General features: G+C 39.0%; 4 protein-coding genes across 6 annotated transcripts in view; 2 read left to right on the top strand and 2 right to left on the bottom strand.

The window, feature by feature from the left end:
* Window positions 1-8,108, top strand: part of LOC120516843 (3-oxo-5-alpha-steroid 4-dehydrogenase 2-like) — a 99,401-nt gene extending 91,293 nt beyond the window's left edge. For both annotated transcript variants that reach the window (XM_039738801.1, XM_039738800.1), the window contains exons 3-5: window positions 1,724-1,825; window positions 5,104-5,254; window positions 7,753-8,108. In XM_039738801.1, the coding sequence (XP_039594735.1) occupies window positions 1,724-1,825; window positions 5,104-5,254; window positions 7,753-7,819 (320 nt within the window). In that variant the 3' untranslated portion in view covers window positions 7,820-8,108. The remainder of the gene's footprint in view (window positions 1-1,723; window positions 1,826-5,103; window positions 5,255-7,752) is intronic.
* Window positions 8,109-58,440: 50,332 nt separating this feature from the next.
* Window positions 58,441-75,503, bottom strand: mkks (McKusick-Kaufman syndrome). The gene is made up of 5 exons (XM_039738216.1): window positions 75,262-75,503; window positions 65,579-66,904; window positions 62,824-63,005; window positions 59,738-59,848; window positions 58,441-58,924 (listed from the first exon to the last, which is right to left on the bottom strand). The coding sequence occupies exons 2-5, from the start codon at window positions 66,561-66,563 to the stop codon at window positions 58,484-58,486; spliced, it is 1,719 nt and encodes a 572-aa protein (XP_039594150.1). The 5' UTR covers window positions 66,564-66,904; window positions 75,262-75,503; the 3' UTR covers window positions 58,441-58,483.
* Window positions 75,504-75,538: 35 nt separating this feature from the next.
* LOC120516506 (SLX4 interacting protein) lies at window positions 75,539-259,309 on the top strand. Of its 2 annotated transcripts, XM_039738217.1 has the most exons (8): window positions 75,539-75,690; window positions 89,021-89,054; window positions 155,509-155,598; window positions 162,424-162,550; window positions 206,712-206,789; window positions 218,547-218,635; window positions 253,251-253,357; window positions 258,126-259,309. In XM_039738217.1, the coding sequence occupies exons 2-8, from the start codon at window positions 89,028-89,030 to the stop codon at window positions 258,835-258,837; spliced, it is 1,230 nt and encodes a 409-aa protein (XP_039594151.1). In that variant the 5' UTR covers window positions 75,539-75,690; window positions 89,021-89,027; the 3' UTR covers window positions 258,838-259,309. The 2 variants fall into 2 exon arrangements, with proteins under 2 accessions (XP_039594151.1, XP_039594152.1); XM_039738218.1 differs by lacking the exons at window positions 75,539-75,690; window positions 89,021-89,054 and adding an exon at window positions 95,349-95,364.
* Window positions 259,310-265,453: 6,144 nt separating this feature from the next.
* On the bottom strand, window positions 265,454-298,576 carry jag1b (jagged canonical Notch ligand 1b). Its single transcript, XM_039738215.1, has 26 exons — window positions 298,195-298,576; window positions 297,391-297,696; window positions 289,884-289,947; window positions 287,452-287,709; window positions 286,935-286,995; window positions 282,525-282,655; window positions 282,268-282,387; window positions 281,497-281,610; window positions 281,278-281,391; window positions 280,420-280,533; window positions 279,919-279,965; window positions 279,209-279,382; window positions 278,648-278,798; window positions 275,373-275,537; window positions 274,178-274,291; window positions 273,836-273,949; window positions 273,637-273,750; window positions 273,405-273,521; window positions 273,235-273,262; window positions 272,583-272,668; window positions 271,813-271,926; window positions 271,342-271,451; window positions 269,431-269,670; window positions 268,918-269,049; window positions 268,637-268,787; window positions 265,454-267,602 (listed from the first exon to the last, which is right to left on the bottom strand). The coding sequence occupies exons 1-26, from the start codon at window positions 298,264-298,266 to the stop codon at window positions 267,166-267,168; spliced, it is 3,648 nt and encodes a 1,215-aa protein (XP_039594149.1). The 5' UTR covers window positions 298,267-298,576; the 3' UTR covers window positions 265,454-267,165.
* Between the last annotated feature and the right edge of the window lie 244,920 nt (window positions 298,577-543,496).

Genomic DNA, 543,496 nt, shown 5'->3' with positions numbered 1-543,496 from the left:
CATCAACCCTTATTTTTCAGTTCCCCTGCATAAAAACATTTTAAGTTGGACCTATAGCAACACAGCCAAAATTTCATAAAAATGAGATCTAGCTGCTTTCGTGTGATTGGTGAATAAACAGACAAACAGATTATGATTTTATTTATATGGATTGTATGAAAAAATAGAAGTACAAACAGAAACAATATTAAAGTAACAAAAAAATATGCAGTATATTATATTTGGTTTATAACAAATGCTATTGCGATCTACCTTCTTATCTCTCGGTTCCTTCTTCCCTCACTTGTGAACAAGACCCCAAGGTTCGTAGGTGCCTTCATTTGAAGAGGCACCTCCTTCCCATTGTCACGCCAACCTGGACACAGACAGGCAGGAGACAGGTTTTGCCACAGTACACTCGTTTATTTACATAATACAATGCCCAAATTACCAGTCCTGCAGCACATCACACCATAATTCCTCCTTGCTGCCAGTCCTTCTGCCTCCACTCCTCCTCAGGCTTTTCTCTTCCTCCTGACTCTGGCCAACTTATGGAGTGAGGAAACATGACCAAATAAGGCCCTGGAAAGGTCCATTAACCCCCTGGCGGTAGCCACAGGTTCCAACAGGATTGAGGTCCCATGCTCATAACCCGTGGCCCCACTGGAAACCAAGGAGGCTGACCTCTATCGCCCCGGTAGAGAAACTGTCCCGATAATGCTCTCTCCCCTGGTCCGGCCATCTGTCGCAACATCCTGAAGAGAGCTCTCCAACATTTTCTGGTAAAGAACCATAACCTCATACTTGGAGGTGTTGATCTTCATCCCAACCAGTTAACTTTTGGATCCAAATTGCTCCAATACACATCTGAGGTCAACATCTAAAAAATTCAACAGGACCACATCATCTGCAAAAACCAAAGAACTGGATCCCATCCACCCTTTAGCTACACATAAAAATTCTGTCCATAAAAATTCTGAACAGAATTGGTGACAAAGGGAGACCCTTGCAGAGTCCACACCCACAACAAAGCTGACTTTCTGCTACCAATGCCACCCAAGGTTCTCATTCAGCATGTACAGAGACTGAGCAGCCAACGACAATTGGCCTGGTACCCCAAACTCTGAAATCACACCCAACAAGACAACCCAAGGTGCATGGTTGTATGTCTCTTCCAAGTCCACAAAAAACATGTAGAGTGGGTGGACCTTCTACAATTCTCATGAGCTGGTCCAGTATTCAACCAGGATGAAATCTGCATTGTTCCTTTTAATCCGAGGTTCGACCACCAGACAGATTCTCCTTTCTAGTGCCTTGGCATCGACCTTCCGAGGTAGGATTCCCTTGAAAGGTCAAGATACCACCACCCCAGTTTTTTATTCCAAAGGCACTGTCCTACACTTCCACACAAAAAAAAAAATATATATATATATTTTTTAAATAATTTTATTTTGCTTAAATAATTGAAGTCAGATGTGATGTGCTACCTCATTGTGTATTCTTATTAAGTTTGGTGGGAGTCTTCAGTGAAAAGCAGTATAAAAAATAAAGTTTGATTGATTCAGTCTTATATGAGAAGATGACAGGGAAGTAAAAGTTATATAAAATAAAATATTTTATAAAATATATATATTATTTTTATAAAATCAAATAAAAATGCATTACTATGCTTTGATTTTCTCTAATAAAATAACAGTGAAGCTCAAGCTGATGATTTTAACCCACAGACTTCTGTTGTTTCTAGGTTCGATTATTTTCTTGCTGGGGATGGCAGTTAATATTCACAGCGACCACATCCTGCGTAACTTGCGGACACCAGGAGAGATTTCTTACAAAATACCAAGAGGTAGGCCAGTTCTTCATTTCCTCATCAGAATCAACTGGCAGGCTTGTCAAGAGGTGCCACTCTTGTTAAGGGCAAATTAATAGTAACCTATAAAAGTGGCTGATTGAGCTACTCAGTAATAACACCACCTCCTCTGGGATTGTCCAAAAACCAAAGAAAGTCACAGTAAAATTTGGGTATCTGGAAATTAAATCAAAAACCTGTTTTGGGGTTTAGTAAAAAAAAGTCTGCGTCCCTTGAAAATCAAATTCCTCTTACACATGCCATACAGTATTTCACAGTAGCTGTTTCATGAACAACCTGTGAATTGAGAAAGATTTTGTGACTGAGTTCACAGTGATAGTTATTCGGGAATCCCATGGCAGGGTAGCCAACTTACTCTCTGATAAGTCTGAGCCTGGGCTGCACCTTGAAGGGTGTCAGACGGAAAGCATTTGTTGTGTGGAGTTTCTGGGGAAGTTCTGTGGAATTCCTAAAGCCTAAGCAGTAATTCAAAGGAATACTATGATTGTTGGTGCTTGTTTTCAGAATGAGGGTAAGCCACTATTATTCTAGAGAACGTGCTTAGTGGGGCGGCACAGTGGCGCAGTGGAGAGGCCACAGTTTGCATTGCGTGTCCTCCCCACATGGAGTTTGCATGTTCTACCTGTGTCTGAGCGGGTTTCTTCCAGGTGCTCTGATTTCCCCCCATAGTCCAAAGGCACACAGGTTAGGTGGATTGGCGGTACTAAATCAGCCCTAGTGTATCTGAGGGGTGTGTATGTGTGTGTGTGTCTTTGTGATCACCCTGTGATGGACTGGTACCCTGTCTTGGGTTTGTTCCTGCCTTGCACCCTATGCTGGCTGGGATAGGCTCCCACTGAGACCCTGTTTGGGACTAAGCGGGTTAGAAAATGACTGATCACGTGCTAAGTGTATCACATGCTTATAAGAAAGCAGAGTTTATCCTGGCAGCAAGGGGCATAAAAGAAGAACCAACCCTGGATGTCACACCTGTCAATTACAAGACACAGTCACACACACCAGTCCACTTTAGAGTCAGCAGGGAGAAGACGCAAAAATACCTCCAAGGGTATGAGGAAAAGGTGCAAACTCTTTAAATTCAATTGATTTAATAATTAAAACATTTAATTCATTGCATTGGCCACCTAAATGTGCAGCCTGTAAACTTTGTTGCTTTTTGTAATAAGTTAACATAAAATACAATTCAGAGCTTAAACATTATTGTTTGTGTATGGCTATGAAAAGAAAAAAATTGAAGCTTGAATACTGCAATAAAATCTAATGCTTCAGTGAGCAATGTAAAGGAATGAAAATCATTAAAATATAATAATAATAATAATACTAACAGTAGCCCATCAATCCATTTTCAAAACCTGCTTTATCCTAAACAGGGTTGCAGGGAAGCTGGAACTAATCTCAGCAAAAACAGGGTGCAAGACATAAATACTCAAACATTTCTTTATTCAGCTTAAATCCTGATTGAATTCAAATGAATGCAGTTTACTTTAAAATTGTGTTACACATTGATCATCAGCAAAAGCCAAAATCAGTCACTAGGAAAAGCAGGAATTGAGCAACGGAAGAAATATTTCACTCCTGGCAAATTGTATGTGGCCTGTTTAAGAATAACGAGCTCCAGTGAACTAATACTCCGATATTCACCCTGTCAAGTAAGAGGCTTCGCCTCAGGCGCTGACATCTGAAACTGAGAGGACGTGGCAGACAAGCGTTACCAGGCAGGTAACCTTCCAAATAAGCAGATCGCGATCAGACTTATGAAAGCAATACTGTATATATATATATATATGTGTGTGTGTGTTATATATATATATATAAACACACACACATACACATATATCTGTCATATATATCATCATATATGTAGTAATAAAAATGATAAAGTCAGCATAAAGATTTGGGGCACCCATAAGCAAACCCTGTATAATTTATGAAAAAAAATAACAAAATGGTTAAAGTCTGTTAGCAGAATTGTCTAGAGTCTAGAAATACTGTAGATTGCCTACAGATCACGGTGGATCTGGTTAAGAGTTCAGTGGAGAGGAAGAGGTGCGTTCAGGCAAAGTCAGAAGTGAGGTCATGACTCATCTTGCTGTCTGTAGATGAAGAAAAAGAGACAAAAAAGACATTATGTGACAGTGCCAGCCCTTGGTCACGGCTGGAATTACAGTCAAACGAGGCCTTAGATTGCTTCCAAATTGCATGTGTGTGACAATGCAAATGCGCACAGTTGATTCAGAAAATATTCACAAAGTATCGAGGAACACCTTCCCCTTCACTTTTGTATTGTACAATTCATTATCTGAAAATGTAATTTTAAATGAATGCATTGCCATTTTCACTCATCAATCTGCAAATATCAATAATTGCAATTGTTTTAATTGCTGCTAAAGGGTCTTCTATAAAGTACTGAATGAAGGGTCTGAATACTTCTATGAATGAGAGACTGCAATTTTTAATTACAATTTTGAATTTTTAATAAACTTGAAACCTTTTTTGAAAGCCTGTTTTCACCTTGTCTTTGTGGGTTATTGAGTGTAGCTGGATGAGCCAAAATGGAAAATATATCCATTTAAAATAAAATTTAAGTGAAGAGATGTGAATGCTTTCTGAATCCACTGTATGTATGAATATATACAGTATGTTTCCTTATTTTATTATTATTATGATTGCAAATAACTGCAGTTATTGTTGCTGTTATTATACTATTGTGTAATTGTTAAAGCATAGATGTATATTTAATTTATGTCTTTTTATTTGTGTGTGGTTTTAAAAAGCAACACATAGGAAGTTACACAGTGGTTTTCGTTGTGCTATCTATTATATAGTGCCTTTCGTATCTATCTATCTATCTATCTATCTATCTATCTATCTATCTATCTATCTATCTATCTATCATATAGTGCCTTTCGTATCTATCTATCTATCTATCTATCTATCTATCTATCTATCTATCTATCTATCTATCTATCTATCATATAGTGCCTTTCTATCTATCTATCTATCTATCTATCTATCTATCTATCTATCTATCATATAGTGCCTTTCGTATCTATCTATCTATCTATCTATCTATCTATCTATCTATCTATCTATCTATCTATCTATCTACTTATCTATCTACTTTTTTCTATTTGCTGTCTGATCCCACCAAAAATACAGCAATATCATAGCAGCAGGATGTTTGGTAAGTACAACAAGAGATTTCCACTCTTAATAAGCCCTGCTTGACTGCTTCTTGTTTTGTTGTCCTGTAGGTGGCCTGTTTGAATTTGTCTCTGGAGCCAATTTCCTAGGCGAAATCGTGGAGTGGTTCGGCTATGCCTTAGCCTCCTGGTCACTGCCCGCATTTTCCTTTGCCTTCTTCACTTTGTGCTCGATTGGACCCCGCGCCTATCATCATCACAAGTAAGTCAAAACTAACTCAGTCCTCAAGAAATGTGGACAGTACAATCAGGAATCAAAAGTTATCTTGGTATTGGCTGACGTCTGGCTTGTCAATATTTGGGGGCACTAGTAGGGTATGGTGATATTCTCATGTAAGATTTGCTGTTCTCCTATTTGAGGTCATTTATATGCAACTGTATCACTACCCTGGAAGACTAACTAAGGCCAGCGCAGCTGCACAATCAGAACACTGCTATAATAGTAGCAGCCATACTTAATAACTTATCAGAAGGCTTTTCGGGGTTCAGTGGCCAACATTCGATCTTATTTAACCCACTCACCACATATCCCAGACAAGCACTCAGTAAAAAGCAGTAAAGAAATGGAAAAGAATTATCAAAATATTTACAGACAAATAATTTAGCTATAAACCCCCAAACAACAAGCAGATTACTGGTACAAAGTCAAAAATGAACAAATTAGGATGCAATATGCAATCGCTACTGATAACCCATTTCCCACAAAAATACCACACAGAGGCGGCCTTTGGGGATGTCGAATAGGGCAATCACCCCAGGCCCCGTGCCTGAGGGGGGCCCCGCGATAGGAGATTCTTTTGTCACCATCAGCTCATCATACAAATACGCAGGGCCTCTGCAAGACATTCAAATCCATTATAGACTGAAATACGGTACGTGGTGGATTTCTTCGGAAACCACTCATAAACGAGGACTTGTTACTTTAGAAGCCTTTCCCGGCATCTATACCAATAACCAAGAAAGCTCTTAACACGTCATTTTTGGTTTCAAAAAAAAAAAACTCGGGTGGAGCGCATGCGCGGCAAACCCTTTCTAGTTCATTAATCTTGCGTGTGCAAAATGTTTCTGAATCATTAATTAAGTTGGTTAAAGGCCACTAAACCAATATAAGAACAATTACAATACGTAATGTAATCAAACGGCAAATGGTACCAACATAAGGCACCATGTATTTTAACAATAATAAGGCGTACAGCATTAGAGGTGGACAAGCCCGTGAGCGTGGTGGTACAGTATATAGCCTGCACTTATGGCTCTCAGCCCTGCATATGAAACTCGCCCAAGGCCCCGTGTACTCCTAAGGGCGCCTCTGTACCACAGTCTGGTTTTATGGTCCTTAAAGTTGTAAGAGGCTGATGAAATGCAAAATGGAATACATATCCAGCCGATGCCAATATTAATAATGTTCTGTCCTACCAGTCAACAAGTTGGTTGCTTCAGAACAAATACAAAAAACTTTGTCTTCTGAGATTCGTTTTACTTGTCTATCAATTATAAAATGAAATCCTGAGATGAGACTTTCAACTCCTGTGAGAGATAATTTCAGGTGCCACAAGATGAGACTTTTTGCCAAGAGATTTCGACAAGTCCCGCCCTCCTTTCAAATATTTACCACGCCCACCATCCACTCACTTCTCATTCGTGTGAATGCTATTGACAGAGACAGTTGCTGCGCTTTCAGCTCCAAGCGGGGTCAGAAATAAAAGACAAAGAGTACAAAGAGGACAAAGTAGAATGTTGTAAAGAGGTTAAAAAGTTTTGGTGCGATATACATGCAGAGCAGGTTAGAGATTATGAAAGAACTAAAATTTAAGTGTCTCAAAAAACTGATAGTAAAGATCGCATTAGCGCTAACAAATGGAAATTATTACTCGGTGAAATAACGGAACAGTGAAAAGAGATCGAATATATGGACATTGGTGATATGACAGAAGTATATAGATATTGTTCGGCTTTAAACTTTAAGTCAGAGACTTGTAGATCGTCTAATTCGTGTTGCCATCAGGGAAAAGTAGTGTTTGTTCCCAATGAAGAGGTGTATCCATGAGAAATAAAAAAGTGAAATTCACATACGCAAGCGGCAGAGACGTGAAGTTGCTGGTGCATAGCACCTGCCTGGGGGTTGGTGAGTGAAGAAAGCGGGGGCAGAGGCCCCTAGTAATCCTGAAGAAAAAAATCAATCTTCCAGAAGGTGGCGCCCATTGCAGATTTGTTGTGCTGTTGTTCCTTGCTTCACCCCTCGATGTCTCCCTATCTCGTTTTCTCTCTTTCCCGGTTGAGTCCCCCTTAGGTCTACAGTCCTGTCCCCACTGTGGGTCCTCCTTAAAGGTGCAGATCCCCATTATGTGGCAAACCCACAGCAACTCCGGTATACATTAAAGAGAGGCAAATTAACAAAAGGCCAATAGTACGTGTGGCACCCGCTACACAACATACAGCAGAATTACACATAAACCAGCAGGTGGGTACAGCGCAGGGAAGTTAAGATCACGTTACTGAGAGCTCAAAGGCCAAGAGCCGCTTCAAGAGTTGCACTCCAGCCAGAATGCACAGGTATCTCACTTCGCTCCCAGAATTGTTACCTTTGAAAACACATTAGCAATGGGACTGAGTCTGACTACCTCAGCTTCAAAACCTCAGTATATACTTGTCTCAGTGGAACAGCCATCTAATCTGTTCTTTGCTTTTTCTCCATTTTAGGTATTACCTGGAGAAGTTTGAAGACTACCCAAGATCACGTAAAGCACTGATACCTTTTGTATTTTAGGCATCAGTTTAAAAATTAGTTGTACCTTCACCGGAATTAAACCATTTTAGTCCACGGTGATGTGGCAGTTGCATAGTGTGGAAGAAATTAGTCAATCCTTTCATTTAGAGAATAAAAACAATATCCCTCTTTGGCAGATGACATGAATGTGAGTGGCACAAAGGCTTGAAAATCCTTGGAACTTCCAAATCAGATGTATTTCTTTTATTCTGTGACAGAAATGTAAATAGTATGTGCTATGTTAAATAGGCAAACTAGTAAAAAAATATATTAAAGTATTAAGGTTTAACACCACCTGCCTGTTTTTTGTGTCTGTATGCGCAGCACAGGACTTAAGGGCTCCATTGGTATTTCTGAGTCATCCTAAGTAGCAAAAGCAGAGGGTGTGTGTATGTGTGTGTGAGAGAGAGATGATCACGAAATTATAAAGCAGCGGCTACAAGACCTGCTCCTCTGGTTAAATCCATTGGCCTGGCTATGTGGCTGCCACAGAGTCTGGAAGGTATCCTGGCTTGGATTGACTGATAGAGTTGGTAAGACTGAGTGCAGAGGGTGTTGCCTCTGACCCCAAGGGTCAGGATCAGGCTTTGGTCATGTCATGTCTTTTACTAACCCACTTAATCCATACCATGGTTGTAGCTGGGGCTGAAGTCTATCTCATCTAACTTAGAGCACAAGGCAGGAACAAGCCCTCTGAAGTTAAGAGTGCCAGTCCTTTGAAGGGCAAACACTCAGACACACACAAACACCAAACACACAGTAAGGCAAATTTAGCTTCGCCAATCCACCTAACCTAACTGTCTTTGTGCAGTAGGAAGAAACCCACACAGACACAGGAAGAACATGCAAACATCACGCTGGGAGCACCCAGGATACAAACCCAATTGGGCTATTGTTTTTTTTAATCATTTGTAACAGTTCCCCTTGACCTCAAAAAATTAGTAAGACCATGTTTTAGAGGTAAAGGAATCTCAGGGTCACATCTTATTTTGTGCTTGATACATTTTTAATTGTGCTGAAAATAAGTAATGCTCTCCTGCAACACCACTTTGGGATTTCTTATGGGCACAATCATTTTGAGGAGTTTTGTTGACGGCTGGTATGCCTCTCCTAGGCAAGGTCAACCAGAAGTGTGCAGTACAGTGCCTTCAGAAAATGTTCAGATTCCTTCCTGTTTTACACATTTTGCCTTGTTCCAGCCTTACCCTGAAATTATAACACTCAGATTTGTGGTCCTCAATGAAAGGTGGTTCGTGTGCCCCTTCTTCCTCCTTATTATCACTAAATTCTTCAGAAAGGTGCTCCTTAAATTCATGCCATGAAGACTGTCTGGCAAGAAGATGGACCCAAGTGTTAGCAAGCTGCTCAGTTGCTCCATATTCAGACTGACCTCTCCCTCTGGTATGTGCAGCAGAGTCCTGCCATCTCATTGTTTCTCTTTCGTCATTGGTGAAGTGGATCCAGCTTTTGGCTTGACGCGGAGCTCATCGTTTCATGGCTGAACAGTATAGATAACTTTTTTTTGTGATCAGAGAGTATGACTTTCTGATGCAGTGTAAATGACCAGTCTCCTGTAAAAACCCGAGCAGATGTCAGCTTGTGCAGGCACCTGCCTGTGTTTGTTGTGCCGGCATTGTGCAATTTGCTTCACTCTTAGCCATAGCACATACCCACTCCGCCATTTGAGAAGGACCCTAAGAGGGTAGCCTGGACCTCCAAATTGTTGCTATAGGATCATGCATCTCAACATAAGTGCTCAATCCGCCTCAGGGTCCTGTGGTTCTCGAGTTTATGCAGGACAAATGGACAATGGTTAGCATTTTATAAATATATTAACTGTGTGTGGTCTACAGGACAAAAAACAATCTGAAGACGCCCAAGCAGTTTTACTATATTCATGAACTGGGAGAGGTGTCAGCTAACTCTTAACAATTACTCAGGGCAGAAGATGCGGATCCACCTGTGCTTGCTGCCTCACTGGCTTTCGTAAGAAGACAACTGGCAATTCCATATCTTGAAACAAATCACTGGCATTGGAGTCCTATCAATCTATTACCTCCAGACGGCCAATGTTTTAGTGAAAATGTCAAGTCTTGCCCTCCTTTGCTGAGGTGTTTCACTTGTACATTGTTGAGCCGCGACATTGTGTTTTTTCATCTGTGTCATTATCACAACATCATTGTTGCACGGTGGCGTTTGCTGCACTCAGGTCTTTCGTAGCAAGAGCCAAAAAAATGTAAAAGTGCATGTATGCGCCATCTAGTGTCAGTGGTTGAGTGTGAGCAGAGAGGACTGCTCCATACTCACACACATAGGTCTTTCATTTATATGTGTCTAATAGATATCCATTTCCTCAGTATTTAGTTGAAACTACCTTTGTGATTAGCAGTGATGGATTCTTCTATGGTTTGACACGACAAACTTTGCAGACCAGGACTTGGGTGTTTTTGTTCATTTTCTCTGCAGATCCTCTCAAATTCTGTCAGGTTAGATGAAGACTGTCATGGACAAACGTTTTCTGGTCTCTCCAGAGATTAGTTTCAAGTCTGGGCTTTGGCTGAGCCACTCAGAAGCATACCCAGAGTAGTCCTTAAGCTCCTGTGTTGTCTTTGCTTTGTCCTGTTGGAAGGGGAACCTTTGGCCCAGTATGAAATCCAGAGTGCTCTGGAGTAGGTTTTCGTTAAGGACATCTTTGTACTTTCCTCCATTCAGCTTTCCTTTAATCCTGTCCAGTACTGGCCACTAACAAACATCTCCAGAGCATGATGGCGCCACCACCATGCTTTACTGTTGGAATGGCATTTGTGCAGGTGATGAATGGTGCCTGCTTTCATCCCATCTCTTCACAGGTTCTCTGGAGCTCAGCCAGAGTATCCATCCGTTTCTTAGTCACCTCTCTTACTTGGCCCTTCTCTCCTGATTGCTCAGCTTGACCATGCGACCAGCTCTAAGAAGAGTTGTGGTTATTTGTTCATTTTTAGAATAAAAAAGGCCACTGTGTTTGTAGGTTCCTTCAATGCTTCTGGATTTTTTGTAGCCTTCACTAAACCCGTGCTTGTCAAAGCAGGCAATTCTTCTGATTTCATGGCTTGGTTTTTGCTTTGATACACATTGTCAACTATGTGCATTTCCTAATGTCCAGTCAGTTGAGTTGACCACAAGTGGATTCCAAACAAGGTGTAGAAACATCTCAACGATGATCAATAAAATGAGAGGCACCTGAGCCAAACTTCAAGTGTCACTGCAAAAGCTCTGAATACTTGTGTCAATGTGAGATATCAATTCCTAAAATCCTGTTGTTGCCTTCTCATTCTGGGGGTGCTAAATGTAGCTTGATGATGGAAAAAAATGAATATAAACAAGTTTAGCATAAAGCTGCAGCATATCAAAATTTGATAAAAGTGAGTACTTTCTGATAGTACTGAATCCATGCCAAAGCTATAAAGGTTCATGTTGTCCACTTCCTTGTTGTCCTTGATTGGACTGAGCTCAAACTTAACTTTCATTACCAGGTTTGTTTTGAAAAGTTTCTAGTTAACAAATCCTAGCTTTGCTTTTTGACTAGAATTTAACATTAACATTTTGGCTCTATTTACGTGTTGTAAGAAGTGACTGGGCAGACAAACTACTCTGAGAAGCCAAGAAAGTTTGGAGTGCCAACCTGGTAGCCCTGTTTAACAACAACTGAAAAGAGAGCCGCAAAACAGTCACAAAAACAAACAAAAAAAAACATTCATTGGTTAATCTTTCTGGCAGAAGTTGTCGTCTAGAACAGGGGTTGCCAACTCCAGTCCTGGAGGACCACCGTGGCTGCAGGTTTTCATTCTAACCCTTTTCTTAATGACTGAGCTGTTTTTGCTGCAAATTAACTTCTTTTGAATTAATTGTAATTGACTTGTTCTTAAAGACTCAGACCCCTTAATTGTTTGTTTTTTCCTTAATTAGCAGCCAAACAATAATGCGATACAAAATGAGCCAAAACAACTGATTCCCATCACACAATATTTGAAAATAAAGAAAGATGAAGGTCTCAGGAATGTCGATCTGCTCATGTCATTAAAACATTTTAACACTGCTGCTCTTAGAAAAAGAAAATCAAAAATTTGAGAAATGTCTGCTATTGCACAATGAGAGCAGCAACAAGCCATAGAACTGAAGAACGGGTTTAATTAACAAGACTCAGCCCCTAATTAAGCAGTTGGTTGGAGTGACATTGGTTGGAGTTTGAGGCCCTGACTTAGTTGGTCTCCTGTTGGCTCACTTGCCTCACATTTCATTTCTGTTTGGGTGCCATTTAAGGAAAGAAATGAAGCAATTCAGAGGAACGATGAAGAAATTCAGGGGAACAAATCTTATAAAACCAGTCAATTAAAATGAAAGGAAAAGGAGTTAATTAGCAGCACAAACAGGGCACTTATTAAAAAAAGGGTTAGAACAGCGTTTCTCTCTCAACCTTTAAGTATTTGCGACCCGAGTTTTCATAATAGTTTTAATCGCGCCTTCCTAAGGTTTTTTTGAAAGGAGCCCACTAATACCAATTTCTTGTTGTCTTTTTTTCACATCTTCGCGCCCCCCCCTTTTTGTTACTTCACGCCCCCCTAGGGGGTCCCGCCCCACAGTTTGAAAACGACTAGGTTAGAATGAAAACCTGCAGCCACGGTGGTCATCCAGGACTAGAATTGGCGACACCTGCTCTGGAACAATCAGTTTGCCATCTGACACCACCTTCTGTGGATGAGCCAGCTTTATATTCTGGGGACTGGAAAGGGAGGAGTTTCTCAGGCAGTGGGCGGAGTCAGCTGTCCCTCTTGGGTGCTTTTGAAGAAGAAGGAGAACAAAAGTCAGAGTGCTGGCTTTGAGGCTAAGGATATGCACTGGTACCTTGAAAGTTGCTGGTGCAAATCCTGTTACTGACAGAAGGGATTCTACTCCATTGGGCCCTTGACCAAGGCCCTTAAGCTGAAAATTGTTCCAGGGTGCTGTACAATGTGATTAAAAAAGTATATCAAATTAAAAAAAAAATCAAAATAAGGTTAGCATCAGCGCCCCCTCTCATTGCGGGATGAGCCAGGAAGATGGGTCCCAAATGCACATGTGTGATGATGTGTGTTTATTGTTTTATAAATTTTTGCCCCTTCTACTTTACTGTGATTTTTGTCACCAAGTACTGAACTTTGATCAATTGTTTTGCTACAACTCTCTGCTTATACTATGATTACGATTCATTTCCCAATTCCATCCATCCATCCATTATCCAACCTGCTATATTCTAACTACAGGGCCATGGGGATCTGCTGGAGCCAATGCCAACCAATACAGGGCACAAAGCAGGAAACAAACCCCGGGCAGGGCACCAGCCCACCACAGGGCGCATTTCCCAATTCCTTTTTGAAATAAATTCTGCTGCTCTCTTGTGCGATGTGACTGTGCAGGCAGTTGATTCAGCAAATAAAAAAAAAAAGATCAGTGGAGTGGCATGGTTGGAGCCATGGAAGGTGAAAGCAGCAGAGGCAGAGTTGGTGGAAGCTCTGGAAGGAGATGACCTCCAGAACACCAGTAAAACTCACTTCAGGAAGCAAGAGAGACAAGTAGCGGCGATGAAAAAATGTCAGTTCAACAAGAGAGATAGACAGAGAGGTTAGGAGCACACGCTGATGCAGCGCATTGCCGCACCCACCACATGACAAACAAAGTTAGGATCCCAGATTAGGACCTGAATGCAGCCATGCAACGGGTGACACCTCAACATTTCAGATGGAGTAAAACAGTGTGAGGTTTTTATGGTGGCTGGAGTGCCAATTCTGCCACCAGCCCCCAGGTTTTTCCCTGCAGGTTGAAGGGCCTACAGGATTCGAACCGGCAACCTTCCGATTGTCAGTGCAGAGCCCAAGCATCAGAGCTACCACTCCACTCCAATTCAATGAGAGCATTAAAAAGTCATACAAAGTGAAGATCTAACAGCATATGATTTTGTCATGCAGTACAATCGTTAAAGAGAATTAATAAAAGTTATCTGCACGCCAACATCAAATACTCAACACCAAAACTATAAATCGGCATTAATATTCATAAAGATTTGTTCAATAGGCTTAGCGCTTAATAATGTTAATCTATAAGTAATCAATGTGAATCATGATAAAAAGAAGGCTCCTTCAAAGAACAAGTTTGGCAATTTAGTGTAAATTATTTCTTCATAATCATATTATGTATTAATGTGCCACGTGAAGCTGCATTGTAAAGTGAAACATTTTGTAAAAATTCAAAAATAAATAAATAGCCTGCGTTTGCATTTTCAGATTGAAGAGATGGGGCCAGGGTCAGAAACATGAGAACAAAAGCCTTAAAACTTACAGAATTCCCTCCCTTTAAAGAAACTTCTGCATATCTGAGGCATGCTTGTGATAACAAATGTAAAATGGAAGTAATAAATCTTATCTCAGATTCCTGGTATTATTTTCACAGTTAAAAAGAACTATTGATACCCTTAAACCAGCTACCAGCCCTCTCGATATTGTACCACCATGTCTCTTAGTGGAAGCCTTTGATGTTTTGGGTCCATCTTTACTAGCCATTATCAATGATTCTATTAGTGAGGGATCTGTGCCTTTATTTTTTAAAAATGCTGCGGGGCGTCCCTGTCTAAAAAAAGACAGAATTTGATTCTGGAGGTTTAGCCAATTTTCTCCCAATTTCCCAACTGCCATTTCAGGCTAAAATTCTAGAAAGAATTATTTATAATCAATTGGTTGATCACCTTAACTCCAATAATTCATTTGAGATCTACCAATCTGGCTTTAGGTGTTATCATGGTGTTGAGACGGCCCTCCTTAAAGTATTCAATGACATCTCTATTATTGCTGACTCAGGTGGCGCTGTAGTCCTTGTCCTCCTTGACTTGTCCGCTGCCTTTGACACCATTGACCATGAGATGTTGCTGTTGCGGCTTGAACATCTTGTTGGGCTTAAAGGGCTGCTCTTAACTGGTTCAGGTCATATTTAACAGGTAGACACTTTTCAGTGACTTTAAATTCCTCTTTTTCGTCTACTGCTCCTCTTAAATATGGTGTTCCTCAGGGATCCATTTTGGGTCCTAATCTTTTTCTCTGTATACCTTCATCCTATTGGAAATATTTTTAAGAAATTAAACATTTCTTTTCACTGCTATGCTGATGATACCCAGGTTTATATTCCCATCTGCAACTCTGCAATAAATCAACTTCACAACTGTCTTTCTGAACTAAGATCCTGGATGACTAATAATTTTCTTGATCTGAATCAAAATAAAACGGAGGTGCTTATAGTGGGTCCATCAGCTAAAGCCCAAATTGGTTTTGGACTCCTTGGCTCTTTCTCTGTCTTTTGCAAACCTCAAGTCTGCAATCTTGGTGTTACCTTTGACAGTAACCTCTCTTTTGAGAAACAAGTTAATTCTGTAGTCAAGAGTTGCTTTTTCCAGCTTCGTCTTTTAGGTAAGATCAAGCCTTTTTTATCTTCTAGGGATCTTGAGAAAGCTACTCATGCTTTTATCTTTTCTCGCCTTGATTACTGTAACTCGCTGTATTCTGGGATTAGCAAATCATTGATACGCAGGTTACAGTTGGTCCAGAATGCTGCCGCTTGCTTTCTGGTTGGGGTAAGAAAGTCTGATTCTGTTTCTCCAATATTAGCTTCTTTACACTGGCTGCCCATCAGTTTTCAAATTGATTTTAAAATCTTGTTGCTAGTTTTTAAATCTTTACATGGGCTTGCTCCTGCCTATTTATCTGAATTATATTACTCAAAGTTATTGTCTGCTTTTTTTTTTTCATTTTTTCATTTTTATTACTATTTAATTTAATATTGTTTCTTTGTATCAGTATACTGCTGCTGGATTATGTGAATTTCCCCTTGGGATTAATAAAGTATCTCTATCTATCTATCTATCTATCTATCTATCTATCTATCTATCTATCTATCTATCTATCTATCTATCTATCTATCTATCTATCTATCTATCTATCTATGTGCTTTACACCAGCCATCCAGAGTGCTTAGATCTTCTGGTCAGTTGTCTCTTGTTGTCCCTCGTACCAAATGTAAAACTAAGGGGGTCAGACAGAGTGTTTGCAGCTGCTGCCCCTCGCCTGTGGATCTCTTTACCTCATCATATAAAGGAGTCGTCTACAACTGAACTGTTCAAAACGAGATTAAAGACTCATTTCTATTCACTTGCATTCTGTGACCTTCAGTAATACTGATGGTTTCCTCATTGTGATTATATGACATTACTTCTATTTATTATTTATTTTATTTATGTTCATATATTTTATTTCTATTTATGTTATTTGTTTGTTTTCTTTTATTCTATTACTGTAAAACACTTTGGCCACAGCATTCCTATGTTGTTTTAAATGTGCTATATAAATAAATTGACATTGACATTTTCTTGAGGCAAAGAAACGTTTCCTGTATGCTTCTCCGCCCACAGCAGCTGATGTGGATGGTATAAAAGAGGACATGACAAAGATAAAGGGCTTGAACGACACTATGACCCCATATAATATAAAGCAAACTTTTCAGGCAAAAGAAATATCACCAAGGGTGTGAGTCTCTGGTCAGGCTATCCAGGATGGCGACACTTCAGTTAAATGCTAGGGGATGGACACTGGAAGTGACGTCAGAGGTGGTGAGGTTGTCAATCATCCGGTCTGTAGAGGAAGGAAGAAAAGACATGTTACGATACAGTACCACCCTGTGGATTGACAAGGAATTACCATCTTCAGAGCCTTTAAGCTGTCCCTAAGGCACATGTGTGTGGCAGTGGAGTGTTGACATTTACCCCCCATATTATCATTTGTCTCTGCAGTTCTGTTTGTTCTATTGTTACGTTCTGCCATGACTTGTAACAATTCATGTTCTGCACAAAACACAGTGAGCATCTGATGTAGCAGTGGGGTGGTCTGTATGCCATCAAATCATCTGTTTTGAGTATCAGATCTGTTTTGTTTAAAAAGGAGTGCTGATGGCACAGGTGTACTCAAATCACATTACTTAATTATGTCATGCATACTCAAATAATTTTTTTTATAGCCAATGCTGGCACAAATACTGAATAACATGCAGACATAGTGGTTTATCAACAGATGTCCACTCAAATCATTTGATGATTTTTTTCCTAAACAGTGCCTGCTGTAATAGCCTATGGAGTGAGATTCGAGCAGAGTGGCATGCTGAAGTCCGAAGTTTCCATACGCTTAGGGTGAATTCTTTAAAACTCACTTTTTAACCCCTCCACAGATTTTATACTAAAACTATAAATTTCCAAGCTGTTTAAAGGCACAGTTAGCAAAGTCGATGTAAACTTGTGACCCCCTGAAATTGTAACATCTCCCTGTTATAAAAAAAAATCTTGGAAGGTTGGAAGAAGATGAGATATGATTTTCTCAGAGAGACACTTTCACGTCCCGCGAGACATGTCTTTGTGCCAAGAGATTTAACTACGACCGAAATACGAAATTACGAAATAAAACAAAGAGTAAATAACAAAGTAGAATGTTGTAAAGAATTCAAAAACGGCGCGATGCACATGCAGAGCAAGTTAGAGATAATGGAAGTACGAAAATTCGAGAGTCTCAAAAAAATGATAGTAAAGATCACATTAGCGCTAACAAACAGAAATTATTACTCACTGAAATAACAGAACAGCAAAAAGTGATTGAATGTATTGTTCGGATTTAAACTTTAAGTCGGAGACTTGTAGATCGTCTAATTCATGTTGCCATCAGGAAAACAAAAGTTGTGTTTCTTCCCAATTAAAAGATTTGTTGTTTGGTGAAAGTGAAATCCCGCGAGAGAAATCATTTCTCATTTGTGTGAATGCTATTGTCAGACACATTCCTTGTAAAGAGGTAGAAACGATATTCACTCACGAGCAGTTATACGCTGCATTGTCACAATGTAATTCCAAACACGAAATCAAAATTCAATGCGATATTGATGAAAAGGTAAAAGTGAAAAGATATCGAATATATGTACATAGGTAATAGGACAGAAGTGCACCACTTGAGATGCAGATCACGCGGAACGGCAGCAGCAATCCAGCAGCTGATCGAGCAAAGAGGAGGTAAAAAAAAAACTGTATTTCTTTCCCATTGTATCATTGTTTAAGATGGGGTTTCGGAAGGAGCAACCGGGTCTCCTTGGGGTGTGTTCAGCCCCCCTCTTCACAACGCAAGCGGCAAAGATGTGAATTAGCTGGTGCATAGTGTAGGCTTGGGGGAGGGGGGGATTGGCGAGCACAGCGAGCAGGGGGTAAAGACCCCTAGTAGTTAATAAAAACTGAAATACTCTGTCTGTGAACATTGGAGGAAAAAATGACTTCAGCCCTGCACAAAGTTGATGTCTCAAACAATAGGCCAAAATTATAGTTTATTAGTATAAAATCTGAGGAGGGGTTATGAAGTGAGTTTTAAAGTACATGTAAATGTCTGACTTCTACTGTGCTAATAAATCTAAACTGAGCGGAGTACAATACATTGCATTCTTTATAAAAACCTTACACGTTTGAAAGAGCCATGGCCACCGCCACATTAACACTAAACACATAGTACCAATCAACACTCAGCATTATGCACTTTCTGTGGCATGTTGTGCACATGCATGATAAAATATAGCTTTTTATCTGAGAAGATAAAAAAAGGGTTAGATGATGCAATACAGCCAAACCACAATGAAAGAGGTAGAAGAGCCACTAACCAGTTATCGACTTTTATAGCATGTGTTGGGTGATCGTAATGGTGACTTTTCTTTTAGCGATCATTGTCTAGTTGTCAAGAGAACAGAGACAGAAGTTCAGATCTGGGCATCAACATTCAATAACATCAATAGCAGCGCTTGCAGATGACTTTTTGAAGAAATAGGTTGAAACAGAGGAAAACGAGCAGTGAAGTGAAGGACACAGCCCGTCTCATTTTCAAGTGGCTGAATCTTCCAAAAATTTTCTTTCTTTTTGCTTCTTTACCTTACTGAAATTACATAGGATACACTGTTTTACAGCATGTGTGGAATCTCAAGACATGGAGAGTAACACTGTTGGCTTGAAAAAGGGTGTTCCCAGCCCATTATCTCCTTCTTAAAATGCAAGAACAGGCTAAATTTTCTTAATTAATAATTAATAATAGGTTCTTTGCCAGGCAGACGACCATAAAATCCTGCCAACTACGCCAGATGTGACACAACTACACAAGACATTGCTGGGTTCAAACAGAATATTATTTTTTATTTTACAATACCTCCAAATCCTTACCTCAACAGTATATACAATACAAAAATCTTTTTGCCTCTTTCCACACCTCCCACGTACTCTCATCCACTCTCCTCCTGACTCTGACTACCAGTGCAGGAAATCTGGCTTCTTTTAAGCCAGAATCAGGAGTACTGCCAGTGCTTGCACACTGGAAGCACTTCCAGGTCAGGTGGAAGCCTTTCAAAGAGGGTATGACGATCCCCTGTAGCTCCCCCTGGTAGTAACCAAGATCCCCGACAGACCTATTCCATAGGACAAAAATTCCCAACTTTCCCTGTGGGTATTCATATGGGAGTACCATCAGTGGGATGCTGCCATAGTGTGAACGGGGAAAAAATAAATCCCAGCAGCAGCCACCTTCTGTCCTTCCATTGTGGCATCCTGGTTGGGATGCCAGTCCAACCAACTTAGCACTCACATATGATTGTGAAAAAATAACTTCAACTTGAAAAATGTAAAACTTATCCTTTATACAAGACCCCATCTGGCAGAAAGTACTAGCGTTCATAGAGTGGACAGTAAAACACTGAGTGATTAATGTGGCGTCTTCATGTCATTTCTTAGAATGGTTCTTGTTTACTTCAATTCTGAGCTGCATAAAGGGCACCCTTCACTGTCCCGGAGCGCTCAGATTATCATACATCTCACAAGACTTTGGCTAAATTTATTGGCAGTATGTGGCATTGGTTTTCTTAAACTGGTCTCAGTGACTTTTGCAACAAGACCTGCCTTTGCCCTTAGACATGTTCCATCAGTACATTTCAACATCCTACTTATCAATGCTTTGACAAGAATTAATAGACCACTAATGGTGGTAATGGAGGGTGGGAGTTAAAAGAGTTTGCAAAAATAGATTAAAAGCACAAATGCATCTCTGCCAGAAATAAGTGAAGTGAAGGCTGGGAATGCAAAGGAGATGGAGCTGCGGCTCGGCCACTTCGTATCAAAGCACTTTCTTATGTTTTACAGGACTGGCTGGAAATTCCTTTCTAATAAAAAAGTGAATAGGCAGGTGCCCCCAGTCTAATGGATACCACACTGCACTTTCATTCCTAAAAATCTGTGAGAACAGGGCTGAGGAGAGTAGGTCTTTATTTTATGTAGTGCCTTTCATTGCAAACTTCATCATTACATACTGTATCTTATACTGCTAGTATGATGTACCATGTTAGCCATTATGAATGTAGAGAATATTGTAATCTTTTTAGTTAGCCAATAAAAGGTGTCATGTTGCTTGGCTCTTCTCTACATATCTTATACTGCAAATCTACATAAAATATAAGTTAAAGACAAAAAGGCCATCTATGCAAATGATAGGCGATATTTGACTTCAACTTGAATTTTGTTACAAGGTTGGTAAGAATTTTTCTTGGTGTTACAGCCACAGATACAAAAAAGCAAAATGCCAAAGCTGGTACAATATGCAATATATGAGAACATCACATTATTAGATATGCAACCACAGCAAACAGTACTGCTGTGTACCAAAACACACTACAAATACTCAACACAGTATGACAATTGAACTATCCACTATCTAAAAAAACACTAAAGTCCATGTGTCCACTCCCTCTAAGCCAGTAGTTCTCAAACTTCTTTAGAATTTCTTGTGTGGTGGACCCTTTAAAAATTGTTCGATGACTCGCAGACCCTTTTATTAAAAATTAAAAAAATCAATATTATTTCAAGAAAATTGGGTGCGCCAAATACTTTGCACAAGGGTGCCACATACCCACTGTGTGGCACTGCATAGGTACAGGCTGCTGTGAATAAAGCATTTTTTGACAAACAGTTATTTATTTAGAAAATATTACGTACATCTTAGTTATTAAATTTAAGTTAAAATTTTAATGGGATGGATGCATCTGCTTTGCCTTAACCAGTTCTTCTATGTTTGGCTTTATTTTGGCCAGTGCAACTCTCATATTATTTGTCGCATCTAATCTGTTTCGAGATTTTGTTTTGATAGTAAGTAGTGCGGAAAAAGCCGTCTCACACTCATAGGTGGTTGCGAATTGAATCAGCACTCTTAGAGCCAGCTTTGCAACATTGGGATAGGACTGTGCCATTTCAATCCAAAAATCACTACAATACATTTCAAGGAAAACATGTTTTGCACCTCCATCATTTATCAAATCAATAAACTGTTCTTGAATTAAATTGTCCTCCGAAGGCAGGTCACTAATGGAGAGTACAAACGGGTTATTGATAAACCACTTAAAAACACAAAAAATGTAAAATATGTTGTTTGTTGATTGTCTGTATGCACCTTTAGCGCTCTTATTTGATTCTAAAATATAAGAAAACTGTTTGTGAGTGTTTTGATTCTACGAAAGAATCGATAATTTTTGATTATGATAAAAATAATAAGAGCTGGTTTGTGCCGAGCGATAACAGTGGGAAAACAATGCATTGGCAGCAAATAATGGAACAACGGATTAGTGGTCAGGTCTAGGTGGTGGGGGTAACGACGGAGCTCAGTCACTTACTTCCCCTCGGATGGTAAAGTTTAATAATTATAAAAATATAAATAGTATAAATATGCAATCATTTCTCACGGTCCCACCGAAACCACTCCCCTAAGAGACTGCGGACCCCAGTTTGAGAACCGCTGCTCTAAGCAATCTGATTGGTCAGTTTGACTTTGAAAAAAAAGAAGCGTACAGGATGCAAGAAAGCCATCCCAAAAATAGTCTGAAAGTCAGAGGGAGTGCCGGTGAAGAAATGTCACACACAGCAAATGCTGGTAGGCAATAAATAGCAAATATTTTTAAATTATTCTATTACCTGTCTTTGATAAGTAGCATGGTATGACCACAAGGGGGCGCCAGTGAGTCCGAAACAATAGACACAACAATGCCCCACATGTTGATTTAATAAATAAAGCATTTTTATCCCCTTCCCAAGACCCTCCCCAACTCTCCTTCCAGTAACAAGCCACAAATACAATTACAAATACAATAAACCAATAAATGTCCTCCTGTCCTCCAGCTGAGTGTTGCCCACTTCTTCCTTACTCTGACTCCCCGAGCTATGGAAGCAAGCACCTTTTAAGGTGAATATGGGAGTACGTCCGGTGATGTTACGTTATGTGGCCAGTTGGAGGCACTTCAGGGCTACAAGAAAGCCAGGGAGATCCTCCCCTAGCAGTGCCCTCTACCATTCTCCCGGGAACTCTAGAGGGCTGCACTTACAGACTTCAACTCCCATGGAGCCCTGTGGGTATCCAGACTGGGACCCTAAATTAGGGACACTGCCACCTAGAATGGTGGGGGACAAATTGCTCCCCTGCTGGTTCCTGACATCTTTGGGCATCCCCAATCAGGACAGGATTCATAAGGTGTCCCGGCCGGGTATTGCCCACACTTATTTCATCCTTCTGTTATGGCATCCTGGCCAGGGAAGTAATTTACCTCCATCCTGGGCGGGACGCCCAATCATTCTCTGGGGCACCTACAGTGGCTATTATACATATAAAATCATAAGGTCTTTCTATTTTACACAATTAATCCTGATCTAGTGAGGGTAGAAACTTGACCTTCACCTGATATATTCTTGAAATTAAAAAATTTCAGGTAGCATCAACTTTAGCAAATTGACCTGTCTATTCTGTTGAAGTGATTGGCAGATGAAGTGACATGGCAGAAAGAAAAATAAACGCAGCACAGTCTGTAAAGTGTTAAGATTGGGAAACAAAATGGCAAAAATGACAAAGATGGAGAGTTTACTGTTGTTTTTATTTACTTTTTTGTTGGGTCACATACTGTAGGTGTACTTACCTTGGCAGCGATATTCATGTCTCTGGCGACACTTCCTTGTGAGACATGGACGCTATCCAGTGACCTGAGGTGAAGAGTGGACTGGACTGAACAAGCAGTTGCTGATGGAGTCCCAAATGAGGCACATTGTGAGGGAGTGTCAGTTGCGACACTACGGCCATGTAGCACAATTCCCCGAGGGTGATCTGGCTTGCTGGATCCTCATTGTTGAGGACTCGAGTGGCTGGACCAAGCCAAGGAGACGCCGATGTACCACTTGGCTGTGGCAGAGAGATGGTCATTTCTGGAAGGTGGCACTGAACCGTGTGGCAGCGTAGGGGGTTGCCAACTGGGATCCTGAGCTATTTTGTCATGTGGTGGATGCAGTAATATGTTGTACCATGCATACTCCCCAACCTAACCTGACTCTACTGGTCCTATAAGAAGACAAGATGCAGAACCACAATGACAAGCAAGAGGTAATCCTGAATATTGAGCAGCAGACAGCAGACATGCTGGCTGATAGGCATACAAGACAAATTCCAGATTACAGAATTCTAGAACACTCCTGCATGGTGCCAGTCTGAAGATCATCAGTTAGTCATAATATCTGAATATATGAAAGCATTGCTTTTACATCCTTGTTTCGAGGTTTCTTTGAAGACCACTGCTTAGCAACGCTACACTAACAATGCGATCCATGTCAAGTTGTATTCTTTAAAAACTGAAAGCACAAGAATCGGTTGGCAAAGCAGAAAAGATCTGCTTGATCTAGAAACTCAAATTGGCTTCGGCCACTGCTGGGATTGTCATATCATACAGGGGCCACATGAATGTTCAAGTACAGCAAGAGATAGTAATATTCTTGAAATCTATTTTTATTTCCATTACTAATACATTTTTCAAAATGCAAACTGTGCTCTAAATACATTACTTTTAAATGTGCAGTTCTTTTATCCATCCATCCATCCATCCATTATCTAACCCACTAGATCCTAACTAAGGGGTCACAGGAGTCTGCTGGAGCCAATCCCAGCCAACACAGAGTGCAAGGCAGGAAACAAATCCCGGGACGAGCACCAGCCCACCGCAGACTTTTATCATTAAATTAATTTAAATAAATTAAAAAAACTTTGCATTACTATATATTATTATATATTTTTATATTATGCAATACTTGATTACATTTGAACTTATATTCTATGTCTGCCCAGAAACCTGGCAGCGTTTCTGCTCACACAGCCTCGCCACATTTGCTCTAATGGAGTTTACAGTGGAACTCTGAGTACAGCTTCAAGATTAGCATCAGTAAACCTACACCTGTACTTGCATTTATTAAGGTTCATAGTTGAGAAAAGTTTCTGACACAGATATGTGCTCCAAAAAAATGCAGATTATGTGACTGAACACTTTGGACAGCTCTGGAAAGAATGGAGGTCATTCCCTGAGAAACTGCTCAGTCAAGTCTGCTTTTTCCCTGTGCCTCTCTGAACTTAGAGTTTAGCTCACTACACTGCAAGTCAATAAGTTCCACTTGGAAAAACTTGAAACCCTCTCCACGTCAGCTAACAGCTGGTCTGCAAACAGCTGGAAGGTGTTGCGGTGTGACGTAAAGTCAGGAAAAGTTATAAAAACATGGACATGGACACAAATAAATGAACATACACAGGTTTGGTCCACAATAGAAATAAAATCCTGCAGTACTTCTTTATATTCCTTGCTTTGCGCCCCAATAAATACTAGTTATCGCCAAAATACTAACAACCCTATTCTGCTTCACTCACTCAATGTGGAAATACTTCAAGATAGAGAAGCTTTGATCTGTGGCACCGCTGCATGAGAAGCACCTTTTTCCACCATCTCAAACGTACGCAGTTTTTAATGTCTGGAAAACATTTGGGATTAAATCACTTAGAGATCTGTACATAGACAATGACTTCACATGCTTTGAACAATTACACTCCAAATTTAACTTTCCAGCAACACATTTCTTTCACTACCTTCAAATTAGAAACTTTGTTAAACAGAACTTGCCCAATTTTCTGACCTAACTCTATGCCGGAAAAAATATTGACCAGTCGTGAGGACTCAGACAGCATTTCCGTAACATATAAAAACATTTACAGTCCCTCCCTTTCAAAGATCCAAGAGGCCAATGGGAAAAGGATCTCTCACTCGACATCTCAGAAAAGGAGTGGAAAGTAGCAATGCACAGAATTCACTTGAGCTCCATATCTGCAAAGCATACAATTATTCAACTCAAAATCATCTATCGAGCACATCTCTCTCGTTTATAATTGTCCAAAATGTTTCCAGAGCAAGATCCAACCTGCGAACGCTACAATCAAGTTCCAGCCTCACTGGGCCACATGTTTTGGGCCTGCACCAAGTTAACATCATTCGGACTAAAATCTTTAAGTGCCTTTCAGACAGCCTTGGAGTCACAATCCCTCCTAATCCACTAACAGCTGTGTTTGGTGTTCTTCCAGATGGGCTTAAAGTGGAGAAGGACAAACAAACAGTAATTGCCATAACTACACTACTGGCACGTAGACATAAGTGGTCAACTGGAAGAATCCTAAGTCTCCTATTCTAAGGAAACTGATGTTATATACTATTTGAAATTGGAAACAAATCAAATTCACACTTAGAGGATCTGCGCAAAACTTTTTCAAGACCTGGCAGGATCTAATCAACAACATTTTAGTATAAGCATTTAAATTGAGGAAGCAGGTTCTCTCCCATCTTTTACACCATTTTTCTTTATTTATTTATTAATTTATCTATTTACTTATTTTTGTTAGCTTAAAGTTTTACTCTTCTGGCCTAGCTCTCTTTCTCAGGGGTGGAGGTTGATTTGTTTCAAACCTTTTTTATGCAAAACTTGAGTTATTTGTACGGAATGCTAATAAAATCAATAATAAAAAAAGTCAGCAAAATGGTGATCACATTCCTGCAGTAGGTATTCAGTAGCAGATGTATTGGTATCACTCCTGAATGCTGTGCCATCCTCCACAAGAGATCTACATGTTGGGAATCGAGTGAGATTTTTGGCAGAAAGCTGTGTTTTCTGTAATTTCAATTTTGTGGTGAAGGCTTTCATACTTTCATAAGCTGCTGTGATGAGCTGATCAGGGCCCTGGAGCTTTAAGGTTAAGTATGTGGCCTGCGCCACCTCCACCTACTCAAAGCTTCATGATGCTCAAACAATGATGGACGGATTAAAAGGCAGAAGTCTACGTGACCATCATCATCATCAAGCCCTTCCGTGAGAATCCTAAATCCAAAGAGGACTGTTTCATTTATGTTAGGTAGAATGCCCAGAGGGGACTGGGCGGTCTCATGGTCTGGAATCCCTACAGATTTTATTTTTTCTCCAGCCGTCTGGAGTTTTTTTGTTTTTCTGTCCCCCCTGGCCATTGAACCTTACTCTTATTCGATGTTAATTAATGTTGATTTATTTTGTTTTATAATTGTGTCTTTCATTTTTCTATTCTTTAATATGTAAAACACTTTGAGCTACTGTTTGTATGAAAATGTGCTATATAAATAAATGTTATTGTTGTTGTTGTTATCACACAGAAGCTGATATATATCATTGCCTGTGGTATGGCCATGCATCGGACATAAATTTAGCAATTCTTCAGTCACATCAAAGTGGGATTTAACACCCTAAATCAGTGTCGGTTTTGTTGGTGCTTTTGTCAAGCGCCATGGAGTATGCAGTAAAAACGTTAGCTTATTCACGTAACTGATCATAAATGTCATTTGATAACTCACCTAGTCGCTCTGCCACATAAGGAGATATTTTTGAACAAGCCCATCTTTTCTGGACACAATATTTCAGCGACTTTTAACATACAGTCCTTAAGAAACTGCACTTCGGTGAATGGCTTTCCTGCCTTAGCGATTAACTCACTGACCACATAACTTGCTTCCGCCGCACCATCAGCATCTTTCTTTGCTTGTGAAAAAGACTTTGCTGTAATTTCAGGCCCTTGTGTAGCTGCATAGCTTGTTTTTCCGTCTCTTCTCCCTGATACTTATCATACTGTTCTCCATGTTTAGTCGAGTAATGACATTTGAGATTATATTCCTTCAAAACAGCAACTTTTTCTTTGCATATATGACAGGTGGCATTTCCACTGAATTCCAATAAAAATGCTGTACTGTCCATCTTTCTTGAAAATGCTTGTGTTCAGCATCCATTTTGGTTTGGAAAGAGACACCTTTTTTATTGACAATCAAGCAAATGAATTCCAAAAAAAAAAAATTACTTGCATTCTTTTAATCAAAATTTGAAGCAAATGACAGAACTGAAAGATTTACGTTAATTTGAAAAAAAAGTTTAATATAAAATAATTATTTTTAAACTGCGGTGGGCTGGCACCCTGCCCAGGGTTTGTTTCCTGCCTTGCGCCCTGTGTTGGCTGGGATTGGCTCCAGCAAACCCCACGTAACCCTGTAGTTAGGATATAGCGGGTTGGATAATGGATGGATGGATTATTTTTAAACTAGGTTGGACTTAAACGAGTAAACTAAGGGAATAGGCGAAAATAGTTAAATAAATTTACCATTCACAGGCCAGATTGTGTTATTTTGTTGAATTCATATACGGGCTGGTGGGGCCGGGAATGGTCCGCGGGCCAGGAGTTTGAGTCCCCTGATCTAGATGATCCACCATAAGTAATAATATAAATTAGGTCTTCTAGAGGAACTGAAAGATGTAACTATTAATTATTATCAACAGCTCCTTATCTTTAACTTGGCTTTTATTTTCATTAGAGTATAACAAAGTCCACTTTCAGACCTAAATTTCTTCCTACTGTCCGAACAGCTCACTGCAGTTTGTGTTTTGAAGGAGCAGATGTATTGCTGGACCTCACAAAACAGTTCATCATTGAGGACATCATTGGGTTATCCATCTGCATTATCTGAGATTACCCCAAAGATGGCTGGATTCTATTGAAGACTCTGGACAAATAAAATAAAAAAAAACATAAGCTATAAGCTGCTGCCAGTCTTGATCAGATGGGAATAGATCTTGTGAAGTAGATAGATAAATGCATCTTCAGTGCCATTCATTGGTCAATAAACAAAGTGCAGTGCATACAGGTGGTCTTTCACATATACACTCTTAAAAATAAGTCTTCTTTAATGGCACTATATGGTTCTTTACTGGGTTGTGTGGTGCCTCGTAGGACATTTGCTTGACAAAGCACCGTTTCATTCTGGGATGGGTTCCTTGTCTTGTGCCTTGAAAAATGAATGGTTAAATTACAGGACACTAACAGATTAAGAAAATCTGGGTTTAGCATGTGCTATTAGACGTATGCAGTGAGAATCCTTTTAAAATGGTATTTCACTGTTCTGTTCACATCTAGTCATGATTATTTGCTGAATGGAGCCTGTCATGGATCTAAATACATAAAAGATCTTTCTGGAAACTTCGTGTGGATGTGCCTTTTGGAAATCAGAAATGGTTCCCCTATGGCATCGCTCTGAAGAACCACTCTGGCATCCTTATTTTTAAGAGTATAGTCCAGGGGCCTTTCAAAGGTCTTTATGACGCATATTATATTAGAATTTATGTTATCTCCATTTTGCATGAGAACATCACATTCAAAATTCTTGATCATTACTATAAAGTACATGGGGTAATTAACATGTGAAAGAAATATTATTTTTGGGTGGGGTATTTCTTTAACACCTCTGTAAATATGAGTACTAACTCATCAGTACAGGTGTCTCCGCGTTGAGATTGAGACATCACCTGTGTCAGCTGCTTTATGAGTTCTCTCTTCACACAATGATATGGATGGGATGGGGAATGTGAACCACCAGGGGGCACACCAGCCACCTAAACACTTGACATGACAGACACAGACACAAGTGACGCAAAATTAAAGGCTTTTATTCAGTGGGAAATGTTTTCCACCCGTTTCCCACTTGCACCAATTATAGTACAGCCCAACAACACAGCACACAGCACTTCTTCTACTTCTTCTCTCTATCTTACTTTCCTTCCTTCCTTCCTTCCACCTTGACTCCTCCATTGACAAGCTTCATCCCTCTTTTTCCCGACTCTGGCTTGTCTCTGTGAGGCAGCTGGATCCATTTTAAGTCGCATCTGGAAGCATTCCACATGGCTCATTTTGGAGGTCTGGAATTACTCCCTCCCGCAGCTTCCCCTGGCAGCATCCATAGAACCCAACAGGGCTGTGCTGATGAATAGTCATTCCCATACAGCCCTGTGGGAATCTGAGGGGGGCTGCCAAGTAGCAGTTCAGGGGAGACAGCGCCCTTCAAAAGCCATCTCCCTCTGTCCTTCCTTTAAGAAGACATTGTGGCCGGGTAAAGACACCAGTCATCCCTCAAAGGAGGAAGAATTAGAGCAGAAGAGACCTGATACAGGTGGAGCAGGTGTATATTATGGAGGGGAGCAACTCAAACCTGTAAATTTTGCAGTTAAATCTGCAGCTGACTGGGTGAAGAGGACTTGGCCACAGGTGAAGGGATTTGCATTTGTCGTATGTGATCATCTGTAGTTCTTTACAAAAAGAGGAACAATCATTGGAGAAAAGACTGTTCTTCTTGTATTTGCATTTGGCAGCCTTAACTGACTTGACTAGCTGATACTTTACTTTTTATGTGCTGCTTTGTCACTACTTATGCAAGTTTCCTCTTCAGCTGTACATAATTTTTTAGTTGTTTGGAAAGAACATAGCTTGTTATTACTGTATTAATAATTGTTTTTGTTGGAATGAAAGTTTTGGCAGAAACCGAATGTATGCGTCTGGAAAAACTCATTTAAACTATTGAGGCTTGCCGGAAAACACATGCCAGTGTTAAGTTCAAGCCATCCTGTAGTCTCTCTGTGGTCTCACTAATTAACTTACACACTCTTTGTATTTCTGGTTGAGGTGCATTTAAATTGTGTAAGAAAAAACAAGAAACTTGCTGGTGTGGTCCAAGTTGGCCAAGGCAAGGGTTGTGCTGTATTAGTGGTCAAGAGTTTTTCCATTTCTAGTAGAATATTACATTTAGGAAGGTAAGACAACACGATTAATGTTACCCAAGACAATGACTACAGAATCTGGGAACTTATTTTTAGCAGCTAAGAGCATAAAATGGTGAAAAGAGGGCACAGGCTATAAAATACACAAAAAACCCACAACAGGACCTCACAAGTCTTCCCCAAAATAAGCCTCACCCCAGGCAACCAAACCCCAGACTCAAGAGGCCCAAACTAGGGTGTTGTGTTTAAAAGTGCACAAATACATTTAGATGTCCAAAAATACACAAAGGTGGCCTTCAAGGAAGAGTAAAATGTAAAAACCTCTGGCTTAACAGAACAAAATTTAAAAAAAATATTAAAGAAATAACAGCAATGACAAACATTATGCTTTAATAGGAGTTTGTCCATATTCCAGTTAATGAAATCTAAAAACACAAGCAAACGTCCAGAAAGTAGAATAAATCTTAAACAAAACTCAAAATGTTATAGTGGATTCAGAACGTGTGCAGACCCCTTCACTTTCTGAACGCTTTGTTGTGTTGTAGATTTCAATTTAAAGGGACACATTTGTAATTTTTGTGCATCAATCTACACTCAATAACCCATAATGACGAGGTTTAGAAATGCATTTAAAATCAAAAACTGAAATCTCTAATTTCCATAAGTATTCAGACCCTTGTGCTTTTGGAGCTCAAACTGGGCCTGTTTGCTTTAATTCTTCTTGAGATGCATCTAGAACTTAATTGGAGTCCACCTCTGGGAAAACGAATTGACTGGATATTGTTTAGAAAGGAACACAATTCACACTGAATGTCAGGACAAAAATCAAGCCATGATATCCAAAGAACTCTCAGCAGACCTTTGCAATCAAACTGTGGTGAGGGAAAGATCAGCGCAAGGGGATAAAACCATTAGTAAAGTTTGAAGTGTTCCTAGGAACACAGTGGTCTCAAGAACTGGGAAATGAAAGAAAGGCCAGGACTCTTCTTAGAGTTGGGTGTCTGGCCAAACTGAGGTACTGAGCAAAAGAGCCTTGGTTGTGGAGGTGACCAAGAACCCAAAGTCAGAGGTCCTCTGCTCAGATGGGAAAACCTGTCAGAATTATGACCATCTCAGCAGCCCTCCATCATTTGATGAATTTGTGGTAGCTGGTGAAGGGGTTAACTCTTTCTTGGAGCTTGCCATATTGCATTTAAAGTACTTGTGGAGCATGAGGAAACAAAATTCTCTGGTCTGGTGGCACAAAACTCTTTAGGCAGCAGTCAGAAGTGATACCACAAGCACTACAGAACAGGTCAACCACCTAAAGCTAAGCATGTTTGGGACAGGCCAGTACTTGGATGGGAGACCATCTTGGAAAAGCTTGGGTTGCTGCTGGAAGAGGTGTTGGTGAGTCCAGCAGGGGGCACATACCCCGTGGTCTGTGTATAGATCCCAGTGCAGCAATGGGGATACTGGTCTGTAAATAGAGTGCTGTCCCTCAGATAACATGTAAAACTGAGGTCCTGACTCTCTGGTCATTAAAAATCCATGGACATCTTTTGAAAATAATGTATTCCAGTTTATTCTGATGTCCTAGCTAAACTGCTCACCATGGCCTTGTCCATTCTGGCTGCCTAATCTTGTCCCTTACTGGGTTCTTATTTCACCCCATCATCATTTTACAGCTAATGTGTGGTGAGCATACTGGCACAATAATGGCTGTTGTTGCATCATCGAGGTGGGGGTTACACATTGATGGTGGTTGAAGTGATCCCTCTCTGTCTATGTAAAGCACTTTGAGTAGCAAGAATACTGCAATGTGAATGTAATTAATTAATAATTATTCACTATGTTGGGGTGAAGACCAGGCACTCCTTAGCACATACCAAATACCACCCCTACAGTGAAGCATGGTGGTGGCAGCATCATGCTACGGGGCCTTTCTCAGCAGCAAGGACAGGGAGACTGGTCAGAATTGAGTGAAGGATGAATGCAGCCAAATACAGAGAAGTCCTTGAGTGCTCCAGGGTGCTGGGGTGACAGTTCACTTCAGCATGACAGTGATCCAAAGTGTCCAGCCAAGACAACACTGGAGTGGCTTCAGGACAAATCTCTCATTGTCTTTGAATGGCCCTGCCAAAGCCCAGTCTTAAATCCTACAGAACATATGTGGAGTATATAAGAGAATAATTTAGAGGTAACAATCGTTAAGTATTTTAGTTTGCAATATACATTGAAATATAGAAGCATTTCTTTTTGAAATGTCATGAAGAAAACTACAGAAATGGTTAAGTGAATAAAAGTCAAGAATGCACCAGAGGGACGTTAATGTAAGCTACTGAATTTAAGCTACTGAAGGGGTGCATGCTCCAGACAGCGAGGGGGACACCCCCCCAACCCTGGGTCTTCGAAATCTAATACAGTCTGTCTGCAATGGACAACAAGGGGCGATGTCCATCCAGGGCTCCAAATGGGCTTCAACTGGCACTGGCTGGTATTATCAGGCACAATGATTGATTGCTATTAATACACTCAAAATGTGCCAAGAAAATATTCCTCACACAAATAAAGCACCACCACAAGCCTTGTTGGGTACCTGGATTCATGTTGTTGGTGCCAAACTCTGACTCTACCTACAGTGTGCCTCATCGGAAATTGAGATTGATCACACCAGGCTACATTTCTCCAGTTTTCAACTGTGCAGAGCGAGTGCCCACTGCAGACCCAGTTTTCTGTTCTTGGCTAACAGAAGTGGATCCTGACACTGTCTTCTACTGTTTTAGCCCATCTGCCTCAATTTTTCATGCATTGTGCATACTGAGATGTTTTTCTCCTCACCACAGTTGGCTTATCTGAGTTACCGTAGCCTTTCTGTCAACTGAAAACAGTCTGGCCATATCAGTCAGTCATCTCTCATCAACAACATCGTTCCTACTGTAAAACTGCTGCCCACTGGGAGTTTTTTGTTTTTCGCTCCATTCTCAGTGAACTCTTGAGACTGTTGTGTGTGTGAAAATCCAAAGAGATTAGCAGTGTTGTAAATACTCAAAGCTGCCCGTCTGGCACCAACAATCAAGTCATATTTAAAATCACTGAGGTCACATTTTGTTCCCAATCTGCTGTTTAAGTACATTAACCGAAGCTCCTAACTCGTATCTGCAGGATCCTTTGCATTGTGCTGCTGCCAACATGACTGGCCGATTGGATAATTGCATGGACAGACAGACTTACAGGTGGTCTTAACAATACAACAGTGGGTGTATGTAGCTTGTTACATCAGTGACTGGTCCAATAACCAAACAGGTCAACAAAATGTTATTTTCTGTCTTTTGTTTCAGTGAACAACAAAGTTCAAAAGAAAAAGGTGGAGATTTGGTTAAAAAAAAAAAAAAGAAAGAAAATAATCATAACACATACACCCTGTAAATACTTAAAAAAAAACAAACATTTAAAGTTTTCGAAACTGTGAACACCAGGGGCCTCATGCATAAACGGTGCAAACACACAGAAATGTATTTTGAACGTGAACGTGATGTATAAAACCTACACTTTGCGTAAAGTCTCGCACTTTTCCACGGTACCTCATACCATGTCGTACGCAAGTTCTCCACTCGGTTTTGCAGACTGGCGGCACAGGCGACAAATCAGTGCTACTGTTCCTGTGTGGTTTATCTTTATTTCTTAGAGCCACATTCCTGCCACGGCTTTATAAATACACTGAAACTAACCGCATATTGTTTATAAGTGTAATGCATCTGATTGTAATTAACCTGTAACAATATAATGGTCCAGGCAACAGCCATAGTATTCCAAATACCATAACTGCTTTAGCGTTGTTACTCTCACTGCACCTTTTTTTTTTTTCTTTCAGCCGCTTCCGTTAAGGGTTGCCACACTGGATCATCTTTTTCCATATTACTCTCACTGCCCCACTCGGAGTATTTATATCACTGTATCTGAGTGTGAATCACAGCAGCAGCTGATCGGAAAGAGAATTATCAGTATACAGCTTCAAGCACACGCTGTCTTAGCCACGGCAAAACATTTCAAAGCCTTTCCTGTACAGACCTCGTGGTTCAGAAACAATCAATCAGTCCATCAACTGCTCCTTGTAGAACTGTTTGTACTTATAAGTACAATCACCTCACTGTAAACTTGCACTACAGTTATAATATTGCACAACCTGCGCCACTTTATAAAGCGGGTATTTACATATGATGACGATATCATTTTTAAGATGAAATGCAGCAAAATATGTTGATTATATTATATGGATAAAACTTTAACTTCATTTAAATAATCTGTATTGTTAATAATTAAACATGTGAGGACACGGTTCAGCAGCACTAGCTAGTTCACAGATTGATCCTACCTTGTGTTGTATTCTTTCTGGGGCTGACGTGACACTGGAAGGATGGATGGATAGAATAAATAAACTTGCACTACAAAGATATTTCAAAGTTCCTTAAAAGTTTTCAAGAATCATCGTTGTAAGCTTACAGATGACTTAACGTCTATTACAGAGCTGATTGTGTGGCGATTGGGTATTTGGAGAAAGAAAAGTAAGGACACGAATTGGAGATTAGTACGTTTGAAAGAGACAGTGCTGCTACAATAATTTCATTGAAGGTCGCGCACAATCACGCACTGTATTCCCCTGTTTAATAACATGCTTTAACTCCTATCATCATGAAAAAGATATCACGTATACATCTCAATATTTTAATTATTCAGAGAGCTGTAATATCATGAATGTAATTGATTCTGTGTCCTGTCAGAGAAAGAAAGCGGAAGCATGTAGTGATTCACACACATAGAGCAAAAGATCAAATACAAAACAAAGCATTTAACGTGCTACTTTAATTACAACGTGATTTGAGAAATTGGTTGATTAAACGATTTTAAGATGAAGTTTATGATGTTCTACTTTAATGACAAAATGAACTACGTAATTAAAGTGGAAATGTTGAGATTGAAGTTGACATTTCGTGCTTTTTACCTACTGTGTGCCTTTTTTTTCTCTGTACCCAAATAAGGTTTCATATGACACTCAGACGGTGGGCTACAACTCGCCTTTTCACGGCGACTTTGATATGTGACAACTTCTTTTTTATTTTGGGCACTGTGTGACTATGTCAGGCGATCAGCTTCCTTTTGTTGTTTATACCACTGTTTAAACCAACAAATAGTAAGTTTTTCCTTGCTTCCACTTGGTATTCGCTGAAATTCTTCCATTTTCCCTCTTGCTTTTTCCATTGTCTTTTCACAGAAGGCTGAGCTTGAGGGCGATTTATATTGATTTGCATATTCATAGAGGCGTAATTCTGGGAGGAGTTGACAGTCTGGGCGGGACAGAAGGCGCGTGCACGAGCATTACTTTTCACGCTGACCAGGATTAATCGAGTGGAAGAACGTGGAAGTTGGAGTATGCACAGATTCCTGCATCTAGATCAGGGGTGTCAAACTCATTTTGGTTCAGGGGCCACATACAGCCTAATTAGATGTCAAGTGGGCCGGAGCAGTACAATCACAACATAATTACCTATAAATAATAATAAGTCCAGGGCGGCATGGTGGTGCAGTGGTAGCGCTGCTGCCTCACAGTTAGGAGATCTGGGTTTGCTTCCCGGGTCCTCCCTGCATGGAATTTGTATGTTCTCCCCGTGTCTGCGTGGGTTTCCTCCCACAGTCCAAAGACATGCAGGTTAGGCGGATTGGCGATTCTAAATTGGCCCTAGTGTGTGTGTTTGGTGTGTGGGTGTGTTTGTGTGTGTCCTGTGGTGGGTTGGCACCCTGCCCAGGATTGGTTCCTGCCTTATGCCCTGTGTTGGCTGGGATTGGCTCCAGCAGACCCCCGTGACCCTGTAGTTAGGATATAGCGGGTTGGAAAATGGATGAATAATAATAAGTTCATGTTTTTTCCCTTTGTTTTCGTGCAAAGAAGTACAAGTACATTAGAAAATCTTCACATTTAATGAAATATCCTTTTACAAAACATATCAACATATCAAAACACATGAACAACCTCAGATTTCATAAGAAGAGTGTTTGCACAAATACAAACAAAACAAAAAGTCAAAGGTATTTGGAACTGAAAAATATAGTATTGCGCTTTACAATTTATGGCATTGCCATTGGATTCCACCAAACCAAACTCTTTTGTAGTGAAGCTGTTGACTTACATTAAATTGAACATTTTTTAACTATTTCTACAGCAAGAATTCATTTTCACAGAACCGTATTCTTTAAGTGCAATCGGTGTCTGAAGTAACATTTTAAAGGAGTTAGTCACGTCTAGACTACTTTGTTGTTGCTCCTGAAATTTGGCATTTTTTGGTCTGCACAAGTGCATCAATATCAGGTGTCATGTCCTGACTAGCAGCCAATCTCAGAATGTCACCTAAGTGCTTGTGTGTGAGCCTTGAGTGCAATTTTGTTTTATTGATGTTCATTACTGAGAAAACTTGTTCACAAAGGTAGGTTGTCCCAGACATGCACAAAATTTTTGCAGCCAGGGCTGTTAATTTGGGATACCCTGGCAAGAGATATTGATAAAATGTGTCCAAGCCAACTGAGGCAAACTTGTCCTTCAAATCTGTATCACATTGCAAATCAATTATCTCTAGTTGGATGTCGACAGGCACATCAGAAGCTTTGACTGTGAAGGGTGAGTGAAAAACTACAAATTCTGTCTCAAGTTCACCAAAGATCTGAAACCGTTTCTCATACTCACATAGCAATCCTGCAATCTTGTCTTTATACTGTTTCATGTCAGCGTTAATGCCTGTTGCACATACCTCTCTTAGGCAAGGGAAATGTGCAGGGTCACCACTTGACAGCTGTGTCTCCCACAAAGTCAGCTTCAACTTGAATACACGTATGCTGTCATAAAACTGTGTGGCAAATTTTTTGCGACCTTGCAACATTTTGTTCAGAATATTCAAGTGCTCTGTAATATCCACCAGAAATGCAAGGTCCTGCAGCCATTCCTAACATTGTAATTCCATCACTGGATTTCCTTTTTTCTCCATGAATTGTCCGATTTCCTCGTGTAGATCAAAGAAACGCCTCAGCACAGCACCTCTGCTTAACCATCTTACTTCAGTGTGGTATGGCAGGGTATTAGTAACGTGATTGTCAAACTGACGATGATTCAGGCCCCTGGCTCGGATGAAATTAACAGTTCAGACAACCACCTTCATGACGTGATCCATTTTTAACGACTTGCAACACAATGCTTCCTGGTGCAAAATACTTTTAAATTGCAAACCAAAAATCAAAGTCTTGAAAACCAGAAAAAAATATTTACTTGTAACCAGGAATAGAGACAGCAAAGTAAAGCAACGCACACCACACAGGAATCCTAAGATCCCAAGTGTCAGAGGGGGACATTTTTTGTACACTGGGAGGTTTCTTTTTTCTCTTAGGCAAAGAAACATGTAAATATTATTTTTAAAGGACAATAAATAAAGAGGCAATAGGCACCCATTGTTGGGACTGGGGTGATAAGTTGAAAGGCAAATCCTGTTATTGATTATTGTGACGCTCATCTACAGGACATACAGTAGATAATTGCTGTCTTACAAAAGAGTCACCCGCTTTGAAGGATGAACTGCTTAAACATACAAACAATACAAAATTGTGATAACAGAACTTGGAAAATGTTTGTATTTACCCTATTTGGAAATTAATATGTCTGGGGATATTGATTTCTAATCAGCACATGTGTAGTCATTGATAAGTGGCAATAACACTTTTTGTTAACCTGTTATTAAACCTAGGAAATGTGGTATGTGCCATTGCTTAATCCATCGTCACGTTGATCTAGACAGGGACTGAAGGAGATTTAAACTTCTGGGCAGGGGGTTTTTATTTCAGAGGGGGACAGTCCACTGAGAACGCTGCCAAGACACTCGCACAGAGCACAGGGGCTCACAGGGGCTCACAGGCACACGAGGTTATGTGGCTGGTATGACGTGAGGCACAGGGACGGCAACACCTTCCTCCAGGGTGGAAGAGACTGTTCCACCAGAGAGACACTGGCTGTGGATCCAGCAAGAGGAGGAAGCCACTTGGAAGGACCGAGCGAAGGTGGCGGACAAGAAGCAAGGCGTGCCTAGGTTGCAGCAACACAAGGAGCCCAGAGTGACAGGGATTCAACAATTTGACAAAACCTCTGTTGGGAAACGAGCATCCGGTGAACAGAGTGCATCCATGGACAGTTGGACGATTACTTGTTGGGGTAACAAAGTGCGCAAACTGGACCCTGCACCACTAAAGGTTGTATCCTCCACTTCATGTTGTTAACTGACTTTTAGAGTGTGGACTGTGTGCTTTCCTTTTTAATAAAGAGTTTTCGTCCCTGATATTATTAGATTTTTATGTTTGTTTATCCTTTTAATGTACTTTATATTGTCTTGTGTAATAGAAGTTACTGTTGCTTTTCCTGAAATTACCGTTGTGTCTTTCATTGTGCGTTTACTCGCGTGACCCTAATTTAAAGAAACATGTGTGCTATTATCAGTAAATCTCAAGAGTTCCCAGTCTCTTAATAAAACTGGGTGGTGTAGTCGGATATTTTAACGGTGTCTAAGTTAAATTACCGGACACTTCCCACTTTGGTCAATTTCGGGTTTTGGCCGTAACATATATATACCATGGACTTGCCCCTTGATGTATAGGGCATGCTCACCTTTACTTTCATAAACGGAGCCCAGCACCCATTTAGTATCATCAGAATTTGATGACCATGGTGCAGGGTTCATCCCCCTTGGTATCCAGAGTGTGCACCCTTTCAGCAGCGCAAACAGTGCCCCTTTGTGTAAATACCACAGACTTAAAGGAGTATGCACTTTTACTTTCATAAACAGCAGCTAGCAGAGAGCAACACACACTGAGTATCTTCAGAATTTGATATCTAAGGTTGGTAGGGGTTCCCCCTCAGTATCCAGAATGCATGCATCTTCAGTAGCACAAAAGGTGCCCCTTTATGTATATACTGCTATACCACATGCACCTCAGAAGTGGTCATCCACCTGAAGCCATACATGTTTAGGCCCGGCCAGTACTTGGATGGGAGACCATCTAGGAAAGCTTTGAGGTGCGGCTAACGCCAGCAGGGGGAGCTTCCCCTGTGGTCTGTGTGTGGATCCCACTGCATTGATGGGGACACTGTGCTGTAAAAAAATAGCACAGTCCTTCGGATGAGATGCAAAAATTGAGGTCCTGACTCACTGTGGTCATAAAAGATCCCTGGGCATCCTTTGTAAAGATTAAGGTGTATTCCAATATCCTGGTTAAACTGTCCTCTATGGTCTTGTCATTCTCACCCCTGTAATCAGCCACTGTCTCTAATTGGCTACCCCTCTCTCACCCCTTCACCTCTACCCCACAGCAAGTGCGTGGTGGGCATACTGGTGTAAAAATGGCTGCTGTCACATCATCAAGGTGGATGCTACACATTAGTGGTGGTTGAAGTGGCTCCCCACTCACTTAAAGCAGTCTGAGTAGTGAGAAAAGCACTATATACCATATATACTTGCATTTAAGTTCTGCAGCGGATAAGTCGGGACTTCATTTTACCGTATAATATCCGGTATTTTATAATGTTGGTCGAATGTGGAAAACACACTATTGGTCCAAGAGATTATGATATGGTAACATCCACCTGAGAGAGTAACCACGGAGCACACTGCCTTTTTTTTGTATGTATTGTGCCTATGTGACCACATGGTAATACCTGAACTATTCTGAAGCGACGTTTGCACTGTTTTGTGTGTTTTTTGTATCTCACACCCTCAGACAGCTTTATCTTAAGAGCATCCCTTATCTACGATGAAGCGTTCGATCAGAAGAAAATATTGAGCTGGATTTAAATTTAAAATTATATGATTGATTTTTCAGGTTTCAAGACCCGACTTATACGTGAATATATATGGTAAATGTAAATAATTATTATTATTATTATTACTGTGGACTTTGAGGAGTGTGCACCCCTTTGTTTATGGAGTCTGTACTCCTTTGCTTTCATAAACAGTTCCCAGTGGATGACGGTGCCCATTCAGTATCATCAGAGTTCAAGTACACTTATGTCCCCCTCGATGTCCGGAGAGTGTGCCCCTTAACCTTCACAAATGAAGCCCCTCATATGATAGCACCCTAGGCAGCTGCCTATGTCACCTAATGAATTGTCCAGCTCTGTTGTCAATTATATCCTTGCATATCACTCCTTAACATCTCAGCTTTTGATTTCCTTCTATGGTGACCAGGCAGTGATCTCAACCCTGTCTAAACCCTGAAATCAGACTTGATCCATTTTCTGAGAAAGTCCAAGTACAATTGATGGCATCTCTCTGATGCAGTACACAATCCAAGGGCATAAAGTATGTCTGAATATTCTGAAAACCTCTAGTCAAATTTGATTTTACAGGCATGTCTGTGTATACATTCCAGCCTTTGAATCTCGTCATCTGTCAAAGAGCTGAGCCAAATGGGAAACACACGTTCCAATATAAGCTTTTATTATAAATTTAGAGTTGCCGACATTTCTTTAAACAATACAACAACAAAAGCTTCTTATAAGCTTAAAAGTAATTCAAATGGCTATCCCGTCAGAAATGGTCTGGACATGATGACCCCTAAAACTCATACTGTATTGCAAACTTTCAGAGTATTTTGATTAATAAAGTGAGTCTGCAAAGCAAGTAAATGGATATCTCATATGGATGACATCTCTGTGCTGTGACAGAAATGGGGCATCAGTGAGCCCCAAACCCCAAGCATAACTACACAAGACAGTCCTGGATTTAAAATAAAGGTGTGTTTATTATACACAATACCTCCAAAAAGCAGCAAGCACAAGTGATCTCTCCACAATTCACTTCTCTCTACACCACATTGCCCTCCTCCAGTTGAGTGTTGCTCTCTGTCCTCCCAGCTCTGACTCGCCAGGATAAGGGAGAGTGGTCCCTTATATTGAGGACCTGGGGGTACTTCTAGTGCCAGGGCTGCTGCCTATAGGAAGTACTGACGGGTCATGCAGAAGTCCAATATACAGTAGTAGGGAGCAGCTTTCCCTGCAGCGCCCTCTTGAGGAACCCACTGACACCAGCAGGGCTGTGCTGCAGGACTACAACTCCCGGCATTCCCTGTCGGTTCCCAAATGGGTGCCGATATGGAAGGCTGCTGCCCTCGGAGACAGTTCATCCCTGTCTTTCTCTTCTCTAGTCCAGGGAAGGTACTGGAACCATGTCTAGTCAGGACACCTGTGAGTTTGCCCGAGTCCTTCCGCCCAGGTAAGAAATCCCCTTCTATGTCTGGGCTGTCCATCTATCCCCTTGGGAAGTCCCATTTGGGTATGGCCCCTTTCCCTTCTTTGGTCAGGATGCCTGACTGACCTCTTGAAGCTGAGCAAGGGACCATTCTCCTTCCTGGTCAGGATGCCCGTCCAACCCGTGTGACACTTATAAAGCTAAACTTAATGATATGCTTTTCAAACAAACCAGCATTACCATTAAAACTCTGTTGCAAAATACAAAGTATATGAGGTATATCCATATGGGCCAAGGTCATGTCATCCACACATCTCCAGGGTTGTATTCTCTTGGAAATGCACTATTTTTCAGTGTCTGGAAGACAACAGACATCAGTATAGTGTACTCCTCGGTGCAGTTTCACAAAAACACTCTTTAATGGCCCACCCATGGAAGTGGATCCGATCTCACACATAATGTAGGTTGAAAAGACACTCCACTCCTGACATATGATCCACAGTGTCCAAGGCTTTGACAAATATAGTTGTAGTTGACGTGTTATACACAAAGTCCATCAAACCGAATGGCGAGAGGAAGCAAAGGGTTATGGGGAAATTTTTTTAAGAATGACACTGTTAAAAATGTCTGTGATTTTACCGGTGAAAGGATTGAGAAGAATTGTCAGTCAGTCAGTCACTCATCATCCAACCCGCTATATCCTTACACAGGGTCACGGGGGTCAGCTGAAGCCAATACCAGCCAACACAGGGCGCAAGGCAGGAACAAACCCAGGACAGGGTGCCAGCTCGCAGCTTTTTCTCCCTCTTTTCTGCCGCCTCCACTCCTCTCTTGCAAGCGTTGTGCTCCACCTCACGACTCTGGCTCCTCAAACAGAGTGAGGCGGCCTCCTTTATACTGTGCCCGGAAGTACTCCAGGCGCACCCGGATCCTCTTCTGTTAGCACTTCCACCACACTCGGACTCCGGAACAGTCCAGGCACCCCCTGGCAGTGGCCATGGGCCCCAGCAGGATTGAGCTTCCAAGCTCCAAGCATGTAGCCCTGATGCAGTCCAGGGTGGTTGCCCTCTCGTGTTCCGGAGGAGGTATTTAACCCGATATCGTCCTCTCCCCGAGTCCTTCCATCAAAGGTGCATCCCGGCTGGGCAAGAGACCCACAGTATTTTTCTTGTATCGTTTGAAACCAATCATATCATTAAAATAAACAAGATCCTGCCGTTATTTTACAGAAATAAACCAGATATTTTACATATGTACCGTTATTCGAGGATTAATTTTTGTCTGCAATTTATTTAATCCATTAATCGATTTTTACCATCATAACAAAAATGCATCCTGTTAAACTCTGAATTTAATCCCTGTCCAGTAACTAAATCAGATAGCATGGCAAGTAATCAGAATTGTGCTTCGGATGAAATCATACAGGTAATGTTAAGCAATTAAATTAATAAAAATAACATATATACATATTTCCATTACTTTTTTAATATTATGTTTTGAAGTTTTGAATGGTTGACCTTTGAACATAGGAACTGACTAGATGGCACGCTCTGTTCAGTTGGAGATGGCCATTTTATTTTCCTGTTATTTTCATTGTTTTTCAAATGCAAAGCATGTAAGTCACATTTTTATCGGCGACATTACAGGACTATAAGCTCTGTCATTCCTCTGGAAGAAAGCGATACCACTTTGTCATGCAATGTTTCACTGTGTGGTCATACAGATCAGGATAAGTAGGGACTCATTGCTCATTTAACGGAGAGAGATAAAGGTCGCATGACAGGGTTGTGAGTGTTTTCCAAATTAAATTTTCATTTACCTCCCATATGTCTAGAAGACACAGAAACTGTACATCATCCAACAACTTCTTCATGAGAAAATACAATTTCCCCCTCGGGGATTAATACAGTATGACAACAAATGAGTGATTCACATAGGCGATTGTCATCACAGCTAATTTTTACGCTATGTGAGCAGTGTCATGCAGATCCAGGCCAATCCAAACTATGTGGAGTGGACTTGGAAAATTTTGGTGATTTGTATCTGAGAAAAGTTTTCTTGTTTTATATCAAGTTACAAGGTCAGTTGCTTCTTCCAGCCACTACAATACAAAATGTGGTAGATGTAAAATATTCATAATTTGGGGCAGGCATATACTTTGAATAAATTAAGTTTCTATTTGAAGAATGATTTGTCAATAGCAGATGAGGACATTGTCACAATATGTGAAACAGTCAAAGCGTCAGATTTATTTTCTATGCGTCAGAAAGGACCTATGCGAATGGTGTGCTCAAGGGCTCAGGCCTTTAAAAAACACTTGAAATATGTACTGTATAGCCAAAAAGAGTACTTGTGGTTAGAGGTGAAAAATTGTGCCAATTACGTTGCCTGTGAAATGTTCTTTGGATTTAGATGTCTGGCAGGATATACTTTTGAGATTAGAAAAGAGCTCTACTGATGAAATATCTGACTGCACTGATGGTCAAATATTTAAATGGAGAGGTCTTTCCAGTGAAAACCCAGAATGCCTCAAACTAGTGCATTATCAAGATGTCTTTGAGGTTGTTAATCCTTTAGGGTCTGCAAAAAAGAAACACAGCCTTTTGGCTTTTTTAGTCTGTCTCTTGCGAAGTTACCTGCTTATCTTAGATCCCTGTAACTTTTTGTAAGTGCGTGTCGGCCTTTCATCCACATGCAAACTGTGTTTTAGGTCCCTGAAAACAGAGGTTTTGAAAAGCTCCTTCCAGAGCTAAGATGTTTAAAAACTCAGTTTTCCAGATTTATGTGTAGATAGAGAAAATGGAGTTTTTGTCTTGTAATGTCAGACTGTACGCTGATATCTTCTTGGATTTATGTCAGTGTGCAGGTCATTATCAATTTTGTGCAATTGCGTTTGTAGTTAAAGTGGTGTTAATCTTGTTAACGGAAATTTTTACATGTTTGCATTTAAACGTACAATTGCTTTATCACTATATTGAGCAAGAGAGGCATCAGAATGTGCCATGGAGGTCACTTCTACATCAAACACTCCAACGACACAGACCTCTAGTTGGTGGGACAACTTCAAGAACAAAGTGGTTGTTGTTGAAGAGAATTTTCGTTTGTCAAGGACATCGCTGTCGTCTTTGAGAAGGCTGCTTTGCCCCGCACATCAAAGGAAAGATGACTGTAATGAGATTGCCTGTCAAAGGGAGATTACACAAGATGGTAAATGCCTTTGGGTTGTTACGTCAGGTGGTTTTTGAAATAGTAAGGCGAGTGTGGGAAGCAGTTACAGTCCACTTAGGCCCTGTGTATATATAATTTCCTGTCCCTCAGTTCAAAGTAGAGGAGCTTGTAGCAGGGTTTCACCAGCACTTGTGTAGAAACAAAGGTCCATTCACAAATTCATGGATTATTTTAGCTGGTACTGCAACTCGTGCATATGTCACATTAATTTCTGTCAATGTGCTCTGCAGATGTGCCAAAAGAACACTGGGAAAGCGTGGCAGCCATGATGGGTAAGTGTTTGGAGCGTCAAGTACAAACCGGCCCTTAGAATCCAGAAAATTAGCCTTTCTAGAAAGCAATCTGAAACCTAAACATCATCACTAGCAACACTATCCTACACTAATACTGAAAGTTGGTCCACTTCTCAGGTTGTAGACGGTAAGGTTTGAAAGTAAACATAGTTACTTTAAGAGGTGTACAAGGCACTTGATGAATTTTCAGAACTTGTAATACTTACACCCTTTCTGAAAGGTTTCAACTGGGTCAGCATGTCCTATGGTCTTGAAAATACAAGAGAGCTCTAAGGCCTAAGAGTAGGTTTATGGATGTGGTGAGTGAGAACATGTAGGTGATGGGTGTGCAGAGGACAGAAAGATATAGAAGAAGATGATCTGCTGTGTCAACCCCTAATGGAAGCAGCCAAAAGAAGAAGAAGATTGATGTGACATTGTGTTATCTTTTTTAATTTGTAAAAAAAAAAACCAAAGCATTATTCCTTCATGGAGATAGCCTTTGAGGACTTGATATTTTTAAAGGGGCAATACACCTTAGGGGTGTAATGATGCCTAATAGCTAATTGCAAGGCCGTCTTAACATATGGGCACAATGGGCACTGGCCGGTGGTTAGGGGTTAGTTTTGTTAAGGTTAGGGTTTGGTGTGGTTCGTGTGTCAATCAGTTTGATTTGTGATGATTTATAAACATTTATTACGAAACTGCTTGTCTAGACATGCAGTGATGTCACTTCCATCCTGGAACTGCTGGCGTACACCTACAGTGTGTGCTGTGGCTCTGCAGGTCGATACATCTCGAATCGAGTGAAGGATAACCAAGGTTTTACTTTATTTCAGACAGTTTGACAATCTCTGATAAAGAGAACAACTGCCAGGGCCATCTTAACGTATGGGCACAATGGGCACTGGCCCAAGGAGCATAGGGCCCCACGATGTTTCTGGTACCCTAAACGGGGCCCCAGTGCATTGGTTTACCCGAGGGCCCATGATGCTGTTAAGATGGCCCTGATTGATTGGTCTACGTCAACATGATTCATTACTCTAACTATCTGGTAACATCTATCACCCTAAAGTTGCAAATGTTAATGTCTGATCTCATGTTAATTTCTGAATTTATAACTACCATATATACTCGCGGATAAGTTCTCCCGCAGATAAGTCGGGACTTGATTTTACCGTATAATTTCTGGTATTTTATAGTGTCGGTCGTATAAATCGAATGCAGAAAACTCATACTATTAGTCCAAGAGATTATGATATGCTAACGCCCACCTGCGAGAGTAACCATGGAGCACACTGCCTTTTCTTTTCTATGTATTGTGCCTACATGACCACACAGTAATACCCAAACTATTCCGAAGCAACATTTGCACGGTTTTGTGTTTTTTGTATCTCACACCCTGATACACCTTTATTGTAAGAGCATCCCTTATCTACGATGGAGCGTTCGATCAGAAGAAAATATGAAGCTGGTTTTAAATTAAGTGTTATTGAAGCAGCAAAAGAAGTTGGCAACTGCATTGCTGCAACAAAATTTGATACGTCTGAGAAACTGATACAAGATTGGAGGAAGTAAGAAGATGAAATAAAAAAAATGTAAGTGTTGCATTTTTGAATGGGCGTATAAGTCGGGATCTGATTTTATGAATGATTTTTCAGGTTTCAAGACCCGACTTATACGTGAGTATATATGGCAACAACAGCAGCAATGAAATGATATGATTCACACAACTGCTAAAGCTAATGCAACAACATATTAAAGCTCAATTTATATAGCTTCTAACAATAAAATAATTTATTTTCATTTTATGGATACGATGGAACACATTATATGACAAGTTCATTTCTTTTTTTCCAATAAAAATTTACTTTCAGTAAAGTTTTAAGATACATTAGAATTGATTAAATACAAAAAAGTTGGTGCAAACTAAGTTCAGAAATAGTTTTGCTGCAAGTGTCAAAAAGCTTGTTGAAGTGGTTTCATATATATATGATTTATCTATAGGTCCTTCAATGTACACTTCAAAAATGTTCATGTTGAGCATCGACCGAAAGATTACAACCGAACACATTCCAACCTTTATCTTAGAAACTGTGCACCATGTTTGGCGGCTTTTACTGTTTCAGTATTCACTATCCAGCATAACTGGTATCTCCTGTTGAGTTCTTGCCAAGGTGAGGATGACATACATTTTTAAACATAACGCTATTGACAATTTATTTTGCACAGCATATATTCTGAAAAACAGCAAGTAAGAGCAAATGAATGTGTTTTTCAAATGCTTCTCCAACATAAATCCAGACAAGGGCACCAAGGCTAAGTGAAAGAAAAACAAGAAACAGCTCTCAGTCAATCCCAAAGTGCTAATTCTAATAGCTGACCTTACTAACCACGACTGGAGAGCCAATTCTGAGAAGTGTACTGCATTGCAAAGAGAAGACAAGGAACAAATAGGAAATTTGAGTCCTTGTTTTGGATTTCTTAGTATTTTTGTTTGTTTGTTTGTTTCGAAAAACATTGAACGAATAAGAAGTGTGAATCCTCAGTTTAGCCTAATTACTATTTATTTTTATTTATTTATACATGGGATGAAGCAAATAGGAAGCCCAATCCATCTTTATTGCGGTTTACTCACAAGTAATTATTTTTTGGAGGACAGGGAGTCTCAAGTTTTACCATTATTTACCTTTATAAAACTAAGGAAACTGGAAGACTGTTTTTCCCTTTTTCATTTTTTCAGTTATGAACCAGGAATATGTTATACTGTAAAGTACTGTATAAAGTTGTATTTTAAATTTTGAAATTGTATTTTATGTATGAAATTAATACAAAAGAAGACACAAGTTGATGAACATTTCATGGTGCCTATGTAGTGCTGGCAATTAAAAAAAAATTTGATTTATGATTTAGTTATTGTTTTTTCCATAAAGATTCACCTTGACTCTTCAATAGCAGTCAGGGGCATCTTAACAGCATCATAGCAACCCTGGGCAAAGTAGTGTGTTGGGCCCCTGTTTTGATAGCAACACAGAAACATACATGGGCATCAGAAACATCGTGGGCCACTATGCTCCTCGGCCCAGTGCCCATTGTGCCCATACGTTAAGGCGGCCCTAGCAGTTGTTCTCTTTATCAGAGACAGTCAACCTGTCTGAAGTACAGTAAAACCTTGATTATCCATCACTCGATTCGAGATGTATTGACCTGCAGAGCCACAGCACATACGTCACTGCAGGTGTACACCAGCAGTTCCAGGGCGGAAGGGACATCACCGCATGTCTAGACCAGCAGTTTGGTAATAAATGTTTACATGTCATCACAAATCAAATTGATTCACACACAAACCATGCCGATCACTAACCTTAATAAAACTAACCCCTAACATTAACTTCCATCCAATAACTACTGACATAGACCTGTGGTTACGTATGGTGCTCTGACTCCGCAGTTGGATATTATCGCTTGATTCACTGTCAGTCTCTGTTAACCGTTAGGGCAAAAGAGAAAAAAAAATTGTGCATGCCAGCGCATGCCTAATACTGTGCTACCACAGCCATGTTGTATGCTGCAAGTTAGCATGTACTGTAGTGTTCTTCCCCGGCCCCACGTGTCAGGCCGCGTTTTGAAATGACTGTGTCCGTTACTTACCTTCAGCTTTAATAGCATTTTGTAGCTTTTCTCTTGTTATAGTTAATATACTATACATTGTTTTGCCGTTGGAATTGTCACAAAAATTTTTAATTATCAAACACTTATGAAATGGTGAAAGTGCTTCAAGTATTGCTTCAATTTACCGAGTAGGAAGTACAACAGTGAACGATATCAAGTATGATGCCGACAAAATTAAAAAAATGTGTCAAGAATGGAAACTGCTAACGGTGATATTCTTTCGTTTTAATGTTGATGTCAAGGTTCTTCTGTACTGTAATTTTCTTTTTAAAAAGAAAAAAAATACAAATTCTGTTGTATTATGTTTTGTTAATATATTGTGATGTGCAGGCAGCTTTTGATTTGCTGTGGGGAAACAGAAAGGGTGGAATGAATGCTGTAAGTGATGGGACTGGATGAGGGGCTTCTGATCTGTGAGGGGCGGACACACCTCTTAGGAGACGAGTGACAGGAGAAGGGAGGAGAAAATGGAAGGTGCGGTGGAACAAAGTTTTAGTTTAAGCAAACGTAGATTGAGAGGGGACATGCTTGAAGTGTTTAAAATTCTAAAAAGAATTAGAAAAGTAGATCCTAGTTGTTACTTCAAAATAAATACTGCAACAAGAACACGGGGCACAATTTGAAATTTGTTTGGAGCAGATTTTGCAGAAATGTTTAAATGTTTTTCTTCACACAAAAAACTTGTAGACACAAAATTATAAAGTAGTGTGTTGGAGAGAAGGGATTTAAGGTCTTTTATATCTTGACTTGATGTTATTTTGGACAGTCAGGATGAATAAGTTTGTTCTAAGGTTACTAATATCTCTAACTAACTAGGTAGCGAGATTTCATGACCCTGAACGATATTAAGAGGCTGGGAAATTGATGGATGGGTGGTTCATTTGTCAGGATGTATTTTGCTTTGAAATATGTTGGTATGAAACACAGCACACCTTCATGTATCCCACCCCACAATGCATCTCTAGGTGGGTTGTATGGAGTCTGGATCTGTTGTGGCTTAGGGGTTTTAGGGTTTGCTAGTGTTCAACTCTGACTGCTGCTTCTTTACTTGAAAATGGAAGGGTTTGCTGATGAAATGACATTTATTTCTCTGGTCAGCAAGGCAGCCAAATTTTTGACACCTACACAGTACTGTGCAAAATTCTTGGGAACCCTAGATTTTATGGTATAAAATATTTATCATATGATTTTTTTTTTGCCCTCTGCATGTGTGTGCCAGTAGTTAGATAAAAAAATAATAATGATTTACCAAAGAATGAAGAGTTACAGCGATAGTATTGTATTTACTTAAAGAAAGTACCATATTAGGTAATTGACCACTTTCACAGCCCAGTGCATAATTAAACAAAAATACCAAAGAGGTGCTAATGGTTAATGACACGACGAGCGGACTGAATCAAATTGATTAACTGGAATGGAAATGGCTGTAAAAGGACAAGAAAACTAAGCAGTGAGAAAGTGACAGATGTGGCAATTAACCTTTGGATCATCAGTCTTCACAGCAGAGCAACAAGACACAAGGACGTCATCCTGCATCAGCAAGGCCTCCCCGAAGCAGACAGGAGTTTCGAAAAGAGTACAAGGAAACAGACCGAGGACCAGAGTCTCAGATGTCAACTAACTAAAACTGAACAGGGAAGACTGAGATTCACCAGACTAACATACCTTCAAAACCAGAAGATGTTCAGAACTACTCCTTTAAGTCTAAAGAAGCCTTGTCACAAGTGGTCTTCATTGAAGAGTTGCTGCCTAAAAGCTGTTCTGCCAAAGAGGAAATAAGATCGGCACAGAAACACAAGGATGGGAAGTGCTAAACAATCTGAGGAAGCTTTTTGAGCTGTTCAATCAAAATTGAAAAATGTAATTTTTTCCCCTATATGATTTAGAGAGGATTATGTGGATGAGGAGGGCATCTAATTGGACCCAACTTCATTCAGCAGCAAGACGATAACTTCCAACATATAACCAAGGTCATAAAAAACAAAAGGCAAAGGAAGGATTCTGCAACAGATTGTATGACCTCCACAGAACCCTAATCACAAGACCATCAAGACTGTTGGAGAAACAAAAGCAAATGAGACAGGCAAAGACTGCAGAAGGACTGGGGCAAGTTCTCCAAGATGCTTACAACAAACTACCAGCCGCATTTCTTGTAAAACTGCCTGACCATGTATCTAAGAGAACGGATGCAGTCAAAGGATGAGCACGCCCATCATCAGTGTTGATTTACATGTACACTTCACAATACTTGCCTATTTGACATTCACTCATCTGTCATTCTCATCATGGACACTGCCACAGACAAACTCAAACACAAAGTAAGAAAACCTACACAATACCTAAGGTGGATGCCTCAGCTTCAATAATTTAGCAGGAACCAGGGCTCCACTCACAAGTTGCAACCCCGTCAGGACACCTTCAGTCAGGTCCATAAGTATTTGGACAGTGACACCATTTTCATAATTTTGTCTCTGTATACCATCACAATGATTTTGAAATTACAAAAATAATTACATGATTGAAGTGTAGGCTTTCAGCATTAATTCAAAGGGTTTAACGGAAACATTGTATGAGCCGTTTAGGAATGACAGCCAATTTTATACATGGTCCCCCTATTTTCAGGGGCTCAAAAGTATTTGCACATTTGACTGATGTGCTGTTCCATAGCCAGGTATGAGCAGGTCCCTCATTATTTCATTAACTATTAAGCAGGTAGAAGGTCAGGAGTTGATTCAAGGTGTGGAATTTGTATTTGGCAGCTATCACTGTGAACTCTCAATATGAGGTCCAAAGAGCTGCCCATGCAAATAAAAACAGGCCATCATTAGGCTGAGAAAACAAAACTAACTCTTTAGAGAGAGACAGCTGAAACACCAGGAGTGGTCAGGTCAGCCATTTGGTACATTCTTAAAGAGAAGGAACACACTGGTGAGCTCAGCAACACCAGAAGGTTAGGGCAATCATGGAAGACAACTGTGCTGGATGACTGCAGAATTCTGTCCTTGGTGAAGAAAAACCCCATGACAAGATTTACCCAACCCAAGAACACTCTCCAGGCAATAGACCTATCATTGCCTGAAATCTACAATCAAGAGAACACTTCACAAAAGTAAAGACAGAGGGTTTATCACAAGGTGAATACTACTGGTAAGCCTCAAGCATAGGAAGGGCAGATTAGACCCTATATTTTCTAAAAGCCTGTCCAGTTCTTGAACAGTTTTTTTTTTTTTGACAAATGAAACTAAGGTCAATATGTAGCAGAATGCTGGAAAGAGAAGAGTATGGAGAAGAGAAGGAATGGCTCATGATCTGAAGTATACCACATAATCTGTGAAACATGGTGGAGGCTGTGCTTTAACGTGATCATGCATGGCTGTGAATGGAAGTGAGTCACTGGTGTTTATTGATGATATGACTGCTGACAGAAGTAGCACGATGAATTCTGAAGTCTACAGGGCGACACTGTCCGCTCAGATTCAGAAAAATGCTGCAAAACTTACAGGACGACGCTTCACAGTACAGATGGACAATGAGGCATGACGTACTGTGACCACAAACCAAGTGCTTTACAAGGCAAAGAAGTGGAAGATTCTTCAATGGCCAGTCAACTAACCTCAACCTAACTGGACATGCAGTTCACTATCTGAAGACAAAACTGATGGCAGAAAGTCCAGGGAATAAGCAGCAACTGAAGACAGCTGCAGTAAAGGCCTAGGAAGCATCCAGCATTTGGAGGCGGCCGAGAGTACAGACTTCAGGCAGTCATTGTTTGAAGATCTTTTACAGTAAAATATTGGAAGTAATCATTATATTTATGATTGTGTTAGTTTGTCCAAATACTTTGAATCCCCTGAAATTAGAGGGACCATGTATAAAAATGGCCATCATTCCTAAACGCTTCATACGATATTTTTGGTAAACCCCTTATATTAAAGCTGAAAGTCTACACTTCAATCATGTAATTATTTCTTCATTTCAAATCCATTGTGGCAGCTTACAGAGCCAAAATTAGATAGATAGATAGATAGATAGATAGATAGATAGATAGATAGATAGATAGATAGATAGATACTTTATTAATCCTAAGGGGAAATTCACATAATCTAGCAGCAGTATACTGATACAAAAAAAAAATTAATTAAAGAGTAGTAAAAATGCATGTAAAAGCAGACAATAACTTTGAGTAATGTTAGCATTTACTCCCCTGGGTAGAACTGAAGAGTCGCATACTGTGGGGGAGGAACCATCTCCTCAGTCTATCAGTGGAGCAGGACAATGACAAAAGTCTGTCACTGAGGCTACTCCTCTGCCTGGAGATGACACAATTATGATAGTTATGTCACTGTCCAAATATTTTTGGACCTGACTGTAAATCCTTTAGCACTCAGATCTTTACCCATAAAAGGGTTACACTTAGCAAAAGCCGCATAATTTACAAACAGTTCTGATTCTATGAATTAATTTCCAGGAAAACAAATTGAGACGAATAGGAGAAGTCAGACAGCATCCTCTAGTGGTGAATTTGTGAATAGCACACTAAGACCTTTCACTATTAGCCTAAACCAGTGGCTCTGTGGGTTTTTGTCCCAGCCATCTTCTGTTTTTATTTGGACTCCTAGCCTAATTCAGTCAGCTGTTATTTTCCAGTTTCTTTATTTTAAAGTCAGTGTAGAAATTGCAAAACTAAGTCTGGTAGATTTTTATGAAAATGTACTAAGCAGTTATATGGGGATAATGAATTTCTGTTTTGTTTTTTAAGGTTGTTAACAATATTTTCATTTTGCCCTTTCAGGAGTTATTTAATCCATTTAAATCACACTAATTAGTGGGTCTAAAGCTGATGTAGTTGCAGCCTTCCATCATTCAGTGTTATTTGCCCAGGTGTCTGTTCTTTGAAGGTCTCATTTATGTACTCGTAGACATAAAGTTCAGTATTTATCAATGTTTTAATAAGGCCCAAGTGTACGTAAAAACAAACCGATCTTACACATGGTCAGGACCAAGCGTAGTGTGTGTGTAAATAATAAAAAGCATGATATTTGAATGGCATGTGCACAACACACATTTAAATGAATAAAATACAGTATAAATATGCAAATTATAAATGACAGGAAATATCCTTCAATAGAATCTCTGCCAAATTAAATGCTAGTCTGATGATTATTCAACAACTCAGTTGTCTTGTTTTGTTTCTCAGTAAACACATTACAAAGGTCTGTGCCTAACTGAGTGTATTTTCCTATAACGGGATTTATTTGAACCCAGTTTGACTGAACATAACAATGGCTGATCTCGCACTACTGCATGATTTGGCCCGGGCAGAGGCGGTTCTCCGATTTTTTACTGCCCTAGGCGAAGATCTAAATGGCGCCCCACCACCCCCTTTACTTTGAGAGGAGTCAACACTGCCAGACCTGAAGATAGGACTGGAGAAAGCAAAGTATTTAGGACCTCAAACTCACAATTTGAGAATGTCGAGTTATAGCAATGTCTGCTTATAAGACTGTCTCAGAAAAATATGTTCTTAAGGGGTGCCATTTTAGAAAATAAATAGGAATTGGACAGTATTAGAAATTTTTATTTACTGCTTTTAACATTTCTCTAAAGAAAATTGATTCACAATCATCCAATGTTAAAACAGGACTTTCAATACAGTTACCATGATTGAGATCACAACGGTATATCACAACCGTATATTATGTAAATAGTCCAATAGTAAGGTACAGTACAATCTTGAATATTCTGTGAATTTCCTGTTGTCATGCTAAAAAAATTGCTATATTGCTAAAACTATTGTTTAGCTTCTATAGTTATCTATTTAAACCACCAGCTAAACATGTATCTTTTGATGATAGTGACAATCTACATATATTATTATTATTATGTATTTATTTTTAACTAAGACATGACCGTGACAAATACATGTCATTTACATTAGTAAAATAAATTGAAATCTTAGCATAATGACAACATTCAATGAAACTGAGAATATAATGATTATCTTTAAATAAGGATCTTTACCCACAATTCCTATTTACCGTATTCTTGTCTGTTCAAATAATGCAATCTTCCTATCCAAGAGAATGCATAACTGCTTTAGCGTGCCCAGAGCGAATCTCACAAATGGTGGTGAGCAACAGAGGATGATATTTGCGAAGTTTTAACACAAGTTTTAATGTATGTAAGTCCATTTGGGAGATAATCATAGCTTTTAGCAATCCACTCAAGAGCTACAGTCCTGTTGTCATTTTGATCTTTTAATTTTATTTTGACGTGTCTGTGTCATCTATGCTACAATTTGAGGATTATTATTATTGGCATCATTATCGTTGTTGTTGTTACTCGTGTTATTGTTGGATTGTGTAGGTCGTCAGATAAGACCAAACACTGGTAGTACGCAAAAATAATATAAAACAATATAATTTGACATTCGCTTTGACTCCAATTGCTTGTAGGTCTGTATTGTTTAAAAAAATGTTGCGCTGCCCAGGGCCGTTTCTGGGCCAAAGATTGTGCTGTGCATAGTGCAGACAGTGCAGGCGCACAGACATTTCTTTGTGTTCCAGTTCAGTCTGGACACATTTTTCTAAACAAAGTAAAGACAGGAATCTCTACATGGGGCTGCGGTAATGCGCCCTGGCCACTAGAGGGCATCCTATGCACTTGCCTAGACCACCTATGCCCAGAAATGGCCCTGGGCCCAAGTTGTACTGAGAAGAGAGCGCAGATTAATGGCTCACACTGATGTGTTAGTAGAAAGTGATGAATGGTTGATTAGTCATTTTAGACTACCCAGACCCATTCTGGTGCATTCATGCACTATTATGGATCCTATTCTGAAAAGACCAACAAGAAGAAGCTGTAACATGCCTGTACATCTGCCAAGTCCTGTTGACACTTGGCAGTTTGGCAATGAGACATTTTAGTGGGAGACTGCAGAAAAGGTCTGGGATTTCTCAGCCATCTATGAGCCGTGTGCTACATGGAATACTAAACGGAATAGTAACACTAATGTGGAGTTATAGACAATTGTCATATGGTGGGGAAAGGCAAGTGGAGGTTAGTCAAGGGTTTTACGAGCTGGCCAACCTACCCCGGGTCATTGGTGCAATAGACTACACACATGTACGCATCAAAGCACCATCCAATGACCCCTTTTGCATTTTACAAACGTGCAACTCATAAGTGATACAAAGTGTGTTAGCTCAATGTGGTTGCCTGACGGTACACACAAAAGTTTAAATTCTGTGTCACAGTCCCACTGGCACATATCTGGGACAAGGAGCTATGCATGATGGCTGGATTTTCGGTAAGAGAAAAAGTTTCTCCTATAGATTAAATTGTATTTACTTGAGAGGTATAAATAGGCTAACTGTTTATATCCATAGGGGTCAGGGGTTATAGATGACTTGGCTTATGACTTGCCACAGGAATGAGCTTATAACAACACACACACAATGGCGTGGACTGTCATCCAGTGCACTTTTGTTAACTTCTGTTAAAAGTATCTCAATTTCTGCTTCTTTTTCCACTTTTGACATTTTGGCAGATCCTGGGCACATGTGCCAACACACCCTTATATGGTTAAGGTTTGGGGTGTTGATGGGTGGGAATTATGATAATGAAGTGACCTGTACGCGCCTGACCATTTACGATTGATTGTTACTTATGAACCTACGCAGGGTATGAAGAAAAAAATTGAAGTGTTACTTGTGGTTTGGGAATGTGACATAAGATTTTAGTGAAATAGCCTTTTACGCAAGATATGTTCATTAAATTATGACAGCCTTTGTTTCAAATTATCATGATTAGGAAGGGTGCAAACTACACAGAAAAAGCAAAATAACAGGAAAACAACAAAAGAGAGATTGGTATTTAAAGCTATAGTAAAAATAGAAATACTTCTTAATGTCTTATAAATGGGACTTAGCAAGGCAAAACAACCTGACTGCTGTGAAGATCTGTTACTAGTGCTACAAAAATATAACTAATTCACTACATTACTTTGATAATAAATAACTTACAGTAGCATGAAGGATTCTTTCCTGTGACTTTAGTAGAATAAATTGGATGGTGAAATGAATAAAGTGTGTTGGACAAATAGAGAAGACACCAGTAAATGCGTGGTCGTTCTTTGTAAACATGTATGAAACTAATTCTTTCTAATGTAGATTTAGTCTGTGTCACAAGGGCAGTTGTCGACTTTGTGAAAACAAAGCATGACACAATTGACCCGTGGGTTTATTTTTAAATACGCAATACCTCACCATTTGTGTTCATTGCACAAAAATGGAGGACATTCAGCTATAATAAATCAGGTTTGCACAAGGTCAGCTTGGGACTCTAGACGTTACTGGGAATTTCAAGGTTCTGCAAGCCTTCTAAACATAATTGCTCTGTACGATAAGTGGATTGATCTGTGCATCATGAAACACCTGATATATACAATAAGGAACTTGACAAATGAAAATTATACTTCACTGTAATGTAAATTCCCATGATAAAATGCGTAGTTTCAAAATGAGTGAGACAACTAAATCATTAAAAATACAGAAAACAAAAGCTGACGTCCATCTTAGTCAATCTGTTAAGCCCATTCCACAAACAACTGCCACTGCAGGTACAATCTTGTAATGCAAATATGTAAACCTCAAAGTCATCACTCACTTTTTTTTTCTGTGAAACTGTCGATCGCCAATCTGTTTCAGGGGTCGAAAGGATTTCCTTTTTGGTTGACATTAACATAAACGCCTCCAGATGTTTCCGTGACAATGTATGCCTCAGTCCATCAAGCTCTTTCAGTCAATTAACAGCTAAAAAACACTGTCCCAAAGTATCAACTATGTAATAAAAAGTTATCAAGGTTTCCGCTTTAACCACTCTACTCTGGGGTGTAGAACCAGAATCTCACAACTCTGTGTGAAGAAATACCTTTATGCTTCATTCTTAAACAAACTTCACCTGAATTTCCATTGGTGTCCTCAAGAATGTGTTTGAATCAAAAGAATTTTGCCAAATCAACTTTATGGATTCGTTTGAGAATTTAAAGCTTAGGTTAAGGTCCCAACAAAGCCTTTGTTGCTCAAAACTCATGAGGTTACATTTTTCTAGGCCTCTCTGACTAGGACAGTCTCTTTAATCCCAACCCAAACACCTTCAGCTTAGGATTGTTCTTTCATGTTTATAAGTTTCTGACAACTAAGGGCAATCATCAACGACTGAAAGGCTTTACAATTAAGAGCATTACAACAATGTGGATGAGAACAGGCCATTCAGATCAGGAATTTATTTTTAAAGTAACAGCTGGAGTGCACTGTATTAACTCTCTGCTTAATTTTAAACACATGGATAATGTCACATCTTAATTACTTACTATGAGCTTAATTTAAAAAGGTTCACTTACTTCCAACATTCTTCACAGCTCCATACCTGGCAGCCCTGGAAATCACGTAGTTACTCTGCTGTGAACATTCTCTTGTGATGATACTACTTTTTGTAAAGTGGAGAACAAGACTACAACCATGACTATATACATACCAGGTATATATACACTCACACACACCATTACAGACACTTTACCTTTTTAAGAATTAACCACCGCTTTATTATACAGTGCCAGAGAAGACAAGGGTTGGTTGGCTGGCATCCCGGCCGAGGCACCTTGGTAATGGAAAGGTGGAAGGAGAACACCACCCAGTTTCATGTGACTCCCCAGTCTGACGGGTGGCAGCAGCTCTTAGGTGGGTCTCCCATACACACAACCTCAGGGCTTAACTCTGCTGGGTCTCATGGGAGACATCAGAGGGAGCTGAGGGGAGCAGGTTCTGCCAGACCCAGAAGTGCTCCCTGGATGCAACGTGGTAGCATTGGAAGTACACTCCCGAGTCTGGTATACAGGAAGATATTCCTCCTCATTCAGGGATATTGAGACAGAGGGAAAGGGACAAAGCTCACTGAGGAGGAAGAGACGGAGGAAAGGAAGGAAAAGAACAGAGAAAAAGAGAAAGGTTCATTGTGTTTGGTGTGCTGGAACGTCTCATATTGGCAACAATAGCTTAAGGGGAAAATTGGTTTTATGTGATAAAATAATGATTTCTGACAAATTCTATGCACAGACAGATTATAAGACTATAAAAATAAAACAAACAGGTTTTTCTTTAGTCTTTTAATTCAAAATTATTTAATTAACATCTTTTACAACGTAGTTAAAATCCAGGACCAAGCTTGCCGTTTCGACTGCAACCTGCAAAGCATTCATTTTGGCAGCAAAGGAGTCCAGAACAATACATTCTGGGATGTTTTTCATCTGAATGTTTTCGATCAGCTTTGGTGAAAAGGTGTCATAGTTACCATCCAGCACCACCCAATTCATGCTGTTTGATTTTTCAATACTGCCACAGGCACATTGCGTCACCAGATCACTCCATTTGCAGCTGATGGGCTCATTTGCCGAAACTATCCATTTGTGGCCATGGGATAGATCTATAAGACACTCTCTCCCTTCATGATCTAAAGCCCGTGCTACATGTTCCAATGAGGAGCAGAAGCATCGTGCGACCACCATGTATTCTGTGGCGGTGCAGTCAAGATCAGCAAGTTCACAATTCATCTCACTGGTGACCTATACATTTACAAAAACAAAAACAATGTCATTTTTATGAGTGTATCTGCCGCCAGCTCTTCACTTAGTTCAATTAGAAAGGTCAGGAAAATCTCTTTCCTTAACTATAAACATGGAAGGGCTACTAATACTTGTTTGTTTTTTTAGAAGATACGGTACAATCTGCCATGTATCTTCACATTCTATGTTGAACCACCGTTTCTTCCTCTACAACAACAACATTTATTTATATAGCACATTTTCATACAAACAGTAGCTCAAATGCTTTACATAATAAAGAATAGAAAATTAAAAGACACAATAAGAAACAAAATAAATCAACATTAATTAACATCGAATAAGAGTAAGGTTCAATGGCCAGGGGGGACAGAAAAAACAAAAACTCCAGACGGCTGGAGAAAAAATAAAATCTGTAGGGATTCCAGACCATGAGACCGCCCAGTCCCCGCTACACTTTTCCTTAAGAGACAGCAATGCACTACAGAATGTAAGCTTGGGTATACCATGCCGTTAATTTGTATGCAGCGTGGCAGAGTGTGCCCCAATATTTTTAACTAATGGTCCTCTCGCCTTATGCATAAGGCACCCCCACAGCACAGAATGACGTGCTATATTCTGTCTCAACAGCTGAAAGCCTATACAGTTGAGATGCTATTACAAATTTTGTGGAAATCAGAGGGCCATGAAATTGAAATATTTACTCTAACCAAAGCCTATTTATTCAACATTAATATTGCAGACAGCAGCAATACACAAAAAAAGTTTGCTTGAGGAAACAATGACTCATGCATCTTTCATGAACTGGATACTGACCTTATTTCTGATATAGGCTGACAAATGAGCTTCTGTACATCCTCCACCAAGAAGAGCAAACTGATCCTTCAGTGTAAGTTTTAAAACATGTTCTGCAGCCTGACACGCAATCTAAAGGAACGGGAGAGATTCACAATCATCCAATGTTAGAACAGGATTTTCAATACAGTTACCACGATTGAGATCACAACGGTATATTATGTAAATAGTCCGATAGTAAGGTACAGTAAAATTGAGTATTCTGTGATTTTCCTGTTGCCATGCTACAAAACATTTTTTTGATTAGTTTTGTAACAATGACTTCTACTTGGAGGATAAAAATCACAATAGAATGCAATTAGTGAACTACATAGTTATTTCATAAAATGTATTCTGTTTTCAAGATATACAAGTAATAGTCATGTTTTATAAAATAATGTATAACTTTATTGAATCAATTCAGCTACTTTTAAAAAGATCATTCAGAAACAAAACATTGTAATACAATGCAATTCAAATGAAAATTAAAATAACATAGCATGTACGACTCTATGTTCCAAAGACAATCAGTGAAACGTTGTATTCAACCTTAGCACCATGTCAAATTGTTCCTTATAAAGCAAAAAATGCAAATAAGCTATGAATGATATGCACGGGTCTGGCATGTTTATTTTGCATTATGAAAATGCGTTTTTGCCAGCTTATGAACAAATCCTCACATAGAGAAATTGATCTTTTTTAATCATAGTTGACAGAGAACCTCATTTTGCCACAAACTTATGAAGGGTGGATTGGGATTGTTCAAACTGAGCAGAGCAAGTCTTTGTGCAAGTTGTGTATATAGGATATTACAACTGTTTTTTATAACCCATGTTTATCTCATACAGTATTACTCCAAATATTGCTGTGTATTAAAGTTGTGGATTAAAAAAAAAAAGAATAATCACGTCAATCAAAGAGATATACATTTATTTTTAGTCAAAATAGTTAAAAGTGTATGGCATCATTAAAACATGTGAGCTAGCGATGCAGGTGTTTGGCGACACTGACTAAAATATACCCAGAGCAAAACATAACACAAGGAAATTTCAGATGCGATACATGTAATCGATGCAAAATTTATGGTAAAAATTGGATGTGGTAGGCATATACTGATCCTGAATGCATTTTATGAATAACTCAAATCCATTTATTATTTCCTGATATTTTAATTGAAAAATCACTTCCCAAAGTTCCTCAAGATCAAATTGGGATAAATTCCTTGAAAATTGCTGACATACGCTAAAGAGTAGCTGTCTGAACGTCCATCTAAGCTAGGGAGTATCAGTTCAGGAACAGATATAGAGGAAAGCTGGATATCTGCTTTCAATGACGTTTCTAATTTAGACATCCAAGAAGAAGTACGTCACTGTAACATTAAATTTAGAGCTTAATGATTCAAAACATACAACTACAGATCTCTGCATTGATAATGTAAATGCCACAATCTTTAGTGTTTTACACATTGAAAACTATGTAGGTTAAGGAAAACCAATATTGGCAATTATGTACTGGGACAACAGAGAACTGTTTTTCTGCCTTAAAATGTGTATAACACTGGTTCCATAACATTAGTGAGCCACTGGGTTGCTGATAAATTGATTATAATTATTGTTGACTGGAGCAGAGAGGAAAACATACAAAGAAGAATCAGAGACACATTTGCTGTGACAGGATAAGGGAATTAAACCTCTATAGTCCTGAACAAAGAAGAACTTCATCCAGATCTTCAAAATTCTTAAAGGCCTTAATTATGACCTAGTAGATAAATTTGATTAAATACAGTAGTAAATCATGTACTGTATATATGGACACTGATGAACATTAATGGAAGGGTTTATAAAACCAAAGCCAGGATGTACTTCTTTACATAAAAAGGAATGGAATCTAAATCAAGCTAACGGGTCACACAGCTGAAAAGCAGAAACAAAGACAATTTTTTTTTTTTTTTAAAAAAGTATCTTAATAACATTTTGGGACAATTTAGCTACTAGCTAACAAAATACATTAGATGGATTAAATGGTCTCATCTCATTTGCCAAACGCTGTCAAATATGTCTTTTACTGCCTTTAATCAGTTAAACCAATGACTGAAGATAAAAAGGCTCCAGATAGAAAAATGTTTCATACAGACATTTCTTCCTTCAATGCATTGGTTTATATTATGTTGGTGTTTCCCCAGGATTAATTATTTTGGATGATAATTTAGATACAGATGATTACTGTCCTGACTGATAAATGAAATATCCCCACCATCCAATCCAGGAGTCACACTCTTACAGCACTTTTAGCCACGGGCTCGTTCCACCATGGTCTGCTAATTAGTGCCTCTGGGGGTCTTTGCTGCCCACTGCTATCAGGCAATTCAGTGCTTCCACTCAGCATACTTTAAGTTCATTTTAAAATTTCTGTACAATATACAGTACATTTATTTTATCATCAAATTATTGGCTGTATTTGTCCTGTGAGTCTGTATCACCATTTTTTTTTTGGGGTTTTTGCTGCTGTATGGTTCTGAATTGCCCCTAGGGAATAATGTTTATCTAATTTAATAAAAAAAAAAATACATAAACTATTTTATTGTCTTTTCTCTCTCATAGTATAAATGATTATAAATCCTCCACATTGAGACTTGATGTCATAAGCAAGACTTAATATGTGGCCAATGTGTATGCACTCTGTGGTCATAACGGCTACCTAACATTCTTACATTCCATCTCTAGGCAAAAACAAGCCATTTATCAAATAGCCAACACTAAAATTTGTTTTATGAAGTATGTTGTTTTCAACAAAAAAAAAAAAAAAAAACTTATTGTGCCTTCTTTCTCAATTTTTGAAATTCATTAAGTAACATGCCTTTCCTTTACTTCAAAACCTTTTTCTTTAAATGAATCCTTTGTCATGGGAGGCAAGTCTACCTTATTTAGAAAGCACTGCAGTGCCAAAACAGTACCCTTACAAGGATGTAGAGAAACATTATACACTGCAAATTTCTTAACCTGTGTGCTAAACATTAAGCTACCTGCTGTGCCATCCAGGGTAATGTTATAAAGCGGATGAAAGCATACCTTAAGTTCATTCAGTGTGGTTTCATTTCTGTTACAGAGCACCAATGTATACACACAAGAGTCCTCAAAAGGAATTAAATGTAGTAATCGCTTTGAAGCCACAGAAACCAAGTCAAGACCCTTTAGCTGCCCATAACATTTGCGTGGAACTGCAGTTTGAAATGAAGCAATAGCTGTTGCACCTGTTTAAAAAGGAATACAACCAGGGACAAATTTTAGAAACTGCTCAGAACTGAACTACTCAACAGTGTAAAGACAACTTGATCAAATGCTCCATTAACCCCACTAGAAGGTAGCTTGACTTTTCTGTAGGAAGAGGGTTGGACCTGCACTCATATATCAAAGACAGGAGGTGAAAAAAAGCACTACTGTATTGCGTGTGTGTATTATTTATATATATATATATATATACACATACACACACACACATACATACATATATATTTATATACACACACATCCATATTTATATATAAATATATACTGTATATACACATACAGTACATACATACATCATACATATAAATAAATAGACATCTTGATGTTATCCTTATTGTATCAGGAAAATGTCTCGGGTGGTACACTTTTAATTTTTTTTGCTTGATTTTTTTTAAGCAGTAAATGTGCTGCAGTAAATTTGTTAAACCACCTGGGTTGCTCAAGGGGACAATGTGGCTGTAGATCAAGTTATCATGTACTGACAATTAATTTAATGTGTTAATGTTTCATCTAGATCCTAAATAGAGTATGAACATTCAAGTGTTAGAATTGAAGAACAGGCTCTTGACCAATGAATGAGGGGAGAGGCAGGTCTTCAGTTCAAAGGCAGGCTTAAATTCTGTTCATTTGATGAGCTCTCCTCCTCCACTAGATCACCATAAGGTTGTTGTCTGCCTCCACTTTTATTTTTCACACAAACAGCAGCAGGAGTTTACATAAGGATGGGAATATTGTAAAATCAGCAAATGTGAGATTATCATTATTCGTTTATTACAAGGGGCAGTCATAAACTTACTGGAGACTATTTTTCTAAGTGATGTGCAAGTTCCATAAAACAAAGAATACTGGCCGAGGCCTATAAATCCATATGAACGGTTATTAAGGGTTGATTTTTTTTATTTATGCTGTATCTGCGGAATAATTGTTCTCCCTCGAGTCAAAATAAATTTTTTTCTGCTGAATGATCTTATACATAAGGAAGATCAGATTCTCACTACATTGCGGAGCAGGGGTGGGCAATGTCGGTCCTGGAGAGCCGCAGTGGCTGCAGGTTTTTGTTCCAATCCAGTTTCTTAATGAGAAAACGATTATTGCTGATGAAACACTTACTGCTTAAGTGACATTTTGATGCTTTATTGTAGTGGTCTTACTTGTTAAGGTTCTCCACTCTTGATTGCTTATTTCAGTCTTAAACAGCAGCATTCAATGTTTTTAATGGCTCCTTATTAGCAATAAAATGTAAATGACAAAGCAGCCAGCAGTTCTCCATCCAGTTTGTTTTCATTTACATCTGTGTGTGTTCATCATTCACTATTTAATTTAGTAAAACGTGTAATAGAAAATGTGACAGACTGTTTTAGGCTTCAAATCATTTGGATGTTATCCTTGGAAAGGAAAAAAATCTATGATATAAGAACCTTACATTGCAGACTAACAAGCCATTAAATAAGGTGTGAGACTGGCAAGGATTAGTCTCTAATTAAGCAGTTGGGTTGGAATGAAAACCTGTAGCCACTGCGGCTCTCCAGGACCGACACTGCCCACCCCTGTTCTGGAGGAATGTATTAGCTTAAGTTTCTTTTCGACCACTTTCTGAATTACTAATTAATTTCCTGCCAATTATTAGAAGATACTTTTCTCCTTAATTTAAATGGATTTGCTTTTTAATATTCAGAAGCCTTGTTTCTTCTTTTTTCCTTTACCAGCAATCAAAGAAAAATAAGATGACAAACAAGCCAACAGACCATGAGGTAGCTTGATCCAATTTGTACCTATGTATCCATCATACAAAATCTGCTTCAATTAAAAATATTTGGAAAACACAACAGTGCTCTTGTCCACAAAACATATGGATGGATACCTCAGAAAAAAGAAAATCAGCAGTCCTGGCAATGTCTGGTGAGGTGGAATTAGGGCACTAAAATTTCACAATTTAATTAATGTGTATCATTAACAGCAAGAAATTGCTTCAAATTAAAAAAAGAACACCTAATTGGAGCAAAAATGGTAGATCATTAGGAACCGAGTTTTAGACCCCAGATTTAGCTGGTCATCTGATGTGTATTATCATTATTCTTTAGCTGCTAGTTAAGGAAAACAGAAAGAAGAGGTTTCAATCTTTAACAAAGAAAATCAATTAAAAGTCAAAAGTAGGCCATTCCATTAGCAGCAGTAATTGCTTAATAATGAAGAAGGTAGTTAGAATGAATAGCCAGCCACTGGAGCCCTCAACGAACAAAGTCAGACACCCCTGGATTAGGGGTGAAAACATAAAAGATGTGTCATGTAAATAAACCTTAGAGATATACAATAAAATGAACTGTGATAAATTTCTTCTCAATTTCCATGGAAAATTAAAGTCTCCAGAAAAAGCATGCACTTCTACATCCCATTCTACATTATTACAGAGCTACTTGAAAACTATTAAAAGGACATCCAAAGTTTGACCTAAATCAGATGTTAACTGTAATTTAAAAAAAATAAATAAATAAAATAAAATTTAAATTTTAAATGAATCCAAAAAAAAAAAACTTACCTGTGATTTGGGTCAGTGGTTCCATCAAGGCATGACCGAGGCGGTCAACAACAATCACGTTATGCTTTTTCAGCTGCTGCTTAAGGGCAGGATGCACCACCTTTTGACACACCAGAAGATCAACATCATCAGCGATTAACTGGCTGCCTAAGGTAAGCAGCGATTCCAAAAGGACTGCTTCAGGAGACACACCAGTGCATGCTTCCACACCTCCATTGACTGCCTCAGGGAGGTCTCCAGACAAGGATGCACTAAACACCATCACTTTAATACTTCTAGAAGGTAACTTTGTGTGCACAAAGTTAGGACATGTGTCCAACAAATCCAATAGCAAGCCAGGGAACAGTGACGACTTATCGGCTCTGTGGCCCTCTATGGAATGCACAATAGTTTTACCAAGCAAAGTATTGCCTCCTATATGGCAAGGAATGGTGTGCAAAAATGCCTTTAGCAACAGGCAGCTTATGTGCTGCACCTCTTTAGAGTTAAGTAAGCAAGCAGGTTTACTAACTATGATGCTACGTGCCAGAGAAAGCAAGACCTGGGTGCTACTAAAATCAATTTTAAGCTTGCAGGCACAACTGTCACTGTTTAAATAGTGAATACAATCCCCTAGGAGATGCTTGAATATTCTGACTATTGTATTAGAATGAAAGTTTAGCTGTAGAGCGCTTTGAATTAGATGGCAGCCGAGGATGCTGGTAAATAAGCCACAGTCACTGAATCGCGAGATGTGGTTCAGCACTGATGCACACAGTAACTTGAGAAGGGGGTCAGAAACTGGGACTCCACGGAGAAGAACTAAAGCTGTGGAAGTGGTCTGGACGTGACCGCCCCGATTGTTGTGTATTTGCTTGAGTTGGCCGCAGGGGCCATAACAAGATGCAAAGATTTGCTCAAGCTCAGACAGCTGCTGTTGAGTGTTGCCATCACTCAGAGGATCTGACAGGCAAAGGGCAGATCTTTGAACCTCTAGGCGGGACATCTTTCAAAATAAAAGTATCATTTTAATTTTAAAAAGCCATACTGTTTATTGTGGTACTTTTCAGAAAACTAAAAAAAAGAGCCCACATACTTTATTGAGAACAGTTTGTCTATTGGGACAGTAGACATCATTTTGATAATTAATCTTTGACGCGCTTCTGTTTTGACTCCACATCTGATTGAGCTGAGCTTTTTGCGGTCTTCTGTATTACGTAAGTACCAAAGTGAATCCCAAGAAAAGCAAGTCCCGCTGCAAGAAGAAAATTTTTCCGTAGCCAACTGGTAGCTTTCATTTTGTTTTTCCTTGTTGCTTCAAAGAAATAAGATGGAAATCTTTATAATCTGAAAAGGAAGAAGAGGGGGAAGAATTCAGTTGTGTGTGCTGATATCAAAGTGGAGTTCATGACGGGGTTACATAATACTAGGCATTTAAACACACATTTTACTAAATCCTATAAAAATCTCCATATGCTTTGGCAATTAACATATGATTACACATTATAGTACAGAAAAAAAGACAGTAACCCTGATCTAAATAAGCAGGTCAGAACACTGTTGGATGGATTGATGGACAGAAGTACTTAGCATTTGTATCACTTATCTGTTCTCTTAAAGAAGAATTTATGCACTTTTCTTATGAGAATTAATGGCAATACTAATGAAAACACTTTGCTGATTTGTGCTATCTTAACTACAAGAAAATGTGTTTTCTGCAAGCAGAAGGACAGAGGCCTATGTCAAAGTTGAGTTGGTTTTCCTGGTAGTAGTTTCGTGACTCAATATTGATGATATATACATCTGCAGTTGAAGCCAGAAGTTTACATACACGTATGAAGTGAATTTTAAACAATTCACCCAAACCCCTCCACAGATTTTATACTAAAAACGCATACATTTTGCATATTGTTTAAGACATGTAATTTGTGCAGGGTAAAAGTAATTTTTTCAAACAATGTTCAAAGACAGATTATTTCACATTTTGACTATGTCACAATTCTACATACACTTTGTTAACTGTGCCTTTAGATGACTTGGAAAATTCCAGAAAACGATGGAAAGCCTTTAAGCAATCAGACAATTAGCCTCATTGGAGCCAACATGTGGATGTATGTTAAGGCCTACCATCACACCAAACTCACATCCTCTTTGCTGGACATGAACATTCAAAAGAAATCAACCAAAAATTCGGGTAGGGATTATATATCTATTGTGGACAACTATGTACTGGACTTTATTCTTACATCAGAGAAGTACTTAATTATGACTATTGTTTGTGAAATCGGACATTTGAATTGCTGTATTTTTTTCTTCATTACAATTTAAATTTATTAGGAGGAACCCAAAATTGTCTCCAACTTCTCGACTCATACTCCACAGCCCTGGTGCGGACGTTCACGGCTTATATCCTTTTTGACAGGCATAAAATCATATGGCTAAAGCCCAGCCATTTCTAAACCTCTCCTCAAGGAACCCCACAACGTATGCATACTGTGCAGAACACCAGTTTGTGTGATAAATAACATCACTGCACACATGCAGTTCAGCTAATCGCTATCAATAGCTAAATAATTTGAATCAGGTGTAGTGTCATGGAATTTAATGATTATGTGGAATGACTGGAGTGCCTCAAGCAGAGGTTTGTTTTATTGTAACACTTCTTCCTCAAGGAAATTTTCATTAGTGGGTGGTAACAGTATTTGTTGATAGGCATGAGGGGTTTGAAAGATGGCACCACTAATTAATTGTAGCAAAAAAATGAGGAGTATCAAAACATCTTTTTTATAATAAAATATCCATACAAGTTTTCAAATAAATTATAATAAAAGGATATCTGCAAAACGCACATATATAAATCTATTTAATAAAACACTAAGGTCTATGCGTGTCTCCAGTCCCTCAGTTTGGCTTTGGTGATGCAATCTAAAGATTAAGTGCGAGTGTGAGATGCAGGATGTAGCACAAGTCAAGAAAGAATCAGACTCACAAGGGTATAGAGGAAGGTGCACTTATGGTAATACATATAAAATATATATTCTTTAAATGTATTCTTTTGCCTGCCTTTACCAGGTAACTTGGCTCGTTTTGAATTAAAAACACATTCACAAAAGGCATTCAAATATTTTATTTAAATCACATTTTGTAACTTGAAGGTCAGAATACTATTTGTTTTGCATTATAAGTACAAAGAATTTGAGAGATGAGGGAATGCATTTCCTTTGGAAGTGAGAGGAGAAGTCTCATAATAAGTTAAAGGCTGTGTTAGATTTACATCAAAAAGCAAATCACTGCCACTGCAAGTAAACAACAGTGCACGACTTACTATGCGATTGTTTCTATGTTTTAACACTAATTGAAAGACTACAAATATAATACAGGGTGAGGGGGATTTTGGCAATCATTCAATGTAAAGAACACCCGAACATGAACAGAAAAACTGTGGGGAAAGTAAAACACGTATCATAGACAACTCTGTTGCAGTATGCCCCCTTGATAAATTAATTCAGTTTGCTTCAGGATTGGATGCCACTATGCCTATTGATTACAGAGTGGGTGATCGAGATTACTGATCCACTTACCCACTAATCTCAAAGGTAGGGGAAAAACCATGGTCTAAATATATAGCATTTTGACAAGCAAATAATAATTCATTACACTTATATAGCTCTTTTCTCACTACTCAAAGCGCTACTACACAGGGAGGACCAAGGATGAAAATCCATGATCTACCGCTGTGCCTCCTCTGTGGTATAATACATGTTACTGTCTGGGTAACAAGATTTAAAAAGGATTTTTCTTGTGTAGTTCAAATGTTTTGCACAGTACTGTATTCTGCCTTTTGAACTTTTGTTATAGCTGTATTTCTTTTCAGTATATTTCATGTTTTCCCTAAACAAAATACATCAGCTTCAATCATTTACTAAACATCATTTATTAATTGGCACATTCTCTTCTAGTATACATGCTGAAATTGTTGTGAAAAGACTTGACAATTCCCACCCCTAGTGTACAGTACATCCATGTTACCAATATACTGAAAAGTGCAGATTCTTCCAGCACATAGATATTTATGAAGACAATGAAACTTTGGGTGGATTATTACTTATACCTCTGTGACTCTGACTTTGAGTATTAATAGATTTCTTCATTACATTTTTAAATGCCAAGATATGGCGATTTATCATTGCTTTAATTGAAAAGGCAAATCATAACAGTCCCAAAGTTATGCCAATGGCAAATAAGAACTCCAGTTGCACACAGATGCAGGTTTTCAAGAACAAAATTCTTTGGTATGTTTTTTCTAGGCAAAGTTCTCAACTGCACATGCCTTATTGGGGAAAAGCTTGGTTTTTCGCAGGGTCAGCCATTGTACAGCGCCCCTGGAGCAATTACAGGTTAAGGGTCTTGCTCAAGGGCCCAGCAGAGTAAGATCTCTTTTGGCAGCGACAAGGATTCGAACCGGCAACCTTCTGGATACTAGCACAGATCCTTAGCCTCAGAGCCACCACTCCACCCTATTTGGAATGATATGGAATTTATTGTATCCCTATGGACATAAAGTCACCCCCAGTCAAATATGACTGAATTTCACTGACCCATGTTCTGATACATGAACAACAAACTGCTACTCACATAAGGATACTAATATACTATATATCAGATGTATTTTAAATCTCTCCAAACAGGGGAAAAAAATTACGAAGATACAGTATATTAAGCACGCTAAAATTGTTGAGAACTAAGCCCAACATTTAAAACATGCAGTGGAGCAGAGAAAGAAATAAAACACACAGCTTGCAACACAACTTATTTTCTTGAATCTATGCTAACATAGCTAAAAAGAGATGGCACTACCAATAACCTAGCCTGGAGTGCAACGATTACTTCAGAACTTATGTGCAACTGAAGTAATCTGTGTTATTCAACTGATCATGAAATATGTACAATTAGTCTCATAATTTCTAGTCAAATTTTTGATGTGGTCCCCATTTTCAGGGCAATATAAAATTTGTTTCAGGTGCATACCACTCTACTGATCATCACCGAGAGGATTTTTACACCTTGTTTGTTGTCTACCTGTTATCAATTCAATTGTTTGGATATGATGTCTATATAAGGTTCCACAGTTGACAGTGTGTATTGGGTTGGAGAATATCAAGCCCTGAGGTTCAAGGAAATGTTGTGATGCCCAGCATACTTTTTCTTCAACCGGGAACAGAGACAATCACAAACCAAGGATGAACTGGAAAATCAGGACACATAATACAGCAGGAGTATGTGTAAATGTGCAAAGTGATTTTTATTAACAATCAGAATACCCAAAATACACACCTATGGAGAGGCTGGGGATATCCACCAGTTGTCTTCATCCATTCTCACAGAGCACAATGTCAGAAAAAACCCAGAGCTAAATGTCATGCCTTAACCAAGAAGACTCCAGGCTGCAATCACTGTCAAATGTGTTTTGACGAAGTACTGAGTAAAGAGTTCTAATACTTGTGTCAATGTGAAATTTCAGTTTTTAATTATTAATGAATTTGCAAAGAATTTCCAAAATTCTATTTTCACATTTTCAGTCTGAAGTACTGACTTTTGTTTCATGTGGGGGAAAAAATGAATTTATATGATTTTTACGCAAGGCTGCAGCAGAACAAAATATGAAAAAGTAGAAAGGTCTGAAGTTTTTTTCCTATGTAACAGCCAACATGTTTGCTTATTAGTCATCTGCACAAGAAGAGGAGACAGTGAGCTTTTGCCTCAGAGACGCAACATTGGGGGTTTAAATTCTTGTGATTACCCACTTCTAGAGGAGTTTTCGTCTTATATCGGCACAGACGTGTTCAGTTACTTATTGATTTCAATCTGGATTGGTTTATGTGGGTCTTGTGATAACCTGGAATCCTGTTCAGGATTAGTTCTTGCTCAGTGCTGCTTTTTTAAGGCAGGTATCTGTAAAACCCAGAATATGGCTGTATATCAATAAAGGGGAGACAGTGATGATGGGGAAAATCATTGATAACATGGTATTTTTGAGTTGCGTGTGGATCAAATCAGTACGAAATGGCAGAAAAGGTTGTTCTCACTAAACTGAACTGTCTTAAAGTGGACAAAAATTATACTGTCACTTTAAGTAAGTTATTTATTTATTGAATTTGTTATTAAATGTACTTTTATATGCTGAATTAGGAATCAAAAACAGACAAAAACATTGTCGAAAGTAATAGTAAATTTGATTGGTCCATTATTCTCTTTAGGAGTGTATCACAAAAAAGGCCAAGCTGAATCTGTCTGGCAGCACCCATTAACTTTGTCCAAAGTTACAATATAGGTTGCAGATTTAGATTACCGAGACACAAAAGCTGTAGATTTAAGAACTCTTACTTCAAGTCCTGTAAGCATTCTGAATTCTAGTGGTTGGAGGAGCTCTGATGCACAGTGAGTTTTTTCAATTAACTTTTAGAATACAACATTCTTGCAAGCAAAAAAATCTTGGTGTGTGACTGGATTGTAAAAACATGTATCGTATTATAATTGTGGAACTTTTTGATTTGGTAAATTCTTGCTTTAAAAAAAAAAAAATCCTTGTGGATAACAGTGTCCACCTAACCAAACTAAATTTCGGACCCCAATATGCTGACTAGTAAGCAACAACCCAAAATTCTTCTCCTGAATCAACATTAAGAAGGTGAAACAAAATTCACACTACCTGTCACTTCTCACTTTGCGGAGGATCCTGTGATGTAACATATGTTACTATACCAGGTTCAGGAATATAAGCATCATCACTATTCTTGTGGAAGATCGGGTTTGACTTTATTTTGAACCAGCCCCAGTGCACAAGGGCAAGACCAGTTCCCATAACAATCAAGACTCTGTAGTTTTTCCACACTCTGTGTAGACCCATAGTCTGTGTAGTACCTTAAGGAAATAAAGGGAAATACAATTATGGTTAAGTTAAAACCCACTGGCGAAAGATCATTCTCCAGCTACCTTGGCTGAAAATGCAACAAGGAGGGCACTGACAGTTTACAAATCATAAATTATTCTTCAATAAATATATTAATAAAACTTGAGCTGTTAATCAAACCTCAAAATGGATTAATGAAAAGACATACTGTGAATACTATTCTGAAGAAATGTTTGCACTGATTTGTGTTTTTTGTATCGCACACCCTCATAAACCTTTATCGTAAAGAACATCCCTTATCTACAATGGAGTGTTCGATCAGAAGAAAATATGAAGCTGGTTTTACATTAAACATCATTGAAGTAACGACAGAAATTGGAAACTGCGCTGTTGCAAAAAAATTTGATGTGTCTGAGAAACTGATGTGAGATTGGAGGAGGCAAGAAAATGTTAATTTAAAAAGAAAAAAAAATTAAGTATTGCATTTTTGAATGGGGCGTATAAGTTGGGGTTTGATTTTAAGATCGATTTTTCTGATTTCAAGACCCTAATTATACGCAAGTATATACAGTATAATAAATATTTATAATAGTGCTCACATATTCACTTTATAAAATAACCCCAGGATAACCAGAAAAGCTTAAGAGTAACTGAGGCAGCATACGTGAGCATCATGCTGTGGCAACACTTTATAAGAATGTAAGACACATTTTTGTTCGACAAAGCCCACTCCATTCAGCCCAACATACTGTAGCTCATCATCTTTTAATTCTCTTACTTTAAAAGCTGATGATACTTTCAGGATCCCAATATACTACAATATAGTAAAGTATTAGGTAATCTAACAAACAGTAAATGGATAGAAACATAAATAAACCTAGCATACTCCTTCAACTGGTGTATAGTGCGCAACATTAAAAAAGGAAGCATGTTTTGCAAACAAGTATCCATATAAGCACATACATAGTGCTATACAAGTCTTAAGTATTTTTCATAAAATGTGGAGCAAAGTGGAAAGGCATTCAAAAATAATGCCAGAAACAGATTTTATTAATCAAACTTCCTACAAAGTGCAGGAAACAAAAACATTGAAATCAAAATTTGGTTTGACCACCCCAAAATTTTTCTTATGTACACATTCAGGCAGGTTCTGAAGGTCCCTCACTAAGCAGAGTTCAGCACTTTAACAACTTGATGGAAGTAGTGGTTTCAGAGCCTGCTGGTCAGGGGACATGATGCTGTTGTATTGTCTGCCTGAAGGTAATAATGCCAATGATGACTGGTTTACCGATTATTTTCCAAGACACAGACTAATATATGAGTTGTGTAGATCAGAGACCTCACCATCAATAATTTGTAGGGCAGAACACACTACCTACCATCTACTAGGCTTTGCGGCTGATATGGGAACTGCACTGTCCTCAGACAATGATGCAAGGATGCTATCATAAGATGGACAGATTGAAAAGAACAGTCAAACACGGCAGGTATAAAATGATGCGAGGGCGTGCGTGTTTCATGCCAATCTTCATTCTACACCACTTATCCGGTATGATCAGTCCATGTAAGAGTCTCAATGATATGCACACTAAGGAACTTAAAACTGCCCACCTGCTCCACAGTGTCTATTATACAGGAGTGTATGCCTTCATGCCTACTGATGGTCACTATAATCTCTTTGGTCTTGGCTAATTTGAAGGAGAATTTACCTAATACAACTTGGTCAGGGTGCCGATTTCCTCTTTGTATTTAGCCTCGTCTCGGGGGGTTGGGGGGGATTGGACCCATCACCGTTGAGTCATCGGCAAACTTCACATTGATGTTAGAACTGTCTTTTGCTTTTCATGCATGTGTGTTTGTAGCGGAAATACAGGAGAGGACATAGTAGTTATCTCTCGAACACTCCCGCGTCGACAGCGAGTCATGCCACCCATTCTACCCACCTGGCACTGATCCAACAGGAAACATCACCCAGCTGCACACAGTGTTGTTCTGATCCAATGCGCTAAGCAAGCAATTATAGTACAGTATTAAATACTGAAGTGCAATGTACAAACAGTATTCTTACATATGATCCTAGCCTGATAAATTAAAATAAGAGCAGATAGTTCAGTCCAACAAAACCACAAAATGGCTCTTCCTGTTTACGGCATCAGCAGGAATATTAAATCAACCAAAGCTGGGCTCTGGGCACAACCAACACACACAGTTTTTGAAAGATCAGAAAAAAATACAGAGGATGATTTACGCAGAGAATGATAAGACACGGATCATTAACGGAGGCTGTTATTAAATCAGACTAAACAGAAACATTACTCCAACTGCGGCGAGGAAGATAAACCACTGCCACAATCCACAAGTTAGCAGGTCATTCAATAATGAAACCTAAACAACGGCTATGAAGACAGCGTAGCAGGATTTTCAAATCCCAGACATGAAAATTGTACGCCTTACGCCGAAGAGTGACGACTTCAAAAAACACAGAAATTCAATAAAAACCCTTGAAAGGTGCGGCTTTAGGTACATACAAGCACTCTTGACACGCAACATATAACGGGAGTCGAAGGAGATCTAGTCAGCATGAACACCTTTACACCAAACGGCTTCATTACGCTAAAGCAGGTAATATCTCAAAAAACATTGCCGGAGAAAGTAAGTCATTTATGACGCATGTTAAACAAACGTGGATAATTACCATCTAGGAAGGACGACGAACCTAGTTAACACACTTTCCAGATTTGAATAAAGATTAGAAACAGATAGACTAAACCAGAAACTTAAAATTATATTTAACCTTCAAATTACCACACCACTCCAGACCGCAGCCATGTCGAATTCTTAGCTGTCTTCACTATTGCCAGTTTAAATAACTGATGTACTGAGTCGCGAAGCTCTGCGGTGGAATGTCTCATGTAGTTCCTGGGCCTAGCTGTACCTTTCATACCGATTCGGCACTCAGTCAGCTTCAATACATGTGAAAAGTAGTTTACAGCGTCCCACCACAGGCAGCCGCATTGCCATGACTACAGCTTTGGCTGACGCCTGGGTCCTTACCTCTTGACCACGTGACAGTTTCAAATCAGCCTGGCGGAAATTCGTAATACGCTACTGACGTTTTGTCTGAAAATAACTGCTTTGAATTTACGTATATACATTTTTTAGTTTTTGTTTGTTGATTTTAACTTCAGACTTGATCGACTTACAGCAGTTCTCACATTTGACGGTAAGGGTAATTTGCACGTTATTTAAGAGTCTTTTTTTCGTCGCTTTTCGCAGTAATTGAATGGCATTGCAAATTATGAAAGCTTTAAAAAGATAAGTTTTGAAAAATGTGCAAAACATAAATGTTTCTTTTTAAGATATTTGGAAATTTAAATTAGTTTCAAACTTAAGTTTTTGATTGGTAGGACAATTTTACATGAAGGTTAGAGAGAAATATATTTGTCCCTTGGAATAAATTTGGCTTTTTACAGACGCTCGATAAATAACTATGTATTATTATATTATGACAAACAACAATAAGTAAAACCCTATCATATGTATTTAGAAATGAAAATACGCATATAGGTGCATTGCGAATTTCGGATGAGCATACATTTGCAGGGACGTGGCTCTTCATTGGGGCTACGGGCACGCAGGAAAAAAAAATACCATAAAAATGATGTTCGGTAATAAACTCTCTGGTAAAATAAATAATTCATAATGGATTCTGTGTTGGTGCATTGCAAAGGGCTTGATTCGTTAAAGTAACCCAAAACCATAACATTTCCACCAACCATGCCTTGCAGTTGATATCGAGTTTTTCATGTCAAATGCTGTCTTTGGTTTTCAGCAAACATGCTTTCTGATATTGTGGCCAAATCAACTGTCTTTGCCTCCTCTGTCCAGAAGTCCTAGGGCCTCATGTAGTAACGGTCCATACGTCTGTTCCTGTACTCATTTCAAGATGTATAAAAACTGAACTTGGCGTTAAGGCATGCAGCTTTTCACGCCGCCAGCTTTACCCTGTGCGTACGCAAGTTTCCACTTGGAATGGCCAAGCTGTTCCAAATACCATAGATGCTTTAGCGTTGTTACGCTTAGTGCACCACCACAGAGTAGTTTAACCCACTGCATCTGAGTGTGGAATCACAGCTGTACAGCAGCTGATTGAAAAGCTGTATGGCAGGCTGTGTCCAGAGCACTGAGGATTATCGGGATACAGCATCTACCCTGGCGAACATTTATAGCACATGCTGCCTCAGCCATGCACAGTCTATTTGAACTTTGCCCATTTGGCAAACACTTCAGATCCTTTCCTGCATGAACCTCCAGGTTCAGAAACAGTTTCATCTCTAAAGCTGTAAACACACTCAATCTGTCCATCAAGTGCTCCCGGTAGAACTGTTTATACTTAGAATTACAATAACCTCACTGTAAACATGCACAACCTGCGCCACTTTATAAACTATTTGCACTATCTGCACTATATGTTCATATGTATTGTACTTGTGCTTTCATATTGTATATTATTCATTGTTTTTATTGTATTATTATTATTACTGCTTATCATTTTATAGGAAAACCCCATGCTCGCTTTGCTCACCAACCCCCCTTTTTTGTGCTACGCACCAGCCGCTTTGTGTCTCTGCTGCTTGTGTTGTGAAGAGAGGGACTGAACGCAACCCAAGGAGACATGGTCACTTCTCCGAAACCCCCTGTTAAACGGTGATACAACGGGAAACACATACAGTTTTTTTTTTTTTAAAAATCACCTCTTTGCTTGGTCATCTGCTGGCTTGCTGCTGCCATGCCACGTGGTCTGCATCTCGTGCGGCGCTGCAAACATTTAAAAGCCTGTACAACAGATGTCTTTGTCATCTACTCTTTGTCTTTTATTTCTGGCCTCCGGTGTGGTTCAATGTCTTGGCACAAAGTCTCTTCTCGCGGGACGCAAGTTCTTGATATTTTTATAGATTATAATTTAAAAATGGAATAAGAGTCTGAATATCTAACAACATCACATTAAAGTTTCGGTAAATTCTGAAAAGAATATTACCAAACATTTATATATAGGTTTTAAAATAAGCCCGATTTAAAGCATGACAAAAAGGTGACATAAAAAGTCACATAAAATCATTGCACTTTTAGGATATGGTTTTTATATATACTGTATATAATATATACAGTATATATATATATATATATATATGAGAGAGAGAGAGAGAATTTTATGGAGGATTTGCAAATTGAATCTCATTGTACAATACAATAAAGGAATTCAGTTCAATAGAAGAGATTGCGTATGTACAGATGAGGACCATTAGCTTCTAAGTTGATTTAGATTTCCAAGAGTTATCTAAGATGAACTGCATTAAAGTATGTATATTACATTATGCAGATTTTTTAGCTTAATTTAAATAATGTGTACTCTTAATAATTAAACGTGTGGGCATGCTGGCACAGCAGTAGCGATGAGCTGCCGCCCCGTCCAGGGATTGTTCCTGCCTCATTCTGTATGCTTGCTGGGGATGCATGGAATAATTTAAACATGTACTACGAAGATATTTTAATGTTTCCTAAAAGTTCTGAAAAATCGGAGTTTTAAGCTTAAAGATGGCTTGACATTTACTAAAGAGCTTATTGTGTGACGATTGGTTACGCAAAGGAAGGAAAGGAATTAGGGGTTGGTATGTTTGAAAGAGACAGTACTGCTGCATTAAATTATTTCATCTAGGGTGTCGAACATGGCGCAGCACGCGTCTTGTGTGAGGCAGGAACAATCTCTGGAAGGGAAGTCAGCTCATCGCTACCACTGCGCCACTGTGCCCTCACGTTTAATACATGGTTTAATCCACTTCATCATGAAAATGATATCAAGCATACATTTTAGTATTTTAGTTGTACAGAACGCTGTAATATGAATGTAATGTATTGTGTGTCCTGGTGGTATAAGAGAAAGCCCATTTAAGAAGCACTTAGTGAATCACACAAATAGAGCACATGCAATACACAGCATTTAACGTGCTACTTTAGTTACGAAGGGATGTAACAAACTCTAGTAAACTTAACACTGAATTTAAGATTAAGTTTACAACATTCTTCTTTAGTTAAAAAATAAACTATGAGATTAAAGTGGACATTTCAACCTTTTTTTTTCCACTGCGTCCTTATTTTTTTTTATTTTCTCTGTACCCTAATACACTTCCGTATGACAGTCAGATGGTGGACTACGGTTCGCCTTTTCATGTTGACATTGATATCGATATCTGACCACTTCTTTTTTTTATTTTGGGCACTGTGTGACTTTCTGAACTTGAGCTTCCGAGTTTCTCCGTCACTCTGTATTGCTAGATCAACTTCCTTTTGTTGTTTATACTACTGCTTAAGCCAACAAATAGTACATTTTCCCTTGCCTCCACTTTGCATTTGCTGAAATTCTGTTTTTTTCAGGTGCTTGTGCCATTGTCTTTAACCAAAAACTAAACGGGGAATGTGTTATGTATATTGATTTGCATAATAAAATATGCAAAATTCTAGGAGGAATCAGGGTGGAACAGCAGGCACGTGCAAAGTGTGTGGAAACATGGTTTTGTGCATCTGATTTTTTTTTTTTTGTGCATATGCACATTTCCACTTTTGTCCATATGCTATGTTTTACTGTGAGTTCTACACACTGCACTTGAAACTTTAGTCATGTCCTGATGTTCTTTTTGCTTTCTGCTGGCCAACCTCCCTTGGAGATCTAATTTGTGCAGGCTTTTTCTGATGGTAGAGAGCTACACTTTGATATCAACAGTAGCAAGAGTTACCTGTAGGTTCCATGATTAAATGGTTTTTAGAAATTTCTTTTAGCATCTTGTGTTCTGCTGTCAGGCTGAACTTGCTGTAATGGCCTGGCCTCGACTAGTTGGCAGTTGTTTGATATCTTCTTCACTTGTAGAAGATCTTCAGGACAGTGGAATGGTTGATTTCCAGTGGTTTGGAGATCTTTTTAAATCCCTTCTCAGACTCATATGTATCTAAAACCTTCTTTAGGAAGGTCTCAGGAAGCATTTTCAGTCTCGGCATGGTGATAATGCACACTTTAACAAAGAACAAACCATACTAAATGTCTTTCGTTTAAATAAGACTGGTTCAGACAAGATCCCCTCTGATAGTGTTCTAATCATTTGCTTCTGATTTGGTGGATCTGATTCTAATTTTAGGTATAAATAAATAGACATTGACATTGGGATAAACCTTTTTTTTTACATGCCTGAACATTTTTGACATTAAGTTATGCAAGAGCACCATCTACTGGTAGCATTTGGAAAATGCTTGTTTGACTTTTTTACTACATTGACTGTCAATGGGATATTTTCCATCTGCCCTCCAAGAGTGACTAAACAAATAATTTAAAGTAAGTCAAATGACAGAGGACCTTTAGTATATGGTTATACAATATGGTCTCCTTTTTACAGCCTTCAAGCAACTTTAAATCTATTTAATTTTTATGAAGTGGTTTAACATCATGTGCTAATGCATTGCAATTTACAACACACTTGTGATTCCAAAGCAGTTTGAAACTGACAAATGCATGAAAATAATAACATTCATATTGTACAAAAAGCAGAAGCAAGATAGGCAGCTTTTCCAAGATCCCTCATCAACAGCAGGGAAAACTGTACAGCTAAACAAAGTAATACACAGAGAACAGTTACAGAAAGTAAGGTAAAAAAGTGTTGCTTCAGTTTAAATGTTCCCAAATCCTTATAATAACTGGATTTTGCAAAATACTGAACTGTAAGGCTTTCTTTCGAAAGGTTCAAATTAGTTTGGCAGTTCTAATATTTTAGGGGAAGAAGCTGCAGTAGTGTTAAGTCTAGTCTGAGGAGGAGTGTGCAGCAGATTTCCAGCCCTTCAGCAGCCTCATCCTCCAATGACCCACTAGTGGATGCCGGCTGTAGTGAACTGCCTGGAGCCATTAAGTCACTATCGGGATCTGATTTAGACTTTGCTTGGTAAGACAACTTGCATTTGGAATTCATTGTAGAAAATGATTTTATGTAGTTAGAATAGTCAGGCTGACTGCTGTCCAGAACTTGGAGTGTTGTGATTCTAGTAGATTGTCTGAATGTTACAGAGGGGTGGATGCAGAAGTAAGTCACTGATGTTGTGCTCTGAGTAGAGGTGAGTAATTCTAGTGATGGAGAGGTCACTATTTGGACACAGCCTTGTCTACAATGTAGACTATCCATCCATCCATTCAACCATTTTCCAACTATATCCAAGGGGGTGTTGCGGAGCTAATCCCAGCCAGCACTGGGTGCAAGGCAGGAACAAATCTTGGGCAGGGTGCCAGCCCACCACAGGACACACACACACACCAAGCACACACTGGGGACAATTTAGGATCGCCAGTGCACCTAACCTGCATGTCTTTGGACTGTGGGTGGAAAACGGAGCACCTGGAGGAAACCCACGCAGACACGGGGAGAACATGCAGACTCCAGGCAAGGAGGATTATTTTGAACTGAAGCAAGTAATTAGGGAATTTTGGGTATAAGTATAATTTCACCCATTAGCACATACTGTGAAAATGGTAGCTTCAAGTAGATTTGAATTAAACACTTTTATCTGTGATCTTGTACCATTACAAGATTTAGAGGCTTTAGATCAAAAGCAGTATGCAAATTGAAAGAGGCCTAGTGTATAGAAACAACAGTTTTCCTCATTGAAGCGTGGAACTAAGATTTTTTAACCAATAAAACCTGAAATAAGCCCCAAGTAAACTGTCAAAATTGAAAATGATTGAAAGTCTAATAAAAAGAACAGCACACCGCAAATCTAACCTTGCAATATGCACTATGCATGATTCAAACAATTGTAGCAAGCTAACTGAACTAAAACTGAGCTTCAGATGTGGGTTTTTAGCTTATCCACTAAAGCAGGGGTGCCCACAGTTTTTCGATTTGCGAGCTACTTTTAAAACGACCAGGTCGAAATGATCTACCTACATTAAAAATGATATATATACTGAGTATACTTTATACATAAAATATATGTTGTCGTACCTTGCATAACTGAATAACCTTTATGGCACAATAACAATTCAATACATTTATGGACACTACAGTATTTGGATTTAATAATCTTCATGTGGGAAAAGGCTGACTCACATAAATAAGTAGAGCCGAATAATGCAGTCAAGGAGCTTTTGAATTCAGCCGAGTGAAAAATGACGGCTGTCCGATTAACTGCGATTTTAGTTCCTTCTCCTTTCTCTTTCTCAGATCGCTTTTCGGAAGGAAGTCAGTTTTGTAGTTTTTATGAACAGTTCGAAAGTGCCTATTCACATTTTCCTTCTTTGGAATAGTAATGATAGATTGAAAGATCAGACAAACACACTTCGATTGTGACATTGTGAGAAAAAAAATCCTGTTTCAATTCTACATCCACCCCATACACTCCCCAAACAATTTTTTTTAAATCCCTTCTTTAGTAGATTTAAATTGGAAGGCTAAGTAGATCACAGCCTGGATTTTTGCAGTAGCTTGCGTGTTTGATCGTGCATGCGGGATGACAAGTGTGTTAGAAGAAAAGAGATCTCAGACTGGCCGGCCTTTATGTCAATTAAGTGGCAAATGCCATAGGGAGGATATATGATAGACTAACATTAAAAAAAAAAAAATTTTTTTTGAATGCAGCGTGATCTACCTGCACTACCTTTGCGATCTACCGGTTGACCGCGATCGATGCATTGGGCACCCCTGCACTAAAGAATTTGAGGTTATTTCTAGTGTTCTGTTCACTGGCTATGGTTGGGGCATTTGAGAATGGATGCACTACTATAGTGTTATTATTAATTTGTTTTTTAAATTGTATTAGTATGGCTTTGCCCCAAAAGTCATTGCCAGACCAAAAAGTTCAAACACTGAATCGTGTTTTACATTGACTTATTGCAGCACTGTCATTTACAGGCTGTAAATTTGTGTGGCCCACGGAATGAATTGATAGTTTTAGGAATTGTACAGTAATGAAGAGGTGATTAGAAATATCATGAACTTTGTATGGTGTCCAAGACCTCACTCTTCTGGACATGGAAGACCTGTGAACTAAGCTGCACTAGCATTTGAAGTGACCAGGTCAAATAAATCACTCCCAACTTGCCAGTTCCTTCTGTCTTTCTTCCTTTTTGTTCCTGGCAAAGCGTTCATAGCCACAGCCGTCCGCACTCAAGGTTTCTAACCACATCTTCCTAGAGATTCACAGAATTTTACTCCTTTCATGTCATAGCTCACTGTCCACGCCACACATCATCCCAATTCTTTTTCCTGTCTAGGACAACTCCCCATATTCACTCACCTGTCTACCCTATTGGTTAGTGCTACTCTTTGTGTACCCCACCCATCAGTCATTTGCATAAATTACAAAACCCCAAACAGCCAGCTGGCGCTGTTTCATTTATAAATGACAAATTTAACAGAACTTGTACAAGGTATACTGTAAATCACAGTATACAGTATTGTCTTTTTTTAAACTGTCACAGTTCTGCCTTCCAGTGAAATCCCCTTCTTTTTAAAAGCTATATTTTTACAAATTATAGATTAGTATTCAAGAGGTGAACTAGATAACATATCTATTTCTATGTACCAAAAGACAACACAATAATAATACATAGTGAATTTATAATTTTACAAAGAGTAAGGCAATTATGAAAACTTTTCACTCAAAAAAGTTTGAATTTTAATATATCTAAATCCAATTATGATACAAGATAAACTTTATTTGTCACACTTTAAGTTGTTTTAAAGCCTGCTTTGTTCCTACTCAGAACTATTGTGAAGTAAAGACAGGTTTGTTAATTTTCAGAGTTTTGAAAAGTCATTAATTAATTTTAAGAAAATCAAGTACCTATTGTACAACTAAGTTATAAACACAGCAGTAAAGATCATAATGTAAACTTAGAAGCATAATGGTATATCCCCAGTTCTTAAACAACTGCATTGATACATTAGTATGTTTAGAGCCATTTAAAAAAAGCCACCAGCCTTGCATAACACATTAATGCCTATTTTAATAAAAGGTGTATATGTTTGATGTTATGGTGCAGGCCTACTTAAAATTCCCAAGACAGATAAAACTACTGAAGGAGGCAGACTTTAGCCATAGGGTCTATCAATCTTTGCATTTAAGTCAAGGCAAACGTCTCATTACTTCAGCATATCTTATTCTTGCTATAGCTGTTACTGAGGTTGCTTATGTTGCTTTTTAATAATTGTAGTAATATTTTGTTTGTTGGTTACTAAAAGCTTTGTTTTTCTTTTTTTTCTGTGTCCTGTGGTGCCACTTGTGTGTACTTCAGAGTAAAAGTGTCATTGTCAATCATGGTAGCTTTGTCAAACTTTTGCGGTAGTCTCGTGACTGTTGGAATTTTCCTGTGATGTTAGCTACTGCAGTGTGGCTGACCTATTAAAGTTGAAAGTATAAATGAAAAAACTATTAATAAATAAATTAATATCTAAACGATCTTTAGGTGTTTTTAAGAAATGTTCTTAGAATATAAAAACTTGTATGTTTTGAGTGGATTTTGTTTTTAAGTTTGCATGCCTTTTTGTGTTTGCATTTTAATTAAATTTTGTTATTGGTGTTTAGCACAATGGGCTTAAAAGACAAAATGAACGTTATAAGATTACTCTGAAATGTCTTGTTCATTTCTTAGCCGGTACTGTATAGAACTTTCTTTAAAATTATATTTTAAAAATGCAAATGGTGGTATTAACCAGTTTGTACCATTCCTAGCATCATAACCTTTGAGTATTGTACTCCCTACTAGGGATGTCACAATACCAGAATTTTTGTATTTGATTCCAATACCAGTGAAATGTTATAATACTCAATACCGGGTTAACATGGAAATCACATTAAATCACTTTTTATTGCTTCCATTGTTGAAGTGAACAATATTATAACATTTTCTGTAATCCTCTTTATTAAAACCCCTGTGTGTGTCCAGGTGTCCGTATGTGTGTGTATCTTCTGGTGAAGTGCGCATGCGCCGGTCGACTGCGATCGCACGTCCGCCCATGCGCACGGCACCGTGGACGCACTCACACTGGAAGCTGGGCACACAGTGAATGGCCTAGCTGCGGCCGCGCATGATAAGCAAATAAAGGACATCATTGCTGGGGAGAGTGCTGATTGGGTAGTTGCGACCACACACATAAAATCCGTTGCTTGGGAGACGCCACCGGCACGATTATCGGCTGCACGCCACACATTGCATCAGTTGCTGGGGACACTCTGCTGATTTCCCACTGTTGTGACAGAAAATTAAAGTCATGTTACGGACATCAAAGCCAGTATTACTGCCAGAGAAAATTACAGGCGTTTTACGGAAATAAAAACCAGTATTACTGCAAGAGAAAATTAAAGGCACACAATACAGTGACGCATATTACAGCCACATACAAGCCAGTATTACTGTAAGAGAAAATATTACAGACGTATCTACTAACAACATGCCAACCAAAAAAAGGACACGTCAAGTAGGACAAAAGACACAGACAATCAAATCCTATATGAGCAACATCTCCTGGAAGAACGGTCAGCTCAACAAGTAAACATCAACAAAAGAAAGGCTGAAAGACAAAGAAAAATACGAGCAAATAGATCGATTGAAGAAAAAGAAAATGACCGTCAGAAAAACGCTAAAAGAGAAAGACTCAGAAAAGCAAACCTTAGAAAAAGTTGGCGTTTACTTGCCAGAACCAGTATTCAGCCACGGTCAGTTATATGTTGCATTATCAAGAGTAAAAAGTTTTCCAGATGTTGTTGCCAAGGTTGTAGATGGTCCTGAACCAGGCAAACTGTTGCCAAACTCAGACAGAATATTTACAAGAAATGTTGTCTATAATGAAATTTTATAGAAACATTTAATGAGGTAAAAAAATAGAACATTTTTCCTAAATATCTTCTTCAGATGTTGTGTAGTACAGATTGTAACAAAGTAACTTACTGTATTGTCATATAAGTTTCTATTTTATTTTTATTATTATTATTTTACTTTAGGCTTCTTGCAAAAATATTTTTGACAAAAAAAAATTAAGACAACAAACAGAATGAGGTCAAGGTCCCTTGCCATTTAATATAGACTGTTCCTACTAATGTTTATGCACTACTGTTCTAGCGCCCGTTATTGTAACGGGCTTAATGTCTAGTACAATATAAAATGTATACATACTAACAGTAACAACAGCTTTAAAATGCTTGTATATCCATCCAGATATGGACAAATTTGTTGGTATCCCTCTGAAAAAAGAACTCACAATTGTCTCTGAAATAAATTGAAACTAACAAAGTAATTGTTTATTCTATATTTAATAATATCAGATCAGACTATGCCTTAGAGTTTTAATTCAACAGAATATTTCAAACAATAACCCAAATGAAAATGGCATAGACAAAAATGATGGGACCCTTAACCTCATATTTTGTTGCAGAATATATATATTTTTTTTTTTTTTTTGAGGTCATCAGAAAATCATTCCCCATAACTATACTGTCTTCTCAGCTCATCATGTATGGATCAAAACAAAACAAAAATAAAATCTGTGTGTGTGTGTGTACGATCATACATAATGAGCTGAGAAGACAGTATAGTTATGTATGATCGTACACACACACACACACACAGATTTTATTTTTGTTTTGTTTTGATCCATACATGATGAGCTGAGAAGACAGTAAAGTTGTGGGGAATGATTTTTTGATGACCTCAGAAAATTAATGGCAAACAGACTATTCACTTGAGAATAAGGAAAAGTTAACCTTGCCATTGTATGCCACTGAACAGTGGAGAGAACTGTTTAGCGAGCCTAGTTAATATGGCCTCTTCATTTGTTGGGGTGTGGCCATATCAATGGCTAAGGTTACTGAGATGTAGCATGATTTAAGGAGTGAATAACTTCAGCTTGGTATTCTGAAGGCATTTAATATTGTTACATTATTTTGGCTGGCATGCCCCTTTGGGGGTACCTCCCGACTGACATAATGGGGTGGTGGTCCTCATTTTCTAAAACTTAGCCTAGAAAATGTTCATAAACTATTTGAGAGAAAACATGTACGTACCGGAGTACAGAAAAAAGGAAACTCTGATTAATTATCAAATGATGGAAGTTGAAAAGGTTGAGTTTAGGGAGGAGGTGAGACAGGCACTGGGTGGTAGTGAAGAGGTACCAGACAGCTGGGAAACTACAGGAGATGTAGTAAGGGTGACAGCAATAAGGGTGCTTGGCATGACATCTGAAAAGAGGAAGAAGGAAAAGGAAGCCTGGTGGTGGAATGAGGAAATACAGGAGAGTATACAGAGGAAGAGGATGGCAAAAAAGAAGTGGGATAGTCAGAGAGTTGCAGTAAGTAGACAAGAGTACAAGGAGATAAGGCACAAGGCAAAGAGAGAGGTGGCGAAGACTAAAGAAAAAGCTTATGATGAGTTGTATAAGAGTTTGGACAATACGGAAGGCGAAAAGGACCTGTACTGATTGGCTAGATAGAGGGACCAAGCTGGGAAAGATGTGCAGCAGGTTAGGGTGATAAAGGTATCAGCAAGAGTGAAAGGGAAAGTCTACAGGACAGTAGTGAGACCAGCTATGTTCTGTGAGTTGGAGACGGTTTCACTGAACATAAAGCAGGAGACAGAGCTGGAGGTGGCATTGGGTGTGACGAGGATGGACAGAATTAGAAATGAGTACATTAGAGAAGTCAGAGAGGCGAGATTGTGTTGGTTTGGATATGTACAGAGAAGAGATGCTGGGTATATTGGGAGAAGAATGCTAATGATAGAACTGCCAGGGAAGAGGAAAAGAGGAAGGCCTAAGTGAAGGTTTATGGATGTGGTGAGAGAGGACATGCAGGTGATGAGTGTAGCAGAACAAGATGCAGAGGACAGAAAGATATGGAAGTAGATGATCTGCTGTGGCAACCCCAAACGGAAGCAGCCGAAAGAAGAAGAAGAAGATACTCAGTAGAAGCATTATGGATCAATGGATCGGCTCTTTGTCCTTCTCTTTTATAGCCCTGGAGACCTGACTTTTGAAGGTTCAGAAAGCGAAAACAGTTGAGAGGTGGCAGTTGCCTGCTATTCTGTATTTAAAGAGCAAAATACTTTTATATCTTCAACCTTGATATTAAGTCGGATATTTTTAAGGTGGGGACAGACTGTTAACCATATGTGATTCACTTATCAAATCTGTGGTCATTGAACTGCCTCAAGAGGAAGTACTACAGACTCAAGGTCACAAATGATTAGTGCAGCAGTGACAGGGCTTCAGGAGCAGTATATGATAGTTATGGAGGACAATAGTGACTGTAAAGTGAGAGCTGTGTTACTAATGAGGAGCTCTGTACTGATCAGTCATACCTTATTTAGTTTCTTGTGTTTTGTATTGAGCTATAGGTAGCAACAGGAAAAATTCAGTTGTGAATGCAAGCAAGTAGCATGAAATTCCTAGGAGTGTGAAGCTAACTCCCCATGACAAGGTGAAGCGATTTAAAATTCCATGACATCAAAGATGATTTGCTGCTGCAGTGTACTGGGTGGAGTCAGTTTATCCGTTGACACTACCCACTGAAGTTGTATCTTGTGTGTTTAGGATATACAAATATGCACATTCCATGTTCATGATAATTAGAGATGACATCTGCAGATTTTAAAGTCAATTTTATTTGTTTCCTACTTTTTTTTTAGTTTATCTATATAAAGATTAAAAAAAAAATTACGTAAAACAATGATTTAAGTATTTTCTACTTAAATTAGGTAAACACTTTGTTTTGCTTAACATTTTTGACCTTTGACAATTACAGTAGCTTAGTGTCATGAACAAATCAAAGTAATTAATGTATGCTGTCAGTGTTTTATGCAGTTTCTAGGCTGTTTTAAATTTAAACTTAATGTACTTTAGCCATAAATGTCAGAACAATGAATTTTGTCTTTAGTGTAGTTTGACTGAGTATCTTAACTTTCTTAAATAACAGTGCAGCTGACCAAAGAGCAGGCTGTGGTGAAAACAATGCATTTTTCCCACTTTAGCTTTGTCATTTTGCAATTGTAATTTGTTTTATCGTCCTATGGCTGTCACATAAGATATTTGCAGAACATTTGATGCAAGCTGGTATTTTGTTATTAGTATTTATGATGAAAAATGACTGCATGGTGTTTACTTTGCATTCTTGCTCCTGTGGCTTATAATTAATGTGTCCTCATGTTGGTCTAAGATATTGGAAAAATCTTAATGTCAGACATGACAGTAATTAGGTTTGTTTAACATCAGTGTCTACCAGTACTGATATGATGTTGCATTTATTTGCCTTCATTAACGTACAGGTTTATGACATGAGACCCGGGACATGTTGGACAGATTATGACCAGAAAGGGATGGAGACTGTGGCTAAGAAAAAAAAAAGTTTGGTTAGGTCTGCTCAGTGTGTTATCACCATGCCTGTCTGCTGGACAAGTAAACTGGTTGGGTTCAATGAGCTAAGAATTATTTCTGATTTATATCCTTTTTATAATTTTTTTTTTTTTTTTTAAGGAACAAAATGAAGATAGTCAAGTTTGTTGTAAAGGTAAGTGGCACAATGATTAGTTTACAAAATGGAATATGGAAGCATTTCGGTAATTTACAAAAGTTATTTAGAACTGAACCCATGTCACAGATACTTAGGATGAAAAGTTATATATTATATTATGATATTTTACAGTAAATCGTAAAGACAAATGTTTTAAAGATTAAGAAAATTTCCTTCTGTTTTTTTTTTTTTGTTTTGCTACAGTTGGCATTGCTGACCCATACCCATCCCCCAAAGGATCCAGCATCCTAGATTTGATATAGCACCAACTTGTTCTCTATAAGGAGTTTGCACATTCTCCCTGTGTCTGCATTGACTTTTCTCCATGTATTCCAGTTTTACTCCCACATTTTCAAAGATGTGCCTTTTAACCTTAATTAGTGATTCTGCATTTGTCTAATTTGAGTGTAGACATGTGTGTGGGTATCCCCTAGTGGTAGACTGGCACCCTGTCTAAAGCTGTTTCTTTTCTTTTGCATCTGTGCTGTCAGGATCGGCTCTGACATGGCATCACCCTGAGCCGGATTAAGTGGGTTGGATGATTTTATGGATTATTTGCTCTTTTTCTCATATATAGTATGTAAAGTTCTAACCTGACATTTCAAATCACATTAAGCTGTTTTTGTTGTCTGAAGCTTTGTCCTGACTTATGCTATCATTGTGGTGCCCCATATTCACTCTGCACTAAAATATATAACATGACTCAGTTGTGACTGGGATTGGGACTTTTAAAATGAGGCTGACCTAGGACAGGTTAAAAAATATATAGTGACGTCACTTCCGGGTACAGCCCACCTAGACCTGTCCCAGAAGACCTCAAAACAGGAACTGTCGACATCTTGGAAAATGTGGTTAAAAATTTAAGGCAACTCTACAACTTGCCCTTTACATACTTTTTTTTTTATGTTTTATTTCCTATAATATACGGGATTGGCCTACAAGGTGCTCCCAAACACTTTCTTTGTGCTTTTTCACGTATATATATACTGTATATATATATATATATATATATATATATATATATATATATATATATATATATATATATATATATATATATATATATACACACACAGTGGTGTGAAAAACTATTTACCTTCCTGATTTCTTATTCTTTTGCATGTTTGTCACACAAAATGTTTCTGATCATCAAACACATTTAACCATTAGTCAAATATAACACAAGTAAACGCAAAATGCAGTTTTAAATGATGGTTTTATTGTTTAGGGAGAAAAAAATCCAAACCTACATGGCCCTGTGTGAAAAAGTAATTGCCTCCTGAACCTAATAACTGGTTGGGCCACCCTTAGCAGCAATGTTTTCCATGTTTTTGCCATTTGTGGATAATGGCTCTCACTGTGGTTCGCTGGAGTCCCAAAGCTTTAGAAATGGCTTTATAACCTTTACCAGACTGATAGATCTCAATTACTTCTGTTCTCATTTGTTCCTGAATTTCTTTGGATCTTGGCATGATGTCTAGCTTTTGAGGTGCTTTTGGTCTACTTCTCTGTGTCAGGCAGCTCCTATTTAAGTGATTTCTTGATTGAAACAGGTGTAGCAGTAATCAGGCCTGGGGGTGGCTACGGAAATTGAACTCAGGTGTGATACACCACAGTTAGGTTATTTTTTAACAAGGGGGCAATGACTTTTTCACACAGGGCCATGTAGGTTTGGATTTTTTTTCTCCCTAAATAATAAAAGCCATCATTTAAAAACTGCATTTTGTGTTTACTTGTGTTATATTTGACTAATGGTTAAATGTGTTTGATGATCAGAAACGTTTTGTGTGACAAACATGCAAAAGAATAAGAAATCAGGAAGGGGGCAAATAGTTTTTCACACCACTGTATATATATAAAAATTAAAAACCTAGCGCCCGTCTGTCTGTCCACTTCCTATGAGAGAGCTACTTAACGGATTTAGATCGGGTTTTTTTTCTATAATTTGCATGAACATTACGGTTGATTTTGCAGCTTCTCTTATCGCGCATAGTTTGCTTGCAGGAGAGATATATTGGTGGTAAACCGAGACAGATGCTGCGGGCTGAGGGAATGGGGAAGCGTGACATCAGGAGTAGGCAGCTGGGCAGGGCCCTCCTCACTGTCCTGTTTCACTACTACGCAGGCAGAGCCGCGGGGGTCGGCTAGTTACAATATAATGTAATGTTTGTGAGTGTATATATATTTACCTTCCATACATATACCTTAGATGTGTAGAGGTAGAATATTGTGACACGGAGTTTCAATAGTTGTCCACCTTTCTGGGATCCCTGAACACGATTTGACCACTTTCAAAGATGTTTCTGTCTGTCAGGTCTGCAGATGCAATACTTCAAATTGAATCAGGTAGTCTGAATGAGATCTGTTGATTTTAGGAAAATCACTTCCCCAAGATTTTGCTCAACAGAAATAATCATTTTGTCTTATTGCACACATTTCTCATCAAAGAGTAGCAATATTTGTGAAGGAGAATATACATTTTTTTCAAGAAGATATGATGCTTTTTTTTTTTTTTTTCCACATAACTAAAGATTGGCATGTTATTGTGGTATAGCGGGTCCACAACTCGCATCAAGAGGCCAGTTTTAAAATAAATAATCGCCGCACTCGTGGCTTATCGAGGTGCATGGTTGTGTGGCTGAAGCAGTTCCTGGGGAGCTAGTGATGTGTGTGTTTCTCACCTAAGTGCACAGGTGGGAAATCCTCCGCATCCGTAATTGTTCCCGGGAACTGCTGATTGCCACAGCTGCCACATCCTCTTCATAAATAGAAGCGTGAGGCAGCTAGAGGAGGAGAAGAAAAAGAGAAAAAGAAATGGAGGTTGCAGGAGTGAGGAAGAAGGCAGGAAGCTGAAAGAGAAAGCTTGTGCGAGCGAGAGAAAGCGAGCAAGCGAGTGCTCACAGTAGGGCTGGGCGATATGGCAAAAAAAAAAAAAGTTTTTTCATAACGTTTGACCGATTCACGATTTCGATTTTTTTTTATTGTGTAACTAGTCAACTTAAAACATTACAACAACATGACTTAAGTAACATTCTCTTTATAAGTAACTTAAAAAACCATCTGGTTAAGGAACATTGTATTTTTAATGGCCATGCCATACATAAATTGGTCAACAAGGTGTAAATAAATGTAAAACAAATTCACGAGTTAAATATCTTTGCAGAAGATTTGAATGAAATATGAAAGTAAATATTGTGCATTTTGAATTAAACATTAAATACTTCTGAATATATAGTAAGAAAATAACCATTTTAACCAATGTAAACATTACATCAGTCAACTCAAAAAGTTATGCAAATTTTCAACAGTAAACAAAAAACAAACAAAAAAAAAACAACACTTTGTAGACCATCGTGCAAACATAAAGCATGTTGTTGATAAGTCACATGTAGATGTTCTTTACAGGTTTCTTGAGAGGAAGACCAGTCTGTCTACTGTTTTTCAGGCTTTAGAGATGCTCTGTGACAGGTTATAATGTTCCCACCTGCACTGAACACCCTCTCAGAAGGGGCACTGGTTGCGGGAATACAGAGGTATTTTTTTGCAAGTTTGCTGAGCCTGGGAAAGATTGTCTCATTAGCCTTCCACCAGTGAAGTGGGTCTGTGTCTGAATCTACATCAGGAGAGATCAAATAGGCTGTCAGCTCGGCTTTGACTTTGTCTTCTTCTGATTGAATGACAGGTTGTGATGCTGGTGCCGTTTTCTTAAAAAAGCTTGCCACGGTTTTCTTCCTCTTAGCCCCAGCCTCTGTTCTCTGTTCTTCCTGCTCCACGTCCTGAGTCATCTGAACTGTTGTCTCAAGATTTTGTCTGGCAACAAAGATATCAGCTCTTTAACAACTTTTGCTTGATTCCCTCCAACTTGTCATGTTCGATGTAAGTTGTAAGGAACCTGGGATCCATCAGAGAAGCTATGTTGAGGAGTTCATCTGTGACAGGGTCGCTGTATTTGCAGTTGAGGTACTGCAGTATGGTGCTTTTGATGCGTTTTGTTAAATCTATGTCATCGTCTTGTGCTCGTAGAATGCTACTGTTAAAGAGATGGAGCACTGGTTTGAGGTACGAGACACTCTAATATGCTTCACCTGACAATGCATGAGTGAACTCTTGCAGAGGGCTTACAGCTTTATTTATGGATTCCATGACATCGATGTCTTGCCACGTTGGAACAAGCTGCCGAGTTTTTTTATCAGAGCCAAGAACCCGAGCTATGGCTTTCTCCTGTTCTAAAACCCTCTCGATCATCTTTTGTCTTGAACCCCACCTGGTGGGGGTCTCCGTAATGAGTTGATGAGAAGGTAGGCTGAGCTCAGCCTGTGCAGATGCAAGATCTCTTCTCTTTTTCCAGCTGAAGGAAAACACACTTACAACCTTCTTGCACACTGCAATTGCACGGTCAACTCTGTGGTCTTTCACACCATGTTCTGTTAAAACAAAGCAAAAAAAAAAAACAAAGATTTGAAATAGTAGTTCATTGTACTTTGACAGAAATATTGTAAAGAGCTTTCTCCTTCATAACTGCAGAATATGAATCTATAACCAACAAACTCATGTTAAGTGATTGGCACTGTTATTACAAAAGCAAAACAATAATAATCATCATCATCATTTCAGCTATTAATGAAATAACATCTGAATAACTGCAATTTTAATGCTTGAATTATTAATCATACTTACCAATGGCATTGTGAAGACGATGTCCAAAGCACTGAAGATGGGTCCAGTCGTTCATCTTCATTGCTTTGATCATGTTCGTTCCACTGTCAGTGGTCATGCACACCTGTCGATCCTCCACAAGCTTCCAAGACGCCAGCGCATCTTTAAGCCCATGACCAATTATTTCCCCAGTATGATCGTCAGGAAAATAACATGTCTGAAGGCAAAAACTTCGCAGTTTCCATTCTGCGTCAACATTATGGGCTGTAAGGCTCATGTAAGGCTGAAGAGTACGACTACTCCACAGGTCAGTCGTCGTAGAAAAAAGATGCCCTTTCAAGCTGCTCCGCTACTTTTTCACGTGTTTCAGTGTACATTCGGGGAATAGCTACATCTTTGAAATATTGGCGGCTCGGCAACTTGTATCTTGGATCAGCAGTGTGTAGCATTTTTATGAACCCTGGCTTTTCAATGGTGTATATGTGAACCATGACCTTAGCGATATGAAACGCCACAGCATCTGTCATTTCTTTCCATTGGGGCGCCTTTTTGTCGTATGGAACGGAATTGGAAAATGATACCGCTAATGACATCTGGCGTTTTGCAATTTTAGGTGGACCTTTTGCACTTGGACTTGGCTTGTTTTCATCTCTTAACTTTGAGCATTCTTCCCATTCAGCTTGGTGCCTTTGTCGCAAATGTTGGAATAAATTAGTGGTGCTGCTACTGCCGGTTGAAACTGACTTTCTGCATATTTTGCACTGTACTCACAGGTGAGAGGTTAATTAGGCGCGCCATCATGTGCGGAGTCGGACAAGCCTCTTAATTATTCTGCCATAGGTGCAATTACAATGTATCTAATTTTTTATTAAAAAATCACGATACCTCGATTTAATAAAAAAATAAATCGTCTTAAAACGTAATTTGAATTAATTGAAAAAATCGCCCAGCCCTAGCTCACAGGCAGCTGGATTGAAGAGCCCCTCACAAGCAGTGTATGGCCGACACTAGAGGAGGGGCAGTTGGAAGTGGTCGCTCCAGCTGAATGATTTCTAGGAGCTGGAGTGACCGATAGTATGGATGAATCCCCGCAGAAGGCAATGGGAGTCGTGGAGTCTTGGGAAGGTGAGCCTCAGCATGAGCAACCTGGCCGTTGAGGAACCCAAGTCTCGGTCCGGTAAGGTAGCCGTACGGAGCCAGGAAACTGAAGGCTACTGGACAGTAGTAAGATCAGCTGCAGGAAGGGCAACTCCCCTTTTGAGAAGTCCGTATGGGAGAAGCAGGGGAGCCGTCTGATAAAGGAAGACACCGGGCTTTGGATTTTAAAGGGACTGCTTCCAGCGTTATTTTAACCTCCTTGTTTTTTTAAAAGATTTTTTTCTATTGGATTTTAACCTCCACTTCACTTCTGTTTTAGTGGATTATTTATTTAAAGATTTGATGCACTGCACTTTGTTTGAACACTTGTTTTTGTTGTTTTTAAATAAAAGCACTTTGCACTTTTGCAGCATCCCCTTGCTCTGTTTTTTGTGCCTCACTGCCGAGCTCATCGGTAACATTACCGACGGTGACAGGTTCAAGGGCTTCCGGAAGCAAGATGGGAACATGGAGAAAAACCCACTTCGTCACAGTCATGTGCTAAACACATAAGGTATTTTGCATTTGTGGATCGCTTAAGACCACCCCTATCATCCCCAATATACAAGTATATTACTAAAAGCACACTATTCAGTTTCTCAGTAGAGTGATATTTCTCATCTTCTATCTTTTACAGGTGTGATATTGCACTCTGTAATATTTTGCAGTTCTTAAATATGTGCCTGCCTATTTCAAAGGCTTTTACTCCTTTTAGAATGATTAACTTTTATACTGTTGATTTTAAGCCATCTTGTTATAGTGCTCCTTTTCATAGGAGCTATAAAAATTGAAGTTTGATTAAGTTATGGTCTGATTTCAGATCAGATGACTTCCAACCATGTGATCACAAGCAGTCATAAGGTTGGTAGTGTTCCTGTTTAGTGTTTTTATTCAAAGTGCACTTAAAATAGAAGTGTTTCAGATTATTGAATTTCAGATTAGAGTTACACAACCTGTATATAGCACTGTTGGTGATTGCCTTGCTCCCTGTCAGGTGTTTATTCATGTTTTGTGCTCAGAGATGCAGGGATAGGCTGCAGTCCCTGGAATTCTGAATTGAATAAGTGAGTTTGAGAATGTTTTTTTGCATGTACGTATATATTATCATGTAAGAAAAAAGTCATGTGCTGTTTTAGTTATTTAGTAATAACACTCGTTTCTTCACTCACTAAAAACTGAATGAATGCTGTATGCACATTTTATATGGTGGCAAATTGCTTTTCTGTTAGATACATGGTAAAAAAAATAAAAGAAGGCCTTTCCAATTAAGTAGAATTTTACAGAACCCAATAGTAGTATCTTAAAAGTTCTAGTCTAACAGTTTGCTTGCAGGCAGTTAAAAAACTGTTAGTAAATAAAACATTTGGATGTAGTGCTAATGTTGCAGCATTAATCCATCCATCCTCTTCCGCTTATCTAAGATCGGGTCGCGGGGGCAGCAGCTTGAGCAGAGATGCCCAGACTTCCCTCTCCCCGGCCACTTCTACTACCTCTTCCAGGGTAATCCCGAGGCGTTCCCAGGCCAGCTGAGAGACATAGTCTCTCCAGTGTGTCCTGGGTCTTCCCCGGGCCTTCTCCCATTAGACGTGCCCGGAACACCTCACCAGGGAGGCGTCCAGGAGGCATCCTGATCAGATGCCCGAGCTACGTCATCTGACTCCTCTCAATGCGGAGGAGCAGTGGCTCTACTCTGAGCTAATCCTTGATGACTGAGCTTCTCACCTATCTTTAAGGGAAAGCCCAGACACCCTGTGGAGGAAACTCATTTCATCCGCTTGTATTCGTGATCTCGTTCTTTCGGTCACTACCCACAGCTCATGAACATAGGTGAGGGTAGGAACATAGATCGACCGATAAATTGAGAGCTTTGCCTTACGACTCAGCTCCTTTTTCACCATGACAGACTGATGCACCGATCCGCCTGTCGATCCCCCTCTCTATTCTTCCTCACTCGTGAATAAGACCCCAAGATACTTGAACTCCTCCACTTGGGGCAGGATCACGCTCCCAACCCTGAGAGGGCATTCCACCATTTTTTGGCTGAGGACCATGGTCTCGGATTTGGAGGTGCTGATTCCCATCCCAGCCGCTTCTCACTCGGCTGCAGACCCATCCAGAGAGAGCTGAAGATCACGGCCTGATGAAGCAAACAGGACACCATCATCTGCAAAAAGCAGTGACCCAATCCTGAGCCCACCAATCCGGACCACCTCAACGCCCTGGCTGAGCCTAGAAATTCTGTCTATAAAGGTTATGAACAGAATCGGTGACAAAGGGCAGCCCTGGCGTGGTCCAACTCTTACCTGAAACTGGTTCGACTTACTGTCGGCAATGCGGAACAAGCTCTGACATCAGTTGTACAGGGATGGAACAGCCCTTATCAGGGGGTTCGGTACCCCATATTCTTGGAGCACCCACCACAGGTTTTCCCGATGGACACGGTTGAACGCCTTTTCCAAGTCCACAAAACACATGTTGACTGGTTGGGCAAACTCCCATGCACCCTCCAGGACCCTGCCAAGGGTGTAGAGCTGGTCCACTGTTCTGCGACTAGGATGAAAACCACACTGTTCCTGCTGAATCCGAGGTTCGACTATCTGATGGACCCTTCCCTCCAGGACCCTTCGAATAGACTTTTCCAGGGAGGCTGAGGAGTGTGATCCCTCTGTACTTGGAACACACCCTCTGGTCCCCTTTCATAAAGAGTGGGACCACCATCCCGGTCTGCCAGTCCAGAGGCACTATTCCTGATGTCCATGCAATGTTGCGTTGGTGTGTCAATCAAGACAGTCCTACAACATCCAGAGCCTTGAGGAACTCCGGGTGTATCTCATCCACTCCCGGGGCTCTGCCATGTAGCATTAATCTGTAGTTGTAAACAACTGACAGACTCTGGCAGTTAGCAGAATTTCTTCATGAATACTAGAGAGTTTCAGAAGGCAACGCTTGTTTTTTTTTTTTAAAATAAATGGTGTGGGTGAGTTTTATATTTGCAGTGCCTACATGAGGCCAGTGGAGGGAGAGTTTGGACTGAGATTTTGCTTTGTATTATCTGTGTGGTTAGTTTGTTTTGATGGTATCATGCTTTTATTTACATATTTAAAAGAAAACATTTATAAACAAAAAGTTCCCCTCTCACCTTCTTAATTTGCTTAAATCTGTATTGAGTGCTGGCATGTATTTTTGCTGATTTGGAAATGTTGTGTAAATAGGCAAGCTATATTCTAGTAATTATCAAGAGATTTAAATCAAAGCAAGCACTGAGTAAAAGAGCAAACTAAACTACAGTGAGTCTTTGTAGAGCCCTCAAATACCTTCCCAAAATTCATCATAGCCTTAGTATACCAAAAAGGTTAGAAAAGTATATAGACCAAGTTTAAGGAATTGCCAGAAAATGTAACTCCTAAAGCCTTATGTAGTTGGTTATTTGGAGTGAACTGGCACCAACTACTTTTCCAGCTTAGCATACTTGGGCGTTAAGGAAAAGCTTTATATCCTTATGCACTCCTTGCCCTTCATGCCAGCATCACTTTAAACAGCTTGAAGTCATCTGCTGAAAAGTTGCACCTGTCAGTGCAATCCCCGGCCTTGTGGGTGAGCACAGTATATTCTAAAAGAAAGTGCTAATACCATATATGGCCTGCAACTGAGTCAGTGGCTTTTATTGGGAAGAAACAAAGGCCTCCTGTGTAATGTATATATTTTCTTTAGACATCAGTGGGTAAAAAAGGATTTCGTTTCAGTGTTGTTGTTATTATTAATGCATGTTAATCATTCAGAAAATAAGATGGGTACACATACTGTATAGGTTTTCAGGTAATGAAAGTCGGGGCATACCAAATGCCAGGGACATCTACAAAATAACCTTTTTACCTTATCAATACAGTGGAAGAAGCTACAGAGTATGTGGTTACATCAGTAGCAGAAAATGTACTAATTAAGCTTTGTAAACATTTTGTTTCCTTCCTCTTGTCTGATAATTTGTTATCAATAAAGAAATAGGCAATATAATGACCCAATCAAAAGAAAACATGCTTTGTGTAAATCAGTGGTATTTCAAAATGCTTAAAACCAAAGATGAATTTATTAGTCGAAAGATAGAGACTCTTGTTACATGTTAGTGTAATTGCTAAATTTATTTTACGAAAGGCACTTTTGTGATAAATGCTAAAATTCAAATTAATTGTTGCTGGATATGCATTTCATTGCCCTGGATTTCAGCTCTTATTCAAATTACCCCCAACACATAAAGATCTATCTTACTAAACGAAGGTTGTATATATGCACAGATACCAGAGGGCAGAAGCAAGCCGTCACCATTAGGGTACTAGGTGGTGCCAAAAGCGCACGTGCACAGCGCCTCGGCGCCCCAGTGTCAAACCCACTGGCTTCCCAGTGTCAAACCCACTGGCTTCCCAGTGTCAAACCCACTGGCTTCCCAGAGTCAAACCCAGCGGCTTCCCAGAGTCAGTAGGTGGCGCCCATACAACACAACACAACCTATATTATGTCCAAAGAATAATGACCTTGACCGGATAAATAATCAAGTGATTGGACTGCTTCCTGGAGAAACCCAAGTCTTTCTAAGTACTGACAGTGTTGATTCTGAAGACGAAAGTGAGCGTCTTAATTTCTCATTAGAATATTTAAACACTATTAACCAGGCCGGATTACCACAACACAATCTTAACCTTAAAGTAGGGACAATAGTCACGGTATTAAGAAACTTTAATACAAAACAAGGTTTATGTAACGGTACATGGTTGGTCGTGAACAGGATGAGAGAAAATCTTACTGAGGCACAAGTGCTTACAGGATCCCATACTGATAATACTGTTTTGATTCCCAGAATTAACCTTACAAGTTCTAACCTGGAATTACCTTTTAAACTTAAACAATTTCCCATTATGGCTGCATTTGCCATGACGATCAACAAATCCCAAGGACAAACCATGGACAAAGTATGGATTTACCTGTCTGAGCCTGTATTTGGACACGGACAACTTTATGTTGCCTTTTTGGCGTTCATGTGATGTTAAAGTGAAGGTTTTAACTACTCCATATCAGGGAGAACTGATTCAAGGGCAGGAAACCATCTTTACCAAAAATGTTGTTTATAAGGAAATTTTTGATTAACTATTTTGAATTTACCATTTTATTAATTTTTTATTTCCAATTTACTTCATTTAAACCTTTGTACTCTAATAATTTTTTTTACTTATGAGTGCAACAACTCAAAGACATTTTAGACTTAAATGATATAACAATTAAATTTCAATTTTAGTTTTAAGTACAAATATATTTATTTAATTAAATGAAAACTTTCCCAGGACGCTTCCACCCTCCATGATTTTTCATCCCACCAAAGATCGGAGGGAACAGAAAGTGATTGCCATTGTTGAATTTGCAATTCTTTAGAGAATGGGGGGTTTACTGGTATTATAATAGCAGGCAGACTGACAGCAGTAAGGCACGGCATGCCACTAGCACCATAGAATTTAAGGATTGTAATGGCCACATATAGGCTTTCCAGGCCGATGTCGAAGTGGCATTAAAAGTGATACCTGTGTCTTGAGCACTACAGCTCAGAATTTAGGAGTGGCAGTGTGGAATAATTTGATGTCAACAGGGCTCAACACAAAATTTTAAATGTGGTTGCCTGGCCATGCCAACCATGACATAAAGGAATGTTTAAAACCTTTCTTACCCAAACTAAATATTTTTTAGTTTGTTTTACTTGCTGCTTTACATCATTTTAATCTGAAGTGTTCTCACTGAACATGTAAGTGGGAAAGAGAAGAAACATGTCAGAATGTTAGCCCTCAGTTCTTGGTATACAAAATACCACCAGTATAGTAGTTATTTTCATGTTGTTTATAGATTCTTCAAAACTGAATCCAGCAAAGTGCTGCTTGCTTACTCATCCATTCATTTGACTTTTGGCAAGCTACCACGGAATATATCCTTCATTTAATTAATGTGTACTGAATATGATTCCATTCAGCAATTCATTTTTAAATTTTGCTTTCTTATAATACTGTGCTTCAGCAAATGAAAATAAAGTGATATAGTTAGCTTTAGTAAGCCGTCCCCAAACCCAACAAAATAAAATAGGTTTCATACTTCTGAAAGCATTTTGCCATTTCACAACGATATATCTCCATATCCCAACTGCCTAAACGACAGTATAGTTCCTTGCAGATTGCAAAAAATTTTAAGTAATTTAACAATGCACTTTATTAAAATATTTATGTATTTTAATAGATTATTATACTTTATACACATTCTGTACAGCAAATGTTATATACAGTAAATGAAAACATGTAACAATCCCCAACATATTTTAATGTAAAATAAATCTAACAACAAAATGAAACTAAATAATGTCAGTTGAAATTGCATTATTTTCTCATTGAGTAAATGAAGAGCTACATCAACAAATCTTTTTGCTTTTTACACTCTTGCATGGACCAGAAATTATACCCTTGCTGCTTCTGTAAGAGCAAAGACATGTCCCTTATTGGTCTATCAGTAGACAGGGGTTGTTAACCTCCAAGGAATGGTGATTCTAATAGGCAGGAATATAAGAGAGATTGATTTCTATCCAGGTCATCCTGTGCCTTTGACTTCCTTCGTTTCTTTTCAGCTGTCCTAAGCTTTTCCCATAGATTGTGTTGAACTTCAGAAAACCATGAGCAAAAGGACCTTTCAAGTGCAGACTTAGTGGAGAAAGTGCAGACAGTTTCAAGGCAAGAAGAGAGAAATGAGCACAGAGTGTCACTGGCAGCTTTAGTATCCAAGGAGAAGTGGTCATAAGGATGATAACCGAGAAGACTTGGGAAGAGAAATGGGTAGATGGAGCTGATGTGACAGCAGAAAGACACAGTGTGAAGAATGACAGGGAGAAGATGGAAAAAGTAGAGAGAACTGTTCTGTATATAGTGAAATCCAGAAGTTTACCCACTTTGTGAGTGGGAAGGGTGTGGAACTGTGTCGGGTTGAAAGCGGAAAGAAGAAAAAGAAAGTCTGTAGAAGAAGGTCTGTTCAGGTCCCCAAGGATTATAAGTGGACTGCCATCATGTGGAACAGAGGAGAGTAGTATGTCCAGCTCTTCAAGTAAGTTATTTTAATGGACCTGGAGGGTGGTCAAAATAAGTGTTGTTGCATACATTACCCAGGACTGTGAACCTTCAGTTTTTGAAGTCTAGTATACCTGTTCCTCCACCCCTGCCAGTGGACTGAGGAGTCAATTCCAGAAGAAAAGAGTTGTCAATGTTGCCATTTTTCCTGAGTTGATCTATATCTCGGTGCCACAATCTGGAGTCTACTTTGGATGCAAATTCTGGAATGAAGTCTGCTTTGTTCACAGCAGATTGATAATTGCAAATACTGAAGGAGAAGAAAGTCCCTGCAGGTGTGCCTTGTCGAAGCAGTCAAAGATTTTCTGCATTATGTTTTTTTCCTATCAGTGGGATGAGAAAGATGTTTAATGTTAATGACGGGTATATATTGAAATTACGTTTTGAGGAACAAGAAAATTAAGAAAAAGTGTGAGAAGAGTGTCCACAGCCTTGATTTGTGTCATTGCTCAGCAGACTTGTATAGGTACATAAGTTGGTCTACAAGCAAGGGCTGATGTTTTGCTGTCTGTCTGTGACAGCCCTGAAGAACTCTCAATTTTTAAAAATTATAATATTGGTTAAGTCATTGTATGACAAATTCCACTTGATAATTAGTAGTTTTTGGGGGTCAAAACTTTCAGCCTTCTGTTTTCAAACCAATCTATTACAGCATAAACAGAAACATTTAAAGCAATGCTAACAATCAAAAATAATAACTTAATAAATAATAAATAAGAAAATGTGTCTGTTTCTCACTTTGAATGACAATGTCTCTATCCAGGAATAACTGGAATCAACACTTGTACAGTGCCATGTTTTGTGTAACATCTGTATTTTGTTCTATACCGAATGCCACTTTTATTTCTTTTTATAGATGGGATAGTTTAACTAAACCCATAACAAACCATGCTTTGTCTCCAAAGTAACCAGCGGTGATGTCATACAGGCAACCTGGTTTCACTTGTAATCCTTCATTTGTATCTTAGGGTTGACTTGGTTTAAAATGAAAAGAATGTGTTGCTTGAAACCTTAACTGATTTTCAGCCATTGTTGGTCAAAATCTCCATTTTTATATAGTCCAGCTATTAAGAAAGTCAGTGTGCCTTGTCCCTATTTCAGAGTATGTAAAATGATGTTGAGTCAAGACACATTGCAATGAAAAATTTAATAAAAGAAAAAAACTGCTCTAATGAGTTGGAAAGTGAACATATGTAGGTATAAAAATGTGCAATTAATGTGGTGGAATTGGCAGATGGTATCAGGTTGAAGTAAAATAAAGTTGTTGGCTACAAAGTAATGCTGCTGTTATCCATACATTTATGCTTAAAGCCAAAAAATATAATTAAGTCCCAGACGTATCAGAGTATCTCCCTGGAGCTGTTCCAAGTATATCCCACTGAATGGAGACCCTACAGCAGACCCAGGACATGCTGGAGGGATTATATCCCACCAGGAAGAGCTGGAATTTGTAGCTGGGGACAGGGAAGTCTAGATTGACCTGCTTGGATTGTTGCTGCCATGACCCATACAAGTAAAAGTGGTTTTAAGATTAAATGAGTTCTTAGATTAATTCCTTGAGTGTAGCTGTAAATTGTTATTTACAAGGTTGCAGTAAAAATGTAAAGTGGTAAAAGTACAATACTGTGGTTTAGTAATCAATATTTTTATAGCAAATATCAGTACTGAATATAAAGCTAAGCTTTATAGCTGAAAAATAGATAGTAAATAATTTTCATTCCATATACTATATACCTGCAAAAGCTATAGTCCCGCCAATTGTTTCATTCCAAGTAACAAATCATACAAACTCAAAATGTGTAAAACGTGCGTTAAAAGATTGCTCTGGAAAAAGAGTTAGTAATTAACACAAAATGTTTAAATTTTAGGAGCAGGTGTAAAATGAATGAATGCTGAGTAATTTTTTTTGGTTCTTAGTCCATATTGTACATTTACTAAAGCCCCACCCACAACAAAGCAACCCTTGCCTCATTTAGGTGTAGAAAACAATGCCATATATTATTTTAAAAAATACATAAATATGATAATATACTAACATATTACTAACTTAATTTGTACAACTTTTTTGGAAGGCTGGCCTATGAATGTGTTGTGTAAAATTGTTCAGATTCTGTTCTCACCCTCACTTAATTGATCTTAAAGTGGACTGTTCCATTTAACAGTACCTATTAAGTTACTAACCATGCACCTTCACTGCTCCACTACAAAATTCAACATTGGACTTTTCTAAGTCTCCTTTTTAAGTTGTAAAATTCTCCTAGATTTACAGTATATTGCTTATTTATTGTGTGTTTATAAATGTGTTGAACGTGAAGTTGCTTGGAAGCTGATGTGACAATAAATGAAAATGAGTGAACGGTTTGACACAGGTTTTACATGAAAATGATTTTTCATTTAAATCCTATATTTTTAACTACCGCAAGTTATTGTATATTGTCTACTTACATGCACAACAAATGGGGGGATGGACCAAAGTGGAATTCTTAAACCTTAAGGCATATCTAGGTAAAAATATTCAAAATGAAAGATGTAATTTTGTGGTTTTGCCATGTCACCTTTTTATCTAAAATATTAATTTATAGACAAATTTTGAATTAAGTTTTCTAAAAAAAAAAAAATGTTCCTGCTATTCTGTTGTATACTTGCTTGTGTTTTTGGATTAGTGCCAATACTGTATGATTTAAAATGCCCATTTGTATGATATGACTTGGCAACCAAAGTTAAGCTTAATTGATATAAATTAAAAGAATCCACTTGTTGCACCCTTTTGCCCCAACACCAAAAATAGTATTTAACAAAATCCTGCCTGCTTCTTTTAGCACATATTGTGTGGCAGCATGTAAGCTGACTGACTGACATTTTATGTGTTTATACTTCAGAAGTGAATGTGGTCGTGACTGTGGTTCAGGCCTATTTGCACAAGACCAAAAGGACACAGATTAACACATACAGTCACCACAGGGTTTGTTTTGGTGGGGCAGTGCAATCAGCCACTCTGCAAGTCTGGTTAGTAATTGACTGCAGCCAGCACTTTTAGGACATATGTTAAGGTGGTTAGTAATTGACTACAGCCAGTGCTTTTGGGACATATGTCAAGCTTTCATAGAGTATGCTTTGCTTCATGAAAGAAGTCTATAGCCCTCAATTCAGTTCTGTTTTTTGTAGGGATTATTATGTTTTGTGAATTTTTAATTACTTGGTTTGAAAGGCTAAATGTGCTTGAAGGAGATATATTTTATGTACTTTATGGTTAAAAAAAAAAAAGCTAACGGATTCAAGTTTTCCACAGACTAGTTTTATTATTCATCATATTTATAACAAACAAACAAAATTATTTAGATTATTTAGTTTTTATGTTATCTGAACTGAACAGCAGGCTATTGTTGCAGTTGATCTTTAGCACTGTCTTTCATGATATTCGGATATTCTTGCAAAAATTTTGTTTCTCGTCCTTTGTCAGCATGTTGTTAAGCTTTTCTATGAGACTTATTTAGGTGCATCATTCACTATTGTAAGAAATGCTGACAGTTCACAAAATATTTTGAAGTCTGGATCATCTGTCCACTATTCTGGTGTTTTTTTGAGAAGTGACTGAGACCGTTCTTTGTCTTTTTTCCATAAGGACCACAATAAAGATTATATTCTTTCTGCTACAAGATCCTCCAGGTTCATCTTCACCTTAAGTCATTGAGGAATGTCTGATAGCCATTGCCATTGCAGGCTTTGTACCATCTTTTCTTTTTGCCAAGACTGAGTTTTTAAAAAAAGGCTAAAACAGAAACTCCTTTTTACTACCAGAATGTTGATAATAATAGAAAGTCCTGGAAACTTCAGCTTACTATTAGAATGCCCTGGGAAGTCCACCATAGTATTAGAAAATGTTCTCTATTTCTTTTTTTATTATTTACCAATCACTTAGCCAGTTAAGGACCCAGCTCAAGTGTATGTATATGTGTATATATTTATTGTGTATGTTTTTGAGTTATCTTTTTACAGTTTTTGATTTTGTGAAGCAACATACTATACATGTTTTTTATCATTACTCTAAGTTGGCGTTAGAATTTGAAAGCAGCATAGCCTACTCACATATGGGAAAACTGGTACTGTCCAGATATATTTGTGATTGTATTAAAAATTAATGCATCTATTTGTGAATCTAGTATTAAACCACTTAAACAACTTAATATATTTCAGTGCCATGAGGGACCAAACATTTTTCAGCAGCAATAATTAGATCTCAAAAGACAACAAAAAATAACACCAGTAATCACAGCGTTGGCTTCATCAATATAAAGCATTTAACCACCTGTTAGAAACCAGTGATGAACTGTGCATCAGCACTTAATGTAATTTTGAGCTTGAAGCAGGGGTTTCCAAGTCTGGTCCTGGAAGGCCGCAGTGGCTGCAGGTTTTCATTCCAACCTAATTGCTTAATTAGAATCCAATACTTGCCAGCCTCAGACTTTTTAATTTTATGGCTTGTTAATTTTTTTAGCTTTGAAGTGTCAGGTTCTTGAATAATAGTTTTTTTTTCCTTTCCAAAGATATCATCCAAATAATCTGAAGTCTTAAGTGGATGAGTGATTTTCAGTCTGTCATGGTTTCCTCTTAAGTGTTACATAAAGGTGTAAACGGGAACAACTTAGAGGCAGATCTGCTGGCTACTTTGTCATTTATATCATATTGCTAATAAGGAGCCATTAAAACAGTGAATGCAGCTGTTTGAGCCTGAAATAAGCAATTAAGGGTGGGTAACCTTAACAAGTGCGATATCTAAAATAAAGCAGAAAAATGTCACTTCAGCAATAAGTGCTTTATTAGCAATAAATGACTCCTCATTAAGGAACTGGGTTGGAATAAACCCTGTAGCCACTGCGGCCCTCCAGGACCCTGGCTTAAAGTATGGGAGGGATGATAGCACATGTGCAGGGTAACCAGGGGCCTCATGTATAAACGGTGCGTATGCACAGAAATGTTGCATAGGAACATTTCCACTTTCAATTCGCGATGTATAAAACCTAAACTTGGTGTAAAGCCACGCACATTTCCTCGGTACCTCATTCCCTGTCGTACGCAAGTTCTCTGCTCGGTTTTGCAGACTGGTGGCACCCAGCGTCAAAGCAATGCTACTGTTCCTGTGTGGTTTATGTTTCTTTTTCAGATCCACATCCCTGACACGGCTTTATAAATACACTGAAATTAACCGCATATTGTTTATTAGTTTAATGCATCTGATTGTAATTAACCTGTAACAATATAATGGTCCACAGAATGGTCAAACTATTAAAAATACCATAATTGCTTTACCGTTGTTACTCTCACTGCACCTTCTTCTTCTTTCAACTTGGGGTTGCCAAGCGGGTCATCTTTTTCCATATTACTCTCACTGCACCACTCAGAGCAGCTGATCGGAAGGAGAATTATCGGTATACAGCATCAAGCACATGCTGCCTCAGCCATGCTTCCTATTTGAACTGCTTATCACACAGCAAATACTTCAAAACCTTTACTGTAAGGACCTCGCGGTTCAGAAACCATTTCATCCCAAGAGCTGTAAACGCAATCAATAACTCCATCAACTGCTCCTTGTAGAACTGTTTGTACTTATAAGTACAATTACCTCACTGTAAACTTGTGATACAGTTATAATATTGTACAACCTGAGCCACTTTATAAAGTGCGTATTTACATATGATGACAATGTCATTTTTAAGATGAAATGCAGCAAAATATGTTTATTATATTATACAGATAAAACTTTAACTTTATTTAAATAATCTATATTGTTAATAATTAAAAGACACGGTGTTGCTACGCTAGCAAGGATGTGCCGCTCCGTTCACGGATTGTTCCTGCCTCGCACTATATGCTTCACTGGGATTGGCTTGAAGGATAGAATAATTAAACATGTACTATGAAGATATTTCAATGTTCCTTAAAAGTTTTGAAGAATCGGCGTTATAAGCTTACAGATGGCTTAATGTCTGTTACAGAGCTAAATGTGTGACGATTGGGTATTTGGAGAAAGAAAAGGAAGGACAGGAATTGGCGGTTAGTACGTTTGAAAGAGACAGTACTGCTGCAATAAATAATTTTATCGAAGGTCACACACAATCACTGCGCTACCGTGTTCCCATGTTTAATAACATGCTTTAACTCCTATCATCATGAAAATGATATCACTTATACATGTAATTAAATGAATATAATGGATTCTGTGCCCTGTCGGAGGTAGAGAAAGCCGGTTTACGAAGCACATAGTGATTCACACACACAGAGCACATAGAAGAACAAATACAAAACAAAGCATTTAACGTACTACTTTAGTTACAATGGGATTTGAGAAACTAGGAAATTTAACGATTTTAAGATTAAGTTTATGATGTTCTACTTTGATGACAAAATAAACTATGTGATTAAAGTGGAAATTCCGAGATTAAAGTTGACATTTCTTGCTTTTTCCCCACTGTGTGCCCCACTTTTTTTTTTCACTGTACCCTAATAAGCTTTCATATGACACTCAGACGGTGGAATACAACTTGCCTTTCCACAGAGACTTTGATATGCGACTTCTTTTTTATTTCGTGCACTGTGCGACTTTGTGAACTTGAGCTTTCGAGTTTTTCCAACACGCTATGTCACTTGATCAGCTTCATTTTCTTGGTTATACCACTGTTTAAACCAACTAATAGTATGTTTGTCCTGCCTGCACTTGGTATTCGCTGAAATTGTTCTATTTTTCCTTGTGGTTTTACCATTGTCTTTTCACAGAACGCTGAGCTTAAGGGCTATTAATATTGATTTACATATTCAAAGAGGCGTAATTCTGGGAGGAGTTGGGGCGGGACAGCAGGCGCGTACACCTGTGTCTCTTTTCATGCTGATCGGGATTTAGGTAGTTGAAGAACGCAGAAGTTTGCATATGCACAGATTCTTGCATCTGGATCTTTCTGTGTGTACGCTTTTGTGCTTATGCCATGTTATAGTGTGAGTTCTACGCATGGTGTTATACTTGAGGCCCCAGAACTCTTTCCTGTTAGAGTTCAGCTTCAATTTTTAAATATTTTTTTCCAGAAAGTTCATGACGGTACACTCAGTTTTTTTAGTAGGTCTTTCTTGTGGAACATTTTGATTTAATATGAAAAAAAACCAATATTGAGCACAATTTTTTTTTTTTTACTTGAACATTTCCTTGAACATGATCTTGTGATGGAATGGTGCTTTTTAGTGAATTCTCTCCCTGACAGGTCCCTATTAACAATCAAAACATAATCGTGTCTCAAACTTTTTCTATTACTGTAGCACGCCTTTCCAACACTGGCCACCAGAGAGTTTTTTTCCCCCATTTGGTCTTCTGCTGGTACATCTCATGGTTTCACATCACACCCTTGGTTACCCTTCTCACTGTAATATAAATAATGCTGTTAAAATTATTTGCCCCTTCCTGATTTTTTTTTTTTTCCTTCCCTGTTTCAAATTTTTGACTATTAGTTGTGTTCTGGTCAGAAACAAAATGTAAGATCTGATAAAAGGCACATGAGTGAGCAAATAACTTTTATTTTTAATTATTTTTATTATTAATGGTCAAAGTTATCCTACGCCAACTAGCACTATGTGGAAAATTAGTTACACCCTAGTTAAGTTGACCTAGATTTAAAAGATAATTTTAGTCATTTGATTCAGAAAGCAAGGCTAGATATAAAAATCCCAGCTCTGTTTAATATTAATATAATTTATTTTGACCCTTACTTTAACAATCAAGTTGTCAGCATAAAAATCGACAAACATACAATACTACAATCAAAGAAAATTCCTGAAGAGAACAGGAAATACGCTGATATTGTAGCATTTGGGGGGAAATGCTACAAAGCCATTTCTAAGGCTGTGGGATGCCATCAGACCATAGTCATTACCATAATCTTCTAATGGAAAACATTTGGGACTGTAGTGAAATCTTCCCAGGGTTCATAGCCTGCCAAAAGTACGGCAGTGGAACAGCATAAAATCATCCAGGAAGTCAGAAAGGGCCTTAAAATTATCCAAAGATCTACAGGCTTCTCTTACCTTATCAAAGGTCAGTGTTCATGATTTCACAATCGGAAAGAAACGGAGCAAAAATGGGCTGCATTAGTAGTATAGAGTACCAATGATCAGTGCTGGCCAAGAACATACTTACTTTTCTCTCATTTACGAGGGAGCACATGGATGACCACCAGCTTTTTGGAAAAACAAATGAACAGAACAGAGTCAAACTTTGTGGACCACAAAATGGCTATTCTCCTGTCAGGTTTTTTTTTTTTTTTAGGAAACAAAAAAACAAAAACCAATGTGACCAGTTGTATACCACCTTGGATAAAAGAGTCAGACAAATGTCAACATGAAATTCAGTAGACTTATTTTTCATTATCTGAAAAAATACTAAAATAAATGCAATTTCCTTAAAATAAATACTTTTCTAACGGATAAAATGTGTACAGAAAATTCTGATAATACGTAAAAGAGAAGAAAATATTTCTTATAACTTTAATTTTGTCATACTATTTAATTTATTCTATAACTAGCAAAATACCCACACTTCGCAGCGGAGAAGTAGTGTGTTAAAGAAGTTATGAAAAAGAAAAGGAAACATTTTAAAAATAATGTAACATGATTGTCAATGTAATTGTTTTGTGACTGTTATGAGTGTTGCTGTCATCAAGGATTTGTTTATCATTATTTTTTTCAATCAGGTTCATATTTGGAGGATGTGTTGTGTTCAAGTTACATTCCGTGTTTGTCTAGTCTATCCCTGACCATCTCATCTTCATTGTCAACTGTTGTAAAGATAACAGGTTCCATTCATCGAAGTGATCACTACCCAAATTGGTACTCGTGAATCTAAGATGTAGGCAATACCGTTATTAAGTTGTGGATTTGCCTGCGAATATTTAGCGGCAGCATGTCTACGAATGCAATTTAAACTTAAGCTTTACACCTTGCTTTCCTATTGATATGTCTACAAAGGCTTGTTCAGCGTCAGAGGGTTGTTCCTTTCCTACTGCATCAATAAGCAGCTCGTCTTCCTCTTTATCTGAGACATCACACACTGCATGCATGGGTTTACCTTTTCCAGTCCTGCAAAGTCAGTTCACGTGAGCCGCTTGGAGTACATGCATCGAAGGTTCTCAGCTGTGCTTGTGCTATCTCGTGCGATCTTGTGATGTCCATAGCTTTATTTAATTTTAGCTTAGACCAGGTACTTAAAAGTTTCTCTCGCACTTTTGCTGAGCTTGTGCCAAACACTATTCTATCCCTGACCATCTCATCTTTGTTTGCATAAGCACAGTCCTTCACCCGCAAATATTTAGCGGCCTATGTTGGATTGCTGCTGACGGATGGCCTTATGTGGGCAGGCACTCAATTACGTGGGAGGCGTGACGATGAAGGATGCAACTCCGCCTTACACGGCGACCGAGCTGCAGGCTATGGCCATATATATGTACGTAAGTAGGTTCCAGTTATGATCGTTACACGTAGAATTTTAGTGATGAGTCAGTTAGTGAGTCAGTGAGGGCTTTGCCTTTTATTAGTAGAGATGAACTTAACTGAAACAAGGCTTAATTTAAAAAAAATCTTCCTACCATTTGTCTAACAAAATATATACAGTATACACTGATTTTTATTAATTGATGTTGGCAGTTAAACACTGCCTAAATGTAAATATACATGCACTTATAGGTTTTAATCATTAATTGAACTACAGCTTTTTTTTGCTCTTTTTCTGTTAAAATATACATTTATTATATTTATACCTGTGTTTTCTTTTTTTTTTCCCCCACTACACTGTCTAGGCCAGGGGTGCCCACACGTTTTCGGCTTGCAAGCTACTTTTAAAATGACCAGGTCGAAATGATCTACCTACATTAAAACTGATATATTCACAGCACATCACTTTTTCCGCATTTTGTTATGTTACAGCCTTATTCCAAAATGGATTAAATTCATTTTTTTCCTCAGAATTCTACAAACAACACCCCATAATGACAATGTGAAAAAAGTTTACTTGAGGTTTTTGAAAATTTATTAAAAATAAAAAAACTGAGAATTCACATATACATAAGTATTCACAGCCTTTGCTCAATACTTTGTCGATGCACCTTTGGCAGCAATTACAGCTTCAAGTCTTTTTGAATATGATGCCACAAGCTTGGCACACCTATCCTTGGCCAGTTTCACCCTTTCCTCTTTGCAGCACCTCCCAAGCTCCATCAGGTTGGATGGGAAGCGTCGGTGCATAGCCATTTTAAGATCTCTCCAGAGATGTTCAATCAGATTCAAGTCTGGGCTCTAGCTGGGCCACTCAAGGACATTCACAGAGTTGTCCTGAAGCCACTCCTTTGATATCTTGGCTGTGTGCTTAGGGTCATTGGCCTGCTGAAAGATGAACCGTCGCCTCAGTCTGAGGTCAAGAGCACTCTGGAGCAGGTTTTCATCCAGTATGTCTCTGTACATTGCTGCAGTCATCTTTCCCTTTATCCTGACTAGTCTCCCAGTTCCTACCGCTGAAAAATATCCCCACAGCATGATGCTGCCACCACCATGCTTCACTGTAGAGATGGTATTGGCCTGGTTTCCTCCAAACGTGACGCCTGGCATTCACACCAAAGAGTTCAATCTTTGTCTCATCAGACCAGAGAATTTTGTTTCTCATGGTCTGAGAGTCCTTCAGGTGCCTTTTGGCAAACTCCAGGCAGGCTGCCATGTGCCATTTACTAAGGAGTGGCTTCCGTCTAGCCACTCTACTGTACAGGCCTGATTGATGGATTGCTGCAGAGATGGTTGTCCTTCTGGAAGGTTCTCCTCTCTCCACAGAGGACCTCTGGAGCTCTGACAGAGTGACCATCGGGTTCTTGGTCGCTTCCCTGACTAAGGCCCTTCTCCCCCGATCACTCAGTTCAGATGGCTGGCCAGCTCTAGGAAGAGTCTTGGTGGTTTCGAACTTTTTCCACTTACAGATGATGGAGGCCACTGTGCTCATTGGGACCTTCAAAACAGCAGAAATCTTTCTGTAACCTTCCCCAGATTTGTGACTTGAGACAATCCTGTCTCGGAGGTCTACAGACAATTCCTTTGACTTCATGCTTGGTTTGTGCTCTGACATGAACTGTGAACTGTGGGACCTTATATAGACAAGTGTGTGCCTTTCCAAATCATGTCCAATCAACTGAATTTACCACAGGTGGACTCCAATGAAGCTGCAGAAACATCTCAAGGATGATCAGGGGAAACGGAATGCACCTGAGCTCAATTTGGAGCTTCATGGCAAAGGCTGTGAATACTTATGTACATGTGCTGTCTCAATTATTTTATTATTAATAAATTTACAAAAACCTCAAGTAAACTTTTTTCACGTTGTCTTTATGGGGTGTTGTGTGTAGAATTCTGAGGGAAAAAAATAAATGTAATTAATTTTGGAATAAGGCCGTAACATAACAAAATGCGGAAAAAGTGATGCGCTGTGAATACTTTCCGGATGCACTGTGTGTATGTATATGTATATATATATATATATATATATATATATATATATATATATATATATATATATATATATATATATATATATATATATATACACTAACAAAATACCAGCTTACTGCTAAGTACTACCTTAAAATTTTTATTAAGAAGAAAATTAAACCCTTTTAAACTGAGGGAAAATATACCAATAATTATTTGTTAAGGATCTCTTTGTATGCCACATTGTCAGTTCGGCCCTCCGGTTGTAATATGACCAAGCTGTGCGCTGAGCTTACTCTTAAGCATGCAACGTACAATTGGCCATGTGAACAGTAATCGTGTCTCAAATCTCACAGCTTGGATTGCTGCTGTTATAATCGGTTTGAGTTTCATGGTTTGTTTCAGTTATGACAGTATTTGCAGGACTTGTGTTGAAGAGACATTCAGCATGTGTCAAGTGTTGTAAGTATTCAACTAGTTTCATCGATAACTTCACATCCAGCTTTTGAGAGTTTAAACATTCATAAACATCAAAGTGTCCACTACTGAAATTGTCAACTGTGAATCTAAGATGTTTAAGAGGCATTGGCGGTTGTCCAAAGGTGTAAAATATTTGGCCATTTTGGTACACTTGAAAGTGACAACCGAACAATTCAGCGGCAGCTATCAACTCACATGCAGATGCATAGGTGAAGGGCTTAAGCATTTTACTCTTCTAGTGCTCCTGTGTAGCATAATTATCTCCTGTACCATCATCAATCCACACCTTGAACCTGTCCCAGTCATTCAATACATAAGACACAATGTTCCTCCGGATATCAAGAGTGAGCCTGATATGGCCGTGCAATATGTAACAAAGAGAATGGAAAAGGCAGGTGCCATCTCCGGGCATGGAAACCACTCGGTAAGTGACTGTTCTTTGATCGATGGTGATTGCCTTGATAGACATGTTAATGGGGGTACGGTTGGAATGATAAAGGAAATGGGTACCTGAGCAATGTAAAGTAAGTCTAAAATACCTACACAATAACTATAATCATAATAAATGAACAATAAAACAGCGGAGAAGCCAGGGATTAAATAAAAAAGACTGTAGTTATCAGCAGGGAGACGTGAATCCCTTGGCGAAGCAAGGAAGGGAATGTAGAGACTGGAGTGACAGATGGCCTTATATAGGCAGGCAGCCAACAACGTGGGAGGCGTTGGGATTGGGGACCCAACGCTGCCTCACACGGTGACCGAGCTGCAGGCTATGGACGAATATATGTGCGTAAGTAGGATTCAGTTAGCGTTGGGAACCCGCGTACCAAACTTCTTGAAGATAGGCCCATAAGTAGCAAAGACCGTTGAAAAGTTCAATATGGTGGCCGACAGTGGCATCATACCACCGAAATAAGTACCAAATTTCAGCCTTCTACCTACACGGGAAGTTGGAGAATTAGTGACGTTGGAAAGTTCAATATGGCAGCTGACAGTTGCATCATACCACTGAAATAAGTATGTACATTTGTTTCGATTAGCATAGGATAGCCGCCTACCAAATTTCGTGAAGATGGGGCCATGAATAAGAAAGTTCAATATGGCGGACGTTGTTGACCGTTATGACCGTTACGCGTAGAATTTCGAAATGAAACCTGCTTACCTTTTGTAAGTAAGCTGTAAGGAATGAGCCTGCCAAATTTCAGCCTTCTACCTACACGGGAAGTTGGAGAATTAGTGACGTTTGGAAAATTCAATATGCTGCGAAGTGGCGTCATACCACGAAATAAATGCGTACATCGGTTTTGGTTAGCGCAGGGAAGCCACCTACCAAATTTCGTGAAGATGGGGTCAGCCTTCTACCTACACAGGAAGTTGGAAAATTAGTGATGTTGGAAAGTTCAATATGGCGGCCGACAGTTGCGTCATACCATCGAAATAAGTACGTACATCGGTTTCGGTTAGCGCAGGGAAGCCGCCTACCAAATTTCATGAAGATGGGACCATAAACAAGAAAGTTTAACATGGCGGACGTTGTCGACCGTTATCTACCGTTATGACCGTTACGTGTAGAATTTAGAAATGAAACCTGCTTAACTTTTGTAAGTAAGCTGTAAGGAATAAGCCTGCCAAATTTCAGCCCTCTACCTACACGGGAAGTTGGAGAATGAGTGAGTGAGTGAGTGCTTTGCCTTTTATTAGTATAGATATATACTGAGCATACTTTATTCATAAAATACAGTAATCCCTCCTCGATCGCGGGGGTTGCATTCCAGAGCCCTCCCCCATAGATGAAAATCCGCGAAGTAGAAACCATATGTTTGTATGGTTATTTTTATATATTTTAAGCCCTTTTAAACTCTCCCACACTGTTAACATTATTAGAGCCCTCTAGACATGAAATAACACCCTTTAGTCAAAAGTTTAAACTGTTCTCCATGACAAGACAGTAATAACAGTTCTTTCACACAATTAAAAGAATGCAAATATATCTTCTCTTCAAAGGAATGCGTGTCAGGAGCAGAGAATGTCAGAGAGAGAGAGAGGGAGAGCGAGAGAAAAGCAAACAATCAAAAAATCAATTTTGCTTTTGGGCTTTTAAGTATGCCGAAGCATACTTTTTTAGAGGAGCGTTCCTATCCTCTAGGGAAACAGCCTCTGTGCTCACACCCCCTCTGTCAGGCGCAGAGAATGTCAGAGAGAGTGAGAGAGACAGAGAAAAGCAAACAATCAAGTACCGCGGGGGAAGCATATCGTATATCATTGAGGAGTTTTAGTTAATACGTAATGCATGCTCTGATTGGGTAGCTTCTAAGCCATCCGCCAATAGCATCCCTTGTATGAAATCAACTGGGCAAACAAACCGAGGAAGCATGTACCTTAAATTAAAAGACCCATTGTCCGCAGAAATCCTGTGATGTATATTTAGATATGCTTACATTTAAAATCCGCGATGGAGTGAAGCCGCGAAAGTCGAAGCGCGATATAGCGAGGGATCACTGTATATGTTGTCATACCTTGCATAACTGAATAACCTTTATGGCACAATAACAATTCAATACATTTATGGTCACTACTGTATTTGGATTTAATAATCTTCATGTGCGAAAAGGCTGACTCGCATAAATAAGTAGAGCCGAATAATGCGGTCAAGAAAGTAACACATTTCCTCACGTTTGGGTACTTTTCCTCTGTGAGTAAATTCCTAAAGTAAAGGACTTCAGCTGAATGTCATACTTTAGTGTCAAAATCTCATCCTCCACTGTAGAGAAGTTTTACGTGAAACAACGTTGTAATATTTGATGCGGGTGAATCACTCTCAACATCTTCCCTAAATGGATAGCACTTAAATGTAGCGATTCACTCAAGTAAAGCTGAGTCTTGAAACTGTCTGTCAAAGTCTTGACAGGCAATTTACATTCTGCTCTGTGTAGCGAATGCTGTTAAGTTGCGCACACGCCTTCCATTGCTTCTCCAGCTCTGATGCAAGGTTTTGGATGTTCCCCAAATCAAGGCGCTGCAGCTTTGAGGACAGATGTTGCATTTTTTATTTGAAAACATTAACTGAGCTAATCATATTGACCATGGAGTTCTCTTTTCCTTGCAGCTGCAAATTAAGCTCATACAACATGTTGGTCAGATCGAAAAAAAAATGCCAAGTCTAGCAGTCATTGATCGTTATTAAGTTGCTTGTATTCTGCATTTTTAATGACAAAGAGAAACTCCTTTTTCTCCGGCCAGGAGTCTTGAAATCCCAGCAGGAATTACTCCCTAGCCATCTGTTTCAACAAAGGCATATTTTATCATCTGTCCATCTTGGAAGGACTTCTTATGCTTAATGATCGAGTGACTCACCCGGAACGATGCCTCAGTGTGTCTGCCTTTGCTTTTGATTTCAGCCGAGTGAAAAATGAAGACTGTCCAATTAACTGCAATTTTACTTCCCTCTCCTTTCTCTTTCTCAGATTGCTTTTCGGAAGGAAGCCAATTTCGTAGTTTTTATGAACATTTCCAAAGTGCCTTGCCACATTTTCGTTCTTTGGAATAGTAATGATAGATTGACAGATCAGACAAACGCACTTCGATTGTGAGATTGTTAGAAAAAAAATCCTTTTCCAATTCCACATCCAGCCCATACCCTTCCCAAACAAATTTTTTTAAGTCCCTTCTTTAGTCGATATAAATTGGAAGGCTAACTAGATCACAGCCAGAGTTTTGCAGTAGCTCGCGCATTTGATTGTGCGTGCGGGATGACCAGTGTGTTAGAAGAAAAGCGATCTCAGACTGGCCGCCTTGTTTATCAATCAAGTGGCAAATGCCACAGGGAGGATATATAGACTAACGTTTAGAATTTTTTTTTTTTTTTAATGCAACGCTATCTACTGGCACTACCTTTGCAATCTGCCGGTCGATCGCAGATTAGTAATCCATCCATTTCCTAACCCGCTGAATCCGAATACAGGGTCATGGGGGTCTGCTGGAGCCAATCCCAGCCAACACAGGGCACAAAGGCAGGAACCAATCCTGGGCAGGGTGCCAACCCACCGCAGGACACACACAAACACACCCACACACCAAGCACACACAAGGGACAATTTAGAATCGCCAATCCACCTAACCTGCATGTCTTTGGAATGTGGGAGGAAACCGGAGCGCCCGGAGGAAACCCACGCAGACACGGGGAGAACATGCAAACTCCACGCAGGGAGGGCCCGGGAAGCAAACCCGGGTCTCCTAACTGCTAGGCAGCAGCGCTACCACTGCGCCACCGTGCCGCCCTCGCATTAGTAATTGTTATTAGAAATATGGATTACCATTTTAATTACGCAGTACTTGCTTCTTACCAAAAACTTATATTTTATGACATACATAAATTAATAAACACAGCACAAATCTTTTAAAAAGCAGCAAATCTTTTACATGCTCATAAGGTGTTTATCAAGAAAATAAAAGACTAACATGCTTAACAGGTTTACCAGTTAGATAGAGAAATGTTGCTGTTCAGCTAACAAGCCTATTGTTTACTAGGCTGCAATTTCAAATTCGTCTTTATCTATTTGCTTGTAATTAAAAATGTAAACTGCTGTATTTAACAGAAGCTCACTCCCTGTCCAATGTCGGACATGCATTGTCCATTTCTACTTAACGACATAATACATTTCATTAAAGTAGCTTTTCTTGCCGTTTGCCTTCTTGTTCCAATTCCCTTTTCTCAGTTTATTACTCCACATTTTATAATGTAAAGACTAATATTGCAATCTTCTTTCTCGCTGGTAAAGCCTGCCCTGCTATTCTCTGTTTATAGGAAGTTCGCACCAAAAAAATAGACACCTACGTTAGCTGAACTACTGTAGAACCTTGTAGGAAGGAGAATGACAACTAAGTTAACAGAAAGTTTAAGAAAGCAGATGATTAAGCAAATCATTTCTGTGATTGGCCAATTTAATAATTACCAACTGGGCCTTTTGTAGTGAAAATCAGCCAATTTAAATTGGCAACCAAACGATCAGAGTTTCACTACCACAAAAGTCACAAGTATACTTGGCGTAAAAGAAACTCCTTATTTCACTGTAAGAACATCATACCAACATTAAACAAGTTAGTTGTAGTGTGGTGGTTTAATGATACTTGGCTTCCTTGGGACTTACCATAACAGAAGAAACAAAGAATTATCCTCCGTAGAATGTTTTTAAGGAATAGTTCCAAAGGGATGGTGGAATGCAACAGATTTTGAAGACTATTGTGCTGTTGGCTGTTTTCTGTGCTTTTTCTTGAAAACTATTATAGAAAAATGTATATTTTTTCTTTTTTTGAGGTTGTAGTTTCTCTTGATGATATAGGTTACAATTAACTGTCTAGAATGCATACTGGATGGAAGTCTTTTAAATTGTACCTGAGTGAGTTGATGAAGACTACCAGGTTAGATGGTATCACTCTGTTTTCTTGAATTGTTACAGTCCACAGAAATAGTTTGAAGAATGTTTTTCCTTTTAGAATGCTCCCTGCTGAGTTGTATATGTCCACAGTATGTACTGTAACAGTTATAGTGCTTCAATTTTTTTTTTCCTGACAGGTAACAGTTAGGTAGTATTGTAATTTAAGTCTGAGCCAATAATGCAGGGAAAACATTGTAGCCTGAAGAATTTTTCAGTCATTCCTTTCTTGTTGGGATGACTAAAAGGTGACATTATGGAGTCTCTAAGATAGTGCCTTAGTCTTTAGTGTCCAAGATGTGGTATGGAAAAGATCAGTTCTATTTGCTTCAAGACAAGTGAAATGCTAATCTTTGTAATCAGAATCAACTGTAAAGTGCTTTTCTGATTCATAAGTTGCTTTAGATAACAGTATGTACTAAATAAAAATAATGTAAAAAAACTGATAAGCTTTCAGAAGTTAGTCTACATTTTGAATTTTGGGGGTTAAGTCACTTTTCTAAATCCTACATTTTTCAAGAGGTATAACAGTTTAAAATGCTGGCATTGCCTTTTAGACAACTCCATATACAACACAGTGAGCTTTGCAACCACAATGCTTCCTTACATGAGCTTCAGGCTGCGCACACATCTCATAACTCTGAGTAGTTTACATAAAGTAGATATGCCTGACCAGGCAAACGTATATCTTCACATTTTCATGCTGCCAAAAGTTCTGATTTCTTGTTACTAAGCAGGTCTGAGAGTGATATTCTTTTATGCATCTGATAAACTAAACTTGAGGTTAGACTGGAGAGAAGAATTTTAAATGCATGCTATAAGCATTAGAGTGAGTGGCCTGCCTCTCAGTGCACAAGTGGAGGAGACCACACACTGGGAATGGGTCTGCCTGTTTAATCTTATACACAGCCGATGTTTCTTTGAGGTTTTTTTTTTTCTTTAAAGTTTAAGCCACTCATTCTGTGCACGTTGCGGTTATGTATGTTTAGTTTGTACATTTTAAATCAGTAAGTAAAAATTTGTTTTTGCCTGTTTGGTTCTATACCATTTACCATAAAATGTATAGAGATGTTAAATATGTAGCTAACCAAAGAGAATCTCTTACTGAAATATTTCCTGTACGTTTTTCTTTACTGTTGGCCTTTAAACCTCTAGAATTGCTGTATATAGAAATAAACATAATCATTAGCCTTCACATACCTGTACAGTAACAGAAGAAACTTACAAAGAAACAATCCAGTTTAATACATAAGCAGTTTACCTTTGATGCAGGATGCTAGAAATGTTTATGCCATGCCATGCTTTAAACAAAATTAAATGTTATTCTTTTTGTCACGCGTGATGTGGATACAAGCAAAGGTGGAGGTAAAGGGCAAAATATAGACAGTGCCAGCTTAGCCAAGATTCCTGAAGACTGCTGATGAAAACCAGTTATAGGATCCAGCTGTGGAAAAGTCGTGCTGTTAATTAAGTGGCCTGCAAGTCGTGACATTGGGTAGTATATTGTGCACCCTGCTGTTTAAAATTACTTTGAGCAGTGTGTAATTGCCTTTAGAAGACACTCTATTTGCCTTTAATAAAAGAACTCTTTGGTTGTTGGAACCATTTGCTGAACATATGCATAACCCAAGTAAATGCAAGGCCCACATGCCTTAATTTCTTCAAAACTAACTTTTAGACTTGGCACTTTGGTAACATCAACATGCTAAAAGTCCTAAGCTGCTTTCTTTTATCTTGTGTGCCCAGTTGGGAGTAATGAAAAGCTTGATGCTTGTTAAACACTGGTGTGCAATGCCACAAACTAATTTTGTTTCTTTAATAAATACTATAACTCTTTTCAGAAGAGGCTATGTAGTAATTCTTGAACATTCCAGAAGTAGTCCAATATGTTTTGCTGTCCCACACCTCCACTGGAGAAATCTAGATAAAAAAAAAAAAGTAGTGACCCCATATAAAAAGAATAATAGCTATGGAAGAAGTAATGTGGGAAAAGACAACCTAAGCCCCTTTAAGGTGATCACCATCCTATATGTACAGTCAGTTTTACACTAAGCAAGGTGAACATCAGTTGATCATTTGTTTCTGGCTCCATACAAGTACATCTGACATAGTCTTACTGGAGTTCATGAAGTAACAAGGTGCACTAAAAAAGAAGGGTCTGAACATAAGAATACCATGTATAAGCCAGTGTAAATAATCTGAGGCTACTGGGGGTAAGCTAGGGTACAAAGGAGTTACCCATGGTGTATTGGGCCAGAATATGAAGTCTTTGATTTCTTGTCCAGGAGTGGAATACTTCATACATAAAGCATCATAATATTATCTGTCAGTCTATGTAGAGAAAGAATCAGGCTGCACTTTCTATATTGGGGGTCCCAATATACTGTAGTTCTAGATGCCACACACTTTTAGTTAAAAAAAAAAGGCTCAGGTAGGCTCCAAAAGCGTAAGACATTTTACAAATGAGTAGTGAGCATTAAGTCCATTAAGCTTTTAATGAAGCAGAACCAGAAACATTATTAGTAGTCACTGTGGCTTTGTGGTTCTAAATTGTACAGTTTTTGAATTTATAGTGACTATGTGGATGTTGGCAAACTTTACCCCTGTAATATAAGGTGATGTTTTTTGCTAAAATGTTCTGGGTTGAAATGAATGGTAATAAATAGGGGTGTGGAAATCCAATTTTTTTTCTACTTTTCCATGGACAAGTAAACTTAGAAAATCCACTTGTCCACCAGTTAAATTCACTTGCCCATAAACAACAAAAGTGAAAAATAGTTAATTTTTTCTGATCTCTTTTATTGATACCAAAACTGCCTTTCATTTTAAAACTGAAAACAGTTCTTTCAGGGAGTAGTATTTTGCCATCTTGCTCTAGAACATTATACTGTATAAAAGATTCCCTTATCATTTTAACTCACTAATAAACAATGCCTTCATTATAGGTACACTAGTTCTGTTTCACATATTACAGTTACATAACCGAGCACTGTCCTGATTCATTTTCTGTCATGTTCTTCAGCTTTTGTCTTGCAACATCTTCTCCCCCAAGAATCTTTACCATCTCAGACAGCATGGGCCAAATGCTGTTCTTTTCTTCTTGAGCGGAAATGCATGGTTCCTGGACTGATGGTCCTGCAGAAGTGGATGCTGATGACTTTTCAGGTTTTTTATGAGTGATGTGCCTGTTGCCAGATGACAACCAGAATTCCACAGCTGGTAGTGGGTCAAACTCTTCTAAAGGTTTGCCATCAACAACAATACGCATCTGGTTTTGAAGGTTTTCCTGAGTCGGGCGGGTTCTTAGAGAAGTCTTTTCTAAATTCATATTGGAGAATAATCTCTCACACGAAGCTGTGGAAGGAGAAACTGTAAGAAACAGTGAGATCAGCACACTGACATTCTTCAGAGACTCTTCCTTCCTCTGCAGAACTAAGGTACAGGCAGCAAGTGGATGGTACTGCTGTTGCATTGATATCTGCACTTTAAGTGCTTGCCATTCAGATGGTGCATGTTCAACTTGCTCATCAGTCAACAAATCACTATACTGCTGACACAAGTTTTTATAGAAGATTTTTTATAGATATTTCATAAGATTTGGAAACCATTAGAATGGTTTTTTCTTTATTTTTAATAGACTGATAACGCGAAACCAAACTTGTTCTATATGAAAAATTCTCTAATCAAAAACGATCTATAGACAGCTCATCAGAATTGATGATGTCACGCAATAAATTTCTTAACTCCTCAATATATCACAACCTATGCGAAATCGCAAATTTCAGGAAAGATTAACTGCCTAACAAGCTTTGCAATGTGGTGAAAACATTTGCATTGTAAGTAAAATGACCGCATTTTTATGTAGAAACAATGAATTTTATCAATAATATTTAAAAGTTACTGATTTATGAAAAATCATCAGATTACATCGTAATGTCAGTATGAAAAAAAATGACCACATCTCGAAGCGTGTAAATAGTAGGGTAAAATACTTATGTAAGACTGCTTCCCCTTTGAAAAGTTAGCCTTCATTTTTGAGACAATTTGAGACATGAAGAACATGCCTAAGTAGACTGTTTCCTCACGAAGTATGTACCCAAATGTTTAAAATTTGAAAGTAGTGGTAAAAATGTGCCCACACAGCACATATAATTCTTTTTTTCTCCAGAAAATTGCACTTGTCCGCGGACAACTGAAACCAGAAAAACACACTTGTCCGATGGTCAATTTACCCGTGTCGGATAAGTTGGGCATTGGATTTCCGCACCCCTGATAAAACTTATCGGCCAAAGGATAAATAAATTCTGTATATTCAGATCTCGTAGGACAACACTTTGTCAATTTTTGTCCCTTGATTATGAGTCTTTAGATTTTAATAGTTAAATATTTTGTAGTGAACTGTTTTTATTCCACTCTTGAGAGACCTGAAGGAGCCGCATGATCTCGGATAGTATAGTAAGTTAGTTGGTGTAACCTATGCTTGTCTGAGCTTTCAGTTCACATGGAAATTTTCAGATATTTGTGCACAGTTGTTTCACTTTTTGTCATTCTGAGCGATAAACAGCATGCTATGCCCAAAATTGTTCCTTATGAATCCAGTTCTGGTAGTCTTCAAATTAAAGATTTGTGGTTTGCCTAGAGTGATAAGAAAACTAGCAGAGTTTCATCTTTCACATGGTTATAAAAATATTTGTTTTCTGCCATCAGGCAATGTAGTGAGGAAAATGAATAGGAATATTCTTTTTTGAGTAACCCTGTATTTGCAGCCATTCTTTTTAAACAAGACTGAAAAATAATACCCTAGACACACCTTGAAATCATGCTAGCTCATTTCTGCTGATGTCATCTTTATAATATTCAGAACAGGAGAGTCCACATTGCTTGCTTTGCTGAATTTTGGGTCAGTGTGTTTTATTTGCCCAAACATAGAGCTTGGCAAAAGGCAGAGATTATGGAAAATGTAATTTTCCCAGTACCTTTTACAGGATGAATAAATCAAACTTACAAACTATGTCAGTATATTCATGACATTTGTTGTATTGTATGTGTTCAAATTTAGGGTTAACTGAGGTCACTGCAGTGCTGTGCATGGCCGCACGCACTGTTGTGCATTAACTGGCGGCTTCCCTTGGGTTGTTTGTGCAGTGAATGCACAGCATGTAGTACAGTTTATGGGAACACACCACACATCAGTGGACGCTATACCCATATCACAGTGAGCTGTCTTTGGAGTGAAAAGCAGAAATAAAGTGTATGCATGTAAACGGGCAAGTTTGCCATAGTGGGTTAATCATGCACCATGGTTTGCTTCAGGGACTTTTCTGTGTTTGTTCACAGCCTCACAAATGTCCATGTGAAGCTGTTCTGTCATTTATTACCATTTTCTTCTTGTACCCACACGGATCTGAAGGCATACAAGCGGAGCATGTCATGTTTTCTGTAAGTTAGTGATTTAACCAAAAGGAGGCATGTATAAAACAAGCCTTAACCCGTATTTTAAAAGTCAGGCCACAACTCTGGAATCAAGTAGAGCATCAGTGGGAGGTGTGATGATTTTGCTTTATGAAGTGAGTTTGGGACTGTTACTTTCTTTTCCACTGTATACATCTGTGGCTGGTTAACATTACTGCCACATGTACAGAAATTAAAGTGGTTTCTTTATGACCTCAACTCCAAAGAGAAAAAAAAATGAGCTGCTGATAATGGTGGCAAAGGGCACTGAGGTGTTGAGCAATTCTTGTCCTCAAACATGTGCATTTAGCTGGAAAAGCACAGTGTGTAGCTGGCAGATAAAGTAAGGTGGAAGGCCACTTGGGACCTAAGCTTGATGGAGAACAGAGCTCCCTGTCTTCAAGAAATGAGGAAGCCCCTCATTTCAGAGTTGCAGGAATATTTATTTGTTTTCTGATTAGTATGTTTGATAAGCACTTGAGTTAAAATTAGAAAACGATCTTCTTTTCATAACACAAAATGCATGTTGCTGTCCTGGGTTTAAATCCTGTGCCTAGACAAAGTTTGTAAAATATTGTGTATGCATGTGTTTTCCTTCTACATTTCCAAAGATCTGCAAGTTAGGTTAATTGTATATTCTAAATTGGCCTGTTGTGAATGTTTGTGAATGGGTATTGTGATGGCCAGTCACCCCGTACTGGGCTTTTTCCTGTCTTGCAACAGACGCTGCTGGGATAAGCTTTAGCCACCTCACAACACTAAATTGAATTAAGCAGATAAGGTAATGTTATTTTTATGTTATACAAAAACAAGCCACTCCTTAACAAGAAGCCCTTCTAAAATACTGTATAGTCAATCCTTAAGACTGCTTGTATATATAATATGCATCTTCCATATTTAAGTAGGAGTATCCATATAAAACTAACATCCTTTTGAAAGTAGGTAATACAAATGGTATTTTACCATTACTGGAATAGCGACCCTGTCTCAGTATCAAATTCCAAATTCCAAAACCAAGTCGTCGTCTTCCAACTCAGGCAAGGCAAATATAGAAAAAAGAGAAGTAAACAAGTTAGTAAAGCAATACAGTAATAACATACAGTAACTCCTTCGAAATTCACTGTTAGACGACCATGTGGCTAAAAGCTGTAAACGTTGACATCAAAACCAACATCTATCATGGCCAATGTCTTCCTAGCAAGTGCATATTATCTGTGTGGTTTTAGTTCAAAGACACGTTGTTGGATTGATTGGTGAGTCCATGTTAACCTTGAGATAGTGTGTATAATTGTACCCAGTAGGGTGCCCCGTGGGACACTGGAAACGTGGCACGTGACATAATGGTCTGGAATGTAAATCCATGGAAATTTTACTACAATGTCCTGGTATATCTCCCAAATTTTCTTCAGTTTAGGTACTGGTTGGGCATTCTCTTCAAAGTCTTTATTGTAGGTAAAGTGCAGATATTTCATAATTAGTGAAAGGCTGCACTCAGACATTATTTCTCCTAAGAATGGTAGCACTGACAGCGATTTGTAGATCTCACGCTTACACAAGACGCATCTGTACAGTTGCCTGATGACTCACGGGACCAACGCTTTTAGCACGGTTTTCGCAGCCAGAGTGACACTCTAGTTTAACACTAAGGAGGCTATGTTTCATTTTGTATATCTTTGCTTGGCTGCCACAAAGAATGGCTCTATTCACAGAATAACAGAACATTTAAAACTTCTAGATTTTAATTGCCTCATGGTTTGATAAAGACAATAATATTTGTGTTGTGATATGTATATTCATTGGCCTTATTTAAAAAAAACAACATAGAAAGTGGCAATTTTTATTTAGCCATGTGAATGGGTTCTTATTTGTGTTTGTTTCTTTGCCTATTAATTGCTGTTCACTTGTAAAGTAGTGCTCTTTTACAATTCATTTTAGAAGTTGTTCATTGACCAAGGTATAAACAATGCATTATTGAAAAGCATGCATCTTAAAAATGTTTGCAAATAAATTATATTTGTACTGATTGTCTGAAAGTAAATGCAAATGATGGGTGTAACAGAACAAGATACAGAGGACAGAAAGATATGAAAGAAGATGATCTGCTGTGGCGACCCCTAACAGGAGCAGTCTAAAGAAGAAGATGTTTGAAAGTAAATGCATTTGATGATTTTGGACATATTTTTTTTAATATGCCACCTTTGTGGCACATCTCCTTAGTGGTCCTACTGTGATATATTGTATGTTTACATATCATTATTCAATGAAACATGGATCACCAGTGATTGTATAGAGGTGGTATTGTGGCTGAAAAATCAGAAGTAACTCAATCTTCTGTAGCAGGAAAATTCATACTTCAAAAAAGAAGTTAAAAAAACAAATCATTAAAAAGTGTTGGTGTTATATTTTAGTGTATAATAGGATTTTAAAAATAAGTAATGTAACATCATTGCCTGCTCAGCCCCCACCACAACGGTTTTTCTCATTTTCTTTAAGCATTTATGGCCCTTTTGGAGGCCGGGATCATCATGAACACTTATGACTTCTCATGGAGGGCCAAAGGCACTGCGTGACTTGTAGACACAGAAGGGTACCACAACTGCTCCTGATTCATTAAGATTATGTAAATAAAATCTATGACTGAGAATTGCTGGAAAAGCTGTATAATGTGACAGGGCCTTCAGCTGTAAACGTACACAATAAGATTATCTTCAAAATAGCAACAAAGAATATACATAGCTAAAAAAAATAAATATCTACAAAAATAAACCTGGAACAACATTTAAAATGGAGCAAAACAGTAAACACTACAGAAAAACAGTAAAGCACAATGGTCAAAAAGACTAGTCATATGCACTAGTAGAAGGAGTAAAATCAAATACCACTTAATTGCATTAATTTGTTTTTTAATGTCTCTTTTTAGATGTAAACTTTCATTAAGGTGATTCTATTTTAGTATGGGGACATGCCTACAAGACACACATTTAATATAAGGCACCAAAGCATTAACTAAAGCAGGATGGTAAAGCTCTCCTAGTGGGGTTAAAGCCTTGAGATTAGTAGCAATACTGTATATAAAACTTGACTTAAAGAACGTGCAACCTTTTGCTTAACCAGTAAAGCATGTAAACGTATCCCACTTTCTGAGATAACTCTTCAGTCTTAAGTTCCACTGCTCAATGAATGACCATGTGGCTCTTTTATATGTAGTATATGCAACATTAACTCCCATTCAACACAGAAATTATGGTTGATTACTATTTTATATAGCATTAATAACAGCATGCATCACATCCTTGAAAGACGTGTTACGTTGATTGGTGATATTTAAATTGACCCATTGTGCTGTGTGGATAAGTGGGTGCTGTCGTGGACTGGCAACCTGTCCAGGGTTGTCAGTATATGCTTTAACACTCCACCTGCACCCCCTCCCCATATCCCTGAATTAGATTAAGTAGGTTTAATAGTGTCATTCCATCACACTGTGCTTTAGGCACTAATCAGACATGTAATACAATATTAAATTGACTGATTCATTAGTACAGTTATTGTTATTTAATTTAGTGATTCTTCCAAGCTATTCTTTGCTTGTCTTGGTTAAAGATGAATCTGATTTGCAAATGTGGTGACCAGACCCATTGTTTTGTAATTTATAGTTGAAGCTTTAATCATCTGCAGCTAGGTATGGGGAGATACCTGTCACAAATGATGTATGTCTGTTTACATAAGTTTACTTGCTCACTTAACTGTTAAGGGTAATTCTGTAGTACATGCTTACCAAAGGATGTGATATTGATAATTGTACTTTAGAATAGTAGCTTGTCATAGGTTCATAAAATATAATAATACAGCATCTGCTCCTCATTTCATGTTATGCATTTAAGGTGGCAATTGTTTATTCATTTTGCTTTGGAATGTAAGATTAATTGGGGTTATATTTTAATGAAAGGTGATTTCATGTCACCCTTTTTGGAACCATTTGACCGAAAGCTTACATTCTTGTTCATCAGAAGTGGCAGACTTTTGAAACTGTCATGTTGCTTGCATGTATAATGATAAAATAATGATATGATGAGTTCTGCTAGCAACCAATGTACTTAAATGTACTTCGCTTTTTCACCATAAGTGACAGGTGCTTTTCCAGGCTACACTCTGTGTCCACTTTTCAAATTCCATAAGTAGTATGGTGTAATGGTTACTTTGCATTTTCATTCCTCAACGGTCCTCCAACTTTTAGGTCAATCCATGGGGGTTGGTAGCAGGATTGGCACTCCAGCCACCATAAAAAACAAACAAAAAAAAAAAAACTTCACACAGCTGTGAGATGACAGAAAGGATTCTTTTTTTTTTTTCTCTCCGGGTATAGCTCTGCTTTAGCCAGCCATAGGAAGGCTGCTCACAAAAAACTTCACACAGCTGTGAGATGACAGAAAGGACTCTTTTTTTTTTTCTCTCCGGGTATAGCTCTGCTTTAGCCAGCCATAGGAAGGCTGCTCACATCATGAAGGGGATGGGGGAAAGCCATTGGAAGCCCCATCCCTGGATGAGTCGAAACCATCGGAGAGCCAATGGGGTCAGGCCTTATGGGAATCAGCACTGGTGTGGTGCGGAGGTGTCGCCTGCTGCACAGCAGCACTCTGATCCCAATTTTAGGTGGCCCATCTGGGTAGGCACTTGGAACTTCTTGTCTCTCTGGCATAATGGTCATCTTCCTCTGCTGTCGGAGGAGCTGCATAAACTCTGCATTTCAGTGGCGGCACTCTCTGAGATGTGCAGACCTGGGACTGGCCAGATCTTTGTAGGTTGATACACCTTTTATTGGTCTGGTCACTCTGATGGCTGTCGTACTCAGGGAGTAGCTGTTGCTGTAGTGGATCGGCTTCTTCCAATGGTGTCTGATGTCGCTCCTTTCAACAAGCGTATTAGGAGACTCTGGATTAGGAGATTATGGGACTCCCTGGGTTCCTTGTCTGTTGTCTCAGTGTATGCGCCGACTACGGTGAGTGATGTCTCAGTGAGGGAGACATTTTATTCACAACTTCACTGTGTGGTTGATGGGGACCCCCTCTGGTCATGGGTGAATTCAATGCAACTACTGGCACTGACAGGGCTGGTTATTAGGATTGTCTCGTGGTGAAAAGGGTTCTATGTTCCTTGACTTTGTAAAAGGTCAGGGGCTGCGAATTGGTGGATCCTTGTTCCATCGCCCTGAGCTGCCTCATTGGACTTGGTAGTCCAATACTGGTGGCGTGGTGAAGGAGGTTGATGTCATCCTTGTGGGCAGACACTGGAGGCTCTTGCAAAACTGCAGGGTGTGCAGAAGTTCCCAGTTTGTGAATTCTGACCACAGACTACTTGTTGCTACTCTGAAGTTCCAGCTTAGGGCAAGTAGGCTACCACCTAATAGGAAAATGATGCCAGACTCCAAGATCAGGCTGTTTCTAATGAGTTTGCACGCAGTTTGTGTAAGGAACTTGTGGATTTGGGCGCAACTTCTGATCCCAATGTGATGTGAGAGACATTCTGTGACAAGACCCTGAAGGTTGCTGAGGGTTGTGCTGATGTTACTGGTGTTCCCAGAAGGAGGTGTTTCATCTCGCAGGGCACCCTGGATATCATCGAGAGGAGTCGTAGCACACGCCTTGATGGCAACTCTGGTCTGTACCAGGAACTGAGAAGGACTGCTGCGAGGGCTCTAAGGCCAGATAAGGAGGCGTTTAGTGGAGGAATGTGAGCAAGTGACGCGCCATTTGTGTTCTAGTGACCCACGTCCTGCTTACAGAGGAATCAAAGCATTACACACATCAGAATCTGTTCCTTGGAGAGTCGTAGTGAGGGCGGTTGATGGAACGGTCCTTACGGATGATACTGCAGTTGTGAGCTGTTGGGGTGGCTGCTTTGAGCTGCTATTCAAAGCTGATCCTATGGCTAGGATATTGGATATCTCTGGGTCCATGGTTATTGAGACTGATCCTCCAATTAGCTGTGAACCACCCAATCTCACTGAGATTGTACAAGTGGTGAACCAGCTGAGGGGAGGAAAGGCTGCAGGGGTCTGTGGTATCCAGGGTGAACTTCTTCATGCTGGTGGTAAGGCTGTCTTCTTGGTATTGCAAGCAATCTTTGCTTTCCTTTGAGAGATTGACATCATCCCAACTGGCTGGAAAGTTGGACTTGTTGTCCCTATCTGGAAAGGAAAGGGTGATTGCCTGGATTGTAGCAACTACAGGGGTATAAAACTGCTCTCAGTTCTGGTGAAGGTCCTTGCTGGGGTCGTCCTCAATAGGATCCATGATCACTTGCTTACCGGAGCAGTCTGGTTTTACACCTAAGAAGTCTACCATTGACCGCATCCTGGCACTGGGGGTTCTTATTTAGTACAAATGTGAATATCCGCAAAGTTTCTTTGCAGCCTTTGTCGATTTTCTTAAAGCATTCAGCTCAGTTGATTGCGCTGCCCTGAGGGACATCCTGGGGGTTCGCGGGATCCCCTCAAGGTTCCTGGATATCATGGCCGGCCTGTACACTGGTACAGTGAGTGCTGTGCAGAGTGGAGGCAGAACCTCTGTGTTTTTTCCCTGTTGATTCTGGGATTCATCAAGGATGTGTGTGTGTTCTTATTCGGTTCAATGCTTGCATGGACTGGGTGTTGGGCAAGGTTGTGAGGTCCAGCAGCTGTGGGGCATCTATTGGTGAAGAAAGATTCACTGATCTTGACTTTGTGACAATGCTGTGATCTTTGCGGAGTCAATGGAGGCTCTGATTGGGGCTCTCTCTCGAGAGTGAGCGAGGAGTCTAAGCGTCTGGCCTTGCGATTGTCCTGGATAAAAACAAAGATCCAGGCCTTTAATGACCTCTTGAGCACAGCCATCAGCGGTGTATCTGTTTGCAGAGAGAATGTTGACCATGTCGAGAGGTTTACTTACCTCTGCAGTGACATTCATGTCTCTAATGACTCTTCCTATGAAGTCAGTAGACAGATCTGGAGAGCATGGTGGGTCATGAGGTCGCTGGAAAGGGTTGTGTGGTGCTCCCGATATCTATGCAAAAGGACGTAGGTCAAAGTCTTTAGAGTCCTGGTGCTTTCTGTCTTGTTACATAGTTACAAGACATGGACCCGATCCAGTGACCTGAGATTAAGACTGGACTCCTTCAGTGCTTTGTCTCTTCTGAAAATCCTTGGGTACCGCTGGTTTGACTTTGTGTCGAATGAGCAGTTGCTCATGGAGTCCCGAATGAAGCACATTACCTACATTGTGAGGGAACGTCAGTTACGGTACTACAGCCATGTAGTGTGATTCCCCGAGGATGATCCTGCTCGCAGGATCCTGATTGTTAAGGACCTGAGTGGCTGGACCAGGCCAAGTGGTTGCCTTTGTAAAACCTGATAGCAGCAGATAGAGGGTCATTTCTGGAGGGTGGGACTGGACCGTGTGTCTGCCTGGGGGGGTTGCAAACCAGAATCAAGAGCTGTTTCACCATGTGGTGGATGTGGCAACACACTGTACCAGTGCATGCTCCCCGATCTGACCTGACCCCTCAACTTTTCATTGAGATGTGTAAATTGCAAACCTGTTTTAATGTTTCTTCAGCACTGTTAGTTTTATAAACTGCTTTGCATAATTTTAGGATTTTATGAAATAAAACAATGAGAGCTGGACTCAGGTGCATGCATCTGCTTGCAAAATTATGTCTACCAGGGATTGGCCATTTCCCAACCATGATTAGCTTTTTACTTCAGTTGGGATTTTGTTTATGTCTTGATGCAGATATCTTATTGTGTAAAATGGAAACCATCCTAGGAATCACTTGTGCTGTATACCACTGTTTCAAGTCCAATCTCAGAGTAGAGATGATGAGTTTATTAGTCCTGGCAACTGCACAGTGCCAATTATTAAATAGGTTCCTTAAGGTTCTGTCTTTGCCTTCTCATTTTCAATATCTGTTTACCTGTCGTTGTCTTTATACATATTATGAACTTGGTTAGCATTTTTTGTAAATGATAACCAATCTTTATTGGTAGTTAAATGTAACAGTGAATCAGAAATTTCTGTGTATTTATATTTGGGAAAGTTAAGAAATGGGTGATTTACTACTAAACTATAGTTAAACCTTGTATTTCTAAAATAAGTTTGGTTATTTTCAAGTCAAAGCTGTTGTTCACAATCATGTTATATATTAATTTGTCACTTGAAACTATGCTCTAAATGAAGCACTTTTTGTAAGTTTTTAAAAATGTCATCCCTCTTCTTGTGGTTTAAAATGATTTTCAAGGGGTATGAATCTGTCATAAAAACAAGTTTTACCAAACGTGTCAATTTTTCAAGCCAAGGGTGTTATCAAATATAGATCGAAATCTAAAGATTGTGCATTTATCATAAAACACTATCTATATAATTTTGGGAGAAAAAAAGCAAAACATTTCTGACATATTCACCAATTTTAAAAGGGGACTTCACCTCGCTGTTTGTTTCTCTCTACTGCAGTCTTTCAGCTCCATTGTCTTGGTTTCTTCAAGCATGTACTTTTTCACCTTGGAAAAAATCTGCACTTGCTGTAATTGACATTATTGAATGGTGATACCCAGATGTGAATTTGTTTTGTAGACAACTAGACAATAATTACTAAAAAAAACATTTGCACTTACTGTCACTCACATAACTACCTCATCATAGTATGGGCTTGAGTAAATGTCTACTGATAAGAAACAGTGAAAGTTACTATTTACTTTAACTCTCTCATAAACCTTGTCCTGGCTTCATATATTACCATATCCTCAGCCTGCGCTTTAGTTGGCTTGTGGCTTATTAATTTGTTGTTTTTGTGCTTTAGCTGTACCTCATTATTTTCCTTTTTCATTTTCCCAGTATATTTTTTACCGTGTCCCACCACAAAAAGTGCATAATGCTGAGTGTTGATTGGCAATATAGTATCAACATGCCGTTGGCCTTGGCTCTTTCAGAAATCTTAAGGCTTTGATGACAAATGCAATGAAGAACAATCTGCCCAGTTCAGATTTATTGCCATGTGTGCAAAGTACAGTGGAACTTTTATTTGCATGCTTCACTATCAAACATGCTGCTCTGCATTATTCTTATTCCATAGCCTATGTTAAATATAACAACACAGAATATAATAGGCAAAAAGTAGCCCCTGCCACAGTAACTCCACCCTATAGGTTTTACAGGTAGTAATTTCTGTTAGGTGAAAGAATACTGTATATAAATATACCAGGAATGGTATTACAATGTTTTTCACACATATGTAGTAATTAATATCCATTTTCCATGGGTATAAAAGAGAAGATTGCACAGATACACCACAGCACAATTCTAGAATGTGGTGCTCCCACAGAAACGGCACACCCAACAATGTTTGAAAATGTAAGAATAAATAGTTTTTGTTTACAAAACACCTCTGAAATTGCACTGTTGCTTTAGCTGAATGAATTATTACAAAGTGGAAATGGACTATATATGAGGCTTTGTATAGGAGAAAGGATCAGATTTGAGTATGCATTTGCCATGAAACTGCTATGTCTGTATTTGACTCAGTATGTGAATCAGCATTGCACATAAAAATATTTATGATTTGAGTGTAAATGGCATGAGAAATAATATTTAAGCTGCTAGCTTATACTTGGAATCGCGTACAGTCACAATGGTTCGACAGCAGATGTGTACTTAGATCAGATTATTTCATAGTATACAGATGACGTTGGCACAATATTAGACACATCACATTTTTGTTCATGACAAAATGTTGATGAAACAGAATTGGATGGACAAAAGAACAAAAACATGCAGCTCCAAGCTACAGTGAGGCCTATGACAACTGTCAATTATTGGTGCATCCGTGGTGCAACAGATGTCCAGGGACCTTGCCCCATCGGAATGTTGGAACTATGGAAGTACTGGAAAAAGGGCGGTGTTTTCCCTGGGCCACTAGAGGGCAGCGCCTCTGGGTTGTACGGGGGCCACTAAGATTGGGGATTCAACCTTATGCTACACCGTGGCCACCGCTAGGTGGCGCCTGGATAGGCCCTGGACTTGAATATGTAGCACTTCTGCCACACTTGGGAGTGCTGCCAGAAGGATGGCTGAATACCCTTGCAGCACTTCAGACACACCCGGAAGTGCTGCCGGATGTTAATCAGGGGCCACCTCACTCCAATCAGGGAGTCGGAGTCGGGTGGGAGAAGGACGGAGCTTGCCAGGGAGGAGTTGGAGGCAGCCGAAGAAGCAGAAGAGGAGTTAAGTGAGACTGAGCTTTGGGTGATTTGTACATTGTGTGTTGTTTTGGGTTATGGGTTGTCAATAAACGTGTGTGTTTGAAGACATCTTGTGTCAGTCTGTTGGTGTCCGGGTCCAACATGTCCACAGTGGACAATGTCAATACTCTATCCCAAAACAGCTGCTGTGAGTAGGAAAGTCATCAGGAAAAGTATAGTTGCCTCAAGAAAATAACATCAAGAATCTCTGATAAAATGTATTACTTACAATTTACTTTTGTTGCCACAAGCATTTCTCAGAAATTCTGATGCCTCATTTTCTTAAATTGAAACCTTTGCTTCTTCAAGGCCAGTGTATTTGGAAAGTTTTAAATCTTTTGCTTTTACACTTAGGCTGGTGCCTTTTAAACACTATTTTGAATGGAGAGAATAGGCTTCTTTAAAGTTTTTTAAAAGCTTCTTCAATTTAGAACAGAGACAAATTAACATATACCATGATTGTGAAGAAATTATATCAACTTGAAAATGCCAAAGTTTTCCTTATAAAAGAATACATTTTTTATTGTTGTAGATGACTGAATTGTGACTCAATTATGCTTTTGTCATTAGTTAACTTTGGTTGCATTTTTTGATTTTTTTTCCCTTTCTGGTACAACTCACAAATATCTTATACTTCTATGGAATCTTCTTTGTTGACTCATTTCTATCGTTTTTTTACTAGTAAGAATTGTATCTGTGCATTTACAACACCCCAGACTACCTTTTGTACATCATGTTCTAAGCCGATGTCCCTTCAAATTACATAAAGAATCAGTCATTTTACTGCACTGGAGAAGTAAAAGCAAAACAATTGTATGTGCATTCCCAGTTATTATCTACCAAAGGTGATGGGGTTGACCAAGACTACATTTCATCTCTTAAATGCTTCCAGAATAAAGCTCAAAATGAAATAACAGTAAACCTTGCTGAAGGAAGGCAAAAGTAAAGTTGTCTTAGATGTGGCATATTGACACCTGCTAATTTGTTGACCATTCTGTGTTCCTTTTTTCATTTTCCTGCCCGCAGATTTTGAAGAAAGAATTGTTTTACCATTCCTGTTGTAGAAGTAGTGCTTTTGTGTGTTACTGTTTGAAGGCTAAATTTAATATCATGTAAGCTGGCATGCATTTCCCGTCATTGTATTATCCTGGGTTCAGATGTGACTTCTTTCTTTTGCTTTTGCCAACTGTGATTATGCTTATGAAATGTGCCCCTGGCAATTGCATTGTTTTATAAATTGCTTTTTGTTAAACTATTTTATCTCAATGAAAGGTAATGCATTGTTTACAGCAGAATCCGGTCATGCAGAAATTAAATTCAATTTATTCTTATAAAGCACATTTAATTACAGCATGCTATTTATTCTAACAAAAATAATAAGTAAAGAAAATATCTGCAGTTCCAGAAAAACAAATTCCCTAATTTTTTTCTATTCTCATGCATTTTGTTTTGAACAACAAAAAGTTCTTAGTGGTCCTAGGTCATCTTACGGGCAGTGTGCACCCTGGCACTTGATGGTGTTTCTAACAGAATGCTAAATTCCGGCAATAGCTTCCATTCTTGGTGATGACACATCTACTGCAAAAATCACATTTCAAGTTCAGGAGAAGTAACATCATAAAAAAATGAAATGACATTAACTCTTCGTTACTCGGGTTTTGTGAACTCTCATAAGTGCTCGGCTGTGGTGTATTGCACCTCACTGTTATTTAAAGGAGAAATGATATTAAGAAATATTTTAAATGCAATTTACTTAATCTTTACTAGGACATGTAGCATTCTCTGGCTTTTCATGTTTACAAAATCAATGTCTAAAATTTCCTTTTCAATAATTACAGGTGGTGGTGGGTTTGCAGCAGAACTTTCTCCGGTTGTTCTTTTGAGCTTCAGTTACATCTCTTTGCTGAAATGAAAAGTTCTGCCCTGTCTTTGGCAAAGTTGTTCTTGAACAAGGTCCAAGGCAAGCTTTTTCAGGAAAAGTCTGTGCCGCAATGCATGACCTGTGTTTTCGTGGTACACCACATGAGCATTTATTCCTGCGACATTCACCAGTGAAAAGAATATAGTAAGATTCCATCTTCTGCTATTTTGGGAAACATCATAGGTGCGACACAGTTGGTCGACTGTATCAACTCCACCCTTTGTTTTATTATAGAAAGTAGTGCTGGGTGATATACCGGTTCATACCAAAAAACGTTTTTTATTTTTGTTATGATATGGATTTTTCTTATACCGAAACACCAGTTTAAATAGCCTAAACAACATTCAGAACGTGGCGCAGCAAGAATCTGTTTAAGGGGGACCTTTTTCACTGCTGCACCGCTTAACGGGAACAGAGTACATGCGTTAGTGGAGGTATTGAGCAGTGAAACTTGACAGAGAACATTCCTAAACGAAAGCTGTAGCAGACAATAAAGTTGAACATGATGACGCAGAAGAACTTTTGATGAAAAAAGCTGCCATGTTTGTTGTCTAAGGATACTTTGGTTTTAAAAGTTTGGATGCGGACTATTATGTTCAAATGTGTGAATACTGTTTCTATACTACTGGATAATACTGCAAGCCAAGTTGTACTTGTTTTTTTTTTCTTTTTCTTTTTCAATACTGTGTAATGTACCTGGTTACTGTGTAATAGTGTGACGATGCCGGTCCCCTACAGACTCCCTCTTCCCACATGGGAGTCTGTTGAACCAACACCGTCGATAGTTATGACCGAGATGAGCTGAGAAATCTCATTGAAGTCAGGTGATGGTGGAAAGTGCTCAAGTGCTTTTGTTAAAAACAGTCAAAAGTAAAACCAAAAGTGTCCATTGTGCAGTGTTCAGAAAAATACAGCCCCCAAATAAATAGCAAATCATAAAACCAGTGAAATGTGGGGATAAAATCCATAATAAATAAATCCGTTAAAATAGAGGTTAAAATGCAGTCTCTCTCCTTGCCTGATCGTAACACACCACCTTCTGTCTCCAAGTGCTCACCCTTTACGGGCGTTGCTGGCAGAGCCTTTGCAGCATGAACTGCTTTCTGCCAACTCCTGTCTTGGCTACCGCCACACTGCGCAACCAGACCATCCGAGATCGATACACCTCTCGTCTTCCTTCGCTCTCACTCGGACACTCCTCAGATGTCCTCTACACGCTTAGTCAGTGGGATGAACCAGCCTCTAGATCGCCCCAGCTCATGCTGCCTTCACCTTCCTGGTGTCTGGATCATCTCCCATGACTGCTTTTTCCCTTCTTTAACCTCCTTGTGTTCTATCATTTCTTTTTTGCTTCCCCCTATCCTGCCGGCCTATAAATATACATCTCTGTCAGCGCAGCGCCTTATTCACATGCCGCTGTAAGCCGATGAAGCAATAGAGAACAATCAGGTGCGACTTGCCCTAATCACCTCATCGGTGGTGCAATCGCACCCAGAGAGACGGACATGGCGAACTGGGTTTAAAAACAGACGCTTTTTTTAAAACCGCGGACCCACTATACCACAAATAGCATTATAAATGCAAGTTGCAGTTTTATTATTTATGTATATAGCTTAGATTGAAGCAAGGTCCATATTAATGCAATTTGCCTTAATGATGATTCAGCTGGTAAAGATGTAATCACCAAGTTGCACTTGTTTTATTTTATTTTATTTTGGTGAATACTGTGTAAGGTACCTGGGCTTGAAGTTTTGAAGTAATAGTATTATTACTGGAAGTTGCACTATTATTTATTTTATTGTTATTATTTATTATATTTTAGTTTAAATATTATGCAGTTTAATGATGGTAAAGTTGTTTAAAAAGTCACTTTAACGTGTCAGTGGACAGAGATTGTTAACATTAACAGAAAGTGTAGTTGGTTTACAAAAAATGTTTACTATTTATTCCTTTTCTAAGACATGTTCAGTGCAATACAACTTTTGACAAACACCTCTGCATATTTTACTAAGTCTAAATGCCTTTGGATGGTTGAAAATATGTTGTCCAAATTATAGTTTGTTTTTGCAAAATTTGTTCAATAAAAAGGTTCTATATTTTGACTGCATCTGTCATACAATGTGATTCCTTCTCTTCATTAGTGCCAACCCCTTGAAAACTTATCACTTTATGGGGCCATGTAAACCTGTATTAATACTTGTGTGCACATTAAAAAAATTTTTTGTACAATGTACAGTTCTCATGACAGTGGAATAGGCTATTCTTAGCCAGTCTACTGCAGTAATTGCAGTGGAAAATGTGGTTAACATCCACTCATGCATGGGGAAAAAAATACTGTCGAATACCGTGAAACCGGGATAATTTAGAAAAATATCGTAATATAGAATTTTGGTCATACCGCCCACCCTTAATACAAAGTAATTATTTCAGGTGTTTGCTTCTCTTTGGTGGAACTGTCAATTTTGGCATCATGTTGCATTGTTGAAAGTAAATTCACAACCTTCCCTTTATTGGGGATGTAGGAAGCTAGCGTCAAGTTCTTCTGGAATCTGAATGTGCTGGAGTAAATTGGCTGATTTTTTTTGGCTGTGAAAATTGTGGAGGAATTTCTGTCTTGTTCTTGCGTATTGTTCCCACCAGTGTTAGCTTGTGGTCATTTAGGAGCTTAGAGACTAGAGGAATGCTGATGAACCAACTATCAACAGTTATGTTACATCCTGTACTTGAAATTGGAGACACCGTTCTTTCCACAAGATCAGCCGGTGAGTTGCTAAGTTTATATGGGCCATCTAGCTGCATTCTGACGTACACTTCTAAGTTTGTGGCGTAAAAAACTTTTGCGTTCATCATAGCAAAAATTTTGAGGTCATATTTCACTGGTTTTGATGGTATGTACTGGACGAAAGAACACTGACCACGGAAGGCTTCCAGCTTTTCGTCAATGGTGACACATGCACCTAGAGAATAATGAGCCTTGCAATTCTCCACGAAGATATCAAATATATCTCTAATTGCTGCCAATTTGTCCAGCTTATGGCGATCTTCATGAGTATCCCGATCATCAAATCGTAGACACTGTAGCAGAAACCAGAACCGAAAAAGTGACATTGTAATGGGAAATATTTCCACACCGGTGCCATCACTGAGCCAAAAATCTGCTAAATTTTGCCTTCCATATCAGAGAACTCCCAGAAGATATAAAAGCCCAAAAAGAGCCTTTAGCTCCACTTCATCAGTTTTTCCGTCCCTAGATTTGTTTTTATATCCTGCTGTACCCTTGTTGATGCATTTGTTAGTGCAGTCAAGAAGCATCCCCATTATGTCTGGCGATATGAACAATTCAAAACACTGAGAGAAAGACTTTGCATTTTTTGCATTCCCTTTGACTCCGGGCGATTCCTTTATAATGTTATGAGCTCTGGTGCGAACTTGCGTTCGAGGTAGTGTTTTATACCATTTGGAGGATTTGTCTTTTCCTACATAGTAACTTTCCTGCTGTGTTTCATCATTGTAATCTTCATCAGCATCTTCAGATGAGTCTGTATCATGTTCACTGTGGCTGATGTGTTCTGGTTTTAAGTCTGAATTTCACTGGTTTTAATTCGGAATCACTCTGTTCACTCAGTTCAAATTCACTTTCAACCTTCTCCAAAAGTCTGATAAGCCTATCCTGGGCTTCCTCGTAACTCATCTGTAAATGGTGGAATTTTGTCATAAGCAAATAAGCTATAAATGGCATCCAGCAACAAAACCTTACTGTAAAAATGTCATTCGCCAGTGCACAGATGGGGTGTGAAATACCAATGATACTCTGCGGGATTACTCTGGTGGGGTGCTAAACACCCAGAATGACGTAATATGGCGTTATCAGCTCAAGGGTCAACTTGCAGCTACTCAAGGCATCAAAGCTCCACGTCACCCCATCTATGAGAAATACGCATAACTTTGGCAACTGGGGTGTGCAACACCCCACCCGAGTAATGAAGGATTAAGTACCAGCACAAGATCCTGAGAAGAGAAAGACATCCATCATAGTAATTTAATAAAATGGCTTAATATAGTCATTTATAAAAATGTAAACAACCTTTCTTGAAGCTGTAGCAAGTGTTCAGTGCTATCCACTGTGTGATTCCTCAGTGATTACACACCTGTTACCTGCTGCGAGTCATAGATGGCTTCCTTAATAAGGGTGCTGTCACGTTACTGGTCTCGATATGATGAGAGCATGTCAGATTTAATAACTGAAGCGGCTGAATATCATTGCCTTTGAGGGTGTCAAACTTTTTTATATACAGTATAAATTATATTATGTAAGTAATAATTGCTGGGGGTGACTCATTACATTAATTCTTCACACATCTTCATTATGGTTTCTAATCTAATATTGTGCCACAGAAGTACCTTGAGGTGGTATAATTTTGGCAGGTGCTCAAATGAAACACACCAGTATAAGAAGAGAAACACTCCATGAAAGGGAACAAACAACAATGAGAACAAGCAAGTAGTAGCTGTCTATGCTGCAGCTTGATTATCTAAAAAAAACTGGAGTAGAGCACATACAGTATGTCCTACATATGAATTGAATCTATTGCCTTCAATAAAGGTTTCTGTAACCTGCAACTCACCATAAGTGTTCTTTATCTGCTGCTTATTAATATGAGAATTGATGTTTTCCATCATGTAAAAACTACAGCTCAACAATATGATCTATGCTGTTAAACAATGACTTTACAAAGGGACTTGCTGAAGTACCCGGTATTGCCTGGGTATATTTATATAATGGGTTAAGGAAAGAAAGCAAATATTTGTGGTTTTTTTTTTTGTTTTTTTGTTAACTTTTAGTAATGTTAATACATAATTCCATGAAATTAGATATCTGTTTTTGAGTGGTGTGTGATTTTTGTTTCAGTCTCTCATCACACCATGCTCTCCCCCTGCTGTTGTTACCATTGAATCACTGACGTGGAATGTAGCCTTTTCTGTTAAGTAGGGCCAAAACTAATCGATATGCAAAATTCGTTACCATCAGCTTAACCACTTTGGCTTGATAACTTTAATTACTCTTTGGATTCCTTTTCTGCTGAAAAGGAAAATGCAAAGTTGAACCCCACAGGGTTGTCTTATTATTCATCTTTTATTCATTGTTCACAAATGCTATTAAGAAGCGGATACTGTCAGTATGGTCAATGACCTCACTCTTTTTTAATATAAAAATCTTATCAAGCCCAAACTCCACTCATGCTATTCCACTTTTTTGGTAACTTGTTAATGACATACATTTGTCATTGACAGATTTTATGAGTAGTTATGTGGAAGCTTACTATTCCTCAATTTATCATTTTCATTTTTAGAGGGACAATTAACTAAACTAGTCTTAACTAAAAAAAACTAATCTATATGTCTAATTTTATTTTTTCGTTCAACATGGCCTCTCCAATACTGTTAGCACAGATTATTTCAGGGAATGGGGTATGGGTGGGACCCCTAAAATTCTTAAAATCCAAATTATTGGGGATATCAAAAAAAAAAAAACTTGTTACAATTAACTTAGTTTGTATTACTGGGTTTGCAAGAGTATTGTAGCAGAGTATATGAACAGTATAGGCAATACCTGTAGTATGTTTTTGAATGAAAGAAGCCAAGTCATTTACAGTATGTAATTTTGTGGAAGATCTGTAAAATTCCCTCTGTTAAATGAAGGCTACAGTAATATGGTAGTACTACGTAGTTCCATTTATGATCCTTTGTGATTTTAATAAAATGCAGAGTAGTAATGAATCTATTTGAAATGCCTAGAATTAGTGGGCAACTGCAAGCAGTTCTAACAGATTTAAATTAATTAACTTGCTGTTTGTAGACATCATTAGTATTTCAAATTTTGAGGAGGATTAAAACAACATACTTAACAAAAAAAAGTGGAGTTTGTGTCAATTTTATAGAGGCTCAGCTAAAATTTTAAAGAAATTTCATACAATATAATAACTTTTGTTTTCCTAAATCATTTAACTTATTTACTGTTAAACTCACTGTACTGTTCTTAATGACAAAACTGCAGAATTATAATTTGATTTAACTGATCAAGAAACTGTATTTGACTCGGTATGTGAACCAGAATTGCACATAAAAAATATTTATGATTTGAGTGCAAATAGCATGAGGAATATTTAAGCGTGTATGTGCTGCTGGCTTAATACAGCCTACAGATTAGAAGACTTGTGTTCTGAATTATTATGTAAATAACAAACCGGGCATTTTTGTCATATTTTGCAATAAAATAATTACTAAAAAAATTAGAAATGATCATGGGCTATTTAGTATAGTCCAGGTCTTTAACCAGAGGTGGAAAGGACATATCTTTTGATACTGTTTTGGTGTAGCCAACTGGCAGTAATGAACACAAGGTGGGGGCTGACTGACACCTCAGCTGACATCACCAGAAAGTGTACTGCTTGCAGAAGCTTGGAGGCTGTTACTGGGTGCAATAGTAGAGAAGATTATTTTCTTGCGTTAAGGAACATCTGAGTTTGCCTTTGTAACCGAAACATCTGAGGCTCACAGCTGGTGACCTGCAATTCCAAAGAGCAAACGTCTGGACCTGGAACACTTGGTAAAGTGCAAGATGGGGACCAGCACATGACATTTTTATATATACATACACACACATACGTACTATGTTTGTGAGAAAGTTTCAGTAAATTGCAAAATACATAATTTTTGTAGATCACCATGCAATGAGATGAGTCCAGAGGGACTACTGTTAGAATGTACTTCTATTGCCTGATACCATTCAATTTTGGCATTTACCTTTACCTTGTGTGTATATTTAAGTCATTTTAATAACCAACTGTAAATTAACAAAGTAGTTTAGTTTTGTCATATTAAACAATCTGTAATGACTAAATTGAACATACCACAAGATACACAAAACACACATGAAGCTGGGAAAGCTTGACAGCATGAAGAAAATTAAAATTGCCAGGAGCCATTTCACTTTACCTGCTTGTCTAATACTTGATAAACTTTTGCGTAGTTCATTAAAAATAACTGAGCAACATTCACATGAGTCCAAAAATAGTGGACAATATTTACATATGCCCATCATTTTTATAATACTTGCATTTTTCTGTTCATAGTTGCCAAACCTCAACCAGCACAAAAGGTGCACAAGTAGAATCAATATATGACAGGTTGCATTTACACCTAATATAGGAAGTATAAACCTGATAGCATGTCCTAAGGCATTGAGAGGATGCCCACATGACCTGGCAGGTCATCCCACCCAATGATAAAGACACCTTATCACAGAACCGATTCCTTGAGACATTAAAGCTATCATTAAAGCTCCACAGTGACCGTCTGAGATTTTTAAACTTCAGATTTGAATATAAGGCTGAAATGAAACAATTCTCTATGGAAATTTCATTGAAAGTATCAAAATAATTTCGGAAAGATTCATTGCATGCACTTGTTACTTTTTGTCTGACCCTGATAGTATAGTGGTTTGACGTAAACTGAAAGAAAAGAAGACAGGATACATCTGTTGGCAAATTCTCCCCACTTCTCTGGTTCATATTATCATTTAATCGTCTTCTCCTTTTTAGGGCTTGAAAGAAAGGGGAAACATTATTCTTTGGAGGCCCTGGTCTCTAATTGTTGGTACAGTGCTAACAATAACTATCCACAGATGGAGGCCTTTTATTTTTCAGAATATTTTGCCGGCCGAAGATTTATTTCACTGTCTGATTACTTATCTAAGTTTATGTTGGCAGAGAAATGTCAGAGGTGACCACAGTTGAAAACTGCAGACAAATTTAGACAATATTCATTTAGCATTCCTGACTTTAACATCTATCCAGAGTCCACTATTAAACCTGGTAATATTTTTGTGTTTTGTCTAAAGCATAATCATTATGCGAATTGTATAAATAATAGCATCTGTAAACGGTGCCTAAAGAAATGTAAAATACCTAAGATTTAATTGAAGTTCTGGCTTTTAATGTCTAATGAATTTAGTATACCGTGGTTGTTGTCACACTTCCAAAATCCAGTTATATGTGTCCTGGTATGTAAATACATCTATCCTATATAGATTTTTTTGCTATTTCATATTTGCATTCCAGTAGAGCAGTTAAGTTTTAGACCATTTGCAGGATATGTGTTTGTTTAGAGGATACAGGTATTTATATCCAAAGTATGTTATAAAACGTGGTTATCATAAGGCATCATTCTTACACCTATTTAATGTAATTCAGTGTTATGGCAGGTTGCAAAAAAATCTTAATGACTTACAAATAGTGATAAACAAAAAAAAAAAAAAAAGAAGCTGAACAATTTGAAAGAACCTCAGAGCAGAATCACTACACCTCCAGATCTAGAGGAATCAGTTTGATCATATTGTAAAGATGTCTCTCGTTCGGCTCTCACTGAAGCTGCTCCAGGCTTGTTCCATTGTGTATAGACCCCATGGTAAACTCAGGACAAACTAGAAAGATTAGATCTATCTGGTAAATGCCCAATAAGAGCTGGTATCTGTTGTTGGAGAAGAAGCAATGAGATCTTTTAATAAATACTAAATGACGTGCAGACACATACAGAATTAATGCATGACAACACTTCCAATCAGGAAATAAACACCTTCCTTCTTGTGTCAATGTCACAACTTTTGCAGGAAGCGAAACACCATTTCTTTCACAACTTTGGTTTTGGAGTAAAACACTGTTTTGCAGTGAATTCAGTTTGGCAGTATCACTACTTATGAATGCACAAGACTCCTTTGGTAATGGCGCACATGACAATATCTACACCCTTAAAGTAGTCCTCTAAACAGTAAGGCACACCAGTTTTTGTTTTAAATTGTGAGTTTCTCTTGTAATGTAGGTAAATTACTGCCGCTGGAGTTGTCAGACAGGTGGTGAATAAAACTGTTGCTACTTAATTTAAACAATTCTAAAAGGAGCCCAGAGCAGTGCCAGATTTACTTACCCAGTCAGCAGGCAGACACGGTAAGCTGAAAACCACATATTTTTACTAGCACAATTCCTCTGTCAAAAATATTTATGTAAATTAATATAGAAAAATAATACTGTATGTAATAAATATTTAATTCTGTTTTATTTTTTAACTTTGACCACTAACCAAAATAATTGTGTTAGCTGTCATTTGAGTGATTATTGTTGAGACACATCGTGTTAGTGGAGATGAGGTGAATGAGGTGCGAGTATAAAGACTTTGTTCAGCCTGAACTGAAGCAGTGTAAGGTAGAGGTGGGTGTTTTTTCAAATAAATTGTTTAATTCGAAGTAATATTTTAAGGTGATATTCGAACACAAAAGTTAACATTCTCATTGCCAGTTATGTTGTATAACACACAGGACACCTTTTTAAAGACAAAATAGACAGGCTACAAACTAGGGCAGTTACCATTAAGCATGTACATTAGGGGTTATTACCAATTCTAAAGACCACCGTATTAAGAGAACATGTCAGTTACCTGTGATATGATTGGTTCAAGAACATCAGAATGTTACTGATGTTTCATTGAAATGTACAATGAAATAAGCAGCTCTGTTCACTTTACTGTCCAAAAATTACAACCCCAATAAAGTTTGAGTAGGACATAAAAATGGTCAAAACTTGCTGTAACTTTAAGCCAGTTTCACAAGTTTTGTTTTATAAATCCCTTTTTTTGTGTAAAAAATGGTTTAATACATTCCCAAACATAAGCAAGTTTTATACATGAGGCCCCTGGTATTTCTGTGGTGTCTCGAGCTGCTCAAATTGCTTTAGATGTCACTACTTTCATGGCTATAGAATACCAAAAGAAACCTCTAAATGTGCCCCTAAGGATGCTTTTAAAACACGCTAGTCACCTGATGCCTCATTGTCAAAGGGATGTAGTAGATGTTGCCCTGTTCATGCTACAAAGCCCTAGGTTACCTTGCATTGTTAAATAGTTGTAATAGTTAAGCAATTCCTCTAACAAGGAAGAATAATCTATTAAAGTGATCAAAGGACTCTAGTTACATAAGTGAAGATATTTCATTTGTAATTTTCCTTAGACTACATATTTGTGTTCAGTAGGGACATTTAACTCCACAAATATATTAGGTTCAGAGTTGGTAAATCTGCTAAACCAAAGGTATCTCTGCTTAAAAGTACAACTGCAAAGCCACAATTGTGAGAAGTGACCACAAAAGCAATAAGAACCAATCATGACCGGAGCAATCATTTTATACATGCTTAGATTAAATAAACATATAATACATGTCGGGGTCTGCCAGGAAAACCCCATTACAATAAAATTGGACCTTCTTACATCCTCCGTCAGGTGTTTCATCAAATCTACAGGTATTGTATTTACTGTAGTGGCATAGCTGTCTTTTTAAATGTCATAATATTCCAGACATATCGTAATAGAGCCGAGCAGTTTTCAAAAACCTTGGACCAAGAGATCAATAACTGTTGTTTCAGCTTGGAACCCTTTAAGTATGACAACCTGAAGTTAACTTAGTTTCTTCAGTTTTGATGCATGTGTAATCAAAATTGTTAACGCGGACTCCTAAAGTGTAATGTTCCTTAGGGAAGTGGATAGAAGGTTCTTACAGAAGAAAGTTAACATAATCTGCATAGTTCTGCAGGACTCATCAGATGAGAGCGGAAGCAGATGCAGCTAGAGGGAACCATCCACTATCACTTTTGTCAGATTTTTATTTTTTTTTCAATCGTGTATTTGCCTCCATTACTTTCACTTTTTTGCAGACCACATTTCCTTGCTGATATTGGCTTGTCATGTTAGTTGTCTTTCCATGTATTCTGAATACAGATGGACTACACAGAGCAAGACATTTTTTGACCACATAATTGCTTTACAGTAAAATTAGGCACTGATGTAAAATTATAATGAAGAACTTTTAAGTATAAATTCATCTAGTTCCATGTAGAGAATCAGTTTAAAGTATGATCGTTTATGTAGTGGTTAAAGCTTTTCAAAGTGTTAAGATCTAATCAATGGACAAGAAATAAGTCTGAATGATAGTTTGGTTCTTTCTTATGTCAAGTTACTGTGCAGTTTCTTGTTACTTTTGTTTTTGTTCACAGATTATCTTTCATCCATTTTATGAACCTGCCTTCACTTTGCCCCCTGACAGCATTTGGGAAGCTTGATACCTACAGTACTCACAGCTTGCATTTAGGAAAGAGGACAAACCCACAAAAAGAATAGCAATAGCCATACTATTAATTTGTTTTTGTAGCTGAGTGGTCAGTCACATTATAAAAGCAAAATTTAAAAGTTAAATTCCCTTTTTTTTGCTAGTTGATCTTCATTTTCCTAACGAGATGCAATTTTCTGCCTAATTGAAATACATGGTGCTTTCTCCTTATAGCCCCAGTAAACAGAGTTTAAACCCAAGTTTGGCCACAGCCTATGTAATGTTTGCACTTAATCCCGTTTTGGTATGTTTTTTTTCCTCCGGGTACTGCCATTTTCTTCCACTGTCTTAAAGATGGGTTGAGTGGTGTCTCTAAATTTAACCCCAGTGTCAGTGTGTGTGCTCTGCAATTACCTGATTTTTCATTCAGGGTTGGTTCCTGCTATTATTTCTGCTGTTAAACGAGGGAACATGGAAGGCTTCTGAGACAGCCCTGCTTGGGAATAAGTGGATGTGGAATATTAAGGGATTAAAAAACAAAGAAAATGCTGCATTAAATGTGTTTTCGTTTGTCTAGATTTACATTTAATGGCATCACATATTTTACTTTTCTTTTAAAGATTTGTCACAACTGTTAACACCCTGAAATCTAACTCCTGGTCCTTGTCTTTTTTCAGCTTATCTAATTCACTTTTAGAAACCTTTTAAATGTTTCTGTATTGTTCATGTGGATGGGAAATCCATAAGCTAGTAGCTGTTTTTTGAAGAAGATAAACTTATTTCCTTAATTTGAAATCATCATTTTCAAAAGATCTTCAGCAAAGAATATGTGGCATTTTTAGAGATCCAGGAGAGCAAACAAATTTCCTTCCCAAGCTTTTTCCAAAAAATTGGACATTAGTTAACTACTTTATGAAAGGATGAAAATAAAGTTTAATTAAAGAAGAAGTTAATTAAAAGCAGAAGTTGCTCATTTGCCATTTGAATTCCTCTTGGAAAAGGATTGGAAAACACTGTATTAGTGTTTCCACTAGAGGGAGCCTAAAGCGCTTCTTGGTAATGCCTTTTCTTTCTTGGCTTGTGGTTTGACCACCAAAAGTATGTCTCATCTAAATAGACGAATCCCTCTCAGTTTGTTTTGTGAGAACCTTTAAAGTAATGGTTTTCCCCTTTTGATTCCAAGTCAACTATAAAAAGAAAAATCCTAAGGAGAATGAAAGATTTGTTTTCAGTGCAGTTACTGTACAAATGATAATATTATTTGTAGCTTTTTAAGGTACTGAAAAATCTGCAAGGGAAAATTATTTTGTTTTGTGCTTTTCCCAGTCTAGCAGTGCCTTACTGTTAACCTCGGATTCTTAGGTACTCGTGATCTGTACTCTTTGGAATTCTTTTAACCAACAGCGGTTCTTGTTTAGATCTTTTATAGGATAATTTGCAGTTTGTGAGCTTGGCTGTGTTTCCTACTGTTTGCAAGATAATAAATTGTTTTGGGGTTTTTCACTTTGTCAAGAAGCTTTTCACCTCTAGCAATGGACTTTGCTCAAGTGCCAGTATTGAATATAACTGCTGCAGAGTGTGCACAAAAAATTAGGAACAAAAGAAAAGTGTGACGCATCCACATGGTCTAATGTTAACAAATTATAGAAGTAAACATTACTTGTATATACATGTATAGCTTTCAGTTTATAGGGCAGTGTATTATACTGGGTGTTCCTAAATGTGGATCTGTGGGGTTCTTCTGTAACAGAGTATGTATCTGTCTAGGCAAATATAGCAGAGGACAGTAGAATATACAGCTAAAGAGAGGAGCAGACAAGATGGTAAAGTGGTCAAGATTCTCCCGGGTCCCTTAAATATTGGGACCTAAAGACTTCATAGGACATCACTGACCCTCAGAAATAATAAAAGATTGGGTGTTGAATTCAGGTTTGACTCGATTGTATGCAATGTTATTTTCTTTGTTGTAAAAGTAAGTCTTGATTGTATGGGATGATATCTTCAAATAAAATTTATAAAATAATAAAAGAATTAATAAAATATGTTGTTTGGAACAGCAGTGATCCTCTTGGGTTTAATGGTCAATCTCTCCTTGAAACTAAATCTGACTAAAGTTTGAGGAAGATTTGGATAAAGAAGGTAAGGCTAAGCAAAGAATAAACAAAGAGATAAACTGCATTCTAGGCAAACATATATTCAAAAATCACAGGACAAAATGCAATACAAAAACCAGGTAGAAAGTCATCTGCTAAATGGGCAAGTACTAGAAGAATCACTAAAGGTGCTGGTTAACTCAAGAGTGGCTTAGCAGGGGAACATGGTACAAAATGCTTGAGGGAAAACTTTATCTGAGCTTTCCCTTTTTCATTTCCCTCCCCTACCATCATGTGACAGCTACCTAATTTATGTTGAATACTAAAAGAAGTAAATAGGAGACCCTGGTGGAAATAACAGGTCAAAGGAGGGGGTGGACTCTAGTCAATCCTCAAATATGTTCCATACCTCCAAAAAAGACCAAGTTTTTACTCAATACAAACTTGAATAGGACTGTAAAATACAACATGTTCATATGATGTAACCAATAAATTATTGAAAAATCCAACAACGGTGAAAATTTTCATTATATTTCTAACTTCTAATTATTAACAATAAAGAAGAAAAAAGGGTTTGAGATTAGGAAGACAGAAGTTTCAAGGTAAAAATTACTACATGCAAGTACAAGCTCCAAATGTGTTCTAAAGTGAAACACAGATGGGGGACAGTGGCTGAATAATGGAAAAAAAAAACTGCTTAGAAAATGGTATGGGGATTTATTCTGTTTACCCCTCCCCTCCTCATAACAGCTTTTCTATGTGTTTGCCTACATTTTAATTTTATATAGTAGTTTCTTTTGTTAGTAATTTAAATCTGAGTGTGCCATTTCTTTTGGAATAGAGAGTAATCCATTAGTCTATTATGCGCTAGTTAAGATGACTTAAGTGATAAGTTAAAATACATTTGATGTTTCACCAACACTGTTAGTGAGATCAAGCAGGTTGTTTTTTCACAGTTTAGTCTAGTAGATCTGCTATATGGCTTGAAACGTAGCCAGGACATCGGCAATGAGGACTAAGGCGGAACAAAAAACTGACACATTCAAATAAATTTGGGAGATGGTTATAAAAACGTAAAATGCTTGGAATCCTTTGGGACTGTATGTTGGCAGAGGCTACCAGGAGTTAGTTACCAAAACTATAATAAGTAATTCTGGCAACTAAAACCAAAAAAATATCCAAAAATCCAAGTCCTAATAATAACTTAGTGCAGTGAGGACCCTCTCCCAAAACAAATCCTCCCATTGAATGTTGTTTAATCATACCATCCCCACAAGAAAAACAAACCGCTCTTAGAATGAATCCTCTCCCTAAATATTCTTACTTTATCACACCACTTGACATACAACATGCCTCATTTGTCACAAGATCAAATGGGGTGTGGGGGCATTTAAAAAACGGCTGTGATTATATTAAAAAAAAAATCAACATTGGGAATGTATCAGAGGTTAAAGCGAGTACTTGGTAATTAGAATTGTGATTGGAATTGATGGCATTGGGTTTGGTTTGGATGGGGCATGAAGACGTCTGATGTGCTTGCAACCCAGTAACCACCACTTGTGACTCAAAAGTGGCTGAGAAACTCTGGATTAAGTGTATATGCTGTGTGTGTATCTAACTGTGAAGGGTGTTGCCAGCAAAAGCATTGCCCCTGTTACTCATCACTGGAAGAAGCAAGAATGAAAATGTATGTATGTATGTATGTATGTATGTTTCAGACATGACACACAAGAAAAGAGCAACAACAGAAATAAAATAAACTAAACCTTTGTGGGAAAAGGAGAATATGCGTGAATTGGAACACGAAAGTCTGTTCTACAAAATGTAACGTTTCTGTGTGTCTAGTGGCAAACAGAAATTGTTTCAATGACTGTCATGAAAATTAATTTAAATTTTTGCTAAACTATTTCTTCAGAGTAATATATAGTGTGTGTTTATGTTTATGTACTGTGTATGTATGTGTGTGTGTGTGTGTATATATATATATATATATATATATATATATATATATATATATATATATATATATATATATATATATATATATATATATATATAATATATGGGGTGCCAAACAGGCAAATACATTGATTTTCTGAATATATAAAGTAAAAACTTGAATATATAAAGTCAGCGTCGGAATATATAAAGTCAGCGCTGGAATGTATAAAGTCAAAGCTTGAATATATAAAGTCAGCGTCGGTATATAAAAAGTCAAACTTGTTTCTGAATATATAAAGTCAAAACTTGAATATATAAAGTCAAAGCTTCAATATATAAAGTCAGCGTCGGTATATATAAAGTCAAAACTTGTTTCTGAATATATAAAGTCAAAACTTGAATATATAAAGTCATCGTCGGAATATATAAAGTCAGCGCTGGAATATAAAAAGTCAAAACTTGAATATATAAAGTCAGCGTCGGTATATATAAAGTCATCGCTGGAATATATAAAGTCTAAACATGAATATATAAAGTTAGCGTCAGAATATATAAAGTCAGCGCTGGAATATATAAAGTCGAGTCCGAGTCGTTTCAATCAATATTATTTTGACTTTGACTTTATATATTCAGGAATGAGTTTATATACTCCGATGTTGACTTTATATAATCAGGAATGACTTTAGAAATTCCGACACTGACTTTATATATTCAGGTTTTGACTTTATAAATTTTCAGCGCTGACTTTATATATTCCGACGCTGACTTTATATATTCAAGTTTTGATTTTATATATTCCAGCGCTGACTTTATATATTCAAGTTTTGACTTTAAATATTCCAACGCTGACTTTATATATTCAAGTTTTGACTTTATATATTCGGAAATTACTTTATATATTCAGAAAATCAATGTATTTGCCTGTTTGGCACCCCATAATATTTGAATAAAGGATAGTTATTTAGCGAAAGCACCCTTACAATAATCACCGATCAAAAAATCAATCAGCAATACACAATTCAGTGTAATTCTCCCTCCTTCCTTCCTCTAAAATTGTCACCCATTACCTACTGACTCTGACTCCCTGTTGTGAGGCGGTGGTCTTCTTTTCAAGTAAACCCATAACTGCTTCCTGTGTCACTGCATTGCTGGTCGGTAATACATGTAGCATGAGGCACACTGCCGCCTTCCATTTGGGGGTATGAACTCTTCCCGGAATCCATGTTGAGCCAGTCCATTCATTACAGACCAAACCCAGTTGGGACTAACATTATAGGGCGTTCCAGCCAAGTTATGTCTCCATTCCAGCGGTTCTTGCATTGAGGCATCCTGTCCAGGCAAGAGATTATCTTCCATCCCTGCCGAAATGCCTGTTCTTTCTCTCTGGCACTTACAATATATTTTTATAAGAAATATTTGTTTTTGGAGATTATTTATGTGACAGAGACAATGTTTCTGAAAAGGAGACACCTTGTGCCAAAGAGTATAACTTTGCAGTGCTATGGGCCATAACATGTAATCTTGGTACAGGGATAGCTGACAGATTAGAGTACTAATGAAAAATTAATTCCAGGATTGTACATCATGAAATCCGTAAAGCACCAATTTTTTTGTTTTATTTACTTCATATTGGTGTAGAAAAAAATAAAGATTTCTAATGAAATAAATTGTTTATTTTAAAAATATGGAGTGTTGTACACACTACTTTTGACTTTACCCATTTATAGCTCCTTTATTATGTAAGCAGAATAATAGCTGTTTATTGTTGGGTACATTATTTAGTGCAATGATGCCAAAATCCCCTTAGGGCATAAGGGTTTAATATTATTTGGGGTGGAAAGCAGGGAATATTACTATGGTTAATGGTGGGAAAGGGAATGAACCACTGTCTGCTTCCTTGGCAATCCTCCAGTCTTGCTTCTACTACTATCTTCTTGATCTTTCATGGCTCTTTCCATGCGGCTCCATGCTGTCTTATTAATTTGCCTTGTACACTTCCTGGCTGCCTGTACATTCATGCTGCTAATCCCACCTTGCACCGTTTAGCGTAATACCATCTGCGCTTGATTTCTACAACTCCGGAAGGATCCTGGTTTGAATAAACTTACTGTTAGAGGCCACACACCCAGGACAATTGATTTCAGCAAAAGAAAAACTCCTGAAATGCTTGTAGATAAGTGCTCTCTATCTGCATCCTCCTTTCTATGCCCTGCACTGAAGTACGTTTCCTTATTCTTTTAAGTATGAAGTAAATAGTTGCAAATGTTTATGAAAACATATATGGTAATGGTGAGAATGTAGCTGGTTGTGAAACATTTATTTTGTATACTTTTTTGCAAAGTGAAACTGAGTTTTACTGTACATTCTGTTTTATGCAAATTGTTTTTGTTCATCACTATCCTTGAATTTCACTGTTTCACCTGAACCATTTATGGAAAACCATTTACCCTTACTTTAGCATTGGCTGAGGTGCATTCTATTCTGTGCTGACAACTGCATATACATCCATCCATCCATGTAACCACTTTACATGCCTGTCTTTTCCAGTACAGGATTATAGGAAACCCGGAACCTAACTTGGTAAGGTTGGTAGTAAGGAATAAATTAAGTGTAACCCTGATACTTGCTGTCACATCCATGTGCACATCCACAGCAACACTGTTTTCAATCAGCTTATTTGCACTTGGGGGAAGCACTGAATACTTGGAAAAAAACCCATCTGAATTTTATACATGAAACACTGCAGCTAAGAATCAAACTTGAGTCAGGAAGTGGTGAGGTGCAATTGCTAATATGAAAAGATAAAAAAGTAAAGATTGATGAACAGTTGTTAACAAAATTCCTTTCAGTCCACTAATAACCTGTATGAAAATGCCTTTGAATCTGTGATATGTAAAACCTCTGTTTTTCATCCAGTTTTATGTTTCTAGTGTTCTCATCTGAAAATGTATGATTTTACTTGCAAACTTAAAGCATGAGTGGTTTTGAAGTCCACAATCTAAGCTCTTTATCATACTAGCCACCAAGGGCTAAATAGAAATGTGAGAGGCTTGTAGAATTGCTTAAGTGCATTGAGTCCTTCCCAAAATTATTATCTCTCCATGATCTATATTTCCAGTTGTCCATGCCTCTGTCACTACAGCCTGAAGGTAAGGAAGGGAGGTTCAGCAAGTGACATTTAATGTGTTCCAATGAAGGCTTTGCAGGACTCTCTCATGGCTATTTTCTTTATTGTCTTTGAGTCGCACGCCTCACGCCAACCTGCCGCTTCTCTTTTGTTTTGCAGTGTGGGAATTTCTTGGTGTTGGTGGATCTTCATATTCTGCCTCAGGGTTCCAGTGAAGACACCAGCTGGTTTGCTGAGCAACACAAGGAGGTACAATAAAAAAGAGGTTTCCACTTCAAAAGCACGTAGCTGCAGGGAAGAAGTGAGATAACAATGATGCATTTAGCTCCTTGTTTCATTGTTAAGAAAGACAAATCATGAGCTGAACATTACACTGGCAGACAATACTAATGAGACTCTCATAGCCCTGTGGTTTGTTTCATTCTCTTTAGGTCATTTAATAGCTGCTCATTGTACAACATTTGCTTTATCTCTGTATCTGCAGGAACTGTTCTACTCCTCCAATTAGATGCATCGCTTTCAGGCTTGTCCGTTTAAGGTTGGATTATCATAACAGTGCATATAATTTTTTAGTGAAGAGAAATTAAAACTAGTTTAATTTGCATATAAATTACTTTATCAAGCTTACCTTGGACAGTGGGCAGGGAGAGTGACAGAGGACTTATAACCATAAATATAGTATCTGTCTTGTTTTTTTTTATTTATTTACCTTCACAGTTTATTCGTACCACTTATTGTACATGTCATGGGGTACTCCAGCCGTTCGTATTTGCCAGTGTTGGTGGAGACGGTGGAAATTAACCCAATAATTGCATACATTTAGGTATGTGTGTATGTAAGGAGATTTAGAAAAAGTTATACTTGGGTTCACAAAAAATATGATTTAAACAATTAAAGAGTAGTTCATTAGCTTTGATGCCTTGCAGCTGCATAGGTCCCAGGATTCACCTTTGCCTGCTTTGCTTTCTGTATGTGTTCTCCTTATGGTTGTATGACTTTTATAGAACTCCATCACAAAATCAAAAGAAATGTCATGCACTTAACTAGACCATCCCGAGAATGAGTCAGCATATGTGCACACTGTTTTACTGCCATACTAAGTTCTATTGGCCTGAGATTGAAGTGAGACATACAGAAAAAGAAAGCTCCATTAAAGAAACTTGCAAAGTAGTATAAGAAAAGAGCTATTTGAATCCACTGCTTGTTCTTCCTTTCATATACTTCTTGTAGCAGATATCCTTGAATGAAGCCGAAGCTCTAATTTTTTTCTCTAGAGCATTTAGAATCTGACACTGAATCACTGAATCAAAGCTGTGAGTTGCTTTGTTTCTCTGTTTTAAAAGGTCTTGCCTCAAGGAGGCACTGGCTTGCCAGTCTTCTCACACAGTATACTCAATTGTTCAATATAATCACAACATATTATTTTTTTATTTAGCCTGACGTGTTTATCCCAAGTAGCCTACAAATCAGTAGCATATAGTACAGTTGATTTTATCTTTGTTGGGTGACTCTTGCAAGGTCACTGTAATTCAATGGTGCACATGAAGTTGACAACCTTGTGCGTTTATATGGTGCTTTTCATAAAGCACACCATCCCTAGGTGCTGTATATGTGTACTACTAATTTTCTCTATTCAGATCTGTCATGTGATTTTAACTGAACCTGTGACATTTCTTTTATCCACTTAGTAATATCTTTCTGTTACATTAATTTAGTTTCATAATTTCATGCAAATTGGAGTTTAGGTTAGACCTGTAATAGTTAACACATTAATTTTTATGATTGATGTGACTTGTTTTAACGCGTTAAAAAATAGTGTCGCAACCAGGGCCGGTAACAAGGCTAATGCCTCAGGCAGTGCTTTGGTCAGGGCGGTATCGCCATGTAAATCTTTTTTTTTTTTTTTTAATAAACATTATAAAACAGTAATACGCTAAAGTTAAGTGTGTACCTAAATAATTCTGTACACATCCAGTACCATATTTACATACTACCTTTAAAAATTTTATAAGATAAAATTTTCATTTAAAGGATTTGAATTCCATATTAAGCTGTTCAAAACGATGTGCCATATACTGACATAGATTCAGGGGAGAGGGAGCAAAGAGGGTTAGGGGGGGTTTATGGCAGGCCAGGTGTAATGCTAGAGAAAAGTTGCAAAGGTAAAAATGAGGCTTTTTTTTCTTCATGTTTCTGTAAGAAAGTCAATTCAATGTCCTATCACATAAGTGCTAAATAAGTAATCTTTGAGTGGCACTAAAACCAAAATAAGTCTGTAGTACTGCTGTATTTTAACTTTCCAGTCTGCCATGTAGCTTACAGTGCTGACTGCCTTAATTTAATGACAAAATTCTACAAAATAGAAGTGTAGTGATTATCCCTTACCATTTTTCCAGTTTGCAGCATATGCGCTATTTTATGCAAAGAATACAATATTACCATCCAAGTATTGCATGGTATCAGTGTTTCCCAACTGTTTTTCTGTGGTGGCACACTTTTGTATGTTAAAAAAACCTAAGGCACACCACAATTCTACCAACCACAAAAACATTAAATCTCTTAGACATACTAAACTGTCTGAAGAACTGGGACGGGGGCGGCAAAAAGCAACATGGAGAATGCCATTCACAGACACAGCACTTGTATTGAGTGTAAATTTTCAATCATTGATGGTGATGAGCGAAGGGAGATAGTATTTTCACAGTTTTAACACAAGTTTTAATGTATGGCCAAATAATTCTTTCATTTATGTCAGCAGTTCATTTAAAGTCAACAGATGTTTCGATCGTTTTTTACTTTGACACGTCTGTGTTTCATATGCTATGCCAATTTGAGAATTAATACATTGGCCTTGTTTTCTTATTACCGCCTTTTCAACTTGCCTTTTAGAAAAGCATTCAAATTCAGGTTGTACTTGCATAATTAGTACTTTATTAAAAGTTAAGCTTTAAGGTCATTAGTTAAGTTTATGCTGTGCCATTAAGTTTTTGTTTTTTTTTAATTCCTTTGTGTTGATTCTACATTAAATTTGTGATTCAGTGTGTATTAACTTCATGATTTACATATTAATTTTATAATTACATCTTTTAATGTCAGGTGCAACTAATAGTGGCTAATTACATGCATTTCTATGATTAATTAGTTGATTCCCAGTCCTGGTTTAGATTATAAAAGCCTGCATAATATAGTTGCTTTCAATATTTTTTATGAACAATAGCATGTTACATAGCTCACTGTGGTGTCACACACTGCTTGATAGTTTGGCAGTGGTGAGTCACATTGCCTTGTGTCATTGGTTTTTCCTGCGTGTTCTATAGATCAAACAAGGTTTTTGTTGTTTTTTTTTTTACTTTTCAATATCAATTGTATTGTCAGTAACACCGAATGTCCCTGCTGTCAATTTGGTACTAGTTATTTCGTGGTTCACTGTCCAATATACTAAACACTGTTCTATGTAAATTACAGTATATTTTAAAATGGTTTATGCTAGTGTGTTCTGTATTTATTCTTAAAATGTAGTGAATTAGTCTCTAATATTCTGTACATAGCATTTACTTTATCTCTGAAGAACATGGAAAGCATTTTGGGATGGAGTTTCTACATGTCAGCTACATACAGTGTAATGACTTCTGCTTGTTTGTGAATGTGTGTGCTAAAATTAAAGAAATGTCACTGTACAGCATAATGCTCCAAATTACAAGCCGAAATTGAGCAAAATGTTCTTGCAACTGTGACAAAAGAAAAGCACTATGTTGGCTGGATAGTCATTTTAATCTATGGAAAAACAGAACCAGTAGAGCTAAGCATTCTGTGCAGCTTGGAAAAACAGCAGCATGCAAATCACTTACGTTGTTACTGACTGATAAGTTGCCAAGAAGCACGCAGAATTAACTTTTGAAAACGTATAAGGTTTCTGCAAAACAAGCAGCTGTCTTCCTTGATCAGCAAAATGATTGTTCTTTTCAAGTTAGTGCTCAAATATTGCATTCATTAATTGCATGTTTGTTTTTTAGTCAGGCTTATAGTGTTTAACTAGATTGACAAGAATTACTAGTTTTCTTCAAAAAGAGCATATCATTGATTTTAAAGGGTACATTTGAAATAAATTAGTTCACTTAATTGTGAACTATACAGCGGCCTTTGCAGTAGCTTGGTTTAGAATGCTTGTGCGGATTGTCAGACACAAACAAGAACAGGTCAGTATGATCACCATTAACCCAGAAATGTTAAAACATACAACTAATCTGCAATAACAAATGTCACGTTTAATATGCTAAAGGTGTGAGAGCAGCATAGATGAGGAAAACTGTAGTGCAATATAAACAAGGCAAAAATAAACCTTTTATGAATGGATCTGAGCAAATTTAACATGTCAGTGAAATTATTTTTTTCTTCATAACATATTTCTTTTTTAAGTTTGTTTTTCATGAGATTGCACTGCAACATGCTGAGTAGTGGCATTTTGAAGTGCTGGCAACATGGCCAGCAGCCACATTTCATGTTTTGTTTTCGATCATGAAAATAAGTGTATCAATAGTAAAAGACTTCTAAAGAGAGAGAGAAGAAAAGAGAGAAAATGACTTTCAGTTCTCTCAGGAAGAATTTGAACAAGGCTAGAAGTTCTTTACCTTCAAACAAATTACTTTAGTTTACACTGTCTTTTATGGTGAGCCCTGACTAATTGTTACAAACTGGAAGGCAATAGTGGGAATCAAACCCATGACCTTTAGGTTTATGCTTCTAATCTGTGCCTGTGCCTTCATTCCCTTTCATGTAAATAAGCTTCAATGGAGGCCATCTGATGTCATTAATGTAGTGCCCTAAACCAAAAACCTCTTACTATAGCTGACTACAGTGGTTTCCTATTGACATTCTACTAGAGACTATCCAAATTCACCTTAAATTGTTTAAGGTGTGGTCATCTTGTTGTTCATTCATTCAGGCATTCATTTTCACAACCTGCATGTTCCAATATAGGATCATAGGGATTCAGAGCCTATTTAGATAGAAGGGTGCAAGACACAATGTAACACTAAAAGGGGTACAAGTACATCAGAGTCCACAGTCAGGTACACTCATCTTTACTACTAGTGGACCTGCTTATAGTTTGTGATTTGCCCAAACTATCTGTGCTTCAGAAATTAGAGAAAACTAATGTCAATACAGAGAGTGCATGCAAACGCCACACAGACAGTTACCAGGTCAAGTTTCAGATTCTTTTTAATTAAGAAGTGAGGCAGCAATGCTTGTATTGCATTATCTTACCACCTAGTACTTGTTGTGGAGAAGTCTAAATAGGCCTTATCTTACACCTTCACATTCCAAGTTGAACAGATTATTTTCTTATTAGCACTTTTTGAAAAGTCATTGATTATTAATTTAAGTACAGTACATGTATTTTTTTCCTGGAGGGCACATTTGCAGCATTGTGGTCTCACAAAAAGGAGATCAGGGTTTGCATACTGGGTGCCCCCTGCTTGGAGTTTCCATGTTCACCCCATGTTCACATGAGTTTCCACCAGGCCCTGTCGTTTTCTCACACAGTACAAAGACATGCAGGTTAGGTTGTTTGATGATTCTGAATTGGCTGGAGTGTGTGGGTATATGTGCGTGTTCAACCTGTTATGGATTGGTTCTCCGTCTTGAGATTGTTATGCCTTTTCCTTAAAACTTGATGGGTAACAGGGTTTGGAAGATCAATGTACTGGATGAAAAGATGACCTTTTTCTAATTTCTGAGTTGTGTCATATTCTGATATTGACCAAAAAGTTGTAAAATGTCTGATAGTAGTGGCTTCCACTTACGAGTCACCAACAGTTAATGAAGCAATTCACATCCAGGCATTTTTAGTACACGTATGCTTTAAAATTGCTTGCCAAGTCTAGTTACTTATAATTCTGGCTACTATGGCCCTAAGACCAGGCCTCAGCAACATTAAAATCTGCCACATTTTACCAGTACTACAGTGACATTGAAGACAGTTCAGTATGCATATTTTTCTAAATGAACAGTAAGAAATGTGTTGGGGTCACAACTTTACAAGCAAAAGACACCATGGAATGAAGTACATGAACCTGAGACATCTTGATTTCTTTATATTACCAGATGTAAGACTAAACACGCAAGCAATACGTGATAAAAATAATTGCAGATTTCAAGCATTAGCATGACCAGTTTCAATGAAAACACTTATTTGAAAACTTCACAAAACAGGGCACCAGAGTGGAGTTGTTGTGTGTTCACCGCTCATTACACCAGGTACACACACATATCTGCAGTAAATATAATGGTGCAGCAGTGAATTAAGGAACATTGCAGACATTTGGAGTTTTTTTTGTTTTTTCTGTCCACCCTGGCCATCGGACCTTACTCTTATTCTATGTTAATTAATGTTGACTTATGTTTATCTTTTATTGTGTCTTCTATTACTCTATTCATTTTGTAAAGCACTTTGAGCTACATTTTTTTTGTATGAATATGTGCTATATAAATAAATGTTGATTGATTGATTGATGTAACATGGTCAGATTAATTAGTTTCATCTTGTTTTCCACATGTGTGGTCCTGTGTACCATTAGAATCCTGCCGGCCTAAGTGCCTGGCATCAGCAGTGAAGGAAGTCGTTGGGGTTGTAATGGTGTGGTTGTGCTAACTGTCTTAGAAGACAAGGTCAGACACATCCCTATGTAAGATATTAATTGATTTATTGCTTATTGCCAAAAGAAATTCCAGGTTTGCTGTTGATGTTTAAATGCCTCAGGAACTGAAAAAGAAACCCTGTAGTCTGATAAGGTAGTTTGCAACAGTATCCCATAAGCATTTTCTTACAAGGAGTCAAAGAAAAACTTATGGTTGGTCATTAAAACTCAGATCAGCTTCATTTAAAAAAATGCAGTGTTTTAGCCTGTAGGACATGTTTTCAGTATGCTTCTATTCTTTCACTCTTCTCATTACATTTAATTATATAGAAGTGAACATTATGTAGCCTATCATACTGTTCTTAACTGCAATACTAAATTTCATGTTCATAAGGGCAAAGTAATTTTTTTTTTTTTTTCCCCTATCTGTGTTCAGGAAATTGGTAGAATGCTTAAGGATTCAATAAATCTAAGAGTTCAGGAACATCTTGAAAACCGTCATAAGTCAAACCACGCAAAGCCAAGTAAAGAATTAACTCAGCTGAATCCATTGTTCATAAAAGGTAAGGCAACCAATGTAAAGTATATATGTACTCGCTCACAGGCGGAGAGAGTCTACTCCATTTTTGCTAGTGTATTTTTATGCATATTTACAAATATGTCCATAGTACAAAACAAATTAAGTTTTACCTTATTTTCCATTTGATTCTCTTTGGGTTGTCTGGTTTCATCCAACATTATGAGAATCCAATTAGTTCAGTTAGAAATATTAAGTTAGCCCAGTATGGATGGCTGAAAGGGTGTGAACTAGTGACTTTCCCTCCGTAGTTGGATTAAGACATTATTTCCGAGCCGCTCAATGTGAAAAGCCTGTTTCAGTAGGCGATGAGGATGGGAGGTGTCTTGAAACTCAGAATACAGTTCTGTCTGGTAAATTATACAGTGGTTTAAAAGTAAAGAAAAATGCATAAACAAATATGTTGATTAAAGTATATATTCAAGAGATGTAGGTGCTATTCAATCAAATATTTTATTATCCAAGACTTTCATTGAGATATGATTGTTGCTGCCAGACATGGTGGGTTCTAGCAGCTCAGAAGCCACTGAAAACCTCCACTAAGTGACGGTTTAATGAGCTTCAAATCTTTGTATCTTATAGATATCTGAAGATAATGGCTAGAGTCATTCAAACTAAAAGAAAGGCCACAAATCTATATGTAATGTTGACTGACACACTCGCTCATTCATCCATCAAGGAAAACACTATTACCATTTAAGTTTAAGCATTTAGTTAAAATGCTAAATTTGGCAGGACAATACATCTAGGCCAGTAGGTATCCGATAAGAAAGGATATTTCGATATCTCAGTTTTTAGGGGTAAACCCACCCCAGACCACAATAGAAAAACTAAATACCGCAAAATTTCAAAAATGGTTTGAAGGGTTTAATTGAACTTTGGTGATATGATAGAAAAAACAACACTAACCAACAAATTTTTTGGTGATGTGATAGAAAAAACAACACTTTTTATTGCACTGAGAAAATGCTTCATGCAAATGAAAGAAGTGACTGACAGTCTACACAAATAGCACCACTACATAACAGGGTGGGCAGATGACTGAAGACGGGCTGGTGTATGATCATATTGTGAAATGGAAAAATAAAATTTGGTGAAAACCAATGAAGATACAAAGCTCTATGGTTAGTAAGTGCAGTTTTTTGCTTTTGACTATCGCCACTCTTAGTGGATTACGTTCTCTCATCTGTTCCACTCTGTTGAAGTCCAGCCCCTGGTTGCATCGCTGAAAACCACCCCACACCCCACCTCTTTGATTGCAGTTTGTCAAAATCCAAGAGAGAAACCTCAGTCTTAAGTAGTGGCTCGTGAATTTCTAGTAGAAAAATTCTTCTCACTTTTCACGTTAATACATTGGTGTAACACATAGGATATTGGCACTTGTATATATCCACTTCAAACAATCCTTTGCATGTACATTCACGTTTGCAGTTATTAAATAGGAACTAAATACAACTGATGAAAACATGGAAAGAAATACTTTATTTGAGTGAATGGTATTAGCAAGTGAAAATTGTAAAGATCTAATAATAATATATACTCAAATTTCACATTATCCCTACTGATTACCCATTTCAATTCAAATGAATATACCTTTCTGTAATGTTATGTTTTGAAATGGATAGCAACAAATCTTATTCACTAGGAAGAGCAGAACAAAAGCAGGAATTGATTTAATGCAGGAATGTTTTACTCATGAACGATCATGTATAGCATGTTTAAGAGTAAGCAGCTCCAGCCACTAATAATGTTATTAAAATTACTTATTATTTGATTGATGCCCTTATCCAAGGTGGCTTACAACTTTTGAGATACAATTGGTTATATTTTTCCAATTGGAGCACAGGCAGTTGAAGTGACTTGGTCATGTCACTCAGTGTCAGTAGCAGGATTTGAACCCACAACCTTTGGGTTTGAAGTCCTAGGTCCCTTGCCTTATTTTCTACAAAACACTGCCTACCAATAATATTAGCCCTTGGGAAATGAAAATAAAAATAACCTATAAATACTATGTACAGAAAAGCACTTGGTTAAGCAGTATTTCTGATGTACCTGACTAACTGACAACAATATAATTGATGGGCATTGTCTCATGAAATTTCTCGCACAAAATCGTCTAACACAGCTAGTACTTAAATAACAGTGGTGTGCAGAAGGGCATCTTTGAATCCTCAGCACACAGAACCTGTAGTAATGCACTACAGTAAGAAATAACCGTACCATCTTCTCCTATACTAGGCTCATCCGCCTTTTAAGGCGACCGACTTTTAAGTTGACCACTTCTTAAGGCAATTCAATATGTAGATCAATTTGATATTTTATACAAACTCATTCATTTGGTTATATTGCATTTGAGCGATATTACTTTAATACTCGTAGTTTCTGTTATTTTTGTGATGAAATTTAAACTTTTCTTCTATATTGAGGTCGCCCTTTTGAACCTCCCTGATGATTTACTACGCGGTGAGCATTTGTACTCCATCAACATTAATTATATCGAGAGACATAATTTTGTCTATTTTTCCAGCGCATCGCGCACAAAAGCAAGGGAACGATGGGAGCACCAGAACTCTGCTCACATCATGTAGCTTCGTACCACAAGCTGCAAGTAGTAAGTCTGTGATAAGCGGAATACCGCTACGCTTTCCACTCACGGAATGGAAGGACAATCCCGACCGCTTTTATACAGTAAGAAAGAAGAAGAAGATATCGCACAGTCTGGAGTAGAAAATCATCTTTTACCTGGAAAAACGAAACTACAAATCCCATCGTGCATTGCAAAATGGACTGGGTGTGTGTGAAACTCCGCGCCTGTGTAGCACTCACGGGACAGAAGGACAATCCCGACCTCTTTTATATAGAAGGATTGTCTGATGAGAACAGGAAAATGAGGCTACAGTTGGAATGTGGTTTTCTTTAAGCGTCCTCTGATGTATATTTTCCATAGATGTTTTAAAGACAGTGCAGTACTTTAATTTTTTACATTAATTTCTGTGTTTTTAATTTTTAATAGAGAGCATTTCTTTTTCAGTAGTTTAATTAATGTACGCTAACATGTTATTAACGTAATTATAAAGGGAAGATGCGGTATTTTTTTATTGCCAATATCATGTGTTGCTGAAATTTCGAGGGAAACTGAACAAGTTGCTTCATGTGTAGAGGGAGCCTTCCTGGCTACTATTTTATGCATGTTTTTCTCATAATTATTCACCAGACACTGTTTACATTTGTCAAGTATTGTTATGTAAACAGGAAAATCATCATAGGCATAAATGATCATTTTTACCACCACATCTTAAATTAACTGATTTCTCTAAACTGAACTGTTGTAACAGAGTATGAAAGTTTCATACCATTCACATTCCATCCATGTCTGAATCCTGCTTTAATCCAGATATTGATAGGATAGACCCTTGTCTCCTGTACCAATGTCACAAAGGATACAATTTTGGGGGATTAGCGGATATATAGATGGATGTTATATATACACACACACAGGTAAAATTCCGCTATAACGAATATCTTTACAACAAAGTATTCTTACAAATATTCATTACAACGAAGTATTTTTATGGTCCTGACAGTTTCCCCATATGACATAAGTCTATAGAAATCTCATTACCTATCAAGTACATTCAGACCTTGAAATGCCTGAATGAATCATCCTCAGAGCAGTTAGTTCTGTGGGCGCAGCTCAGTTGTGCACAATGATCCCCAAACAGAAACATTGTAATTTTTTTTTCCTTCTTCAAACTTTCCTCGTACTGTGGTTTTTTTTTTTTTTTTGCTCGTTTTGTTTCCTGTGGTTTTCAGTGATACCTTTTGCTTATTGCTTGTCAACATTTGAAAAACATCCTTTGGAATTTAACTCATTGTCACTCTCCTATAGAAACGGCAGACACGAAAAAACGATAACAGTTCATATTAGGAAAAAAAAGTGACGTTTTTGTAGCTCTCTATTGCGGCAAAAAAAAAGAAAAAAGATGTTGCCTGTGAATTCAAAATTTCACCATCGACACTGTCAACTTTCTTGAAAGACTGAGCATAAAAAGAAAAAAACTCTCGGGTTGCAAACGTATGTGACCTGCTGCATTTGAAGACTACGAAAAAGCAGTTTTTATGTGGTTCAGTGACACTCGTTCAAGAAAAATTCCTATTAATGCGGCACTCATTCAAGAAAATGTGAGGTTTGTAAACTCCCTTGTGACCAAATACCCCCAAAAAACTGGACTATATGCCGAAGAGCGGCGCGAACTCCAATCTCCGCGTCTATGGAAGACTGTTTATCTGTTGCCGGGGCAACAGCTGGATCAAAGATATTCTGCGTCTCTTAGCTATGCTGCGTCTCTCCGCCAAAGCAAACAGAAAAGATATTGATAGGTGATACAGCCTGACTGCTGTGTCTGTGTATAGCAGAGTGGCAGATCACGCTACAATAAATAAGTGTGCCGTTCCTGTTTCAAGCTGAATAAAGTTGGTTTTCCTAAAGTACTGAGACTCAGCCTTGTGTTTTGTGGTGCAAGACAGGGACTTATATCGCGACCCCGATCTTTTATGATTTGCTTCTGTGTCACTTCACTGCAGCGCTATGAACCTGTGTTTGCCCTGCTCCGGCAACGGACAATCTTCCACAGACGCTGCAATTGCACTTTGGGAAAGTGTATTATCGCAGGGAAGTGATGAGAAAAATTCTCGTCAGCATAACTTGTAGGCAGGAGGAGATTAAAATTAACACAAAAGAAGCTATTGAAATGATTGCAAACGCCTGGGTGCAAGTTAAAGAAAGCACATATATATGCCAAAGAATTATTGGAACTCTTGATAAAATTAAAGAAAAAGAGCTACTTAAAATGATTAAATGAGACTTTTTCATGCCTCACTGCATGAAATGAGAATAATTCAATTTTGTTAAAGCACATATTTAAAATGAATGCTATTTATAAAACATTCACATTACAATTATTTACTTTTTTACACTTTTAAAAATGATTAAATTATGTCTGCAAAGGAATTATAGTTATGTTTGTACAAGTCACTCTCAATCAACTATTACCAGACAATAAAACAAAAATAATAATAAATATAACTATTAGTCAGGACCAAAGCAATAACAAATAAAATGAGGCAAGTGGTTAGTTTTCAGAAAGCAGGTAACATAAAGAAAAAACATATTAAAAGATAAATATCAGAATAGAATCCAAGCAATTAAAAACCAATAAAGCAGAAATTAGCAGGATTCAGGTACATGTCATCCTAACACACAGTGAGGAAGATGGTGGGAGAAAATCTAATTCTCATAGTTGAACAAATGCAGTGCTTGCAAGGAATTGCTAAGTCTGCAAATCAATAATTAGACAATCTATTCATGCCAGCAGTCTCAAAAAAAAAAGAATTACAAAATTAAAACCTATATTAAACAACAACTTTGGAAATCCTATGAAGTGACAGGAGTTTTCCAGTCATCACTAAAACATTGATTGGAACTGGATGCTGTAGTTAGTTGTGGCATACACATGATTGGTACCAGCATAGTAAAACATATGATGCAAAAAAAGACAAAGAAAAAAGTCATATAAATAAACAGTGTTTTCTATCAATTTATCTGTTATCCAAGATGTAAGGGTAGCTGTAGCCTGTCCTAGTCATCATCAGGTGCAAGTCAGGAGCCATCGTCCTATGTTAATGGCTAATTTTAAATGTAATTGGAGTAGTCTTTGTATTTTTCAGTGGTACACAGGTCATACTCTCCCATTCTGCACATTTAACTAGAATAGTGCCACTTATTTTGACTGCACCACGATAACTGGTAATCAACAACAACAACAACATTTATTTATATAGCACATTTACATACAAATAATGTAGCTCAAAGTACTTTACATGATGAAAAAAGAGGAAAAAAGACAAAGTAAGAATTAAAATAAGAGAACACTAATTAGCATAGAATAAAAGTAAGGTCCGATGGCCAGGGAGGACAGAAAAAAAAAAAACTCCAAATGACTGGAGAAAAAATAAAATCTGCAGAGGTTCCAGGCCATGAGACTGCCCAGCCCCCTCTAGGCATTCTACCTAACATAAATGATCAGTCCCCATTGTATTCAGGGTTCTCATGGAAGGACTTGATGATGACTGTCATGTGGACTTCTGGCCTTTAATCCATCAATGTAGGGACATCATGGTGCTTTGATTAGGTGGTGGTGGCGCAGATCGCTTGTAACTTAATTTTACTTTATAGAAATGTTTCTAGTTTCCTTTTTATTTGTATGTAAAATGCACGCTTTACAATATTTAATGTATGTTTGTAATAAAAAAAAAAGTTTCTTTAAGTTTATGCTTTTTATTGTGTGTCATCAGATACCATAAGAAAAGGCAGCTTGTTAATTCACAGGTGTTACATTAGGGAGTGACTGTGCAGACATGTACATATGCAGTAATGTCTTGTTCTTGTATTAATGCAATCATATTGAGTGACTTAGCTGTCGGTCATCGTGTCTGAGTCCTGTACTTACATGTAGTGCACTCACACCTGCGTTCCGTGGCTTATTGTTTACATGCATGTGGAAAGGAAGGTCCTAAGAAGCTGCATTGTTAACCAGAATGGCGCCCACTTTAAATTAAGTAAAGAGTTCTGGTTTCTTGTTACCAGTTTTCCTCCCGGCCGCCTGCTTGTTTGGAAGTCAGATTATGTTACCAATCAGCTGCTCTGCGAATACAGTTGGAGGAGTCTGAGAGTTTTTTGACATCTGCACTGCTTACCTGCAATTAAATGTTACAAACACAGTGACAAGTTAAGAATGTTATTAAGTGTATTGAGTTACAATTGAAGCAGCATTTCCCACCCGTAAATTGTATATACTGTAACATATTACGGAACTCTTTGATGTTGCCAAAGGCTACAGCAGTTGTCATGCATTTCATATCAAGGTGTATCACTGTCAGTCATTTCCCTTATCGTTCACAAATCAGCACTCGAGTAATGCTCATATTACTTAGACATTTATGAGTAGCCTTAAGATATATCTCAGTATTGGGTTTCTTGTAGTGTCAAAGGAATTTCATATGACAGGTTGAATTTGTGGCCCAAAAAATAAGTTATTTACTCTGTGTGTTCCACTTTATAGAAATTTTTAAATCCTTGTGTTTCTTCTGGTTAAGTGGGTACTAGAGCCTTTATAATTTAGACCAAGTCAAAGGTACAAATTTAAAATAGCATTGATTTTTCCCCTTTTTCTAGATAGATAGATAGATAGAACTTTATTTGTCCCCAGGAGGAAATTGTGGCTTTTTTTTATTTATTAAATAAATAAATACACAAATAGGTTGATTGATAAATAAATAAATATACACACACTTTAATCTGACCACACACCAGAATCACTATTAAAGCAAGAAAATTAAAAAAAAAAAAAGGAAATCTTCAGACTTGTCGCTCACAGTCCCAGTGAGGCATTATGCAGACGTATAATAAGTATAACAGTAGTTGGTATAAAGGAGCCCCAGTGGCATTTCTTCACACCTTTCTGCTGAATGAAAGTCTTCAATGTTAGTGTGTCAAAGAAAGGATGTGCTGCATTTTTCATAAAAGCATTCAGTTTTGTTTAATTTTCTCCTTCAATATGATCTCCAGGGGTCCAAAATGTGTCCTATAATCAGACTTCCCCTTTTAATTAGCTTGTTGATTTGGTGGGCCTTTCTTGAAGTAATGTTACCAGCCCAGCACACCACAACATAGAAAATTGTACAGTCCATCACAGAGTTATATAAGATATGAGAAATGTCACTTCTCACATTAAAGGACCACAGTCTCCAATAGAAAAAGAGCCTGCTCTGCCCAGTCTTATATAGTTCCTATGTGTTCTGAGACCAGTACAACCTGTCATTAATATTGACCCCAAAGTACTTGTAGGAATGGACCACCTCTGCATCCACTCCTTGAATGGTGAATATCCTACCAAAATAGGCTATGGCTTCTCTTGCTACTATATTCAAGAAACAGTGCTCAGAAAATGAACACATTTTATTTGTTATTAACACTCTATACAGGCTGGGAACAGTTATGTAATTGCATGGACAGTTTCGTAATGTGCAGTATAACATTTGCAAGTGAAATGTACTCAAACCAAAAAAAAGCACTCCTTGCAATTGGCGTGTAGCTATTTCAGATAAATAGATGAAAATTAAATGGGTCTTTTTTCTGGTCTTTGCAGGCATTGGGGTGAGTTTGAATTGCATGGCTCTTTGTCCATACAGATCTCTGCTTCGATGTCAAGAACTGGATTTTGAATCTGGTCTGTTGTAGAATGTGTTGGTTGAGCCAAGCTATCATTGATATGCTGTAAAATGAATCCTTCCAAAAAATGTTCTAAATGTTTCATAGCTACAAGGAGCTGGAGCTTGACCCATCCAAGAATGGTGGCCTTTTGAGAGTTCAAAGTCATTACAGGGCTTACACCAGTGTGATTTAAATTATCAACATTCAACTAACAGTATGCCTGGACTGTTATGGGAAACCCACACAAACTGGGGGAACATGCCTTCTCTGAAAAGGGAGCATTCCAATATAGAATTAAAGTCTTGGGAGTCTAGCTGCAGTGAGAATGATTTATTTTGCATAGTTCAATCAATCTTTCATTGATGTTAAGGATCATCTGTCAAAGTGTCACTGTACTTTTTACCTACTTCGAATGTGCAAAAAGAGCAATTTTTTAAATTTCAAGGATGATGAGATGGCGTGACTACATTTGACAAGTCAGACATTTAAAAGTAAAGATGTTCAGAACAAATGACAGTTTTGGGTGAAGAGTAAACCAAAATGCATTAAAGTTTTCCAGTGTTTACAATGAAAAATGCAGCATTTATTAAGGGACAGACCCATGAAAAATTGTAGACCGAAATGTAGTCTGTGGTGAGAAATTCTTTTCTGAAAACAATTGATCCCTAAAGGGACTGTCACTCATGGACACCTTCAGCATGTTCGCGTCACTTTCTCACACTTCTACTGCACCTGCTGGCAGGCTGCTCTTAATGTACAAGTATTTGAAATGATGTGAAATTCAGGATGGGAAAACTGCGTAAACATTGAGACTTGCTGTTTTGACTTGGTAGTTTTAAGGCTTTATTTTTGTGCTTCTCATGAGACTAAATGTCATTTTTTTCGTTTTTTGATGAAAATAGTAATTTAACTATAGTTTTTAAGCAACTGACAAAAACTGAAAGAGACTGAAATATTGTAAAATGGAAATGATTTTGCTTGTTTTCGTCCCATTCCTGATTCATGCCTATTAGTTGATAAATTTCTTCCAAGGCTGTAACTGTGCTACTGGGGTCCCTCTGCATCCAAAAAAAGGTTTATAGATTTCAGATGCACATGTTGGCTATAGTGCCAGGTTTTCAGCTTCCACCTTTTCCAAGCTGGTGTCCAGAGGGCCTGACAGTGAAAGTAGGCAAGTAGTCCATGACTGTGCGTTCACAAAATTTTTATTGGTTACTGTCCTTAGAAATGTTGAACCACCTGCGGCTTTACTTAACTGAAATCAAGCCACCTTAATTTCCAGAAAATAAATGTACTGACCATAGAGTAGTCTGCAAACTTCAAGTAGTGTACAGTAAGGCTATTACATTTGAGACATTTACGTCCTTGCTAATACTGGCTTGAGAGACACTGCAAATAAACAGCAATTGAACATCGCAAGTCTGAGTATTAGGCAGCACAAAATGTAAAACATGTGGTAAAATTGCCTACTTGGCTTGTTTTCCACTTTTGCTTCTTCTTATTATCATGAGGACCTGATATCAGTGAGCAAAATTCAAAGTGTAAAAGATAGAAACGACAAAATGTGGACAGAAACTGTATCTGGGATGTTGTGATGTAAGTGCAGTTTTATTTGTTACTGGAATTAATGTTCTTCACCTTCACTGATACTCCATAGTGGTGTTTGAAATTACTGTGCAGCTCAAAAACACAATATTTCACTATTTGACCAGCGAGAATCAATCACATCATCTTTATGCCAAAAACAATAAACAAGGAAGTCATAGGCCACCACTAGAGGCAGCTGTAGCACATTTTGAGTATGTTTATTTTGGAGACAGATTTAGCAGTTGAAAAAGTATTTCCTGCTCATTGGCGCAATTATTGTTTGTAATTGTAAGTATGTTAAATTTTTAATACTTTATAAAAAAACGCTGTCTCATTTTTAGACTGCTGTTTTTCATTTTAAATGGTACACTTATGTTTGTAATCATCATTTACTCTTTAAAGATGATTCTGTTTGCAATTTCACTGTTCCAATCATAGTCACTCCAGCTACATTACCACCATGTTGATTTTACCAATATGCCTTTATATATTCAGTGTTTACAAAATACTTCTCTTGCATGTTTAGAACAGGGAAAAATTGTTCTAGGAGAAATGTAAGTAAGTACGACAGCAACTTGTGCCGGGCATGTACTCTTTTGACTTCCTCTAAACCAGCATCCTCATTTAATTCCCATCCACTTTGTTGGCTGAGGGTAGTCTGAGTGGTCAGGCAGGACTTCATTATAATCATTGACAGTCTGTACTTCCTCTCATGGAATTCTCAGGTGAGATTAGGCTATTTGATAAAGTAAATTCTTTTAACTTTCCTGGGTCTGCCCTGGTCTGCCTCCCAGTGTGGCGGTGTCTTCTGCAACTCCCACTGGAGACACCTGAAAGCCAAGCTCTTGATCTAGATCAGTGGTGGCGAACCTATGGCACGCGTGCCAAAGGGGGCACTCAGAGCCCTCTCAGTGGGCACGCACACCGTCGCCCGAGCACAGAGTTCGTTACTGTAAAGCCAGAGGAATGCGGGGCCGGGCTGCTCCCCTCACTGCTCCCCCTCTTCACGCGCGGAGGACTTTTCTCACATCACCTGCCCCTCTGCCCAGCAGCCCAATGGGAGCGCTTCCTTCCTCTCCTGTCTGGGGTAAGGCAGGCGGCACACATGCTGCTTGAGGGTGCGTCATGGACTGCAGCCTTTTGAGTCTGTGTTTTCCGTGGTGGGGTTGGAGGGGATGTGGTATAGCGGGTCCACAGCTCAAAATTGAAAAGGCCAGTTTTAACAGATAATTGCCGCACTCTCGGTTTAAAGGGGGTTATGGTAGAGTGGCCGGAGCGGTTTCCGGGAGCTTTGTGATGCGGGCAGTCCTCGCTTAAGCACGCAGGTGAGGAGTCATCCGCATCTGTAATTATTGCCGGGAGTTGTTAATCGCCACACCTGATCAACGACCCCGTAATATATAATGGAAGCTTTGGGGGCGGAGCTTAATAGGGAAGACCTGCGTGAAACACTTGAGAGGATCGAAGGGATGACAAAGGACAGCACAGTTAGTTATGAAAATGAAATCCTTAAAGTGTGGAATTCTCTGCCAAATAATCTTAAGTCAACGAAGGCACTTGAGATTGCTTTCCTTACTTTGTCTGGAACATCTTATGCTTGTGCGCAGCTGTTTTCAGCTTTGAATTAAATCAAATCTGACACCAGAAACAGACTAACAGATGACCTGAGTGCTGCATGTGTTGCTCTCAAACTTACAAAGTATGAGCCCAGGTTAGACAAATTATCAGCATGCATACAACAGCAAAAAGCACATTAATTGTTCAAAAGCATACCGAATGCAAACTTTAACCTTTCAACAAAAAGTTGTTTGTATCATTGAAAGCTCTGTTATTATGTTTTTCTTTTAAGACAAAAGATGTTAATGTATGAGTTGCTTTTCTAAACTAAAAGCTCAGTAGATGGACAGACAGAGCATCAGTATTGGCAGTCCAGTCCAATTTACCATCCAGCTGCACTCCCAGGTATTTATAGGTCTGTACCCTCTGCACACACTCACCTCTGATGATCACGGGGTCCATGAGGGGCCTGGGCCTCCTAAAATCCACCACCAGCTCCTTGGTTATGCTGGTGTTCAGTTTTAGGTGGTATTCAGGTTAAATTGCCATGTTGGCACTTTGCGATAAATAAGTGGGTTTTGGATTGCAGTTTGGGCACTTGGTTTCTAAATGGTTCGCCATCACTGATCTAGATGATCAGTAGTTTTGCTCCATTGCCTGTCTGGATTGTTTAATTATTAACTCAGCAACCTGTACGGAAACCACTTTTTGGTCAATTGTAAGCATGATCTTGTTCGTTTAGTACAGAGGTGGCGAACTCCAGGCCTGGAGTGCCGCAGTGGCTACAGGTTTTCATTCTAACCCTTTTCCTAATCAGTAACCAGTTTCACTGCTAATTAACTTTTCCCCATCACTTTAATAGCCCTGTTAGAAGAGTTCAGCCCTCTGAATTGACTCCTTTCTTCATTAAATGACAGCCAAGCAGAAATGAGATATGAAACGAGTTAACAGATGACCAGCTAAACTGGGGCTTCAAACTCCAATCACTTTCTTAATGAGAAGCCAATTCTTGCTGTTAATTAAACCCGTTATTTAATTCCATGGCTTGTTGCTGCTCTCGTTCTGCCACAGCACACATTTCGAAAACTGTTATTTTTTTGTTCTTTCTAAGAGCACCGTCAAAATGTTTTGGTGACCTGAGAGATCAACCTTACCAAGACCATCATCTCTCTTTAATTTCAGATATTGTGTAATGAGCACAGGGGAGCTGGTCATGTGGTGGCTTGTTTTGTGTCTCATTATTGTTTGGCTGTTAATTAAAGTAAAAGAAACAACTATGGGGCCTGAGTCGTTAATTTAAAAGAAGTAATCAGCAGCAAAAACTGGTCACTAATTAAGAAGATGGTAAGAATGAAAACCTGCAGCTTTGATGTGTATGCAAAATCAAAACAGATAATAAAATCATAAATGATAGTACAGAAAGATTAAGACGTTTATTTAAACACTGTCTGATAGTTCTGTTGCACATATATGTAAACACGTTAAATGTAATGTGCATTTCAGTTTTTTATTTTCAAAAAATTCAAAAGTCTTGTTTTTGCCTTGTTATTCTGGGGTATTGAGTATTGCTTAAGGAGGGAAAAAAATAATGTAAGCAATTTTAGCATAAGGCAGCAACACAGCAAATTATGATAACAGTAAAGGTGCCTGAATACTTTCTGAATGTACTGTATATATACTGTAATAATACATTCAGTAGTAGTTATAAAATATTGTATAATACATGTGATACCTTCCACAACATACTTTTCAAAAATATAAATGATAATGGATAGATGTGTGCTATAGTATGAGTACCGCTTGTTTGACTTTGTGTCAATTGAATGGTTGCTCATGAAGTCCTGAATGAGGTACATTACCTGCTTTGTGAGTAAGCGTCAGTTATGGCACTACGGCCATGTGGCGCAATTCCCTGAGGGCTCGCTGGATCCTCATTGTTTATGACCCAAAAGGCTGGACCAGGCCAAGGGAGATGCCCATGTAACACATGGCTGAGGCAGATAGATGGTCATTTCCAGGGGTTGGGACTGGTCTGCCTTTTGGGGTACGGGGGGGTTTTGCCAACCAGGATTCTGAGCTGTTTCATCTTGTGGTGGGTGCAGCAACGTGCTGTACCAGTGCATGCTTCCCAACCAGTATGCTATCGCACATTCCTTTAGTACTGTCTTTGATGTTACTGTCAAGCAATGTTCAGGTGTGGTGCACAGGTTCTCGTGAAACATCTTGGTTATTAAACCTTGCCTAACTAAGGAGTTCAAAGCAGAGAGCTCTTCTTGGCAAATTAACTTTGTATATGTGCAACTCATTTATAACATCATTAACAGGAAAGAGTTCTACATCTAACAATTACAATAGAGCAGGAAAAGTAAAAAGGAATAAAATACACATATAGTATGGACAGGAAGGTAAATCAGTGCTTTGACAAACGAGCAGAAAAATTTTTTGGCATCTAAGTCATTTCAACATTCAGATTTCATGTTAGGAAAGAGTATCATGTTTTATACTAAACAGATAAAATATCAACAAAATATTCTTCCACCCTTTCTCCACTTTGACGTTTTGTCTGCTGGAAGGATTGCAGTTTGCAAGGATAACTCAAAATGTGTTAATTAGCCCTTTTCACAAAGTTCAGAAGTGATGCATTGAAAGGGAAATTACTTCCTGTTAGTTTGCTAGGGTATATTCAACTTCTCTATTTCCACTTGTGATAATTGATTTTTGCAATGTAAAACATATCATTGAAAAGCACTACATAACAAAAGCACCAAAAACTAGACAATGATGGTTAAAATTTCATAGGAGGAATTCTTTAGTTATTACTAAGGCAACTCTTCAGTTTTTTATACCATTATGATAACAGTTTCAAGTAACCTGTTTTTTATATTAAATGTTAGCTTGCACCATTTCAGTATATTTTAATAAAGAATAAACAAGGTAACTTAGATCAAATATAGTTATGTTACAAGATTATAGCTATGTGTTCCTAGTAACCATATGTCATCAGATTGTTTTCAAAAGTGCTTTTTATGTTTGCTGTATGCAAGTTAATCAGTTCCTGACAAGAAACACCTTGACATACACCATTTAAACCTAACAGTTAGTCAGAAAAAAATACTTTTAACAACATTGTAGTTGCATTAAGTTGTATATACTTGCCATTAGAAAGTGCTTCTGCATCATTACGTTCCATCAAGGAGGCACTTGCTGTGTTGTTTTGTAACCAATGTTTCTTCTCACATTTTAACTCTGCACTGAGCAATTGCCCTTTCAAAAGCCGATTCCTGCGTCAGTACAACACTGTAGTTGTTTCAGTTAAAAAGGCACGGCATATAACCTTTGTACTTGTCATATTTAATATGCTGACTATAATTGTACAAATGTATGTATTCTGTTCATCTCTTTTGATTATTTGGATCTCTTCTCTAGTTTTAATCAGTGGCAAAGCTTATTAAACTTGGGTAAGGATGTTTATGTTTAGAATATGAACACAAAGAGATGCTACAGAAGCTCTTTTGTTCGTGATTCTGCCATTGTTTACATTAACTGGAAGAGAGTTTACCCAATGATGACTTCTCCCGAAAAGAAAAAATGCAGAAGTGTGAAAAGCACTGATTGATTTTTAAATAATTTTGATTGGCCTAACTGATGAATTCATGCTTAAAATAATCTCTTCATATTCTTGTGGCACATTTGGGCTTGCCTGTTTAGTGGGACCAATATGTCTACTCCAGTTACAAAATTCTCTAAAGAGTAGTAGCATTCAGGTACACAGTTTTTGTGGGCAGAAGTTTTAAGAGGTGTAGAAACTAACTGAAACCTGTCAGCACGGAGTTGTGTTGTACTGTGAAGCAAACACTAACACACTGATGTACATAAAGTGGAAAAAAAATCACTTTTGCTGATTAAGAACAATCCTGGTGCCCAGTAATAAAGAACACTGGACAAATCTACACGCTGATTCTTGTCTACTGGAGAATCAGTGTTGACAAAGCGGCACATCAATTGCATATTAGTCATGGCTGTGTCTGTAATATCATCTACCAGGTGAAGCATGTGTAGATTTCCACCTGGCAGAAACTGTTTTTTAAAGAATGTTTAGGGTGGAAATGATGCTTTTGTTAAAATCTGTTACTGCTTTTTTATTTTAACAAATACAATGCAGACATTTTTTGACTGACACATCTGATAATCTGTATATAGTACCTTTCTTACATACTGTATGCCATTTCTTATTTCTCTGTTTTTATAGCACCTTTTTCATCTATCTGTCTGTCTGTCTGTCAGTCAATCAATCAAATGGGATGTGCTATGTGGAATTTCCCAGAACTGTTCGCTCCATACTACCAGTCAGTCATTTCTAAAGATGTTGAGATCATCATTGGGTAAGGTTTGTATATAATGGCTTCTCTGTATGGATCAAACATATTCCCAAAAAGCTGACCACACTGCCATATTTTTCATTTTGTTTCATTTACACCAAGTCATTATAAATACATTCCCAGCTCTGTACTGCACAAATTAAACCTGGCTCACTTTATTGTCTTTCCTTTGACTTTCTATAGATCTTATTACTAACCTGCTGGACATACAGCTACACAGGTATTACCTAGAACCAAAGAAAAACATTTTGATATTCTTCAGAATATGGTAGTTTTGAAATATCAGTTTCATGAATTATAATATTATATTTAAACTTTCTTTAAATAACATATATAAATTTTAAGCTGCTGCATTATTATACCGAGAAATAGTTTTGTTATTAACAGTAAGGCTTGCTGTATTCAGTCAGTCTATTTTGATTTTGCATAGATTAAAATTTAAAACAGCAAAATGAAGGTTTTGCTTCCCTTACTGGATTTTGATGTATGTAGGATTCCTCATATGACCTTTATATGAATTTTTAAGTGCCATTTTTAAACATACCACATGTTGTTCTACTTGCACCACCTTCTGCTTGTGCTCCATCACATGCTTTCCTTTTACCATCGGGCAGTAAGGTAGACGTGTACTGTGGTGGCATTTCTATAGTCGAAGTGTGCAGGTGCCAGAGTCTGCTGGGAAGAGAACACCTGCCAGGCTTCTCCAGATAACTCTGCTGCTCAAAGGCATTTTCCCAGGCTCACAAATGAATGGTCACTAATAGCCGTGGGAGAGGGCTTTGCAGTGCTGCACACTGTACCACAGACTCCTCTTGGCAGACTTGAGGAGGCTTAAGTCCGTTTGGCCATGTCTGCAACGGAAAACAAGTGTTGCTGGATAGCTTTACACTGTGTTACTTACAGGATTTATTTCAGGGAAGAATAGCCTGGGTGCACGCTTTGGAAAATGAGAACTGTGTCTCGAGGCACTTGTTACCTAATTAGTGTCACTTCTTTAGAACCGCAACCTTTTCTGATTGAAACACCTTGCCACCCCATTATTCAGCATTATTTCTACTTGAAATGTTCTTAAATTACAGCCAATTTCAACAGAATCTTCCTGTAGAAATTACAATCGATAGTCATGTCATAGATGGCAAGTCATTTTATATAAATAAACCTGAACCTTTTTTGTTATCAAGGGTTTTTTTTTTTTTAGGAAGCTTCAAATAGAATAAAGGTGCTCTCTAAGGAGAGTAGCCGATAGCACTACAGGAGTTTGAAGTTCCTAACCCTGCAGTGTTATAATGGAGCTACACCACATGCCATTCCTTTCTCTTTCCACGCCGCAAGGACCCCTCCTGAGGAAGTCAACTCTAATCCCTTTTCCCGTCTAGAATTGGCTGCAGGCGTTAGGCTGCTGCTGCTTGAGTTGATGTTGAGAAGCTGCTGGCTTGCAGCTGACCTCACAGCTGGATGCTCAAAGTTGATTTCACAATATTGGCTTTACTCACCGGTTGTGGAACTGATCATACAACCTGATAACTTAGGTTCAAGTGTTGTGTTTTTAAGACATGAAAGTTGGAAACGTGTATATTATTGCTGTGAATTTTAAGATTTTTAAGTCTGCAGAGTTATTCAGATGGCTCTATTGTTCTTGTGTGCTTTCATTCTAATTTTTTTGTAAATATGTGTTTAATTAATCTCTGTTTTTCAAGTATGTGTTGTTTTCACTTGGTTGTCTTCATCTGTCTGTCCATTTCACAACATCCAATCCAAATTTAAATATCTCCATCTGCAGCTTTCATCTCCCCGTGCTTTCTGGATGCCTCAGCCCCTACTTAAGCTTTGGTACCCAGTATAGGGGTAGACAGCTTAGGAGCTATGTGATATTCTATTTCTTTTGATACAAGTTGTTTGCTTGTTTTATATACCGGTAGGTGTTCACAAAATCTATAATATAGTCCTTGTGCCAGGCTGTTTTTTTAGTACTGCCACATGTTTGTATCATTTCTTTCTTTATCAAAAATCACAGCATGTTAAAACCTCATTGTGCTGCAAATCATCTTTATTTCAAAGGCAGAAAACAATACACAGTAGTTTACTGTTCTCTCCAAACAGTGTTGCCTGCAACCTTTTAAGAATGTGAAATAATATTATCTCATAATGTAACAATTTTCAGGAGTGAAAGGTTGCCTTTTTACAGCTCAACTTCGTTGCTTACATGCAACAAGCATCCAAAAAGTCAATGTAAGTGTAATGTTTTTTTTTTGCCCCTAAATGGAAAATCAAATGATCTTGTGTATTACAGTTGAATGATGTGCAATAATGTGCATTTCAGATAAAATAGGGAATGTATATAGTAAAATGAAAAGGCTCATTTAAAAATAATATGCATTATAATCCTTCATTAACTACTCTCTATTATTAAACTGATGAAAGTGCCATGGAGGAAGGACAGGCATCCTGGCCTGGATGGAGGATAAATTCTTGCCTGGCCAGGAGGCGATAATAGATTTGCCATGCAAATGTAGGTGATGGGAGCACTTTTTATTCCCACATGGCAAGTGCTAATGTTCATCAGTACTGAACCCAGGCAGGACACCCACAGGGCATGCTGGGAATTGGAATTCAGAAACGCAGCCCAGTTGGGCTCATTGTGTGCCGCCAGAAGGTGCTGTCTGTGGAGGACTGCCCTGGTTTCTGCACAACCAGGAAGTGCACTGAATGATTTGTTTGTGATACCTGAAATGGTTCTCAGGTCTAATTCAAAAAAAGCGGGCAGCCTTAACTTGTTGAGTCTGAATCGGGAGGAGGTGGGAAACACTCACTTGGAGGAAGGAAGGAGAGAAAAAAATGATTACTTATTGCATTTGAGATAATTTGTCTGATAATTATTGAAAATGTGTTGTTGGCAAGTTTGGTAATTCCCTTTATTTGAACCCGGGAATTGTGTTGGGTGATATTGTGTCTAATGGTTAGAGTTCAGTGGCACTCCCTTGTGGTTACACTGCCTATGTGCTGAAGTACAAAGGATCTGTTACTTTGTTATACTTTTTTTATTTTGCATTGAGATATTTATTAACTTTTCAGACTACAAGAACACAATTTTTATAGTGAAGAGTACAAGTCAAAAATGTTGGATTTCATTAAGATTTTATAGACCTAGGTGATTAATATGTTTGATCAGGTCCAATCATTCTTTTTGGTTCTTTAAGCATGCATTGCAGTGTAACATTTCTTTAAAATGATCATATTTCTTAAAATAAAATTAATAATGAAGTACAGTTCCCATTAACACTCCATATCTGGCATGTAATAAATAGCAGGAAATAATACTATTTTTAGTTCTTATTTTAGTAATTTTTTGACAGTTCTGGGCGTCATTAGTGCAAAATATACCCTTTCAAAACATAGCAGACACTTAATAATTAACTTTGCATACTTGGAACTGCAGACATATTTAATAAAGCACAATCTGGAGAAAAGTAGCATTAGAAACAAGAAAGAACCTTTTACAGCAATGCCTAATAAGGCCTACTTCTTTCTTTGCAGGATTGTGCTGTGCCTGTAGACAGCTGGCTTCTCGTTCAGTTATTGTGGCCTAGTCTAGTATAAATTTGGTTTCTTTTATTTTTGCCACATTTCTTCAACTTGCCAAGCTCAGTACATCAAGCTGGTCATTTTCTGAACCCACTTGTTTCAAGAGGACTGTGGGAAAGATGAACTCAAACATGACAGCATTGGAAGTAATCCAGTACAAGATGCAATTTAAGTCGCACTCCATGTTTTTAACAGTAGACTTGCTTAAATCTATTTAGATCAATTGATAATAAAGATTTCTGAATGTAAGCATAATTTAGGATAACTGTTAGCAAATGATATTAGAGTTAGCTGTTGGCCAGCACATACGTGCTTCACATTGGGACATACTGTATCTCAGCACTGCATTTATGAATGGAAGCACACTTTATTAGAATAAGTTCAGTTAATCTCACAGATTCAGTAGTGGAATGGGACCATACAGCATCTGTGTAATCTCTGAAATGTGACAAAGTGATGCTTGGATTGTTCCAAAGTTTATTGAGAATTAAGTACCTATAATGCTGGGAAAACATTGCACATGAGGTGATATTCAACCCCTCAGGAAATGACCACAGCATACTGTAAAACAGCAGTGTTACCACAAACTAGTTATATAATTAGAGAACCAAATATGGTGTTAGTAGAAGTTACTTATTTAAGTACTTGTCTCCCTCACGACTCCTTGGTTAAAAACCGTATTATTCTGATCACTGGTTAATGTTTTACAGTTCCCATCCATTCAAAAACAAATTCCTTCAGTAAATTGTTCTTAAGCTCCACTTACAGCTAGACAGAGATAAATGGTTCAGTGATGAGAACAGTTAATGTTTAAATAGAAGGTTTCACGCATCATACCTTAAAATGTGACACAAGTACAGTACTACATCGTAGACTATGTTTACATTGTTTGAACTGAAGATGCTTACACATTTACTGTGGCTAATTAGGTTTAAACAACAAATAAGCCAAAAAAGGCAAACAATAAATATAGTGAAGTAAATGACAATCGTCCTTTAAATAAATATTATTATTCTTTTTTTAGTATAGGTTTATTTAGTATAGGTATTTATTGATGGCCGTTGTCCAAGGCAACCAATAAATATAAATCATTTTAAATATATTTGAGTGATTGGAAAGTATAAAGTTAACAAACTAAACAACAGTTCAATTTAAATCCAGTAATCATAGTGCTATAGTCCGTCCCAGGTTCAATAAAAAATAATACTTAAACATAACCAAAGTTGACTGATTTCTGATTGGTTTAATAAACCTGCTGATATCCTGGATTAAAGAAGAGGAATGGAAATCCTGTACGGTCTCTGCATCAATAGATCAGGTCAGGTGGTCATGGCAAGGTCATCCCAGAGCTTGGGAGCCAAAACTGAGAAACTTTACATGTCTGGCAAGAGAAAGGACTGTAGCAGACAGGCCAAAGCAAAACAGATCATTGTGGCTAAGGAAGTGGCCTCAAAATTACAGGTGGTCAGTTAAATTGCCATCTCTAGCCACTGTATGAACCTGAGGCAGTCACTGAATCTACTTGTGCTTCCACTATGTACGCGTAAACAGTTGTATAATATACTATACATTTATTTGTAAAGTGTCTTAGGATGACATTTACTGTAGAAATGTGCAGTGAAAAGCAAATATTGTGTGTAGGACTGTATTGAGAGACCAGAAACTAAAGATATGCTGGAGTAGAGCACTGTATGGACCTGTAATCTCAGACTAGTTTTGACATCAAGCTTTGCCTCATTTGGAAGGTATGGCGAGTGTGAGGTATTGGAATAGTGTTTTTGAAATGAACAACAGACTACATTGGTTGGGCAGTTACATTTTAGATAAGGTACTGCTATCCCTGCTGGAGACAGCTGCAGTAGTTGAGATGAAAGAGAAGAAGAGTGTTTACAGTAAGTGGAGTACCATGGGTGCCTACCTTACAGGATCATTTCCACTCTAAAATGAGGCTACCTAGTCTACTAATGAGTAGTTATTCTCTTGACACTCAAAATTGTGTTCATTTAATTACTGGAAGTATATACTCATTTTTATGGAGATATTTGCATATACAGCGTACTTAATAATGGTGACTGTTTTCTGGTTAGGCTAAATCTCTGCCATTTCTCTCAAAAGGCTGTGCTTCACAGTAGATCTGACTGGGAATATGCTACATGTTCCATTTCCTCTTAGCCCTACCAAATGTATTAGGCCAGTTCTACATCCATATTCTGAAACCACACATTTAGCATTAAACCAACCTCAGAGCAGATGCCATGTCTTTTAGGGAATTGCAAATCACTCCCTTACTTACACTGGAACAATTTAAAATGACTATTAACCTAGTAGCCTCTTAATACTCCCAGAGTAGGATTCCATTCCCCTCGACTCTGCACTGGACCAGGCTGCTTTGTAAAAGGATGTGGGAAGAAATTTAAAGAAAGGACTCCAAATTGACTTTGACCATATTCTGAGAACTGTAATTTACCAACACTAGCAACTGAATCACTGTGTTTCCCTGTTGTTTTAATATTATGTTATATTGAAGTCATTGTAAATGGAACTAGGAGTAGTTATCTTTATATGTCATTCAAAAATTTAAGCAGACCATCAGGAAATAAACAATTTATTTCTTGACAGCTATGTTCAAAATGTCTCCTTGTTGAAATGTTCAAGAAAATGAATCTACGGATGTTTATTATACACTATACTCATTCACTTACATTGGGCCAATTTAGAGATGACAGTCAACACAACCATACATAACTTTGATGTGGGAGAAATATACAAATGATCCTACATTTACTCTTTTGGTTATGCCACCGTGTCAAAAGAAGAAATTCTGTTTAAAAGTATGAAAACTTTTTTTATCAGTTAAATATATATATGTGGAAAAAGTGCTTGAACTCCAGTATTTAATGAAGATAATTTTGAATAATAGACTCACATGCAAAAGTATATGTTCTTTATTAGTTATTAACTAACCAGATTCACCCATCCTTCCTTTTTCTGACCAGCTAAATTCAAATTTAGGATTGATGGAGCAAGAGCCTACAAAGGTGCCCATCCATTGGATGCCACTGTAATGAACACTGCCTCACTCAGTCATATTTAACCAGTTAAACTAACAGAAATGTCTTTAAGATGTGTTTGGAAAATCAAAATAAAGGAAGAAAAAACAAATATAGTCATGGAGAGAATTTGCAGGCTTAACACAGACAGCACCCGGGCTGGGATACGAGTCTGCTCTCTTGCAGCTGACAGTCAAATAGTGCCATAGTGTGCCATGCTAAATATATTTAGCGATTCTGTGTGCAAAAAGAGTTAACCAATTAATTTAGTAAACGGTGGCACATCCTTTGTCAGCAGTCTTTTTATAATTAGAAATCAGTCACATGCCTGCTTTGAGGAATTTTGGCATTTTCTTTCTGACAATACTGCTTTCATTGCTCCAGATTATTGAATGTTTTACATAAACAGAACACTTTGTCTATCACATTTCTCTTAGTTTGAGATCTAGGTTTTGGCTTTTATAAGACAAAAAGTTTCCTTTTCTAAATACATTCTCTAGTAGATTTGCTATAATGTATAAGAAAAATGTCAAGCTGAAGCACCCATTTTAACATCAACCTAATCTTAAAACTTTAGGGTCCAGCATTCCCCCTTGTAGTATTTTGCTATGGCTATAAATTCATAATAGTCTTAAAGATAACTAGTTATCCTGGGCCATTGGCAGAAAAGCAGCCACAAACCATGATACAGTCAACACAGAGGAGAGATTCTTTCTGTGGTTTGTGGTGTTATGACATTTTTTTTGGTCAAAAACATCAATTTTAGCCTTGTCTGTCCAGAAAACATTCTTTCTGAATCATCCAGGTGGACTGTTGGAAAGTATGAGCAGCAATTTTTGGTGTTTTTTTTTTCTTTTTATAACTCCACAAATATCACTGGTTATCATCGTGTTGAGGTAGGAGAATAGGTATCAAGTTTGCAGCAAAGATTTGGAGGTATTTCGATATGATTCTGTAATTCCTTTGGATGTCTTGCACACATTTTTGTGTTTATCTCTGAAATACTTGTGAAGAATGTTCAGTGAACTCTGTCATTTGTCTTATAAAATTTCCAGTGTTTTCTATGTTTCTATGAGCAGTTAAACTGCCGCAGTCTTTTAGATGAGGTTTATAGTCGAGGTCCTGACTCTCTGTGATCATTAAAGATCCCTGGGCATGCTTTGTAAAAATAGGGAGTATCCTGATGTCCTGGCTAAATTGACAAGCATGGTCTGGTTATTCTGCCCCCAATCACCCCCTGTTTCTAATTGGCTAACTATCTATCACCCCTTCACCACCTAAGAGTTAATGCGTGGTGAGCGTACAAGTGGATGATGCACGTTAGTGGTGGTTGAAGTGGCTCCTCACTCACACTATGTAAAACACTTTGAGCAGTGAGAAAAGCACTATATAAATGTAAAGAATCATTAAATTAAAAAAAAATTATTAGCATTTACAGTACACTTCTTGAGATTGTCTCTTAGATTAAGGCATATGGTATATTACGCTGACCAAAATAGGTAACACCAAATCGAATAAGTTCCACTCCATTCTTTCTGGAAAATTCCGTTTAGCTTTAGGTAGATCAAGCAATGTACAAAATCATCAATATGTGTTTACAAAGTAGTCTAGGTGCCCAGTTTCTTTTTGCTTTACTTCACATAATTGTAAACTGTTCATAAGCAATAATAATAATTCTTCACATTTATATAGCTCATTTCTCACTACTCATTAGCTAATATGCTGCCATATTTCTAAGTAGAAAGCCTGCTAATCTTCAGTCAGTAAATTACAGGCTGTAACTTAATAAAGGAAAAGTGTTGAGTGTGGTCATTAATAGACAGTATATGTTTTCACATTTTATTGGTCTGCAACATTGAATCACGGTGGATTAGATTTGTGTTTTTTGACATTGATCAACAGAATATTACTTTTTAATGTCAAAATCAAATCGATCTCTTCAAGGTGATCTAAATTATTTACAAACATAACACACAAAGTAATTATATAACCTTTCGCAACCATTACAGTCTTGAGTCTGTGTGCACAGGTCTCTATCAGATTTGCATATCTGGACACAGAACCACCCCCTAAAACCACCCCAAAACACACACCACGGTTCAAGCTCAGTCGGATTAGATTGGGGCCTGTCAATTAACCAACTTTTTGAGGTCCAGTCACGGATTTTCTGTTAGATTGAAATCTGGACTCTAACTCTGCCCCTCCAATACATTAACATTGTTGTTTTTAAGCCATTGCTCTTTATCTTTGGCTTAATTCTTGTGGTTTTCTTGCTGAAAAGCAAATCTTCTCCCAAGGCATTGTTTCTTGCAGACTGCATCAGATTTTCCTTCAGGATTTCCTTGCTTTTTGCTGTATTCATTTTACCACCTACCCTCATAAGCCTTGTAGGGGCAGCTGGAAATAAGCATGCCTACAGTATGGTGGTGCAATAACCATGCCTCACTGTAGGAATGGTATGTTTTTGATAATGTGCATTGTTTTTCCATTGTTTAACCTGATGGCCAAAAAACACAATTCTGTTAATTTCGGCCCATAGAATCCTTTCCATCTGACTTCAGAATTGCCCATGCGTCTTTTTTTTTTTTTTCTTGCCACTTTTTAATAAAGCTTTGGCTGATGAAACACCCAGAGAACAATTGCTTTATCCAAAGGCTATCAAATCTAAGCTACTGTAGCTTGTAACTCCTTCAGAGTTCTCATAGGACAGTTCTTGTGTATGGTCTGCTCCAGCAGGTTTACAGCTGTACCATACTGTCCATTTCTTAATGACAGATTTCATTGGACTCCAAGGGATATTCAGTGACTTGGATGTTTTCTTGGCTTCACTTCCTTATTCTGCGTTTCAGTCGTCTCTTCACAGAGATGCTTGGAGTGTTCTTTTGTCTTCATCATGTTAGTTAGGCCATGATATTGACTCATCACAAGCTGGACCTTCCAGATACAGGTGCGTTTATTTTATAATTAATTGAAACCCCCAGACTTATAGACAGGTGATTTACACTGAACTTATTATGTGACTTTTAAAACCAATTGGCTACATCAGAGATGATATAGTTGTGTTGTTCTAAAAGGACTGAGTACTTATGTAATCGATTAATTTGTGGTTCAGATTTGTAATCACTTTGACATTAATGAAACTCTTTGTGTTGATCAGTGACAAAAAAGCCTAATTAAAGCCACTGTAATTCAGTGCTGTATAACAATAAAATATAAGAACTTGTAAGGGGGATGAATACTTTTTATAGGCACTATAACTCTGTGGTTGATTAATAATGCTATTGTGTTATTTTGTGAGAATAAACAATTACATTTTTTAAAACTTGCTGGTAGCTCAGATTTATCATATTGCTGTGGGAGGATAGGCATGAAATGGTTAAATTCTTTAAGTAGTACTACTGAATGGTATTCCTTTGCATCTTCCCAGGGATCTTTCCTTGCCCTCTCTCAAAACCTTAAAAATCATCTGTCACTCATGATGTAGTGTTACAGCCAATAAATTTCTGCAGTTTTTTAGTGTTTAATATTTCAAATCGGTACAAAATACCTTTTGCCAAGGACTGAAACTCAAGATATTTCTTCACTCATACAAGCCCAGACATAAAACTTTACAATTAAGAAGTACAGAAATGAAATCTGAGCTAGGAGGAGTAATAAAAAGAGTCTTTTTTTAACTTGTTTTATACATATATTTTTTATTACAATACCTTCGCACAGTGTGTCTATAACTTATTCAGTCAAATGCAAAAGTCATCTCTATACTAATTTGTTACTGCTAATACTAAGTTGAATAAATGAAAACAAATATTTATAGTGAGTAAAACTATAATGTTCAGTAAATACATATTCACATGTGGTTAAAAATCAAAATGTAAAAATAGATAATTTTTAATTCTTTATAATCTTGAATATAGGTAGTTTTGAAAATGTATAGCTGGATGGCCCGATATTCACCAATTAACTTCTCTGTGGTTGAGTCAAAAGTTCTTCAATAGGTTTTGCTTTGTTCAGAATGCTGCCTTATCAAGAGTCTTTCTCAATTATTTGGCTTACTTTTTATGAATGAGAGTATTTTCAGCATTAGGAACATTTTCCACTTTGTATTGGTTACAATGTGTGTAGAATAAAAACCGAGATGCAATCATTAAAAACATTGCTTGAATTGTCAAAGAGAGAAACTCATCACCATATCAGTACATCTTTTTGAGTCCTTTCTTGGAATCGGAGACTTTCTGACTTATTATATTATTACATTTTAGCTGCTAAAATCACTGACAATTAAGTGTGCATAGCAGAAATATTTTGTTTGCAAACTGGATGATAATAAATATTCTCTGATCAGTTTTATTTTGTTTAACATGGCTGAATGATTTGTTGTAAATAACTCCTTGTAAGTCAACATGATACTGCAATTGTTCTTCCCATATTTCATGGGAAAAATGCTTTGTTGTGAGTGGTAAAACTTTGCAAAACATACTGTGAAAGTAATCAATGCTTTAAGTAAAGTATAAATAACATTTTTGTGTCACAAACTACTCAATTTCCTGTTACACAGATCACAGTGTAACTGTGTAATTAGCTTTTGTTTATATTCAAGGTATTGCTAAATATAGGGTACCAACAGAGACATGATGAAAACTACTGAAATTGGCATCCGGCTAATTTCATGTCAAGAATAAAGTGTGGCTCTGTTGAAGCAGCAATCTACTTAGCATGTCACATTATGAAACATCAGGCCGTGATCTTCAGCTCTCTCTGGATCGGTTCTCAGCTGAGCGTGAAGCAGCTGGGATGGGAATCATCACCTCCAAATCCGAGACCATGGTCCTCAAATGGAAAAGAGTGGAGTGCCCTATCAGGGTTGGGAGCGAGATCCTGCCCCAAGTGGAGGAGTTAATGTATCTCGGGGTCTTGTTCACGAGTGAGTTTAGAATGGAGAGGGAGATCGACAAGCGGATCGGTGCGGCGTCCACAGTGATGTGGGCTCTGCATCGGTCTGTCGAGTTGAAAAAGGAGCTGAGCTGTAAGGCAAAGTTCTCTCAATTTACCGGTCGATCTACGTTCCTGCCCTTACCTATGGTCATGAGCTATGGGTAGTGACCGAAAGAACGAGATCGCGAATACAAGCGGCTGAAACGAGTTTCCTCCGCAGGGTGTCCGGGCTTACCCTTAAAGATAGGGTGAGAAGCTTGGTCATCCGGGAGGAGTTCAGAGTAGTCCTTCGCATCGAGAGGAGTCAGATGAGGTGGCTCGGGCATCTGATCAGGATGCCTCCTGGACGCCTCCCTGGTGAGGTGTTCCAGGCACATCTAACCGGAAGGAGGCCCCGGGGAATATCCAGTACACGCTGGAGGGACTATGTGTACTTTTGGCTGGCCTGGGAATGCCTTGGGATTCCCCCTGAAAAGCTAGTACAAGTGGCCAGGGAGAGGGAATTCTGGGCATCTCTGCTCAAGCTGCTGCCTTCACGACCCAATCTCGGATAAGCAGAAGTGGATGGATGGATGTCACATTATGAAACTCTTTCAGTCTATATATTGCCACACAAATCCTTGAGAAGGATGTAAATTATGTACTCTGTAGCAGACCTGTTATCTTCTGATTCTTCCATTGTCTTTCAGATTGAATTACTTGCAGTGATGTCAGACCAGTGGCAAATTACAGTATTTCTCAGAGTTGCCTTTTATTATATGTAGGTTTACCTCAAAAAGTTTTAACTTCATGTCAGGTGGTACCAAATAGGTAACAAGTCTAAGGGATTCAGTCTTCCACAAGCACACAGGCAATCTATGCTGCCCAAGAGGTAGAGAGTGCATTTTTAAGACTTGTTTTAAACGTCATTAGCAATCACCTTTTAGGCAAAAAAAATAAAAAATTAAATGGCATACTTTTATAATTAAGAAGTGCTTCATATTGCATACATGAAGAGAGCCCTTGAAGTTCATTCTGATTAATCTGATACGGTCAACTGATTATTTAGTCTCATTTCTTTATTCCACTTTTGGTACGGTTATGCCACTAACACTAAAATAAAGGAAAATGTTCAGTTTGTCAATTTAAAGTGTACTAGCCAACCCGCGGCGTACCATACGCCACATAATCAGGCCGTTTTTTAAATGATTTTTAAGCACAGGGAGAAAATTAACATTTGAAAAATCGGTAATGTAATAAATCAGCAAGAAAAGCAACATCGTAACAATGAACGGAACGAAGCAACAGACAATCGTCCGTGACTGAAAACTGGCGGACCGTCCTCACGCCTTCTCCTGCCAGATGGAGGGATGGGGATGCACGGCGCGGAGAGTGAAATACTAAACACTTCTGGAAAGACATGGTTGTCTAAAACGGGTTGGTGTGAGAATACAACAGTAAGCAAATGAAAAGATGGAACTCTGGAGAGAGCAAAATACAACACAATAGTGAACCCGCGGCATAAGAAAAGCCTCATAATTATTTATTGATGGTTGAACACTTCTGGAAAGACACAGTTGTCTAAAAAGGGAGGGTTTGAGGATACAACAGAAAGTGAATGAAAAGATGGAGCTCTAGACTTTTCATTGCTCTGTGCGGTTTTAGCTGCCTTTTTATATATAATCTACCAAGACACCCGACCACGGTAGTAGCGAGGTGGGAGGGGGGTGTAAACAAATTGCAGAAGCATCATAGACGCATGTTTGTCGCGGATGCAAATTGCTGTTAGTAGCGTGTTAAACAGTTTGCTATGGTGCATGCGGTCGTGTGTCGTAACCGAAAAGTCGTTTTTTAAAGACTGCTTACTTCATTGTCCTTTAACCTCAGTTTTAAAGGATTGTTTTGAGGATCCCATGGGATTCCCCTCGAAAACCGTTTCACACGCTGCATATGGCGACTCACCTCCGCGAGAAACATGCCTCTATTAACAGTCAACGTAGCTCGGAGGTGCATGACATGCACATGACATTAACCTGACCTGCACTGCATGTGGCCTGTACGACAGACTAATATGAATGACACCATTTTTTCTGTGTTGTCGCATCCTAGTTGGTGGACGTGACCCTGCGAGTTGTCGTCGTATCCAATGGTCTTGGAGTTGGTTGGCGTGGCTCCTTCCTGCGTGCGCCATAGGTGTCTCACTTGTCGGCGCTTAGTGAATCCACGCCCCTTCCGGCCTGCTTTCCATAGTTGTCTTGCCTTAGTGAATTTTATATATATATATATAGAAGAAGATGATAATGGTTATATAGAGCATTGTCACTAAGGGTGTAAGAAGTACTAACTGGGTACCTCTGTTGGTATTGATTGTCTTCCTTATCTGTTACTATTGTTCACTGTTAATGAACAACACAATGATTCTACCTCTCTCTCTATAAAATAGAAAAAACAATAAAATGTCCACCTGAGTAGTGTCCATGGGCAAGTGGGCATAATTTTGTGTGGTGTGCATAAGAGGATGGGACTGCCTGATGAACAAAAGCAAGTACTCAGCATAAGACGGTAAACCACATAGCATATGTTCATGTCACATCATTCAGTGCCCACAACAGGACTGGAATGTCCAAAGAAGAAAGGCAATTAGAAGCACAGATAAAGAGGGATGTGAGGGCTAGCGTGTCGAATGAAAAAAGGTAACAAGATTTACAAAGAAAGGGCGATCTAAGGTTTATCCAGTGAACAGAGGCTTGTAAATAGAAGGCACATTCAAAACAGGTGGACTTCTTATTGTGCTGTTTAGCCTTTTTAGTAAATCAGCATTTTCCTATGCTAGTCTGCTATATTACTCATGCACATTCTTCCTGAAACTTGCAAACTTTACTTGGTTCACTGAAATAATAAATTGCCACATCTAACATTACACCTTACAAACTGTATAAGCCTGTCTACTGAGAGGTTATGCCAAAAAAGGTTATTTGCAAAGTAGAAAAGTGAAGCAATCATGAGTCTCTTGACTTTGTAAAACTATTATTTACTTGGAGGGGGACCACACCTCTGTGCCTCATTTTTATGATGCTGGGCGTCATTCTCACTTCACTGATTTTATTTTCACGTGGAGGCTTGTTCACATCAGTAAACATGGTTTAAATCCTCACTCCCGATGTGAGTCCTGCCAGTGTCTGTTCTTTATCCACAGCAAAGCAAGCACCCAAGAGCTGATTCTCCTGTATTTAACCTACAAATGTATACTAGGCACTGCTGCTATTGTCTGGTCATGCTACTATATGCTAACTCAAATTGGCTGATTGTTATTTAGTGTACCTTGAATGAGGATGGAGCCGTCCGGCTAAACTATTTGAGGTTATTTGGCTGGAATCTGAATTGCCCTGGACACAGAGACAAAGATGTTTAAAATGATGTTAAAATATTTAACTTAACTACCCTTGATTTTATGTTTATTTGAATAAAATAATACAAGGTAATTTGCAAAAAAATGCCTTCTGAATATGTACAGTAATATACCAACATCATTCTGAAAAGGTGTAATTCAAAATTGAAATTTAATAATTTGCATGATTTGTAGAAGTGTGCCTACTGTAAATGAAACCACAGACAGTATGTTTTTTTTATTGAGTGTTTAGAAACCTGATGGATTTGCTCAAAAGATATGGTGCCAGACATTCAATATTTCATTAAAAGCAATCTTAGTAGGGGATTACTAGGCATGAGTTTAAATTTTAATAATAAATTGATCATAAATGTCTACTTCAAATTACAAATAAAAAGTGAAAGGATGCAGTTACAAGTAGTCTTTACCTTTGTGTTGTGTTGGCTGTAGAAAAGTAATGGCTGTGCCAGCTCTGTCCCTTTTTACTAAAAAATGTTGAACATCCCTCTGTTGGCTGAATTTGAATTTTGAATTCCATTTGGTTGTTGTATCCTTTGAGATACAGTGCATCCAGAAAGTATTCACAGCACATCACTTTTTCCACATTTTGTTGTTATGTTACAGCCTTATTCCAAAATGGATTAAATTCATTTTTTCCCTCAGAATTCTACACAAAACACCCCATAATGACAACGTGAAAAAAGTTTACTTGAGGTTTTTGCAAATTTATTAAAAATAAAAAAACTGAGAAATCACATGTACATAAGTATTCGCAGCCTTTGTTCAATACTTTGTCGATGCACCTTTGGCAGCAATTACAGCCTCAAGTCTTTTTGAATATAATGCCACAAGCTTGGCACACCTAACCTTGGCCAGTTTCACCCATTCCTCTTTGCAGCACCTCTCAAGCTCCATCAGGTTGGATGGGAAGCGTCAGTGCACAACCATTTTAAGATCTCTCCAGAGATGTTCAATCGGATTCAAATCTGGGCTCTGGCTGGGCCACTCAAGGACATTCACAGAGTTGTCCTGAAGCCACTCCTTTGATATCTTGGCTGTGTACTTTGGTTCGTTGTCCTGCTGAAAGATGAACTGTTGCCCCAGTCTGCGGTCAAGTGCGCTCTGGAGCAGGTTTTCATCCAGGATGTCTCTATACATTGCTGCAGTCATCTTTCCTTTATCCTGACTAGTCTCCCAGTTCCTGATATCATAAAGTTCTAACTACAAGAAGGTAAAAGGACCAGACTTCACCTGAGTGAAGAAAGCTAACAGACTTAGATGTTTATTTAAATGACACCTATGGTAGGACTTGATAGATAGGAAGACTTCCTAACAATTTAGGAACATGAGAAATTTGACAAACGAGAGGAGACAATTCAGTCCATCAGGTTCATTTGTTCAGCTAATTACTAAGCTGTCCCAATATTTCATCCAAATTTATATTAAAGGTTGTCAGGGTTTCTGGTTCAACTTCATGCTTTGGTAATTTGTTCAAGAGTCCCACCACTCTTTTAGTTATGAAATGCTTCCTGACTTCAGTCCTAAATGCATAATTATTTCTATAAAATTAGCAATAGCATGCCCTCTCTTCAGTAATAAATACTCCAGAATTATGACTGGCATCATGTTAAATTTGTATATTTGATGCTTTTGACAAATGATCCCCTAAAGTGTGATGAACACCAGTAAAGACAACTTTCTACAGTGAGATGCTGAATCTTGCAAATTTGCAATGATGCCTGTGTGACATTCCACAATACTCACTTGGGTTTGTTGTTCATTTGCCTCACTTAATTTGTTTCGGTCCCTTTATCTTTAAAGGCTCTTGGATGCTGGCTGAGGAGGCTCGTCACATTAGCAGGATTTATTTTACTTGATGAAACATGTGCTGAACCAGAAAAGCAGGTTGAGTCACCCAAACTCAGCATATTTGTACAGTTCCCAGGCTTCAGAGAGGGCGCAATGGAAGCCTTGGAGTTCAGAGAGGCACTGGCTCATAATTAGCCAAGAACGTGGACAGACTTCTACCTAGAGAGGGTAGGGGGTAGCTGCTTTTTCTCTAGGCTGCACCCCATTTGCCATCTTTTCTCTTGAAGTATGTTTTTAGTCCTTTTCATCAGGCAGTCTGCACACACGAATGTATTGTGATCTTGTAATGAAATCACAACAATCTTTGCATAACATCTTCCTATCTTGAACATCAGTCCAAGGCATTTTTACAGGTGAACTTCAATGTTTACCAAAGCATCCAGCCTTAAATTTCACTAATTTTATTTTGTTTATTTTGTTATTTTTTTCCCACCACATGCATGATTTTCAAGATCGTGGGATGTGTTTAATACCTGCCTGGGCCATGCACCAGCTGACACCTTATGCTTTGAAGAGGCTTGTCAATGCCTTTGCAGCTACTATCTTGCTTCAGTACTTAAATGATCTTTAATCTTTTTTCTAAATGCTGTGGCACACAGTCATACAACAAAAGAGAAAGACTGTGCCAAATTTGGGATTAACCAACAGTTTGTGAAACGGCAACATAAATGCTGGGCTTTGTAATGGCTCAGGACGTCTGCCAAAAGCAACTGCAACTACGCAGGACTTTTAAGGTTTGAACAACAGCTGATGTCTTAACTTGCACTTCAGTAGTTCCCAACTTCATGTCCAGACATCTCATTCAGCCTTATCCTGGGAATTGGCACTGCAGAGTCACCAGGGAAGAGAGCAGAAATAGTTTTGGACTGATTTGTCTTGAGCCTTAAGGTTTGTCATGCCGAAAGAGTGTTTTAACAATTCTGACTGAAATAAATTAAGCAAAAAAAAAAAAAAAAAATCAGGCCTTGTCTATTTTCCAAAAATAACTTCTAAAAATACAGCTAAAACAGCACACAAGTGAAGCCCCTCGCTGGGTCACCTCAAATAGCTCTCATTTTTCTTCTGACCCTACTATACCATGTCCTGTTATTTTTAGCTTTCAGATGAATGTTTGTTGAATTTCATGTCTGATAAGCTGCATATGTGTTGAGTTGTGACCTATGTGAACATCCTTACTGTGTCAGTGATGACACGTGCCAACGGGTGTGCCCAGAGTCTGAACATGTTTAACACCACCTAGCAGGTTATAAGTGTCTTGAAGGCAAGTGATGTCTGCTTAGCTAATGACATTGTAAGTGCCATATGGTACCTTTTATTTTCTCCAAATGTAAACCATGTGGTAGAGAAATTCTTAGAAAGAAGTCTGCCTCAACAGTATTCTCTGTTTTTTATTCTTGTTTTACACAGTCTTTTATGTTGAGCACAATAGCAAAGCTCTCAATGTTTATCACAAATTAATCAATGCTTGTTTTATTCTGTACCTCTTGTACATATCATTCTATATAAAAGTAGTTAAATCTTTACATAATATCTGTTCTGTATGAGAAATATCAAAAATCAAATCTTTTTATGGCAAATGAGTTCTGTGACAAGCATTCTGATCTCTATTTTATATGGCACCCTTGCTTTATAAGCAGCATCCTGAAGTAAAATATAAATTTTCCTTTTAAGTCCAAGATTCTAAAATATCCTTTTAATGCATAGTCATGTTTTACTGTATCAGGGTTCTAACACAATATATTTACATTTTTTTATTTAACACCACACCATTCTTTGTCACTTTTAGCAGAAAACATCAGTGTTTTTTTCATAGTGGTGTCTTTTCCTATACAGTGCTGTATACAGTAAATATTCCTCATAGAGCTACATCACCTGTCTTCAATTTAGACCTGGCTTTGCCTGTGTAAGGAGTTTACATTTCTTCCTATACTGTATCTATGTGGATTTTCTTCCCACATCCTGAAGACATTCCTGTTTACCCAAATGTGAATGTACATAGGTGTGTGCATGAGCGTTCCCCACGCAGGATCAGTGACACATCCATGATAGGATATCATTATTATGTCCTATAGAACATATTGATTATCTACTTGCCCTTGGTGGTCAATTACAACCAAACATCTAGTTTACAGCACTTTAGAGACTCAATTTGAGCATTCAGCATAATTTTTACTCTAGGAGGAAGCCCATGTGAACAAGAAGACAATATGTAAATTCCAAACCTCAAGTCCAAACTGGAGGCTGAGAGCTATGAGGCAGCCGTGGATTTCATTACTTTTGCGACACTTTTAAACAAAGCAGTTTACAGATGACAACCAAAAGTTTAACTTCTTATATAGCTCTAGAATGCACCTTCTGGTACTGCTTGGACACATCTTCACTGATGGTGTGTTTCAGGTATTTAATCATCCTACACCCTCGCCTGGTAAACCAGCTGTGAGTGATCAGCCCCCAACTTATGTTCAAGTGCTACACTACTCCATGGATCCCTTTACCCATGGACTCTGTAAGGCCTTTTCTGCAGCCTCTAGGATGTTCATGGTGGTTGTTCTGCACCACAGTCCTTTTACTCCTATTTGTTTGAGAGTTCACTGTAACAAATGGCATGCAGAGCCCCAACACCCAACTTTGACTGTCTCACATTGGGTTCTCCAACCATTCGTGCAGCACGATTTAGCAAGATCTGCATATTTAGCCCCTCTTGTGTGCATTGGCTTCATTCATTCAGTCTTCTCAAGGTATAGTGAGTTCCAACAGGACCTCTTGTTTTGCAGACTTCGATGTTAACACCATGGATGGGTGGTGGAAGAGTGGTAGTGATATTTTCTGGGAAATTAAGCTGCCTTCCTTTCTCTGCTTGGAGCTGCTAGACCCAGACTGAGCCAGGCTGATGATGTGTCTTCTACCCAGTTTTGATAAAGTTGATGGACTTCTTTGTGGGCATTCTGATTCCTACTTACAGTATACATTCCTGTACATACAGTGTATGCACTACTATTATGTGATGTGGCTATACAATTTAAATCTGAATGTTGAGATTGTGTGACTATACTGAGGGATATCTACTGATAAGGTTTATTATTTTAGATTAATAGGATTTCAGATCATTGCTGTGCTGACTTGTTTAGGCCAAACTTGTTGTGAAGAATACATACTGTTTATTTGAGGTAAGGAATACGAAAGTTTCAAGGTGAAGTAATTATACTTGGCAGTCATGGTACAGAATAGTGGTGACATGTTGTATGTTGATTAGCACAGGCAAGTAAGAACTTTAATGTACTCTGTTAATGTGACAATTTTGACTCTACTACTTATAATGAATTTCTGGTGGAGACTGAACTGTTAATTAAATTTATCAGCCACGTGCAGGCAATACTTTGTGAATAAAGACATGTTTAGACAACCACAAAGGCCTCCTAAACAATAAGATACTGCATAAAATTTGGTTTTCAATAAGAAAACTTTTGCACTATGTGTACGTTGTACTTTGAGAGTGCGATCTGGCAAACATCTAGTATGCAGAAGCAATTTGAAACTTTGCATCAGAGAACTTAGATAGAAGACACCAATAAAGTTACTAACTGAATATTCTCCAAATATGGGAAGCAGAGAAGTGTTATGAGAAATGTAGTTGCTGTTAGAAGTTGTTCTTAGAAGCAAGATAGATAGTTGTTCATTATACTGCTAAACATGGAAACAACTTCCTATACTGAGTATTTATAAAAGAAGTCATCTTTATGACCAAAAATGTATTTTATACTTAAACCAAAGAAGAAACAATAATTTATAGGGACTGTTGTATGTCAGATGTTTGTGAGAATTATGAATGGCATGTCAATGAAATCCTAGGCAATGTCAAATAGCAACAAATTGTTGCATTACAACATGATTTGACTAAAGCCATTATGGAACATTTTAAAGACTTAGGAGCTTGAAGCAGTGACATGTTTGCAGTTGCAATTGTTGGTGCTTTAGCGATGACTAGAAAGCATGCAGGATTTTTCTGACTAATCAACGATCTGAAATTTTCATTTCATTGCATAATGTTATCCCCCCAGGTGTTATAACATAAAATGCTGTGGTGAGACTCTTGATGACATCATTCAGGGTTTGGATCTTGTTCTAGATAAACTTTAGACAGCTGTACATCGCTCCACTACATCTCATTTAAATTATTACATTGAAGTTTAAGGATGGCTGAAGTCCATTCCATCTCAATGTGTAAATAAGGGGTACTTTTTCCATCATTCTCTAAGCTCATTTAGAGGTAGATTCCTTGAAATTTATTGGCAGAATTTAGAAATACTAAGGATATCTTCCTCAAAACCAACCAATATTACTTCAGTGACAGATATTTATGGAAGATGAGAGAAGCTAAGAAGAATGTTTGTTTTTAAAATGTTTCTACCTCTTATGTAAAAAAATGGTGTGTTCCTATAACATTGTATTTAATATTAAGTACTTGAAAGGACACCCACAAATTTGATATATACAGATATATATATATACAGTGGAACCTCGGTTCACGAAACCCATCTACTGATATTTTATAAGTGTTATGAAGACCAAAGGAAGTCTTTTATAAGGTCTTACTACATAAAAGTAAATGAGTAATTTTTGCCTCCAGCATACATTAGGCAATAATTAGTTAACAGACTATCAATGAACTCTATGAAACAAGGGAAGTATTTGTCACCAAACATTTTATTTTGACACAGAGCCCTGGGGCATTTTGCTACTTCAGGTACTGAAAGAGATGTCAACATGTGAGGCTCAAATCAGAATCTTTTGATGGATTTCAAGATTTCCATTAACTTCATCACATTTATTTATGTCTTGTCAGCCTTGGATGTAATTAATTTGAATGATCTGCCTCTAATGGTGCTTCAATGGGTGGGCAAGGAGGACAGTTTCTGAACCTACAGATCTCTGCACTTTAGATGGAGTTTTGCAAGTTGCACACAGTACATCAGCAAACAGAGGAGGATGTAAATGCTTCTTTTCAGATGGTGGAGTCACTTCCAGATCAATTAAACTGCCTGAAGTATTTTGCAATGACAATGCTAACTGTCTCTGGCTTGACAGATTTGTGCAAGCGGATATTTTCTCAGCTGAAATTCATTCTTAGGACCACTTGAAGCCGTCTTAAGGCATGTATGCTGGTTATGTTCACCACATACAAGCCACAAATACATCAGCTCAGCAATAGCAAACTGGTTAATTAATATACAGTATAGATCCACAGTATTTGTAGTTAATTTAATTTTGTGACTCAGATTTCTGCTGTTTTAATGTAATAGCAGAAATCAGTACACAAATCTTTTCTTATGTTGAAAGTGCTGTAAAATTGACACAGAACCATTTGCCTACCTTCACAGCATTTCATTTTTTGCTATGCTTTTTTGTTTCATTGTGATGAATTCAAGTTGGACTCCTGAAACCCCTGAGTAACTCTGTGTCGTGAAAAGTGGCTGTGGCTCACCGTGCATCATGTCTTATTATAGTGCTAATGGCTTTTTTGGCCTTGGGTGACTGATGGGTGTACTTCACTGCAGAATTCAGTTTATTTTTCTATAACAGAATCCTTCAAAGTATTTGAGCCAAAAACACTGTATAAATACAACTGTTTTATATGCAGTGCCCACCACAATGTTTGAGACAAGGGCACATTTTTCCTTAATTTAACCAACTGCTATATTGTACAGTTTGGAGCTTTTTCATTATCATTGTGAGTATTCCTCTATTCTCAGCTGTGGAGGTCTTCCATGGCCTACCACTCCCTTTGTGATCACTGAGCTCACCAATGCGCTCTTTCTTCTTCATGATATTCCAGATAGTTGATTTTGGTCATCCTTTCTAATGGTTTGCTTCTTGTTTTTCAGCCTCATAATGGCTTCTTTGACTTTCATTGGCACAGCTCTTGTTCTCATGTTGAACAATGGCAGCTTCAGACTCTAAAGGATAGAAGCAGGCTGAGGTATCTTATGAAGCAATAAAGCCCACCTGAGGAATCACAAACCCCTGTGACACCAATTGTCCCAACCATTATGGAGCCCTGAAATGAGGGGACAGTGTACAAAAAGTGTTGTGTGACTGAAATGTGTCCAAATATGTTTAAATGAAAGCTTATTTGCACTTTAAGTTATGTCTGAAATGTTTAATTTGTAATTTTAAACTGTGAAGCAGAGGGATAAATCAAGGAAAAATGTGTCTTTGTTCCAAACATTATGGAGGGCACTGTAGATATATACTTCTTCATCCCTTTCATTATGTTTTGCAGGCACTATGCATTTTTTTTCTCCCAGGCATCTTTATTTCTTTATTAGGAAAATCTCCTACTTATGTACAATGGTATGCTGAAGTCATGGGACAAGATTCCAGTCACAACAGCTCATTACTGTAAGATCCTGTGCTACTCATTTGCTCTCTAGGTTTTCACACGGGCACACTACACAGAGTAGGAAAATCTTAGGAGGTGCTACCAGTGCAGTAGAAAATTAACCGTGCTTGCTAGTAATATTAAACAAGGCTGGCGAAACTTCCTTGAATAAAGTTTTGCAATTTTTTTAAATAAAATTAGAAATGTGTTATGGACCATCTGTCTTTTCTTTCAATTCTCACTGTAGGAACATAACATTAACTGAGCCTGACTATCTTGTCCTGCCACCTCCATTATTCCAGCAGGATCCCTGAAGCCCACAATCATCCCTGATCTGCAATATCAGCAGGGCCTATACACTCTTGGAACACCTCTGCCAACACTCCTTTGTCCACCTTCTCTCTGTCCCCTCAATTTCTTCCTTTCACCACGTCTTCCTTTTTAGACCTTTTATACTCCTGTGAGTGTAGCACTAAACAATTCACGGCGTACTAGTAAGAGACAACTGAACTGATCGCTCTCATGCTTGTGAATGACCCTGGACACATTTCACCGGAAACATTGTCAATCCCATGTGGTTCAAGGCAGGATCTAATACTGAAGTTTGTTGCATTTTATCATAAGGCCCAGTATTTCAGACACCTGCATTTGCACTTGCACTTACAGACAAGGTAAATTTAACGTTGCTATTTGACTTAACATGCATGTGTGTTAGCTGAAGGAGAAAAAAGCAGAATGCGAGGGGAAAAGCCCACGGAGGCACTGGAAGAATATTTAAACTGCACAGAAAATAGTGATTGATTTGAGCCCAAGGTAATGAATAGTTTCTTCAGGCAACAGCTAGCAACTATGCCAATGCTCATTATGTTAGATTGATAAAATTTGAAATGCTGGTCAGCATTTGTGCTATTCACACTCTGGGGCTTAACCAACAATACTTAAAATTACCATGTTATTTTAAAAAGAGTGTCTTATTATTACCTGAAAAAGTAAAAATAAACTGCTCAAAAATTAAAGAAAGGAACACTTTGAAAACACATCAGATTTTACTGATATGGACTGGGTAATGTGCTAGGAACGAAAGGATGCCGCATCATTCAATGAATATTATCAACCTACTGAAGGCTGAATTCAAAGACACCCCGAAAGTCAACGTGAAAAAATGATTTGTTAGGCTAGTCCATTTTAACAATATTTTATTTCAGCAACTCCAAATCGTACTCAGTAGTTTGTATGGCACTGACATGCTTGTATGCATGCCTGACAATGTCGTGGGGTTGAAGAGTATGCTCCTAATGAGACGATGGATGGTATCCCGGGGGATCTCCTCCCAGATCTGGAACAGGGCATCACTGACCTCCTGGATAGTCTGAGGTGCAACCTGGCGGTGTCGGATGGACGGAAACATAATGTCCCAGAGGTGTTCTATTGGATTTAGGTCAGACGAGCATGGGGGCCAATCAATGGTATCAGTTCCTTCATCCTCCAGGAAACTGCCTGCATACTCTCGCCATATGAGGCCGGGCATTGTCGTGCACCAGGAGGAACCCAGGACCCACTGCACCAGCATAGGGTCTGACAGTGGGTCCAAGGATTGCATCATGATACCTAATGGCAGTCAAGGTGCCATTGTCTAGCCTTTAGAGGTCTATGCGTCCCACCACCAAACCAGTCATGCTGAACGATGTTACAGGCAGCATAACGTTCTCCATGGCTTCTCCAGACCCTTTCACGTCTGTAACATGTGCTCAGGGTGAACCTGCTCTCCTCTGTGAAAAGCACAGGGCACCAGTGGTGGTCCTGTCAATTCTGGCATTCTATGGCACATGCCAATCAAGCTCCACTGTGCGAGGCAGTGAGCACACAGCCCACTAAAGGATGTCGGGTCCTTAGGCCACCCTCATGAAGTCTGTTTCTGATTGTTTGGCCAGAGACATTCACACCAGTGGCCTGCTGGAGGTCATTTTGTAGGGCTTTGGCAGTGCCATCCTGTTCTTGCTTGCCCAAAGGAGCAGATGCCAGTCCTGCTGATGGGTTAAGGACCTTCTACCACCCTGTCCAGCTCTCCTAGAGTAACTGCCTGTCTCCTGGAATCTCCTCTATGTCTTTGAGACTGTGCTGGGAGACACAGCAATCCTTCTGGCAATGGCACGTTTTGATGTGCCATCCTGGAGAAGTTGGATTACCTGTGCAACCTCCTGTAGGGTCCAGGTATCGCCTCATGCTACCAGTAGTGACACTGACCATAACCAAATGCAAAGCTAGTGAAAAAACAGTCAGAAAAGATGAGGAGGGAAAAATGTTTAACAGGTGGAGGCCACTGACCATTCCTGTTTTGGGGGTCATCTCATTGTTGCTCCTCGATGCTACAGTATACACTGAATAAAAAGTATTCCTTTCATGTTTTTGAGCAGTATATTTACAGATGGCTTCCTGAGACCACTCAACATCTGTATTTTCTCACTCCATTACCTGAGAAAGCTTTGAACATTTTTCTAAATGCTTTGCTTTTTCTGCATGTTTGGTTTTCTCACATGTCCTGGCACTGTGGTGATGGATTCAATCGCTTGTAAAGATGCAGTTAGCCTGCAATGAAAATTAGACAATCTGTCTATTTTTAATAAACGTGCGTTTGGGTTTACATGCCGTTATACTGAGGCGACAATTTTCCATCATTGACCTAGCTTATGTGTTGGGTAGATTTTTCCCACGCTGCTGCTTCTGCTGTGTGCTAAACCTGAAAGATGAACAAAAAAAATGAATGTTTGCCTCTTTCAATTGCAGAATGGAGCACAGGGCTTTCCTTCTGAAAGAAAATGGTTTTGTTTCAAATGCCGACTGGTCTCTGGACTCAATATTTGTGTGTGGGGGTGCAGGAGGTCACCATCCAGACTGTAATGAATATATGCCTAGTATCTCCAGGCTGGACTCCTTAATTATTTCGGCTTCTCCAAAGGCAGGAAGCAGTTTTCTGGTCGTCAGTCTTCAGTTTAAAAAAAAAAAAACACATCCAGATGAACAAGCAGGGCTTTTTGTGCTTATTTTAATGGTATTAAAACTCAGTTGTTGGGTAATGCGCAGTATACATGTGTCCAGCAGGTTATCAAGAAATTGTCATGAAGCAATCACCTTTTTTTGTCAGCTGCCACCATTCTCTTCAAGAAGTTGTCTTTTTATGGTACCGTGGTGACTTTTCACCTAAAATAATGAACTTTTAAACACAAGGCCATTAATTCAGTCCCTGTCCCTCACGCATGTGTTGATTGAATTTATAAGAATAAGGAAATAGTGGTGCTGTACCTGTTGTGGACCACCTAGGTGCACACCAGCTGCCCCAATCCTACACAGACAAGCAGAGACAGAAGTCCAGGACACAACACATGTTTTTTCAGAGCTATGAAACGCTTTTACCTTGCTCCCCAGCAGCAACACAGTATAAAGCACCAAACACTCTTCTTTATCTTACCTCTACTCCACCTTCAGCAAGCTTCGTCCACATACTCCCGACTCTGGCTGTCGGAGTAGTGGTTGTTTTTATAAGGCACCCAGCGGTATTCCAGCTGCTTACTGACCTGCTTCCGGCAGCACTTCTGGGTGTGGCAGTAGTGCTTCAAACAAGGGCTCAGCAGTTCTCCAGGCATTTGCCCCAGCAGGGTTGAGCTTACATGTTCTAAACCCGTGGCAGTGCTGCAAACCGGGGGGCTGCCCTCCAGCACTCCAGGGGAAGTAATGGTCTGGATGTGCTCCCTCTTCCCCAGACTTTACAGCGTAGTGGCTTCCCAGCCGAGGCCCTCCCAATTTGGTGTTTACTAGAGAAAAGCTTCTTGGTAAACTGGAGCATTCTTGCACCATGTTGACCACAGAAACCCAAGCCTCCATCAGTTGGATCACACATATATCACTTGTTTTAAAGTGCTGATAAGCACAGCTGCAAATTGCCATTAGGCATAGAAGTAGCATCGCAATTAGCGTTTGACCAGATTCTTACATTTCCATCCCAAAGGTTATTAGCTGATATACCAAAATAAATGCAACTACTCTGAGAGTCCATAGCTGGTTCCACTGCATAAAATCATTTTCACACTTCCACTTCTTCCATACACAGCTGGAAATTCAAAATCTCCAGGATTCTGAACAAATCCTGTGAGACCTTAGATGTTTGGATTCCAAATTTCCTGTCTGTCACCCTAAAGACCCCTATGTGCAAATGTCAACAGTGGTTCAGGTTGGTGGCATCACCTTATAACGTGACCAGAATTTACATTTCGCATGACACCATGCTTTGACAGAGCAATGCAGATACCAATTTATCAATGCTGTAAAAGAGATGATAATAAATTAAGGACTTGATAGGTCAACCTTGCATCCCTGTGTCATTTAATTAATCATTCTAAATAAAGTTTGTTTTTGTTTTGTTTTTTTGCCTTATCAAAGAAATTGAATTATCTCATTGGTGATTGTCTGGATTGTTTTGCTGATGTTCAATTAAAAAATTTGTGATTAAAACGGAACCTCTCTCTGAACTTCACTCCTAAAACTGGGTGTAGTGATGTTACAAATTGAACACCAAACCTTTTAAGTGGTCTTGGACCGGTTTAATGGAACTGTTTATTTAAGTAATTTTTTAATGCCTAATGTGCTTATAGAGGGTATGGGAAGAGTGTGATATTTGCGTGAATTGAAAATAATCATTCATAAAGTGCATTCAGTAATAAGCAACATCCTTATACTTGTTGATATCAGATGTGTAGCTAAAATCTCCAAAATTGAAGTCATATAAACAGGCAATAATCTGTTCTGCATTGATTCCCTTATTTGCAACAGATCAGCATGGGTAAGAGTTAAACAATGAACTGTATTTCTGAACAAAAATAACAAACAGATGTATTTTTTTTTTTTTTTGCTCAAGGGGTGGTGGGGGAGCATACGCTAGATGGGCCTTGTTGAGTTATGTAAGTCACCGGCACAACACTGATTTCTTTAACAGTAGACATTGGTGTTACAGCATGCTGTAGGCTATGAGATTTGACAGCCTCATGCATGGCAGCTAACAAGAATAAATGCTCAGGCCGGCGGTGGTGCATGTCAGTGCTAAATAAAAGGGTGTCTGTAGAATTTGTCCTGATTTGCCTTAACAGTTCCCTAATATTTCTGTTTCTTGCTGCTTTCACAGGAGATCGATTTCGCCTTGCTGCCTACTTTATGAAGCGTCACATCAGCCTCAGATGCATTGTGAAGGAAAGACTTAGAGGCGAGTATATGACATGAGACAGTCGCTGGCTTTCATTGGCCTATTTTGAGCATGGGATGCTATCACTAGGCTCTTGTATCTTAAACTTGTAATCTCTAATTGTAAACCTCTCTCAGACTACTCTCTGCAATGTTCATATTATGCAAAGCATCATGGCAACCAAGGAACAAGCTAAAACAGGGCAAGACTCTTGACCAATTAATTTGTGTGGCTTCAGTTCAAAAGCTAGCGTTTTCCTTGTCCATGACTACAAAAAAGGCGGTATAAATAACAGAAACAAAAATGATTATTTTTGGGTGATGTGTTCCTCTAAAACAGTAGTTCCCAAACTCAGTCCTGGGGACCCACTGTGGCTGAAGGTTTTTGTTCCAACCAGATTCACAATCAATGATGTAATCGATTAACAATTGTTCTCATTTAATTAACTGGTCTTTTTTACTCTTCTCTTATTCTGTATTCATAAAAACACAACAGTATGACTTTTACATTTATAAGACACTAGCAGAATACCCACGCTTCGCAGCAGAGAAGTAGTGTGTTAAAGAAGTTATGAAAAAGAAAAGGAAAAATTTTAAAAATAACGTAACATGATTGCAAATGTAATTGTTTTGTCATTGATATCAGTGTTGTTCTCATATCTATCTATCTATCTATCTATATATATATATATATATATATATATATATATATATATATATATATATATATATATATATATATATATATATATATATATATATATATATATATATATATATATATATATATATATATATATACAGTATATATATATATATATATATCTATAGCAAAATACCTGCGCTTGGCAGCAGAGAAGTAAAAAGAAAAGGAAGCATTTTAATAATAACGTAACTTGATTGACAATGTAATTGTTTTGTCATTGTCATGAGTGTTGCTGGCATATATATATATATATATATATATATATATATATATATATATATATATATATATATATACTTCTCAAAAGAATTAAAGGAACACTTTTTAATCAGAGTATAGCATAAAGTCAATGAAACTTATGGGATATTAATCTGGTCAGTTAAGTAGCAGAGGGGTTGTTAATCAGTTTCAGCTGCCGTGGTGTTAATGAAATTAACAACAGATGCACTAGGGGCAACAATGAGATGACCCCCAAAACAGGAATGGTTTAACAGGTGGAGGCCACTGACATTTTTCCCTCCTCATCTTTTCTGACTGTTTCTTCACTAGTTTTGCATTTGGCTACAGTCGGTGTCACTACTGGTAGCATGAGGCGATACCTGGACCCTACAGAGGTTGCACAGGTAGTCCAACTTCTCCAGGATGGCACATCAATACGTGTCATTGCCAGAAGGTTTGCTGTGTCTCCCTGCACAGTCTCAAGGGCATGGAGGAGATTCTAGGAGACAAGCAGTTACTCTAGGAGAGCTGGAGAGGGCCATAGAATGTCCATAACCCATCAGCAGGACCAGTATCTGCTCCTTTGGGCAAGGAGGAACAGGATGAGCACTGCCAGAGCCCTACAAAATGACCTCCAGCAGGCCACTGGTGTGAATGTCTCTGACCAAACAACCAGAAAAACTTCATGAGGGTGTCCCAAGGGCCCCGTGTCCTCTAATGGGCCCTGAGCTCACTGCCCAGCAGCATGCAGCTCGATTGGCATTCGCCATAGAATACTAGAATTGGCAGATGCACCACTGGTGCCCTGTGCTTTTTACAGATGAGAGTAGGTTCACCCTGAGCACGTGACAGAAGTGAAAGGGTCTGGAGAAGAAATGGAGAACATTATGCTGCCTGTAACATCATTCAGCATGAGCAGTTTGGTGGTGGGTTTAATGATTGTCTTGTTTAGGCATATCCATGGAGTGTCACACAGATCGCTACAGGCTTGACAATGGCACCTTGACTGCCATTAGGTATCGTGATGTAATCCTTGGACCCACTGTCAGACCCTATGCTGGTGCAGTGGGTCCTGGGTTCCTCCTGGTGCACGACAATGCCCGGCCTCATATGGCGAGAGTATGCAGGCAGTTTCCTGGAGGATGAAGGAACTGATACCATTGATTGGCCCCCATGCTCGTCTGACCTAAATCCAATAGAACACCTCTGGGACATTATGTTTCCGTCCATCCGACACCGCCAGGTTGCACCTCAGACTATCCAGGAGCTCAGTGATGCCCTGGTCCAGATCTGGGAGGAAATCCCCCACAACACCATCTGTCATCTCATTAGAAGCATGCACCGATGTTGTCAGGCATGTATACAAGAACACAGGGGCCATACAAAGTGCTGCGTACAATTTTGAGTTGCTGCAATTAAATTTTGGCAAAATGAACTAGCCTGCCACATAATTTTTTCACTCTGATTTTTGGGGCGTCTTTGAATTCAGGGCTCTGTAGGTTGATCATTTTCATTTCCATCAAACGATGTGGCATCCTTTCGTTCCTAACACATTACCCAGTCTATATCAGTATAGATATCCAGGAGGATTTCTTTTTCCCATTGAGATCTGATGTGTTTTCAAAGTGTTCCTTTAATTTTTGAGCAGTTTATATATATATATATATATATATATATATATATATATATATATATATATATATTGTGGAAGACTGCCGGCTTCCGAGGCCGGTCCGCACCCCCAGGCCGACAGGAGGAGCTCTCCAGACAGCGGGATCGTGCTCCGAGGTCCAGCAGGGCCTTATGGACTCTGTGGTGTTTATTCACAGCCCTGCTGGATACCTTGGGCGCCACCAGGAGTCGCTGTGGGGGGACTTATCGGCTCTGTTGTGCCTTATGACCGGGAGTACGCCACGGTCACGTGACAGGAAGGTATGGCGTGCTCCGGTTGAAGTAATGGACTGATTGCCCTGACCCGAAGGAGTAGGGAACTGTGGACTCCTGGGACAGGAACACCTCGGTCAGGGGCTATAAAGGACGCTGCCTCAGTCCAGACACTGAGCTGTGCTGGGTGGGAGAGGAGCAAAGTGTCTGGGCGAGGAGGAGAGGTTATTGTGTGGTTATTGAGTTTATTGGTGTGTGTGTATTTGAGAAGAGTGTGGAAGGTGCTTGGTGCACTGTAAGAAAATAATAAAAGGTCTTGGACTGTTACCTGGTGACAGGAGTCGTACCTGAGGGTTCGAGGGTGCACTACTGCCCCCTACTGCCACACTATATATATATATATATACACACACACACACACACACACACATATACTATGGGGGTGACAAACAGGCAAATACATTGATTTTGTGAATATATAAATTCAAGGCGTCAGAATATATAAAGTCAAAACTTGAATATATAAAGTCATTCCCGAATATATAAAGTCAAAACTTGAATATATAAAGTCAGCGTCTGTATATATAAAGTCAGCGCTGGAATATATAAAGTCAAAACCTGAATATATAAAGTCCGCGTCGGAATTTATAAAGTCATTCCTGATTATATAAAGTCAACATCGGAGTATTTAAACTCACTCCTCTATATATAAAGTGAAAGTCAAAATCTATTGATTGAAACGATTCTGAACTGAACTAAGGTAGCAAAAACGTATTCAGAAAAATAAATTAAAAACACTGTTCGGTTAATGGTTTGAAAATGATGCATGTGCCCTGCCCAGGATTGGTTCCTGCCTTGCGCCCAGTGTTGGCTGGGATTGGCTCCAGCAGACCCCCGTGACCCTGTGGTCGGATTCAACGGGTTGGGAAATGGATGGATATTCCAGCGCTGACTTTGTATATTCAAGTTTTGACTTTAAATATTCCAACGCCGTCTTTATATACTCAGGTTTTGACTTTATATATTTGGGAAAGACTTTATATATTCAAGTTTTGACTTTATATAGTTAAATTTAGTCATCATTGCATAACTTTTTCTTTATCATAGAAATTTAAAGACTAAGTTCAACTTCCATTCCTAACAAAGATATTTCTAGCGACTAAATTGAACCTACTTATATCCAAATTCGAGCTATTGAGCTGTCGCCTGCCTGCCTGAATAAGTCACCCTCGCTTCGCTCTTACTTTTTTACCGTTCATTTAATCATGGCTAGTGACGGAAAAATTATAAAATGGAAGGAGGATTACACTGAGTATGGCTTTACCAAAGCAATTATTGATGGCGAATCGATTATTCATAAAGCTTCAATTGGTGATCTGTTTTTCTGTGTTAACCTCATATTTTTCATACTTCTTCTCAAACCAAGGGGGTGCGAGGGTAAAATGAATCGGGAAGTGCTGATCAATGTAATCGGTGTACCTGAAAATCATGCATTGACAGAAGTTCCCCTTTGCTTGTATTGCAAAGTGTGATTAAATGCGTGATTTTTTTAATGCGTTATGAAGCACATGCATCGAAGCTTCTCAGCTGTGCTTGTGCTAAGAAAAGGAAACATTTTAAAAATAACGTAACACGATTGTCAATGTAACCTTTTCTAAGTATTGCCTGAAGGATTCAGTGTGGAGAAACTGTAGAGACAGAGTGTGTATTAACTTGTGGATTATTCTGTGAGTATTTGGTGGCAGCGTCACAAAGTCGCTTCCGTAACACTGCGTTTGCGTTAGCTGCGGAGCTCAGCTCAGAGCGAAATGAGGTGAATGAGAGGAGAGATGATGACGTGATTCCCCCACCCGCCTTAATTGTCAATCCCCCACAAACACGGTCTTTCAGAATTTGCATAAACACAGCCCTTCACGCGCAATTTGAACTTACTTAGAAAGTGATCAAAACTCTTGTTTATATCCTGCGTCCTCTCATTAAACTTGTATCCCGCATGACAAACGCCAGCGGCAGCCTGTCTATGAACTTAATTTAAACTTTAGGTTTACACCGTGCTTTGTTTCCGAAGTAGCAGCACTCATGAATATGGTTGTATATGTCACTCACTCGCTTCTTATTGTTTCGCTGCCTTCTCAATTATATAATGCATGTTTTGTTCAGCGCTTTTTGGAGCTCTTCCTGGTTTTCTATGTACTGCGTTGACAGTCAGTTCACGTGATTACGTGGGAGGCGTGATGATGTCACACAAAACTCAGCCCCCCACGGCTTTCGAGCTCAACTACATTACAGTAAATGGAGAAAAATAGCTTCCAGTTATGACCATTACGCGTAGAATTTCAAAATGAAACCTGCCCAACTTTTGTAAGTAAGCTGTAAGGAATGAGCCTGCCAAATTTCAGCCTTCTACCCACACAGGAACTTGGAGAATTAGTGATGAGTCAGTGAGTGAGTGAGTGAGTCAGTCAGTCAGTCAGTGAGGGCTTTGCATTTTATTAGTATTGATTTAGAAATATTTCTGTTTATTTCTAAAGCTAGTTAATGCTTAACTGTCTTTTTTTGTTTTCCTATTATTTTCCCTTTTTCCTGTGTAGTTTGCTCCCTTCATTTAACCCTAATTGTGACAATTAACAACCAGCATGGCAGACACCCAGGATGATAAAAAAAAACTGCAACGACTTCAGTATCAGACCTGCTAATTAATAAATAATCAATTAAATAGAACACCTGGAAAAGCAGAATGAAAATTAGGTTGAAAATATTGTTAACAATTTAAAAAACGACATATTCCCAATATAACTACTTATTACATTTTAATAAAAATCTACCAAACTTGGTTTGTAATTTCTTCATTGACTCCAAAACACAGAAACAGGGAAATAATGACTCACTCAATTAGGCTAAGAGTCCAATGAAAAGCGAAAGTTGGTTGGAACAAAAACCTGCAGCCACAGTGCGTCCCCAGGACCAAGTTTGGGAACCACTGCTCTAAAAGAAGCAATTTCATATGCATACTTCCCTGATTTTGGTATTGAAATCTTTGCCCTTGGTGAAGACCAAGTGTGTCCAAAAAAGATCCTGGAGAGCTGTATAAGCTGCATGTTTTTGTTTTGGCCATTTTCTTAATTAGTAACCAGTCACTGCGGCTTATTTACCATAATGCATATACCTTAATTATGATTGACTTGCCTATTTTTTTTTTCTTTATCCAGCAGCCAAACAGTAAAGAGCTAGAAGGTGAGCCAAAAGATGACCAGCTAGCACAGGGGTGTCAACCAGTCCTGGAGGACCATAATTTTAACTCCAACCAATCTCCTATTTTACTGTTAATAGAGTACATTATTAAATTTGATGGCTTGATAGTGTTCTCTTTCTGCCTCACCAGTTATCCAAATCCAAATATTTTCTAGACCAGAACAGATCAGTATTTCTGGTACCTGAATTTATTTTTACTTTTTAGATACTTTATTGAGACAGATGTTGTATGAAAGGCAAATTAGAACTAAAGGTAGCTGGTCATTTTTTGGTTAATTTTGCATCTCATTATTGTTTGACTGATCTTTAAAGAATTTGAGATTGACACAAAACCAGGGCAACATAGTTTGTGCCATTAGCATTAATAATTGGTGGTTGGAATAAACACGTGCAGCCACTTTAGCCTTCCAGAAATTGCTTTGGATACCCATGATCTAGGTGCAACTAGGTTTGTCCAAGAAATATTATCAAATTGAAGATACTAGCTTCTCAAAAAGCTGTTCTGTACTGTTCTGGAAAAAAAAAAAAGTAAAATCCAGGCTGCTCCATCAGTGCAAGTACGCTACAGCTCTGCTTGATCATAAAAAGGACATTAAATAGAATCATTCCACTTGCTTACAAAACTTGAGTTTCCTGTCACTGAGAATGTATATCTGCTGTGAAAATTAAAGAGAATGAAAGTCATTTAAAAAGGCGTTTGGGGCAGTGTTTCCAGCCCCTGCTTTATAGTACTTGCTAAAACTTAGGGGGTAGGAAAGCAAGCCCACTAATTGTGACGAATTTGCACTACTGACTCATCCAGAAAGTTAAGTGTATATTTACTAAAACACCTAAACAGATCACAAGGCTGGCCTGTTCAAAAGCATTCAAATGGCAGCATCCAGACGTTAACTATATTTTGGATAAAACAACTCAGCAGATGTTACCTTCTTCCAGTTCAAATTGTAAAATGGTGTCCAATACTGGCTGCTTGGAAAAATTCTGAATGATGAGGAGTCCTGTCAATTTGAATTTACAATACTGTGCCCCTTTCTGGACATATTAAGCACTACCTGTGTTACATTTCCTAAGAGAACAGGCCTTGGTTATAGTGATACCTGTGAATCGGATTTATCAGAAGTACTATGTAACTAAGCAACTATATTTCTGTATACTTTTTAATTTTTTTTTTTTACTAAACTGGCGGCTAATATTATTCATTCAGTGATGCTCTTTACTTTTGAATATGCTATATACAATTGCCCATCAGTAAAACATTTGTGCTGTAGATTAACTTCTGCTGTTCCTACTGTCTGACTTTACTGGCTTTTGTTTATAGTCATTAGAAAACACAATCTTACAGGAAATTGTATTATTTTGATTTGAAATAGATTATCAGTATAAATAATGGGAATTTTGGGTATAAATATAATTTTACCCTGTAGCCGATCCTGTAAAAATGGTAATTTCAATCAGATTTGATTGATTTTGCTTTAAATTGTAATTTTGTACCATTGCAAAGTTTTGGAGGGTTTAGATCAACAGCAATACACTGTGTGCACAATTATTAGGCAAGTTGTATTTTTGAGGATTCATTTTAATATGGAACAAACACAGTGCTATCAGTCAATCCAAAATGTTAATAAACCTGAAACCTGAATGTTTCACAACGGAAATGTGAGTGTGAACATCATCAGGGGAATACATATGTGCGCACAATTATTAGGCAACTATTATTGTGCAGATTTATTATGCAACTAAAGGAAAAATGAAAATTTTCCCATCTCACTTGTTTATTTTCATCTGTTATAGTGAGAATAATAAACAAACACCTCAAAATTTACAAATAAACATCTCTGACATTTCAAAAAATAAATCAATCAATCAATGACCAATATAGCCACCCTTCTTTCCAATAACAGTCATAAGCCTTTCCATTCATGGAGTCTGTCAGTTTCTTGATCTGTTGACGATCAGCTTTTTGTGGAGCAGTGACTACAGCCTCCCAGACACTCTTCAGAGAGGTGTATTGTTTTTCTCCCCCGTAAATCTAGCGTTTAAGAAGTGCCCACAAGTTCTCAATAGGGTTTAGGTCAGATGAGGAAGGGGGGCCATGTCATTATTCCTTCATCTTTAAGGCCTTTACTGGCTGGCCACGCAGTGGAGAACTTCGATGCAAGTGATGGAGCATTGGCCTGCATAAAAATCATGGTCTTTTTCCTGTATCACTGTTTGAAGAAAGTGTCTTCGAAAAACTGGCAGTAGGTTTGGGAGTTGATTTTGAGTTCATCTTCAATGCAAAAGGTCCAACTAGCTCATCTTTAAAAATACCAGCTCATACCAGTACCCCACCTCACGTTGGAGTGGAGCTCTGTGCCCATTACTGATCCACAGGTCCATCCATCTGGTCCATCAAGAGTCACTCTCATCTCATCGGTCCATAAAACCTTTGAAAAAAATCTGTCTTCAGATATTTCTTGGCCCAGATTTGACGTTTCAACTTATGTTTCTTGTTCAGTGGTGGTTGGGTTTCAGCCCTCCTTACCTTGGCCATGTCTTTGAGCACTGAACACCTTGTACTTCTGGGCACTCCAGGTAGGTTGCAGCTCTGGAATATGAAAGTACTGGAGGATAATGGGTTCCTGGTAGCTTCACGTTTGATTCTTCTCAAATCTTTGGCAGCTAATTTGCGTCTTTTGTTCTCAACACGTTTCTTGCGACCCTGTTGACTATTTGCAACAAAATGTTTGATGGTTCTGTGATCACACACCAATATCTTAGCAATTCCAAAAGTGCTGCATCCCTCTGAAAGACTTTTTACAATTTTTGACTTTTCAGAGTCAGTTAAATCTCTTTTTTGGCCCATTTTGCCTGAGGAAAACTAGCTGCCTAATAATTCTGCACACCTTCATATAGGGTGTTGATCTCCTTAGGCCACACCCTCCCTCATTACACAAATACACATCACCTGACGTGCTTAAATCCAATAAGCATTCAAGTTAATACAGCTTGGAGTTGGAATATACGCATTAAAAATGATGATATGGTCAAAATACTCACTTGCCTAATAATTGTGCACACAGTGTATACACTGAATCGTGGCTTATTTTTAATTTATTCCATACAGTAATGATGCCTACAGGCTGCACATTTTCATGGCCCATGGAATGAATTTAATGTTCTAAGCATTGTGCATAAAACAAATGAAATAATATTTTGAATTATGTGTAGTATCCAGCTCCTCTATGTTCTGTCTGTGGTGGACTTCTTTACTGAGTTGTGCAACATTTAAACTTACCAAGGCATGCCATGTATTGTACTCAGGCTTGAAGTGGGCTGACATGCTGCACCAGCACTTCCTTACTTCTGCCTTACCAGATGGCACATTGCGATCTGACTTTCAAGGCAACACCCTATTTCCCAACAATACTGCATGCATTTCACCACCAAGTTGGCCTATTGTCCCCCACTCTGTTGTTTAGAGTACATTATAAAAGCGCACTCGACAATCTATGGGTGAGAATCCCACCACTTTGAATTTGTATGTATTTTATACCGCATCACACTGAGTTAAGAAGGAGCCGATGGAATAGGGAGCACTGCATGTACCCAAGGACACAATTTGCTGAGCTTTTCTTCTTTGAGCTTTGCCAGACTTTCTTCCTTCAGCTTCACTTCTGGCAGTGACCTTTATTTGCATAAAGTGGCAGCACCATTTCTCTGTGTGACTACAGCCTCAGCCTGGTTAGTAGCATTGTTGTGCTGGAGGCATTCATTTTTTATCAACTGCAAGCCCCATGTCCCTGCACCAAGAAGAAAAGGGAATGTGGTGACTAAGAGTAGCCCACTCACTACAACATTATTACTGCCAAATATCGACCAATAAAAAGGGCACCGGGGATGGATTTTGCTTGGCTAATTTTGTTTTCTGTAATGTCACCAGCTTTCAATTGAATCAGCCAAAGTGTTTTTTGAGATTTGGGTATGTTTAGTTTTTTTGTTGTGGGGGTTACCCCTAAATATTGATATATATATCTATCAAAATGTCCTGTCTTCGTGGATACTTACTGCCCTAGATGTACCATCCTGCCATATTTCAGCATTTTAACTAAATGAGTTTTACATTGAAAAATCCTTACAGTTTTGAAGATGTCTCTCTTTGAAGTCAAACCTCAGCCCCTTGCTGTCTGCTTCAAGACCTTTAATGCAAATTAACTGTACTGTTCCTGCAAATCTGAATGTCTGCCAGGCTAGTCTGTTGTACAATTTTAAGAAGTGAAACTGCCAACAATTCAAAATGATGCTGTCTGAAGTTTTCTACAGTAAATAAAAAAAATATGTTGACTGAACAGTCTCATTTGATTCAAAAGCCTTTTGGCTTCAGATTTGAAAATTGGTGAATTTGGAGACAATGGAAGTATATTAGCAAAATAAAAGTGATCTGCAGGTCAAAGATAATTGACCCCTGTCTTGATACGTTAAAATCTTTAACTGGCTACAAAAGAAAAAGTCTTAACTAGTGGGAAAAATAAATCTCTGGCTGGGTGGTTGGACGGTCAATCCGGCATCTCCATGTCCAGCTGGGCGCGTGTGGAAACCTTTCTGTCAGCACGTTGTTTGTTCTTTATGAAGTTTTCCCAGAAGCTTGACCGCAAAGGGCAGAAAACCAGTGCAGTAGCTTTTCAGTCTTTCCAACGCTTTAAGCGAGTGTTTCCCTTGGATCAGCACCAGTTTGTAAACATCTTGTACCAGTCCATGAAAATGCCAAGCATGGCAAGTTTATTAGCATGTTATTCTATACTGCTGGTCTGCAAAAACTTGGTTATGAATTGTTGCCAGTACGAGAAGCTCCACCACTAATAAACATGGAAGCAACCTGCTCTTTAATCTGTTATTAATTGAGAGAGCCATTTCAAAACCCACAGATGACCCTAACACTTTGGTCAAATGTTAGTCAATCGAGCTGCTCACCAAAATGAATTTTGTCACAGTATATAACAGCTTGCATGAAACTCCAAGATGGAACCCTCCTTGAGTAACAATTTCAGTTTAACTTAAACAGCATCACAACAAGGAACAAAAGACAAGCTAAAGCAGAGCACAATACTTCAGTCACTGTGTGCAATACTTTATGGTCATTTGTGAAAAGGTTTTTTTTTTATCCCTATCATGTCCCTAGTGATGATGAGGTAAAGCAAGCATTATGAGGATTGGCTTTATGTCTGATCATGCATGCTACAAAGATATCCTGGTTTGGGACTTAAAAAAATCTCGTCACCCAATTATTTATCTTCAGTCTCACATTGACCTGATATCAATAATGGTCATTCTCTCTTATAAAGATTGCCTTTCACTTTTGTTATTCCCTAACATTTGTCATATGTGAATAGCTTTGCAAGTCCCATTTAATGAAAATTACTATGGCCAGACATACTCAAGTATACAAGGAATTCATTACAAAAGTTTTTTATTTATTTATTTGTTTAGGTTATGTTAATTGGCATTTGCGAATTGTCACTGTATTTAAATGTGTGTGTGTTTGAGTAAGTGTGGTCCTGCCTAGGTTTGTTTTCAGCCTTTTGCTTACACAACCTTAAAATGGATCGAGAAGGTTCTAGAACCTACCTACTGAACTCAATCCATTGAGGGCTACAGTGCCTGCACAGCCCTTGAACACACCTGAATGTTACGCCATGCACATAATTTCTAACTTGTTATTTTATTTATTTATTTTTTTAGAGCTTCGTGTGTTTCCAGAACGCTTCGTAGTGTGTGTAAGTCAAGGAAAGGAATGGGGTAACAACTCAAGAAAGGAGAACTTGACAGAGGTAAATGCATTTTTGATACTAATTCAGGTCATTATAACGCAGCAACTCCGTGCTTCTCAAGGACATTCATTTTATAGTACATGATTCCAGGAATGTGCTGCGTGTCTTCTACAGTATATCATAATCAAGTATGGAATCTGCATTAAGTCCTCTAAGGTGACACAAATTATAGTTCAACATTCTTGGCTTCAACAATCAGTTGACAAGAATTGGATCTTTTGTTGGGATTTGTTTGGACAGAAATCAAAACAGCATTACCAGTAGAGGGGCTGTAACTGTATAAAAAGGTTTTCTTAGTTTATAGTTACTGTATAGCTAAAGATATATGTAAATGTTTCATGGCTTAGTGTACTTATATTATCGTTTTATATTTGTATATCTGTAAGAGTGCTGTACTGGTTTTCAGAAAACAGAACTGAATTGTAGCCAAGCAGAGAAGGTCACAAAAGAATATAGCATAGTTGGCAGGATTGAATCAGTTTTTTTTTTTATATTGTATAAAATTTTGTAGCCTGTATATCTGATGCTTTTCACTAAAACCTGAATATTCAGGGTTTAAATATTATTATTTGGCTGCATTTTTATTATTATTATTATTTTTACAGTAACAATGAATGAAAGGCTTATAAAATTTGCTGCCTTATGTCTTGTTGTCTTCTACAAGACAAGTCATTCTTAAGTTTTATATCTCACTTGCTGTTTCTAAGTAGAATATTTATCCAGCACACACTACGACTGAAGAAGATGGGATTCTGCAGTCTACCATCACTTTTCACTCAGCAGTTCCATCTCTTGTGTTTGCATTTTCCCCGTTGGTATTTATTTATTTATTTATTTTTAGAATTTCCTTTCAGTTATGTGCATTTTTTAAATGGACTCTGCTATCTGCGCAGAATCCCAAGCCTCTGTATGTATGACCTGAATTGAACTCTGCCTAAAAAGTGATAGCTGTTGTAACACTACCGCAGACATTTTTGGAGACAGTTATAATTGAAAAGAGAGTAAGAGGGGGATTATTTGTGAATTCTCAGTACATGAGCTGATATCTGTGTGAAGAGCTTATTTTTCCCTTTTTGCAGTTTGTGGCCTGCGAAGGAAGAATGTTAATAGAATTCTCCTCCTTCATTGTCTATTCGTTTTTTTTTTGTTTGTTTTTTTTTTCTTTTTGAAATTTGTTTGGCTTTCAATGAAGGGAGAGAATGCATGGTTTTCGGAGTAATACAGTCGTCAGTGAAAAGTTCACATTGTGTTGCTAATTTTCCAGTTTACGGAACCATAGCTGTCACTGACTTCCCCGTTTCAGGATGTGGTTTCTTTCCTTGTGTATAAGCAAGAGAAAAAAGAGCTGTGGTAAGGATCTTACTAGCTTACCCTGTTTTGGTGGTTTGTTAAGGAAAGAAATCAGACATGTCAAGTGGTTTTGTGTGTGTGTGTGTGTGCGTGTGATTATCCCAAACAAATAACTGCTTTTGACCCAGTCCATAAAAAAAGGAGAAAGAGGACTTGGGAGAATGCTCTTGCATGTGTAGAAATTATTAGTAAAGCTCAGTGTGTTCATCTGTGGCAGGGTCAGCGTAATCTGAAACTATATTTTCTGTATGAGAGGCAGCATCCCCAGCCTCTTACTCGAAGTATTACTCACATCCTATGTTCTTGAAGAAAAAAACACTTGGAGAGATTTCTAACCATGATTTGCGAACAATCTCAGTTCATCTTAAAGGTCAGTAAGAAAATACACCATTCAAATAATGTGCTCAGCTGGCAATATTTTTATATTACCAATGTAATTTTTCTGCGTGAACCATGAGCTCCTCATGACCTTGCTTATAAAATAATTACTGTGAACAGGATACTTGGCAGTACAGTAGCTACTGACAGTCTAAAAGGAGAGATGCTATTGACACATAGATAAAAAAAATAGTAAGATTAGCATTACTTCATGTTTTTCTCTTAGCAAGAATTTTGCAGTTGAGCTCAAAAACACAATGACTTAACACAAGATCACCAATTCAGTTGCTTTGTAGCCACTCTGGTGTGTGTTCACACCAGTGTGTGTTGGTGTGTTTATGTGTGTTTATTTATTTATTTATTTACCTATTTATGTGTTTATTCATTTAAAGAGCTTCTGTAAAAAGCAAAATTCCTCCTGTGGAGAAATAAAATTCTGTGTTTGTCTGTCTGTCTCTATCACATCTTTCTACACACTGAAGTTACACAAAGTCATTATAACTTAGGATCAGGAAGAGCAGGAAATTTATAATATCTTAGACAGTGCAACATGAGAAAGGGTGCAAGGCAACCGTACTGGACAGGGAACCCGTTCCATCATTGGGCACATGCAGGTAAACATCCAAACTCACATAAACATAATTCAGAGTTGCCAATTAAACCATGATGCACATCTTTGGGATGTTGGGGAATAGCCGGAGTGGGTGTGAAGCAGACTTGCGTGGACATGTGGTTGTTTCTGCTGTCTACTAACTCCAGGGCCTGAATCATCCAGTTTGTTTTACATTTTATTTGGTCTGAGGCTTTCCTTTTGATGGTTACTCAAGTAGAATTTTGAAGTCTTTTCTTGTTAGCCTTAACTGTTTTGGTTTGGCCAGGTCCTTATCCGGCCAGGATGCCCAGACAATGGAAGGGCTGAGGGAGAGAGCATTTTCAGGGCATTATGTCCCCTGGACCGATAGAGGGCAGCCCCCTTGACTTGCAGTGGGGCCACGGGTTTGGAACATGGAAGCTCAACCCTTCTGGAGCCCATGGTCACCTCTAAGGGGTGCCAGGACGCTTACTGGGCCCTGTTTGACAGTACTTTCGCCACACTCAGAAGTGCTGCCGGAAGAAGGTTGTTGGATACCTGGAGTCCTTCTGGGTGTCCTATAAAAGGGGCCAGTCGCCACTACTCGATGGCCCGAGTCAGGGGGAAGAAAAATAGAGCTACTGAGGAGCACTGGAGGTGAAAGGACTGTGCTTTACTTATTGAGATTGTGCTCTTGTGGGGAGTGAAGAAACGTGCTTCCTCATGTGAATAAAACATGTGCTGTGCAACATTTGTGTCTCACCTGTCTGTATCGGTGTTGGGGTGGCTGGAGCGCCCCTGCGTTTCACACTGTATATACAGTAGTTACTTTTTTCAAGACACATTAAAATGGTGAACTGTTTTGTGCCCCAGTCATAGGGGAGGCCAACAACCCCTAGTATGTGATTTGGAATGTACATATGGCGTGTATGGTGAAAATATTTAGCAGAAATGATTAAAGGTGCAGGAGAGCAGTTGCAGCAATGCCAGGATTGGTGCACTCATGGCCACAAAATGTGGTCGTCATAAAGGTTGAAATGTATTGGGGAGTGAACTTCAAATAAGATTATTGGTATTGACTTGATGAATATATTTTAGTGTATATACAGTATGCCAAACAGGTTAGTAGAAATGACAAGAGGTGGGTAACTTTTGAATGAAGCTGGTGATGGGTGATATTTCAAGAGCCTGAGACCGCACTGATTGTACTGGCTAGGACAGAGCTTTCCAAACTTGGTGTAACAGTGCAACGTAAAGGGTCTCAAGAAGGTAGTAATGCTTTAGTTTTAGTTTGAAATGTTCTTTTTAAGTTTTGACAGAGAACAAACAAAGCTGCATTAAGGCAAAATGTTAAAATTTGAATAGTACTCATATTAAAAATAAGTTTATGTTTGAATATATTCAAAAGTATCATAAATATTCTAGGTATAGTATATACTTTTGTACCATATATGTTTTATTTTGTATTGTTTTTGTTTTACTTTTTTTTTTCTTCTCACAGTGCATCTGAAAAGCCTGATATATTTTTGACTAGTGCACTGTTGCTTTAAAGACACACTTGAAAACCTGCAGCCTTCAGTCAAATTTATCACTTGAAAAAGCAGCTCTTGACAAAAACGAGATTGTCACTGTGTACAAAGTGATGTAATCAAAGGGAAATGAGAATGGGGCAGAGTCTGTGTACAAAAAACACGGGCAACATCCCTTCTGATTTCCTACTCCCATTAAGCGCAATCAAAAATGACCCACAGTCAGCAGACAACAGATTAGGTGTGCAGGGTCTGATCAAACCTGACACCTGAGTGCTGCAGGTAGGAATTGATGGTCAGCCAATATCATATTGCAATAAGTGAATCTCCCTTACCCCAATACAGTAAATCTGTTGTAACAACATAAGGAAAATCAGAAACCTACTACTGTATAAAAACATTAAAATGCAGAGAAGACTTTGATGAAGACATGCAAGTTAAAATATCTCACATTTGATCCAACATCAAATACATTTCACTAAGTTACACTTACTGTAACTCACCAACTGTTCAAAATGTTTAATTATATATTTGTAAATGTAAACCTGCCCCATTTTTCTCAGCTCCCCTTATACATATATAAATAAAATGGCTTGTTATGCAGGGGTATCAGGCAGTGATTTGAAAGGCCATGGAAAAATACTGGGCTTTGATTTGTGATCATCATGTTAGATTTGGCGAGGTGTTGATTTTGGAATAAGCAAGGATTACACAGTTTGATGATGTATTATGGAAGCAAGTAAAAGATTAGATGGGTAAAGAAATGTAGGTATTCAAAATGAAATTCACACGGTATGCAAACAGACAACGTGAATGATTACAGTCCCTTAACTTTTTCCTGTCCTGCTCTGCACCACCAAGCTGTTATAATTGTGATCTTCAAAGTGATGGTGAACTGAGGCAAAGCAGTTGCACTGCTACTGTGAGATGAGGAGTATCTCACCTAAGACCACAGTTGTTGCCATTAGCCCATGCTGGCGCCATTGAATGTGCTGTACCATCATCTGCACTGGTTCAGTAGCGTGTTTGGCACTCGTTAGTTTATCAATACTTACAGTATGTGGCTGGAGGCTGCACATCTGCATTATAGACAGCCCATATGAGGTTAACACTGGTGTCTGGGCTTTCCACCCTTGCCCACATCTCAGACAGCAGGAATGGCTGTAAACAGCACATTTAACATATGTTATTCTGTAACGCAGATGTTTCTGAATTTTAAAAATACTGTGTTTTTTGTAGGTGGTGGGACCTTTTCCCCTCATTGACTGAGCCATTGCTGTGTACCAGGTTTAGTTTTTCATTGAGTGGTAGTCTGTTTTTAATTTGTTTAGATCAAATTTTGTCATTTTCTTTCTTTCTGCAAATGAATGCATCAAGAAAAAAAAAAACTGGATATGTTTTTATGAAATTTGGGGGCAGCTGTTAAAGAGTGGACTTCTAAAATATTGGTGCAGTGCATAAGTAAGTTCTGAATGTACATCCAAGCTTTGATTGCATTGCCGTAAAATATGGCTGTGTGAATGCTCTGACCCTGACAAATGAGCAGGAAGTGTCAATTGATATTGTTCTCCTTGGCCAAAGTCATGTCTAGGAAATCCGGTACTCATTAATGAGCCGTGTGTTGAAGCAGGAGGATGTGGTGCAGTAACCCCCGATTTTTTTAAATGCAGTCACCATGCATGGACTTCCTTTGTATGAAATTTCCATGAACCCTAGAGCACTTTTATTTAATAACTCCAAAACTTAAATTGGCTTCAAAGATCAAAAAAAAAACAACAACTCCACTAAAATGTGGTTTCAGTGATAAATTTAATAGAATATTAGGATAACAGTGGACAACAAAGATCCTGGAAAAACTTTTGGGTATATTTTATGAATTTTGGCCTGCTGATCACAGAAATCCCCTTTAAATTTTGATGTTGCATACTTTTTTATTGCAATCACTTGTTTTTGCAATTTAGTCTCTCTCTATAAGCACATGTACAGAACAACAACTACAACCTGTAGTGATCTAAAAGTAATGGCACTGCTACTCAGCCTAAAGCTTGGATCTCCCAAGTCCTCTTGTTTCATGTTTCATGCCCGAGCTTCTCAATCCATTAAGAGAACTGGCTGTTATGTAAGCATTTGGTTCCAGGAAACCAAAGGCTGTCACTTAAACCATTTGTCGACCCAACAAATATTTTTACTTCCTCTTCAATATAAATAGTGGATAGATGAAAAAGTAATGTGATGGATTTTGATATTTGTTTCCATGAAGAACTAATGCCAAAATTATTAAGTGAAGGCATTTTTGTTTGTCCACAAATCAGACATTAATCAGTGATGTGCAGTTCAAAGATCTGCTAGTGGGGCTGGAGGAAATCGCATGGAAAGCATTCAGTGATGTTGTTGAGAATTTTCTTAGCAACTCCAGTGTGCCAAACTACATCCAGTTGGTTGACAATACTCTGAAGTTCAGCATGTCGCTGAAGATTCATTTCCTGCATTCACACTTGGACTTCTTCCCTGCTAACCTTGGTGCAGTCAGTGACCAATGCAGTGAAAGGATTCACCAGAAAATTACAATGATGGGAAAAGTAAAATCAAGGCAATTGAAATTTGTTTATGCTGGCCGATTATTGCTGGACACTGAAATGAGAACCTTCAGAAGCTGAGTACAAACAAAAATCAGCAGCAAAACATTTTTAGCTCACTTTAATGAGTACAATGTGTCAGCATCATTAAGGGAATAAACACTAAATTCAATAAAAGTTAATTTCATGTTTAGCCAAATTCCTACATGATGCCGTCAATTCTGAAACTATGTTTGTGTTCAGCTATCGTATGGCCTTCATCATCAGCAAATCCTTTAAAAAAAAAAAAAATTAGTTGTCTAGAGCAGGCATGTCAAACTCACTACCATTGGTGGGCCGCTTCGACTGCCATATGTGCGTCAGCAGGCCGCACTGTAACAAATACTATTTTACTATTATACAAAGTTATTGTAGCTTTCTTTCTAATACAGAAATCTTTAAAAAATGTAATACTTAAAGTTTGATGAAAAGCAATTTATTTCCGTACAATCTCCGTACAACATCGTACAATTAGAGTCTTAGCCTCTTAGCTAGGTCCTTATATTATTATACTAGCAAAATACCAGCGCTTCGCAGCGGAGAAGTAGTGTGTTAAAGAAGCAATGAAAAAGAAAAGGAAACATTTTGAAAATAACGTAACATGATTGTCAATGTAATTGTTTTGTCACTGTTGTGAGTGATGAGTGTTGCTGTCATATATATACATACACATATATATATATACACACACACATATATATACATACATATACATATATATATATATATATATATATATATATATATATATATATATATATACATTCATATATACACATACATCCACATATATATATATATCTACATATACACACATACATATACATACACACACACATATATACACACAAATACATATATATATATATATATACATACACACACATATATATATATATATATATATATACATACATATAAACATATATATATATATACACACACAGTCTTTGGGGTGCGAGCAACTGTTGCTGGGGGTGCCAGAATCCATGAAGGAAGAAAAATGAAAAACATTATTTGTACAAAATCTTAATTTATTTATCCATTCCAAAATAATTAAATGGGCAGGCTATTTCGCATCAGTGCAATATGCTGCTTGTTAAAACGGATGACTCCCGCTCTTACATGCAAGTCTGCCTGGATATTATGAACTATCGTATCTGTTCAAGTTCTATTTAAATTTTAAATAGAAGGAATTTTTATTTAGTCGACAAAATATCATTCCGGAATAAATCAACTCAAACCTTAAATAACTTATAATATTTTGCTCTCCATAAAAATATATCCTGTCTAAATTATACAAGTTAGAAATAAAGTAAATGTTAAAAGAACAAACATTCAAATTTCTTTACTCTTATGTAATTTTATATAAAAAATAAATTTTAAATATCCCTAAAGATTTTGCTCTCCATAAAAATATATCCTGTCAAAATTATACAAATTCAAATATGAACATGGTGCATAACAAAACCTGGAAATATAACTAAAATTTGTTCTTTACAGCAATAACAAATCATATTATTCAGTTGTCTTTGCTCTTATGTCATTTTATCAGAGTTGGACGCCTGGCATCTTTTTTTGGCAACAAGTTCGTTTCTGTTTGGTGTGAGGTTCTGTGTTGTGGAGATTCTCAGGATGGACTGCAGGTGCTCATCAGTGAGGCGACTCCTGTGTGCTGTTTTGTTAGTCTTCATGACTGAGAAGAGCTTCTCACACAGATATGTGGTACCAAACATGCACAAGGTTCGAGCCGCATGTAGACGGAGCTGGAGCATTTTTGCGGGAATGGAGTGAATAAACTGTGCGGGCCGTGCAGTATCGTACTTTGCCTTCAGTGTGCCATTACACTGCAGCTCAATCACCTCCATCTAAATCTGCACAGGTGCAGTTTCCAAATCGACGTCAAATGGGTTGCGAAACAACTCAAAATTCTTTTTCTATACTAATAAAAGGCAAAGCCCTCACTGACTGACTGACTGACTGACTCATCACTAATTCTCCAACTTCCCGTATAGGTAGAAGGCTGAAATTTGGCAGGCTCATTCCTTACAGCTTCCTTACAGCACACCAACTTCATTGTATTTTTCCATCAGAATAGAATCTGACTGCAGTTCAATCTATTCCATTTGAATATTCTCAGGCGCATTCTCAACATTGTAAGAGTATGGTGACGTAAACAGCGCAAAGTCCTGTTCATTTGAACTGAAATCGCGAAAATGCTCACTGAATTCATTGCTCAGTAATACATGTTGGAAAACAAATCCTCCAAAAATCAAGTTTGACTTTACTAAGTTTACTTCAAAGTTTATATTGTAAAATAAACCGATATGCAAAAAGCTACCTGACCTACACTAATTTTACAAACTGAAAATCACAAAAATATGTTAATAAACAGCTCACGAACTTCTCACGTCCACTTCAAATCTTCAGCTGTAGTCTGCACTAACTGTTCGTTACAATACTAGCACAAAATTACATAAAACTAGAGCAAAACAAAAATGAAAATATGCGAGCTATTACTACTCGTGATGGTCAGTTCTGCCCAGTGGCCAGTCTCAGCAGCCCAGCCAGTAGTGTAGCCCAGTGGTCCGCAACCTTTTTGACACCAAGGACCGCTTTACTAGAAGCAAATTTTTCCAGGGATAGGTGGGTTTTTGGAGGTTGGAGTTTATGGGGTGATTATGAGAAGGTTCGTAGGGCAGTTTTATACACAATTTACATTACATTTCTATTATTATTAAGTTATAGTTTAGTAATAGAAATTATACAGCTTACCATCATGCAGAATCAGTGAAAGCCCTGAGCTTGTTTTCCTGCAACCAGACGATCCCATCTGGGGAGGATGGAAGACAGTGACACGCGAAGTGTGTTGCTTATGTTCAGTCTACTCCGTAATCTCATTTTGGTTGCTGTCACTGCAGAAAATGTGCATCACAAAAATAGGAAGTTGGAAATGGAAGCAGCTTCAATAGCTTCTTTCGCATTAGTTTAATCTTCTCCTGTCTACAAGTTACGCTGATGAGAATTTTTCTCAGCATTTCCTTGCGATAATACACTTTCAGGGTGCAAATGATGCCCAAATCCAATGGCTGAAGCCCTGCCGTGCAATTAATTGGGTGGGAGGAATTCAACGTGAACATTATCTGAATGTGGAAGTACGTTGTGGTCAAAACAGTTATCAATCAGAAGCCAAATCATCCTTTTTTTCTTCTTCTTCATATTGTGAGGTTTCTGAACTCTTTTGGGATCTCCACCCAGAAACGCCATTGCCGCATGTGAGATTGTTTGTCCGGGTCCCAAGAGAGTTTAAAACCCTAATATATTCTTGAATGAGTGCCACATTAATAGGAATGTTTTGTGAACAAGCATCACTGCAACCACATAAAAACGGCTTTTTCGGCGTTTTCAAATGCAGCAGTTCGCATTCGTTTGCAAACCGAGATTTTTCTTCTTTTTTGCATATAACAAGTATGCCGTTTCTATAGAAGGGTGATAATGAGTTAAATTCTAATGGATGTGTTTCTAATGTTGATGATCAATAAGGAAAAGGAATCACTTAAAACCACACAAAACAAAAACAGCAAAAAAAACAGTACGAGGAAAGTTCAAAGAAAGAACATTTTTTTTTTTACAGTGTTTCTGTTTAGGGATCGTTGTGCAAATGTCCACAACTGAGCTGTGACCGCAGAACTAACTGCTCTGTGGATGATTTATTCAAGCATTTCAAGGTCACTTCATTGTAATGAAAGTATCTGCTGCTGAATGTACTTCGTAGTAACGAGATTTCTGTGGACTCGTGTCATATGGGGAAACTGTCAGAAACATAAAAATACTTCATTGTAATACTGTACTCTCTCACCGCGGTCGCTCTCCTCTTTCTGCGCCGCTGCAAAGCCCCGCCCACCTAGCGTTCTGAAAAGTGTCCTCAGTGAATGGGGCAGCCTTTTTGCTGTAGCTCTTCACTAAGTGAGTCTCTGTTGCTGGCAGTTCCCTTGCGGACCGGTAATGGGCCGCGGTCCACAGCCTAGCACTTCAGTTGCGACTTCGCGGCTGCAACTATATTAGCAGATGACGTTTCCGGTACCATAATGCCATGGGAAAACGTGCTTTTGTCAGAAGGCAGAAGTAAGAAAAGTCAATAAGTAACGCAGAAGATGCAGAATGATTTAAGCACAAACAATAGTAATTATTTTGTACAAGTTTAGTGCTAACTAGAATCTGTCATGCGGGTCACGTGTTTGACATGCCTGGTCTAGAGTCATTGGTATTTAGTCTATCCCCTGAATTAACATCATCGGATTACTTCTTCCAGTTCAAAGCTCTTTGTCACCATGTACTTTGTCATGACTAATAATTAAAAACAAGGCCAGGCTTTAGGAATAACATTCTGTATTCCATTTAAACTGGGTAGTTGGAATTTCCAAGTTCCAAGTAGGAAGTTGCAACAGGAACGCCCTAACAAATTGGGTTTCCTGCTCGTAAAGTCGGCAGAGCGTCACCAACCTCGATCTCAAAATCCAAGATGGTTGCACTGCGCATCACCAGAAGGGAAAGCTGTAGTATTACACTGCTTATTAACACTTCTGTCTATTTCTGTCTCATTAAATCAGTTGTAAATACAGTACTGTCCAACTTCTGTCTGTGAACATGTTGATATGGTGTTTGGATGCACAAAATACCACAACATGTGTTGTTCAGTAATTGTCTGTATTCCGAAAGAGCAAGCATAACAAAAGGCTTTCATGGAGGCATATTGGTTTTCCAATTGTTTTACTGCAGTGCAGTCATCGTGGGTGTGATGTTATTCTATGCTCTGATATCAGATTTCCAAGGTAAATGGAATACGACAGAAGTCACAGAGTTGCACTTCTCCCGGTGTCGTTGTCCTGAGCTTCTTGTCCCATTTCTTATGGCATGCCTGAGCATGGGGGGAAACACAGAACTTTTCATTTAATATTGTAGTTTACCAGAAGCACTACAGCACCATGTGATATGTCAGACACTATGTACTGTATGCTGATTGTTTATTTCAGCTGCTTCAAATATTAAAATGTCCAAGTTAGACACTGATCTGTGCTAGTATTAGATGTCCATGGACTCGGTTTGTAAAGTCTACCAGTAGAATTTCAAAATGGCTACTTCTGTAGTATTTCTTCAAAATTAACTGTAGATTTCATTTACTAAAGTAAGATATTTGACTAAAATAGCAAGTACATTTAGTGGCCACGATATTAAATTCACCTGCTCACATGGTCATAACCCAAAATATACAGCATGCGGAACTGTTGTCTTTTCCAGAAAGCAGGATTAGTGTGTAATCTGGTTAAAGTAAATCAGGATTTTGCAGAAATTAAGCTAATTATGTTCCAGAAATCTGGAATTTAGCCAAACCTGTGTTTCTGGATCAGACTAAGCTAGAATTACATGATCCATGAGGCTAAAGATATGGATAACCCGCTAATCTTGCTTTCTGGAATGAGTTCAGGCTTTGTCTGTTTCAGAAAGTAAGATTTGATGAAATCCAGCTCAGTTACTGGGGCAATCAATGCCTGGAGGCTAATGTGGAAAAGAGTAAGTTTAAAGTGAGGGATTAATGCTTTGCAGACTCAATTACAGTACTAGGGAGCAGAGCATGCAATCAGAAGTTCAAAAGATACAAACATTCTGTCAGAAGTGCTGATCCCAGTTGCACTTTTTAAGAAGCTGAAAATTCAACAAAAGGTTGAAAATGTCATACCCTTTCCTCAAAAGACAACAAAATGTTGAATATGTCCAAAAAAACAAAATCAGACCTCAGTCATACAAAGACATGTTTGCATGCATGATACTGTTTTAAATCCAAAACTTTAATCAATTTTTTGTTTGTTTGGTAAGCTCAGGTTCCATCCATTATCCAACCCGCAGGTTCCTCCACAGAACTGGAGATGCTTTGACCGCTTTGAGCAGTGTCTGTACACGCACGCACGCACACCCATACACGCACGTACAGAAACACATGGGCTGTCTTCCTGAGTCAGAAATAACCACCATCAAAGAGGAATTTCACTGAATCACAGATAAAACAATTGAACTTCAACAACATCAGCATTTCTAAGCAATAATAACTGATAACAGTCCTATTGATGGAGTATGTTGGCCACCCTCAGGATTTGTGTAGAGTTCCTCACCTTTTAGAGAAACACCCCTAAATACCCTCCTCTTCCTTGGGAACTTATACCTTTGATTTGGGTTTCTGTCATGGAATAAAGTAACAATATTCCTTCTGTATTGTACTGTGATTCATTTGGCAGATGGCTTTTCATGTTGTCTATAAAACTTCTCACTACTCTCTTCATTCCCATTTTCACTGTTCTTTTTGCTTATTTAGGTACCTTGCTATGTGGCACTTCTAGCCGTACACATCCCAACAGATGGCTACTCCAGTAGATTTCACCACCTTGTATATTTATTGAGATAAAAGCCTTAGGTAAATTAATAAATGTATTGTAATGACTCAGAGATGCAGACAACAGAGAAATGGAATTAGCCTCTTTAAACCAATTGCTGGTGTGTGGCCCCCTTGGGATTAATAATGTATCTATTTAACTATCTAAACAGAACCATTGGTTTCTTTGACGGTGACAACACCATGCAACTCTGTTCTTCAGATGTGACACATGGCTCCAGCTGCTTTGTCTGCTCATACACACCGAACAGGTCCACCTAACTGTGCTTACCCGGGGTCAAAGTCAACCCTTATTCCACACTGTTCCCCTGGCTGTCTGTGAGCCAATCACAGCCCATCGTCCAAATGGGAGGCTTACCTGCAGCCATTCATCAAAGCCAATGGACTCTAGCAGCTGAGAGATCTGTCTCTGTCAAGAGCTGTGTCCCAGGTATTCCTGCACCCTCAGGCAGCCCATGGCCTCCTGAGGAGCGTATCCCTCTTGTGTCTGGACCCTGAGGTCACTACAGTATTACAGAATCTACAATACAATTACCTGTGTGGATGGAACACACATCTTTATCAAGTCATCGAGTGTTAATGAAGGATACAATTTCATGATTCTATGTTGTAGAGCCCAAGCAACAGAATCAGGGTGAAGCTGTAAACTTGGTGTTTCTCAGACTTGTAGTCCATGGTTGATCAGTCATTCAGTATTCAACTATGAAGGGCTTGTAAATAATGCTGTGAATGTGTGTTAATACAGATGAACCTATCCAGGAGTATATGAGATGTGTTTTGGAACTGGCCGATGCACTGGTGCAAAATTGTGCTAAAGCAAGTTGTTATTCTTTTTGAGATCTTGAATTATTTAATCTCTCTTTCTGGGACAAACTCCTGGTAAAAACTTTCAGTTTTTATTCAAGCACACATTAGAATGAGCAGAGAAAGTGAAATACAGTACGTGCTTGTGACATGACTGTTGGTGTCAGACGTGGCAGTTCCAGAATCCTCCTAGAATATTCACATACCACAGTTTGTAGAGTATATGGAGAATGGGGAAATAAATATCAAAACATCCAGTGAGCAGCAGTTGTACAAGTGAAAATACCTTGTGGCAGAGGTCGTAGAAGAATGGCTGGACTTGTTGAAGATAACAGAAAAGCCCTAAATAACTGGACTAAAAGGTGTCTATGACAAAGTAAGCAGAGCGGCATCTCTAGATGCACAACAGTTCAGTCCATGAAGTGGATGGACTACAGCTGCAGAAGATCATTAATTCCCATCAAGGTGTAGTAAAATACACAATGGTGCTCACTGGAGAGTGTGTGTCACACTATCTATTGGTACTAGATGATCTTTCCATCAGAGGAACACAGCATGTCCCAAGGATGAAGGTCTGGAGGCAGAAAGAGGAGCTCTGAATAAGTGTTTTGCTGTGTCCTCAGTTCTGATTTGTGGTGTGGAGCATTAGAGAATGTGTGTTTGGACAAAATGACCGCAAAGAGAGAGGTGACATTGTGGAATTTTGATTTAGAGAAGAAGCAGAGGTGCTGTAAGATGAGACAAAATGATGGTGAAAGGTGGTAAAAAAAAACTCTCTGGGACCCATAAAATGCCAGAAGAACCTTGTCAAAAGCACAAGAGGCTACTGTATTAAATGAGCACACAATGAACAAATGTAGGTTGTCTAGTGCATGGAGTACATGAAGAAGATGCTCAATGAGAAGAGTGAACCATGATAATGGTTGTAAGAAAATGGGAAGGACATATCTGTGTGGTTTTGGAAGAAGCAGTTGAACAATTACTAAAAAAGATGAAGAGGTAAAGTAGTGGAAGTGCTGAAGGTCTCTGACAATGTGGCGACTTGATTTTAAAGGAATAGAGAATGTCAATAGCGTCCTCCCTCCAGTGCATAAAGGAATGATGATCAATTAGAATATACGTCCTGCTCAGTGATTAGGCCTTTGGAGCAGGAAGGGAAGACGATGGTGAATAGGATCATGGGTCAAGTTCCAGTTTAGTGACATGCAGGTCATTTGTGTGCCCAGGAAAGAAACAACAAATCTCATCTCTGTTGTAGAGGAAAATGGAAAGAGGAATTTGATTCATTCATACAAGCCTTTAGCAGACAAGCTGGGCATCAGGAAAGTTTGGATTGGAGGAATTGTTTGGATTAACAGTAATGCAGTTATAAGAAGGATCAAAAATGGTCTGAATGGTAGATGGGGCATGTGAAAGTCTGAAGAGTCACATGGGGCATCCCCAGGGATCTGGCGATTAAGGAATGACCACCAGACAGAAGTGTTGGGAACTGTCTTGGAAATTCATAATGCCAACAGTCTGGGCTCATGGCAAAAAATTAAGGGGAATTATAGAAGATATGATAATGGAAAAATATGATGGAAATGAAAAAGCCTCAGGTTAAAAGCAGTGCTGACCCAGATAATGATTTTGGGTGAAGAGACGCAAGAGGAGGTGTTTGCACTTATCATGGAATGTGGACAATAGACGTGGGTGGGTTGCTGGAACAGGCCTCTGTTTGTCGTGAAGTGAGGGGAGTGCTGGTGCTAGGAGAAGGTATCATTACCTGTCGTGACATTAAATGCATTTTCTAACCTCTTTATCGAGCTTCGGGTTCCAGGGAGCTGGTGGTTATCCTGACTGCTCTGGGCGCATTAGTGGACACCATTCTGGATGGGGTACCATCTATGGTTATTTGCATTTATATCATCTTCGTTAATACAGAATTCAGAATAGAGCACAATACTTATGACAAGCTGTTCAATGTATAAACAATGTCTAAACTGAGCTGAAAGAAATTCTAAATCTTGTGTGATGCCGAAAACAAAAGATAAAATGTGCACCATTTATTAGATGGTAATGTATCTATCAAAGAGTTAATGATAAAAGACCGCAAATTTGAAATTTCTTTGAATTGGGGGAGAGGAGTGACAGCTGCCCACCCCAGAAAGAGGTGTTAACTAAATGTATAGCCTTTGATAATGGAGTGGCCATACTAGGTCAACAACAAAGCTGTTAGTATACTGAGGCTTTTCGAAATATTCACATCCATGGATGCAGTAAACACCACACTGGAACAAGTTTTTAATACAACAAAATTTATCGCTCACTTTCTAAGCCAAAAAGCTCTCCAAAATAATCTAAATGCAGACAGACACTCACAGGCTTATAGCAGAGATTGTGTTTTATATATACCACTACAAAGCCTTGGGCTCTGAGAGTTTTCGGGTCTGAAGAGTGTTTGTAGTCCACTAATTTTTAGCATACCTGTAAAATGAATTTCTCAAGATCCATACCAGAAGAATTTTATCTGCTACAGTACTAGCTACCATAATCAGATAGACACTGTTGTTGAAGTAGTATGAAGCCTACCTTAGACAAAGGTGGAACTCTGGCCATGGAACATCTCCTGTGATGTTGTACGGGCTATCAAGTAAGCAATCAACCGATAAGGCTCATAAAGATGGCACCTGAAGACAATGGCAGAGAAAGCACATTTGTGGAAGACCTCATTGTCCTAAGATCTGTGGCTTGAGGGTTGGACTCCTTGCCTGTGTAAGTACGAGCACACGGATAGACTCAGCAAGCATCATTTTATTTCATGTGAGTGAATATTGCTTGCCGCTTTCTAGCATTACTCTAATCACTTATTTTGTGTTGTACACATCATATAAAATACAATTTCTGACTTACAAAATCAAATAAATGTTTCTCATTGTGTTCTCTGGCTTCTCTGCACATAGTTCAGTTTCTTTAATATCTAATAGGTGTAGTGGTTAAGTCTTCAGACTTCAATCCCTGAGATTGTGAGTTCAAATCCCACTACTGACACCTCTGTGTGACCACAAGCAAATCACTCCACTTGCCTGTGAAATATAACTGATTGTATATCAGATGTTGTAAGTCACCTTGGATAAATGTGTCTGCCAAATAAGTAAATATAATAATTTAAGCAATTCCAACTAGTCACACGCTTGCAACAAATTACTGTGCATGTCGGTTGTTTCAATGAACCAAGGTGCTTTATATTGAACTGTATTAAACTGCATATGGCTTCTTTATGGTTTGATTCAGGCCTCTGCTTAATGCTGTTTCCGAGACATTCTTGTCTTTGTGCATATTCTTCTCCACAGTTCAGAAAAATATAGTGCCATGTTAGTTGCCTGTACAGGTGTGTCCAAGTTTCTGCTGTCGGGCTGGGTGCTCTTTTCTGCCTGCTGCTCAAAGAGTAGACCTTTGGTCCTTTTGACCCAGTACTGGTCTTGCTGGTATGACAATCATTTGTAGAAATCACATTTAGTGAATGGAATTCTTCCATTTCCTCTCTTTCTCTTTCCTGCTTGATGGAGTTCTCCAGCGGCTCCTTTAAATTCATTATTTGTAAATGCCACACAGTGTCACCCATCACTGCTCCCTATGCTAAATTTCTAGTTAAAACAATGCAGATACAGTGTTTAGGACACATATGAAAAAAATATATATATATATATATATATATATATATATATATATATATATATATACTGTATATATATATATATATCGCCAATGTATGTCTGTATGCTTTTCACGAGAGAACTACTTAACGGGTTTAGATTGGGTTTTTTTTCTATAATTTGCTTGAACATTCCGGTTGATTTTGTGACTTCTCTCATTGCGCTAAGTATTACAGTTTGCTTGCGTTAACAATTTATTCGTGCAAATCCGAGAGGTTGTCTGCAGACTAGGGGCAGGGGAAGCAGGTGGTGCCCTCCTCACTCACACGCCAGGCTCTGTTCAATACGGTCTGATGTGGCATTGGGGAGAGGGTTTTAATCCCTCCCATTCCTCTAATCATGACAGACGTGCCCTTTCAATTCAAGAGATTACAGTTCCTGGTAAAGCTTTGCTTTGCAATGTCAATTAACAAGTCCCACAGACAAAAACTCAACTTGGCAGGACTTGATCTTTACTCACCATGCTTCTTGCAAGGTCAGCTTTTGTCACTTTCTCCCAGGTTAGTTCCCCAAGAAAACTATAAGTCCTCAGCCCTGATAGCAAAACCAAAAATATTGTATATCAAGAGGCCCAAGGAAACGAAAGCTATCAGTATAAATTCTTCTCAATACAAATTTTATATAGTAATAAAGTAGCCAGCAAGTAGAAAAAGGTTTTGGGATGGCCACACCAAATACTTGAAAAAATAGGCAGTCAAAAAGAAAAATACGCCTTTACAGACTGGAGTTCGTAACAGAACTAGCTAATATGTTGAAACTGATCTATAATTATGGTTTAATAGAGGAAGAGGTGGAGTCAGAGAGGCCAGAACAGGAACTGGGTACCAGAGATTGTAGCGGTCCGGCTGCTAAGATTCACACTGTAAAGATGACGCTGAATTATTTATTTTTATAGAGGATCCCAGGGACGCTCCCAGCCTTGGCCCGACCCGCACACACTCACAAACAGAGACAAAATAAAGCACACTGGGAACTAACCAAAATTAAAGAATATAATGAAATTCAATAATATAAATGAAAACAATAATACCACCCCAGTATCCCTACGGCGATATGACATTAAACACAAAAACACAACTCCACACAGCAAAGTCCATGGAAAACCACACCGGCTGTAATGAGAGATGACGAGAGTAAGTCCAGAGATCTGTAAGTTGAAAGGGAAAGAAAAAGCAGTCCTACCGGTAGACACTGTAAGGGTGAAGACAGATGGATGGTTCAGGAGCGCTCCTACACTTGCAGGAAAGCCATGAATCCACAATCAGTCCTCAGGACACAGGTAGACAGAAGATGATCCAGACCCCAACATCGAATACAATCCAGGACACATCGACTAAATATGGCTTAATTAACAGAAGGCAGTCCGACAGGTAAACGAAACACAAAATACAACAACAAAAAAACAGTTCTCCCTCTTTCGGACACCTGCCCTCCTTTTAACCCCCTCTGACCACCTTTGACCCCAACAGCCCCTGCAGGGACTGCTGGGAGATGCAGTTTTAACTACTAGTAGCACTGCTACAAGATGATGTCATCAAAGGGTGCAAGAAGTAACGTCATCAGTGGGTTGACCGGTGGTGATGTCACTGAGAAGTGTGGTCTTTGGCTGGTCTGCAGAGGGACAAAAAGAGAAAGGATCAGGTGATGGTGCCAACCCCTGGTCCAACTGAGAAACCACACTATTTGAGCCTATAAAATGTCTCCCACGCACACGGAAGTGACTATATATGAATGTGTGTGTGTGTATATACAGTATGTATATGTGTTTCTGGCTATGCACAATCAGCTTCCATTTTCAAACTGGAGTTTAGAAGCATCTAATGCAGTTGTCTCAAAGAATCCAGCCCCCCACAGTTCAGCAGTAAATGATTCCGAAAATGAATGTATGAATACATGAAGTGGGACAAAAGTTACTATTTACAGTTGTAAATCCTCTTATTACTTCAGCCCTGTAACTGAGACCCTTTAATAAGCATTTAAAGCAGCTATTTTCAGTCATTATTTATTCAAAGCGTTGTTGTTTTTAAGCTCCTTTTTGGCAAGTGAAATGCATCCTTGACTAGATTTACTCAGGAGACTGACATTGCCAGTTCCAAACTTTCTTCCCTTCCCTTCTCTACTACTACTGCTAATCATCTGTAACAGAAAACAACTGACAAAAAACAGCAATTGGGTTCTGGGTTCTAATACTCAAGGAGGATGTGATTTTTACATCAGGGATCAAGGAGCACAGCAAAGAATCGTCTAAGGGCTGAGGTGTTGAAGTGTCGCTGGCTCAGTTTGTGGCCTTGAGTGACTTACTTCAGTTACCAGGGCAAAGAACCCACAATTATGGGAACAGTAGGACTGTGCGCCTGTAGTTTTAGATCATTACTGTCTGTGTACATTGTGCATGCATTTTTTTTTTTTTTTGCAGATCCTAAAGATGACCAGGTTAGGCCATTCTGTTTTTGATTTTACAATGTTAGGGATCAAATGTGTAATATTCTGAAACTTGCTACTCCTTACATTATGAAGTAAAAACTATTCAAACAGACAAAATGTTTCTATCCTCAAAAATTTCAATCCCTGGGTTTTGACAGATCTCAACGTTTTAGGGTCCCCAATATTGAAAACAGTGTGTGTCTGTCTGTGTGTCATGGTTTCTTTAGGATGGTCTAGAGCTAAAACTGCTGGATGGAAAAAATACCAAACTCGAAACTTAAGCCTGTTCTGAGATGACGATGTGCTGATTAATTTTTGAGCGAAATCGTGAGAGAGAAAGAAGCCCTCTGGAGGAACCTTCAAGTACTGTAATTCTGTTAGTAATTATGAATTCTTCTCATCAATTGCTATCATAATGTTGTATTTTATGTTCAGAAAGATCAGCATCAGAGCGGTAAATAATTACTAACATGCTATAGAATAGTTTGGGTAACTTGGTTCTTTGGGCACAAAGCCTACTGACGCTCACGTCCAAATTTTTTCTTTCTTTGAATGTCAAGTGTAAATCTGGACTGAGCTTTGACCAATCAGTGGAACACAAAATGAACACAACAGGGGAATCAGCTGAGCCATCTCTACTAATGTTTCGACTATATATAAAATTCTCAGATCAAGATTGTTGTTTTTTAGAGAGCTTCATTTTTAACGTGACAGTGCTTGCAAATTATTGAACTCACACACAGGACATGTATTATCAGGAAAGATTGAAGGAGTTGAGCCTTGTCAGTTTAAGCAAACAGATTAAGAGGAGACGAGTTTAAAATGATGAAAGGAATTAGTTCAGTGGATGGTGATTGTGACTTTAATATTAGTTCAACAAGAATACGGGGGCACAGTTGGAAGCTTGTTAATGTGAATTTTGCACAAATGTTAGGAAGATATTCTTCACACAGAGAGCCATAGACACGTGGAAAAAGACACCAAGTAATGTAGTGGACAGTTGGAGTTTAAAAACCTTCAAAACTTGACTTGATGTTATTTTGGAGGAATTAGGTGGATAGGAGTGGTGAGCTTTGTAGGGCCGAATGGTCTGTTCTCCTCAAAAGGCTTTCCTAATCTTCTGCCACTCGGCCTACACAAGGTTAATGTTGGCAGTGCACCATCTGTGCAAATGTAGAACTGCATTGCATCAAAAAAACCCTGAAACCCATCATACTTGCATTCCAGTATGATGGCAGACATTGTAACACTCTTTCTACCAAGAAATGAATGAATCGCTAGAGAATGTGTCAACATTTCAGTTACAGTTTCTTTGTGTAGATTTGAATCCCCCCACCGTAACCATTAGCAGGCTGAAGATATTCTAGCGTCAGGTTTACAGTCTGTGTAGGATTTAAGCAAACCCAATGCACTCAACTTTGGACTCATTTCTCTCTAGCACTGCTCCTTTTTTAATTGTAATTTAACCCCAAAGCATTTTACTGTCTATTGTGAAGCACCAAGCACAGAGGTAGACAATTTGTTGCTGCCATTTCTTTAAATGGATGTTAACCACAGGCTGACTTGACTTTGTGGGCTACACCGTTGTGAAGTCTGATCGGTTTTCAGCAGGAGCCGTGTGTGTGTCGTGTTCAAGTGTGTTCACACATGCGTGTCCGTCCGCCTGTCTGTATCCTCATGTGTGCGTGCAGACGATAGAAAGACAGCAGCGAGGGAGACTGACTTGCCTTCAACTCTTAAGAAAAAACATAAACAGCTCTGAGTTGCCAGTCATCGCACACTTTGTTGCTTTGTTACATGCTATTGTGTTTTTCTGGTCTGATTTCTTTCTTTTTTTTTCTTCTTCTTCTTTCTTTATTTTATTTTATTTATGGCCTTGTTTGGCCTCTCGTCGTGGACTTTCTTCCAGCCTGAGGGAGTTTACATCATTTTTCGCAGCTAAAGGCCTGCTGGTTCCCACAGAGTCTTTCAAGATCTGACTCATACTCTTTATGTTAATTGTTCAGTTTTCAAAATAGAGAGCTTTTCACAGGGTGTGGCTGTGTGGGTGGGAGGTGGCCGAGACCAGACTAGTGAACTTGTTCAAAATATTTCTTTAAAGTCATTCTTACTGCTGTGGAGTGTTTCAGCCCCCCTTTTACTGTAAGTGCACTCCTGGCCTACAATTTGGGCTTTAATGTGCATTCTTGAAGGGTTCAATGACCACCTCACCTGTCCGAGACTCGGCGTCTGTGAGCTGGCCGTAATTGCCATCTATGTGCAGCGTCATTACTCAGACCAGAAGTCCACTGGGCGTGCAGGTGCGCCCCTCGGTCACAGGGCACATCTGACTCCATTGTTGTCTCAGCCCTTCCTTCCTATTTCATTATAATTTGCACCATTTATTTGTCCACAGTGACTCAAGTTACGGAGTTTAAGTGACTCGCTTGTGGTCGTACGCTGAGTCAGTGCAGTGGTGGCCTTTGTAGAGCATTTAACAACACTTCAATAACCTGACAATCAGCCCAGGTTTTTTTGTGGTTCTTTTTGATAGTGATCGTCATCTCAAGACACTTTACAGTGTTCTTATAAAAAGTGTGATTAGGCAACATGGTGTCACATTGGGTAGTGCTGCCATCCCACAGAACGATTGTCCTGGCCTTAAACCCCATGCCCTGCTGCTGTTTCTGTGGGTTTGCCTCCCACATCTCCTAAGTGTGCATATAGGCTGACTGATGATTCTAAACTGACTCGGTGTGAATGAGAATGTGTGCCCCATCACGGCCTTGTGGCCCATTCGGGGTCAATTTCTGCTTTGTGTCAGGTGGCCTTCTACACCCATAAATTGGATTGTGCAGTTTTGAGAATGTTAGCTAACTGTGTGAATGAACACTTGCCATCTAAGTGACCCGATTGGTGACCCATGTCATCCAGCAGCCATGCCACTGGTGCTCCACAAGCTGTAGCTAAGCAAGTTTGCTTGTTTAGTTGGGAGATCATCTTAAAAAAGGAAAAAAAAAAAAAAAGCTTGGATAGCTACAGGAAGAGATGTTAGTGATGCCAGCAGGGGGCATTTCCCCTGTGCTCTGTGTGTGGATCTCATTGCCCCGGTGCAGTGACTGCGACATCAGTGAAAACCGTGAAAGCCTGACTCTCTGTGGTCCATCTTTCAAAAGTCCAGCCTGGTGATTCCCTGTCACTCATTGGCTAATAATATCTCTCTCCCCATCACCACTTAATATCTAATGTGTGGTGAGTGCACTGGCACAACAATGGCTGCTGTCGCTTCACCCAGATGGATGTTGCACATAGATGGTGCTTGAAGTGGCTCCCCACGGTCAATGTAAAGCACTTGGAGTAGTTAGAAAATGCAATTCATTATTATAGTATGATGTCTCAGATTAAGGGGCTACCCTGATATCTCAAGCGTTGAAGGTCAGTGTTTTCCCAGGCTGCAGTCCCTGTTTTTATATTCATCTCACCAGAGGAGCTACGCTGGAAAGCACTGGTTTTGGCACACTTGCTACACTGATGGCTGTCCCTATAAGTGTGCAAACCTTAAATCAGTCCTAACCAAGAAACAAAATACGTAAAGGGATCAGAGTATCCCCATCCCACCAAACACTCTGCCTGCCATGAAGGCGACTGACCTGCTGCTTTGTGATGACATGTCTGACCGTTTGCATTGTTCTCTGCCTTTACATTGGGGGATAATGGGGGATCCCCTTAAACGCTGCTAGATCAGGTAGTGAACATTTCTATTTGGGCCGTGCACATGTCCAAAGAGGGTCTTTTGCAGTGTCTTAGTTTGCTTACTTAACATCTAGATCTGAACAGCTGCATCATCACCTTCTAGTTTGGGAACTGCAGCGTCTCGGCCCAAAACCTCCTACAAGAGACAGTAGACACAGAAAAGGTCACTGGGACCACTCTGGCCTCCATTAAAGACATCTGTACTGCATTAGGCATTGCATCTGAAAGCCTACAACATTGTGTAGAGCCGCTCCTATGGTTTCCATCTTGCAGGTGGGTCTCTAGCCTCTGAACCATTTGGACAAGGTTCTGCAACAGCTAAGACCTCTGGGCTGCCGACTGCCCTCAGATCTGCTCCTCGTAGTTTACTTATACACAGTACATTTGTTACACAAGTGTTGCTTTTATTGTTAGTTGTTGTTATTCATTTATTGCGATCTGTGTGTTTGTGCCTGTCTTGCAGTTGTCCTGTGTTTATGTACATGTTGCACTGCGGTCCTGTTCTGCATAGGGATGGTATGACAATAAAGCCGCTTGACTTGACTTCATACTGGATGGTATTGCTCATGAATGATGATATGTAAAATACATTATTGGTGGCCCACTGGGTATCTCTGTGCCCTCGTGGATCCTGCACCCAGTTGTTGTCTGTGTGGATTTTTCTCCCACTTCCCCACAGATATCTACAGTAGGTTAATTACCACACAGGTGGCGCAGTGGTAGCGCCACTACCTCGCAGTCAGGGTCCTCCATGGGGGCTAGCACTTTGAGTACTGAGAAAAGCGCTCTTTAAATGTAATGAATTGTTATTATTATTATTAACTGGCAACTCTGTGTAGTCCTGTGGTGGACTGGCATCGGATTCATGGTGAGAAACCACCTTGGACAGAAACGCTGGCATATCCTAGAATTGGGTTAAGCAGTTTGGAGAATGTTGTTTGTTTTGTGTTGGTGTGCATCTCCCATGAGAGAGTTCTGCCCTTGCTGAAATTTTCAAAAAGGGGAGAAACACAATGTTTTCAACTGCTGCTTTTGTGTGCTATTGCTCAGATAAAATGTCTAGGGGTTAGGATGCATCCATGAAAGGCACTATATGAAATGCAACCCGAGATCAAGATGTGAGCCATGCTGCAAAGTGATGTTTGTGCAGCCATTTTTATCCCGTTGCTGAGGAGCTCCACTCTCAGCTGACATTGTACTCACACGCTGCCCCACTTTTTTTTCCTTTCTTTCTTCGTTCTTTTTACTCTTCCTCGCCTCACATGCCTGCTCCCGACCTTCAAACCTAAAACAAATGACCCAGTGAACTCCTCTTAAGGGAAAGATCACACAGTTTATCACTGATGTATCCAAACCACAGAGCCGTCACAAGGGTAGTGAAGCTCGCTCTGTGTTCCCCCTGACATAAACACAGCTTTGTTTCCTAACAAGTAAGGAGTAGCTGAGAATATCTGGACATTGAATGGTTTGCTTGAGAGATCTGTGTTTAAAAAAAAATAAAACAAACAAAAAAAAAAAAAAACCTGCATAATAAAATATGCAAATCAGTCAGCAAGAGCACACTTTATGTGCGACTGTCACTGCGTGAAGAGCATGTATGTGACTGTTTTTATGTTCCTGTCATTCCCAACTATTCGGGGGGTTTCAATTTTCTGTGAGCTGCGGCTTTTCAGACTGCATGGCCTTTGTTGTGTGTAGCCCGCAACATCCCATTGGACAGATTGAAATTATAGGCATTCTTTAGGGAGGAGTGATTAAGCCCAGCACGACCCCCCCACCGCCACTTCAGTCTCCATTAAAGCAACTGACAAACAGACTGCTGTCTGCTTCATAGATTCCTGGCATTTGTCACAGCGCAGGCCACAGAGATGTCAGATATTTGCCAATTTTTCCTCATCTAGTTAAGAATCCAGGCTCTTCACACTACACGCTTTCTTTGTGGTGCATTGTAACCTTGGAAACGTGACAAGTTAATCGCACAAATTCGGATCTTACCGGAAATAACTTCATGCTGCTTAATAGAGAATTGATGACTTTTTTCTTATTTATTTTAATCTAAAGCCGTGGTGCTCAGCTCCAGTGCATTGATGAGCTGCACGTCTACAGCACACGGGGCCATCTCTGGGGTAAACGCACCATGCGCTTTGTCATGGAATGTGACAATATATAAACGAGCGCTTCGGGTCAGATGCCAGTAGTGATGTTACATACGATGCCTTTTTCATGCCCTTTGATTTGTATTGTACGTTTGAAAGTGTTCAACCCTTAGTCTAGCTAGCTTGTTTTTATATTGTGCACTTCTGTGAACACGCCCATTTAATCTAAATTGGGGTCACCAGGGGGCCTGAGCCTATCCCACCAACACTGATAAACACATTTCAATAAAAGAAACATTTGACATACATTTTAAAGTAATGTTTGGGAAAAAAAATGATTTTTTTCTGCATTTACCCCTCTGCTCAACAGTTTAAAATTACTAATCATTGTGATTAAAGTGAACATTGCAGACATTTCGGGCACAGCATGTAGATATGGCAACAGTTTATCTACAATGCCTTTCCCATTTCAGGGCACCCTAATGTTTGAGACAATTGGCATCATAATTGTTTGTGACTCCTCAGGTGGGTTTCATGGCTTCATTAGATACCTTAGCTTGCTCCTGCCCTTTGGAGTCTGTAGTTGGCATTGTTCAACATGATGGCAGCAAGAGCTGTGCCAGTGAAAGTCAAAGAAGCCATTATGAGGCTGAAAAACAAGAACTGCACCATTGGAGACATCAGTAAAACCTGAGGACGTCTGGAATATCATGAAGAAGAAAGAACACACTGGTGAGCTCAGGAATCACAAAGGGACTGGTAGGCCAAGGAAGACCTCCACTGGGAATGACAGAAGAATCCTCACTATGGGCAACAAAAAGCCCCAAACGCCTGTCTGACAGACCAGAAACAGTCTTCACGGGGCCGATGTGTGTGTGTCAGAGACGACTATCAGCAGAAGACTTCATGAAAAGAAATACACTACAAGATGTCAACCACAAAAACAGGATGGCCAGATTACAGTTTGTGAAAAAGGACTTCACAGAGCCTGCAGAATTCTGGGAAAAGGTCTTGTGGACAAAGATGAACCTGATCAGAGTGATGGCAGGAGCAAAGTGTGGAGACCGAAAGGAACTGCCCAAAATGTAACGTAGACCACCTCCTCTGTCAACCATGGTGCAGGGGGCATTATGGCTTGGGCATGTATGGCTGCTACAGGTCCTGGCACACTTCTCTTCATTGATGATAGAACTGCTGATGGCAGTGGCACAATGAATTCTGAGGTGTAGGGAAACATCTGATCTGCTCAAGTTCAGTAGATTCCTGCAAACTCACTGGATGGTGCTTCATCCTCCAGCAAGATGAGCCAAACATACCGCTGAGGAAACAGAGGAGTTCTTCAAAGCTAAAACCATGGAAAACTCTTGAATGCCCAAATCAGTCACCAGATTTAAGTCAAAATGAAAAGGCCTTCCATATACTGAAGAAAAAACTAAAGGGGACAAGCCACTGCCCCCCAAAACAAACAGGAGCTGAAGATGGCTGCATGAGAGGCCTAGCAGAGTAAAACCAGAGAAGACCCTTTGCACCTGCTAATGACTGTGAATAATATACTTCAGGAAGCAGTCATTGCACGTGAGCGATATGTGACAAGTCCTAAGTATGACTGCTTTCATAGACCTGCCACTCACACTTCTGTTCAAGCTGTGGGTCAGTTTGTGATTTGGGACGAAAAACTCATTAAGGCAGATATGGGAAGAATGTGCAAAATCAACAGGTTGAGGGACTGGACTGCGATTCACAGTTACACTGCTGGAGTTGTGAGGCAGACGCTGTAACATCTACACAAAGCTCTCACCATTTAACTGTCCCTAAAACTTTCATTTAGGTTATTAAAGCTCCTATGTGTAATAATAAAAATAAATGCCATACCTTCTCGTTCTCAGTTCCATTTCATTTAATTCAAGGTCATGGGGACTAAAAGCGATCTTGGCGGCTTTGGAAACAACCAGCTAAAGGGTGCCAGCCCATCATAGACTCAAAACAGCCAGAGGGAAAAAACAGGCACACTTAGTAGTGACCAGGTATGGAATTTCAAAGCAGGATCTTTGAGGCAGCAGTGCTAACCCCTGTGCCACCTTGCAGCCTAACATGAATAAAAGGTCACCTAAAAGTATACTACACTGTGCCTATCTGGTAAGAATGAGAGGGCTTGTACCTAAGGCCTCTCCTTAACTACTATGGGGCAACCATTTCTGACGATGGCTTTTTCCTTTCAGTGCAGTAGTTGTTATGAATTATCCACCTTCACCTGGGCAGGCACGCAGTGCAGTAACTGAGCCTTGGCATGACTTGATTTCTTGTGCAGTTTCCTTCAGTAGAAAGAATTGAATACTTTAAAAATATTCTCAGTAGCCTTCACTCTGACTACCTATAATTGACGTATTCTTTTATGTTCTGCTTCTTTTAAACATGTCGTCCCAAATGTGGATCAGACGTTCTTTTGTTAAGTTCTTATTTTTTCTGAAGGTTTTGTTTTCCACTTTTCTGTTGCCTCTTTGTCTTTGCAATGTGCTACAATGTGTGTGGATGTGTTTGTTCTTTTTCACGTACAGTTGTGACTAAAACTCATAGGCCATGTGAGGGGAAAAAATGTTAAGGTAATCATCTGAGCACTAAGCATGTGCTTGCTTATGAAAGTGCTATATACTGTATGAGGATAAGAGAATTTTGTGATTATTGTGTTTGGGTTGGCATAACAGCTGTCTCCGTACACATCTGGAAACTGTGCGTGCGTGTGTGTGTGTGTGTGGCCACAGTGGTCATGTTTTGATCAGTCAGTTTCTCTTGTTGTTTACTGGGACTAAACATGGCCACTCCATTCTCTATTTGCACCAAAGAAGAGTAGCAAGCAGTGATCTGCTTTTTTTATGGCTTGAAGGTCTACCAGGAGCTGAAAATCATAAAAGACGTTCTGCACAATATTGAGACAGCAATTTACTTTGGCAGTGTTTTGAGTAGATTGAAATTTACAAAAATGGACAGACAAGTGCCAAGCACGAAGAAGGAGAGGAAGGCCCATCCAACTAAGTCTGTTGAAGCAGTGAGGATCTTGGCTTGTGGTCCAGCTCACCTTCAGCCCATAAAGAGTAAATCACTGCCCTCCACTCATCTTTGGTCAACCAGAGAGCACTGCAGTCAAGTTTACTATGAGGAAGCAACAAGAGAACCTGACTGATTGAGGTCAACACATGACTACAGACACACCGTCTTTTCACATGTCGACAGGGGAAGCTGTACAGCCCACCCAAACAACAGAAGTGCAGGTAATCGTTGACATACCCTCATGCCATATCATCAGAATACAGTAATCACAAATACTGGTGTAATACAAACTAACAAGAATGCCAAGTGTTTTCCATAAACCTGTTGATATTTTGTGGGATGGCGAGACTACCACAACTATTCCATGTATTTGGTAAGTTCCACCACCAGCACACCAGAATCAAATGAATGTGGTGGGTCTGCTGCTAGAACAAGTTAACAAATAGATGGGTGTAATACTGGGGTACTTTAAAAAGAGGTTTTGAAATATCAAATGAGTGACAGCTCAACAAACCATAACTCTTATAAAGAAATTTGAAGAATCTCAGCAAGGTGAAGACAGGAAATGCAATGGAGGACCCAATAAGCCATCTGCACCTGATAAAGAGAACTTAAAGGTCCCCTAAGGGACAGCAGAAGAAGAAGATCCATTGAAGTGTTTACTCGGCACCTGGCAGAGCCATCCCGCTCCACGCTGTACACGTCAGTCTTAAAGAAATGCTCTGTTAAGGTGTGTGTTTCAGCTGGGAAACTGGTTTTGCAGAATGAAGTAAGCAAGAACAGCAACAGCATGTGAAAGACCACAAAGCATGAAGAGACAACCATTTGAAGAAATTCTTGTAGACGGTTGGGTTCAAATGTGAAATAGTTAATAAGATCTGCTTGGAGCAGAAGTCAGCAGATGGAACACCGACAGTCCTAGACTGGCCATCTTGGAGACCCCACCCTGAGCATAAGAGGAGGGAAAAAGAGCAAAAAGTCAAAAGAAGGCTTCTGACAAATCCAATTTAATACAAAACTATTAGGGGAGTAATGAGAGAGCAGTGGCCCAAATGGGAGGGCACAACAAATTCTGACATTTGTTATTTTTTTACTGATTCAGTGATTTTTTTTTTTTTTTTTGTATTTATATCAAATGTTATTCAGTGTTTTCATACATAAACACAAAATCTGACCATCCAAGAAAATGATGTTAAAGCTAAGAATTTTGCCACGTACTGCTTTTTTTAATCATTTTTATTAGATTGGTTTGCATTTAGTGGAACACTTGGTTATATTCTTCATATTATTACATGGCTCGGTCTTTCTTAGTCGCAGTGATTGTTGAGTTAGATTAATGTAAAGAATGCTGTATAATAAGAATAATAATCATTTTAGTGATATAACACCTTTCCCATGCTTAAGGCGCAGTATCTGTATATTACAGTAAATGTCATTACAAAAACAGATGATTTGTGTGTTTTATACACTGTACATATAAAATGAAACTGACACTAAAGCACAATGTCTTACTGCCTTGAAGAATATCAATCAGATTTTCCACCCAACACCCATTCTGCTTCCATTTTTTTTATTATTTGTGAATAAAGTAACATTTTAAATCCATTTGCTACAGTTTAGGGTCATAGAGGCAGGAGCCTGTCCTTGCAATAATAGGGACAAGGAAGGAAACTGTCATGGACGGGTGCTGGTTATCGCAGGCTACACTCCTGTGCACACCCACACGTGGTGGAAGCAGCAGTTCACCAAATCACACACACACAGACATTCAAAGTCCACCCAGGGTTTGAATGGCGGGCACTGGACTAACCAGGGCATGTTTGTGCCATCCTTGTATTTATTAATTAGGTCACTTCCAGCTGCGAGACGTTCTTGGGCTGTCTGGCGTGCACACAGACTTTCAATGTCGTCTTAGTCTCGGGACTGAAGGGCACATTCTAAAAACTTCACCTTGTGTTTCTTGAGGTATTTCATAGTCAGTTTTGGATCCTGGTCTTGTTGTGGAATGCCATCCTTTTTTGTTCAGCTTCACTTTCCTGTTTAAACATTCTTCTCCAGAATGTATTGGTATTTGGTGTTATCAAGGTTATTATAGTTAACAAAAACTAAAAGCAAAACTGAAACTATTATTAAAAAAACATTTTCGTAAACTGAAATAAAATTAACAAAAATGAAATGAAAAACTAAACAAAACTATTAAAGTAGCTAGAAAGACTAACTGAAATAAAATAATTTACTAAACATAATTTTAGTTTTCGTTTTTGAATGAATTTTCTTGCTGTTAGTTTTTAACCTTTATAACATTTAACTCTAAAACTGAAAGCCATCCACCACGCGTCACCCGCACGTATTCATCCAGTGAACAGTGGCTGGTGTCAGAGGACAGAGCAAGCTGAATACGCGTGTAAAGCCTGTGGAATAGAAAGCAAACTTACGTGCCACCTTTCTTTGCACTTTACCATATGGACAGAAAAATCACGAGTGAGTTACGTTTCAGTTTATTTCTCAGGTGCCTGCTTTTTGTTAACTGCAATTCACCTGCCACATTGCACTCAAAGTATACGAAGTATAAACTAAAGGGTGGTCCAGATCTAATTATGCAGATCCAGATCGTCTGGATGACTTTGATTTATGCGGGGACGATTCCAGTTCAGCGCAAAGACGATTCTCAATGTCGTCAGTTCGCACACATCTTGATGGTCCGGGATTTTTCAGGTGATTTTCTATGTAATAAACTTAATAAGTTATAGCGTAACAAAAAATTGCATAATTAGATCTGGACCACCCTATATATTAATCATGGGAAAAAAAAACGACCTCGACATTTTGATGAATCTTGACGTTTCACAACTCCCCGAGTCCAAAAATACAGTTTTTTGGAATTATGCCTGCATGTGTGCGCGTGTGTGTGTGTGTATCTCAAAAAAGTAACTAGATTGATGGATGAAATTTGCCATGTGGTTGTTGCACCACAATTGTAGATCTGTGTTAACTTTTGGGCCCAATCCATTAACCGGAAGTGGCATTTTACCTGAACACATACTCTTTTTTTTTTATTATTCATGCAGCTGCAGAGTCGGATTTATTCAACTTTACTTTTATAATAATTGCTCAATATATTATTCATTTGATTTGTTGTTGATGGTTCTTTAATGTACATAATATAATCATTGTCTTGCGGTTTACTCCTCAAATATACATGAGAAAGTCTAGGGCAGACCACTCCCAATTTTTAAAAATAAAATGGCACTGATCTAGAGACTGACTAGGTCATCATACAAGATCAGCATATTGTTGCTGACCAATCAGTTTTGCTTTAAAAACACTGTTTAACAATAATGCAATACAAACATTGTAAAATACCTGAGTTGGCAATGTCTGAACTGAACTACAAGTAGTTGGGGGAAGAGAGTCTGCCAAGTGGTGAAAAGCTAATCATACAACATCTTTTTAGTTCATATTCACACCTCAAAATACCTCATATTGTGAAAATAATCCAGTAGCAGAATTATGCTTTAAAATACCTGTCCCTGTTTTTTTCAATGTTTCTCTCTCAAATCAGATACTTGAAATATCATATTCGTTTTGCTCTTAACATCAGCCATATCATACATATTGCATACCAGAGATTTTTCCTGCCTTGCATCCAAACCTGCTGGGGTAGACTTCAGGTTCGTGTGATCCTGCACTGGATAAACAGGTTTAGATAATGCATAAATTGTTTGTAATCTCAGATGCTGTCTCTGTCATTTTGTGCCTGTCCACACTCCTATTACCTGCTCATGCTCTGCTCATGAAGGGTTTACTGTTCTTATGATGGGATATTCAGGTCTCACTGCCCCTAAACTTCACACTACATGCTTGTTTATCTTCATTTCCCTCAATACAGCTTGGTGGGGTCTGCACACTGATTCACGCCTAAGAGCCTCATTCTTCCTTAACCCCCGTGATCTTCATGGTCACACCTGTCAAAACACAGTAGAATCTCTTTTCTTATATCTTTCCAGGCCTACAGGTGCAAAATTTTGACTATAAATTGTTTGTGCCTGAGATGGAATCTGAGATCAGTATGGCTGGTAGAAAATAACAAAGCCTAGTGTTTGAGATTTTTGAATAAGATATTGAAGGCATTCATTATAAGCACATTGTCGTTGGAGCCGGATATGTTGTGTGTTGTAGACATTTAGAGTAAAAAATCACCTAAAGTTCATTAGAAATTGGCCCATTCTGGGCAATAAAAGGAAAAGAAAAAGTGCCAACAATCAATGCAGATTTGTTCAGCACAAATAACATAGAAAATATTTTAAAAATTATAAAATTGTGTAGAATTGTTCATGTTCAGTACCTGATTTTGATTATGCTTGTTTTTATCAGACAAAAACAAATCCAAATCGTAAAGTGTGTTGTGTAGTGTAGCAAGCTTCCACTAACATTAAATTCATAATATATCCAATCCCGTTAAGTGTATAGTTCTGTCTCATTTTGACACAAACTAAACTCCATATTAGCTCTTTAACCGTATCATAATTACTAAAACTAATATATATATAGAAAAATAAAATAGAAATGTCTTTGTAAAATAAAAACTAAACCAAAACTAAAAATACACGATGAAGGAAAACTAAAACTAAACTGAATTTCCAAGTAAGGTCAGAAAAAATTTAGATATAAAAAGGCAAAACTATAATAACCTTGGGTGGTATTCATACTTTCCCTGCACTTACCCGATGTTTTCTTTAACACAGAACCGCAATCCATAATAGTAGCACCCCCGTTCTTAACACGTGGCCTCGAATATTCTGTTGTAACTCCCGTTAGGATGAAGCAATCTGAACCAAACAAATACTCTATATACCTTGACATATGTGTAATCGATTGAATAACATGCGATGCTGGAAGTGGTTTCTGTTTTCTGCCAAACGCATTTCGATGCAGCGCTCCTTGTTCCTGAAGGTATCAGCAAGTGTCTCAGGGGAAGAGCAGCAATTTCATGTTGGATGTTTTCCTTCAGATCTTCCACAGCATGGGGCTTGTTCTGATAGACTTTCCCAAAGAAAGAAGTCTGGTGGCATCAGATCTGGCAACCATGGTGGCCAAAGCCCATTTGAAATAGCCCTGTTGCCGAAGAAGGACTCAATTTCTGCCATGTTCCTTGCCAATGTGTGACACATTGCTCCATCTTGCTGGAAGTAACCTTCCGTTAACTCACAATCATCCAGTTGATTCTGACATTGCTTAAACGAATTGATGACCCAATAAGTTTGCACGATGAAGACACGCTGCCCAATATTGTACACCACCATTTTGATGAGAAGTCAAGTGACTCAGTGAAGGGGTACAGGCGGTATGCACCCAGGAGCTGCAAACGGAGGTCAAACATCACGCTGGCTGTCCAGCACCTACTTCAAAGCTCCAGCTTGTTCAAAGCTCCATATACTGAGAAGCACACTGCACGTTGTTTCATTCGGATTTTGTTTCATCCTAGCGAGAGTTATTACAGAATATTCGGGGTCTCTTTTGAGTCAATCTCCCTGTATTTACAATTTTTTTTACTTCAAAATTCAACAGAATCTGTAATTTGGCCATCGATATCCAAACATTGGCATTAAATAGTGTTGATTTCAGCAGGTTTCACTTCCTCTACCCAATCAAATCTCAGTACAGTGTGGTGTTCAACAATGGTGTTATCTCTCAGTGGAGTGTCCATGTTCATTTGAACTTGGCTTCAACTAGACTAATGGCCAAGCACTGCGCTTTGTTGTGCTGGGCATGTCCAAACTACCCATAAGCCACTGCATGTGTTGCATTGTGTCAGCTTCTACCCATTGAGGTTACTGTGTAATGTTCTAATTGTCTTTCTTTTTGATTTATATCCCCACCCTGTATGCATGCTGTATGTTTATTTTGTTTGTTTTTTTTTCACTCCCAAAGGTGGCAGGTCCTGACAGTTGCCAATCCAAATACTTTGGGCAGACTGCATGGAAAGACAAAGAGGAGTCGTATTCTCTCAAGCATGAAGAGGGTCCATCAAGGAATGTGTAAGGAAGCCCTTAAGACACACTTATTTATAGGGCCCGGGTAAGCGTATTCAGACCCTTGTAAAATTTGAAAAAGTTTCTCAACACGTCTCGCTGTAGTCTGTATTTTTATAGTTAAAGCGCATGTTAAGAAGAAAGAACTTTGAGACTAAGTCAATAACATTCAGACCCCACTGTATTCTGGTCACTCCACATGTCCCACCGTGTATATCGTTATGATCCTATTGGCTCTGCCTGTGCACCAAAGAAGTCATTGCTGTATTTCCTGGATAAAAACTCCAGTCTCTTTAGGAATTCTCAGTCACACAAAAATTTTGACATGAAGGCTAAGGAACATAAAGCAAGTTAGAGAGACAGTGGTAAAAATACAAAAATCACAGATGAGGAAAAGGGGCAAAACTATAAAGTGTTTAAGCACTATCAGCGGACTGATCAGGCACTGGAAGCTGCATAAGGGAAACCAATTGAAGCTCAGCAGTGAAACTATCTGATAACCTGTACAGCTCTCCTCTAAGCCAATGAGTTGATGAGAGCGAGTGGAGTAAAGACGTGTCAGCCCTGCCAGGAGCTCAGCATAATACTGTCTGTTACAGGAAGGAGGCCAGGACTTCAGAATGAAACAAATAGGGTTTTAGGGAAAGGAGCTGTGATCTAAGGAGACCCCTAGGGTCAACACTGTCATAGGTACTATGCATGTACAGCACTCTCAAGCACCACGGTCAGTCAGGGTAACTAACCTTGCCCCGACACTTCTGTTTAGCATTCTTGGCTAAACTCAGTATGGTCCAACCGTAACCCTAACTTGGCACCCATGAAACATTATCATGCTGCTTCTTGGTGGCAAGGCTGGGTAAATGACAGAACACAGTACTAGAAAATGCAGCAAAGACATTTGCTTCAATCTGCTTAAAAACAAAAATTCCAGAAGATTCACCTTTCAGTGACAAAGAATCCCAAGCATGGCACCAAAGCAACAGTGAACTGGCTCAAAATACAATACAGTTTATTTTTGTATAGCCTAAAATCACATAAGAAGTGCTGCAATGGGCTTTAACAGGCCCTGCCCTTTGAAAGCCCCCCAGCCTTGACTCTCTAGGAAGACAAGGAAAAACTCCCAAAAAAATAACTTTGCAGGGGAAAAAAAGGCAGTTCAAAGAGAGACCCCTTTTCAGGTAGGTTGGACGTGCAGTGGGTGTCAAACAGAAGGGGGGTCAATGCAATAACAGAGAACAGAACACAAGTAATCCTCAATACAATATAATAGTGCAATGGAAATATTACAAGTAGAGAAGGCGGAACTGAGTGTTCTTGAGCCTGAGCAGACCTAGTACTGTGACAGACACTTGAAGGTGCCCAGGCAGGGGTCTCCAGGCTTGGGCCTATCCGAGTTTGTCTGTTATAATTGACTCTGGAGCCCCCCTTCTAATGGTTTAAATTCTCCAAGGGTGCTGCCGACTGTGGGTTTTGCTTTCCACTCCTCCATGCTCATCTGGCCATAGTTAATTAATGGACATGTAGTGCTGGGCTTCATTTATATTTATCAGTTCCAAACCCTTTTTGTTTCACTACGTGTTTAAATCAATCTGAACATTTGTGCACATAAATTATGTGATTAGTTTTGAAGTTTTTTTTTTTTTGTAGATATCTGAGAACTTCTGGTACCACTTCTACTTATGAAAGAGCGGTATACAGAATTAAAGTGAAGTGCTGGAGCAATGGTCAGTCCAACCCATGTCTAGAGGAATGGTCAGAAATCCCAGACACCCTACCAAATATTCCCGGGCTGAGTCAGATTATTAGCAGAAGCAGCAGATGGCAGGCCTCTGGTGACCACTCATTTTAAGCTGAAAGCTTTGGGGAGGTTGCGAGTGTACAATAACATTACGGAGTGGGATAAGGTGGCCAGGGGCCTCATGTATAACGGCATGCGTAGAACTCGCACTGTAACATGGCATAAGCACAAAAGCATGAATGTACTTACGCACCGAAAAATCAAGATGCAGGAATCTGTGCATACGCCCACTTCTGCGTTCTTCCACTACAGAAATCCTGATCAGCGTGAAAAGTAACGCTCGTGCGCGCACTTTATGTAACGCCCCAACTCCTCTCAGAATTACGCCTCTTTGAATATGCAAATCAATATAAATCGCCCTTAAGCTCAGCGTTCAGTGAAAAGGCAATGGGAAAAGCATGGGGGAAAATAACAATTTCAGTGAATACCAAGTGGAGGCAAAGGAAAAAACATAATATTTGTATGAAATAAACCGTGGTATAATCAACAAAATTAAGTTGATCGAATGACAGAGTGTCGGAGAAACTCGAAAGCTCAAGTTCATAAAGTCGCACAGTGCCCGAAATAAAAAAAGAAGTTGTCACGTATCAAAGCCGCCGTGAAATGGTGAGTCGTAGCCCACCATCTGAGTGTCATATGAAAGCTTATTAGGGTACAGAGGAAAAAAAAAAAAGGCACACAGTGGGGGAAAAAGCACGAAAAGTCAACTTTAATCTCAAAATTTCCACTTTAATCACGTAGTTTATTTTGTCATTTAGTAGAACATCATAAACTTCATCTTAAAATCGTTTAATTAACCAGTTTCTCAAATCACATCGTAACTAAAGTAGCACGTTAAATGCTTTGTTTTGTATGTGCTCTTCTATGTGCTCTATGTGTGTGAATCACTACTTGCTTCTTAAACTGGCTCTCTTCCTCCGACAGGACACAGAATCAATTACATTTGTGATATTACAGCTCTCTGAATAACTAAAATACTGAGATGTATACGTGATGTCATTTTCATGATGAGTACGTTATTAAACATGGGTTTCACGGCGCAGTGATTGTGCACGACCTTCGATGAAATCATTTATTGCAGCAGTACTCGGGGTGGCTCTAGGCTCGTGGCGGCTCTGGGCAGAGAAAGAATCGGTGGCCCCTTCACCCGCCAATGTCAGTATGGTATCTTATGTACGCCGGATGGCCACGTCCATTGCGGACACTGTATAGCCACTTCATGCTCATGACACAAGCGTTTAACTTTTGCCGAAATTTCCCGCTGCGTTTTTAGCTGTGTCGTTATTTTCTCTTTGTTTTATATTCAATATATATTGATTTGGCGGCCCTGTGCAGGCGCACAGTTTGCACGTGCCTAAGGCCGTCCATGCAGTACTGTCTCTTGCAAACGTACTAACCTCCAATTCCTGTCCTTCCTTTTCTTTCTCCAAATACCCAATCGCCACACAATCAGCTCTGTAATAGACGTTAAGCCACTGTAAGCTTATAATGCTGATTCTTTAAAACGTTTAAGGAACATTGAAATACCTTCGTAGTACATGTTTAATTATTCTAGCCTTCACGACAGTCCCAGTGAAGAATACAATGCGAGGCAGGAACAATCGTGAGCGGAGCATCAGATCCTTGCTAGCGTAGCAACACCATGTACTTTAATTAACAATATACATTATTTAAATGAAGTTAAAGTCTTATCTGTTTAATATAATATACATGCTTTGCTGTATTTCATCTTAAAAATGATATCGTCATCATATGTAAATACGCACTTTATAAAGTGGCTCAGGTTGTGCAATATTATAACTATCGCAAGTTTACAGTTAGGTAATTGTACTTATGAGTACTAACAGTTCTACAAGGAGCAGTTGATGGACTGATGGAGTGCGTTTACAGCTCTTGGGATGAAACTCTTTCAGAACCGCGAGGTCCGTCATGGAAAGGTTTTGAAGCATTTGCCATGTGAGAAGCAGTTCAAATAGGAAGCATGGCTGAGGCAGCGTGTGCTTGATGCTGTATACAAATAATTCTCTTTCTGATCAGCTGCTCTGAGTGGTGCAGTGAGAGTAATATGGAAAAAGATGATCTGTTGTGGCAACTGAAAGAAGAAGAAGGTGCAGTGAGAGTAACACGCTAAATCAGCTATGGTATTTAGAATAGTTTGACCATTCTGTGGACCATTATATTGTTAAAGGTTAATTACAATCAGATGCATTAAACTAATAAACAATATGCGGTTAATTTCAGTGTATTTATAAAGCCGCATCAGGAAAAGAAAGGATAACCACACAGGAACAGTAGCATTGCTTTGACGCTGGGTGCCGCCAGTCTGCAAAACCGAGTGGAGAACTTGTGTACGACAGGGTATGAGCTGCTGTGGAAATGTGCGTGGCTTTACACCAAGTTTAGGTTTTATACATCGTGATTTGAATGTGGAAACATTCGTACGCAACATTTCTGTGTGTACACACGGTTTATACATGAGGCCCCAGGTCCGCTTTGTAATTATCTGAATACGTCAACAAGTCACTCTTTTAGCTAAAATGTCCACTTTACCCCACTGTTTCCATGTGTGCCTACATCTTCCATGTAAAGTAAGCTCTCTGGCTCCTTAGAATGAGTTTTAATTTCCATAAGAAGCACTGCGCCCCCTCGCATGGGGTTCTCAAAAAAGCAGGTGGCAGGCAGTTTTCCAGCCTGGCTGATTTGTGGGACACACTGGATGACTAGTGCCATTGAAGGTGACCAAAGCTTGGGTGTTCATAACACTGCCGTTTAAGGTGGTTGTCTGGAATTTACTGAATCTCAACAAGCAATACTTCCTCCTCGTCACATTCACAAGAAATGGCTGAAAATATGAAAGGTCGTTTTCGGGTCACCATGGCCTCCTCAAACACTCAGTGTAATCAAGAGTCGTCGTGCTTGCTCCATATCTAATTCTCTCCTTTCCTAAAACCATTATGTTTTTGTTTTATTTCTCAGGTTGAAGCTGTCCAAGCACCAGGCAGACAACACACAGACCTCACCACCTCCAGCTGTGACCAAGGAAAGCCGCAGCGCTGGTAGGAAAGAAGCAAAGGAATGCATAAGAGGACTTCAAAGCTCTTTCCAGCTTCCTTTACTTGCACTGGGAAACATCGCTGGCAGAGGAGAGCCGGCAGAAACCAAGGGCCAGAAACAACTGTGTCCTGCAGCGAGTGAGGCCTCCAGTCAGAGCTGTGAGTCAGCACTGCCACAAGTGCAGGAGAGGCCAGAGGGTTACGAAGGACAGAGAAAACGGAGAAGGCAGGGCTCGCAACATGAGTCGCAGGAGAACGCCAACAAAGTGTTCTTTGGAGATGTGCCAGAAACCCTCAGTGAGGTAGTAATAAAAACAGAATGCGCCAAGCCTATAGAAGAAACATTCCCGAGGAAGTGGCCATCGGGCTCCGAGTGGTGCTCTAAACAGTTCGGCTCAGTGCAAACCACACTGGAGGATGACTTGCTTACTTGGAGAAAATCGCCTCCTAGAGCCATCTTCCCAAAAAATAACACAGAGCAGACAGCCCAAACCGAGCCGACCACAAGCAGAAAAGAGCGATCTGTCAAGTCTGCGTCCTCTCCTGCTGACAAGAGCTCCACCGATACAAGCAGCAAAGAGACGGCTAAAGTTGGGCCCAGAAAGTCCAAACTGCGCAGACTGAAAAAGGCTTGAAGATGTCGTGTTTCGTGATAAAGAAGAAATCAAAAACATGACCGGCTCTGCTCCATGCAAATATTCGACACATTTCAGCTAATAAACCTTTATAGTCTGGTGTGCCCGACAGGCTGAAAAATAAAAATATAGAAGGCCCTTTCTTTAGGGAAAATGTGGGTTGGAGCTGGAGACGCTGGCAGTCTTTATTTCCCTTCTTGTTGTCATCAGCTCCAGCGAATGAGTTGTACAGTACGAACATCGGCGCTTGAGGTGAGGTTTGGCCAGGGTGCCAGCTGCATAGCATTGCCATTTTCTGAATGTCTTTCAATTCCTCGAAGACTTTTCTCCTGTATATGGAAGTAATTGTGCGATCCTGAGCCCACCCAGAAGTCGGTGGGCAAACTGTTGTAAAGGTGGGCCAAGTGTCACTGTTCAGGGTATTGTAACGTGATGATTTTTTTTTTTTTTAATTAAAATTTTATTAAGTCTCTCTTGGTTTTCTGCTCACATTCAAACGTCCTTCATTTTTCTGTGTGTCAGATCACATCATAGCACTCTTTTAGTTTAAAATTGAAACATTTAAGGCCATGTTGACCATACAACAACACTGCTGCTACGGGTACCGAGCCTCTAGAATGCATAAAGCAAGCGGATTCTAAAGTCATAGATTGCTAAGGCAGGGGACGGGAACAGGAACGGGTTCATTTGGAAAAATGGTTGCTTCTTCCACAATTTATCTTGGTGGCAACTGACTGACGGCTGTGAGATTAGCTTACGGCAAGCAGCAGTCATGTTGTCTTAACACAAATGAACTTTTCCACGCGGACACATACATACAGAGCTGACTCTACAAGATGCAATGCGATTAATACCCACCAAGCAGCAGTGACCTAGCATGCAGAACACGTGTATGGTGTCTGATGCAGAGAGGAGTTAAACAATACAATCTTCTTACAGGTCAGACTAACATGTAGAACACTATAGAAGAGAAGAGGCCAGTCGTATCCACTTATATCGAGTTTTAAAGATCCCAGAAGTTCTACCAGCTACCACACTGCCTGGTCACTTACTCCATCCGTCTGTTCATGAACTCAAGGTAAAAGTCTCGATCCACTGGCCTAAATACTTCATCCATCCATCCCTCCCTCCATTATCTAACCTGCTATATCTTAACGCAGGGTCCAATCCCAGCAAACACAGGGCACAAGGCAGGAACAAACCCCGGGCAGAGTGCCAGCCCACCACAGGGCTTAAATTCTTTCATCGTTTTAAACTCATCACCACTCTCTGGTGCCATGATAAACAAGAATGGATTAAAATACACAAAGCCAATAGCCTGTGCAAATCAGCCCACATGACGTAACGCTGTCATACTCTACGAGTTGACCCTAAGCACTGAGCTGTAACATACTTAAGAGAAACAGTCCAATCAAGTGGCTGCATTCTCATGCCATCCATACGCAGCATGCAATGGCATCAAATAACAGAATCTCAGTGCACCATGACAAAGCGTACTGTAAATTGATAACCGGTAAATGAAGAGATAGTAATAAAATAGCTAAAACAGCAGTAGTACCAAATCTACTGGCTGTAAGTAAAGTACTAGGAGCAGCACAGAGGGCAGAGTCTGGACAGCCAAGGGGTAGAAACTGTTCTGCCAGATAGAAGTGGGACACGTCTGCAATACTTGATAGAAAGAGGTCTTTCATGGAGGGCAGAGAAGCTGCAATGACCTTTTCTGTTACTGTATGTGTGCGCTGTCTGTTGTAGCACCTTGCGCTCAGAGACACTGCAGTTCCCCAAGCAGACGGTGACGCAGCTGCTCAGAACGTCCTACCTAATAAGACATTAGCCAACACTTCTCTTTGTGACTCTTACAAAGCCTCAGTACCGTGCCTCCTCATTTTTGTGCAGCGACATTACAAAGGTTTTGACGAAGGCAGGCCATTCAGCGCCTTAAGCTCACCAATCCTGTTCACCCGACTCCTCCAAAATACCGTCAAGTTGAGTTTTGAAGGTGCCTAAAAGCCCACCATCTACCACACCACGGTGCACCTCATATCCAGTATCTGTCATGACCTTTTAGGAGCCTCTCTGGTGAAATTCCTGGTTGATATGAGATCTTCATTTGGTCTTACAAACCGTAATTAAGGATTCATAAGCCATATCACCAACTTAAGCCCCAAAAGTGAAGATATTTTAGTAGGCCACATTGCACAGCTTCACAGGGGCATACAAAGTGTTATTAAGACCAAAGGACGCCTCTGTTAATGTCTTAACACATAATAGTGTGACACTAATGGATGCTTTATAGGCAGTGCCCAGTCTCAGGTGTTAAGGCAGTTTTTCAGGAGCTCACAAAACAACCTTCTGAGTACAAATACTCGGACTGCAACACTTTTGAAATCAGCAAAGCCAACTCGGCCCCTTCTTATGTCTTTGCTTAGTCTTAATTCACAGCAAAACACTTTGTTTTATGAAGAGTATGTGGATGGCAGCTCCATCAACAGAGACGGGCTTTACAGGATTAGCCATTCATTCATTCATTTTCAAAGGGTCTCTGAAATTCTCCCGTGGTTGTGGAGAGTTTATGCCTGGCCAGCTTCACAGCACACACACACACACACAGGCAACGCAGCACGAACAAACTGAATGCCAGTAAATCATTCACGTAATTGGGACAGAATCGAACTGGGATACGTCTCACGGCCTTCCCGGAGAATCTCTGGGTGCCTGCACATTATCAGTGACGCATGCTGAAGCAACCAGGTGCCCAGGAAATTCAGAAACAAAGCGAGGGGGCAAGCTGTCAGTTTTAGTCGCCTAAACGCTCCGCCACAGTATTTGGCTCATTGTTTAAAGAAATATCTAAACACACAGCAAATAAACATGTAACCCTACGAAAGTGACATTTACAAGAGGCATACAGACCTGCTAATACCAAGTGAATGCTGTTTATTATCCATGTATAAATATCTCTAGTGCTGTAAAAGAAAATGTGTATACGTCTGTTCACCTTTCCATTCTTAAAATTAATATTTACAGGACAGCATTGAAATCCAGGGATTAGTTAGCTTTGTAATTGATAAAGCAATTATTTCCTATGGCCTTTTCCTTTGTTTTGGACACACCCAGAAATGTTCCTGGTACCTTCTTCTTAAGATTCCATTAAACTGATTTACAAATACAGCCAAGGCATCACTGGTGTTGCTAGCAGCTCTTACGGCTTGACATGACCGAGTTGTAATTTGCAAAGCCCCGTTTTCAGCTGGAATTTCTTCAATGCCCTAAATGTCTACTCCCTTAGCTTATCCTTAATTAGCCAGTTTATTAGAGAAACCTTCACAATTGCATTAGCAATTATATGAATGTTTCTTGAGAAAGCCAATTTATTTAGGAAATTTTGAAGGTGGAATTGAACATGTTGAATGCCAGTACATTGCAACCCAAGTTAACATTGTAACAGGTTTCAGCAGAGCTAATGCAATTTTGATAGGTTTCTCTAATAACCAATTAGCATTTAAAATTACTAATTTATATATATTATATATAGTTTTACTGTCAAATAATGCAAAGAGTACGCAACACGTGTTTCCCAATTATGGGCTCATCAGGCGCACACACTACTCACTGCACCAACTCTCAGGGATCGAACCTTGGACATAAGCAGCAGAGGCGAAGCCTCTTTACATGTGCTACGGCGTGTGGTTCGTTTATTTGACAGCATGTAGATCGGGGTAATTAAATTCATGGCATTCGTAGTCTGAATCAAGCGTTACAGTACCTGGTAGGTAACCAGCCATACAATCAGATTGTGATTCAGACTACGAATGCCATGAAGATACTGTATATAAGTCAATGTGTGTGTGTGTGTGTGTGTATGTATGTATGTATGTTCCAGCCTCACGTCTGAACGGCTGAAGCAGTTTTCCTGAAACTTGGTACACGTTTCTCATTGGTCGACTAAAAATACTGTAGGGTGAAATCAACCCTAACCCACCCCCTTCTGGGGTCCTCTTCCAGTCTTGTATGCATGTTATCATCCAGTTGACACTCTGAACGACCACCAGAGGGCGAACTGGAGGTGACTGCCAACATTCTTTATTTTTGAGCACCACTGTGGCCCTGTTGCTTTTGAAATTAAATAGAGTTGGCCGGTTCCAAGCGTCAACTGGATGATAACATACATGCAAGACCGTGAGACAAGGACATTAGTGAGTCTTCATTGTTTGTTAAATTTTTAAAGTTGTGGCTTTTTTAATTATATTTTTCTCAAACAATTAAAAAAAAAAAAAACACTTTATTTTCTTCCCGGGCAATGCTGGGTATTTCAGCTAGTTAGGGATAGCTTAAGGGAGTGTAATGCAGTAATGGCTATTAGCAAAGCTAGTCATATCTTGGTTGTAGTAAACATGATCATTTCCACGTATGGCCAAACTTTTGATTGGTAGTGTAGTCAGTATTATCAGGCAATGTTTTTGTACAATAATCATCATAGCTGGTACATTCTCAAAAGTCTTTACAGAATTTCACAGTACATGACCAGCCAGGCACACATCAACATGCTCCCTATTGGTACAATGCCAGGCAGAAAATAGTGTGGCATTATAAAGATTGGCACAGATCTACTGTTACAGCTACAACAGACACGTCGGGAACACTTCCGTGGAGAGCCTTACCTGTGTCCCATGAAGTAATAATGTCTGTCTGTGCTGGGATTTGAGCCGATGACCTTGTAGGTTCATCCCCAACATATCCATGTCCAGGTCAGTGTAACTGCCAAACATTTCGTATGCTGTAGAACAAAATTCCACATTAGACCAAAAAAAAAAAAAGTAGCCCTTAAAAGGAAACAAATCTTAGCACTCGACTGTGGGAATTCTGGCATTCCCCATTAGCAGTAAGCCGTCCATACCTTGGCTCTTCTATACGGTGCGTCACTTCTGGGTTGCCACCTGGCTGTTGCGTCTGTAGGAACTTTAGGGAGGCCATCATCTACTCTTGGGCTGTCATCTTTTTTTCCATGGACCTGTCCCACCCCCCTCCAATTTTCAAAGCAAACAGTTCAGACAATGAATAACCGTACACAAATGTCCTGTTCTAGTGGGGGCCTTGTCTGCAGAGTTGTTCTGAAACTGTCATTTGCTCCTAAGCAACTAGGAAACTTTAGAGAAGCAGTGGTTTGGCAAGAGCAGAGCATTTTAGTGTGTTAAACAAAAAGACTGTGGTTTGTTACCAATATCCATGCGCTTCTTGTCATCTCTTGTCACATCCTGCAGTATCCAACACTTGACACCTCCAGGGAAGGGCAGACTTGTCTGTTTGACCACTTTGGGGATTTTTTGTATGTCATAGAATTGGGTTAGATGTTTCTAGACTGCAGTAGCAGTGTTAAGGTTTTCCATTTATCTGTCTGCCCCATATGCAACCTGCGTTTTTGTATTCTTTGTGTCGCCAGTGCAATTCTGTTTTTTTTTTTTTTGTATCCATATGTTAGTTTTAGAAGCCTGCTCTAGCCAAACATTATCCTCGTCAGGCAGACAGTTTTCCTTTTATGACCATATTTAATCTCCCCAAATCCTTCTATCCCTTTTGAAATCCCCCTTTCTCCACACACATCTGGTTTTTGTTTAGTGATACTAGCTGTCCCAAAGACACATACTGTAGCAGAATAACTCAAAGCCATGTTCTGTTTACTTCAGTAATCAAGGCAGAGGATGCCGGCAGTACGCATGTGCCGCTGATCCAGCACAAGGTTTCTTTCTGTTTTTGTTCCACTTACCTGTAAGCGCTGACCCTCATCCTTACAAGCAAGAAACAAAAGCACAGCCAAATAGTGGGCTACTTGTGAAGTCCCCCCCCCATGTAAACGTAAAACACTTTCAGAGCCACAAGTTTATAAACTGACAAAACACAAACTCCATAGGGCAGGCCATTCCTGCATTGATGGGGTCAACAGGACATGCCTTAGATTCTATTTGACCAATAAAAGACAAATTCAATTTTATGAAGTTTTCAATATAAAAGCATTTTGTTCGTGTTAGAGTCTCAATCTGCCTACAAAACACTTCAATTGTATTTTTCAATTTATGACTAGCTAGAAGTCTGTCTCTGCAAGCAGAAAAGTGGCCACCTTGGCTTTGGTTAAGAAAGAATTCTCCTCAGTATCACCAGCTGGTGGCCATTTACAGACAAACACAAGAATCTGAACATGGTGCTGCTATTAATTTTAAAACATGCAATACTCTGCCAAATCTAAGATCTTGGAATCGGTACCATACTCTGCTTTCATTTGTCTTTGAAGATGTCAGAATTAGCTATCTAATGTCAGCTTTAATACAGATCTGGTGCCACTGGCTAAACGTTAAGCACTAAAGTTAAAGCAAATAAATAAAAAAATAAATAAAATAAAATCACAGAAACATCTTTGCCAAATGTCCCCTATCCGTTTAAGCCTTTCCATATTACTTGCGTTAACAATATATTTTTTTAATATCATGGGGGGGAAGAAAAATAAACCAAACATGTGTCTCTACTTTTGTTCTTTACAATATACACATGCATTTTAACTTTTAAAAACAATTGCTTTGAACTGCAGCAGGAAAATGTGACATATTAACGTCAGAAACGTGTCTCCAAAATGCAAGTTGTTTTTAATTACAGGTTAATGTTTTGAATATTACGCTGATACACACAAATTTCACAATTGTCAGAACAATACAGAATGCTGCCAGACCTGCTGAATTCATGCAGCTTCACATTACAAATTTCACTTTAAATTTGTTTGCTCAAAAGAATAAATATTTATACGAAAAATGAACAAACAAAAACACATACCCTCTTTTCATACAAAATATTTAATAAATATTATTTTCAAAAATGTATTGTCAGGAACAAACCTCAAAAAGATTCATTCTTAATTTTTTTTTTTTCTTTTTTTTTTTTTAAACACTAAAGTCAAAATACAGAATATTTTCATTATCTCAGGGGTGAACAAATGAGATTAACATGTTGTCTTCAGAGCCTTTTTTAAAAAGAAAAAAGCTAAAATTTGCATTGCATAAGTACAAATTGTTCAAAAAGCAGGCAGTGTGACTTCTGGGAAACCAACCCAGACTGCCTGCCTGCCTGCCTGCCTGCCTGACGGCGGTCCTCTGTTCAAGTATTCAGTGTGGAGTTTCTCAAATGAATGTGTCTAGTCGATGCAGGTAACTGTGACCAGTAAAGGAGCAAACCCTTTTTAAGATTGGGGAAGGGGACACGCTTTCTGGGCCAAAAAGCATTCTGCTTAGTTTTGTTTTCCAAATATTGATCACAATCACATGTGAACGTTAACCTATTGTCGTCTTTAAAAAAAAAATAAATAAATTGGTAAAGGCCATTTCTTTTTTTTAATTGATTCTTCCTAAACCCCCAGCCAGAATATAATTTGTTTTCTCCTGTGCCTTATGCACTTACAAAACATCCTGCCATCCCCCAAAATACTATAGAAAATGTTTCAAACATCTTGACATTGTACAAAAATGTAGACAATATTGCCCACAGTATTGTTAAAAAATAAACTATTTTCCTAGAACACTTCAAATTTTGGCATTAAGGAAACATGAAACAAAATTTACATCAAAAATAAAGAAGCCATAAGCTTACAAAGCTATCAAAACCTTCAAATCTAAACAATACATATAAATAAAAAAGGAATGATACATTAAGGCTCTTGATTATTAAGTTAATAAATCAAATATACACAGTGATTAATTAAAAAAAAAAAAAGAAATATTTACATATCTATACACAGTTCTAAATTCTTCATTTTGACAGCAACTGCTGACATTTTGACCCTCTCGCAACGAAAATAAAAAAATAATAAATAACCTTTTTGATTGTTGCTGTGGTTTGAAGCTGCAAAGGCACTTTCAAAAACAGAACTACTTGTTTATGCATAATTTAACAACAAAGGCACACACTCACTCACTCACACAAATGCACTCTCGCTCGCTCACACTCACTAGCACACACACACACACACACACACCTGCACTTCTCTTACTCCACCAGTATTGACAGATCAATTTAAAACTTGTTTTCTTGATAAAAATCTTCAGGTGGGCTTTATGCAATGGTTCTTGTAACTAACTTTATGCAGACATGAAATGCAGCCCTCTGTATTCTTGCCAACCACAACAACTACCTTTGCCAGTGTAAGCCAGCTTGTCGAAACTTAAACTAAACACAGGGATTCTCTATGTGAATAACACCCTTAGATTGATATTACACAACAGTTTAAGAACTACTAAGCTGAAGCCATCACTAACCGTGACTGGCGATGCATGGCAGCTCTTCTGTCTGCTATACAATATATTCCAATCGATTTAAGCTCTGTGCCGTTTCCAAGTCTCTGTTGTCTTGTTTGTTTGTCCAGTTTGGGTTTTTCGTTGGTGTGGTATGTGCAGATTTGTCTTCTCTGTCAACCAGTGTGTAAACTGGCTGTTTGGTAAACCTAGTCTTCTGCAGATGCTTGTCCACATCGTCTTCTTCTACTTCAGAGTTGTGTGTCCTAATTTTTGCAATTATACAGTTTTTATTTTCATAATCAGTTTGTTTCTCTATGGGATTTTTGATCTGTTTGAGTTGTTCGCGAACGTTGTTGGTAGTGGTGTCCTCGACCGGTGTATGCGTGTGGGTGCTTTGCTTTCGCCGTCTGCGCATACACCACAAGAAAGCAGTGATCAAAGCAAAGATCCAAATGACAATAAAAATAGAACTCAGCAAAGGCACCAGGTAATCTGTATTGAGGGGAAGAAGAAAAAAAAGAAAAGTTAAAATAGGAAAAAAACAACATTTTAAAATGATTGGCTTATTTAAAAAATTCAATATATTCATGTGTATACTACTGGATAACAGGCATATGGAAATAAATGTATTCCAAAAACACGTCAAGGTATTACAAGACTTAGAAAATAAAAACTGAATATTTACAAAGATAACCCAAAAGGTTAATAAGGAAGTCAAACAGAAGGAGCCCAGCACAGATTAGGTTTTGTGTTTAATGGCGGTAGGAGAACACTATAAACTCAGATTAAACTTTAATTAGGCAGCATTACACGTGATATTGAAATACATACTTTTCTATCCAGCTTCTCAAAAAATATAACCAAATAATAAGACCTTCCAAAACATTTTAAATCCTTACTTATTTTATCTAGTAATAAATGAAGCTGGGAGTGTAATATAGTTGGTTTGGAAGCTCCACTTCTGTCTACTAGGTCTCATTAAAATTATAGTGCTAAGTACTTGGGGTTTACAATGAAAAGAAAGTCAATCAACACAGACATTGATCGATTTCCTGAGCTTGAATTTTTCATAAGTGTGCATGCTAGATTAAGTATGCAATTAAAACTGTCCTGATGACCACAGGTATTTATAGGCACCCTTAGGTCGACTGCCACTCTGGCCATTGTTGCTTCCTGCCACAAATCTGATCTTGAAAGCACAGGCTACATGTAAACCAAGTGCTCCCGAGTCAGAAACGCGTGTGTATAAGTTGTATGAATGGGTTGTAAAGAGCCACAGCTTTCCTAGCAGCACTGATCTTGAGGCAGATTTAACACTGGAGGAAATATAAGGCAGTCTACTGTAGTGCACCCTCATAAAATATTCCAAACACTGCAATAATTAGAACTGCAAAAAACAGCAAGGCTAATTAATCTTTCTTTGAGGGAATGGTTTTTGCCATTTTACCACGGTACACGTATTAATTTAAATTACCTTCATCAAAAATATGTATGGAATACTCAAAAAATTCTACAGCTTTCCATACCTGTCTTAGACTGAACCGGACGTTGCTGTACCCGGACTTCTGCTATGGCTGATATGATGCTGCTGTTTCCATCGCGTTTACTGAAGAGATCAATAATTTTGTCAGTAATGTCCTTGATAGGGTTTCTGCCATGCCTTTGATCTTCTGCAGACTAAAACAAACAAAAAAATTGTAATTACACATTTCATAGATTGCTAGAGAATTAAAAGAAGAAAAATATTAAAAAAAAAAAAGATAACAAGAACTTCTACAAACACATTTAGAAAGTGTACAGTACTTACAATGACCACATGGATTTCGTTATTGGCTGTAGTTGAAGGTTCACATATCATATAGACTGAATACTCCAATGAAAGGTTTCTCATAACATAGAGACTGCGTAGCTCTTTACAGATATGTCCAGTGCTAAGGCCCTAGAAAAGAACACACACTTCCTTATACATACTACAAGACACTGCTAAATAAAATAGCACCCATAATGTGTTTTGCAAAAACAATTTAAATTTACTTTTTTTCCCCCCTTTCAATACAGAAATGTTTCTACATTTTTCTGTATTCACCAAGCACTTCTCTCAAAGAAAATGGGGAAATGTTATCTTCAAAATATATGTAAAACATGTTATAGCTAAAAGAAAAGAAAAACATTTCAACAGCACTTGGAGAATAGATTTCAAAGTAGACACTTCATCATTTCATTCTAGCGCAATTAATGGGATTTCACAAAAATAACAGGACTACCAATTGTTGTTTTCCCTTTATTTCCCCTTCCTGTCTTCTTTTTTTAAAATACTCACTGGATGCATCATCTCCTTATTAAAGGTGAAAGTAATGTTAGCACAGCTTTCATCCTGAAAAGTTGAACCAGGAGAACATTTCAGTCTATGTGGTGGTTGATTCGATTCCCAGCATTCACCAAGTCCAGTACAAGGGGGCACAAAACACTGGTCCTCTCTTATAGGAATACAAATGTGATCCGGTGGGCAGTCATCACGGGCTTTGCCATGTATCCAACAAGATTTGGGTCCACAGTCAACCTTCATCAAGACAGAGGTGAAGAGAGAAGTTATTGATATTTAAAGGCAAAATTTCATATACATTCAATTTTTTCAGACATGTCTGTATAGACAGTCGGGTAACACAGTGGTTGTACAGCAGTCTCCCACTTCAAAGAGACTGGGATCACATTCTGGTCTGGTTACGGTCTGTAGAGTTTGAATATATGCTTCCAGTATCTGCATGACATTGGTGTTAGGTTAACTAAGTAACTGTGCCCTGCAATGAGCTCAACCTTAGGGTTAACCTCATAACTTCCAGCTTCCTAACAAATATATAATGTACATATATTACTGACCACAAAAAGCCCCATATGTCCCTTTCCCAGCCAAACTGGCCAACACCTGCTGACCCCTCTTGATGTGGAAGGTGGACAACTCCACTCTTGGCCTCTCCTGAAGGTCTGCGCTTCTAATCATCCCTCTCTCTCTCTCTCTAAAAGAAAGCCCAGCCTTCCTGTGGTGAAAGCTCATTTTGGCCTCTTATACCCACAATCTTGTCCTTTCGATCATTACCCAATCCTCATAAAACCCTAGATGAGGGTAGGGATGTAGACAGACTGTCAGTCGAGAGCTTTGCCTTTTGGATCAGCTTTTTTACTACTATATATTGGTTTAGAGACCACTTAACTATGCTTGCTACTTTAATCTATCTGTTGAGCTCACCATCTCTTTTCCCCCTCAATCATGAACAAAAATTAGAGATAGTTAAGCTCCTCCACTTGAGGCAGTAACTCCCCTCCTACTTGCAGAGGAGAGTTCACCTTTTTCCGGTGGGGAACTATAGCCTCAGATCTGCAGGCGCTAATCCTTATCTCTGATACTTCACACTTAGTTGCGAACTGTCCCAATGTGTCACCATTCTTTGGTGAGAAATTCCACTATTTTTTGATTGAGAATGGTGGAGGTAAAAGGCTCTGGTTAGGACTCCAGATTCCTCCATAAGTGTTAAAAACAGTTAAGATCGGTAAGTCAGACAGCAGTGGTTAAAAGCTTATGTTATCATGTCATTTACCAAGTGTTTTGTCTGAGAAGTAGAACTATTGTCATCCTAGATTCTACCATATTTGGGACAAAAGTGTTTCACCACAGGAAGAAAGCAACTACTCAGAAGAGGTTGACCACACAACCATTTTTCATTGTGTATAATCCATCATTGTATCTGCAAAACTTTATTTATAGGTTAATAAAGAACCTATGCAATGCAGCCTGACCATAGTATCAATATTAAACTTCCTGCACCCCACTGCCTCTTCAGATTGTTGTTTGTATTCTAATGATCCATTGTTTTTTCTGCATCGATAATCTATTCATAATTGAGAAATGTAGGTTTTAAAGTATAGTTACAACTAGCTGATAACGTCTTTTCTTGATTTCCATGTCAACATTCTCTGCTGTTCCTTGTGAATCTTCAGTAAACTAGGCAGTCCTTACGACTTAAGATTCTGAGACTGTCTCAATCTGACATCTTTCAATGTCATCAAGATCTCCTCTGTTAATTTAAGCGTGTTGGGATGCTAACCAGGTTATCATTTTAAGTATACCTGTAGTCATGCCTACTTATAATACAATCTATAGGCCTCATTTAATCACATCTCTCTCTTATCTCAGCAGTCACATATCTGTAGAAATCAAAAAAACACATTTACTTACCTTTGTACATGTAATCTTTCCATTTAGGCACATGCACGTGTTACAGTCCTCCTCCCAACTGTTACCATCTTGTATGACCTGACTGTTGACAATACAAGGTCTTCCAGTAGCTAGTAGAAAAAGAGTTAGTTACTTCTCAATTAAATGGAATCTATACAAATCCACAAATGTGTTGTTTAACATTACTGTAGTTAAAAGTAAACATGTGAAAGTTTAGGCTTTAGTTCATTGGACCAAAGTCATTCATCAGCTGATATACATATTAAATTAAATAGTGATTTAGCTTTTGACTTGATTTGAGAAACTCAGATTCCTTAACAGCAAGAACCAGCAGTTTCTAACAGCTCAAGGAATAAATCTTTATCTGACAAGCCTGTGTCAGCCTACCAAATAACATGCTTTTGGGAACTGTACACACAAAACACCCGAGTAACAGGATACTTGAGCCCTTAAGGCATATTAAATCCTTACCTTCCTCACATCTGGGTCCTTTTCTGCCAGGGGGACAAATGCAGCGATAACCATTAATTTCATCCACACATGTTGCCCCAAATGCACATGGGTATGACTGACATTCATTGATATCTATGTATGAAGAAAAACAATATTACTTTCTCACCCATTTTTCTTAATTAAATAACCAGAAACAAGTTAAACTTGAATGATATATCCCCCTGGACAGACATCTGATCTGATGGAAGCTTCACTCCCTCAAGTAACAGTTAGATTAAAAATGTTGACAGGTTTCACATGTCGTATCAGTGGCTTTTGTGCTTTTTCAAAAATAAGGAAGTTCTGTCACTTACACTTGTTTAACCTTTGATGCAAAAGTCAATGGGCCTCAATTCTATTTCACAAACAGTCTAATGTTTTTGTATCTACAGTTTACTTATGGGGCTACTTTGACACTGCTTTTAGATTCATACTTAATGCTGAAAATGAGAAAACTAGGTTTGGTGCATTCAAAGTTTGTAAAGACAGGCAATGAATATTTTTAGAGGCAATTGGTTGCTTCATTACATTTTACAAAATATTCAAGAGGTCCTTAATGCTGTCTTTACAGCTGATCATGCTAATGTGTGTGTGTTTTGAAATGTAAAACTGCCCATAGATGTGCAGAATTCAAGTAACAAATTGATTTCCAAGATCAAGTGTACTTGTGATGTCTAGCAAAAGACCCTTTAATGAACATTAAAAAGCATCAACTCTTGATATACTACAGTATAAACTATATTACTCACTTATACGACAGTCTGGGCCTGCAAAGCCTGGGGCACATTCACATCGATACCAGTTGTCTCCATCCACACATGTTCCACTGTTGTAGCTGTAAATATTTAAAAACGTGAATGAAAACAGTTGCACTTTCATTCGAAATACAAACTTGCAACATTTTTCTGGAAACTCTACACTTAAATCTTTACAATATAAAACTTTATTAAAAAAATTCCGGCATTTTTAAGAGTATATCAAATTCCTTGAAATGTAATATTGTGCCTCATTAGGTCTCAATGTGGTTACCATTGAAAGCTCTTCAAATATACTGTAGGTAAACTTTTATTTAACTGAGCTGAATTATGCTGCATCTGTTGGCAGGATGCCCTTCAATACATGGAGTAAAACATACAAGGCACACACAGCTAATCTAGGACAAATTAGCCCTGCTGGGAAAAGTCAAATTTTTTTTTTCTGTTTTTATTTCAGGATGTACACAGCGATTATTATCACTCATACACTTAATCTTGACAGAAGTCTGAACTAAAGCTAACACATATCTGATGCAATATTTAGTTAAGTATGTGATACATTATCAAATAAGAATATTTTTAACTTCTCCAAAATAATTAGATTAAGATTTTTTTCAGTTTGCTACAAATTTTTAAATATACATACCAGGGGTGTGGACTGCAATCATTAGTATCTGCAAGACAGAAATGTACTTGTTACTTTGTAGCAAATACAAGGAATTATAATGGTAATTAGTTATAACAGGTTATATGTACAAATACAATACATTACACAGTAACAATATAGAAAATACATTTTCTTAATAATCCACTCACTTTGTGTGCATGTAACACCTTCCCAGCCTTCTTTACAAACACAGGTAAAAGAGTCTCCGTTGATAACACAGGTTCCTCCATTCTCACATGGGTTTGGCAGGCAACTACTATTTTTGGCTGAAATGTAAAATACTGGTAAATTTTCAAAACAAGCAAGCCTCTTCCTTCTGCTAAAGAGTTTCCATTAATTAATAAAGAGCTCACACTGAGACATCTGTGGTCATTGTCATACCTATATTGCAAGTAGTTCCTTCCCAGCCTGGAGAACACATGCATTTAAAAGTATCTATTTTGTCAGAGCATGTTCCGCCGTTGTTACATGTGGCTTCATCACATTGACTTTCACCTATAATTAAACACCCAGTGTTATCCCTTTTCATCATCTTCACACAAAAAAAAAAAACCCAAGGACTATACAAAAAGTTACTTACGGGAGTGGCATGTTTTTCCCTTCCACCCATTCTTGCATTCACAGTAGAAATCATTCACCAAGTCTCGACATGTGCCTCCATTGTGGCACGGCTTTATTTTGCAGTCGTTGATATCTGAAATTGTAAAAACAACAAAACATCACAAGACCATCTCAGTGCCATTAGCAAAGAAGTAGCACAAGTAAGCGGTGAACCACCAAATGACAGTATTTAGAGGCACTGCTTTTATTACTTAAAATCATTAAGTAAAATGACTGAAAGGCTTAGAAGTGCAAATAGTCACTGTATTAAAAACAGTATTTCTATATTCATCCCCAAAAAAAAAAAAAAAGAATCACTTACTAGTTTCACAGTGAATCCCTTCCCAGCCATCACTGCAGATACACTGGTAAATATTCACTTTGTCAATACAAGTTCCACCATTTCTGCAAGGGCTACTTGCACAATCATTAATATCTGCAAAAATCAACAAATTGGCTTTTAGAGATGTTCCTTACTTACTGTGTATCATGGCCTGATCTTGGGGGTAAACAGGAGTGAGTGATGGGAAGACTAAAGACCAAAGCCATACAACTTATAGAAGATAATTACACAATTTATCATATCTCATTTATGCCCTCAATGATAGAAAACGCTCAAAATACATACACAATTTAAAAAAAAAAAAATTCTATAATGGAGAGTCTAAATCAGGAATTTTGAAGCTTACAGTATGGTTGGAATTCTGAAGTTAGAAGTCTGCTTCTTAAACTCCAGGCTGAGAAACCAATTAAAGTAGTTGGAGTAGAGAAAATAAAACAAAGTTCCATTCAATTGTAATGTGTGTATATATAAAGCACAAGCACGGTTTCAATAGTTGTTAGATTTTGACATTATTACTTTATGCATAAATAAATGTTTGACTTTCTGATATTTAAAAAGTAGATTTAACTGTTCTATTGGGCCTTTGCTTCTCTAAATACATTTACTAAAAACAAATTAAAAACATAATGAACCATGAACATTCAAGTGTAAGATAATTCTTATGCTTATATTCCTTCAACGTCAAACATTTAGAACGTATTAGAAAAGTGGGCACATTATACATTTTTCTAAATACTCTAATTTAGTGCAAATTCATACAAAGTATAATTTACTATATTTATTAACATAAAAAGTATTAACGAGGAAGATATTTTACCAAAAAGGGAAAAATTAGTACACTGTTACAATAATAGCTTGAAAATTAAAATTGCATTCTTACCACAACAAACATTCTAGAGCATTACACTTAACGTATCCATTATTAACTAGCATGTTTAGTACAACCGTGACTTTTTTTATTTTTAGTAACTTATTTTAAGCCCTTTGGTAATACTTCAATATTTTAATCAAAAATGAAGATAAACTTAATGAGAATATATCCTAATACTATCAAAATATCCCATAATTATAAACTAGGAAACAGTGTAAAATGAATCCTTATTCAGCAGTGTCACCAAATGCTCAAGAACTGAATGCTTAAAAACATAAATAGCTCAACTATTGGAATACTTACTTTCATGACAGTAAGTTCCAGTGAAGCCTTCTTTACATTCACAGGTAAATTTGCCTCCTGCTTGGCTCTTGCATTTTCCATGAGGACCACAGACATTGGAGGAGATGTACCGAACACCTTCAGGAGTGCTATTAGAAGCTACTGCAACTGTACAACTGTCTATCACTGTCAAAGAAACCAGAAATTTTAAGGTTTTTGTATGTAAATAATTATGTATTTTAACATTTTGTATGTAAAAAGATCTACATTTAACTAATAAAGAAAGCCATATGCACACAAGACACGAAACCCAGCAGTGGTTGGTCCAACCTTCACCACATAGAAAGGGAAGACTAGCATACACTATTGTGAAATAGAAGAACACACACAATGATTCTGAAAGCCAGCAGACTTCTAGTATTAAATAAAATAATTACACAATCAGATATACCAACTGTGATACTAAATACTTACAATGCACACATTAAAACAAATTAAAATGAATCTAACACAGACACATGCTTGTAAATGTTAAATACATCTGAATCTATAAATTGATTGTATTCTCTGAAGTGCTGCAAAAACATCAGGCTGTTCTTATAAGGTTTGCTGTTCAGCAAGATTCAAACAGAACCTCATTTAGTTCATGCAACAGTCAACTAAATAAAAGTTCTGATTAAACATTGTCATATGATATTTCAGATGTTTGTAAGACTTTAGTACACAATAAAATTGCATGAACAATGGATTTGTGTAGGAGGTTGCTGGAAAACTAAAAATGACAATACTCTGACCGGTGCATCACTGCAGAAGACTTCTTATATTCAATATGTCAGTATAATCAAGAGATGAACCTTTCACATTACAATAGCAGCTTGCACACGTTTTAAAGCCTCAATGTGCTTAATAATACCACAATAAAATAACAAAGAACCTGCAATAAAGACAAGAATAACGTAGTCAAAACAATTTGAGGAAAATCAGACGCGAGTTTATTACATAGCTTTCATGCTCACAAGGACTCCACTGGGACAGCGTTAAACCAAATATTTACAAGACGAGCCAATACTAAATTGTGAAACAGAATAAAATGTACAGCTATTAGAAATTATCAGTTGAGCTAATGCTAGTTTAATTTAGCTGGGATTTTATTTTTAAATTTCATAGGTGTTTACAAACATATTCAACTGAAGTGCTTTTTAAATGTCCCAGTAATTGAATGCCGATCTGATTGATTCCAAACTACAAGACCCTTACATTAATGCATCTGGACTGGTCTAGAAAAATGAAGAACATAGTAGGTCCTAGTGATTATCTACTTTGAATAGTTACTTGTTAACTATGTAGTAGATGCTTTTTTGGATTTGAGATGTGCTACATGAAGAGGTCACTGTATTAAGTTGAATTTATTTATCCTGCTGAAAATGCCTATTCATAGATGGCTACAATGATGCCATATAGAGAAACACCCTTTCAGACTCTGTCTTCAGAGATACCACAACACTCGAACATACTGTAGCTGTGTTAATATCAAGGTCTGCAACATGTGCCATGAAATTACAAACCATTATACTGTCAACAGCCTACACTGTTGACACCCTATTAGGTAAACCCAAGGATTAATAGGGTTTCGATCATAGTTTGTGCCCTATAGCAGCACGAATTAGAATGATACGAGATTCAAACTAGGCAATGCTTTTAAAAATCCTCTATTGACCAGTGTTGTTCTTCCACTGACAAAATGGACCTATCAGATTAGCCGCCATGCCTCCTTATACATGACCCGGTTGATGTATCCCTTACAGCTGTACCTACATCTAATTGAGGTTAGTAACAAAAAGGTTACAGTTAGTTGTGTTTGCCTCTTTTACCTGCTGTTATCTACAGTCAATTTCCCAAAACAAGCCAGTATTTTTTTTGGGGTTAGAGGCTCATTCTCAATACACCAGTCATCTAGGGACGCATCAACTGCTTTATGTTCAATTTGAATTAAAGAATATGTTTGGCATTTTCCAATTAAATCAATGTTGACAGACATGATGTGCTGCCATTTACTTCAGGCATCTGTTGTGTTAGGAAATTCAGTATTAATAATTATAAAAAAAGAATTTCCTGCAAGCAGTCTATTACAATCAGCAGGGTAACTGCCTAAACAAACAAAATAACACACAAGACTGTAGAATACATCCACTTCAACACACAGGATGTACCTCCATGTTGATTCACATCATATTAAATGTGCATTCTTAACAAGTGCTTATTCATAAAGATAGTATATTGTATTTTTGTTAAACTCCATCATTACAAAAAAAAAAAAAAGGTTTTTCTTCACTGTACTGCATAACTGAGGACAACAGTGAGCAGTCACTAGTAGAGTAATAACTGGACTGAATGTCAGGGGGAACAGTTTCCACTCACTTTAAGACTTTCAGGATGTACATGGTCAGTACAGATTAACAAAACCCTTGTTGAAAGGAGCGGGAAACTAATATGTCTGGTTAACAGACCTTCTTCTAAAATGACATGGTTATTGGAGAGGTTTCAAGCCATCATTAATGTGTTCTACAAATCTTGTTTCTATTCTTTAAAATTGAAAACCGTATTTCAGGTCAGAAGGATAAATCTAGTAACCTTCCATATGAAAATATATAGTGCCAACAATCTGCAATGAAATTGCTTTCAAATTTGTTCTGTTGTCATGAGTAAATGTCTCAAACACAGTAAACAAAAGAAAATAAGGATTGTCACTTGTAAATATTCATATGCAACAAGTTTTAGGGTTGTTTCACGTTCAGAATTACGTTGTGTTGGTTGTTATTGTAGGCAACGTACAATGCCATATAGGAAATAAATTTACTTAATACGGCTTGATTTAAAGCAAGTGCTTTATGCAAGTGTCAGCAACTGGCGATTTAAAAATATAGATTAAAAAAAAACAACATTTAAATCTTCAGGCATGCTCATCCTGTTGTACTTCCTCACACACCTCCCTACACAACTTAGTGTATAGCACTGTCGGTGACTGAGCAGTCATCTTTTTTTAGAAGGGCAGCTGTGCTGCACTCACTGTAGTAGCCTTTCAGTGTAAATACTTTCTATAAGTAATTATTTTTATTTAATTTATTTATTTTATTACTTTTTTAACAGTGTTAACATGCTAAAGAATGTGACCCTTTATCTTAGTAGAAACTCTGGCAAGGGTGGGAGTGCCACATGATTCTAATTTAAAAGACAACACAGATTATTTTTCCTGGGCTATTTCTTTTCCTCAAAATCAATAAATCTGCAGCACATACCTTCACAAGTCGTGGAACGACAGTGGTCTTTGAGGCGAGAACAGTTCTTTCCCTCATAGTCTTCAGTACACCCACAGAAATAATCACTTGCAAGGTTAAAGCATTGTGCTCTGTTCTGACAAGGATTTGGTTCACAGTAGTCTATATCAAGCTGCAGAAAAAAAGCTTACAATTATAAAGTTATTCTGATTAAATGAAACTGTATTGTGAAAAAAAATATAAAATACAACAGATATCAGAAAAGCAATCTTCTAATTCAGAATTCTTGACATACACGAGTACTGTGGCTTGTGAAAACCAAGCACTACCTCACATTCCAAATATGTGCTGAAACCTTTACAAATGTACCCCAATGGCAGATTAGGACCACCACTAAACAATTAAAGACCCGGTTAACACATTGCTTTTCAAAACATCTCTATATAGGATATTTTAAATATTGTATAATAAGCATTCCTTATTGGATCGAAGATGACAACAGATTAGGCGATAATCTTTTCTTGGCCATAAAGGAGATGACAATGTTCAATTTGGTTCCCAGTATCTGGCAGTTACACATACCTGACAGAGGTTTCCAGAGAAACCACCTGGACACAAACACTGGAATCCATTGACTTCATCGAGGCAGCTTCCCCCATTTAGGCATGGGTTGCTTGCACATTCATTGATGTCTTTCTCACAATGTTCTCCAGCATATCCGGGTGGACAGACACAACGATAACCATTTACTAAATCCTTGAAAAAATAAGAAAAATTGTCTCACAAAGTTATATGTGGTTCACTTAGAAGTCCTATATTTCACATTTATAAATATTTGTATTTTTTAACTTGATCATAATCATGTAAACCACTGGGTGGACTTAAATCTTCTACCTGTCATTTTCATAGTTTTAAAGCCAGACTGTTCCAAACACTTTTGTTTACATTGCTGATCCTATATAAAGCCCATGAGAGATCAGAAATATTCTCAATAGTTCACAGTGTATTTGCCTTATCAAATGCTCATTCAGCTTTGTCAGTGAAATTTTCTCTGGAGAAAATTGTGATATCCTTCTTTGCATAATAATATTCTGATTTTGCTGCAACTTTTATAAACATATACACAATGTAATAAATAGTGTACTTTGAACTGCTTTAAGTAATCATAATGGCGTGCACCATGTAATATGCAAAATAAGTTATTTTACAGTTCCCTAACTTTTAAACATTTTCAGGATTCTAAATTTGATGCAAAACAAAATATTTCCAAATATTTTATGACAAAAACATACCTTGCAGGATCCTCCATTCTGACACTGCCCATGACAGTCATCAATATCTGTACCAAAACAATTCACAAAAGTATATATTTGACACTTGTGTAATAACAACCCCCCCATTACATTTAACAAAGTCAAACAGCTTCTTGGGATCAAGTAGATAAAGCTTTTGTCCAGTTTCCTGCTTGTTTTCCTCCAGATAAGCTTATTATAATAGGGGGGAAACATAAGCAATGCCTCTGGCCTAGCTAATGAAACTTCACATAATTGTTTTAACATTGTTATCACAATCTTGTTGCGATATGGACTAATGAGATTGATAAAAGGGAGGGTATTGTCATTTGTGTCTGGCTACACCCTTTCTAAACACACACACATACATACATTGACCTAGTCTGCAGTTTTACTTATTGTCTATCACAGTGACATCTTGTTTATTTCCATCACCACTTCAAACGGATTTATATATATATATATATAATAAAAAAAAAAAAAAAAAGTAAAAAGTCTTACTAATGTCACAGTTTTGGCCTTCCCATCCAGGCAAACAGTCACAAAAGTATGCACCAATCAGATTACGGCAGGAATTGGCATTAACACATGGCTTGCCTTCACATTCATTGGCATCTTTTCCGATTTAAATTACAAAAAGGAGAGACAGACAGACAGGAAAAAAAAATCTGTGATGTAGTTATTTGAGTTGTTTCAAGGAAAAAAAAAATAAGACTACACATTTGTAAAAGTTGAAACTTGCAAGCAATTTTTATATCAAGAATATTGCAAAAATGGAAGCAAGCATTATTTAAATGCTAAAAACATGAAACTGCCCCACTGGCTAAGAGATTTTACTGTAAAGCAAAAGGTTACTAATTACAATCACAACTATTGACTCTTTTGATAACCGTGACCAAAGCAATTAAGTTTCTTTTGTTCTCTAGCTAGAAAAAGGAAACAAATGTATCCTGAAGTTGTGGCTTATAAATCTCTTTCGATAAAATGATAACCTAAACAACAATCGGGGCATATCATAGTGTGCACAATTGGCTTTCATAAAGAGTAAGTCTGCTGAATACTGCATATTTTTTTTTTTTTTTCCACATAAACAACAAAAAGAGGATAAAAGTATAATGCCACTATATCTTTCATAATCTCATTATCTCCTGCTAAAGTCCATTTTGATCAACCAACACTATGGTTGATTTTTAAGCAATTAGATATAAAAATTATTTATTTATTTTTTACCAAGTCATTTATTTATTTTTTTTTTACCGTCTTACATACAGTACTTATATTTTCTTAATGATATCTCACGTAAAAGGAGTTGGACTGTTTTCTGGGTAAGGAAAAGAGAAAACACACCCAACAACTTACCTATGAAGCACGTTTTTCCAGTCCACTGCGGAGGACAAATGCAGTTAAATCCATTCACTGCGTCCTGACAGGTACCACCATGGCCACAAGGATTACTCTCACAGTCATCAATATCTTAAAATAAAAAGGATTACTTACAGCTTAGTAAACAAAACAATATATAAAAGAGATATTTACATTAAAAAATATCAAAAAGATGAGGTGTATAAGAGTACATACTTATCATACAAGTGGGGCCTTTCCAGCCAGCAGCACACTGACACTCATAGCCAGAGCTTGTTTCCACACAGCTACCACCATTGAGACAGGGATCCGAGAGACAAGCATGTTCAGCTATAATGGTTGAAAAGAAGCGGTCAAAAAAAATAAAATTTTGCCATAAGGTACTGTCCAGTCTATCCAGAAAGAATCACACAGCTTGAATAACGCTTAATTAACATAAAGCTCAGCAGAAACTAACAGTAGTTAGTTTACCATGTCAAAGATAATTTGAACATTCCCTTTGGGTTGGAAAAGGGACAATATTTCAGTCCAAATTTTATGATTTCCTTTGTAGAGAATGTTAGGAAGAAACTGAAAGCAACCACCTATATTTGTGAAAAAAGTAAAACCCTGCACTTTCTTTGTAGTCACATAGTTCTCAGAGATTTTGATTGGTTTTGTGTGAATGACTAAATTCTAACTGATGGACAAAAGCCATTAAAATAAGAAAATAAAAAAAAAATCTTCAGACTTGTTTTCAACAGCACCAATGGCCACCACCTTAGCAAATAATGTATGTGACACGTAATCAATAAAGCTTTCACCAATGAATAATGTCAGCCTTGTATATCCAGATGCAAGGATGAAATAGTTTAGTCACTGGCATTAACATCCTCTGACTGATCTGTATTGTTAATAATACTAATCTCCAGTTAATGATTTTTTTTTAAATACAAAATGAATTTTAAAAAAAAAATTCTTATCAAATCACTCATGTATGTTATTTACCTTTTTCACAGTTGACTCCCGAATAGCCATCAGGGCAAGAGCACTGGTATTTGTCTGGTCCAGTGTTACTGCAGGTACCTCCATTCAGGCATGGCTGATGGGTCCCACAATAGTTTAAATCTAAAAAGGAAAAGAAAATGCTCTAAATATGCTAATTAGAGCCAAACACCACCACATACACAAATAATTTAAGAGCCAGTGTATAAAGTTATAATATTACATTCTTGAAACTGACAGCTTAATCTTTAAAAGTATACCTTTGTCACAAAGTTGACCTCCCCAATTGGTTTCACAGAGGCACTGCCAAGGTTCAATGCAAGTTCCATGGACACATCCTGGGTGGGGAATGCATTTATCACAGTACTGTCCTTGCCATCCATAAAGGCACCTGAATTGAATATAGACAAAAGAGCTATATAATGAAATTATACCTACAAAAATTGAACAACAACAACAACATTTGCTGACTTGTGTGTGTTTTTATCATTCCAAACTCCTTTCCCCCCTTCTTTTCTGCCTTTCCAAACTACTTCCTAATAGTTTGTTGTTTCCTATAAACATTACAACAGCCTTGCCAGAGTCTCCAGCCAACTCTGCACAAAAGCTTGACTGTTCTAAAAGACCCGGCATGGTTCCATTGCGCACAATACTACACTATTCCAACTTTAACAACTGAGACAGCGAGGGTGGGTGTCCACAATAAATCATTTTTGTGGCTTTGTCAGACTGGACCGAGTTGGAAAGACTATGAATGAGAATACCCCAGCAACACAAGAGAAAAGAAAGGGGGGCGGGGGGGTGGCATGGTTGTCTCTTACACCAAATAATTAATCTCTTTTCTAAAAAATGATTACATACACATTATTCAAAAACAGTGCACTATATGTTAAAACTTTAGAAACTGAAAGTTGCCTCATTCAGAAACATTGTAATAAATTGTCAGTTCTAGTTTTGTTTAATATTTATCTATAAAGTAACAAGCACCCTTTGTAAAGGGTGAAAAATGGTTATCTTAGCAGTCACTTTTATTTTGGCAGCAATCCTCATTAGAGTTTGAGTTTGTTTGTTCTTCAACTAATCAAATTAAGTAACTTACTTTCTTTACCCAACAGTCAATACACAAGATCATTTTTGCCAAAATACACTGGCAACACATACATTGTTCCAATAGAAAGAAAAAAAAAAAAAGGTTGCTTTCAATATATTTGTTCTGCATAAGCAAATTTCAACTAGCTCTGGAGGCTAAAAGAGTGTTTTGCAAACATAGTGGTAGTTGCTTAGCTCAGTCTTGCCAATACTATACACATGCAACCAAAAAATGAATGAGTAATCGTTTCCAGAAAGAATTTCATTACAGCGAGTATATATTTTAGTGTCTCACTTGGACATGAATAAAAATGTACAGTTATAACATTAAACCTTAGCGATCATCCATAAAAGTTGCAAAGTAACAATTTAACCATTACAGTCCTCTTCATTAAAAAGGTATCTGTGGAATGCACCAATTTTTGTTGGCTTCCTCTGAATGTCCAGGTATAAGCATAGACTTTGCAATTATGAAAGTTAAGCTGCACCAGTTTTTTTTTTTTTTTTTGTTTTTAATAAAACATTATGAGGTGCCATGCCAATATTAAATGAACCAAAGTAAAATCTACAACATGATAAAATATGCAAGAACCTTCCCCCCCCCAGCTTTCATTGGAGAAGAATAATTGTAATACAATGTTAACTGCACAAAATCAATGATGATCAAACTGCAAAATATAATTAAAATTATTTATTTTCAAATTAGACTAAATTTATAATAGGGTACTTCCAAGGTAAACACTTCCCTACAGCACACGAAGACGACATACTTAAAATGTTCATTTAGGCATCTAATCACACTGGTCTCAAGAAGGCTAATTACTGAGCAACAATGTTAAAAGCAAGCATACCAATTAAATTTAGTTATGTGAAAAATGGGGCAATTTGTTTTAATCTTTATGCATTGTAACCTGGGATGTCTCTCCCGAGGTCTCGCTCTCTCTCTCTCTCTCTCTCTCACACACACACACACAGTCTTTAAAAAATAAAGTAAATAAAAATAGTTTACCCATGACATTTTATTTATTTATTTTTATTTTATTTATTTATTTAATTTATTTTTAAATACAGCAACATGCCTAATGAGATTCTGCACTATTGCAAAAGGAAAAACAGCCCTGCAAAGGATGCTGTATTCAAAGACTAAAATCCAAAACACATATAACTACATACACTCAGCAGTAGTAGGTTAGCAGAAAACACAGGCCGCTGTTTTCACTGCAAATTGGGGATGTTATACTGGTGAAGATGATCCTTATTAATAGTGGAACACACCAGTAATTAAATAAATTGGTGGTTGTTTTTCTAAAGCTGAAATTTGTGGCTAGGTATTACCCAAAAGAAAAAAAAAATCCTAAATGTGGTCATGTGATTTCCCAAATAAAGAATTGCTTGCTTTTGCATTAGAAGAAAACAACACAAAATACATTTATTGTCAGCACCCACACCTCCATCAATGGGTTTGTGTCAAGATATCATCTCATACACTTCTCTGTATGTACCAATTCTCTAACTAAAAATATCAAGGTTTATTAGTTTAGTTGTAGCTGAAGAACAGTCTTGCTTCATTTATAAAGCCACATCCCCCCCCAACCCCAACATACTACAAAGTCTAACTATTGTTGTAATAATTAAACTCAAAACACTATTTGTAAACAGTGAAGATTTTGTTCTTTTCACTATAATGCACTATTCTACCCGTCAACCTTTGACAAAGATGGGCAGATGACAATTCATTTCATTCTACTTGCATTCATTTTAATGCACTCATTTTAAAAATCATCATTTATTGGTTCAACACCCAAAAATTATATAAAATAAACAAATCTAAAAGATCACATTTTGTAACAAAATTACACAGAAAATACGGTACCTCTCATCATAGGTTTGAGTCTACAGTAGAGACAGATATACAAACATGTAAAGTGCTAGTGCAGATTTTTGAACTACCAGCAAATGTACTGCTGCTGTCAATATCGCAGTGACCAGTAAGTTTAAATGCTCATGCGATTTGTTTGCTTATGGATTATGTGTAAAACATGTATATTCCAAAATTTAAGGTCAAAAACACACATTCAACAATAGACAGATTAATTCAATAGACAGATTAAATAAGATTGTTTCTTACAAGAACCACTGATTTCCTAGACTGTAAATTGTACGTTCATTTTTACAATAATGTAAAAATGAAATTGAAAATGTTGCATGTTTTAAGATGCTTTTAAATGTGCAGACTCAAATCTGGAACCATACATAAATTAGCACTTTTCAAAACCAAAGCTTTGTGCACAAATGCAATTGCTGTATTTCATAAAGTGTAACAGCTAATACAAATTCAACCATCCCTATACTAGTCCTGAATCATTAAACTATACCCTGAAATCATGGAATTGGCATCGGAAAAAGTTGGCACCTCAAGTACACATAATGTAAGCACCTGCACAAGTTCAGACAGAAAAGGAGAAGGTAAGTTGTTTCAAAAATGTCAAACCTAAACAAAAAAAGTTCATATTGTCTAATACTATATAAAGCCATCCTAAGTAGGCGTGCGTGCGTGCCTTTCAAGAAAAATCATGCAAGTTTTCATTGGAGTCGGCTGATATACATCTCCTTTGTAAGTAGTTTTTTTTCACATTCATCTACACTAATGAATTACTTCAGAAGGTAATTAGTTAATGGGATATACTGATCATGCTTGAATTTCTGTCTTCTGGGGAAAATTAGATTTTACCACTCCATGAAGGAGTTAAGACACTTTACTTTTTTTAAAAGTCTGAATATGTAGCTGGATTATAGAGAATGCATAGTGTGTAAGCTTCATAATTTGGATATATTAACACATTTTAGACGTATCCTTTACACAGCCATAGCAAACTCTGTTCATTATTTTTCACAAGAGAGAGATTCGCCTCCACTTTTTTTATATAAATACATTGGTTTCATGTACAAGTTCTACTTTCCATTGTTCCTTGGCCAGAATGGAAACAACTTCAAAAGCTGAGCAAAAAAAAAACACTGCATTCATCAGTGTCTACTGACAAGATTCCTTCCCCGCTATTAACCTCTCAGCACTCAGAGGCTGGCTCACAACAGCAAAGGAACCGAGAAATCTTACTAATCCCATTTTGAAAAATGTTTGACTCCTGCCCATTTGTTGAATGTGAAAGGTAATTTCCCCTAGTGGGGGTGCTTCAAGAGACTGTCAGTTACTCAGAAATGTTATAGATATTCAAATAGCAGAATTGGTGAATTCTTCAGGATCTTATGCAACACTGAGCACTGAATATCAAGGCTGCAGCCCCTAGTTACAGAATTCCTGATAGATCAAGGGCAGAGGCATGCAAGAGTAACAGGGTGGGGGGTAGGGGCAGAGAAAGAAAGACTTCCCGTTTAATCATTAAAAGGAAAACTAAGTAATGATTATGTCTACTTTCAAATATATCCATGAGATTCCACATGTATTACAATTAAAAACAAGAAATATGGTGCAAGAAAAAGAAAAGGAAAGATAGTGGCTTCCAATTTATCTGTTAATCCTTTAATGAATGTGTTAATTTTGGTCATGTCACTAAGATATTTACCTGCACTCTCCGGGAAATTTACAGCTCCCATGTTCACTGCTGCAGCCCTGACGGCAGATAGCTGAAAATAAAAAAGAAAAACACCACAAAAGTCAGCATGTTGTCAGTGCCCCACAAGTAACTTGTGGGAATGTTTTAATCTCTAACCAGAGCAGTAATCCTACCAAATCCAAGATTTATCTTAGCTTTGCTATCGTTCTGCTGGAAAAAAGTAGGGTAGGAGGTGCAGTGCAAACTGCAAATCCACCAATTCATCTCTAAACAAAAGAGCTCCAAACTATAAATAGAATACATCATAAAAAAAAAAAATTTCTGGTCTAAAGAGCCGATGTCAAAAGAGAAGAAGTCAAATTACCCAAGAAAAAAAAAAAAAAGCGTACGAGTTGCACAGACTATACACTAAAATGCAAATAGTAAAAATAAAACAAAATCCACCTATTCCTTATAACTTTGAGAAACAAGCATCAGTAGACATTTTACAGTTAACAAATGTCACAAGTATGCATTTGTACTTCACCTGTATTACAGTCAGGTCCAGACCAACCCTCCAGACAGGTTTTATTTCCATTATGATCACAATTGTAGTGTCCAAAAAAGTCATCCCTAGGTCGGCAAAATTTGTTGCAACCAAATCCATAGTAATGTTCATCACAGATAACACGTATCTGATATTCAAATTGGGCATTAGTACCATCATGCCTCAGAGGCTGCCAAGGATGATTTGGGTTGATCATCCCAGAATGTACAGCCTTCTCAATTATCTTTGATCCAGCATCTGAGGAAAGGAGGGGACACAAAGAGAAGAACATATAGATTTTTAAGAAAGTGTACTGCAGGCTTCGTAGAGCAATCCTGTCACTTGACATAAACAGCAAGTAATTAAAAAAAATAGTTATAAAAGGAGATACAGACAAAACAATCACAGTAACTGGAAACTTAAAAGATTAAATAATTGTAATTAAAAACAGCTACAAAAACAACATAAAATTAACTTCTGTGCAATCAGGCTGACATTGCTGGTTTTTACAAGGAAATGTCTGTCCTCCCTAATATTCAGAACAGAATCACATATTTAAAAAAGTAACTGATTATCGACAGTAAACTGTAAGATGCAGTACATCAGCATACTGCTGTACTTCAGTTCAGAGGCAACGGCATTACAGGAGACCTCCACTATCAAGTGTGTGCTGTTTCTGAGGTGGAGATGTTAATACCAAAGCACTCTTCTCACAATGAGCAAATTTGTGACATTTGTCAGCAAATTGATATAAATTACATCATGGAAGATTTAGAAGAGAAATACAAAACAAACAATGAAAGTAAAGACATGTGGCTCCTTCACATACAGTTTGTTGAATTAATAGTCAACTTTATTTAAAAATTAATATAGCTTTTTACTTATACATTGCTCTAATTTTAGAGGTCAGCCAAAAGTGTGCAATATCCTGCCTCTTTAAAAGGAGAATGTTTAAATTATGGCCTGTAATAATATTTCACGTTCATCTGGAATACTGTACGTCTCTGTGGTATTTCACTCTTTGCCTGCATGGTGTGGCTAGAATGAACTGACGCTACCTTACAACCTGCTGCCTACGGCACTTGACTGTAGGGTGAAGATGTATCATAAAACTTCCAAAATTTTCCTGACCTTCTAGTAAAAAGGACAAAACTCAGAGCAAACTGTTAAACTTTATGTTACAGCCCCTGAGAACAAACTGCACCTTTACAATATTATGTATGTCGTTCTAAAACTGACAATTACGATTCTTTAAATGCATTCATGCTTAGAAGCAGACAGAACAGAATAAGTAATTCTATGGGTAGAAATATATAAATGCATCACTGTTTAAGTTTAAATGTACTAGCTAAATATCTGCCAAAGTGCACAAAAATTAATTGTTTTGGCGACCCAAATTTCCTATATCAGTGAAATATATAAATGAAAACAGTACCAACATGCAGGACAATGAAGTATTTTATATATATTTTACTGAAATCTGTAAGAAAAAAGGCAGAGCACATTTCATGGACTTCATCCTTCTCCAAAAATCTGACACACTGCATGCCTCAGGAAATGTCTACTAGATACGGTTATCAGCTGCACTGAATTTTTTTTGGTGAACTTTGACAGAATAATAAATAAGCCATAATGAACAACTTCGTTTGTGCTGCAGACCTCCATAGCCACAATTTATTCCCATGCTTGTTTTCCCCACAACAGCTGAGTTCAAAGTCAGGTTTAACTAAAGTACTGCATTATTTTGCCACAGTTAAGACTTCTGCTGTCGCCAAACTCTACTGCAACATTTTCAGTTTACTCGAAGTCTGCAAAACCAATACACTGAGTAGATATTGAAGTTCTGAATAAAAAAAAATATATAATTATGTGCAAGTGTTGGCAATTAAACAAATATTATTTCCTTACAAATAGTATTGTGATGCTTTTCTTATCCATAAAAAAGGGATATTCTTGCATGGTGAATAGCAACTAATTTTCATTCCATTCTGCCTTTGGAATTGTTCTAAAAAGCCAAAATGGACAGCTGTGTTGGTTACATCTGGTTAAGGCCTTGTATAATTATGAGAGACCAACCGCTAACACCTGCTAGCTGCCATCAATAATGTAAAAACATTTTCATAATAAGGAAAACTCTAGCCTTGTAACACGTGCAAGCACCACATTTTTTTTTTTTTTTTAATATTTTTCCTGCCTCATCTCTACCAAGAAGAGAAATTAACATTGAACCAAACGTTGTGCCTCTTGGGCTGCTTCTTGTTCCATATTAACACAAACTGTGAACGGTGTTAAATTAACATAGGACATAGCACAAAAGGAATACTGGGACAATCTGCTGCCAGATTCCAAATGCCTCACCCATTTTGACAAGGGTCTACTCTTACATAAAGAACAAAGCAAAACCCATAGGTGCAGTGCAATGCGATACTCACTGTTGTTGCTGACGTTAGTTTCATTACTGAAATCCAAAGCTTCCACTATTAGCGTGTAGGACCTCTGTTGGAAAACAAAAGGTTCGTTATCGAGGAGGAAAAAAAATAAAGAAAAAGAGAACTGTAACTGCACTCTCACTAATCAGAGGCTAACTATGAGTAAACAGCATACATGGATATTATATTCTAATTATTTGGATTCAACTAGAAAACAAAGCTGGAATAAAAGCAAATAACTTCTGGAGGCTAAATGACGTAAAGTTTAATTTAGTAAAATGATAGAATATATGTAAAGTCAAATGTAATAAAAATTGACTTTATTCTGCAAGTCATAAAAACCTGTTTCTTCAAAATGTGCAGACTTTGGGGGTTATTTTTTGCTAGGACCACAGGCACAACTAAATCTTTTTATCAAAAAACATTTGAAGGTATCTTTAATAAACGAGACATTTTAGCGAGATAAAGTACACATTTTTGTATGTTTTATTAGAGCTATCAAAGTATAATTGTTTTTCATGTTTGCACCTTCACATCTGTAAAAGGATATAGCTGTAGCTATTTTCACATCAGGTGAAGCGTACCTCAATGCTGCAATCTCTGGAGGCTTTCATTATTTCAGCACGTCTTTGAAATTCTTTGACAATCTTAAAGCCATCACTGCTCTCACGAGTATCAAGTAACAGATCAAAAAAAAAAAAAGCCACACACCCAATAAGCCCCTAGCAAGGGAAAGAGAAAATAATGCGGTGCCCTTGTGTCATTAAGTTGGTAATTAAGCTGCACAAAACATAAATATGTACATAAGTTCTAAAGATTAAATAATTCCAGAATACTAATGATCCAATGTGAAAAACCACCTTACAGCACACAAGACCTTATGCGGACTGATTTATATTAACATACAAAAAGCTTCCTTCTGGATTTTTTTGTTTAAATCACTACTATGATTGTATGAAGTCCATAACCATACATTAAGTCAGAGTCAAACATACATCTTATTTTTTACTGATTTATGCATTAGAGGCAACTTATTTAAATTTAGACTTCTGGGATTTTCTCTTCAACCTGATTAGAAGTCAAGCATGTTTGTGATCAGTTGGAAATGGGCTTTATAAAGCAAATAACATTTCCAGCAGAGTAGCTTCATATTATTCTCCTACTCAATAAAACTACTAATTAAAAAAAAATTGAAGGTAAACAACTGGCAGGTGTTGTACAAAAATAAAATGATACAACCGCTTTTTTTTTTTTTTTGTATGTCTACACTCATGCGTGTGCGCAAATGCACACACACACCTCATGCCGTCATCACACTACATCTATTTTCTTATAGACATTGTTTTGGAATTATGCCTGACTACATGTTTCATATTCTGCTAAATGGGGCTCCAGTTTCACTTACTGATAACTGTGGGAAAATACTTCAAACAGAGGAATATTTAGGGCAAGCCTGGACAAGTAACTAGTGCTTCTTGGTCGACTGTTTTGAACAAGTAACCTGTAGTTTGGTATAAATTGAACACAAATTGTTCACTTCACAGCACCACGTTTGGACAAAGTGACACTTTTCAATCACTCACATGGAGTTCTAACTATCTTTTATAGCTTAAAAATGTGTGTGAACATCTGTATGGATTAGCCTAAACAAATACACACACACAGTCAGATTAGAACAAACAGGAATAAACAAATCAATAAACATTTTCAAATTTTAATATAAGGGGAAGATTCGTTTAACAAAAATAAAAAAAGAGAGCTCCCGAGAGCTGACCCACCATAAAAACTTCACATTTTGTTTGTCTGAATTACCTGGTGACCTCATTAAATCCCAAATAGTGTGTGTGTGTGTGTGTGTGTGTGTGTGTGTGTGTGTGTGTTGGGGGGGGGATTGGAGTTTACACTAGCACTAGGCAGTGAAAAAATTCAAAATGATCAGTTCTCATAATCAGAGCACCCATAAGCGTGGTGGTGGTTCTTTAATGCAATATATGACAAGTGATAAAGTTAATTAATACCAGAATCTACTATACATCACTAATTAGCTTCTACTGAAACTCCCTTCAAGTAAACTTAACCTGCAAAATCCAAGTGCTATTTACTGCCTGAAGGCTAAACATGTAGCCATGTCTCTCACAGAGCAGACACTTAACTAAGATATGCGGACACCACAAAAAAGAGAAAGTGCAGGATTTCTCTGTTAATGCTATCTAAAAATTCAGAGTCATGTCATCTAATGATAATCCAGGATTTCCAGATTGTGCTTGTTCCCATGCTCCAAGCTGACCCTTCTATCACAGATAATGTGTCAGACTCATTCTAAGACATCAAACTAATATTGCAACAACTAAGATAATCCATCAGGTGTCAGACATGATCTTCTAAAAAAAGGCATGCAATTAACCTCCTGAAGACTACAAGGTAAAAACTAATTCAAATTAACATTGCCAACTGACTATCTAGTGTGTAGAGTTTTCTTTGCACACCAGGAAAACCCCACAATGGGGGAGAGGGGGGGTTGCAGGGGGAATGAAACCAATATATATCTCAATGCAAATTGTTTAAAATTCCATTGTGTTTATCATCTTTCCAAAAAGGACTACACTTTTTTCAACTTACTTGAAAAACATCAAAAATCCAGGCACTCTAATGTTTTACAAAGTTTAAGATTTGTTGATACAAATCTCCACAGTTTTGCACAACTAACTTACAACCAAAAATGTGGTTCAATCTTATGTGTCTTGCTGATGTACTGACAACATATTGATTCTGTCACGGAGTATACGTCAAAACAAAGACAAATTATCTATAAATGTTCATGGTCTCACTAACTAGGAAACTTTTTGAAGACAGTGCTCCCCATCTTCCACACTTATCTTGTTACGGTTTTCTTAGAATTTCTAAATAAAGTTGTCCACAAATACACCAAAAGCCTGTACAACATGGGAGTAGAGAACATTGAATGGAGTGGACTGGTAGCCGATGTGCCAAGCAATTCAATATAATGAGTGAGTATTATGTGAATACATAATGTGCTGAAGTTGCTATTATGTGAAGTAAGGTCACAGTTTGTCTGGGATGTCCGCTCTGCTGAGTCTACTACAACTTCCTGATGCTTGCCCTGTATTACCATTATTTCTGGATTGGGCCCATTATGTTTGGTAATCCTCACTGCAGTCAGTTTGGGCATCCTATTGTTTTTGGTTAATATTAGCTGTGTCTACCCCTGTCTGGGTGGCCAGACTGCAGTGCTTTCTAAACTCATGAAAGTATGGATCACAACCTGCATGAAATTCATGCTATTTTTACCCTAGAGTTTTCAACAACTGAAATGCTTCACAACAGTGAAATGACTTGAGGTATGAAGGACATATTTCCAATTTCCACTTTTTTTTCCTTTTCTTAACACCTCATTTTAAAGATCTGTCTATTATTCTGCTCAATTGCTAACTTTTACCTGCTTAAAGAATCCATTAATACCTTCATTAAATGAATCAGTTATAAGGGTTGGCAAGGTTAATAGAGAGCATACCAAGAAGTCAATGAAGCAAAGCAGTCAGGTTCACATAAGAGCAAGCCTGAACAAGAGGCCTTTCTAATTACTAACCTTAAGTACAAAAAGATCCGGGTTGAGCTGGTAAAGGACTCTAAATATTTATGACTAGAGTTAACAACCAGTACAGACCATTGGCATGTAATAGACTCTTGTCTACAGCACAAAATGAAAATTGTAATACACACAAAGTTAATACAAAAATGTATGTTTTTCAAACTAGATGTCAATGTTACAATTTAGTTAAAAATAAATTAAGGATCAACTTCACGGATTTCATTCTCAAGAAATGATTTTACTCAAAACAACTAAAACTGAAACACTAATAATCATTTTCTCCTCTAACCATTCTACTGATCAGCCACTCAAGTAAGGTAAAACTGAATACTTAAATAACACAATGCTGGTCTCTGAGAAACATGCTACAGAATGTGCATTTGTTTGCAAGAAATACTTGGTATTGAATTTCTCTCATCCACCTCCTAGACAGGAACAAAATTATGGCCATGAATAAAGTGGCCTGCTCTTGTACTGTATTTCTTGTAGCATAAATAGTGATTTGCATTTTCTGACCACCAAGATGTTTTTCTCATAATTAAAACTAACAACTGGTTAACAGATCAAATTGGGTGATTTCAATACTGAAGTGACATCAGGCAAACCCTATCCATTGACTATTTTAAAAGATAATTATGAAATACCAGCCATCTCCTTTACTATTTTGCAGAAATGAGGCACTGGCCCTCACAACACACAGTAGATGTGATTTTAACAAATCAAAGAATACGTTGTTCTGTTACAGTCAAGGTTCATAAGAACAAAATCTACATTCATTTTTGGAACATTTTGGTAACAATGAATAACTTAAAACATATACTAACACAAACCATATAGCCAACGCAAAACACACATTTAATAACAGATTGTCTTACACTCAATAGTCTAGATAAAATGTTAAAAAAAAAAAAAAATGCCTTAAAGGAATTTAATCATTACATCATGATAAGTCAATCAAATACTGTAGCAAAACAAGGGAACAGAACTGAAGGATAGTTATTTAACAAAAGTAATGTAATAAATCCATTTAATGTGGATTAGCAATTAAAGCATTGGCCTTTAAATCACAAGGTTTCTGATTCAGTTCTTGCCTTTGACTCAATGCATGACCTGGAGTAAGTCACTTAACCTGCCTGTGCTCCAATTAGTATATATTTGCAACATGAACCTTTACCCATGGGCTGCTAAATAAAATAAAGGGTAATAAGGTAGCAAATTCCTTTCAATGTTAAAAAAACAAAAAACTCACACAAATTCCTATATATAAATATCACTTCATAATTGTTCATATTAATGGATCTGTTTGCAAATAACATGGTTTTCAATATCTAATATATTTAAAGATTTACACAATTTTACTGTTTTAAAACAGCTAATGCAATTTAAAACAAATTTGATAATGATTTAAGATAAATGTAAATTCAAATGCAATTACCTAAAAGGTTTCTGCATTCATTCAAGGAATGCAAAGGTTAAACATTTAAAGAAGCTTAAAAAAGGTGAAGCTGAAGTTTTTTTATCCCACCCTGTAGATGGAAAGCAGAATCAAATTGTCCAATTGCCTACAATTAAATAAATTCATAGTACACAAGAATTGACTTCTTAAGGCATTAAGTGGAAGAAAACTAGCAGCCATAGGGGCCATCCACAAGAAATCTTAGAAATTTATGCTGAAAATATTTAAAAATAACATTGCATTTATGAATTTTAAAATTAAAAATGTAAAGCTTGTATGGAATATGTTAACTGCTCAGATGTGACTGAACCAAAACTTGTGTTGTGTTGTACAGAGAGAGATTAAAATACATGAATAAAGAAATCAAGTTAAAATTTGCCTAGATTGACTTGATAATTGATTATTTTACATTTTAATGAAAGTTAATGTATAAGATTGGAAAAATCCTTTAGAAATATTTTTTTTTTTGTAAAATCATAATTGTTTAGTTTTGGTATTGATATGAATACATTAGTTGTATTGATTTGGTCTGTTGTAGACTTGATTCAATATCCTTGAAGATTAATATTTTTATATACTTGTCAAAAACTGTTGGTATCAATTACTAAAATCTACACCAACTACAGTGAATTTACAGGATACAAATATCCCCACCTGGCCTTTTTCCATGCTACTCAATTGCTCTCACCAGAAGGTGTGTAGACAGTAATGGATTTGTAAATAAATGCAGCATGGTTAACCTGAAAGTTGATGTTACTTGTTCTTTTCTAACTTCAACTAACAGATACAGCCACTGCTAATCGGCAAAATACACATTCTCCATTAGCAGCCAAATTGCTAGGAACTAGATCTCTCAAAAAGGAAGCATGCAAGATGACAATATCTAATTAAAAGACCCTCTTGATAAAGGAATATTGGAGGAGGTCAACAAAAAGGGGAATTAAAAAAGCAAGTTACCTTGGAAACTGTCTTTTTAAAACAACAATATGATGCATTTGTCTGGAATGCATGCTTTCAGCAAATGGTCCTCCCCTTGGTTCAAATTCCCAGCAAATGAAATACATTTTCCTTTTAAATAATGGGCTTGCTGTTTAGTGTTGTGTATGGCATGAGCTGTTGGTTAATAACTAATTCACTATGTATTAATACATTCGTTTTTGTTGGACCAGCAATGATTTTGTCCCATCTTCAAATTAAGTATTGCTGTCCAGAGGTATGACGTCTTCCAAACCTAATGATATTACTTTAAAACCTGCATCAACGTGATTGGTACTGGCGACTTCTAGAGTTGGGTGAGAAACAAATATGTATATATCTTAATCACTTAAAGTATTGCTCGTTAATCAGAAGTAAACTTCGGCAAGGCGCAAGCTTCAATTTATATAAAGCACACGTTTGTACCAATTTACATTGATGGCAATAGAGTGGAACATCTGCTAGACTGGCCTAATCTTTTTAGAATGGTAAAAATACTGAAAGAAATATTACAGCATATTCAATTTAATCATGCTTTTCTTTCACCAAAAGCTTAAATAAAGATTTAAACGATAAAACATTTGCAGAGTGAACATGCAGCCACTTCAGTTCAATTATACTCGATTGAAACGTTGATTGCAGCATGTGCCATATAGGAAACCGCCGTATACTACAAGTGCATTAAAACATTCAATACCCTATTTATGTAAAATCAAAAGAAACTGAGGTAATGGGGCTTCCATAATTCTATTCATATCTTCGCGTTTTAACAGGAGCGCCATGCCTTTAGTGCGCCTGCGTTTTGCGTTTTACTAAACCCAAGAGGCGGACCTAGGAACTGACAGCTTGCAAGCAGAGCGCACCTCAAGTAGGACCCTCGGCTACAAGGATCCGCTACAGAGGGTCAGCCTAAACTAAAACCACCAATCAAGCAACTCGATAAATAGCATCACCAACTAAAATGTCCCATAAAAACCCCGCAGTGATCCCTGCTTATTCCGACAGAACAACTGTTGAGGTGAATTACTGCAAGCAGCACTGAGTGAGCGGGAAACCCACGTTTTGAACAGGATAACGTAGTACGCTTTTTAAAGGGATCATTTGTCTCTTAATTATACTTGCAATAAAGAAAGTGAACCCCCGGCTTGTCTCGGTGGTCGGCGTTTTGTTCTGCAGTCTTTCTGAACACCAGGCATACAGTTAGGGTTAATTACTTCAGCCCTTCCCATCCCAGTCGAGCACTTTTTTCACTCCTCACTATCTGCAAGGATGTCTCAGTAAAAGGACTAAATGGAATTTACTGCATTTTAGCTTCAACTAACGGCGTTTGCACTAATTACACAGTTCATACAAATCCACGTGGAGATAAAAAATAAACAACCAACTAAAATTAACACGCACGGGAAACTGTCTGGCCATAATGTAGCCCTTACAAATAAGAAACGTGCGCAATAATCATGTTCACTCACCGGCCACGCGAAGCTGAAAGGTAGTACAATCCTGGCTTTTTCGTTATTCATGGAACTTTTTAAGGAGAAGGTGTTGCCTCCGATGACAGGAGTAGATCCCGAACCGAAGCTGCAAGGCCCCGCTGCAGAAACCCTCGACTGGTATTCCTTCAAGCACACTTTGAAATAGGTATCACACTCGCCCCGCAAACACTTTTGGTCTCCCACGTTCCGCGATCCGTCACAGCATACGCCGGTCTGTAACTCGCCATTGACGTTCTGCATCGACAAAATTTGCAACTCGAAGTGTCCTGATGATATTGACACCTGTTTAAATGCAAAAATGCGTTAGGATTACATCACTGTGATAACCAACAGGGAATACATAAAGAGACATGTCCCCCTTATATAACCAATACGTGAACACAAAAATCTAGCAAATGAAGCCTGCTTCTCTTTAAAAAGCAAACTCACAAAACGTATCTGAAACAGTATTCCACATTTTCTGATACGCCGTCCTACCCCCTCTATGGTGCTGTCAAAGAAATATTAAAATATAAAAGTATCCGATAAGTGGTGTCCAAACTGCGAAATCTTCCCATTAAAATCATACAGGATTCACTGACTTACATAGGTAAAATAAAAGTTTAAAAAGGAACACCGTCCGTGTGCACTGAATTGCTCCAGACGAAAAAGGACAAAATGTATTTAAAAAAAAAGTTTTCTTTTTTCCTGAGAAACACCCACAAAACTGCGTCGGCTGCATCCCTTGAACATTCAAGCTGGTTTGTTGCCCGATATGTTTCATTTGAAATCCACACGTACCTTTACGTGAAAGCAGAGCAAAGCGACATGTAAAGGAAAAGCCGCAAGGAACGAACTCCGTCTCAAAATCATGCCTCTCCTTTCTGCTCTTCGCAGCCTGCTTAGAAACTAACAACTAATGTCGCCTGGCGGCTCTAATATACTCCTCCGATTTGAACATGCACGAGTGGAGAACAACACTTTCTTTCTTCTGTATTTTTTTCAACAGAACGTCGATTTCAAATGCAAAACAGCCAGCCTCCTTTTATGACTTATTCTTCTGCAGCTTTTATTATTGTTCTTATTCTCGCTCTTTTTTCATTTCCCCAATCAGCTGCGAAACAACAATACACACGAGCTAAGAAAGCTCTTTTCACTGCGAGTGACTGACTGGTTCAGCTATACGTCAAGTGTTGGGGGAGGGGGCAACGCATGCGTCTCTTTAATATTCAAGAGATGGGGGGCGGTTGTTCCAAACCCCACCCCATATTCCACCCGTCTTAGAGAGGAAAAAACTGATAGAGGAGATAAACTGCATCTAAGAAGATAAGAACATGGAATAATCATAGATCCTTGCTTTCATTTGAGTCTGAACGCACACTTGCACGACTAAAATGAAAATACTGATTTACACCCACGAACGTAAACAATGTATTAGAACGTCGCGTATAAAACGAAATGCGTCTCCTTCTGCTGCTAGTCCATTTAAACATTCTATTGATACGCGCTATTATTATTTAAACCTTTCCAAAACACATTTTAAATGTAGCGGAGGATTAATCTCGAGCATAATTAAAGCCACATTAAAGCTGCATAGAAGGTATAACCACTGATATTCGCTAAATTAATACCGACAAAGACAAATGGTCGATCTTTTTTGTAATCTTCTGTTGTGCGTCTTAAAACGTCGCAATATTTTTTCAATAAATAAAAGGGGCCGCATGGAATGTTTAGTTGAAATTGTTCTCCAAGAGCGTGGGAGACTCGGTGAAGACGGAAATGAAGATGCCCGTTTCTCCTCTGTGAGGCTCGTCCCGTTTGAAGGCACCATTAAAAACCACGAAGTGGCTGAATAATACGATGTAGTTCTTGTTCTGTCTGCCGTTGTCCTGTAACATGAAGTTCGTCAACACTGAACGCGGGTCGTTATATCTTTGGTTATTTCACGTCGCAAAGGTAAAATAACACAAGTTTTACTTTTAAAACATCAAGACGTCTGCACGTTTTCACTTAATCATTTTACCACTTCTATAAGCGCTATTGCTATACTTGCCGTACATTTTGTAGTAGGAAATCATGCCGTAGACAGTTGTCTAGATACAGTGAACATCAATAGACCATTTAAAAATCGCAGAATTTCGTCTCACACTGCATAAACATCGTTTAGTTTATTCAGTGTTGTTTTGAAGTACATAGCCCATCTCTGTAATCTAGATATTTCATTTCAATAATCTGCCTGCAGGCGTCCCATTGAGCACCCGTTCGCATTAATTCTATCTTTTAAAAAAAAGTTAAAATAGCATCACGCTAGAGGGGCCATATGGGATTCATTGTCTTCATAATCATTATGTGAAACACATTGTTTTCTACACATCATTGTTTCTCACAGACATACACATAAATGTTTATATACAAATTTCAATTTAATATCAATCACTAATCATATGACATTCAGTGACATCTTCAGTCTGACATAAGCAGATCATTGTTTTCATTAATTAAAGTCGGACATTACATTTTTTTTAAAATAATACTTTTTTGTTTTACTGCATTGGCAGTGTTAATTTATTTTTTTTTCTATTTATAAAGCAGTATTTAATTGTTATGTAAGAGAAAGTAATTGGCCACTTTTTAAATAATTACATATTCCCTTTATACAGTATATATTTGTTTGTGTACTTTAACAGATTTGTCCAAAGATGTACAGCCTCAAATTACAAACTATACAAATGTTTAAGGCTGTGTAGCCTATTCTGTATACAATATTTTTGTGGGTTTTTAGCTGTTTCTTCTTTTCAAGGCAGATCATTGGGTGACTCCAGGACCTAACTTGTTGGACAGGCAAAAAACAAACAATTCACTCCAGATCACTGTCAGATTTATTAAAACCAGAAGTTCACTGTATATCACTCATGTAGTGCAAAATATTGACTGAAGTGGAAGCTTGTGGTGGAATATTACTTTGAGGTTTCAAAGCCACAGGCCAGCACTGTTTGCCCCTTGAGGCCACATTTCCAAGTGGTTTTGCAATAATGTTTCCACATTAACAAGGAACCTCATTTTAAACACATTGAAATAAAGATTTTAATAAGATTAATCTTATTGGGTTTCATGCAACACTATAGTAATTCGTAACAGTGGAATTGTGTTTACAGTGAAATAACAGAAGGGTCAAAGTGTTAAAATTGGAAATCTACTGAAGACACCATTTTATGTATTTAAGTCTTTAATGCCCTGTTACCTTAGCCAGCAAAGTGAAATTAAAAATCAGGAATTGCTGACTTGTCTGAATGATCATTTGGAAGTTGACTTGTCTATTCATGAATAAACTGACTGTATTTTGAACTGTTATACTTGAAGACCGTAAAAATATTAGCTTCACAAACAACAGAGGTCATTGATGACCAATACATGGTTGGCTCCTGCATTATGCTTAACTCTGCTAGAAAAGGTTCAAGCAATGTTGTAACACAATAACTGTTTTTTAAAAAATTGATGAATGTTTTTAGGTCAATGTTTTTCTTCCACACATCTATACCCTAACTCAAATCCAAAATCTAAACCCCAAGGGCCCATTTTGTTCAGCGGTCAACTGTGCACACTCCCTGGAATGACTTGTGAAATAATAATAATAATAATAATAATAATAATAATAATAATAATAATAATAATAATATGCATTTTATTTATATAGCATCTTTCCCATGCTCAAGGCATAAAGTATGGGTCTATAAACACTCCTAGTTTTTTGTGTTGATTTTATTAAAGGCAAGTAACATTCCATACAATCAAGTCAAACTTAACAAGGCTAAATTCAATTTAACCCTCATGTAAGAGAAAGAGAGTAAAACTTTAAGAGTAGAAAATAGGGAAGAGAATCCTTTTTCCCAATATAAATGCGTAATCTAAAGTGTTATTGATTATATCTTGCCAGGTTTTTAAAAAAGTTTTGAACAGATCCTCTAAGTGAGAATTTGATTTATTCCAATTTCAAATAGTATATAACATCAGTTTCCTACTGACTTAAAAGAGGTGGGCTAGGATTCTTCAGGTTGAGCACGATAAGTCTACATGCTAGTAATGAAGTAAAAGCAATTATTGTTTGTTTGTCCTTCTCCACTTTAAGCCCATCTGGGAGTACAAACAATCTGAGTTAACCACCTACCACTGACCTGTGGTACCTCTGAGCATTCCATAGCCCTTAAAGGATGAGGTCTCTTACTTTAAAAAAATCCCAGTTTTTCTTCTTCAGTAACTGACTGCCAGGCTGAAAAGGAAAATGAGTCTCCCACCAGTTCCAGTTTTTAAAAGACTCAGTTTTCCTTAGTATGGGACCAGACAATAACCATTATTGGCTAAGAGGTGTTCTAACTTCATTCAAGCCCTCAGACACTTGTTTCTCAGCATCAGCAGAGATTCCAGGTCTTAAGCAAGCAACTTGCCCTCTAACATTCTAACAGAAAATGATCTGCTTTTTCCTTGGCCAGAGCTATCATTAGGGTGACTTGGGTGCACACCTTGGGACCCTGCTTGCAAAGGGGCCTTAGAATATATTAGAAAAAATTCCTAATAACAGGTAAAGTCCATATTTACACTTACAGTATAGGAATCCTATCTAATCACACCTAACTAAAAAAGATTTTAAAAGAAATATGTGAGTCCTGTTTGGTTGATGTAGGTTGAGCACAATTAGAGCAGGTGTCTAATAGGTCACTTTTTAAAGACTGTACATTTGATGTGTTACTGTGCCACAAAAGACAAAAAGGCAAAATAGATGGCCATTCAAAATAAGAGCCAAGTGATGCAGTGCAAACAACAAATGAAAATAGAAATAGACACAAAAGATGCTGTTGTTGAAAACTATACCTGACATTAAAATATTATACTAAAAGTATGATTGGAACAAGCAATTGGGACAACATTTGAAAGAAGCTTTTCTGCAATGAAAGGAATTAGAAATTTTTGTGTTCTACCATACCAGATTAATAATTCTTTTTACTGGCTGTTCTTTACATAGCAAGTCTGAACCTGGACAATATTCTGGAGACTTACACAAACAGGAAGAAATGCACAGTCATTCTTCACTAAGGTAAACCTTGCCTTTCTTGTGCATTGCAGTATGGTTTTGGCAGCTTTTTCAAACTTTTATAACCAATGGTATACCACTGTGTTATGTCTTTTGCCCTCCTACTGAAAAAGTGAAACTCTGCCTATGCGTATGTCATATTTATTAATGACATATACATGTCCGGATTTAAGCAAGACATTACTGGGCCAGTAGCGAGGGGCCCTGAACTTCAGAGGACTCCAAGAAAATGATTTTTGCACCACATTTGCTGGGTTTGCTGGTGACTTTGCTGATTTTTCTTCTGAAAAAAATCACCATGCACCTGGCTTAAGCAAACGTTTTTTTCCCAGCACCCCATGATGCTTTGTGAGGCTAGCATGAAAACACGTTGCACGTTCCTTGGTGGTTTGGGTTCATTCCCAAACAACAAACAAATATGGCAGCAAGATGGTAAATATTTTCTAATTTTTTCATTTCACCATAAATTGAAAAAACAAATCATGCTATTTTTAGATTCCTTGAAGTTTGGATGCATACTTGCTGAAACTTGATCTAAGAAAATGTACAAAAATTAATCATAGATATAGCACTGATCCTTTGCTTCACAGGCAGTTAGTGGTGATAGGAGCTTAGGCAATGCAGAAAGAAAATAAAGGATTCAGAGTAGAATTGATTGTGCTGTGCTACTGTGATTTTGTTTTTCATAGATGTTCAGTTGTATATATATATTACTGCTGGTTTGTGGCCATTTGATGAATTTTGTCTGTGGTTACTGTTCCATTTGCATCTTTTGTTTAAGGCATGGAAGCACAGTGTTTAGCAGATTGTACAATTCACAATCATAAGCTCTTTAGGCATTTCATCTGCTCTGGAGCTTTACAGAATTTCAGGCTTTACTTGCTTTCAGACATTGCCTGTCACAAATGCATGTTATTAATACTTCTTCTCTTCAGACAGTGAAGAACAGGCTCAGAACCACAATGGGACAGGAAAGATTAAGATTAAAACATTTAATTCACTCTGATGTCAATTGAGAATGATCTAGTTCAGAAACTGAATATTAGTGATATGATCAATGACTTTGCTTTTGTAGGTATCAATAAGGTTCTATAGTTGACCTCTTAAACCTTGGTTTGTGATGGTTACTTGATTTCTTGTCATTAGCAATGGCTAATTAAAGATATAAGCTTTAATGCAGCATACTTTCTCATAATTTCAGGAAGTAAGTCCACTTTAAAATGAAGACTCTGTGGTAATCATTCACTTTACTCTGTGTTATTCTGAGACCTTGAATTGATATGAAAAGCACACTTATAGTATTTAATTGTAAGGCCCCAAAAATACCTTTAGCACAAAGGCCCTCCCCTCACAGTAACCCCGCCCCCTTTATTCCGGCCATGTACGTTTGTGATGTTTACTGTGAATGAGTGTATGTGTGTATAATGGGGTAGGGATCCAAAGGGGACTTTTTCAGCTTCAAGGCCCAGGGCACTTGGGGGAGCTTAATAAGGCCCAACACTAAAATACAAGCTGATTTTTTGGGGGGCTACCGTTTTCAGGGGATGGCATTGTGCCAACTTTAATAGGCATCTTTATGATCTTTGGTGCACAGCCCCTCATACTCCCACTCCCATACTCCTCACGCTTTTTGAGGTGTCCTCTGTGTACAAGTGGATCTCCAAGGCCTCTGCTCTTCAGTGTGCAGTAATATGTCTACAAAATGTGCATTGGGTGATAATTTTACTAGTCTCAATCCAGCCTGGGCTTTTTCCTAAGTGAAAGCTTGCTTTCTTTCTATTTTAAATCTGTTTTCTGGCCTTTCTCCTATACTAGCGTTTCTGGCCTGGCAGTTTCTTGCACTCGTGTGCCACTGAAAGGGAGAATTTGTTAACTTTTTATTTAATTACCCGACACAAAATAAACGTGATTAATTAAAATATGCCTGTGTTAATGTAAAGTATCGTAAACATTTAAAACATTACATATAAAATTCAAGTTATATGTCAGCGTGTCTCTTTTCAGGTACTGTTTACGCAAGGAGTGCAATGTTATGAATTGTACGCGTGGTACGTTTGCTAATGGCCTTCGGTGGTTTAGCCTATCCTGTTTCTGAAGCACAGTACAGTTTTGTCTTTGCTTATAATAAATCTAACAATATATTCACCTGTTCCCGGTCACCTTCCTCGGTTACAAAGATGCTTACTGTGCCAGCCTGCAGCCTCGAATGCCGATGATACGCAAGGCATGCGCGGCCACAAAAGCGCGGGAGGCTCACTCAGCGTGTTACGCGCGAAGCCACTAATGCGCTTATCGGGCGGCAGCAGCGGGCACGCCGGCTCGCGCCTCCGCACACTCTACAAAGCTAAGTGCAGAGGACCCGAACGACAACCAATGTTATTTAAATTCCGAAAGCCCCCAGGCCGCCACCAAATTCGCATTAAACATTCATTGGATGGGTTTAAAGTCACGCATCTGTAGCACGCGCTGTATAGTAATGAGGTCGTGTAGGTAGCCCGTGACCGGCGCGAGCGCCACGAAAGCTCGAGGAGTTCCTGGCGGCGCCCATCTGCCGAGCCGCTCGCGCCAATTCAGTGCCGTGAATTGTAACTGAAAAGCAGCAGAAGGATGCGGATGCTGCATCTGGATACCGACTTGAGTGAGATGAGGCTATGTGAGGGCGAACATTAAAAATGCCGACTATACATAAAAGAATGGATGGGGGTATCGAGTATTGGGGGGTGTCTCGAACAAAAGCAGAGCGCTTTTCAATGGAAAATCAGAGCAGCTGCAGCCTTCCAATAAGCCGCAATAGAACTTCATGAAAGGCTTTTAAGTTGTGCAACAGAGGTGGGCGTTGCGGCAATAGTTGTTCAGTATTTGCTAGGAGCTGGAGATGGTGACTTAATGGAGAAATAATGAGACTTTTATTTGAATCGATCGAGGCACAGGTCAGTCTGGGGCTGCTCACCCTAACGTGTACATTAAAGCGCACAGAGGTGGACATGGCTTTATGATTGCTTTTACAAAGAGCACCTTTAAGACAGGTAGGGTCATCTTCAGTAAGCAACCGAGGCAGAAGAGGTTTTGATCTCTTTTTTTTTTTTGTAAAGTCCTTCACTTCTAACAAAAAGGAAACCATGCATCTAGCGGTAATTTTGATCAAAGCAGACTCTGCAAATGATGCAGAAAAGCCAAAACAATAAACAACACTGGCATGATGGGCACCGCTTTGGTAAGTGGATAGTTGTCTTCAAATTACACTGAAAGTGGATTCCTTCTTCAGTTTGGAGAATGCAAGGTTTGAATGAGAATGTTGTTGATTACAGGCATATAGGCTATTGCCATTGATACCGATGATGGATGATGGTAACAAGAAAAAGCAAAACTTCCCCAAATTCCAGGCCTTCTGAGACAGCATGGGAATGCACACAACCACACACAGATAAATCAGTATGGATAATCTGATTCCAGGAACGGAAAAAGTCCCCCATTTCCTTAAATTTCATTAACTAATCCATTTTAAAAGAGGACAAATGGAGAAACCCCTCAGGAATTAATCTTAATAATTCTTGTCAAATGCATGATGCATTCTTCAACTTCATGTTATTATGTTCTACCTGTCAAGCCATCTTCTCAGCCCACTTATTTTTTACTGGGTTGTGGAGTTTGAATCTTCTTACAGCATTATCACACACAAGGAAAATGCCAGGCATTGATGGAAATACCACCTCACAGACATGCACACACCTACACTTGTGTGCAGTTTGATGAGCACCCACATCTGTGAAATAAAAGATGAAACCAGAATATTTGGGGAAAACACATGATGACTCTTTTAGAACGTACAAGCACCATAAAGCTAGTTACAGCGGCTGAATTGAAACTCATATCACTGAAGATGTCAAGCGGCAGTGCTAACACTGTGCCATTATGCCAAGCCTATTAATTCCTAAGTTTCTTAATAAATCTTAAGAAGATTTAGTAACATTCACTGAAGAAGTTTCTTTACAACAATTCAATATAAAAATGCTGATTTTTTTTTCCTTTGGAAACTGGTATTAGTAATGTGACAAATACAGTATAGCATGCCTTCTAAACACTGATTTGTAAAGACAGGTGACAAAGGCTGTTGTTAAAGTGTATTTGCGAGTAACCAGAACTAAAAGAGTTAGTGAAATACAATGTGTATCTCAACACTGTGTGATAAAATTGGTCACCTTCTTCCAGCAGTTATAAGTGATGCATATGGTATAGTTTCTATACTGAACATTTTATATTCAAACAGATTTAAAAAAAGGAAAAAACAAATTGTATATATCCCTTTTGTTTTACAATGCTTAATTATATGAGGGGGTTGGAATATTTTAACAAATTCCAAACAGATAGGTAGTTTAATTGTCTGTGTCTGCATACAATATAGTGCTTCCCCTATTTGCAGAGTAAATACACTTGTCTTTGTAAGGTCCCTCTTTTAGCAGACTTCAAGCAACCATGAAGACTAAGGTCTTATAAAAACAGGAGAAGAATATAGCAATTGAAAGTGAGGTGAGGAATATAAGAGAATGTTAACATTGCTGAAGAACCTTTGTAGCATGGAGAAGTCTTTTGTTAGAATATGGAAGGTGCATTTTAGCACTTGGGCCCTGACTATTTTTCTACCACTGTAAACTATGAAGATCTGTCTGCAGAAAATATGTAATTGCTGTAACACTGAAAGAGCAACAGTCTCAAATCCTGCAACTGAACATAATGGTAATCAAGGGAAAAGTTTCTGTGGTCAGACAGGAACTAAATGTGAAGTGTTATATCTAATGCAATACTCAACATTGACAGAAATATTAGAATATAGTTTTGCCTATATTAACTACACAAACCTAAGAAAGTCACTCAACATACCAGTGGTCTAGTGTTAGAAACATATGAAAAATGTGTTTTATAGTATGTGTGAACTTTAGAGATTTACATTAATAATGGAAATGTGTTATGTAAAAAAGTTTGCTTAGAAATGTTATTGACAGAAAACTTGAGGGCAGCGCAATTATGGTTTAATTGTCATCTCCATTCAAAAGTCCTTTTTTCCAAAATAGGCAAGATTTTATTTTAATGGAATGGCTACCCATTCCATTCCCTAGGCATTCTTTCAGGTAATGTATTGTTACTATTAATTTTTATTTGATGGTGAGAATCAAATCTGTCATTTTCACAAAATGTACAGAAATGGGGGAAAAGTTGACAAAGTTGCTGAAAAAGTAATTTAACTTTAGAATTGTGTTTGAATAAGACACTTGCAAGGAACAGCTGCAACATAAATTGCAGACTCATAAAAATTAAATATTTTACTATAGGTGGGTTAATGTATAATGCACTAGCATGTCATAAAATACATTTTACTATTTTTAAGCAAATATCTTATTTAATGTTTAAATTCATTAAGAGGAAACCTACTTTTTGATGAAATGTTATTGAAATGGTTTAACTTGGAACAAAAGGCAAAGTAACTCAAACATATATCAAAAGTATGTTTAATAAGTAAGAGGTAGAGAGAATAAATCAACATGGCTATTACGGACTTCCCTTGCTCCTATGTATTTGGTGCATTAGCTGGCCTGATTCAAAAATCTGTCAAAATACTTCTACTTTACTTTCTGTCTGTCTGTCTGTCTGCCTGTCCGTCTCCTTCTCTCTCACTCTCCCTCTCTCTTTCTTTCTCGCTGTATGTATCGTGTCCTCTCTTTTACTCAACAGAAATTCCTCCCTGAGGAGTCATTGGAACCACTTTTGGGGTTAAGGTAACCCCAAGAAAATCCTGGGGCTCTATTAGAAGAGAGCCCTCTGGAGGTCACAGGTATCTCTGCACTCTTGAATTCTTAAACTCATTTAGTCCTCAAGGGAACCTTTTGTTGCCACTTGCCAGCCTGAAGGAATTTGGGTTAGTTTTTTCCAACCCCCTTGAAATATTTATATTCAGGAGACCCACTGTAGATACAAGCTATTATTTCAAGCTTACCTACACTGGCATTTGGAAGGAGACTCTCCTGTCACTTGAAGTGGATTTTTTCCTTTGTATTCTTTCCCAGCCCTGTGTCCTTTTAGTGCTTATCCAGAGGACTAACTCATTTTCCATTGCTTAAAGTTATTTTCAGTATTTTATTACTCGCTATGAAACTCCACATTCATGTCAAATTTACACAGAAAAAATAAGTCTAAAATCAACAACAACTAACAATGTTTTTTGGACAAAGGTGTTTTTTTTAAAGAATTTATATAATAAAGACATTATTGACTATTTAAGCTCTCATAAAGTTGTTTTCTGGGAGGGTGAGACACCCACGTCATATTACAGTTTAAAAATGGCCTTCTCAGCACCCTCAAGTTTCATTGAACTAATGTCTAAAAAGTTTGAATTTAGCCTGATGCTTGTTTTTGAATTTTCTGCCTATTTATTTGTTAGCCTTTTAAGTTCATATTAGAATGTGTATGCAGAAGATTATAATGGCTTCTTTACCCATTGATTGTAATATTTGCTGGTATATGTGCCCATACATGGTTATTTTTTCATTAAATGTTGTTTGAAGGTGTTAAATGTGAAATTTTTGGCATAAAGGAATGATTGATTGATTAGTTAGAACTGGGTTGATTGATTGATTGGTTAATTGTAAGTCAGTTTGCATGTAACTGTGCAAGTATTAAAATATTTAAAGCAGAAACTGAACAATGTAAGTATCTGGCTGATTCACATCATTTCTAAGTACTGCCTAGCCTTCTGCTCTATTTCATTCCTAGACCTCAGATTTTAATGTTTACTTATGTATTTATATAAATATATGTATATATTTAGGACTCTGTTTCAACACCATAGCTGTGAACCATCTAGTAAGAACATCCATCCATCCATCCTCCCATTATCCAACCCGCTATATTCTAACTACAGGGTCACGGGGGGTCTGCCGGAGCCAATCCCAGCCAACAAAGGGCGCAAGGCAGGAAACAAACCCTGGGCAGGGAGCCAGCCCACCGCAGCTAGTAAGAACAAGAAAATGTTTCATACAATTAAAGTAAGCAGAAAAAGAAATCTTTAAATAAAATTTACAACTACAGTGAACTAATTGACAGATATTACTGAAATGTCCACATCATTGGAAGCATCTTTAAAATGTAGCTTTTTTTCTCCATTTTGCTTATCCACAGATGCAGTATAACTTAATAGTTTGTTAAGTTGGAAAGCAATTATGGTGAACCTTAAGCTGATAAATATAATAAAATGTTTCGTTCTGTTGAACCTTATTAGGAAAGTAGTTATCGGATAAATTTTTGTTTTACATTCTCTCAGATTATATGTACTTTATTTTGAATTTATTCTTTTTTTTATTTGGTAAAATTGTTGGGTACTTAGAATGACAGGTTTGTTTTTTTGCAATAAATAATATTGCTGTATTTGCTAATTTTAGTTTTTAATCCAATGTAATAAATTTAAAAAAATGAAAATATAAGTTAGGATGTAAACAATGAGATGAAAATAACAATGTACTACTAGAACATATTTTACCATTTTGAATAAACATACAGCTCTTGCATTTTTCAATAATCCGCAAACTTTGCTAATAGGAGCAGTCTAGCATTGCATTCTCCTCTTTTGCAAGTGTGACATTTGTACTGTTGCAGAAAGGTATGTGATCCTATTGACATAGAGATCCAATTAATCTATTCCTAATATTAAATTCAAACAATGAGAGTTATGACAGCAGTAAATGCTTATCCCTGGTAATCATCTTATTTATTGAATAAATGTAGATAGCGTTATCATTATTTTTATTTTGCAGCTCTTTGAAATTTGTTGAAAAGATCTGCTTGACATTCGGCAGTGCAAAGCCTTAGGAAATTTGATCATCTAAGGATAGTCTTTATGATGCCTGTCACACTGTTGAATAAGTGTCAGCAATCTGAAGTCATCTCAAGTTGCGTAATGTTTTGAGAGATCCATACTCTGCATAATTAGGGTTAATTAGGGTTCAATTTTAAATTGCTTGAGATAATTACATTGTCCAACAAATAATTATTTAATTATCAATTATCTAAACATTTTACATAAAGGTTTTTGGTCTGTCAAGCTTAATGATTAAAGCTAACTTCTTGAGTTACTCGGTGCCCCACCTGCATTTTCAGGTTAGCATTCTTTTTATTGTGCTCAGATCTTGAAGCGTAAGGGAAGCACTCTCCCTTTTTGCAAAAGTCTGGTAAAGAAAGTTTATTATTATTATTTGAATAACAAGAATGAGTTTCTTCATAGCTCATTAGCCTATTTGTTTGTAATGAAGGCTGAAAAGGACTTGTGTAAGCCTGTGGATTTTCAGACAAGACTTTGGCAAGTTATCGCAAATATGTAAGAGGAAAAGGTTGTTTACATGTAAGTTCTTACTGAGAAACAAACTTTATACTTACCATGGCAATTCTAATTTATTTCTTAAATTGTGTTTCTAATTAATTAATTTTTAATGAATTCATGTTTAGGGGATTAGCTCAGAAATTTAGACATTTATTGAAGTAATACCAGTTATAGAGATTTATTAACACCAGTCTATATTGTGTCTTTTTTCAGTAGAATGTTTCAGAGAGCTGGAGTATCTAGACAGCAATGCAAAATTGAGAAAATAAATATGGACAGAATGCCAATTCCTCAAAAGGCACTGGCATACAGATTTTTTTCCAAATTCCAATTACCAGACATGTGCAAGATTTAAAAATATGCTAAAACTGCCAGGCAAGTGTAGTTAAAGTCATGTTGCAACAAATGGAATGGAGGTGACAGCAGTAATTGTTGCATTGTATCTTTCTTGGCAAAAAACTTCACAAATATGAAAACTTAACATTTTTATCTGTTGTTAATTGTAGGTTAATTACCATGCTGAACAATGTTAAAATTGATCTGATGTACTGCAGTTGATTGCATGTTTTGCAGCAGGATGGTATCTTTTTCAGGTTGTTGTTCTTCATGACAGCTGTTGTTGACAACCTAGTTATAGTCTCAACTTTATGGAAATGGCAAAATGTTTGCAAATGTCAGAAGTTCGTCTTGTTTGCTGTTCAATAACACTTCATCGCTCTGTTTTATGGATGTTAAATTGTACTTATCTTATATATCTTGCATGCATTAAGATGATAATCTTTCACTCTGAAACATTGTAAAATAATTATATAGAGAAGATTCATGTGACTATTGTAAAGTTTTTGGTTAAATGTGTATAGCACCTAATCTTAAATGATAATATGGTTAATTGGTTTTTAATTGTGTTACTAAAACATAAGGTTACTAACGCATAAGACATGTATGAGTATATAGTGCATTCAGTGTATTTTGCATGTCTGTTTTATATGTATGCACTAATTTGCATATTAGCACAAAAGGTCATCTGTGTTATCAATTATTTCTTTTGAATAGTGTCAAAAATGAGTTGTTTTCATTTATACACACACGTTTATACATGTTAGGAATTTCCACTGTCTCTTGCTTTATTTTTAATTTGTAATTCCACCAAAACATTATTATCTCAAAGCTAATTTCCTTCTTTTGCATTTTGCTGGTTTGGATTTAGTCATTAATGCCTGATTTAAAATTGTCATATGTGTTCCAGGTCAGGGAAACTGATTATTACAACAACAACAACATTTATTTACATTTTCATACAAACGACATAGCTCAAAGTGCTTTACAAGAAGAGAGAGAGAAAGTTACATGAAAAAAGAAACATTAAGATTAGGCAATAATATTAAAAATAAGTAACAAAAGATAAAGGTAAGGTCAGATGGTTGGGAGAACAGAAAAAAAAAAACCTCTAGTTAGGCTGGAGAAAAAAAAAAAAATTTGAAGGGGTCCCAAGGCCAAAAGACTACCCAGGCGTCACTGGGCATTCTACCTGTTGTTAAATATATCATTTTTGTTTACAGGCTTCACATCATAGAATTTGATGAAGTTAGTGTTGTGGACAGCTATGACACCATCCTTCATTCCATCATTACAGGTGGATTCATGGGGCCTTGATCAGGTGGTGGTTATCTTCCACCACAGATAAAATGGAAAAGACAGCAAAGCAAAGTAGAGATTAGTAAAGATTGTGGATCCCTGAAGAATATGATAATTCTCTGCCTATTAAGAATACAATTAAAATGTAGCTATGAAGAGGTGAGACATGCTCAGATTTTATTTTTCTAGTTAAGATTCCAGCTGCTGTATTCTGCACTAATTGTAACCGATTGTTGTTTTTGTTAGGTAGTCCTGTTAGGAGTGCGTCACAGTAATCTAGTTGACTTAAAACAAAAGGGTGAACTAATTTTACAGCGTGTTGCAAATTTAGAAGAAGATTAACTTTTTCTATACTCCTTAAGTGAAAAAATGCAGTCCTAATAATCTGGTTAATACGTGATTTAAAGTGTAGGTCACAGTCAAAAATTACCCCTAAATTCTTTAACTCCACCTAGAATTTTAAACCTAAGGGATCAATAATATTTCTAATACCCTTGCTTTTTCCATGTTTGCCAATCACTAAGATTTCTGTTTTTTCCTAATTTAATTTGAGAAAGATTATACTCATCCAATTTGAAATGCTACTAAGACATTGGATCAGAAAGAGAAGAGCATCAGGGTCATCAGGCACTATTGATCAATAAAGCTGTGTGCCATCTGCATAGCTGTGGTAGCTCACCTTGTGCTTTGAGATATTCTGGCCTGATGGAAGCATGTAGATTGAAAAATCTCTTTATTACCCATTCTCTTTTTCATATGGCATGTGTCTGGACAGGAAAGGGAAGAAAAATACAAGGACATTTGTGTCCTTTTAGTCTAAATGCAGCTGTATGGAGTTCTTTTCACATGAGCTTATCTGAACATATTAATTCTCTCAGTTCATAGGAGATCTATTAGCTGGATGTTTTCATTGTAAGTAATATGCTAATCAGATGCTAATGTTTGACTGTAACTGGACTCAAATGTTTGCCAAAATCTGTATTTTCCTGTTTCTGCAATCAGTCTAGGAATTATAAATTAACCAGAAGTATTTTTGCAAATATGTTGCCATCAATTAGGCTATTTTAGAGGCATTTACTTGTTAGCAGGCCAAAAAAGAATTTTGCTACTCTTGTCCTGAAGTCCATTTTGCATTGAACAGGCGCGGGTATAAATTCTAATGACTATACAGCTTCTCTGTAGACATTGTTACAGGACGACATGTTGTTTTATCTAAAATGAATTTCCTCCATTTTAAAAGGGTCCACATTAAAGTAGCATAATGTAATTCAGTGCAGCAAGAGTCAGTTAAACTCATGTTTACTAAATGTCATTGAAAAACAAAGAAAATTTGAATTAAAAGAGCAAAATGCTAAGTCTACCCTGGACCCACCGTGGACTATTGAGAGTCTGGAGCTTAGAGGGAAGGAATAACAATGTGACCAGAGGAAGGAGCAGTAAACATAATTCAAGAGCATTTTTATTGCTTAAATCAAATAAATGACATATGGCAGATAATTATTAAGTCATAAATGGGATGGTTGATAAAACATATTTAGTGCTAGTTACAATACAATACAGTTTATTTTTGTATAGCCCAAAATCACACAGGAAGTGCTGCAATGGGCTTTAACAGGCCCTGCCTCTTGACAGCCCCCCAGTCTTGACTCTCTAAGAAGACAAGGAAAAACTCCCAAAAAACCTTGTAGGGAAAAATGGAAGAAACCTTGGGAAAGGCAGTTCAAAGAGAGTCCCCTTTCCAGGTAGGTTGGGCGTGCAGTGGGTGTCAAAAGAAGGGGGTCAATACAATACAATACACAATACAATAGTTCCAAATAAAATGTGTGGTGTGGGAGCTTGTCCTCTTTGGATTATAAAAAAAAAAATCTAGATATGTTCCCCAATTGTCATAATAATTAAAAGTGCCCTTTGTATTCATTTATTAAAATGTTTATCTAGTTATACTAGAAAAAATACTTTATTAAAATTTGATATCTTTTTTGATATGCAATTCTGCTGTTTTGTTTACATTCAGTATTTGCAAATTAATGCTTATTCTGTAATAGAAGCATGTTTACAAAGCTTAATCATTTCAGAGAACATAACTTTAAAAGCTCTTTATTGGCAGTTTCCTGACAAAAAATATAATAGCACATTTTGTGAAATGCATTTACAAATTAAATGAATATTTGACTGCATTATCTAAAGTAAACCTTGACATTACTGTTGAATATCAAATAATTACTAAGCATTTGCTAAAAATGTGTAAAGTATGTGTTTAGTTAGGACATGGGAAAATATAAGAATAGTCAAATGACAGTTTTTAATTTGTTTCCACTTATTCTTTGTTCTTTTTAATTATGCATTTCTAGTTGTAGTTCATTGTGAGTCAGACCTCATGATGGTCCCCTGGAATTCCGACATAATCTACTGACCAGAGGAATCGACTGCTTAGATTGGATATAAAAGACCTTATCAGCTGGACTTGTGTGAGCTTAGCGTTAATAATAAGAGTGACAAAAACAAAAAAATTAGGCTACAGGGAGTGAGAGATGAAGGGAAGAGTCTCGATTTGGTGTCTGACAACAGTCATCCAGGAGGTGACTGTGTTCAAAGATCTAATTAAATAGAAGTCCATGTGTTTGCTAGACCCAGTATTTTATAATGCATAAACAGCACTGTGCTTCCTGGGCCTCATTTTTTATTCATATATGGATTATTAATGCTGTGCTGTACATATAATATGAAACATTTTTATCTCTATAACTGATGTGATTACATTTCTTTCATTTTCAAAGAAATTCATTTACTTGAGGATGTTATATAAAGTTTTTCCATGAGGGATTATTTGAAGGATTTACATTGTATGATCTGTGCTATTTAACAATCTTGCTCTATACTGTATCTCTTCCACTTGTTAACTTTTCTGTTTCAGTTTTAAAAAATGTTTTGCTGTCATTTCATTTGTTCTAGTGTTTGTATTCCTGACAAGCCTCATGTCCTGTTCTTTTTAAAAGTTTTTTTTAATTCTTAAGTACTGAAAAAGTATAGAGTGTATAGATATTGAGGCTACCAGTTTAATTGGGCAGTATCTTGCTTAATAAAGTTTGGGATGGTATTTAACATAAATGTTCTATATTCAATGAACAAAATACAGAATAACAAATTATTTAAAGTAAAGAATTCTAAAATAAAATGATACTGTATCTATTTTTCTATATACCTGATCTAATTTAGAATAATAGAAAATGTCAATGGTCTGGTAAAAACAGGGTTATAGAAGAAACCACACAATACAATACTATTTTGAGGTGAACACAATCAAAGCTATGTATAAACATGGTACATTCTAAACTAGTTTCTGGAAGCCTGTTCACCTTAATGCATAATTTGATCTGGGACAGAAGGGAGACGCCCTATAAAGGAAAAACACCATATAGAGAAATTACTAACTCCACATAGAGAGTATGAAGTCAAAAATGGAGTCAGGGTACTTCTAGAGAGGTTGTTGCCAAGGGCATTACCGTGTGCTTCACAGTAATATATACAGTATATAGTGCAAACTAACCAAATTTGGGGAAATACAAATCATGAATGATTAATTATGTTTAACTTAATTTAGTTATTTCTTTTTTCCTTCATCCTTCATTTTCTTGTATACCATATTAATATAGAAGCAGCAAATAATAGTTGTGCCAGGTTTATTCTTTTGGAAATTTATTATTATTATTTCCTTGGCTGGGTGTCTGTGACATGACTAGTAAGAATGCATATTTGGAATTTTGTATATTTTGAACTGGTAAGGGCATTGTTCAAATGCTTGAAAACTACCTATTTTAAAAGCTGAAGATACATTTTTCAGGACTTTTAGGATTTGGGGATTATTTTGCTGTATTATTAAGACAGAAAGAACCTAAAATAAGCAATTATTTTTTTTTAGGAAGTATACAGTGAATAAACAGCTTTGGTTCGATATGCAAATTCTTAAAATGCCATGTGAGTAATGATTATCAGAAAAACATAATTAGTTAAGAGTATTAAATATCAGGCACTAAAAACTTTGTCATTCAAGTTGAATCTTCAGAGACTTTGTATTAGATTCAGAGGTGGCAGAATATGGTACATGAGGAAGGATTAGAAAGAAGCAAAATCCCTCAGCTTGTGGGAATAGGGGAACAGTGCTGTAATGTGATTATGGTAATGATCAACAAGTCATAGTGGGTTGCCTTTGTTCACTGTAATTAACTTCTTTGAATGGCGCAGTCGTTTTTTCTGTGCTCATCAGATGGTCCTGTCTTTGTGTCCCCAGTCTGTCATTTCTCCTGCCGCGATCTCAAACCTTCATGTGCATGACTAAATAAATTCAAGCCTGGAACAAAGATTGAATGGTGGAATAGAGATTGATATCTTTTGTTGTTGGACATTCAATACCATATACCAATCCAATTACTTAAGCTGTTTCTATCAGTCTCATTACCGTTCCCTATTGAGGCGTGCCCTATTGCTGGATCATTCTCTTTCACAAGAATGTAGTGGAACAGATTAGGGTTTTAATGAGACCATGCCTCTTGAGGTTGGATCTTTTACGATTTTTTTTTAAAGAAGCAAAATAGGAATCATACCTATGTAAGAGGCTGAGAGCATTGTTGCAAAGGGTGATCAAAGAAAAAAAAAAGCTTAGAATGTGCATAAGCACACGAGGACATTTTTGTGGTTAATAATAACCATTTCTGGCAAGTGTTTTATCCACAGTTTCCCAATCTGATGTGAAGCCCAGGAAAACCATTCAGACAGTGGGGTATATGTTCAGTGTTGCTTTTGAACTTTTATTGAAAAGTAAGGTCTTTCAGCTTTGATGAAAAAATTTTGATTTTTTGTATGCTTCCTTCTCAGCATCCTATATATCAAAGCTCATGGAGACAGACTCACTTCTGATTCTCAAACTGTCAGAACTCTGTTAGATGGTTAAGGGTGATTTATATGTCAGTTAGTGCTTATATTTTTTTTAATATAACAAATCTTTTTTTTTTTTTTTTGCTAATTCATGTTCTACCATTTAAATACTTTATGATACTGTATATTGTTCCTTCTTAAGATTTTGTGGTTATGAATTTTGTCTTTTTGTTAAAATCTGTCATTAGAAAAACCCTTTCAATGTGTTGTCTCTTTGCTGATTAAGTATAACTAGGAAGATTTTTTAACCTTGTTCATAGTTATTTTCTAAGAGAAGAGCATGCCTTAAAAGATAATTTCTTGCAAAAGAGTGGACAGGGTTGTATTCCTTAATGACTAACTACCTGCATCTTTTTTCTTACTCTGGCCTAGCTTTTCAGCATGAGAACAGTCATTGAATTGCTATGGGAGTCAAATAGACACTTATCAGAGGTGTTTGCAGAAATGATTAATAGCTTCAAGAAAACTTTTATCGGATGAGAATGTTATTTTGCAAAGTAAAATCTATCAGCATTATGTTCAGTCTTACACTGTGAAAGTAATCCTTTAATCTTTGTTTGACACCAATGATTTTGCTGGGTTTTAATGCAATAGAGTTTTAATATAGAAATGACCAAAGCTGTCTTTAAACAATATAAGAAGATTAAACAATTAAAAATATTTACTATGTTTCTAAACTTTTGAAAGTGATTTATTTTATAATTGTGTTTGTTCAATGAAAACATATGTTGAATAAGTAATAAAAATAATGTTTCCTTGCTGTATTTATCTTTGTCTTCTTTAATAAAGATTGGGTCAGGTCTTTTTAAAGAGATCTTTATTTAATGTAAACCATTAAAATCATGGAAAAAATAAATAATACCAAGTAGTGTCAAATATAACCAATCACAAGTCTGATTTTAGTTTTTCTACCTTTTTGATGTAACTGTTTTATTGGAATATTTTAAAGTTTAAGTTGCTGAAATGTCATTAATGTCATTAAATTTTAACTGCCTCACTGTTACCATGTTTTATATATCTATCATAAAAAAAAAAACTGGAAAAACTTTGGAGACCAAGATTTCACTCCAATCAATATTTTTGAATGAGTCTTTTTAGTCTAAGTAATCCATCTACAACATGATTGTTCAATTCAGATCTCTGAGGACACAGTAGCAGCAGGTTTTTGTTCCAGACACTGTCCTAATTTGTAATCAATTACTGCCTGTAATTGGACATATGTCTTTTGAATAAGTTTAATTAACTTGCTTTTTTAAAATGCAGAACACATAAGTGTTAATTTTTTTTCTTAACCAGCAGTCAAACAATAAAGAAATGCAAAGTAATATTGATACAATTTGCATTAATCTACCCTTCACACAAAACGAAAAAAGGGAAGGACTCAGAAATACTGACTAGGGGTCAAATTTATGATGCTTGGATATGCACCAAAAAGATTCCCAAAATCTGCATATGCAAATTTCCAAAAAGCAAATGCAAGTCCTTATTTAAAAAAAAAAAAAACTTGAATGGAGAACAAGCATATAGTTACAGTAACTCTGATTTATCCGTATGCAGCATTTGGAAAGGATTGTGAAACCATGACACCTCTGAACAAGTAGGGAAATGCATCCAACACAAGCTAAATGACGACTCATGCGGATAATAATTCAATTTACTGAGCCATTGTTAGAATTTGCGTTGACTAAATGACTAAATGTCACTTTTCAGGTTTAGGAACCAAAGCAATTCTTGTTGTCTATAGTTGCATTAAGTAAAAACACAGGTGTGATTCACTCCCTGAAAGCCCCACAGCATATCCAGAGCCTTATGGTTTGACACAATATGGCTTGTTTATCATTGCTTGAGCACTATGCAAATGGTCATTTACAAAGGAGCTTTTAGGGCCTTTTGTTTTCTTGCCCATGATGTTGACTGACTTATGAGCCATTCTCTTAGAACTATGTGCTGGGTTGACCCCGGCATTAGAAAGACAGACTGTATGAATCAGGCTACACTTGTTCATATGAAGGTTTTAACAATGGTTAGCTTTCTGGCAACAGGCACCTATGAGCGAGAACTAGCCGACAGGTCAGGAATATTTCATCCGTGTCACACCTACTGTGCTGGAAGCCACACAGTGGCTGACAAAGCACTAGATTCAGCTTCCTTATGGTGTGGGTGTACATAAAAATGCAAATTTTACTGGTGTCTGGTTTTCCTAATGTAATATTACACATTGCAATCAGGTCATCTAGAGAGAATGAAGCTGCTTTTATTAACCATAAGCAGTTTCATTCCATTAACATGCAAGTCATCTGTGATGCCAAGATGAGACTGACAAAGGTTAGGGCTGCTGCGTCTTAATGCCACCTAATAAGTAATCTCCGACTATAGACGCCATTCACAGATCGAAATCAGAGAGCACAGATGTGCTTTTTCTTCCTCTCATTGCACTCACACTCTGCTGTTGACGAGCGATATGCTCCATCACCTGCTATCAGACCCTTATTTTTTTATTTCAGATATGGTGTGGCTGGTAGAGCTCACCACACGCACAACAGCAGTAACGTGTTGGCTTTCAATATATTTCCACTTGTTGGTGACACCTGTGCTTAGGCCTCCAAATAAAGGTTCTTTGCGTGCCTCTTATTTAGAGAAGAGAAGTTTTATTTGGCATGACTTGATGCATGAGGTGGGAGGCCGCGCTACCAGCCAACAAAGTTCTGCAGCATCACAATTGCATATGTATGAGGATGATTAACATGCTCCATATATGGTTGTTTCAGGGTGGCATTGGTATTTAAGGCACATTCACGTATACAGAATTACAAGATGATTGTGATTTATTAAAGTGATTTGCATACAAAGGAGTGTACACAAAGTTTCATTAGTGTGAGTTTTCTTTTTTTTGTTTCTGTTTTTTTGACATATATACACTTTTCACACTCAAATCCATTCCAAGTTTTATAAACAAGAGCCCCTGCCCTGGTCCACAAAATATGAGGATGGTGCTTCCAAAAAATTAGAAAATCAAAAGTTTTAGAAATGTCAGGTGTGCTAAAAAGCAAGCCCTAAGAGGCCATATAACTAAACAACACATTTAAATAACAACAAGAACTGGCTTTGAAATACAATAACTGGTTTTGTGCAAAAATGGTGACCCACCAGCAATTGAGTTTGACACCCTGATTAGGTGATCATGTTTTGCATCTCATCATTGTTTGGCTAAGGAAAAAAAACTGAGAGATTCTGAATCTTAATGCAAGTCCATTAAAATAAAAGCAAAAAAGCAGGTTCTGTTAGCAGCAACACAAGTAATTGTTTACTAATGAAGAACGTAGCTGGAATGAAAACCTGCAGCCACAGCAGCAGGGACTTGGTTTCTGTGCAAATGAAAATCAGTAAGCAGTTTTAGCTTATTTTTTCATTTAGTTGCCCTCCAACATATTCAAATGCCCACCACTGCATTGAAACCTTTCATGTTGACACTCCTGATCTACTACTTTGTCTAATTTCAAGATTGTTTCAGTGGAAGGGCAGACAAGCATGATAAAGACATTACATATGTGTGGATTTCACCTTTTAAGATTTTAATTAACCATTAGTTGATTACCTTTCCAAATGATATTTCTGAAGATAATCTCATATCAGTGAAAATATACATTCATTTGGTACCTTGAACTAATCTTGGGAAAAATGTGCAATAATGCAGTTGGATATAGTTGTGGTAATGAACCTGCTTTAGTTAGTCATCAGCTGCCCACTTTTCTGACTCAGTTACAGTGGAAACATTCACACCACTGTGCCTGCCGAAAATGTCCCACCTGTTGTTCAGACTAGCTCCTGGAGTGCTGGAAAACTGTGAAGTACCTCATAAAATCATATGTTACATCATTAATATTAATGGCTGTAGTAAACATAGTGTTTTGATGTAAGGGGTAACGTTGCAACATCAGAGTAATTGAGCCTCAGGTTCAGTGCATATGTTCTGTCTAGAATTGACATGATTTCTCTGTTCCTTAGTCAAGTTCTGTGTCTGCCACAGCGATATCATCAGGTGGGCCAGCAGCTTTAAATTATCCTCGCATGTGTAGTTGGGCTGTATTTGTGTGATGAGTGGTCAGAAGATCCAGAGGTATACTGTACTTCTCTTTTGCCCCCCAGCTTAAACTCTGGCTTTCTGTGATCACAACTGAGTGAGTAGTTTGGACTCTTGCTGCATTTATGCTATATAATTATTTCTTTATTTTATGTAAGATGAAATTTAGTAGGATTATTCCTCTAAAAAAAGTCAATGTAACGTTAAATAGGATAAATAAGTATATTTTGTAAGTATGTTTAGTGTCAACTATTTTTATAACTATAAGTTCCATGTTGTGGTTTGAATGGGAAAAAAAGAACTATCACCAATAGTATGCTTTGACCTTAACTTAATATCTCTAAAATCAATATTTTGTTCTTGAATGGATTATGATGAAAATAATAAGGATTATGAGAGATGTGATACTCCAGGGAACTGTCCTGTCTCCTTTCTTGTTTACACAACAGATTTCCAGCACCATGCTAGCACTTGCCACCTACAGAAATTTCCAGGCGACTCGTCCATCATGCATGCTGCATTAGTTATGGAGATGAGTTGGAGTACAGAAAGATATGGAGGACTTTATCTCGGGATGCAGGGAAAACCTGCATCTTAACATCAGCAAGTAAAAAAATGGTGGTTGTCTTCCGGCATGGCAAGGCACCTCTGAGACCTGTCACCATTCAGTGGGAGGATGGGAAATGGTGCAGAGCTTCAAGTACCTGGAGGTTCACATAAACAAAAACTGGTCTGCTCTGACAACACAGAGACTCTGTACAAGAAGGCCCAGAGCAGACTGTATATCCTAAGGAGACGCAGGTATTTTGATGTATGCAGCAAGTTTCTGAAAGTGTTCTATCATTAGCTACCATAGTAGCCAGTGTGGTGTTCTAAGCTGCAGTGTCCTGAGAAAGTGACTTGAGCTCAAAAGATGCTTAATGCCTGAACAAACTTATCAGGACAGGCTCCTCCATCACTGGGCAAATCCTGGAAACACTGGAAGCTGTCATGGAAAAGAGGATGGTGGGAAAATTGGATTCTGTCGTTAAAAATCCCCACCGGGGGGTGCTGTCTTGGAACACTTTTAACCTCAGGCTTATTCCACCATGGTGTGCTAAGAAGCACCTCTGGGGGTCTTTTCTACCTGCTTCTATCAGGCAATTCAACACTTCCTTCAGATGTACTCTTTCAGTTCATTTTGAAATTTCTCTAAAATATACATTTATTAATTTACTTATCGATTGATTGATTGATTGTATTATTTATCCTGTAAGTCTGTATCCTTGTTTTTTATGTTTCTTCTACTGCATGCATCTGAGTTTGTCCTTGAAATTAATAAAGTTTATCTAATCTAATCTACTAAGGAATTGGGTATTTATTTTATCAGTTGTGTTATTGTATATTGTACAAGTTGTTTTCAATAAGCCTTTTATTCTATCATCATGTTTTCTTTGTAGATTTTAATAACTTGTCAGTGGAAGAGAGTGCTGGCTCAGCAGTCCATGGCCCTGCCTATGCATGGCGCTAACATTGTAGGATCCCATGTCTGGTTCCCTCATTGCCAGGTTTGCACTTTCTTGCTGTGTCCGCATCGTCTTTTCTCCAGGTCCTCAGGCTTTCCTCCCATATTCCAGAGAAGTGCATGTTGAGTTAATTAGTCCTTCTAAATTGGCCCTATGTAGGTGAATGGGCCGCAAAAAGGGCTAGTGCCCCTGCTCAGGGTGGTGTCCGACTTTGTACCTGAATGGATTAACGTGATTTGAGAATGTCATGTTATAATATGTTTGACCTTTAGGTTACAGCACCTTGTTATTAGTAGCCTTCCTCTGTTAGTTGATATAATAAAGGAAGCTTAGCTTGCTAACAATGACAGATACCATGGCAGCTACGCCAAATGATCGTAAAAACACAAGATGCAGAAAATGCTGGTGGAGACTGAAAAAGTAAAAAATGTGAAAAGGAAACTAAAGCATGTGGTCAAATGAGGTACTGCAGGTCCACAAGGAGACATGTTGGGGTACCAACCCTTTTGTCCCTGTTTAATCAAAAATAAATAAATAAATAATTAACAAGCAAAACATTTCCTTGTGGTGCCAGATGGGAACCCAAAAAGCTTCCAGATATCAGGAAAAGCTGTCAATAGGCTTGGGATATCCAGTCACCTGATAGGGTTCTCTCTTTTTACAGTGGCCACAGGATATAAAGCTGTGGGACCAGAAGGGGCAGACTCAGATTTTCTCACCGGGCATCTTCTCAGTACAGCGGAGAGAACAGAATAGGGGCATGGTTAGCGTCACCGCCCCCTCTCGACCTGGGGTGGCACTATTACATACCTCAGATAAGCCAAGGAGAGCAATCCACTGATGCGCAAACTTGACAAGTGTTACTAATTGAATTTAGAGGAATCGCTACAGAAGGGTCACCTAAGAATGGCATCAAGCAAACACTTAGATGCAGCCACAGGAAGTTAGGTTGCTGTGTTTTATTAAATACTTTGATGACATCTACCAGAGTCTAAGGAACTTGTAGAAACTGACCGCATAAAAGATATTTTCTCTTCCTTTTAAGTCTAGAAATGTTGAAAACAGACAGTGCCACTTGGGTAATTAAACTATCCTTTCAGCAATAATATCTAAGATATTACTAAATAAAATCAGAATCGATCCTGGCTGCATTTACCATTTTTGGTTTGAATCCTACCTGGCAGGTAGAAAATTCTTTGTTAGTTGTGGTAATCACAACTCAAAGACACATGATATCCAATATGGTGATCCACAAGGCCTTATCCTGGGTCTGCTACTTTTCTCAATCTACATGCTTCCGTTAGGTCAGATTATCTCAGGTTACAACGTGAGCTACCACAGCTATGCTGATGACACACAGCTGTCCTTATCAATAGCACCTGATGACTCCGACTCTTTCTATTCACTAACACAATGTCTTACTGGTATTTCTGAATGGATGAGTAGTAATTTTCTCAAACTAAATAAAGAGAAAACTGAAATTTTAGTAATTGGCAATAATGGATTTAAAGAGGTTATCAGAAATAAACTTGATGCATTAGGATTAAAAGTTAAGACGGAAGTAAAAAACTTGGGGTAACTGTTGACTGTAATCTGAATTTTAAATCGCATATTCATCAGACCACTAGGACAGCATTTTTTCACTTAAGAAACATAGCAAAAGTTAGACCTCTTATATCATTGAAAGATGCTGAGAAATTAATTCACGCTTTTGTTTTCAGTAAACTAGATTACTGTAACGCACTCCTCTCAGGACTACCCAAAAAAGACATAAATCACTTGCAACGAGTGCAGGAAAAGAAAATCCGAACACATTTCTCCAGTTTTGATGTCACTACACTGGTTACCTGTGTCATTCAGGATTGACTTTAAAATACTGCTTATGGTTTATAAAGCCTTAAATAATCTCGCTCCATCTTATATATCGGAATGTCTGACACCTTATATTCCAAATCGTTACCTCAGATCCTCAAATGAGTGTCTCCTTAGAATTCCAAGAACAAAACTTAAAAGAAGTGGTGAGGCGGCCTTCTGCTGTTATGCACCTAAAATCTGGAATAGCCTGCCAATAGGAATTCGCCAGGCTAATACAGTGGAACACTTTAAAAAACTGCTGAAAACACATTACTTTAACATGGCCTTTTTATAACTTCACTTTAACTTAATACTGATACTCTGTATGTTCAATTCTTCATAATAACTATTCACAGTGGCTCCAAAATCCGTACTGACCCCAACTCTCTCTTCTGTTTCTTTTTCCGTTTCTTTGTGGTGGCGGCCTGCGCCACCACCACCTACTCAAAGCATCATGATGCACCAACATTGATGGACTGAAAGCCAGAAGTCTATGTGACCATCATCATCAAGTCCTTCCATGAAAACCCTAAATACAAAGAGGACTGTTTGATTTATGTTAGGTAGATTGCCCAGAGGGGACTGGGCGGTCTCTTGGTCTGGAATCCTTACAGATTTTATTTTTTTTCTCCAGCCTTTGGAGTTTTTTTTTTTTTGTTTTTTCTGTCCACCCTGGCCATTGGACCTTACTTATTCTATGTTAATTAATGTTGACTTATATTTATTTTTTATTGTGTCTTCTATTTTTCTATTCTTCATTTTGTAAAGCACTTTGAGCTACATTTTTTTGTATGAAAATGTGCTATACAAATAAATGTTGATTGATTGATTGATTGATTGATTGATTGATTTAATGCATTTACTGAGTGGCAATTCCATTCATGATGTAGCTCCGACTTTAACAGTGTCACACATGTACGATTAGGAGGCAGTCCAAGGGCTTAATTGAGCAAAGAGGTTTATCCAGAGAGGGGTTAGCAAAGTCAGAAAAGTGCACTAATGCCTGTTCTTCTTCATCTCCAGATCCTCAGAAAAGAAGATACCTCACTTCCGGTTCCTTCCACCATCATCCTCAATCCTCCCATTAACTTCTCTACCTGCCCTCAGTCCCGCCTCTTCCTGTCTGAACTTTAATATAAACTCCCTGCAGCTGCTTGCTTATGAGCAGTCTTATCTTAGGCTCAGTCTCGAGAGATTACTCTTTTGTGTGTTGCAATTTGGCAATATTGTTTAATTTGTTGACAGTATATGGGGTGGTGCCCCCAAACGTTTTTGCTGGTCTTGCCTCTTCATTTACAATGAATAATACTTTTACCAAAGCCACTCAACTCATTTCAGAATAATAGTAGAAAATTTTAATTGAGCAAAACACATTACGGAACAGACTGGAACAAAACTTGAGACCACACCATTCATCCCGGTCCTTCTTATACCCCAATTCCTAAATTATTCAATGTTTGACTGGGCAGTAAAACACCAATTATCTAAGCAACGGTCTTCACAGTAATCACGTAAAGTTATGAAAATGTAACTATCAATAAAGAAGAATGTTTTTAAGAGCGTGGAGTAAACAACATACAGATCAGTCACTTGTAAATCTCAAACCAACTACATCTTAGAATCATGAGTAGGCCAGCTAAAATTGAATATGTTGGTCATGTGAGAAAAGAACATTCTGGAAAAATGCTGGCAGGTGTCGAGACTTGCTATGAACAAGTGAGAAAGAGGTGCTTGTCTACCTATTAGACATGTAAAAGTTTCAAGAATTTTATTATGATCTCAAGAACTTCCAAGTCCATTTCCATAATGAACCTCTGGTGTCATGGACTTCTTAATCTCTTTACATCATGAGGCGAATTATGTTCCTGGAAAGTTTCTTATTGAAGCAGAGGCACACTCATGACACTCATTCGTCCACCTTAAGTGAGCTGAAGTGATGAGCTCCTTTTCAGTCACTCATCAGACCTTCTTCTAATGCAAGGAATCTTGGTGTCATTTTTGATTCCTCCCTTTCTTACTCCACCCACATAACTTTCTTACTTTCTCCCGTGTTTGCTCGTTCCTCTCCTTTTCTAATGGTGGGAAACTTGTCCATGCTTTACTCACATCCCACCTTGATTATTGTAACTCCCTACTGGCAGGTTCCCCTTCTCATCTTTTATCACAGCTCCAGTTAACTCAAAATTCTGCTACAAGTGTCCTTACTCAAACCAGCAACAGTGAGCACATCACACACATCCTGCTTCACCTCCACTGGCTCCCTGTGTCTTATTGAATATGAAATTCTATTAATAACCTACAAAACTTTAAAAGGCCTCACACCGGACTACATCAGTGACCTTCTCCATTGCTAGTCTCCCACTAAGGTCCTCTGATCATGTTGTGGCCCACATTAACCTGCACTCTGTTGGTGACAGCAGGACCGTCTTCTGTATAGTGCCCAGACTTTGGAGTGACCTCCCGAAGTTAATGACTCCATTCATTCTTTTAAAAAAGAACTTAAAACTCATCTGTTCAGGAAGGTGTCTAACTTAACGTGACTCTCTGCCCCTTCTTTCAGGTAACCTCTCTGTCCAGATACTCACGATAATCTCTGTGTGTTATATCATAAATGATGTGGTTTGTTCAGGCTTTTCTTTAAATAGTGAATTTAGTATTTTACTCTGCATTATTCTTTCATTTATCATTTAATGCTTTTGAATATTCTGTGTATATTTGTTTATTGTTATATGCAGAAACTATTTGTATCATTTTGTTTTAAGCACCTTGAGCATTGGAAAGGCGCTATATAAATGGAATGCATTATTATTATTATTATTATTATTTATTATTATTGTAAATGACTTCAAAGCTCAAGAAGAAATGATACATACACCATCTCTAATTTAAGGGCTGCTCAACAAACAAACAAACAAAAACACAGAAATACAAAGATAGTGCAAAAAATACAATCTACAAATAAGTTGTACTGCCCTAACCTGATTCCATCTCCCTTTATAAGATAAGCATCCACAGATGTAGTGCTGTTTTGTTCACACAACATTTTTGTGGATGTTGTCCTCCTTGAATGGGCTCTATTGATTAATAAAAATGTGTTTAGGTCTCTGTATGCATATTCAACAATCTGCCAGTAGCCCCCCGCTCGAGACGTATTGTGTTTTATTTGTTGTCTCTTGTATGGTTTGCTCCAGATTGAATGTCACCCCTCCCACCAATCTGTTGTGTATTTCAGCAAGAGATGTACAAATATGCGCTGTCTGAAAATGCAAAAAAGGAAACAAAAGGAGTTTAATGGGTGGTTTTCTGGCTGTACCAGATATGCGACTCAAGCAGTTTTGGGTTTGTGCCTTTTGGCAACAGTTATGCCTTGTTGAGGGAAAGAACAAAGAGATTAAGACGGCCAGATAAGGTTAAAATGAACCTGACTCGTGGAGACTATGCAAAGAAAGGGCTGAGCAATTCTTCTTCTCAGGCTTCCTTGTGGAGGTCAGCAAATAATGTTATGTAAAATATGCTTTTCATATTCATAATGGAAAAGGAAAACAAAAATTTCACCATCTAACTAAACCATGTGTTCAGATGCAGCTTCTGTAACAAGATTCTTTCTCCTACCACCCTCACCGCTTTATTTCCAACATTTACTTATTTGGCTGAATACAGTTTATCCAAAGTGACTTACATTTATGATACAATTCATTACATTTCTTTGGTTTTTTCAATTGGAGCAGAGAAAGGTGAAGTGACTTGCTCATGGTCACAGAGGGTCAATAGTGGGATTTGAACCCACAACCTCTGGGATTGAAGTCCAAAGCCTTAACCACATCATGGGCTTTTGCATCCTGTGTCCTCCCTGTGTGGAATTTGCAAAGCACTTTGAGTAGCGAGAAAGAGTTTGGGAGCATTCACTGAGACAGTGCATTGCTGCACCAACCACATGACGAACCACCTCAGGATCCCAAACTAGGACCCGAGCACAGCCATGCAACACCTCAGCACCACACTAGTTCGAATGGAGTGGGACAGTGTGTGGATTTTTACAGTGGCTGGAGTGCCAATCCTGCCACCGACCCTCAACTTTTCCCTTACAAGTTGGGGGACCTGCTTGTTGTTTAATGTCATACCCAGGTCAGAGAAATGGTAGGTTAAAGGCCCAACTGAATAGGATCACTTCTGACATTTACAGGATTTGAACCTGCAACCTTCCAATTGCTGGCACAGATCTCTAAAACAACAACAACATTTATTTATATAGCACATTTTCATACAAATGATTTACAAGATGAAGAAGGAGAAAAAAGATATAAAAATAAAATTAGGCAATACTAATTAACGTAGAATAAAAGTAAGGTCCACTGTCCAGGGAAAACAGGAAAAAAAAAAAAACTCAAGACAGCTGGAGAAAAAAAAATCTGCAGGGGTTCCAAGGCCACAAGACCACCCAGCCCCTTTTAGGCATTCTACCTAAACTAATTGACCTCACAATCAGTCCTCGTGGTATTCAGGGTTCACATGGAAGAACTTGATGATGATGGTCATGTGGACTTCTGGCCTTCAGCCTCAGAGTGACCTCTAGTGAGAAAGGCTCTATACAAATGTAAAGAATTATTATTATTATATTAGCCTGTGTGCGTGTGTGTGTGTGTGTCCGCTGTACAGAGGACTGTCATCCTGTCCAGACTTTGTTCCTGCCTTACACCCTACACTAGCTGGGATAGCCTCCTGAGACCCTGGTTTAGAAAATGACATGACATGACACTTTGTAAAGGTGTTTGACTGTAATGACGTAATTTGCATAAAAGGTTCATTAATAACAAATCAAGCTTTATTTAATATAACGTACTTCGACAATGAAAACCTTTCCAGTAATCTTTTTTAGTGGAAATCATGGAGCAATTTTTTCCATTGACTTGAGGTCATACAGCAACTCATTGGTGGGGAACTAAATATTGTAACATCCTATTTAATAGACAAGTGAAATATTCACTTTTTTTCTGTCTCGTAAGACTGCATCTTGACATTGTAGGTGCTGTGAAGGAAGGACAAGCATCCCGGTGGGATAAAAAGAGGATTTTTACCCAGCCAAGAGGCCATAATGGAAGGAGACCACCAGGAGTGACTCATTTCCCCCTACAACAGGTGGCAATGTTTCTCAGGGCTGGATCACTTTGGGACACCCACAGGGTGGCATGGGAATTGGAGTCTGTAGAAGCAGCCCTGTCAGGGTCTTTGGGAACTACCAGACGGAACTGTCAGGATTCTTGTATGACCCGGAAACTCTCCAGAGGACTGAGACAGGAAGCCAGAAGCATACAGCATTATCTGGATATTGAGGTGGGGCGTATCTTTTGAACCTTCACTACTCAGTCCCAGAGTTTTTACCTCATGCTCTTGACTTAAACTTCACACTAATCCCTCTAGGCAGAGATCTTCCAGTGGTTTGGTTTTCTGTTTGCTTGCAGGATTTAAACAATTTATATTTTCCATAAATTGCATGACTTATTAAGCAGTAGATGCTTCCTATTAGATGCTATCACTAAAAATAATATTTGACTAGCACTGTGGAGCTGATTTAGCCTTAAATAAGATGTGCAAGTGTTTAAAGGGTTATTTTATTCATTTTTTAATATGAAAAACCCTATACTATTTTTTGTCAGTCATTTTATATGGCTCTTGTGGTGTATGGCCAATACCCCCAAGCCGACAGGTGGAGCCCTCCCTGCAGTATGGAGGTTCCCCGAAGACCAGCAGGGCATCATGGACATTGCAGTTTTTATACGCAGCCCTGCTGGATGCCATGGGGGCCACTAGGAGACACTGCAGGGGGGAACAACGGTTATTTACCCTACGCCCCGGAAGTACGTCCAAGTCACTTGGACAAGGGGAATGACGTGCTTCCGGGGTGAAGAAAAGGACTTTTTACCTGACCCCGAAGTGATACAAGATAACATGGACTGGGGATTGGGAACACTTCCGGGTCAGGGAATATAAAAGGATTGTGGGAGCTCCCAGACAGAGAGCTGAGCTGGGTAGTAGGAGGGCAACGCGTCTGGGAGTGTGGAGGATTGTATTATTGTTATTGTGATTTATTATATGAGTATAGTGGAGGAGAGGGTGCTTTGTGCACTGTGGCGATTTAATAAAGTTATTATTTGGACTTTTTCCTGGTGTCTGGAGTGGTGGACAGGGGTTCAAGGGAGCTATAGCACCCTCTATCTGTCACACTCTATATGTTTATGCGTTTTTCAGTTAAGTATTTTTTCAGGGTCTTTTAATAATAAGAATAATAATAGATCTTTACATGTATATAATACTTTTTTCACTGCTCAATGCACTTTGGGAATCTCCCCAGACAGTGCCCCATTTGTGGCAACCAGGAACACTGATAGGGTTGCACTTCCAGCCTTCACATCCAATGAACCCCTGTGGGTATTCAACACACCTTCAGCACTACCAGAGGGGTGGAATGAGCAGAAGCTGGAGGCCAGGAACAACTTCATCTCCCATACATTATGTGGCAGTGGTCCACTAGAGGCGTCCCAACTTGGACACCCGCAGGGGCTTATGGGAAGTGGAGTCTGGAAGGGCAGCCCTGTTTTCCCTAGATGCAACAAGGCGGTCACCTGACATATGGTTGATGGAACTGCTTGTAGCCTCCGGCTTCTGTGCGCCCATTGCCTGGCACCTTCCATCTTGGCAAGAGGTCCTGCAGTCATCCAGCTGGGATGCTGTTCTGTCCTTCATGGCACTCACAACTTGAAATGCCATCTCGCACCTCATGTTGGAAAGCACTGTTTTGAGCAAAGTAAAAATAAACAGAGATGTTAAAATAGATTTAGGATGAGGGAGGTGCCGTTACATTTACATAGATACATTTACATTTGCAAGATTTTAAGCAAAGTTTGCAGAGGCAGGGAAGGGAAATGTACAGTGTGCATGAAAACGTTTACTGGCATCGACCAGGAAAAAGGAAAAGGTCAATCTAATGGTTCAGCTGCCTTACTTTGCATACTATTAGAAAAAAATGTGCTTTATTTTACTTTAGCATTTATTATTTGGTCTGTTTATATCAGTGTTTATAGGATTATTATGATAGTAATAAGAACACTTAATGTGAGGGGGAGTCTATCTGAGCCCGGTTGACACATAGTCATGTACCTGTACAGGGTTATATTATTTATGTTAAGTATTTAATACTGCTAATTAATCTGTTCTTTATATATATAAAAAAATCATTTCTTTTATTCATTACATTTGCATGAATTCTTTGTTGTGTGTTTCCTTAATTCAGTTACTGGGTGGCCACAGTATTTGCAGATTTTCATTATAACAGCTCTCTTAACCCTTGTTTATGTTGGTTTTTGGTTTATGCATTATGTTTAAATCCTGTCATATGTATTTTGATTTTTAAGACATGTTGCACTTCCAGTCTCCATTTACAAATTGTACTTCATTTGAATATATTGTTTGTCTACTGCAGGGGTCCCCAACTCTGGCCCTGGAGGGCCGCAGTGGTTGCAAGTTTTCATTCTAACCCTTTTCTTAATTGATGACCACGCTTGCTACTAATTAACTGCTTTTCCTTTCATTTTAATTGGTTTGTTTTTAAGATTTGCTCCTCTGAATTTCTTCATCATTTCTCTGAATTGCTTCATTATTTTCCTTAAATGGCACTCAAACAGAAATAAAATGTGAAGTGAGGGAGCCAACAGAAGATCAAATTAGCCAGGGGCCTCAAACTCCAACCAATTTCACTCCAACCAGTTGCTAAATTAGGCGCTGGTTCTTGTTTTATTTAAACCCATTCTTTAATTCCATGGCTTGTTGCTGCTCTTATTGCGCAATTGCAGACATTTACGAAATTGTTGATTTTCTCTTTTCTAAGAGCAGCACTGTTCAAATGTTTTGTTGGCCTGAGCAGATCAGCATTCCTGAGACCTTCGCTTTTCTTTATTTTCACATATTGCGTGGTGGACACAGTTTGCTGGTCATGTTTTGGTTCATTTTGTATCTCATTATTTTTATTTCTTTGACTGGACAGCACGGTGGCACAGTGGGTGGCGCTGCTGCCTCACAGTTCGCTTCCTGGGTCCTCCCTGTGTGCAGTAGGCATGTTCTCCCCGTGTCTGTGTGGGATTCCTCTGGTTACTCTGACTTCCTCCCACAGTCCAAAGACATGCAGGTTAGGTGCATTGGCAATTCTAAATTGTCCCTAGTGTGTGCTTGGTGTGTGTGTGTGTGTGCGCCCTGCGGTGGTCTGGGGTCCTGCCTCATGCCCTGTGTTGGCTGGGATTGGCTCCAGCAGACCCCCATGACCCTGTAGTTAGGATACAGCGAGTTGGATAATGGATGGATGGATATTTTTTGACTGCTAATTAAGGAAAAAGAAACAATTGAGGGATCTGAGTCTTCAAGAGCAACTAAATTAAAATGAATTCAAAAGAAGTTAATTAGCAGCAAAAACAGGTCACTAATTAAGAAAAGAGATAAATTGAAAACCTGCAGCCACTGTGGCCCTCCAGGACTGGAGTTGGGGATCCCTGGTCTACTGCATCTGTCATAGACTGTGTGCTTGCAACCAAATATGAGGCGTCTCTTGATTCACTAACACAATGTCTGACTTGTATCTCAGAATGGATGAATAGTAACTTTCTCAAGTTAAATAAAGAGAAAACTGAAATCTTAGTGATTGGCAATAATGGATACAATGAGGCTATTAGAAATAAACTGGATACATTAGGATTAAAAGTCAAGACGGAGGTAAAAAGCTTAGGGGTGATTGTTGACTGTAATCTGAATTTTAAATCGCATATTAATCAGATCATTAGGACAGCATTTTTTCACTTAAGAAACATAAGTAAAGTTAGACCTCTTATATCATTGAAAGATGCTGAGAAATTAATTCACGCTTTTGTTTTCAGTCGACTAGATTACTGTAACGCACTCCTCTCAGGACTACCCAAAAAAGACATAAATCGTTTGCAACTAGTGCAGAATGCAGCTGCTAGAATCCTAACTAGAAAAAGAAAATCTGAGCACATTTCTCCAGTTTTGATGTCACCACACTGGTTGCCTGTGTCATTCAGAATTAACTTTAAAATTCTGCTTATGGTTTATAAAGCCTTAAATAATCTCGCTCCATCTTATATATCGGAATGTCTGACACCTTATATTCCAAATCGTAACCTGAGATCCTCAAATGAGTGTCTCCTTAGAATTCCAAGAGCAGAACTTAAAAGAAGTGGTGAGGCGGCCTTCTGCTGCTATGCACCTAAAATCTGGAATAGCCTGCCAATAGGAATTCGCCAGGCTAATACAGTAGAGCAATTTAAAACACTGCTGAAAACGGTATTACTGTTTCCTTAACATAACATTGCATTTCAGGACATTTTGTTTGTTAGATTCACCAATACTTCGGACAGAAATGATGATGCATTTCAACGTCTAAGAAATGAGTTTGGTCTCAAGAAAAGTGAAGCCAAAATTAAGGAAGGTGTTTTTGTTGGTCCTGAAATCCGTGACGATGAGTTCAAAAGGAAACTGAAGCCAACTGAATCAGCAGCATGGAAAGCACTTGTGTGGGTTATCCAGAATTTTCCAGAGTTTGTGGAGAACCTGCTGAAAGCGTATCAGCTTATGGGAGCCAGAATGTCACTGAAGATACATTTTTTACATTCTCATCTTGACGTTTTTCCACCAAATCTGGGCAGATGGAGTATCACCACGACTGCTGAAGGCCTGTGCGTTGGAGCTGGGGAGTCCTCTACAGCGCATCTTCAACCAGAGCCTGCAACAAGGGAGAGTCCCGAGGCTTTGGAAAACATCTTGCATCACCCCAGTCCCAAAGGTATCACCTCCTAGTGAGCTGAATGACTTCCGACCTGTCGCTCTGGCGTCACATGTGATGAAGACCATGGAGCGACTGCTGCTTCACCACCTGAGGCCACAGGTCCGCCACTCCCTCGACCCTCTGCAGTTCGCATACCAGGAGAAGGTGGGAGCGGAGGATGCCATCATCTATATGCTACATCGATCCCTTTCCCACTTGGACAGAGGCAGTGGTGCAGTAAGAATTATGCTTCTGGACTTCTCTAGCGCCTTCAAAACCATCCAACCTCTGCTTCATATCTGGTGGTTTGGATCGTGGATTATCTTACAGACAGACCTCAGTATGTGTGTCTCGAGAACTGCAGGTCTGACATTGTGATCAGCAGCACAGGAGCGCCGCAGGGGACTGTGCTTTCTCTGGTCCTGTTCAGCCTATATACATAAGACTTCCAATACAACTCAGAGTCCTGCCACGTGCAAAAGTTCGCTGACGACTCTGCTATCGTGGGCTGCATCAGGAGTGGGCAGGAGGAGTATAGGAAACTAATCAAGGACTTTGTTAAATGATGCGACTCAAACCACCTACAACTGAAAACCAGCAAAACCAAGGAGCTGGTGGTGGATTTTAGGAGGCCCAGGCCCCTCATCGACCCCGTGATCATCAGAGGTGACTGTGCAGAGGGTGCAGACCTATAAATACCTGGGAGTGCAGCTGGATGATAAATTGGACTGGACTGCCAATACTGATGCTCTGTGCAAGAGAGGACAGAGCTGACTATACTTCCTTAGAAGACTGGTGTCCTTCAACATCTGCAATAAGATGCTGCAGATGTTCTATCAGATGGTTCTTGTGGTGTGCTGGGGAGGCAGCATAAAGAACAAAGACGCCTCACGCCTGGACAAACTGGTGAGGAAGTCAGGCTCTATTGTAGGCATGGAACTGCTATCAGACTGCTATCACTGTCCTGCTCCACTGACAGACTGAAGAGATCGTTCCTCCCCCACACTATGCGACTCTTCAATTCCTCCCGGTTTGGAAACGCTAACATTATACAAAGTTATTGTCTGTTATACCTGCATTGTTATCACTCTTTAATTTAATATTGTTTTTTGTCAGTATTCTGCTGTTGGAGTATGTGAATTTCCCCTTGGGATTAATAAAGTATCTATCTATCTATCTATCTATCTATCTATCTATCTATCTATCTATCTATCTATCTATCTATCTATCTATCTATCTATCTATCTATCTATCTATCTATCTATCTATCTCTGGTATCATCTTCTGGTTTGTTTTCAGAATAAACACATCAAAACCATTTTGGTGGGACATATTTCAAACCATAGATATTGTGTTGATATATTGTACTAGGGGGTTTGCCCTCTGCTCACTTTGCTCGCCAACCCCCCCTGGCCTGCATCTCTGCTGATCACGTTTTGAAGAGGGGGGCTGAATGCACCCCAAGGAGACACGGTTGCTCCTGTGAAACCCCCTATTAAACGGTGATACAATGGGAAACAAATACAGTTTGTTTTTTTTTTTTTACCTGCTCTTTGCTTGGTCATCTGCTGGCTTGCTGCTGCTGGCTTGCTGCGTAATTTGCATCTTGCACGGCACTTCGAACATTTAAAAGGCTGTACAGCAGCTATCTTTGTCATCTACTCTTTGTCTTTTATTTACGACCCCGGACTTGGTTAAATCCCTTGGCACAAAGTCTTGTCTCGTGGGATGTGAGTTCTTGATACTTTTTAGTCTATAATTTAAAAATGGAATAAGAATCTGAAAATCTAACAACATCACCTTAACATTCAATAAATTCTGAAAAGAATGATACCAAACATATATATGTATGTTTTAAAATAAGCCTATTTAAAGCGTGACAAAAAAACATGACATAAAAACATCAAATAAAATTGTTGCACAAAATTGTTGCACAATTTTAGGCTTAGGATTTTATATATATATAGGGTGGTCCAGATCTAATTATGCAATTTTCATTACGCTATAACTTATTAAGTTTATTACATAGAAAATCACCCGGAAAATCCTGGACCATTGAGAAGTGTGCGAACTGACGACATGAAGAATCGTCTTTGTGCCGAACTGGAATCGTCCCCGCATAAATCAAAGTCATCCAGACAATCTGGATCTTCAAAATTAGATCTGGACCACCCTGTAGAGAGTAGATTGATATTCAAAAGTGTCAAAACGTCAATGATGTGTATCTCAAAAACCTGACGTGCTAACTTAATTCCGATTTCATGTATGAAAAAAATTAATAAAGAACTGGTCTGAAGTTCCCAGTAGCAAACAAATATTATTTTTTGTAGGCCAGTGTTATTAAAGGATATTCAGGAAGTATTGCTCAAAACAAAACACAGCAAATAACACTCAAGTCTATTTATAAACATACGTAATTGAACTGACATTCTGTCACATTGTGGCACAAAGAAATAATGGGCTTAAAAAGGCTGATAGTTATTTATATTCCAGAAAATGAAGACTGCTTAGTTAAATACACATAAAAGAAGTCAAAAGTACCAAAACAAATAGACTTTTAATGAGACGCAGGAACAAGGTCAAGGAAACAAAGCAACAGAACAGAACTCTAATAGTCTTTAAATGAACATTTAAAAATCAAAAACAGAACTGTCCCCGTGTCTGTCTCCATACAAAGCAATGTATAAAGTGGAAGGGTGCCAACAACATAATGTTATTGGAATTCGACATAAAGAATTACAGTAAAAGTTATACAAAAAGGATAAAATAGAAACATTACAGTGCCTCAAGCAAATTATAACTATTAACAAGCAAAATATACATATAATTTATAAAAAAAAACAAACTCAGTGTCCCCTGTCGGTGCTGCTGTATCTGTAATACAATTCAAAGGCCAAGAGTGTCTGTTGAGTGTGAGGAAGGTTCTGCATCAGGCATTCCCATGAAGGAGTCTGTCACATTACTGCACCTCAGATTTGAAATACGCAAAAATCCTAGCCTTGAGGGTTTGGAGAAAACTACTTAGGGAGAGTCTGTGGCTGTCTTGGTTTTCTGAGCTTTGTGAAGGGCTATGACACTTCTAAGATCTTTAGACTTCTAATAGCAGTGATCTATCTATCTATCTATCTATCTATCTATCTATCTATCTATCTATCTATCTATCTATCTATCTATCTATCTATCTATCTATCTATCTATCTATTATATAGTGCCTTTCATTATCTATCTATCTATCTATCTATCTATCTATCTATCTATCTATCTATCTATCTATCTATCTATCTATTTCTGGTATCGTCTTCTGGTTTGTTTTCAGAATAAACACATCAAAACAATTTTGGTGGGACATATTTCTATCTATCTATACAGTGCCTTTCATTATCTATCTATCTATCTATCTATCTATCTATCTATCTATCTATCTATCTATCTATCTATCTATCTATTATATAGTGCCTTTCATCTATCTATCTATCTATCTATCTATCTATCTATCTATCTATCTATCTATCTATCTATCTAGTGCCTTTCTCTATCTATCTATCTATCTATCTATCTATCTATCTATCTATCTATCTATCTATCTATCTATCTATTATATAGTGCCTTTCTATCTATCTATCTATCTATCTATCTATCTATCTATCTATCTATCTATCTATCTATCTATCTATCTATCTATCTATCTATCTATCTATCTATCTATCTATCTATCTAGTGTCTTTCATTATCTATCTATCTATCTATCTATCTATCTATCTATCTATCTATCTTTCATTATCTATCTATCATTATCTATCTATCTATCTATCTATCTATCTATCTATCTATCTATCTATCTATCTATCTATCTATATTTTAAACTTATTAATCAATTAGATATATTTAGAGAAATCTGGGCTGTAAATGATGTTTTATGCTCCATGGAAGATGAATGTCTAGTATTAAAGTATGAGTAGGAAAACTGTGTTATTAAATGTTTAATTTTGACTGTTAATTTGACTGCAATTATGTTATAATTGTTAATAAAGGTCTGTTTAAAATTAAAATTATCTATCTATCTATCTATCTATCTATCTATCTATCTATCTATCTATCTATCTATCTATCCATCTTTCTGTCTGTCTGTCTGTATGTATGTCTACTTAAGTGTATATTTCAGGGTTTTATATACTTAAGATTTCTAAATTGCTTCAGATACAGTATATGTTTCTGGTGGGTATGTACAGTAGGTGTAAATGTATGGTATTGGATCTTTTGATCACATTTGATTTACATCAGCATCATTCATTATAGGTTAAACAGAAAAATCAAATTAAAACTCAAGAGCATCTAATTAATACCTTGACTTTTTTGTTTTCCTTAGCACCTTTCATAATAAGCTCAATCACAAGCATTGTTAATATTCTGCCAAAATGTCTTCTTCAAAAACATTTTACTCTCTGTCACACTGGCATTTCACCACATAAAAAAACATCATATCAATCACTTTTATGAACTTGTGCAGATTTTGTTTTTCTTTTTCTGTCCTGCCGTGAGAATCAAATTTGTGTTATTTTAAAAAAGAAATAACGCAGGAAGAATGCATTCAGCATTTTTTTTAGAAACTGCTTTTGTGCTTTTGAAAAGATTTGTGTCAAGCAGAAAAAATGTCTATGCCTTGTTGTTGCTGTGGCTACATAATCAGTATTTATTTTAAGAGGTTTTGTTTTATCTTAGAAATATATTAGGTTTGTAATTGTGCAGTCACAGTGCCACTTTCCCATGGTTAGTCAGCAAAAGACCCTCACAGCAGCAACTGAAAAAATGTTAACTCAATAAAAAATCAATTGACATGCTATTTCCCCAAAGGATAAGAGATGGTCCTGATGAATATCTTCTCTTCATTATGATAACTAAACTGTTCTTTCATGCCTCTGAAGATACATATAAAACGACTTATTAAGTAATCTGGTTGGCAAACAGAAATAGCAAAATAATAAACAGTGTCTTGTTTTTGCTCAATCCTTGATAAAGGAAACAACTTCTGAATGGCGGAACTACTGTACATAAATATATATGTATATGTACAGTGTGTAGAAAAGCTGTCCCAATTTTTTTGTCACTTGTAATTTTATCAGCAATGTTATGTGATTATCATCTGATTATCAGGATTCAGGTTTGTATTTCAGTGATTCAGTGGCCTGCCTCTCAATTCAAGTTTCCACTTTGCAGCCTTTGCTGGTAGGACAAGCTGTGGTTTCCAACTTTGCGGTAGAGAAGGATTTTTTTTTAGCCTTTTCTGGACTGGTTATGCTTACCAGACAGATTCTGACATTTTACACAACACTGCAGGCTTAGGTTTCATTTCCCCAACCCCTCAACTGCATAAGTGGCAAGTGAAAATGGAAGGATGATTGCTAACCTTTCACTTCATTATAACATGGCCATACGCCCCCACACACCTCTACTCTCACATGTACACAGCAGAGTTGGTGGGAAACCCGCTGCTCCAACTCATTCAGTATGTTTTGTTTGTTATGTGTGGCTGATGTCAATGAGGTGGAAAAGTGTCCTCCTCCCAGCGGGAAGCAGGCTTTTGCCTGGAGTTCTCTCAAGTTTCTCATAGGCTGTGGAAGTGCTTGATCTCTGCAGATTTTCATCAAAGATTTGTACAAAGAACATCCTGCAGGGCAGTGGCCTGCTGCCTTTGAATGAATGCAGGCTGCATCTCGGCAGGGCACAGCCATACAGATGCCACAGCGGCATCAGAAAACTTTGATTTATTATCTGAGAAATTCGCTGTCAGGTCCCAATGTGAATTAGGTGCCCACTTTATTGCTCCCTGATTACTACAAGCATGCAAATTCACTCCCGTAGCGGGTAATGGGGGCTTTTCATTAAGCATTATGGCCGTTATCTGTCCAATGAAAAGACCAGCCTGACTTTGGCCCTTTATAAGGTACATCTTTGTCAAGTCAGCGCTCCGGATTGTGGGAGAGGCAGCCCTGGTGGTCATGTCGAGGAATCTTAAGGGAGAGCTGGCCAGTCAGATGATTAGAGGGACTGGAGCTGACTGGAGTCAGCTATCATCAAGGAAATATTTAAGGTCTTGGCGCCTGAGGGCAGGCCATTTAAGCCGTCATTGCACTCTGAAAAACGTGAGAAAATGGGCTGCGATATGTCAAACAAATGAGAGTTTCCTTTAGCTTTACCCTACTCTTGTTAAAAAGCCCGTGGCAATTTTGGAGCGCTCTAAATACATACAATTCTCAGAAACACATCCGTTTTATTCTCCTTCTTAACGTCATTAATCATGAAGTTTGCGTCGTTGCAACATCCTCAATTTAATATTAAAAAGTTGTCATGTTGATTGTGTGCTTGATAAGCATTCCTGTGTACAGATGTGTGTGCAGAAAAGGCACTTTTCTGTGAAATGCATGTTTACGTGCTGTACTTTACCCAAGTCTTTTAAACGTGTTGTCAATGGAGAAGTATTACAAGTTTTGAGTGAAAATATTGATTTTGGCAGTAGAGGATTCTTCTACAGCTCATGACGTGACATTTTTTCCATGACATTCTGATGATTGTTTCCAAATGTTTTCATCAGTATTAATAATGTCCTTTCAATATCCATATCCTAAAATGTACCTCTGGTTTTTGCACAGCAGAAATATATCTCTTTGTATTCATCTTCTTATTTATTTACACAATGGATTCATTTGCATTCAGTTTTCTGGCCCTTCTTCCCTTTTCTAATTAACATTTTTTTTTCAGTATATTTTAGGTTCTATCACTCAGAGCATCTTTTTGAATTAGGAATTCCAATAAAAAAACTTAAATTTATTCACATAAAACACACTTTCACTCATAAGCCCTGAAATCTCAAAATTGAATTGAAAATGCTTTTAAAAAATGTTAAACGTTCTGTCTTTTATCAGTCTCTATTCGACCCAAGATCACGGATTCCTTTGTATCCTGATTATTTAATGCTAAGCTTTTCTGGAGGATATGCACAGCTGGCAAACATCTGTATATCAGAGTGTGGCAACCTCTTTTGTGTGAATATTCAGGAAGACGATCGACTCGCAATGTTCAGAGTCAGGCTGCGGAAAACGTTTTACTTTTTTTTTGGAACAACTGGGTGAAGAAGGCAATTGACAATGATGACTGAAAAAAACTGAAATGATTTGAATTGTAGTCAAGTGCTGGTTTGGTCTTCTTGGGTGTCAAACCACAGCCACAATGAAGTACATTGCCTTCTGTACTGTTTCGGACAAAGACACACTTTTTTTCTTGATTGACCCCTCTGCTCCACAGTTTAAAATTACAAATCAAATAATTCAGACATTTTGATTAAAGTGCACATTGCAGACTTTCATTTAAGGGCATTTGCAGACATTTCGGTCACACAACACTTTTTCTACGCGGCCCCCCCATTTCAGGCCACCATAATGTTACCATAATAACACAGCAATGGCAGGTTGTAATTAGTTCTTTGTCACATATCGCTCGCGTGCAATGACTGCTTGACGTCTGCCATTCAAAGACATCACCAGGTTCCTGAGGGTCTTCTCTGGTGCTGCTCTGCCAGGCTTCTAATGCAGCCATGTTCAGCTCCTGCTTGTTTCAAGGGCTTGTCCTCTTATGTTTTCTCGTCAGCATATGGAAGGCCTGCTCAGCTGGATTGAAATTGGGTGAATGGCTTGGCCATTCAAGAGGTTTCCATCAGTGTTGCCTCAGCCATATGTGTGGATCATTATCTAGTTGTAGGATGAAGCGTCGTCCAATGAGTTTGACATTTTTTTTGCATGGTCCCCTTCAGCATATGGAAGGCCTGCTCAACTGGATTTAAATCGTGCGACTGGCTTGGCCATTCAGGAATGTTCCATTTTGTAGCTTTGATAAACTCCTGTGTTGCCTCAGCAGTATGTTTGGCTCATTATCTTGTTGTAGGATGAAATGCCGTCCAATGAGTTTGGAGACATTTAGTGGAACTTGAGCAGATCAGATGTTTCTCTACATTTCTAAATTCATTGTGCCGCTGCCGTCAGACGTTCTATCATCAATGAAGAGAAGAGTGCCAGGACCTGTGGCAGCCATACATGCCCAAGCCATAACACTCCCAGCACCATGTTTAACAGTCGAGGTGGTCTGCTTTGGATCTTGGGCAGTTCTTTTTTGTCGCCACACTTTGCTCTTGTCATCAGTCTGATCAGGTTCATCTTTGTCTCGTCTGTCCATAAGACCTTTTCCCAGAATTCCCACAGGCTCCTTGAAGTTCTTTTTCCGCCAACTGTGGTCTGGCCATCCTGTTTTCGTTGGCTGACATCTTGCCATGTGGCCTCTGTGTTTCTGTTCATGAAGTCTTCTGCAGATAGTCGTCTATGACACACACACACATCGGCCCCCTTGAAGACTTTCTGATCTGTCAGACAGGCATTTGGGGCTTTTCTTCACCATAGGGGGATTCTTCTGTCATCAGCAGTGGAGGTCTTCCTTGGCCTACCAGTCCCTTTGTGATTCCTGAGCTCACCAGTGTGTTCTTTCTTCTTCATGATATTCCAGACAGTTGATTTTGGTCATCCTCAGGTTTTACTGATGTCACTAAGGGTTTTCGTCTTGGTTTTCAGCCTCATAATGGCTTACTTGACTTTCATTGGCACAGCTCTTGCCCTCATGTTGAACAATGGCAACTACAGACTCCAAAGGGAAAAAGCAAGCTGAGCAAGGAAACCCACCTATGAGAATCACAAACATTTGTGACGTCACTTGTCCCAAATATTATAGCCTGGCCATTGAACCTAACTCTTATTCGATGTTAATTAATGTTGATTTATTTTGTTTTCTTATTGTGTCTTTTATCTTTCTATTCTTTATTATGTAAAGCACTTTGAGCTACTGTTTGTATGAAAATGTGCTATATAAATAAATGTTGTTGTTGTAGTGCCTGAAATGGTGGAGTTGGGTCTCTGTTGAAAAAGTGTTGTGTGACTGAAATGTGTGTAAATCCTCTTCAATGAAAGTCTGTAAAGTGCACTTTAGTCACATCTGAGTTGTTTGATTTTTAATTTTAAACCGTGTTGCAGAGGGAGAATCAATATGTCTTTGTTCCAAACAAATTGGAGGTCACAGTATAAATATATATTAGATGTCTAATATGCAGATTAGAAAATGTACTTCAGATTGTATTTTTAACGCAGTTATTGCAGGTTGGTACTGCTCTTAACACCTTTTCCTCTTAGCTTCAAGGTTCAGTTGCCAGCTTGTAAACAGCTGATGTTTAGTTTTCATGATATTTTGTATTTCCCATTTCCCTTTGACAGCCCCAAAAATAAAGTAATTAGTTCATTTAACAAGCTCTGTATGAACAACCGTTGTTGTACTTTTGAGTATAAAGGTTGATAATATTGTAGTCTCTCCTGCATTGCTGGCTTCTTCTAAGTAAATGATGCTAATGTGTTTGATCCTGTAATAGAGGAATAAAGCGGAGCCAACACATTGACAGAGTGGCTGTTTTACAAAGCGGCTTCAAAAACATTTTAATTTTTCGGTTGCAGCCAGTGCAGAAGTCACAAACAGTTAAAAATAAAACAGTTGGCTTTTTTTAACATGTCACAGTTTCCAACGTGCGTTTGCCGATTCTCAGGTATCACTTGGAAGTTAAACATCCTTTAATGGGTTAATTGGGGACATGGATGTTATCTTTGAAGTTTTACATTAAACTCAAAAGTTTCTACAGGAACTGAATGCATTGAGATGTGGCAAATAAACTTGTTCTTAATGATCAACAAATGAGTCAGTTTTTCTGCTTCAGCTCCCACTGTGCCCTTAAGCTCCCTGGTCTGTGAGCTCCGGGTTTCTAGGCTCATAAAATACTTATTTACATCAAGTCACATGAGAAATCTGCAACAAAAACTAACTTCTGAGGGAATATAAACAGGTGCAGAATGGAGCCTACCTAAGAAGAAACAAAACACGCACTATAGGATGTGTGCTCCTTACATTTTAACAGTTGATGATATTACTACATAGAAAAGAGTAACTGGAAAGCAGCATTATTATTAATAATCATTTTTATAATATAGCGTAACATTACATTTCAGAACAGTTCGACATTTAACTAAGTTATCCTAAAAAAACAATTAGATGTCTATTTCTCTGAACGATATAGATTAATGATCAAACAAGCAGACTGTAATCCTAATGTGCTAATCACTGGGCCTCTGACCAGATCACTTACACTGCCAGCACTGCAATTAACAAAATCCATATTTTAACAGGGGGCTCCCTCAGGACCTGAAATACAGGCAACTTAACATTGTGTAAGACAGGCGGCAGGAAGTCACATGACCTAACATATTGTGCACTATAGATACGTCATAAAATCACCAGTCACGTTAGACTACTACCAGTTGGCCTCAAATGATTAGATGGTGCCTGTGAGCTACTTGTACCTGGGACATACTGTACTGTTCACGCGTATGGAGGACACGGGGGGATGACAGAATGTAGACTGGAAGCCCTCCAGTCTGGTGGCAGCTGAAAGACATGCTAAGACTTTACTCAGTGTTGTGGTGTCCCCCGCCGCTTTTATTATAGAAAGGTAACAAGTGGGGGAGTTAGTTGCCTGGCCCTTTTCGAGAAGCTTGGGTTCCAGGTTTGTAAGGGTGCTGTGAGAGTTCCAGCAGGACAGAGTAGTAGAGCTTAATTCATTCTTAAAGACACAATTCAGCCATTGCTCTACTGATTCCTGACTGAGGGGGAGTGGTGTTGGCAAGGGCTTAACTGGAAGGAAGAAGGAGGAATAAAGGCCAGAGAAAGGAAAAGAATGTGGAAAGAAGAAACTGGAGAACACTTAAGAGGTTTCAAGAGGTAGACAGTTAGGCAAGTGATCATCCCAGAGAGACATCACTTCAGCCATGGTTATTTAGGCACATGTGCCATTAGGTTTGTAGTTTTGGTTCCATTATTTTATGCTGGTTTGTCTCCATTACCCACTACCCTTCTTTGATATTTTTTTTCATTTTTTGACCTCCTTGGTTTTGTTTTTAGTAAAGAGAAAGATCAGGACCACTTCTTCAGACCTAAAGATAGACAGAGTAATTCATAGACAGACAGTTCCTTAATGATGCCCAACAGATAATGTAATCATTTGTGTTATAGCTGTTTTTGTAAAGCACTTTTTAAATAAACCACTTACAAATTGAAATCTATCTAACCCCAACCCCCCATTCATCCTTTCTACCCCGAGTCCCACTCATTCCTTACAATACTCTATTATTAACTGTTGTAGAAGATCAGCCCGTCTACAGACAGACACACGATGCCCAAAACACACATGTTTATTATATTCTTCTCTATAGCACACACAGACTGTGAACAAACCCCAATTAACTCCACTCAGTCCTTTCTTTGTCTTTTCTTCTTTTCCTTCTGCCGTCTCCACGCCTCCAATGACAAGCTCCGTCCACTGCCTCCCAACTCCGACTCTCCACTCCTCCAGTGACAAGCTCCATCCACTGCCTCCCGACTCCGGCTCCCCAAATGGAGTGAGGTGGCCTCTTTTATACTCTGCACATGGAAGTGCTCCAGGTGCTCCCTGATCATCTTCCAGCAGCAGCTCTGGGTATGGCAGAAGTGCTGCAGACCACAGCTCCAGAGCTGTCCAGGTGCCCCCTGGTGCTAGCCATGGACCCCCAACGGGGTTGAGCTTCTAAACAGTGGCCCCGATGCAACCCAGGGGGGCTGCCCTCTTGTGTCCCAGAGGACATACTGCTGTTGATAATTCCTCTCTCCAAGTCCTCTCCTCAAAAAGCGGGAAGGACCCTAACCCTACAAAAATCTAACCTCCATGAGCCACAGTCACAGAAATATGGAAAAAACTGAATGATTCGAGTGACTAAAGAGTTAAAACTTGAAACCACAATGCAAAGGTCCGTATCCCCTGTGTACAATTAAAGTTCTATCTATCTATCTATCTATCTATCTATCTATCTATCTATCTATCTATCTATCTATCTATCTATCTATCTATCTATCTATCTATCTATCTATCTATCTATCTATCTAGATATGGTATATACACTCACCTAAAGGTTTATTAGGAACACCTATTCAATTTCTCATTAATGCAATTATCTAATCAACCAATCACATGGCAGTTGCTTCAATGCATTTAGGGGTGTGGTCCTGGTCAAGACAATCTCCTGAACTCCAAACTGAATGTCAGAATGGGAAAGAAAGGTGATTTAAGCAATTTTGAGTGTGGCATGGTTGTTGGTGCCAGACGGGCCGGTCTGAGTATTTCACAATCTGCTCAGTTACTGGGATTTTCACGCACAACCATTTCTAGGGTTTACAAAGAATGGTGTGAAAAGGGGAAAACATCCAGTATGCGGCAGTCCTGTGGGCGAAAATGCCTTGTTGATGCTAGAGGTCAGAGGAGAATGGGCTGACTGATTCAAGCTGATAGAAGAGCAACTTTGACTGAAATAACCACTTGTTACAACCGAGGTATGCAGCAAAGCATTTGTGAAGCCACAACACGCACAACCTTGAGGCGGATGGGCTACAACAGCAGAAGACCCCACCGGGTACCACTCATCTCCACTACAAATAGGAAAAAGAGGCTACAATTTGCACGAGCTCACCAAAATTGGACAGTTGAAGACTGGAAAAATGTTGCCTGGTCTGATGAGTCTCGATTTCTGTTGAGACATTCAAATGGTAGAGTCAGAATTTGGCGTAAACAGAATGAGAACATGGATCCATCATACCTTGTTACCACTGTGCAGGCTGGTGGTGGTGGTGTAATGGTGTGGGGGATGTTTTCTTGGCACACTTTAGGCCCCTTAGTGCCAATTGGGCATCGTTTAAATGCCACGGGCTACCTGAGCATTGTTTCTGACCATGTCCATCCCTTCATGACCACCATGTACCCATCCTCTGATGGCTACTTCCAGCAGGATAATGCACCATGTCACAAAGCTTGAATCATTTCAAATTGGTTTCTTGAACATGACAATGAGTTCACTGTACTAAAATGGCCCCCACAGTCACCAGATCTCAACCCAATAGAGCATCTTTGGGATGTGGTGGAACAGGAGCTTCGTGTCCTGGATGTGCATCCCACAAATCTCCATCAACTGCAAGATGCTATCCTATCAATATGGGCCAACATTTCTAAAGAATGCTTTCAGCACCTTGTTGAATCAATGCCATGTAGAATTAAGGCAGTTCTGAAGGCGAAAGGGGGTCAAACACCGTATTAGTATGGTGTTCCTAATAATCCTTTAGGTGAGTGTATATTTAAAATAGACTTTATTAAATTCATTAATAAATCCATTAAAACCACAATATTTAACCAAAAAAACAAACAACATTATTAATAATTCCACAAATAGGACTTCTAAACACTCCCATTCCATTAATTATTCTTATATAAATGCACCCCCCTCAGCCCCAACCTGCCCTTCATCCTTTCCACCCCAATCCCTCTCATTCCTTACAATATTCTATTAACTGTATATTTTGATGTTTAATGTTTTCTATTACTGAGCATAATACAATTCACTTAAAAAAGTTTATCTATCTATCTATCTATCTATCTATCTATCTATCTATCTATCTATCTATCTATCTATCTATCTATCTATCTATCTATCTATCTATCTATCTATCTATCTATCTATCAGCCTTGTCCAACATAATCACACTCAGAGTTAATGCCATTGGCCTCAGCAAAGGGAAGAAGATGCAAATCCACTCTCTTGGGAAGTCAGTTTTCTATATTTGCATATGAACAGAAATATTACAAAAATGCATTGAGAATAAGATCAAAGGCCTCTTTTGTCTTATGACATTTGTTCTGAAGAAGATTCAAGGCTGAAGTTGAATTTCTTAACTTAGAAGTTAAGTTTAATTTTCACTGCCTACTCAGTACTATTTCGTAGTTTTTGTCTGTCTGTCTTTTTTTTTACACACGTAGATAGTGTGTTTTATCCTTTAAATATTACCACAATCTTATTCCTTCTCTGTCTTTTAGTTATTTTATTGTTATGTACAGATTTCAATAAAAAGATTTTCACAATGTGTTTTTGGTAAGGCCTTATTTGGCTTCCTAGTGTAGTAAGCACATGTTAATACTGTCCCGTTTTAGCTCATTTTTTATATGTCTGGAGTATTTTTGAACGCTAAATAATGCATTGTTTAATTTTGCCCATTTCTACAAATTTTTCTCTGTGAAATGAATGCCTTAAAAGGTCTTTTGGGTAAATGACAGACTGCTCCTGTACTACTTAGCATTGGTCTGGGGGGTGATCAGTCTGCTTAAAAGTACCATATGTGAAAAGATAATGAATGTTCTCGGCGAAACTAAAAGAGCCGTTCTGGGTGTAAAAAGAGGTTCTGGTGCAAAAGTAAACTGTAATTTAACAAATAACACCAATTAAAAACAAAAACGCAATTTTTCGCCCAAGGGTCAATTGGGATAATTGCCTAAAAAAAGACAAATTAAGGAGTGGCTTTGACTGAGAAAACATTCTTAACATGGCTTTCAAAAGAGCTAACGGCTTATCATTTACCTTTTATGATAATATTTCTTTATCTCTTTTGTAACATGATGTCTCAGGAGAATGTTTTGGTCTGAGAAGAATTTGCCAGATTCAGTTTTGCATTAAGTTTGAACTACATTTTCATGAATCCCTATTTCTAAATGTAAGGAGTAAAAAATAAATAATTTGAGTTTTTTTTTAGTAATTGCCTTACATCTCAACCCCCTTCCTAAAATTTTAAACAAAACAAGCAAATATAAAATGTAAGGCATCAAAAGAAAATAAGTTACATTACTGGATTATTCCCTAAAATAAAATAGTAGCTTTAGATAATAAAAACTAAAGTAGCGACCAATGAACATTCCTCACAACAAGCTTCCTTAAGTAGTCATCTTTTATTTTTCCTGGTGAGTTCCACTTCAAAGCTTTACCAGAAGGGGGCGCCACTAAGCCCCAAACCGCAGACACAATTGCACCCAGCACAATAAACAATTTTTTTTGTCACCAAGCACTGTTTAATTGAGCAAAAGCCAAATCAACACAAGAGTATGCACAAAAATGTTTTCCTTCCTTCCTTCCTTCCTTCCTTCCTTCCTTCCTTCCTTCCCCAAGTGAGTGTTGAGTAAGTGAGTAAGCTGGTTTTGGGAATGCTTCTGATGTCACAAATGAGGCCATCTGGAGCACTTCCAGGTCATACAGAAACCAGGACAGTCTCCTCTGAGTGCCATGGAGCACAGGTGGGCTTTGCAGCTAGAAGATGGCATGATCTCCAACCAAGGTAGAAGGTGCCAGAAGAACGAGCAGAAACCAGAGGCCAGAAGAAGTTCCATTCCCCATACTTTAGGTGTCAGTGACCTCCTTGTGGCACCCAGGGACCCTGACAGGGCTGCACTTCTGGACTCCACTTCCTATGAACCCCTGCGGATGTCCGAGCTGGGATGCTTCCACCGGCCCAACCTAACATACGCGGGATGGAACTGCTCCTGGTCTTTAGCTTCTGTTCTTCATCCCCTGGCACCTTTCATCTTGATAGGAGGCCAGGCTGTTGTCCAACTGGGATGCCTGTCTGTCTCCCATGGCATTCACATATGGTCTCAGAACTGGGGAGCACTCCTGAGTTGTTTGGGAACCAGTGCAGTCCTCCCCCAACAGCACCCCCTTGCGGCACACATGGACCCTGATCAGGGTTGCACTTCCAGATTCCACTTCCCATGAACCCTTGTAGGTGTCAATGCTGAGACACCCGCCATTGCCACCTAATATGTCGGGGTGGAACTGCTCTTGGTCGCTATCATCCTTATCCATCCCCTAGCAATTTCCACTTTGGTTGGAGGTCATACCGTTGTCCTGTTGGGATGCCCATCTGTCCTCCATAACACTCACACCTCAGCACCATCTTGCAGCACTCATGGGCCTTTATAGGACTGCTTTTCTGAACTCCAACTCCCAAATAACCCTGTGGGAGTCCTAACTAGGACCAGCCTGGAAGAACACTGCCACCTATCATGTGGGGGGAATGAACTACATCCAACATCCATGTTTGCCCGGTCTACCCATTATGCTTCTTTCCCCTCTGGGATGAAGATTATAAGACATTTTCACTTGCTTATGTCTCCACTCCTGCCATCCTTCTATTACGGCTTCCTTGCCAGGCAGGAAACTACCCTCCAACTCAGCCAGATATGATACAATAGATTAGGATGTCTTGACATGTTGCATTGTGAGTGAGAAGAGTCAATTATTCAGTTTTACAGAAATAGATAGATAGATAGATAGATAGATAGATAGATAGATAGATAGATAGATAGATAGATAGATAGGGGGCACTATCGCTCCCTTGAACCCTTGGCCAAGACACCAGGTAAAAGTCCAATAATTGACTTTATTTAAATGCCACAGTGCACAAAGCACCCTCTCCACCACTATACTCATACAAAAACTCCAAATAAACACAATAAACAATTCCTCCACTCCCAGACACGTTGCTACCCTTCCACCCAGCTCAGCTCGCCGTCTGGGAGCTCCCACACTCCTTCTATTCTCCCTGACCCGGAAGCGTTCCCAATCCCCAGTCCATGTGATTCTTTATCACTTCCGGGTCAGGTACAAGTCCTTTTCTTCACCCTGGAAGTACACCACTTCTGTCTTCGCTCCTCCTATGATGCACTTCCAGGTTATAGGGCACATATGACTCCCTGCAGCTCCCTCTTGTGGCCCCTGTGGTATCCAGCAGGGCTGTGTATAAAAACTACATTGTCCATGACTCCCTGCTGGTCTTCGGGGCACCTCCATTCTGCAGAGAGGGCTCCATCTGGCAGCCTCGGGGTATTGGCTGGGATGACAAGCCGGCTAAAGAACACAATAGATAGATAGATTTTAAGTTAGTGTAGTAGGCAGGATAAGATGAATAGATAGATATTAATTTAGTATAGTAGGTAGGATAGATACAGTAGATAGATAGATAGATAGATAGATAGATAGATAGATAGATAGATAGATAGATAGATAGATAGATAGATAGAGTAGGTGGCACAAATTTATTGATAAGATGATTATATTTCTGACACAGAAATCTCATGTTCTTGTGGGCTTTTTAATGTGCTTCATATAAGGTCTAATTGTCACTGAAAATCTCCAGTCTTTGTTTCAACAATGCTTTGAAATTATTCTTTAACATGACTTAGAATGTCAATAGTTTTTCTTATACTAATGATTTACTCTCCTGTTTTATGTGATAGTTTTAATATTTTCTGTCACTTAGGTTGTCTCTAACCAGTTAATGCCAGACATATAGATAGATAGATATGAAAGGCACTATCGTGCGGGGTGAAACTACCCTCTAACCTAGCCAGATTTAATATAGTAGATTGAGATGTCTTGACATGTTGTATTGTGGGTGACTAGAGTGAATTATTTAGTTTTACAGAAATGGATAGTGTAGTAGGCAGGATAAGATAGATAGATATTAATTTAGTATAGTAGGTAGGATAGATAGATAGATAATGAAAGGCACTATATGATAGATAGATAGATAGATAGATAATGAAAGGCACTATATAATAGATAGATAGATAGATAGATAACGAAAGATAGATAGATAGAACTTTAATTGTACATAGGGGATACATTGCATTGGGGTTTCAAGGTTGAGTCACAAATCATTCAGTGGCTCATGGAGGTTAAACTGCTTAGTCAAGGTCTATGGTACATTTTTTTTATCTTCATGTTGGTTCGCTGTATTCTTATAAAATAAGTTTATCAAATGCACATGTGTTAAGAATTAAAATGGAGTTACAATGAAAAGCAAATGTGTCTTTATTTCTAATTCATGTTTTCAGTTGCAGTTATAGCTGCCAACCTTATGTTCTTGCAGATGGGTGGTGTTTTGAGTGACATTCACCTTTGGTACACCTCAGACAGACTGCAGTAACGTTGTATTCCACACCCGTATGGGATAAACTGATAAAAGCTAGTATATTTGGCAGGCTGACAGTGAAACAGCACTTGAACATTATTTTCTTTCTTTTTTAAAGTTATCAAGTACAGTCAGTTATTAATGTTTCTGGGCTTAAACAAAAACAAAAACCCTGGACACTCAACATTTGTGGCCTTCAACATTCTGTTTTCAGTGTTGGCCATACATTAAAGAAATTGGCTCCTGGAACATAGACATTGAGCTTTTAATTACACTTTAGCCAGAAAGACCAACTTAACTTTGCCCAATAAAAGAGAGCAGTGGAAACATAACATTACACATAATAAGCTTTAACAGATCCCCATAAATGTCAGCAAGGTCAAAATGTTATCATTTCCCTACATATGGAGATCTCCAAGTGACAGAAACCTCCATGTGCCGTGCAATCTGCAGAAGCATATCTAAAAGCTGCATCTTGCCTAAAGGGTTCTAGCTTTTAAGGAGCTCGATTAATCGCCTTCTAAACCTTGATTTCCAAAAAAAAAAAAAAAAAAATCCCCAGTCTATGATAAGGACTTGAATAAAAAGAAAGCCCCTTTTGGACTTTACACACTTCATGGGCAGCACTTAAGGAAAGATCAGAGACATTTCGGAGTAAAAAGCAAAGATTACACTGAAATAATACTGTGCACTTTTCCAGGTAGTCACTTCATTGATCACTGAAAGGGGCTCTGACAGCAACTCGGCAAACAAGAGATAAGGCAGGGAAGTCAGGAATCAATTAGCCGATAGACAGGAAAACAGAGGAAACTCAGACTCGATTCTGTTAAGGAAAAGCAACTCTCAGCCTTCCAGAGGCATTGCTATAGGCCAACAAAGTGCAGTGCTTGTTCACATCTTTTTTTCCAGGATATTTCCAAACCTCGTGCTGACCAGATCCGGCGTTGCTTCGTTAACAAGACACAACAAGATCAAAGTGCAGGGTGTTATCGCCTCAAGCCATTGTGCTCATTTCTTCTTCTTTCTTTTTTTTTGTAGATTTGTTCTCAGTACTAGAGGTTTGGACTCATGTAAGCCAACTGCATATTGCAATTTCAAACATAACCTGACATTCTCGAACTGAATATTGCAAGCTATGCCAAGCTAATTGAAAATAAAATGATGTTAAAAGTACACTTAAAAAACATTAACAAGGCACCATTTGGTCACCTGACATGAATAGCATTGTGTTCGTGAAATAATTTATTTTAATGCTGTATTGGCTGAGAGTCTGCAGAGAGCACCGTTACATTACTGTCTGGCAGCTCCCAAGGGTGACACTGTCCTGTCACTGCTGTGGGGAATTTGTGCATAAGAAATGTGACAAATGAATGCAGACCATTCAGATCATCAAGCCCATTTGTTTAGCTGATAGTTAGGATGTCCCAATATCTTATCCAGATTCTTCTTAAAGCTTGTCAAGGTGTGTGCTTCAACTCCATGTCTCAGTAGTTTGTTCCACAGTCCCACAGCTCTTAGTGTAAAGACGTGCTTCCCAGCCTCAGTCTTAAATTCACTTCTTCTCAATCTCCACCAATGTCCTCCAGCAAATCATTCACCTTTAAGATGAAAGAATGCTGCTAGATCTCCTTTATCAATGCCTTTCAGGATTTTAAAGACCCAGATTAGGTCCACATGCAGTGCCCGTTTAATTCTCTGTCTGTCACAATAGGATATTTCCTTAAGTCCTGGGATGTATCTGGTTGCTCTCCTCTGCACAGCTTCAAAATGGATAAAATCTCATATAGCAGGTCTGTTTTGAGAGCTTGAGGTGACTTCCAGGTGATTTAGATGTTTTTACATGAGCCAGAAGGTACCTAATGGCGAGAGAATGGAGAGAATCCCCGTGAAACTGTATGAGAAATGGATAGACTTACAGTATAATTAATGTAAGAGATGAATGATAACATATCAGACATGTAACAATAAGATGCCACAATTTAGAAATGGAGCAAAATGCTATTTCACCCAGACTGCATGAAATTACATCTTAGTTCCCATAGGAATGAAAAATCAAAAAGGAGAGAGATTTCATTAATATCTTCTTGGTTTCTATTAAAAAACAATGAGATCAGAAGGAAAGAAAACAAGACATTTTATTTTGTGTCATGTTTCTCAGATTGTTCTCCTGAGGAAAAAAATACCTCAAATTCTCCCAACTCTTGAGTTTCAGCAAAGATCTCAGCAAAGTCATACAATGGACTCAAATTTTCCAAGTAGTGTCTTGACAAGTCCATTAGATCATATTCATGCTAGAAGACAAAGCAGGCAATTTGGTATAGCAGTTACGACTTTGGTCTGCAAACCCTGAGGATGTCAGTTCATATCCCATTACTGAAAACATTATGTGACCATCAGCAAGACACTTCATCTGTCTGGGCTCCAATTTAAAAACAAAAGAAATGGAACCCAACCTGTCTCAAATGTTGTAAGTCACCTAAAGGTATCAGTCAAATCATAAGTAACACAAATGAAATCTTGAATGAGATTAAAGCAAGACTAGAAAGGGCTCTCACAAAATATACCATGCTTTTTTGAACCAAATCCTTAACTTTGACTCCTTTTTTCCTAAGTTATATCTCATGTCTGCTTTTTGTCTAAAGCTACTTCTCCTAAGGAATTTTAGGAGAACCATCTGTGACAAAGTTGATTCTTAAATAAAACATAAATGACAATCTCGTTTAAGTCTCATGAGCCATCAAAGATCCACCTCTGAGCCATAATGTTTCCCTATGGGCACTGGGGCATAGTGGTTATGACTTTGGACTTCAGACCCTGAGGATGTCAGCTCAAATCCCACTACTGACACCATTGCGTGACCACAAGCAAGTCATTTCATCTGTCTGTGCTCCAATTGAAGAAACAAAAGAAATGTAGCCAATCATATTTCAAATTTTGTGAGTTACCTTAGGTAAAAGCATCTGTCAAATCATAAGTAAAAAATATGAAGTCTTGAAAGAGATTAAAACAATACCAGAAAGAGCTTTCACCAACTATAACATGATTTTCAAACCAAATTCTAACACTTGACCCTTTTTTTCCTCAGTTGTATCTCATGTCTCCTATTTACCCAATGCTAGTTCTCCTAAGGAGTTTTAGGAGAAACATCTGTGACAATGTTGATTCTTAAATGAAATGAGAATCTCATGAGCAATCAAAGATCAGCCTTTGAGCAGTGAAGTTTTCCTGTGGTCTTTCCTTATTGTACCATTTTCTAAGGCTGCTTAATCCTGAACAGGGCCGCCTACATCTGTGACAAAGTTGATTCTTAAATGCCACATAAATGAGAATGTCTTCTGAGTCTCATGAGCCATCAAAGACCGACCTTTGAGCAGCAACATTTTCCTGAAGGCACTGTGGCATAGTGGTTATGACTTTGAATTACAGACCCTGAGGATGTTAGTTCCAATCCCACTACTGACACCACTGTCACCAACATCCATGGCATTAGTCCTTGAAATGTAATGTTAGCACAATTAAAAATAGTTTTGCCAGGAATTGTGGCCAATATGGAAAAAAAGTAAGAACACCAGTACTGAAAGTTAAGGTGGGTGTAGCAATAAAAGAGTTAAAGGCCGGTATAGTAGATAGAAGAGATGGTATATATCTTAGCAAACGGCATAAACACAAGTCAATACAATGATGTAAAAACAGATTGTAGAACAGTACTGAGAAATGCATGAAAAGGAGAATCCCTGGATGAAATAAATAATGATACCATAAAAAGCCCATGTTTGAGCCCAAATACTTTGAAGATATACAATCAATGTACTGTTTAGTTATGAAACAATGACAAGCAAAAACAAAGCAAAAATCTGCTCAGGAAAGGTTTGAATATAAGATTAAGTAGTAGCTCTCATGAGGATTTAGTGTTACAACGGCAACCATTTGGCAGAGAGCTCTTCATATGGACTTGCAATGTTGAGACAACAACTGAGATAGAAAAGAGGGCGATGGCTAGCAGATATACTGAAGGAAACAGACAAATTAGACAAGGAGGAGACCAGCAAGTCAAATGTACCAAGCATGGTGCTGGTTAGAAGACAACAGAAGAATGTGTTAAACAAGACATACATTTGTTTTGATGAGCACTACTCATGAGACACCATATTTGCCGACTGTAATTGGAACTGGAGCTTAAGTAGTCTACACCTGTCCTTCTGTTCATCATGTGGATGGTCTCACCATCCGTGTCAAGATTCAGACCACTTAGAATGGGTCGTTTAGTGAATTCCAACAACTAATGTGTGAACCTCTAAAGAACAAATTCTTCAACTAGAAACTCTATATCAATTACGAAGAATAAAAAAGGGTCATATTAATATTCAGCAGTGAAACAAGTTTTGGAGTATGGACAGATTCCCTGCACTTCTCTGGTACCATACGTGATAGGATATAACATTTGTTCTGCCTTCTCACACTGGCACGCAAAGGACCTAGACCTGTATTATCATGATAGACCATCTCCTCATTCAGGGTTGTTTCCAATTTTGCACCCAATGTTGCCAGGACAGTCATTGCCTCTGAGACTCTGACCTGGGTATGAAAATAGGTAAGTGAATGGCTGAGTGGTTACATGCCATTACAGTGCCATCCCCATTAGCTTTTTTACTTAGCTTTTGATCTCACTGGGTATTGATGTAAACCAGAGAAGGATGTGAAATCAGAAACAGGTCAAAATTGGAAGATCGAAAAAAAAATGTGTATCAAGGCCATAATGAAGAGCAAGAAGAAAAGTCAAGGATGTAAGAAAAAGGTTGGTACACAAGCAAACGAAGCACAGAGATTACTAGTAGGCAATAGAATTGTATTTTTTTATCCACAGCTAGGATAGGGAAAGAATGACCAGGAAGACATTTTGTGCAGAAGTGGACAAATTTGCTGCCCACCCCCTTAAAGCACATTTAAAAATTGTAGTATGTGTCCTGAAAAGTGAAGAAATGAAAAGCAATTGTCCCCTGTATACCTGCATGGCTTTGATATGTCATCACGTCAAGCAAAGCAAGTGTGACAAGAGATCAAGTATTGCTTATTCTACCAAGAGATCCTAAAATGGCCTGAACATATTTGTTGGTACCCAGGAACAGATCCTATATAATTGACATTTTCTTGAATTAGTTTCACAGACATCTCCAATTCTGCAATCAGCCTATTTAAATGGAGAACAGTCATCATTCTGCTGTTTGGTATCATCGTGTGTTCCACATCAAATATGGACCAGAGACAGCAAAGGAGTGAGTTGTCTCAGGATATCAGAAAAAAATTATAAACAAGCATGTTAAAGGAAAAGGCTAGGAGACCATCTGCAAGCAGCTTGATGCTCCTGTAACAACAGCAGTGAATTTTATTAAGATGTCTGTGGTCCATAGGACTGTAGCAACCTCCTGGGACATTGATGCAAGAGGTAAATCTACACCAGAATGGGAAGAAGGATAGTGAGAATGGTAGGCAAAAAGCTAAGGACAACATCTAAAGAGATACAAGCTGAACTCCAAGTACAAGGTCCATCAGTGTCTGATCGCACCATCCATTGCCTTTTGAGTTGACAGTGGGCTCAATGGAAGAAGACCTAGGAGGACTCCACTGTTGAAAGAAAAAAAATAAAAAGTCAGATTGGAATTTGGTAAAGTGCATACTGACAAATCACAATGCTTGTGGAAGAATGTCCTTTGGGCAGATGAGACAAAACTGAAACTATTTGGCAAGTCACATCAGCTCTGTGTCCACAGACAAAAAATGAAGCTATCAAAGAACACCAGACCTACTGTGAAACATGGTGGAAGCTCGGTTATGTTTTGGGGCAGCTTTGCTGTTTCTGGCATGGGGTGTCTTGAGTCTGTGCAGAAACAATGAAATTTTAAAACTATCAAGCAATTCTGGAGCAAATCGTACTGCATAATGTCAGAGAGCTCTGTCTCATGGATTCTCCAACAGGATAAGGAGCCAAAACACACAGGTAAAAGCACCTAAGAATGGCTAAGAACAAAATCTTTTGAAGTGGCCTTCTGTGAGCCCTGATTTGAATTCTATCAAACATCTATGGAAAGACCTGAAACATGCAGTCTGGAGAAGACCCCTTCAAACCTGACAGAGCTGGAGTAGTTTGCTCAGGACGAGTGGACCAAACAACCCGTGGACAGGTGCAGGAGTCGCATGGAGACCTCCAGGAATCGTGCAGTGATGTCCTCTAAAGACTGTGCAACAAAATAGTTTCTGGGTTCCATGATTTTTTGTCCATGCCATTTTCATTTGTGTTATTATTTGAAATATTCAGTTGAATGTCTAAAGCAAAGTCTGATTTTTGTTAAGTGACAATTGTGGGTTCTTCTTTCTTTGTGGAGAGATGGCAACAAATTTGCCCACATGTAAGAGACTGTTAGACGAATGAAATAATATATTTAGCAACATAAATGCTTAAACAAAATATACTTCATAATTGAAATTGATAAGGGATATATCCACATCTTCCTAATAAATTATGCTTGTAAAACATTGAACATAAAGTTACTTTATACTATGGCAATAACTGGGAAGATTGCTAACAGTTGCCAGACTCATAGATGGAGTCAAAATACCAAGATCTGCACCGTGACTAATTGTTCATCTGTGTTGCAAAGATAGCAGGACATGAAGGGTCTTTACACTTGGAAAAAAAAAAGTTGGCCTGAAAATCCTGTAAGCCATTTTGATAGCTTACTGCTTAGTGAACACCATTGTAAGATGGCTTATTCTTTATGTAACTTTCTTGGACCGTGACTGGAATTGCATTCTAAATGTATTTGATCTTCTGTAAATACTAACTTCATTCATGCACATTCCAAGAAGCTTTTAAGATAACTGTGCACTCTCATTAAAGAAAAATATGAAGGGGTGCTGAGTTGATGAGAAACCACATGTAGCTGTATCATCGGCATGTTTGTTTTTCTATTGCAGGAACACAGAATAGCAACAGGCTGCAAGTCCCGGACAGGCAAAAAGTGTAATGAAGGATGGAGTAGATTGGGCCTTGATGGATATGAAAATAGGAGCACAGGATCAGAATGTCAGATGTTCCTAGAACTTTCTGAATATATCAGTTTTTTTTAATTTTTAATAAATTTGTATAATCCTCAAGTAAACTTTTTTCACGTTGTCCTTATGGGGTGTTGTGTGTAGAATTCTGAGGAAAAAAATGAATTTAATCCATTTTGGAATAAGGCTGTAACATAACAAAATGTGGAAAAAGTGATGCGCTGTGAATACTTTCCGGATGCACTGTATCTATCTATCTATCTATCTATCTATCTATCTATCTATCTATCTATCTATCTATCTATCTATCTATCTATCTATCTATCTATCTATCTATTATAATAGTACCTTTCATCTATCTATCTATCTATCTATCTATCTATCTATCTATGGAGTTCATAATGTTCTTAACATTGCAGTGCTCTCAAAAATCTCATCTCAGTTCATAAATGTTGGCCTTAATACATAAATACTGGGAAAATGCTGGAATTATTCAATCACAGTTACAAGACTGCAAAGTAGAGCGGCACTCACTCTTTTTAGTATATGTGCTATCTACTCATGCTACATACTGAAGAATTTTTAATGGCTACTAAAAAACATAAATCAGTATGCAATTGTTGTGAAATGATTGCAGTTGTAGTGTACTGTGTCATTACAATCTCTGAAAATGACACATAAGAAGACTTTTCCATGATGGAGAGAGTTTGTTCTAAACTAATAAAACAATTAAGGTGGAATTTTTTTATTTATTTTAATTTTCAGCATTAAAGACCCCAAAGAACATCGAATGCGAATAAGGATGCACAATAAAATACAATAAAACACAACTTACTGTATCTATTTGTGTGGCGCTCTTCACTAAGTACAGACGCAGAGCACTGTAAACAATTCTCAGTTAAGTTACGCTACAAGCATAGATTACACTAATGGGTACATACCGAACTGGCACACATATGGCCATGTAAAAAGACAATATTCCTTTGCAGATTAACAAAGTATATCAAAATTATATTAAAATATTCATATAAATACATATTTGTTAAAGCAATCAGAGAAAATTGTAGAAATGATTTAAACATAAATGGAAAGCAACAATTTCTTTCCATTATTTGATTGATGAACTTGGCCAGTTGACAACGGTGGAGATTAAAATCGTAAAAGAGAAAGTCAATAACAAGGTCTCAGTCTTGGAGACCTTGGCCAACGGGAGGTCTACCCGCTCCTGGGTTTTCTATCGTGGAGTCTGTGCTGGCTGTCCAATCTGATGAGAGAATCTTTCCATCCGATGATTCCAACTTTCCTTTATCTGAGATAACGTTTCCATATGCAGGAGATCATCCTGGCAGTACAGCAGTGGCACCAAGTGCTACATCCAGATTCTGATCACTCCATAATTATTTGAAAACTGCTCAGAGGCCTCAGAGAGCAGAAGTAAGTAAATTGGGTTTGTAAACAGAATTTCAATATGCAAGTCTGTCATCAATCCATTCCGTTAACATAGTTTTGTCATGGTTAGGGTCTTACTTTGCTGACAATCCACCTTTTGTCTTTTGTTTAACTGATTATTGTTTTCATGCCACATTTAATTATATAATTGTGTATATTTTGGAATACTTGACTTGTCGTCTTTGGCTCTGACATTACAATGTAATTAATAACTTCACACAAAGATTCTGAAACTGATTTTTGAGGTTGTGGACAAAAACTGAAAACCACAGTCCTTTTAGTACAAAAGCTGCAGTTTAGTTTGTCAGTGATGCTGTTCTTTCGCAGGTTGGTCCCAAGGAAGCTTTTGCTGCCACACTTTCACAGTGTGAGTACTGAGGAATTTCTGATAAAGGAGGCAGTTTGCCATAATGGTATTTGTTTGAATTTGTTTACCATGGATTTGTATGTGACACTCAAATGGCTCTGCTATATCTTTCATACAATTTAGAATCTTGATTTAATGTAGTTTTCTAGTCAATTTAGCTTTCAGACACCCACAAATTCTTCATTTGTTTCTGAGTTGACCAAACTGAAAAATGTTTAGTATGTTACTTAAATGTCTCCAACCGCTTACCATGCCCTGCCAAACAAAAAAGACACTTTGCTACAGTTTAAACTAACATAAAGACCAAGATGGCGGCACGGTGTCTGTGGGTAGCGCTGCTGCCCCACAGTTAGGAGACCTGGGTTCGCTTCCCGGGTCCTCCCTGCGTGGAGTTTGCATGTTCTCCTTGTGTCTGCGTGGGTTTCCTCCCACAGTCCAAAGACGTTCAGGTTAGGTACATTGGCAATCCTGAAATTGTCCCTAGTGTGTGTTTGGTGTGTGGATGTGTGTGTGTGTGCCCGGCGGTGGGCTGGCACCCTGCCCAGGGTTTGTTTCCTGCCTTGGACCCTGTGTTGGCTGGGATTGGCTCCAGCAGACCCCCGTGACCCTGTAGTTAGGATATAGCGGGTTAGATAATGGGTGGATGGATGGATGGATAAAGACCAAGATGCAGCACAGGCTACACTCTTAAAAACTAATAGATAAAATCAGTTATTTCAAAAATAACTTTTTACAAGTATTCCTTTTTTTTCCATTTAAAAGAAGAAACTGGAATTTTGTATCAATTATATACATTTCTTCATTCCAGTTTTGCGCAATTGGTGTATTGTAAAGTTCACATTAGTAGTATAGTACTGGTGGTTGACATTATTATTTTACACTTTGTGGCTGGGTGCTGGAATGACAGGTCACGGAAGTATAAAAAGTTGGGACACCAGCCAGGTTGTCCCGTTTAATTGAACACAATCCAATAAAAAGAAACACCTCCTGGTGTTATACCGCCAGCTGATAGGCGAAATAGAAACAAAAACTATTTGGCTGCTAGCCGCAGCAATGAAGGTCGTTTCACTGCAACTCTGTCTGATCATTAGAAATGTCTCCTTCAGGACAATCAGGGTTTTTTTGGTGGACAGACTGGAAGGGGCAGGGCTAAGTGATCTTATTGGATGGTTTCTTGGTGCTACAGGGAGAGAAGGAAAAGAAAATCAAGCCTGTGGGGTGATCCTCTGATGCACATGTGTGACATCTGCTAGTTTGGTTGTCACTACAAGGAATGACATGAAAATACAAAAATGGAACATAACATAACATAATATTCCTAACTCATTTTATCCATGGCAGACAGCTAAGGTAATGGGGCACCAGAACTTATCCCGGCAGCATTGTGCACAAGGCAGAAAATTAATATTAGACAAAGCATCAGTTTATTGTGGAGCCTAGTCCTGCAGATACCCACATTTGGGGAATTTTCACTATCTAAACTAACCTGCGTGTCTTGGTGTGAGCAAGTAAAACCAGATTACTCCTCAAAACACACGCACAGACAGACAGACATGAGTTAAATGTGTTAATTCCACTCAGATGACAACTTGAGATGGTGCAGATCTGAGATAATGAATTCATGAGGTAGCAACACTAACTACTGTGTCACCATCCTAGTCAACATAAGATTACCTTTATGTACAAATGTCATTTGTAGCCCCATTTAGGACTCTGATCTAAAAATGGAAGGGCTTGTGCATCTTAATGATCTGTAAAGGTAAGTTGGAGCTTATGAAAGGGTTAATCATAATAAATTGGCAAAAGAGAGAAGAGAAAAGACAAAATTCAAACCATAAACAAGACTCTCGTAGCACTGTATAATTAGTACTTGTCCAGAACAGGAATGCTGAGGCCTACCCCTGGAGACAGACCAGGAGGTGGTGTTTAACAGTAGTCATCTGGTGGACCGGTATCCCACATGCAAGTGTATGCAGCTTCAGAGTCATTGCTGCACACCCATTGGTCTCTTTGGGTCAGCTGCAGTCTGCTGTCAGCTTGGGATGATCCCATGCTGATCTGGCTGTAGTACATATTTATGGTAGCAAGACAAACGTTTGGGTTTAGCTCTGTTGTAGTGGACCAAAACTAGCAGACCTGGGCAAGGGGAATGACAGGCTTCCAGGGTGAAGAAAAGGACTTGTACCTGACCCAGAAGTGATTGAGAGTCACATGGACTGGGGATTGGGAACACTTCCAGGTCAGGATATATAAAAGGACTACAGGAGCTCCCAGATGGCGAGCTGAGCTGGGTGGAAGGGTGGCAACGCGTCTGGGAGCTGGAGGATTGGTTTATTGTTAGTAATTGTGATTTGTATGAATATAGTGGAGGAGAGGGTGCTTTGTACACTGTGGAAGATTAATAAAGTCAATCTGTGGACTTTTACCTGGTGTCTGGAGTCGTGGACAGGGGTTCAAGGAAGCGAGAGCGCCCCCTATCTACCACAGTGGCGTAGCCGGCAGGATATTAAGGTGTCTATTGTGGAGGACCTGTATCAAAATTTTCTGTAGGCAGAGAACCCCGAGAAGACAACGGCGTCGGGACTCTCCACATCATCGCCGAAACTCGAAAAATCCAAGTCCAAAATGGGGAAGAGGAAGGGCAAGCAGAGCAAAAACGCTAGCGGGAGAGCCTCAGGTGCAATGACCGACGCTTGGGAGGAGTCACGGAGCGGCCTTAAAAGTCCGGAGAAACCTCCAGGAACCAACGAACGCTCTGAGGTACATGCCAGGAACGTTAATGAAAACCCGTTTATTATAGCTCACTTTGTTCCGTGCATGTACCTCCGAGATGATCACCTGGAGGATCTGAGGGAAAAAGGAAACTGCCCCGAAGACAACAGCCTGCTCCTTTCGAAACCAGAGCACCTAGGAGACGACTTCCGCATGATAGTAGCCGATGAGGGACACGGCAACAAACTCGCTGCTTGCTGGGAAGGAGGAGGTCCGCGTCCCACTGTTTGCGCCTTCGAGCATGAAGTAAGGGACTTGGACATTCCGAAGGGGAAGGGGGAGGCGAGCGAGGCACCGCTCACCCCACAAAAAGGTAAGGAGGGTCGGGAAATGGCTAATCGGGAGCTGGAGGATTGGTTTATTGTTAGTAATTGTGATTTGTATGGATATAGTGGAGGAGAGGGTGCTGTGTGCACTGTGGAAGATTAATAAAGTCAATTTGTGGACTTTTACCTGGTGTCTGGAGTTGTGGACAGTAGTTCAAGGGAGCAAGAGCGCCCCCTATCTACCACAATATTCTATTTTTCCGTAGGAAACTGTGATCCTTTAATGTGGGAAGTGACATTCTTTACACCCTCTATGACTCTGTGATGGCCAGTGTGATCCTCTATGATGTTATGTGCTGAGCTGGTAACATCACTTCAAGAGAGGCCCTCCAAATCAACAAGCTAATTAACAAGAGCAGGCTCAGTTATAGGACACACTCTGGACCACCTGAAAGTCATAGCAAAGGAGTGAATTTAAACAAAACTGAGTGTCATTATGAACAACGCTACACATCCTCCCCTGACATACTAACACTGAGGACTTTCAGTCAACAAATTATTCAGCAAAAGTGTGTTAACGATAGGTGCGATAGGTGCTTCTCCATATCAACAGCAATACATCTGCATCATGCCTCCTTGTGACTCTTCTTCTTCTTTCGGCTGCTCCTGTTAGGGGTTGCCACAGTGGATCACCTGTCCGCATATGGATTTGTCAAAATTTTACACCAGATGCCCTTCCTGATGTAACCCTCACCATTTGGCACCGGCACGAAGAAACACACTGGATTGTGCATCTGTGACAGCAAAATTAGAACTTTTGTTTCTTTTTAATTTTCTTGCTTTATGGACATTCTGCTGTGTATTCAGACTAAAGTGTGTGTATATATTTATTATTTACTTACTTACTTATCCACCTTTTTATGTATTTATTGTCCCCCTGGGGACAGATTAAGTTCTATTTAATTAAATCTAATCTAATTTAACACAGTGGCACAGAAAAAGACCAGCAAAGCAGTAAGGATCAACATACGTTTACTCTTCAGTTAAAAGATGCAGAGTCATTGTCCCTAATTAAGAAATTGCTGAGCTGCTGGTTTAGAAAGGGCACTTTGAAAGAAGTTGTTAGTTTTTTCCATACTGCACTCCTTCAGGGTGTGATGAAGGTATCGCTGATGGGTGTTCCCCTGACATGATACGAGATCTCTCACAATATGCATTACTGTATATGGAGTTTGTGCTCTGTGGTGAAGTTTATGCTGAGATGAGACAGTCCAGCCTCCGACGAGGTATTTTATACAGTTTGTTGACTGTTGAATTTATTTGTTTGGAAATAATGCACTTCTGTATTATGCAATAGGGAAATGGGTTACAGAGAGACAATTATGCTTCAGATATGATTTTACTATCTCTCATTGTTACTTTCCACATAGAAATCTCAAGGTATTTTCATATGCTCAGCATGAATAATGTTTAGAATAATGACAGCAATAGATAGATAGATAGATAGATAGATAGATAGATAGATAGATAGATAGATAGATAGATAGATAGATAGATAGATAGATAGATAGATAGATAGATACTTTATTAATCCCAAGTGGAAATTCATACGCAATTCAATCTAATGTAGCTCAACATTTGCACTTATTTTGTAATAAGTTTACATGAGGACATACTCTTTCCCTTTAAGTTGAGAGGAATGTGTAGTGTCACTTTGTTATTTGATTGAAGACGAGATGTCAATTGCTAGACGGCCAGCTGAGCAAACCAATTACAAACCCGAGTCCGAAACATGACTAGCTGTGGATTAGTTAGACTTGGAAGTGGCCTTGTTGCACTCTTCACCGAGACAGGACATACACCTGAGGATCATCTCCTCATAGTACCAAGCTACGTTGTCTGGTCTTGATAAGACGCTAGCACGCTGTCACGTTTCAGCCAAAATTTTCCCCCTGGCTGAGGTTCAAAGTCGTATCTTGGTTTTATTTTGTGGAATTTTCTTTCAGTTATTGATATTATTGCTTATTTTATTTGTTATGAATATTTTTTTGTTTATATGTTGGATAAGGGGAAGTGCCTTAGTTGTGTCCCTTGTTCTTTGTAGGTGGTTTAACAAGGTCACTGCCAGGAATGGCCCTACACACTATATATGGGAGTGTCTCCCGTAGTTCCTAGCGGTGTTTTCTTGTGTTTCTGTGCTTTTGCTATTGCTTTATGAGTTTCTGGATTTTGTACCATTTCTCTGTTTTTCACCTCACCTCTGGATTTTATATTGGGACAGTGTTTATTGATAGTTTGAACCTCTGCTCTGTCTCTTGACTACGATTTTTTGATTCTGTTTTGGGACTTTGTTTACTGTGTTTTTTCTTGTCTTTCCCACAATTCTTTGTGCTTTTGGAGCTTTGTGCCTGCACATGCTTCTGAGAAAATCCTTTTATGTTATTAAAACGTCTTGGGTTTCCAGTCAGGGATTTTGATGGGCAACTTTAGAAAGTGTTTTTTGGTACCTGTGGTTTCAGGACACCCAAGATCACAACAGCATGGTATTATTTCAGGTACACTGGAACTGTCCCTGTAATTTTGAACAAAAAATTTGTGTTTATACACTTGGTATTAGATTAAGTTGATTTAATGTCTGCATTGAACTTCACCAAGGGTACACCTTGTTTTGCCTGCTGTTTGTGATTTTCATGGACAAGATGTCTAGACGCAGCAAAAGCCTGGAAAAGATCCAATTTAGGAACCTAGCATTTTATCTCTGCTGTTTGTTGTTGATGTTGTCCCCTAGGCCTCATCAGAGTGTGATCTCTGGCATGCACTGAAGTGGTTTGCAGTCGATTATGATGCAGCTGAGATGAGAATTAGCACCTCCAAATCTGAAGTCATTTCCTTTCATTGAAGCAAGTGGCTTGTTTCCATCAGGTTAATGGGGAGCAGCTGCTGGAAGTGGAAGAGATTAAGTCGTGTTGGTTCTTATTTAAAACTGGGATAGAGGGAATTGTTAGGCTGATTAGTGAATCAGTGAGGTTTTACTGCAGAATGGAGGCAGCATTGCCGAACTCACTCTACAGGACTCGGTGAAGAGCTCAGTCGAACCTCAGAGAGAAATTGCTGCTACTCTGGATCAAGGGAAGTCAGTTGAGGTGGTCTGCACATGTGGTTTAAAACGCTCTCTGATTTCCTCCCATGGGGGGCCTATCAAGAACAGCCTACTAGAGAAGGTCCCTGAGGCTGACCCAGGACGTGCTGCAGGGATTACATGTCTTGACTCTCCTTAGAGTGTTTGGGAGTTTCTCAGGAAGAGCTGGAAAGAGGGTAGTATGGTCTCTTCAAATGAATACTTTGTGAATGTAACCATCATTAAGGAAACGCAGTAGAGCTTTGATATTGTAAAACCTTGTGATAATAATTCTACTACTACCACCTAAACAGAGTGCTTTAGAAGATGCATAGAGAACTATACAGCACTTACAGACTTGCTCAGTTATGCAGATTGCGTTACAAGTCAGTAAAGATTGAAACAGATAAATAGCAAAAGTGTCAAGTCAGGAAGTAATGTGACATTTGAAGGTCCCCGTGGTGTCACTAAGCACTACTGTACTAGCTAAACGGTTCCATGTTGTCTAACCTAATATAACATTTATTTTTGATGATCTTCCATCCATGTTGCTGTCTTTGTTATGTAACTGATTTTAAAGTAGCTGCTTTTATCCCTTAGTTATTCAGTTTCTTATTCTCTCTTTGGAGTCTTTGTTAGCTTCCTCGTTATTACTTAAGTCTGGGCGACAAATCTGTTTTCTCTTGCACTGTTTTGTTCTTCCTACTAGGATCAACAAGACTTTCTCTCATAATGTCCACATACAGTGTGACATAAACTTCTTCACCCTCAAAAGGTTTTTTACACACGGTTTGAAAATGGATGGAGATGAGTCCATCAGGACTTCCAAATGTTTTCTTTTTTTTTAAACACTAGACATTGCATTTGTGAATGTTATTACTTCCCTTCCAACGTGTCTATTTGCAATAAGCTCAGTTTGCCACATATGTGCTGAAATTTGATATCCCACTGTGGGGATTTAGAGTGTCTGCTAAGTATCCATAGGTTAACTCCAGAATCAAAGATTTTGCTGATTGAATAATATATTGGAAATGTCTGGATTTTTCTGTGTCTTTTTTCCTTGAAAGTATCAAAGTTAGACCTTCAGACCAAACGTGAGGCAACCTCACTTTTTCAGCTGGGACTTACTCAGCCCTAATCATTATGCTCTGATGATCTGAAGTTAAAACTGTCTGCTACCAGAAGGAGTTATTTGTGTAATAGGAGCAATGCTAGTGGCCTTCAAAAAACAAGGTTCAGAGCTAGAAACGAGTATTTCTTTAAGCCCGCCATGGCAGCCCCATGATGGATTGTGTTTCGAGTTAATTGTCTGAGGTGGTGTGGAGTGAAACGGAGAAATATACATTCTATAGCTTTGATGAGTGAAACGGGACCCAGAGAATTCAACAGACTTTAGTATGGGTGCTGAAACTAAGTGGGGAATGAAATCAAAAGCAGTGTTTTCGCGGGTCACTGCCCTGACCATGCAGCTTTGCAATTTTCTGTGGACTATTCAACGTGTAAGCCTGGCTCAAATCTATTCTACTTTCATCAGCCGGACACTTCACACTGGAACTATTAACAGTAATTAGAAACCAGCCTTTATAGTTAAGAACGATTTCAGTTAATCTCGCCTATCTGCTTACGAGGCACCATGCATTACACATCAGCCTCAAGTCACATCCAAAGGTGCTTGTATTCTTGTAAAGACTTTTATAGTTGGAGACAGAATTGGCTCTGTTTATAGCCTAATTTACATTGTTATCTGTAAAACCTTCAAAGCTCCAAGCACCTTTCGAAGCTCAGAATGTTGTGAAATTGAAAATGAACAGTTTTAATACATATTGTCTTGTTTGATGTAGACTCTCCCATAGGAATGATAAACCAAAAGAGAGTCATCTCCTTGACATTTTTTTGGTTTCTCCTAAACAACAAGGAGATGAGAAGAAAATAAAATGGAGACTTTTTCATTTGTCTCATGCTTCTCAGATTTTTCTCCAGAGAAAAAATGCAACTGGAATCCACCCAATTGAGATCTCAGCAAAGTCACACGGTGCACTCTGATTTTCTAAGTAGTGTCTTGACAATTTTTTTTGTAATTTGAAAGTAATTGCATTTTGTGCTTGGTAATATATGATGAAACAATAGTTTGTGGTATTGAAACACTTTACTACGATAACCAAACTGTAATCCTTGCTCCTGTATAGAGGCAGTCGTCGACTTACAACTGCGTTCGGTATGATGGACCAATATATGTATTCAAACCTGGCCACATATATAGTACTGCATAGAAAGTCCCTATTGCTTGTTTGATATCCTTTTTTTATCATCATTCTTAGCACATTGTGTAGTTTTTCTACCATTTTTTTTGTAAATTATTTTTATTTTATTATTTTGTTTCATTATTACTGTTGCTTGCATGGGTGCTGAACCTTTAAGAGTTTCACAAATCCTTTCTTTGTCTGTGTGATGTCACGTCATCAGTGTGAACCTCTCCAATGTGTTAACTGTGAGAGGAGGAATTGTACCGACAGAGTATGAACACTCGTATGTTTTCTGTTTTAACATTTCAGCCTCTTAATAATAAACATTAACATATAAAACAGTTCAGTGTAGTTGCATTACCACTACATGGCGGGCACATCGTGAGTTTCAACGCTGAAGCTTCGGAGGTTAACTGGAATCAAAGACAAAAGCGTAGCAGTACAGTGCATGTGGCAAACACTGATTACAATGGGATAACTTGAAGTCACATGCGATCGCATTTGCTTTCTTTCCTCCCTCATGCTACTTGATCACCTTCATTTTTGTGTTAAAATCAATTGCCCTTTTTCCGGTAATTGTTAGAGAAATGTAACTGAATGGAGTAGAAACCGCTGCAGGTAATAAACTGAGATCAAGATGAATTAGTCACAGCCTATGGAGCTAATGTGGTGAAAACTGTTGTTTGCCAACGAGACATGGTAGCAGTCAAATGTTCGTAAGTATTACTATTACTTGCTCTAATTTATATTGCTGTGCTCCAATTAGATCATAATCACTGTAGAAGAAAAGACAGGCAATTGTTAAAACTTTGGACTTCAACCCTGAGGATAGGGGTTCGAATCCCACTACTGACACCACAGTGTGACCACAAGCAAGTCACTTAATCTGCCTGTGCTCCAAATGGAAGAACAAAAGAAATGGAACTGATTGTATCTCAGATGTTGTTTGTCAACTTGGATAAAGGCATCGGTCTAATAATTAGGAAAAAGATGAAGTATTGAAAGAGATCTCACAAAACCTAAAATGCACTTCAAACCAAACTCTCAATTTTGACCCCTCTTACCTCAACTGTATCTCATGTCGCCTTTTTTTGTCTGAAGCTAATGTCTCCTAGGAAATTTTAGCAGAAACATCTGTGATAACGTTGATTCTTAAATGAAACACAAATGAGACTCTCATGAACCATCAAAGTTCAGCCTATGAGCAGTGAGTGGGCTTTCCTTATCATACCATTTTCTAAGGCCGCTTACTCCTGAACAGGGACGCATTGGAGCTGCAGTCTATCCCAGAAAGCATTGGGCCAGAGGCAGGAACAAAATTTTAAACTTACAAAAGCATAAAGGCATAAGATACAGTGAGGAAAGAGAAATGAAGGTGGCAACAAACTTTCATGAAGATAATAAAAGATTAAGTATAAAAATGACATTTTTGAGGGAATGTAGAATGTGAATAGATGATGTAGATCAATAGTATTTTACTAGAATTCAGTGCTGTTGCTGATGAAATACAAAGACATCATGTAATAATTCTGACTATCCATTAAAAATGGAAATAAAAAACTTGCGAATCAGCTATTCATATTTACTAATGGTAAAAAATAACCTTTAGACCAGTGGCCTTCTGGCTGAGCTGTTGGATTGTAAATCTTTTGTTTGAGATTTCAATTTCCCTCCAACCATCACTTAATCTTTGTGAAATATTAAATATTGTAACCACTAGGGGGGCATCACTGAGCCCCAAACCCCATTCAAAGCAATACCCAACACAATTCCAGGTTCAAATAAAGGTTTTTACCTGACAAAATCACACTTTTCATAAGAACACCAGTACTAATACACTATTCACAATCCTCCTTCCTTCCTCCAAGAGAGAATTGTCCACTGCCTCCCGACTCTGACTCGATTTAAGTGAGGCAGCGGGCTTTCCTTTAAAGTCAATCAGGGACCTTCTTTTGGTTTCCTGTCAAAGTCCTCTGAAGCACATCCAGGTCATGCAGAAACCAGGGCAGTCCACCCCAGCAGCGCCCTCTGACAAGGCTGTGTCTCTGGACTCCAACTCCCATGCCACACTGTGGGCGTCCTGATCAGGTTTAGATGTGAGGGACACTGCCACTTGACATAACTGCTCCCAGTGAGCCCATTCGCTCGATCCTCCAATTATGGCTTCCTGGCTGGGCATGAATTGTTTGCTTTATTCAGGCCAGTATGCCTGATCATCCTTCCTGGAACCTACAATATGTTCAAGTCTTTGTGCAGTTAATTTATACATTTGTAATTTATAAGTTGCTTTGCATAATATCCTGAAAAGGATAGTGAAGACAGCAGAGAACATTATTGGGGAGCCTCATTCTTCACTAAAAGATACATTTTACAAACGCAGTGTCCGCAAGGCCTGCAGCATTGTGCAGGACCCCTAAAACCCCTCACATGGACTTTTCACACTTCTGCCATCCAAGAGAAGATACTGCAGCATCAGAGCCAGATCTGCCAGGCTGCAGGAGAGTTTTTACCCCCAAGCTGTCAGACTCCTTAACACCAGGCTGCCCCCTGAGATCTTCCACACAGCCTCGACCACCTCTAAGAACAGAACTTTTATACATGACGAGTTTAAAAGCAAAGATGAGTGTACATGTAGAAATCTTGATATCCTTCTGCTGTGAAACATTCTGACCTGTTATTCATTGTTTACACGTCTTAAACAACTATTATCATACACTCATAATTTCTGTATTATCTATATCTATTATTTATTATTTATGTTACATATTTATCGACTATATTTATGAATCTAGATTGCATAATTGGTGGCACGGTGGCGCAGTGGTAGCGTTGCTGCCTCGCAGTTAGGAGACCCGGGTTCGCTTCCCGGGTCCTCCCTGCGTGGAGTTTGCATGTTCTCCCGTGTCTGCGTGGGTTTCCTCCGGGCGCTCCGGTTTCCTCCCACAGTCCAAAGACATGTCGGTTAGGTGGATTGGCGATTCTGGTGTGTTTGTTTGTGTGTGTCCTGTGGTGGGTTGGCACCCTGCCCAGGATTGGTTCCTGTGTTGGCTGGGATTGGCTCCAGCAGACCCCCGTGACCCTGTCTTTGGATCCAACGAGTTGGGAAATGAATGGATGGATTGCATAATACCATACATTGCATCAATCTTGTCTCTGCACAGTGTCTTGTTTGTGTTTTTATTTAAATTAAAATTTTAAATTTAATTCTATTTTTAATGTAATTTTTATTTTTTATTTGCACTTCATGTTGTTACACTGTGGACCATGAGCTTCGCCATTGTGTCTATCTATATACTTGTATATGGTTGAGATGACAATGAAAGTTGCTTTGATTTTGACTTTAATAGTATCACATACAGTAAACGATTACATGTAAAATTAGGAAGTGTAATAATAAATAACTTTAGGTGGTGTATTTCCATTTCGGAAGTAAAAGCTGATTCCAGATTTTGAATACCCAGTAGTGACAAAGCCTCCTTTTACCAGTTTCTTAGGGTCAAGCTTGACTTTAGCAAATCAAGTTTCTGAAGTGACAGCAAGTTGAAGTTTTAATAAACCCAGTCCTATCACATTTCACCATCAAAGAAGCTTCACTTTTCTTTACCAATTTATAAGGTTTGGAAAGATTGGGTTTTCTGTGCATGAGGAAACCCCTGACTTTCATAGAAATATGGATGTGCTTCCATACTACAGTCAGTTGGACAGTTCGCTCTCCATAGGTTTGAGGAAGGTCTTCCTAGCCTAATCAAGTGCACACTGCCCACTATGGTATTTGTCTGGAGCAAACACACCTCTTTCACTGCTGCTCTTTGAAAAGCAAACTAGTGAGCAGCATTAACACACAATACTTGTGATTTCTTTGTGGCTGGAGGTGGGTGCTGGCCAGGATCTTACACCCTTGGTTAGTCGCTGACAAGAGTCGTGTTAATCCTTCCTTTTAATCATCAACAGTCCTCACAACACGGGGAAGTGTAGATAATAAATACTGGCATAAAGTCTGTAAATTTACACTATTTGAAATTTTAGCTTTAGCCACCTGGCCTAAAGTATATGTGACAATAGGTATCATGGGTGGTGGTATAATGGCTCTCTCTAAGATTTGATGCCTTAAAGAGGCAGAGGAATTTTCATGGTTCAGAGGAAGTCCTCAATGATACTACTAGGAGTCTTTTACTCCTATTAGGATCATCAAAAGCGATAAAGGTGTAGGACTCAGACTGAGCAAAATCAAAATTCCCTAACAGTAGACCTGGCATATGCGTCAAATTGCCACAAACAACTGTTAAGGAAAAAGCCAGGTGGCTTGGCTTTGAAAGCAATAACTTAATGTTCCTGGATTGTTGGCAGCTCACTGCAGCTGTGTCCACTCTCCATTGTCTCAGATCATTTCTGTACCATAAAATTAGGACAAAAACAGTGCTGGGATAACAGACAAGACCCCAGTTAGAGGAGGTCTAAACCAGAGATCTTCTTTAAGTCCTTACCTCTCTGATCTGGTTATGGATGTGTTGAATTATGGTATAAAAGACCTGATGACCTTGTGTTGTGTAGCACCAGAAAAGAGGAGGTGGGGGGGAAGTTGGAAAAATGGTGAAGGGCTTTGGAAGATACGTAGGAAGAAGAAACAATATCTGAGATTTAATGATGGCTAGAATTCAGAAGTTAGCCTGGTGGGAGAACTATTGAAACGAGTGGATAAATTTAAATATCTATGGTCAGTAGTAGCCCAAGATGGAAAATTAGATGCAGAGATAGCCCATAGAGTGCAGTGTGGATGGAACAACTGGAAGAAGTTATCAGGACTATTATGTGATCAAAGACTTAAGGTGAAGTTTAAAAGTAAGGTTTATAAGACAGTGGTAAGACCAGTTATGGAGCTGAGACATGGACAGTGAAGGGAGCGCAGGAGAAGAAGTTAGATGTGGCAAAAAGGAGAATGTTGAGATGAATGTGTGGAGTTACAGAAAAGGACAGAATTAGAAATGAGACAATCAGAGATACAACTGGGAGAGACATCTAAGAAAACACAGGAAGGTAGGGTGAGGTGGTCTGGGCATGTGATGAGCAGAGACACGGAACATGTGGGCCAGAGAGTGACGGGAGTGGAAGTACAGGGGAAGAGAAAAAGAGGGAGGCCAATACAGAGGTGGACAGATAAAGTAAAAGAAGATCTGAAGGAAAAGGACTTGACTGAGCTGTTTAGAGAAGCTTGATCAAGCACATTGACCCCACATGGAAGTGGGAAATGATGAAGAGGAAGAAGATTTAATCAAGCTGTATTTTCTGAATCCACCAAGATGAGCTGTGAGCAAACTAAGCAACAGCAGAACTTTCCAAGTTAGTAACAAGTGAATTAGAATGATGAAAAAACTAAATTTTTTTTTGCAGTGAGGAATATAGTTAACACCTTAGAAATGCGTGTAATGTGAATGAGTGAAGAGTCCAAAAATAAAATACCACCAAGTTATCATTAATTTTGTGAAGATGGTCACTTGAATGAGGTGATACAACACACATCAAAACTTAAAATGAGTTAAATTCTTCTGTTGTCTCAAGAATAAATGCTCCTCATTCAAAACCTAGAGGGAGGAAGAAACTGAAGTCACACAGGGACATATTGCTTATTTCATCCAAGTATTTTGTTAATTAACTGGTTTAATGATCTGGTTAACTGGGGCGGTTTAACACATGAAGTATTCTAGCGCATGTACTGTCAATCAGTTGCATTTTTAAATCATTAACTCCCAAGAGTATGAGAAAACATATTTCTCAGTCGTAGAGAATAAAGAATTTACAATCCTCCCTCTCTTTACTGTCCAGTCCTTTTACTCCCTTACTGTCCGTGTATTATACTCCCAAAGCTTTCTGTTACCCCACACAAAAGTTCCCTGCAGTAGTGTAAACTACCAGACACAAGTTGTAGAACACCTCAGTTTTTGTTGAAATTGAATCAGTTGAAATGCAATGAAAGACCTAAAATGATGAAAAGGTAAGCAGTAAACTGACAGTTTAAAGTTAAGGTTAGCATAAACTGAAAAAAGAAACTTTCAGAATATTACAAATGGGCCTTCTTTAGAGAAATGCTAACAAGTTGAAACCTACAGATGTTCTGCAGCAATTAAAGTAAATGAAGTCTTACAAGTTGAAGCAAACAATTTGCTCATGTGCCCCAATATCTGCTGATTACTTAAAAACCCTCAATCTGTTTTAAAGCAGAGTTGGAAAAGACTATTGTGCTACTACTATAGATGTTCTCCTAAAATTTCTTAGAAGACCTACCTTCAGAGAAAAAGGAAGACGTGAGACTCAACTGACGTAAAAGAAGTTAAAATTGAGAATTTGGTTTGAAGAGCATGCTAGGTTTTGTGAGATCTCTTTCTAGACTTCATATTTTCCTTATTATTGGACTGTCTTTATCCAAGGTGGCTTATAACATGTGATACGATCAGTTCCATTTCTTTTATTTTTCCACTTGGAGCACAAGCAGAGGAAGTGACTTGCTTGTGGTCACACGCTGTTGTCAACAGTGGGATTTGAACCCACAACCTCAGGGTTTCAGATTCCAAAGTTTTAACCACTGTCTGCCTTTTCTTCTAGCATGAGTATGATCAAACTGGGGCACAGCAATGTAAATGAGAGCAACTCTTAGTATTATTCAGAAGCAAGGACTTTGTAATCATAATCACAGTAAAGTTTTTATTACCACAAACTACTGTCCATACATTTCACCAGATATTACTAAGCATGCAATTCAATTAGTTTCAAATTTCAAAAAAAAAAAAAAATGTCAAGACCTTATTTGGAAAATCTGAGCCCACTGTGTGAGTTTGCTGAAATTCAAGAAGAGACACTTGTGAGAATTCCAGGGTATTTCTTCTCAGTGTTACAGGCCTGAAATGCCAGAATGGATGTATATTAACAAATGAAATAAAGTGGACCAGGCAAAACATAAAATATCTTGGGTTCATACTGTCTGCAATGAAATAAAATTCAAAGTACATTTAAGAATCAGTACTTTTTTTTAGTTTTTCTATTTTATTTTTTGGCATTTTCCATGGGGGTCTACCCCTGCAGTATCAGGTTTCAAACAGGAGTCAACCCGAAGGAGGATTCCAGTACATTAGGGAACATATTAACAATGCCAATTAAAAATGAACAATTAACCTAACACATTCATAAAGACTGAATATTCCAACTCCACACATACAGTGCTATGATTTGAGGCTAACTCTCTGAGCTGTCTAACTCTTTTTTAATCGTCTGGATCCTCCTTCTACTAGTGAACCTTCTTGGGTCTTTGGACACAATGTGCCTTTGACACAAATCTGTTAGAAATCCACTGCTGGGCCAAATATTTCTGGGGTTTCATTTCTTTGGCTGCAGGGCCAGAAGACTGGAACACTCCATGCTGGTGTATAGTACTAGTACACCTGTTCACTCCCAAGAGTTCTTAAAAGGTCAGATCTTTATGTTTTTTTTTTAAATGGCAGCACACATATCGGTCCATTTCTAACGAAGACATTGTGTCATATATTGTCCAAAACTTTTCTTGTTTCTTGCCAGACCTCTGTTGGCTGCTGTCTCTACTCTAAAGAGGTAATTTGGTCTGTCATTTGCTAGCAGTCAGGAGGACTTGCAAATTTTTTTGATGGCCCTCTCATCTCATTTTAATTAGGACGTGAAGGACTGCTTTCATCTATGTGTCTTGTGCCCACTAGCCTCCAAGAAGTCTGCCTGGTCTGTCACTCTCTCTCTTTTTCTTGTATTGGTGCCCACTGCACTTCTCTGGTATCATAAGTGACAGGATATATAACGTGTGTTCTGTCTTCTCACTCTGCCATGTACAGGACCCAGACTTGCGTTATCGTGATAGGCTGTCTCCTCATTTAAGGGTGCTTCCAATTTTGGACCCAATGTTGCCAGGACATGGGCAGCACAGTGGCACATTGGGTAGCGCTGCTGCCTTGCAGTAAGGAGACCCGGGTTCACTTCTCCGGTCCTCCCTGTGTGGGGTTTGCATGTTCTCCCTGTGTCTGTGTGGGTTTCCTCCCACAGTCCAAAGACATGCAGGTTAGGTGCATTGGCGATTCTAAATTGTCCCGTGTGTGTGCCCTGCTGTGGGCTTGCTCCTTGCCCAGGGTTTGTTTCCTGCGCTGTGTTGGCTGGGATTGGCTCCAGCAGACCCCTTTAACCCTGTAGTTAGGATATAACAGAATGGATGTTGCCAAGACAGTCATTGCCCATGTGACACTGACCTGGGTATAAAAATAGATAAGTGAATAGTTCAGTGATTACATATCATTACACTACTGCATCAATTATCTTTTTTATTTAGCTTGTAATATCACTGGTTAATGATATTGTTATGTCTGCAGAGCAGGCAAGATTTGGAGTAACCAAGAGAAGAACATGAGATCAGAAACAGGGCAAAATTGGGGGAAGGAAGAAAACTGCATTGTCAGACACGAAAAGTATGAAGTCTAGAGAGCTGGAAACGAGTACTAATGCCTTTTTTCCTCTTCCCACAGACCTACAGAAGACTAATATCACTTTCCATTTCATTCTGAAGAAAACAAATTTCCTACCTGGTTTCTGTCCTCCAACAATATAGTCACTTCCGTCCATCTTCCGATGAAGTCACTTCCATCCATCCTCGATGACGTCACTTCCGTCCATCCCTGATGATGTCACTTTCACTTCCTTTTCCAGTCTTCACATCATACCCACCAGCCATTTTGTCTGTCCTATTTCCTGTCTAGTCATTCTATAAACGATCATCTGTGTAATCCTGGTTGTCAACTGTATTTTATTTTACAACTGATCTTAATATCCACGGTTGGAGATTATACAAGGAAGCTTCCCCAAAACTTTATGCTTTTTTTTGTCTGGTTATTTTGTGGCAACATCAAGGCCAAAATGAAGAGCAAGAAACAAAGTCAAGGACACAAGCAAACGAAGCACAGTGATCTTCAACACGCAGTAGAATTGAACTTTTTTATTCACAGTGTGGAGTAGTGGCTCTGAGACTAGGGATCTGTGCCAGCAATCAGAAGGTTGCCGGTTCAAATGCCAGAAGTAACTCTTCTCCAATGGGTCTTTGAGCAAGGCCTTTGACCTGCACTTGCTTCATCCTGTTTATGACGTTTATCTGCATCTAGCCCTTCCAGCAGGTTCTCCAATTTGCAATGAAAATTTTGGGGTTGGTTGCAGGATTGGCACTCCAGCCACCTTATAAAACCTCACATTCTTCCAGTGTGGTGCTGAAGTGTCATCTGCTGCACTCGGGTCCCAGAGCAGGTGTTGTTTCATGTGGTGGGTGCAGCACTGTGTTGCTCCCAAACTCTCCTCTCTACCTGAGAACATTTAAAGAATGCCCCAGGAAAACATTTTATAGAGACGTGGACAAATTTGTTGGTACCCTTTCAACTCGTTGGAAAAGTGTTGTATGCCTCCTGAAAATTGATGAAATGCAAAGCAATTGTCCCCTACCTACCTGCCTGCCTTTAATATGTCATCAAGTAAAGCAAAGCAAGTGTGACAAAAGATCATGTATTGCTTATTCTACAAAGTGATTCTAACATGGCCTGGACAAATTTGTAGGTACCCCTAGAACAGATCCTAAATACCTGGCTTACAGTGATTTTTTAAACTAGCTGTTTTCATTTTTAGTATCATACACATCTGCAAATGTGCAATCAGTCACTCAGATGATTTAAATGGAGAAAAGTCGTCACTCTGCAGTTTGGTATCATTGTGTGTCTCACACTGAGCATGGACCAGTGAAAGCAAAGGAGAGAGTTGTCTGAGGAGATCTGAAAGAAAATGGCAGACAAGCATGTGAAAGGCAGAGGATGGAAGACCGCCTCCAAGCAGCTTGACTTTCCTATTACAGTTGCAAATATTATTAAGAAGTTTAAGGTCCATGGGACTGTAACCAGCCTTCCTGAACACAGCTACAAGAGGCAAATCATCCCCAGAATGGGCAGAAGGATAGTGAGAGTGGTAGATAAAAATCCAAGGAGAATTTCCAAAGAAATACAAGCAGAACTGCAAAGTCAAGGTCCATCAAAGTCTGATTTCTTTTTGAGTGACAATGGACTCAATAAAGGAAAACGCAGGAGGATTCCACTGTTGAAAGAACGCCATAAGAAAGCCAGAATAGAATTTGCCCAAATGCATATTGAAAATTCACAATGGCTTTGGGAGCAGATGAGTCAAAACTGGAGCTTTCTAACAAGTCACATCAGCTCTATGTCTACAGACAAAAAATGAAGCCATCAAAAAAAAAGGAGACCAGACCTACTGTGACACATGGTTATGGCTCCATTATGTTTTGGGACTGACTTGATCCATCTGGCAAGGGGTACGTTGAGTCTGTTCCGGAACAATGAAATCTCAAGAATATCAAGACAGTGTCAGAAAGCGCTGTCTCAGTCCATCCATCCATCCATTTTCTAACCCGCTGAATCCGATTACAGGGTCGCGGGGGTCTGCCGGAGCCAAGCCCAGCCAACACAGGGCACAAGGCAGGAACCAATCCTGGGCAGGGTGCCAACCCACCGCAGGCTGTCTCAGTCACAGGTCATAGATCCTCCAACAGGATAAGGAGACAAAACACTCAGCTAAAAGCATTCAAGAATGGCTAAGAACAAAACATCGGACAATTCATTGGGCAACTCTGAAATGGCTTTTGATGAGCCCCACTTTGAATTCTATCAAACAACTATGTGAAGAACTGAAACACGCAGTCTGGAGAAGACCCCTTTCAAACCGGACAGTTTGGAGTAGTTTGCTCAGGACGAGTTTGCCAAACTAGAAGTCTCATGTAGAGCTCCAAGAATTGCTTGTTGGCAGTGATGGCCTCTAAAGGTTGTGCATCAAAATATTAGGTTATGGTCACATCATTTTTGTCTATGTCATTTTCATTTGTATTATGTTTTGAGGGCGGCACGGTGGTGCAATGAGTAGCGCTGCTGCCTCGTAGTTAGGAGACCCGGGTTTGCTTCCTGGGTCCTCCCTGCGTGGAGTTTGCATGTTCTCCCCATGTCTGTGCAAGTTTCCTCCCACAGTCCAAAGACATGCAGGTTAGGTGGATTGGCGATTCTAAATTGGCCCTAGTTTTTGTGTGTCCTGCAGTGGGTTGGCACCATGCCCGGGATTGGTTCCTGCCTTGTGCCCTGTGTTGGCTGGGATTGGCTCCAGCAGACCTCTGTGTTCGGATTCAGCGGGTTGGAAAATGGATGGATTATTATTTGAAATATTCTGTTGAATCAAAACTCTAAGGCAAATCCTGATTTTTGTTAACTTACTTTTGTCAGTTTCAAATGATTTCAGAGTTATTTTATTTCCACGTCTGTGTCCATTCTGTCACAGTACTCAGATCATGAGCTCTGAGGACACGCCTATAACGCCATTGTATGTCCTAATCATGGGTGCCTGACAGCACAGTCAATTTGTGCATTAGGCAATATGCATCCAGTAGCACTGACGTACTTCTGGTGAAATCTCAGGAAGCTCAGTCACTTCCGTTGTCCACACTGCATTTGTGATTTTTTTTTAGTGGCGAGAATGGCCAAGAAAAGAAGTTTAAGTTTCAGCGTACAGATAGGTCTGCAACTGATATTTGTTGTGTACCTTAATGTTGAGCTTCCAGTAAGTACAACACGGAACTTAACTATCATAAATTTCCCTCCAATGCTCTAAATGGATTGTCGCTATCCAGGGAGGGAGCTTTACACTTAGCAAACCCCCCCCAGGTTTCTAGATGGCATTTTAAAAAAGAGGATTTTTGCGAGCCGGGTTTTGAGTTTGGCAGAAATTGTTGAAGAAGGGAACAGTTCCTGCTTTATTTGAGTGGAACAATTTCTCCTTTACACTTTCAAGACCACGGTTTGGGAGAAGAGAAAGTGACTAATAGAGGATGACACACCAGGTGAGGAGGAGGATGATAAAATCCTCAAGGACCACAACTACACTTTGGCTCCAGCAGCGCTTAATGAAAATGTGTCTCTCAGAGAGGAGATCCTCCAGATGAGGAAACAAATTGCAACCCTTACAATGAAGCAGATGTTGGGCATTCACTGTTTTGCTGGCTCAGACAGAGACATTCACTTTTTTACAAGGTAAAATGTCCAGCAGACTCGTTTTATTATGTATTGTAGCATTAGCACCCAACACCACAATAGATGGATTCTCTGCTCTTTATATGGCTCTTTGAGGTGACTCTCATCCTTAAAAGGACTACTTGCCTTTTGGATCACTAGTTGGAAAAAGTGTGTGCAACTGTGCAGAGTTGCCGTTTTTATAGGCAATCATTCTATTGATGATGTAAGGCCAGCTCAGTCTTTTGATGTCTCATCCCTGGCTGATATAACTTGTCCAGCACCATTGTTGTATTAAGCTTACATACATATTCATCTGTCCCTGAATAAAGTTTAACCACTAATTATTGAAATTCTGTTTTTTAAAAGAAGCCAGATGTAAACACATAAGTGTTTAACCCATTCAGATCTTACCTTCATAATGTGGATGTAGCCTGAAACATATAGTTTGAAGCCTTCTCCTTTTTAGCTCCTGGCAAATTCTGGGCATATCTTGAAGTGATCTGGTGATAAACACCATTGCTAGTCCATTTTGATATCAGCACCAGAAGTGCAGCAGCTGGCTGATGTGGAATCTGGAAGAGAGTATGCATATAGCCTATTGCTTGTAAGCGAATAATTCCTATCAGATGTGACATATTTAGAATTTATAGGATAACATTGTATGTCACTAATGCATAAATGTCCCACCGGGTGCAGTTTATATAGCATTTCTCTCAGTGTGTATGCTCATTGGTCAATGGTTTGTATCTCAGTTTGTTTTTCTACAACTTTGCTCTCCTTATTTTCTTTTGAACATTTTCATTATTGAGCCATTTGCCAAATAAAATAGGATAATGTATGCAGTGTGAGTATGCATTTTCTCACTTTTGCAATTATATTAGAGTTATGTCAAGAAAATGAATGAAATATGACCAAAATGTATTTCTTTGTCACGGAGAGAACCTTGGCGATGATCTTCAAGTGCATGATCGTGATCCCTGGACGACTTCCCAAATGTCTATCCATTTTTGTTTGTTGCTTGTAAAATTCTGGGGCTTTGTGGGCTTTTAGACAACTTGATGGTGGGCTATTTCAAGTAGCACCTAAGACCTAATATCTTAGAAGGTAAAGCTTTTAAGTTTGCTGTGGCAGTTAATAAGCGGCTGATGATATCCGTAAACATTGTCAGAGACTGTCTCACACACGGCACTTAAGAAGCCGACTCCTGATAGCACTTTGACCCTAGCAGCCCTGTAGTGACAATGAGCAGGGAACTGATGCTGTCTTGAAACACTAAAAGCCAAATCAAGAGAAATGGGGCTCAGTTAACAGCCATCATATTAGAGATTTTGGATGACAGTAACAAAAAAGAAAAAAAAAGTTATTGAATAGAGATGGGGGCAGAAAATGTGGAATGCATGAGTTTGTTTATCAAGCTTTGCTGATTATTTTCCTATTAAAGTGGCTTGTGAGTTCGAGAGCTGTTTGCACAGCTGATTCCTGTTTGGTGGACAGCAATATGACTGTTATTTGTTTTTAGAGATAGTGCGACTGTTTTGCTTGAGGTTCACATTTATTTTATCTACGCAGAAATGTAAGTGGAGCGCCAGAACAAATTTAGGACACTCCCAGCAGGAGCAGCAGTTTAAGGATAAAAGAGGACACAAATAGCCCGAGTTACCTGTGACGTAGGAACCAAACGTTTTGGCAGATCCCAAAAAGAGTGTGCATATGTCTGGGAGTAGAATAAGGGATGCAAAGCAGGCCTTGTTTTGTGGCAGGTGTGGTTATTGAGGACTAAAATTGTCCTTGTGATGTCAATGGTGGAATAACATATTAAAAAAAGGCTTTGTTGATTGTGCTTTTGGGATCTTCCCATAGGAATAAAAAATTAAAAAAGAGATCTCTTTAATAACTTTCAGGTTTCTCCTTGACAACAATGAGATCAGAAAGAAATGAAATGGAGACATCTTCTTTTGTCTCATGCTTCTTTGATTTTTCTCCTGAGGGAGAAACACCCCGATATCTTCACACATACCCCCTCTACAGTTTCAGCAGAGATCTCAGCAAAGTCACACAATGGGCTCAGATCTTCCAAACAGACTCTTGACAATTTTTGCTTTATGCACTCCCCCACCATAATCTGTCATCTATGAGGGAGGAGCGAAAGTTTTAGAATCGTCAAAAATTTCGATCTCCGGTTTTCGACAGATCTCGATATTTTAAGGTCCCCTGATACCAAAAACATTGATGATGGGTGTGTGTCTGTCTGTTTGTGTGGTCATCTGTTGGCACCCTCATTCACATTTCTTTCTGTTTGGGTGCCATTTAAGGAAAGAAAGGAAGCAATTCAGAGGAATGATGAAGAAATGCAGGGGAACAAATCTTAAAAAAGCAATTAAATTAAAATGAATTTACAAGAAGTTAATTAGCAACACAAATAGGTCACTCATTAAAAAAGGGGTTTGAATGAAAACCTGCAGCCACGGTGGTCCTCCAGGACCGGAGTTGGCAACCCCTGCTCTAGAGGAACCATCAAATAATGTAATTATGAACTCTTCTTGTCATTTGCTATCATAATTACCTATTTTATTCCCAGAAAAATCAGCATCAGAGTGGAAAATAATTATTGAAATTATATAGAATAGTTTGGGTAACTTTATTCCTAGCGCGCAAAGTCTACTGACTCTCACATCTGATTTTTTTTTGGCAATTTGAAAGTATTTGCATTGCTTGGTTAGTAATATCTGTTGGTCTGGTATTTCACAATGATTACAAAACTGTAGTCCTTGCTTCCGAATAATACTATGACTGTTTATGTTGCTGTGCTCCAGTTATTTAACACTCATTCTAGAAGAAAAGTCAGGCAGTTTGCCACAGTGGTTGAAATTCTGGGCTTCAATCCCTGAAGTTTTATGTTCAGATCCCACTACTGACACCATTGTGTGACCAAGAGCAAGTCATTTTACCTGCTTGTGTTCCAATTAGCAAAACAAAATGAAATGTAATCAACTGTATCTCAAATGTTGTAAGTCACCTGGATAAAGGCATCAGTCGAATAATTAAAAAAAATGTGAAGTTTTGAAAGAGATTAAAATATGATTAGAAAGAGATTTCACAAAATATAACACTCATCAAGAAATCTAAGAAAGTACAGGAAAGTAGATTAAAGTGGTGTGGACATATGATGAGGAGAAACAATGAACATGTAGGCCAAAGAGTGATGGGAATGGAAGTACAGGGGAATAGAAAATGAGGGAGGCCAAAGCAGAGGTGGTGGATAAAATAAAAGAAGATCTGAAGGAAAAGGGCTTGACTGGCGACGAGATGCAGGACCGAGTTCTTTGGACAAGCTTGATCAAGCACATCAACCCATGCTAAAGGAAGATCTGAAGGAGGAATTGACGTAGGAACGAACTTTATGGAGAAGGTCAAGTACATCAACCTCACATAAAAGTTGGAAAAGATGAAGAAGATAAGTACACCTTTATCCAAGGTTACGTACAACATTTGAGATACACTTGTTTCCATTTCTCTTGTTTCTCCAATTGGATCACAGGCAGGTGAAGTGACTTGCTCATGATCACACAGCATCAGCAATCAGGATTGAAGTGCAAAGCCTTAACCAAAACAACATACTGCCTGCTGTTGATAAATGTATATTCAAATTAGGTGCTACTAATTCTTCAAATCAAATTGTATAAATTATTCATACAGTACAACATATAGTGAACTCCAATAACTGTGCCTTTAAGAAGAACATAAAAGGAGAACAAAAATAATACATGACCACCATAAAAAAAAAAACTCACACTGGTTCCATTCCATCTGAACTAGTGTGGTGCTGAGGTGTCACCCATTGCATGGCTGCACTCGGGTCCTAATCTGGGATCCTGTGCTGGTTTGTCATGTGGTGGGTGCAGCAATGCACTGTATCAGCACCTGCTCCTAACCTCTCACTCCTCTCTCTTATAAATATCCAAAATCATGAATAGTAAATATGCGATAAATAGTAAATAATAACTAAATAAATAACAATGTAAGAGAGTCAACAATAAGGCATCATGTACTTCTAGACACTTTCCGCATATGGACTGTAAAAAAGCTCTTCTGAACTGGACTTTACACAGCACTAGCATTTACCTGAACGCAACACAGAGAAGAAGTCCTTGTTGGGATAATTTTCTTTGCCCTGGTCTGACAGTGCTTGGTGTAAATGTCTCGAAGTGCCCCCTCAGTGATGTGTTCAGCTGTGTTCACCACTTTTACAGTCCTACGGGGTCTGCTGCCAAACCAGCCGGTGATACTTGCTGTCACAATACATCCCATGGTGGATGTGCAGAAGTTATTTGACATCTATAACAGCAGCCTGAAATCCCTAAGGCGTTTGAGGTGATAAAGGTGTTGTCTTGCCTTCGTTAAGAAGGTGTCATTGTGTTTGTTATAAAATTTGCCGCTATGATGAGTATTATTATCATTAGTTATAAAATAAGCAGCAATTACACTGATAGAGAGTAAATTCTTGCCTATACTGTAATCAACCAAATGATCTGATTGATAGCTTTGTAAAAAATAATCATGTAAGTACTAGGGTGTTGTACCGTGTTAGCTATTATGGATGTAGTGAGAAATCAAGCAAAAGTACACCTTTTATTGGCTAACTTAAAAGATTACAATATGGAAGCTTTGAGGCAACTCAGGCCCCTTCTTCAGGCCTCTACACTATCACTATACCACCATGCACTACTTTCTGGTACTGGTTAAGTTCTGTAACCATCGATTTCACTATTTATAATCAATGAATCTATCTATCTATCTATCTATCTATCTATCTATCTATCTATCTATCTATCTATCTATCTATCTATCTATCTATTGTATAGTGCCTTTCATTATCTATCTATCTATCTATCTATCTATCTATCTATCTATCTATCTATTGTATAGTGCCTTTCATTATCTATCTATCTATCTATCTATCTATCTATCTATCTATCTATCTATCTATCTATCTATCTATCTATTATATAGTGCCTTTCATTATCTATCAATCTATCTATCTATCATCAATGGAGGGAATTGAACAAGTCCAAATGAAATGTTATGGTGCAAACCAGGTGACCTCATTCTTTTCATTTGACTATCTACTGATTTGCTTATTGGGCTAGGAATCTCTCAAACTATATAACATTTCTCTATTTGTTTACTTGTTAGTCTTTTACACCATAGCTGTCTTATATGCTTCCTTTCATATCTGCAGTGTCATAAAAAATTTCTGAAGTATTTCAAATAAATATTATTAAGTTGTCAAAATAACAAACATCAAATAAAACTGACTATTTGTAAATAAATACCCAATATATTATGCTTATTCAATCCATAATGTCGCACTCTAGTTTAGGCTCAGGGTTAGAAGTGTATGAAGCACCAGTCACTGGGCAGGGACCTGTCCATCGCATGTTATGCTCCCACAAAGCTTCCAGTTAATTACACTTGCATTGTCTTTAAGATGTGCAAGGATAGCCAGCTAACCTGGGGAAATAAATAAATAAAGTGCAGATATTTAAAAATGAACTTAAAGAGTACATTGGGTGCAAGCACTGAATTGCCCAGTGCCAGTGGGCAGAAAGGACCACCAAGGGCATGGTGTGCTCCAGAACAGTGCCACCTGAAGGGAATTTTTAATGATGGTATCCAATTTGCCACCATCTTCTTTTCCACAACAGCTTTCAGTGTGCCCAGGGTTCGCCCAGAGATGTTGCAGGCTTTCCTGATAAGTTTGTTCAGGCCTTGAGCTTCCTTTCAGCTCAGGTTTCTTCTCCAGGCGATTGCAGCATAAAACACCACACTGGCTACTATGGACTAGTAGAATGTTTTCCAGGAGTTTGCTGCACACACCAAAAGATCTGTGTCTCCTTAACAAGTCCAGTCTGCTTTGATCCTTCTTGTACTGTGTCACTGTGTTGTCAGACGACTCCAGTTTGTTGTTCATGTGAACCCCCAGGTACTTGTAGCTTACACCACTTTCATGTCCTCCCCTTGAATGGTGACAGGTCTCAGAGACTTCTTGGCCTGTCTGAAGTCCACCAACAGCTCCTTTGTCTTGCTGATGTTGATTTGCAAGTTGTCCCTGCACCACAAGACAAAGTCCTTCACAACCTTCCTGTACTCTGACACGTCTCCATTATTAATGCAGCGTATGATGGACAGGTCATCTGAAAAATCTTGTAGATGGCAAGTGCTGGTATTGTGCTGGAAGTCTGCTGTGTATAGTGAAAACATTAAGGGAGACCGGACAGTTCCCTGAGGTGCTCCAGTATCACACACCACCGTTTCAAAACATATAGTTCCTCAGCCACGTAAACTGCTGTCTGTTGGTCAGGAAGTCCATGATCCAGGGGATTGTGGGGGCATCAAGATTCAAAGCCTTAAAGTTTTTCCCCAGTTCTTTTGGCAGAATGGTGTTAAAGGCACTGGAAAATTCAAGGGACGTGATCCTGACTGTGGTGTTTAAGACAAAAAGAGAAATGTCATACAACTGTGCTACTCTGCTTATTACGTTTATTTTTAAACAAAGTTAAACAGCACCTAATTTCTAATATGAAAAATCAATAACCCTCTTGCATTTAGAAGTTGATTACAACACCTTCAGGAGCAATAACTACAGACAGACATTCATCAGCACTGTGGACATCATTCAGTCCGCAGTGCTTCTTTTACTCACTTGTTTGTTTTTAAGTAAGAACAGGCCATTTCAGGTCCTGGCACAGTACACCACATTAATGGAATTCTGGTCTGGATCTTGCCTGGAACATTCCAAACTCTAAATTTCACTTTCTCGGGTGTTCTGATGTGGTTCTGTTTGTTTGTTTCAGGTGGTTGTCATGCTGCAAAACTTACCTGCACTTAACCTTCAGCTTCAGCTTTCAGAGATGTAGGCCATCATATTCCTGTGACACTGAGCTGAATTTAAGGTTCCTTCAGTGACTGAAGCTGCAGGAGTTCTGATGCCGCAAAGCATTGCCAAGCTGTGACAATACTACCACAATGCTCGACTGGTGGGATGAGATAATTACTGTGGAATGCATTGTTAGCACACTTAGCTTTTGTGTAGACATAGCAGTGCTCATGGTGGCCAATTTATGACTCATCTATCCACAGAACATCGTGCCACAATTTCAGAGGATCACTCTGAGGTGCTACTTTGCCTATAGATACAAGTTTTATTCAGTTTTGTACTGATGGTAAAATCATCAATCAATCAATCAATCAATCAATCAATCAATCAATCAATCAATCAATCAATCAATCAATCAATCAATCAATCAATCAATCAATCAATCTATCTATCTATCTATCTATCTATCTATCTATCTATCTATCTATCTATCTATCTATCTATCTATTATATAGTGCCTTCATATCTATCTATCTATCTATCTATCTATCTATCTATCTATCTATCTATCTATCATAATTTTGTTATTGCCAACTACACAAAGATACAGCTTTTAGCTTTATCACATCAAAAATTTTAAAGCTTGCCTTGATTAAACGTCAAATATCTCTCAGATGAAGCATATTTTGCTGTTTTGATTTATAAATTTCTTTTTTTAAAACTTGAATATATTATACAGTATAACACATTTGACAGCAGTTTTCAATGTAAGGTTTTTTCATAGCAAATGAAGAAGTAAACTAAATGTTTACCAAATGTGTGATTTTTATTTTTTGCACATTTATTTTCAGAAAATGTAAAAATGACCCTCATCTGTAAATGAGTCTGTGCTAAACTCAGAGAAGTAAGTCATTCACCCAGAGAGTAGGTGAGCACTGGGTGGGATGAAATTAAGGAAGATCAGACGCACACAAGTTTTTGACTGAAGGCATTTCTAGTTTAGAGTGATTGATGACAATGCACTGATTTCTTTTCTCATTTCGGATTATGTCTATATTTGAGCTATTTAAAGCAGAAGACAAGGAGAAGATTACTTTAACAAAAACTTTGATATTCTAGATCTGTCATTTAAAAAAGAACATCAAAGAGAAAACTGATTATTTATAGCAGTTGTAAAGGTTTATTGACGTAATGTGGATATTAATGACTGCCACTCCCTTATTACTGGATTGTTCCTTGTACCACCATAATAAAGGAAAAATGTTCTGCTCTTTCTAGATCATTTGCAGCTCTTTTTCTCGTAAATGTTACTTAGGGAGTTTTGCCTTACAGCAGTTTTTGTTTCTTAAGCTGAATTTCAGCCTCTTTACTTTGCTTTAGGGGGAGAACTGAACAGTCTCTTCTCTTCAGCGAGTCATGTTGCTTCGTCTGGTGGTGTTAATTCCTTGACACTTGCCACTGTTCCTAATTAATCTGTTGAAGTCTATAATTATAGACAAACATTCAACAAGATACTGAGTTTCTTTTTCAGCTTTTTATTTCCCAAGCATCCCTTTAAAGGGTAAGCTTTTTAATTTCTCCAGGGAATTGAAATATGCACAGCCTTTTCTAGGCTTTAGTTGGGGTTCTAATGAACTTTCCCCTGTGAAAGAAATTGTAAACCTTTGTTGGAAGATTTGTTTTGGCCTGGAAGATGGTCTAATACCTCTTGATGATTCTGTTATTTTTGCAACAGTAGCCATCTTGGCAGAAACAGTTGGAAGCAAAGCTGACTGAACACTGGGTTTAGAAGTCTGAAACTTTAGGGTGCTGCATCTATCTATCTATCTATCTATCTATCTATCTATCTATCTATCTATCTATCTATCTATCTATCTATCTATCTATCTATCTATCTATCTATCTATCTATCTATCTATCTATCTATCTATCTATCTATCTATCTATCACATGATCAGATAAGTCAACAGACAAAAAGTGTTTGTTTTAAAAGTTTTAGTAAAACAGTTCAGACACAATTAGAGAAAAAATTGATATTTAAAAAAGGAAGCATTCTGTTTCAGGCTTATAAATCTGTTTTCTTTTCACTAGGTTTGATAATACAGTCGTACTTGAGGCATGTTATGCAAGTTAGTCATGTAAGCAAGTTCAGAAAACTGCATTTCACTGTTTGCAAACATATCTATCCACTTGTCCATGCTAGCAGTACGACTATTTCCCTAACTGTCTTAATTAACGCTCTGTTCTTCAGATATAGCTCAGATAGTTCTACCTCATGTTATTATTTATTTATTTTTTTATTTACCTTTATTTAACCAGGCAAAACAGATTAAGAACATGTTTCTTATTTACAACTGTGGCCTGGAAACATGTTAACTTGCAGGGGAGTGAAAGACTACACCATATCCTAGTAACTTTAAGAATCTAATGTTCTATGGAAAGCAAGCAAACACTTTATGCATTTAACATTAAATATTTGCTTTCTAAGATTGCCTCTTGCACTGCTAATTAAAGAAAAAGAAATGATTACAGCGCCTGAGTCTTCAAGAGCAAGTCAATAAAAATGAATTCAAACAAAGTCACAAAAACAGGTCACTAATTAAGAGAAGGGTTAGAATGAAAACCTGCAGCCACTGCGGCCCTCCAGGACTGGAGCTGGGGACCCCATATTTATGGCATCTATAGACTTGTTCCAAACAATTTTTCATTGTATTGTACAGAGACAGTTAAGGTATCGTGAGTCTCACATCGCTATTGGAAGGAGGCGGATTGACTTAGTCCTTAATAAAGTTTTCTCCTAAGTGCTCCCATAATGCAGGTACAGTTCTTAGAAAGCTCTCACCTCAGATGTGCAGTGTCCAGTAGGCTTTATAAAGTGTAAATTGGCGTGCCAAAGCACAGTAATGTCAGAGGCTGTAATTGTTTAGTAGTGGAAATTCATGAAGCACTTTTTTAGTCAGTGTTGTGCTATTAAAAATACAATGTGAGGAGGTGATTGAGGGAATAACTGAAACTTGTAAGGCAGCACCTTCTTTGGGAAAACGTTTGCTTCCCTTCTTTGTAATATATAAAAGGCAAGAACCTTGGATTTTACATTGATCATTCTATCGCAGAACGTTTCTAAGATTTAAATATACTGAATTGTGATGAATGAAAATGAATATTTGGGCTGTGGCTATTGTGACTTTAATGAAGCTGAGTTGTTAAAATTGTGAGTCCACCTGAAAGATTTGGTGTCCTTTCTGATACCCCCTTCAAAAGACAGCCTGGCAAATATCATGCTGGTGGCAAAGATAACAATGCAAATTAAATCAGCAGAAGTGCAGTGATGCTTATTGCGGTCTTATCAACAAACATCTCCACACATGAGCGATAACAATGGTCAACGCAGTAGCTGAAACACTTTCACAGCTCACGTCAAATAATGCTGAGACACCGAGAAAGGCAAACAGGCTCTGTGTGAAAAGTGAGCCAACAAAAGCCTGAATGCAGATGGCTGTGGGAAACTGCAGTGCGCACCTCTCAAGGCTTTATTATCCGCTGCCCTGGATGTCACCTTAGGGGACCTCTGACCTCAGGGGACGGTCACACCTTTACTTTTATTAGCATAAATTAAGCTGCATGCACATTTCTGGATTAAGTGTCATACTTTAGATTGGGACAGCGAGAAATGTTAATTCAACAAAGTAAAAAGGAAACGGAGCATGATAGTTTGCTCTTTCATGGTAGTCACACTCCAAGGGGAATTGTTCAGAAGTTTTTCAATTTCTGCCATATTCAGACGCCGTTCTGAGGCCATGACTATTTACTTTTACATGAGGATTAGGTTAGCCATATATCCATATATCATTTACATGTACTGTTTACATAGAATAGTAGTGGTATACTGGTATAATGGTATACTGTTAACATTAAAGTGCTGATGGTGTTCTTGATCTTACAGTGTCAGTTGCAGTCCATCCATCCATTATCCAACCCGCTATATCCTAACTACAGGGTCACGGGGGTCTGCTGGTGCCAATCCCAGCCAACACAGGGCGCAAGGCAGGCAACAAACCTCGGGCAGGGCGCCAGCCCACCGCAGCAGTAGTGTATTATATTATATTATATTATATTCCTATATTAAAATAGGCTTACCTGAACTCCATTTAAAGATTTTCCAACTAAAACTTTCCACTTGTGTCCTTGAGCCTGATCCAACAGGCTTTTTTAAAGATGTCTCTGATGTGCTTATTGATTATTTACTCATCATAGGTAACTAATTATTAGATTAGAAGGTCTTCCAAGATTGTCTAAAGAGATTTATCTAAAATTCTAGAAACCACAGTTTTTTAGTATTTCAGTATTTCAGTATTTCATCATTACATTCTATTCTTAAAAAGTTTCACTCAAGATTTAAAACAAATCATGGTAAAGAAACGGCCCTGGTTAAAGTAGAAAATGATTTGCAAGTTAATGTGAACAGAGGACATATATCTGTTCTTGCTCTACTAGACCTGAGCACAGCATACGTCACTAAAAACTTACGTTAGGCACACAATTGTGCGATGTATTAGTGACAGGTCACACAAAGGTATAAGTTGGGATGCCAACCAGTTGTCATCCCGTTTAATCAACTGAAATGCCCAACAAAAAGAACTCCTCCTGGCGCTATCCTTCTTTCCCTTAGGCACAATGCAATCAAAAATGATTCAGCTATAGCTTCAGAATTTAGGGTCTGTCACAGGAGCTCCGTCTGGCAGGTCTCTCTGGTCACAAAAGATGCCTCCTTGTAGCTGGTGGGGCTAAGTGACATCACTGGGAGTTTGCTCAGAAGGAGAAATAAATGTTAGTGACAGCGCCCCCTCTCATCCCAATCAGGTTATTACACAGCTCGATCGAGCCTTTGAGGAGAAAGTCTGACGCATATGCGTGACACTGTTAATAAAAGTTCTTATCAATTGTTCTGTGTTACATGTAAATCTAGACAATATCCATCTTTAAATTTGGCCATCTTGCTTTCTCTGCTGTACGTTTGCAGGTAGCCGGTACTAATGGGTGCAATACAGGATCCATCTCTGATTGGGACAGCTGCTCATTGCACTATATCACGTAGTAATGTATATAGTTAGATATTTCTCATTAAAAACTAACCTAACACCTCATTTTAGTTATACTCTGCCAAAATCAGCAAAAAGTGTCTTCCTTTTAGTATATTACAGCTTATATAGGAATTGACTGGATAAGCAAGATTGCTTCAAACTTCTTCTGATGTGCTTTTCCACATAAATGACTGGGAGCCCACACACTATTTTATGTGCTTTTCACTCATCATTACATTTCTCGACTAGTTGGATATAATTCAGGGCCTCTAAGATGCTACAATCTTAAGCCTTAAGTTTAGGGAACAGCAATTTTTTTAAAAAAGCTCCTTCCACAACATATCTACAGTGGGTTTATTTACAATCCCAAGTTAATTTAACCTGCACATATTTATGCAGTGCTTGGAGGAAAACCTGAAGATACAAATAAAAACCCAGTCAGACACAGGAGAACCCTACAGCTCAGGAGCTGAGGCTGGTTTGTACTTCTGCATCGAGCATTGAGGAAGCGACCATCCGCCTACACCATAGCTACACCACAGGCCACATGGGCTACAGTGCAGGCAGGCTGACACACACCTCCTCAAAAAATGTGGTTACACAGATCGTCGACACGACCCCTACGCAGACCCCTGCGACTCTGAATAGCAAGAGGAGTGGATGATCCTAGAGGACTAAATGGGCCTGCATTTTAATCATTCAATCTCTTTACTTGAGTGCCACAAACACTGCCAGTAAGTCTCGGCATGTGACACCGCACAGAAGTACAAACTGCTTTTGTGCAGGATCGACAAAGAAGGATAAATCAGCCTTTCTGAGGCAGCAGCACTAACCGCTATGACACCTATATAAATATATATATGCATTTGCCCATGACCCTGAATTGGACTATGATAATACAACTAATAATAATAATGTAGCTGTGCTTGGTCTTTGTTAGTGCTGACCTAATCATTTTCTGCTAGTTTCATTGCTCTTTTACAGTAGCTCACTAATGTCATCCCCAGTTGAAGCAACTTGTTGGTGACATTACCTAGCCCACCCTTTGAGTGGTCACCTGCCTCAGTTACCATTTTCACTTTCTTGCAGCACTGCACAAGCTTTTTGAAACAGCATGATGGTCTTCTCCTTCAATATGGTCATGGCAGTTTGTGACATAAGCCTTCAATGAGTGTTTTCTTGGAGCTGTGGGCAGGAGATGAAACGGTCAGTGAAAGCACACCCTGATGTCCTGGCCTGGTACTGCTTACCTCTGATGAGCCCGGAAGGTGACCTTCCAACTATCTATCTATCTATCTATCTATCTATCTATCTATCTATCTATCTATCTATCTATCTATCTATCTATCTATCTATCTATCTATCTATCTATCTATCTATCTATCTATCTATCTATCTACCTCTGTAAGTGAGTAATTTACTCTTCTCACCCATAATCCAGCATGTGAAGGCATCTCAATCTACTGCATTATATCTTACACCAGTAACGCCACACTGCACGATAACGTGCAGTGAATACACTTGACTTGAGCATTCCTAGTTTTCATGCTCTTCTTTTTGTACGTTTAGGGTTTGTTTGCTCAGAGGTTGATACGTTTGCTGCTTCCTGAGTAGCTCTTCTTTTTTCCATCCAAGCGGCCTACTTCTTGTTTTCTTTTGTTGACATATTTTCACTTTAAAACTGATTATATCAGTGTTTGTGTTACAATTACTTAGGTCTTCAATCTTCCTTAAGAATGATTTAAGATATGAAGAGAGTAGGGGAAGTGATAGAAAAGGTGGTAGGGAATGAGAACGGCGCCCGTACGCATGCGCTGCACAGCTGCCCTGCTGGCTACTGCCGAGAGTTGATTTTACAGTAAAATAAAATAAAAATAAAAAGATGAATAACCTTGGAGGTCAATCATCACCCCGAAAGCAGACAGTAGACGTCACATAGTATATGTGTATCATATTTCAGGTCAATAGGTCAAACGGTTTGCGAGCTACAGGTGATTTCAAATCCTGGACAGACAAAAGGACAGCCATTGTAGCGTATTATATAAGAAGATATGTGAGTGTCATGATGGATGAACAGGTATCCTGGCTGGGATAGAGGATAGTTTCTTGCCTGGCTAGGAGGCCATAATGGAAAGATGGCAGAAGTGGAGACATAACCCAGACAAAATGCATAATGGGAGGACTGGGAAAACATGGATGTTGGAGGCAGTTCATTCCTCCCACACAATAAGTGTCAGTGTTCCTCCAGGCTGTTCCCAGTTAGGACTCAGTTGCTTGGGATTTGGAGTGCAGAAGAGCAGCTCTGTCAGGATCCTTGGGTGGTGTAAGAGGATGCTGCTGAGAGAGGTGTGAGTATCATGGGCTGGAATATGCCAGGGTATGGATCAGGAAAAACCAGAGGCCAGGAGCAGTCCCATACATGAGGTGGCAGTGGTCCCTGCTTGGACCCCCACTGTGGTTCATGGGAAGTAGAGTCTGGAAATGTAACTATGATCTACCTAGTGCCTTTCATAGCTACCCATCTATTATATAGTACCTTTCTTATGTATCTATCTATCTATCTATCTATCTATCTATCTATCTATCTATCTATCTATCTATCTATCTATCTATCTATCTATCTATCTATCTATCTATCTATCTATCTATCTATCTATCTATCTATCTATCTATCTGTAAAACTGAATAATTGACTGTACTTACCCACAATGCGTCATGTCAAGGCATCCTAATCTATTGTATTATATCTGGCTGAGTTGGAGGGTAGTTTTCTGCCCTGGCAAGGAAGCCGTAATAGAAGGATGGCAGGAGTGGAGACATAAGCAAGTGAAAATGTCTTACAATCTTCATCCCAGAGGGGAAATAAGCCCAATGGGTGGACTGGGCAAACATGGATTTTGGAGGCAGTTCATTCCCCCCACATGATAGTGCCTTTCATATCTATCTATATGTCTGGCATAAACTGGTTAGAGACAACCTCACGAATCAGTGCCAGAAAATATTAAGACTATCACATGAAACACAGCATCACAAGGCTTGAAGCACATGGTGAAGGTGCTTTATATAAACTGATCGATTCATAGATAACCGGGTTGTTTGTGCAGGTGTTTAGTGAAAAATGAACACTGAAATATTCTGCCTTGTTTTTAAAAATAACATTTTGGTTTCCTGTGTTCCCTTTACTTTCATTTGTTGAGATTTTTTTCTCTCCTTTTTATTGCTGGTAACAAATAGGCAATGTAAGAAATGAGAATAGAATGAAATGCTAAAATAAAACCCACATTTGCTATTATTTGCAAAGAATCAGTAGACTCATCTGGTGTTGTTCATCCATGCCAAGTAACAATTTAAGATGAGTTTGAGAATCTTAAGAGGGCTTTGAGGTAAACACGCTAACCAGTACACTCCCTAGTATGGTGCAACCCTCCGCATTCAGACAAATGAACCAAGGCCTTCTGTGAGCCTGACCCCCCAAAACATGCAGATGGACGTCACACTTCTTTTTTCCAGTTGAATCACTGTGTTGTTGCCCAAATCCTGTATGATGCTCCCTTGACAGTGGTATTAATGGAATAGAACCAGCTACGTGAAGTCTGCCATGAAGAAGCCAAGAGCACAGACCCCGCTTTGTGCAACAGCTGCTTCCACAATACAAGAATGACTGCAAGTTGCAGTTCGATGAAAGCAGGAGCACTTGCAGACCACCCACTGCTGCCTTTCCGCACACTTGAACGTGAATAGCACATTTAGCGCCACTAGCCTCATCAAGGACCTGCCTGTAGCCCAAAGAATCCTTTCTACAAAACCGGTACAACACTAGGCACCCAAACGCCTGCCTGTGTTGTGTTTAATTGTACTCACCTTCAGATCCGATTAGCCCTCTGGATAAAACAGGGCAGGAGAGCAGGCTAGTGGTCCTAAATCACTCAGCACCTTCACAGAAATTGCTTTGCTGATTGATTCACAGCATTTCCTCTGCTTGAGAAATAAGGTTTATAAAGTCTGGGTAATGAACCCTTCAAAAGAGTCAAAATAATTCACGCCTTCAGAATTGTTTGTTGCATGTTAATCTTGGCAAGAACTGGTGAACACTGAGGTCTTAGGGGTAGAAATGAAAACACGCTTTACTATTCAAGCTTATAGCACAGGGCAGACAGGTCTGAATTCCACAAATACTAGAAGCACTGAGAGTATCACTCTGAATTAGTTATGGGGGTGCGTAACATAAGTTACAGATTAAGATTCTACCAAACCAGCAGAGTTCTCTTTAAGGTGAGATGACGCAGGAACTGAAATGGATAGAGCAATGCTGCAAAACCTAGTGCCACATGACACCATGAGCTAGTCTGTTATGTACATTAAATCTATAAATCTATATCTGTCTATAAATTGAAAGTGATGTCTGAAAAGTCTCTCCATCTAAGAGACAGATGGCTTTCCACCACAAACTCTATGAAATAGCAGGATGGCGTTCTCCTCCACTGTGACCATACTGCTTGTGACAGGGGCACACATCCATCTATCTATCTATCTATCTCTATCTATCTATCTATCTATCTATCTATCTATCTATCTATCTATCTATCTATCTATCTATCTATCTATCTATCTTTCTTGTTCGGTTGCAACTGGGCGACCGTCAGCTCAGCGAAAAGTCAACTCAGGTAAAGACAACCCGGTGAAAAGACAGGTCTGCGAAAGACAACATCCTTTACCAGTTAGGTAATAGGTTCAAGGAGATCTTTTAATTATACTGTGGCGAGCGGCTGGGGGCAGTACCCAGCCAGGACGCCTGGAAGGACCGAAGGAGGGCTTATGCCTCCTCTGAACCATGAGGGGGCAATCGCCCTGGTGGCTGTGGGTACCACGGGAAACGAGCATGGAAGCTCAACCCTATAGGGGCCCGTGGTCACTGCCAGGGGGCACCCGAATGCCTGGAGAGCCCTGGTCCTCAGCACTTCCACCACACCAGGGAGTGCTGGCAGAAATTCATCAGGAGGTACCTGGAGCACGTCCGGGTGAATAGATAGATAGATAGATAGATAGATAGATAGATAGATAGATAGATAGATAGATAGATAGATAGATAGATAGATACTTTATTAATCCCAAGGGGATTCGATAGCTGGAGTCAGGGGGAAGAGGACGAAGCCTGGAGGATAGGAGTGGAAGCGGTGAAGGAAAGGCATTGTTGAGTTAGGCCTGGACTTGAAGGGTGATTTGGTATGAGAGTACTGGGGTTGTGTGCACTTGTAAATATGGAAACTGTAAATAAATGTGTGTTGGTGGGTGAACCAGTAGTGTCCACCTGTCTGTGTATGGGCTATCTTCCACAATATTTAAATGACAATGTGATTTAAAATATTGAAAATAAATTTATATAATTGGCAAACAAACTTCATTCTGCAGATGGAACAAACTCTATCTTACATTATCTTCTGCAACCAAAATTGCTAATCCTTTATATAAATTGTACTGATTGTAATCATATAATAACGATATTTAGAATACAAAAGGCGACCTGCAAGTATGGCTTAGGGAAAATCTATCTATCTATCTATCTATCTATCTATCTATCTATCTATCTATCTATCTATCTATCTATCTATCTATCTATCTATCTATCTATCTATCTATCTATCTATCAATGGAATTCAGTTTTCCTTTCTAAACTTTCCTTTTTGAGTTTCATTTTTACATTCTGTTGCCTTGATTTTATATGTCATATGTAAAAATGTAAACTGAGCCTGTGTCAAGTGTGCTAAAAGATATTCCTGTTTAATTCATCAGGAGTTTATTTTTTTTACTTACAAATGCTGCTTATTTTCTATAAAACTTATGATATTAGCCAGGTAATCATCTTTTGAGCGTTATTGGGGTGTGTAGTCATTGCATCTCTTTAGCATCTGCACATCTGGCTTGTTTATCTCTACTATACTGTATTCCTATATTGGCTTAGTCGCAAAGTTTAATTTTTGCACAATATTCATTCCATGGGATGACTGAGTTGACCGAGTGCCATGTCAGCTGCTGCCTGTACTTATCATCTTGTTATTGTTCGGGTACATTGTTATGCAAATGTGCTTGCAGACAAATCAGTCACCTGCAACTGTGAGGTGGTTTCTCAGTGGCTAAATGTCACTGAACACAAAGGTTTCTGATTCCCTGGTCTGTCTGGTGCCCCATAGCCATTGTCACACTGCAACAAGCTATAATCTGATTATGTTTTAAGGCAGGCCATTTTTTTTTAATTTACATAGTCCCAAAAACTATTACAAATAATTGTATGCTCTTTAACTTTATAAGTCAGAATAGCAAAGGTTTTAGCTTTGAATTCTAAACAGGTCATCATTAGCCTAACAAAGCCACTTATAGGATGAAATGTAGGAAAAATCCCTTTTAAAGCCCCTTCAGAAGTCTGAATTCACGGCTAATTCTTCTCATTACACTTCCTTTTTTAATGACTCGGCCTGCCTGTAGACCATTCCTTCTGAGAATTGTATGCTCTTGGGTAGATAAGCACTACATGTATGAGTGGGATGGAAGGTGCTCATCCACACTAAACCAAGATCATTGGGAGATTCGAGATCTAATGAACGTTTCTGGACCCATAATTGAGGTGGCAAAGGGGCATCAGGAGACTATTCAAATCACAGCCTAGTCCCAGTCTGTGTGTAATTTGCACATTTGGTTTGTGTCTTCAGGAATGGTGTGTGCCACTTCAACTGTTGACTCTGCATTGACCTGAGAAGAGTAAACATGAATGTGCCCTGCAGGGGACTTGTGGCTGAGCCAGCGCCACCTCATGCCATGTATCTGATCCTGCTGTGATTGGCTCTAGATGCTCCGTGACCCTATAACTGAGTTTAACAGGTTTAGCTTGTCACACACGTGTGTGCTTGGGGAACAAACTAAAGGCTTATATGAGTGTAATTTACCGCCGAGACATGAGAAGGCACTGTGCAATAATGTTCTCTTTTCTCCTTCCCCTCCTGCAGAAAGGAAGATTGACACCTATCCCACTGTGACATCACTTCTGGGGTCAGACCACCTGGACCTGCCTCTTCCTCCCAGAATCTATCATCATAGGAAACAATGCCAATTTGGGCATACTGACTGATTTCAAGGATGTCTCAGTTTTGTGCGTTACCACACAATTTTATTTTTACGCCCTTTATCTTGTTCTCATGACTCCTTTACAAGCTACATGCTAGAGAGGTGAGTGGATGGATGGATGGATAGATCTAATGTAATAGCATACAGAGTCAGAGTGGTTAGCTCTGTTGCCTCACAGATTTTCGAGATGGCATTTGAATTCGTCATCATCTGTGTTGCATTTGCATGGACCTGTTATCTGGGTTTCCTCTCGGGAAAGTCTTAATAATCGCAGTAGAAATAAGGTTAGGTGAGTGCAATACTGCATCTTGCAATGGGCTAGTTTCCCATTTGGTGTGTACATGATGGTGCTAGAAAAGGCTCTGGCTCCTTGTAACCTTGAAACTAAATATATAGTTTAGAACAGGGGTCGGCAGCCTTTCAGCGGTGTTGTGCCGACCCTATGTTAAAATGTTTTTCCACGTGCCAACATAATTCTACCAATTTTGTTATATATAGTATTAAAATTGGTCCGGTTAAAATGGGCTTCAAATGTATATACTTTGGCACCCAAGAGTCTTGAAAAGTGTGAACATCAAGTTTTTGTCTTTTATGAGTCATTTTAGGGCAGTATGTTACTTAATAATAACAAGGTTTGTTTTAACGTATCATGGCCTGTGCTGAACACATGCTTTCCCTTTACAATTGAGTTGCATGCGCAAAACGTAGGTGGGGATGCGAAGCACGAAAACTGTAATTAAAGTATAATAACAAGAGGTTGGTTTTAGTGTTCCACGGCCTGAACTGAACACATGGTTTCCATTTAATATGTGAGTCACATACGCAAAACGTAGGTGAGGGGTTGAATGCGAGCGTTGTAATAAAATATATTTTTTTACTATATTTCAATTCAATCAGAGTGCCACCGAAAATCATTCTGCGTGCCACACTTTAGAAAGTTTGGAAAATGGATGATATAATCCGGAGACCTTGGTTGAATCCATGCTGAGCCACTGCCTGAACATGGAGTTTTCTCTTCCTTGTGTGTGAGAGGGTTTTTGTCTGAAAGCACCACCTTTCAGTTATACTGCGACGGTGGTTTCCTAAGCCTTTGTTATACTGAATTCCTTTCTCACCGTTTTCCGTTCCTATTCTTACACCGCCATATGCTACGGCGGGCTTCGGCTAGTTATGTTATAATATAACATATATCTTATTACTACACCCATGTTCAAATAATTGAAACAAACTCTGAAAACAGCAAAAATCAGTTTTGCTCAATTTTGTTATTATGAAAAATATTCATCTACTCACATCAGTACATGATATGTCCACCTGCACTTTCAAGAAGCACCTGGATGCCATTTGGCATGGAATCCACCAATTTTGCACAATTTTGGAGGATTTTGGGGTCTCTGTACCAAACTAGGGCCTGAATCATCTTCTCCATGGTTGTGCTGTCCATTCCAAGTTGTTACCTACAAATAGACCACACAATTTCAATAGGGTTCAGATCAGGAGTTTCCAAGCCACTCCAGTACGTTCATTTGATTAATTTTGAAACATTTCTTCAGTTGTTTTGGTGTGTGATGGGTCAAATTGTGTTGAAAAACAACAGATTACATGAAATACCCACAAATGTTATGAGGTTGCTTCAGCTATTATGGCATTGATTGCTTGCATCCAGTCAAGGGCATGGTGCACTCCCCACAATACATTGAACTGTAGAAAAATTGTTCCTGAACTGAAAAGGTTATTTCTGGATGGATCTGGTGTTTTTCAGCAAGATCTGGCCCCATGCCACACATCAAAGCAAGTGAAGACATTTTTCAATGACAATCAAATGAACATACTGGAGTGGCCTGGAAACACACCTGATCTGATCCCAACTGAAAATGTGTGGTCTATTTGTGAGCAACGACTTCATGGAATGGACTGCACAATCATGGAGAAGATGAATTAGGCCCTAATTCAGGTTTGGTACAGAGTCCTCAAAATCCTCCAAGATTGTTCAAAATTGGTGGATTCCATGCCAAATCACATCCAGATGCTTCTCAAGAGTCGAGGAGGTCATATTATGTACGGATGTGAGTATATCAATATTATTCATAATATCAAAATTGAACTGATTTTTGTTGTTCTAGAGTTTGTTTCAATAAATTTGCAAAAGGGTGTATTTTATGTAGCATAACATATACTTAAAATATATTTAAATATATCTGTGAATACTATTAACACTAGAATCCCTGAAGCCTGCGAAAAACGTCGTAATCCCAGGCTACCTTAAATTCCTTTGCACCTCTCCATTAGCGTCTTTTGTTTTGCAAATGTGTCAATCAGTACAAGAAGCAAGCAGCCTGCTATCCCATCCCCCCACCAATGGAGCTGAAGTCAGTTGCAAAATTCGCAGAGCTCTCTCTGTTTGTCTGGGTGTGAGGTACCTGGAGATGTATAGGGTAAATAATATATTGTTATTTGGAACACATGCATTTCATGGGTGTTCAGTGTCTACAATTATCTATGTAAATGTAGGATGGCTTTTACATGCGAGGCAAGAAATGTTGAACACATATCTAAAACCAAAACTTTAACAATAACAAAATTTTGACATGAAGTACATAATGTGTGAACTCAGATGAGGATGAGGGTTCTACATCAGAGAAAGGGAACAGAAGCCCTCCCCGCAAAAATCTTCCAGTCACACACAAAAAAAAACATTGCAGCTGCACTAGGCGTAAAGGCAAAAGTTGGCACCATTTGGATACAGTACCAGGTCGCGTGTCATCCTGCCATTGAATCTGCCCGACACATGTCCTTCAACGAAACAGCAGGGCCTACAGATCCCGCCAAGGTATCGTGCAAAGTTTTGTTTGCAATTAGGTTTCTTGATGGTCTTTATATGAAAAACATACGTTACTTATATAAACACCACTTCGAATGCTGTTTACCTTGATTTATTTACTTATCCTCCTACAGCATAAAGTCAGAGTAAACTGCAGAGCTTCCTGTGTTTGATCAACAAGGGCATGCTGACAAAGTACAAGTGCAATGCCACTCCTTATTTAGGAAAAGATCAGTTACGTAAAGTGTGACGGTAGCTTCCACCTGCAGCTATACACACTTCAGTACACTTTAGCGCACAATGCTGAAAAACCGAACAAACATGGTGTCTACTTTTGGCTAAAGCAATAAGGCTCTGAAGAACGTTCAGGTTTAAGGGTCGGTGCTCTATCAGGTGAGTGGGTCTCCTCCCACATGAGATACCTCCTTTCAGGAGTGTCCTGCTCTTGTAGTCCTTGCACCATAAGATTCAGAGGAAATTGCCATCATTAAGAACATGGTGAGTGACAGCGCTCCTTTGTGTCCCAGGGTGGTTTTGCGTACCCACTGAAGTGCATGCATGACTGTGTGTATATATACTGTGGCCTAGTGTCTAACACACTACACTTCAAAAGCAAAAGCTCCAGGTTCATTTCCCACACCTAACCCACATTGTGACCTTGAGCAAGTCACTTTACCTGCCTGTACTCCAACTGCGTAAAAAAAAAAAGGTGAACAGTTATATTTTTCTGTACTAATAAAGTGCCTTGGGATAGTGTTCCTCATTGAAGCATACTGTATACAGTAAAGTGAAGGCTGTTTGTTAAGGGTTTACTGTACCTACCTGACAAGTAGTTGACACGGGCAGCAGAATTGCAAGAAAACATTGTGCTGAGTGAGGAGCTCAAGGAGGCTTATCCAGTGCCAAAGAATGAATTCCTTCGTGGTAAGTGTGACATCAGAGTTTTTTTTGAAAGACAAAAATAGAAAAAAATGCAGTCTGCACTTCTTTTTTGCTTTTTGGCTAATGGTGCTTTGGTGTGATGGCGCTCTGTTCTATTAAGCAGATAAATGGAGGCAAATGGCTCATCAGTAATGGTAGCTGGCAGGTAACAAGAATTGTGAAGGGACTGATCAGCTGTATATGTAAAGGGTACAGCTGGCTTGCAGGACTAGCTAGGAGTCAAAGATTGACTTTATGAGGACAATTGCTCTGCATGTTGGGACACCCTGTGTAGTGGGGAAAAATGGCACCAAAATGTCACAAAACACAAGTTATCTCTCCATCCTCTCTCTCTCTCTCTCTCTCACCACAGCACTGCTGTCCTCCAGCTGAGTGTTGCCTTCCTTCCTCACAGCTTCAACTTGCCTTTGTATTGAGGACGCAGGAGTACTACCGGCGCCAGGGCTTCACCTGTTGGAAGCACTTCTGGGTTGTATGGAAATCCCAAATAGTAGGGAGTGTAACTCTCTGCAGTGCCCTCTTGCAGCACCCCCAGACCCCAAAAGGGCTGCATTACAAGACTATAGTTGCTGGCATACCTTGCTGGTGTCTGAATGGGCACCGATATCCATACTAACTGTCATCTAACATCCTGGGGGGTTAAACGGCCCCCCAGAGACGGTCCTTTCCTGTCCTTCCTTTTGATCTTGGCCAGGAAAGGTCTTGTAAGTATAACCGGTCGGGATGCCTATCCATCCACCTGGGGCCTTCAGTTCGGGTAAGGATTCTTACCTTCTGTTAGCCAAGATGCCCACCCATCTCATACTATAATTATTATTTATAGATCTAACACTCCACGCTGGATTAACCTGCACCTTTTGATCGGGCACAGGTGAAGTCCAGTAGGTGTTTCCTGGACAGGTGTACACCTCACCATTGGCAACACGCAGCGCAGTCCTGCTGTAGCGAAATTAAAAAATCGCCACGGAAGAACATACCCACACTTAATCTGTTTAATAAAGTAGGTGCCTTTAATTTACTAAGAGGAAGTCGCCATTACAGTATTCTTGGAACTTTTTTTCTGTAGTATGGTATTGGCTGTCAAGCGCGTTACCACAGATGTTTGCTTGATATTTCTGGATATTTATTACACTTTTTGTTGACTCTTCTTTTTTTATTTCCTCACAGTTTGCTGAACCAAGAGTCAGATGTTTAGGGTTGAGTGTTTATGGGTTTGATGTGCTAGGATGGGGGCACTGTAGTACATCATTGATTGATCTGGCGGTCTGGGCGATGTCACTTCCTGTAACTAGCTGAAAGAGGTACAGTGACCGCCTGGTCCTTAGATTCACTCAGGCTTCAGCTTGTGGATTGGACGTTTCTGCTCTCTTGTAAGATTTTTATATTATTGGCTAAAAGTAGATTTCTAATAGATTTCGTTGCCTATAATGGGAGTTTAGCGTCTTGCCTGACATTTTCTTCCTGGTTTTGAAAAAACCTCTGCAGACAGTAGGGGGTGCTGCAGCCTCCCACACCTCAGACACCACCATAGAGACACAAGTCCTAGGCTCAAATAAGTCATTTATTACCCACAATAATCCTTACAATGGTCGTCCAACATGCGCAATACCTCTCTTCGTCTTTTCCTCTCTTGCACACCTCCAGGTAAACGTTGCCCTCCTTCCACCCAACTCGTCTGGATGTGGCAGGGTGGTTCCTTTTATCTTGGACTTGGGCATATTTCCAGTGCCAGGGAATAGCCCAATGGAAGCACTTCCAGGTCATAGTCCAAGATGGCACCCCCTGGTGGCATCCAGGGACCCCCAAAGGGCCTCTCTACAGCAGTTCAGCCCACATCATACCATGCGGTTGTCCATAGGTGTACTAGTGCTGAAGGATGCTGCCATCTAGCAGTTTGAAGTAATGTATAATAATTCTGCACCCCCCCTCTTCCTCTATTACCTGGCTGAGTAATGGTCCACCTCTGATTCCTGCTGGGATGCCAGTGTACCCATTCCTCATATGGCATCTTATGCCCAGATGTTTGTGTAGGCAGGGGGCCTCCTGCCACTTTTCAGGTCTGTTTTCTTCCTCTGCCTCCCGGGCCAAGCATGGAAAGGGAGTCCAATCCGGCAGGGATGCCTGTCTTTATGCTGCTCTTAAACCCTAAGTGGCCCAGTACCGGGCTGAACAAGGGTTCAAAAATTCACATCATACAGGTGAACTACACCACACACAAGCACAAACAGTACCTCATTATTAAGCTACGGGTGTCTAATACACACTCCTAGCGTAGCTGCTGGTGCGTAAGGCAGGGTCAAGCACGAGTCAGACGCATGCCGAAGGAAATCTCTCAGTACAAAAGTTTGTTTTAAAAAGTTTAGTGAAAATTCAAAGCAAACAGTTCATATAAGAATAAAGAAAAAGGTTGCTACACACATAGAAAAAAAGGCAAAAAAAATGAAAAAAATTGACTAGCATCCCTTTATTTTTGGAATAATAAAGCTTTATTTTGGTGTTCTCCCCTCAGGTGGAATCTGCTGAAAAATGCCCCAGGGTGTAAATGCTTTTGTTGTCTTTAAATGAGAGTTTTACAAAGAGAAGCATTTTTAAAATATTAAGTAATTCCATCCTAATTTTCTGTGAGGTGTGCATTATAAGTCCTCCTATAATCTTGACCTGTTACCTTTTGGTACAGAGGTCTATTTCATTTATTTCTAGTAGGATTGACTACTGCAATATGGTGTTCACTGGCTGCTCAAATCGTTCTTTATAAAGTTTTCAGTTAATTCAAAATGCTGCTGCAAGAATTATTAGAAAAACAATGACGTACAGAGATATCACACAAGTTCTCAGGTCCTTGCTGTCACACATGTTTATTTGTGGATGACCCTCTGAGCATGTCCAAAAACAGGTAATACCACCCCGGGCAGAGAGTTGGCGCTAGTGCTAACCTTCTCCTCTACTTTTCCCTCAGATGCACAGTAAATTGATTCGGCCCGCCTGGAGTTCCACCTTGAAAGCCAACCACTGCTGGAGAGAGGCGTTCAGTTCTGACTTGACTAAGCCAATGGACGGAGCTCCGAAAACCTACAGAAACTTAGCCAGAGAGAAATGGCTTATTTATTTTGTTACTTATTAATTGTAGAGACGCTCATAGTAGCCCTTTTTGTTTATTTTCCAGGACTACATTAAAATGGGACAACAGTACTTCCTGTGGGGCCTGCAGCGTCTTATTTTGACCACTTTGCACTGGCTACCAGTTAAGTTTAGGGCAGATTTCAAATCCCCCTTTTATCATTTTAAGCTTTACACAGCCAATGTCTTGCTTACCGGTATTTATCTGAACTTATCATTATTTACAAACCAGAGTGCACATTAAGATCTCAAGATATTAGCCTGCTTATGAATCCAAGGATTAATAAAATAACAGTGGGAAGTCGAGCTTTAAGTTGCAGGGCCTGGAAGCTGTGGATTGGTCTGCCTGCTAATATAAGTGGGTCCCCTTCAGTCTCAGCTTTGGGTCAGGCAGGATCCCAATGGATCTTGTATCCATCAATATATGACAGCTCTCCCTGGTGGCCCCCACAGAACCCTACAGGGCGGGCCCATGGGACCACAACTTCCATGTTGCCATGCAGGCATCCATATTGGAGCTTGCCTGATGGTATGCTGCTGCCCTGTGTATGGGAGTGCCACCCTGCCCATAGCAGGCAGTCACCCACTGTCCTGACCTTCCAGGTTACTAAGTCCAACCAGCGTGTCCCTCCATGGTTCCTGGAACACAAGGACCGATGTAGCTGCTGTGTTCATGTCCTGGCACAGAAGGGGAATATCGCCACTCCCCTGCTGACCTTCTTTTCCTATGGCCTCCTGGCCAGGCAATGGATCCACCTTGGCAGGGACCCTGGTTGGTTCCTCACACCAACTACTTTATGCATTTGACATATGAAACAGTGTTCTAAAATTAATCGTTTTCAATAAATTTATAAGAATATCTTGCCCACACTGGTGCTTTGCATTGTAGTATATGGGACACAGAGGAAGCGCTTAAAAACTAATCAAAGCTTCCAGATGATACGAAGCTGGGTGGCTTGGCAGATAATCTGGAATCCCTTGAATCCTTGCAGAGGGACCTGGACAGAATACAGGCTTGGGCAGATTTGTAGCAAATTAAATTTAATGTAAGTAAAAGTAAAGTATTACATGTAGGAGTTAAAATGTCCGGTTTGAATACACAATAGAAGATCTGAAAATTGAAAGTACACCATATGAGAAGGATAAGGGAGTCGCAGTTGACTCTAAGCTATCGACTTCCAGACAGTGTTTAGAAGCCATTAAGAAGGCTAACAGAATGTCAGGTTATATACCTTGATGTGTGGAGTTCAGGTCCAAGGAGGTCCTGCTCAAGCTTTATAACTCACTGGTGAGGCCTCATCTGGAGTCATGTGTGCAGTTTTGGTTTCCAGACTACTATAAGGACACAGCAGTGCTAGAAAAAGTCCAGGAAGAACGACAAGGCTGATTTAGGGGTACAGGAGATTCATTATGAAGAAAGATTAAAAGAGCTGAGCCTATACAGTTTAAGTAAAAGAAGATTAACAGGAGATATGATTGAAGTGTTTAAAACTATGAAGGGAGTTAGAACAGTGGATTGAAGCTGTGACTTTAAAATCAACAACATGGGGACACAGTAGGAAACTTCTTAGTGGCAAATTTCACATAAAAATGAAGTTTTTCTTCACACAGTAAACCACAGGCACTTGGAATAGTAGGACTTTAGGGACCTTCAAACATTGACTTGATGTCATTTTGGGGGATTTTAGTGGACAGGACTGGTGGGCTTTGTTGGAATGAATGGGCTATTCCTGTCTAGATTGTTCTAATCTTCTAATAAATGCCAAGGTGTCTGTGCAGAACACTGCATATTTCTGACATGTTTTCGTTTGGGGACCAATTTATTGTTTTGATACTGTCACTAACTTAAAAAGCAACAAAATGAAACTGCCAAATCAGCACCACTGGTGACAAATTATATGTTTATATGATGAATTTATCCATGAAAAGGATAAGGATTAAAAATGATTGGTCCACGACTGCTGGTTTTAATTAAGGCTGGCATTTGACTTTTGTGTGAGGAGGCATTTCAGCAGTGGATGAGCAACTATCATTCATGAGAATAAGATTTTAACTTTCCTTACTATAAAGATAAAAACCTCCTCTGTAGAAAATTATATTGGCGTAAAAGAATAAAAAAAATGTTTTTGGTTTTCATGAAGCTTGAGTATTTGCTTCCCTGTTAATTGTTTTTATTGTCTATGTTGACATTTTAGTATTTAAAGATGTTAAAAGAGGAAAGAAAAGGCTCTTTGTGGAAAATAGGTTCAAAATGCATGGACTTATTTATAAATACAGTAATATAATGTCATTCAGTTGCAGCTTTCTATTACTCAAAGTTATTGTCTGCTTTTTTATTTATTTATTTTTTTTTCATTGTTCATTTTTATTACTATATAATTTAATATTGTTTTTTTGTATCAGTATACTGCAGCTGGATTATGTGAATTTCCCCTTGGGATTAATAAAGTATCTATCTATCTATCTATCTATCTATCTATCTATCTATCTATCTATCTATCTATCTATCTATCTATCTATCTATCTATCTATCTATCTATCTATCTATCTATCTATAAACTGGTTTCATTCTTCATTTGCCGAAATCAAGCGTATCCAATAAGCAGTAAATGAGACGACTTTAGCCCTTTAAAGTCAGATGGCCACGTCAAGTCATTTTCTATACCAGGGTCACATGTTGGAGATTATCAGCTATCACAGGGCACACATAAGGAACAAACTCTGAAGCAGGTGAACACACACACACACACACCATGGAGGGCCAATTGTTGTGTCACCAATCCTCCTAACCTGCATGTCTTTGGACTGTGGAAGAACCTGGAGGAAACCCAACCAGACACAGAGAAAATATGCAAGCTTCATGCAGGTCCCTGGTGTCCTTACTGGGAGGCAGCAGTGCTATTACTGCACCACCGCCATGCTGTCATAAAAATTGTGGTCTGAAGTACAAAATGAAGGTTCATCGTATTATGTGTCACTACATGACATCATAGCAGCCATTTTGTATTCAAATAGGACTGCAAAAAAAGTGTTTTTACAAGAGGAAAGTAAAGTTCTTTTTAAGACTAAGAGAATAAATAAACAAAATTTAAAAACTGGTGTTGTGCTGTTTCAGTTTTAACAAAAGTCGTTTTTGTTAAGGACTCCATCTTATACACAGACTATACATGTGCTTACCTTTCATGGTTTAGTCTTTCTCCCCTCTCAAATGATGAACATAAAACTATATAATAATTAATAATAATCAACTACATTTATATAGCACTTTTCTCGCCACTCAGAGCTCTTTACGTAGACTGTGGGGAACCATTACCACCACCAATGTGTAGCATTGGCAGACATTTTTGCTCTAGTACGCTCACCAGACCTTAGCTATTAGGTGGTGAGAAGGCGAGAGAAATCAACAACCAATTAAAGGCAAGGGATGATAAGGGGGCGAAATAAATGAGGTCATTGGCAATTTGGCAAGGGCATTGGATAAACCCCACTCTTTACAAGAGATCTTTAAGGACCTCAGAGAGTCAGGACCTTCATTTTATGTCTCATCCGACTAGCATCTGGTCATGCTTTGGGGACTGCTCTGTAAGATCATGATATTAAGTAACAAGGGGTGGCCAGGGAGAAAAGGACGGCATCACACAGCTTAACGGCCATGAAGTGGGCCTAAGAAATAGATGTACAGCCACGTTGGCCATGCCACTGTGAAAAAGTGACTGGTCAGGAATAAAGCAAAGTTAAGAGGCCTGCTTTATTATTATTATTATAATAATTATTATTATTATTGCTATGTGTGTGTTACAAGATATAGTCTTTTCTGTCTCTCTTTTCAGGCGCTAGGCACTCCCTTCTCCCCATCCTTTTATGTATTGGTAATTAATGGAGAGGAAATGACATGATATGCAGTCATTGTTTAACAATTGGAAGTGGCTGCTCATGCCTGGCAGTCGGAATCTGAGAGGGGCCAGTTTTCCTAGTTACCTCATGCACATATTATCTTCCTTTTCACTTCTTCCCTACTCGTGCTTTTATTCTTTATGTTCCTTCCTTCCACTTAAGCATGGCAAGCCATTGGAGAGAGCTGTCTTGAGAAGCTCTCTAAAATCTTGTGACTATAACATATGGGGACCACTAGGACAAATCAATCTCTTGTATCCCTTGATGTCCCATTTCAGATTTTACGACACAGACAGTCAGGTCAGTTGCTAGACTGCTTACCTTTCTCAATATCCAGTGATGACTCCAAATTCTGCTCCCACTATTCTCTGCTATTTCTTATTGATCTGGGCCTTCGCTGCTAAGGAAGAATGGGTGGCAAAGAGTTGTCTTGGATAAAGACACCCACAACGTGGCAAAGGATTATTTCAAAAGGAAATATCCAGAGACAAAAAGTCATACTTTCATTGTCATTGTCATACTGTTGTTGATAGAGAACTTCTGCCTGTTTTAAGTGACTAGTAAATAATGCCAATGTGCTGGCTGGCTAACCACCTGCTATCTGCTTTGGATTGTGATTTTTGTCTGTCACACGATTATTCTTAAACTAAAGGGACTAGAACCTCAATTTAGAGGTGAGGATCAGTCCTATCCACAATACACTAGGTGACAATGGTCCCAGCTTGGACACCCACTGTGGTTCATGGGAAGTAGAGTCTGGAAGTGTAACTATGATCTATCTATTACCTAGTGCCTTTCATATCTACCCATATATTATATAGTACCCTTCCTATCTATCTATCTATCTATCTATCTATCTATCTATCTATCTATCTATCTATCTATCTATCTATCTATCTATCTATCTATCTATCTATCTATCTATCTATCTATCTATCTATCTATTGTCACACACTTGCGCATGGGAGGCAGCTAAAGGGCTTGAGTAAGGGCAGTTCCAAAGCATGCTGGGATGTGGCAGAGTGCAATGACTCTTTTCCTCCCTTTCCTATAGACCATTTATGGGAGATCCCACCTGGGTCTTTTGACGTCACTTCTGGGACCGAGCCTATGGAAGAAGACTTTGCCGGCCCCTGCCCCAGTGATGTCACATCCCAACTTGAACCAATGGCTGAAGACCATGAGCCCGATCCATTGGACTCACTTCCTGTCTTCCCCTTTAAAAACCTGCACCTTTTCCCTATTCCCTCAGTTCTGTTTTGGACTTGGTTTTGTGCACATCAGTGCTGTATTTTGCTAATCATTACTTTTGCAGCCAGGATACCAGATTATACGGGTGGTTGCCCCAAAACTTTATATGACTCTGTCTCATATTTATGACACTATCTATCTATCTATTGTCGACGCTGGCCAGGACACCCACAGATGGACATCTTCAGTTCACCACACACTGTTTATTTACACTATTTACAGTCCAATTACGTGCACCACAAACCCCAGTCCTCCCTATTGCACCGATTCCCCAACGTCCAGGCCTCACAGTTCCAATGCCTTTCTCCTGGCCGCCTCCAGTCCTCTCTCTAGCTCTGTCCACTTCCACCCGACATCCACCATCGACTGAAGGGAGGCGGCCCCTTAAATAGGAACCCGGATGGGCTCCAGCTGCTTCCCGGCATTCCTCCGTAGCCACGCCCCAGTGTGGCGGAAGTGCTGGCTGCGCACCCGAAAGCCATCCGGGTGTCCCCTGTCGTCTTAACTCCAGCACTTCCTGGTGTGGCGGAAGTGCTGGGCTCCAGGGATATCCAGGCACCGGGGCGCCGCCTGGCGGTGGCCACGGGTCCCTACAGGGCTGGGCTTCTAAGCCCCTTACCCGAGGCCCCCAACATAACCAGGGTGGATGCCCCAAAATATGTTTGATTGAAATTTGGTGATGTTATACAAAAAAGAAAATTAGCTGACCCATGTTTTTTTCATTTTTTTGGTGACAAGATTTTTGCCGATATTTGTAATATTATTCTAATGCACATGTACTGTCCTGCGCTAAGAGGGAGCTTTATGCAAACTAAGTACTCTGCAGAAGTAACTGACAGGTCAAGCCAACAGCTCCACTACCCATTAGGGTAGACAGATGTCTGAAGTTGGGGATGTGTCCTGGACTGTTAAAAAGAGACATGACGTTTAATGTGCAGAGTGATGCGTAAAATGAAAGGACAAAGTTCTGAGAAGCTCAGTGAAGATTCCAATCTTAATGATTAGCAAAAGCACTATAAACCTCTATTGCTGTTGCCCGGTGCTGTGGCTGTGAGTGTGGATGTTGCTTTGCCAGAAGGAAAAAAGGAGGGAGAGAGAAGTAGAGATGGAAGTGATATCCTCCGATTGAAGACAAAACTGGGCAAAGAGCGCCACTTTAAACGTAACAGATCTTCCGCAAGCTACTCCATCATACAGTTCATTTGAATCTTTGAAAGGGAACTCACCACTCCACCCATTGAGATTCTTTACATTTACGTGCATGTCTGCTTACTTTTAATGAGGATTCTCTGCTTCTAGCTCTCCAAAATTCTTCATATACCCATTCACGTCAGTGGACTTTAAAGGGGAACAACATACAACTGACAAAAAACACACACCAAAAAAATACTTGGATGAATGATGTAAATAAAATGTCTAATAATGCTAATAATATTGTCATCTGTGGATCCTCTGGGCTCCTCTGCAGTATGAACTTCCACCCCAGGTCGAGTGGACATGCTGAGGCAAACCTTGTCCTCTATTTTTCCCTCCACAGTGCCAAGAAGACACTCATTGAGGGCAATTGACTCCAGCCCTTCTGGTTCCCCTCTGCTACAAATCCCACGTCACTCAATATGAGGCCTCACCTCAGGACAGAGCTCCTTTCATAGGCTTACCAGACAAGAGGAAAGGTTCCTAACTAAAATCCTGTTTTTTGTTTTTTTAGCACCATCAAGCAATTGCTTTTTGGGACTCTTACCTCATTAAATGAGGACAATCAGGTTGGTGCCCCAACATTTTCTCTTTGTAAACCTACAGTGCCTTCCAAAGAATATACTATAAAGTTAAGTTTCACATTATTCATACTAATTACCCTTTTCAAATCGAAAGAATACACTTTCCTGTAAAATTGTGTTTTGAAATGACAAAAGCGAAGTTACTAGGAAAAGGGGAAATTGATCTAAAGCAAGCCCTGCAGTGGGCTGGCGCCCTGCCCAGGGTTTGTTTCCTGCCTTGCGCCCTGTGTTGGCTGGGATTGGCTCCAGCAGACCCCCATGACCCTGTAGGTTGGATAACAGATGGATGGATGGATCTAAAGCAGGAATGTTTTAATGTTTTTTAATCGTGGACAATTGTGTATAAGCTCATTCAAGAGTAAGCGACTCCCGTGATCTAACGATATTATTATTACATACTATTTGACTGACGCCTTTATCCAAAGAGACTTAAACATCTGAGTTAAATTTCATTGGCTACATTTACATACATTATATTATAATAATAATAATTATACATTATAATGTTATCCATTAGTTACATGTCTTTTGTTTATTCATTTGGAGTACAGGCAGGTGAAGTGACTTGCTCAAAGTCACACAGTGTCAGTACCAGGATTTAAACCTGCAGCCTCAGGGTTTGAGGACTAAGTTCCAAAGATTTCATCACTACAATACACTCTCTACCAATAGCATTACCAACTGGTAAAAAAAAAAAAATCCAAATATTGTCTACAGTAAAATATTTAGTTACATAGTATGTCTGATACATCCAAAAAACCAATGGCACCATAAAGGAGGCCCATCGTCTTATGAAATATCCAAGGCAAAAGTAAGTAACATAGCTAATTTTCACACAGATATTACCTTTACCATGATCTGTTTTATGCAGAGAAGGACATGGATGTATAATATATTGCAGAAGCGATCGCTACCTGCTTAGCACAGTAGGTGAACACCATTGTGTGCATTTTCAGTGTTTTAAGGCAGGACTGGTTAGCAAAGATTATTTTAATTTCTTATGCCTTTTAGCAGTCTAATACAGTTGGCTGCACAAAAAAAATGAGAAGAACTGCCTGCTCTTTTGCTGCCTCTTCCTTATCAGGTTAAGTTATGTAAAATGCTGCATTTTTTCCTACTTTGGAAGTGGTAAACTACACATAATTATGTCTGCTTTTGAAAAGATGATTAGTTTTGTTTTAACTGGATGTCTGCAGTACTCCTTACTTAATTACTCATTTTGCCCTTGTGTTGCTTGGCAGACGTGCTTGCGATTAAAATCCACACTTATTTACCTTATTTTTCACAACTTAAAATCTGAAAGATTATTTTTCTGATTACCCCATTTTTGACACCCACTGCACGCCCAACTTACTTTGAAAGGGGTCTCTCTCTGAATCACCTTTCCCAAGGTTTCTTCCATTTTGTTCCCCTCAAGTGTTTTTTTTTTGGGAGTTTTTTCTTGTCTTCTTAGAGAGTCAAAACACAGGGCCTATCAAATCCCATTGCAGCAAAAATAAATTGTATTATATTGTATCCCATCTTTTCAACCTTGCTTTCGGTATTGCAACTTGTTGCACTTTTGTTCTTTTTTTTGGCAAGGAGTTGTGCTTATACAAGTATGAAATAGTGTAATTAAGAAATGAAAATGACACAGAGTGACTGGCATTCTGAATCAAAAGGGATACCACACAGCATATCAGCAGAAGGTGCGGGATACTTGGATGAATTAAAAATCTGAATGCAATTTTGTACAATCAATGATTCCTTGACTTATTACTATTTTGTTTTTATTTGCCATTGTTTATTTGTTCTATGCCAGTGTAATATTGTCCAAGTAGTAACACAGTCTGTTCTGACTCTGCGTTAACACAGACTGAGGGCTTTAAAGTAATCAACAGAAGTTGGGACACCTGTGCAAGTTGTTTGCTTCAACTTGCAAGGCTTTATTTACTTTAATTGTTACTAAACACCAGTAGGTTGTAACCTATTTGTTGTTCTCTGAAGAAGGCCCATTTGTAATATTCGGAAATTTCCTTTGTTCAGTTTTTGCTATCCTATACCTGAAATTTAAGCCTCTGGCAGTTTACCACTTAGGTCATTCATTGCATTTCAACTGATTCAATTTGAAGAAAAAATTTAAAAACTGAATTGTTCTAGAATGTTTGACTGGCAGTGCATACACACTACACAATAAATAATTAACACTAACAACAAAGTCCAACACAGTTCATCATAGCAGGAGCAGATTACAATGATTGTGTGAAATCCTTGTGAACAGCATTCAGAGAAACGTAAAATTTTGTCCTACCAGGTTCCTCTGGACAAGTGAGAATTGGTAGTGATTGGGAGCACTCCTCAGATGAAGACAAGCCCAATCAAGACAAATTCACACCAACAACAGGCACAGGACAATCACATACATCCAGACAAAACTGAAATCCAAAGTGGAGGGAGTTTATAATCCAAGAACACGTGTGATGAGTAGAAACAAAACTGACAGATAATCACAATCCCTCCGTATCTTTTTGGTTCCTATTCAAAGAGCCCGCCTGATTAATCTCCTTCCCAGCAACTCCTGCCTGCTTCGAATCTGCCTAATAACATTATACTGCCAGGGCTGCTAGGAGATTTGAAGTCGTGCTGCTACAAGTTGAGTAGTTTTTCTGAACATCCATGTAAATAGTTATATTTGTGTAAACAGAAATGTGGTGTGAGAGCACTGAAGGGGAGAAAGAATTGAAGCCAGCTGATTGTTGTCTGCATCTTCTTTCATCCCACATGCCATACAATGCAGAGGGCAAGCAGGAAACAGTTGGAAACACACCATTCTGAGTAAACATTAGAGACTGTTGTGGGTATAAAATCCCAGGAAAATAGAAATATTCAAACCAGCCATCTGGCACCAAGAATCATGGCGTGGTCGAAATCACATTTTTACCCCATATTGATGTTTGATATGAGCATTAATTGAAGCTTCTGATCAGTAGCTGTATGTTTTTGTGCATCGTTGCTGCTGCCACATGAATGGCCGATTAGGTAATTGCTTGGATAAGCGGCTGTATAGGTGTTCCTAATAACTTGAATACTTGACATCATTTTATTTATCATTTTCTAATGCAGCAGCCACCGTTTTGTATATTATTTGCTGATGATGAGCTCTTATTCGCACTCACTACCTCACTCATATCATGCCAATTTACTGCTAACTCTAATTCACCATGTGTACTTCGACTTTCGCGGATTCGCTCGATCGCGGATTTTAAATGTAAGCATATCTAAATATCACAAATATTTCACTGGTTCGTGAATTTCTGCGGACAATGGGTCTTTTAATTTATGATACATGCTTCCTCAGTTTGCCCAGTTGATTTCATACAAGGGACGCTATTGGCGGATGGCTGAGAAGCTAACCAATCAGAGCACGTATTACGTATTAAAACTCCTCAATGATATACGATATGCTTCCCACGCAGTACTTTGCACACTTCAAAGCTCTAACAGCCCGTATTGATTTTTGATTGTTTGCTTTTCTCTGCCTCTCTCACTCTGACATTCTCTGCTCCTGGCGGTGGGGGTGTGAGCAGAGCGGCTGATCCCTTCATTGCGGCCACTTTTTGTGGTGCTTCTATACTTAAAAGCCCAACAGCCCTATTGATTTTTGATTTTTTACTTTTCTCTCTCTGACATTCTCTGCTCCTGATGCTTTGAAGAGGAAGATATGTTTGCAGTCTTTTAATTGTGAGAAAGAACTGTCATCTCTGTCTTGTCATGGTGCCCAGTTTAAACTTTTGACTAAAGGGTGTTATTTCATGTCTAGAGGGCTCTAATAATGTTAAAAAACATATTTAGAAGGTTGTAAACAGGTTTTCTATGCTCTAACTGCGCAAATATTAGATTTATAAATAAAGAATCCTACTTCGTGGTAATTCATTTATCTGTCTGGAGCGGATAAACTACGATAAATGAGGGTTTACTGTATAACTGTGCGGAGAATATTTATAAACAGTGTGGGAGAGTTTCTAAGGGCTTAAAATATGTAAAAATAACCATACAAACATATGGTTTCTACTTTGCGGATTTTCACCTATCGCGGGGGGTTCTGGAACTCAACCCCCCCAATCGAGGAAGCATTACTGTATATTCATCCTCAAATTTTCTTTTTCCAACTGTACTTATGCTGAAGAGTCAGCGCACATTGTAGTAGCATTTGCTGCCTGGCAGGCCTCAGCTCTGAACAGAGGCAGCCATCCTTAAAAGTTCACACTCGTACCCCAGACCCAGCTCACTAATTCAGGGAAAATTTTGAGTTGTCAATCAATATAACATACATGTCTTTCAGGGGAAAGCCAAAATAACTTGAGAAAAAATATGCAGATATGTAGGATAATGTGCAAACGTAACCCGTAAAGGGTTGCATAAAAAACTGTTAAATATGATAGATCATACTGTAGGTGACTTGTAATCCACAGGAATATTTTCAACTTATAAGGGGTCAAAAAGTTCTCTGGATGCATTCCATAGCACACACTTTCATCATGCCAAAAACAATGCACTTGAAGAACATGTTTTTGGGTCGTGGAAAGGAAAAACGTATGAGCTACACCCAGAGTACCTGAAGTAGAGCCTGGGGCTGAGTGACGTGAGGCAGCACCCAGGCCTCCTTCCTCCTTCTCACGAAGGTAGCGACTCCTGCAAAAAAACATTGTAGTCAGAGACTTTCATGTTTATTTGTCTTTATATGCCACTAAAAAAAAACAAAAAAAAAATACAGTAAGCATGCCAGATGTATTTATGTGTGTAGAGACCTACTCACTGAGAAAACAATGGTGTGGCACCAACTTTGACAAAATACAAACTGGCCTTGAATGCAGGTAATCGGTATTTCTTTACATAGTTCCTTTGACTATGAGAACATATCTAATGCACAACAGAAAGACAAGAGTTACTTTAAGCTTAGAACCACTGCCCTCATGGCTTCAGTTAACATTAGAGCTCATTGGCACTTATATTCAGTTGTCCCAATTCCTGCTATCTGATGAAAGTTCTTGCTGGCTGGTTAGGAAAACACACACACCAAGCAGGTGGATGACGACAGGGCCTTGTTCTCACTGTATGCTGCCACTTCTCTAAACAGATTGCATTACATTATAGCTGGGATTAGACAAAGTAAATCCGATTAGAACTGTCATGAGCTCCAAGTTTTCTTGAGGGGATGGAAAATGACTGAAAATGATGCCTTCCAGCGTTGCTTGAACTCCCGAGCTTGGGCTCATTTTGTATGGGTGTATAGTTATTTGTGCACACGTGTGTGTGTGGTTCTTAACACTTGGGTGTATGCCACCCCCATGTGTCCACACGTTGGTGTGTGCAGCTTATGCAGTATGAGTGTGTATGATTCATTATATAACTGCAGGGTGATCTCTTACCATCAGACGGCTTTCATTCTCTGAAGGTTCCCAAGCCACCTTGCCAGGCAGAGGGGTGTGGCATATTAAGCAAAGCAATCTCAGGCAATTTGGAGTAAACCTGCTGTTTTGTAATCTTGTGAAACGTGCAGACAACGGCTGACCTGCTGAGTCCCGCTCCCTGCTGTTTGGCATGAAGTGTTGAGGGGCCTGTTTCAACACTTAAGTAAATGTGTTTCATTTGCATACAAAGCTCCAAATAGAGAGAGAGAAGGTAAAATAAAACATTTGGCAGGTGGCACATCTTAAGTCTTGCCTTTGATATCTTGCTGACATCACTGATCAAAATAAGCCGTCAACATAGAAGACGAAACTATCCTTTAGGGGCTGCTGGAGGAGGAGGAGGCAGTAGGACGGGAATCTTTGGGATGTTGTCTATAAAAACACAACCTGGTTTTGAAGGTAATGCGCAGACATGTTAGGTGATTCTTTATCACTCAGAATATCCCGATGACGATCTGAGAAATTGAAACAATTGTATTATGACCTAAAATTTGATTTTGATATCAAATAAATTAGGTTGATTAATTCCATGGGGGAATTTTAGATGCTGTGGCAGGCAGCTGGGGGTGGTACCCAGCCAGGACGCCCAGGAGGACCGGAGGAGGGCTTGCGCCTCCTCCAGACCACGAGGGGGTGACTGCCCTGGTTGTGTTGGGGGCCACTGGTAGAGGGCTTGGAAGCCTAACCCTGTAGGGGCCCGTGGCCACCGCCAGGGGGCTCCCCGGTGCCTGAAGAACCCTGGACCTCAGCACTTCCGCCACACCAGGAAGTGCTGGGGGGAAGAAGAGTGGGTACACCCGGAGGGCTTCCGAGTGCGCAGACGGCACTTCCGCCACACGGGGGTGTGTCTGCAGAGGACTGCCGGGAAGCAGCTGGAGCCTATCTGGGCTGCTATATAAAGGGCGCCTACCTTCATTCGGAAGCAAGAGTCAGGTGGAAGAGGACGGAGCTCAGAGAGAGGAGTGGAGGCGGCCAGAAGGAAAGCACTGGAGACTGTGAGGCCTGGACTTTGGAGGATCGGTGCTGGAGGCACTGGGTTGTGCACTGAACTTTATTGTATATACTATAAATAAACATGAGTGTGTTGGGTGCAAAACCGTTGTCCATCTGTCTGTGTCCAGGTCCCGTTCCACAATGCATATAGCAGCAGAAAAAAAAACAAGGGTACAGACTCACAGGATAGATAATGCAATCAATCAATTAATCAGTCAATTCAAATATTTCAAAATAAATTTAACGAGTACATCAGGAGGAAGCATTGAATTAGCTGTTAGCAAAAGGCAGAAAAGACTCCCAGAGGTGCTTCATAGCACACTGTGGTGGGATGAGCCCATGGACAAAAGTGTTTCTAGAGAATTGCTCCTGGACAGAATTTTTCATATTGGTTTTCCGATTTTGCCATCATTGTCTTTTTCCACAACAGCTTTCAAGGTGTCCAGGATTTGCTCTGTGATGGCTTCCCTTTTAAGTTTATTTAGACCTTGTGCTTCTTTTGAGCTCAGGTTGTTTCCCCAGGAGACCACAACATAGAACACCACACTGGCTACTATGGACTGGTAGAACATTTCCAGCAGCTTGCTGCACACATCAAAAAATCTGAATCTTCTTAGGAAGTCCACTCTGCTCTGGCCTTTATTATTCAGTGTTGTCAGACCAGTCTAGTTTGTTGTTTATTATGAACCCCCAGGTACTAGCAGCCACCATATCCCTACCCTGAATGCCCCTCAGAGGCTCCTTGTTATGCCAGAAGTCCACCACCAGCTCCTTTGTCACTGCAACATAAGACAAAGTCCTCCACAACCTTCCTGTACTCTCATTAGTCTCCATTATTAATGTAACCTATGATGGAGGAGTCATTTGAAAATTCCTGTAGATGGCAAGTGCTGGTACTTTACTGGAGGTGTGCTGTGTAGAGGGTAAACAGGAAGGGAGACAGGATAGTTCCCTGAGGTGCTTCAGTATAACACAACACTATTTCTGACACATAGTCCCCCAAGTCTCACAAACTGCTGTCAGTTGGTCAGGTAGTCCATGATCCAGGAGACTGTGGGAGCATCAAAATACAAAGCCTTGAGCTTTTTCCCCAGAATGGTGTTAAAGGCACTGGAAAAATCACAGAACATCATCCTGACAGTGGTGTCCAAGTGGGAGTATTGGTCTGTGGAGCATGTAGGTGAGAGCATCCTCCGCACCTCTATGTGTCTAAAAGGCAAACTGCAGACCATCCAGATGTTCCATGGGTCATAGCTGATTTAGGACCAGCTTCTCAAAGGTCCTCATGATGTATGAAGTCAGAACAACCGGTCTGAAGTCCTTGGCGTCACTGGAATGTCCTTTAAATGTTGTTCCTTTCACTGTTGTCCTTCAGTGTAATGTTTGTTTCATTTCACAGGCAAGCTAAAACTTTAATACTGTTAGGAAGAAGTAAATCAGCTACCTTTAGTTTAAGGAAGACCCAAGACAATGCATGGAGGATAACACCTGGACAATTCGTGATCGATTCATTCCTTCTGAACGACTCTTTTTAATGAATCATATGAGAACAAACACATCAATCCAGTAAAGCTCAACATCAGCGCGTCCTGCATGATGCTGTTAGTGTCTCTCATTTCTTGACACAGGTAAATGTTTAAAGCGAATACACAAGAACTGCCTGCATCATGAAGAACAACTCATTTGCAGTGCCTCATTTTGAATCATTATGAGTTCCACCAATCTCATTTACTTGTGATTCTGTTACTTAATGTCTTGTTTTAATTGCCACTGTAAATATGGGGTGGCTCTGTTGGCTCACAGTGAAGAGAGCAGGGTTTGCGTCCTGGGTCCTCCCTGTGTGTATTTTGCATGCTCTCCCTGTGTCTTCTTGTTTTTCCACTGGGTGCTCTGGTTGACTCCCACAGTCCAAAGACATGCAGACACTGCGATAGACCTGTACCCTGTCCTGGGTTTGTTCCTGCCTTGCACCCTCTGCTGGCTGGGATAGGCTTCTGCACCCATGAAGGACTAAGCAGGTTCTAAAATGACTGTGTGACCTGTATGGGGTGTACCTGTGCCCCAAACACCCAGACACAACCAAACCACACAGTCACGGGTTCAAGATAAGATGTTTTTAGTCAAAGAAAACACCTTTTACAGGTTTTTTTCACCTGGTAAGTCAATCACAATTCTGTTTCATTTCTTTCCTTTCCACTTTCACCTCCACTCTCCTCCAGGCAAGCCATGTCCACCACTTCCCAACTCTGACCACCGAATGAGGCAGACTGGCTGCTTTTCAACATTAACCCTGGAGTATGTTCGGTGAAAGCACTTCTGGGTCTGGTGGAACATCTCCGTAACAGGGAAGCCTGCTCCCAGCAGCTCCCCCTATCGGTGCTCAAGAAACCCCACAGGGTCCACCCAGCAAAACTACAACTCCCATACAGAACTGCAGTGGTCCAACAGTGAGCCATGCCAGAAGGACACTGTCAACCTGTGTACTAGGAGAACACAAAGCCCCCTCTCCTTCCCGTATAATGGCCTTCTGACCTTGACAGGTACCACTGACCAACCCAGTCAAGACACTCGTCCAACCACATCCTCCTTTTGTCATGGCTTCTTGGCCGGTTAAGGAACCCTCCACTGGGGCCAGAGTGCCAATCCACCTGTGTCTTCTGTGGCACCTGACTAACTTTAAATATGTTTTTATGCTTTGTGTACTTAAACTGGGCAATGTGATATGACTTTTCATGTTAAATATGTAATTATTTAGAAATGTGTACTGTTGTTGAAAAAGCTTTCCTCTGTTTTCAAAAAAGTCATTCTCGGAGACCAGATGAAAATGCTGAACAATTCTTTATTTGTAAACAGGTATGCACAAATGTCTCAGTCCATGGAGAGAGCAATCACATACTTTTATGCTTTTCTGTTACATTAGCACATCTAATATGTCACATCATCTGACTCCTAATATACATAACATTCAGAGCTACATCCAATCAACAAGTCCTACCAGTATCCTTTTGACTCTCCCATTAGTCTGTATATTGCCTTGTAAAATAGGGGTGATCTGCAGACTCTTCTGTTGATTTTAGCATCGCTTCATAGGGCTGTCTGGGCTTTCCCTTTAGTTTATTCCCCCTTTCTAGAGGGATGTTTGTTACTCATTTACTTCATTTTAACCTTAGCAATTATCTTGGTGGCTCCTATAAGATGAGCAAAAAGCCTCACATGCCTAGGCTTAAAACAACATTCGGTTAACCATTTAGTTATATTCAACGCTTATTCCTATGTTTAATTATTGTTATAACTTCATATATGTATATACTTGTATTAAATTGTAAAATGATGTCATGTATTTATTGAAAATATTGATTAAAATTCTATAGTACACACATATACTGTACATACACACATATTTCAACATACTGTATGAACTATTAAATTATATATTTGTGATGTGATTGGAGGGAACCAAGCCACCTGACTATAAATGAATCAAATAAATAATCAAAAGAATCAATTTCCTTAAATAAGTAGTTTGAAAGAATCAGATCAGTAAAACGAACTGAAATGTCTATCAATACAGTGTACCACTAAAGAATTCACAGTAAGATCCAGAATTGGATTTCCTGTGTTTGAAAAACAAAGTCATCTTAAACTCTACCATCTAGAGCAGGGCCTGGAGGGCCACAATGGCTGCAGGTTTTTATTCTAACCCTTTTTCCTAATTAGTGACCAGTTTGTGTTAATAATAACTTCTCTTGTCTTCATTTTATTTGGCTTGACATAGGCCCCTGAATTGTTTCTTTTTTCCTTAATTAGCAGCCAAACAATGATGAGACACAAAATGAACCGACACACGACCAGTTAACCATGTCCATCACACAATATCTAAAAATAAAGAAAGGTGAAGGTCTCAGTAAATGTTGATTTCCTTAAGTCACCAAAATATGTTAACAGTTCTAAGAAATAAACAAAATGAACAGTTTTGGAAATGTCTACTGGGGCAGAATGAGAGCAGCAACAAGCCACAGAATTAAAGGGTTTAATTAACAACAAGAATGGGCTTCTAATTAAAAGTTTGAAGCCCCAACTTAGCTTGTCATCTGTTGGCTTGCGTCACGTCTGATTTCTGTTTGGCTGCCATTTAATGAAGAAAAGATTAAATTCAGTGGATCCTTAAAAATAGGGCTATTAAAATGAATGGAAAAGAAGTTAATTAGCAGTGAAAACTGGTCACTGATTAGGTAAAGGATTAGAATGAAAACCTACAACCACTGCGGCTCACAGGATTGGAGTTTGACACCCCTGATCTAGAGGCTTTAATGAAGAAATGCTGAATTGTGAGCAGGTTTCAGTCTCCCAGTAAATCAAAATGGAAAATGAAAATATCAGCATCCAGCAAAGCAAGATGAAATACAACTGTATGGTAGAATAAGACTCATCCTTGGCACCGAACTAAATTCAAAGTAACAAGAACATGCAATCATCATCCCAGCCATGAAAGTGCCACAGTACAGCTTTATGATAAGAAATAAATCAAGTGGACAGCACAACAAGAAATCCAATAACATATCACAGTAAGCCGACATTCATAAATGTTTCGATTCCCAAGAGCAGCTGTGGACATGTATGTGCTTTGGATCCAACAATGGTTGTACTCAGTGAACATTGTAAACAACACAAAAAGAAGGGTACAGCTGATTAGTGAGATCTATGAGAAAGACAAATTAAAAAAAATGTTAATGGCAAGCTGAAAGTTGAAAAATAAAAAAAAGAACGAACATTAAGTACAAATAGAGTATTTTCAAGTTCATGGTACATAATGTCAAGTTCCACAAAGTACTATGCTATGTAGGCTGACACTATTAATATTGATGAATGAATTGCAAATAAAAAAGAGTCAACTGGGTGAACCGATACCCCAACTCGCTATGACCATGCTCCAGTAGCTTCAGCTACTGCTGCCCAATCACTAGTTCAACTATCAACTGGAGAAGCATGTTACCACAACTAAAATATCAACCATGCTCTTAGAAACTGAACAAGCACTTGAAGACCAATGAGTGGACATTGGATTGGCGACACTAAATTGGCTCTGGTTTGTGGTAGTCCTTGTGGTAGCCCAAACTGTGGCCTGCCCAATAAATAGTCCATTATTCAGGACAACATAGGCTCATCAACCTGCACATCTCGGATAATAATAATAATAATAATAATAATAATAATAATAATAATAATAATAATAATAATAATAATAATAATAATAAATGAAGAAGAAGAAGTAGTGTGCGTTTGCCCAAATATGGACGGGCACCCTATCCAGGGTTTGTTCCTGCGTTGCTAGTAGAAGCAATGTCTGATATTGATATGTGCAATCCCAAATGATGGCAACGATACTTGAGTGATGTGGGCTGAATTTGGAGATCTGGGGACTGTCACCTTCAGCACCCACAGACAGCATGAGGCCTTGTAAAGCAAGTCAAACTCAAAGTACATTTGAGTTTAGTATATTTTTTATAGCTGCCCTCGCTGAAAACAAGCTGAAAGTTCTTACACAGATGTCAACCAATTACAGAAAAAACACAAAATTATGTAACCTCTTATACAGTGCATCCAGAAAGTATTCACAGCGCATCACTTTTTACACATTTTGTTGTTATGTTACAGCCTTATTCCAAAATGGATTAAATTCATTTTTTTCCTCTGAATTCTACACACAACACCCCATAATGACAATGTGAAAAAAGTCTATTTCAGATTTTTGCAAATTTATTAAAAATAAAAAAAACTGAGAAAGCACATGTACATAAGTATTCACAGCCTTTGCCATGAAGCTCCAAATTGAGCTCAGGTGTATCCTGTTTCCCTGATCATCCTTGAGATGTTTCTGCAGCTTAATTGGAGTCCACCTGTGGTAAATTCAGTTGACTGGTCATGATTTGGAAAGGCACACACTTGTCTATATAAGGTCCCACAGTTGACAGTTCATGTCAGAACACAAACCAAGCATGAAGTCAAAGGAATTGTCTGTAGACCTCCGAGACAGTATTGTCTCGAGGCATAAATCTGGGGAAGGTTACAGAAACATTTCTGCTGCTTTGAAGGTCCCAGTGAGCACAGTGGCCTCCATCATCTGTAAGTGGAAGAAGTTCGAAACCACCAGGACTCTTCCTAGAGCAGGCCGGTCATCTAAACTGAGCGATCGGAAGAGAAGGGCCTTTGTCAGGGAGGTGACCAAGAACCCGATGGTCACTCTGTCAGCGCTCCAGAGGTCCTCTGTGGAGAGAGGAGAACCTTCCAGAAGGACAACCATCTCTGCAGCAATACACCAATCAGGCCTGTATGGTAGAGTGGCCAGACGGAAGCCACTCCTTAGTAAAAGGCACATGACAGCCCGCCTGGATTTTGCCAAAAGACACCTGAAGGACTCTCAGACCATGAGAAACAAAATTCTCTGGTCTGCTGAGACAAAGATTGAACTCTTTGGTGTAAAATGCCAGGCGTCACGTTTGGAGGAAACCAGGCACCGCTCATCACTAGGCCAATACCATCCCTACAGTGAAGCATGGTGGTGGCAGCATCATGCTGTGGGGATGTTTATCAGCGGCAGGAACTGGGAGACTAGTCAGGATAAAGGGAAAGATGACTGCAGCAATGTAGAGAGACATCCTGGATGAAAACCTGCTCCAGAGTGCTATTGACCTCAGACTGGGGCGACGGTTCATCTTTCAGCAGGACAACGACCCTAAGCACACAGCCAAGATATCAAAGGAGTGGCTTCAGGACAACTCTGTGAATGTCCTTGAGTGGCCCAGCCAGAGCCCAGACTTGAATCCGATTGAACATCTCTGGAGAGATCTTAAAATGGCTGTGCACCTACGCTTCCCATCCAACCTGATGGAGCTTGAGAGGTGCTGCAAAGAGAAAAGGACGAAACTGGCCAAGGATAGGTGTGCCAAGCTTGTGGCATCATATTCAAAAAGACTTGAGGCTGTAATTGCTGCCAAAGGTGCATCGACAAAGTATTGAGCAAAGGCTGTGAATACTTATGTACATGTGATTTCTCAGTTTTTTTATTTTTAATAAATTTACAAAAACCTCAAGTAAACTTTTTTCACATTGTCATTATGGGGTGTTGTGTGTAGAATTCTAAGGAAAAAATTAATTTAATCCATTATGGAATAAGGCTGAAACATAACAACAAAATGTGGAAAAAGTGATGCGCTGTGAATACTTTCTGGATGCGCTGTACATGCATAAGCACATACAGTATGTCTACTTACAGTAAGTAGGTAGTAATAGACAGATTCATAACCTTTGGCTAAAATGTGATGGATTTTATTTTAACTGATGATGCAACAAGTCACCAGTGGTGGAGAGGAAAAAACAAATATACTAGACCAAGGCCAGCTGGCTGCCACCCTCAATCTGGACACCCTAAAATGCAAGTCCAAAACATATCCATCCATGGAATGGTCCACATACTTAGAAATAAATATTCTGGCCATTTGATTATAAACAAATGGACATTTATCAAGAAATAGGAAGAAGCTTAAACTACACCCTTATCTTAAATGTTATATTTCAAAATAATAATAATAATAATAATAATAATAATAATAATAATAATAATAATAATAATATGCAAAGTGCCTTTTGATGCATGGCATTATTTTAAATAACCATTGATTAATTGGTTTATTCTTTATTTAACTAATGAAAGAGTAATACGGATGGATTATAAAATGTGCTCCTAATGGAGTACATCTTGAAAAATACTACTACTACTACTATTAATAATTATAATACAGGTATCTCAGCAGGCTTAGGAATACTTGGGAATTCTCCAGGAAAAGCTACAGTCTGTAGGTGGGGGCTGGAAAAGTATGAGGTGACCTTCTTGGCCTACTGTCACTGCAACCCTCACCAGATGAGATTAGATAAGACTAATACTACTACTACTACTACTAATAATAATGATAATAATAATAATGACAGATAGATAGATAGATAGATAGATAGATAGATAGATAGATAGATAGATAGATAGATAGACACACACACACTATGGTCTGAACACACACCATAATGACCAAACAGGAAGAAACATTTAAAAAGAAAGACTAGAAAACCTCTATCTTGGCTGTCACAGTATCAGTGAGGCATTATGCAGATACATTGCTGTTGGTATAATGGAGCCCCATCATGTTTCTTGACACACCACCCATCCATCCATCTATTATCCAACCTGCTATATCCTAACACAGGGTCATGGGGGTCTGTTGGAGCCAATCCCAGCCAGCACATGGTACAAGGCAGGAACAAATCCCAGGCAGGGCTCCAGCCCACCGCAGGGCACACACACACACACACACACACACCAAGCACACACTAGGGACAATTTAGGATCGCCAATGCACCTAACCAGCATGTCTTTGGACTGTGGGAGGAAACTGGAGCACCCGGAGGAAACCAATGCAGACACGGGGAGAACATGCAAACTCCATGCAGATAGGACACAGGAAGAAAACCCGGGTCTCCTTACTGCGAGTCAGCAGTACTACCACTGCACCACTGTGCCACTGTTCTTGCCACACATCTGCTGAATAATTTTGTTGGCTGAAATTCCTCCATGTTAGTTTGTCACAGAGAGGATGTGCAGCATTGTTTATAATGGCACTCGGTTTTGTTTTAATTCTCACCTTCACAACCTCCAGGGGATCCAGTATACATCCCATAACTGAGCCTGTCCTTTAGATAGATAGATAGATAGATAGATAGATAGATAGATAGATAGATAGATAGATAGATAGATAGATAGATAGATAGATAGATAGATAGATAGATACTTTATTAATCCCAATTTAAATTATCTTGTTGATTCAGAGGGCCTCTCTTGAAATGATGTGACTGGCCCAGAGCACCACAGCATAAAATATCTAACTGGCTATCACAGAGATATAGAAGATGTGAAGGATGTCACTTCCTACATTAAAGGAGACTGCGTTCTCCTAAGGAAGAAGAATCTGTTCTGCCCTTTCTCATATAGCTCTTCTGTGTTCTGAGACCAGCCCAACCTGCTATTAATGTGAACCCCAAAGTACCTGTAGGGTGAACCACCTCTTCTTGAACTGTGCACTGGACATACTGTAGATGCTCTTTGGTGTGGCCAAAGTCAATAACCAGGTCAATGGTTCTGGTGATGTTAAAATGTTTACAATTCTTTCTCCACCTGACTCCTCTCCTCTGTCTCATCCCCTATTATCAATAACACCCCATAAGTTCGGAATAATCTCAGATGTTCAACAGGTGACATGATCTGCTGTTATATTGATAGTTGAAAGTGTACAGTGTGAAGATAAAAAGAGACAGGACCATTCCTTGTGGTGGTCCAATGTTGCTCACATCTGTATCAGAAACACAGTCCTTGAGGCTAACAAACTGCGGCCTGCTGGACAGATAATCCATTTATCCAGGACACCATAGGCTGAATATGAAAGAGTGGACTATTCCAAAGCTTCAAGGCACAATGAACAGAGATAAAACTATTTTAGACTACTATCTCCATCATGCTAAATTCATAATAGAATAAATGCAAATGGCAGCTCTTTTGAACTCAGAGTTGATAACCCCAACTATATTTTTAAACCAATGCGAAGTAGCTTAACTGTTGATTATTTATTAGAAGAATGAGTAAAAAAAAATATGTCTTACAAATATTTCATTTTTGTTACATTCTATTAATTAGCTTAGAAATTCCCTTCCATCTGCTGTCAAACTAACATGCAGAAAGGGGGACATGGTGTTCAATGGATACATACACTTGAACATAGAAAGGTACGCTTTACCTCATTGTTCATAAACTTCAAATATATTAAACCGGGGGTCTTACAGGCACATGTTTGTTTCCTGATGCTCCGTGACTGCTGAATTCCCACCAGAAAAAGAGCCGACTGATAAGGAAAAAGCCTGCCTTCTGAAGCGCCTTCTCAATCATGTTCATGTAGCAGCTGCTTCAAAGGGGTTTTCGCTGTCTAAGAAATGGGGTCTGTTTTCAGCAGCTCTGTGTGTGTGCGTGTCAGATAATAAAATTTCTGCTTTAATCTGTCTGCCTTAGCACCAGTGTTCATAAAGCACTGTAGAACTGCCACTTCCCCCCAATAGAAAACATTCCTAGCAAATGGAAAACACACACAAATCTTAAAGGAAAAAAGGAACATGTCTCTGGTGCCATACGATGTGAAACATGAAAACCTCACAGTGTTGTAGGTGGGGGGCTCAGACTTAGGGGCAGAGTCATTGAAACTGACAAACTGCAGGCAGGCATATACTGGAAAAGTCACTGAACAAAAAAAAAAACAAGTCCACATTACTGCAGTCGTCTGTCATTCTGTTTGTGGTGTGAAGGCAGAATAAATGTGAGGGGTCTCTGGGCCACAAGGAATTTTAAAGGCATAATATTAGAAGTGTGCCATCAAAGAACAGCCAAAGAGTCAATGTGAGCATAGGCATGACAAAATGTGTGGTACGAGACAATTTAGGAACAGCACACTAAAACAAAACCAAAAACATAAACTGAATTCACCATTAAATTCAGCAAAAATTGTAAATTGTGAAAAGAAAAGGGATCGATGATACCATCAAATTCAAATTTAATTGTGTATATTATACACTTTACTCCTCCTGCACCTGTTGCTTCCAAGGATGGCTTCTGCTTTTGGTGTCAATGAATGAAATTAATAATTTTGAAATGCCAGGAATGGAAAAATCAGACAATGCTAGAAGGTAACAAGAATTTCATACCATAGGAAAATTTTACTTCTCAGAGGTTGATCTTTGATGGCGCATGAATCTTAAAAGAGATTCTTATTTTAGAATCAACTTTTTTACAGATGGTTCTCCTAAAATTCCTTAGGAGAAACAGCTTTAGACAAAAAGGAGACATGAGATACAACTGAGGGAAATGGAATCAAAGTTGAAAAGTGTGGTATATTTTGTGAAATCTCTTTCTAATCTTATTTTAATCTCTGTCAAGACTTCATATTTTTTATTAATTATTAGACTGATGACTTCACTCAGGTGATTTACAATATTTGAGATACAGTCCATTACATTTCATTTTGTCTTGCTAATTGGAACACAAGCAGGTGAAGTGACTTGCTCTTGGTCACACAGTGGTGTCAGTAGTGGGATCTGAACCCAAAACTTCAGGGTTTGAAGCCCAAAATCTTAACCACTACGCTAAACGGCCTGCCTTTTTGTCTCGAATGAGTGTTAACTAACTGGAGCACAGCAATATAAATTAGAACAGCTCATATTCAGAAGCAAGGACTACAGTTTTGTAATCATAGTAAAGTGTTTTATTACTACTACCCATACATTTCACCAGATATTACTAAAGCAAGGCTTTCAGATTGCAAAAAAAAAAGTCAAGACACTACTTGGAAGATCTGAGCCCACTTTGCTGAGATCTCTTCTGACACTGAAAAGGGGACACGTGTGAGGAGAAAAATCTAAGAAGCATGAGACAAAAGAACATGTCTCCATTTCATTTCTTTCTGATCTCATTGTAATCAACGAGAAACTAGAAAGATATTAAGATCTCTTTTTTGATTTTTCATTCAAATGGAAGCTTATTAAGACATGATCTATTTCTTATCATTAATTACCTTTAAGCATTCAAGGTATACAATACCAGCCCTTGCCACCTTACACATATGTTCAGATGACTCCTTCATCATAGGCTGCATTAATAATGGAGGCAAGTCATAGCACAGAAAGTAATGGAGGACTTTAACATTATTCTGCTTGGGGAAAAAGCTCAAGGCTTTGTATCTTGATGAGCCCACAATCTCCTGGATCGTGAACTACCTGACCAACAGACAGCAGTTTGCGAGGCTGAGGGACAGTCTGTGTATCAAAAATGATGGGGTGTAATGCTGGAGCACCTCAGGGATCTGTCCTGTCTTCCTTCTGGTTTACCCTTCTACAAAACAAAGTTCCAGCACAATACCAGCACTTGCCATCTAGAGAAATTTTCAGATGACTCTTCCATTTTAGGCTACACTAATAATGGAGACGTGTCAGAGTACAGGAGGGTTGTGGAGGACTTTGTCTTGTGGTGCAGGGACAATAACCTGCAACTCAACATCAGCAAGACAAAGGAGCTGGTGGTGGATGCCAAGCAAGAAGGCACCATTCAGAGGGAGGATGTGGAAGTGGTGCAGAGCTAGTACCTGGGGGTTCACATAAGCAACATTCTGGACTGGTCTGACAAAACAATGGTACTGGACAAGAAGGGCCAGAGCAGACTGTACTTCCCAAGGAGACTGAGTTCTTTTGATGTGTGCAGCAAACTGCCGGAAATGTTCTACCAGTTCATAGTAGCCAGTGTGGTGTTCTGTGCTGCAGTCTCCTGGGGAAGCAATCTGAACTCAAAAAAAGCACAAGGCCTGAACAAACTTATCAAGAAAGCCTGCTCCATCACAGGGTGAACCACAGACACACTGGAAACTGTTGTAGAAAAGAGAATCATGGGAAAACAACTTGCCATCATAAAACAAATATCCCCTCCATCCCCTTCTGGAAGCGCTCTCGGAGCACTTTTAGTCACAGGCTCATTCCACCATTGTGTGCTAAGAAGTGCTTCTGGGGGTCTTTTCTGCTCATTGCTATCAGGCAATTCAATGCTTCCACCCAATGTACTTGTTACGTTTATTCTTATGTATTTATTTACTTATAAAGTGATTGATTGATTGGATGTATTATCTGCCCTGTTAGTCTGTATCCTTGTTTTTTATGTTTCTGTTGCTTTATGCATCTGAATTTCCCCTCAGGGCTAACAAAGTTTATCTAATCTAATCTAATCTAATCTAACGATTTCAAAGTTGCTTTCAGTTCACTCATTTCCTTTATAGGTTATTTAAGGAGTTGAAAGCACAAGGCTGGGATCGACCTCATACAGAATGCTGTCCAATACACAAAATCTGGATTTAAACAAAGAGGATTGTAAGAGCGAGGAAGCAGCAATGAGCGGTGTACCATCCTCTGCATGTAGCCATATTCATTCATTCTCCAGACTTACTGTACTTTTCAATGAGTACATGCTCACCTGTAACATTACTCTTTTCTTTCATAGCCTCAACTAATATCTAAGTCCTTACACAATCAAACACTTACAGTATGAGATCAGAGCTGTCACCAAAAAAATTTTCAAGGGGGACATTTGGTTTTTGAGGCCTAGTTTGAGACAGGTGACTCTACGCATGATTGTTTTACGATGTACGAAGGTAAAATCAAATGTTAGTAGTATAATGTGTGAATTTCCCCTTGGGATTAATAAGTATCTATCTATCTATCTATCTATCTATCTATCTATCTATCTATCTATCTATCTATCTATCTATCTATCTATCTATCTATCTATCTATCTATCTATCTATCTAATGAGAATAGGAGACATTGTTTTAAATTGGTTTAAAGGTTTTCTTTCTAGAGCTAACCAAGCAGTTATGTTCTTAGTACTGTCTACTAGTTCCTTCCATGGACTCAAATGATGAATTTCTTGTAAGTGCCCAGGAGGACTGACAGGCATCCCAGCCAGGTTGAAAGATAATTTCTTGCCCAGATGTGAGGCCAGGATGGAAGGACAGATGAACTGGCATGCTGAATGAGGAAATGACTTCATGCCCAGCTGTAATAATATGCTTGATGGACCAGCAGAAACCAGAAGTTGGAAAGTGGCAGTGGTCCTCTTGTGATGTCCCAATTTGGAACTTGCAAGGGAGCTTTGGTGTTAGAGTCTGCAAGTGCAACCCTGTTGGGGTCCTTGGGTGTCAGTAGTGGTTGCCACCAGGAGGGGGTACCTCCCTGGTTTCCATATGACCTGGAAGTGCTTCCAAGAGGATATGCTGTGTCACTGGAAGCATTCCCTGGTCAGGCTTGAAAAGGAGAGTGTTGTGGAAAAAACTTCCATCTCTGTTCAAAGAAGGCAGTTACGGAGCCCAGATGAGAATGCAGAACTCAATAATACAATTCATTTGCTTTAATGCCTTTCTACTACCATTATTCATCTAACACATCACATCAACTGACTCTTAACATGCATAGCTTTATTATTTCTTCCAATCAACTAGTGCCACCAGCATTTACTGACTCCTTTCAACTCTCCCATTTACCTGAATATTACCTCGTAATTAGGGGTAATCTGAGGACTCTTCTATTGATCTTAGCACCACTTCATAGGAGGGCTGTTTGGGTTTTCCCACTAGTTTATCATCGATTTCTAGAGGGGTGTTCATTACTCATTTACCTCATTCTAACCTTGGAAAATCAAGCTGGTGGTTTATCTGAGGTGAGACAGACCTCAGCTAGCATGTCTCCCCTGGCTGGGCTTCAAAGTGGCTTCAAAGTGGTGTTTCTTGTTTGTTTTGTGTTGCTTAATGCCATTTATTTGTATTAATGTTTATTATGTATATTTTTCATGTTGATCATTACTCTGTCTGAGTTTTAGGGATTGGTGGGGACCCCTGGTGGTTACACCTAAGTCAGGTAACACCATCAAACTCTGTGTTTTTAATCTTTGCAGTGTGATCTTTTAATTATATGGCCTTTACTTCCTCGATATGAATGTGCTAAAAGTAGAGTCGAGCTTCTTAAGAAATAATTATTTAAGAACACTCACTCACATAGAGCCAGTTTAGAAGACTCAATCAACCCAACTTTCATATCTTTAGGAAATACAGTAGGAGGCTACCAGAGAATCCCCATGTGGACACAGGGAGAATATACAAAGTGTGCACAGAAAGTGGCTGAGTCAGATTTGAAGCCAGAACTCAAGTCTTAATCCCAGCATCACTATTCTGCCTTAAAAAAAAAACCAATATGACTTTATTATATGCAGGGTCTTTTTACCACTAAGGGACCAATAAGATCAACTCCAGAAGATATTTTTATCTTCGATCGTGCTCAAATTACATACAGATTTGTAGATAAACCATGAAATACCAAAGAAATGCTATTAAAGGTCGACATGGTGGCGCAGTGGTAGCGCTGCTGCCTCGCAGATAGGAGACCTGGGTTTGCTTCCTGGGTCCTCCCTGCGTGGAATTTGCATGTTCTCCCCGTGTCTGCGTGGGTTTCCTCTCACAGTCCAAAAACATGCAGGTTAGGTGGATTGGCAATTCTAAATTTGCCCTAGTGTGTGGTTTGTGTGTGTCCTGTGGTGGGTTGGCACCCTGACTTGTTGGCTGGGATTGGCTCTGGCAGACCCCTGTGTTCGGATTCAGCAGGTTGGAAAATGGATGGATGTTATTAAAACCCATCCATTGTTCATTTCATTTTTACTTGCCTGCTTTTCCTGATAAGGTGATAGTAAAATAAAAAAGTAAAGTAAAAAGTATTACTATTTCACTGCTATATTGCATTGGATGAACTGTTTGGCTAAGATGTTGTCATGTTGACTCTTTAAATGGATAAGCAAGCCTTCAAGCTCACTGTGAAACCATAAACTATTTTTGTATAAAAAACTAGCATTCATATTTTAAAAATCTTGTTCTGTGTCTAGGACCGTGCCATCATGGCACAACATGCTATTAGTGCTGGCATCAGGTATTTGGGATGGTGTAAAATCCCACGCCCTTCGAGGGAGTTGTGCTGTGCTATGCTAATAACGGAGACAGGCTTCAGTCGGTGCTAAGATATGGCAGGAGAGGGGAAGTGTTTTTACTGTCTAAGGATGTCACATGCAACATCTGTTCATAATAATGTAATTTTCTCAGAAGGGAGACAAGTTACAGTCAATCCCTAAGGAAAATGATGTTCCTTAATTCTGAGTGGAAGGCCTGAACATATCATTTTTCATCACTTTTCTTTTTACCCCCCACCCCCCCTTTTTTTTGCTTTTTGCCCAAAAACGGATAAAGCAGCAAGACATCCTCTTTGGTCTGAAGTTCAGAGGGGCTCATTGAATAGTCATGTTTTTTTTGTAGCAGTCTTAGGTAGGAATAATTTCATATGACAAAATTTCTCATTTTTGGCCTAGCAGGACGATAACATAGAAGATGAAAGCAAGTATACATTATTTAATGGCATTCACAAATCTTGAGAGAAGTGTGTTTAGTTGATGGACTGACCTCACTTGGCTAAAAATAGTATAGACGTAAAACTGATTCTTCTTATTAATATCCGTCAGACTTTCTAAGGTCAGATGGAAGAAATGAGGAGTAGAAGATACTCAACAAGGCCTTCTTTTTAATAAGGAATCCACAATGGAAGCCTGCATAACACTATCAACTGCACTGTTTTAGGGAGGAAAGAGCAATGGGAAATAAGCTGGGGCCTACCCTATTGCATCCCTCCACATCTAGATACAGAATCTTGAGTGAGCAACCAGCATTTTTAATGTGTAACCTTGGCCCATCATTTTACATTCAAATGTCTCATAGGGGTGGCACTGTGGTGCAGCGGGTAGCGCTTTTGCCTCACAGTTAGGAGACCCGGGTTTGCATCCCGGCTCCTCCCTGTGTGGAGTTTGCATGTTCTCCCCATGTCTGCATGGGTTTTCTCTGGGTGCACTGGTTTCCTCCCACAGTCCAAAAACATGCAGGTTAGGTGTGTTGGCGATCCTAAATTGTCCCTCGTGTGTTCTTGGTGTGTGTGTGTGTGTGTGCGCGCGCCCTGCCTGGGGTTTGTTTCCTGCCTTGTGCCCTGTTTTGGTTGGGATGTCTCCTGCAGACCCCCGTGACCCTGTACTTAGGATATAGCGGGATGAATGGATGGATGGATGTCTCATGGTTGGGATTTATGTGAAAAGGCAGGATTTAATTTACTCACAGAGCAAAGGAAGTGGCCATTTATAATACCATTCAGGGACCGAAAGGTTGTGTGACTAGCATGGAAGGAAAAAAAAACGTTAGTGTTCGGTGGCATTTTAAGATGACCAAGTGGACTAGTCATGCCATGGCATTTCTGTAGCACATTTTCATGCAAAGGATGTAGGCAAAGTGCGTTATAGGATTCAAAGAATGGAAGAACAAATTAGTAATGGATAAGAATGAATAAATGACATACCAGACGTAATAGATAAGAATACATCAATGCAAACTTACATAATACAGACATGAAAGTAACAGAAAAGGTAGAGTTCTTACCTACAGATTTATAAGAAAATAAGGGTAACACTTCAGTTGAGGTTTTGCAAAAATGCACTCATTTACTGTAATGTAACACAACCTTAATAGACACTTGTTTGGGTCTTCGTAACTCTTACAAAGCATCAGTAAAGTGTTTATCCACCTCTGCAATGTGGCCAGCTAACTAAACGTCGCTTTGTAGTGGTCTGAGGTGACTCCACTGAGACACATTTCTCTCAAATTTAATACAAGACCTGTGAATCCTTCGTATTAACAAGTCATTTTACCAGCATGTCAGTATGCCGCACTGCACATAAATGAATAACCCATCTGTCGATGTTTTATAAATGTTATGAAGACCAAAAGAAGCCTAAGTTAAGTTCTTGTTACGTGAGAGTAAATGAGTAATAAATGCATTTTAGACATTACCTAAACTAAAGTGTCACCAAAATAAGAGATTCAAGAGACCATTCAGTCCATCGAGATTTTTTATTTAGCTAATGCCTAAGCTGTTGAAATATCTCATACAGATATTTCATAAACTACATGGCTCAGCCGTTTGTTCCAGATTCCCACAACTCTTTGTATAAAGAAGTGCTTCCTGGCTTTAACCCTTAAAGCACTTCCCGTTTTCATCTTTTTCTTTCAAGTCTGCAAAGATAAGTTTAATGCCATGGTAAGATGATTGGAAAGGACAAAAAAAAAAATGTAAAAACTCCAGGGGCGAAATGTAGGAGACAAAAATAGCAAAATCTGTCGCGATTCAAAGCCAAAAGACCACTCAGCCCCCACTGGGCATACTACCTACCATAAATGTACTTCAGTAATTCCGGTTTGTGTTTTAGGCTTCATCTTAGAAGATTCAATGCAGTGGGTCCTGTCAAGTGTTGGAGTATCTGCTTATGTTTCAACATCATGAGTGGCTACACAGGACTTTGATCAGGTGGCAATGGAGCAATGCACTACCACAGAAATGACAGAAAAGAAAGTAGAGGAAAATAATGGTTGCAATTCCAAAATGAATATAATATTGCTACGGACGTATAATCTTTCAAAAGAACTAAAATGAAGCTATGAAAACGTCAAATTAAAAAAATGGATTTTTAAATGTTTTTAGAAATGTTCCACGGTATTAGCCGGGCCTATCTCTGTTGGTAAAGTATTCCAGATTTTTGGTGCATAACAGCAACATATCGGTTCACCACTTCTTTTCTACTTAACTCTTGGAATAATAAGCAAACCACTATTAGAAAATCTAAAGTTACAGCTTGGATTGTAAGTGGAGAAGCAAGAAGGAGCAAGATTATTTAGAGCTTTATATACCATCTTCTTTTATAATACGCTACCATGGCTGTCTTTTTGTCTGTCCAGGTTTTTAAATCACCTGTAGCTCGCAAACTGTTTGTCCTATCGACTTGAAATTTGGTACACATATACTACGTGATGTCTACTATCTGCTTTCAGGGTGATGATTGACCTCCAAAGTTATTCCTATTTTTATTTTTATTTTATTTTATTGTAGAATCAACTCACGGCAGCAGCAGAAAGGGCAGCCATGTGGCGCATGCGAATGAGCGCCGTTCTCATCCCTGCCACCTTCGCCTTTACTTCCTCTACCTCTTCATATCTTAAATCATTCTTGAGGCAGATTGAAGACTTATGTGCCAGTTTAAATGAAAAATGTAAAGGAAAACGTACTAAGTAATTGCAATACAAACATAATCAGTTTTAACGCGAAAAGATGCCAACGAAAGAAGAGAAGAAGCGGGTCGCTTTGGTGGAGAAAAGAAGAGATGCTCAGGAAGCAGCAAGTGCATCAACTTCTGAGGAAACGAATGCTAAACGTACAGAGAAAGAGGAAGAAAACTAGGAATGCTCAAGTCAAGTGTATTCACTTCATGGAATCGTGTGTCGTTATTGGTTAACAATACATTGAAATCAATTCTAAATAACCCAGGTAACAAGTGTAACAACCCTAAAACTGGTGAGATGTGCTCTGATTTCCTTTTTCTGGTTAAGATTCTTGCGCTTCATTCTAAACTAACTGCAACCCAACTGATGTCTTTCTTAGGTAGGCCTATTAGGAGGGCATTACAGCTGCCTAGTCGACTAAAAACAAAAGCGTGAATTAATTTCACAGCATCTTGCCGCGTTATAAGAGGTCTAACTATTGTGATTTAATGCTTAGGTCTGAGTTCATACCTAAATTCTTTACTTCTGCCATGACTTTTAATGTTAAAGGATCAAGTTTCCAAGTGTCCATTTCTGTCATCAGTTAAGATTTTTGCTTTTTCTTGATTAATTTTGAGGAAATTGCTACTTGAGTGGCGCAGTGGGTAGCGCTGCTGCCTCGCAGTAAGGAGACCTGGGTTTGCTTCCCGGGTCCTCCCTGTGTGGAGTTTGCATGTTCTCCCCGTGTCTGCGCAGGTTTCCTCCCACAGTCCAAAGACATGCAGGTTGGGTGCGTTGGCGATTCTAAATTGTCCCTACTGTGTGCCTTGCGGTGGGCTGGTGCCCTGCCTGGTGTTTGTTCCTGCTTTGCGCCCTGTGTTGGCTGGGATTGACTCCAGCAGACCCCCGTGACCTTGTAGTTAGGATTTAGCGGGTTGGAAAATGTATGGATGGATGGATGGATGGAAATTACTACTCATCTATTAAATAAAGAGAGCCCAGAGCTTCAAGGCAGCAGGTACTATAGATAAGTAAAGCTGCATGTCATTTACATAGCTATTGTAGTGCCAGTTGTGTTTAAATAATAGCAACAATTCTTTACATTTATATGGCACTTTTCTCACTACTCAAAGCACTTTTCATAGTGAGTGGGGAGCCTCAGCAAATACCACTAATGTGTCCCATCCACCTGGACGATGTGACAGCAGCCATTCTTGTGCCAGTATGCTCACCACACGCTTTTAGGTGATGAAGGGATGAGATAGAGAGATAACCATTTAGAGACAGGGGGTCATTATGGGGCCAGGATGATTAGGCCTTGGCAATTTAGCCTGGACATTGAGATACACCCTACTCTTTATGAAGAAGATCAAGGGATCTTTTATGACCACAGAGAGTCAGGACTTTTGTTTTATGTCTCATCCGAAGGATGGCACCATTTTTACAGCACATTGTCCTCATCACTGCACTGGGGTATTTGGTTCCACATTCAGACCACTGGCCTAATGGGAGCATGTAGATTGAAAATAACAGTGGGTCCAGCGTAGATCCTTCTGGTACTCCCTTTACAGTTTAATGGACCTCCAAACAACAATCATCATAGCTAACAAAGAATTTTCTACCTGTTAAATAAAACTGAAACCAGTTCAAGACACAACTAGAGAGACCCATCTATTGTCTAAGGTGAGAATGCTGTGGTCTATGGTGTCCAGTGCTGTAAACTGTTCCCGCTTAGTCCGAGTCAGTTTGCCTAATTTTATTTTGTTTTTGTCTTGAGCTCCAGAATTATTCCTTTTTGCTTAGCCATTCTCTATAGGTTGTTTTTGGCATTTACAATCTCTTGCTTCAATTAGGCATTGTGATCAAGTTACATAGTACATATCTGTTTGTTCAGCGTAACTAGCCAGGCTGTGCTTATGGATAATCCTTCACAAGAATGAACACAGGAACAAAATGACCAGAGACTTAAGTCGTTGTCTACATGAAACGCTTCACTGATGAGAAAAGAGAAAGGAAAGAAAAGAGAGAGAGAGAGAGAAACAGTCTAAAAATTAAAGAAAGCTGGGAATGGTGCCGAAAAGTATTTGGCAGAGCTCCTCCAAAAGCCACATACGAACATGTTCAGTTGGCAGACAGATCAGAATAATTGTCTGTCATAAAGCAAGTTTACATAGTCACTTAAGAGAAAGAGTGAGTGGAGCTTTTGACTAATGATACAATTATGAAGTTATACAAATGGCCTCACAAAGAGATTTAATAGAACTACAGGTGACCAAGGTGAGATGGTCAACTTTTGGACTTCTATAAAAAGAGACTCCTGTGAGGACTGAGTGTGACTGCTGTGGGCATTCAGCAGCATAGTTGTATTTTTTATGAGGATAATTTATAAATTACCTCAATACTCATAATATTTAACACAAACTGCTTTAAAAAATAAGGCCTGTTTATATATTATAGCACCTTGCATAGTCAGCTGCTGTCATATAAGGCCATTAAAATGAGTCTTTATTTATTTTCTATTGTTTGTAGCCAGCACTCAACACAAAGCAGCACATAACATCCGCAGCCTGTTTTATGTTGTAGCAGGGTGTGGGATGACGCAAGGTGAGATCAAAAATAGTTGGGGTGCCAACTGGGCATATCCACATTTAATTTGTTGCCAGAAAAACTAAAGCAAATCTTTAAAATAAGTACGGCAAAGATCATCACGTTTGCCATTGTATATAAGCATGTGAGGTGTCTGCGTGACCCTCCTCATGGCTAGTCAGGTCCAATTTGAGGTCCAACACTTTCTGAAAGCATTTCTCGTTTATACTGTGGGGCTTTTTTTGGCCTTGTTGCCCTCAAGGAGCGCATTCTGGAGGCTGGGAGAGAAGAGGGAGACAAGACTGTTAGCACCAGCGCCCCCTCTTGTCCGTGTAACACAGCGTGTCTCAACCTTTACGTATTTCCGACCCGAGTTTTCATAACAGTTTTAATCGTGCCCCCCTTAACGTTTTTTTGAAAGTAGCCCAATGATACCAATTTGTTCTTTTTTAATTAATGATATATCATAGATGCATATTTTATTATACCTACTTAACGTTTATCGACATTTATCTAACTCTATATTTATTTTTCTGGTATCAGAATGTAGTTTAAGTTAATTTGTTTTGGTTTCAATAGATGTATTTTTCATATTTTTGATTCTTGTTTTCTTTTTTTCACATCTTTTTGTTACTTCATGCCCCCCGCCCCACAGTTTGAGAACCACTGGTGAAACATATACAGTACCTCCATTGAGCCCTGAAGGTGATCCTCAGGCATGCATGCGTGACAATGTATAGTATTTATTGTCATGCACCATACAGTACAATGAAACCCTTTGGTTAATATCGTGTCTCCCATAGATGGCATTTATTTTATATAATACCTTTTATTTTTAGCACATACAGCATAATTAAATCTATAAGGTTTCATTCAACCTTACTTGAAGTGACTTATTTCAACCTAGTTTTCACAAAGTTTTTATTTGATCTCATAGCACAGAACATTCTTTATAAACTGCTTATGATAAAGGATCACACCAAAAATATTTTTCTCTAATTTACAAATAATTGTTTATACTTATTACTTATCACAGATTGTTATACGCAAGCATGATGCATCATTATTCATTATCTTAACTTTATTTTTCACCACTTGTCATAGCTGGGAAAAAATGCCCTACTGTAGCATTGTGTCTGCTTTATACAGCATTCCTCCCACATGCCAAAGACGTGAATGTTAGGTTAATTTCTAGGATAAGCTTTGGCTTCCCATGACCCCGTAATGGGAAAATATTTCATTTAAAAAAAAATGGATTGATGGCTAGGCCTTTGTTTTTGAGCACTTGTCATAAAGATCTATGGAAAGGCATCCCAGCATCATTCGTTTATTTAAAACTTTTCTTATTGGTAGCCATCCCACATCCCAAAAATGTGCTTGGTAGATTATTAATGTCTCTGAATTGGTTTGGTGTGAGGGAGTATGGCTGTTCGTGAAAACACCCTGCAACAAACTGCCTGATTCTGGGTTGGTTTCTACTTTGCATCTAATCCTACCCCAGTTTGTATCTGCCCCTTGTGGTATAGCGGGTCCATAGCTCCCGTCAAAAAGGGCCATTTTTAAAATAAATAATCACCGCACTCGCGGCTTAGTGAGGGGGCATGGTGATGTGTGGCTGAAGTGGTTCCTGGGGTGATTTGCGGTGTGGGCGAGTCTCAGTTATGTGCACAGGTGAGGAGTCGTCCGCTTCCGTAATTGTTCCCGGGAGCCTCTGATTGCCACAGGTGAATAAATAGAATCGTGAGGCGGCTAGGAGGGAGAGAAAAAAGAGGAAAGAAAGAAAAGAGCCGGAGGTTGCAGGAAAGCGGGAAACAGTGAGGAGGAGAGAGCGCACCGGTGCAAGCAAGCAAACGAATGAGTGAAGGCTCGCTGGCAGGCAGCTGGACAGTGAGCCCTAGCAGGGGTGTTTGGCCAACACCTAGGGCAGTTGGTAATGGTCGCTCCTACTGAGCATTTAGTAGAGAGCGGGAGTGACTGGAAGAAAGACAGCTGGCCGCGTAAGGCCGAGTAGGCAGTGGGAGTCGGGAGGCTTGGAAGTGGAAGCCCCAACATGAGCATCCTGGCCGTTGGGTAAAAAGCCAAGTCTCGGTTTAGGTTAGCTGAACCAGAGCCAGGTAAATAGAAGACACCGGGCTTTATTTTAAAGGACTGCTTCCAGCGTTATTTTAACCTTGTTGTTTTTAAAAGATTTTTTTATATTGGATTTTAACCTCCACTTCACTTCTGTTTTTATGGATTATTTATTTAATGAAGACTTTTTGAAACACTGCACTATTTATTTGAACACTGTTTCTTTTTGTTGATTTAATAAAAGTATTTGGCATTTTTGCACCATCCCCTTGCTCCATTTGTTGTGCCTCACTGCCAAGCTCATCGGTAACATTACCGACGGTGTCTTGTTAAGGGCTCCCAGAATTTGAAAGGGAGCATGGAGCGAACCCGCATCGTCACATTTGGTGGAAGCAGTGGGATGAGCTGGCAGTGGGGACAGAAGATCTGGAGACAGAGCAGCAAGCATGATTGGTGACAGACTTTTCAAGAACCCACGGAGCCAAGCCTTAGGAGGACATTACCGACGGTGTCGGGCTAAGGGCTCCCAGAATCTGAAAGGGAGCATGGAGTGAACCCTCATCGTCACACCCCTGCAACATTAAACTCGGTTATTTATTTAGGTGTAATCAAGGACACTGGCCTAAATTGAAAATCACATATTAGCTAGATTATTAGGACTGCATTGTTTCACTTAAGGAACATTGCCAAAGTTAGACCACTTACAACATTGCAAGGTGCTAAGAAATTAATTCACGCTTTTATTTTTAGTTGACTAGATTACAGCAATGCACTCCTAACAGGATTATCTAAAAAAGACGTCAATTTGGGTGCAGTTACTTCAAAAGGCAGCAGCCAGAATCTTAATCAGAAAAAGAAAATCTGAGCACATCTCACCAGTTTTAGCATTGTTGCATTGGTGACCTTTGTCTTTTAGAATTGATTTTAAAATACTATTAACAGTGCATAAAGCTCTAAATAGAGATATGCCAGGTTAATCCTGTTGAACGTGTTAAATATAACTTTTAAAAACCCACTTTTTAAAATTTGACTTTTTCATAGCTGCATTATAATTCCTCTAAGAGGTTATGCATCCATAGCATACCATATTATAATATTTTTTGGGTTTGTTACCATTATTAACCCCCAAGAACAGCCTGGATATCCAGAGAGTCATAAAAGCAGCACAAAAATAATCACCAGGCTGCTGTCTGCCCATTTGGAAGACATTGGCCTCTCCTGCTACCTCACCAGAGCCACAAACTTCATTAAAGATCCTTCACTCCCTGGTCACCATCTGTTTGAACTGTTGCTCTCCCATCCACGTTATAGAACTTTGAAAGTATGGAGTGAAAGATTTAGAAACAGTTTCTATCCAATGGCCATAAATACATTGAACAAAAATAATCAAATTAAGGCGGGTTAAATAGTTTTTGGTCAGTGCTGGGAAATTGACTCAAATATGGCTGCTGCCCTCGTGCAGCTGTTTCCCAGTGGAATGGTATTATTTATTATTCATTATATTACTAATGGTTTCATTTTTTTTTATCTCATTTCTTTTTATGTATATATTTTACATATAATATATTGCTATCAACAAATTGGGCTAAATGTTTACTGCAATAACATTTTTTTAATGTTTAATTATGGTTATGTTCATCTTCTTGTGTGTATTATGTGTTGCAGTTTTTTTATTTAACAAGAGTAGTGTCGTTTGCTTTTCTGTATCCAGCTGGAGTGGCGTTTGTAATTTCATTTTAATTTTTTCTTTTTACAATGACAATAAAGGCTTTCTATTTCTATTTCTACTTTTTTTTCTGTCATTTTGCCACCTGATCAAAGTCCTTTGCAGCTACTCGTGATGTTGTATTCATGGTGGCTCTAAAATCCGTACTGACCCCTACTCTCTCTTCTGTTTCTTTTTCTGGTTTCTTTGTGGTGGTGGCGCACCTACTCAAAGCATCATGATGCTCCAACAATGATGGACTGAAAGCCAGAAGTCTACGTGACCATCATCATCAAGTCCTTCTGTGAGATCCCTAAATCCAAAGAGGACTGTTTCATTTATGAGAGGTAGATTGCCCAGAGGGGACTGAGTGGTCTCATGGTCTGGAATCCCTACAGATTTTATTTTTTTTCCTCCGGCCGTCTGGAGTTTTTTTTTTGTTTTTTTTGTCCACCCTGGCCATCGGACCTTACTCTTATTCTATGTTAATTAATGTTGACTTATTTTATTTTCTAACTGTGTCTTTTATTCTTCTATTCTTCATTATGTAAAGCACTTTGAGCTACATTCTTTTGTATGAAAATGTGCTACATAAATAAATGTTGTTGTTGTTGTTGAAACATAAGCGGATACTCCAACACTTGACAGGACTCACTGCATTGAATATACTAAGATGAAGCCTAAAACACAAATTGGAACTACAGAAGTACATTTATGTTGGGGGCTAGGTGCTATTTTGGCTTTGAATTGTTTTTTTTTTCCCACATCTAATCAATATTTCACCCGTTTTTAACATCATTACATTAATTACCCATGTGATTTAAAATTGTTATTAAAATACTGCTAATGGCGTATAAAGCTTTAAAAAATCTTTCTCGTTCCTAAAGTTTGTAGTGCTTGTCCTCCTTACACTTCAAGGTGTAACCTTAGATATTCTAGTGATGGTCTGCTTATAATTGCAAGAGCCAAGCTTTAAAGAAGTGGTTAGGCAGCTTTTTGCTATTATGCATCAAAAATCTTTACCGATGGAGATACACCAGCTAATATTATGGAACTTTAAAAACAAAAACGACTAAAAACCCAATTTTTAATTTGGCTTTTTCATAGCTACATTTTAGTTGTACTTCTAATAGGCTATATAGGCACAAAATGATCACACTGTTTAGAGACTTGCAATCTTTACAAATCTCTGCTTTTCTCTGCTTTCTCTTCCAGTTCTTCTGTGGCGGAGCTTACATCACCAGCTCCTGACCGAGTGCCCTGTGCAGCCACCTGTGACGCTTGAATGAAGGCGGGCACCCCAGTTGTCCACAATGACCGACACTACATCAGATCCTCTTGGGTGAAGCCTGGAAACAGTGAAAAGTGACTTAAGGACATTTATGTTAGACAGAATACCCAGTAGGGGCTGGGTGGTCTTTTGGCCTTGGAACCCCTGCAGATTTTGATTTATTTTTCAGCTTAACTGGAGTTTTTTTTTTTTGTTGTTTTTGATGTCCTCCTGGCCATCTGACCTTATCGCCAGAACTCATCTTTATAGACTTACAAAATAAATTTTATATAAGAATGCTACTTTTTATAGTAATTGAATATCTATTGTAAAATGACACAAAGAACACAGATAAAGAGAAGGGGTACCATCTTGGCAACCTCGGATAATCTGACAGGTTTTGTTTGAATCAGCACACAATCAGTTGCAGAGATGTCTTTACAGACACGAGTCCAAACAGAAGTGAAGTAAGTAACTGGCTTGCTGGTTTAGGAAGGGGTGGGTCCAGGAGGATGGACATCGAAGATGATGTCACTGATGGGAGGGCTGTCAATCACCGGTCTGCAGAAAAAGAAAGAAGGAAAGAAAGGATCAGAAAACAGTGCCTACTTCTGCCTCGGCAGGTAATTACATTCACTAGAGCCCTTAAGTTGTCTCCCATGCGCATGCATGTAGCACTATGTTTTATTTATTTTATTTTTATGAATTTATGTTTTCTATGTTACATATTCATTATTAGTCTCACGTAATCTTATTTGTTTTTTCTTTTCCTGTAACAATCTGTTTGACAACTTGTAAAGCACTTTGAGTTATATTCTGTGTATGAAGATGTGCCATATAAATAAATGTTGTTGCTGTATGTAGAATCAAAAAGAAGTGCTATTGCAGGATAAAGCAGCATGTTTATTTTACACAAAAACGTTCACAGTCAATGCTAGTTATAAAGCTCCATTGAGAAGTATTCTGTATCATTGTATCATTAACTTTATAACACAGCATAAAGTACAGAGTTTATATTCAATTGAATCTTTCTTTATAAACATTTATATAGAAGTTTATAAAATCCTTAATCATCTCAACTTATATAGTGTCTTTCACAATAGGTTAAGTGCCTAATTTGTTTTCGTAAATACATGATGGATAAGAATGCCAGCTTCACAAGTTTTACCCTCTGTCTTATTCATGGTGGTGAGATATTGGATGCATTCCAGGATTCCTTCTAAATGATTCATGTTAAGTAATTTCATCTATCCCAGAGAGAAATCATAGATCTTCCTTGACCCGAATATATTTACCTTAATGCAGTTAGGACATCTGCCAGTTTGAGCCGAGGGCTCTGTACTTCTTCTGGCAGAGTGACAAGGCCTTTAGTGTCACCAAAGACCCTTTTCGATTACAGTTTAAACCCACTGCAGTTAACAGCTGTGCGATGAAGAGTACTGGCTGAATGGAACCGTGTTATACCATTTCTAAATGTAGATAGATAATAGTTACCTGAAGAATGTGTCAAAGAAAGCTTGCTTGAAATGGTTAAGGTAAACCTACTGTACAGTGATCAATATTGGGGAGGGCCAACTGAAAAAACTGAAGGCTTAGGATGGAAAAGAAAATTATAAAGCAATGGAATGAAAACATGGACAAAGAAAGAAAGAAAGAAAGAAAGAAAGAAAGAAAGAAAGAAAGAAAGAAAGAAAGAAAGCCTACTTAGCCACCCAATGTGTGAAATACAGTTACCATTTCCACATAAGCAGTGAGCACCTTGTAGACTCTGGCATATAAAATCCAGCCATTCTCTTTTCATTTAAACATATTTACCCAAGTTTTGTGGCTTCCCCAGAATCTCAGCTGAGCATTTGTCAGAAACTAATGATAATATTTGCTACAGTTTCAAGATGCAATTAAGATAACTAGATTTAAACACAGCCTATAATTTGTTACCTGGCTGTTGACTTTGATTTGCTGATGCTTCACTAAAACACTGAGGAAACTTCAGCTTCTTTCCCCTCCACACTTAGCATTGCGGTGTGGCAGCAAACCAATGATTGTCCTAACTGACAGCACAAACCTGGCTCATTCTTATTTAGCAATTATCATAAAGATCTGATTTTAGAAATGCATCAGTACAACTTAGCAATTATCATAAAGTACAGAACAAAAGCATATTTTGTCTTTCTTGCTAATTACTTAACGCAAAAATTTGTAAAGGAATTATAGTTCAGTACAGTGACTTCCGAAGGATATGCTTATTATAAACTGCCATTCAAAACCAAGAATCCTATTTACTTTGGATTTTCCTTTCAAAACGGATACTTAACACAAACCAGAGACATGAATATCTTAAAAAGGTTTTCTGAAAAGCAGCTTTCCAGACACCCATCAGTCTATTGTTGCTTTGTGAAATGAAGAGTATTCCCTGTAACTGAAGATTTCATACAAAGAAGAGGGCACAACCAGGGGAGAAGAAGAAGAAGAAGAAGAAGAAGAAGAAGAAGAAGAAGAAGAAGAAGGTCCAGATACACAAGAGTGCAAGAGGGTAAGTCGATCAGAGTGTGTAGTTCAGTTGTTTCAAACCTTTCCAATGTCCTGCACCCCTAGAAAATGTTTGATTACAAAAGTAACGTCCCATTTGAAGATGAAGAAGTCAAATTTCCAATTTTTGAACCACAATTTGAATACACTGTGGGTACTGTGGGTTAACAACTTAAACTCCCAAAAAAAACTTTGAACTCAGTACAAAACATGTAAATATAAATTGAGCAATTTACCTTTATAAATCTCAATTATTTTGTAAATTTATCTCCTGTGAAGCTCAGACACTTGATTGGCGATCTGGAGGTTTGGGACATGTAGTGTAAATCTAAACAAATCACCCCATTGCCAGAATTTGGTGAGTTTCCAGGCCTAATTACCTTTGCTTCTGCTGGTTTGTTCAGATGAGCACACCATGCTCAAACATCCTTGATAGACCTTCCTCAGATTCAAGCGTCTTCCTCTAGGATTGCAGTACTTATTATACCTACTGAAAGATCTCAACATGGCTACCAAACTTTAATCATAAAGTAAATTCTACCGTGTGTGTATCATGACATCCCACATTTGGCTAGTTCATTCTGACAAATCTCAATAAGAAAAATTAATTGCAGCGTCAGATCCTGTGTGCCTTATCACATTTATTCATTTTGGGCGAGAGGTTTGACCAGGCACCGATTCTCCAGGTGAAATCATTCCATTTTCTTTCATACAGAGAATCAAAATAACTTCAGAAACATTCAGTCGACAAAGTTGTGTTCCTCGAAATCTTTTGTAAGGAGGAATACTTGGTAATAATCATTGCATCCTTTGAGACATATGCATGCATTTATTTATTAATTCAAACCCTGAACTCTCCAGGACTGCAGCCATCAAATACAACATTTACACACAGCTAACAAAATAAGGAGATTATAATGGCAAAAAGAATCCTCTAAGTATTTTGTTTTGTCCCTTTGTAGGTGTGAGACCAGATAATTGTTTTTATTAACATTAATGCTACTAAACTTCATCTGAAGAGTAGGATCTCTACTCCATAGTCACATAATGAAGCTCAAGGTTCACTATCCATTCAAATCAGAATTGGAGGTTTGGGGATCCTGCAAAGCATCAAGTGCCGTGAGGAAATGACACGCAATCAACGATCGAGGAGTTTGAGGGACTGGAGACCCCCATGAAGCAATGGGTGCCGGAGCTCCACAAAGTGATGAAACACAGTCAATGAGATTTGTCTCCTGATAACACCACTTCAAAAACAGATATGTCACACAATTAAAATCGCAGTGCTATGGCAAGGACTGCCAGCAGGACAGACGGGCTGAGTGTAAGCAGCAGGTGTTGTATCCAGGTCAGAACCCCTGGTCACCAGCCTCTGGCAAAAATATCAGATAAACCTCGAAATCAGTGATGTTTTCGCAATAAGGGCTTGCACAGAAATCAATACTAGACCTTGTCCTTCTCTGTGGATCATTGCAAGGTTCAAATTCGCAACATCTGAAAGAAGGAACTCGTGAAAATGCTCATTTCTGCGGCTCGTTTACAGGTGACAGCTATGCATGCAATGATTGATTCTTTTCATGTCATAGAACAGGAGCAGTGACTGATGAATGACCTACAAATGATGGCACACTACAAGACATCGAATGCATCACAATAAATTCTGACAATGCACCTCACTCTTTATCACACCTCCTGAAACACCATCTTACATACCCTGGGGGTCTGGGCACCCCAAGCTGAGATCTCCTGCTGAAGTTTGACAGTGTCACACACGTATGCATAGGAGACGGTTTACAGGCTCAAATAGTGCAATTTCTCAGTCGGGCCAGGGCTTGGCGCTGTCACCTGATCCTTTCTCCTTTTGTCCCTCTGCAGACCAGCTGAAGAACCTGCCTCCCAATGACATCACCACCAGTCTGGCGCCTGTTGACATAATTTCTGGGACCCTCTGATGACATCATATTCGGTATCCAGAACCTCTCTTCCTGCCATTTCACTTCCTGTTCCGGCCTCCCTGATTCCACCTCTTCATCTGTTCAGCCATATTTATAGAACAGCATTTCAACCTGTTAGTCAGTTCTGTTTTGGACTCCAGTCTGTATAGATGGGTTTATTTTTTCTCTGCCTGTTTCTTCAAGTATATGGTGTGGCCATCCCCAAACAATTTTGTTACTCCATTCATCAGTTTACAACAGACACCTAACAGGTACGCTGGAGTAATCGCTGCTGAAAAATATGGGAAGCATATGTGAATAAGAAAATTGTAAACCAGTCACTTGATCTCCAAAATCAATCGAAATCCATTATGAATGTAATTACATCTTGCCTGAAGAAGGGGCCTGAGTTGCCTCGAAAGCTTGCATATTGTAATCTTTTTAGTTAGCCAATAAAAGGTGTCATTTTGCTTGGCTTTTCTCTACATTGGCTATATTTGGAAATGAATTTAACAGTGACTTGTTAAAAAAGGTATCAAAAACACAAATATTTCTGGGTGATTCCAAACTTTTGAACACTGGTATATAGTTTATATTTTCATGCATTTATATTGTAATGTGAATACATTTTAATATTTAATTAAAAGAAATTGCTATAGTATTGGTGGCACAGTGGTAGCGCTGCTGCCTCACAGTTAGGAGACCTGGGTTCACTTCCTGGGTCCTCCCTGTGTGCAGTTTGCATGTTCTCCCCGTGTCTGAGTGGGTTTACTCCGGGTGCTCCAGTTTCCTCCCTCAGTCCAAAGACATGCAGGTTAGGTGCATTGGTGATTCTAAATTGTGCTTGGTGTGTGCCCTGTGGTGAGCTGGCACCCTGCCTGGGGTTTGTTCCTGCCTTGCACCCAGTGCTGGCTGGGATTGGCTCTAGCAGACCCCTGTGTTAGGATATAGCAGGTTGGAAAATGACTGACTGCTATAGTATTTTTATATAAATATAACATCTTTCCCATTTACTTCTAAAACAAAATACTTTAGCTGTAATTGAGCCAAGGATGTAAGGGTGGTATGGCATAATAATTGTGTATCTGGGAGATTGCCCATCATTATGAATTATTAATTTCATTAATTATGTAGTTGCGGTAGGCTGGCGCCCTGCCCAGGGTTTGTTTCCTGCCTTGCGCCCTGTGTTGGCTGGGATTGGTTCCAGCAGACCCCCCGTGACCCTGTAGTTAGGATATAGCGGGTTGGATAATGGATGGATGGATAATTATGTAGTAATTAAAACAAAGCAAAAACTTTACTCTTTAGTTTGGTGCCTTTGGTAGCCAATATGAACCAGAAAGCACAGTACAAAAACATTTATCATCTGTAATGCATATTGTGGTCGAGTGCAAAAGATAAAAGAGAAGAGAAAAGTTGGTACACTGGCTGGGCCGTCCTGTTTATTACCGGTGTTGTAACTTAAAGAAATGCCTTTTTGGTGCTCTTAAACAGCCCTCTTGGTGCAGAATAACAAAAGACTTCATGGGCACCGATGCCAACAGAAATTAAAGCCTTTCAGGGGATCTCTGCCCAGCAGACAGCTCAATTCACAAAAGGTGTCACCTTCAGTGCGGCCGGGCTTCTTATATTGTGTCAACCAGAAGGGGCGGGGCTAAGTGCCCTCACTGGGCAGTCTATCAGAGCCGCTGGGAGAAAAGGAGAAGTGGTTTGTGACAGCACCCCCTTCTGCCCCGGCGGATTATCACATACCTCAAGCGAGCCAGCAAGGAGGTCCTCTGACATGCATGTGTGACAATGTTTTAGATTTATATATTTATAGTGTACCCCTAATTAATACTAATAATTTTATTAAAAGGAAACTGTTATAGCATTTTTATATAAAGAGTGCATCTTGGACATATTGACACATGCACTAGTCAAGCTAAGAAGAGAGAAAGAGTGACAAACAGAGAGGAATCCAGTTTCACTAATCTAGTATCATCTAAAGTTGGGTTTTTCCAGCCACTGAGATTTAAATTGCAAAACCTCAGGCCATTCAGAAGACTCCATACTGGTTGCTGAAGAATATGGTGTAGTTGTGAAAATGACATATGTAAGTAGTCACTAGGGACTCCAAAGGAAGTGGTCGAACATTTAATTGGAATTTGATATTAGTAAGGGGAGTAAATTGCTGTAGCAATAAAAACAAGCTTCTGTACTGTCCCACGGGGTGAGTGACCTTACAGGAGTACGGTGACGTTATTTGATATCACTATGAATTTCAAACCAGATAGTATCAGAGACTAGACACGTAGTGTAAAATCAGAGACTAGACACGTAGTGTAAATCTAAACAAATCACCCCATTGCCAGAATCTGGTGAGTTTCCAGGCCTAATTACCTTTGCTTCTGCTGGTTTGTTCAGATGAGCACACCATGCTCAAACATCCTTGATAGACCTTCCTCAGATTCAAGCGTCTTCCTCTAGGATTGCAGTACTTATTATACCTACTGAAAGATCTCAACATGGCTACCAAACTTTAATCATAAAGTAAATTCTACCGTGTGTGTGTGTCATGACATCCCACATTTGGCTAGTTCATTCTGACAAATCTCAATAAGAAAAATTAATTGTAGCGTCAGATCCTGTGTGCCTTATCACATTTATTCTTTTTGGGTGAGAGGTTTGACCAGGCACCGATTCTCCAGGTGAAATCATTCCATTTTCTTTCATACAGTGAATCAAAATAACTTCAGAAACATTCAGTCGACAAAGTTGAGTTCCTCGAAATCTTTTGTAAGGAGGAATACACGGTAATAATCATTGCATCCTTTGAGACATATGCATGCATTTATTTATTAATTCAAATCCTGAACTCTCCAGGACTGCAGCCATCAAATACAACATTTACACACAGCTAACAAAATAAGGAGATTATAATGGCAAAAAGAATCCTCTAAGTATTTTGTTTTGTCCCTTTGTAGGTGTGAGACCAGATAATTGTTTTTATTAACATTAATGCTACTAAACTTTATCTGAAGAGTAGGATCTCTACTCCATAGTCACATAATGAAGCTCAAGGTTCACTATCCATTCAAATCAGAATTGTGCAAGTGTCAAAAGTGCATGGCAGTTTATACCTTATTGCAACCAATGTCTTCTGAAATACATTAGGGTACATCTGTTTTAGTAAAATGTTAAAAATAAGCTAAATGCTAGAATTTTATCTGTACAAGGTAACTATCCATGTATTAATTGTTTATTCAACCTGCTTAACTCTTTCTAGGGTTCTGCAGCATCCAATGCAATGCAGGCACACCAAACCTGAATAGGCACTGTATCAGTGAAGGGAAATAAACAAAACACACAACAACACACTTCTCCCCTTCAGTTTTCTCTTCAGTATACGGAAGGTCTGCTCAGTTGGATTTAAATCAGGTGACTAGCTGGGCCATTAGAGAATCTGGCATTCTTTAGCTTTGAAAAACCCCTGGGTTTACCTCAGCAGTTTATTTGGATCATTAGCTTGTGATATCTATGCAAAAGGATGAAGGTCCAAGTCTTTAGAGTCCTGGTGCTTCCTGTTTTGCTATGTGGCTGGGAGACATGGACGCTATCCTGAGTCAAAGACTGGACTCCTTTGGTACTGTGTCTCTCCGGTAATTCTTTAGCTACTACTGGTTTGACTTTGTGTCGAATGAGCAGTTCCAATGAGGCACATTACCTGCATTGTGAGGGAGCGTCAGTTACGGCACTATGGCCATGTGGCACGTTTCCCCGAGGGTGATCCGTCTGATAAGATCCTCATTGTTGGGGACCCAATTGGCAGAACCAGGCTAAGGGGGTCGCCCACTTAACACCTTTCAGTGGCAGATAGAGGGTCATTTCCGGAGGGTAGGACTGGACCGCGTATCTGCCTGGAGAGTTGCCAACCGGGATCCCGAGCTGTTTTGACGTGTAGTGGGTGCGGCAACACTTGCTCCCCAACTTGAACTTGACTTGATTAGCTTGTGTGGGATGAAGTGTTATCCAATGAGTCTGGAGGCATTTACTGGAACTTGAGCAGATGAGATGTTTCTGCACACCTCAGAATTCATTGTGCTACTGCCGTCAGCAGTTACATCACCAATGAAGAGAAGTGTGCCAGGACATGTGGCAGCCATTCATACCCAAGCCATAACACCCTGACCACCATGTTTAACAGATGAGGTGGTCAGCTTTAGATCACAGGCAGTTCCTTTCGGTCTCCACACTTTGCTCTTCCCATCACTCTGATCAGGTTCATCTTTGTCTCGTCTGTCCACAAGACCTTTTTCCAGAATTCTGTAGGCTGTTATAAGTACTTTTTTGTAAACTGTAATCTGGCCACCCTGTTTTTGTGGCTAACTAATGTTTTTCATCTCACAGTGTGGCCTCTGCGTTTCTGTTCATGAAGTCTTCTGCTGATAGTCGTCTCTGGGACACACACATTGGCCCCCTGAAGACTGTTTCTGATCTGTCAGACAGGCGTTTGGGGCTTTTTCATTACCATAGTGAGGATTCTTCTGTCGTCAGCAGTGGAGGTCTTCCTTGGCCTACCAGTCCCTTTGTGATTCCTGAGCTCACCAGTGTGTTCTTTCTTCTTCATGATATTCCACACAGTTGATTTTGGTCATTCTAAGTTTTAACCGATATCTTGAATGGTTGTATTCTTATTTTTTGTCCACATAATCGTTTCTTTGACTTTCAAAGGTGCAGCTCATGTTCTCATTTGAACAATGGCAACTACTTGGAAAGATGCTATATAAATTAAATGTATTATTATTAATAATATTGACTCCAAAGGGTAGACGCAAGCTGAGGTATCTTATGAAACACATCAATCGTCCCAGACATTAAGGTGTCCTGAAATAATGTATACAAATTCAATATGGTGTGACTGAAATGTGTGCAAATCACCTTAAATGAAAGTCTGCAATATGCACCGTGAAAGATCCGCCTGGTTCCAGACAGACACCAAGGGCACACAATGTCCAAAAGCACACTCGGTTATTAAACAGTTCTTTTTAGCACACAACACAGTGCCCCAAATCCACAGTCTCACCACAACTCAATCCTTAAACAACAGTCCTCTGTTTCTTCTGCTGCCTCCACTCCTCTCTCACAAGCTCTGTCCTCTGCCGCTCGACTCTCCCTGAATGGAGTGAGATTTATATACTGCACTCGAAAGTGCTCCAGGTGCTCTCTGATCATCTTCCAGCAGCACTTCCGGGTCTGGTGGAAGTGCTACATGCGAATCCAGCTCCTCTTCTGGCAGCACGTCCGAGTGTGGCAGAAGTGCTGCAGACCATGGTTCTGGAGCTGTCCAGGTGCCCCCTGGCAGTGGCCATGGACCCCAACAGGTTTGAGCTTCTTAGCCCCAAGCCTATCGCTCCGATGCAACCCTCTCATGTCCTGGGGTATGAATTGTCCCTCTCCCGGTCCCGTAGTACTCCAGGCCTCCCGGTAGGGCACAATCCCCGGCAATTCCACCACACTACCTAAATCACATTGGAATTGTTTGATTTGTACTTTTTTTGGAGAAATTAAGAGAAAATGTGTCCTTGTCTCAGACATTATGGAGAGCACTGTATCTTCTCAGTCTAAAACACATGGAGACACAGGAGAATGTGCATATTTAATATCCGTCTCTCTATCCGTTGTCAAATCCACTCAATACAGTTCAGAGTTGGGGAGATTGGCTGAGCCCCAGGAAACTGAAGTGATGTTTTATGTGTGATTATATCAAAGAGTCCAATGATAGTGCAAGCTGTAAATGAACTATATAAAATATTGTTTAGAGAAATATCATACTGTAAATTATGATTCATTTACTGTAGGTTTTTTCATCATTTTCTAATCATTTTAAAATGATTACAGCTTTTAACTAAATTATGATATTCACTCAGCAAGTTCTGATGCAGAATGATACAAGTGAAATATATGAAACCCCAGACCTTTGTATCTAATCTGCTTATGCAGTACAATTGAAACTGCACGACAGTCCTTTTAACTTGTCAACAGCAGCCAATCTGACCCCTGGCCCTTCACATCTGTTGAATACGTGATACAGAATGCAAAATGGGCTCCTTTGCTTCCTTTGTGTTTCATCATTCAAATTGCAAAGACATTTAAGGCAGAGCTCTTCATTGGCTTGCAGGCTTTAAGGTGATGGCAGAGTGCTGTCGTCTGCACGTCTTTGAAAATACTTCAGCAGAACACAACCTCTTAAATTTTTATTTTTAATTTGCTCCAGCTGCTGTCACTCCTACTTTATACCAGCTACTGTATGCACAGTTAAAGACAGTGTTGAAGGTGGCTAATTGTTTTAAGAATTAACATTATAACAGTACTCAATATAAAATACCCTGTGTGAAACTGAAAATGAATTGACTGAAAGTTAGTGAACACTTTTCAAAAAAAATCAATAAATAACTGGGACAAATAAAGTATCTATCTATCTATCTATCTATCTATCTATCTATCTATCTATCTATCTATCTATCTATCTATCTATCTAATTATTGATGAACAGCTTTGTAACTCATTTTGCGCAATTGATCACTAGAAGATGTACTTCACCCGATTACTGGCTTTGTAGAACACGCTGTGTGCAACTGATGAGAACTGGGTGATGTTAAGAGTGGCGCACCTCATCTATTGTGATAAAATAAAACAAATAAAACAGATTAAGGGTTGGGGAACCTCCCTGTATACTGGTCGTAGGTTCGAATTGTGGGCGACAAGGTCAAAATCACAACAAAAAGTTTGATACATTTGACAAAAAACACTGGGGTCAGGAAGCTTTTATATATGGACAAATCAAAATAATGGATGTGATGATGATGGAGGGAGCCGAGATGACATCAGAAGCGTAAGGACGGAACTAAAGTCATCAGAACGGGACCGGAAGTGAGGTGATTCCTTGGGTCTGGAATGGAGCATTTTCTTTGTGGTGCAGATAAAGGTGGAAATCGGTACATCTATCTATGTATTGTAAAAGGCACTATATATGCATCCTACCCGACACAGACTGACACTGAGGCACGTGTAAAATCAACAAAAGATTTTATTTTTCTTCAGCCGTGGGGCATGTCTTCCCCGTGTCCCACAGGCCCAACACAATCTCAAAAAACACCAAATAAATCAAAATAAAGCACACCACATTCTTCTTCTTCTACCACTCCTCCCAGGCAACCTCCTCCTCCTCCTCCCGACTCAGGCTCCCGAGTGGTTGCCGCTGGCTCCATTTTATTAGGCACCCGAAAGTGCTCCAGGTGCTTGAAGGCCAAGTCCTAGCTGCACTTCCGGGTATGGCGAAAATACTGCCCACAAGGGCCCAGCAGTTCCCGCTGCAGAACCCCCTGGCGGCGCCTGCAGAACCCAACACCAAACTGCAACTCCCATGAAGCCCTGCGGGAGTCCATGGCACCGCTGCAACCCAGGGAGGCTGCCATCTAGCATCCAGGGGGAGGTATTGGGTCTCCCATGCTTGCTCCCTCAGAACATATGTTGAAGGGTTGTCCCAGCAGGGCAGGGGCCCCAGCCATCTGCCACTCTATCTATCTATCTATCTATCTATCTATCTATCTATCTATCTATCTATCTATCTATCTATCTATCTATCTATCTATCTATCTATCTATCTATCTATCTATCTATCTATCTATCTATCTATCTATCTATCTTTGTGTTTATAATGTTTATAACATTTCCTTTCTTTCCTCAGGAAGTATCAGAAAGTGCCATAATTGCTACACACACGCTCACGTATACATTTATAATTGTGACATTGTAATGGCAACTTTGGATGAATTTGTTGATTCTGTGTTGGCTCACTATAACTGTGCTGAACAGACGACACCAAGTCCAGGCTTTTTCTGTCTTGCACCTGATCCTGAAGGGTTTGGCTCCAGCCCCCCATTACCCTGATGTAAACTAAGTGGGTTGGAGAACATGTACTTTATGTTATCTTCTATTCTGATCCCTATTATTTTCTAATTTATTGGTGGCACCAGCACAATGTTCAAAATTAGTAATCTAAACTGTATATTTGTGCCATTCTACATGTGTAAGTATTGTATAGTGCACTGGGATAAGCAGACGTTTGCTTAATAAGAATACATTTAAATAGAACAAATTAAATATCTGTGGTGGGTTGGTGCCCTGCCTGGGGTTTGTTTCCTGCCTTGCACCCTGTGTTGTCTGGGATTGGCTCCGGCAGACCCCCGTGACCCTGTAGTTAGGATATAGCGGGTTGGATAATGGATAGATGGATGGATGGATGAATTCAATATTTTTCCAATATGTTTCTACTGTTTTTCCAGCATAACAAATATCACAAAAAGACAATGTAGTGATAAGTCAAGCAAAAAGACACATGATTACATGTTGCCTGAAGAAGGGGCCTGAGTTGCCTTGAAATCTTGCATATTGTAATCTTTTTAGATATCTGATAAAAGGAGTCATTTTGCTTGACTTCTCACTACACCTGTGATGGCTAACACGATACAACACCATACTACTACAAAAATATAATATAAATCACACTTTTTATGTTTATATGCATAGGATCGAATGATTATATGATAAGAAAATAACAGTTTGATTATTTATCTGTACCTTCTACAGTGATCACTTTTGCCAAATATGGCAATCAAAAACAGCAGTCAAAGACAAATGAATGGAATAATTCTGGATGTTGCAATAATACAGCACTTTCCATACAGTTAGGGACAAAGACACATTTTTCCTTGATTTCTCCCTCTCGGCTCCAAAGTATAAAATTATAAATCAAACAATTCAATCATGATTAAAGTGCACATTGCAAACATTCATTTAAGGGTATTTGCAGACATTTTAGTCACACCAGGTAGAAATGGCAACAATTTTTCTACAGTCACCATCATTTCAGGGCATGTTCAAAGTTTGTGTCATAGCAATGGCAGGTCTGTTAAAGCCATCACATTTAGGACTTTGTCGCATATCCCTTATATGCAGTGAGTGCTTGAAGTCTGTGATTCACAGGCATCGCCAGTTTTTGAGGATCTTCTCTGGTGCTGCTCTGCCAAGCCTCTCATGCAGTCATCTTTAGGTCCTGCTTCTTTTGGGGGCTTGTCCCCTTACATTTTCTCTTCAGTATATGGAAAGCCTGCTCATTGGGATTTACTAGGACTTCAGCAGATGAGATGTTTCTACACACCTCAGAATTCACTGTGTAGCTAGCATCAGCAGTTCCATCATCCATGAAGAGAAGTGTGCCAGGACCTGTGGCGGCCATGCATGACCAAGCCATAACACCCCCAGCAACATGTTTAACAGATGAGGTTGTCTGTTTTGGATCTTGGGCAGTTCGTTTTGGTCTCCACACTTTGCTCTTGCCTGTCATCACTCTGATCAGGTTCATCTTTATCTTGTCTATCCACAAGACCTTTTCCCAGAATTCTGCAGGCTCTTTTAAAGGCCATCTTTTCCTTGTGGTTTGCATCTTGAAGTGTGGCCTCTGTGTTTCTGTTCATGAAGTCTGCTGATAGTTGTCTCTGACACATACACATCGGCCCCCTGAAGACCGTACATGATCTGTTACACAGGTTTTTTGGGGCTTTTTCATTACAATTGTGAGGATTCTTCTGTCATCAGCAGTGGAGGTCTTCCTTGGTCTACCAGACCCTTTGTGATTCCTGAGCTCAACAGTGTGTTCTTTTTTCTTCATGATATTCCAGACAGTTGATTTTGGTCATCCTAAGGTTTTACTGATGTCTCCAATGGTTTGATTCTTGGTTTTCAGCCTCATAATGGCTTCTTTGACTTTCATTGGCAGAGCTCTTGTCCTCATGTTGAACAATGGCAACTACAGACTCCAAAGAGTAGAAGCAGGCCGAGGTACCTTATGAAGCCATGAAACCCACCTGAGGAATCACAAACACCTGTGACACCAATTGTTCCAAATATTATCATGCCCTGAAATGGGGGGACCATGTAGATAAAGTGTTGCTATTTCTACATCGTGTGGCTGAAATGTATTCAAATCCTCTTAAATGAAAGTCTGCAATGTGCAATTTAATCACATCAGAATTGTTTTATTTGTGATGTTAAACTGTGGAGCCTAGGGGGGTAATCAAGGAGAAATGTGTCTTTGTTCCAAACATTATGGAGGGCAGTGTATCACATTTTGTTGAAGAGCAGTACACTAAGATGACTGCTATGCATTGTGGCCTGTCTCCCACATCATTGAAGCTAATTTTCTGTAAAGCTCCATTCAAGCCCAGAGAAACGTACATTTCTCATAGAGTGGCAGCTTTTCATGAAGTGCTGTTAAATAGCCACACTAATAAGGAGGGTCATTTCAGTATGGATTGGGGTCTGCCTATTATTTCCCTTTTGTTTCCCCTCTGACTTTGCAGATCTCATTGTATGAAAGCTAATGTGTGTACTGAATTCCTGACTGCTCATTAACAAATCTGAAGGGAAGGAAAATATTTCATTCTTGCAATCTCATCTTATTTACAGGCATTCAGAAAAAGCTGAGCAATCTAGAGGGAAATCATGTCAATACTGGTAATGGCACTAACCATCTGCCCTCCTGGAGCAGCTGACTCCAAATATGTGTTTGCCTCTCAGAGCTCTAATAGAGACATGTCCAGCTGCTACCCCGGACCTCTGCATCCAATCTGCTTATGCAGTAAAATCAAAACTGGACCAGAGTCCTTTTAACTTGTCAACAAAAGCCAATCTGACCCCTGCCCCTTTCACATCTATCGAATACATGATGCATTATACAAAATGGTGTTACTCCTCTTCCTTTGTGTTTTCAGATTTCACATAGCAAAGACATTTAAGGCAGGGCTTTCGTTTACTTTGTAAGCCATAAGGTGATGGTAGAATGCTGTTGTCTGCCGTATTTCTTTGCAGATATTTGAGCCTAACACTTTTGCTTGTATTTTCATACAAAAGTGTGTCACTGTCCGAATACTTATGGACCTAACTGAATATCCATACTCTGTTAAGAAAAATAATCCATACACGGTGTAACATACTAGAACATTTGCCCTTTCTGAGTTTGAACACCATATCATATTATTTTCGAACCTGCCTAATCCTGACCAGAGGCTCTGGGGGACAGGATTAAACTCGCATAGGGCGCAAGGCCGGAACAGACCAAGGACAGGGTGCCAGATCATCTGAAGGTGAACACACACAAACACACACCAAAGAAACACACCCCAGGGCCAATTCAGCATCGCCAATGCACCTAACAGGCATGGGTGCAAACCGTGGAAGAAAACAGGATCACCCGAAGGAAACCCACACAGACACAGGGAGGACATTCACGCACAATGCTGGGTCTCCATTCTGTGAGGTAGCAACCCTACCACTGTGTCTCCCTGAGTTTGAACGAGTCCATACTAATAGAACCAAGGCATCAAAAAACCTTTTAAAATTATCTGTAGGTAAAAGAATAGATATTGTCACGACTTGGGTCACAAAGTTGCACAGGAGCACTCAGGGTTTTCCAAGAGACAGAAACTTTATTCCAATACAGGTGGAGCAATCACAAGTCTCTTTCATTAGCGATCCAGGCCACACACAGGACAACTGTCAAACCGGCCTCCTGGTCAAAAGAACACAAAATCTTCTTCTTCAAAAGAAGAGCTTGGGAGCCCCAACCGGAGCAGAGGGAGTCTGGGGGAAGAGAGACAAGACAGTGAGACAGTAGGACAGCAGCGGAGCGGTTTTTTTGCAGATCACGTGGCATGGCAGCAGGCAGCAGGCTAGCAGCTGATCCCACAAAGAGAAGATGAAAAGCTGTGTTAGTTTCCCATTGCATTACTGCTTAAGAGGTTTAAGAGGAGGTTTCAGAGGAGCGGTCACGTCACAATATCAATTAAATATCATTTATTGCTGATGGCGTGTTTGTCTGAAGCAATGTCTGACAAATTTCACACAGATTACGCATTTGTATAGGAGAAGACCAAAGGCTATGTTTTGTTCCAAATATTTTCTTCATTTAGTGATCACATTTGATCTTTAGGGTGGCATGGTACTGCAGCGGAAGCTCTGCTGCCTCAAGTTAGGAGACCTGGGTTCACGTCCTGGCATGGTTTCCCTGGGTCTGTGTGGGTTTCCTCTGGGTGCTCTGGTTTCCATCCAAACACATGCATGTGAGGTAGATTGGTGGTCCTAAATTGGCACTAGTGTGTGGTTGGGGTGCATGTGTGCATTTGCCCTGCAATGGACTGGCGTCCTGTCAAGGGTTTGTACCTGCCCTTGTACTCTTGCTGGCTGAGACAGACTCCAGCAGCATCCATGGCTCTGCTCAAGATTAAGTGGGTTAGACAATGACGCATTGTGAGTTGTGGCACCTTAGCTGTGCGCCTTTCTAAATGATGTCCAATCAATCCAGTTCTCTACCGGTGGACCTCAATGAAGATTTAGTCTCAACTCAAAGATAATTAAAGGGCTCACCTGAACACAACTTGGAGTGCTACAGCATAGGGTCTGAATACATATAGATATGACAGATTTCACTGTTGGATTTTTTTTTTTTTTTTTTTACAAATTTACAGATCATTCTGAAAAGATGGGAAAAAATGGCAATTTTTACTTCTTAAAATTAAATCTACAGCACAATAGAGTGTACAGGAAGTGATGGGATCTCAATACTTTCTTAATCCATGGTATGTAAATTTGTTTAGTCTGTGAAATTTTAGTTTGTGGCCAAAATCTTTTCCTTCTGTGTTATTTAGTGATAGCTCTGCTAGTATATACAGTTAATCTGGACAGGGGTAGCCCACATTCCAACTAAAGTAGACTTAAGACAACAAAGGCTTCTAAAGCAGTTGACATTCACTGAACTCCAGGTAGACTGTGTTGTAGCAATACAATGCATATGCTTCTGCTATATTCCATTTGGTATGGGATTCTCAAAAAGCAGTGTTAATGTTTATGATGTACCATTTGTTGTAATGACTAATGCAATGCATTTGGTTACTACAAATGTCTGTTATGCACCTTCTGTTGGAATAACAAATGCAATGCATATGCTTCTGCTATATTCCATTTGGTATGGGATTCTCAAAAAGCAGTGTTAATGTTTATGATGTACCATTTACTGTAATGACCAATTCAGTATGTTTGGTTGCTACAAATGGCTGTTATGCACCATCTGTATGGAATGACAAATGCAATGCATTTTGTTACAAAGAATGTTTATGATGCACCACTTTTTGGAATGACAGAGACACAGAGGACACAATGACTCTTGTCCTTTTTATTAAGGTGGATTCTGTCCCTCGTTTAACTACATCTAAAGTTCCGTACAGCCTGTGTTTTATTTGTGTAGGGAAATCAACAAAATAAATGCAGAAAGATTTGTATTCATCAGTTTCATCAGATTCATCAGAGGTTTCTTTGGAATGAATACAAAAGGTAGAGATAGTACTAGTATAAGCTGATTAGTTGCCGTCCCACTGATTAATTGTATACTGGTTAGTACATGCAAAAAATAATCTTACAAATGCAAAAACAAAAATAGTGAATAAAGATCTTAATATTCTTGACAGGCAAGTTAGATGAAATTAGGCAAAACAAGGCAGCAAATTAGAAGACTCCCACACACTCAAGTCATAGCCGCAGTGTCTTTGTGAATTATAAATGGAACAAATGTCACATTTGTATTAATTTGTGAAATCACAAAGTGCCAGAATACAAAAAGCATCACAATTAGTGTTGAATTAGATAATTAGTTGTGGGAAAAAAAGGCCCAGAGGCACTGCAGACTTACAGCATCAGAACAGAGCACCTCTCCATGTCAGCACTACTGACAAAGGCAGTTTGAGATTTACATGCTTAGCACCATGTGCATATAGCTCCTATATACAGTATATGTCAGCATTATTCCCAAGGAAACCTACCGGATCCCATGCTGTCACAGCCAATATATCCTTATGGTACATAGCATCATTCCATGTGAGCCCTAAACTGCCAAGTACATTTACTGGATTACACACTGTCAAAGCCAATAAATCTTGTTGGTGTAGACCATTTTTTATGTGATGCCTGCTAACAAAAGGCATTTGCTCTGTCATATAATGTAGTTACCCATTATTGCATATATTCCATTGCTATGAACCTGAGCTATACAAAGACAGAAGGAAAGCTTTTCCAGTGTAAATACTGTGAGTAGCTGGTTAAGCCAAAGTTGGGCAGCAGCGTCACAGGCTTAAAAAAAAAAGAAAGGGAAACAGAATAGATTATGTTTAGTAAGAGATAACACAAAACTGTTTGCTGTGTGTTTGAATTTAATTAATGCAAGGATATGACTTAAATCTTTATAAACTCAGGAAAAATGAGCCATGTGGTTGAGCAAGAAACTATTTACATGGCTCTCTGTCACAGAAGCCTGTAGCAGGACATGTGCAAAGATGGAAACCTGCAAAATCCCCAGGCACACAGATCCTTTTATCTAACTTTTACATCTGCACTGTATTACGGGATTTCTACCTGGATATTATTTTTATTATCCTTTTTCATGCAGTGCTTTAGAGATAAACTGCTTAAGGGAGGCCCCCTGCTAAGCACTGTAGCTGCTGTGAAACGGCAAGGAAGAATGAAGACCTCTAAATCATTTCTCTGTGGTCAGGGAAAAAAAAAAAGAAAACTTCCCATTCCAAAGTTCTAATTACACTGTTATTTCTAAATAAATAAAAATTCTTTCCAAACTTACTAATTCTTTTGGGGATGTGACTTTATGAGAGTCAGATGTGATTGTCTTCTTGGGCGCATCGGAACGCCCACAGCTTGCCAGCCAAGTGGAGGATGTACAGTATGTGTGTGCATCGGGGCGCCTCGGCTCGCATTATTGCACAGTCCCATCCACCCGCTCTTCCCACTAAGACAGCAGCGTTTTCAAACAAGCCATTAAATAGCATGCAACGCAGGTTTACTGCCTGGGAAAGATGCCCTTAGAGAAAGCAGCTGAGGACATAATGTAGGGCAACTTCAAAGGGGCTCCGAGGTGCACTATTGCTAATTACAAACCGTTTGATCGCTGCAGACATACCTTGCTGTAAATTAGGAAATGGCTCAGTCTTGTAATCTGTTTAATGGATGATTCTGTTTTGGCCTGAATTTGATTCACATCCCTTGCTGGGAGCACTCAGTCAGTAGACAGCATTATTACAATTATTAGTCTTGTGTATTTGCATAGAATATTTTAACCTCATTCCTGCTAATAATATTGTTCTCTTTTAGGCAAATTAAAACTGGATCACCCGCTAACCTATCTTCATAAAGATGTCTTTTCAGAAATGACCGTAACTAAAAACTTTGGCTACCCTGCCTCCAATTGTCTGGAAGAGGGGTCAGCAAGAATACACAAAGCTACTGGCGGTCTGGAATCCAGCTGTTGCCTCAGGTGACAGATACTGTAGGCTCTGTGTTAAAAGCACATGCGTCTGTCACATAAGTACTTTGGCAAAGAGTAATGGAACCTACTTTATGAAGCAAAGGAGCGGTGAAAGTAACACACAAAAAAGGAGCTCAAACAATACCCTGCAATAACAATGAAAAATCGCTTCATGAATTAAGCAAATTCAATTATCTCCTGCCTCATGGATCCAGCGTCTTTGGTTTGCATCCAACATCCAGTTTGCACGCTCTTTCTACGTCTGTGTGTTTCTTTGATAAGTCACGAAGGTCAGGTTAATCGGTGATTCCAAGGTGGGTCTGTGTTAGTCAAAGGGTGTGCTTGAGAGGACCATGCAATGGACTGATACTCTGTCATTAGCCTGTGTCTTATTCTGCTGGGATATGCTCTGGACCCCCCACACTTAAATTGCATTTACTGGGTTTAGAACATCATGCTGTGTTAATAAACGCAAGGAGATACGTATACAGTACATATAAAGAAATGAGTAGTGCCTGATCTTCGCCAGACACAGTACTTGGTACTTCACCAGGCATAATACCTGGTATGTCATACATTGTACTCTTCTGCTCCAAGACTTCCATTTTTGTCCCGTCAGACCAGAGAATCTCTTCCCTCATGATCTCAGAGTCCTCTAGACTGACGTATGTCTTGTAGTCAAGAGTGGCTTCTGTCCAAACATTCTACTATTAACCCCTGATTGATGCAGTACTGCTGAGATCATCGTTCTTCTGACAATTTCTCCCATCTCAGCAGAGAAATTTTGGAGATCTGTTAGAGTCACCATTGGATTATTGATCATCTCCCTGACTAAGAACCTTCTTGCCTGGTTGCTAAGTTTTCACAGTTAGATAACTCCAGGAAGAGTCCTGGTGGTTCCAGACCTCTTCCATTTCATAATTAATTAAGGCCACTGTGCTCCTGGGAATACTCAAAGCTTTGGAAATGGTATTATACCTTTACCCTGATCTTTGCCTCAATGCAGTTTGATCAATAAGGTCTGCAGAGAGTTTCTTGGACTCCATGGCATGATTTTTGACTTGACATGCATTGAGCATTGTGGCACCTTATATTCACCGCTGTACGCCTTTCTAAACGATTTCCAATCAATTCAATTTTCTACAGGTGGACTTCAATGAAGTTCTGGGTCAAAGTTAATTAAAGTAAACAGGATGCACCTGACCACAACTTGATAGGAGACATTTCAGTTTTTGATTTTCAACAAATTTACAAATCATTCTGATGACAGAGAACACATGAAAGCCCACTTGGAGTTTGAAAAAAATGCATCTGAAGGACTATCAAACTATGAGAAACAAGACTCTCTGACCCAGTAAAACCAAGATTGAACTGTATGGCCTCAACTGTAAGTATCACATGTGGATTAAACCAGATACTGGCCATCAACTGTACAATAAATTTCCAGCGGTGAAGCATGATGATGGCAGCATCATGCTGTGGGGCTGTTTTTCAGTGGCAGTTACAGGGAGACTAGTCAAGGATGAAAGCAAGCTGAATGGACCCGACAGCTCACCGGGTGTCCTTTTTAATCTTCCCCCCAGCACTTCCGGGTGTGGCGGAAGTGCTGAGGTAACAGGTCCCCAAGGCATTGGGGCGCCTCCTGGCGGTGACCACGGGCCCCTGCAGGGTGGGGCTTCCATGCCCTCAACCCGTGGCCCCAAAGCAACCAGGGCGGCAGCCCCCACATGATCCAGGGTGGGCGCAGACCCACATCCGGTCCCTCACGGCATCCCGGCCGGGTCATTGCCCCTGGCATCACTGACAATATACAGTGATCCCTCGCTATATCACGCTTCGACTTTCGTGGCTTCACTCCATCACGGATTTTAAATATAAGCATATCTAAATATATATCACGGATTTTTCGCTGGTTCACGGATTTATGCGGACAATGGGTCTTTTAATATATGGTATATGCTTCCTCAGTTGGTTTGCCCAGTTGATTTCATACAAAGGACACTATTGGCAGACGGCTGAGAAGCTACCCAATCAGAGCACGTATTATGTATTAAATAAAACTCCTCAATGATATACAATATGCTTCCCGTGTGGTACTTCGCATTTTTGATTGTTTGCTTTTCTCTCTCTCTCTCTGACATTCTCTGCTCCCGACGGAGGGGATGTGAGCAGAGGGATTGTTCACACACTGGCCTAGAGGATACGGACGCTTCTCTAAAAAATACTGAAAGACTACCTTCACATTGCTCCGTTGCTTGCGGCTGCTTTGTCGTGTGGTGCTTCGTATACTTAAAAGCCCGAACAGCCCTATTGATTTCTGATTGTTTGCTTTTCTCTCTCTCTGTCTCTCTCCCTCTCTCTCTGACATTCTCTGCTCCTGACGCGCACTCCTTTAAATAGTGTGGTCCCCGGCCGGGCTCCCAGGAGGACGAGAGGAGGGCTTGTGCCTCATCCAGATCGCGAGGGGGCGTCCGTCCTGGTTATGTTGGGGGCCTCGGGTAAAGGGCTTGGAAGCCCAGCCCTGTAGGGACCCGTGGCCACCGCCAGGCGGCGCACAGATGCCTGAGGAACCCTGGAGCCCAGCCCAGAAAGACGACAGGGGACACCCAGACGGCTTCCGGGTGCGCAGCCGGCACTTCCGCCACACAAGGGCGTGTCTGCGGAGGAGTGCCGGGAAGCAGCTGGAGCCCATCCAGGTTCCTATAAAAGGGGCCGCCTCCCTCCAGTCATGAGTGAATGTCGGGCGGTAGTAGACAGAGCTGGAGCGAGGACTGGAGGCGGCCAGGAGAAAGGAACAAAGGACTGTGAACCTGGACTTTGGGGGATCGGTGCTGGAAGCACTGGGGTTTTGTGAGCACGTGACTTTTGTAAATAGTTGTACAATAAACGGTGTGTGACAATATGATGTCCGTCTGTCTGTGTCCGGGCCAGCGTTCACAAGAGGAAGATATGTTTGCATTCTTTTAATTGTGAGACGGAACTGTCATCTCTGTCTTGTCATGGAGCACAGTTTAAACTTTTGAAAAAGAGACAAATGTTTGTTTGCAGTGTTTTAAAGTCCCTGTCTCTACAACCTCCTGTGTTTCTGTGCAAATCTGTGATCCAAGCGTGACAATTTAAAAATAACAATATAAAAAGTATGGTTTTTACTTCACAGATTTCCACCTTTCACGGGGGTTTCTGGAACGCAACCCCCGTGATTGAGGAGGGATCAATGTATACTCCTCTTTGCGGGATCAGCAGCAAGCATGCTGGCTTGTCACATGAGGAGCACGTCGTGCAGAGCTTCAAATTTTTCAAAGACCAAGGCGTGGCCGTCCTGTGTCTCAATCTCCTGTCTCTCTTCCCCTAGACTCCCACTACTCTGGCCACTGCTTCTGGGCCATTGTAACCCCCTTGATGAAGAAGACTTTGTGTTCTTTTGAGCAGGAATTGGGGCAGATGTCTCAAGTTTGACAGCTGTTCCTTGCGAGGCCAATTCTACTCAGAAAGAGACTTGTGTTTGTATCTCCCTGAACAGCAACAAAGTTTCTACTCCTTGGAAAACCTTTCATACTCTTCTGTGCAACTTTTTGACCCAACTTTGACAATATATATTGTAATCTGGACGCGGTATAGCACCCGACCTGGAACAGACTGACTCAGTGGCAAGTACGAAATGAACACAGCCTTTATTTATATTCTTCAGCCGTAGGACACGTCTTACCCATGCCACACAGCCCAACACAGTACCAAAGCACAAGTTCAACACAAAAGGCAACACCAAAACACTCTCTTTCCCTTAGTCCTCCTCCTCCCGACTCCAGCTCTCGAGTGGTGGTGGCTGGCCCCTTTTATATCCCACCCAGAAACGTTCCAGGTGCTTGACCACCTGGTCCTAATTGCACTTCTGGGTGGGGCTGAAGACTCGTCCAGCCAGGCTGTTGACTCCACGAAACACCCTCTAGTGGCCATCCCATCTCCCAACCTGGCTGTGGAGGACTCCATCTCTCATGGAACCAGGCGGGAGGCTGGGGAATCATAGTCGGCCCGGGAGGGTGCCACCAAGCGTCCCGGGGGAGGTACTGAGCTGTCCATGGTTGCTCCACCAGAACATATGCAGCAGGGGCATCTCGGCCGGGCATGGGACCTAGCCGTCCATCACAATATATATGTCTGAGATTTGCCTTCCAGACTCATCTGAGGTAAGCACTACCTCTCTGGGACACAAGGGACATGATCACTGATGGTAACATCTCTCTTTTCTTCCACAGTCCTCAGACACCGCCCACAGACAGACACTGACTCCACTCCCTGCAGTCCCTCCACTGTAAAAGCGAGACCCTCCTGGTGTGGCTCATCTTATTCTGGAGAAGGCGGACCAATGACTGTAGCTCCCACCTGAACTAACACACCCAAGAGAAGACTGAAAAATCCTCTTGTTTATTTCTTTAGTTAACTTTCCTTTTATTTTGCCTTATTGAATGCCATCCAGTACCTGTTTCAGTTCAATGACCTTGTAAATATTAAAAGGGGACATTTATTTGGTACCCCATTACTTCCTCTGTGACCAGTGTATTCTCTTGGTTGATGACAATATGTATTGTATACTGTATATACACTACTACTGTATAGGCAGGCAGTGTGGCACAGTGGTTCAAACTTTGGGGTTTCAAACCACTGACACTGTGAGGCCCTGAGAAAGTCACTTCACCTGCCTGTGCTCCATTTAGAAGAATATATGTAACCAACTGTATCTCAAATGTTATAAGCTGCTTTGGATAAAAGTGACAACGAAATAAATGTAAATATATATGTTACTGTCAATGTGTGAAAATAAGCATTGTGTGGAATGCATAGGAAATCTATGGGATGTCAAAATATGAAACAATTAAACTCTGTATTGTATCCAATGCCAAAAGGCAAACCGGTAAAGCAAAAAATGCTTCCCCTAGTGACCAATGTTTCCTCTAATTATTTTGATAGTTGGGCTGTATACATAGGCAATTTTGCAAAATATTTTTATGACAAAATTAAACATGTGCAATATTTATGTTCTTATCAGTAGTTAATATTAGTTTATCAGATGAGTGCACGGGAAACAAAATACAATCTGCAATTTCATACAAGTGCATTTCTGGGCATCTGTGCAGCTTAGAGTACTTCTGCCATTTGCACTTCTGTCTTACTAAGACAGTAAGAAAGTCCTGTACTTTATTTTGCATTTCTTTTTTCATTTTCAAGTACATCTTTTCAATAAAGGCCTTTTCATGGCTCACTTGTCATACTTTGCCTAAATAGTATTTGTTGTTCTGTATAATGCCTAGTTATTATATACAATGTCTATGGAAAGCATATAGCATATTAAAGTAACACAGACATTTCATGCTTTGCCTAAAAACGTCATGCATTCTATAGGTTTCCTAGGCATTCTACACAATATCTGCTTTTCACACATTTCCGCTAACGTATGTATACAGAGAGAGAGTAGTGGGGCAAATGTCAAGGCCAAATGCTTGGAGTGCCAACTAGGTAAAACCCCATTTAATTGCAACAAAAATAAGAAAAATGTGACAAAAATACAGGCTTGTAGGCACTCTTTGTTAGGGACAATTCCTTTGAATCAGCTCTCTCTCCAGGTCACACTTTTTCTCCTCTCTCTCTCCTGTCAGCATTCGCTATATTGGTCAGGTCTGAAATGAGACACCTTCCAGGAGCATCTTCCTTTTATAGCCAAAAAAAAAAAAAAACAGTAACGACAAATGATTTCTTGCATATCCCAAAACCACATAAGGAATGCCTCAATGGTCTTTAACACACCCTGTTTTTTGAAAGCCCCCCCTAGCCTTGACTTCCAAAGAAGACAAGAAACCCCCTCAAAAAATAACAAAAAAAAAAAACTTGCAGGGCAAAAAAAATGGAAGAAATCTTGTGAATGGCAATTCAGAGAGAGAGAGAGAGACCCTTCTAGGTAGGCTGGGTGTGCAATGGGTGTCAAAAAATGGGACAAATACAAAAACAGAAGATAATAACACGAGTAATCCACTTCTCAGAGACAGATGGCCATTCTATCATGGTCACTTCAGGAATACAATACAACAGTACAAACTACAAGACAAAATGCAAGAATAGATTATACCACTCACTAAATGCAGAACCATACCATATGAGGATATACAGTATCACATATCGGAAGAGTGGGGTTTCCTTGGCTCCGTTGCCTTCCAGAGGCAGTCAATGCTGTGAGGGAAAAAGACGACAAGACTGTTAGCAACAGTGTCCCCTCTTGCCTCGGGGTTGTACCACATTCCTAAGGTGACCCTCTGGCACACATGTGTGACAATACTTACACATATAGTAACTGCTGAGCAGAATTATTTTTCATCCCAGCCGGGATGAGTATGAGAGGTGGTGGAAGGACAAGATAATGAAGCAGCAGGGTAAGTTACCTATTTTGCCAATTTTTATCCCCCATTTGCTAGATGGAAGCAACCCAGGACAGCAGTATGAAACCCTGCAGGGCATGATGGGAGTTGTAGTGCTGAGAGCCAGCCCTGCTGGGTCCCATGGGAGTTGCCAGGGGGTGCTGCAGGGATTCACAATCCTTACTTTTCGGGACTTCCACCTGATGTGGAAGTGTTTTCTTTGGACCATGCTCTGGTACCATAAGTACTCCTGGGTCAGACATAAAAGGAGATCATCCAGCCACCTCAGTTGAGTCAGAGTCGGGAGGAAGGAAGGCAACACTCACTCAAGGGAGGTGGACGATGAGAGAAAAGATGGCAGGAGGCAAGAAAAAAGAACATTGTTTCTACTGTACTTGTGCTTGTGTGAGGTATTTTTATAGTTTTTTGAACCTGTGACTGCCTGCATGTTAGTTGTTTTCATTGTATGGAGCTCAGTGGGGCCCCCGTCTGTCACTATATATGCAGCACTTCCATCCACATGCATTCTTTTATGCTGAATACTGTATATAACAAATGGTGTACTTGAGACAAAAATCCACTGTTTCTACTGATTAACCCAATTTTATAAATGACATGCATTTGCAAACTTTGCCAATCATTTGTATGTGGTTATTTTTATCTTTACGCACACAACTCTAGTAAAGCACACATTTATAGACATTTCTGCAGTTTAAAGCATATTTCCTTCCAAAGACTTAATTGTCCAAATGCATATTAGTTTTACAATTCTGTCAGCTTTTAATGCTTTGCTTCATATATATGTTTTATACAACTTTACCACCACAAGCATCTCTTTGATCTCATTTATCTGTAGAAAAGCTGCAAGAGTGAGCTCTGCCCTTGGCTCGGGTCTGCCCTGCTGACAGCCGAGTGTAATTGGACTTTATAGAAGACCCGAGCTCAGAAAAAAGTGCCAATGTGCATTTATGGATTGAAGTTTTTTAGATATTTTATTTCTGATAACTATAAATATAGCTTTCAACTGCTCTGCTATTGCAGCATTATAACCATGTCTGCATTTTTATTAGAAGCTATTTATTTGGGGCTTTTGCTCGTTTTCCAACTTGAGTCATTTCTGCATGCTCTAATCTCTCTGTTCTTCGTCCTGCTTCTGTCAATTGCGCTGTTTCCCAGATTCCTTAAGTCTTATGGATTTCTTTTTTATGTAAGGCATTTCAACACCTGACAGATAAGTCACTGGTGGAACCTTCTGTATTGTTATGTAGTACTGCTAGGATGAATTATCTTTCCTTTTATACCAAAGTGATCAGTGACAGTTCTTTTCAGATCCAAGGAAGTGAGCCGCTGTCTGCATCACTAGCAGATTGTACAGTTAAATGAGAAAGATGACGAGTCTGTATGATGATTCCCAGTGTGAAGGCACTGATGCCCCAGAAAAGTGCCATCTTAGTGCATACTCTTTGCAGATCAGAAAGTGGCATCTTCTGATATTAATTTTTTTTTCAACAATCCAATGGATTACGCTGCGTCACTTGGCACGTGCTTGTCGCCATGACATTGCACATTTCTTTTGATTTCAGCTGGTTTGCTTTAAAAGCTTTCCCCCTCTCTTTAATCATTTTTCATTTTCAAGAAGATCATTCCATTCCCAGAACGTCATTTCTAAAGTAGTATTTCCCAACAGCTGGATGGCGCCGTTAGATATGCATTGAGATATCTACAGCCGAGAGAATCAATTGTTGCTGCTCACACCCACCCAATGCTGTTTCTAATACATAAGAATGAAAAAAAAAAAGTTAAAAAAAGCAGGCATTCTGTCACACAAACTTGGGAGGACGGCTTAACTTATGGTCACATCCTGGATAAAAAGGCAGTTGGTAGAAAAGCCATCATCACACGCACATGGAAATGATGCAGAGAACAGTCTGTATTCTGCTTGGTTCTGAACGACCATTGTTTCCAGAAAGTCTGACCCCTCAACCACAGACACATTTCCAAAAGTCTCCAAAGACAAATTAAACTGTTATAAATCGAACTCTGTAGGGAAGCCAGCTTGTTTCTGTTTAGTTCGGAGAGCCTCATTAATTGTTGGCAACGCAAGAATCTCATTCTACCCTGAATGGCCTGGCCTGACCGAAGCTTCAAAGGTGCTTCAGATACTGTAACACTAAAACTCTCCACTAAACCATCCTTATCGGGACAGAGGAGGTACAGTGCATTCTCTGTGGTTTTGCTTTTCATTTTATTTATGACCTAAATACCATCTTGCTTCTTTAAAAATACAGAGGCACTGCCAGCACCAAATGAGGACTGGAACTATCTCCAGAGTGCCCGTCTTCTCCTTACTGTCTGAAATATACCCTTATGGAATTCCCAATACCTTCTCAGCTAACTTTGCAGTGCTTCTTATTTCTGAATGGTCACCATTTTCACTGCATCCAGCTCAAGTGTAGATACATTGTCATGAAAGACACTATATAAAATTGAGATGAACCCTTTTCTGCCTTCTTGAAATTGTTTGTGACATGTTCTTCCATTGATTAAGAATGATTCAATCAGTAAACTTGTTTTAGTTCCTAACGTTTATCTTGTGAGGTTGCAGAGTCCACTGTTTTGCACCTCTACCTCCACTTGGCTTAATCCAAATCACCCACAGAGGTGGTAATGCCATATGACATATCTTCCTTAAGCCAGTTGAGCCACAGTTTCTTTGGCTGCCCCCCGTGGTCATTGGGCATTGAGATGTATAGTGTCATTCTTGCAACTGAATCTGGAAGGTTACTGGTTCAAATACTGCCCGAAGGGATACCACTCCATTGGGCCATTTTTCAAGACCCTTAACCTGAAAATTGCTTCAGAGAGGCACTCTACAATGGCTAAACCTGTGCAAGTCAGGCAAAAAGATAATTTCCACTTATATTTATAAAGTATATCAAATTAAATTAAAAAAATCCTTGTTACTCCATGTCATATGGCTATACCACGGTATCCTTACATTCTGGATCTTCTTGACTGTTGGTGCAACTTCAATCCATTTGTGCACGTCTTCGTTTAGGACTCAGTCCCACAGAGTGACCATCATTCGTATTTCAATCACATGCAGGGATTGCTTGTACTTCTCTGTCACTGGCCAACATTCAGGTCCATACAGGGTGTGCGATGGACTTGTAAATCTTTGCCCTTTGGCAAGATGGCCATTTGGTGATCTTAAAGTACTTTTTTGACCTGGTGCTGCTTAATCCAAACAGTGATAATTCATACTGTCGATACAAATTAGTGAGTTAAGATCTTATATTGTCTGACTTTGTTCACATTTTCTTCATCAACACTGATGGTGCCATCTGTCTGGAGGCTGCATTCCGTGTTCTCTGTCTTACTGATGCTGAGTCACAGCTTGTATTCGTCTATCCATGTCTTCCATTGCTGCGTTTGTCGTGGTGGTTCCCAATGTACTTTGCTGGTATAAAAAAATCATCAGCATAATGGAGTGTGCAGGAGAGAAGCGACTGAATGTCAGCTATCACCGTGTTCATGCAGAGATTCAACATAAGTGGCAAACATGACGACCCCTGATGCACTCCTAGCTAATGGAAAAGGGTGGGCAGGCTCCAACTGTATAACAGACTTGTCACAGTAAATGTGCTTTATACACGGTACTGTATAAAATAAAGATTTCATTAATGCATTTGTTTTTGTCCTGTATTATGCGTACATTTAGTTTATAGTTGCACTCACTACCATGCACTCATTTATATTTTCTGAACATGAATACTCCATGACAAAGAACAGGAAATCAGAGCCTATCTCAGGTATATTGAGCTGCTTTAGAAAGAAACGGCGGCCCATTACAGCAGACTCACTCTAACAGACCCAAAGTCACTCATTAGAGAGCCAGTTTAGAACTTCTTGTTAACCTAACTTGCATAAACATGGAATGTGAGAAAAGAGTAGAGTACCAAGAAGGAGACCCTTGAGGACATGAGGGTCAGACTTCACATTGGCAGTGACTGAGCCCAGAACTGAATTGATGTGTCTGCTCCACTGTGTACATCCATAGGTACCCACAGAAAGCCAATATAGAGAGGCCAGTTGGAACTGAGTTAGGAAAAGCAAAGTATGGAAAGAAACACCATGAACGCTAGTGATATGGACAGTAATTAAGACGGATTTTGTGTTCAGGTCTGTAGATTAGTGATGTAGGGTTGTTCACCATTGCACCCTCACACCACCTTCTACTGAACACTTTCAATTCAAAGTTGAAGAGGTTTGGAGCCTGGGCTGCCCACATTGAGCACAAGGTAGGAACTGACTGTTTCATGCACACACACACACACACAAACACACACGAGGAATTAGCTTAGAAATGCCAGTAAACCTAAACTCTCTGGTTTTGGGTTGGAAAGAAGACCAGAGTGTGCAGACAAAGACCAGAGCACATCAAGGGAGAAAATGCAAACTGTAAATAGACAACGTCAGGCTGTGGAATTCAAAAAATGTTAATTGTATCCTGCTGTGGAAGTGCTAAATTAAATTTGATTGACACTGTAACAAAATGTTTTGAAGTAATTTGTTGTGGAATATTTTTGAAACATTATAAATTTCCCTTAATTTCTGTGACACATCGTTCTCTCTCTGCCTTTGTAACCCATCTTTCCTAGGGCATAAGCCGTGAACCAGAGTTTCTCCAGGCATTTTGGTCCTCCAGGCTGACCCCAGGTGTTCCCCATTCTTTTAGCATTTGCCTCCATTTTATGTCATCAACACTTTCTTGGCCGGTCTCTTTTTCTCTGTCCCTGAGAATTCCATGTGGTGGCTTATCTGGTGATGCTAGGTGTTTGGTGGCCTGTCCACCTCTGCTGTCACCAGAGAATATCTTCCTTTGCTGCCACAGCTCTTGGTTGCTGATGGTGTCAGGCCAGCATATCTGGAGGTTCCTTCTCAGACAAGTGTTGAGGAAGGTCTGAATTTTCTTAATAGTGGTAACAGTAGACCTTGATGTTTCTGCTCCGCAGAGTAGGACTGACTCCATGTTGATATGAAAGAGCTTGATCTTAATTGCGATAGACCAGTCACCCTGGAGCCTCAAACACTTTGACTTGCTAATCCTAATTTTGATGTCAGTGTCTTTCCTTGCATATCAAGATTGCTGTCAAGGTAGGTGAAGCTCAGCACATCCACAAGTGCTTTACTGTCTAGCATGATGTGAATTGCATTGGCAGCATTTAAGCAAAAGACCCTGCTCTTTTCTTTGTGGATATTGAGGCCCAGCTAAGTTGATTTATCTGCAACAATTGCTGGTATTTCCCTGCATTTGTTGATGAGTGCGAGAAAGAAGAGTTAAGCCATCTGTGAAGTCTAAGTCATCCAACCGTGTCCAGTGTGTCCACTGCATGCCATTTTGTTTCTGTGCTGTGGCTGTCTTTATGAACCAGCTCATCACCAACAGCAATAAGGGTGACAGCAAACAGCCGTGCCTCACTCCTGTCCACACTTCAAAGGCATCTATAAATTGCTCCCCATGGACCACTCTGCTGGTCATCCTTTTGCAAGATTTCTTGATAATGCCGCTGATCATATCTGGCACTCTGTAGTGTCTCAGAGGTTTGGAAATTGTCTCCATGTTCATTATACCGAATGCCTTTTCATAATCAATTAAATTGACATATTAGACAAGTTCCACTCCAGCAACTGCTCTAAGGTAATTTCTATTCTATCCTTGGGGAAACCAGATTGCTTATCCCGGAGCTGGGGGTCAACAGTGTCATATTCAAGAGCCTGTTGAACTGCATGCTTAGATGGACAAGAGAATTGTCCCTTTAATCTGAGGTTGACTTTCTTGGGGATCTTAATGTCATAACATTCCTTAAGTTCTAATTAGATTTATCTTTCATCCAAGATCTTCTGGAAGAGGAGGAACAGCATCTCTATCATGGTCTCACCATCAGCCTACTGTGGGAAACTGTTGTGCCCTGCTATCTTGTCATTCTTCAGCTGTTTTTTGGCTTTGCAGATCTCTTCCTTTTAGGCACTCTGCAGTCTATTGGCAGGTCACTGTCAACTAATAGGATATATTAGGTGAGTTATGGAATGATGATCTGTACAACAGTTCCTTAAAATGCTCTACTCATCTCCTCTCCTCTTCTGATGCATACAATGATTCAAAAAAAGAACACTTTTTCAAGGAAATCTCTGAAAAGTGAGCGGGGTGAAAGCTGATGAAATATGAACTGATCTGGATTCTTCAGCAAATGGCTGGTTGTTGTTGGTTGATACTTTAATACCTGAAAGGAATTCTATATGGAGATACTTTCTGAAATTTGATGAGTTTTGCATGCTCTGTACATTACATAAGTGCAACTTATGGCCTTCCATGGGAATAACAAGCTCAAACAAAAATAAATTTTGGGGCACCAACCCAGCCGTCCCTGTTTACTTATTAGTCCAAACAAAAACAAAGAATAATTATGGATGATATGATCTAGGCTTTCTCATTCGCCGCCTGAAGGTTATGGAGCTCCTTAGCTCTGGTCGCTCTGGAGGGAAGTGAATGGTCATGTTTTTATAGCCCAGGGGCTGAAAGGGGTGGAGTCAGTAGCCCACACTGGGCGGTTTCTCTATACTGTGGAGGAAGAAAAAGACAAGACAGTTAGCCACAGTGCCCCCTCTCAGCCCAGGGTGGTATCATATACCTGGGAAGAACTTGGGGGGTGAACCTCTGATGTGCATGTGTGACAAACTACCTGGTTAACATCTTTCATTATCATGTCCCTTTGCAAGGTGAATGTAGAGATTCAGTTTTCAAGGTAAGTTCAGAACAGTTCACAAGATTAGGATACTTTACAACAGTTTGTTCAGCTGAATCCTCATTTGTGTTAGGACCCTCTTAATCAAGGTCAGTGTTATGCAGAGCAGAAGCTGATCGCGACAAACATATTTGGTCTCAATGCAGGAATCAACATTGTATATCACATTAGAATTTTGTTTCAGTCAGGCGAATAATTTGCACAGAATATTTTTCCTACCTTTGGACTACCCACATTTGCATTATTTGATTGCTGAAGATTAGTAACATTGCCAGTGGGGCTAAAAATTGTGATTGTTTCATGTTGTTTTCCCACAGGAAATACTGTTAAAGAAATGTTTGTGTGCTTGTGTTTTTTTTTTTCCTAACCCACATTAAGCAATGCTGAGAAGCACAGAAAAGCCAAAGCCTTATTTCTTCTATAGGAAAACAACGAGCTGTTGTTAAACTTTTCAGATTTTGCCTTTTTGAACTTTAGTTTTTCTTTCACACAGAGAATAGGGACTAGGCCAGGGATTTATTTACTCTGGGAGCTTGTCAGCAGAACCACCACAATATTTAAAATCTGTATCCCAAATGTGAGGGATTTTTCAGGGAGTCAGTACTGCTTGAACTTTTTTTCTGTTTAAGAATGGCTGGCCATTCACCATTCCAAGCCTCGGTTTTATGAGCAAGCAGAAATCTGGGATGAACAACGTAGTGAAGACCTGATTTCTCCGGGGAACTTGGGCTTCTAAATTACTCACGCTTGCACATCTGAAACACATATAGATTCTTTTAGTGGTCCCTGGTGCCATATCACTTCAATTTAATTAAAATTCTCATATCATAAATTAATTATAATGTGTCTAAGCACTAAGGCCTTCAGAATGGGGTTTTACATGTAACTGAAAAAAAACATCCAAGATAAGATGGAAGATGTAACTTTTATTGGCTAATGATTTTTCAGGAATCATCTGTTACAGAAGAGTCTGGTATATGTCAGATTATTATCATTTTCTGCATCTGGACTTGTCATTTTCAAAGCAATTCTCCACTTTGGTGGGCAAGTTAATGCTTAGGTGTCACAGTTTGTGGAGCTTTATGGAGGGGAGTTTGATTGACACTGTCTGAGTATTGTTATGTGTAAAATGAATTATGAACTGTCCTCCTCATGATCAAGTGGATTTTATCCACGATAGATAGATAGATAGATAGATAGATAGATAGATAGATAGATAGATAGATAGATAGATAGATAGATAGATAGTGTGGTCTATGGCCGGCTTGTCATCCCGGCCAATACCCCCAGGCCGCCGGATGAAGCTCTCCCTGCAGCATGGAGGTGCCCCGGATACCAGCAGGGAATCATGGACGATGGAGTTTTCCTTTACAGCCCTGCTGGATACCACAGGGGCCAACAGAGGATGCTGCAGGGAGGCCCAGAGAGTCGTTTGTGCCCTATAACCCGGAAGTGCATCTTAGTCACAGCGACAGGAAAGATGACTTACTTCCGGGATGAAGAAGAGGACTTTTTATCTGATCCGGAAGTGATAAGGAGTCACATGGACTGAAGGATGGGAAACACTTTCAGGTCAGAGAAAAACACCAGAGCGCTGAGCTGAGCTAGGTGGAAGGGTAGCAACGCATCTGGGAGTGGTGAATTATATTATTGAGTATTGGTTATTGTATTTAATGAGTATTGTGGAGTGGAGGGTGCTTTGTGCACTGTTGATTATTAATAAAGTCAACTATTGGACTTTTATCTGGTGTCTGACGTATTGTCCGAGGGTTCAAGAGGTCGTTAGCGCCCTCTATCTGTCACAATAGATAGACAGACAAACACATTATGGAAAGCGATTCATTTATATTTGGTTTTGACCAATGAGGTAATAAGGCGTTGTAATGAGCAGGATCCAATCAGGGAACTGCCATATAATGAACATGCATAAATCAGAGTGTGGTTAGAGCTTGCAATTTTTTAAAAGTCTGAATTTTCACATTTTACATTGCAACGGCAAGCAACTTCAGAAGTATACAGTTCTGAAGAATGTTTCCAAAAGTCTCCATTTCGTTGGTTGAAAATGCGAGGGTAGTGTGGATGAAAGGTGAAACTAATATCTGCCTTTTTAAACAGCAATGTATAAGAATGGATGTAGCCTGAGTACGTTTTGGGGACAGACTGACTTTATAATTGAATTTAAAAAAGAGAAGAGAAGAGAAGAGAAGATGATCTTAGCTATGCAGAGGTAGCTAAGGATTGTGTAATTCAGACATGAACACGACCTTGTAAAGAAAGCAGAGCTGTCTAAAGATGCAGTCTGCCCATCATGTACTTTTGCTAAATGTGTGTGTTTTACAAATGAAAGGCTTCCAATTGATCTCTTTTTGTAAACACACATTAGAAAAGTATACACATATTCCAGAAGTGTCATTCTACTAATTATGACACAATGAACCTCAACATAAAAAAATTCAAAGACAGTATATAGGGGTCATTGGCCGTTGCTGTTACATTTATATAATAAATAAATAAAGTCAATGGAATGACAGTCTGAGGCAGTGATTATTCCTGCTGCTCCCCATATCAACGATGATTTTTTTTGTGGTCTCCTGGTTTATTCTCCTGCATCTCAAATATGTGCATGTTAAGTAAAATGGGGGTTCTAAATTGACATTTACGTGGAATGTCACTGGCTCAGCATGACCCTTAAAATGGATTAAGTAAGTTTAGTAAATGGATGAATCAATATGTATTTTATATGGACTCCATAGTAAAGAACATTAGAACAATCCAGAGGAGAACAGGCCATTGAGCCCAACAATGCTCACCTGTCCTATCCTCTTATTTCTTCTAAAAAACATCAAGTTGAGTTTTGAAGGTCCTTAAAGTCCTACTGTCTAGCACTCTACTTGGCCACTTATTCCAAGTGTCTATGGTTCTCTGTATGAAGAAAACCTTCCTGATGTTTATGCAAAACTTACCCTTAACAACTTTCCAACTGTGTCCCTGTGTTTTTGCTGAACTCAATTTAAAGTCACAGTCTTAATCCACTGGATTAAATCCCTTCTTAATTTTAAACACTTCCATCATGTCTCCTCTGAGTCTCATTTTGTTTAAACAGAAAGGGCTCTGCTCTTTTAAACTTTCCTTTTTATTCATCAACTGCAGTACTACCAAAAGCCAAATCGCTCTTCTCTGGACTTTTGCTAAAGCTTCTATGTCTTTTAATAATATTTTAATAATAATAGTAGTAATGATAATGTTTTACATTTATATAGCGCTTTCCTCACTACAGAAAGCACTTTACATAATGAGTGAGGAGCCACCTGAACCACAGCAGAATCCACCTGGATGATACAACAGTGGTGACAGAGAGAGACAGACAATTAGAGTTAGGGTCGATTAATGGGTCAAAATGACTAAGCCATGGTGGGCAATTTAGCCAGGACATCGGGATGCACCCACTCTTTAGGAAGGATGCCCAGGGACTGTCACTGCACTGAGACATTAGGATTCACATTCAGCCAACAGGGTTAGTGCCCCCTGCTGACCTCACCAACACCTCCTCCAGCAGCAACCCAGGACCATCCAAGTACTGGCCGGGCCCAAACATGCTTACTTCAGGTAGATTTTTTGTAGCCTGGAGACCAAAACCGCTCACAGGACTGCAGATGAGGACTCACCAGGGTGTTATAAAGCTTGAGCAGAACCTTCTTGGACTTGTACTCCATACATCAAGGCACTATATAACATGCCATTCTGTTAGCCTTCTTAATGGTTTCTGAACACTGTCTTATAGTTGATAGTGTCAAGTCCACTACGACTCCAAACTCCTTCTCACAAGATGTACTTTTGATTTTCTGACCTCTCATGGTGTATTCAAATCTCACATTTTTACTTCCTATGTGTAATACTTTACATTTGCTGACATTAAATTTCATCTGCCACAAATCTGCCCAAGCCTGTATGCTGTTAAAGTCCTTCTGTAATGATATAACGGATTCTAAATTATCTGCCAATCCACCCAGCTTGGTATCATCTGCAAAATTAACCTGCTTGTTACATATATTCCAATCTAAATCATTTATATATATATATATATATTAAGAATGGTAGTGATCCTAGCACTGACCCCTGAGGTGTGCCACTCTTAACATCACCCAGTTCTCATCAGCTGCACACAACGTGTTCTACAAAGCCAGTAATCGGGTGAAGCACATCTTCTAGTGATCAATTGCGCAAAATGAGTTACAAAGCTGTTCATCAATAATTAGATAGATAGATAGATAGATAGATAGATAGATAGATAGATAGATAGATAGATAGATAGATAGATAGATAGATCTTTATTGTCATTGTCACTTTTACAAAGGAACAACGAAAGTGAAGGTGCAGTCGACTCAGTGTGAAGCATAAGGAGTTAAAAAGAAGAGACAAGAAGAGAGAAAATAATAACAAACCGAATAGTAATAAAAATACTTTACAAAATATACAAATTGCACTGGTTGACTTAAGGTCTATATTGCACATTGGGAGAATGATATGGAGCAGTTTTTTTCTGAGTTCAGGGCCATGATTGCTTTTGGATAAAAGCTGTTTTTAAGATGGTTTGTATTGGTTTTCATTGCTCCGTATCTCGTGCTCGATGGCAAAAGCTGGAAAAGGCAATGACCAAGATGTGATGAATCCTGTGAAATGTGTATTGCTTATTTGCGGCATCAGGAGGTGTAGATTTGTTCCAGAGTGTAGAGGCTACAACCAATTGTTCTCTCCGCTGTCCTGACGACCCTGTGGAGCGCTTTCCTTTTTGAGGAAGTGCAGCTGCCGTACCACACACACAGTCCGTACGTGAGGACACTCTCGATTGAACAGTGATAAAAGGCAAGAAGCAGATTTTTGGAGAGATGGTTCTTTCTGAGGATTCTCAGAAAATACAGTCTCTGGTGCTCCTTCTTCAGCAGCTCCTTGGTGTTGGCGCTCCAGGTCAGGTCATCCTCCAGCTCAATGCCCAGAAACCTGAACACCGGGACCCTGTCCACACAGACCCCACCAATGATGAGTAGCTGGATGTCAGTTTTGTTTTTTCTAAAGTCAATAACAAGCTCCTTCATTTTTGTGGTGTTGAGGAACAGGTTATTGACTCTGCATCCCTCTGACAGCCCCTCCACCTCGTCCCAGTATGCCAGCTCACCCTCCTTGCCCGAGATGAGTCCAACCACCGTTGTGTCATCCGCAAACTTTATGATCTTGTTGCTATGGTGAGTGGGGACACAGTCATATGTGTAGAGGGTGTAGAGGAGCACACAACCCTGTGGCGTCCCGGTGTTGAGGCTGAGAGTAGTGGAGGTGTGGGGACCCAGCCTGACCCTCTGGGAGCAACCAGGCAGGAAGTCCAGTATCCAACTGCAGGTGAGTGATGGAAGTCCCATATCTGCCAGTTTGGACACCAGTCATTGTGGGAGGATGGTGTTAAACACCAAGCTGAAGTCCACAAAGAGCAGTGTGGCGGAACTCCCCTGCTGCTCCAGGTAGGACAGGACAGCATGAAGAGCTGTGGCCTCAGCGTCCTCCGTGGTTCTCTTTGCTTTGTAAGCATATTGACATAGGTCCAGGTCTGCTGGCAGGCAGGCGATGTCATTATTTTGCACATAGATTTTTCTAGTGCGCTTTATCAAATAGTCAGATTTTCTATGGCAAGTCTTCATCATCCCTCTGAATTGCTGCATTACTTTCCTTAAATGGCACCCAAACAGAAATGAAATGTGAAGTGAGGGAGCCAACAGAAGACCAACTGTGTCAGGGCCTCAAACTCCAACCAATTTCACTCCAACCAGCTGCTTAATGAGGTGCCGATTCTTGTTGTTAATTAAACTCATTCTTTAATTTCATGGCTTGTCTCGTGGTGCATTAGCAGACATTTGTGAAATTGCTGATCTCCTCTTTTCTAAGAGCAGCACTGTTAAAATGTTTTGGGGACCTGAGAAGATCGACATTCCAGAGACTTTCATCTTTCTTTATTTTTCCTTTGGCACCCAGCCCTCAGTTGTGGCTAGAATATTAGTGAAATCTGTAAATGGACAAAAGAAAAATTATTATTTATTGGAGTCAAAATCACAAAATTCTATAAACATGTAAAAGAAAAAATTAATTATTATTTAAAGGAGTAAAAATCATGAAATGAGAATAAAATATTTACTCTTACCAATTGGAGTATTCTCGTTAAACTGAGGTCCACATTTTAGTTTATAATTTAAAAATGGAATAAGAATCTGAAAATCTAACAACATCATATTAAAGTCCTATAAATTCTGAAAAGAATGATACAATATATATATATGTAGGTTTTAAAAATAAGCCTGATTTAAAGGGTGACAAAAAACATGACATAAAATCGTTGGATTTTTAGGCTTAGGATTTCATAGATTTAGAGTAGATATTATACTTTGGACACCAGTTGTTTTGGCTCATCTTGTATCTCATTATTGTTTGGCTGCTAATTAATGAAAAAGAAACAATTAAGGGGTCTGAGTCTTCAAGAGCAAGTCAATTAAAATTAGTTCAAAAGAAGTTAATTAGCAGCAAAAACAGGTCACTCATTAAGAAAAGAGTTAGAATGAAAACCAGCAGCCACTGCGGCCCTGACTTCTGATTTTTAGAGGACTCTCACTGCATACAATCACACAGGCCAGGTTTTCATAATCTGTTTGTGTCCTGCTAAGTAGCCTACCATGAGCTGCCTGACACAGAGAAGTAGACCAAAAGCACCTCAAAAGCTAGACATCATGCCAAGATCCAAAGAAATTCAGGAACAAATGAGAACAGAAGTAATTGAGATCTATCAGTCTGGTAAAGGTTATAAAGCCATTTCTAAAGCTTTGGGACTCCAGCGAACCACAGTGAGAGCCATTATCCACAAATGGCAAAAACATGGAACAGTGGTGAACCTTCCCAGGAGTGGCCGGCCGACCAAAATTACCCCAAGAGTGCTGAGACGACTCATCAGAGAGGTCACAAAAGACCCCAGGACAACGTCTAAAGAACTGCAGGCCTCACTTGCCTCAATTAAGGTCATAAGGCCACCATAAGAAAGAGACTGGGCAAAAACGGCCTGCATGGCAGATTTCCAAGACGCAAACCACTGTTAAGCAAAAAGAACATTAGGGCTCGTCTCAATTTTGCTAAGAAACATCTCAATGATTGCCAAGACTTTTGGGAAAATACCTTGTGGACTGATGAGACAAAAGTTGAACTTTTTGGAAGGCAAATGTCCCGTTACATCTGGCGTAAAAGGAACACAGCATTTCAGAAAAAGAACATCATACCAACAGTAAAATATGGTGGTGGTAGTGTGATGGTCTGGGGTTGTTTTGCTGCTTCAGGACCTGGAAGGCTTGCTGTGATAGATGGAACCATGAATTCTACTGTCTACCAAAATATCCTGAAGGAGAATGTCCGGCCATCTGTTCGTCAACTCAAGCTGAAGCGATCTTGGGTGCTGCAACAGGACAATGGCCCAAAACACACCAGCAAATCCACCTCTGAATGGCTGAAGAAAAACAAAATGAAGACTTTGGAGTGGCCTAGTCAAAGTCCTGACCTGAATCCAATTGAGATGCTATGGCATGACCTTAAAAAGGCGGTTCATGCTAGAAAACCCTCAAATAAAGCTGAATTACAACAATTCTGCAAAGATGAGTGGGCCAAAATTCCTCCAGAGCGCTGTAAAAGACTCATTGCAAGTTATCGCAAACGCTTGATTGCAGTTATTGCTGCTAAGGGTGGCCCAACCAGTTATTAGGTTCAGGGGGCAATTACTTTTTCACACAGGGCCATGTAGGTTTGGATTTTTTCCTCCCTAAATAATAACAACCATCATTTAAAACTGCATTTTGTGTTTACTTGTGTTATATTTGACTAATGGTTAAATGTGTTTGATGATCAGAAAAATTTTGTGTGACAAACATGCAAAAGAATAAGAAATCAGGAAGGGGGCAAATAGTTTTTCACACCACTGTATACTAGCACTAAATGTTTTACCAATAAATCAAATAATCTTTATTTTATATATTTGTACATATCATGGTACACATTGTATTAGGCGCACCATCACAAAGACCTTTTAAAAAGCACCAGTCGGGCTGATGGCTGCCGACCCAGAAGACCTTCATAGTTCTGTGCAGTCTGTCCACTTGTTACCCTGCAAATTCCAGCCAAGTCTCTTTCTGTATCGTGGCAGCTCTAATTTTACGTCAGCACAAACCCCCTAACCCCCACCCACCGACAAAGGGATCGACACGTTTAATTAATTAAATTGGGTAATGGTGCAAGCCAAGGGATCACAGCAGAGCTGGAGATGTTTTGCGTTAGGAGGTTTTGTCATCGTAACGACTTCACAACAGACGCCCAATGCTGTAACTCATTCTGACACAGTGAGATCACCATACTGCATTGACACAGTGCAGCCTAGAGATGGCTTGTAAAGACTGCTATTTAAGGCACTATATTAAAAATGAGGATATTGTGGTGGCTACTAAGTGTCAGAGTCCATAAAAGATCAGTTAAACTTTGCTTTTGATGTGTCATTTTTTTTTCAAAAAACAGACCAAGTCTGGCTTTATTGTGGATTCACATGAGTGTTTTTGAGTTCAAATTACGTTTTTTTGTCATGTGTACAGCTCAATTAGAAGTGAACTGTAGCAATTGCAACATGATGCTACATTGATTAGCACATCTGCCTCACTGTTCCTTGGACTCATGTTCAATTACTAGCCCATCACTTTCTTAGTGACGTATGCACATTCTGTATCTGTGCAGGTTTTCTTTGGGTACTCCAGCGTCTCCTAACGCTCTAAAGAAATACATACTGGGTTAGATACTCCAGATTAGACAGATCAGGTCAGACTGGGGAGCATGAACTGGTACAGCGTGTTGCTGCACCCACCACACAACAAAACACCTCAGGATCCCAGAGGGACCCGAGTAATAAAGTATCTATCTATCTATCTATCTATCTATCTATCTATCTATCTATCTATCTATCTATCTATCTATCTATCTATCTATCTAATACCACGCAGCGGGTGACGCCTCAGCACCAGTTCTCATCCCCAACAGACCTGACCCCATTGGCTCTCCAGCAGTTTCAACTCTTCCAAAGATGAGGCTCTCGAGGGCTTTCCACTATTCCCTTCATATCTGCTCTTCTGTGAAGTTTTTAGGTCAATTATACTTTATTTGTCCTCAAGGGGAAATTCAAATTTTACAGATTTATAGATTACAGGGATAATTGGCAGATGTATCCTGGTGGAGTGTGAGTGACTGCTCACTGACAACTCGGTTATTGAAAAAAGTGCTGCGAGAAGTGGATGAATTTGGATTTTTTATGTGAAAGGCCTAGCAGACAAGTCACGTTGAAATGTGGCACATCAAATGTCATAACATACCTTTGTCAAATTCACTTCGCCTAATTAAGCGTAACAAGAGGGCAGGAGCAGGGCACCAGTCCATGCCAATGCCCACGTATACATGAATCCAATTTGGAATCACAAATACACTCCTAAAAATAAAAGATGCTGTTTTATTGTGCTACCAGCGTACCTGTGACATGCACCAAACATGAAAGGTACCAAAATAACCTTTTAGGCTGTTTTCTTAATGGAGGGATAGGTAGAAATGTCAAAACCAGCCATGTCTGTAGTAGTAGGGTGTCGTAGCACGTTAGCCATTATGGATGCAATGAGAAGTCAAGCAAAATGACACCTTTAATTAGCTAACTGAGCAAATTACAATATGCAATGTTTTGAGGCAACTCAGTCTCCTTCTTGTGAGTATAACCTGCCTGAAGAAGGGGACTCAGTTGCCTCAAAAAGCTTGCATATATTGTAACCAGTCAGTTAGCCAATAAAAGGTGTCTTCTTGCTTGACTTCTCATTAAAACCAACCATGTACTGTAACTCTTATCTGTAACGTCTTACCTGTTTGTATTGTAGCTGACATTTTCAAAACTATGGGCCTCTAATGACAGGCTGCTCGCTGACTGAGATGGTCTTTTATTGTCACTTCTTTACTTCAATCCAGTGCACTTAAGGGACTGCAGTTAAACAAGGATGGACCAATCTTAGTCTCTCAGCTACGCTAGTCCACTTGAATAAAAGGAGAAGGGTCTGTGTGTCTGTCCCTGTGTCCTTCCAACTCCTGTGTTTCTGTCATTCCAAAAGATGGCACATCGCCAACATTTCTAGTAATAAAATGTTTTGCATTTTTAATTCTAACAGATGGTACATCACAAACATTAACACTGCTTTTATGATTCCCATACCAAATGTCATATAGCAGAGACATGGTGCACTGCAAATGTTAACACTGAGGTCTATGTTGACTCCTTAGATTTCAACCCATCTTATCACAGCTAGTAATCAATAATCAGACATTCAGCTTAAAGCTTTTACTTAAAAATTGCATTTACTTGCATAATAACCAAAAGCAATACAAAGAATAGGTTCATGCCATCTTCATTCACCTTCCCGATGGCTCAGTTCCTTAGTTACAGGTTAGGCAGTTCCCTCCATAATGTTTGGGGCAGAGACACATTGTTCCTCTGCTCCACAATTCAGATGTGATTAAAGTGCACATTGCAGACTTTCATTTAAGGGGATTTGCATTCGTTTTGATCACACCATGTAGAAATGACCACACTTTGCATCTCCCATAAATGGCACCACTCAAATAACGGTGTCCTAGTTGGCCGTCTATGTCGCCTAATGGATTGGCCCCCATATGGATTCCAAAGTGGCACCATTTTTGGCCTCCATCCGCATGAACGTTCTTTAAAAGATCCTCTTGTTTACATCCAAAAATATTGATGAACAGATGATAATAGATTTGTGCAATACCAGTGGGTTCCTGATTTTAAAAGAACTCTCCCTACCCGGCTAAGTTCAGATTTTCTTGATCTGTTGGTATCCTGTCGGGAAGCCTCCTACACATTAAAGATTCCCATTGTGTCCACAGAAAGAGTTAGATATGCAAAGAACCCTTTGCTGTTTGGTCAAGTAATGGTTCTTTGAGAAGCCACATTATCAGTAAAGTGCCAGTAAAGAACGAGTATTTTTAAAGGACTAAACCAAACCTGCATGTGTCTTGAAGGATGTGGAAGGAAAAGCAGTGCAGACATGGGAAGAATGTAAAGATTCTGTATGGACCACTGCACCACCATGCTTCCCTATAGTTGACATGTATCAATCATCCCTTTAATTAAAAGAAAGGCCTAGTGATTAACCCTCCCAATGCTTCATTTAGCACAGTCGATGTGTGAATGTTACCATCAGTCCTGCCCTCTGAAGCTAAATTGTTTATTTTACCACAAGCTAATTAATACCGTATGGCATCCATGAACTTATACAATGGTGAAAAATGCAAACTGCACCGATGGTCTCTCCTACATGATGAGAGATAAGCTTGACATTTCAGATAATTTAATTTAGGCATATTGTTACATTCCATTATAAAATATGCATTAATAAAAATAAAAGGTGTCAGCTCAATTTAAGTTGACAGGCGTAAATCTTACCACTGGCACCCTGGGTGGCATCCCATGCCAACTAAATATGTGGTTTATTAGTGCAAAACAGCTTTGTAACATATAACAAATCCAAAGAAATTCTAAAATGAGGGTAAATATTTGACTGATTTGAATGATTGGACCTATATTAAGTTTGCATAATCACACACACATTGACTTGACTATTAAGTGTTGATGAGAACAGCTATGAGAATATAAAACGTGACCTGATGTGTTCCACTGTTATAATACATTTTTCTTTCATATTTTATGTCACTGTCCTGAACAACACTGTTAAAGGCTCCATTCACATATGCATGCTAAGTATGGCACACAGGGGCTCAGCATTTAGAATTGCCAACCAAGCAGTGGATTAGATAGCCAAAGACAACTGGAGGATTGTATAGTCAGCTTAAACACAGAACAGTATTTCTGTCCTCTGTCAGTACAAAATTTTCTTTCCTTGTTAAGAGAATGAGAACTGGCATGTAGGCATTATGTTATTTCTGTATTTTGTGGAGGAGGAGTTCAGTCCCTACCTGTCCTTGTTTGGAGACAGAGCAGACCAGCAAGTGAAGCAGACAGTATTAAAAGGCTTGGACATCAGCCAAACCCTTCGAAGCTGTGTCGGACCTCTGTCCGAAAACCCTCTCAGCGTGGTGACGAAAAAATGGCAGACTGCGTAGATCCAGACTCCCACCTGGATAAAAGTCTGTCATCTGCTTCCCATCTGTAACCGCGTCAACCGTCAATAAATGTAAGCTAAAGTATATTTTTCTCATGTGATCTTTATACTGCCGTAATCACGATGGGAGGGATATCGCCTTTTCTATCATATTACTATATTGTTTAGTTACTTAATGTGCCGCAATTTCAAAAGAACACATTTCCGGAGAGCTAATGCCTCCAAAGGAAACATCCACATATACATTTTTCCCACAATCCTTTGTGTGAACAGCGTTATATCAAATCACAATGGGAGTCGTAAAAACCATTTCAGATATTTAAATAGGACAAGTGATGCCCCTTTTTGTCCAACACTTAAAACAGTCCTGTTCTCCCCGTGTCTGTGTGGGTTTCCTCCGGGCACTCCGGTTTCCTCCCACGATCCAAAGACATGCAGGTTAGGTGGATTGGCGATTCTAAATTGGCCCGTGGGTGTGCTTGGTGTGTTTGTGTGTGTCCTGCGGTGGGTTGGCACCCTGCCCAGGATTGGTTCCTGCCTTGTGCCCTGTGTTGGCTGGGATTGGCTCCAGCAGACCCCCGTGACCCTATTCGGATTCAGCGGGTTAGAAAATGGATGGATGGATGGATAACAGTCCTGGTTCTTTAATGGCACTTTATGGTTCCTTTATGATTGTGTGGTTCCTCATAGAGCTATTGCTTCACCAAACACCTTTTCATTCTGCATATGAAGCCGGAAAAACACACAAAACCTTTAATGTATGGTAGGCTACTTAGCAGGACACGAACAGATTATGAAAACCTGGCCTGTGTGATTGTATGCAGTGAGAGTCCTCTAAAAATCAGAAGCCATTGGTACAGTATTTCACCAATCTGCTGCCATCTATTCATGGTTATTTACTGTAAGGAGTCTGCCATGGATCCAAATATGGGAACGTTCATGTGAAGGGGACTTTTGGGAACCAAAAATAGTTTCCCTACATTAGGGGTTCCCCAACATAGGGTGCCCGAAACTACAGGGGGTACAAGATGATATTTCAGTGGGTGTGACAAAGAGGAAGGCTGCGTCGTAATTCAACAAAATTGAGTTGTCCGGCTTTATGGCGGTGCAATCTGTGTCTTACAGGGTGCCTTCATTTGTCAGTGCACAAGAAGAATCGAGCATTGCATGCCCATTTGTCACCTGTAAATGAGCCACAGAAATGTGCGTTCTCGTGGATTCCTTCCTGCAGCTGATGCATTTCTAAAGGTGAATAACTATATCTAAGGGAATGGAATTTGGACCTTGTACTCTGTAGATCAGTAGAGAAGGGTGAAGCCTAGTACTGATGTCTGAACAAGCCTTCATCGTGAAGGGTTGACTGACATTTTTGAACAAGGGGGGACTGAACTGGATGCAGCACACTGCTGCTTACTCTTCTGCTGGTGGTCCTGGCAGCAACGCAGCAATTTTAACTGTGCAGCACATCTCTTTTTGAACTGCAGTGCACGTGTTATCGGGAGACAAAGTTCATCAACTGGATTTCACTGCTTGATTGTGTACTAGCACTCATTGATCCAGGGGGGTCTCAAATCCCCCAGAACCCTTGATTTTTGATACTGTTTCATTTCTTTGCAGCACTGTATGCTTCACAGGGGATCCTCAATTGAGTTTCTAAGCTTCACGAGAGACACGTTTAAATGATTATTGAGATTTATAAAGGTAAATTGCTCTATTTATACAGTATTTGATATTTTTTTCATTTTATTCACCCACAGTACTGTGTGTGGTTCACGTTATGATTCACAAATTAGAAATTTGACTGCTTCATCTTCTAATGTGGTATTACTTTTGAAGGGGTGGAAACATAAATTAAACATTTTCCAGGGCATAAAAAAGGTTTAAAAACACTGCCCTATGGCATCGCTCTGAACAGCTACGCTGACACCTTTAACTTTAAGAGGGTAGCATTCAGCTGTTGTCTCTGTATTGCGACTTTGCTTAAAATGGAAAAAAGTGGACAGGAACTCCATCTCCCCTCTCTTACTGCTCCATTCCATTACTGTGCCCCCTTTTTTTGGCAGATGCGGAATAAAAAAAATGACAATAAACTTACATCAAATTACTGGCTACTAATTACATTACTTTTACAGTATTTTCCTGAGTCACATTACAGTATATCACAACAACAATACAATACTATGCAGTGACTTGACAGTAAACTGGCCCACAAAATGAATGTGATGTAGAAGTATGCTGCTGTTGAATTACAGTCATTTCCTAAATTTGTACGTGTTAACTGTACCATTATTATTATTCAGTAGCCAGTAATTTACTGTAAATTTACTGCAGCAATTTTAGTTCAAAGACAAAATAAAAAAATGTCTGTAACCTAACAGTTAAATGACTAATAATTCATCTACAAACCATTTTGCTATCTGACATATGGAATATTAATTATTTTACTTATTGATACAATTTTAGTGTTAAGTAGAATTATGTTGTCTGGAGGAAAAAGAAAAAAAAAATGCTTTTGTGATGTAGGGTGTGCTTCAGGTTTTCCAATTTATCAAAAAAAACAACACAATTCACCATCCATAAACACAAAAAAAACCCCTTCAGCACACACAGAAACAATGAGTTATCTGGCCATCTTTACGTTTTTGTTTCTCACAGTGCGTAGTGTGGGAACAACAAAGGGGGCGTTCCTTATGCAAATATACAATCTTTATGCAAATTTCATTTTCTGGGCCAATGTAACTTTACAACAGCACAACAATTCTTCATCAAAATAGCCTTTTTACCATTGAAACGATTCATTTTTGCAGCTAAACACTGCTTAAATGTACAAACGTTTGTAAGTTTATGTGCATTTAGCTATTTAATATCATTCTGTCAACAGTTACAGCTTTTTGGCTGTGAAAAGATACAGTTAAGATATTGAATTTTAACAAGATTTTTTTACAAAGTGTTCATCTGCTTTCCTCCAAAATTTATATCAAATAGAGTTTTGAAACTCCCTAAAGTTTTTCTCCCGTCCTGTTCACTATTTGGTCAATAAATCCTTATGCCTATGGTCCTCTGTGTGAATGAAAACTTTCTAAAGTTTGTACAATATTAAACACTTTTCCAACAGTGTCCCTGTAGCCAGGATTTTAATTTTAACTGTCATCTTACCATACATGGTGTGAAAATGCACAAACTGGGAATGTCCCACAATGCTTCCATTTGCTACCTATCTATTTTATCTATTTACTATTCATTTTAGATAATGAACATCAGCCACTATACACCACCATAATTAAACAGAGGAGTTTATTTAGTGGTAGGCTGCTATCACAGAACTGCAATACGGACAGGCACAAGAGATCTTTTGTCCCCAGAGCCATTAGACTCTTACCAGCAGAGGTGAGGGGTGGTTGAGCTCTGGGTCTGAAGCTATCTATCTATCTATCTATCTATCTATCTATCTATCTATCTATCTATCTATCTATCTATCTATCTATCTATCTATCTATCTATCTGTCTATTGATTATATAGTGCCTTATCTATCTATCTATCTATCTATCTATCTATCTATCTATCTATCTATCTATCTATCTATCTATCTATTGATTATATAGTGCCTTATCTATCTATCTATCTATCTATCTATCTATCTATCTATCTATCTATCTATTGATTATATAGTGCCTTATCTATCTATCTATCTATCTATCTATCTATCTATCTATCTATCTATCTATCTATCTATCTATCTATCTATCTATCTATCTATCTATCTATCTATCTATCTAATATTTCACAGGGGTTTTCTCTCTTATGACAGAAGGAGGCTTAGCCTGCAGTGATTACACAACACCCTTTTCATTACAGTGTTTTACTTTGAAAAATGACAACTCCTGTGAAATGCTGGCAATTTTTTACAGGGTACATATGCACTGTATAGAAGTTAGTTTTTACTAGTGTGCTTTGTTTCTTTTTTACCCATTGGAGGATTAACTGTGAGAGTTATATGACTAAATGGATTATTAGTTTTGGTGTAAAACTGACACTGAGTAATAATAATAATAATAATACATTTTATTTATATAGCGCCTTTCCCATGCTCAAGGCACTTCACAGAGTTTTAGAAAAAACAGCAAGGTATATGTAATATTGGATACACATTTTTTCCTGAATAGAACAATGAAACAGATAACAAAGCATTAAATAGAATAAAGAACAATAAACCAGAGTAAAATACTAAATTTAATACTAAAAGAAAAAGCTAGCAAATAACCTAATTTATAATATAACAGATACACAAATTATCCTGAGCACCTGGACAGAGAGGTAAGCTAAAAGAAAGGGCAGAATGTTAAGTTAAGTTAAAAGCCTTTCTAAATAGTTTCTAAATTGTTTTTTAAAAGAATGAATGGCGTCAGCTGATCTAATTAATTTTGGGATGTCATTCCAAAGTCTGGGCGCTATACACCTGAAGGCCCTGCTGTCACCCATAGAGTGCAGGTTAGTGTGAGGTACAAGATTACCAGAATCAGAGGACCTTAGTAGGCGAACAGGAGCCTAGTGATTTAGAAGGTCAATGATGTGGTCCGGTGCAAGGCCATTTAAAGCTTTGTAGGTTATTAATAGATTTTTATATCAATTCTGTAAGAGACAGGGAGCCAACAAAGGCGAAGCAGGATGGGTGCGATGTGCTCACTGTTGGTTCAAGTAAGGTCTCTTGCAGCAGAGTTTTGAATCAACTGGACCTGTGGTATAAGATTAGAAGGGGCACCTGCCAGCAGCGAGTTACAATTATCGAGGTGGGATGTGATAAAAGCAGGGACAAGTTTCTCAGCATGAGAAAAGGAGAGGAATGAGCAAACATGGGACATGTTACAGAGGTGAAAGTAAGAAGGTTTCTTAATGTGGTTTATGTGGGCAGAATAAGAAAGGGAGGAATTAAAAATGACACCAAGATTCCTCGCATCAGAAGAAGGTCTGATGAGATCACCATCAAGAGTGACTGAAAAGGAGCTAATTTATAGAGTAATAGAGATCGCCTTTCCTCTCTCTTTCTTTCTTTCTTTCTTTCTTTCTTGTTCTTATATTCGCTGTAGCATTGTAGTCATTGTATATTAATAATGACGTAACAGGACTGCAATATCACCATTGTTCAAATTCAATTTCCTTCTACTCCACAGTTCAAAATTACAAAATCAAACAATTCAGACATGGGTGAAGTGCACATTGCAGACTTTCATTTAAGGGGATTTGCATACATTTTGGTCACACAACACTTTTGCTGCATGGTCACTCTTTTTACTGGGCACCATAATGTTTGGACACAGCAATGGCAGGTCTATTAAAGCCGTTGTCATATTTAGTTCTTTGTCGCATATCCTCACATGCAATGACTGCTTGAAGTGTGTGAGTCACAGACATCAGCAGGTGCTGAGGGTCTTCTCTGGTGATGCTCTGCCAAGCCTTAATGCAGCCATCTTCAGCTCATGCTCGTTTCTGGGGCTTGCCCCCTTAAGTTTTACCTTCCGCTTGCTTATTTGGATTTAAACCAGGTGACTGGCTTGGCCATTTAAGAATTTTCCATTTTTTTGATCTTTGACAAACTCCTGTGTTGATTCATCAGTAACTTTGGAACATTATTTTGTTGTAGGATGAATCTCCATCCAATGAGTTTGGAGGCATGTACTGAACTTGATCAGATCAGATGTTTCTGTACACCTCAATTCATTGTGCCACTGCCATCAGCAGTTCCATCATCAATGAAGAGAAGTGTGCCAGGAACTGTGGCAGCCATACATGCCCAAGCTATAACACCCTGACCACCATGTTTAACAGATGAGGTGGTCTGTTTTGGATCTTGGGCAGTTCCTTTCGGTCTCCACACTTTACTCTTGTCATCACTCTGATGCAGGTCAATCTTTGTCTCGTCTGTCCACAAGACCTTTTCCCATAATTCTGAAGGCTCTTGGAAGTCCTTTTTCACAAACTGTAATCTGACCAACCTGTTTATGTGGCTGACATCTTGTAGTATGGCCTCTGAGTTTCTGTTCATGAAGTCTTCTGCTGATAGTCACCTCTGACACACACACATCTGCCCCACTGAAGACTGTGCATGATCTGTCCGACAAATGTTGTTTTTTTTTCATGACCATAGTGAGTATTCTTCTGTCATCAGTAGTGGAGGTCTTGCTTGGCCTACCAGTCCCTTTGTGATTACTGAGCCCACCAGTATGTTCTTTCTTCTTCATGATATTCCAGACAGTTGATTTCAGTCATCCTAAGGTTTTACTGGCACAACTCTTGTCCGCGTATTGAACAATGGCAACTACAGACTCCAAAGGGTATCAGCAAGCCGAGATATCTTATGAAGCAATGAAACCCACCTGAGGAGTCACAAACTCCTGTGACGCAAATTGTTCCAAACATTATGGTGCCCTGAAATGGGGGGACATGTAGTTAAAGTGTTGTCATTTCTATGTGGTAAACCAAAATGTATGTAAAGACCCTTAAATGAAAGTCTGAAATGTGCACTTTTATCCTGTTTGAATTGTCTGATATGTAATTTTAAACTGTGCAGTAGAAGGCTAAATCAAGAAAAAAGTGTCCTAAGCATTATGGAGAGCACTGTATATTCTTTTCTCATTAACTTTCCTAATGGAGACAATCACAAAGCTCCAGTGAAGAAACTCTAGGAAATGCAGGTGGGGAGTGGACATTTAGTGCAAAAGCACAAATCCCGAATATAAAAGGTAGGTTTGAAATACATCAGGCACACACGGGAAGCTGGAGGTCAGGAGCTTGGGGTCAGCACATTGTATACAGTCTGATAACATTGTGATGGTCGTGATCACTCTCACTCCTCTGCTTCGCTGCTCAAACACAGAGGTGTGATTGAATTGTTCCAAGTGTCGCTCAGCTGATTGAAACAGAAGGGCAGGGCTCCTTGATTCACCCCACCCGTGTCTTTTCTTCCTCTTCTCTCAGGAAATCCCAGGGAAACAGGAGAGGCCGACTCTTAACTGAGCGTGTAATTAAAGTCATCATTTGCTCTGCTGGTTGATTTGAACAACTCCATTTCCTGCCCAAACAGACCAAAAACCCTACATTCCAGGGCAGTGAGCTGAAAAGGTGAGTCTTCAGACAATGCTTCACGAGGCTCAATCCCGGCCTTCTCACACTTACTCAGCTTTGAGCAGCTTGTCAGAAACATCAAACAAGCCTGGTGTTGCAGCCTGCGCCTCATAATCAGCTGGTAGATGAAATGCAGTCTTCCGTCTTCATTATGGGCTTAGCAACAGCAGAACTTTATGGCAGAGCTCGTTGATGCAGCTCTGGGAGGAGGACTGTTTAAAACTGAAATCGATTTGTGGTAATTGAGCACTTCCATTGTTTAAAAAGTAAACTTCATTAAATATTTACAGTAAACATATGTATATACAGTGCCTTCCATGATGTTTCGGACAAAGGCACATTTTCTCTTGACTTCCCCTTCTGCTCACAGTTTTAAATTACAAACCAAACAATTCAGACATTGTGATTAAAGTGCACATTGCAGACTTTCATTTAAGGTCATTTGCATACATTTCTGTCAGGCCTTGTAGAAATGACAACATTTTTTTACATGGTCCCCTTCAGCACATGGAAAGCCTGCTCAATTGGATTTAAATTGTGCAACTGGCTTGGCCATTCAAGAATTTCCCATTTTGTAGCTTTGATAAATTTGTGTGTTGCCTCTGCAGTGTGTTTGGCTCATTATCTTGTCATAGGGTGAAGCACCGTCCAGTGAGTTTGGAGACATTTAGTGGAACTTGAGCAGATCAGATGTTTCTCTACACCTCCGAATTCATTGTGCCACTGCCATGAGCAGTTCCATCATAATTGAATAGAAGTGTGCCAGGACCTGTGGCAGCCATACATGCCCAAGCCATAACACCCCCAGCACCATATTTAACAGGTGAGGTTGTCTGCTTTGGATCTTGGGCAGTTCCTTTTGGTCTCCACACTTTGCTCTTGCCTGCCATCACTCTGAACAGGTTCATCTTTGTCTCGTCTGTCCACAAAACCCTATCCCAGAATTCTGCAGGCTCCTTGAAGTCTTTTTTCACAAACTGTAATATGGCTATCCTGTTTTTGTGGCTAACTAGTGGTCTGCGTCTTGCAGTATGGGCCCTGTGTTTCTCTTCATGAAGTCTTCTGCTGACAGCCATCTCTGACACACACACACACATCTGCTCCCTGAAGACTGTGCCTGAGCTATCAGACATGCACTCGGGGCTTTTCCTTGTCCATAGTGAGGATTCCTCTATTCTCAGCTGTGGAGGTCTTCCTTGGCCTACCACTCCCTTTGTGATTCCTGAGCTCACCAATGCGCTTTTTCTTCTTCATGATATTCCAGGCAGTTGATTTTGGTCATCGTCTCTGATGGTTTGATTCTTGTTTCTCAGGCTCATAATGGCTTCTTTGACTTTCATTGGCACAGCTCTTGTCCTCATGTTGAACAATTGCAGCTACAGACCCCAAAGGGTAGAAGCAGGCCGAGGTATCTTATGAAGGAATGAAGCCCACCAAAGAAATCACAAACCACTGTGATGCCAACATTATGGTGTCCTGAAATGGCGAGAGCATGTCGAAAAAATGTCTCCAAATGGCCTTAAATGAAAATCTGTAATGTGCTCTCTAAACACGTCTGAATTGTTTGATTTGTATTTTTAAAACTGTGAAGCAGAGGGGCAAATCAAGGAGAAAGATGACTTTTTTCCAGGCATAATGGAGGGCACTGTATAATGTTAGTGAAGAGCTGTCTCACTGCGCAGCTACAAAGTAAGAACAGGCAAAGGTTTTTTGTACACTGAGTAGTAAAGAGAGTAGGAAATGCTGCATTTCATTGTAAGTAACCGAAAAGAGACAAATACAGTATGGGGAAGGCCACAAACTAAAGCACGACAGCTGAATGCTACTAATGGACTGAGTGTATGCTGTATTGTTACACTTGCGTGAATAAGGGGAATCTTCAAGGCCTCTTTCAAAACTGTAATTCCTCCCCAAGCCACGGGTTAGCGCTGTCATTTACAACTTTCCTGCTTTTGTACACAGTTTTGAAGGCAGTTTGCTGGAGCAACAGTGACATCACTTCCGCTTCCGCTCCTTCTTCTAGTCCTGGCGATGCGTAGGACCTGACCATACTGGAAGTCACCAATCATTTCAGAATTGCACCCGAACAAGACATGCCCTGGCCTTATTGCATTTTTCACTGAATCATTTAAATGGGTGTTCACACTGTGGTGCCCCGACTCTTTATCTTTGCCATGTTTGCTTTTATTAAAAGCGTTAAAATCAAAAGGATCAGAAATAATAAAAACCAGAACCATACCATACCATTTTCTAAGCCATGTTTTCTTAAGCAAGGTTGTGGGGTTTCTAAAGCCTATCCCAGCAAGCACTGGGTGAGACAGGGCACCAGTCCATCACTGGGAAACATGCTCACACACTCGCCACCACACTCACTAGGACCAATTTAGTGTCACCAATCCACCTAAACTGCAAGTCTTCGGACTTTGGGAGGACCTGCAGGAAAGCCATGCAGACACAGGGAGAGAATGGCGACTCCACACAGGGAGGACCCGAGTTTCTTTACTGTGAGGCAACAACAACAACAACAACATTTATTTATATAGCACATTTTCATACAAACAGTAGCTCAAAGTGCTTTACATATTAAAGAATAGAAAAATGAAAGACATAATTATAAAACAAAATAAATCAACATTAACATTGAATAAGAGTAAGGTTCAATGGCCAGGGGGGACAGAAAAAACAAAAAAACTCCAGAAGGCTGGAGAAAAAATAAAATCTGTAGGGATTCCAGACCATGATACAGGTATATGACTAGGGTATACTATGAGGCAGAAGTGTACAACAGCGGCACCATGCTGCTGGTAAATTATATTGTCTAATGTACAGAGAAATGTCTTCAGAAAGCAAATTTGTTCATAAATTTTACTGACCATTGAGCCTATCGCATCATAATATCAAGGTTACAACCTCTGAGGATACAGCCCTATAAACCAGGAGACATGTTTAAAAGACGAATTCCTAAAATGTCATGTCACCTCATTTCCTAACCTGTTAAATGGAGACTGGGGTTGCAGGGGGGTGCTGGACCCTATCCCAGCTAGCTTAGGATGCCAGGCAGGACAGGGTGCTATTCAATCACACACATACACACACTCTCACACCCCAAACACACACTAGGGACAATTTAGCTTTTTCAATTCACCTAAACTTTATGTCTTTGGACAGTGGGAGGAAACTAGAGCACCCAGAGGAAACCCACACATACACGGGAAGAACAAGCCAACTCCAAGCAGGGAGGACACTGGACATGAACTCTGGTCTCCTTATTGTGAGGTAGCAGTTCTAGCACTGAGCCTTAAGTAAAAATCGCAGTCAGATGAAGAGTTCAAAACCAGAGAAATGTCTTTAAAAAGCAAATTCATTCACAATATTGCATAAGGAAATAATGTTAGTTGCTGACCTGTTAATCTATCGTGTCATACAATCAGGGTCATGACCCCAGAGGACACACCCCTACAAAACAGAAGACACATTTTAAGGACAAATGAAGAAAATGGTGGCAACCCAGTACCAAAATGTCATTAGTAACAGTGCAAAATAAAATAACCAATTCTAAATACAGTAGAGTCTCACTTATCTGACATAAACGGTCCGGCCAAATGTCGGATAAGTGAAAATGTTGGATAATGGCAGATGTTAAGAAAAAGCCTATTAAACGTCAAACTATGTTATAGTTTTACACATTATGAACCATAGTTTTAAATCATGTTTAATATCATGTTTTACAACAAAACAACAGAATAAATTAACTGAAAAAATGAACTTACAGTTACAGAATTGTCTGGAGTTAAATACAGTATGTCCTGTACTTAAAAAGTTCAGTTCTGTGATGATTTAAAGACATTTTTGATCGTAGTCTGCTTTACTGACGAGTGCTGTTTCTTCGCTGTCAAGTCTCGCCATCTTTGCAGCATCATTATGTCGATTCCTGTAGCTTCTTCTTGTTGCTCAATGTAATTAATTGCAGTTTCTAGAGCCTTAACTCCGACACTTATATAGTCAACATCCGTACGAGTGTATACTGTTTACTACAGCATTGTGACTGCATGTTTGTGTGTTTGTGCTGCGACGTGTGAGTCCCCGTCTTGCACCGAAAACTTGAAGCTGAGTCTCAGTACTTTTAGCAACACCAGTTTTATTCAGCTTGAAACAGCAACAGGGCGGTTATCTATTGTAGCGGGATCTGCCATTCTCCTATACACAGACACAGCAGTCAGGCAGGGTCGGGGGGAAAGTAACACTGTGCCCTGTGCATTTATAATGTTCCTTGTTCCTTGTATCACCCATGAATGGCAGGCGCTTATAGCATGTCCGCGATCTTTTCGAATTGGCTTTTACGTCGAACTGCTACACCGCTGGGTGCCTGCGGTTGCTTCTGGACACTCTTCCGCGTATTGTCCAGTTGGGCGTAATCCCACAAGAGTTTAGAAATTCACTCACACCAGCCATGATTCTTTTCAAAGGTAAAGTGAAGGTTAATTTGCTTTATGTATTTTTACTTTATATTTTGTATTAATCATTTTTATATGAATAGTTTTGGGCTGTGGAACGAATCATCTGAGTTTCCATTATTTCTTATGGGAAAATTCGCATTGATGTACGAGTGCTTTGGATTGCGAGCACGTTTCTAAAACGAATTATGCTCATAAACTGAAGTTCCACTGTAATTAGCTGCGGCAGAGTCGGGAGCAACAAAAAATAGACTACGCTCACGCTCGCAACTTGCAGTTCTTGTTGCCGATTGATGCGTATTTTTTTTTTGTTTTTTTTACGGTGGGATGTCAGATAATACGGAATGTTGGATAAGCGAAGGTAGGATAAGCGAGACTCTACTGTACATGAATTTAGGGCAAACAAACATGATAAATGGAATCATTAACTCTAATTGGGTACGACAAATCCATTCTGAAAATCAAGATAAATCAGATCATAAGCTCCACTTTGATTGTATCCATTTTTTGCTTCCTCATAAAATTCCAGGATAGTTAGTAAAACATGACCTCTCTCTTCTGAAAGCCATGCTGGCTGTTCCCTAAAACTCCCATTCTTGCCATGTGTTGCTCAATCTTATCCTTAATAATTCCTTCCATTAATTTACCAATGATGCACATATAGTTGCTTGGATCTGCCCAATGAGCCTTTCTATATAATGGGATAATATTTGCCTTTTTCTAGACCTTCAGAATTTCCTCACTGTGCAGTGATTTCCTAAAAATATGCATCAAGGGTTTATATTTGCACTCACTAACTTCCTCACCATCCACTCCGGCTCAAATGTCGCTGCTTCAGAGCTTTAAGTTTGCTTATATCACACTTGTCTGAAAGGTGGGAGGACACCTGGCTTTTTCAGCATTTCATGTACTGCTGCATATGGCAAAAAATACTTTTTCTTACTTAAAATGGACAAGATGGGATGGACAGTCATGATTTATTTCTGCAGCACTTTTGATACAGTAACTTGTTGATGGAAGGTTACAAAAAGGGAGCTGATAGATGTTACCTTTAATCATATGAGTATTATGCTTGTTATTTCCATCATGTCTGATAATAATAATTATTACTGTAAAATATGACAGGCATTGCTCCTTAAGAACTGATGTTGTAAATTTTTGTTTTTTTAACTAGCTCATAAATCTTGAGGGTCATGTCAGGGGCGGCAGATTTCAGTGCCCTCATAAGTTCTCTTTGGCATGCACCAGAATGATTTATAACTGGATTGCTACAGAAACAATGTTGTATTTTCCAGGCACTTTGGGGCGCCAAATTGTATAAATTCTTAACAGTGTGTATGATGTTAATCTGTGAAACTGAATTTGAGAACTTTGGAGCCTCTATGATAGGTCTCAGAATGTAGGCTTCTGCCAGCCTGTTGTTGGATCTGACACACACTCTCAGAAACAGTAATAGCTTCAAATCTCCACTTAGACCAAAGGCAGGACTTGGCCGTCTGGATACGACCCACAGAGAACACCGGAAAACTTTGCAGATTCCACACTGCATTGCAGATTTTGAAATTGAACACACCAAGAGACAAGAATTCTAAAATATCATGGCAGCCAGAATGAACATGCTGAAAATCTGCTAATTATTTAAAGCAAAAAATCTAATAATAATAATAATAATAATAATCATAATAATAATAATAATAATAATAATAATTCTTCACATTTATATAACACTTTTATCACTACTCAGTACACTTTACATAGTGTGTGGGGAGTCACTTCAACAACCACTAGTCTGCAGCGCTCCCCTCCATGATGCGATGAGAGCCTTTATTGTGCCAGTACGCTCACCACACATTGGCTGTTAGGTGGTGAAGGAGATACCCAAGTAGAGACAGGAGATGATTAGGGGGCCAGAAAGACTAGGCCATGTTGGGAAATTTAGTCTGAATATCAGGATACACCTTGCTCTTCGCAAAGGATGCCCAGTGATCTTCAATGACTACAGAGAGTCAGGACCTCGGTTTTAAATCTCATCCGAAGGTTAGCACCATTTTTACAACACAGTCACCCCATCATAGCACAGAGACTTTGGGATCCACATTCAGACTACAGGGTAAGGGCCCCCTGTTGGCCTCACCAACACCTCTTCCAGCAGCAACCCAAGCTTTTTCCTGTTTGGTCTCCCATCCAAGTACTGGCCAGGCCTGAATAGGCTTAGGCTTCAGGTGGAGGGCCTTTTCTGAAGTGCAGGTGTTATGGCTGCTGGATTAGCATGTCATGTTTCTTTTAAAAAGCAATGGCTGCGATTGTTGAGTTGTTAAGGAAGTGGTTGTAACCTGCATTAATATTTGGTAAGCAAAACACAACTTCCGTTTTTGGTGTCATGGCAGCAGAGCAGCTATTGTCCAAAAAACACCATGGATCATTCCTTCTGTAGGCTACTGATATCCTCTCTCAGCTCATGTGGATTTCTTCAGATAGGAACGGACCACCTCCTGCCTTGTACCCATAAGCTGTTCCACTCTTGACTTTGAAGTAAATAAAATACTTAGAAGAACAAAAGGTCATAGACACAAATCAAGATGCTTAAGACTTATGAAATTATTTTCCTGGGAAACAGCATCTAGGAAGTCCACCATTGCTTGCATCAACTGTGATCTACCTGACAGGCTTCTGTAAAGGGATTGCAATGGTGACAGAGAAATTTAAATTAAAAGAAAAAGAAAGAACATTTCATAATGATAATGAGAAAACCCTTTTTCAGAAAGGTTTGCAAATAAATTAAAAATTTAAAACTGAAATCAATCATTCATATAAGAATTCAGACCTTTGTGCTCTGGCATGTCAAATTGTGGTCATGTGCATTCAGTTTGCTTTAATTCCCCTTAATTGGGGTCGACCTGTCAGGTCAGGTTGGGGAGCATGCATTAGTACAGCACATTGCCACCACACGGCGAAACAGCTCAGGATCCTGGTTGGCAACCCCCCCAAGGCAGACACACGGTTTAGTCCCACCCCCTGAAATGACCATCCATCTGTGTTACGGGGGCGTCCCCTTGGCCTGGTCCAGCTGCTCGGGTCCTCAACAATGAGGATCTTGTGCAGCACAGTTTTTAGTTGCAGATCTTACATCTTGTATTTGAAACTTCCACCCAATTCGCTGTCATTCTTTTGAGTCTATTTGGGTTTACCTTTGAGGTCTTTGGTTTTCCTGTCCCACAAACTCCTAAAGACATGCAGGCTAGATTAATGGTGGACTCCACATTAGCCCTGTGTGAGTATAAGTTGTCTGTGTGCATGGGCACTGCAATGGACTGGTGTGTTGTTACTTCCTTACGCCCATTGCTAGCCGTGATTGGTTCCAACCATATGCTACTCTGATTTAAATTAAGCAGTTTTAAAATGATACGTTCTTCTTACGAGGCACACAATGAAAATGCTCCTGATTAAACAAGAAAAATGCTTGGGAACACCCTGTGCTGTAAATCTACCTGGGTCCCCATATTCTGGGACCAGTGGTGAATTTTACATTCACTCAATGTTGCCTTAAAAATATTGTGATAAATATAGTGGATGGACTGGCACCCCTACTAGGATGGAGAGCAACCCCTTACCTGGCCAGGAGGACATTATGGAAAGACAGGACAGATGGATGTGAATCTTGGTTAGGATGGTTCCTACTCCTTCTCCAAGTTGGAAAGAAGATATAATTCATGGACAGAGAGAGACTGTCTGCTGAGATCAGATGTCCACCAGTATAATAGGTGGCAGTGCTCCTCAGGCATGGCTCCAGTCTGGACATCCGCAGGGCTCCATGGGAAGTGTGGTTATGAAAGACAGTCCTGTTAGGTTCTCCAGAGGAGCTCCAGAGGTTTTTAATGGTGGTTCAGCCCAAACATGGAAGTGTTTCCTGTGGGCAATGTTGTGGTGTAAGAAGTACTCCCAGGTCGAGTGTAAAATGAACCACCTCACTTCACTCTGTGAGTTGGGAGAGGTGGAAAACAAAGGTTGTCTGGGAGGGGCTGAGGAAGAAAATGAACAGATTGACTTGTTTATTGTGTATTGGAAGAAACCTGTTGTGGTGGACGGCTGGGGATCCTGACCAGCCAGGATACCTGGAAGGGCCAGGAGAGGGACAATACCTCCCCTGGACCTCGAGAGGGTAGCCGCTTTGGTCTCCATTGGGGCCACGGGATCAGAGCATAGAAGCTCAACCCTGTTGGGACCCATGGCCACCGCCAGGGGGCGCCCAGAGGATTATGGAGTCCTGGATTGCAGCACTTCTGCCTCACCAGGAAGTGCCGCCGGAAGATTATCATGAAGCACCTGGAGCATATCCGGGTGGTTATAAAAGGGGCTGCCTTACTCCATTAGCTGAGCCGGAGTCGGGAGGAAGAGGACAGAGCTTGTGAGTGAAGGAGTAGAGGTGACAGAAGACTTGGGAGAAGAGAGAAAAAGAAGGGACTGAGAGTAAATTGTGGCTGATTTGAGCATTGTGAGGTGCTGTATATTACAGAGAAGAAAATAAATGTGTGTGTTTTGGACATTTGGTGTGTGTCTGTCTGTGTTAGGGGGCTACATTTCTACACTGTGTAAGGTATTTTCCTAAAAATAAATGGTCTTATGAACCTGAGAATTTGTCTGAGGCTGTAAGATGCAGCTTTCAGGTGAAAATGATCTTAGTTTCCAAATGCTCCTGTTCAATATTTTGGGACAGTTTTGTGCAAACTGGGGTATTGCTTGGCAGTAGCTAAACATTTTTATGACCTAAGTAGATGGAAACCAATACTATAAATTCTGCATGCCAAATCGCAAAACTTAATAATCTCAAATCCATTTCAAAGTCATTGGGAGCTAAAGTTTATCCCAGCAGCATCGGGCACAAGGCCGATTCCCATTACAGAATATCTATTTAGTCTAAAAGCAAAAAACCGAGAGGAAAACCAAAATACCCAGAAAAAAAAAATAAAACACAGACACGGGGAGGCAGCAGTGTTAACCACTCCACCATTGTTTGATTGTCCAGGAGATCAGCTAATACTTGATGTTTGACCATTCATCCATTGTATGACTCTGTTTACTCTATTTATAAGGCCAAGGGAAACTGGAGCTTGTCCTGGTTATACTGGTCAAAAGTCAGTCATTAATCCTAGATTGGATGACAGTCAATTTCAGGACACTTAGCTGTGTTACAAACAAGTCAAAAAGAAAGGCTTCTCATTTCTGTCAGACAGTAGCCATTCTCTTCTTCCTAAATTTCAACTGTTCCCATTAGGCTGCAGATTTAGGTTCCTGAGGGTAAAGAACAACAGATTTAACAACTTTTCTATTCCCAGGGCTATAAGCATTTGGGATTCTGTTACTTGTAGGAATTCTGTATTATTAGAGTTGTGTACTCTTAACGGTGATTATTCTTCCTTGTACTTATCTTAAGTTTCTGCAATGGTGATAACACAGGTTGTTAGTTTTTATGTTAACTTATTTTCTTGTATCTGCTGTAAAAAATAGGGGGCGCCACTAAGCCCCAAAACACCAGACACACCATACTAAACAGTCCCAGGTGTAAAATAAAGTTTTTAATTCCACTAAAATTCCTTCTTTCCAGACCAAATCCACAATCTTTCAATAAACAATCCTCCTTTTCCTCCCTCAGGTGACCTTTGCCTTCTTCCTCCCGACTCTGACTCCCCGGAGGAGGAGGTTGGATGGCTCACTTTTATGTCAGACCTGGAAGTATTTCCGGTACCAGAGCATAGCTCGATGGAAGTTCATCCGGGTGAGATGGAAGTCTCCTAAAGCACAGAGTCTTTCTCCCTGCAGCACCCCCTGACAGCATCCAGGGACGCCAACAGGGTTGTCCCTCATCACTATGACTTCCATATGTCCCTGAGGGCATCCTTACTGTGTCCATTCCAGCGGAGCACAGCCCGGTATTATAACGATGGAGGACCTGCGCTTGAAATGCAATCTCCCCAATTCCATCCATTAATCTTTTCCTTTTGTGTGGATTTCGATTCAACCCCATCCCAGCCGGGTGATTCATCCTTCCATTTTGTCCTTCCATTACATCCTGGCCAGGAAAGGGTCCAGTATGGCATTCACACTGTGTAGCAGTGCCTTATGTTTCATATTTCATTGCTACAAACAAATTTTACTCTGAGATAATAAAGTTTTATCTATCCATGCATATTTACAGTAATTTATGTAAGGGCCAATTCAGATTCATCAGCTGAACCTGAAGTGAAGTTTGATACATAAGTACCACAGATGGCATGATGGTACATTTTGGGTAGCTATAGCTTTCACGTTTTTCCACTTCTGCATAGGATTCCCTCTATGCACTCCAAAATTCCATCCACATCCCAAAAATTTGTAGGTTAGAATAATGGCTGATTCCACACTGGCCTCGGTTTGAATATGGGTGTGTGAGTGAGTGACGGACTGACACGGACTGGCACTCTGTTCAGGGCAGCTTCACTTTTGCTGCCAGTGCTGCAAGGATAGGCTTTGTCTTCCCACAATCCTTAATTGGATAAGGGAAGTTTGAGAAAAACTGATGGCGTACTTGTCCATGAAAGCAGAGCTAAGCAATGTCAGGTTTCATAGTGTATTTGTCAGAGTTGGGCTTGCTTCTACCCTTTGGAGTCTGCAGTTGCCATTGTTCAACACGAGGACAAGAGCTGTGCCAATGAAAGTCAAAGAAGCCATTATGAGGCTAGAAATCAAGAATAAAACCATTTTAAAATGAATTTTAAACTGTGGAGCAGAGGGGTAAATCAAGGAAAAATGTGTCCTATAAATCCTTTATATTAACAAATAATTTTACCAGCATGTCAATATGCCGCACTGCACATTCATGAATAACCCATCTACTGATGTTTTAGAAGTGTTATGAAGTGTTTGTTAAGGTCTTGTTACATAAGAGTAAATGAGTAACAGCTGTATTTTTGCACTACCTAAACTAAAGTGTTACCCGTGATTTCATATTTATTACCATAGGCTTTATTTGGTCTAATTAAAGCACCAATGACAACACTTCAGAATTAGAGCCACCTAGACTGTATCTATTAGTGCCCTACTTCTGCATAAAAATATCTTAACAAATTCTTTCTTTGTGTTACATACAAGACAGTAGTGGGACCAGCTATGTTATATGGGTTGGAGACGATGGCACTGACCAACACACAGGAGACAGAGCTGGAGGTAGCAGAGTTAAAGATGCTCAGATTTGAACTGGGGTGTGATGAGGAGGGACAGGATTAGAAATGAGTACATTAGAGGGTCAGCTCAAGTTGGACGATTTGGAGACAAAATCAGAGAGGCGAGATTGTGTTGGTTTGGACATGTGCAGAGGAGAGATGCTGGGTATATTGGGAGAAGAATGTTAAAGATAGATCTGCCAGGCAAGAAGAACAGAGGAAGGCCTAAGTGAAGGTTTACGGATGTAGTGAGAGAAGACATTAAGGTGGTGGGTGTAACAGAGCAAGATGTAGAGGACAGGAAGATATGGAAAAAGATGATGCGCTGTGGAAACCCATAACGGGAGCAGCTGAAAGAAGAATTGTTACATAGCAATACACAACTAATAGGTTCAATGCAGTAAACCCTTAAATCCCCTAAAGTGGGGTATCAGACTCAGACCCTGGAGGGCTGCAGCTGCTGCAGATTTTCATTTCAGCCCCATTCTTTATTAGTGAGCAGTTACTGCAGCAGTCTGAAAATCCGGTGACTTGCTTTGCATCTTATTATTGTTAGGCTGCTGGTTAGTGAAAAAAAGAAATAATTAGGGGTACTGAGTCTTGAAAAAGTGAGTCAATTAAAATTAAACCGTATATTCCATTAGTGGAAGTAATTGATCGCTAATTAAGAAAGTGGCTGGAAAGAAAACTGGCAGACATTGAGGCGCTCCAAGATCTGAATTTGGCTCCCCTGTCCTGAAGTGTTACTGTTACAACGACCACAAAGCGCTTTGGAAAACCATCAGCATGAATAGTATAGAATGCTGATCATTAGGAAGTAGAATCACAAAAGGTTTACAAGCCATTTATGCTAATTTTATAACACGCCTTTCGTGGTACTGCAGAGTGCGTTATAAAGCAGTCACTGTACTGTGCAAAGCAGAAACCTTTTGGATCTGATAGAGCACCTTTCACAGTGAGTGTGTTATTAAGCAATTCAAAAATGTTCCTTCAAAAGACAGCATTGTCCTGTGATATTTTGCCAAACTATCAATGTTTATTTTGTATATTGCCTTTCATGGGGAAGGCACTTTCCAATTCAAACAATCCATTGTTAATGCATGGAGTGCCTTTCACAGAGACTATCCCAAGGTGTTATAAAAGCCATCAATCAAAACTTATTTTAGGGAATGAGGCCTAAAGGCTAAAGACCGGCAACCACAAGGTCACAGCTTCAAACCGCAGCATTGACTCAATGCCTGACCCTGAATTAGTCACTTAACCAGCTCGGCTCCAGCCACACAGTGGCATACAGTAGTGGTGTGCAGGAATCGTGCCTTAGGATAGTTTTGGACCGTGGGGTGATTAAACATGTAGTGAACACTCTCACAAAATGTTTTATGAAGCAGCAGATCTCATTTTGCTTAAAACCTTCATAAAAAGATAATGCATTATTAAACAGGGGCTTACCAATGAAGGGTGGATTTATTTTGCATGGTACATTTCATACTGAGTGCTCCCACAAGTCACTTTACAGATCCATCAGTTCCATAATTTTTCTATTATTGAGAACACTAGCATAACATTGAATAACAAAAGACTTTCAAACCCACTTGATCCAGTTCAGGGTCTCGAAGTTCTGGACCCCAGGCAGACAGCAATCAGTTCTGTCCCCGTATATATCAGGCATCTCAGAGAAGGAAAACAGTCCTAACTGCCTCAGAAAAATCATAATGGCACAAATTCGGTCATCCTCACAGGAGTAGAAGTAATACTAATTTTCCTAATTTAGAAAACTTCTCGTAACTTCACCAGGATTTAGAAGAGCTCATGAGCTGTCCTAACTGCCTAGGAGCTGCCAGATGATGACATTCAGGCAGAGATTGGCACTCACACTCCTTGAAGGGCAGAATGTTTTGGAAAAGCTGGACAACAATAAACTCATAAAATGATATCAGTGTGACAGAGATGGAGTGATATTCATAACATCTCTTGTACATCACGTAATTGCTCCATCTATGCGAAGAAGCCATGCATCATTTGTTGAAAATGCTGGTAATGTGATGTTTTTTGGCCATGGGGAAAATCCAGTTTTGCAATAGTGATGATTTGGAGGTATCATAACTAACAGTCTGTTGAGTTTTGGACCAAAATGCCCTTACAATTTGTGAGATAATACGCAGATTAATATATTTTTCCCCATCACTACATGTGAGGTAGTGTTAAACTGAGCTGCATTCATACATATGGTTGGTTTTCCAAGGGTTGTTCCCCAAGTGCGGATGAGCATGCATATTTGAATCACAGTCAATATCACAGTATCAACAGAGGGTTCATGAGTGCAAATCGCACTGTTGTAGCCAATATATCATCCTGAAGATGCAGATAGGTGAAGCTGGATCAATAGTTGACAGCAAAATGGAATATTTGTGGTGCACTTTACAAGCTCGGGAAGGTTTAACAAGTTAGGTGCAGGCTGGGAATTTGATAAACAGAACCTCGCAGAAGATAAGGGGGGATCATGCGGAGTGGCACAGCATGTAATTCTGGAAGACGATTGGGTCTCCCAGAAAATGGCTCATTTACAAGGCATTTCAGCAGGAAGACAATTCTTCTGGAGGTACGGCTGCGAATCATTTATTGTTAAATAAACGCAACCACTATTAAGCTTTACTTTTGTGTGTGTGTAGGTGTGTGTCTCAGTCTTTACATCTTGGTGCTCATTGCATTATACGTCTTTATGTTGTTACAAATTGGCCTGGCTCAACACTTGACGCTAGAGTACTTCATGAGAACGGCATAAATAAATTTGTTTAAACATAATCACATCCCTTTGATTATTATTATTAGATTAGATTTTATTAATCCCATGGGGAAATTCAGACAGTAGAAGAAAGATAAAAAAAAGATACAAACTCATAGGACAGATAATATATCCAATCAATTGATTGAAAAATAAATATAAACTTAATGAGATCATCAGCAGGAGTGGGAAGAAAAGACCCAGAGAGATGCTTCTTAGTAGTGTACAATGTGGTGGATTGAGCCATGTGGCTAAAGGTGCTACAACACAGCGCCTCCTGAAGGGGATGAAGGGCATTTATCATGATGGCTTCTGATTTTTTCCATTGTCCTCTTTTCCACAACAGCTTCCAGTGCGATGGCACAGGCTTTATAGAAAGGTTTGCTAAGGCATTGTGCTTCTTTTGAACTCAGTTCACTTCCCCAGGAAACTGCAGCATAAAACACCACATGGCTACTATGGGCTGGTAGAACATTTCCAGCAGCACTTGCTGCACACGGGAAAAGACCTGAGCCTCCTTAGGAAGTCCAGTTTGCTCTGACCCTTCTTGTACAGTGCCATTGTGTTGTCAGACCAGTCTAGTTTGCTCTTTATATGTAACCCTTAGGCACTTGTGTCTCTGCACCTCTTCCGCATCCTCCCCTGAATGGCGACTGGTCTCAGAGGCTCCTTGAAACGCTGGACGTCCACCACCAGCTCCTTTGTTTTGCTGATGTTGAGTTGCAAGTTTTCTGTTTATTATTGCAGCCCGTCAAGAGTGCCAAGAGGAGATCATGGTGTAGCTGTGTTTATACCAAGCTACCAAAGTTCTGCAGATTTAAGTTTGCTTCATAGGACAGTTCTGACTATAGTGTGATGTATGTTCAAACAATTTTACAGTCTAAATATCTTCACAAGTTTTAGTAAAATTTCAAAGAAAAACAGATCACACAAAAAATAGAAAACAAATTGATATTAAAGAAAGGAAAAGTTCATGTGTAAGAAAAGTTCTTAGAGTTTTCTCGAAAAAACTTGCAAAAAGCACTACATTTTTTGGCTTGAAAAAGTGCTGCAATCCAGGACTCCATAATCCTCTGGGCGCTACCTGGCGGTGGCCATGGGTCCCAACAGGGTTGAGCTTCTATGCTCTGATCCCGTGGCCCCAATGGAGACCAAGGCGGCTACCCTCTCGAGGTCCAGGGGAGGTATTGTCCCTCTCCTGGCCCTTCCAGGTATCCTGGCTTGAAAAATTACATATTTATTAAATCTGATCTTTCTATTGTATAACGTGGAAAATACTAAAAGTACAAAGTTAGAAGTGTAGAAAATATAATAATGATACAAATAATAACAATAATAATAATAATAATAATAAAAATAATACCAATACCGTATATACTGTCAAAATGTGTCGTTTGTGTGGTATATGTGGAAGCACAGAGAAATACACAATTCAATGTCACAGGTGGGACAATCGTAATGTGATCCCTTGCAGATTTTCTTTCCAGATTGATCTGCTTTTGAACAGCACACTGCACATGTGCTATTGACACAAATGTCGTTTTCGAATTCATTAGAATCACTTTCGATTTCACTGTCTGTTTTGATTCTACTGCCATTTTTTCACAGATTCACTTCGTCATCACTGCTCGTATCACTGGCAAGAGCGTGCAACCCTGGGCTGCTGAAAAACATTTCTTACGAGACACAGGAGAAGATGTGTTTGCACCTTTGTCTGGGTAACACTCGAGCCTATCGCTTGCACAAGATGCGCCAATATCGTTTCTCAAGCAACATTTGGCACTAACACTTTGCCACTTTTGCAGCCCAAGTGACCCTCAGGTCTAATGCTAAGGAGGTTAAAGCTTATTTATCTTGTTTTATTTCTATAAGTTTGATCATACAGTTGTGCTTTATGCATGTTAAGTATGTTCAGAAAACTGTATGCCAATCTACTATTTTGCAAACTTGTCTAGTAGTTAGTGCTAGCAATAAGACTATTTCCTAGCTGGCTTAATTAGCACTCAGTTCTACAGATAAGGAAAAGAAAATTCTCTCATGTTAACTTACAGGGGGTAAAAGACTATACCATTTTCTAGGTAGGTATAAGAAACAAATATATTCTTTTTGAAATGAAGCAATTCTAACATTAACATTAAACATTTTAAGATTGGCACTTACAAATTGGCTTGCGTCCAGTGTGGAACGCAAAAGCGCTTTGAGTAGCGAGAAAAGCACCATATAAATGTAAAGAATAATTATTATTATTCTTTCTCAGAACGGGAACTTCTACTACTTGCCAAGAGCGGCTGTGGGACACTTCATAACTATTTCTCATGTCCTACTCTGAGGTAGAACAAATTCTAATCCTAGACAGACTTTTTGTGCAAATCCCAAGAGTCATGCTGAAATATTTGATGAATACGGGCACTTATCAGGACATCATAAATCAGAAGACCCACTCACACTCACACCCATGCTCGCACATTCAGGACCAATTTGGATATGTGTGAGGAAACTCACACGGACAAGGAGACAACAAGCAGTCCTCAATGTGGCAATGCCTGGCTTTGGGTTTTGAACACAGCATGGAGGAGATGTGAGGCATGAGTGCTGAGCTAAACGATTACAGTCAGCTTTATAAAATGAATCTTGCTATAGCCCACGCTGATTTACAAACCATTCTCTATTTTTGTAGAGTAACTTTTATGCTTGGAAGAGTCAAAGAGCTGTTTACACAAACAACAACATGTAATTACTCCAACACACATTGAAATGCAAATCTGTGGATAACATTGGCAACACAGAAAATGCAGACGAAACAACAGGACACCAGATGTGGAAAGCAGAACGTTCAGTAAAAATATGACAGACTTTGTGGATTTCAGTGTCAACACGATGTTACTGGGCCATTGTGCTTCAAGCTGGCTCATCTCATTATATATAGTGACTTTTCTACATGTGATACCGTGGCTGCTACTGCTGTTAAATAAGATTTTCAGGTCAATCAGTCGAATCTGTATTTTATTCAGTTAAGTAAAAGTTATATTCTAATTTTCTGGATCCACTTTATGCTGATAAGGAGCCATCTTCATTTTTTATAGTGCCTTTCATCATGAACACCACCAGGAAATGCTTTAACAAAGGAACCACAAGCACTACTCGAAACCCGTGACCATGTAAACAAATTTCCCACAGCCTGCAGGCACAGTTTTTGTTGTTGTAATGTTAATTTATTGCCAGGACTAGTTTGAATTATTGGCCTTTCATTCAGTAGTCTGCTTTATGCTGATCTTATCTATTAGTCACCCCAAACCAGACCCTCTCCTCACCCCATACTAAAAGAAAACGATTGTAGCTAGTAATAAACAGTTTGGAGCTTTCCTCTTTGATTACTAAGTGCTGGCTAGTTAAATAGCCACTTAGCCATTATCTTCCTCAGAGGTAACATTCAAACGTTTTTCGTCATTTTATTTTTTTTTTTTTACTTTTGGATCGCTGAACTTTGGGCAGCTGGATGTGCTTAAAGTGGTTATAATGTAAAAAAGGTTCAAAAGAAATCAGTGCCTTCCATTTAACTCTCCTGCCATAAATGATTAGTTTGTTTAATATGCCATTTCTCAGGCCTGTGTTTCATCAAAACCATATGGAAGATGAGAATTCGGTGCTAAATATAAAACAAGGTTAAAATAATGGGCTGTGCTGCAAGAGACAAGATTACCAGCCTATTGAGTAATAAAAAATCCTTCTACATTCTTAGCCTAAGGGCAGAGTTATCTTTAATTGCAAAAAAAAAAGTAAGCAAGGGGAGGTGGGAGGAGATTAAACTCTGTAATTTCTGGCAAGCGTTCTTATAGCAGGTCTACGCTCAAACTTAATGGCTTTTTGTTGTATTCTTGTCCCATGGCCTTCATTTTGATGATCAAGGAATTTAAAGGAGAAAAAAAAAAATCAAATGAGCACACCAATAGGATCAAATAAATAAATAAGAGTAAAACAACCAACTGAAGCGTTCATCCATTCAATTTCAAGAACTAAATTGGTCAGCATCACTGTAAATCCAATCCAGATAAGGCCTTCGCGTTGAGTACTGATCCCCATTACACACCAGTATGACTCAATCAGAAGCCGAATGCTCTTCACAGCACATTGTGCCTCTTATGCCCAGTCCTTGATTCTTTATTTCATGTCATTCCTGAGTGCACATTTTGCTTTTACTGGAGCATTAGAGAGTGATAAAACTTAACAAGAAGGATGCTATATCATTATTTTTCATGGTGGCTCCAAAATCCATACTAACCCCTACTTTCTCTTCTGTTCTTTTTTTGGTTTTCTGTGGTGGCGATCTGCACCACCACCACCTAATCAAAGCACCGTGATGTCCCTACATTGATGGATTAAAGGCCAGAAGTCCACACGACTGTCATCATCAAGTTCTTCCATGAGAACCTTGAATACAATGAAGACTGATTGAGGTCATTTATTTTAGGTAGAATGCCTAGAGGGGACTGAGTGGTCTCATGGCCTGGAACCCCTGCAGATTTTATTTTTTCTCCAGCCGTCTGGAGTTTTTTTTTTTGTTTGTTTTTTCTGTCCTCCCTGGCCATCGGACCTTACTTTTATTCTATGTTAATTAGTATTCTCTTATTTTAATTCTTTTTTATTTTATCTTCTTTTCTCTTTCTTCACATGACATTGAAACAGTGTGATAGGAGATTAGCAAAATGTCACCTGGTCTGACAACACTTGATTTATAATATGGTATGCAGATAATAGTGGCCTTAAACAGCATTCAAGACTCCACCATTCCATGTGTTAATGGCACTGGTTGGTGATAGTAGTATGAGTGTATTTTGGCACTCATTGGTCCTCTTCAATTTACGTGTCCATCGTCCAAATTTTTCAATACACCTAGTCATTATTGCTGTTCATGTGCCTTCCTTTATATTCACAATTCACCTTTACTTCCTCCAGGATAATGCAATGTGCGATAGATCATGTATTATAATCAAGCTGGTCCCAAGAAGTGACTTCTGTTAACTACAATAAACCTCACAGTCCCCAGCCCTCACCCCTGTAGCAGAACAGTGGAGACTGCGTGGAGACCTAATACAGGTATATAAAATTCTCAAAGGTACTGATAAAATTGACCGAGAGGAATTCTTTAAACTTTAATGGTGAATCACATACTTGAAGAAATTAAGAAGGAGTGCATTTCGGACTGAAGCCAGGAAGCACTTCTTTACAAAAAGAGTTTTAGGAATCTAGAACAAACTATCAAATCGTAGTTGAAGCAGAAACCTTGATAACCTTTAAGAACTAGCCAGTGTCATCAAAACAGAAACAAAGGTGAAGGTTTGTGGCACCGCATGGAGATCCCCATATTTATTGTGCACGAAAATCAAGTAAGTTGCGAAAAAAAATAAAAAAATAACGTCTTGACAAATGGGAGTCTCTGACCAGACTGGGAAGAGATGGCGGTGGTTCTGAAGTCGATGAGGCTGAAAGGGCAGCTTCTCCAAACAGGGAAGTGACACAACGCTGGCCCACGATTCTCCGAATCTGCAGAGAGAAGGAGTGGAAGAGATGTTAGAAGGCAGTACCAACCTGCAACTTGGGGTAGAATTGCAAGTTGACAAACCCTGAAGTTGTCTCCCAGGCACAGGTGTGTGACGCTGGATAAGTGATTGGGACAGCTTCGCTATTAGCTAAAGAAATAAACTAGAGGGACTGAATGGTCTCTTCTCATTTGTCAAATTTCTGATTTCTTATTACCAATGCAACAATTTTGTGATGAGGTAGATGAGAGGTTAGCAACGTACATGCATGAATAAAAAAGTGCAGAAACTGCATCACGTTGTCAAGTCAGTATGGACCATAATCCTTAACAAATGTCTTCAGCACCTTATTAAATCCATGAAATGAAGGATTTGTGTTGTCTCCTTATCTGGTATTCAGTAATAAAGTTAACCAATGACAGCCAACATTCTGTACAATGCTAAATGTATACAGTATTCATACGCATACATATACATGTTGTAAATTAGTCTTGCAAGACGGGCAAAGGAGTTGAGATCCCAGAAGTTTGCTTGATGGAAAACGAAAGGCAGACAGATGCATAAGCATACTGCCAGCAGCCCTTCCTCCATTTTTGATACACATTGGAATTCATCCTCACTCTCTGCTAAACATACTGATATGGCATAGAACCAGGTCAGGACCACAAAGAGCTGCAGGGGGTGGTGAAGTTGGCTCAGAATATTACTGGCACACAGCTCTTTGCTCTTTAGGATGTGTATAATACTCACTTCCTTAGAAAGACAAACAGTATTATTAAAGACCTCAGCTATCCTGCACAGTCATTTCTCTCCATCCTCGGTTTTGGCAAATGGTACGAGACCATTAGCACTGAAACCACTAGATTCAGGGTCAGGTTTTATCCTCAGGTCATACGACGGCTCCACAGCTGTTCACACTGAGCATGAACTTCTTATACACAGCGTCTGATGTTATACTGCCCGGTTTTGTATTCATTGGCTGATGTTAATATTGTACTATTGACTCTACTCGGTGGTGTTATGCTAAACTTTGTTTAAGCTTAAGAAATTTTTCTTAAAATGTAAATAATTTCTATTGCAGAGGTTTGGAACATTGGGGAACTGAAATATATTATCGTTTTCTTTGTTTAGCTTCGTTGAAGCATTATTAATATCATTTATCATTATGCTTTGAAATTTTCCATGTTGTTATTTTATTTTTAGTGGGTGTTGCCATTTAGTCACACTGTTGCTACCACGCAACAATCCGTTGCTAAGGGGGGTGGTCCCTCCCAGAAGTCACGCCACATGATGTCATTGGCCCGAGGATTTATAAGACCGTATCTCTGACATGCCAGTTTAATTTGTTTAAAAACTATTTTTGGACAACACTTTTGTTTCTCCTTTCTGACTTTTGATTTAGTTTTCCTATTGGGTTTTGATATTTTCGAATAAATGATCATTTTCTCATCCATTAATCCTCACTCTGGTGGCTTGCTGCTGTACATCTCCTGGCAGAAGTAGTGCTTGTGCTTAATTTTGATTTTATTTTGTGCAATTTTTTTTGTTGTTGTTTTCTAGTACTGTTGGGTAAGGTTAGAGTTAGAGTGTTATAGTTTTTTAGTATGGAGAAATTCAGTTATGTCATTACAGACTGGACGTATGTGTATTTTTTGTTTTATTGTTGTTTTGTTATTTTTTAATTGTTATTTTTAATGTATCTGTGCAATTTCTATTATTTTTTACATTTATTTAAAGAAAATAATATTACATACAATCAAATCAAACTTATACAACAAATGATTTCATAGTCTAACTAAAAAAAAAAAAACCAAAAGAAAAAACATCAGAAACTTAAAAAATGAAAACGGGAACAAAAAGAGACAAAATAGAATTCAACCCCCACCTAATTTCTCTTAATTTTATTTCTTTTTTAATATTGTTGTGCTGTTTTTTTAAATGTTTGGTCATTTTATTGTGTTTAGTGGGTGGAGCCCCAAGAGGCGGAGTCACCATGGCATTTCACCCTTCACCTTTATATTCTGGTGAATTAAGCAGCTTGCCTCCAGTTGTCAGTGAGCATTGTTTGGAGTTACTTCTGTCAGCATTTATTTTCTTTTGGATTTGTGTCATTTTTGCTCTGGTCTTTGGATTCTGATACTTTCTACATTCTTAGGACTTTTTAACATTGCTCTCTTATTACGTGCTTTTTAATAACTTTTTTTGCAAAAAAAACAAACATTTTTAACAGAGATTCTTGTTTTGGACTTCTCTAATTAAGCCAGAGGTTTGATGGTTCCTTCCTTTGCAAGGCATTTTTTTGCATTTTGTACAAGTACAGTCTGCAAAATGTCTCACTGTGACTGCGACAGTCATGTCAGAACTTTTATTTCTTTTTAATTTTCTTGTTTAATAGTAATTCCGGTGTGTATTCAAGTCAAAGTGTGTGTGTGTATTTATTAATTTATTTACTGGCTTCTGTGAAAAGCCAAATTTCTCCCTTGGGGACAAAGAAACACCGTTTCCACTCCATCTGAACTAGTGTTGTGCTGAGGTGTCACCTGTTGCATGGCTGCACTAGGGTCTTAAAGTGGGATCCTGAGTTGATTTGTCATGTGGTGGGTGCGGCAATGCGTTGTATCAGCACGTGCTCCTAACCTCTATCTATCATATAGTGCCTTTCATATCATATCATATACAGCCTTTTCTTATTTTCTTTATTTTGGACATCTAAAGCCATCTTGTGGCATTTGGGGTCTGGCTGTCTTAGAGTGAACCTTATCTGGGCAAGCTGGTAAAGGTTACTACTGCCCTGCTTCAAAGAGGCCTCATATATATCTCTTTCTCTATAGTATAAAAGCTGCTTTTAGTTTTTGGTTTCATTTTGACTTGGTTATTTATTACTTACTTGTTTTTTGTTGTATTTGGGAACTGTGACACGATGGCCCATAGATGGCAGCTCAGTCCCAGATGATACGCTACAGTATGTGGTTCCCAATCTCAGTCCTGGGGACCCACTGTGGCTGCAGGTTTTTGTTCCAACCAGACTCACAATCAGTGATGATAATCAACAACAAATGGTCTCATTTAATTAGCTGGTCTTTTTTACTCTACTCATATTCTGCATTCAGTTTTTACATTTATAAGACATTTAGAAATATTTCTGTTCATTTCTAAAGCTATAAATGCTTAACTCTCTTTTCTTGTTTTTTTATTATTTTCCCCTTCTCCTGTGTAGTTTGCTCCCTTCATTAAACCCTAGTAGTGACAATTAACAACCAGCATAGCAGACACCCAGGATGATGAAAACCGCAACGACTTCAGTGTCAGACCTGCTAATTAAAAAATGATCAATTAAATAACTAGAACACCTGGAAAAGCAGAATGAGAATTAGGTTGAAAATACTGTTAACGACTTAACCAAAACTCCATATTCCCCATTTAACTGCTTATTACATTTTGATAAAAATCTACCAAACTTAGTTTGAAATTTTTACATTGACTCCAAAAACACAGAAACTGGGAAATAATGTCTCATTACTTAGCCCAGGAGTCCAATGAAAACAGAGGTGGGTTGGAACAAAAACCTGCAGCCACATTGGGACCCACTGCACTACGGTATGTGACGTCATTACTGACGATACAAAATGTGTCCAACAGTATCGAAGATTTTGGATAAATGCTGAAACAAATTGTGAATACTTTCTTTAGTTATTGACTTCTAAGGCTTAATTGTATGCACCATTCTTTTGATTTCTAATATGGGATTACATATTAGGTTTAGTGAAAGACATAGATATCCTTATGGTTTCTGAATTTAGCAACTGTTAGTGATCTCTGAATTTGTCTAATGTATAGGACTTGCTGGCAGATCTTTGGCCTTGCTGGTTCTGACCTCTGTGTGTGTTTATTTGTTTTTGTTCTCACCTCTCTGTCTTAAAAATACCGGCTGTTACTCTGTGTTAGTATGGGACACATGCAACTTTGTTATGATCTTTTCATGACTGATTATACACTGTCAAGCTCTTCTGTTGTCAAACCGTTTTGGAAGTCAGGGGTCACTCTTCTGTTTCCAAGTTAGCAGCATTGTAATTACTGTACTGTATGGGAGAAAAAAAGCAGACATCCATTTTTTTTTTATTTTAGACAGCATGCGATCCAATGTCACCTTTATTTTGGCTCCCTTAAAGGACACTGCATAGTCACATTCATAAAAGTTTGAACATACAATTGGTCCACTACAGAAGTAAGCATATTGTTTAAATATTTGATATTACATGAAGATCGAGGCATGATGGAGCCGACAAACAGCAGAAGAAAGCAGAGATTTTCCTAGTATTCTCAAAAGGTGGAAGTTTCAAGGTTGTTGTATCAAATGTGGGGAGTGCTATGAAAAGGAGAAAACAGGTTTGTCATGTTTATGCATGTAACCTTTAGAGAAGCAATAAATAAGTGGCATATGAGACATTAATAATGTGTTTTTTTCTCTGGATTAGTATACATTATAATAAGAAAGAACTTTGGAAAGTTATAAAACAATTTGCATTCCAAGAAAAAGCTACCTGGGAACAAAGAAGATACAAAAGATATTCCAGAAGCAATCTAGAAAAGACTGCTCCCTGATTTGATGCGCCGAACAGAGACAATTATTAAGGCCTCTGCTGCTAAGATATTGTGCTGTCCTATAGGCTTCCATTAACAGGTCATCATCAGGATTTTAAACTGACAAGCTAAGTGCGCACTTTCATCTTCCTGTGTTATAGTACATTCCCCACCAAAGGACGGGCAAATGGTATGCCTCCATTACAAGCTTCATTTCTTAAAGATCACATTTCCCGGGACCTCTGTAGCCTCCGTCAAATGTAACTAACACATACCTCCTTTTTCTACAGCAGTATTAGAAGGGGAATCTTTGATATATTAGAACGTCTACTGACTGCACGAGGTGGCAGCAGCTTTGAGAGGAATTGGAATCAGGAGATGTAACTCCAAAATTTTAAGTGAAGCATCAGAACCAAAAATACTAATAATTAAGATAACATTGCTTGAATTCCCAGGGTGTGCCTCCCAAGTCCTCCCTGCATTGAGTGTCCATGTTCTCCGCGTGTCTGTGGGGTTCCTCTGGGTACTCTGGTTTCTTCCCACTGTCAAAAAACATGCAGGTTAGATGCATTAGTGATCCTAAACTGGCTCTAATGTATGTGTGTGTGTGTGTGTGTTCGTTCACCCTGCGATGGATTAGAACCCTGTCCAGAGTTTGTTCCTGCCTTGAACCCTGTGCTAGCTGGGATAGACTCCAGCACACCCTGTTCAGGACAATGCAGGTTAGAAAACGACTGACTGACGGCTTGAAGTCAGGAAACGATGTGAGAAAGTTTGGTAAATGAAAATTAAAAAGGAACACGGAATCAGAGCCAAAAATGAAAGATCTTTAAAAAACTTCTAAAAACCCATTACTTTAACATGGCTTTCTCATAGCTTTATTTTAGTGTAACCCTGATATTCTGTATATGCACTTAATTATCAATTATCATGGCTCCACAATCCGTACTAACCCCTACTTTCTCTGCTGTTCTTTTTCCAGTTTTCTGTAGTGGTGATCTGCGCCACCACCACCTAATCAAACAACAACAACAACAACATTTATTTATATAGCACATTTTCATACAAACAGTAGCTCAAAGTGCTTTACATAATAAAGAATAGAAAAATAAAAGACACAATAAGTAAACAAAATAAATCAACATTAATTAACATCAAATAAGAGTAAGGTCCAATGGCCAGGGGGGACAGAAAAAACAAAAAAACTCCAGACGGCTGGAGAAAAAATAAAATCTGTAGGGATTCCAGACCATGAGACCACCCAGTCCCCTCTGGGCATTCTACCTAACATAAATGAAACAGTCCTCTTTGGATTTAGGATTCTCACGGAAGGGCTTGATGATGATGATGGTCATGTAGACTTCTGCCTTTTAATCCATCCATCATTGTTGGAGCATCATGAAGCTTTGAGTAGGTGGAGGTGGCGCAGGCCACCACCACAAAGAAACTGGAAAAAGAAACAGAAAAGAGAGTAGGGGTCAGTACGGATTTTAGAGTCACCATGAATAGTTATTATGAGGAAATTGAACATATAGAGTATCAGGATTAAGTTAAATTGAAGTTATAGAAAGGCCATGTTAAAGTAATGTGTTTTCAGCAGTTTTTTAAAGTGCTCTACTGTATCAGCCTGGCGAATTCCTATTGGCAGGCTATTCCAGATTTTAGGTGCATAGCAGCAGAAGGCCGCCTCACCACTTCTTTTAAGTTTAGCTTTTGGAATTCTAAGGAGACACTCATTTGAGGATCTGAGGTTACGATTTGGAGTATAACGTGTCAGGCATTCCGATATATAAGATGGGGCAAGATTATTTAAGGCTTTATAAACCATAAGCAGAATTTTAAAGTCAATCCTGAATCAATCAATCAATCAATCAACATTTATTTATATAGCACATTTTCATACAAAAAAATGTAGCTCAAAGTGCTTTACAAAATAAATAGAAAAATAGAAGACACAATAAAAAATAAACATAAGTCAACATTAATTAACATACGTAGAATAACTAAGGTCCGATGGCCAGGGTGGACAGAAAAAACAAAAAAAAAAAACTCCAAAAGCTGGAGAAAAAAAATAAAATCTGTAAGGATTCCAGACCAAGAGACCGCCCAGTCCCCTCTGGGTAATCTACCTAACATTAGTCAAACAGTCCTCTTTGTATTTAGGGTTTTCATGGAAGGACCTGATGATGATGGTCACGTAGACTTCTGGCTTTCAGTCCATCAATGTTGGTGCATCATGATGCTTTGAGTAGGTGGTGGTGGCGCAGGCCGCCATCACAAAGAAACTGGAAAAAGAAACAGAAGAGAGAGTTGGGGTCAGTACGGATTTTGGAGCCACTGTGAATAGTTATTATGAAGAATTGAACATACAGAGTATCAGTATTAAGTTAAAGTGAAGTTATAAAAAGGCCATGTTAAAGTAATGTGTTTTCAGCAGTGTTTTAAAGTGCTCCACCCTATCAGCCTGGCGAATTCCTATTGGCAGGCTATTCCAGATTTTAGGTGCATAACAGCAGAAGGCCGCCTCACCACTTCTTTTAAGTTTAGCTTTTGGAATTCTAAGGAGACACTCATTTGAAGATCTAAGGTTACGATTTGGAATATAACGTGTCAGGCATTCCGATATATAAGATGACACAAGTAACCAGTGTAGTGACATTAAAACTGGAGAAATGTGCTCAGATTTTCTTTTCCTAGTTAGGATTCTAGCAGCTGCATTCTGCACTCGTTGCAAACGATTTATGTCTTTTTTGGGTAGTCCTGAGAGGAGTGCGTTACAGTAATCTAGTCGACTGAAAACAAATGTGTGAACTAATTTCTCAGCATCTTTCAGTGATATAAGAGGTCTAACTTTACTTATGTTTCTTAAGTGAAAAAATGCTGTCCTAGTGGTCTGATTAATATGATTTAAAATTCAGATTACAGTCAACAATTACCCCTAAGCTTTTTACCTCCGTCTTGACTTTTAATCCTAATGTATCCAGTTTATTTCTAATAGCCTCATTGTATCCATTATTGCTAATCACTAAGATTTCAGTTTTCTCTTTATTTAACTTGAGAAAGTTACTATTCATCCATTCTGAGATACAAGTCAGACATTGTGTTAGTGAATCAATAGAATCGGGGTCATCAGGTGCTATTGATAAGTACAGCTGTGTGTCATCAGCATAGCTGTGGTAGCTCACGTTATGCCCTGAGATAATCTGACCTAACGGAAGCATGTAGATTGAGAAAAGTAGCAGACCCAGGATAGAGCCTTGTGGAACACCATATCGGATATCATGTGTCTTTGAGTTGTGATTCCCACAACTAACAAAAAATTTTCTCCCTGTCAGGTAGGATTCAAACCAATTTAAGACACTGCCAGAGAGGCCCACCCATTGACTAAGGCGATTTCTAAGAATATTATGATCAATGGTGTCAAATGCAGCACTCAGATCTAAGAGGATGAGAACAGATAAATGGCCTCTGTCTGCATTTACTCGCAAATCATTTACTACTTTAACGAGTGCAGTTTCTGTGCTGTGATTTGTTCTAAAACCCGACTGAAATTTATCAAGAATAGCATGTTTATTTAGGTGGTCATTTAACTGCATAATGACTGTCTTCTCCAGAACTTTACTTAAGAAGGGCAAGTTAGAGATGGGTCTAAAATTTTCAAGAGCCGAGGGGTCAAGATTATGTTTCTTAAGTAGGGGTTTAACTACAGCAGTCTTAAGACAGTCTGGGAAGACCCCGTATCTAATGACGAATTTACTATGTCCAGAACATTATCAATTAGCACGCCTGATACTTCTTTGAAAAACCTTGTTGGTATTGGGTCAAGGACGCAGGTGGAGGGTTTTAATTGAGATATTATTTTTTGTAAATCAGGTAAATCTATCCTAGTGAAAGAGTTTAATTTGTTTATAACAGGATGCTGGGGTTTAGGAGGATCCTTAGTGTTGGAGGGATATACTATGTTATTTCTAATATCATTAATTTTTTGATTGAAAAATACAGCGATAGCCTCACAGGTTTTACTGGAAGAACTTTGGAGGCATTCCTTTGAGTTACCTGGGTTTAGTAGGCGATCAATTGTAGAAAATAAGACTCTGGGATTACTAGCATTGTTATTTATAATCTTGGAGAAATAGCAGCGTCTCTCAAGATGGACAGTGTTATTGTATTCTGTTATTTTGACTTTTAATATTTCATAGTGGATAGTTAGTTTAGTCTTCCTCCATTGACGCTCAGCTCTACGACATGTTCTCTTTAAATCAGACACTCTTTGGGTCTTCCATGGTATAACAATGCTAGAAGATTTTTTCACTGTCTTTTCAGGTGCAACTATGTCAACAGCAGCTCTCACTTTAGTATTAAATCTTTCCACCTTACTATTTACATTATCCTCGCTATTATAGCTGGCACTATAAACGGACTGATTGCTTAAAATGTTTGTAAGTTTTAAAGCTGCTGCCGCACAGTGCAGCCCCTACATTGATGGATTGAAGGGCAGAGATCCACATGACCATTATAGTCTAATTCTTTCACGTGAAGCCTGAAAACCATAAGGACTGCTTGAGATCATTTATGTTAAGTAGAATGCCTAGATGGGGCTGGGTGGTCTCGTGGCTTTGGAACCCCTGCAGATTTTGTTGGTTTTTTTTTCTGCAGCCCTCTGAAGTTTTTTGTTTTTTCTCTCCTCCCTGGCCATTAGACCTTACATTATACTTTGTTAATTAGTATTGCCTAATTTTTGTATGTTTTATGTATGTTTGTAATTAGGAAATGAAAAAGAGGAAAGAAGGAATGGAAAAAAAAACACCTTTAAACAATGTTAAAATTGTTTTTAGAGATCTATGAGATTTTAAAACAAATGAAAAAGAAAAAGCCTGATTAAGAGAGAAAAGTACTAGAAATGGAAATTTCTACTTCTTATCAGCAGTCTCAGGATCATCTCAAATGGTTTTCTTCTTAATCTTAGACGACAATTCTGTAGTGAATATTCTGAAAAGAATGGAAAACCCTCATCCATCTTGACACCTCTAAACTTTCATTTTATAGCAACTGCATGTTGTCTGATATCAACAGAGACAAAAGCACAAATCCGAATGAAGTATCAGGGTGCCAAATGGGTCACCCTGTTTGCACAAATAATAAATGTAACCAAAATAGCAGGCGCACAGTGGAGCAAAACAGTAAACTAATTGGTTTGTGCCTTTGGCTAAAGCCATAAGGCTCTGAAGAGTTGTCTGGTTTCATCCTGTGGGTTCCTCGTATGCCTTCTTCCAGGAGTGCCCTGATCTTATAGTCCTTGGATGGGAAGGGGTGGAGTCAGCTGCTCTCATTGGGCATCTTCTCTGAGCTGTGGGTGTAAAAAAAGAGATAAGACGGACAGTAACAGCACCCCATGATATCCTGGGGTGGTAGTGCTGACCCCTGACATGCCCTGAAGATGACCCTCTGACACACATGGGTGACACATTCCTGTTTCATGCTCTTTAAACAACAACAACAACATTTATTTCTATAGCACATTTTCATACAATTGTTGTAGCTCAGGATGAAGAAAGAGGGAAAAAGGCAAAATTTGAAAAAAAAATAGGCAATACTAATTGACATTAGAGAAATTAAGGTCCGATGGCCAGGGAGGGCAGAAAAAAAAACAAAAAACTCCAGATGGCTGGAAAAAAACCCAAAATCTGCAGGGGTTCTGATGCCACAGGCTCACCTAGCCCCGTCTAGGCATTCTACCTAACATAAATGACCTCATCAGTCCTCATGGTTTTCAGGCTTCTCATGGAAGAATTAGACGACAATGGTCATGTGGACCTCTGACCATCAAACCATCAATGTAGGGTGCTTTGATGGGGTGGTGGTGGTGCAGATCACCACCACAGAAAATTGGAAAAAGAACAGCAGAGAAAGTAGGGTTAGTATGAATTGGGGGGCCATGATAAAAATGATAATTAAGTGCATATACAGAATATGAAGGTTACACTAAAATGAAGCTCTGAGAAAGCCATGTTAAAATAATGAGTTTTTAGCAGTTTTTTAAACAATATTATGATTATATTGGATACAATATAAATCATTTAGTCTCTTCAATGCATGTCACCTGGGAGGAACAATGAATGAAAGAGAATACATTTAGATATTTCCAGTACCATTTTGCATTGAAAAGAAGCATAAAGAAGATACGCAGCTGAGACATTTGCCAACAAAGGAAGTTTTTCGTCATATTCGCCGCCCTATGAAATACTTGAGCAAAATGTTTTATTGTGTTACTGACACTATCTCATTTTGTTTCTTTTTACATACTATAAGTGACGTCAACACATTGGCAATTTTTTCAGACAGTATCATTATATTGTTGTTAAAACTGAAAGGCAGAAGCCTTGACACCCTTTACTGGCTGAGCCCAATCATGCTTAGCTTCATGTGGATGACCCCTTCTGAGGTGTATGTGGTATGGCTGCTGAACTGCTGACATCTGTTGGTTTCTCCCTCTTATCTTCGAGACAGAGTGCATCTCAGACTCTGGGATGGATCGTTTGCTCTTACTAATTTTGCTTTACGGAGTTTTGCCCCTTTTGGAGGGAGTAGTGGCATCACATAAGTCAGTCGGCACTCCACTTTTTCCTTCTTTTTTTTTTATCTCACGCTTACAGATCCATAGATGTTTTTAATCAAGTGGGCAGATTCAGTGTGCCAGATTAATTTTGTGACTTTCCAACGTTTCTTTGGCAAGCGTGTCCCTCAAAAAGGCTGCCAATAAAAATAAAACTTTTGTCCAGTCCTCTTGTGGGTGATCCACACCTCTCTCGGAGCCTTAAATGCTTGTCCCTGTGGCTTTGATTGAGTCTTAAAAATGCTGGAAGCGGGCCTCACCAGCAGTGGGTAGCCGAAGCAGCCACTCAGCTGCAGGTGACCAAGGTTGTGTCTCTGAGTTTCTCTGTTGCCTACCCACGTCGTGGGTCTGCACCTTTAGGGTGGATTTCATTTTCTTTTTCTTTTTTTTATTTTGCTTTTGATGTGTAACACATCCACAAAGACTCGGCAGCTCTGGCTATTGGCTGAAGCAGTCGCTAATGACTTCATGCTTATTTTCCCCCTGGCTCATAAATGAAATTGCTGGGTAGTTTGGCCGAAAACATAGCATTCAGACGGCAGATTCAAATTGCAGACTAGGCTGCAAAGCCAAATTTAAGATTATATAATAGACAGAGAGGCAGACAAACCGTTGTTATGGTTTATACCTTGTCATCACAGCTTCAAAGGAGACGGCCAAGTTGCTAATGTGATTTGTTTCTCTCTTTTTTGTGTAAATCCCGTTTGATTTTCATCAGTGATTAATGTACGCCAGTGTTACAGACTGCATGAACAAGCCCACCCCCACACACTTCAAAGTTGAAATCTCCAAATATTCTGGCTTCATTTAATATATAACCAACAGAGTTGTCATTCCAAGTACAAAAATGCTGTTAATGTGTACGGGGTGGGGATTTGCTTGGCTATTTTTCAGCAATTTGGATGTTAACAGAGACTTTTTAGAAAGGGGGACATTATGGCAAAGGAGGCAGAAGGGAAGGGGCATTTTTGAAGATGTGAGCTGCAGCTACACTGCAAGCTCATTATGGGAGAATCCAGGAAATGCAGCGTATCCGGGACACAAGTGCAGCGGCAGCTGGGACAGCTGAGGCATTTCAACAATTCATTTACTTACTGTGCGTTCTTTGTGATTTGGTGACTTTGAGGGTGCTGTTTATTAAGGAACTCAAAGCTTTATCCACTTTCTGAAATGGGCCTGTCTGCGTTGGGGACCATGAGAGCTATGGCCATGGCCAGCACAGACCATTTTAGAAAAAAAAAAATTGATATTCATGGTACCAGCAATCATAAAAACTAAGAAATAGCTCCTTGCTGTGGAACAGTAGACCTGCTCTTCTCCCTTGTGAAGTTGCCAGAGGGTACATGGTAGTATGATAACCCAGTCTACACGTCTGTTTGTAGATTTGGAAAAAGCATTATGACCATGTCCCACAGCCAGTGTTGTACTGTAGGGAATATGTGGTAAGGGGGCTGCTCTTGTGCGTTATTCATTTCCAATATGAATGCATTGAGAGCTGTACCCAAATACTTGCTGCAAAGTTCCGTTCATCCACTGTGAATGTTGGAGTTCATGAAGGCTGTGTCTTGTCACCATTCCTGTTTGTGGCTCTAATGGAGAGGGTACCAAGTTTCCTCTGAGGATGTGAGGGCGTACAGTTGGGGGAGGCTAAAGGTAGCATCATTGCTTCATGTAGATGATGTTGTCCTCTTTGCGTCATTTGACTGCGACTTTCAGTAGGTACTGAAGTGGCAGCGATGAGAAACAGCACGTCCAAGTCTGACTTTATGGTTCTTTCTCTCTGAAAGAGTGGATTGCGCTCTCCAGTTGAGTTGGGGGACCACTGCCAGTAGTGGAGGAGTTCATGTATCTCGGAATCTTGTTCACAAGTGATGGAAAAAAGGAACATGAGATGGACAGATGTACTGTGAGCTGTTCTGTGGGCGCTGTACTGCTTCATGTTGGTGAAGGGTGGCTGAGTCTGAATAACAAAGCCACTTTACTGGTCGATCTACATCCCTATGGTCATGAGCTGTAAGGTCCGAAGGAATGAGATTGCATGGCGGCAGGTCTGATACTCCATGATAGGGTCAGATGCTCAGTGATTTGGGAGAGCCTCAAAGGAGAGTTGGTGCTCCACCGGATTAAGGAGAACCAATTGAGATGGTCTGTGATGAACTGGCACCTTCTACAGGGTTTGTTCCTGTCTTGCACCCTATGCTAGCTGGGGTAGGCTCTAGCAGATCTCGGGACCCTGTTCAGGACTAAGCAGGTGAGACCAGGGGTTCTCAAACTCGGTACTTGGCCACTGTGGCTTCAGGTTTTTGTTTCAACCAGATTCATAATTGGTGACATCAACTGATAACACTGATTTCGTTTTAATTAGCTGGCATTTTTTTTCTCTTCTCTAATTCTATGTTCAGAAAAGCACAGCAACATGACTTTTAATTTTATAAGACATTTAGAAATATTTCTATTTTTGCTCCAGATTTAAATGCTTAACCTTCTTTAGTTGATTTCATTATATTTTGCCCTTTCTTATGCAGTTTGCTCCCTTCCTTGTATCTTATTAATGACAATTAAAAACGAGCAGAACAGACACCCAAACAACACTGAATCATGAAAGGCTGCAACTACTTTAGCATCAGACCCACTAATTAGCAAATAATGAATTCATTAAACAGTCTTAATTAAAATCAAGATGAAAAAATTGTTAAAAAGAAAACAATACATTAGTCACACATAACTGCTTAGTACATTTTATATTTTTTTAACCAAACTTAGTTTTCTAATTTCTATATTGTTCCGAAAACATTCAATCTGGGAAATAACAGTTCACTTAATTAGCCCAGGAGTCCAACTAAAAACAGAAGCTGGTTGGAACAAAAAACCTGCAGCCACAGTGGGTCCCCAGGACCAAGTCTGAGAACCCCCTGGATTAAAAAATGACTGACAATTGAAGTGGTTTGAGATATCATAAGGAGGAACCTCAGGTGGTTCCTAGAGCTGCCTTGGGCACGCCCCACTGGGTGGAGACCCTGCAGAAGTTCCAAGACACACTAGAGGAGATGTATCTCTTGGCCTGCTTGGGACTGCCTGGGAATTCCCCAGGAAGAGATGTAATCTGTAGATGGTGACAGAGAAGACTGGACTGGCCTTTGTCAGCAGTGCCTACTTCCACTGCAACCATCACCAGAAAAAGCACTTTCTGAAAATGAGATGAGATGAACCAAAGGGATGTCAAAGAAGTTCCCAAGTGCTATTCACATAGTTCACAGGATTCGGTTTCAGCCCACTTTAAGATGGTGGAAAGAAAAGACAAAGAACAGGGTCGATAGATGGCCAGTGATGTCAGAGCCACCTAATAAAATGAGACCTTCATACAAGCTATTACTGTGGCAAATAATTAATTTGTGTTCTGTAGAGGTTACGTTTCCATTTCCAAACTTGTATTGCTTCCAGGAGAGATTAATCTGTGTCTGATCTTATAATACAACATCTTCTTTGTCTTCATCTGTTTCCACTTCCATGTCGGGTCAATGTGCTTGGTCAACCTTCTCCAAACAGCTCAGTCCTGTACCTCCTCACCAGTCAAACTCTTTTCATTCAGATCTTCATTACTTTATCCATCCAACTCCACTTTAGCCTTTCCCACTTTCTCTTCCCCTGTACTTTCATTCCTATCAATCTTTTGCCCGCATACTCCTTGTCTGTCTCCTCATCACATGTCCATACTACTTCATCTACTTTCCTATATTTTTCTCAGATGTCTCTCCCCTTTTGTTGTACCTCTGATTGTCTCAGTTCTTATTTTGTTCTTTTTGTAACTCCGCACATCCATCTCAACATTCTCATTTCTGCCACATCTAACTTCTACTGCTGTGTTCTCTTTACTGGCCTTGTCTTAGTTCCATACATCATTGCTCGTCTTACAAAACAAGATATAAATAGTAAAATAAGAAACACTGGAAAAGAAAACCATTCTGGAATCTAAAGATTTCTGTCCTTGCGATGACATTCGTTGGGCTGGTATTTTGCATAATGCACATATGGTGAATTTCCAGTTGACATTTAAACAGCGGCAAAAATACAACCTTTCCTAAAAGACTGGGTTAACCACTACTAATAGAATTAACATTTTTACACTGCACATGTTTAACTAATAGCTACTAAATTATATGCAGCTGAGCACCACGCATTGTGTCTTTTTGACTAATCAGATTTACTGCACCTTCTGCAGGAAGAAAAAAAATGTATTTAAATTTAGTATTCTCGCCATTAAATACTAAAAATCACTACAGTGCAATACAAGCAGTGTGTAGAAAGGCAACAAGTAATGTTTTTGGCAATGTCAACAGCAAAGTGTGAAGGTTAAGTGGTGATGCTTCTATACACAAGACATCTAAGCATGTATTAGTGTTGCGGGGCCAGACGTGATCCTCCAGCGAGAACTTATATCTGGGGACCTCTCGTCAAAAAGTTTGAAGTGAATAGAGGCAAAGGCCCCACTCCCAATTTCCTCCAATCAGTGCACTTTAAATGTTTAGGGATGCAGTGTCCCATTTCTACACATATGTTAAAAAGAATAACTATGGAAAGAGAGAGAGAAAAAAAAGAAGCGGAATAGAAGATCTGACACTAGGAGAACATAGAAAGGTAAAATTGCTCTTATAAATTCAGAAGCTCAGTCTCAAGATGCAACTGAAGCTTAATTTCTAATTTGTATATTATAATTAGTGCAGACACAAAAGAGACAGACAGACACACGTAGACCATTGCAGATACTTGGCCCCACGTGTTTCAGAAGTGCTTCTGTCTGCTTTGATAGCTTTCTGACATTTTGACTGTGTGACATTTTGACTGTTGCATCACAATCTGGCATAACGACAGCAAATAGAGTTTAAAGAAGAATGTAAAATGCTAGTTAGACAGCAATGTGAACTTGCTTTAGTTATACATGTGCAGTCAGAAGATGGAGGCTGTGCAGGTGTCTGTGTTATTAGGCACTTTAACTGATTTGGGTGTTTTGAGTAGTGAAATCTGCATCTCCTGTGGCTCTTTCTTATCGATTCTTTTAACAGCGGTCCTTTTCAACTTCTTTTGATAGGATGTGACACACTATTTATTTTAAATTTTACGATTGATATTTCCATGAACATAACTACCAATTCTTTTAACTTTGCATCGACTCTGATACCTTCGTCATAACTGTGAACAACAGAGAGCACACACAGCACCTGCAACAACGTATTGTTTACTTTTATTAGTCCAAAGATATCTTTAAATACTGATATATAATCTGATTTTTCAGAAATGGTTTTCCTTTGCAACAGATTTTGTTTATTTTTAACAAATACAATGTGTTTTCTGTTTACACACTGTGGTCTATGGCCGGCTTGTCATCCCGACCAATACCCCCAGGCCACCAGATGGAGCCCTCCCTGCAGTATGGAGGTGCCCCGAAGACCAGCAGGGAATCAAGGACAATAGAGTTTTTATCCACAGCCCTGCTGGATACCACAGGGACCGCAAGAGGGGGCTGCAGGGGGGGGCAAAGAGTCATATGTGCCCTATAACCTGGAAGTGCGTCATAGGAAGAGCAACGGCAGAAGTGACGTACTTCCGGGGTGAAGAAAAGGACTTTTGATCTGACCCGGAAGTGATAGAAGATCACATGGACTGGGGATTGGAACACTTCCAGGTCAGGGACTATAAAAGGATTCTGGGAGCTCTCAGATGGCGAGCTGAGCTGGGTGAAAGGGTAGCAACGCGTCTGGGAGTGGAGGATTGTGTATTTGTGATTAGTGATTATTGTTATATGAGTATAGTGGAGGAGAGGGTGCTTTGTGCACTGTGGCATTTAAATAAATTCAACATTTGGATTTTTTCCTGGTGTCTGGAGTCTTGGACAGGGGTTCAAAGGAGCGATAGCGCCCCCTATCTGTCACAACACATTTCTATGTATAAAATCGCTGAGCGCTCAAAGGGCATCGGGGCGTTCCTCCATTAGAGAAAGCGATTGTATTTAACGAGATTGTATATAGAAGAGCATGCAGGGCACAGGAGGAAGACAGTTTGGTCCTTAGTTATTATAGAGAGAAAATCAGTAACTTCAGTATTTCACTACAACTATTTATGTTAAATAACAACGAATAATAAAACATAGTAAAAGGTGAAAGTAAAAAAGTAAAAGTAGAAATGAAAAAGTAAAACATAAAAAAAAAATCAATAAAAAATCAAATTACATTAAATCCTCATCAAAAAATATATTATGAATTATTTTATCCTCTGACTTACATTCTATAAATCAGGGGTCCTGGAGGGCTGCAGTGGCTGCAGGTTTTTGCTCCAACCCAATTGCTTAATAAGAAGCCCTTATTGCTCAAGTAACACTTCTGCTTCACTTTCATTGTCTCGCTCATTAAGATTTTGAACACTTATTGCTTATTTCAGTCTTAAATAGCTGTATTCATGGTTTTTAATTGCTCCTAATTAGCAATAACATGCAAATGACAAAAGAGACCAGCATTTCTCCATTTAGCTTCTTTCCATTTATACCTCTGTGTATTTATCATGACTATTTGGTTTAATGAAATACTTGAGAGGAAAGTGAAGGGAAAAAAGTGAAGGACAGAGAAGTACTCATCTGTTTTAGCTTTCAAATCATTTGGATGATATCTTTAGAAAGGGGAAGAAAATCTAGGATATGAGAATTACCTGACATAGCAGAGTAAAAGCACTAACAAGCCATGAAATTAAATTATTGGCAAGAATTGCTTTCTAATTAAGCAACCGGGTTAGAACAAAAATCTTCAGCCACTGCGGCCCTCCAGGACTGTGATTGAGGACCCCTGCTATAAACGTTGCTTTTTTGCATTTCCAATCGTGTATTGTTCAGGATATTTTTCTCTTTTTCGTTTATTTGACAATTCTCTTCATTCTTGATATTTACTATATGCAGCTCTTCTTTGTTTATTTTCTTTTTTCAGTGTTCATTATCAGCTTTTGCCACTATTTTTCTATCACAATTTAAAATTCGATGTTCTTGAACAGATTATTTGCTTTTCTGCCTTGCCATTATAACTGACTGCATTGAAGGGAGTATTACCACTGAAAGTGTCACAGGGTGGTGCAGAGGGACAATGTGGGCAGTAGGAGTAATGACTGGGCAAGTGGTGTGGAGGGAAGTGGTCAAGGCTGAATATCACAGACACAGTGGGAAATAAAATAAATATAACAGAGAAATAAGGAGACTTTTCCGCTGTAAGCATTTTATTGTAATTGGAAACCCGCTCTGTGTCAGACCAGGTTAACAAGAACTCCATTGCTCCTTTAGTCCAAAATCACCTCCTGCTACTCTGAGCGCCACCTTCATGAGGCATTGGATTGGTTTAGAAATGTGACACTCAGTCCAATAGTTCCCATCCACTTCTAAACAAAATGAACTTATGGTTATATGTTACACGCCTTTCTCTTTGAGGTTAGGCAGGTATAGAATATAGAATAATATTCCCAAAAATGTCTAATCCGATTCAGAGCCCTGTTCTAACAGTAACAGGCACAAGGTGGAAATCCACCCAGAATTGGCACTAGTCCATCACAATGCCCTTTCACACCTAGTCAATTTTCAAAATTTATTTAGGGGTAGAGCAGGGGAAGTGGAGGAAAATCCATGCAGACGTGAGCAATACGCCCATGTATGGGAGATTCTGAACCTTTTTCGCTGACAGATTTCAGGTAAAACGACAGTGTATTCTGGGAAAGCTGAAAAGCAAAGCAGAGTTCAGAGTATTTTACAATAATTGAAACTGATGCAGGATCTTAGGTTTGTTTGCAGCTTTGAGTAGCTTTTGATTCCCACATGCATTGACCTCGAGCATGTGTGATAATGAATTAATACCATTTTCGGTATTTTGAGAATCTGTCTGCTCTTCTAGCAGAAAGAAAGCCAGGCATGTGGGGTACAATACCCACAGTTAAACATTTAAGAGGTTACAGGTAATAGATGTATAGCTGGTTTTTGCATTCTTTCAGTTCCCAATAAAGAAAGGAACTTAAGAGGTCAGTTGGTAACTTTTGTGTTAGGCACATATGATAGGGAGAGGTTAGGAGCAGGCACTGATACAGTGCATTGCTGCACCCACCACATGACAAACCAACTTAGGATCCATATTAGGACCAGAGTGCAGCCATACAATGGGTGACACCTCAGCACCACACTAGTTCAGATGGAGTAGAACAGTGTGAGGTTTTTTGTTGTGGCTGGAGTGCCAATTCTGCCGCCAACCTCCAGGTTTTTCCTGTAGGTTGGAGCGCCTACATGCAGGACTGGATGCAGATTAACGTCATACCCAGTACGAAGCAATTGCCCATTGAAGGCCTTGTTCAGGGGCCAATGGAGTAGAGTCACTTTTGGCGTTTACAGGATTTGAACTGGCAAACTTCCGATTGCCAGTGCAAATCCCTAGCCTCAGAGCCACCACTCTGCCCATATGACAACAAGACAAAAAAGAAATATAAAAAATCATTCATTTTCTAACTAGCTTTGTCTAGAATAAGGTCACAAGGGTCTGCTGGAGCCTATCCCAGATAGCATAGTGCCAAAGCAGAAACAAACCCTAGACAGGGCACCATCCCATTGCAGGAAACACACACACCTATACACCAGTGCCAATTTAGAATCACCAGTTCACCTAACCTGCATGTCTTTGGACTGGGACTGGAAACCAGAGTACCCAGAGGAAACCTACACAGACGCAGGGAGAACATGCAAACTCCATGCAGGCAGGGACCTCAGACGTGAACGCATGTCATCTTACTGCGAGGCAGCAGCGCTACAATTTCACCACCATGCCACCCACAAAATGTTGTCCTGTGCAAATGTTTTCCTAGGTAACAATTCACTGTTGATTAAAGAAAGAAGAAAAAATGATCAAAGCAAGAAGGAAGAATAACAAAGCAGCAGTTCATCACAAAATTGTTCTATTACTGGTTTGTGTTTGTGTCGAAGAGACATAAAGATCGCCACTCCAGTTTAGCAAGGAATGCCAAGGTGACCACAATACTGTCTTGCTTCACACCTCCAACAATATACTAGTAAACATGAACATGACTCACACATATTTGTATTTTTAGCTAATGGTAGCACAGCTACAAATTTTTAATGCCTTAAAAATGTTCTACCCCATGGAAGCCTACACATTTTATTGTTATACAACAATGATCTGCAGTGAATTTAATTTGGCTTTCTTGACACTGATCAACAGAAAAAGGCAACTCAATGTCAAAGTGAAAACAGAGCAAAGCAGTTTAAAATAATTCTAAAATAATTGAACACATAAGTATTTACCACCTTCCAGTCAGTGTTTTGTAGATGCACCTTTGGCAGCCATGACAGTTTTGTTTTCAGGCCTCTTTCTCTCTCTCTCAGCTTTGTGCTTCTGGATTCTGCCATCGTTTTCCATTCTTCTTTGCAGAACTGCTCAAGCTCTGTCAGGTGTCATAGAGATCACGAGTGAACAGCCTTTTTTAATTCCAGCCACAAATTCTCAGTTGGATTGAGATCTGGAGTCAGGTGTTAATGTTATTGTTTTAAAGCCATTCCTGTTTAGTTTTGGCTTTATGCTTGGGGCTGTCATCTTTGTGGAAAACAAATCTTCCCCCAAGGCTCAGGTTTCTTGCTGACTGCATTAAGTTATCCTCCTGGATTTCTCTGTATTTTGCTTTATTCCTTTTACCCTCTACATTTATAAGCCGCCCAGATGCTGCTGCAGTAGAACGTCTTCACAACATGATGCTGCCACCACCAAGCGTCATGATGGAAATGATGTGTTTTTGATATTGTGCACTATTTGGCTAATGCCAAGCACAGTGCTTAGCCACATACCCATAAAGCTACATTTTTGGACTCATCGGACCATATAGTCTTCTTCAGGCTGAATTCAGAGTCTCCCATGTAACTTCTGGCAAAAAACTCTACCAAGATGTCACATATGTTATTTCACATTGCCACTCTTCCATAAAGCCATAACCAGTGACGTGCTGTCAGCATAGTTTTTCCAATCAAAGTCACCGTAGCTTGTAACTCTTCTAGAATTCTCACAGTCCTATTGGTGGCCTCCGTCACTAGTATTCTTCTTCCATGATTACTTAGCTTTAGTGGATGGCCTGCTCTAAGCAGATTTACAGCTCTCCTCATTTTCTTTCCATTTCTTAATGACTAATTTCATTGGACATTGAATATTTATGACTTTGATATTATTTTCTTGTCTCCATCAACCAGATTTGTGCTTTTCAATCATCTTTTCACAGAGTTTCTTGGAATATTCTTCATTGTGAAGGTTAGGCCACCATACTGACTCACCGTAAGTTGGACCTTCTATATTCGGGTGCATTTATGTTATAATCAACTGAAACCTAAAACAGATGATCTCTCTTGAACTAATTCTGTGACTTCTAAAACCGTTTGGCCATACCAGTGATCATTTATGGGTGTCTTTTATATTTATAATTAATTAAGACCACTTTGCAGAAATCTGTTTTCCCTTTGACATATTGATCAGTGTCAAAAAAGCCAAATTAAATCCACTGTGATTCAATGTTTTATAAAAACTTCCAAGAGGGTGAACCCTTTTTGTAGGCACTGAACATACCATGGTCAATAATGGCTATGTTGACAATGTCAAAAATTGTTTGGCATAAGTAAAGTCTGGCAGAATTCAATTGGGCTTCCAAACAAGAGTACTGTAAGATATGAACAATTTACAAATACTATAGATAGTCTAATGCAAAATTGCAGACACCATCTGAGTACTGATGGAAAAACAATGGAAAATGAATAAAAACAAACATAAAAATACTTTGTAGAGACAGAGCAAACACAACATTTATTTCTATAGCACATTTTCATATAAATGATGTAGCTCAAAATGCTTTACAAGATGAACAAAGAAAAGTTTATAAAAAATAAAAATGTGTAAAATAAAATTAGACCTTACTAAGTATCAAAGAATAAAGTAAGGACAGACAGAAAAAAAAAACAAAAGCCAGAGGGCTGGAGATAAAAACAAAATCTGCAGGGGTTCCGAGGCCATGAGACCGCCTAGCTCCCTCTAGGCATTCAACCTAACATAAATGATCTCAATCAGTCCTCTTTGATTTCATACTTCACGTGGAAGAACTTGATGATGTTGGTCATGTGGACCTCTGGCCTTCAATCCATCAATGTAGGGACATCATGGTGCTTTAATCGGGTGGTGGTGGTGCAGATCACCACCACAGAAAAACAGAAAAAGAACAGTAGAGAAAAGTAGGGGTTGGCACAGATTTTGGAACCATGATAAAAATTATAATTCAATGCATATATAGGTTATCAGGGTCAGACTGTAATGTAGCTATGAGAGAGCCGTGTTAAAGTAATTGGGTTTTAGCAGTTTTTTAAAGTGCTCCACTGATTGATTGATTGATTAGCCTGGCGAATTTTTATCGGTAAGCTATTCCAAATTTAGGTGCATAACAGCAGAAGGCTGCCTCACCACTTCTTTTAAGTTTAGCTCCTGGAATTGTAAGCAGACAATTTAGTGTGTAAGGTGACAGGCATTCAAAAATATAGGATTTCTTTTAAGATTTGTAAAACGTAAGCAGTATTTTAAAGTCAATCCCAAATGACACAGGTAACCAATGTAGTGACGTCAAAACTGGAGAGATGTGCTCGGATTTTCTTTTCCTAGTTAAGATTCTGGCAGCTGCATTCTGCATCAGTTGCTTTTGGGTAGTCCTGAGAGGAGTGTGTTATAGTAGAAGAGTGAGGAAGAGGAGTGATATTTTTATTATGCATGGCATGCCAGTAAAAAATAAAATGGCTGATAGTCTCTGGATCAGTGATAATGGCTGGGTAGAAATATGAGACAGATCTGAAATGTAGTATAAAATGGTTAACAATAATAATTTCCTGATATTCTTGAGTGTACTTAATCATAATGACAACAATTAAACATGCCAAGAAAACAATCCCCAAACCATTTCACTAGCACCATCTCCCGAGCCTGGACTGTTGACACAAGACATGTTGGGTGCACAGATTCATGTTGTTGGTGACAAATCTGGAGGCTACCATCGAAATCGAGACTCATCAGACCAAGCTACATTCTTTTCAGTCTTCAACTGTCCTGTGGCCACTGCCGCCTCAACTT

The sequence above is a fragment of the Polypterus senegalus genome, chromosome 16 (genome assembly GCF_016835505.1).
Source record: "Polypterus senegalus isolate Bchr_013 chromosome 16, ASM1683550v1, whole genome shotgun sequence".
Lineage (NCBI taxonomy): Eukaryota > Metazoa > Chordata > Cladistia > Polypteriformes > Polypteridae > Polypterus > Polypterus senegalus.
Note: the sequence above shows the minus strand (reverse complement) of the source record. Positions and strands in the feature narration are given on the sequence as shown.

What these genes read in the sequence shown, in the direction of transcription:
- mkks (XM_039738216.1), bottom strand. Translation starts at nt 66,563, where the DNA reads ATGTCCCGCCTAGAGGTTCAAAGATCTGCCCTTTGCCTGTCAGATCCT. An exon ending in ACCACTGACCCAAATCACAG is followed by an intron (nt 63,006 to 65,578) that starts GTAAGTTTTTTT and finishes CTTTTTAAACAG; the next exon opens with GTGCAACAGCTATTGCTTCA. An exon ending in CCACACTGAATGAACTTAAG is followed by an intron (nt 59,849 to 62,823) that starts GTATGCTTTCAT and finishes CCGTTCCTTTAG; the next exon opens with ATTGCGTGTCAGGCTGCAGA.
- LOC120516506 (XM_039738217.1), top strand. Translation starts at nt 89,028, where the DNA reads ATGAAGATAGTCAAGTTTGTTGTAAAG. An exon ending in GAATCCATTGTTCATAAAAG is followed by an intron (nt 162,551 to 206,711) that starts GTAAGGCAACCA and finishes CTGCTTTCACAG; the next exon opens with GAGATCGATTTCGCCTTGCT. An exon ending in TGTGAAGGAAAGACTTAGAG is followed by an intron (nt 206,790 to 218,546) that starts GCGAGTATATGA and finishes TTATTTTTTTAG; the next exon opens with AGCTTCGTGTGTTTCCAGAA.
- jag1b (XM_039738215.1), bottom strand. Translation starts at nt 298,266, where the DNA reads ATGATTTTGAGACGGAGTTCGTTCCTTGCGGCTTTTCCTTTACATGTC. An exon ending in AGGCCAAAACTGTGACATTA is followed by an intron (nt 279,966 to 280,419) that starts GTAAGACTTTTT and finishes GTTTTGGTACAG; the next exon opens with ATATTGATGACTGTCATGGG. An exon ending in AGGGATTCACTGTGAAACTA is followed by an intron (nt 273,950 to 274,177) that starts GTAAGTGATTCT and finishes TTACAATTTCAG; the next exon opens with ATATCAACGACTGCAAAATA.